Source organism: Paroedura picta, chromosome 9 (assembly GCF_049243985.1).
Source record: "Paroedura picta isolate Pp20150507F chromosome 9, Ppicta_v3.0, whole genome shotgun sequence".
Classification (NCBI taxonomy): domain Eukaryota; kingdom Metazoa; phylum Chordata; class Lepidosauria; order Squamata; family Gekkonidae; genus Paroedura; species Paroedura picta.
In genome coordinates, this window is record NC_135377.1 from 17,488,043 (window position 1) to 18,064,758 (window position 576,716).

General features: G+C 42.8%; 4 protein-coding genes and 2 long non-coding RNA genes across 17 annotated transcripts in view; 2 read left to right on the top strand and 4 right to left on the bottom strand.

Moving 5' to 3' along the window:
- The first annotated feature begins 74,021 nt into the window (after window positions 1-74,021).
- LOC143844494 (nardilysin-like) lies at window positions 74,022-119,349 on the top strand. Of its 2 annotated transcripts, none has more exons than XM_077351663.1 (31): window positions 74,022-74,357; window positions 75,589-75,898; window positions 77,962-78,043; window positions 79,022-79,175; window positions 79,800-79,873; window positions 80,802-80,897; window positions 81,974-82,096; window positions 83,465-83,522; window positions 85,448-85,521; window positions 86,480-86,549; window positions 88,076-88,153; window positions 88,634-88,754; window positions 91,537-91,595; window positions 92,800-92,854; window positions 93,684-93,788; window positions 95,273-95,396; window positions 95,769-95,855; window positions 97,263-97,382; window positions 99,868-99,919; window positions 102,968-103,118; window positions 103,679-103,806; window positions 104,443-104,605; window positions 104,766-104,797; window positions 107,556-107,694; window positions 109,261-109,308; window positions 109,703-109,755; window positions 110,849-110,932; window positions 113,381-113,471; window positions 115,238-115,354; window positions 117,130-117,219; window positions 119,138-119,349. In XM_077351663.1, exons 1-31 carry the CDS (start codon window positions 74,161-74,163, stop codon window positions 119,330-119,332), a joined length of 3,330 nt encoding a protein of 1,109 aa, XP_077207778.1. In that variant the 5' UTR covers window positions 74,022-74,160; the 3' UTR covers window positions 119,333-119,349. The 2 variants fall into 2 exon arrangements, with proteins under 2 accessions (XP_077207778.1, XP_077207779.1); XM_077351664.1 differs by lacking the exon at window positions 74,022-74,357 and adding an exon at window positions 74,635-74,657 and having other exon boundaries at window positions 75,547-75,898.
- A 63,008-nt stretch (window positions 119,350-182,357) lies between these two features.
- ABRA (actin binding Rho activating protein) lies at window positions 182,358-194,687 on the top strand. Its single transcript, XM_077351674.1, has 2 exons — window positions 182,358-183,139; window positions 193,629-194,687. The coding sequence occupies exons 1-2, from the start codon at window positions 182,409-182,411 to the stop codon at window positions 194,089-194,091; spliced, it is 1,194 nt and encodes a 397-aa protein (XP_077207789.1). The 5' UTR covers window positions 182,358-182,408; the 3' UTR covers window positions 194,092-194,687.
- A 1,698-nt stretch (window positions 194,688-196,385) lies between these two features.
- On the bottom strand, window positions 196,386-428,716 carry OXR1 (oxidation resistance 1). Of its 8 annotated transcripts, none has more exons than XM_077351666.1 (18): window positions 428,568-428,715; window positions 396,734-396,814; window positions 382,810-382,848; window positions 313,338-313,537; window positions 250,640-250,722; window positions 241,139-241,246; window positions 238,434-238,547; window positions 237,778-237,930; window positions 234,283-234,467; window positions 231,524-232,254; window positions 226,943-227,108; window positions 224,896-225,058; window positions 207,809-207,889; window positions 202,045-202,170; window positions 201,351-201,503; window positions 200,468-200,563; window positions 199,094-199,167; window positions 196,386-198,344 (listed from the first exon to the last, which is right to left on the bottom strand). In XM_077351666.1, the coding sequence occupies exons 2-18, from the start codon at window positions 396,748-396,750 to the stop codon at window positions 198,209-198,211; spliced, it is 2,625 nt and encodes an 874-aa protein (XP_077207781.1). In that variant the 5' UTR covers window positions 396,751-396,814; window positions 428,568-428,715; the 3' UTR covers window positions 196,386-198,208. The 8 variants fall into 8 exon arrangements, with proteins under 8 accessions (XP_077207781.1, XP_077207780.1, XP_077207783.1 ...); XM_077351665.1 differs by having other exon boundaries at window positions 238,428-238,547; window positions 428,568-428,714; XM_077351668.1 differs by lacking the exon at window positions 207,809-207,889 and having other exon boundaries at window positions 428,568-428,716.
- On the bottom strand, window positions 326,616-329,584 carry LOC143844196 (uncharacterized). Its single transcript, XR_013233849.1, has 3 exons — window positions 329,542-329,584; window positions 327,366-327,453; window positions 326,616-327,103 (listed from the first exon to the last, which is right to left on the bottom strand). It is a non-coding gene; the product is annotated as an uncharacterized LOC143844196 (long non-coding RNA).
- Window positions 428,717-436,859: 8,143 nt separating the features above from the next.
- Window positions 436,860-503,347, bottom strand: LOC143844197 (uncharacterized). 2 transcript variants are annotated; one of them, XR_013233850.1, is made up of 7 exons: window positions 503,256-503,347; window positions 487,127-487,184; window positions 482,759-482,822; window positions 466,138-466,194; window positions 448,585-448,657; window positions 440,382-440,488; window positions 436,860-437,836 (listed from the first exon to the last, which is right to left on the bottom strand). It is a non-coding gene; the product is annotated as an uncharacterized LOC143844197 (long non-coding RNA). The 2 variants fall into 2 exon arrangements; XR_013233851.1 differs by lacking the exons at window positions 436,860-437,836; window positions 440,382-440,488; window positions 448,585-448,657; window positions 466,138-466,194 and adding exons at window positions 497,192-497,263; window positions 497,406-497,506 and having other exon boundaries at window positions 482,668-483,207; window positions 503,256-503,289.
- A 43,316-nt stretch (window positions 503,348-546,663) lies between these two features.
- ZFPM2 (zinc finger protein, FOG family member 2) overlaps window positions 546,664-576,716 on the bottom strand; it is a 363,363-nt gene continuing 333,310 nt past the window's right edge. For all 3 annotated transcript variants that reach the window (XM_077351676.1, XM_077351675.1, XM_077351677.1), the window contains 3 exons: window positions 554,871-555,077; window positions 551,594-551,818; window positions 546,664-550,158 (listed from right to left, as the gene is read on the bottom strand). In XM_077351676.1, coding sequence (XP_077207791.1) covers window positions 547,661-550,158; window positions 551,594-551,818; window positions 554,871-555,077 — 2,930 coding nt within the window. In that variant the 3' untranslated portion in view covers window positions 546,664-547,660. The remainder of the gene's footprint in view (window positions 550,159-551,593; window positions 551,819-554,870; window positions 555,078-576,716) is intronic.

Here is a 576,716-nt window from a genome sequence, read left to right on the forward strand (position 1 = left end):
TCCAATCACAGCAGGGTTCAGTGGAAAGTATGGAAACGGCAAAGGTAGATAAATAACCTTGGTGTAATTCCGTTTTCAGGGTTCGGTATCTCTGCCGCAGGATTATCTTTAGCGACAGGGTGGCGTCACAAGAGCGGGTCAAGTTGCAGACCTTCTCATTGCTGAAATTCCTCCATTTAATCAAAGGTTATACGACTCCTTTCTGGCAGCAAACAGTTCCTTCTGCCTGACCATTCAGTGGGTGGCCTGTAAGAGCGATACAAAACGAGGGAATGATGCAACTGCCAAGTATCTTTTCCCCAAATGCCTTTGAGTGGATCCTGTAAACAGCCTTATCCCCATCTGCAGTAAACTAAAACACTTGAAGAGAAACCAAATAGAAGTCCATGAGATTGGCATCTCAATCACATCTTCTTGGAACTGGGTGAGGTTGGCTTCTGAGAAGGGTTTCCCCCCCCCCCTCCAAATAATATCGCTTAGGAACATCTTAAACCAGGTCGAACTGACTTGCAAACTGGGTCAGAGTTTGACACGAATGTTCGGCTCTCCTGTTGGCATCTTTCTGACTGTAACATCCAAAACACGTGTACCCAGAAGTAGATCCCATTGTGTTCAATGGGTCTTTCCCCTTGGACATGAGGTGCAATGCTGCATGCCATTAGACCAGGGGTAGTCAAACTGCGGCCCACCAGATGTCCATGGACTACAATTCCCAGAAGCCCCTGCCAGCAAATGCTGGCAGGGGCTTCTGGGAATTGTAGTCCATGGACATCTGGAGGGCCGCAGTTTGACTACCCCTAGATTAGACCATACGTCTGTGGTTCTAAGCAATTTATGTGTCTGTGAGATTGCATCTTTTCAGTAGATTCAGGTTTACTCAGAAGTAGTATCTACTCCCATTCAATGGGGTTCATTTTCAAGTCAGTGGGCAGAAGCATAATGGATGGCATTAGAATATAGCAGTGCATCACTCAATGTATCCGTCTGAAAATCTGTAAGACTGACAGATCGGACAATGATTGCATTTTCACACATGGCAGCCACCAGCTAGAAATGAGTTTTCATAAATCAACAAAATTAAAACAGTACAAGGAGGGATCAGATCAAATGAGGTGATGTTACCACTTTACTAAACTTCACTTGGGGTACTGTGTTCAGTTTTGGGCACCACAACTGAAGGAAGATGTAGAAAAAATGGAGTGTGTCCAGAGAAGGGCTACAAAGATGGGGAGGGGTTTGGAGACCAGCTCGTAGGAGGATGGGTTGAGGGAGCTTGGTCTGTTTAGCCTGGAGAGAAGTTGAGTAAGAGGTGATATGATAACCATCTTCAAATACTTGAGGGGCTGTCATAGAGAAGATGGAGAAGAATTGTTTTCTGTTGCCCTAGAGGGTCGGATCAGAACCAATGGGTTTAAATTAATTCAAAAGAATTTTCGGCTAAACATCCGGAAGAAGTTCCTGACAGTTACAGTGGTTCCTCAGTGGATTAGGCTTCCTCAGAAGGTGTTGATTTCTCCTTTTTTGGGAAGTTTTTAAGCAGAGGCTAAATAGTCATCTCACAGAAATGTTGATTTTATGAACTTGGGCAGATTGTGAGTGGGTGGGCAGGAAGGGATGTGCCAGTGGTTGTCTCTTGTGGACCTTCCATGCATACCCAGGGAATTGCTGATTACCACTGTGGTGGTAGGTGAATTTCCTCCAGGCCAGGCTGGATCCCAGAGATTTTTGGTGGAGGGATTACTTGGGCATGAAATTGGGGTCACCGGGGTTAGGCAGAGAGTTGTGAGTTCCTGCGTTGTGCGGGGGTTGGACTAGATCACCCTGGATGTCCTTTCCAACTCTATGCTTCTATGACCCACACAGACTTGTGGGCAGAAATCACTTTTTCACTTTTTCCAATATTTTTCTTTCTTTCCCCAAAAGCCTCCAAAGTCTCTCACCCTTTTTTTCCTGCTTCTTTCTCTCCTTCCCTGTCTTCAACTCTTGTTTCTTCCTTCCCTTCCCATAGCAGCCTCTCTCTTGGAAAATTCTGTGTTGTTCCAGCTGATGGGCCAGTCCTGACTGTGTGGAGCCAGGACAGACATAGGGCCCAGCTGCACCATGTTGGACCATATTGCATGGTGGGAAACTCACAAAGACTTGTGAAGACACTTTGCTGTCTCCTGTATTCCCCTCCCCATAGTAACCACCAGATCATCATTCTTCCATGCTTCCATTTTTCTTCCCAATGATCAGCCAGCATTTCATCTGCTGTCCCCCTACTCACTGGGAGAGGCACCGTGCTCCACTTTATTTCCTTTTTAAAACCATAAAAATCTGGCTGGCCAAACACTCCAATGCAACAGCCATTTTTCTGGAGCACCACCAATGCAAGCAGTCCAAGGTCATCCATATGCAGTCCAAGGTCATCCAATCAGCTTCATGGCAAAGTGGAGAGTTGAATCTGGGACCCCAGTTCTAACCATTATACTACATTGGCAGCTAGCCTAAGGCCATGCTTCTTGTAGTAGATTAGAGATGGCATCCTTTTCTTAGCATGTGCTGATGACTTGAGGGAATAACAGACAATTATGGTGCTTTGGGTTGAGTGTCATTACACAGGGTTTTTTTTTGACACATCATTCTTTTATCCCCTACCATTAATCCCACTTTACCTCTAAGAGGTAATCCTGTCCCATCCCCCCTCTCATCACAACAACCCTGTGAGGTGGGCTAGGCTGAGGTAGAACAATAAGACCAAAACCATATGGGCCGAAGCAGAAGTTCAAACCCAGGTTTCTCTGCTTCTGTGCTCTAATTACTATATCACAATACCAAATTATCATCTACATCTCTGTGGTTATTTTTGTCTACCTAACCTGCTAATTATTGAAGTAATGAAAAACAGCAATGGACAAAGGAACTTTGTTTTGGGTTCTGAATTTCCCCCCCTAAACTCCTCTGTGCTTTTTATTCCAGGAAACAGCACACAGATTCTCTGTGCCCTTATTAGGTTATATTCCCTAGCTAGAAACAACATTCTGATCATTTTTCCTTAGTATTTTCATCCTTCATCTTGAGATGGTAGGTCCAAAGTTGTATTCCTTTTTAATGAAAATACATACCTAGGGGAAGGTTATGGCTTTCCTTTGACTTCGATTAGGTCCAAACTCAGGGGGCACAACTGCTAGAAAAGGAACAGAATACTAGCATGCATAGATACCTTGAAATCTGTCCGCTCTCCTGCATTATATATATACGCATGGTCACAGGTGACTGTTCTTGGATGTACATTTGTCTTGATACTGTACAAACCCCAGCATCCTTATAGTCTTCCTACTGCAGCAAGGAGATAAGGGGAAATGCACATTTGAAGTTGATATTGATGTTCATATTATATGGATGGTTCTGCCATTTGAGGCTAGACAGGGCAATCTGAGAAAGGGCCTTATTGGGGTGGCACCAAAACTTGGGGTGGGGGCCAGGACAGAGAAAGCTCTGGCCTGGGCTGAAGTAAGACATGCCTCTTTGGGGCCAGGTATCATCAGTGAGATGCAATCTCACCCAGTGCAATGGTAGTCTTAGTCCCCACACATGCACATACACACAGTTGTTGTGGCTGCATGCAGCTAGGAAACCAAAAGAGTGAACCAATTTGTTTGTCAGTCAGTGACATAAATAAATATTGTTATTGTTTTTGTTTAAGTTTCTTGTTTGGCACTTGTTTAAGTCTGTCATATTGTCATTATTTCAACTATGTGTGTTTCCTCACCATCTAATGGAAGTCATAGTTTCTTCCTTCATTTACCTATCCACCCTGATCATCCAGAGCCGTGGAGGAGAATCAGGTTCACCCAAGGGGCCAAGCCCTGTGAAGATAGGTTGAGGGACCTGGGAATGTTCAGCCTGCAGAAAAGGAGGTTGAAAGGGGACCTGATAGCCCTCTTTAAGTATTTGAAAGGTTGTCACTTGGAGGAGGGCAGGATGCTGTTTCCGTAGGCTGCAGAGGAAAGGATGTGCAGTAATGGGTTTAAATTACAAGTACAATGATATAGGCTAGATATCAGGAAAACGTTTTTCACAGTCAGAGTAGTTCAGCAGTGGAAGAGGCTGCCTAAGGAGGTGGTGAGCTCCCCCTCACTGGCAGTCTTCAAGCAAAGGTTGGATACACACTTTTCTTGGATGCTTTAGGATGCTTTGGGCTGATCCTGCGTTGAGCAGGGGGTTGGACTAGATGGCCTATGTGGCCCCTTCCAACTCTATGATTCTATGATTCTACTTCACAGATACAAAAGCATCCACAAGGATGGACCAATACTGCACCACCATAGTTAGTGCACTGATGCAAAGCTGATCGACAGCTGCTTGAGCTGAACAGTGGCAAGGTCGGGAGGGGTGAGATTCAGCTTGTAAGCAATTGCAGCTGTTGAAAATGGTGTGCTGGTCTTCTTTTGCCATGAAGTTTGCAGAACCCTTGCAATGCTTGGATTCACCAGAGCATCTGACATCTACTGCCATGGGCTGTGTGAAAGATGTCCGTGAAAGAAGAGATATGGCTTGTGCTGCAAGCCAATTAATCTCAAAGGCAGGTTAGAGGCGCTCTGAATTTGGGGAAGGTGGGCCTGCATCTGTTCTGTGTTTAAGCAGGACATAAAATGATTACTGCAAGAATTTAATGATAATGTGATCCAGCATGGATATAAATTCCTTTGGGCATCCCAGTTTTGGACAGAATTACACAGCTGCTTCCCCACTCCCACTTCGTTCTATCAAACAATTAAACCATTGAAAGAAAGGGCTGAAGCCAAGAGTGTGCTCTGGAGTTTTTCCTTCAATGGAGAAATGTCATTCCACGGCACAGCTAATTCCTGCTACAAAGCAACGCGTCCAGTATTGCTCTTGCTTCAAACAGGCCTGATATAAACCCTAATCCAAAAATGACATCTGCAGTTCTTAGCCACGTTGTGTTAGCTGAGTGATTAGATCTAACTTCAGGACAATTCAGCCTTCCTTTGTTCCAAGAATCTCCTAAATTGTAAATTTATTCTGCTTCTAGCCCTGCATTTCAAAGCGGGCTGGAAGCAATGAAATGTGTCAATAACTTGCTAGTTTGGACCCCCTAGAACACACAGAGAGACACACATCCACAGGCCCTGCCAATAAGAATCTGGTTTCTATTCTGGACTGACATCTGCAACTGATGGGAAAAGCTGCAACTATGAGCTGATCTCATTTAAACAAATTAAAAGAATGAGATTGTGGCCATTAGTGGACACATTCTAAATTGTTGTTCAGCCAAGCACCGAACAAGCCAGTTGCCAAAGAGATTATGGGAATAATCATATTCTGCTTCTTTCAATGGTCCTGCCATTGGGAAATGGGTGTTTGACCCAGAGGGCCTTGTAACACCATAAGCGTGTGTAGGATTGTAACCTGAAACTGTTCCACCTAATTTGTTTAGATTGATCTAGTCCCCAATTCCCACTGAACCTGTCCCAAACCGGTGTTAGAACCTTCAAAGTCAATAGAATCGAGGAACTCTTTGCTTTGAAAAGGGAATTGTGTCATCTACAATTTAAAATTTGCAACTTACAACATGAATCAACTATGCAAAAGAATGGCTCTTGGGCCAATGTATGAAAAACAGAAAGAACAGTTGAACTATTGAGTTATTAGAAGGACACCACAGACCTGCAGCCTAAAGTCAGTCCTGTTCTTATACCAAAACTGGGAGCCATATCTGGGGGAAAGTTGGTGTTGAGGGTAGCGTATTGGTCTGTTTAATGAGGGATCCTCCAAACAGGAGTGTGCCAATTTCTAGCAGAATAAGAAACAAGCCCTGCTGAATTGCCCTTGTTTTAGTAAACTTCCTTTTGGTTTGGTGTAGTGGTTAGGAGTGCGGTTCAATTCTGCACTCCCCCACATGCAGCCAGCTGGGTGACCCTGGGCTCGCCACAGCACTGATAAAACTGTTCTGACCAATCAGGAATATCAGGGCTCTCTCAGCCTCACCCACCCCACAGCGGAGAGGAAAGGAAAGGCAACTGTAAGCTGCTTTGAGCCTCCTTCGAGTAGGGAAAAGCGGCAAATAAGATCTAACTCTTCTTCTTCTTCTTCTTCTTCTTTTTCTTCTTCTTCCTTTAACAATCTGCATCAAAACAAATTAGGGTAATGAATATTACACCACTTACAAGAGGTCTATAGTAATAATGGAAATGCAGCTATCATTAATGATACTAAATTCATCCCCAAAAGAGGTTACAATCCTGGACCCATGGACAACATGAGATTCTGAATCAGACCATTGGTCCATCAAGATCGGTATTGTCTACTCAAACCGGCAGAAGCTCTCCAGGGTCTCAAGAAAGGCATATAACATCATAACATCATCTACTGCTTGGGCCGTTTCAACTGGAGACACTGGGAGCTGAACCTAGGACCTTCTGCCTGGCAAACATATCCTCTATCACTGAATCACAGTCCCTTCCTAGGGGCTTACAATCCCATTCCCTTTCTCTCTTTCTACCAGTCACCTTGTGAGTCAGGTAAGGCTGAGAGAGTCCTGAGAGAACTGTGACTGTCAGCCAGTAAGCTTCATGTGGAGGAATGTTGAATTAAACCTGGGTGTCCAAATTAGAGTCCTTCACTCTTAATCATGGTGGCTCATTCAATTATGAAGAAGAAGAAGAAGAAGAAGAAGAAGAAGAAGAAGAAGAAGAGTTGGTTCTTATATGCCGCTTTTCCCTACCCGAAGGAGGCTCAAAGCGGCTTACAGTTGCCTTCCCATTCCTCTCCCCACAACAGACACCCTGTGGGGTGGGTGAGGCTGAGAGAGCCCTGATATCACCGCCCGGTCAGAACAGTTTTATCAGTGCCGTGGCGAGCCCAAGGTCACCCAGCTGGCTGCATGTGGGGGAGCGCAGAATCGAACCCAGCATGCCAGATTAGAAGTCTGCACTCCTAACCACTACACCAAACTGACTGAAGCACACAGTCTGGCTTTATGAAAGAAACATACCCTACAGTTTTAGGACAAGTCCACCCATGGCACCCATCAGTTAAAACAATAATAAAAACCTCTAAAATGATCCATTAACTCTATGAAGAACCATGAGAAAAATGAGAAGCAGAACACTCGGCAATAATGTTTGCTGTGGACCACCAAGGTGGTGCAGTGGTGAGAAAGCCTGGTTCACATCCCCATTCTGTTATGGAAGCTGGCTGGGTGACCTTGCACCCTCTCAGCCTGACCCAACTCACAGGGCTGTAGTGATACTTTGGGTCTTCACTGAAGAGAGAGACGGAGTAAAAATGAAGTCAGTAGACAATACAACGCTCAGTACTTCCAAGCACATGTCATTATCATCTGTTCTCATAGGTTTAGGTTCAGGTAGAGGTCTTTCACATCACCTGGCATCCAGTCCACCTGACAGAATGGCTTGCCTGAGGAGGCCAGGAAAGCTCCCTGTCTCTCGGCTTCCCACAAATTATACAAAACTGAATTATTCAAGATTTTCTACGCCAGCAATAGGCTTGTGCTCCCTGACTTGGATAGGCCAGGCATGCCCAGTCTTATCACATCTCAGAAGCTAAATAGGATCAGCTTTCATTAGTATTCCAATGGACAGGAGGCTTCCAAGGTTCATGGCACGGAAGCAGGCAATGGCCAACCATCTCTGAACATCACTTGCCTGGCTGCCAGACAATCCTGCCATTGGAGGATCCCCTGGCTACACCACACACACCCCTTACAAATAATAAATCAGTACTAAATGATTCACTGAAAATTATTAGGGACTGTGGTCTATCTATACAACTGGGTATAATGGCTGAAACTGGGGTCCTACTCTGGAATTTTATATCATGTAATTATGGCTCATGTTAATAATCCTTAGTCTGTTTCTACATTTCTGGTTCCGGTCTACAAGGCCCATTGCATGGTTTACTGAATGCCCCACCCACCGGCTGAATCGACTCACTCCATAATCAGCCATGTCCAAGTGACAAAGGCAGACTACATACAATGCAAACAAATCAATAGCTAATCCAGGTGATCTAACTCGAGATGCTAGGAGCTGAAACTTCAGCAGGTCAAGCAGATGCTTTACCCTTGGCCCCTCTGTAGATAACTTCTGCATGAACCTCAGCAATCCTAGCCATGATGCTATCATGGAGTACAATCCCAAGCAGGCATCATTAGAAGAGAGTAATTGCACTGTAACTCACCTCCTGGTACTTCCTAACTGTTCTCCGCACAGACATCTGCTTTTGCATGTGTATCTACATTTGAAATCACTCCAGCGCTGACAAAACCTTCCTTTCAAAAGAGGTTAACTGGATTAACATTTAATTTCTAAGGAAGTCTCCAGGCTAGTTTTTCATTAGAAGGTTATTCTAACTATGCTTGAGTCCACGGGGAGCTCATCCGAACCAAACAAACCTGTGAAAATATCTGTTAAAGCTTCTCTCGTTTCCACCCGAACTTCCTTTATCAGTCTTGGATGGACGCTGTTTGGCTTGGGCTCCTGACAACTATAATATTCCTAACTCTATTGCAATGGTGGCCAATGCTGCTGGCAAAGCCAGTTCAGTCTCTAATTCTTCGTTTGATACCTAGCAAAAGTCTCTCTCGACAGTTGCCAAGTTCTCCTGGCTCTTTGCTTTTGGAATGTCATTGCAAAATAAGACTCCTGCATGTCTCAGGGCTTTGTTTCTAATTCCTATCCATTGCACACTGTAAATTTTCTATCAGTGCATCATTTTAAACATCAGTTCTCTTGTTAGGAATTTCTCCAGAATGCACACTCAGCACCATTTGGATCCACTGTAAACAACCAAGTCTGCTATACATCCTTGATGAATTTAAATTGGGTACAGAGTATAGAAAAAGTAAAGAGTGAGCTCTGGTTATGATCCAGCCTTCCACAAGTACGTAGGGAGAAATTAATGCAGTTCTTAATTGAAGCTCCTTCCATGGCTGGCTCTTGTGCGCATGCACATAAAATGCCAGCCATTGCTTTCATCCATCCTGATATGATTTCGTGCATCTCTCTCTGGGCCTTGGCTTGCAAGTCAACCTTTTGCATGGTAGTAATTATGCTGAAAATTGCAGTCTTGGCCCACAATTTTATACAGGGTTAGCTTTGAGGTTGATTTCATTGGAATTTGAGTGTGTGGAAGTATGCAGTGGATGTGGTTTTACCTACCATCATGTCCTTGAGAAATAATTGCAGTGCACTGGACTATAAAATAATCTCTCTTGACTTTCTACAAGTGATTTCATCAAAGGCTGTAGGATTCGAAATGTAAACCACAGTGGCTCAAAATGCTCGACTTCAAAGCAAAGATGAGCAGAATGACCTTATCCAGCTCTCATTCAACTCAGAATGCAATCCAAGAGGATTTTTCTTGTCATTTAAATAAGAAGCAGATTCGTTCCCTTTCAACCCTTGATTTTGGCATAGAGATGCTAGCTGTTGCAATTAGAGGTCCCAACCTCCAGGTGAAACCTGCAGTTCTCCCCAAATTAGTACTGCAGAGAGCAGTTTCCCTGAAATGAATGGAAGCTTCAGAGGATGGCAACACCTCTTTGGCAACACATCCCTTTTTAGCTCCCACCTCTCCTAAAATTCCACCGCCTCCAGGCATTGTTCCCAAATCTTCAGGAATTTCCGAAGAAACACAAATTGCAATGAAACAACCTTGATTACAATTAGGTCTAGCAAGGGTCTGGCAATCAATGGGAGACTGGTAGGAGGAAGGACATAAGCACCAATCATCAGTGATGATGTGATGTCACAAGAAGAGGTAGTTTTTATACCCCACTTTTCACTACCCGAAGAAGTCTCAACACAGTCTACAATTGCCTTCCCTTCCTCTCCCCACAACAGATACCCTATGGGGGAGATGGGGCTGAGAGAGCTCTGACTGGACTGCTCTGTGAGAACAGCTCTATCAGGATGGTGACTAGCCCAGGGTCACCTAGCTGGCTGCATGTGGAGGTGTAGGAAGTCAAACCTGGCTCACCAGATTAGAAGCTGCCTCTGTTAACCACTGCACCATGCTAGAAGGGGCATCAACCCTCTCTAGGAATCACTGGAAACTCTATGGTAAAGCCAGCAGTTCCTAGAGAGGTGTGATATCACTTCTGTGTTTTCCCCAGAACTGGCATCATGCTATCAGTCTGGCTGCCTTTTAAATCTTTTCTCCCACCGGAACAATGGCAAGAAATAAAAGGTAAGGAATCTTAAGGCTGCCTAAGGAGGTGGTGAGTGCCCCCTCACTGGAAGTCTTCAAGCAAAGGTTGGATACACACTTTTCTTGGATGCTTTAGGATGCTTAGGGCTAATCCTGCGTTGAGCAGGGGGTTGGACTAGATGGCCTGTATGGCCCCTTCCAACTCTATGATTCTATGATTCTATGATTCTAATCTGCATAATGAATATAAAGCAGCATGATGGTTTTGGTGATGGTGTTGCTGCCTTTTTGGATGCCTGATTTATAATTTTGAATAATCTTGGATTTCTTGCAGGACTTTTCTTCGTATTGTATATTTAAGATGCTCCTATCCTGCTTTTCTCCCCAAGGATGACCCAAAGCTGTTTACTCCATCACTCCTCCCCTCCAACCACTCAGAGATATGTTAGGCTGAGAGGCCAAATGAGTGACTGAAGGACACCCAGCAAGCTTCTTGGAGATTTGGACCTGGATCTCCCAAATTTAATCTGACACTAAGCAGACCACCACACTGGCTCTCCATCAGAAGTATTGTGAATGCACCTAGGCCAAGAAAGTCAGATACTTTTATCTCTTTCAAATCAAATGTTGTTGTGCCCACAGATGCTTCAAGATCTGGTTAAAGGTAACATTGATATGTCAGGGAGATAAGACAAAAACTGAAGGAACAGTCTGCATTAAAGATATTGTCTTGGATCCAGCAGTCAGTCTCCTCCATTGGAAGACATTTCTGTCAGTGGGACGGGACTTAGGACCCTCTTGCTGTAGCAGAACTGAACACCATGCCCTAATTGATGGATTTAACTCATTTTTAAATAAGCCTGTCTTGACATACTGCTCATGAAGGCCAGAAGACTGTTGGGGAGAGAGTAGAATAGGGTCCCCAGCCTTTTTGAGCCTTCAAGCACCTTTAGAATTCTGACATAGCACCATCAGCCCTTCCATAAAACAGCTGCCACAAAATGGCTACCAGAGGAGGTGAATGCCTGCTGCGGCTTACCTTCAGTCATGCAGCAATGGTTCCTGTGCAGTGGTGGCTGTTGTTGCCAAAGAAATCTGCATGAGCAATCAACTGTCCAATGGGCAATCAGAAGCCTTACAGGGCCAAAGCCCCACAAGGCCCTCCCACTTTCCAAAAACACTTGACAGATACCAGCAAAGGTGTCAGCAGGAGCCATAGTGCCCATGGGCACAGTTCCAGGAACCCGGAAGTAAGATGTGGTGCAGGTGGCAGCCTCAAGAAGTGGGAATAAGAAGAAATGGCTCAGAAACTCTCAGGCAATTTCTCCTCCTGTTCACCAAACAATGCACAGAAGAGTCATTTGTGCTAATCTCCCTTCTCCCTCAGACGAATTCCCACCTGTTCCATTGGGGTCCTGATCAGGCAGCATGTGAGAATTTATCCTAACCTAGGTCTTTTTCAGATATTTTCTTTCTAAACACCATGATAAGCTCTTATTCATTTTGGCAATGGCTCCTGGTCAGTTTGCATATCGGACAACACGGGGAGCGAAGGGGGGAAAATTCTGTTTATGTCCTCTTTAAAGGATTTTGCTCATTCGCTAATCAAATTGCAAGGAAATGAGCTAGTACGCTCATGTGGGGCTGATTTCTCTCTTACTTTCTGAAGAGACAACCTTTGAATGCTCTTGGGGTATGAGACATGCATGAGCAAGGGAGAGAGGAGAAAAATCCATTCTATAGACTCACTCTGAACACAGTACATCACTCATCTGAGCCCAGAACTTCAAGAACAGGGAGAATTCATTCAAAGGCTAAGAATGAGATCTGGCTACTATGGAGCAATACTAACAGCACAGTTCACTGGTGGGAGGAAAAGGATGCTAATCTTTGTTCCCGTATAGAACTTGACATATCTCTCCTGTAACAGAATGGAGCCAAGCCAAAAACACAGTCCATTCACAGATGTGACACAATTATAAAGATCTGGGGATAAATATTTTAAGAAGACCTCGCACCACTCCAGTCACCCGAAGCCTCTGTTCTTTACCATCTGGCTTCGGCTGTTTCTAGAAACGTTTGTGTGGGAAAGAGCCAAGCGGAATAAGGACTTCATATGCGAAACAGATTTATGATTATGACATATAATGAATTAAAGATCCAAGAACACTCACCTCCATGGCTCGTCCTTGCAAGCAACAACCGTCAGAGCAAAGATGCAAACCAGCCAAACAGTGTCATTTTAAGCTAATTTTGACACAAACTGAAAGTTTGCCAGGTGTTTCTAATAAAGATTTATGAGGCGGGGATATCAGTGCAACCATGGAAGGAACCGTGCACAAGGAAACAGGGAAGAGACTTGGCTTGCAATTCTCTACACGCTAGCTAAGGAGTAAGTCCTATTGCATTCAATGGGATGTCCGCGAGTAAGCATGTGTAAGGATGCACAACAGAACTCTGTTTATGGGGCAAGCCCTAGAATTGACTTTGAAAGCTCTGTATGGCCTGGGACCAACATACCTTAAGGATTGCCTTCTCCCATGTGAACCGACGGCTCACTCTGGTCACCTTCGGAAGCTCTGTTTTGCAGAATTAGTAGATGCTAATTTCTTCCCTATATTTATTGATGATAAAAGTAGCCACTTTAACAAAAGGGGTTGCATCAACCAATACCAAAATTAATACATTCCTCACCTGAGCCTGAAAAATGTACAGGGTGGCAATTGGAGAAACCAGGCAGGTCTCCAAAACTCTGGATTTCCCTCCCTCTGTTGCTGCCTTCCACCAGTGGGTGAAGATTTGGCATATTCCTAATAACAGTTATTGATCTTCTTCCCTGGTGCTGGAATTGTAGGCTTATGTGTTTTTACTGCATTATTTTCTAATTGAAAATGTTTTTGTTGTTCAAATGTCTTCATGTTTTTATGTTCACCACTATGAGGACCCTGATGAGATGGAAAGGCGGCATAAAAATGTTTTATTAAGCAAAACCAATAGAATGCGAACCTATGTGGCGATCAAGATAAAATTGCATACAACTTCAGTGCTGGGCAGTACATCAGCCGGAGTTAATAAAATACGCTGTGTTACTTTAGGGAAAAGCTGCACATGGAATGCTAAAGCTGCCAGGGGAGGGGAATTAGCCGATTGAAACCACTGTAGTATTTTACAAGGATACGGGAAAGATGTCTTACAAGTTGTTAAAGATCGCAGATATCGTAATGTCCACTCCTTGGGTAGTCCTGTTAAAATTCTTGGCAAAATTGCATTAAACAGCACAGAACATTCATCAATAGGTAATTAGGAGGCACACAAATCCATCTTGCGTTGAAGTTAAAAGTGAGCTAAAATTGCCTGCAGAGGAATGGCAAAGATATGGAATGTTATGATAATAAGCTATTATTAAGACACCACTGGGAACAACAAAATGATTACTGTTTTTTGAGAATGGTTATACGGGGATGGGAATAACTCTCCAGAAAACACTCACGCTATCATTACTAAAGAGATTTATGAAGCACTGGGCATTGTTGGTCTGCTTATATCCCTGCTTTTTAACCAGGCAAGGTTGGAAAATGTTTGCTCCCCATCTTTTTTGTTTATCAGTCCTTTTGGTTTATCAGTCCAGGCCAAATTTTCCCCAAAAGTTGTTTTGTGGCATAAAATATTAATGACCATATGGGTCTCGCTTCTGTGACACTGATGACTACAACAGACGTGCAATCATGCACCACACATTGCAATGTGCCATTTTCGTAGACATGTAATATGTATGTGGAAATATCCGTTTCGTAGGGAAAGACAGAAGGAACTAGATAGATCTGTCCTGGAGAAGAGAAGTGAGAGGGAGGATATGATCAAATTCTTCAAACACCCACAGGGGCCTCATAAGAGGTATCATTCAAGGTGTTGATGCTCATCTCTGAGGTCCTTCAAGCCTTGGGGCTCACAAACATGAAGGACTGCCTTTCCCTGCATGTTCCCAAATATGCAACTCTGATCTTTTGTGAATCCTCCTTTGCTTAGACAGAATTTGCCTGGGATTTTCCAGTGTTTGTTCCTTGCCTCTGGAATAGCCTCACAGGAGAGATCAGATGAGGCTATAAAACTAAGGTAGGTTATTGGACAGTCTGAGCCTGGAATACCCTGCTAGTTAGGACACAAATTAAAATTTTAAAAGTTTAGGCTAAGAAAGAGCTACTCTCCCAAGGTCCCCCAGTGAGCTGCCATTGTACAGTGGGGATTTGAACCCAAGTCCTCCCAGATCCTATTGAGCTCTCTAGCATCTACACCATGCTAGCTCTTCATGGAGCTATAAGCACCTGATTTAGGATAGTGAATGTTACAGTCTAAATTTTTCAGCCTGTGTAGTTTGGCCCTTGGAAAGCAAAAGGACAGAAACGCAGGGTCCATATTTTTGTATAAATTGAATGGCTCATAAAATTCAACCAATGCAAATTGTCTCTTAGACCGTTTATGCACTAGGACCTTCACTGCCCCAGCTCCCATGCAGGAGCACAAATCCGGGGCAGATGAGGTGTTCCAGGCCAAATGCTCCCACGTGTGGGTCCAGGAAGAGATGGGGCAACCTGCCATGACTAAAACTCCAGCCTGCAGCCCACATGAAACCTCCAGTGCATAAACGGTCTTAGAGAGCACTGGCTCCCTCATCCCCTTAAAACACATTTATTATAGCAGGCAGTTGCAAACATTTAAAAATCTGTTTCTGATGAGAATTAACATAATAAGGTTCAGCCTGTTTTTTTTTTTCAATCTAAACAAAGATTTCCAGGTCTGTCTACTTGCAGGCCCAGACAGTCCCTGATATCTCCCTGTGATCTTTTTACCCTTTCCGCCTTTCATTCGAATCCAAACTGTCTCAGCTCTGCTTGCCAAAACCCCATGTCATTTCCTTTCTTAAATGCAAAACTTTCCCCCTTCTTGTTTTGCCTCCTGTTGTCATGTTGTTTCTCCAGGCCAATTTCTGGGGGGTGAAGTGGGGTGTGTGGGGGGGACAAGGATATTTAATGCTAGATTCCATAGTGTCACATCAAGAGATCTCAATAAATGGCTTGCTGCTTCAAAAGCTCCAGGTTTGTGGTTCTCATTTAGGTGGAACTAGCCATTAGGTGGATCTCGGTAATCAAGGTCACATTTTGGTCAACACTCAAAACACAGAATAGCTGCTTTGTCCTATTCACGATCATTTTGAATAGAATTTTCTCCCTTAAAGGGACACAAAACCCTAATGTGCAAAACAGTTTGCATGAGGTTAATATTCTGTTTTGTTTACAGGAAATAGTTACTAGAATATTGGGAAATCTATTGTGATTTAAGGCCACTTTTCACTTTATTTCTTTCTATTCAAGCATGCATATCTAAGAGCACAGCTGCACACATTTTACAACCAGCGTTCTCTACATTGCTTCAGCAGATGTGGGGGGGGGGGTACCTGGGGACCACAGAGACTAGGGGATATTCCTAGAGTATAATTATGTGGAGGCCATTTTTTCTTCCAAAATCCCCAGAGGCAGGAAATTGGGGCTGGAGGAAGGCAACCAGGAGGCCTATTTATGACATGTACATACAGAATTAAGAAATTTGGAGAATTTGGTGGCAGTGTCAAGCAAAGACAACTGTATTGTTCCCACTGACTGTAAGAATGTGAAACTGTTGTTCGGCTTATTACTCAAAGTGATGATTGTCGATCAGCCAGTTTGAAGGCAAGAATAGCAAAGGAATACCCATTTCACATTGCTAGACACCAGCTGCATTGTATCACAGAAGTCCCCATATATGTCCAAAGCACCAAGCAGATAGCAATATGTATTGATTCTGGAGATCTTCTCTGCTGGTTCCTTTTCATTTTTTCAAGAGGAAGAGAGTCGTTTGCAACGTCTTTTCTCACATCTGGCTATAAAAGACTTCCATCAGCATGCAATTGTCCAGAGAACAATTTCCTTCCAAGTATAGTCTTGGATGACCTTTCTGGTGATAAAATATTTCTCAGCTTCCAAAAGTGGAAGCCAGTGAAAAGCCGTGTGGAAATTAACGTGCACCCAGCCAAAGTGTTTAACAAGGTAACACCCCACATGCAAAACAAAGGCCTCTTTTCGTTTTCTTTCTCCCTTGTCTTCCATGTGGAAAAGCTACAGAGATTTGTAGGGCAAAGAAGAAATCCTGCAAGCCACAAAGGATGTTTGTATGAACTGGCTGAGTAATACACATTCCAGTTGCAAGAATATCACAATCCAAGGCTGAGTCAACTGCAGGATATCAGTAAAATAAACTTCATACTGAAATACCAATTCCTGATTATTTTCTTATTGGGAAATCCTTGTTTTGTTTCATGGCTTTTTCCTTTGGAACAGTTTCTCCTTTCAATTGCATTCTGAGCCCATGCTTTCTTTCTTTGAATCCAAGACTTTAAACAGACTTTCTGGCACACTTGTCTCCCCTGATGTCTGACAACAACTGGGACTGTTGAGGTCTCCGTAGAATAAATTGCCATGAATTACTTTAGGAACATGCTGGAAGCGAGGAGACAGACCGAATTTAGTAACTCTCATGGCATAGCCATATGCAACCATAACCAAGATGGAATGACTCTGATCCACTAGCGAGTCAGATTGCATGGCTGTAAAATGATGGGACAGAAAACATTAAAAAACAGGAGATTGTGAGATTGCTTTTAGAATTTTGAGAAATGGTAGTGGAGTGCCAAGGGAGGTGGGACTAAAAACAAACTGGCTGTTATAAAGAGCATTTCTAAATTTTGGGAGATACCCCAGCCAAGCGCCCCACACAGAGTGGTAAAATCAAAGAGCAATCAATATCTCCTCTGGTTCCCCAGCTCCAAAGAGATAAAACTGGCCTTGACCAAGACCAGAGCCTTGGCCTCAGGCTGGTGGAACTCTCTGCCTGAGGACATCAGGACCCTCAAGAATCTTAAACAAACCCGGAGGGCCTTCAGGCAGAGTTGTTCCATCAGGCTTGTGGCTGAGGCCAGGAAAGAACATCAAGCCTACCTGCCTAACAATCCACCCGCCAACAAAATTCCTTCCAAATTCACACCAACCCTAAAAAAACATTCACATTTTCAGGAGGAGGCAGTCTTTTAATGTCAAAATGTCATAAATATTTTATTACTTAAGTGTATGATTGTTTTTAAGTTGTTTTAGTGCTTACGTATACGATTGTTTTTAAGTTGCTGTTAGCTGCTCTGAGCCGACCAGGGAAGGGTGGGGTAAAAATAAATTTGATGATGATGATGATTCAGCTATTTATGAATGGATACTCCCTGTAAACCCAAAAATGATGCTTCCCGGGGAGCCTTTTCCGTTCAACTAAGATGGCAAAAGATGGATTCAGGAATCACACAATTACATCCATGAATTTGTGTGTAAATGAACTATGCATTAGTTTCAGTGAACTTGAAGGTACATGAAGAATCTTTGAAACAATTACAGGCCATAAAGTCATAGGCATCAAGTTGGAGGAGCCATTATAATCTCATCTAATTCTTCCCCATGTGCAGTGGGGAAAATCTGGAGCCAAAGTATTCCCAGCAAATGGCTGCTCAATCTCTGCTTGAAGAGCTCCAGCAAGCAAGTGAACATCCACATCTTGTTAAACCAAGTCAGCAGAATCCAGGAGCAAGTTTACCAGATCGTTGTCTCCAATAAGTGTGTTCCTGCAGCAGGATCAAGGAGCAATGGCAGCCCATTCTGCTTTGAATATTCTCTTCCGATTAATCTCAGGCAGACTCTTTTTCAGTATCTCTGTAAATCCTACCAAGGACTGGCTAGATCTATTTGCTGCTTTGGAATGTGGCCCGGTGCCACTGCCAGCCAACACTAGTAGAAGAAGCCAGATGAAGAGCTGCCATAATAGTTACCAGAATGATTCCAAAATACATCATCTTCCACTCTTGCACAGGACAAAAATATAGATGGTTCTAGCAACAAGCAAAACCTCTCCCTTAACTGAAGGTAACAAAACTGAAATCTGTTTTTAAGTCACAGAAGACCCATCCAGCTCTGGATTGCTTTTATGGAGCTGAGCATCCATCCATCCATCCATCCATCCATCCATTCATTCACTCACTCACTCAGTGTTGCACAGCAAGCTCCAGGCATATCTTTTCGGTCTGATGTGAAACATAAATGCAAAACAAGAACCGAATTGAGTTTGGGCCAATAAAGCATATTGGAGATGAACATCCTGGAAGGGAAATGACACTCGTTGCTTTTATATCCAAAACAGCAGACAACAAAGAGCAAAAGTCTGGTTAGCTTGGGGGGTGGGGAGAGATATGTCAGAGCAGCAGTGAAATTGCAAGCAAAATGTTTGATATACTTCTTTATTTCTGGATTCAGCAAACTTCTTTGCAGATGTTTAGCAGAGAGGATGCTTGCTGAAGGAGGGGCTACTGCACTGATGTTTTTACAGAGCAAGATCCACAAGAAATGTGCCAGAATATCTCCCACTGGCAAAAAGATTTTGTTTCACCTTCTAGATCAGTGATCCCCAACCACCGGGCTGCGGCCCGGTGCCGGGCTGCAAAGGCCCCGGCACCGGGCCACGGCTCCCTCTCCCTGCCACCCCTCCGTAGTGAGAAACTTCCCAGGCCACAAGCAAATTGGCTGCCAAAGCGGCTGATTAATTTGCAGCCCGGCAAGCTTCTTTTTGCAGTGGAGGGGGAGGGAAGCACAGCCGCGGCTGGTTTATTTTTAAATAGTTACACTGCTGAACTTATTTCCCTGTGTCCATTAAGAAGGCAGCAGGCTTATCTGAAGCAAATTAAATACTTTATTCAGTGAAGCAGAATGTGGGTAGGGTTGTCAGCTCTATGTTGGAAATTTATGCAGGGACAGGCAGATGTAAATCTGTTCAAAGTAGACATGTTGCCTATTGCAAAGGTGTGTGGGGGGGAATGGCACACAAGAATGTTAAGTTTGGGTTGGTGAACCAGCTGTGGCCTTTCGTGGACAAAAAATTCTGGCCACTGTGGTGCATGCCCTGGTAATATCTAGATTAGACTTCTGCTATGAACTCTACATAGGGCTGCTTTTGAAGAGCATCTGGAAGTTACAGTTAGTGCAAAATGATGTAGGCAGAAATCTGACTGGAGTAGGCCATAGGGACCACATTATTCCAGCCTTCTTCCATCTATACTGGTTTACAGCCTTATATGGCTTGGGGTGGGGGGACGGATAACAGTATATGAAGACCACAGAACTGTGACTGGCCTAAGGTCACCCAACTGGCTGCATGTGAAAGAATGGGGAATCAGAACCAGCTTGCCAGATTAGAGGCTACCATTTTTAATCACAGCAAGGTGGCTCTCAAACCAAAGTTTGGGGAGGGGAAAGACCCCAGCAGGGTGTAATGCTATAGAGTCCTCCTACCAAAACAGCTTTTTTCTTCTGGGGAACTGACCTATATAGTCTGGAGATTCATTGAAATTCTAGATCTACAGGCCACATCTGGAAGGTGGCAACAATGGAAGGAGATGGAGGCCAGCTAGAAGAAGAAGAGTTGGTTCTTATATGCCACTTTTCTCTACCCGAAAGAGGCTCAAAGCAGCTTACAGTCGCCTTCCCTTTCCTCTCCCCGCAACAGACACCCTGTGAAATGGGTGAAGCTGAGAGAGCCCTGATATCACTGATATCAGAACAGCTTTATCAGTGCCGTGGCAAGCCCAAGGTCACCCAGCTGGCTGAATGTGAGGAAGTGCATAATCATACCCGGCATGCCAGATTAGAAGTCCGCACTCCTAACCACTACACCGAACTGACTAGTCAAGGAATGATCATACCCAATCCATAGAAACCTAGCTTGCAATATATTTTTTTTCTGGTGAGGACATTTGACTGCGTGGCTTCAAATAGCCTTCATTCCTAAGGAAGAATGATAAGTTTCCATGGAGTTATCCTATCCCACTGGTTGGAAGTTGCCAAACTGACTTAGATGTGTCTCCTTTTTTAGCTTTTGATATGGAATGTAGGATACTTAGGCAAACAATAATTTTGTATTGCTTCTGCATTCCAAGCTGTGAATTTTGTGGGCTTCTTATCCCAGAGGAAGGATTAGGTGTAATTTTTATATTCTTTCTGAACTTGTTAAGGCACGTACTTCTGGTACATGGTCATAGCTCAGAATTTAAGTAGGACCAAACACTCTAAAGATAGAACAAAGTAGGAAATGGGTCAAAACATGCCCTAACAATGCAGAAGTAGCCCCCAATTCTCCTTAATAACTCTTCAGTTTACTTATGTATTTGCATGTGTTTTTTCAGAATGACCAGCTGATGTTAACCTGTGAAGGTTAGGGTTGCCAGATTCCAGGAAGAACCTGGAGATCACTCAGAATTTTTCCCACAGGTCAAAGTGTTTAGGCACATCTAGAGATGGCTGTAGCCAAAGGATAGTGTCTGGGTGGCAGGTTAACATGGATAGAGAGGTGGATAGAGAGGTGGTCGAGAGGCATTTAGCTGCACTGGATGAGTTCAAATCCCCTGGTCCCCTGGTCCAGATGAAATGCACCCGAGAGTACTCAAAGAACTTTCCAGAGAACTTGCACAGCCCTTGTCCATCATCTTCGGAACCTCTTTAAGGACTGGAGATGTCCCGGAGGACTGGAAAAGAGCAAACGTTATTCCGATCTTCAAAAAAGGGAGGAAGGATGACCCGGGAAACTACAGACCAGTGAGTCTGACCTCTGTTGTGGGGAAGATAATGGAGCAGATATTAAAGGGAGCGATCTGCAAACATCTGGAGGACAATTTGGTGATCCAAGGAAGTCAGCATGGATTTGTCTCCAACAGGTCCTGCCAGACCAACCTAGTTTCCTTTTTTGACCAAGTAACAGGTTTGCTGGATCGGGGAAATTTGGTTGATGTCATTTACTTGGATTTTAGTAAAGCTTTTGACAAGGTTCCCCATGATGTTCTGATGGATAAGTTGAAGGACTGCAATCTGGATTTTCAGATCGTTAGGTGGATAGGGAATTGGTTAGAGAACCGCACTCAAAGAGTTGTTGTCAATGGTGTTTCATCAGACTGGAGAGAGGTGAGTAGCGGGGTACCTCAGGGTTTGGTGCTCGGCCCGGTACTTTTTAACATATTTATTAATGATCTAGATGAGGGGGTGGAGGGACTACTCATCAAGTTTGCAGATGACACCAAATTGGGAGGACTGGCAAATACTCCGGAAGATAGAGACAGAGTTCAACGAGATCTGAACACAATGGAAAAATGGGCAAATGAGAACAAGATGCAATTTAATAAAGATAAGTGTAAAGTTCTGCATCTGGGTCAGAAAAATGAAAAGCATGCCTACTGGATGGGGGATACGCTTCTAGGTAGCACTGTGTGTGAACGAGACCTAGGGGTACTTGTGGATTGTAAACTAAACATGAGCAGGCAGTGTGATGCAGCGGTAAAAAAGGCAAATGCCATTTTGGGCTGTATCAACAGAGGCATCACATCAAAATCACAAGATGTCATAGTCCCATTGTATACGGCACTGGTCAGACCACACCTGGAGTACTGTGTGCAGTTCTGGAAGCCTCACTTCAAGAAGGACATCGATAAAATTGAAAGGGTACAGAGGAGAGAGACGAAGATGATCTGGGGCCAAGGGACCAAGCCCTATGAAGATAGGTTGAGGGACTTGGGAATGTTCAGCCTGGAGAAAAGGAGATTGAGAGGGGACATGATAGCCCTCTTTAAGTATTTGAAAGGTTGTCACTTGGAGGAGGGCAGGATGCTGTTTCTGCTGGCTGCAGAGGAGAGGACACGCAGTAATGGGTTTAAACTTCAAGTACAACGATATAGGCTAGATATCAGGAAAAAGTTTTTCTCAGTCAGAGTCGTTCAGCAGTGGAATAGGCTTCCTAAGGAGGTGGTGAGCACCCCCTCACTGGAAGTCTTCAAGCAAAGGTTGGATACACACTTTTCTTGGATGCTTTAGGATGCTTAGGGCTAATCCTGCGTTGAGCAGGGGGTTGGACTAGATGGCCTGTATGGCCCCTTCCAACTCTATGATTCTATGATTCTATGATTCTATGAGAATTCTAACTCTTCTCCAGACAACAGAGATTAGTCCCCCCTGGAGAAAATGGCTGCTTTTAAAAATCTATGGCATTATAATCTGCTGAGGTCCCTTCCCTCCTCAAAGCCAACCTTCCCTGGACCCAGCACAAAATTCTTCAGTGGTCCCTGCTAGGATCTTCCTGGTTCTCTACTTTTCCCAGCAGGCATTTCGGGCCCAGTAATCTTTATTCCTTGGGCTTCAGAACCAATGTAGGTCTGGAGGCTGGAGTAGGGTATGAAGCCATTTCCTTCTTCCTCTTACATCATTGGTGCTCTGTTCACTTATAGTGACAGACTCTAGATGGGACCTGGGGACCCAACAACCCCATAATTACATCTCACCTCCAGATGACAGAGATCAGTTCCTTGGAGAAAGTGGGTACTTTGGAGGGTAGTGACATTGTACTCGACTGAGGTCTCTGTCCTCCACAGATACCACCCCAAAATGGTGAACAACCCCCCAGTTCTGGGTTGGGAAATACCTGGAGATTTGGGGAGGGTAGAGCCTGGGGACGCCAGAGTTTGGAGAGGGCTAGGACCTCAGCAGGATATAATGCCAGAGAGCAGAGGTGTCAAACTCATCTGTGAAGAGGGCTGGATCTCACGTAAATGCCACATTGTCAGGCCAGGCCAGGTGTACCATTAAATGTAATGCCAGGTACCAGAGATATTTTACCACTGGCTATCACTAGCACTTTAAACCTCTTCACCAGTGCTCAGGGCCTAATCAGCCTACCTTGCCCATTACAGTTTCCAACTCTGGCTTGGCCAGTCCCTTGAGATCTGGGGGAAGACATGTGGATGGGCTTGCATTTGGGTAATGGAGAAACCTCAGCACAGGCTTTAATACCCTAATATAGGATCTTCTGGTCCTCATTTGAAGTAGTTTCTCCCCAGTTGCACATGGGCAGGATAAGAACCCTGGACAGTCTAATTCCATTCCAAAGGCAATATGTTTGACATGTCTGCCATCAACTCCACTCACTAACGCTGGACTTGGTCATATGGAAATCCACTGTAATACTTGGAGATCTCTAGACATCATCTGGCCAAGCTTTGGGAATCTAAACAAGATTGCAGCAGCCAGCTGCTTGGAAGTATTATCATGCCCTCACACTGTCTCTAATACTATTTACTGCTTTAAATGCAGTTTTGTATTTCAGTTTCTCATCTGACGTCTGGAATGAGGATTCCCTACAAAAAGTGCTCTTTTCTCTTACAAAGAGCTGCACCTCCTTGGAATCAGTCCTCATCTCCATACACATCACAACTTTTGCCGGAATGAACTGGAAAACAGCAGGTATTCAGGCTGCAGGCTGCTATCGATAAAGCCAGGGTTGTTTCCCGCCCCCCAACCTCCCAAAAAAATGGCTTAAGACATCCTTTGTCTCTCAGTCGGCCTGTTTCTTCCTGCTCAAGCTGATCGAAATGCCTGAGGTGAGGAGAAAATGAAAAGGAAACAAACTCCTCAGGGGGAAATGAATTTCCTACTGCACAATGGCTACCAATACAGCAATAATAAATAAGGAACACAATCCATGTAACATTCCAGTCGGGTAGAGCAGGAGGCCTGGGCTAATAAAAAGCACAAGACAAAGGAATGTATTAAGAGTTGTGTGCGAACAGGAATTAAACCACATTGTAGGAAAGGGGAGATTAATGTTGGGTTTCTTGACTCTGGAGAACAATGGAAACAAAAGGCCATGTGTTCCTCGCATAGCCCCTATCAATGTCAATCTTGATATCAAAGGAAATATGACAAATTTGAGTGCCGCTCACCCCATAACCACATGGAGGAAAGGGCCTGCTTGTACCAAAAGGGACTTATCTCAATAGAGTGCAGAGATCAAACTTTTAAGGGAGAATGTTTTCCGTTTGTTGTAAATAATATCCCCAAAGATAGGTGAGGTTTCCCATTTAATGAATTGCTGGGAAGTTCACAGAACATTATTCTTCCAACTAGTAGCTTCTCTGTTTCCTTTTTTTTTTTTTAATGTGATTATTTTATACCAGTGAGCCCAGTTGCTCAAAAGCTTGCCATTTGGGTTGGAGAGCAGTTCTCATTTCCTTAAGTATCTGAGAACAATTTTGTTCACGCTGTCTGAAATCAATAGATCAAAAACTGTCCAGTTATTGGTCCTCCAGGAGAACGAGTTGGCCATCATGTGAAAAGGGTTGCTAGTCTTAACTGGACTGCTGGCTTGATCCCACAAGGATCTTCTTATATTACTATGACAAATTCTGCTTATACAGGATATGATGGAGACGAAAAATGACAAGGAATCCTGATCACTAATGGTGTAATGGTCTGACCAGGTGTGGGTACCAGACTGCAGCAACCTTCACCGTTCTTCCAAATAACAAAGTCGGGGGGGGGGGGATTGAAGAAAGGCAGGATTGAAGAAAGGCAGTGTCAGCATGCAGCTCACATTGCATCCAACCCCCCCCCCCCACACACACACACACAACATCCCTCACGAGGCCTTATAGTTAAATGCCAACTGGTCAGACAAATGGTACATGCAACCTAATGAAGAACCATGGATTAAATCATTCCAACGCATCACTGAGGAAACACCATATACACTGGGACATGTACAGGTGTGATTGCAACCTTGTTGGAAACGCATGCCAAATGGAGGCATGCCATATTGTGCCGGTCAAAAAAGCCAAGCAATTTATCCTGTTTCCACACTGGTTGAATCATGTGTATCTGGAGAGCCATAGATCACGGGACTGGCAGGAGCATCGATGAGGCTTGGCATTAAGACGTGGCTGCACTACTGCCTTCAGGCCTTTAAGTGGATTTCGGATGACTTGTCTTTCAAGATTTTTTCCACCTTGTGCCAGAAATGAAAGTACATATGGAGTGACAAATCACAAAGCTGGCCTCCTTCTTCGCCGCATATTTTATCCTTTCCTTTTCCTGACGGGAGTGTTTCCAGCCCTCCAAAACCTCCTTATAGCCTCCTCGTCAATGAGACACAGCTCCCCAGTCGCTAATACACTGAAGGTTAAGCATATATTTGAAGATGGAGACCAGGTCAACATTTCACTGTAAACTTATGTGGTTCATTCACAGAAAAGAAATCAGCTCCCAATGAAGAACTGTGCAATCATGCAGATCCAGTATATACCTGACATTCAGAAAAACAGTTCCTTTCCCAAGTGTTTCCTTTAATTGTAAAATAAAAGGAAAAGAGGAAATACATAGTGTGCGTTGCTTGATTTTGCACCTTGTATTAGTGATCTATAGATGTTTGGATTCAGAGGACAAAGCATAACAGGAACTTCGGAAGATCTGTATCATGATCGAAATCTCTGCTCTTTCTTATATCTTGCTATTCCTCCAAGAAGATTAAAAGCAGGCTCCTTCCAGAAGGCTTCAGTGGTACGTCACCAGGTGCTTGCAGGCTAATCTCCATTAGGAAGTATATGTGCATCTGTATGGGTTACACGAGTGGTTAGCTTAGGTGGCTCTGAACATGTCAATCATCTCTTAAGATTTGTATAATAATGAACTCATAATTTAGAAATATCGCCTTACCTGGGAACATTAGTTGACATTAATTTAAGAATGCTGCCGTACTGATTGTAGCAAACTAGGCTGCTTGTACACCCACAGCCTACAACTAAAGCAATGGTGTTTGGACTGGAACCATAAATAGTAGAGAAACCTCACAATTCTAATGTAGAAAAAAGCCTCTCTGCAAGGGAGTCTTTCTTCTCTATTTTCCAACAGCCATTTAATATAGCCAGTTGCAAATCACTCCTTGGGGTACCTTTCTGACAGAAAATAATGTTATTTTGTTCTGAAGTTTTGCTTCCCAGAGTTGTGGAAGAAATACTGTACTCTAATTTATCTGTTCTTACACCGCAATGTTTATACATAGCACTTGACAGAATATCCTAGAAATCCCTCAAAGCCATCTATGCTGTGGGGAGGGAGAGTGAAGAAGAACAGCCTTTCCTCTGAATTCAAACAAAATTCAAACACCAAAAAATGTTCAGGTCTCCCACTGGGTTTGATGTTTCACTGCATTTTCTTCCTGTCAGACTTATGGCAGCTTTACGCCAGTTTTGCAACACTAAGATCCATTCGCTAGATGTTCTTCAATCATGAGTGACCCAGGCCCAAAGGCAAAACCGGAAATAGATGTTTCTTTGCAAGTTCTTATATATCCTAGAGTTTCCAGTATGTCTGTTAAAATACATTATTTCTAGCAAGAAGTTTCTGTTCATTCTTAGTATCCTTGCAATGTGACAAGAAGAACCGTTTGAAACAGAAGAGCTCTCTAAAGCAGGGGTAATCAAATTGCGGCTCTCCAGATGTCCACGGACTACAATTCCCATGAGCTCCTGCCAGCATTCGCAGTTTGACTACCCCTGCTCTAAAGTATGACAGGTGAACACATGAAGCTGCCTTATACAGAATCAGGTCCTCGGTCCATCAAAGTCAGTAGTGTCTACTCAGGATCTCAGGTCTTTCACATCACCTTCTTCTAGCTCTTTTCGCTGGAATTGCTGGGGATTGAACTTGGGATCTTTTGAATATCAAGTAAATGCTCTACCATTGAGCACAGCCATTCCTTGACTTACATGTATATAAATGACATCAAGAGCATAGCTCTCTTTAAGAACATATCTAGGCTAAAGCATTGCTAAAATTCTACAGGTAAGATAGTTCCCAAAGTTAGAGCAAAGCTACCAAAAGGGAGGTTTCAAAATTCCCAGCAGGTGCTCACTAGAATATACCAGTTCAAGTTGCCCATGTCATGACACAAAACTGCACGTGTTTTTTTCATGTTTTTTTGTGCGTGCGATTAAAATTTACGTGTGAAGTATGTGCGGAAACACAGATCACAGCACATATCTGAATAAGTTTAACTGTATTCAAGACAAAACCAAAAATGGAAACAAATCACAACCTAACTAGACAAGTTAGGAGCCTAAAGGTTGAGCTAGAAGGAAAATTTAAAATACAAACATTCATTACAATAAAGTGCACTTATTAAAAATTATCAACATCAATAAATCAGGATAATATACTGTAATATATATTATACCATCACGATTTATTGATGTTTTTAATTTTTTACTTGTACGCTTTACTTTTTCGGGACAGTATCTAAAAGCTGCGTTTGAAACAGCATCTATGACCAGAGACAAAGACAATTTTCCGTAAGCTGAATCAACTTGCATTACTGAAGCTAAGTCTGGACTAATTGAATGGGAAAGCAAGGTCAGCCGCGAAAGCCCAAAGTACTTTGGGAAATTATGTTGCTTGGCTGAGACCGCAGGAAGGAGTGTAGGATTTTCCAGAGCGTTTTCCGAAGCTTAAAAGCTGAGAAACAGCAGGAACCTTTCACAAGCTCTTGTACGTTAAAGTGGATAAAGTGGGCCACCCAGCTCTGATCAGATATAACTGGCTCGTGCCTGAAGAGGAATCAGATACTGTTCACTGCCAGATGATAAGGCTATTTATTTTGTCCTTTTCGGTCTGGCGAGGAGATGAAGGAACCTTTTTCTTTGTACTGAAAGGAATAGGTCTGAAGTGTGTGAACGGCTTTTGTCATGGCTGCTAGGGAGAAAAAGACATACCTCTGGTGCCTGGCGGAGAAAATCCAAATAGTGGCTCCTCGCATGCCATGGGAGCTTGTTGGGTTACCTGGGGCCAGACACACACTCTCAGGCTAACCCACCTCACAAGGTTGTTGTGAGGATAAAATGGAGGAGAACAAAACTAGGTAAACCACTTTGGGCCACTGTTGGCAAGAAAAGTGGGATATAAATGAATTAAGCAGACAGACACACTGTATAAGGACGTCGCCTCACTCAACTGCTGGTAAGCCACCTTCCTCTGTGTGTATTTATTTATCTGTTTGTTTGTTTAATTTCTATCCTGCCACTCTCCATAGACTCATGGCAGGTTACATAAAACAGATAAAAGCCCCATTAAAACCAGTCATAAATCCCTCAATAGCATAAAACACATGATGGAGATATTATCCGTTCAGTCGTGTCCAACCCTCGGTGATTCTATACAAAAGATTTCGCCATATGTTTCTGTCAATGACTGCTTCTTTTAGTTGGTTCATGGTCATCCCTGTATTGGCTTTGATCGTGTTGAGCCAGCGGATCCTTTGGCAACCATGTTTCCTTTTGCCGCTGACCATGCCGAGCATTAATGATTTCTCCAACGGGTTTGATTGCATGATGTGTCCAAGAAGCGGCATAATCCCCATTCTTCCCCTATCTGCAGTCAATCATCACAGGATGGGGGTTCACAAGATGGTATAGAGTTGGCCGGAGGAGGGGCCCCAGTTATTCCTGATCCTGACTTCAACCAAAGACTTGGCAGAAGAGCTCCATTTTGCAAGCCCTGAGGAAATAAGACAGCTCAGCTCTTCTGGGAGCTCATTCCACCAGGTCGGGGCCAGGACTGAAAAGGCCCTGGCCCAGGACAAGGCCAGGCATGCTTCTCTGGGACCAGGGACCATGAGCAGATTCACACGCACAGAGTGAAGAACCCTGCAGGGGGCATAAGGAGACAAACGGTCCCTCAGATAGGCAGTGCCCAAGCCACAGATGGCCTTAAGGGCTATTTCCAGAACCTTGAATCTGATCCAGGCCACAACTGGCAGCCAATGCAACTGACTCAGCATGGGCAGGATATGGGCCCTCCAAGATGTACCAGTGAGGACCCCAGAAGCTGCATTTTGCAACAGTCTTGTACTAACCTTGGATGTCCTTCTTTTACAGTGAAATCCCAAGCAGTGTTACACCCTTCTAAGGTCATTGGAATCCATGGCTTATTACAGACTTTCTCAAACAAGGTTTCATGAAACCCTGGAGTTTCTTGACAACCCTGGAAGGGTTTCCCTAATGGTGGGAGTTAATTAATTTGCATTGAATTTTTAAATATATTTTAATATACATTTTTAAATCTGTTAAACAGTTATTGGGTGACATGAGCATATATGGTCATGTTGACTTCCCTCCCTCCCAAACTGGCCAATCATGGGCCTGGAGAAGTAGAGAGGGGAGGGGCCCTGGTTGGGTGTGTACACAGCTATGCTTCCCAACCCTATTATGCTTGATCGTGCCATTTCTGGGGTTTCTCGACGCCTGAAGAATGTTTCAGGGATTTCTCAATGGTAAAAGAGTTGAGAAAGGCTAGCTTAGAAGGACCGCAGTCACTCCGTAACTACACACTGCAGGTAGTTGCAGTGCTTTAAGAAAAAGTGCTAATTTTCTAGCAGACTTTTCTCCTCCATTCCCCAAACTCTCTAATCTCACATTACAAGTTGCAGCTGCTGAGTCCATTCCTGTGTCTTGCCGGAGCAGAAAGTTACCATTACGCCTCTAAGAGGACCAGGTTTGCTCAGAGGCCTCTTTGTTCAGTTATCTTTATTATGAGCGATGAAGGAATTACGGTGGGAAATGATGGATGTCCTGCGATCAGGGAAATGATGGCGTGTTTATGATACTTGAAAGCTCAAGCGGCGAGGAGGGCGACTGACGCTTCTGATAAAAGGAGATAATGAGCCTGTTTTGCACACTGAATTAATTACGCTAAAATTACAATCCGCAAGGGAGGAATTGTGGCACCTACTCTTTGAGAAGTTATACGATGCCTCAGGGAACCCCTGCCGGAAACGCTGCCCCATCCATGGCTCAGCTCTGAACCATTTGGCCAAATTTACCTCCAAGAGGAGTGAACTCATGAAAGAACTAAACAAGATAAAGTCCCGTCAAAAGTATTTTCCCCCAGGGCTCCTTCAGACATTGTCTTTCCAGTGTGATTAATGAGCTAAATCCAAAATGACATCGTTATTTAGTTTGACTCTGTGACAAGAAGCTAAAACTAGTGGTTTCCCACATTTAAAAAAATGCTTTTAAGAATTCCTGACCCGACTGCATTTTTTGTGTGTAAAGCATGTTCTTTATAACTGAAGCCATATCATTGAGAACTGCAGATGATGTATACGAGCAGGTTTTTGAAATTCTTAAAATTTATTTCACTGGAGCTTTGTAGAATGCATCCATTCTTGTGGCATTAAAGTGTTTCTCCTAATTTATTCAAGTAATGCGAAAACAGCCCTTTTAAAAAGCCCTGAAACTATATAATTAATATTAGGGAAGCTGGGGTAGGATGAGAGCCAGTATGACAAGCTTTCTTGACAGCCCTGGAAGAGTTTCACCAATGAGTAGGAGTTCATTAATGTTTAAAATGTGTTTTTTTATTGTTGTTAAACATTGGTTTAGGATGGTTAAATGGTTAAGGAGCCTCTTGTGGCGCAGAGTGGTAAGGCAGCAGACATCCAGTCTGAAAGCTCTGCCCATGAGGCTGGGAGTTTGATCCCAGCAGCCGGCTCAAGGTCGACTCAGCCTTCCATCCTTCCGAGGTCAGTAAAATGAGTACCCAGCTTGCCGGGGGGTAAAGGGTAATGACTGGGGAAGGCACTGGCAAACCACCCCGTATTGAATCTGCCATGAAAATGCTAGAGAGCGTCACCCCAAGGGTCAGACATGACCCAGTGCTTGCACAGGGGATACCTTTACCTTTATGGTTATGTCAACCTGCCCGCCCCCTGATGGCCAATAATGGGCCTGGAGGGGGTGAGAAAGGGAGGGGCCGAGGGTGGCTGTGTACACAGCTATGCTTTCTACCCAAGATCACACCACTTCTGGGGTTTCTTAGCCTGAAGAATGTTTCAGGTTTTTCTCAGTGGTAAAAAGATGAAGAAAGGCTATAGTCTGGTGTAGAAGATAAGAGTGTGCGACTACGTCTGGAAGACTCAAGTTCAAATCCAAACCCATGCCACAAATACTCACTGGCTGACCTTGGACCAGTACATTTGCTCAGCCTAACTTACCTCAAAGGGTTGTTGTGAGGATAAAATGGAACGGAGGAGAGCAAGGTAAGCCACTCTGGGTTTCCCTTGGGGAGAAGAGCAGGATACAAATGAATTCAATCAATAAATACAAAAATGCTCTCTGTCCAATCTTGCCTATCGGAGATGTTTTCTGTTACTTGGGATTCTTTACCAGATTTGTGGGCTGAGGATTAACTTGCTGACCTGGGTAGTTGATACAGTCGCTTCTTCAGCACCCTCCTCCTTTTCACGGAGCTTCAAAAGGTACCTGGGAGTGAAACAGAGGGGTGGCTTGTAAGAGGACAAGTAGAGGAAAACACAAAACAAAATCAGTGAGAACACATCACCAACTCTGGGGTCATGACAGCAGAAAATGAGCTAATTTCTTTGCCACCATCACATCTATAAAATGCTGTTCTTTTGGAATTGTTAGGAGGTTTGTAACTCATTCCTCTGATGACACCAGTCTGACAATGTACATGCTTGCTGTGACTCATTCATTAAGCATTTTGCAGTTAAAATTACTCAAAACTGTTTTGACTTGGATTCTATAACCATTCAATCTCAGAATGATATCAGAGCACACTCTGGTCCCAGCGGCTTACGCAAATTTCTGTTGGTGAGATCTGAGAAATCGGACAAGTTGTTTAAAGTTGTGTGGCCCATCCCATCTAGGTTTCACCCTACCCCTCTATGGTTTGTAACATTTCATGGACAAGAGGCAGACTAAATGGGTTCCAAATGTTATGAATCCCTCACTAAAGCAACAGATAGTTCAAACCACTTACTGCTTTATTGGGCAAGATGCTAAAATATATGATCTCTTTGCATCTCTCAGTTTCCTGGACATGTCCCACTGAATAAAATGGGACCTTCTGCTGAATAGACTGACTTAAGATAATCTTACCTGCCTCCCTCAATGGAATGGATCTTACCTGCCTCTCCCCTCTCTCTTATGCCCACTCTTCTCCCGGAAATGTTGTTGCCCCAGGATCAGAAGCACTGAAGGATAGGATTGCCTGGTCTCTTCCGGCAAGAGGGGGGGGGCTTACTAGGAGCAGGAGAGAAGCTTAGGCTACATTGCCAATGCTATAACAGAATCAACTTGTGATGACACTCAAATATCTGGGCAGAAACTCTATGGTAAAAATGTCTTCTACCATGAAATTTTGTAACCAAATTCCAAAGCATTGCCATGCTATCTCAAACATGATGATGTCACTTCTGGTTCATTGCCACATCATTGGCAACAGAACCTGAGCCTCTTTCCTGTTCTTGATAAGTCCACCCACCAGCTAGCTAATAGGTAGTGGGGGTTGGGTCTGGTAGTAGGGTATCTCCTGCCTCTGCTGGGAGGGCTGACAACCCAAATGAAGGGTGACATGTGAGGATCTGAAGCAGGAAAAGAGAACCAGTGAAAATAATCAATACCTGTTTGGAGCCAGCCCTAATGCAAGAAAAATTGAAAAAATCCTGGAGGGTATCCTCCCTAGTAGATCTTCTCATGACCATGAAGGTTCATGACCTTTCATATCTTGATTAGGTCACATTCTGGCTCTTTGCACAGAAAAAACTTTGAACACTATGAATGTACAATTTTCCTGCACTTTTGCAAGGGTTCAGGGGAAAGACCTGGGGGATTCCTTTTCCACATTGTGAAAGTGAATTAGCAAGGAGTTTGTAGCAAATTGTTCCCACTGCAGATGTTGTATAAACTAATTACACTTCCTCACATTCGCCTATGGAAATAAATTTAATTGTGCATATTAATTAAATGAAAACAAGCCCTTTGGGGGCCTGTTTTCTGGTTAATAATAAATAGGGTTTAAACGATGCCAGATTTAATATGCTTTATTTAAAATGTGGCATTTAAATCTCCTTGATCCGAGGAAACTCCAATTGGTTCGCGAAGCTTTAATAAGTGACTTTATTAAAAACATAAACCAGGAAGGCAGACTTGAAGACATTTGACTGCTGAAAGCTAAATGGCTTCATGATTTATTGTTGACATGAAGTTCCAGTCAGGAGTCCAGACTCAGGTTTACTCTAGTCAGGTTGGAATGTGGGTGGGCCCCTTCCCAAACAATCCCTATGGTGTAGACCCTTGACCTGAGTAATTGCTTCACCATGACAGTAAGATGGTATGAAATAATTATTTAAGGCTGCAGTTCTATGTACACTTCTTTGAGAAAGGGTCCTTCTGAATTCCCTGGGACTGTAACTGGACTGTAAGCATGTGAATGAGACATTCGAGGGAAGGTTATATAATATTCTCATTTTTTAATTCAATTGAATTATATGTTCCAATATATAAAAGTCAAATAAGCATTTTAGAGCCTCTTGTGGCGCAGAGTGGTAAGGCAGCCGTCTGAAAGCTTTGCCCATGAGGCTGGGAGTTCAATCCCAGCAGCCGGCTCAAGGTTGACTCAGCCTTCCATCCTTCCGAGGTCGGTAAAATGAGTACCCAGCTTGCTGGGGGGTAAACGGTAATGACTGGGGAAGGCACTGGCAAACCACCCCGTATTGAGTCTGCCATGAAAACACTAGAGGGCGTCACCCCAAGGGTCAGACATGACTCGGTGCTTGCACAGGGGATACCTTTACCTTTACCTTAAGCATTTTAAGTAATATTGTAAAAAAAAAATCTCTGCTCTATAAAGTCTAGAGAAATGTCAATGGACAGAGTTAGATGGAACCAATGAGTTGGATCTAGCCCATGTTTCACCTGTTGAGGAAGACATGAGGGGTCCTTTTTGGTCATCCAGAAAAGCTTTCCTGGGGATCATGGGACATCCATGGACAGAAGTTATGTGGGATGGGGAACTATGGTAAGGAGGGGAACTGGCCAGAGTAAAAGGCCTGGCTGGTTCCAGCCCACTAACTTTTACTCCAGAAAAAGCTCAGTGAATCTGGATTTTATGGAGCGGATGTCTACCAGACTTTGGTCTCAGAATAGTTGCTGTGTACAGATGGAAGGAGAAATTCACAGTCAGGTCTTCCCATTTTTTAATTTATTTTTTTGTTAAAAAGTAAATTCCAAGTGGATTCCAAGCTCTGATTCAGAGGGAGAGGTGAACTCATCTTATACTGGTCCATCAAAGTCAGTATGGTACACTCTGAGTGGCAGCTACTTTCCAGGCATAGGTCTTCCCACCACCTACTGTCTGGTCCTTTTAACATGCAGATGCTAGAGTTGGAAGCTGGGACCTTCTGTATGTGAAGCACAAGCACAGCCACAAAGGCACATCCCCTCCCTGTGATATAAGGTTTAAGCCATCCATGTCTAAGAAATGGTAAAAAGTTGTTTATGCTTCAACTTCACATGGTGGTATGCTTGTCCTGGGAAAGAGATGGTTAGAATATGCAAGGAAAAGACAGTTGTATAATTAATTTCCTCCTGTTCTCTGACAACTTGTCCCTGGACTGAGGTAATATGATGTTTCTGGTATGCTTTTACTTAACTATTTGCTCTTGTCAGTGTAATGTGCTATTGTACATAGTCAACCAGCTAGATTTGTAAATCTACTCTGATGTTTGCATGGCTGGTCTTGCTCCCACAAGAGTTCTGATAAGAACCTGTAGCCCTGCAGCCTACTCAGCAGAGCTGAGGCATGTGCAAAGGAATTCACAGGTATATGCTAGAAAAGTCACTTGTGTATTTCTGTATACATTCAATTTCCATGGAAATCCAGACCTCTGAACATTTGAGATACTTAAGATTGCTTGGAAAAACCTAGCTAGTTTATGCTTTTATTTACGCCTATTATGCACGGCCGCTGAAACGGCGGCATGGAATACGTGGAGGAGGAAGAAGTGAAGCAAACCGCTTACACACGGAACGGAACACAATGGCAGCAAAACCCAGAGTATCCGATTATGCACGTGGCTACTCCGGAACCGCTTCTGGTTGCGCCCGGGTCCTGGGAAGCTTCACTTTCTTCCGCAGTAATCTCAGGGCTCTCTCAGCCTCACCTGCCTCACAGGTTGTCTGTTGTGGGGAGAGGAAAGGGAAGGCCAATGTAGGCTGCTTGGAGACTCCTTCGGGTAGAGAAAAGCGGCATAGAAGAACCATCTCTTCTTCTTCTTCTTCTTCTTCTTCTTCTTCTTCTTCTTCTTCTTCTTCTTCTTCTTCTTCTTCTTCTTCTTCTTCTAGATGCAACCACTAGGGGTGCAGGGATGTCTGCGTACAGCAAGAAACACTCTAGGATTGGCTGAATTGCCCTTGCTCCAGGACTGAAGAAAACTCTCATAACAACCAAGTCAACATGCTGATACCTGCTACAGTAATTTCCAGCCTGCAGGTCACTCTAGCCTTTCTCTCTTCCTTTCCTTGTACTCAGCTCAACCATATCTTTCCCATACTTTTCTCATTCATTTCTGTCTCCTTCAACTAATTTTTCCATGCCCCCTCTATTTTCAATTCTTGGACTCAAGACCTTTTCATCCCTACCCTGCTCTGTGACAGAATGTTTATAAGAGTAGTACAGTAAGAAACCTTGGTTAATATTATGATCAGATGACACTGTGTTTGCTGAGCACTGTACACTGCGCTGGTTCTGCTGGGCTTCCAAACCACCCCTTCATTGGTCGGATTGTGATTCTGTGCTTGACATCAGTTCTGTTGAGCTGGTACTGCCAGCTGGTACTGCCAGCAGTTCAAAACACTGCTGGCTGACTCCACCTAAGGTTTCTAAAGAATAGTTTCCTGTCTGCATCACCCAACGCCCTTAAAAAAGTACCACTGATGTAGATCTTACTAAATAAAATTTTAGATAATGAAAGGCAATTGTTAAAAGAGCATTTTGATTCTACAGCACTTGCCAGTTACAAGGAACATATTTTTGCATGAACTGGAGGGAATATCGTTATTCTTCAGAAGACTAAGTCCCCTTAGTACAGTTGTAAAAGCATTAGTTCAAAGAAAGCCTCGGTTAGGAATTCCCCAATTAACAAGTGCTTTGTATTTACAAAGATTTGCTTTTTTTTAAAGAAAATCCAAGAACCAATGCAATTATTAATTGAATCTGACAAGCCACTCTGAAACAGGAATTATCAAACTATTAATAGTGGTGCTTTGTTCTCTTTTGGACTAAGTGAACTACGAAGGAAACGAGGGTTGGGAACAGAACCCTGAGGGAACCAGCTCAATACATATCTGGAGTTCCTCCTCTATCTCTGCTGGACACAGTTTGGATGTGTAGCTTCACAGAAAGCAGTGGCAAGCCACTAATGGACGGTCTGATCTCTCAGCTGTTTCTGGCAAGTTTCAAGGCCTCAGCACTTTACAGTGCGTGCCATATCCCATTATAGGCCTGCTGACTTTTTTATTTTTCAAATCTACTCCTTTCACACAGAATATCCCTCATGGAGATAGTGGCTGTCCATCTTAATAAAAAAAAAAGAGACAGCTCATCTTGCACACACATTCTTATTACGAATGGTAAGTAGCATTTCCAGTACAGGGTGGGCTATGGCACTTCTCAAGCGGTTGGCCAAACATGACTTTGGCAATAGAAGAGGACTTCAATCTGACCTGAAACAGGCTTATTTACTGCCACTGATATTAATGATCGTAAAGGCACCTAACTGTGTGCTGGATGGAGGGTGATGGTGTCAAGTTATTTGATGTTTTTTCATATGTGAAAAATGGTTAATTAGCTTGCTTTTTATTTAAAAATGAAATGTTAGGGGAAAATAATATATGCAATATTGATTTTCTTTTCAACACACTACTTTCAACTCCATTCTAAATGAAGCTACGATCATTAGAGAGGCTAAGATCTCTAATAATTGGATTGGTTGCCAGGTTTATACAGTTGGTGAGGAGGTCTTGTAATTGTAGAACTATCACTGCTTTATGAAGTATTTTTCCTGTATTCTTTTTTTGTAGGCTATAAAGGTAACCTATGTTATTAGGGGCATACCAGAAGGTTTTGGTATGCCAAGCTTAGAAGACAGGCTATGGCAGTAGCCCCAAGATTACTTGATGATACAACGAGATTTTTCTGATATTGACCAAATATTGAGAGTGAATTCAAGATTTGCATTCAAGAGTAAGCTATCTCAAGACACACTAGTCCGCTTCACTCGTAAGAAAACATGAGATGCAATACTAAAGAAGCAAAATAATTCCCATTTAAAGTAGTAGGAAAAAAAGTGCCTTTCAGGAGTGACCAACAACTGTGTCAAAGAAAAGGAAAGATTTTTACTTTCCTAGTTGCTTTTGGTGAGTATGCCATGCTTGTGGCATTTTTACTCCATTTATGCTCAAATGATACCCAATTTTTCCCCACTGTTCCTATGCAGAATTCCCCTGTTTCCAATTTGCTGTTACAACAGACCTGAGAAATAGGTTTTACTCAAAGTCACCCTGCAAAAATCACGGCAGAAAGGGATTCAAACTCATGTTTCCCACATTCCAGTCTAGAAACTTGACACTGCGTTCACAATAGTGATGTCAGGTGCTGTGTACATTTTACAGTGTCCCCCTGACTTTCCTCCCCCTCTATTTCCATCCACAGTTGATAGTTATCAGGAATTCCTTACATAGACACAGGTAATTTCCCCAGTAATCTCACAAGATCATAAAATTGGGTGCCCATGGATCCTCAACCCCATTCTTCCCACAGGTACAGAGGAGACAAGAAGCATCCAGTAGAAATTAGCATAGGAGTGGGAAAACACAAAGATCGACAGAATATCATTGAATTGGGAGAATTGGCTCATTCTGGCTTAAAGCACTTAATTGTGGCAAGATCAGTGTCCAGCTGGCACCGAATACCAAGAACTCAAATTTCATAAGATAGTTTTAGAAAGTTGTAATGTTCAGTGTTTTTTAAAAGTGCCATGTTCAGAATTTTAAGGAATCTGGAGTTCATTTTGAAGCTCTCAGTTGCTGTATCAATTCATCAAATCAGCGCGACACAGGAACCATACACAACAGCGGCCTGTTAAGAAGAAGGAATGAATTCATACAACTAAGCTTTGTAGAATGTACTGATGCAGAGAGAACCGGATTCTAATGTATGTATTTGGCAGTGGAAAAAGATCACCTGGTGGATCTTTCTTCTTCTCTTTGCTCCAGCTGACCATCTGCATTGTGTTTCCATCCTAAAAACATTTATCTCCAGTAAATCACAAAGAAGATATGCCATTACCTGTTTCCATTACCTGGTTCTGCCATTTCCTCTCTGTATGTTTGTAAATCAGTTGCATGTGCAGGACCCATTGAAAATAGAGCTATGCCATGCATCATAGGATGAGAAAGTGGACATACGAAAGATGATTTATAGCCACACTAGGTATAGCTATTTTTTAAAAAAAGGACAACCAATTGACATCAAAAGGTTCACTGCTTTTCTCTTGAATTTTAGATGTTCGACCATCTCCACTGTTCATAACACTCTCTCCCTGTTTCCTTTCAGTCCACGTTATCCTTGCATCCCGTGACAATGCATGAATCTCAGTTTCTTTTTTTCTGTTTAAGAGCCGCAAAATGCTGTCCAATCCTGCACTGTAAAAATGAGTCATTTATGACTCTTCTCACAATAAGACTTGTAAAAGCATCTGGAAGAGCTTGGAAAGAACTTGATAGGAATCATATGAGTTTGTGTACATTACAGAGATTTTGTCTTAGTGGTGAATTTCTCCACATATTGTGAGCACAGCATTGGTTGGGTCCATGCTACCTCTCAAGGCAAACCCAAAAATGCTGTCCTTCATCAGAGGAAATCTTTTCACATGTTGGTACTGAACTTAACCCCTACAGAATGCTGCTCCAATCTCTTTGGATTGCTGACCACATATCTAGTGCTTCTAGTGGACCAAAAGCTTTGTCTTCCATGCTCATATAATGCCTCTTGGATAGACTAGGATTGACTCCATTTTGATAAGAGGTAATTGGGTCTATCTGAAGACTGTGATGAAGCTGAGATCCAAGACTTGGCTTCCAGATCCACTCAAATCTCTTGACAATGGATCACATAAATTTAGAGGGTCACAAACCTGGTAATAAGTCTCCGTGAACAGTATGCCTCTCTCCTGGAACGAGGACAGATATCATTTCCTACAAAAGGGAAGTAGTCTTTTCCCTCTGCCCATCACATGCAGAATGTCATTTCTTTGTGTAGTCTCTTCTTCTTTTCTTCCTTTCCCCAGTCCCTTGGTGCTTCTATTGCTGTTTCTTCAGATCCACACAGGAAAAGTCTTCCCAGAATGCTGAAAGATTGTAATTTACTCCACTAGATATTCAGTGGCAGTTGTGACATCAGAAATTAATCTGGCCATCCAGGTTGGTCAAGCACTAGTCTTTTGGGTGCATTCATCAAAGCCCTTTGTGTGATGAGGTCTTTTTCAGAGCAATGGTTGGCTAGCTTGCATTCGTAATTTATATGGGTCAAACTGGTTTGGAGTGAGAATTTTTTTGACAGGAATGATTGGCTAGTCTGCATCCATATCTGAATGGGCCAAACTGAGTTGGAGTGATGGGCGATATTGCAGTGCATTACTGAAGATGAAGGAGACGATATGATTCAAATTCTGGTTCGCAAAAATATTATTCTTGAGATTATGATTTTGTTAGGGCATTGCTAAAAGGGATGCCGATGGTCCAATCTGATGTTATGAGGAATAGATATTACCCAAGGGAAAGCATTCAAGTTCATATAAAAACATGGCTTATTCTTTGAGTAAGTGGTGATGATTGCTTGTGTATCCCAGATTTCATTTCCAGCTGTGTTTTAGTAATTTGGCAAATTCCATTCAAATGAGGAACTGGAAATGTACAATCAAAGTTGGAAAAACAATTGGAAATGGCATTTCTTTCTTTCTCTTATGGTAAGATTATGGAATGGGAAATTATTTTCATCTTAACTAACTAAAAAGGAAATTTAATAAAATAGGAGTAATTACAGAAGAAAGGTAATGTTCTAGGTAATCCTATAAAAGACCCACTCAAGAACATATAAAAATGGGTCTCTCTAAAGGACAGCTGCCTGTATTTCTGGATGGGTGCTGTATTGACCATATAGGAAATGCTCTAGAGAAAGATTCATCTGCCATTTGGCCTTTTATACTCACTACAAGAAGCCACTCAGATTGTCCAGGTCTAGCTGATTCTGAATCAGGACTCATTAGCTGTCTGTGAACCAATGACCCACCAATGATGTTGGCCAGACATGCTGAACTCCTGATAGTAATGCTTTATGGAAGCACTTAAAGGGTTAAAGATGGTCTAAAAAATCAGCGTATTCAAATTTCTCCCCACCAGCTATGAATTACTGAGTCTCCTGTCTGAACTGGAAGTAGTACATTAGTAGTAGTCCATCTACTTTCTTTCCTTCCTTCCTTCCTTCCTTCCTTCCTTCCTTCCTTCCTTCCTTCCTTCCTTCCTTCCTTCCTTCCTTCCTTCCTTCCTTCCTTCCTTCCTTCCTTCCTTCCTTCCTTCCTTCTGGGATCCTGGGAGATCCTCTTTGACCACCCATAAAGCTATGCTAAGGATCATAGGATCCACATGAACAAAAGTCATACAGGACAGAGAATGCCAACTTCAGTTTGAGAAATTCCTCAAGATTTGGGTGTAGGGCCTGAGGAGGGCAGAATTTGAGGAGGGGAGGGATCTCAATTCGAAGGCCAGCCTCCACGTGGGGCTTGAGGATCTCCTGGACTTACAGTTTATCTCCAGAGATCAGTTCCCTTGGAGAAAGTAGATGCTTTAGAGCAGGGGTAGGCAAACTGTGGCATTCACTGGCAGGGGCTCATGGAAACTGTAGTCCATGGACATTTGGAGGGCCACAGTTTGCTCACCCCTGACATTATGGCACTGTAACCCCCTGCCCTTCTCAGGCTCCACCCCCAGATCTTCAGGACTTCCCCACACCTTTGAACCATACCCTGGGTGACCCAACAACCCTAAATCTTAGTGGGGATGTGATGCAATACATTTGATGCTATAGAACAAAATTTTCTGCTAGGGCCCCGTATAGCCTTAAACTGGCTCTGGTACTATGGGCTCTGCAAATACTTTAACCACTCCTGGTATGTATGCAGGAAAATAGTTTAGAACAACTTGTTCTTTTTAAAGGGCATCATTTTGGACAGAGCGTCTGTGTCTACTTGCAGAATTGTGCCTGCTTTATTGGCAGCATTGATTCTCTCTCTCTCTCTCCCCCCCCCCCCATTAGTGAAATCAAGGAAGAGTGAAATTCGGTACAGGAAGATATCCTGGAAGGCAGGAAGAAAGGAGCAAGGGAAATCCCCCACCTCTAAGGAGCAATTGCATGAATGAGTGGGGCCATTCTTGTATCTTGCCTTTAACTGCAAAAGAAGTATAATGAACAAACCTCCTGCAAAACTAACAAGGCACTCCCAAGCAGAGTTACACTTTTCTAAGCCCACAAACTTCAATGGATTTAGAAAGGTGTAATTTTCCTAGGATCACAGTGCAAAACATCTAATTGCAGTTGGGAAGGCGCATGCCATGAATATGTATGAAAAGTCTCTAGAGCTGTGCTCTCTAAAAGTTCACAGTGCTGAGCCATTGTGCCTTCAGCTTTCACTTGATACCTGGACCTGCAAAACAGTCCTACGTGTTGTGACATGCCACTTGAGAAATGGTTCTGTGTGTCAAGCATTCACAATTGAAGTAAAATATATATTTTTGGGTCCTTAATGTTAATTTGCAGGGGGAGATCATGTGGATATGGTTAATGCAGCACGTAATGCAAGAACCAGCCACTTCCAATTTCGATCGACCCTTCGGAGTTGATGCTATTTAACTTGCTTAATAGGTGCATGTGTTCCTGTGAACGGAGCCAGCCTTAAAGATGCACATGATTAGTTGCAGATGCTAGTTTTTGCGGCAGAGGAACAGAGCATTCGCATTCCACTTCCAGAGGTCTGTCTCCTCCTTGAGCTGAAAACAATACTCGTTCCAAGGGAGGTTATGGTAGCATTTGATAATGTTCCTTTGACTGTGGGTCCATTGTGCCAATAGACACTGTGCAGTAATCAAGGTACAAGGATTTGGTAAAAAGCAGCCTCAAGTCAAGTATGCACATAGTCATTACATCAGAGTGCTGGATCTCCCAGACTGGTTTCACTAGTGCAATGGATATGTGGGATATCATCTGTAGCTATCCAAGTGAAGAAGGGCTTGCCTTGTAAGACATTTGGGACATATGGAACACTGAGAGACATGAAACTGCCTAATAATGAATCAGCCCATTGGTCCATCAAGGTCAGCATTGTCTACCCAGACAGGATTCAGTGACTCTTCAACATCTCCAACAGTGGTCTTTCATATCACCCATGACCTTTTCCTTTCAACTGGTGTTGCCAGGGATCAAACTTGCTGCATAGAAAGCAGATGGTCTACCATGGAGGCACAGTTTATCCCAGTAGTCAGGCACCTTTGTACCCAGATTATCAGTAAGCTCTTTGACATAGTGAATCATTGAGTCCAGATCTTCATTTTAGGCATCAGAACAGATACTTGTAATAGCTCTATCATTTAGATACATATAGATAGAAACGATCCATCAATTGTGGATGTTGTATAAGTAGAAGACTCTCGTATTTGAAAGAGCTATTGGCACTCGCAAAAGATAGGATGCATATGTATGTAAGCAAGGGTTTCAGCGCTTGAGAGCAAAATGTCATTGAAGGCATGGACCTTGCCTTATATGTAAATTCCCAGCAGGTTCTTTTCCAGCTTTCCTATTCCAGAAAGGTTGGGTACCATTAGGTGGTATCCAAATGATTACATGAGTCATAAACATAGGGTTGGATCCAGCCAAGTTTTCTGCTGATGCAAATGGGAAATGAGGGTCCCATGTGACCTCCAAAATGGTTATACTAGTAGGGACCAGGGAACCATGTACAGACAAAAACCATGTGGAATGGGGTCTCAAGTAAGGAAGGGAATCAGGTGAGTGAAAGAAGCTGCCTGGATCTAACCCACAATCCCTACATATGGCTAAACACTTTTTAATGTGACTCTTCTACTTGAAAAACAACAAGGAGATTACAAAGCAAAGTGCCTCTAAATCACCTCTTCTGTCCATTCAAGCTAAAGTTTCAAGAAAGGCAAAATCAGTCCATGGAAAAATGCAGCCAGACACTCACTTAATTTTTATTTATTAAGGATGTGTAGATCCCAAAAGTGGTCAAATGTACATAAAAAGGTAAAGGTATCCCCTGTGCAAGCAGCGGGTCATGTCTGAGCCTTGGGGTGACGCCCTCTAGCGTTTTCATGGCAGACTCAATACGGGGTGGTTTGCCAGTGACTTCCCCATCATTACCGTTTACCCCCCAGCAAGCTGGGTACTCATTTTACCAACCTCAGAAGGATGGATGGCTGAGTCAACCCTGAGCTGGCTGCTGGGATCGAACTCCCAGCCTCATGGTCAGAGCTTTCAGACTGCATGACTGCTGTCTTACTATTCTGCGCCACAAGAGGCTCTCAAATGTACATAGGGGCAGTTTTTTTCCATGTGCTGGGAGCTTCTGCTTTTTTGCTCTCAAGGAAGGGGCTCTCAGTGAACACATCCATATGTACAAGCCTTCCCAATGAACAAGCAAAAGTCGATTCTCGAGTTTTTCACCAGAATCCTGGTTCTCCTCTGTGCCCAGACAATACCCACACCTTGGACATGTGGAAAAGGACTCACAATGCAATCCAGACTTTAAGTACATTAAATCTTTACGATGTGTGGGATGTCAGTAAAACTAGAAGGAACCGAAGGCAGTCTGCAGACTCCAAGGTTGCATTCTTCATTGTTGCTCTTTAATCCTAATTTTACTAGTTCGATGATGAGGGCAGGCTTAGCGCACACAGTCTTCCCCCAAAGCTTCTGCTGCAGGAGATGAAAGTCACAATCATTCACAATCCCAGGTCTAAAACACAAAGCAGATGGCTCTAATATTTGTGAGTAAAAGTGATGAATCACCATCTGAAAATATGACGATTCTATTTCTGTCTGACTTTTTCTTATCAAGCACAGAGGCTGGTGTTCATTGCTGAAGCGCAAGATCATCCTCGGGGGAATAATTCGGGTCTTGGAAATGCCAGTGTTTACCTCCTCAAAGGCTATATATAGCAAAATAGAAATTTGCACAAAACCACTATTGTCCTATGCAATTGTGCTTTTGAGTTTTTATAGTACTTGGAAGAGCAAGCCTACACATACTTACTTGGAAATAAGTCTGTGTTGTAAGACTACAGTTCATGACTCTCTTACTTGAAAGAACATCCCACTGCAACCAAGAGATTTAATTCTGGGAAAACGTGGTTCAGGAATGGGTTGTCACCAGGCTGTGATTCCAAGAGATGAGCCTTCCCTTGATAGAGCTTAACTGATGAAAGCAGAATCATGTGCCATCTATTGTCCCAGGATGGAAAACAATCCAGACTTAGTACAGGTATCATTGAACTAGCAACCCCATCCTTCTGGGGAACTGACCTGGAATCAAATGCAACTGTGCAACTGACCCAACAGGAAATCCTGGAAATTCCATGCTTAAGTATCCAACAATCAATCCCTCCCTTTTCCCAAATTGGTCTACTGGTATGCATCCACCTGAAAGATAGCATTTTGCCAGGAGAATCAGAACACCATCTGCTTTACACATGACACTTTTAAGGGTATATTAAATCATAGAATCATAGAATAATCGAGTTGGATGGGATCTCCTGGGTCATCTAGTCCAACCCCCTGCACTATGCAGGACACTCACATCCCTATCGCTCATCTACTGTAACCTGCCACCCCTTTGCCTTCACAGAATCAGCCTCTCTGTCAGATGACTATCCAGCCTCTGTTTATAAATTTACAAAGATGGAGAACCCACTACCTCCCAAGGAAGCCTGTTCCACTAAGAAACCACTCTGTCAGGAACTTCTTCCGGATGTCTAGATGGAATACCTTTTGAATTAATTTCATCCCATTGGTTCTGATCCGTCCCTCCGGGGCAAGAGAGAACAACTCTGCTCCATTGTCTATATGGCAGCCTTTTAAATACTTGAAGGTGGTTATCAGATCCCCTCTCAGTCATCTCCTCTCCAGGCTAAACAGACCAAGCTCCCCCAACCTTTCCTTATATGTCTTGGTCTCCAAACCCTCACCATCTTTCTCGCCCTCCTCTGGACATGCTCCAGTTTGTCTACATCCCTCTTCAACTGTGGTGCCCAAAACTGAACACAGTACTCCAAGTGAGGCTGAACATGATACTCCGTTTGATACAGCCCAAGATCCCATTTGCCTTTTTAGCCACCGAGCCCCACTGGCTCATGTTCAATGAATGGTCTACTAAGACTTCTAGATCCTAAAAATTGTATATATCATGTAAAGTGTTGCAACACATACATGTCGACAAATATTCCCCAAGGAATGTGTAGAACAGCTCTGTACATTAGCATGAGGATGTAATCCAAGCTGTTGGAGGCAGAAGCTTACTGATTAAAGAGTGCAGGGTACTAACTCAGAACATTTTTAAATATTTGGATTGTGATCTACACTTTAAGGTGTGAACAGGCTTATGAGGGCTTGCTTTTTCCTTAAAAAATTAGGTGCCAAGTTTTGTGATACAAGTTATACTTTTTGAAAAAACACTTAATAATGCACGCCAGCAGTTATCCATCAGCAGTGATTCATCAGGAGGACTGCCTCTCCTAATATATCCCCCAGGGGGCACTATGCTCTGCAAACACCAGTTTGCTGGTGATCCCTAGTCCCAACGTGCGCCAGGTCTCAACCAGAGCCTGGCTCTAACCTGGTGGAATAAGTTCCCCATTGAGATCTGGGCCCTGGCAGAGCTCTCAAAGGTCCAAAGGACCTGCAAAAAGGCACTCTTCCATCAGGCCCATGGTTGGCTTGTGGGCTTCTCTCTACCTCCTCCTTCTTGTCTCCCACCTATTAGATGCCATCTCCAGTCTGAGATAGCCTGCAGAATTTATAGGGGGTGGAGGTGGTATTTTTTAAATTTTATTTTAGTGCATTGGTATATGAGATGTCACAGTATATAACTCAAATGAATAAATTAAAAAATATATTTAGTTCAATTTTATTAGTGTAACTGATTTTATTGAATGTTTTTACTGTTGTGAACAACAATATTGCAGTGAACCACCATAAAACATTCAAAAAAATCAGTTACCCTTAGCCTATATGGGAAGGGGTGATATAGAATTTTATTTAATTATTTATAATCATTATTTTGTTGTTGTTGTTAGCGGACCAAATAACCAGAAATCACAGCCCTCCCATGACATTCACAGAAATGCTTTTCACTTGTGCAAGGGCCACTTTGGATCCAAGCCGATGTTTAAAAATTTATACTCCCTCTCTGTGTGTGATTCCTCCATAATGTCCAACTTGTACCATTACAATCCAATGCCAAAAATAGATCTTGGAATAGCTGCCTGTAATGTTGGACATATTCTAAGCAATTATGCAATTAATGATTTGCTGGCCCAGCAAAGACCAGAGCCAGGCTACATATCAATACAATATGTAAATGTCTTCGTGATGGGAGGTCGGGAGAGGGTGTTGGGTTGGAGTAGGATTCCTGGCTATAGCACAAAGAAATCATTATGAATGTTATTGGCATGTGCTTCATCAAGATTCCTTTAGAAAATTAACTTTTATTGAACACCCCCCCTCCCGAGACATTACGATATTATTTCACCTGTAAGTATTCTTCAAGCTCTTTTGGGGTTAATTTCTGACTGTGTTAAAGCATTGCCATATATGTATGCCACAAGTCCAGAATGCTGCATGGGATCTATTACACACAGGATTCTATATCAAGAATCCCATATAAATGCCAACACCTAATCCATCACATAAGCCTTTGAAAGGAAAAGAGAAGGCTTTGCCAGTAGGGGGGCTCTGGGAACCCCTGAACCCCTTATGTGTCCACCAGGGGTGCTGGATCACCTCTGTGGAGAACAATATTGTCACAGTGCACATAAAAAATGTTAAATTACCATGAATCGTGGCCATCTCTGCCTGGGAAACCTTCCTCTGAAAATGTACTGCAATGTCTACATTTATGATCATTGACACTAAGTAACGATAAGCACCATATCCTGGGAATGTTCAAAGACGTACCTTCTTGGAGACGAGAAGCACCAGTTGCCAAAAATTGTCCTAAAGGGGAAAGAACATGTATTTGAGGTCAATACGCTACACTTTCTGAAACACGGCCAGTGAGTAATTCAACTGTAAAATGTATTCCCCAGGAAAAGGCCAAATATGTTATCATTAGCTTGATGGTGACAAATATGATTAATCTCAGACCCTGTAAGGGCATGGCAGCTCCATTAGAAAAGAAGCCAAAGGAAGGTCTGGCAGCTGAAGTGGAATTAAAAGGCAAATAACAGTAGGAGGAATTCAGAAAAGGGGCTGGGGAGATGTTTCCAGCTGAACTACTGTCGAGTGGAAAGTGATTTCTTAATCTATAGAGCAGAATTGCAAGAGCTACATAATTTGAAGAGAGTTTCAGAGGGCAGCCATGTTGGTCTGCAGTCGAATGGTATTTGACAGTATTCAAATCCAATAGCACCTTAGAGACCAACAAGATCTGGGGGGGTATAAGCTTTTGAGAGTCAAACCTCTCTTCTTCAGATAACTCTTTCATTTCAAGTGTAATGTCTGAGCCAGTGAAAATTGGGAGAGATTTTTGGGGGTTTTTGCTTAATAAGCAGTGGTCAGAGTAAAGAAAGGCAAGCATGGTATGCCCTATTGGTGCGGCCTACTATTACTAAGGGTTAAATCCTACCAGTTTTGCTGTTGGTGGAAAAGGAAGAATGGGCTTCCCTCTGGGGAACAAAAAAGGCTATGCTGGGAATCATGGGACTTGCATGTACAAAATTTATTTGGGATGAGTGATAAAGAGGAGGAAGAGTCTGAGAAAAAACGCTGGCTGGATCCAACCTATTGAATCTTGTTATTGTTGTTAGGTGCAAAGTCATGTCCGACCCATCGCGACCCCATGGACAATGATCCTCCAGGCCTTCCTGTCCTCTACCATTCCCCAGAGTCCATTTAAATTTGCATTAACTGCATTAACTTCTTCTTTTGCCCTCAATTGTTCCCAGCATTAGGCTCTTCTCCAGGGAGTCCTTCCTTCTCATGAGGTGGCCAAAGTATTTGAGTTTCATCTTCAGGATCTGGCCTGATCTCCTCTAGGACTGACCGGTTTGTTCGCCTTGCAGTCCAAGGGACTCACAAGAGTCTTCTCCAGTTCAAAAGCCTCAATTCGTTGATGCTCAGCCTTCCTTATGGTCCAACTTTCACAGCCATACATTGCAACTGGGAAGTCCATAGCTTTGACTAGACTAGATTGAATCTTACATGTGTAATATGAACATTAGAAGTTGCCTTGTTCTGAATCAGATCATTGATTTGCCGAATCTGGTACCATGTACTCTGACTAGCCTCAGCTGTCTAGGGCACACTTTCTGAACCACGATTTCATGAAACCTTGGGATTCCTTGACGACTCTGGAAGGGTTTCCTGAATGGATGGGAGTTAATTTTTCAACAAATTGCTAAACATTTATTGCAATGTTATGACCATATATGGTCATGTTGACACCCACCCCTCAAAATGGCCAGTGGGCCTGGAGGGGAGGGGCTCTGGGTGGCTCTGTATATAGCTCTGCTTCCCAATCATATTCTGCATGATCATAACACTTCTGGGGTTTCTCAAAGCCTGAAGAATGTTTCAGGAGTTTCTCAACAGGAGTGCCACAAGCTAAGTTTAGCTATTGTTAGCATGACCTTATACTCTGAAGTTGGTCCTTAAATATAAAAAACGTCCCTTGAAAAAGCTGTAAGGCGAAACGCGTCGGGACTTGTGTGAAATAATAAGAATAAAGAATTACTGAAGAGAGAAGACTCTATAGAAGTCCAGTTTGGATATTTTATTGCCACATTGGTTTCCCAGTGCATCTATATTTTTCTATATTTGTTTCTTCACTGGAACCCACCCCTCCCGGTTCATTATTTTTGCTTAGGCATCTGATGAAAGCAGTTCTGACTCTCAAAAGCTTACATCCTGGAAGTGGAGTCTTGTTGGTCTTTAAGGTCCTCCTACTGGACTCAACTCTTGCAATTAAAAACAATTGTCTTTCCTGCAAACAATGGGATAGAGCAGCCTTTTCAATGAACATTCACAATGAATTGCCATAGCCTGGTTTGGGGTTGAGCTTCTGTGGAGCAACAGTAGCCGTAAGAGGGAGAACAATTGATTGATGCTTTGCACCATATGAATGGAAGAGTTACTGGTCAGGTCAGGACTATATCACTCGGGATCACTAAGGGTCTGTCAAAACAAAAGTCCCATCTCAATTTTATCCTCAAAAGAAGTCTAGGAGAAACCAGAGTATAAAGAAGCCTAGGAGATAGTTTGCTAACATTCCCATTTGTCAGGTGAGGAATTATGTTTACGAAATTACAGCTTGCCCAAAGACCATCAATGAAAGTGTGACTAATTGTCATTTCATGCCATATCTCTTAGATCCTGCTCGTTCTCTTGGTAGCCATTCATTAAGCAAACTCCTAGGGGAATGGCGGTTATCCACTCTGCTAGCACAACACACACTGCAGTAAAGAGCAACTCCATGGGAATGGACACATGCAGAGTTGTTGGCAGATTCCAGCAAAATCTCTAATCCTTTCTTGATGGTTTATCTTTTGTTAACAATATATGATCAATTTGTTTCTTAAGGGCATATCTGTGTTTACTGGCAGCTATAAGTAGATTGGGAATGTTTACTTTCCATTTTCAACCTGATCTCTCAAAGGAGACCAAATCCATCATGTCCAAGCTGTGAGCCAGCTTGCTTCCTTTCACCTCGGCCTTGCATTAGCCCTTCTCCTGTCAAGACCTGCCTGTCAGAGAAACGGATTGCAGATGTGTGTGCATGGGGAGGGGGGAGGGTGCAAGCTGTTATTTGTTGGACGTTTGGGAGCATATCTCTACCATAATGGTTTTATTTCAGGCAATTCCATTCCATTTTGATTCATCGAAGTGCTTTTGGGTGGGAGGTGTGTGAACATCGATGGGTACAGCAGGCTCGGTGGCTGCCTTCTGGCCACTGACGCATACTCTGAAAAATGCTCAACATCCATTTGATTCAGCTCTAGTTCCCATACACTCATCTAGATTGTGGACCTACCAGGGAGCAGTCACTCTTCTTCTGATAGCTAGTGGCTCATTCCTTCATGTTTCCTGCCTGACTCTAGTCTAGCTCCAGGCTCCACTGAGTCACTGTTTATGAACCTGGCTTAATAGCTAAAACATCCCTTTTGGGTGAAGCCCCTCTTCTTCTGTCCACCCCAGATCCTGATATAATTACTGGGAGATTTCACCTCTCTTTATGGCAACCACAAAGGCCAGCTGGCCTCACCAAATATGGCTGATTCTGGCAAACCCACCCTATTGGTGCCCTTGGTGGATCAGCCCCAGTTCCCATTGGCGTCTGGGGTCACTCGCTGTTGTCCTTGTGTGTTATGGTTAGGGAGCTCAGTGCCTTAATTTTGGCTAATGGAATCTCTTGCTCTTACCTTGGTTGTGCTCAGCCACAAATGACAATAGCATTATGTAGCTAATCCATTTTGGCTACATGTTAATATCATGTCTCCTGGACAGGCTTCCCAGTTGCCTGGACCTGACAGGGAATTTCCCTCTCTCAGTCCTAGTCTCCTGCCATGGACAAATGAGGAGCAGGAAGAAAAAAATACCCTCCATGATGATTCTTAGGAACTTCCCCAGGTCTTTACCATAGAGATTAGAGGGGGGGAATCCTAGAGCATCATCTGGTAGTGACATCACATTATTCCCAAACTCCTCCCTCCCTAGGCACTGCCCTCTCCAAATCTCTTGGCATTTGCTTAGGCAATGTTGCTAATGCTATTCCGGAATCGGTCATATGTTTGATTTAAGAACAACATAACAGGGGTCTTGCTGGATAAGACTAGTGGTCCGGCAGCTTGTTTCACACAGTGGTCAACCAGTTACTCTAGCGACCCAGTAAACAGGGACAGCAGCCAAGGCCTTCCCCTGAGATTGTTCTATACATTTGTTTTGTCTTTTCATTTAACAAAGGATGCAAGTCATTGTCTGCTGAATGGAAAGCTACTTACATCCCATTCCTCAAAAATTCAACAGCAGTGCAAAAATTGGTCTCTGTAGTTTAGCAAGACTGTCACTCTTGAAGCTGTTTTACAATCTGCTTCTCATCTTCAAGATGCTTTTTGTTTGGCCTTGCATTGTGTGCATGTTTCAATGATCATTATGCATCGCTTATTCTGAATGCTAGATTTCACATATTTCATACATTCAAATGATTTCATTGCATATATAAATGCTATATAAGTTGCCTCTAAAAGTCATACCACTCGCATATGAAACATAAATGTCTACTGTGAACCCAAAAAAGAAGCAAAATAGCAAGCTTTTGTCCCATGTCTACTTAAAATATCTAATCAGACTCCATGAAATCCTGTTCATTCCTACAATGGGGGCTCAACAAGGGGTGCCATTGGAGGCCACTACCCCTCACATCTGCCCATCCTTGTCACAGCCTCAGCTCACTTGCTTCACCATGGGTTGCCAGCTCTGGGTCTGGAAATTCTTGGAGGTTAGGGGCTGGAGGCTGAGGAGAGTGGTGTTTGTAGATGGAAGGGAGATCAGCAGGGATGTGTACATGAAGTTGCCTCCTACCAAGTCAGATCCTTGGTCCATCATAGTCAGATTTGTTTGCTCAGAGAGACAGCAGATTGCCAGGATCTCAGGCAGACGTCTTTCATGTCACCTTGTGCCTTTGACTGGCGATGTTGGGGATTGAACTTGGGACCTTCTACATGCCAAGCAGATGGCATGCCATTGAGTCACAGCCACACTGAGACATTGTGGCTGCAATGCAAAGCATCCATCTCCTCCAGGGAAACTGATCTCTGTCATTTGGAGATACGTTGAGCACAAAACAGAAGGAAGAGTGTTCATTGTTCTGCTATGGATGGAGAGGGGATTGAGGCAGAAAAGGAGAAGGTGGTGGCAACCAGAAAGGTGAGGCAGGGGTGGTATTGGGGCCTCCTGCCCAAAGGATCTGGTACCAGAGGCCACAACCTTCAGTGGTCTCCTTATCGAGAAGCTTCTTTCCCTGCCCAGCCTCCAAAGCAGTTCCCAAATCCCTGACTCAGGCTCCCCAGCATGCCGCTCTGCCCCAGCCTCCCACTTTCTCATAGTTCAGGATTCTTGCCAGCAGATATCATCTCCATTGTTGCCAGATGGAAGCAGGCTGATTAGCCCTCCCAGGCATTGGCCAAGAGCCTTAGTGTTGGCAGGGAGGCACTGTGCTCTGCCAGGACATATGGGCAGCCCTAACATAGACAATTGCTGGCAGCTTCCCTGAGGCAGAAGTACGGGACTCACCTGTTATGAAGGTATTGCAAAGTTTAGCTCAGCAACATCAGTGACCAAAGGCAAGCTCTCCTAAGCCACTGGTCGCTGGTGTTTTGGAAATTCACTTTATACTTAGATCAAAAAGGTGTAGCTAGATCAGTGTTTGCAGCGCAAACATCCTGAGCAGTATGAAATTTAAAACTTCTCCTTTGATTTCATTTTACAAAACGAACAGGCAAGATATTGGAAAAGTTCATGTTGCTTACAAGGAACTTTCTGCTCTGAGCACTTTCAGAACTCCACATCAGAGCATTTCACTGAGGTGCCAAGATAAATAGTTTCATTTTATTTACAGGGACTATCAAAAAAATTACAAAAATATCTTTGGGCATGTGGCTTCTAGCAACTTTCTTTCTAAAAATCTTGGTTATTATCCTTCGAATAATATCAAACTGGGAGCAAGCATGCCCGAGGCACACATGATCGTACACTGTTGACCAACAGTTGTACAGTTTGCAGCTAGATGCCTCCTCCACCACTGCCACACTTGTAGAAAGAGCTATTCCAGCATGCAGCAGAGCCCCAGCCTAGCAGTTTTCTGTCAAAGCCCCAACTTATGGGAGAACAGCTGCAGTGTGAGTCCAGAGCCTGGTCCAACCGATGAATCAGAGGGATACCTTGCCCCAGGCTGGCATATGGGTAGGACCAGCATGTTGGTGGTGTCCTGGAAGGGCTTGAGGAGGTGCTATCCAACAAGGCAAGAGATTCCTTCCTGGGGTCTCCATGTAGCCCCTTTGACCTCTTGGAAGTTGGCCTACCTTGATGGACCACCCAAGGCAGCCTGAGTGTGGGGAATGTTTCTTGGAGGGGCCCTCCTGCTCCCCCTCCACTTCTCCCTGCTGAGAGGGAGTGAAATTCTTCCACCCACTGGCCACCACTGTTTCCTACAGTAGCAAGATCATTGGGCCATAGTGCAACCTTTGCAAGTGTCTGCAGAGGATGGAGAAGGTCAAGTGTCAGGGGATTGTACCCCTTTGGATATGGGTATAGCACAGCTAGCTTTCTGTCACTGGGAAGGGTCTGGAAATGTTTGCAAACTGTGGATTTTCCATCCACCCTCTGAATTACTGTTGTCACAGAGTCCTCTTCTCCAAAGGGTGTTAGCAACTGCTGATATCAATGGACAGTGCTAACTCTTGCCTCTGTGAAGAACCCCAGGAACAGATAAGAATGAGGAGACTCCAAGACCTTGGTGATGGCCTTCTAGGGTTGGGCTCCAATGGCCTGGCATAACTTAATATAATATTGTATGTAATTTTTTTTACTTATTATACATGTTTTTATAAAACAATTTTGGAAGCCACCCCAAGCCAGCACGCCAGGAGGGAAGTTATAAATCCATCAATAATAAATACAGGTACAGGAGTTGATAGATTAGATACTGTGTAAGCTAGAGACACCAAAGTTGCAGGGAACGTCCTTCAGATGGTCCTCCACATATCTTTCAGTTTCTCTCCTCCATTGCCTTGACATTTGGTAAAAAATCTAAATTGAGCAGAGATAGTCTGTCTGGAACTGTATCCATTCACAAACCAGCTTGAAAGCTCATGAAAAGTTCATTCCAGTTGATCTGCCATGAACTTTACTTTGCAAACTACAAAATCATGCAGAGAATATTAAGAGAATACTTTAGTTCATGAACTATTAAATTTTTCATAGTTCATATTTAGAGAATACTCTCTTCCATGAACTGGTTTGTGCCCATCTCTAGATAAAATCTTTTAGAGAATACCATTAAGCAGGTCTTCTAAGAATCTTACTCAGGTCTGCTTAAGGAAGAAGGCAGAGACAGAAGGAATGAAAGCTAAGAAGTGCACAAAATTCAGAAATAAAAAGGGGGAAATTAAAGGTTCTGCCTTGAAAGACTAGGCAATTTATTGTGCAACTTCCATCTAAATCAATTGTTTCCTAACTTTAAATATATGTCGACTCAGTCTGAACTGGCTGACAGTGTGCAGCAGCAGTGAAAAATGCTGAGGATTATTAAACTGAAAATAAATCAGACATTGTAATGCCCTTTATAGATCTATGGCAAAACTTCACTTGCGTGCAGGTCATCATATCACAAAAATGATGATGTTGCAGACCTTGAAAAAGCACATAAGAGGGCTACCAAGATAATTAAGGGGCTGCAGTACCTTTCCCATGAGAAAAGCTTGGAGAGCCTGGAACTTTTCAATTTTGCAAAAAGAGGTTTGTAAAATTTTGCATAGAGTGGAGAAAGTGGATAGGGAGAATATTTCCTCACTTTCCCATCATACTAGCATTTGAGGATATCCCATGAAGTTAATGGACAATACATGCAGGACAGACAAAAGGGAACCCTTCTTGAATTATCAAGTGTGTGGAATTCACTGCCAGAGGATGTAGGCATGGCCACAAACATGGATGGCTTTAAAAGGGGGTTGACAGATTAATGAAAGGGATGTCTAGAAATGGCTGCAAGACATAAAGGGAACCTCCAAATTCAAAGGTAACAAGGAGGGTGTATGCCAGGAGGCAATGTTATTGGACAAGGTTAAACCCTGGTCTGTTCCAGCAGTTCTTATGTTTTTATTTCCATTCACTTAGACTGAAGCAACTCTGCACAGGATTGCACTCTTAACATTCCAGCCTGTCATAAGAAAAATAAACAGTAGTCTTAGGGTTGGCAATCTGCAGATGGGACCTGGAGTTTCACCAATTACCAGACTAAAGAGATCAGCTCCCTTGGAGAAAATCAAGTATAGAACCATAGAGAAAATGGCTGCCTTTGGATGATGGACTCTATGGCATTCTACCGTCATGATGCCTTCCCAAAAATCCACCCTACCCAAACTCCGCACCCAACATTTCCAGGTATCTCCCAACCTGGTATTGGCAATCCTAGTTTTGTAATACGTAGCATAAGGTTCCATGGAATAGCGTCCACTCTGTCAGATCTCAGTAGTGGGGTACTCAAAGAGTATTCTAGTCTAGTACATGCACCAGTTCACAAAAAATTGTGCTCTAATTAAAAAAAAAATGCCTTTATAGTGCCATAATGTTCTTTGGTAATTTAGAGAAAGACATGTGAATTCCAGGACTATTTTGGCAGACAAGTATTTATAGAGTGATATTAGGGATGCCAATCTCCAGGTGGTACCTGGGGATCCTCCAGAACTTCAACTCATCTCCAGGATAGATAGAAAATGGATACTTTGAAGGCTGGACTCTATGGTACTGTATCCCATTGATGTTCCTGAACTTCCCAGGTTCCATCCCCAAATCTCCAGGAGTTTCCCAAACTGCAACCCTACACCCCCATCACCGGCCAGTTCCCGGGGAGTGGGCTGATAACCCTAAGTGATGCATACACATCCTGAACTCTGAGTCAAACAACATGCCATGAGGTTCTATAATACTTCTCACAAACCCACCCTTTTTTTCCAGACATGATTTGGAATAACCTAAAGAAATATTAATCTATAGCTTCATGCCTGCAATTTCACAAGTGCCTAAATACCCACTAAAGAAGGCTATTAGAGACCCCCTTTTTATCACTAGCTAAAGCTAATATTGTAAACTCAGACACTGAACATGAAGTCTCTGTTCACATCTGGCTATTTCCAACTTCAAGTCATGTAGCAAGGGCTCATTTTTTGGCCTTAATTAAGAGCCTAGATTGAAAACATTCTTATCTATGAGGAGTAAAACCATTTCATGTTTTTGCAATATATCTGTTTAAAAGTGGAATAACTCAAAACACCCTCCCATTTACATCACATGTGGTTATTCTCTAGTTTTTATGGAAGAAGTAAACCGTCACTATAATTTATGATGTGGGCAAAAATATGAATTAGATAGAAAAGTATTAGCTTGAACTGGGACTTAAAACAACTCCCATTATTCACATTTGCTATAGCATGAGCCTAGACTCATCCAAGGTGTGTCTGAAAAGAGAAGGGAAGGGCTGCTCCAAGCGTCTAGACTTCTGATCAAAGGGAGGCCCAGAAGAATGAACAGATCTTGCCACCTGTTTATTTGTTTCAATTAGAGTTTACCTTTCTTACAGAGACTCAAATAGGATTATAAATTTTTAAAAGTAAGAATGGTCAAATACGTATACATTAAAATACATACAATGCAATAACATTGCCTAAAATTACTCACAGACATTTTAACTATGATCCTATAGTTGAGAGCCAGTTTGGTGTAGTGGTTCGGAGTGCGGACTTCTAATCTGGCATGCTGGGTTCAATTCTGCACTCCCCCATATGCAGCCATCTGGGTAACTTTGGGCTCGCTACAGCGCTGATAAAGCTATTCTGGCCGAGCAGCGATATCAGGGCTCTCTCAGCCTCACCTCCCTCACAGGGTGTCTGTTGTGGGGAGAGGAAAGGGAAGGCGAATGTAAGCCGCTTTGAGACTCCTTCAGATAGAGAGAAGTGGCATATAAGAACCAACTCTTCTTCTCTTCTTCTTCTATTTATACAAATGTTCTCTTGAGCAATTCCATTTTACACATTCTGTTACAAGTATAGCCATTCCACAGAATAGGAACCACAACCTGATTTACCTGATGGAGCCAAATTTCTATCTGGAAGTTTGTCCTTCTCTATGTATGCAAGGAGATTTGGGGCAATGTTTCTAGGTCTCCTTCTATGGTGGGGACTTCTCATTAGTAAAATTTAATTTTTTAAAAAATCTGGAAGTGACATCACACCACTCTAAGAATTGCTGGAAACTCTATGGTTTGACAATAGAGTTTCCAGCAATTCCTAGAGTAACTTGATGACGCTTCCAATTTCTCATAAAAGTGTCATCACACTACCTATGATGCCAGCACCCCCATGTCCTCCCCCCAGTCTTCTGCAGTTGCTAGCCATTGAAAGGGAACCCTAGTTACAGGGTGAAATATAATTCTGGAGGCCCTGGTCAACCTTGAAGATCTGGACAGTTGAGAAAAACACCATTATTGCGCAATTATACACATTCAACAGCCACTTCCCTCCACTTATTCTCCCCGCTGCTCCATGTGTTTGTACTCTTAAAAACAAAATGGCAGGTGCTGGGCCCTTCTGTGGTTCTTTAAACACTCTGTACAGTGAAAACAATATCCCAGGTGACAATTCAACACCCATCAAAGCCAGGGTACACCATGATAACCAAATATTACTTCATTAGCAAGTAATTTGATATGTTTTTCATAGTATATATATACATTATATGTACATTGGGACTGAGTCATGTAACAGGGGCCCAGAAGGAATTGTTCAGGGGAGAACTGTAGTGACTCTTAGTGGATCTGTAGGCCACAGACTCACTAAAATTATTGCACTGGTTTTAACCTGGAGGCCGAATCAGAAGGCAAGTCTTTCAAAAATTTGTAATAGTTGTAGTCATTGTAGTTGTGATACCATATACTGCTAATGTTTTATGGATTGTTATATTTGGATGGACCAAGTATATTTTATACTAAGTATATTTGATTTTATATTTGCTCCAAGTCTACCGAAACAGCTGTTTCATACTGGATTATTATTTCGACTTGGTTAAATAAATTGTTATACATAGTATAATAAATGTGTAATGAAACTTTCCCTTTCTTGCCAGGCTTTTTCTTCTTCTTTTCCTGTGGATTGGCCATATTCATAATAACCTTTTTCCACACAATCTTTTTTTTTTAAGATACAGTCATTGATTCTATGGCTCCCATTAAAAGTTGTTTTTATCTTTACTTCAGAGATGCCAGCTTCAAGTGCGGGGCCTGGGGATGCCCCAGAATTACAGCTCATCTCCCAAGACCAGTTCTGTACTGAAGCCACAGAGTTTTAAACAGAAAACCAGTTGGTGCCATAAGCACCCTGGCCATGTTTGCAGGGTGGGAGAGGGCGGGCCAGAAAGAAGGGTTCCTTCTGAGAATCAGCCATCGCAAGGAGCATGCTCGTGTGCTTGTGGAGGGTGTGGTGCGGCCCAGGGCCAAGCTATTTAAGGCTCAAGCACCGCGGGCTGACCTCTTCGCCGGGCTGGGCCTGTTGTTGTCTTCCTTCCCTCCCTACAAAGTTGATGTTAGTGCTGTTTGGTTGTCACATGTTTGCCTTCAATGTCATAGCTGGTGGTCATGGTCTGGGCAGATCGGTTTGGGTTAGAGACCACACCTGTGTACTGGGGCTCTGCCAAAAGTGGGATCTCTTAAGAGACTTGGAATATGCCGGGTGGCAGCATCCTCCAAAGGGTGGAAGGTGGTCATCTGGCATGGCTGGCAGCCAGGAGAGGATCCAGTTGAGTCTGATGCCCATGGGTTTCTCTCCTGGGCTATGCCTTCCCGGGTTCACAGCAGGCCTAATGGGCAGGGGGGAGATTCACTGGTGTGTCACTCAGACTCTGCGGGTGGACCTGCTGTGGGTGTCCCCCCCCTCCAGTCTTCCTTGGTGGTCTCCCATCCAAATATTAATCCTGCTTAGCTTCCAAAGCTCTGCAAAGTTCAAGCTAGTCTGGGCTATTAGGGCTGCTCCTAAACAACATTACACCCTTCTAAATGTATTGCAGTCTGTGGATTTAACTCTCCTGAAGAAAGTGATATTTTATTTTATTTCTGTCTATGAATTATATATTTTAGCCTACTATATTTCATATGTCACTGAATTTTACTGCAATTTCATAATCTTTTGAAAATTCTGTTATTCATTTTCAGCTTGATTGCACTTCAGTTTTGTTTTGGATTTCTAAAGCTTTAATTCTCCCTGGTACCCAATGAAGTCCAGGCTATACTGTCTAAATTAATAAGTAAATGCCATATATCAGCAATATGTATGGGAAAGTTATGTTTCCTTCAGAAGTCAGCTGAGCTGACTCTACAGTGGGACACTTTCCATAAAATTCTTCATAGCTGAGCTGCCAATGCAAAAGTGCTCCTTGTTCACATCTGTCCAATACAAGTCCTCCAATTTCTCCTTCAAATCACTCATAAGTGAAACAGGCATAATCATTAAAGCAAAGAAGTGCCTGGAAGCTTTGAACTGAAACGTGCTATGTTATAATGATGGTAGTTCCATTTACAAACCATCACCAGTGATAAAATAACAAAGCTTAGTGAATTTCTGCTGGATTTACAATAGGACTGGGCCATATTTCACATCTGGAAGCTTTTCAGCTTAATTTACCGACTCGCCATTTTTCTCCCCTGGACGGTACAATGGACCATAAACATGGGAGAATTAGTGCTGTGTCATCCGATGAAAAGTCTGATTTTTGTCCATCTCTGTTTTCTAAGGGTTGTAAATACACTGCTTTAAGACAGGGGTAATCAACCTGTGGACCTCCAGATGTTCATGGACTACAATTCCCATGAGCCCCTGCCAGCGTTTGCTGACAGGGGCTCATGGGAATTGCAGTCCATGAACATCTGGAGGTCCACAGGTTGACTACCCCTGCTTTAAGACACACCACTCACTATCCAACATGGTTACCAGTTCTCTCCCAGCAACTAGCAGGGAAAAAACTTACAAGGAGAAGGCAGAATGGAAAAAGAAGACCTAGGCTTCATCACCAATATCACACTGGAAGTAATGCCATCATGTCAGAGACATCTGAGTGACAGTGTCATATCTGGGCAAAAACTCTATGGTAAAACTAGCTTCTAACATAAAGGTTTTGCCCAAATACCACAATGTCATCCAGTTATTGCGGGAGTAATAATCTCTTGTCCTATGTGACACTGGTCATAAGGCCTTCTCCTTTCTCCTGCCTAGTAAGTCCCGCTCACCAGCCATTTGATTTATGACTGGGGGTAGTTCCTGGAAGCAGGAAGTCCCTGCCTCCACCAGGGGACCTGGCAACATTACTATCCAAAAATTACAGCCCAATTTGTGAATCTCCTCGATAGTGGCTAACAAAACAGAAAAAGCTGTTATGACAAACACCGCAAGTCTTTACCAACAAGTTTTAAACACAGCATACTTTTGTAACACATGGTTAAAAACTCACCCAACCATAGTATACTGTCCAAAAATGCTCTCTGGACTAGAGCAATCTTGTACCCCTTCCTGAATGTGGCAAGGGAAGGTAGGTGCCCGCGCTAGTGAGACAGTCCAGAGGAACAGGCAGGCCTATGGCAGAGAATACTTAACTCTCGCCAACCAGACAAACCCAGATTAGATTACCACCAGGATAACGCATTCTGGAGAGCAAAACTGGAGCATGGGAGTATCCAAGGAGGTATGTTTCCCTTCTGGAACTCAAAATGAAAACACTGCTTGCTGGTACTGAATTTGAAGGCAGTACCAGAGCCAGTGCTTCAGTATGTGCCCCCCATCCACACACTAAGCTCTTATATGAACAGGTTTTCCTTCAGTGTATAGCAGGGGTAGTCAACCTGTGGTCCTCCAGATGTCCATGGACTACAATTCCCATGAGCTCCTGCCAGCAAATGCTGGCAGGGGCTCATGGGAATTGTAGTCCATGGACATCTGGAGGACCACAGGTTGACTTCTCCTGGTGTATATGACACATTCATCTATATTGAAGAGAATCGGTCAATCAGTTCATTAATATAGAGTGTCCATATGTGTGAATCATTCTTTCCAAGTCTGCATGCATGAAACTGCTAGATCAGAGTAATTGTGTTTAGGACCCGACTGTCAGTCAGTGTTAAGGGAAAATGATTAAATTTAACTGTATTATGGATTGGACAGCCAGTCTCCGATTAAAAGAATCTACAGGAAGTGCATTCTCTCACTATGAAATCCAAACTGCTTTGCTCTAGGACTAAGTAGCTTGATGATCATACACATGCCAAAGGCACTTATCTAACGGCCAGCAGAATGCATGTGACAACTGAGTCAACAGAACATCTGGGAACGCTGCCAGTTGTTCACAGTTTCACTAATAAGTCAGACCCAACTTGATTTCAGATTGGTCCGTGGCCATCGTAGAGACTGTCTCACAAAGGAGATTATAATCAAATAAAAGAGAGAGAGAGAGAGAGAGAAAGAAGCCAAGCTTTGGAATGAGATAAATTACAGGGCTCATTGTATTTAGGACTGAGGTATTTTTTTTTCATGGTTATCAAAAAGTCAAGGGAGGACCCATCTATGGTATAGTGTTGGACCTGCATTGAAGTACATGGCAAACCATGAAGCTTGCTCTACGAACTTGGCTAATCAGTCTCTCTCTGCCTAAGATAATTTGTGGGCTTGTTTAAGGCAGGCAGGGTCTTGATAAGATGCTGTCTTAGGACACTTTCACACACACCAATTGACAGCGCAGCTTTTTTGTTTATACGGTCATAGATGAGAATACAAGAATTTAAGAATAAAACTGATAAAACATGAGAGAATATATACATCATATGCTAAAATAATGCCCTTTCAACCCACTTTCAGTGCACTTTGCAAGTGGATTTGACTATGTGAAATGGCAAAATCCACTTGAAAGCATCGCAGAAGTGGACCAAAACTGCATTATTGACCATGTGCAAAAACAGTCTTTCTTTGTTTCACTATGACTCCTCTTTCTGGACTGAAGAGTTGGTTTGGAGATGAAGAGGCATGGTGACACAGATGCCATGAGCTTTCTATGAAACTGAGTCAAACTATTGGTCCGTCTTCTCTGTTTTGGGAGGTTTCAATATCCATTGATTTGACTCATGTTCTGCCTGCTAGTGATGATAAGGAAGAACATTTTTTTTGTTACTTAGGTTGGCCGTGAGTACTGGAGTGGAGGACTAGGAGCAACTATACAGCACAGAACACTAAATGGATAATATATTACTAGGAGTAGAAAAAATACCTGAACAAAATGAGCAATAATGTGACCAGACAGTATGCTATATCTACAGTGAAGGATGCAAGGCAACAAACCAATAAGACTATGAATACAAACTTAAGTGGCACTATGTTGACTCAGTGTGAGCAGTGCTAAATGTGGAACTGCAAAAGTAGAGGAGAGCTGTGGGATTTGTACCCCACTTTTTGCTACCTTTTTTCCTCTCCCAACAACAGACACCCTGTGAGGTAGGTAGGACTGAGAGAATTGTGACTGGCCCAAGGTTATTCAGCTGGCTGCATGGAGAGGAAGAAGAAGAAGAGTTGGTTCTTATATGCCGCTTTTCTCTAACCAAAGGAGGCTCAAAGCGGCTTACAGTCGCCTTTTCCCTATCCTCTCCCCACAACAGACACCCTGTGAGGTGGGTGAGGCTGAGAGAGCGCTGATATCACTGCTTTGTCAGAACAGTTTTATCAGCACCGTAGCAATCCCAAGGTCACCCAGCTGGCTGCATGTGGGGGAGTGCAGAATTGAACCCGGCATGCCAGATTAGAAGTCTGCATTCCTAACCACTACACCAAACTGGCTCTTAGTAGTGGAGAATCAAACCCAGTTCTCCAGATTAGAGGTTGCTGCTCTTAACTCCTACACCAAGCTGACTCACAACACCAATGCAGTGCTCAGTCATTCACCAAGGCACCCTTCTGGACCATTCTGTCCCACTACCAATCAATTCCATTACCAAATGCTCTCCTGAACATTTCGTTTTTGTGCATTTCGCAGAATAGAGTGGGAGTCTTCCTGAATTGGGGTGAGTGTGAAAGAATGGACCATTTGAGGATGTTGAAATTCAGTAACCCTGAATGGGTAAAATGCTACTTCTTGGTATTATCTACACACAGGCTGGTGGTGATTGGACGTTTTCCCTCATTGCAAATGTAGCACCACTAACTGGAATTTCTCAGCAGCAACAGCAGCGTCACTCGGTCAGGATAAACATTACAGTCCATTAGTCAAATGTCATTCTGTATTTGGACACTGCATAAAACCACTGGACAGTTATTACAACAAGATGTAATGAAAGCTGCCATTCCTTAAGAGGTTAAAGGCTATGGCCATCGTGATCTGACTTCATGCTAAGTATACCTGGAGGCATCTCTTGACATGAGAAGATTTAAACAAACAGCTTCTCCCATCTCTCTACATGGAGCCTCAGAGGGAGCTGGGTTTGTTGAAACAATCCATTGCTTTATAGATGCTGGAGCCACTACCTTCTGTGCAAGCCAGAAATCTCTAGCTTATTGAAAGCATGATGGCCACTGATGTGAGCTGGCTACAGCTGTGGGAAATGAGTAACTTTTAGCTATGTGGGGGTCTCACAGTATGTGTTCACAAGACAGGGATGAACCAAAAGGAGGGGAAAGTTAAGAACGGAACACAATGGCAACTGCAGTTTTTGCATCATGGTTCAAGAAATTATGACTTCCAGATTAACAAATAGATGTCTTCCAGATTTACAGATCGATACAAATTTCAGCTTTGGTCAGTGAAAATGAGTTTCCCTGCTCTTCATGCTAGAAGCCAATCAGAAAAGCAGCAAGTAGGACTGGCTAGTTATACAGAAAGGCCATTCTATTCCTAGACAATATCAGTGCTATCAGGGCCAGGGGGAACTTGTAACTTAGTACAGAATCTTACAAATGCAAATACACCTGATTTATAAGGACTCCAGCAAGGGGTTTCCAAGGAAAGGGAAAAGAAAAGGTGAGTTGCCCTTACCTTCTTCTGCAGTTAGTCTTAGGAAGAGTGCTTGCACTCGAAAGCTCATGCCTTAAATAAATCTTTGTTGGTCTTAAGGGTGCCAGTGGACTCTGATTTTGTTTTGTTGTGCTTCTTCTGCAGAGTCTTCCTTGGTGGTTTCCCATCCAAATACCAACCCTGTTTATCTTCCAAAACCTACCAAGATCCCTCCCCTATTCATATATCTACAGATGATAATTACAGAATATAAGTGTAGCTCCATGTGTTCCCCTTTTTGAATGAAAAATGAGTTTATGTGTGGCAAGTACCCTCTCCTGCCTAAGCCCTACAGACTTTCACAACAGTGGGGGCCTGGGGTTGGTGATGGGTTTCATGTATTGGGGGAACAATGCAAGTCCCCTCCCCTTCAGCACACAAATTAACATCACATTTTCCAGCTATCATCCAAATTAGGCCTGCACCCTGCTCCTCATTTGTTTTCATGCCACCTTTGCATGGACAGATCAGCTATAGATGTTGGTGTGACCCTGATTAGGTACCTGCTTCTATAGTTTACACAGATTTCTTGACTACTGACCAGCCCCTGGTTCTCCTTGACTTCCAGCTTTATTTCACACCTGTGGAAACTTTGCAACTAGTTGCTCAAGTAAATCCAGGCCAGAGCTCCAGGTCTATTTTCCAGTGCCAGCCCTGCTCCTGAAACCACACTCAGGCATAAGCACCTGACAGAGGCCACCTACAATTCGGCTCAGGAGAGGCTTTCAGGATGAGAAATTCTGAAAGTGAGTCCAGGAAATTTGAAAATGACATATTGCCACTCAGAATGAGGGCAGCTAATATAATGAATTAGACACTAAACAGAGAGAAACAGTATTCCCTTTTTTTTTTTCATACAGCAGCCGCAGGGAGACCAGCAAAAATATTAATGTGTCATACTTCACTGATAAATTAATGGAAGAGTCTTCTAGTTTGCCAGGTTAATAGAAGCTTAAAAAAAACTAGGAAGCATTAAACAGATAGCTAAATATTATAAACCATATTTTAAACACCCAAATAATGTCTAAATGTCCATTCTTTGGTTACATTAGCCAGAAGCAGTCAAACAGATAACCAACGCTTTCCTTTCTATCTTATACTAATTCAAAATCCTATAGCCTAGCCAAGTTTGTGGCACCTCTAATTGAATCCCAGTAGTACCAGAGAATGCTGTATCTATAAAAGCTGAAGGGATTTTGCTTTTAAAAGCTCAATGTGGAGCTTTTTGGCATGGGATCGGGGGGGGGGGGGGAGCAGAACTTTGTTTTGGTTGAGAGTTCAGGTAGAAGGATATTGAGCTCCCTGCTGTAGCACGTTCATAGAACTGTTTTATTTCATTACTAGCTTCAAAGTCCATTCCTAAGAACGGGCTTTGAAGGGGCCCCTGGCTCCTGGCAGCTTAAGGTGGCCTTGGGCGGCAGCTCACAGCCAGATCAAGTGGGGAGGGTGGGGGCTGGGCAGCTCATTACAGAGCAGTCCTTAACGAGCAGTCAGCAGGCCCAGCCTAGCAGGCCAAGAGGCCCTCATTAGCAAGCCCTCCACCATGACCTTTTGCCCAGGGCCTTTCCCCTTCCCTGCTGCTGGCTCCAGGCACTGAGGCGTCTGAGAGCAAAGAGGCTAGAGTCGAGGGACGGAGGGCGGGAGCTGCAGGGGCAGGGCCCACTCTGATTGGCCCTATTCCAATTTGGACAGCCGGACACGTCCCACCCCCTAGGCTGTTTTATAAATATATACAGGAACAACAATGGATAAGGATTTAAAATTAAAATGGGAGAGCTCTTACCATGTATAATGAGGCATTATCATCCAGGGTTTCATGAAACTGTGGAGTTTCTTGACAGCCCTGGAAGAGTTTTCCAAATTGGTAGGAGTCAATTAATCACTATCACTAAACATTATAAAGTTGAAGTTGGGTGCAGAGAACTTGGTCCCTACCTGATTGGCCCTCCCTGGGGTGTGCTTCCAATAGGGAGAGAGCACTTTGCCAATGAAGGCCAATCAGTACAAATTGCATGCAGACACCTCACTTCCTACCTGATTGTCCCACCCTGGGGGTGTGCCACTAATAGGGAAAGAGCACTCTGCCAATAAGAGTCAATCAGTTCAAATTGCATTCTGCAAATGAGGGCCAATCAGTTCAAATTGTGTGCACACAACTCACCCCTACCTGATTAGCCATCCCTGGGTGGATGCCACTAATAGGGAGAGAGCACTCTGCCAATGAGGGCAAATCCTCCCCCATGGCCTTCCCAACCCAGCCAGGCCTCTGGGAGATGTGGAGTAAAGGATGAGGAGATCACCCCCCTGCGGCCTTCCCTACCTGGCCCAGCCTTTGGAAATGTGGAGGGGCAGGTTAGTAGGAAGTCACCCCCACTGCGACCTTCCCATCTCAGCCTTTGGATAATGTGGGGTTGGATGGGAAGATGGGGACTTGTATAGATGGTGTTGTATGGAGGTGGGAGTAGGACAGCCAATGCTCCTCCAAAACAGCTGTTTTCTCCAGAACTGGTGCCTTCCTTCCCTCCCCCCCCCTCTTTCTTTCTCTATCTATTTCTATCATCTTGTCTTTCTCTCTTTCATCTTCCTGATGGTTTCCAGGACCCCACCTGGAAGCTGGCCACACAGCTGCATATGGAGGTGGATTTGGGAATCAAACCCAGCTCTTGAGATTAGGGTCTGCTTCTCTCTAACCACTTCCCCACACTGGATCTCAAGGTCAAGCAGGGAGTAGGGTGGGGAGTGCCAGTGCCCAGGAAGGTCACAGGTCAGGTATATGTGCTAGCACTCCTTGTATTCCTGGGTGCAATGGACTTTGCCTCTAGTAATTCATATTATTATGCTCAAAAACATAAGTGATTGAATGGTAAGGGACAATTATATCCAAGGCATGGTAGCAGTTAGAGCAGGGGTAGTCAAACTTCAGCCCTCCAGATGTCCATGGACTACAATTCCCAAGAGTCCCCTGCCAGCGAATGCTGGCAGGGGGCTCCTGGGAATTGTAGTCCATGGACATCTGGAGGGCCGCAGTTTGACTACCCCTGAGTTAGAGTGTCAGTTTAAGGGCCATATTTGAATATCCACCCTGCCATGGAAGCTGACTGGATGACTTGGGTTGCATCATACTCATTCTCAACCCAGCAGATCTAGCATATACCACAAGAAAAAGAGTTGGTTTTTATACCTCACTTTTCACTACCCAATGGAGTCTCAAAGCAGTTTACAATCACCTTCCCTTCCTCTCCCCATACCAGACACCCAGTGAGACAGGTAAGGTTGAGAGAGGTGACAAAACTGCTAACCACATGTGAAGAAAAGGGGAATCAAATCTGGCTCATCCAGATTAAAGACCACCACCCTTAACCATGACACCAAACTGGCTCTAACACGAAGATAGTTGATGTGAGGATAAAACTGAGGAGGGAGGGGATATTGCAAGACACTTTGAGTCTCCATTGGGAACAAAAGTGCTATATAAATGAAAATAAATAAATAAGGACCACTTGAGTCGGCATACAAATGTATGACATGCTGCACTTCAATATTCATCATTTCCAGTTATGATCATGAAACGGAGGATATTGATGTCCTGTATCACAAAACTTTTTCTTCTTTGTATGGATGAGCAGCTTGAGGGTTATGCAGTACTTTAAATACTATTCTAAATAATAATTCAATATTTCAGCTAGCCTGGAACGGCTACAAGACTAAGCCTGTGAAAGTTATAACTGATCCCAGCTGGAATCTGCACAAGCAGAGACACCCAGAAGAAATTTTTCAAATTAACATTGTAAAAATATTACAAACTCCAAGCTCCCATCTCTTGAGAAATGGCACAGATGAATTTGAGTGCTGGACAAACGCAGAGGTCAGTTGTGCTTATCCAAGCCGGCAGGTTGCCCATCCTTAATATAAAGATGACAGAGTTGCGTTGGAACTGTATGAAATAGCTGAGAAAAAATTAAGCCCTTGCTTCAGTCACAACACCAAGAAGGTTAGACAAATTATTAGATTAAATTTTTATTAGTTTTCTTGTGCATGAGACCAACTTTTAGGTATTTATTTTTAATTCCTCATTTAGCCTGTGAGAAACAGACTTTTGCTGTGACACATAATTAGCTCAGAGGGTCTGCAGCGGGCAGAATTTTAGGGCCAATCGTACACATAAGGGCTGCTACGTGTAAGTTACATTAAAACAGTTCATGCGGTGGCTACATATACTGTAGTCATATTCACCTGGTATTCAAGTGCAATGCTGAACTACTTTACTTGTGCTTCCATAGAACTGAATGTTCAGAAGTGAGATAACAGATTTAAAATTGTGGTTTTTTGAAGTAGTAATTCGGTCATATGCACATTTTCACGTGGCTCCCAAGATGCTTCTAGAAGAAAGAACTAACCAAAGAGTGGGAACTGGTTAGAAAAACAATGGAAACCTATTAATGCCATTTCCCCCCCTCTGGCACAGAAGGGAGCTGCCCATCCTTCACCTGAGAGAACTGCAGATCTAAGGAGCATAGCTGTCAAAGGAACTCACTCTGAAGGCTGGTGTTGACAGGATCTCAACAGTGTGGGTTCTCACAAACCAGCTAGACTTCCCTTCCATGGCCACCCTTGACATGCAATAGATGTAATTAATAAAAGTAGAATGAAACAGGGACGGTTGACAGAGACCCGATGAGAAGTGCAGCTTAGAAAACACTGAGAATTAAGTTCACATCGCGACTGACAAGACATGAAAAGCAACTGGTGATATGACCAATAAGCCCGTAAACAGCATAGCAGGCAAAAACAATAAACCTTGTTAATTAAGCATATATAAAAGTCAAACATATATTAAATATATGATATCACAGTCTACTGATGTAACAGAATTGATTTTTGCTTCCCTGTCATGTAAGAAGATCATAGTCTGACGAAGGGTGCTTGCACTCAAAAGATAACTCCTTGAATAAATCTCTGTTAGTCTTAAAGGTGCTACTGGACTCTGATTTTATTGTGCTACTTCAGACCAACACAGCTACTCATTTGAACATATATTAAATACTTTGGCCTCCTCATGAGAAGGAAGGACTCCCTGGAGAAGAGCCTAATGCTGGGAGCGATTGAGGGCAAAAGAAGAAGGGGACGACAGAGAATGAGGTGGCTGGCCCAGAGGAAAATTCCTTCCTAGCTCCAAACTGGTGATTGGCATTAGCCCGGGCTTATAAGAAAGAGCCATAAGAGGCAATACAATACAAAATTCAAGGTAAGTTTAGAATAGGGTCAAGCAAACAAACCAATACATTGTGCAGAACTAGAACCACACTCAAGAAAAAGCTTTGTGAAAAAAAATGTGCTGAAATTTGAAGAAGCTCATTGTTGTTAATAGTTGTGGGGTAAATGTTTCCACAGTTGAAACACCGCAACAGAGAAGGCCCTGTTCCTTATACCTACTCCCAGAACTTTAGATGGTGGGGGCACCCAGCCCTGAGCCTCTGAACATGACCTAACCTGAGGGACAGGTTTGCATGGCTACAGAGGCTCTCAGGTCATAATGCAGGTATAGGGTTGCCAGCCGAGTGCTGGCAAACAATGAAGAAATGCTGGAACAAAATTGGCATTGGGCTGAAACCACATCATCACGTTCAGAGCAATGCAGAAGTGACATCACAGCAGTTGTGCCACAGGGGTTTTGCTTCCACTACTCCACCAAGCGGCAACTAGAGTGGTGAAGCCCTGAGTGGAAATGCTCCTCTTATAGCAGGAAATCTGGCCACCCTACAGAGATACCATCTCTATTCCATGTGGGCTTATGGAGCTCGTACTGAGCTAGCTTGGTATAGTGGTTAGGAGTGTGGACTTCTAATGTGGTGAGCCGGGTTTGATTCCCCGCTCCTCCTCCACATGCAGCCAGCTGGGTGACCTTGGGCTGGCCACAGCACTGAGAAAGCCGATAAAGCCGATAAAGCACCGATAAAGCCGATAAAGCACCGATAAAGCTGTTCTCAGCCTCACCTCCCTCACAGGGTGTCTGTTGTGGGGAAAGGAAAGGGAAAGGCGATAGGGAAAAGCGGCATATTAAAACTAATTCTTCTTCATTCAGTCCAGTGTCTGCTAAAACTCCATTCATGTGGAATGAATTTGAAGACATTGAAGAAATTTTTATCTGATGAAGTAGATGGTAGAACTCCAGCAGGTGAACCACAGGCCTTTCTTTCAGCCAATTCAAGGGATCTGGTTGATATATTTAGGGTTGCCTGTGCAAGTTCTTTGTTGGTGGCCTGCGGATTTTTGTGATGATCTATACATGAAGTTGCTTTTGAGGCAGACCCTCGTTCTGTCATTGTCAGTCTTGACTACTTGAATTGGTAGCAGACGAGCGGTGTTTTTTTCTTGTTCACCCCTTACCTGATTCCTCTCACTGGAGAGGTTGGGGATTGAACCTAAAACCTTCTGCATGTAAACTAGGTGTACTCTCACTGATCCGTGTTACTTTGTTGCCCTCTGTCACTTATTTCATTAGCTGTCTTTTAGCCCACATGTGCAAGACTAATTAATTAATTGATGTCTTAGTGCAGGGGTAGTCAAACTGCGGCCCTCCAGATGTCCATGGACTACAATTCCCAGGAGCCCCCTGCCAGCATTCGCTGGCAGGGGGCTCCTGGGAATTGTAGTCCATGGACATCTGGAGGACCGCAGTTTGACTATCCCTGTCTTAGTGCAAGCCCATCCTGTTCTAGCATGCATAGCAAGATGTTTGATAGCACACCACATGACCCTGTCATCCTACGGCAGCTCTGATTTTCCGCTAGCCTGTTCTGCTTTTCAACGGTGTCAACTCCTGGTTATGTGAAACCTTGATAAGTCACCCAAAGGACATGGCTGCACAGGATCAAACTGATTCATAAATAGTGGTCATATTGTACCAATGCCTGCTTCTTCAGGGCTGGAACACTCAGTGCATGATTGAAAACTTTGGATCGTCTGAATTTTCATAACCTTTGGAGTGTCTGTTAAACGTTATTGACCGACATGGCCTTGCTTTCATGCCCATTGTATTGGAACTTAAAATAAGAGGATGCAAACAGTATAGCCAGCCAAAAGCTATAAAAAAGAATATAAGGGGGGTGGGGATATTGCATTAAAACGAACTTTGGCTCTGAGCCCTTAACGCTGAACTTTCAGAACATAAGCAAAATATAATGCAATCCGTAATAGATAAATCAGGTTTTAAATTGGATTATCTTTTTTTCTATGGGAAGATGCATTAGCAATATAAATTACCCCGTGAACCCCAATTCCCTTATTCCAGCTTTTGCAGTTGGCTCTCCCACTGCACTATGTATTCTTTGACATAAATAGGGGTGATAATGGGACCATAAACCTTCCCCAAGTCGTTTCCAATACTTCTTTCGGATTGTTCGTTTTGCTTGTTGTTTTCCTTCAGCTGGGAGCAGATGAGCTGCTATTAATTGCCTCGCCAGCTGTAATGATCTTCTGCTCATAAATCTGACCAACCCCTTTCTCCCTCCCCCCATTTGTGGGGGCAAGCAGTCAACATGCTCCGTGCAGTCACCTGTTGAAACAGCGTGTTGTAAACATGGGGCGCAGAGAGAAGAGGCAGAAATGTCTCCGCCTGATTTGTTTACAGCTTTTGCCAAACGCAAAAAAGACAAAAGTCGAAGAAACTCAGTGTTAGGTGCAAAGGACAGAAAACACTCACCTCTGTCTGTTTGTATTTCTGGTGCAATGAGTCACCACTCACCACATGTTTTTCAAGGCTTATCCGGTATTCCAGTGGTGCTTTTGTTCCACTTAAAAAAAAAAGATGTGAACATAGAAGCCAGAGTGTTAGAAGATTCCCAGTCGAGCATCAAATCCCACTTTCTGTACTAGTGTAGCTCAGCCTATTCCTACTCCAGTGTTTGCTAACATTCTGGGACCCAAAGTTTGCTTTAGGGGGGATTGAAGAGGGAGACATCCCACATTCCTGAAGTGTGGCAGCTTGTGCAGAGGTTTACCAGATCAACTTTCATTGTCGAATACCGATAAATGGGAGTGGGGTGTCCATTGCCTCTGGCAGAAGGCCTAAAATGGAGGCCTCAGGAGCTGCTATGTTAGCACTATGCACTAACTACAGGTCAGTGATAATGCCAGGGCTTGCACGGTGCTGAGAATGTAGTCCCAGTACAAATGAACATAAAGGTAAAGGTAAAGGTATCCCCTGTGCAAGCACCAGGTCATGTCTGACCCTTGCGGTGACGCCCTCCAGCGTTTTCATGGCAGACTCAATACAGGGTGGCCTTGCCAGTGCCTTCCCCAGTCATTACTGTTTACCCCCCAGCAAGCTGGTTTCTCATTTTACCGACCTCAGAAGAATGGAAGGCTGAGTCAACCTTGAGCCGGCTGCTCGGATCGAACTCCCAGCCTCATGGACACACAGCTTCAGACAGCATTTCTGCCGCTTACCAATCTGTGCCACAAGAACATACAAGAACAATGAATATACAAGCTCATTAAGTGGATTTATACTCTACCTATCAAGACCAGTATCATCCATTCTGAGTGGCAGTGTCTCTTGAGGGTCTCAGGCAAAAGTCTTTCATATCATCTACAATTTGATCATTTTAACTATAAATACCAGGGACTGAACCTGAGTCTTTCTACCTCCTTCTGACCCATGCCTCCAGCACTCTTTCCTGGGGCCTTCTGGATCCTCACCCTAATTCAGCCATGCTCAGCATGCTGGTAACCCCTCAGCTAACTGCTGCATGAGCTACAGCTGTTCTTACTGCCAAAAGGGTTCAGGATGTGAGACTATCTAGTCTAAGAAGAGCTCATGAGTTTTGAATGTGTTACAGTGACACATGCACAGATACACCATACAACTTCCTCAAATGTTAGCTAATATTGGTACAATTTTCAGGAGGCAGAGCTGGCCTGATAATTTTGCATGACCTAAGCTACAATGCCAAAGCCAGCCCCCTACACCCACACATACACTGGTATGCAGGAACATGATGCCTATCTATACCCTCCTCTACTGGGGCTGCCAAACCCTCACTGGAGGTGGGAGATTAACTGTAAAAATACAAGGAAAGGACCACTTTCCTGGCAGCATGATGTCACTTCTAGGGAAAATGCGTAAGTTACATCAGCTCATTCTAGAAATCGCTGGTGTAGGCTCACCCATCAGTATCTCTTATGTCATCACTGTCTAAACCCAAGTGACTTAAAACCATAAAGTGTGTGAAGAGGCATTGAGGGAATATATTAGAATTGCCAGGCTTGGCCTGGCAACTAGCTGGACATTGGGAGAGGGGTCAGCAATGGTTTCAGAATCAGAATCACAGAATCACACACAGAGCTGGAAGAAACTAAAAAGGGCCATCCAACTCAATCCTCTCCCTTCTTGAGGACTTAAAAATCACACACTCTTGATAGGTGCTCATCCAATCCCAAGATAGACTCAGGGCAACTAACATCAATAAAACAATGTGGTGGGTGGGTGTGTATACATACATACATACACGTATATATATATATAAGCACATATACATATATACACACAAAACAGAAAGCCCTGAATCTATTTTACTCTGCTTCAGGTCCAATTTGGCAGCAAGATGCATGGCCAGAGAATTGTCTGTGGGTATCCATGGCTAGACAGATGGCAATATGAAATGCAGAGTATGAAGAGAGTTAGTACTTTTACATCTGGGCAGTTGGAAAGAAACCATGGGGTGGGTAAATGCTGTGTGTTTTGCTAAAACGCATGATGAAAGCATCATCTACTGGCTTCTTTGTTTCTCCCTTTCTTCCCCTCCTGGAATCCTGGTTTTGGCCTTTGTTTATGTCATAAATGGAATACTGCCTCTGAAGAATCCACACAGCCAATCAAGTGGGGGTGGACTGCATAGCAGGGAAGCTGGTTTGGCCATGAACGGGTGTGCCATCTGCCACACAGCAAGACAGAGGCTAAGCAGGCAGCTGTAGAACTGCAGTTGGCCTTGCGGGTCACCTCAGAGTCTCTGCAATGTCTCGGAAAAAGTCTGTATTTATGCCTAACTGCCCAGTCATACTTTCACAGCAGCAGAGAAGGCAGGGGGGTGCAAACAGGTCCCAGCAATTCCAGGAAGATCAAGAGAGAGAAGGCCGAAAGTGCCAGGTCAAGAAAAAGAATGAGGGAGACCCGAGTATTATCAAATCTCCAAGTGACCACAAAGAATATAGGTAAATGCATGACCTGAGGGGAAAACACTCTGTTAAGACTCAAAAGGCCACTAGAGTAAGCCTAATCTAGATTTTAAAAATCCTTTGGCTCTACTCAGATATGGATTCAACAACAACAAAATTGGTTTCTAGTTCTGAAATGAGATGGCCCAAACACCTATCCTCACTGTACATTCCCCAAGCTTCTCACAAATGGGAAAATAGTAAAAAAAAACAAAACAAAACATGGATTAATGGTAATTACCCTCATAAAAAACAAAAAAAATCTGCCCTTTTGTTGATATTTGCAAATGAGAACAGGTGAGAAAAGAGTTAGTCACAGCTATTCCTCTTATTTTCTCCCTTGATCTTTTCATGCTGCTCTGCCTCTTGTCAAAGAGGATTAAAACCTAGTAAGTCTGTAAAGGCTATTCCATGCTAAGAGGCAGGGCCAAAACTAGTAAATTAGTGTCAATGTAAAGAAGTGTAAAGGGGATTGCAATCAGGGCAGCCACCTAGAAACTGATAGGAACTGAACTAGTTGTAATTATCCAGGTAAGGGATCTATGAGTGGAGATAGAAAAGTGAAATACAAACATCAATTTAATATGCGGCAGTGATAAAAATAGTAATATTCGTGTTCTGAAATATATGCCTAGAATGAATGATCCTTCAGGGGGATTTCTTCACTAGTTTAGGGGGAGCATGCATTATAATTAAGTATATAAATTCCACTCACCATTCCTTAATATTTCTATTATTTTTCATCTGTTAGTGCTCCCTTACAGCAGACAGAAGTAAATGAATATCTATGCATGTTGCCAGTTTCGCTAAAATCATAACATTGAAAAGGTCAAGGGAATTTCTTTCTTTCTTTCTTTCTTTCTTTCTTTCTTTCTTTCTTTCTTTCTTTCTTTCTTTCTTTCTTTCTTCCTTCCTTCCTTCCTTCCTTCCTTCCTTCCTTCCTTCCTTCCTTCCTTCCTTTGATATTCCTTGGTAGTTTCCTTTCCAAATACTGACCAGGGTCAACCTTGATTAGTTTTCAAGACCCATTTCCATATGCATTTCTAAAGCAGACTTAACTATGGATTAATTGACATCTTTTTTCATCCCAGGGCACCATGGAAATTGTAACTCAGTTGTGTAATTTCTAATTTCCTTCAACAAACCACAGTGCTTCTTAAAAGATATAATTTTATATTGTTGACAGGATGTCTCTAGTCACCAGAATGATAAAAAAAAATTCTTACAGATACATTACATTAAAAAATGCGTTGAATGCACTGTTGATATCGGACTTGACTGTCGATGACTGCAATTCTTCTGAGACATCGGAAGAGGAAGAGGTAATCTCCTCCGAAACTGATGATGAAGAACATTTTGGAGCAGAAAAGGACAGCAGCCCTGAAGATGATAGAGAAGACTTTGTAGGTGAAGTTGCTAGTGATGGTATTGGAGAAATTGATACCAGACAAAGAAGTCATCGTATCAATGACCTTGAAGAGTTTGAGGAACTTGTGAAAAAAGAAGATGCAAAGAAGATGAGTAGCACAGAAAAGCAGGTATGGTACATAACAATACTGTCACTGTCTCCATCCTCATAAGATACTTGGCCCTTGTGGGCCCAGCATCCATGGGGGAAAGCAAGGGAACCTTTATTTTGTTAATAACCACACATACAATCATCCTTTGGCTTAAAATTGGCTGCACCTTATTGGTTACAGGGGTCAGAGGGGTTGGCCCATAATAGGACACACAGATCCTAGCATGACTAACCTGCCTGCCTGTCAATGAATTCTAGCCCACCTGCTGCGGGGGGGGGGGGGGAAGGGGGAGACCAAAAGATGGCAGGATGCTGATTTCTACAAGAATGACCACCACAGAGTTACCACCCTGGGTAACCCTGACAGCCCCTGAACCAAAAGTCCTTAAGGGGATCCCCAGAAGCAGGGAAAACAGGCATGCGGGTCATTATTTTCCTAAAATGGATCTGCCCCCATGCTGATGCGGTCACGTGAGATTGTGGCTGATAAGTTAACCAGCATGAATGAAAGAACTGCCCAGCAACAAAGCCCATCACTAAAGGAAATATCACACCAATGAACTGTGTAACCTTCATTCACCATTGGGTTCCAACATTAATTTAAGGAGGAGAGATAAGTGGTAAAAAAAAAACACGAGGCCAGTTGAGGCAACTGTCCCTCTGCCCTCTCCACTGAAGATGTCCACTGAACAGGGAATGAAAGGCAAGCACAACTTACTGTTCAGTGTACCTAGATGATGCATGTTGTCAATCTCAGTTCATGCAGCACATCTTCAAAAATAGACTCAGCCTTGGGGAAAAGCCATTCACTGGGATCTATTTTGTTTCAAGGTAGCCTAGAAGCTTATCCTTTCCCCCTTTATTTATACATGGGAACCTGTCTTACAAAATATAAAAATGTAATAAAAGCAAAAAAAATGTTAAAGTCATTAATTAAAACCCAGCATTTTAAACCAAGCGACAGGATAACGGTGTAGACCACTGAGCAGTTTAAAATAGCCATTTTCAGACTGGAATTGCCAAACACCAGATGGTGGAGTGGGAACATGAGGAGGAGGTATCGAAGAAATCACATGAGATTACTTCTGGGATGAATTTTCAGCATACTATGGACCAGTTGCATGGTCTCTGGTGTCTGTGTAAGTGCATCTTATAAGTGCCATCTACCATTTCACGTTACATCTGCTGAGATATATTTTGAACTCCTGACAACCTCATTTGGGTTAGTTCATGTTTTTCTACTATTTTTGGATAGAATAACACCCTCTGGGTGTTTAAATTGGCAGAAGGTAGGCAATTGCAGTGTGAATGAGTGTCACATACATAAGACACCACATATCCTTTAGTAATACCTAACTATGTTGTGGGGAGGCTTTGGCCATTTAAGGTTGCAATGAGAAGAAGATCTTACAAGTCTGTCTTTAGTTTTATCTATCAAATGTTGGAGAGGTGAAGGTTAGTTATCATGGATGGCAATAGAATTCCACCCTCTAACCCAGGGGTAGTCAAACTGTGGCCCTCCAGATGTCCATGGACCGCAAATGCTGGCAGGGGCTCCTGAGAATTGTAGTCCATGGACATCTGGAGGGCCGCAGTTTGACTACCCCTGCTCTAAGAGAATTTGTCCAGGTCCCCTGGAAGAAATTGAGACCAGAAAGCATGTTTTTTTTCCCCCACCCCCACTGACCTCTCTACAACAAGTTGAGACATAAGACCATTTTGCCACTATTAAACAAGCTTTCAGGATCTTCTGATAGAATATATTTTGAACAGCCTCTTGGTAGATGAAAACTCTTCCATTTCGAGATGAGTTGCAGTTTTCCGTCTCTGTACACACAGCTCGCAAGGGCCCAAATATCAAATTATAATGATCTGTAAACTACATTACATTTCTGATTTGGTTCTGTTTCTCTATACCATAAATTTTATTTTGATTCTGATACTTTTTATTCATAAAAGCTGATAGTATCCTTATGAGCCATCTTGTTAAAATATTTTATTTTTTATGACCGGAAATATATTTGATTTGAGGGGAAGGTTATATACTAATGCATTATTTATGTGTTTACATTTTTATTGCAGTCTGCAGCTGCCTTAACCATTTGCATTGGCAGTTTCTGTGACCCTAATGATTTACCTGGACTTGCACACTTTTTGGAACACAGTATGTAACTCTGAACCTACCGGGCTTTATCTTAAACAAAAAAAGTAGACAAAGAGTTGTATATCTATGATCTTTATTATGCTGTCCAGGGACATAGTGGTGCTCACCAAGGTGTTACCTGAGCCCGTTTGCTTCTCTAAAGAGTCTCCTCCCCAATACAAAAATCAATCCTAGCTTTTGTCCACTTTGTTGAAATGTCACCCCCTTCCAAAGAGCCCAAGAGGCATCGCCATTGGGCCTTGGTCTCTGCAGGGAACACCAACTTTGAAACACTGCATCTAACATTGGAGATGCTCATCTTGAAATATGTGAGTATGTTTTGGAAGTTTCCAGTGTTTCATGACTGTACTGGACTCCCAGTTCCATGGCTCAGATTCCAAAAGTAACCACAGGCTCAACAAGTTAAAGAACTCTGATGTGTATTATATTGCAGATTATAGTAGTTGGGAAAGTAGATTTCTAGAAGTAGCAAAAGTGTTTTTATTATATGTCCTTTGCTCTTGTATTTCATTGCAGCCCTAGTCTACAGTGTTTGTCCCTGAAGACCCCATGATCCTCAGCATGATTTTATATTAGTCAATGGAAATTCCACTTCCCATTTTTGGAGCTGACCCACAAAGTTGGATCTCTTAGTGCTATGGTCATAGAAACATAGAGCTAGAAAGTATTCCAAGGAATCATCTAGTCTAACCCCTTGCCCATTACAGGACTTTCACAGTGACTTCCCCCAGTGACTCACCTGCTCTATGCCCAGGTGGCATGGTAAAACTCTTTGTTGAAACACAACATGTCCAATGCCTGCAAAGAGGGCCCCCCATTACAAAAGCTTCACCATTCATTTCCAAGGAACTCGGTTCATTCACATGAACAGAAATGCTCATATCACTAATGTTTGCTACGTGGATCTTAGCACAGAAGTAGCCCTTCACTGGGCTCATATGTTTTGGTTGACAAGCCTTGATTAATTATTTATTTCAGTGGTATTTATGGGTAGTCAGAAATACCCAGATGAAAATGGATTCGATACATTCTTAAAGAAGCACGGAGGCACAGACAATGCTTCGACGGACACGGAACGCACCGTCTTCCAATTTGATATCCAGAAGAAGTATTTTAAAGAAGCTCTTGACAGGTAACTTAGCAACTGTTTTTCACTTAAAGGCTCATCTGCTCTGATGGATGCCATAAGCCTTGGTTGGACGGATGTGTTCCAGCTCTTCTGAATGTCACTCCCTTTTATGCTCTTGAAAAGGGAAGACGTGAACATCTTATTTATTATTATTATATTTCTATACCATCCTCCCCTGTGGCTCTCCTGAGGCCCTTGTCATGAACATTATGAGTATTTCAGATCTCAGTTTATTATATGCTTTGATGCCACACTCAGCTATAGCCCACTCAGATCTGCTCCTTCTCCTGTGTGTTGCCTTCATGTACTTGGATGTGAGTATATGTTTTCTGGTCTAATTAAACTTCCCAGTACATCGACATGTGAATTGTACCGGAATTCCCTGGGACAACTAGTGGAATACTGAATATTAGAATGGACGTCAGGATTGGGTGATCCAAAACTGATGGAACCTCAGTGATCTCTCCTTGTTTGATGGGAAGTTTTAACTGAGGACACTGTTCTTCTATTGTGCCAGTGTTTGAAACAGAAAGTTGCTCAGCCAAAGGCTTTTAAAAATAGAGCATTGTGATCCTGCCTTTTCAACAGCGGATGACAAGTCTGTGTTGCTTTTGTTGTTTCTTATAGATGGGCACAATTCTTCATTCACCCACTGATGATTAAGGATGCAATTCACCGGGAAGTTGAAGCAGTGGATAGTGGTAAAAAACTGTGCTTAGTCTTTCTCTTTCTTCTTATTTTCTGGAAGTTTTTATATTACTCATGACAGCTGGATGACCCGTCTTTTATAAACTGTCAGATCATAAAGCAATATTATTTAGATAGAATGCACAGGATCCAACACAGTTTGACGCATGCTTAAGCGTACTGAAATCAAGGGATGTGGTTTTATTGATTCCCGGAGCCTACAAAATTAGTAATTGTAAAGTTTCAATTTCAAGCACATCTATATGATGTAAACTGAAATAAAGCCAGAGGGAGGTGAGCACGGAGTAAAGGTTGCTGAGGATCAAGCTATATAAGACATGAAATTTAGATGTTTTCCTCTCTTAAGTTAGTTCTGCATATTTTGGAAGGCTGACATTGGTGGCAAGAAAAATGGGGGCAGGGGGAATGAAATTATGTTTCCTTTTCTGACTCCAGTCTATTGGAGCTCAGGATCATGACAATGCATCAAAGTAATTGTGGTTAATTATTGTAGGCTATGTAGTGGCCCATAACTTCTAGTGTAGTGTCTCTTGTGGGGAAAGGAAGCCGCTTTGAGACTCTATTGGGCAGTGAAAAGCAGGGTATAAAAACCAACTGTCTTAGCAATGGAAGAAGAAGACAGTTATGCTGCTTCCCCTAAAGCAGCAGGCATTGCCTGATTCAACCTATCAATTTTACAAAACACAGCAATGTCTTTTTATCATTTCCATGTAAGTACTAATAACTTAAAACGCTGGAGGGCGTCACCCCAAGGGTCAGACATGCACAGGGGATATCTTTACTTTTTTACTAATAACTTAGGTACTGATTCAAATAATTTTGTATTGTGCGATTTCTTTAACAATGGTCCTATGGTAGAGAAATGGTAACAGAAATGGTACTATAAATTCCAGTGCTAAATGTGTTCTTTAAAACAAACAGAGTATCAAATCGCAAAGCCTTCGGATGACAATAGAAGGGAATTGTTGCTTGGAAGCCTTGTAAAACCAGGACATCCTATGGGGAAATTCTTTTGGGGTAAGTAAACTTCTTTTGGGGTAAGAGATTTACCTAAAATGAAGTTCAGGTCAGAAGCAACCATTCATTTGATGATTGTCTAAAATACGCTTCAATCCTAGGAACATCTGGGGTACACAAATAAGTAAACATTTATGGTGCCTACTCTTGAGTTCATAGTGGGCGCAAATTCATTAAACGTGGCAAGATAATGGGGGCGGATAACCCTTAAATGAAGGAAAAATCTAGAGTAAAAAATATCTAGAGTAAAATAAACAATTTGCCAGCTCCTTTAGTCACCCACTCTTTGGATGCCACTATCCTTGACTGGCTGATTTGGTGCTAGTTTATTGACTTTATTGAATGGAAGTTTTTTTGGGATACAGTACAGAAGTCTGGAACAGAATATATTTATTACTGGACTGTTTGAGTCCAGGACACCTTTAAGACCAACAAAGTTTTATTCTGAGCATAAGATTTAATGTGTATTTGTTTGTTTGTTTATTTGTTTTTATTTATTTGTTTATCTTTTTGTTTGTTATTTATTTATATACCACTCTCCCTGAAGGCTCAGGGCAGTTTACATTAAATAAGAAACGATATAGGTAACTCCATTTGTAGTAATAACAAGGTGATAACAACAATAACATTAACATAATAACAATAACATTAAAGATCAGTGGAAACTGCAAAGAACATCAGTTCAACTCATACTTAGGCCCAGTGGGTTGGGCACATTTGTACACACACTTCTTCAGTTCCATCAAAACAGAAGTTATCAGCCACTACATCTAGGTAGAGGGTGGGGAGGGTGTTTTCAGGAAGGGTGAGTCAAATGTAATGGATGAAATCTGCATGCACACCAAAGTTTGTACCAAGAATAAAGCTGTGTTGGTCTGAAGATTCCCACTGGATTCAAACTTTGTTCTCCTGCTTCAGAGCAGCAGAGTTATCCACTTGAATCTAATACTGGACAAGTTTATGCTAAAAACAAACCATAGTTTGTCTTCAAGCAACTTCCTAGAAATTGTCTAATTCTAGAATCTGTCTATATTTAAGACATTTGATTTTTTTTAAAAGCAGACCTTAATTTACAGGTAATGCAGAGACACTGAAATACCTGCCAATGAAGAAGAAGATAGACACTTATGCAAGGCTGAGAGATTTCAGGAAGCGCCATTACTCTGCACACTACATGAATCTTGTTGTTCAGTCTAGAGGTATAAATCCTTCCTTTTGCTTTAACGTAAGTCATGATAGTGCTGAATATGTCTATGTATTATGTAAAATTCTGTCATTGATGGCAAATGACTTAATTTAGAGGCACAACGTGATGGTGCCCCATGCAGGGCCAGTATTGCAATTGAAAAATGGGGGTCCTACTTTTAGGCAGATGCTAGATTGTCCTTGCACTTAACCATGGGAATGAATAATAGTCCAACTGGGCCAGTCAAGAAGTGCTCTTCTGCACTACGGACTCAGTGGAGGTATGAAGAAAGAGTTGAGTAGATACACAATAGGGATGTTTCACAATACAAGCCGGTCACCTATTTATATTGAGGTCATTGCATAATGAACATACATATGTGAACTCATGTGGAGTATTGTCAAAATGTACCAGATCGGTACACAAATCTGAAAGCCTGTTCCTATTTTTAGATGTGTCTTAAACCAGAGAATTCACTGGAATGCCATTGGTATAATATGAAATATACATAGGGTTGAATCCAGACTAGATGGGCAGTTTCTAACAATTCCTTCTTCTTGCTGCAGACCCCCTCATGTCATCACTCAGAGTTCACGATCCCCCCCAAAGATGTATTTTTGTGGAGATCAAAGAACTGCAGTTGGGGGTGGGGAAGAAAAGTTCCATCCTGCTATTGGAAGGTTTAGTCTGGATCTAACCCATATCTTTGTCAATATGCTTGTTTTGCATGCATGGAACCAGAGCAAATGTATCCATATATCACTGTAATATTAAATGAAAGAACTGAGGCCAATAAAAACGGAAAGACAAACAAGATCTGGATCTAGTGATGCATAAGCAGGAAGGAAGACATATTTACAGTTTGAGCAAGCAGTAATGCCACAGCTGTAACACTTTCATATTTTGAATGGAATAGAAATGTGCATGTGGATTGGGGAAAAAAAGATGTTTCACGAGCACATTATTCCCTTTAATCTTTGTTTCCGATTGAATGAGAAGAAATACCTAGTGCGATGTCTTGTGCTGGCAAAAAAGGTAGTGGGAGATACAACCACTCAGCTCAAGCAGACTGGAAAGAATAATTTTAGTGCTTCTGCTGATGTGGAGTCTGTTGTGAGCATAGACCTCTTCTCTGGAATACAGCCCATAGGATGCAAAAGCCTACAGTGAAATACGAACATGTCGTTCAATGTGGGTGTGGGTGCACATGTCAAAATAGGAAACATGCTTATAAAAATAGGACCGCTAGCAAAATAATTATTATTGGGGGGATATAATATCTCTAAATGTCATAGGGATGCCGCTTTAGTATTACCACCTTAACACTGTCTTTGCAAGACTTCTAACTTTCTATTTTTTTTCTCCCCACCATCCATTTTAGAAACCCTGGATACCTTGGAAAAATGGGTGACAGAAATCTTCTCACAGATCCCCAATAAGTGAGCTGATTTATTTTTGCTGGAAGATATAAAACTGATAAAACTGTGATGTGAGCTTGCGAAGTATCGTGCATATGCCATATGTTCCATTAGAAATATGAATGAGAAAGAATGTTTTCAATTACGATGCTTTCAGAAGGTATCCTTGTAAGACGGAGTCGCTATGCGCCTGTGGCTTTTAGCTAATCTTCTCCATTTAATAATGGGACGCATCTTTTCTGTGTCCTGCTTTCTGGAGGTCTGCAGAGCCAAGGAATAAAATCTAAGGAAGATAATATAGGGGTAAAAACATAGATGTTCAAGATATCAGGGGAAATACTGATGGAAACTGCAGATGTTGGGCTTTCTTTTAATTAAAAGTGTTATAGAGTTACAGTTAGACTAATGTCATTTGTTCCATTCTGTCTTTGTTCCATAGTTTCGCAGCCTCAAGTATTCACTTTACATCCTTCCAGTGACCCACTGGGAATTTCTATGAACTCTGCATGAATATGCACATTGCAATATGTATTTTATATATGTTTTATGTGTCTTGGCTACATGTTGCAGTCTGTATTTCCATGGCTTTTCCATAATGATAATGTGTCTCCAACACATACCTTATCCTGAATCAGACTGTTGGTCCATCAAGGTCAGTATCACCTACTCAGACGGCCAGCGTGTCCGCTGTGCGGACGGGATGCTAGGCTAGATGGACCACTGCACTCATCCAGCAGGACACCTTTTATGTCTTTTGACTAGATTCAAAGTCCGTTCAAGAGAATGGGCTTTGAAAGCCCCCCCCCCGTGAGCTTGTAGGCCTGAGGGGAAGGCCTGCTTCCCCCCCCCTCCCCCTGGTGTCGGCGCGGACTTTCGCTCGGGTCTAGAAGCACTCTTTGAGGCTCCAGGTGTGCTTCTATGCCTGAGGGGAAGGCCTCTGTCTTTGCTCACAGTGTCCTGCCGCTTCCCCATAGCTTTCTGGCCTGTCCTGGTGAGGGCCTTGAAGCCTTTCTGGCCTGTGTTGGTGAGGGCCTAGATTGTGCCCTAACCTGATGGGCCCTTCACCCGGACTGGCTCCACCCACTTAGCCCTTAGCCAAATATGAATACAGCGAAAGCTGTATAAAGATTTGGAATGTTGGTGGTAGAAAATGCCATTAAGATGCGGCCAACTTATGGCAACCCTGAAGGGTTTTCAAGGCAAGAGATGCTCAGAAGTGGTTGGCCATTGACTAAAAGGTAAAGGTAAAGGTATCCCCTGTGCAAGCACCGAGTCATGTGTGACCCTTGGGGTGACGCCCTCCAGCGTTTTCATGGCAGACTCAATACGGGGTGGTTTGCCAGTGCCTTCCCCAGTCATTACCATTTACCCCCCAGCAAGCAAGCTGGGTACTCATTTTACCGACCTCAGAAGGATGGAAGGCTGAGTCAACCTTGAGCCGGCTGCTGGGATTGAACTCCCAGCCTCATGGGCAAAGCTTTCAGATGGCTGCCTTACCACTCTGCGCCACAAGAGGCTCTAGGCCATTGATTACCCCTGGACTTTCTTGGTGGTCACCCATGCATGTGCTAAACAGGGCCAGTCCTGCTTTGTTTCCAAAACCTGACAAAACAGAGATAATCTGGGTTATCCCAGCTAGGGCTTCAGGTTGCTGCTGTCGGTATCCTTAGTCATGACAATAGGAGCCAATTACCCGGCATACCTGAAGGCCCTCTGAGGCAAAGGGCATTTTCCTTCTTTGATAGCTGATGTCCCATTAAAAAGGAAATTGATCAGTCTTTAAAAAGAGCATTGCATGTACTGCCAATGAAGGCTGGTTTCCTAACCAACCCACCTACCTTAGCACAATGGAACTGTGAGCAGCATCTCACTGTTGCTTTGATATTTGCTTTGCTATTTTCAAGCTAAAAGCACCAAAGATAAAACTACCTATGTCTATTTTTAAGTGGTTTGCCCAGACCAACCTTCGGTCATCTGGGGGATCCTTTTGACACACCTGAATTTCACAAGCTTTACAAAGGTGAGCATATTCAATCTTGTTTTCAATCTTGTCTGGGGTCATCCAAAGGAATAGTTCATACCAAAACTGTAATCTTAATGGTTTTTTTTCTTTTACTGTTGACAAATAGAATGATCAGGAAGCCCCTCATTCAAATCTCACTTCACACGTAAACTCACTGACTGTATTAAACATCAGGTGAAACCATTGTTCAAATAAACTAATGACGATTAGTATAATTGTCCGAATGCTGACTGTGGGCACTTCCACACAAGCTGAATAATGAACTTTCAGTCTACTTTCAACTGGATTTTGCTTTGTGAAATGGCAAGATCAACTTGCTAAAGAGCAGAGTGGGCTCCCCCTCACTGGCGGTCCTTAAACTGCAGCTGGAGAGATACTTATCATGGATTTTGTAGGCTGATCCTGCCTCAAGCAGGAGGTTGGACTAAATGGCCTGTATGGCCCCTTCCTACTCTATGATTCTATAACAATTTAGTCCAATAGCACCTTTAAAACAAGCTAAGATTTATTGAAGGCGTGAACCTTAATTTGGATATTATGACACGGTTTACTGATTTGCCACAATTTACTTTTGCCTTATATCTGTACGCTTATGATCCTTGAGTGCTTGCACTCAAAACCTCACACCTTGAATAAATCTTTGTGGGTCTTCAAGGTGCTGTTGGACTCATTTTTTGTTGTGCTACTTCAAACCAACAAGGCTACCCACTGGAATATATGATTCTATGATAGTCATTAAGGAAATAAATTATAGCATTTAGGAAAGCCATTCCTTGGCAAAAAAAATTGCTGATCTAGCCATTCTGGTGCAGCAGGCTTTAGGTCATTTAGCATTAATAGTACATATTTGCCTCACCACCACCACCACCGCTGCCACTTTTTCCTGCTCGTATCATTCTTACTATGCATATATATTTTTAAAATAATTGCAACTAACACGTTACTTCTGGTTTAGTTATTCCAGTCAGAGAAATCCATTCTTTGAGCATCACTTGGGGTATTCCCCCGCAAGAAAAACATTACAAGTAAGTAACCGTATTAAAGCAAAGACCTCTTGATATGGTGATGTAAGGAGATGTCAGATTCTGTCCAACAGGCTGCACTCTTAAGGATGCTTTCCTGGGAGTAAGCCCCATTGAATGACAGGGTCCTTAGAACTGAGTAGACCTACTAATGCTCCCTATTCAGGAAGTTTATCTAGCTTTCTCTCTAGCCACCCGAGTCCTGTGACTTGCTGTGGAAAGCCCAAACCATCTAAGATCAAAGGTCTGTGATTTGTAAGGTATGACATTGCACCAATACGATGTAACAGCCAGTGGCTTGAACAGATTAACAATTAAGCATCTGTTTTGGCCTTGATCCTGTGATGGCCTGTCCCCAACTGAACTGAAAACTCAGCTTATCTCCTGGGCTGGGCTGTAGACCATTACTCAGCTTGGTCCATCCTGACCTTGGAGCAGGCAGAGTTCCCAGCTGTGCCACTATCAGTCCTGGATGGAGTCCAACAGCACAGGTGAGGCATGTGTGTAAAGCCTCAGTCAGCATCTGGAAATACAATGCAGAATCAAAAGCTGGCTTTTACCAGTTTGTGAGTAGCTTGGCAGGAGTCAAACAGGCCAATAGGCATTCCCAAGGTCAGCAGGCAGGTAGACAAGCAGCATAGTCATAAACCTGTCCAAGTGTTGAGGGCAGGTGGCAGACAGTGAGGTCATGGGCAATCCAGGTCATGGACAGGCAGGAAATCAGATTGGGCAAGATTCCAGGTGTGTGGACCTGGCAGCAACCTCAGTTGTTGCACCCAGATGGAACGCTCAAATAAGTATAGCTGGAGAACATGTGAAGCAACTACAAAGACTTACACAGAAAGTTCAGGCCTTCTAGTCCTCATCATGTGAAGACTCAAGTGTATCTTCCAGCCTTTGGCTTTAATGAGCAACCAGCCAGATACTTCTTTTTCTAAGACTTAGGTCTTGCCTCTGCCTCAGTTTCTCAAGAGGTTCTCCACTCCCCCATGGTTTCCTCCTGCTCATGGCTTCTCTGTTGGTTCTCGGCTGCAGCTCCTCTTCCTTCTACTTTGATTCCATGGGCCGACTCCTGATAGTCCTCTGAAAACAGAGGACAATCCTAGAGTGTCTACTTGCTTAGAAGATGGCAAGTGAATAGGTACAATGAAATGAGTGCAGAGGCAGCATGGAAGACTTGCATAAGTGAGCTCATATATAATGTTGTGGTTGCGGGGAAGGTCTTCTTAATTGGAGCATCCAGGATTCTCATGCTACAGAGAGTGGGTGGCAGGACCTTGGAGGGGGGGGCAATAGAACAACAGAAGCTGTAGTTATGGAAGCCCTAGATATAATAGATATACAAGGATCCTCATTATCCTGTCTTATCTGGGTCTTGTCTTTGGGTCTATACCCCGTGTTCCCCACTGGGAACTTTTTTGTGAAGGACCCATTTCGAAGTGGAAGACAAAGCTGGCTTATTTGTTTATTAGAAAAGTTACTTCTGTATCTACATGGCATAATTTTTCCAATTCTTTTGGTACTTTTAGGGTGAAGCCTCTTCATTACGTCTCATGGCTGATAGGGCATGAAGGCAGAGGCAGTATCCTTTCACTTCTCCGGAAAAAGTACGTCCACTATCCCTTGGCATTAAAGGGTGAAAAGGGAATCCAAGGAGGAGCCTGAAAATTTGACTGATTGATTAATGTCCTATTTATTGCAGCTCGTAGTAATTCAGAAAGCAATGTAAAGCTGTCACCAAAAAATACTATAAAATAACCATAGAAACTCCCTAAAGGTAACCTGCATCCTACCATGCAGTGACCTGCATCCTACCATTCTGCTCACCATGTAGCTTGTCCTCCTATGGAATTGTCTATTCCATCACAGGAAGATTCCTCAGGATGGAGAAAGCCTCAGAAATTGAGCAGTGGGCTAAAATACATTCACCAACAATACAATTGCAAATGGCAGAGTTAGGACTGTCCCACTGTTTCAATTGTTCTTCATCCGGTTGGATTTTGTCTTTGAGAACCACTTTGTCATGTTATAAACAAAAGGCTGGATACATATTTTCTGAAATTAAAATGTATTTAATTTTCAAATAGGTTTTTGGCTGTTGCATTATTTGGAGGAAATGGCGAGACAGGATTTGAACAGAACTCAACGTACTCCATCTTCAGCATTTCTGTGACTTTGACAGACAAAGGTTTTGATAACTTTTATGAGGTAATAATCTGACACAGAAATACAAAGAAAAATCAAGTATGTTTGCATCATTTACATACAGAAAACATACAAAATACAGATTTGCAGCCATTTCCATAGCATGATTAGATCAACCATTGTTGTTGTTGTTCAGTGACTCCATCCAGCCACCTCATTCTCTGTCGTCCCCTTCTTCTTTTGCCCTCGATCGCTCCCAGCATTAGGCTCTTCTCCAGGGAGTCCTTCCTTCTCATGAGGTGGCCAAAGTATTTGAGTTTCATCTTCGGGATCTGGCCTTCTAAGGAGCAGTCAGGGCTGATCTCCTCTAGGACTGACCAGTTTGTTCGCCTTGCAGTCCAAGGGACTCACAAGAGTCTTCTCAGATCAACCATAGCAAGAATGATTCAGTAATAATTCCCTTTGTTATATTCTACAGGCATCCCCATTAGTCTCCTGAGATCTCTTAAGGATAAAGTCCTGAGAGGTGCTTTGGAATAAGTTTCCTTATATACATATGTTCCATTACATTAATGAACCATTCAGTTTTGGATGAAGCTCTGAGCTTTCACATCTGGCACATCTTTCTTGCAGCTACCAGTAAATTTAGTGTTATCTCTTGTATACTGCTATTATGGGTTGGATCCTACAAACTGTGAACAGAAAGAGTCCATGAAACAGATCTCTCTCTCTCTTCCCTCATCTATAGCATCGCAAAAGGCTGCTCCAAAAACAAATCATGGCCTTGGACTCACCCAGGGCCATATTGCGGCCACAGGCTGGGCTGGCAAAGGGCTGCCTCATCTTCAGCTCCGGCAAGCAGCAGGAGCCTCACCACGACAGACAGTGATATCTGGGTGGGTGCCCAGCAGCCTCCTAGGTGTGCCAAACAATTGCTGGCAACCTAGGACCATTTGGGAGGCAGCAGCTGGAGTAGACCTGGAAGTTACAGGCTTCCTTCTGGTCCACTCCTTGTTAAAGGCACGTTGCATTGATCAGGCTGCTCATAAATAAAGGTTGACACATAGTGATCACTTGCTCACTTTGTTAAAGAGATTGCACAATGTGTGATTTCTCCCAGGTTCTCCTCAGGCTACCCTTGTGCTCCAGTCTGTTTGCTTAGGGTCCCCCAGCTCCTATAAGCAGCTTCTGGGGAGATGCAGGTGGCTATAGGGGAATGGAAAGGAAGAGGAATAGCTTACCTCCATTGATTCCTTCTGTGCATGGCTTGTAGCCTTCAGTCCTATATGAAGAAGAGTCTGGAAGTGGCTTACAAACAAGTTTCCCTATCTCTCTCCACAACGGAAGCCCTGTGAGGCAGGTGGGCCTGAAAAAGCTCAGATATAACACTTCTGTGTTATCAGCTCTAAAAGAACAGTGATTGGTCCAAGGACACCCAGCTGGCTGCATGTAGAGGAGTGGGGAATCAAACCCAGTTCTCCAGACTAGAGTCAGATGTTAACCACTTCACCATATCGGCTCTCTGTATAATTTACCAAAGTTTAAAAGATGTGTGTCCGGATCCGAAAGCACCACTTCAGTCTGGAACTCTGGCAAATGTTGGCCACATTCTAAGGAAGCCTGCTTTGCCTCGTTGTGGGGTTAGATCCAAGCAGCCTTTCAACCGTTACAAAAGGAGGCAAGGCTCCAGCGATGCTGAGGACCGTGGGGAAAAAGCCAAGTGAACTGAGGTGAAAAGGCCAGCTGGATCCAACCCATCGTTCTGATGCTTTTCATATGTGGTCAAGGAATGAATCCGATGCATGTGCACCCTAGACCTGTGCTCATGTGTGGGTGGTCCACTTCAGTGCAAATTCACCCTGTAGGGGCCTGAGCATGAGGAAGAAGCTTTCTGTTATCCTTCATTCCTATTCCAAAGGAGGGACTGATGTGGGTTTTTGCTCCCAACTTGACAGAATGCACCCACTGTGATCGGCGACCCAGACAGACCACACCAAAGGGGCCATCAGCAAAGCAATGGAGCTTCTTGTGCAAATTTTTGAAAAATGTGCTGAGAAACTGGGATAGAGTGACATCGGAAATAAGTTGATTAAGACGAATAGGTAGCAAAATCTCAGGCAGTCGCAATAATATCAAACAAGCAGATGCTAATCCCATTTTACCACCGCAATACTTGCAGTGAGAAATAATGTTCCCAGATAGCCACGCATGTGTGTGAATGGCAAAGAGAGCTGGTCTTGGCATTAAGATGGCTGGATAAAGACACAAATGGAGGCCTAATTGTGAACTGGAGAAGCAGTCAGAGTCCAACTAGGATCTGAAAGCCTGCTCAGGTTCAGTTCCCCACCTTGCCATTGAAGCTTGCTGGGTTTGGTGTAGTGGTTATGGGTGCGGACTTCTAATCTGGCATGCCAGGTTCAATTCTGCACTCCCCCACATGCAGCCAGCTGGGTGGCCTTGGGCTCGCCACGGTGCTGATAAAACTGTTCTCACCGAGCAGTAATATCAGGGCTCTCTCAGCCTCACCCACCTCACAGGGTGTCTGTTGTGGGGAGAGGAAAGGAAAGGCGACTGTAAGCCACTTTGAGACTCCTTTGGGTAGAGAAAAGCAGCATATAAGAACCAACTCTTCTTCTTATTTTCTCTCATACTAACCTACCTGACATAGTGGTTGTTTTGAGACTAAGATGTAGGGCAGGGAGAGAAACTGCTGCAGGTCCTGACTGGAGTGGGCAAGTAAATAAATAATAGATACATTCTGCCACAAATTGAATTTTTAGAAGGTCTTTTTTCCCAGTTGTCAAGGCTCAAGAGTAATAACTGGGTTTGTTTCTTCGCTCAACAGGTGATTCATCTTATTTTCCAGTATTTGAAGATGCTTCAAAAACATGGGCCAGAGAGAAGGTGATTAACCCTCCCCCCCTCCTCCCCAAAATCCCTATTAAACTGGATGGTAAAACTTCATTGTTATATTCTGTTCTCAATACTCATTAAGTTTTGTTCCCTCATTCTGGGGGAGGGGAGAGATGAAAGTCTAATAAACTTTGTAATGGTAAGAAGTAAGATATGTACACATCTTTTCCACGTTCCTATTCAATCATTTTTGAAAGATACTGGCCCACGGAGATGTCAAGGGTGAATTGCTAATGGCCCTTAGGGCCAGTCTAAACATGCACGCTTACCTTTAGCTGGCAGCTTGAAATGATGTTCTGCACATGTGAACAAGCTGTTGCAGATCAAACACTGTAGAATTGTGGCATCAGCTGAGAGGCAGGACTTCTGACTGGGCTCTGTTTGCAACGCTGGCTGTAAGCTGGCTAACCAGTGCTTGCTATTCTTTGCATTTGTGCAGTCACAGTGAAAGCTTCCATGCTTTCACTTTAAATCCTAAATTCTAGCAATGTTTTCTGAGTACACTCTGGAGGCTTAAAAACAAAGTACATAGAAGCCTGGCATACTGGGAGAGGGTTGCTCCCTTTTATCTGTTCATTCCCCACCACCAAAAAACATAAGTGGGACTTTGCTTTGCTGCCTAATCCCCAAAAGGCCATGGACACTTTACAGAAGATTTTATTTTACCTTTGACAAAGTAGTTTTGTGATCCCACAGCAATGCAGATCACACCATTAAAAAAAAATCTCAGAGTAGGAAGGGCAGGTGCAAAGGTGGGACAAAGCTACAGTGACTTATCATGCATTTCTCCCTCCATATGGGCTTGCCCCTGGTTTCTCCCTGATGAGAAGTGTGATATGAGTTGGCAAATCCCGTTTGGGCAATTTCCCTCATCCCAAGGGAAATCTGGCCAAAACTTGAGCCAGCCCCTCGACAGCATCAGGAAGCAGATGATATCATGTGGAGGGGGCTCTAAAACCCACCAACAACCAGAGGCTGTTCAGATGCAAATTCCTCATGTGGAAACAGTCCCACTGAGCTCCCAAATAAGTCTGTATAAGATTGCAATCTGAACCAATTCCTTCTCTGTTCAAAAATGTGAAAAGTGACTGCAGGGAAATGAGCTGTTGTTAATTCATGCTGCTTTGTCAATTTGATAGTTTTCTTGTGAAGCAAGGCTTAGAAATAAGTGCTCTGGTTTTCTTTTCCCTCACAGAATATGGGATGAGATACAAAAGATTGAAGGCAATGAATTTTGCTTCCAGGAACAGGTATTGTCTTCACTCTTCCCACGTTTTCTCCTGTCTCCAATCATAAACACTAAAGTTTTCAGTGTCTGGCGTGGTTGAGATTTGGACTTATTTATTTGGAACAATAAAACATCAACTTCTGGCAATATCCCCCCACCCCAAAAAAGGGGGAAGGGGGAAGCTATACAAATCTTAAGCTGTTCCTTAATCTTTGCCACATAGGGGACAAAGTTGGCCAAAGTCCTTAGTCAATATCTCAGGTGGTTCAGTTTTCTTATACAGTCTTTCTAGAGGATACTAGAAATTGTATGGTCCATTTATTCATTTTGTTTTACCCTGCTTTTTCATTTAAAAATAAAAACCATATTAAAATCCATACAAAAGTAGTTAAGGATAAAATAGCATCTCTTAAAAATCTACAAACCCAGGGAACAGGATTAATTGAAAAGGACCTTTCAGCAGAAAATATTTTCTGCTGATGCTGAAAGAAAGAATAACCAGTAATCTATATTCTGAAATAAGAATGGTTTTTCACCAGGTCAGAAAGCCTCCATTTTACTTCCATGGCTCTTCACAAATGTCCATCAACCTCTGAGGCAAGGATTGGGGATGTGGAAAGTTGCAGTGGAAGGGGAGAGGTCAACAAGTTGCTATTTATTTTATTTACATCATTTATTCCACACTTTTCTCCCCAATAAGGACCAACTTTCTCCCCTTAACCATTTTTGGTAGCATGGATTCAGTGTTAACAAAATGGCCAGACTGGCATGTAGAATGTTTCAAGTCAAGTCACAAAAATGCCAATCCTTCCACTTTTTGATCTCTGTGCTGTGTTTTTGCTTGTCTTCAGACTGATCCCATTGATTATGTGGAAAATATTTGTGAAAATATGCATCTGTTTCAAAAGGAAGACTTTTTGATAGGAGATCAGCTGTTGTCTGAATACAATCCAGAAGTGAGTAGGCCTCATGTTAAGGAAGGAAATGGTACTCTGGTATTCTAACAATAAAGCAGAAAATTGTCATAGGTTAACTTGTACATGCCAGGATATTTTCAGAAATATAAATGGGTCTCAGTGTGTGTTTCTTGTTCTTCTAGAAAATGTCCACATGCTCTCAATTCCTTTGCCTTATTTCATACCCAGAAATTCAGTAAGGCCATAGCTCCTTGGAAAGGTGCATGGTTCACATGGGACTGATCCCAGATCTAGCATTTGGCATCTTCACACAAGCAAACACCACAAAAAGCATCATGTAGATTGTTTAATAGTAATAATACTAAAATAGTCCTGGAAGATACCTTTACATTCTGAAATCAAAGGTCCAGTCTCTGGACCTTCTGAAACTGCACTTTGTAAATATAGGCATTGTTATTCAGCTTCAAATTGCCCCAAAGTCTGGGAGATCTCGATCAGAGTGAGGGTTTTGTAGAACTAAAAACAGTTCGGAGGAGTTCTCTAGCAGAAACTGCATCAAACACATGTTTCTTATATTGGAAGAGCGCTCTGGAGACCAAGAAGATTTTCATAATCTAAACCAGAGGCATCAAACATTTGATACAAGGGCTGGATCAGACATAAATGCCATTTTGACGGGCCAGGCCATGTTTGCCATAAAAATAAATCCAGGTACCAGAGATACAAACTTTATAAATGGCAGCAATTGGTAAGCTCCATGTTGATGTGTCTTCACTACAAAGAGGAAAACTCCCTATGCCCCACAAAGAGCTCTTCGCTCTGTGAACCTGAAGAGGTTGGTGATCCTCAGCCCATGGGAAGTGTACCTAGCCTTGACCTGGTCCAGGGCCTCTTTGGTCCTGACCCATACCTGGTGGAATGAGCTCCTGGTAGAGCTAAAGATCTTGTTAGAGCTATCACAGTACTGGGGGCCTGCAAAACAGAACTCTTCCACCACCAGATGTTTTGGAGGTCTGGGATGATTTACATCTATTGGGTCCCTACTCTGAATACCCCTCCTTGTGGCATGGGGTCGGTGGGGGTTCATTGTGTTTGACGGGGGGAAGGGGGGGTTAGGGATGGTGGTTATTTTGGACTGTATTTTAAACTTGATGTGCTGGCTGGATCTGGAGTGGCTGTCAACAAATTTAATAATAAAGAAAGAAATTAGGGAGGCAACAATGGTGCATTTTTTGAGGGTATCTATTTTATGCAGATTCCTATACCCATATTCTGTTTTATGTCACGAGAAAGCCTTGGAAACATTATTAGCAATTGCTTTTAGAGGTATACATTCTGCAAGCAAAAAAAAAAGTCTTATACCAAGAAAACAATAAACACATTTCCAAGCTGACGTTCGATCTAAAAGGGAGCAGGGTCAATGCATGGCGCTGAAGAGGATAGAACTACTTTTTTCCTAAGCCTACTAAGTCTGAATTTTCCCAACACAAAAAGTGAGTTGTTACATGGTTTTACATTTCTAGGTAATTGCGGGTGCTGTTAACCATCTCATCCCCTCAAAAGCCAACCTTTTCCTGTTATCTCCAGCCCATGAAGGAAAGTGTCCCTTGAAAGAAAAATGGTTTGGAACCAAATACTCTGTATCAGGTAAAACAATGCCTTGATGTGTTTATAGATTTATGCTTCTGCAATTTAAAAAAGTCAATGAGGAACTAGTAATACTGTAATGTGGCCTGATCCTTAGTTCTATATGGTGCTAAAGGATTGGGTCCATGTGTTGCTCAATAGCTGCCTCCCATACATATTAGAAAAGGGTCACAGTAATTCTTCCACTTTGGAAGGTTTATGGAAGTGGAAAGTATAGCTGTGTATCTCACCCATCCCACTAAGATTTTAGCCTGGCCTCTTTCAATACCAAGGGGCAGGTCTTCAGCCATCTTTAATTCTTGCCGTAGATCATTTTGTGCTAAGTAACTTATTGAGTGACTGCCAGCTAAGTCCATATTCTTTTATTTGCAGATATTGATGGATTTTGGGGCAACCTATGGGACACTGACTTCCCATTAAATCCAGAATTACATCTGCCAGAAGAAAACAAATATATAGGTCAGCACAGAAAGACTGTTCGGTTCAAATGCATGTCCTACTAGCCATTGTGGGTACACTGATGGAATTGGGGCTGGGAGATTCAGACTCCATCTCTATCACCAACTACAGTATTTGCTGGCGTATGACTACTTTCCCCCCCCTGAAAGACGTGCCTCCAAGTGGGGGGGTCGTCCTATACGCCGGGTGCACTTCAGTTGGGATAGACATAGCTGCCCATAGTGGCCCATAGTACTGTAATGTAATGTAACAAACTCTATATTTTGAGTGGAAATGTTGGGGGGTCGTCTTATACACTCAGTCATCTTATACGCCGGCAAATACGGTAATGTGATGGTTTAGGATGAATTATTCCATATGTTGTTGTCCCCCCCCCTTTCTGCTTAATCATGACATAAAGGTTTTATTTATATAGTATCTAAAAATACCATAAGTTAAGGTCCAGGTAATGTATGTGTATCAAGTGATGACCAAAGCATCCCATCCCTACCACACATATACAGGCATCTTTGTGGACTCCTAACTGGCTTCAGTTGGCCAGCTGGATGCCTCCAGCTGCTGCAAGGCCTCTGAGAGCTGGTGCTGATAGCTAGTTCTTCTTGAATCTAGTAAAGATTCCAGGCTGCTGGCCCATTTGTCTGCCTGCAGTGTAGGACAGCTCTGCATGTCAAGGAGACATGGAAGGGCCCCATCAGGTACGATGGATGTCATCACAGCATTCCCAAGGGTATGATGTTTTGTCACTGTGGTTTCCTCTGGATAGGTGACAGGGTTAAGCAATAAGCTCAAGAATCCAACACACTTGATTAATGGGCACCATATTTTCCTGGTGTCGATATTTAGCATATGATTCTACCTTAGGTGCACCTAGGTCATATACAGAGTCTAAATTCCATGTTTCCCACCACTGCTGATATGGCAGATGGTTAAACTTGACAAGGCTTTTTCAGTGGTGACACCAAGCTTGTTGAATTATCCTTTTGGGGAATTCCATATCTTACTCTAAAATACATTATTTTTTTTTCACCTGCCCTTAACCATGGTGATGCTTTTTTCCATTTTTCTGATGAAAGATCTGGTGGAGGATTTCATCCTGTTTTATTTAAATATAGATTTTCATTTTAAGTAAGTCTTTTTATATACCAGAGTCAAAAAAGAGAGAGATTAATATATTAAATGGGGGAGGGGAACTTGATTTGGCCTGCTTTAAAATAACTTTCACAGACAGGAGCAGGACACCAGATTTTCAGATTTGGGGCAGTTATTTGCTACTTTACATTTCTTCCAGACACAGGAATTAATTGCATACCTTTACTGAGCAACATGAGATGCCTTTTTTGACATTCAAGGGGATGAGCAAACCCGAGTGTCAGATTTAACAATGCTTTTCCTTTGTCCTTATACCAGCCTCAGATTTCTCTGTGAAGAAATCCAGTGACCACAGCACCGAATATCCACACAAGATATTGGATACCCCCCAGGGTTGCCTGTGGTACAAAAAGGACAACAAATTTATGGTCCCCAAAGGTAAAAATCAGTCGCTTGTGTATTAATACATATCAGTGAAAGGCCTGTGAGACTCCCAGGAGAAGGGGAGGAATCACTGCTCTACCCACCCATCATGACTGCAGGCCCCACCACTCACCTGCAGCCACAGTGTTGTAATCTGGGAAATACTCTGAGCCCAGAACACCTCCTGGCATCTTCCACCTCAGTGGCCAGCCCCAGAGGCTCTCCTGGAGTCCTCCACCAAATAGCCAGGCTTGGAGTGGCTTCCAGAGTGTATCAGCAGCAGAGCCAGATCTGGGGCCTCTCCCAATGTCTGCTGCAGGCTGCCACCAAGTAACAAGCTGATCCTGGAGTCTGCTGCCACATCAGCCCAGCCCGAGGCCACTCCTGATATCCTACACTATGGCAGCTGTGCCCAAAGTTGATATTCTGCGGTGGCAACCAACGCCACCAGCTCACCTGGAAAATGTGTTGTCTAAGCATGCACAGACAATGTATTTTTTTTCAATTTGGGGGAATTTAAGCACCCCATGATTGTTGTTTTTTTTTTTTAACTTTTCACATTTTTCTGCAAACCTGAGGAGTGCCCCAAGTTTGCAGAAAAATACATTTAGCATCAGTATGGTCCCAATCTGCAAATTTAAGGATTCACAAGGGCGGGTGGGGGACATATAATTATTAGATTATATAGGCATGTATGACATTATTGCATGTGAAAAAGTTGTAGTAGAGCAGCTAAATAGAAGTCCCTGTTTTTAATATCCGCTGGAAAGGACAGCAAAGCCTTTGGTTTATTATTGACGCAATCAGCACTCTGGAGAGCTCTTGCTGCTCAAAATGGAGCTTAGGAGGAACTGACAAGAAGGGTGTTAGGCCATAAAAGAGTTCCAGATGACACAAAGGGAGTTCAAAAGGAGCGCTTGGCAGGTAGCTAAAGGAAAAGTGAACCCACCCCAGCCTTGGCACTGGGAGACGGAGACGAGCTGGCTTTTCATACCTCGCTTTTCACTACCCAAAAGAGTCTCAGAATGGCTTACGATCACCTTCCCTTCCCCTCCCCACAACAGAACCTTGTGAGGTAGGTGAGGCTTAAAGAGCTCTGACAGAAACTGCTCTGTGAGCTCAAACAGGAACATGACTATTCTAAGGTCACCCAGTTGGCTACATGTGGAGGAATGGGGGATGATACCCAGTTCTCGAGATTAGAGGTTGCTGCATATGCTCTCTGTCTTCTGGTCTATTACATTGTTAGTTGACCTACAGCCAGATTTCCTATTATCTTGAGTGGAATTGATGTCAACATAAGCAAGGCTGCCCTCTCTGCACCCTTGGCAATATGTAGACTTTGGGCCCACAGAACTAGCTAGTGAGAATTACATACCATGCTACCCATGCCTGTCCTTTGGGGATCTGCCAGTAGAATGATGTGTAACCATCTGATCCACCACAGGCTTGACAGTGTGTGGAAGCCACTTCTCTGTGGCACAATCCCAAACCAGTGTGGAGTGTGTGCAAATGGGATAGCCAAATGAGAAAGATGCATCTCACCTACTTAAATGACATCCTGCCACACAGAAGGTTTCTAGCTGCATGAAAGGGGTGCACACAACCCATCCTGTCTCCATGGTTTGCGTCATTCACACAAGGTCCACAGAGTATAACATCCAACTAGGGTATATAGGTGAATAATGAACTGCTTTAGGTAACTGATGAAGCAGTTCACCATATTATATAATTGGAACAGAGAACATGTACTCAAAGTAAATACTTGCACCCAGAATATCCCAGTTGCTTTTGGAGCAGTTGAAGCAAGATGAGACACTTTCGGTCTTTAAAGTGTTGATCTTTATATGTTGTTGTTGTTAGGTGCAAAGTTGTGTCCGACCCATTGCGACCCCATGGACAATGATCCTCCAGGCCTTCCTGTCCTCTACCATTCCCCGGAGTCCATTTAAGTTAACACCGACTGCTTCAGTGACTCCATCCATCCACCTCATTCTCTGTCGTCCCCTTCTTCTTTTGCCCTCGGTCGCTCCCAGCATTAGGCTCTTCTCCAGGGAGTCCTTCCTTCTCATGAGGTGGCCAAAGTATTTGAGTTTCATCTTCAGGACCTGGCCTTCAAAGGAGCAGGCAGGGCTGATCTCCTCTAGGACTGATCTTTATATATTTTAGTGTAAACCTCTGTGAGACAATTGAGAGTGGTGGTATATAAATACAAAAATAGATAAATAAAGTCTATGATATTTTTGCTGAGTCTTGAGAAATTTGAAATAAGCATGAAAGCTGTAGTAGCACTTTGGTGCTCCGGTGGGTGTCACAGGCCTAAGGGCTAGCAAGAGCAAGGGGCAGCAAGAGCTTTTACATGAAATCATGTAAAAGAACATAAATGTGTGTCATCATAGAAAAACAATTCTATTGGTGAAGGAAACCACAGGCTATCATAAACAAGCTGTTTGTGCAGGTCTGACTTTTGTTCTTTGCCATTCCATTTCTCCTCCTTCAGCGTTCATCTGTTTCCACCTTGTCTCTCCATTGATACAGCACTCTGCAACAAAGTAAGCATTGCTTTCCCCCTTTTCTTACACCATTGTAAATTTATGTCCAAATTGTAGACCCTACTGCCTGATTTAGCAAAAATCAGTTTCAAAATACAACACAGTTCTAGTGCTGAAGCAAAGTAGATTTAATCTTATAAAATGCCTGGACGAGAGATGCTTGGGAACTCTACATAAGCTGTTCTGGACTCCTTGGGCGGAAACAAGCACATCCATGAAATTTTAATTAATTAATTAATGGGTGCTAGCAAAACAGAAAATGTGGTTACTAAGCCAGGATCCAATATGACTGTGCAGTGATGAGTCTGCATAGGATCCCCATCTCCTTCAAAGGTACTGCCTTTGGTGATGCACCTGCCAGTTGTGACTATCTTAGAAGGCAAAAACTGTACACTAGAACCGAATACCAAAGAACTTGGTCACTAATAGTTTCCTCATCCAGAATTGAAAAGCTTTTCATATAAACGAACGTAGCCTTAATGTTTTCCCTGTAGTACAAATCTGATTCCCCTAAAACCCTATCTATTCAAGCAACTGCACCCCACTGACTTTGCTTCAAGTCCTGTTGAAGCAAACTGATATACTTAGTTGACTAGGTGGTGGGGGAACTGCAGTCTTCTTTGGTGACCTCGCAGTACTAACCTTGGCCAACCCTGCTTAGCTTCTGAGATGTGATGAGATTGGGCTAACCTGTGTTTGACGTAAAGGTAAAGGTATCCCCTGTGCAAGCACCGAGTCATGTCTGACCCTTGGGGTGACGCCCTCCAGCGTTTTCATGGCAGACTCAATATGGGGTGGTTTGCCAGTGCCTTCCCCAGTCATTACCATTTACCCCCCAGCAAGCTGGGTACTCATTTTACCGACCTCGGAAGGATGGAAGGGTGAGTCAACCTTGAGCCGGCTGCTGGGATCGAACTCCCAGCCTCATGGGCAGAGCTTTCAGAGAACCTTTCTGCTGCCTTACCACTCTGCGCCACAAGAGGCTCTGTGAGTTTACAACCTTGTAAATGTTCCTCCTGATCCTCTCAGGAGTCCAGTCTGTGGTCAGTCCAACTGTAGTCAGCTGTATGGTCCACAGTGGGTCCTGCTTCTAATATAAGAGTCAATCAGTGCAATTCTTGCACTAGTAACTTGTCCACATTAGTGCAATAGTTCAAGTATCTAGCTTTATATATTCATGGCTTGACGTTTGCATGCAATATTTTGTACTGTGCTGGAAAGAGGCTGTCTGATTACTTGGGAGACTGAATATAGTTGGGTTCTTCATTTCTGAAACTAAAAGTTTTTGCCCTGCTGATGTCGAATCAGTACATTTTGTCCATGGATGATGAGGTGGGAAAGCAGCAGCAAAGATGATAGGAATTAAAGCCCGGAGTTACTTACAATAGATCTAAGCCTCACTTTGTTCAATGCTGCTTAGGACAGTATCTGAACACCGCCCGTGGCGCCACGGGCGCCACGGACTAAATAAAAGAGTAAGGCGTTCTGGGGCGGGATGTGTCCGGGATGAGGAAGGGTCCGGATTGGACCCTTCCTCATGACAGACAATCGGAGGGAACAATCGGCAGGCGCGAAGCGCCTGCCGATTGCTCCCTCTGATTCCCAGCCCCAGCAACTGCGAGCCGCGCGCAGCGCGGCTTGCAGTTGCTCCTGGCCTGACGCCCGAGGGAACCCACGCAGGCCGCAGCCCCCGCGCACCACCCCCTCGCCCCCAACTTACAATGGTCTCCGCCGTCCTCGCAGCCGCTCCCGGCTCGCTTCCTGCCCCGGCTTCTGCAGCGCCGCCTCTCGCGTTATCGTGCAGCCAACAAGGTTCCAGGAAGAAACAGTCCACCAGCGGCCCTGCCAGCAAGCGGCCCGATGTGCGGGCGCGGCTCGCGGGCGCGGCCCGGGCGCGGCTCGCGGGCGCGGCCCGGGCGCGGCTCGCGGGCGCGGCCCGGGCGCGGCGCGCGGGCGCGGCTCGCGGGCGCGGCCCGCGGGCGCGGCCCGGGCGCGGCTCGCGGGCGCGGCCCGGGCGCGGCTCGCGGGCGCGGCCCGGGCGCGGCTCGCGGGCGCGGCCCGCGGCCGCGGCCCGGGCGCGGCCCGAGCCGGTCCCCAGCAGACTGACGGCGGTCCCCAGCAGACTGACGGCGGTCCCCAAGGTCAGTTTCTAGCGCCCGCTGTATTCGGCATACAGCGGGCTTAATTACTAGTTTGAAAATATATAACTTGGTTTGAAAAGACTGCTGACTACAACTCTAGTGAACCAAAACTACTTAAAAATAACTTTTGTGACAGCTCTGGAAGTTTTTCCCAAATCGATGGGAGTTAATTAATTGCTTATATATTTTTTAAAATTGGTTAAACATTTATTGGGTGATATGACCATATGAGCCTCTTGTGGCACAGGGTGGTAAGGCAGCCAACATGCTGCCTGAAGCTCTGCCCATAAGGCTGGGAGTTAGATACCAGCAGCCGGCTCAAGGTTGACTCAGCCTTCCACCCTTCTGAGGTCAGTAAAATGAGTACCCAGCTTGCTGGGGTAAAATGGTAATGACTGGGGAAGGCACTGGCAAACCACCCCGTATTGAGTCTGCCTGGAAAACGCTAGAGATCATCACCCCAAGGGTCAGACATGACCCGGTGCTTGCACAGGGGGATACCTTTACCTTATGACCATATATGAACTGCTCCCCACTCCCCAAATGGCCAATGAGGAGCTTGGAGGGGGTGGGAAGGGGAGGGGCCCCAGGTAGTGCACAGCTCTGCTTCCCAACCCTATTCTGCACCATCGTGCCACTCCCAGAGTTTCTCGAAGCCTGAAAAATGTTTCCAGGGTTTCTCAACAGGAAAAAAGTGGAGAAAGACTGCCTTAAACAATGACTCTTTCTTTTTGATATTATAGATAGCCGGGGTGGCTATAAACACACTTTTGCACCATTTGGGAACTGTCTGTGCAAAGAACTGTCATTGTACAGCTGAATGTGTCTATGTTTGTCTTCTAACTCATCAGCATATTGTTGGTCTCTATTGTTGGTTATGCCTTCAGTCATCTTTTTCCCTTTCCAGTATGGTGCTTTTTGATACTTTTGTAACTATCCTTACTCACAATCTTGCTGGATTTGCATATGAAGCCGATGTTGCTCAGCTGGAATACAAAGTTGTAGCAAAAGAACATGGCCTGATCCTTCGAGTGAAAGGTTTTAACCACAAACTACCAGTAAGTAAAAAAAGATATATTTTTTGCATCATTTACTGTCATGTTAATACTTATGCATTGCTTCAGTTTGGTTTTTAGATTTCTGGTTGGTTCTATAATGCGAATCCCTATCCCTATGAATGTTCTGTCTTATCAACTATGTCGCTATAATCTACCCTGAATCCAAGTGAGAAGAGGGGCCTATAAGTAACGCACATTTTATTTGTTTGTTTATTTATAAATAAGTACTTTGTTAATCCTTCTTCATTACAGATAATGGACTGGAATCTAGCCATTCTATTGTAGAACAACATAAGTACATTGTGAAACTATCTTTAAGGTTTATTTGTAAATGTCAGAATATTCTGTTATCACTTCCTGACTAAACATTATTACTAAATGTCAGTATACACTGCATTGTTGTAGTTTACTACATCATACAATTCTGCATTTGGGGGGTCCTCTATTTCTACTTGTTTCCATGAATTTGAGATGACCTGTGAGAGGCTGTGTAGCAGTCCCTTAATAGGCCAACACAAACTCATCAATGCTAACATTATTTCTCTTTCCCCTCCTCTCAGTTGCTCTTTCAGTTGATTATTGACCACATATCTGACTTCAGTTTCACGCCAGCAACTTTCGAGATGATAACCGACCAGCTGAAAAAGACATATTTTAACTTTCTCATCAAAGCAGATACACTGGCAAAGTGAGTGCCCTTAGGGAGAGAATAAGAAAAGCCATATAATGTTGAGAATTCAGTGATATGCATTCATTTCTCTGCAGAATATACGTAGCCATACTGGATCATATCAAGAGGCTATCTAGTCCAGCATCCATGATAATTGCTAACCTGATGCCTCTGGGAAGACCACAAGTAGTGCACGAATATAATAAATGTCCCTTTCTGCTTTGGGGTGGATCCCAAGGTGTTTTATTTTGTTGGTGTTGTTAAATAAAAATAAATAAATCTTTAATTTTCTATCCCTTCCTGTAAGGGCGGGTTCCATCAAAGTATAAAATACAATATTATGTTGGGATAATAACACTTATAGCAGTGGACCAACTCTTCTGATCATAGCAAGGGCAATTCTGCATGTTCTCTCTACTACAGACCCCCTTCTGCCCTCCTTTCTGTTTGAGGGATTCCTTGGCATCCATTAGCAGATTGGTATGGAGAGGAGAGTGGGAAAGCTCAATGCCATGAGCCTCATGGGTCCTGTTAACTCTGCTTTGGATCAGACTCACTCTCTTCCTCAACCTTCTGCTCTTCAATATGATGACGGTACTTAAAACTCTGAATTATGCCTTTACTGATGATGCATCTTTCCCCCTGGGTTTGTAGAGACCTACGACTTTCAATACTGGAGCATGGCAGGTGGTCTTTGATAGAAAAATTCAAGGCTTTAAATAAAGGCATTTCCACAGAAGCTCTGCTAGCATTCGTGAGTGCTTTCAAGTCTCGCTTGTGGGTTGAAGGACTTGTCCAAGGAAACTTCACAGGCAATGTAAGTATCAACTTTGGATTCTGGTTCCACTGGATGCAAACGCTTAGCAGTTCTGCACATTGTTTTATTTGCCCTTGTTGGGCCCTAGCCATCATTTTATGTTCACAAATGGAAGTCCTTTTGCCTAAATAAAACTCACTCTTTACCTTTTATATTCTAGGAATCAAAGGAGTTTCTGAAATATATTGTCGAGTGAGTACCTTGAGATGACTTTCACTTTTAGGTAATCATAGAATAACAGAATTGTAGAGATGAAAGGGACCATACAAGCAATCTAGTCCAACCCCCTGCTCAATGCAAAACTGTCCTGAAGAGAGAAAAATATAATGGTGTGTATGTTGAGTCTTTTTGAAGAGCCCATCCCTTTTTAAATTCTAATGAGGTAACTTGAAATATGAAAGTTAAAAAAAAAAAACACATGTTAAATCATCTAATGTTCCTTTCTAAATTTTATCAGGCTAGTAGCTAAATAGAGTCTTCATCTTCAAAGGCAGTATGCATCACAAATCTTGTAAAGCATTTTAAAAGTAAATCATCTTCAGTATTGCACAATAAAGTAGAGTTGTTCTACTTTGGGACATAATCTATGGAAATATAAGAAACTAGCAAGAAAGCCCATTGCAACCAGGAATGCAATGGGCGCTAGGACCCAGGGGACACCAGGAGGTGCTTTTTTTTTCTGCTGCATGGAGCTGGGAAAGGCTCCTTCAGGGTTTTGTTTTCTGCTGCTTGGATCTGCGAAAGGCTCCTACAGGGTTTTTTTTTCTGCTGCTTGGAGCTGTGAAAGGCTCCTGCAGGGTTTTTTTTTTCTGCTAGCTCTCGTGGGCGTGCCGGCTTGGAGCTCCTACAGGGGTTTTTTTTCCTGCTGCTTGGAGCTGGGAAAGGCTCCTTCAGGGTTTTGTTTTCTGCTGCTTGGATCTGCGAAAGGCTCCTACAGGGTTTTTTTTTCTGCTGCTTGGATCTGCGAAAGGCTCCTACAGGGTTTTTTTTTCTGCTGCTTGGAGCTGTGAAAGGCTCCTGCAGGGTTTTTTTTTCCTGCTAGCTCTCGTGGGCGTGCCGGCTTGGAGCTCCTACAGGGGTTTTTTTTCCTGCTGCTTGGAGCTGGGAAAGGCTCCTTCAGGGTTTTGTTTTCTGCTGCTTGGATCTGCGAAAGGCTCCTACAGGGTTTTTTTTTCTGCTGCTTGGAGCTGTGAAAGGCTCCTGCAGGGTTTTTTTTTTCTGCTAGCTCTCGTGGGCGTGCCGGCTTGGAGCTCCTACAGGGTTTTTTTTTCCTGCTGCTTGGAGCTGGGAAAGGCTCCTTCAGGGTTTTGTTTTCTGCTGCTTGGATCTGCGAAAGGCTCCTACAGGGTTTTTTTTTTTCTGCTGCCTCTCGTCGGCGCGGCGGCTTGGAGCTCCTACAGGGGTTTTTTTTTCTGCTGCCTCTCGTCGCGCTAGCGGCGAAAGGCTCCTCCGGGGGTGTTTCTTTTTGTTCTGCAGCTTCTCGGCGGCTGGAGTCTTGTGTTTGCGGCGGGGGCTTCCTTGGGGCCGGCCTGACGCGGTGAGAGACGCTTCGCGCCTCTCACCACGTCAGGCCGGGAGCAACTGCGAGCCGCGCTGAGCGCGGCTCGCAGTTGCTGGGGCTGGGAATCGGAGGGACCAATCGGCAGGCGCTTCGCGCCTGCCAATTGGTCCCTCCGATTGTCTGTCGTGAGGAAGGGTCCAATTCGGACCCTTCCTCATCACGGACAGAGCCCTCCTCAAGGCCCCTTAACCATTTATTTAGTCCGTGGCGCCCGCGGCGCCACGGGCGGTGTACAGATGAAGTCACATTGCCTTTAATGAGTGAGAATTAATCCCATGTTTACAAATTAAGCATGGGATTAATTTTTACCACTGAATCCAGTAGAACTCCAAAAAGCATAACTTTGGTTGTGTCATGTCATTATTTTCCCCAAAAATAAATGTAAGGACCATGATCCATCAAAAATTAGGCACTTTTATATTCTAGTAATTGCAATAAGAGGAAGATGAAGATAACCCTCCTATTTAAATCAACAGTACTTAAAGGTACTTAATTTGGCCTAGTTCATATTCACACAATTTTCCTTCTCCAGCAGTGGATATTCTTGCGTGTGAAACTGATCATTTCAAAACCCTGATCACAATCCTGTCCTCCAAAGACACAACAATAGCAGTGAGGGATGGTTATATATCTTAGTGTAGTCCTCTGGCCCTCATCTCCTCTCCCTTTGTCACCATTTGTACTTATAAATTTAACTGGCCCTAAGCCCTCATCTCCATTGCACAAGTTGTTTACACTCGGAGTTCAACTCAGTAATTTTTATCCAAATGAGTGGGAGGGCAGGTTGAAGGTATAGAAGGTGTGAGCATACCTTTTGATTCCAGTATAACCACTGGGTGTGCCCATGCTGAGTAGATAGAGCAAAGCAAGGCAATTTGGCAATCCTCCATGAATACTGCTAAATCCAGGCTTAGATCACATGTTTAGCTTTGGAAAGGAAAGAAATTTTCCCACTGGGTAGTTATTGAGTCTTGATGCTGAATCTCTTCTACCCAACCACTCTTCATGAGAATATATACCCTAAGAATAAATTGAACTGTGGCCAAATGATATGCTACAAAATCAGACTAATGTGTACATTTAACAGTTCATAAAAGTCACTGAATCATGATTCTGTTCTCTGATTATACACTTGTGGTCATAAACTGGCACAAGATCCAGGCTATGGGTCTTGTAGGCATGTATGCAGCAACCTTGCTGAAGTTTAGCAAATGTGAGTCTGGTCAGTGTGTGGGTGAGATATTTTCTGAGAATCTCAAGCTTCCATGAAGGAAATGTGGGAATATGAAATAAATACCAGCATGAACATTAAAACCAGAAGAAGTCCTTCTAGTTTTATTTAAAGAAACAATAGTTATTCACCACTATGATATTTATTGTTCTCTTCAGAAAACTGCAGTTCCTTCCACTTCTACATCCATGTCCTATTCAGTTCCGGGTGATAGACCTACCAGTTAATCACTTTGTATGTAAAGTGAAATCCCTTCACAAAGGAGATGCAAATTCCATTGTCACTGTCTACTACCAGGTAACATGTTGCTGATTTGGGCCTATTAATCTTGGCTTTGATCACTTTTTTGAGCCAGTGGTATTTAGCGATGCTAGCGTTCAGGTGATATCTGGGGATCCCCTGGAATTACAGCTCATCTCTATGCAACAGAGATCAGTTCCCCTGGAGAAAATTGATTTTTCAGATGGTAGACTCCATGACATTGTACCCTTCTGAGATCCCTGTCCCCCCCCCCCCAGGCTCCATCCCTAAGCTTCCAGAAGTTTCCCAGCCTGGATCTAGCAACCCTCCCTCCATCCTCTGCTGGTGGCCCAGGAATGAACTAGCAAGCCTAGTGGTAATTAAGGACTAAAATAATTGTTGAATTTGTAGAGTTTACAAATGAACTGTCCCAGTTTGTGCCTCAGTTACAAGTCTGTCCAAATTCTGCTCCAAAATTTGACTAATACTTGCCTGCTCCAACCTTCTCTGCCGCCAGTTTCCTTCCTCCCCCTTTTATCCACATCTTGAGGGAGTGAGGTAAACAATGGGTCAGGTGCTAAAATAGGTGGTCCCTAGAGAGGGCAGCATATCATTATTTGGAGACAAATAAAGTGGGCTAATTTTAGCAAAAGTACAGTCTCTACCTCTCCAGTATTTTTGGTTATCAAAACTAGGCCTTGGAGGATGTTTTTCAGTCTTCGTTGCTTCTGGCAATGCCAAGTTCTCCCTGCCCCAATCAAACCAGTAATGGAGGCTTAATGATATTTTCCAAGGCCTATTTTTGATCAACAATGTGATGTTAAAGATGGGCCCCATTGTTCTCTCCAGCTTTTCTGGTACTTAGTTCGTTTTGTTCTGCCTTGCAAAGTAAGTTTGGAAAATGAGGAGGGGACAAAACTGAAGGAGGAAACACTGGAGTGGGTAAATATTTAGCAGGGAAGCACTCTCAGAGTTTCAGAGAATTTTCTGGGGAAAAAGATCAAGAATTCTCTGGAAACACTTGGGAAATTGAGCACATTCAAAAAGGGGGGTTGGCCTCTTCTAGCAGTGGGATTCTTGTACAAATTTATATTCATTCTTGCCCCCATTCCAATTGTATGAAATATCCTAGTAATTCCTGGAATCATAAAGGGCCTCCTGCTGTAAATATGCACAGTATATTATAGACTACATATCCAACAGTTTCTGCAGGACAAAAGTGATTCTGCACACATTTTACTGCTCTCAATATGGCAATGACAGCATGACCTAAAAATTAAGTTCTTCAGAGTATGTGTCATATGGGAACAATTCCCTGAGGGCACGTAGTTTCAAAACCATAGCCTTCAGGGCCAATTCACATTTTACAAGATCCTTGTGTACCCCATGTGTCCTGTTGACAAGATGCGTCATGAGCATTCCCTGGGCAGAAATTAATTCCTAGATGTGTGGAGTCCAATTCAGATTAGGAACATGGCACTCATGGCGAAGGGCTGATGTTTCTCCCTGGTACCTTTTCCTAGGCTCATTATTGTGGCAACTAAAACATTGAAATGGAACTCCATGTTTCACAGAAAAAAATTATTCATCTACTCTCACCTCTTGTTTTTTTTGTATTTTTAGACTGGCGCTAGGACTTTAAAAGAATATGCACTCATGGAACTGCTCGTGGTATGTTTTGATGCTCTTTCCATAAAGCAAGCAATATTCTATGGTTGAAAGAACAATTATGAACATGAAAAAGTGACATGAGTCACAGATGTCTCCATAACATTTTCAGGCCTGGAGACAAACAGTGCTTTTCCATTGCCTGCCTCTGTGTAATAATCCTGGATTTTCTTGGTGGTCTCCCCTCCAAGTATTAACCAGGACCAACTCTGCATAGCTTCCAAGATCTGATCCTATTGTGCTAGTCCGGGACGTCCAGATTAGAATAAATTATTAATATAGATTGCTCTAATGAGTTTCATGCAAGTGAAGGTGGTGCTTTGAGATGTATTGCTACATGGATGTGTGTTGCACAGGTCATGCTAAATGTTCACATAGAAATAACACTGCATTTTAGATGCACATGGAGGAGCCGTGCTTTGATTACCTGAGGACCAAGCAAACCCTGGGGTGAGTTGCTGTTGGCAGAAAGCCTTGGTGTATATATGAGGATATTTGGAATACTTAATTGTTTTGAGAACTCCCTACTATTTAGTAGTGGATATTCATGGAGAAACATTGCAAAGTGAGGTGGTCAACATCTCAGAGATCACTTTATTCCACAGACACTAATTGGTGGATCTCAGAACAGTTCAAACTCATTGTTGGGGGTCTACAGTATTTATTATCAGATGATCCTGGCTTTTTATTAGTTTTTTCCTTCTTCTCAGGTCTACAGGACCTGAAAACAATCATGATTTTAAAAAACCAAAACTGTATTCAAAACTGGTAATTTTGGGGAATACTAAAAATTTCAGGGGTACAATAGACCCAAACCAAAAAAAGTGTGCACACTGCTAGAAGAAGAAGAAGAGTTGGTTCTTATATGCCACTTTTCCCTACCCGAAGGAGGCTCAAAGCGGCTTACAGTTGCCTTCCCATTCCTCTCCCCACAACAGACACCCTATGGGGTGGGTGAGGCTGAGAGAGTGCTGATATCACTGCTCAGTCAGAACAGTTTTATCAGTGCTGTGGCGAGCTCAAGGTCACCCAGCTGGTTGCATGTGGGGGAGCGCAGAATTGAACCTGGCATGCCAGATTAGAAGTCCGCACTCCTAACCACTACACCAAACTGGCTCTGCTGCTAATCACAGCAACTCAGATAGATTAGGCTGAGGGAGCATGACTTCCCCCAAAGTTCTCATCTGTCCAGCAGATTGGACATTCTAACCTTGATCTCCTAGATCTGATGCTCTAACCACTACACATTAGAACATGGTCTGTTTAGATGGAATAAGAATCTTAGTAGGGTTTGATTCTGACTAGACTGACAGAAGCATTAGACTTTCTTCCTGCCATTTAGACAGTTGTTCAGGTATAATGGCAGTAATGATGTTGTTTAAGCAATAATTCTAATGGTGTTGTCCATCATTCTACTGAATCTGGCTTTCATATGTGTGGGGAGACAGATTTTGATGGATAACTCCCATATAATAATTAATACTTACAGTCAAAATAAAATGACTTGTGCTAGTGGAATGTTATTCTTCTCCTTTGGTTTAAGCTACCATGTCTACTCTGCCACAAGAAACACATCTGGGATCCTGGGTTTTTCTGTTACCGTAGCAACACAGGCAACCAAATATAAGTAAGTCTCCTATTAATTATTTGTAAGAGCGCAAACTTTAATGTTATTATTTCCACACATGAGCTCTGTGAATACGGATGATCTGCACTGCTAAGACCCACATTTTCCTATACAACTACGACACCCTTAAAAAATATAGGACATCAGGTTCCCCATAATTCTCTATGACTAATATTTCTGCTGCTGTCTTCCAACTTGCTAGAGACTCACAGGGGAATATGTGCCTTTACTGCGATATATTTCTTTCTACATACCATGTCTGTGGCTATAATTCATATATAGTGAATCATTACGAAATCCCACTGAAACCAATTGAAGAAGTTAGTTGCAACTAGATTAAATCCAAGTGCTTTCAATTGACACTAATTTTATTGGGGACCCTGCTCTAAAAAAAATCTGCCTTGGAAGTGGGCCTTCTAATACATAGTTCATCCAGGACTTCACTGGCTACGTTGGTGGCAGAGGAAAATGCTGTCAAGCCACAGCCAACTCATGACCTAGACTTCCTTGATAGTCTTCCATCTAAATACTAACCAGGACTGACCCTTCCAGTCTCTAATGAGACTGGGCTAGCCTGAGCCATCTGTTTAAAATGCAAACTGGGGTCCCTAAAATATCACTGGGGAAAGGTAAGAAATTGTTTGGAAATCCTCTCCATCCAGATCTCCTACTCTCAAGCTCGTAAATCTTGTTTCACCCCTAGCCGTGTCCTCCTTTCTCCCTCTTTAGCGGCATCTCAACATTCCTCTCTGCATGCATGTTTAGTCCTTATCATGCCAACGTGATTTTTTTTCCTTTTGACTAATTTTCAGAGTCCTTTCCCCCTATTTACTTAGTGATTCCTCCCTGTTTGCAGAAGCTCATCGTTGTGTCAGCATAGCATTTGTTTGCTGTCTTCATAATAGGCCATCAGTTATGGTGTCATTAGAGGAACTAATGATTGGTCAAGCTGAGTAGTTTGGATATTTCCTCATCTACACATGTCCATATCTCTGCCTCCTGGATTTTACAAACTCACTAAGTCTTGAACAGGCCAATTTCCCCTTCTCTATCTGTGTTATCTCAGCTACATTTAACATGTTGTCTCCTAGAGAAATGCTAATCAGGTCATTTGTGGAAGTTTCTTGGGTAGCAGGGTTTCTTTATCTCATATTTTGCATTGCTCAGTAAGATTCAGAGATGAACAACGCACAAAATCTGTCTGAGAACTGTCTGAATAAAGAAAGTGCAAAACCTACCTGCAAATTTTCACTAGGCCCGTCAACTATCTTTAAAAAAAATCAAAACTCCTTGGAAGCTTCACCCAAGAAAGAACTTCAAAAATTGCCTTGAAATTTTGCTTTAGGGGCTTCAGTAGCAGCATACTGAGACTGAATGGCCAATGCCCCCTGGCATGTGTTTCCGGCTTATTTGGGTACTTACTTCTTCCTCTTTATAGAACACTTGTGATTAGCATCCTGTGGCAGTGATAAGGGGTTATCTTTTTCCATAGCATATTAAGTGATATTAAGACCCAAATATTCTGTAGTACAATAAGTGACATCAAGGCCTTAATTGCTAATCTTCTTAATGATGAACCTTCATTCAGCATCATCACTTTGAAACATCCTCAACTGGAAAGGGGCCTATTGTTACACACCTGCAGAAACAAGCTTCTGGATAATGCATTTTTCATGTTTTTGTCAATATTCTGGAAGACACCAAAACTTCCATTTCAAACATGTAAAACTGTCAGTGACTGAATTTTAAACTCCAGCTTCCTCTGGGTCTTTGTAAAGCTTTAATCAAAGCTGCAATTAATCAGTTAACTAAGCAAAGAGTAATAGTTTAAACTGGAGTTGTCAATGGAAATGTGTTCAGTACTAGAAATCTATAATATATATACAGCACTAGAAATCTACAAATATATATATATATATATATTTGTAGTCTGGCAATACAGTTAAGATGAATTTTCAAGTGACACATTTTTAAATTTGAGGACGGGCCGGATGTATTTCTGAGGGAGGCATTGCCCCCATGTGCTGCCTGTAGGTATGGTCCTGTTTCAACCCTTCCCTAATAAAGATGCAACCCCAAACCAGATTTAACTTTATGTGTACTTTGTAACATTAAAAAATCTGGGATCTCCAATTCACCATTTTCCAGCCATGAGCTTCCTTGACACTCATTTCATATGCGCAAAGTCGATGCAAGTACAAGCTGAACATCTGTTGCACCATAATCCACCCAAATAGTTTGCACATGACGCTCTTCTTATCTGAGTTGACCTACAGGTCTAGTCCAAGCAAAATAAAATACGAAAATCACTTTCCATGCTTTTCAAGACACTAATATGGCACTTTACAGATTTGTAAGTTAAAAGCAAGGCAGCTAATCAACGACAGGAATCTTTATATATCCTTAATAATTACTAATCTTCTTAATGATGAACCTTTGTTTGTTTAGCTCTGAATTAGTTGATAAAAAAATAGAGGACTTCCTTTTGTACTTTGAAGAAAAACTCCGGAATTTATCTGATGAAGAATTTAAAACTCAGGTAAGAGTCACGGCTTCTTTGATTTCTGCATTGCTTGCCTGAGACTTATTTAGTTAGTAGCTTATCTGCCTTTTTACATAGAGACGTCGGGATGCAAATAAGGTTGAGTCTGCTTGGCTGAAGCCACATCATTGTGGAAGAGGTCAAGTGCTCCCGCTAAAATATAAGAGGGTTGTATACAGATGGGGATTGTAAATAGTGAATTCAGTGTTCTGCTGTTGTGCTTGGTTTGTTCATTTGCCATCAGCTGGCATACATGCTAATGTTCTGTTCAGTGAAGCTGGAAGCCTTCTCATGAACTAAGAAACCTTTTCTGACAAAAGAAAAGGTTTTCCATTCTGACAATGGAAAAAGAGGTATATCTTCAGGAGAAGGCTTCTTTGGTGGGACGAAGGCTTCAGACTTTGTTGGGCAGAAGAATAGGATACAAACTTCTATATTGGCCTGACCTTGGCTTAAAAATGGATTGCATCTATTAGGTACCCCATACCACCTTGAGAAGTAAACAGTTTTAGAGCAATACAATCCTGGTCTCATTTCTTTCAAAGAGAAGAGTACTGGAGACATCAGGTTTCCTTGAAATACTTGCATTACCTCCACATGCAGAGCATATATGAAAACCGAGACACCGTCTTCCAGGATGACTAAAGATAAAGGTGAAGGTATCCCCTGTGCAAGCACCGGGTCATGTCTGACCCTTGGGGTGACACCCTTTAGCGTTTTCATGGCAGACTCAATATGGGGTGGTTTGCCAGTGCCTTCCCCAGTCATTACCGTTTACCCCCCAGCAAGCTGGGTACTCATTTTACCGACTTCAGAAGGATGGAAGGCTGAGTCTACCTTGAGCCAGCTGCTGGTATTGAACTCCCAGCCTCATGGGCAGAGCTTTCAGACTGCATGTCTGCTGCCTTACCACTCTGTGCCACAAGAGGCTCATTCCAGGATGATTACTCCACATCAAATGTCTTGGAAGGGAGGTTCTTTACCCCCAGGTCCTTCACTTCTCAAGCCTGCTCACAAGCCTGTTCTTCTGCTTGTCTATCTTCCAAGCAGTTGTTTAAGTACATAGATTGGATCCCATTATAACTTCTTTACTCAAAATCACCTAATCGCCCAACTTACTACAGTTTCAAACCCATGTGGTTTTATCCCTACATAGCCAAAGGACTTCATCCTCTTTCTTTCCTGCAGTGCTGTACCATTGTATGCTGTTGAGTTTAAATGAGGTGCTTTGCCTGCGTGCCATAATTTTGTTATGTTGGTGCTCTGTTCTTAAAATGTTTCTGCACATTAGTGCTTCAGTTTATGGTCTACCCCTTTTTCCTGCCTACAAGAGCAGTTGCACTATAAGAAAGTACAAGTGGTAGTACATCTATCCATATCTGACAGAAATATAGACTCAAGCTTTCATCAAGAAGGTGGTTATTATAGCCCACATTTCACTACCCAAAAGAGCCTCTAAGCAGTTTTACAACTGCCTTGCCTTCCTCTCTCCACAACAGACACCCTGTGAGGTAGGTGGGACTGAGAGAGCTCTGAGAACTGTGGCTGACCCAGGATCTCCCAGCCGGGAGTGTGTGGAGGAGGAGTAGGGAAACAAACCCAGCTCTCCAGATAAGAGGCCGTCACTCAACCACTATACCAGAGAGCCACAAGTGGCAGAATAGTTTGCTATGAGATCTACAGTGATACGTGAACCTTTTGAAATCAGAATGTTGTTACTTTCTTATACACGAAAGCTTTCCTAATATGATATATTTTAATAGGTCTCAGCTCTAATAAAACTTAAACAGACTGATGATGCTCAACTTGGGGAAGAGGTAGAAAGGAACTGGAGCGAAGTGGTCACTCAACAATATGTGTTCGACAGGCTTGCCCGAGAGGTAGTAAATTAAAAACACAACCGTTTTTATTTTCTGGATAACAGTCTGTAACATCTGATGCATGGTTTTTTCTTTTTTCTTTTTAAGATTAAACTTTAGCTATTGAAATGGCTTTGGGTCTGGCTCACAAAACCGGCTGAAAGAGAAAATGGGAATTTAATCCACGGTGTCAGCTCAGTAGTAGCTCCATGGAACTGAATCAACTGGAAACAAAGTGCTCCACCGTAACCAATTTGTTCCATGGTGACAAAATTGTAAAATGGAAAGAACGGAGCTTACTGAATCATGTTATTGCAGGGAGGGAGAATGCGCAAGCCTCTCTTCCCAAGTGGTAGCGTATCCTCCATTTCCCACACAAGGATTATCTCTGGATAGAAGCAACACGTGTGAGGAGTTGTGACTGAGGTCCTCAAATGACATTGCAGTTACTGCACACACAAAAAGAAAGAAATTTTTGCAATCAGGATCAGATTTTCTCTTCCGTAGGGACTGTGGGAATAAGAGTCCGTTTCTGTTTCCCCTTTGCAGCCCAAAACTGGGGAGTCGCTTTTGGCAAGCAATGATGCCTCTCCCCATTTGTGTTCTGTTCTTTTGTTAGTTATCAAAGCTGTAATCGGTGAGAGCTCCACGTCAGAACACTGCATGTGTTTAGTGGGGGTTGTTGATTCATAGGGATTATCCAGTAGTGAAAGAGAGCAAGGGTATAGGAGTTGTTGAAATAAAAACATAGCAGGCCCTCAAGTAGGGATGGATGAGCAACCCCACTCAAATCACATTTTTGCCAATAAATTATTCTGTGGATGGTTCAAAAGTCATCTTGGAACAAAGGTAATGGAGGAAAATGTTACTTCCTCAGCCCATGGTGGAGACTGCTAAGGTCTCATGATCTTCCTTGGCATCAGATGTGTGATCTCACTTCCAATTTACAGTGAGCCAGTCCAGTTTATGGATTAATGCCCAGACATATCATTAACGCCCTTGCTCAGAAATGGCAAACTGAATGTCATGGCTTCCTTTACTGGGCCGATCCACCTCATGCCTCTTTTTCTGCTGCCTTCAGCTTGCCCTAACTTGACTGATTCTTCCGGTGAGTTTTGTTTTCTCATGATGTGGCCAAAATACAATGGCCTCAGTTTAGCCATTTTAGCTTCTAAGGAGAGTTCAGGCATTGTTTGATCTTGAATGCACTCTTTTGTCTTTTGGGTGCTTTAAAGTACCCATAAGACTCTCCTTCAACACCACATTTCAAATGAATCAGTTTTCATCCAGGCCACGGTGAGGTCTACCATTCATAAGGATACACCGGCAAAGTCATGTGATTGATGCTGGTTGACTGCAGCGTGGTTGCATGTCAAAAGCCAACCTGCCCTGATCTCAGCAAGAGCCAGAGCAAGGCTCTCCCTACGGTCCAGCAATCAAACCATCAAGATAGTGTCATGCAGTTGCTACAAGCATCTTCTGCTGCCTGTCTACCACACACTGTAATCCCCAAGTGACTTTATAATTTGGTCTTTTTAGCATTCATAGAATCAGCTCATAATGTAATGGGGTGGGGTGGATGCACCTATCCCCTGATACAGGTATTCCACATTTACAATTAAAAAATATTTATATTTTCATTGCTTACAGTTTCTCACATACAGCGCTTAGTGATGAAAAGTTAAAAAAACAGCTAAATAAACAAGGAAATGAGTATGCGTGTTGGTGTGGGTCAAAGCTTAAGTCTTGGTCCTTAGAATGCCTTTGAAATGTGGTTTTATTTCTCCGGAGGATAGATCGTTGCACTGAAGAGCCTTTCCAGAAGAGATTTGCTTGACTGGTTCCTATCACATAGGACCAAGAACCGAAAGGTGTTGAGCACCCATGTGAGTATGTCTGATATTTGGGCTCTTTCTATATTTCACATATATGAACAACAGTCACACTGGCTGAAGGCATAGCCTGCAGCTTCAAGTCAGAAAACTGCTTTGAGTGTGGTTTCTCTGTGGCTGCATAAGGGAGGGGTGGTGGTGCAGTGGTAGAGCATTTGGGTTGGTATGCAGGTTCAATCCCTGGCATCTACTGTTAAAAGCATCAGGTAGTAGATGATTTTAAAAGCTTCTGCTAGAGACCCAGGGAGAGCCACTGCTAGTCTGAGCAAAGAATAGTCTCAGTATAAGTCAGATTCACATGTTCATGTGCCTTGCAGGTGATAAGACACAGTCATGCTCTCTGCTCTGCATGGGTGAGCTCTAGGACATCTTCAAATAACAAAAAAGTTCACAGGAAGTATTTTTGCAGACTTCCCTCCACCCATACCCTGGCTAAGTCACTCCTGGTGGTTAGGAGACCCCCCTAGGTGTAGTGTAGGGCATGGGATAAAGACTGCAGTAAGAAGGGGGGAATGGAGACATCAGCCTTATGAATGGAGAATATATCTACAAAGCTCATGCATGAGCAAGCAGGGATAGTTTCTGAAAATTTCCCCATCTTGCTTCATGATCTCTTCTCTGTTCTGTAATGTTTCCTGACCTTCTGGAGCAGTTTTTGGAGGGGATACAGATGGGGGTAGATTGCTATTGGAAGAGAGAAGTTGGGGGGGGGGAAACCCACCCATAAACTTGTTCCATTTGTGAAGAGTTCTGTTCAATCCCTGCTCCTTCATAATGTTTGAAATAGAACAGCTGATGTAGTTTGGTGTAGTGGTTAGGAACACCAACTTCTAATCTGGCGAGCCGGGTTTGATTCCCCGCTCCTCCACATGCAGCCAGCTGGGGGTGACCTTGGGCTCACCACAGCACAGATAAAGCTGTTATGACTGAGCAGTAATATCAGGGCTCTCTCAGCCTCACCTATCTCAGCAGGTGTATGGTAAAGGGAGAGGAAAGGGAAGGCGATTATAAGCCGCTTTGAGACTCCTGGTAGAGAAAAGCAGCATATAAGAACCAACTCTTCTTCTTCACATTCCTGACAGGAACTTTGCTCCCATCTGAAAATTGCACAAACCACATTACTGCAATGGAAGCGGAGAGACTGGCAGTTTTTAAACATGACACAAAAAAAGAGTGAAGAATGGGAAATGCAACCTGTTCACCAGAATTCATTATCAAATTTCACCAACCACCCAAACATCCTTCCCACACAAAAAAAGCAATAAGCAAGTTTGAAATCAGAACTGCCAATACAAATTGTTCATTTCCTTCTGAGGAGTCCTTTGAGAGATGTCCATATTTAATATTTCCCCCTTCCTATTATGGCCTTTTGACCAAGTGTCTTTAAAATATAGACCTGTGAGGACCTTTATAAAATGTTCTTTAATCTAAAACCCATGCAAAAAAAAATTAAAACTCTAAACGTTGCTGAATAAAGCATGTAGTATAATGGAAGAAAATGTGAAAATATGGAAGTCGAAGACAGCCTACATTTAAAGATCTTTTTACTCATAAAAGGTTAAGGTCACATAAGTACAACACAGGTGCTTTCAGTAGTGAAGGCTGAATGTATTAAATCACATCAACGAACAGCTTTGCCAGGCAAAAACCCACTTCCCTGTTTGCAAACCTGTACTGTTCTTGTTAAATTTTTACCTCATGGAATCAATGTAGGGCAACCCAACTGGCTTGTGATTTGTGAGTGAATACTGGAAGTGTTCTCTTGAGGTATCTTCTTTTTGTGGAAAGCTAGACAGGAATGTCATAACGAAAGTACTGTGAGGATTATGTTTGAAGGAAATCTAGCTTTGTTCAAATGTTTAGAATCTGGAGATTTGCTGACTTTGGTAACAGCTTGACCTTGAATTTTCAGGTGGTTGGATATGGTCAACAGGAAGGAGACTCACCGATTAAACTAGGCTCCCCGGTTCAGGAATCTTTGTTTGGTCAAACACCTGAACTAACATTTTTATCCTCTTCTCCTCTCTTGAATTTCCCTTCTGTTATGGACATCCAAGCATTCACCTCAACGCTGAACATTCTTCCCTTTCACAAAATAATAAAATAAACCTTCATCAGCTTTTACTTCAAGTGTGCTTGTATCACCTGTTTTCATGAGATCTTCATAGAGTTATAGAGTGAATTCCTCAGCCTGGCTTCACATAGGATCAAAAAAGGGCAAACTCAAGGAAACAGGAATCATGTTCAGGAAACAAGTGAAGAGCAAAGATTTTTCCAGGAAAATCTTTGAACAGACCACCATATTTGAAAAGGAGACCTATCCAGACATGCATCCTGGGAAAGTATTGCAAGACTGTGCGAACCACTGTTGGGTAGTTAGTTATTACAGTACTGGACTAGAAATCCAGGTTGAAATCCTCACTCAGCTATAGAAGTTTGCTGGAAGGCCTTGGGCCAGTCTCATATACTCAGCCTAACCTACCACACAGGTGACAATCAAATGAAAGAGAGGAGAATGATGTAAGCTGTTTGGGATCTTTATTTGGGGATAAAGGTGGGGTATAATGGAAGTAAATAAAATTTAGAAGGTAAGATGCTGTGGAAATAGCCATGCATTGTGAAATCTGTGTATGCATCTTAGACCTGAGAACCTGTGGACTTGCAGGCGGGCATTTTGGGCTGGAATAAGAAGTGACACACAAATGTTGGGTATAAAAAATTACCTCCCCATGGGAGGGTTGGCACAGCATGGGAGAGGGTCCAGACATAGCTGTCAGTGGACTGCATGAAAACCCCTGGAGTCCAGAAGCGCCCTGGGGTCCAACACTGTTCCCAGGCAGGAGAGCAGATCACCTTGCCTACTGGAGTCTGCCACCTACTAGGGAAGCGACCTATGTAAGGGAACAAAAGAACACCAAACTCAGTTGGCTGCCCCCAGGCTGCCTTGCAAAATGAGCCCCTGGCCTCCCACTTAGGTCAGCTGCACTCATTTACGTGCCACCTCTTATGGAGGCCCCAAACCCCCGGGAGTCCAATAGCAACCAGACTCCCAGCCAACAGGCTCCATCCCAAGCAAACCTGCAGCTGTGAGAACATTACCGAGGAACTTACAACCAAACACTGAAACAAGGCTGTTTCCACAACAGCATAGGGGGTGGGAAGAAAGCTGCTCCCACGGCGTGTATGCAGTGTACAGTGCAAACAAGCCACTGGGGCATTCACTTCCACCTCCAGCCAGCCCTCCACAGCATCAGCCAGTGTCCGCGGTGAGTCTTGGCTGTGCATTGACATCTTCCAACTTTGCCATTCTGTAACTCCCACATCCTCTACTTTCAAACTGTTCAGAGCTAGAAGGTGGGGCCATATTTATATAATCTGCATTGTAATTTTGGAAGGTATATGGTTGCCACTTCCTGGGTGCTTCCATTTCATACATCTCCATAACATTTGATCCTCATAGATCACATGAGAAATGGGAAGAAACCATAGCCTACATCTGGGAGGAATGGCTACAATGCTGTTTTGGTAATCTTATGACCCACAAATACAAATGCAGCCTGTATGTTGGCAGTCCCAGGTCACCTGTGGCTTGATATACCTCTGGGAGGTGGATTTCTTGCTGGAAAGAGAGAGGTTGCAGTTCAGAACTTGGCAGGCCCTATTCCATTGGCTGGCTGTATTCAGAATGGTCACATGATTTACAAGGTAAAGTTAGGAATATCTTTGAGAAGGAAGAGGGAGTTGTCCTGCATTCACTTGTACCTAGGGGCTTTCCCTTACTGATCTGGTTCTACAGCAATAAATCTAGGGCCGCAGCTGCTTTGAGATCACACTGTTCTAAACCGGTTTGCAATTAAGCTCTGGAAGATGTTACTTCCCTGCTTTTCTGCACTTAGCAGATACAGCGCGCAGATTTCAACGACAGCAATCAACTTTGGGGAATTGTGCAAAGAAATGTCAAAATGTGATTTGCTTTTGTTCTGGTGCTCTCGGCCATGTTTCGGAGGGAACAGTTATTGGTGCCAAATGCTCTCGGTGCTGTGCACCCATAGAAGACTGTAATTTAAAACACGGGGAGGGAGGTTTCAGTTCCATTTCCCCCCTAATGTAATACTAGTACTTCATATAAAACGGAGTGATAAGAATATTAGATATTTCCATTCCAGCTCAATTCTTTTCTCACATAGTATAATGACGATGATGTCACTTAGGCTTCTCGGGTAACCGTAAATCATATTGTTAGTGTAGCATGGTACAATGGGAAGCAAAACCCCTTTCCCTCGGAATGTAATTTTCTTCAGAATAACAAGCTCTGTGGAAGCAGATTCCTTTATGAGATGGAGAGAGAGGTCTTATTTTGTTTTTGCTTAACATTATGGGAAGGAGAAAACAAACTATTGAAAAAGGAGGATGACAAAAAGGGTAGGTGGATAAACAAGTAGGAAGGGTGGGAAAACATGCAATTCCTAATAACTGTGCACAGGTTTTTGTCCCTTGAGCTCTGTGAAGGAAGGATGGGATAAACTCCAAAGACATATTATCTGGCCAAGGGGAGAAGATTTTTGCACTTTAAATCTTGTACACTGTTTTATATCATGAGTGACTTGCCAGTTCTTTCCCTTACTCTAGATGAGCCCTTCTCAACTTTTTTACCATTGGGAAACCCCTACAAACATTGTTCAGGCTTCCAGAAAGCCCAGTGGTGAGATTGTGCAGAGTATGGCTGAGAAGCATAGCTGTGTACATGCCCTCTTGGGCCCCTCCCCTTCCCACCCCCTCCAGGCCCATCATTGACCACTTTGGGAGGGGTGGGTGGGTCAACATGACCATATATGATCATAAAACCCGATAAACATTGGACAAATTTTAAAAATGTATTAAAAATTAATTAACTGCCACCCATTTGGGAAACCCTTACAGGGCCCTCACAAAACTCCAGGGTTTCACAAAAGCCTGGTTGAGAATCAGTTGTCAGCTGAGCCCAGCAGTCACTCAGCAAGCAGAGGGGCGCAGCAGAATTCAATCCGACTGAGAATACACATGTGCAATCAATTCCTACCAGTCGCATGGGTAGGAAGGAAAGACCTGCCAAGTGCTCCTAAGCAGTTCAATGCACTGCCAAATCAATCACTGAAAAAACAGAGCCCTGTTCCCAGATGGCAAATGGCACATGAGCCAAACTTATTGGTGTTCAAGCAGCACTATTCTGCAATCCACTGTATGTTCCACGGAAGTAGAATTCATTGTTCTGGGAGGTGGTATGTCAAGAACAAGGATTCATGCAGAAATACAGGGAAATGAGTTCCCTCTGAGACTAGGCAGCATTTAACATTGCATGCACAGAATTCTTTTTCACAACTAAGTGCTAATATAGATGGAGTCTGAAGCAATGGGAAAGGGTGGTCTTTCTGCTAATGGATGACCATCCGCCAACACCTGCCCAGGTGTCTGGAGACTGTGGCAGACTGGCTCAAGCAGAGTCAGTTGAAGTTGAATCCATGGCCTGGCCTGGCATGTAGGGCGGGGGGTGGGTGGATGATATACCTTCCAGCTTTCAACGGGGTACATTTAAAACCAATACCTACCGTCAAAAGTCTGGGCATGATTCTGGACTCTTGATTAACAATGGAAACCCCAACCATGAAGACAGCTCACCTGACAATATTTCCATCTATGCCAGGTGAGGCAGCTTGCACCATAGCTCTCAGAGCTCGATCTAGCTAGTGTGATCTATGCAATGGTTATCTCTAGATTAGACTTCTGCATCTCACTCTATGCAGGGCTGCCCTTGAGATTGCTCTGGAAACTCCAACTGGTCCAAAATGCAGCCACACAACTCCTGACAGGGACTCAATATAGAACACACAACACTGGTGCTTACCCAGCTGCATTGCCGTAGATTGGAGACTGGATCAGGTTTAAGGTGCTGGTCTTTAAATCCCTAAACATTCTGGGGACAGCATACTTGCAGAACTATGTTTTCCCTTGTATTCTCCAAGAGCACTGAGATCCTTGGAACAACATCTGCTCGGGGTAGCCAGCCTAAAAGAGGGAATTTATGCCCACATGGTATCAATGGTATCTTACATTGTAGCAATCAAAAATACAAATTCTTTGCAGTCATGCTTGCAATGTCAAGCAAGAAAAGTGGAATTTATCCTTTGCAACTGTCCTCCAACTCTACATCTTTTGGCATATGGTTATGGAATCAATTCATAATGAGGCTCAGGGACCTATTTACATGAAAAGAGGCCCTAGGCTATTCCACTTATGTGGCCCTTTCACCTCCCATTTTTAAGTTTGTAGATTACATGAGAGATAATAAAATACATCGTTACTATGATATATATCAATATGTTAAATGAAACATGTTGTGATCGGTATTAACCTTTATAAAAAATGTAGAATATAGGTCCCTCTTAATCTTGAGGCCCTAGGCTGAAGCCTAGTTAGCCTATAGGAAAATCCAGCCCTGATGAGGCAGAGCTTCTTGTGGCGCAATGTGGTAAGACAGCAGACATGCAGTCTGAAAGCTTTGCCCATGAGGCTGGGAGTTCGATCCCAGCAACCAGCTCAAGGTTGACTCAGCCTTCCATCCTTATGAGGTCGGTAAAGTGAGTACCCAGCTTGCTGGGGGGTAAACAGTAATGACTGGGGAAGGCACTGGCAAATCACTCCGTATTGAGTCTGCTATGAAAACGCTAGAGGGCGTCACCCCAAGGGTCAGACATGACTCGGTGCTTGCACAGGGGATACCTTTACCTTTAATCTTACTTTGCTCAGTAAAAGAGCCAGTTGAGGAGTCCCATTGTGTGATTATTTTGAGTCCACTGTTAGCATCATAATTATGCAATGCAGCTAAATGGAAGATGTCAAATTCGCCCTCAAAAGTATCATAGAATTTTGCAAAAATGCATTAGTAGTGAAAAGACATTTGTTTTGTGCATTTGTATTTAGTGTTTCAATTAACTGGTTTATATCGAAGTCAGCGATGCCCCTCATGTCCTGGAACCCTCAATTCCAGGACAGATACATGCCTGTTTTGAAAGGATTTCAATATTTCTTTTTGGAATATTAATTTATTCTTCATAATAAAAACTCATTTTCCTGTTTTAAAAAAGTATCTCTGAATTTAATTCAGGAGGAAAATATCATAACTTTAAGAAAAGCCGTTCCAAAGGAAAGCCGTCCCAGCATTTCACAAAGCCAGTCAAATGAAGCTGCTGCAGGGGAGCGCTTAAACCAAGCTGAGAAATCTGCGATATACCAAAATAATGTTTCCATGCTTGAACCATGACCTAGGGCTATGTATATTTGGGTATGCTCATGCTTTGGGAGAGATCTGCCCAAAGCCATTTTTCTAGGCCTTATTTTCAAAGTCAACCAAGTTAAATAAAGAAAATTATATCGACCCTTTCCCCTTCTCCCCCAAAGAGTAAAATTTCAGTTTTGTGTAATAATCCCACTAATAAATCTTTCCCATCTTTGCAGCAAAGAAATTATTTGTACTAGGCCCTACCTCACCCAGTGGTCTCAGCCGCTAATGCTTGGCTTGTAACACAAGCTATCACATTAGCACCAAATTCCTCCACTTTTGTGAAACATTCCATGGCAGACTTAGCACTCCCTTGATCTGATTAGTTCCCCCATCTCTTGCAGCTAGAAGGTTTAGCTGTTTTCTGAAAGAAGGGTGGAATCTTCCACAAAAAGGTGAGCCCTTGTTTTGTTTTATTTTGTTTTAGCGCTCTCGTAAGCCTTGATTTCCAAGCCCAGCTACAGAAGCTCAACCCTGGGCCTGTCATTTGGTTCTTATCTCTCTTCCACACGTCAACATAACAACTACAGTCCAGCCCTCCAATATCTTCATCTTGCCTTTCTCAGGCTCCAAATTCCTTTCCTTCTTTTCTCACACTCAGTATTCCCTTCCTTCTTAGGTTCCAGTTTCCAGGCAAAGAGAACTCCGTTGTGGTTGGAGATTTATAGAGGGCTATGCATCTCGCTCAGAAACTTGGGGCAAGTCTGTTGACTGGCACGATTTATACGCACACATGAACAACACATGTTGGGATAGAACCAGTGGCACCATCCTGGATCGCACTCTGGCGCATATACACCACAGAGCACCACTTATTACATGCAGCAGGAGGCTGCCTCCCATATATCCATTCAGCCATCTGTTTTCTCCTCAGGGCCAAAAGAAATAATGTATGTATGCCAGGACTCTAAGCATAGACAGGGAAAGCTGCCTGAATAGCCTGGAGTATTCTGGCCTCAAGTTGCAAGCAATAGCCAGTGAGTATCTTGGAAGACAAGAAAGCTCCAATTCAATGACTGCATTTGCACCTATTGGGGGGAATCCCTTCCTACAGATACAAGGTTAGATCTTTGCCACCTTTTCCACCTGTTCCCATTGGATTGCTTTTTCACCAAGTGGTAAAATGGTAGGATCCACTCCAAGAGAAATATCGCTTACAATCATGTGGATCAGAGGCTGACACTTCAACCCGCTTTCCTCGAATCCTTTTCTCCTCATGTTCATGACTGCCACTTTCCATTTTCTTCCCAATGTGTTTTTCAGTGCATTTTAGCCTGTTTCACAAGCATGCAATCCTAGGCAGAGTGACATCCATCAAAGTCTATTGAAGTGAATGGGATAAGAAGGTTGTAACTGGTTAGGATCAAATTGTTAATAATTTTCCATTGCTTCCTTCTCTATTATTACATGTAGAGAGAGCATGATCATTCTGCACAGTGCTTTACAATAAGATAGGCCCCTGGCCCAAATACCTTATTTGTCTACGTCAGGCTTTCTCATCTTTTTTAATGTTTAGAAACCCCTGAAACATTCCGTTCCTTGCATTGTGTTCATTGTACAATATCTGTGCTGAAGTATTTACCTTGAAACACATAAGAATTTTTTGGCCCATTTTTAAAATATCAAATCAGGCTGTCCAGATCTGTTTTTAGCTGGCCAAAAGCCACTGATGAGTAAACAATGACTGTCTTTATTTAATTGGACCAAAGTCCCTCCAAGCCAGGCCTCCAAAATGGCTGCTTCAATATCCCTGGGAAGATGACAGGCAGCCTATTATGAAAGATAAGCATCTCCCCTGGTGTTTGTCCCCAGCATCTGGTAATCAGAGAGATACTGGCTCTGAAGATGGAAATTGTATTTTAGTTCTGGTGGCCATTAGCCTTTGGCAGACCTGACTTCCATGAGTTTGTCTAATCTTTTAAAAGCTATATAAGCTAGCGGCTGTCACCCCATCTTATGACAATGAATCCCATACATATGATAATGTTGCATGCATAAGTACTTTCTTCTTGCGTGTTCTGTTTTCAATCTGCTGCAAATACACTTGGGAGACCGGTGGCTCAGTGGCAGAGCGTCTGCTTGGCATGTGGGACAACCCAGGTTCAGTCCCCTGAATCTTCAGTTAAAAGAATCAGGTGATGTAAAAAAAGAACTCCTCTACCTGAGACCCTAAAGAGCCACTGTCAGACTGACAATACTGACCATGGTCTTACGCAGTAGGAGCCAGATTACATATGTTGGTGTGTATTCATTTCTTTGGAAGATCCCTTAATTTGACCATCGCTACTACTGGACTTCTGTTTCTGAGTTACAATTATGTTAAGACCAGAAAGTCTCTGGTCTATTCCCATATCTGTAATATGGGGATAGAATCATAGAATTGGAAGGTACCTCCAGGGACATCTAGTCCGACACCCTGCAGAATACAGGAAATTCACAGCTACAATAATAAATGTGGATCTTCTATAGATTATTATTGTATATATTACTGAGGTAATCCATGCAAAGTGACTGGAACATCAAAAAAAAAGCACTATGTAGATCCTGTAATCAACTATATTAGTTACAAGTATCATAGTGCTTCTGCTTTAACGTCTTCTTGCTTAATGCCAGCTTCTATGTCCTGAGAATTTTTGGCATCTCTTTTTCAAAATTCGCAATTGCTTATAATTTATCATTTTAAGGAAGTAGAATCAGTGCCTTGAATTCTAACAAAAAGCATAAACTGCACAAGAGTTTTTCATGTCTTTGTGCAACATATGGGGTTTGGCTAATTGTTTCATATTGTTGTTGTTTTTTTAATGATTGCATCAGAATTCATATATCAATCGGTGAAAGTAATTCTGAAGCAAACAAAAGTTTTGCAAAGCCATATGTTCACAAACTAACCTGTGGAGGTCATTTCCATTTGAAGTTGGGTATTTGAACAAAATATGTTCCAGCCTATGTCTTTCCCCAAAGTCCTTCTAAAGAATAGGTTCTAAGACTGGCCTTTGCCAAAAACGATTAACAATTCAAATGTAATTTTAGTTATCAAACATCTGGAATTGATCAAATTGACTGCAGTTAAAAGAATGCGTACAATCAATCCCAGATGTTTTAATGCAGAACTGCCCTCCTAGGCCCACTGGATCACAGGGGGTAACAATAAGAGAAAGAAAATGTTTTTAAATTAATGGGCTAAATGAGTTTAAAGGTAGTGGATTAAAGGTGCTGGGGATGGTGGGTAACTTTCTATTCAAGTGGCTGTGAGGTCTGAAGAAATTCTAAAACTGTAGAAGAAGAAGAGTTGGTTCTTATATGCCGCTTTTCCCTACCCGAAGGAGGCTCAAAGCGGCCTTCCCATTCTTCTCCCCACAACAAACACCCTGTGGGGTGGGTGAGGCTGAGAGGGCCCTGATATCACTGCTGGGTCAGAACAGTTTTATCAGTGCCGTGGTGAGCCCAAGGTCACCCAGCTGGCTGCATGTGGGGGAGTGCAGAATCGAACCCGACATGCCAGATTAGAAGTCCACACTCCTAACCACTACACCAAACTGGCTCTATTCCAAGTATGATTATTTAAAAATATTAGAATCCTGTCTACAAATCTTAGCACTTCTAGGGGTCTTCTCCAGGAGGATATAGGCCAGAAAATATCTCATAGAAGCTTTTTATTTTTATTTGTCCTATTTGAATCCTGATGTATCTCCAAGAAGCAAAAACAGTAGCATGAATGTGGTTCTCTCCCCAATTTTACATTTGCAGTTTGATATGAGGTTCCCCCCAGATTCATCCTCATGATATTCCTACCACATAGGTTAGATAGATTCAACCCAAAAAGATCCAGTCTGTTTAATTGTGGCCTGTGATTTGAAGTCAACCTGCTATCCACTGCAATAAAATCAGAGTCCAGTAGCACCTTTAAGACCAACAAAGATATATTCAGGGCGTGAATAAATCTTTATAATAATAATCACGCCCTGAATAAATCTTTATTGGTCTTAAAGGTGCTACTGGACTCTGATTTTATTGTGCTACTTCAGACCAACACGGCTACCCATTTGAATCTATCCACTACAATGTGAGAGATTTCGACAAATGAACAATTTCAGTGATAAACTGACAACTGTGTAAAGGTAAAGGTATCCCCTGTGCAAGCACCAAATCATGTCTGACCCTTGGGGTGACGCCCTCTAGCGTTTTCATGGCAGACTCAACATGGGGTGATTTGCCAGTGCCTTCCCCAGTCATTACCATTTACTCCCCCAGCAAGCTGGGTACTCATTTTACTGACCTCGGAAGGATGGAAGGCTGAGTCAACCTTGAGCTGGCTGCTGGGATCAAACGCCTAGCCTCATGGTCAGAGCTTCAGACAGCATGTTGGCTGCCTTACCACCCTGTGCCACAAGAGGCTCTGTGACGACTGTGACAGTATGTTAAAGAGCAAAGAGACTGTGCTGGTGTGATCACTCCCTCCCTGCAGACAGGTTTCTAGTCGGTCTATCCAATTCTTCTTACAATTTCTTTTAAACCAGGGGTAGTCAACCTGTAGCCCTCCAGATGTTCATGGTCTACAATTCCCATGAGCCCATGCCAGCAAATACTGGCAGGGACTCATGGGAATTGTAGTCCATGAACATCTGGAGGACCACAGGTTGACTACCCTTGTTTTAAACTACTTATTCAATATCCATACTGTATTTCCCATCATTTTCATGGGACTTTCCTGCAACACCCTTCTACTGCAGCCTATGGACCTCCACAAAATCCTCCTGGGGAACAGAGACCCTGAGAAACAAAGATAAGATGCCTGAAATGGCAAGAGGACACTGGAGTAAATTGCTCACCTTACCAGAAAATCTTGCTTAGATACAACCCATAGATAAAGGTAAAAGTAAAGGTATCCCCTGTGCAAGCACCGAGTCATGTCTGACTCTTGGGGTGACACCCTCCGGCGTTTTCATGGCAGACTCCATACGGGGTAGTTTGCCAGTGCCTTCCCCAGTCATTACCGTTTACCCCCCAGCAAGCTGGGTACTCATTTTACCGACCTCGGAAGGATGGAAGGCTGAGTCAACCTTGAGCCGGCTGCTGGGATTGAACTCCCAACCTCATGGACAGACAGCTTCAGGCAGCATTTCTGCCGCCTTATCACTCTGCACCACAAGAGGCTCTACAACCCATAGATAGCAAATTAATAAACATATGACTCTGCATGATACTAATGCATGATACTAAGTCAGACCATTGGTCTCTACAGCAGCATTCTCTATTGTAACTAGCAACAGCCAGCTTTGGCAGAGAAAGGCTTCTCCCATAACATGATACCTTAACTCCTTGAACTGGGGATTCTGGGGACTGGATGTGGGACCTTTTAGATGGGCTCTAACACCAAGTCTCAGCCCCAGACCGTGCAAACAGCCTGATTGACTCTAAAAAGATTCCAACCCAACCACTAATCCTTTATTTACAATCCTTTTCCCACCATCACCAATCTTGCAGTTCCCCCCTCCCCCCATTGGACAGGAGCCTGAAATGTCAGGAGAATTCATGTCTGAGAGATTTCAACTTTATTAGCTTCGAATTATGGTGGCTAAAACAATAGGGGACTTCTTTGCCAGCAGAACCTGATTCCTGTGGCTGAGACCCTCCTACCCCTTCTGTTGAAGTTCAACCAATTACCCTCCTCACTCCAGACCAGCCCTGCATAGCCTGCAGGGCCAACTGATATTCAGAATAGCTTTTTTGGAGTGTCCACCCATTTGAGCCACCAGAAAAAGCTGGTGGGATCCAACCACATCTTCTCTGCAGTCACACCAGCACTATTAGAGAGTCTCATGTTTCGGCAACAATGCAACAACTCCAGTGCTCTGTTTTTTGTTTTTCTGTCATCAAGTCACAGTCAAAACCATAGGGATTTCAAAGCAAAAGATGTTCAGAGATGGTATGTCCTTGCTTGCCTCTGCCTAGGGACCCTGATATTCCTTGGTGGTCTCCTACCCAAATACTAGCTAGGGCTGATCCTGCTTAGCTTTCAAGGTCTTATAGGATAATAAAATCCAAAGCTCACGCCTTGAATAAATCTTTGTTGGTCTTAAAGGTGCTACTGGAGTCTGATTTTATTGTGCTACCAACATGGCTACCCATTTGAATCTATCCTTATGCTAGGTCTTAGGGTCAGGCTAGCTTAGGTTATCCAGCTCAGGACCATTATGTGTACAATGATGGTGATTCACAGCATTGCACTAGAGCAATCTGTTGTGGAGCACCTCACAACTATTTACTGACCTTGCATTATAGACCAGTGGACTGTCATTTGTTGACGTTTTGTTCAAAAAGTTACCTGGCAGGAACCAATGCTGTCTTAGAGTAGATGTGAGACAGGCACTGCACTGATTCAAAATAATGTGGACAAATGATTATTGAGCACTCTGGTTTCTCTGCAAAATGCTAAGACACTAAGTCAAAATATAATATATAAATGCAACATCTAGCTGAAGGTGTAAAATGTGTCACTAGAGGGAGACAGGATGGCTTAGTCCTCTGATCTGGGGGTTCACATGGAACTGGCAACTCCCAGAGTACCATTACATTCATTTTAAAATATCAAGTACAGCAAGCAAAATGAGGGGGGATATGTGCGTTTTGTGGGGAGGGGGGGGGCTTAAGCCTCGTATATCGTCATGACAAGTGCAAGATCAAATGTTATCTCCTATCTGATTTGGACCAGAATCCACAAAGGATAAGTTTCAAATTAGATTATAAACTTGATCCGCATTCCAGGAAATTTAAAACCGGCATATTATAAAGCAAGCAAATCAATCACGGCAACACAAATAAAACAGAAATATCACGAACAAGGCTTATGTTCACGAACAGGGTTAATAGATAAATATAAACGCATTTTTAAAAATAATACTAATGAGCTAATCCAAACTGACAAAACCAAGATAACTGAGAGATATGTGGGGGGGGGGGTTCCAAATAAATAATAATAATAATGTAGAATAATTTCACTTTGTGTTCCAAGCCCCTTGGAACGGCAAACGATTTTCGGCAACTGCCAACGTGATGCTTTATGACCGAGAGAGCAAATATAGCATAGGAATCAGAGCCGGCGGCTTGAATTTCCTTGGGCAGGATACGTTTACACTTTCAGAGCCAAGCTCAAGTATGGAAATCTATGTGCAGTAGAATATTACGGCTTCTTCTCATTGCATAACTCTTTATCCAGTGACACAACCAGCAGAATCTAAACCCCAAAGCCCCTTAAACATGAATGGTCTAAGAGATGTGCCTATCGTCTGAGACCTTTTAAAAATCCCATTTGCAGGGCAGTGCTTTCCAAGGATAATAAATCAGTTGCTCCACAAGTTCGTGGGAAGGGTTATGAAAGGCCCATCATGACCTCTTTTTCCTGTCTTCTGTCCTCTGTGTGCATTCTGAATGCATCTTCCCTCATTCACAGTGGCTGTGGACTGGTCCAGCGTTGGACATAAACTAGGGACACAAGAGGTTCACATTCCCGTTCTGCTGTTAAGCTCGCAGAATGACTTTGGGCCATTCGCTCTTCTTCGGGCCACCCATAAAACGTTGTTACAAAGATGAAACCAGGAGACAGCACAGAATCTCCTGGTTAAAAGCATATGTTGGGGTACTTTGTCAGACAGTCACAGTCTGACATATTCTGAATCTGGGCGGCTTGGGAAATTGTTAATAATAGGCAAGATGGTTCTGGAATGAACCACTTGACAGAAGGAAATCTGTAAGCATTCATCTAATAGGGCATGCACCCAGGTAGGACTGCATCTGGCTAACCAGTGAAAGCTAGTAAAAGGAACTCCTGGACACATTAGCCAACTGGTTATCCTGCAGTAGGCCAGGATCCAAGAGAGAGAATTCCTAGGGACTTTACTACCGGAAATTCCTGTAGCACTGACACCACCTCTACCTTATTCCTCCTGTTCCTCAAATCATTACAGGTGGAGAATTGGGGCCCAGCTAAAACCAAAGATGAAGAAGAAGGAGAAGAAGAATTGGTTTTTATACCTTTTCACAGCCAGAAGGAGTCTCAAAGTGCCATACATTCACCTTCCCTTTCCTCTCCCCACAATGGACACCCTGTGAGGTAGGTGAGGCTGAGAGAGCCCTGATATCACTGCTCGGTCAGAACAGTTTTCTCAATGCTGTGGCAATCCCAAGGTCACCCATCTGGCTGCATGTGGAGGAGCAGAGATTCAAACCTGGCTCACCAGATTAGAAGCCATCACCCTTAACCACCGTACCACAAGCCCCAAATCCCTTGTTAATACTCCCTCACCTCCTCATGGAGCCCATTCCACATAGCCAGGGCCATGATCAATGCCACCCTAACTGGGGGGTGGCGGGTGGCCAACAAAAGGCTGCCTGATGAAAAGGCCTGCTTGTGCACTACAGCAATTGGATCTGGATCATCATATTTAGAAGCAAAATCTCCATTGACAGCAAAATCATAAACATACTTCAGTTGTGGTCAGGATTGTGAGTTTTGAGGTCCCTGATTCCAAACATCTGTACAAATGTAACTTGCAATTGGAAGTATGTGCAGGACAAATAAATTCCAGCAAGAATGAGAACCCTGGCAATCCCAAGTGTTCGAACAAGCACCTGACAACCCTGAAACCTGTGTTGGGTTTTACAGCCCTTCTTGTTATTGCAAATGGGAGAGAAAGACATAGAAATAAATTCAAGCAACATCTGCTGAAGAAAGTAGCCCGGCCTTCAAAGGGAACATGCAAAAATGGCCTTCTTCACTCCCAGGACTCCCATCCATATAAAAATGTTTTATTCTAAACACACCCCATTTTCCTTTTCTTGAAAAAATGCTATAAATTTCATCTCTTAAAAGATAAAGCTTTGCTTCAAACAATTTTAATGGCCCATGGGTAAAACTCAGTCAAAATACAGCTGGAGACAGACATAGCTCCTCATGGGAAACTTACTTAACCCATGGCTTAAGGTAAACATGTTTAGTATTTCCAGAGGCAAAACATAAAAGGGAAAAGGACAGAGATACAGAAAGGAAGAAACGACCCTGCGGTGCTCCACAAATGGAACGGAGAATTCCATGAAATCCATCTTTTTCTGACGGTTGACAATGACTAGCAGTGACTTTTTAGCAACCCGTTTGGTTTACCCACAAAGTCATCTTGAGAAAAAAAATACTCTAAGAGTGATGGACAATCATGCAAATTGCAGTGGGATTTTAAAACTATGAACAACACCATCAAAGAGTTGGGGGGGGAATGTTTGATTTTTATCAAGCCCTCGAAAAGTGTTCTATGTTATATTGCAGATGTTCAGGACACGCACAATCCTGCACTGTTTTCCCCCAGCTGGCCCACTGGGACCTCCTTCCTCCTAAACTAACACGGAGAGAAAAATATTAGCTTACAAAAACGGGGCTTGCCTTGGATGTCTGGAGGATCCCACTGGGGTGGTAGAGATGGGGAAGCTTCATGGATCAACTTTACACACCCCTCAGTAACGGCATAAAACTTTGGAGAGGGACTGTGGCTCAATGGCTGAGCATCTTTTTGGCACGCAGAAGGTCCCATGTTGAATCCCCAGGATCTCCAGCTGAAAGGACTGGGGAGCAGGTGATATGAAAGACCTCTGCTTAAGTACACCCTGGAAAACCACTGCCAGACTGAGTGGATGATAGTGACCTTGCTAGAGTATCTGATTTAGCATCATGGGTGTGTGGACAAAACTGAGAGGGTGCCGTGGGGCTGATGGGGTGTCCTGGGAGGGTCTGCCCTAGCTGTGGACTCCTCTTCCTCTCAAGGGTTCTCCTTGCCAGCCTCCTGCTCTCTTTCCAGTTCTTTCTCATCTTAGTCATCCATCCCCTGTCAGCTTTTTCTGCTGCTTCTTTCACTCAGTCTTCTACTATCCGTCTAATTCCACCAAAGTGTCCATCCCTTCTGCTTCTCCCCACCCTCCTTTTATGATAGCCCTTGTTCCTGTGCCTGCCCCCAGCAGATGTTTCAAAGTCAGGTCCTGATTGCCTCCTGGTCCCTCCTACCATCGAGCATCTCTGGGTTGAATCCTTGCCCTTCTTCCAGCTCATGGGAGACGGGATGCAGAGGCCTAGTTCAGCAGGGTGACCGTGGGCTAGTCACAGTTTTAATAGTGCTATTCTCACAGAGCAGTCTTCTCAGAGCTCTCTTAGCCCCACCTACCTCATAGGATGTCTGTTGTGGCAAGGCAATTGTAAGCCACTTTGAGACCCCTTAGGATAGTGAAAAGCAGGGTACAAAACCAAATCTTCCCCCTCCACTTTCTCCTACTTTCATTATTGTTATGCTCTGGAGCTGCTTCTGCCTCAGTGAGTTGGAGCTGGTCCTGTAGCGGGCCTGAGGTCTTGGAGGGCAGGTCGAGTGTGGGGAAGTCTGGACCAAATCTAGGTTCCTGGTCAGGTACAGAGGAGACGAAGATGGAGAAGCCTACAAGGAAACGCTGAGAGGCTTGGGAATGTTCAACCTGGAGAAGAGGAGGTTGAGAGGGGGTATGATTGTTCTCTTTAAGTATTTGAAAATTTGACACTTGGAGGAGGGCCAGGAACAGTTCCAGTTGACAGCAGAGGAGAAAACCCACAGTAATGGGCTTAAACTACATGTAGAATGGCGCCTGCTATATATGGGGGAGTGGGGCAATCACAACCAGAGAAATTCAACATTGGAATCGGCTGCCTAAGAAGGTGGTGAGTTCCCCCTCACTTGCAGTATTCAAGCAGCAGCTAATCAGATACTAATCCTAGATGCTTTAGGCTGGTCTTGCACTGAGCAGGGGGTTGGACTAGATGGCCTGTATGGCCCCTTCCAACTCTCAGATTCTATGTGTTCAATTTAAGCTCTACTAATTTATAACCATTCATTTTAGACCATACAGAGCGGAGATTAGTGTGTCAAATTAGAACATGGGAGAATTTAGTTCAAATCCCCACTTTCCCTATGAGCTATTCACACACTGCCAGCCTAACCTACCAGGCCCTGCTTAGCAGGCCAAGAGGCCCTCATTAGCAGGCCTTCCACCATGAACCTTTGCCCAGGGCCCTCTCCCCTAACCTGCTGCTGGCTCCAGGCACTGAGGTGCGTCTGAGAGCAAAGAGGCTAGAGTCCAGGGACGGAGAACAGGAGCTGCAGGGACAGGGCCAATCAAGGGCAGCCAGCTTTGGCTGCACCCTGATTGGCCCTATTCCAACTTGGCCTCCCAGAACACGTTCCACCCTGTTTCACAAATATTAAGAGAAACAATGGATAAGGATATTTCATATCTATTTTCGTAGCCTTCATAAGGGAAAGTTCAGGGACAACCTGGGCAGGAAACGTGATGGCAGGACCTGCTGCTGGAAGGAAGTTGCCTCCCTAGGTGGGGTTCACTCCCCTGGTGATTGGGGCCTGCTACCAGCTGGAGTGGCTGCCACCCAGCGGCTGCTGGATGATGACATCATCAGCCGTGTCAGGATGAGCTGAGTCCAAGTCTTGCCCTGGCCTCTCCCAGCTCAGCTCAGCTCTCCTTGCAGCTGCTGAACTAGCAGTGTTCTTCCAGGCCTCAGATGAGAGCCTGCCAGCCTGATCACTTAGGACGGCCCCATATGGTCAGTGGGAGGTCTGGCCAAGGCACAGAAGCCCAGAGAGTCATCCCTCTGGGAGGGGGCTTCTGTAGCGTTTTTATTCCATCACAACTTCTGTTCAGAAGCAAAATAAATAAATAAAACCCAGTTCTTGTCGAGCCAAAGTCAATCTGTTCAAGCCTTTTAAAATGATTTGCAATGTTAACTTTGCTTTGTCCTGGAAAGGCAACATCAGAGCCAACCTGTTCGAAGGACCTCTCACCCGAAGCATGGCAAACGGATGATGCCCTCTGGGGACCGCTTTGCCTTTGGGTGAGCATGATGTCCTCCGTCCTCAGGAGACATCTCTGCTTGCTGAAGGCAAATGCAGATGTATCGGATTAAGACTCCCAGAGCATATCAGCATTAGATCATGCAAGCAGGAGAGCTTGCCAGGGTTAGGCTAGGCTCAAAGCAAGACCATCAGGCTCCCATTACTCTGACCGTCCTCACTGCAGATACACATCTAGAAAGTGCCCTGTGCATGTAACGTATCGCTGCTTGCTAATTGCAAAGGGGAGGGGGCCCGCCACCAGTCCCGCCCCAAGCAGAGAGCAGGCGCAAGATCTTGTCCCATCTGGGAAAGCACCCTTATGAAAGCGAGGAGGGCTCTGTTTGGCAATCAGGCTTGGCACAGCCCTTTGTCTCCCGTGCTTCCTGAAGAGTTCCATTTCACACTCATGGATCCGGGCTGATGCGCATTTGGAGAGGCTGTGTTTATTGAGGCATTGCCAAGGTTTGGTGTCTAGGCAGCTGGTTGGGATTTAATGCGTTTTAGAGCTCACACCCATCTCTGTGAAATTGCTTAATTTAATTTTGCACACACACACAGAGTCAGAGAGAGAGAGAGAGGCAATCACAACTCTGAACTCTCCTGGTCTGAAAAAGGTCTTCTCCAGAGATATCTTCTTGTGGGATAATAAAAATTGGGGAGTTGGATGGGAGATGTATTCTGGCGATCATTGTGCCCATCAATATGCCCTAGTAAGAAATGTGAAGTGCTAGGTGGGAAATCTACACTAGCTCCCAAACTTTTTCTGGGCACAGAAGAAGACCCATCCTGGATGATACCAAGTCCATCCAGTCCAGCATCTCATCTCACACAGTGGCCAACCAGTTTCTCTGGAAGGCCAACAACAGGTCATAGGGACTGAGATCTTCCCCTGGGATACAGAGGTTTAGTGCCTCTGAATGTCGAGGTTCCCCTCAGTCACCGTGCTTTCAGGCACTGATGGAGCTATCCTACATGAATCTATACAATCCCCTTTTTAAATCGTTTATTGCGTGGCCATCTCTGCATCCTCTGGCAGCAAATCCCCTATTTCAGTCTTCCTTTTTTCCATCCTGAATCTACTGCCCATCAGCTGCTTTATGAGTCTACACAACCACTGCTGTCATCTTCTGAAATCCGGTGTCAGGTGCCCTGCCCTTTCTAAGATTAGGCAGGTGGCAACCTAGGAGAAGGTTTTCTTGGTGGCGCACAAAAACTCTGGCATTCTCTCCTCAAAGAGACTCATCTGTCTTCTTCTATTGCCATCTTCCACCAGCAATTTTGTTTGGTGTTTTCTCAATGATCCTTCCTGTCCAATATTTTGATTGCTTTTGTGGGTTTGTATGTGTATTTTAGCTCTGTTTTTAATGCTGTTAGTTTTAACGTTCTTAAAGATGTGATTTCTTTAGGCATGCTCAGTGATAAAAGCAGAAAAGTGGGGTATACAGTTTGTGAAAAGAAAATTAAATAAATAAACACAACATTGAGTTGTCTATTAGAAGGAAACAACCACACTGATACAATACACATCTTACAGGGCTGGTGTTTGAACCTCTCTGGTAATGTACGCCTAAAGCATTGAACTCTTGAGAGAGCCAGTTTGGTGTAGTGGTTAGGAGTGCGGACTTCTAATCTGGCATGCCGGGTTCGATTCTGTGCTCCCCCACATGCAGCCAGCTGGGTGACCTTGGGCTCGCCACGGCACTGATAAAACTGTTCTGACCGGGCAGTGATATCAGGGCTCTCTCAGCCTCACCCATCCCACAGGGTGACTGTTGTGGGGAGAGGAATGGGAAGGTGACTATAAGCCGCTTTGAGCCTCCTTCAGGTAGGGAAAAGCGGCATATAAGAACCAACTCTTCTTCTTCTTCTTCTTCTTCTTCTTCTTCTTCTTCTTCTTCTTCTTCTTCTTCTTCTTCTTCTTCTTCTTCTTCTTCTTCTTGTAATGCACTATATGGAAGTTAAAAATTCTGGATATCCTGCCCCAGTTAAAACCAAACTGAAAGCCCAGTCGTCAGAGTTTTGCACTATTCCATTGTTTCAACTGGAAACGATTAAAAGTGAAAAGAAAATAAGCTCAGTGGATGAATCCCATCTTTGAAATCTGCAGGCTTCAATTTACAAGGAGCCTGAGTAAATCAAAAATGAAAACAGAACATCTTCAAGAATATCTTGCTCTCTTTTCAGACCACATGTTTTCACTGGTGATGTTCATCGATTGACCCCAGTGTAACGTTTTGGAAGATAAAGATCTTCGCCAAATAAGGCCACTAGGACAGTAATAAAACACTAGGCACGTCAACAGAGATGAAAGACCAGAAGCTGTAATTACATTAGATTCTATTTGTAGGCTTTAGGCTTCCAACAACAAATATTTGAAGGCTAATTTCAAAAGGTAAGTGTTTGGAAGAGCTTTACCCACCAGCATGCAGACCACTAGACAAAAGACTCACAAGGATCCAGCAGTGGAAGATGTTCCGCATCACATGTTGGAGCAAAGTTTAATTTCCCTTCCTCCCCCTCTATAACATTTATCTGAACGTGCCTTGCCATGCCATAGTTCATGTTTGCATACAGGTAGCAGAGGTGTGCAGGAATGTGAAACATTATGGCATTGCTGCTGTTATTCTAAACACAGACATGCATTGCTGCTGTGATTTTTGGTAGATTACGCAAATCTGACATGTTTAGAACAACATAGTTGGAAGCACTGAAACATTAATCCCTGATGTATGCATGGCCAACATACAGAAGGGCTGTTCCTGTGCAATAAAAGGGAGAAGAAGCAAAGAAGGGTTGTTTTTTGTACCTTGCTTTTTACTACCCAAATGACTCCCAAGGCAGTGGGACTCCTTCCCTTCCCAAACACCTTCCCTTCCTCTCCCCACAACAGTCACCCTGAGAAGTAGATGGGGCTGAGAAGTGATAGGACCGGTGACTGGCCCAAGGTCTCCCAGCTGGCTGTATGTGGGGGAGCGGGGAATCAAACCCGGCTTGCCGGATTAGAAGTCTGCACTTCTAACTACTACACCAAGCTGGCTCTTATACACCAAGATGGTCTTATATAAGACCATCTTATAGTCTATTTGGGCAACAATTTGGGACTAGTTTATTGTTGTGGCATTAGTGAGATTGAAACAGTTATTGCTGGGATTTTTTTTTCCCAATGGACTGAGTGGCTGCTTGTGTTGTTTGATGTCAGAGAACATGGATGGTCTTCTGAGCAGACGTGCGTAAATCCAAGCTCAAAGTATTATTGATTTCAACAGCATAACTGACTTAATGAGGATCGAGACTATTGTCTTTAGAAAGACTAGGTGAAGACAGAAGCTATCTAGTTGAATACACTGTCTGCAGTGTGGGAATCTATCAGGACGGAGGCAGCAAAGGGATAAAAATTAGCTTTGATGCCGGGATGTTGATGTCATTTGTTTTCACAGGAGCATTTTAGCAAAAGGTAAATAACCCTGTCGGTGAGGAACAGCGAAGTGCCTCTGTATTTCTCCAAACCCAAATGGGATTTATAACCTCAGCTGCAGCAAGTACAATTAACGCCAGCGTTCCATCTTTGCAGACAATACCCTGAATGTTTTACTACACAAACAGAGTTCTGCTTTGGAGGTGGGACGGAGGACTTGCACGTGGAGAACATGCCCTGCATCTTGATTTGAATAATTAAAAAGATATGCAACTGATGACAAGATTTATAGTTTGAATAACCATTTAATAACCGTAGCAATTAAAGTGCAATTTTTGCAATATGTAACACAATAAGAAAAGGGCACAGAAATCTCTCACTTCCTTCTGGCATCCACCTGTTGAGGTAGCTGGGTGCCAGATACCCGTAGGGAGTTTCTTAAATTTATTGAGACACGATTTCCAGAACTTCTTGATTGATGTTTAATTAGTGCCAGCTTGCATTACTGAAGCCTTGCTTTGGGGGGGGGGACATCTGTTCACTTTGTTATTTTAAAGGCATAGCTCATGTTAATTATTAACTGCAGTCCTCAGGGCACTTTGGAGGGACTAGAACCAGCCAATCAGATGCAGGGCTTTGGAGAATCCTTGGTATTCCATTTACAGAGCCACTTTCAATAAGCTGTGATGTAATGTTATACCCATAAAATATAGCAATACATTGTGTGTGTGTGTGTGCATGCGTGTGCGCACATGTGCACATGGAAGCTAATTTAAGTATAATTTCAATGCAACCAGTTGGGTAATCTTGGGCTAGTCACAGTTATCTTATGGCTACTCTCATAGAGCAGTTTTCTTATGGCATTTCTGCACGCAAAAAAAGTGTAGCTGTACAGCCTCCGAATGTATCTGGTATATTCCGGCCCCTCCACATGATGATGCCTACACCCAGAGGTTGCCCAGCAGCTGGCTCGTGATTTCACCATTTTAAACACATGATTTTGGGAATTTAGAAAAGTGGATTCACCTACTTAAAACTTTCAGTTTCTCTTCCCAAAACATTCTTTTATTGGACAAAACATATTGCGATTGCGTGTATTCGTTGAATTAAAAAACAATTTTTTTCAAGCAATAACTGTGGGTGGCGGGAAACTTTGAATGGTGGACTTTATGTTGCTCGCTTGGAAAGTCTGAATACATTTGAAGAAGGGTGCTTTCTGTTTGGTACTGCTGCATTAGTTGTCCAGGAACTTCGGTTAAAGAAGCCGCATGCTTGCGTATTCATTGCTATCAGCTGCTTGAAGGGGAAAAAAAGACTTCCCCATCTCCCAGAAGCTTGGGGGTGGGAGCGAAGGAGGAACCTTCTTCCTACTGCTATATTGAGAATGCACATGTCTTTTTCGGATGTGTTGCAGGTTGTTCTCAGGAGTCAATCAGGTTTTTTTAGGGGAAATCCATTTTTTACAATTCCCAAAAAGCACTACATTGAAGCGCTTTTTGCGGGAGTGTTGCAGATTGTGTACAACGTTAGGCATAATGTGAAAAAAATAGCGCTTGACAACAGTTACACTTCAGCAACATTAGCACTGTGCGGAATGGACCTGGGTCTTTAAAAAAATTACTTGTCATCTACCAGCTTTCCCTCTTCTACCCAGCCAGTTGGCTCTCAGAAAGCATTCTCTCTCTATTGCAGATTGACGAGCTAGATTAGAATCCAGTAGCATTTTAGAGATGAGCAAGAGTTCAGGAGTATAAGTTTTCAAGAGTCAAAGCTTCCTTTGTCCAAGCCATGAAAATCTCATGGGTCTCTGTGGAGCTACCAGACACACACCTAGCTGTTCTCCTGCAGACCTTCAAGGCTACTCTCCTGAAACTACCTCAGAATGTTCCCACTATGACCCATATTAGCACTCTGCAACTCTGCTGTCACCCGAGGAGGCCTCTCGCCTTGGACAGCCTTTTCACTATCTCCATTCCAGGTTTGGCAGCCGCGCATTCTCACTGCATCTCACCAGAAACCAGGCCTGTGTCGGTTTCTTTTCTCTCCTTCAGGGCGAGACAACAGCTGCATTTGATTTCCCCCAATGAAGGCATCGATCACTTCCAGCCATCCCTGACACCTGCCTGAGTCTGCCATTCTTGATTATCGTTATTGTCTGTCAAAGCCGCAGAGGGAAAAGAAGGCTCCTTTTTTTAAAAAATGTAAAAGCCCTCCCTGCTTTTCCTCTTTATCGGAGCTGCCGCCCTCACCAGAGAAAGCGCCTCAGATTCTTTTAATTTATATGCACCATTAACGACACCACACTCGAAGCACAAAATATCCAATTGCTTTTTAATCCCCTTCTCTCTTAGCGGGGATTTCCAAACGCTTTTCTTTCAACAACGCTATCGTCTCTACACATCAGGAAAAGCATAGAAATTTGCAGTTAAATCTCAGGTTCAGCAATATCATAGCACTTAATCACAGTGCAAAACAGTGAACATCATTTCCGCCCAGACATCAGATGGCTAATCCTAAAAGGCAGAAATCAGATACCTTTTATCTTATCTCAAGCAAATGCTGGACTGAAAAGTAACAACTGTGGAAGGCAGAAGTTGTAGGTGCAACAGTGGGGGTTTAGGCGACTGAGCTGGAGAAATGTAAACCTGTTGATTCCATGGAAGATTTGGGGGATGATTGGGGGGGGGGAGCAGAGTCTGTTTTCATTTTGGGAGGCATGTGGCTGACATCTGTCTATCTGTCCATCTGTCTATCTAGGCTGGATGAAATTATTTTGCTTCCTCAGCAAAGAAGCTTACAGTACAGCCATGCAAAGGAGCAATTTGGGACGCAGGGATCAAACATCCCCTTTTTGCTATTTCCTAATAGAAATCCCCTCCAGACACCACCCTATCCAGCTGTTGTTAGCCCATATCAGAGTAAACCGTGACAGACCTATATTTTGACCCAATATGAGGCAGCTTTGTGTGTTCAAAGTTTTAGAAGAATGTTTTAGCATTTTGAGGAAACACCTTCAGAGGTGACTGAGGGAAGATACTTATATAGTAACTTTGGTATTTATGGTTGACCTCTTGTCCATTTCCCACCTTTTCTTTTCTCCTGAGTTGGGTCATTGGCTTTTGGCAACCCTTTTTGCTTGCCCAACACCACACCTGCTTAAGAGATATGAACATTAGTCCCGACCCTTCTCATTTTGATACCTTGGTAATCTTCCAGAAAAACTAAATTTTTGACTAGAGTTATGCACCTAGGTGCTGCCCCTTTCATAGACCTAGAACACAATCCTAAACAAACAGGGTTGTGAATTCTGGGTTGGGAAATACCTCAAGATTTGAGGGGTGGAGGCTGGCGAGGCCAGGTTTGGGGAGGAGAAGCACCTTGACAAGGTATAATGTTACCTGCCGAAGCTGCCATTTTCTGATTTCTATCACCTGGAGATAGGGTTACCAGCTCTGGGTTGAGAGATACCTGAAGACTTGGGGGGGGGGTGGAGCCGGGAATGGGTGGGATTTGGTATAGGAAAGGACCTCCGTGGAGTATAGTGCTATGGAGTCCAACACCCAAAGCAGCCATTTACTCCAGGAGAACTGATCTCTGTTGCTACAATTCCAAGGGATCCCTAGATCCACCTGGGGACTGGCATCCCTACCCGAAGATCAATTGCAATACAGGGAGATTTTGAGAACTGACCTGGAGGTTGGCCTCTCTATGAACAGACTTCCACCCTAGTAAGCCCATCAAGTTCAAACTGACTTAGAAAAGTATATAATTCTGCTTGGGATTCCACTGCTAGCCTGACATTTCTCTTTCTTCTAAAGAAAATACAAAGAGGTACAAGAATACATTTTTTTATTATTGCTTTCTTGCTTAGAAATGTAATGGATAGGTTAAGTTACAAATTCTAAACACAGATGTACTGTGCTTGTTGGGTGTGTTCCAGCGCTATGTGGAATATACAAACCCCTGCCACCAGATCAATCACACTTTTAACGCAGCGCATTTAAACATAGCTAATTCCCAAACCTCAAACAACAACAAAAAAATCATTACATTATACCTTCTATTGTATGCAAGCTGATGGATCTTTCTGCCATGTGTATGTTGTCAAAAGCTGATTTACACAACATTAAATAAGGGAAGTCAAATATAATTTGGGGAAGGCAAGCCAGAAAGAGGACGCGGGTCTGTGCATGAGGTGCTCAGAATTTTATTCGCATGGAATTGAAACCCGATTCCAAACAAGTAGAGCTAGCCAAGAAAGGAGGGATGAGAGAGGGGAAGAAAAGGGGAGAAAGGAGAAATTGTGGTTATATGTTACACATAGATGAGATAACCACACAATCAGCCACATGAGACAAGCATTGGCCATTGAGACGTTTAAGCAAAAGAAGCACTATTCTGAGCAAATATACAAAGGCAGTTGTAGCACACATGCGGTTGTAGCATGCTATGGGCCTCTTAGTTCCAGAGGCACCACAATGCTGTATGGTTAAGGGTCTTCCACAATGTGATTGTTAGGGGGTCTTCACAGTCATGGGCCTTGTGGACTGCAAGAATGAAAAAAGAGCATCAGCCAATCAACACTGAGACAGGAATTGAGACCACAAGCCTCAACCAATCAAAACTGAGACAGGAAGCAAGATCGCAAGCCTCAGCCAATCAACACTGAGACAGGTAGTGAGATCACAAGCCTCAGCCAATCAACACTGAGGTAGGAAGTGAGTCCACAATCCTCAGCCAATCAACTCTGAGACAGAAAGTGAGACCAAAAACCTCAGCCAATCAACTCTGAGACAGAAAGTTAGACCAAAAACCTCAGCCAATCAACACTAAGACAGAAAGTAAGATCACAAGCCTCAGCCAATCAACAGTGAGACAGGAAGTGATGCAACAAGCCTCAGCCAATCAACACCCTGGAGGGTGAGCACTACTCCCGCTCCTCTACTTTCCATCCACTTTGGGGCAAGCCGCTCCTCAACCTCCCGGTCAGCCGCAGCCTTGCGCTGTCTCGGCCTTCCCCCGCCTGTTCTCTCATGTGCAGCAGCCAAGCCAAACTCGCCTCCTTGGCTGCTATCGGAGAAGAGGCCACTGTAGAATATGTGGCACCTTAGAAAATTGCTGCATGCCCCTCCCTTCTCTCCCCATTGTGGCCCATCCGTGCCACGCCAGCCATGCCCATCCCCAACGCTCGCTAACGAGAGTCCTCTTGCACTTCCTGCCTCTCCATCATTGGCAACCACAGTAAATTGCAGTTGCTTTTTATTAGACTGTTGTTGTTGTTGTTTTTTTCATTTTTAAGAAGGCTCTGTTTATATCGAAGTCATAAACTGGTTGTTGTACCAATTCAGGAATTGGGGGGGGGGGGCTCACATGATTATCTCTCTGCAGAAAAACCATCCTGCAATCCCATGTGCCGTGTTTTATTTTCTTTACGCTCTAATCAAGTGTTTTGGTGAAAAATATTTCAGAGCAGGCCAGTTTTGCCTGAAGCCATCGAAACGTGAAATTTGTTTTTTTTTTAAATCCAAACTGATAGTTCAGCAAGACCAACCTCATGCAACAAAAGCCCAAACTACTGTGAAAGCCAAGACATAGAAAGACAGCGGGTTTGTTAAGCATTTCTCCGAAAACACAGTGCATCTAATTTCTTCTGTAATTAGAAAATAAGGAAACCGATGAAGTTGCCTTTGAAAGCCATTTCTTTGCCTGCCCAACATCTCGGGGGGTTGGGGTGTCATAAAATGTGATTTGTAATCATTTCCCTTGGTGGTCCCTAGCCAGTTTGGTGTAGTGGTTAGGAGTGTGGACTTCTAATCTGGCATGCCGGGTTCAATTCTGCGCTCCCCCTTGGGCTGGCCACGGCACTGAGAAAACTGTTCTGACCGGGCAGTGATATCAGGGCTCTCTCAGCCTCACCCACCTCACAGGGTGTCTGTTGTGGGGAGAGGAAAGGGAAGGCGACTGTAAGCCACTTTGAGCCTCCTTCGGGTAGGGAAAAGCGGCATATAAGAACCAACTCTTCTTCTTCTTCTTCAGTGTCTGGGTGGGGCAGACATTAGGATCTCATACCATCCCCTGTCAAACTCCCCATGGTTCTGCTAAGCCAGGTGTCTCTAATTTGAGGGAAATTATGAGCCGAACACAGGCTGCCAGGCGGGTTGCTTGGTTCTGCAACGGAAACCATTATAATTGTTTGGACATGGTGCTTTTTGCCATTCGCTATTGAAATGCTAACCAACTGTGGAGAATTTTGGTGCTCAGCACCTCGACTCCCATTCCTCAACAGGGCAGCTTCTTACAAACCCCCATCGGGCATGGAGAACTTTCTTTCTGGTCCTCCTGAATACAAATTGTTTAGTTCTGGTGGACTGCTGCTCTTGCACGACATTCATAGTTTTAAGACAACAAGCCACGTGAGCTACCCAGGAGGCCCTGTGGCCAGAAACACAATTCCATTTTATTTTTTTTTAAGCCTCAGAGGGTAGCTTTGTAGGTCTGCAGTAGAACAGCTGAATTTGAGTGCCATTACACCGTAGAGCAGGGGTAGTCAAACTGCGGCCCTCCAGATGTCCATGGACTACAATTCCCAGGAGCCCCCTGCCAGCTTTCGCTGGCAGGGGCTCCTGGGAATTATAGTCCATGGACATCTGGAGGGCCGCAGTTTGACTACCCCTGCTGTAGAGACTTATACCCTGAAAAACTTGTTGATCCCTAAGGTGCTCTTGGACTTGAATCTAGCAGTCGTTTTTTAAAAAAATAGGTCAAAGCTTGCAGGCAGAAGGAGAACCATTCTAGCTTGATCCCATAAGGTGATATTAAAAGGCTGGGCCCAAGATTAATGTGATTATTTTATTCCTAATTGTCATTACTGTTATTTTATTATTGTTTTCTTTTATTTGGTTGTTAACCGATGCTAATTAGTAAATGTTAAAAAAAATAAAAATTAATTTTAGGGGGGCAATAATGAGAACAAAGCTTTTAGCCCCCGCTCCTCGCCCTAGTCTCGCTCTTTCTCTCTCTGTTCAGCTTAGGCCTTTGCACAGAATCTTCACCCAACCTTCACTCTGGCACAGAGATTCCGCCTTGCCGTGTCCTATCTCTGAAAATGCCAGCCACGGTTAGTGGCAAAACATTGTGGACTAAAATGACCAGGACATGGCCCCGTGGCCTGGAAAACCCACAACAACCAGTTGACTCTGGCCATGAAAGACCCATTGCAGCCGTAGGAGGGGAGTTCTTGCTTGCTAGCCAATTTGACTCTTTGAAAACAAGTGAACGTTTAAATTATTTAATTTTATTTTTTGAGGTTCGTGGGTCCTGCTCACGGACTTGTAGACAAATTGCGATCCAAACAGAGAGGTGGAATAGGATCGCTGAAGATAATAAGATTGGTGTAACAAATCTTTGAGCCTAAGATGCTTCCTGGGGTAGAACACACAACACTCTATTTTGATAGAAAAATAGTCTGCCATCACAGGTTTTCGCTTTCCCTTCCAGAATCTGGGAATTGACCCCAGAAAGAGAAAGAGAGATGCAGAGAGGATGGACAAATGTTCCAGTTGACACAGCAAATAAAACAAAGCAGTCGACACAAAGGGAAGACCTTACATTCTTTAATTTTGTGGAAAAGCAACCTTTTGTTCCAGAAACTAAAGAAACCAACCAAGGAAAATGTAATTTTAGACTCGTACGTGACAAACAGGGAAATAAACACTAGAAAAATCTGGACATGAACTGCAATAATAGAGCATGAACATGATGTACGTACACAAAGTTATTAAAATGTATAATATGAGGATGTAGGCCTATGGTTAATTCAAGAAGTAAACTGAAAAGGGACCCACAAGATCTTGGAAGTTGGCTCGCCTGGACCTGTAGGAGACCTCATGGCCTTGTCCCCACTCAGTGGAGTTGCAGGGGTACCAGGATCTCTAGAAATGGTATTTTGGGGCTTGAAAGTTGTTGTATCTATAGAACTACTGAGAACCAAGGTAGGATTGTAATCCTGAATATGCAATTGGCCGGCGCAAGATCCTATCTGCCAAATCCAGTCAGTTCAAAGCAAAAGTGACCAACAGCGCGGGCCGGCAGCAAGATCCTTTTGCTGTCTCATGTACATAGGTTTGTATGGGTTTCTTAGCTCAGTTTTTGCCCCTAGTACACTTGAGCCGGATCACAATAAAGAGTTGAAATGAACTCCCAGCATCCTGGTCTCTGAACCCACGATCTAACCGAAACTCTGCCTATTAATTCCAAATGTTTGGGATGATTGCCATGTTCTTCATAGAACCCCCAAACTCTCCCTGCCCATACCATTTTTCAAACTTATTTGAGTATCCTTTGGGCAGTGTTTTTAATTTCCTTTTTTGGTGCCGGTTCAGGATTTTGGATACCAGTGGGGATGGCCAACTCAGAGTCGAGAATTTCCAGGACTCTAGCAGGGGACAATTCCATGCAGTCCACTTCATCCCCCCCCCCCCAGTGGAACGGACCTCTGCCTTCTGGAGATCAGTTCTAAAACCCGACCTGGAGACCGACAGCCATATTCCGCATTCCATCAGGCAGTTCCAGAAGTCCATCAACTCACTTGGTTGAACACCAGCCCTTTTATCCTCTGCGAATGTAACAGCAAAACGTTTGTGTATGCGTTTCAAACAAGAGAGTACCGTTTTGGTCTCCCTTGTTGATTACCGCTAACAAACAGCCACTACAGTTCTTGGCCTTTCTGCATCTCCTGCCAATAGCTCCGTTCCTTTGGATAGCCGTGGACGAATTAAGCTGGGGACGGACTTCCTACCTCCAGCCACAAGAACTAGGTGGCTGAATCCGTTCTCTGCTGTGATACTCATCTCAGAAGCTGGTTCGCCAGAGAAGGGTGGCACCCTTGCTGCCATTACTCAGGTTTGGATTTAGGAGACTCCTCCTGAATCGATGCCTTTTTAAAATAACGTGACCAACCGTCCCGCAAATGGCAGGACCGCCCCAGGTTCCTCCCCAAATGCCCCGCGTCCCAGGCAGATGCCAGATTGTCCCATGGCATCGAGGTGGAGTAGGCGCATCTCTCCCCCTTTCTCCCCTGGCAGGGCGGTGGTTGGCGGCGCACACAGAACAAGGTAGGAGGGAGGCTACTGCCGCACCCACACCGCCGCACCACTGCCGCCGCGCTGCCGCTGCTGCCTCACCGCCGCTGCACATGCTGCCATTTGCCGCACCACCACCGCCACCACAGCACATCCCGCCTTACGGCCCCAGAATTATGGTCACTTTATTTTAAAAGGAACTCCTGGAAGGCAAAATCTTAACACTATGCAGCTCTTGCAACACAGATTGGGCAGAAAACATTTGCTGAAAAACTACCTAGCCATAAACTGAGCTGCTACTAACCCAAGTCCTGGAAATAGGCTGTGCCTCAAGCATCTCTGGCTCATTAGCCTAGCTTCATTCCTCTTTCGGTTTATAGCTTTCCTTGCAGCTTTTGTTTAAGACCCATTTTGTGGCCGTCGGTATGCAAAATTCACAAGCTGCCCTTGTTTTAACAAGCCTGGCTTGGCCCACGGAATATGTACCAGGCAAAATATTCTATTAACATTTGGAGGGTCGTCTCTGACATGCTGCCACTCTCAATTGAGCTTGACGTTTTGTTGTAAAAAGGAAGAGGGATCCCTTTACAGTCCAACTGCCTAGTGATGTGGCAACTTTTATGGTGATCACGGCATTGTGATTTTTCACTCATTTGCCATAGATCCTCTACCATTGATCTCTGGCATGACTGAACACACACACAAATGTGTGTGTGTGTGGCCAACAACAGGTGGGCCAAATCCTGGAGATCTTAGAATGGATTCTGGGGAGGTGGGGCTTGTGGATAGGAGGGGCTGCAGGGAGTGCTAGAGCTTTGCTCGTCAAGCTGCATCACGGTGCTGGGAATGATAATCACAAAACCCCATTTTACCAGCCAATTTCCTTCTGCAGTCCAGCCGGATGGCAACAGGCAATGGCGATGGAGGCTGAGAGATCCTGCCATAAGCAGGAACCTGCCATCAGATCTTCTCTGTCAAATACCCAATATGCTCACATAGACCGTTTATGCACTGGGAACTTCACTGCCCTGGCTTCCGTGCAGGAGCACAAATAGGGGGTGGATAAGGTGCACCAGGCCCAATGCTCCCCAATGTGGGTGCAGGAAGAGGCAGGGCAACCTGCCACGACTAAAACTCCAGCCTGCAGCCCAACATGAAACCTCCATTGCATAAACGGTCATAGTGTGCTTGCATCTGTGCAAGTAGCAGCATTCACGATCACACAGGCTGCTGGCTGATATCCATTGCTGGTGCATGCTCATATCAGGTGTATACCAGCCTTTTGGGACTGTTGGCCATTTTCACTGCTTCTGCTGTTGTTCGGGAAGCTACAAACAACACTTCCCTTTTACCTCAACAGAATTTCATTACATGAAGACTGGGGACAGGCTGTCTAGGGGCCTGTCTACCTTTGTAAGAGTCCTTTCCCCTGGCAGGGGACTCCCCTTCCTGTTGTCACCACCCTGCTGTTCCTTGAACGTCGCCCTTCTCAGTGCTAGCCAGGCTCGACCCTGCTTGGAGTCCCAGATCTGACCAGATTGGGCTTGCCTGTAAGTGTAGGTTTTCTGCCCAAATGCAGAGCATTTTAAAGATCCAGAGGTGCAATTCCCAAAATAAACTACCGGGGGGTTGTCACCTTAGATTAAGGGTACGTTGTTCTCTCTATACTGAACATCCGCAGATATTTATTTGGGTCCGATGCCCACGCTGACAGTATTCGAACGGTAGGTGGTTCTGTGAAAGTGACCAGAGTGTGAAGCCAAGAGGGGAAATACAAATGAGCAAAATGCATGTAATATTATTTTTCTCAATGCCTGATATAAAACTGTCAGTACTATCATAAAAATGATAAATTCCAACTTTAATAGCATCCAGTCATTCCTACATAGCTCGGCCATGAAAGCTGTTTTCTTTGGGAAACTCAATGACACCCCCCCTCCCCAGTGCAGGCTTAGAAGAACCAGGAGAAAGAGTTTCATAGAGCCAGTGTCCGGAATTTTGCAAGCTGCTAGCCTTTCAAAACATCAGCAGTATCAGAGTCAGGTCAGAATGATAAAGGGAGCTTAGCCACACGACATCTTTGCTATTATTATTACCCTTATCTTAAAATGAAAACTCCTTTGGGAAGGTTTTCAGTCCTTAGGAGGTAAAAAAAAAAATGATGAGAATCCGTTACTTTTGGGAAAGTTCCTTTTTGGACTCAGGGAGTTGAATTGCAAAAACGTGTGCTGGGGAATTCAACAGATCTGCTGGGGAATTCAACAGAATAAGAACATAAGGAGAACCTTGGTGGACCACACCAGTGGTCACTCTATACCAGGGGTAGTCAACCTGTGGTCCTCCAGATGTCCATTGACTACAATTCCCATGAGCCCCTGCCAGCAAACACTGTCAAGGGCTCATGGGAATTATAGTCCATGGACATCTGGAGGACCACAGGTTGACTACCCCTGCTCCATACTATCATTCTGTCTCACACAGTTCCTCTGGAAGGCCAACAACAGAGCAGAGAGACTGAGGCCTTCCCATGACATTGCCTCCTGTATCTGGGTTTAGTGCCTCTGAATGTGGAGGTTCCCCTCAGTCACCATGGCTAGTAGTGGTTGATAGACTGATCCCATTGGAGCACCCTCTAACTACCTGTAAGCTTTTGACAGTGCTGCCTTTCAGGGGAGAAAATTAAGTAGCAGGAATTAACTCGGCTATAAAACTGAGATGCCAAGCATAATATCTGAGAAGTATCAGGAACTTTAAATGTGGAATATACTAATTTTTAATTAAAGCTAATTTGGGGGAAATAGGATGTATAGGCAATTGACTTCGTTGGCCCGCCCTGATTCTTGAATGGTTCTCACCGTACCTGCAAATGCCCTCAGGTGTCCAGCTTAAAGGTAACACGCCGTGTTCTTTCTTTCTCAAAGGTTAAGGTGAAATTAAAATCAAGGCATGCCAGTAACCTTATAATTAGTCCGATTATGGTGAGGGTTTGATTACTGGGCATGCCTGAACTAGAGAGGTCTATAAAAAGAAAAAGAGAAAGCACACTGAAAAATCAGTTTTCAGATTTGGGGTCTGAGGAAGAGTGGCTATCATGAAACCACACAGTGGTTAAACAAATGATGGGTTTTGCATTTAAGCCGATTGTGGTTCAAGATCCAATTATATAACCAATTATGTTTGTTAGAACGAACACCAAGAAGGCCTTGTGGATGCCAGTGTTGCCCTTCAGGCGCCTCAAGGTCGGTTTGGCAAAGCCTAAGAAAGATCAAGCCAGATCAGATACAATTTTCCCAGCTTAGTGGCAGCCCTTGCTCTGGTCTGTAGCCAAGCGTGTGCCGTCACTATCTCTTCTTTGGATTTATTTTATGTGACATGTGTGGTTTTGTTGGCCAGTGCCGGCCTTGCCCAGTTGTAAGCCATCCATGGCGGCTTTTCTCCATCTAAATGGGGTGGGAGGGGGAATCTGTGATGCTCCAGATCCTTTGATGGATTCTACCAGGAGCCACTAGAGGTTGGATCACTATATTTTATACTTGGAATCATAGAGTTGGAAGGGGCCAAACAGGCCATCTTGCATCTGGCGTCAATTTCAGGGTGTGGTGACAAGCTTTGTGCAGAGGTTCTGGGCAACCTTGCCAACAAGAAGTCACCAGCTTGTGTTTTCCAATTCTGATCGGCATGAGAAGCACAAAACATATTAACTTGATTATTGTTGTGCTGGTCACGAAACAGCAGCCTAAGCTAAAGAGGAAGAAAGAGGAAACGGGTTGCGCATGCAGCTATGGAATGTCTGGTTGTGGACAATTTTTGTCACTCTAGTTTTTATTCTGTTCTACATAGGCCTCCCCTAAAAGCCACCTCGGAGACTCTAGTTGCTGCAGAATACTGCCGCTCGGTTATTAGCAGGAGAAAGGTGGAACTTGGATATTACTCCCATTTTGCAGTTACTCCATGAGCTGACCATCAGTCACTTGACTGAAGCCAATCCTCCTGCAGGGTGTGCCTTGTAACTGCAGGACTGCGCTCCCCTGTGTTCCACCATGATAGCTTTGCTCCTCTAAGCAGGCCCCTTGGCAGGTGCCCCCCATCGAATGGCCAAAACCCATCCAATGTCTGAACACTGAGAAGAAGAGTTGGTTTTTATACCATGCTTAACGCTGCCCAAAGAAGTCTCAAAGTGGCTTGTAATCGTCTTCCCTTCCTCTCCCCACAACAGACACCCTGTGAGGTAGGTGGGGCTGGGAGAGCCTTGACAGGACTGCCCTGTGAGAACAACTGTAATGGAAATTTGACTAGTCCCAGCTGGCAACATATGGAGGAGCGGGGAATCAAACCCAGCCTCTGCTTTTAACCACTACACCACACATTCTCTGTAGAAGCCTCCACTTTGTGGGAAAGCCTGCCTGATGAGGTTGGGAATGCTCCCTCTCTCCTGGCTTCCCACAAACTATGCCAAACTGAATTATTCCAGAAGGCTTTTTTAACACCTGCATGAGAACTGCATGGTAATGAAACGGTTCAGAAGGAGGCTTTGGTAAAGGGATGGAGACGGTGGGTTGTACAACGGCATGCAGTGCATATTGTGTGTTGAAGTTAGCATGAGCCTGCTATTTAATCCCTGCATTGTTTAACATGTCATGGTAATGATTATATGTTGTTTCCGCTCTGATTCAGCTTTCTGTTTGGTTTCAGATTTCTGCAGCCCAAATTCTATCGCCCTGTTTGTTGGATAGCCCATCCTATCGACTGCATTGACTTCCCCTGAGTAATCCAATTTGAGTCTCAGCGAGAAAGGCAGACTATAAATAACATATGTAAAAACAAATTTTAAAAAATAACTCCGTAATCCAAGCTGGAATTCAGAGGAGGAAATTTTAGAAAGCACATTTCGAATTGGTGCCCAAATGTAGAGAAGAAGAGAGAGATGAAGTTCTGTAATACACTATTTAATACCCGAAGGAGTCTCAAAGCCTATCCTTCCTCTCCCCACAACACACACCCTGAGAGGTAGGTAAGGCTGAGAGAGCTCTGAGAGAACGGTGACTAGCCCATGGTCACCCAGCTGGGTGCATGTGGAAATGTGGGGAATCTAACCCAGTTATACAGATTAGAGGCCCCCACTCTTAACCAGGCCCCCAAGCTGTCAAAGCAGTTGTACAGTAATGAAATTATTCAGAAAGATTGTTTGCTAAAGGAACTGCGAATGACACATGTGTGTGTTAAGTACTGTCTGTTGCTGCAAGAATGATCCTGCTGCATCCTGTCTGCACTGTTAAACGTGTAATCATGTTATTGCTTATGCTTTATTTCAACACTGTTTCAGATGTCTGCAATGCAAACCCTATTGCACTGGTTACTGGATGTCCCATCCTCTAAATTGCATTGAGTCACTCTGTAATTCACCTGGGGTCTCAGTGAGAAAGGTTGACTATATATGACATTAATAGATAAGATTGTTTTCCAGTTCTGCAATGTAAATCTTTCCCTGACCTGCATGGCCCAGGCTACCTTGATCCTATCAGATCTCAAAAGCTAAGCAGGATCAACTCTGGTTAATATTTGGATGAGAGACCATGTAGAGGCAAGGAATGGCAAGCCTCCTCTGAATTTCTTTTGCCTCAAAAACCTTTTGCCTATGGCAGAGGTGGTCAACCTGTGGTCCTCCAGATGTCCATGGACTACAATTCCCATGAGTCCCTGCCAGCATTTGGGATTACTATAAATTGGCAGTGACTTGAAGGCACTTTACACCACCAGTCCTCGCCGTATTTATTGGAGATGTTGGCTGTCTAACTGATTTAAAAAAAATATTTTGAGTGAGAATCGTAGAATATAAGGGAGGAGAAGGAAGAAGATGAAGTTGATCATGACTCCAATCACCACTCACTTGCAAAATGACAGGTGTGAATATTCCCAAGACCCAATTTCTGCTATCCAGAGCTCAAAGGATCTTGCTGGCAAAAACAGATGTTTGAACTGGCCTGCCACTCCCAGCACCAAGTGGTTTCCCTCTGGTGGGCTGTCACTCATCATTAATGAACATTAATGAACAAAAACAATACATTATTGAAACCGCGCCCATGGTAGATAATCGTATAGCACAAGATGGAAGAATCCATGTGATCGAGATGACCCATCTGATGGGGTTTGAGAAGCAGTATGCAAGCATAAGACTTTAATATAAGGCACAGGCGAGTCAAGCACGTGAAAGCAACTTTGCAAGTGGAGTTCTTAATCCACAGCTCAGGCCTCATTTTAATAGCTGTGCAAGACTCTCCTACTTAACACAACACTTCGTGGCCTGGGGTAAGTATGGAACTATTGTATTTTCATGGTGAATGTAGCTTTCCTTATACTTCCAGTATTGTCATCCCAGTCATGTTCACCTGTAAATAAACACCATTAAATACATGAAGAATTTGCTTCCCGGGCTCTGCATTATTTTAGTTTTTTCCTGAGCACAGAATGGAAATATAGCACAGAAAACATTAACATTTGAAAACAGCAAAGAGCCTGGCGCCTTAAAGTCAGAAGCCACAATTGAAAACAGAAGTGAGAATGCTTCGGCCTATTGATTTCAGCAGGCTACAGCGTCCTTAGCTCTGGGTTGCGTTCTGGCCTAATAATTTAATTGTAAGAATTAAGATCTATCTAGTTTCCTTCCAACAGCAGCCAACCATATGTCTCTGGAACATTACAAGAAGGATATGATGGGCTTCCTTTCTGATATGACGTCTTCTGGTGATAAACAGGAATCTTTCATGGCAGTCTGATGCTGTCAAATCCAGACAGCATTTTCCCTTAATGTCATCTAACCCCCCGTGTTTAGCAACAGCCCCCATCCTGGATGACCTTTCTGTGTGCCAGTGTTATGATATCCAGCAATCCAGTACAGATTTTTGGCAGTCAAAGGAGACACCCTCCTTCACATTCAAATTCGATTCACGGTCATTGACCAATAGAAACAAAAGTAAAAGAAGGGATGCAAAAGCATTCAAGTCAGGGCAATCCACTACATTAAAAACTGAGTTTAAAATGTGAGGACTGTCAAAGAGAATATTACAGAGTCTCCCGATGTTAGAAACCACTAAACATATAAAGAAAAGACAGACAAAATATCTGGTGTGTTGTTGAACCAGGGTGTTTTTTTTCGTACTCTGCTAGTTAGCCAAGCAAATTTGGCAATCGATATGTATCTGGCCAAATCAGTTTGAGGCGTTTGTTTCCTCAAAACACAAGCGCAAACTCCCTCCTATCTTTTTACATCAGTGATGTTGGGGCATGAATTTTCATGCGCTACAGAACACATCACCAAATGCAGACAGTAGCCCAGAAGCCTGAGATATCTTTATGTTATTTATCTGGATATTTCTGAGGCACTTTTCTCCTCAAATGGAGCCAAAGCTGCTGGCAGAAAAATAATTTTTAAATTCATTACTTTGGGCATGAGTATTTATAGGACTCCGGGGAATGGTAGAGGACAGGAAGGCCTGGAAGATTATTGTCTATGGGGTCCCAATGGGTTGGACACAACTCTGCAACTAACAACAACAATTTATAGGACTGCTGGTCCCATGACACTCCCTGGAGAGCTCTGTGATCGGCAAATACCAGCTTCCCAGTGACCCCTGGCCTCAGAAACATTTGACTGGCCTCCACCAAGGCCAGGGCCTTCTTGGATCTTGGCTCCCACCTGGTAGAACGAATTGCCAGTAGAGACCCAGACCTTGACAGATTTTTCAAAGTTCCTCAGGGCCTGTAAAATGGCACTCTTTCACCATGTCTATGGTTGAGGCAGGACAAGGGAAGAGCAACTGTGGGCCTCCCTCTGCCTCCCTATGTTGTGTCCTTCCATACTTTGGACTCACTGCAATACTTGGAGGTCACCCCACACTTGTGCTGAGATTGAACGGACAATGAGACACAGGTGAGAGTGGAAATGATGAAAGCAGAATTGTATAATGTTTAATTATGTTTTGATATCATTTTACTGTGCGTGAACGTGGTATATCACCCTGGGCCCACTTGATAGGGTAGGGCGGTCTAAAAGTTAAAATATGAAAAAAATAAATTAGTTAATCACACAAAGGAAACTCAAACCTATTTACACTGTTATTTAAAAGTGTAAAAGAGTACTGGGGGAACATTCTTGATCAGGTTTAATATTTGATTCAGCGGGGAGGGTGGAGTCAAGTGTCACTTGACAATTGACATTCTATAAGACTACCTGGTTTCTATTAATCCTAACATGTTATATCACCCACCGGTTCTGAGATGATCCTTCACCAGAAAAACGCTAGGCAAGCAGTAAACTGAGATGATTAGACAGTTCCTTGTAAAATTATAATCGAAGGATGATTCACAGTTACCATTATTATTGCATCTTGCAGTAACAGTTAAGAATGGGTGCAGCTGTAAGAATAACATTCCGAATTTCTTTTGTGGGAAATGAGGAAACTCCCTTGGTCTCTCAATACTGGTGCCATTCGGCCATTTGGCAAGTTGGACCGCACTTGCTAATTCCTTGCCACAATTAAGCCAAAAAACAGAACAACGACACATGTCCAAGACTGGAATCTTTTGCACATATTAAGGAAGGTGGGCACTAGTTGAAGGAAGTTGCTTCTATTTAGATTAGGACTTCAAATCAATATACTCTCTGGGTCATTATTTTGTTTGTCCAGTGAATCAAGGGCTCAAAATTCTGCCAACTAAAAAAAAGTGGTCTATTCCCACTCAATTTTGCCTAGTGAGAAATACAAACATTGGAACATATGTGGTAATTAAGGACAGATGTGATTATTTGACAAATAATCATAACAAATAATTGTCACTTCCTTGTTTAGAAAGCACTAATTTAAAACATGTGCCAGCTGACCTAACCTCACTAAGGCCTTTCTTCTCGTGTGGGGCGTCCTGGTAGACATTCCAAATTGTTATCTTTTCAGCAACAACCAAGCCTTCGTTCTCTCCTTGTAACTTTCTATTTCAAACATTTACCCTTCTCAGAAGTGTATTCCAAACTGGCTCCTGTTTTTCCAACGCTTGAGGAGCCATTTTAAGAAAGACGGTTGAAGAAGGCAGAACCGGGTTGACAATGTAACTTTTCTGTTCCACTGACAGTAGTTTAAAGTATGAGGATTACGTTTCTCCAAATGCAGAGGTCAATGCTATTTTTTGTAAGAGCAACCTTAGGGGAAAGCCATGCAGAATGTAAGCAAAGTCATGGCTGAATGTTTGTGCTGAGAAGGCTGCGGACAGGAACGGTTTAAAGACAGGAGAGAAGGTATCCTGCCTGCATCTTGCTGCATGGAAGTGTTGATTGTGCTATGATAAGCATACTGAGTTGATAACAAATTGCAATATTTCTGGTTATATGTAATGGACACACAGTCATGGGTTTAAACTACAAGTACAACGATATAGGCTAGATATCAGGAAAAATTTCACAGTCAGAGTAGTTCAGCAGTGGAATAGGCTGCCTAAGGAGGTGGTGAGCTCCCCTTCACTGGCAGTCTTCAAGCAAAGGTTGAATACACACTTTTCTTGGATGCTTTAGGATGCTTAGGGCTGATCCTGTGTTGAGAAGGGGGTTGGCCTAGATGGCCTGTATGGCCCCTTCCAACTCTATGATTCTATGATTCTAATTAGGGGTGTTCCTCTCTCAGAATCCTTCAATGTAGAAAGACTCGACAAATCTACACGGTAAGGGTTTTCTGAAGGTAGACTTCCACAGACACACAACACTGCTTAAGAGGGAACCGTATGGGTATCCCAGTTCACAAACACCAGTGTCAAAATAAACCCATTAAAGGTACCGCCCAACTCCCTTACTGCAACATGCTAACATGGCTACTGCTCTGGAATTAATGCTAGATGCAAGATCATTAATATTATTATACAAGTGCTTTGCAGACAAAGCACAGTTTCAAAAAAAGTTTTGTAATTTTTTTAAACAGAATTATTCAACTAACTATTTAAACAGATTCATTTAGGGCCTTAATGCTTTTCTGCTAAGAAAACAGGCTTCTTGGCAAGTGTTTATATCTCTTTTTTTTAAGAAAAAGAGTTTACTTTTTCACTTCCTTTTAGAATCAGCAGCCTAATTGTTTAGAGTGGATGGTCAGCAGGTTGTACAACTTGGTGATTATGAAAAATAAGCATTGCAATTAGGGTCTACAACTCTGTGGGATGCTGACAATGCTGCGTGAAGACAGATGTCTGAGTTGCAATCAAGAAAATGCTTTGTTTTGCAATTGTACTTGCATTTTCATGGTCACAGAAGTCATAGAAGTAGCGTGAATCCAGTACCAAAGTATGCGTCATTCAGGAACATTCTGAAACATGGAGTAGGGGAACTGAATGTCCAATCCTCTCTCTAAAAACCTGACCTTCCTCCTTGGTTTTGGATCGGACAGGTAGGTTGTCTCTGGGCCCAGCAACTGGAGTTTTAAAATATTTGCATGGTCACAGAAGTCATAGAAGGAGGGGTGTAGTAGCCAGGTTAAAGTACACACACATAAACTTTGAAGGCTGATTTAGATGCTATGTGGAGGAAGATCAGATACAATCAATGCTTTAACTGCTTTTCAATAATGTTTTGTTATTGGTGCTCTTGATTTTGAAGAAGAAGAGTTGGTTTTTATATGCCGTTTTTCTCTAAGTCTCAAAGCGGCTTACAATCACCTTCCCTTTCCTCTCCCCACAAGAGACAACCTGTGAAGTAAGCGAGGCTGAGAGAGCTCTGGCAGGACTGCTGTGTGAGAACGGCACAATCAGGGCTGCAATGAGCTCAAGGTCACCCAGCTGGCTGCATGTAAAGGAGCAGGGAATCAAACCCAGCTCACCAGATTAGAAGCCGCCGCTCTTAACCACTATACCAAGCTGGTTCTCTTTTTGGCTGTCTTGTACAACCGAAATTTAGGTCAGACGGTTCTAGTTTTAACTGGATCTCAAGCAGGCCATTGGTGGAACTTGCAGTGGACGTTGCAGCACAACAATGCTTACAATATAACTCCCAGATAATAAATTTAGACTCCAGTGGCACCTTTAAGACCAACAAAGTTTTATTCGAGGTACGAGCTTTCATGTGCACGTACACTTCCTCAGATACAAAGGTGCCACGGGACTCTGCTGGCAGAGTTTAAATTTGCAAAGAGAGAGAAGCACCAAACTGCTTAAAAGAATGAAAGAGTTTTATGGCCGGCAAACTCTGGCAGGGGCTCATGGGAACTGTAGTCCATAGACATCTGGAGGGCCGCAGTTTGACTACCCCTGCGTGAAAACAAGAAGGGAATCTTAGTTCCGACACTGTTCCACAGTCCAAGTCTCCCGTGTTTACATTCTGTATAACTAAGACAGACTCTTCATTAAATATCCTTCCCAACAGGAGACAAGTTATACGGGCTGACCTGATTCTCTGCTGACGTAACGCATCCCGCATCTCTAACTCAAATGGAGTTATAACAAATTTACAGCAGCTGAGAAACAGGCCCAAGTGAGGCAGCTGGGGCTCACGTTCTGTTAGACTTTGTGAAAGAAAGAAAAAACCCTGATGCTTAATTGTTCTGTTATCGTTACGGAGACGTTGTCGTTTTGTTTCTCCCAACTTTCTTTTGCAATAGAGGGCTTAAGTTTCCATAACAATTTTATGTGTTTCCAAATGTGTCATTTAAATACGTCCTCTGGGAGATAGCCTTTCATCCCGTTATTTCTACCGAGACCGTTCTAATCTCTGAATAAAGTGGATGATATTTCACATTCGTCAGGCTTTACGTTCCATGAGAAATTATGTGCATACCTAAGAGTAAGATTGCGACAAGTTGGATGCACCCCGCTACTACGGGGAGCAAACGGCACTGAGAGTTGAAGCATCAAGTCTCGGCCTACGAAAACGCAGGGGAGCAGTGATTAAAATGCAATGTGGAAACTAGGAGACAAAGGTCTCGTTCCAGGGTGCCTGATCAGGTGGCACAGATCTTGCAGGGAGATGAAGGAAGCATAGCTCCATCTTAGGTCTCCCATAAGAAGAGTCTGCCCAAAAGCACTTCCATGCGTATACTGCAACTATCAGGAAAAGCCAACTATGTCAAGGGTGGCCAGACTGTGGTTCGTTCCCATGAGCCCCTGCCAACCACAATTTGGCCACCCCTGCACCATGTCAACGAGTACTGATGACTTCTCACTGTAGTGATATGATTTCCATCTAAGGACATGAGCATGCCTGTGACACCTGGGCTGAAAAAGAACCCTTTTGGCTCATGAACCAACCTCCCAGTTCGTATCAGCCATGAACCACAAACTGAAAAGAACGGCAAACATGCAATTTGTGCCCATCCCTAAGACTGGGTTCTCGATTAAAAAACAGTAAGGTTAGACCATGCCTCTGCTGATTCCAGGGGGCCCTTTATGCAGCTATTACAGCTGTTTGCCAGTGAATAATTCATTTTGTACAATGTCTTGACTATTACACTAATGCTTACTGAAGCTCCCTAGCAATGGTGGGCTCCAGTTATACAGGTAGGCCAATTTAGCTCTGCCTTGGCTGCCTCTGGTACAGTGTTGACCGCTACCCGTCATTTTTGCTGTTTATCTCATTTGGATGCATCTTCCCCAAGCTCCTCCCCCAGATCTCCAGAAATCTCTCCTTCTGACGCTGGCAACCCTGTTTGACCTGGGAGCACAGGCCGCTAAGCTGGTGTGACTGGAAAAGCAAGTCCTGCTTGTTTTGCCCTCCAGCCCACAGCCTCCTGGGGCCCACTACAAATGGTTCTAGCATGCACATGATGCTCCTTCATGTCCTGAGCTTGACAGACAGATGGAACCATGGATAGGTTGAGATACATGCATCTCACCGCAGCATTCATTAGCTAATAAAATAATATAATTGTAGTCTCCTGCTTCATCTCTTTTTTGTAGTGTACATTTAATCCTACATTTTCTCTCCATCTAGCGCATTAGCTGCTTCCAAGGATCCACTGAATACACACATTAATACTAAAGTGGTACAGTCTCCCTTGGCTTTGCCCTAATGAGAAAGCAAGCTTTGCAATGCCTCCAAACCTTCTCGGACCTCCACAATGCATTTTCAAGGGTTTATAGACTTGGGAGTAGAAGGAACAGCAACAAAGGTTAGTTCTTTGGTATCCCAGTAGTCCATATCTGATTCCATAGAGCAGTAGCTGTCTCTTTCCCAGGATGATGGCAAAGTGTTAAGAATGGACCACTTTGTCTCACTTTCCCGCCATTCTCTCCCTCAAGAGAAACCAAAAGACCTGCCCAGCTGGAATTAAAGTCGCTCTGCTTGAGAACAAAAGAGAACCTCAAGTTGATTCGGCAACCCTTGGATTTTTCAGTCCCTGGTGTTATTTTGCCAACGGTCTCCTGTTAGTGTTTCAGATTCTTGTGAAAACCTTTTTCAGAAGCAGACAAATAATGAATGACATGTGAAAACAACACAACAAATAGCCAGAGAAGGAAGCCATCAAATGCACTTGTTTTTCCCTGAAGCAAATACCTTTGTTTGTGCACGGATATGCATTCTTGAGTGAAGTGCAGGCCATTCATTTGACATCCCCACAACAAAGAAAGGGAGGGTATTGACTCAGGGCAATGAGCAATTGGAACTGTTCTTAACACTCATTCACAGTTTCTTTATTTTCCCACTGGTCAACTAACTCTTCACAGACCGGAATCGAACTGGACCAGCGCCTAGTGGAAAACAACCACTAAGAGTTCCATATGTGGAATAACTTGCATGATTAACTTAATCTGGAAAATCTGGAAAAGGATGCTGTTCATCCCTACCAACCTTTAGATATCATAGATAGTATCTACACTCACAAATCTCTTACTTTGTGTCAGTGTCTTTGTAGATTTCCCATTTTGTCAAATAATAAGGAGGCTTATTTTTAGAACATGGAAGAATATCTCCTGCTGCAGGAATATCTTTAAACATAATGCCCTTTGAGTTCCAGAATGTACATTAGGCTGATCCTGCGTTGACCAGGGGGTTAAACTAGATAGCCTGTATGGCCCCTTTTAACTCTAGGATTCTATGATTCTGCATGCTTATTCTTCTTGCTTATGGCTGGCAGTTTGACACACCACTTCAACAGCTCCTTTCTGTTGTTTCAAACAATTCATTGGCCCTGCATACATGAATAGTGCAGGCACAGAACCATGTGCCTCCCAGGAAGGATGGCTACTACAAATAATTTTGATTCCCTTGTTATAGTCATTGAGAAATGACAAGAAGAAGAAGAAGAAGAGGAAGAGGAAGAGGAAGAAGAGGAGGAAGAAGAGGAGGAAGAGGAAGAGGAAGATGAAGAGGAAGAGGAAGAGGAAGAGGAAGAGGAAGAGGAAGAGGAAGAGGAAGAGGAAGAGGAAGAGGAAGTCATAGTAGTCTCAAAGCAGCTTACAATCATCTTCCCTTTCCCCACAACAGACACCCTGTGGGGTGGGTGAGGCTGAGAGAGCGCTGAGATTACTGCTTGGTTAGAACAGCTTTATCAGTGCTGTGGCGAATCCACGGACACACAGGTGGTTCCATGTGGGGGAGGACTGGAGAATCAAACCCGTCTCACCAGATTAGAAGTGTGCGCTCCTAACCACTAAACCAAGCTGGCTCTCTTAAAATCTGCTTTTCAGATTTTCAATCTTGAATAGGATCCAGTTTTATGGCTGCCAACACTGAAAGTAAAGACGCAAAATTTGACGGTAAAAAAGCCCACTTATGGTCGCAAATACCACAGTTCAGTAATTCTTGACTATTACTAACCCTGCAGGATACCAGTTAAGAGGTCTTCCAATGTCTATTGTTCGCTTAGGTACTCTACGGATCTGGTTGAGTCCAGATTGGAAGATCTTCCTTCACCTCCTTTCTGCTGGCTGCTACTCCCCTATACTGGGAAGCATAATCCTACATTGGAGAGGTACTGTGATTCTGTGGCGCAGTTTCTGCTTGGCACGCACAGAATCCCAGCTTCAAACTGCAGCATTTCCAGGAACCCGGCTTGGCTTCCAGGATCTGATGACATCCGGCTAACCGGGGCCGGCGGGTCAAGAGATGACGCTCGCATGTCAGGGCCAAGATTTTCTGCAATGTGTTCTTAAATTGTTGCACATTTTTAATATTTGCTTTGTGTGGCTGCATCTTCTAAATAGATCTGGGCAGAAATTAGTACAATCCCTTAAAAATATATAAGATGGATTAGAAGGGCCTGGATGGAAAGAAATGAAGCATATAGATGTAATTTTTAGAAATCCCGCAAGTGAACTGAATTCCCTCATCCCCTACCTGATACAAACTAAGTGTGCCTAATTCTGCTTGGCAAATGTTAGAGAGTATGGATGACAATACGCAGGGGCTCTGGAGGGCGTGCAAAATTTCCCAGCAATGGAAGAGGAACGGGAAATGTCTCCTTAGGTAACTTCATTCCTTAAGAGACAGGGCATGGGAAAACGAGCCGGTGGATATCTTGTCTCCAGTGGTTTTGCTCTCCAGCCGTGGAGCACTCACTGAACTTTACAACTGCTGCAGGCATAGCTGCGTAATATCCAGTCTATGCAGTTGGTTATGCTGAAATGATTAGTGCAAGAGGTCCCCTAAGCATTGGAAAGTGGATCTTTTCAAGTTGTCCTGTTTGGCTCTTGCCCCTTAGGGAGGCCAGCCGTGTTTTGATTTTGGGAGACCTCGGAAAGGAGTCGAGGGCCAAAGTTACCATTTGATGTAGCGCCACACAGTGGCAGGCAGTTAGCACTGCAGGTTCTTTAAAGTACGGAAGTATGGATCGTTTTGCTGCTCTTCTCCTCTCCCCAACCCCTGCTTTGGGGTCAGGAAGAGTTCTATTTAGTCCTTCCCAGTAGCCAGCTAGGACCACTAGAGCCCAATGTTTGGTTCCTACATTAGGGATGAAAAATCGAATCCTAATTAAGAAATAAAGAACACATCAGAGAGCTTCCAAGTAGCACATAAGCTAATGAAGTGGAAAGAGAAACAGAAATACAGCCTACAGGTTGTTTAGATTTATGAATTGCCTTTGTGTTTCAGTCACACAGTGGAAACAATCAGTGATGTTTTTGGAAGCCTGAGGACCTGCCTGTCTTGATCGAAAAATGGGCAAATGGCTCAATTTCTAGGAAGGCCGTGTCACATTCCTTACTCCGATTAGCACATATGTCACAGGTCTCCTCAAACACTCAATCTGGATCAGACCATCCAAAGGAGCATAGCTTTTAAACATCTACACCTACACACGACAGGGGAGTCAGTGAAGGGGAATTTCACTCCTTCTCTGATCCCTGTTTCCCATCCTTTCTCCCTTCCCTTCTACTCTTTGTTGAGCTGATTTTCTCATCTGCTCCTCCTTAAGAGCCAGTTTGGTGTAGTGGTTAGGAGTGCAGACTTCTAATGTGGCGAGACGGTTTGATTCTGCATTCCCCCACATGCAGCCAGCTGGGTGACCTTGGGCTCATGACAGCACTGATAAAACTGTTCTGACCTAACAGGGATATCAGGGCTCTCTCAGCCTCACCCACCCCACAGGGTGTCTGTTGTGGGGAGAGGAAAGGGAAAGCGATTGTAAGCCGCTTTGAGCCTCCTTCAGCCAGAGAAAAGCAGCATATAAGACCAACTCTTCTTCTTCTTCTTCTTCTTCTTCTTCTTCTTCTTCTTCTTCTTCTTCTTCTTCTTCTTCTTCTTCTTCTTCTTCTTCTTCTTCTTCCCCTGCTGACCAGGGCCCATTCTGCACATAGAGGATAACGCACTTTGAATGTGCTTTGACAGCTGGATTTTCCTGTGCGGAACAGGAAAATCTACTTTGAAAGTACATAGAAAGTGCATTATCTATTGTGTGCAGAATAGGCCCAGCTTTCAGTTTTACAGCAGGCTAAATAACTGATGAAATCATGCAAAGCCACCTCATGAGATCACAGCAACCATTTTAGGTTGGCAAGGCTGTGATGGACTGCCTTTAGTCCACCCTCCTAGAAAATCCTTCCCTTACATGGGAGAAGGTAGATACCAAGCAGCATCAGCCAATGAGAGGTTGTAGAACCTCTGAGGAGGAGGAGAATTAAATGGAGGAAAAGTGGGTCATCATCTTTGGGTCAGGAGCTCTTGCATGAGTCAGTGTTTAATTCACTTAAACAAGGAAAATTTGATCAATGACAATAGTTGAGCTGTTTAACAGTGCAATCCTAGAAACACTTTCCTGGGTGTAAGTCCCACTGAATTGATCTGAATGGGGTTCTGAGTAGATATATTTAGGTTAGCACTGTTCATCTCATAGGAAAATGCCCCAGTGCTTATAATGACCACTGTTCAAGCTCCTCTTCACAAGCCCTGTTCTTGATGTCCTCATCTGCAGCAGTGAGGTCCACAGCAATCAGAAACATGGCTTTTTCAGTGCTGGCACCTCACCCATGGAATGTTCCTCACCTTGAAGCTCACCTGGCACCCACACTCCTAAATGCCAAGTCAAAATGGTTTCCTTCTAGTTTTTGACCAGTGGGTTGATCTGTTTGCATTGTTTTTATTGCGTGCTTCTAGCCAGAATACCATTTTATGAGGAAAATTATGGGCTGCTAAATGTTTTGTGCTGTTTTTATGGTCTGGCTGGGTTTTTAATGGGTCGTTAATATGAATTATTTAATGGTATTTTATGATTTTATGGTGTGTTACTTTATGAGTCTCTGGATAGGTTTTGTGCATATATTTTCCCCAACAAATAACATTTAACCATTTGTGAGGTACTTCAGCTGGCATCAGCAAGCGAGCCGATGGTCCCCAAAAACAGGGAGGCAATTTGAGACCTCAGCAGACTGCAAGATGGGACCACATCTGAGTCTCAGCTGACATCTAAGGGTGCCAACTTTGATGCCAGCTCTTCCAGCCTCCAGCACTGACAGCCCGTGACTGCTGGAAAGTGGGAAAGCCAGCTGCAGAGCCCTCCGAAAGCAGTGGAGAGCCAGATGTGCCTGGAATAATTGCCCACCCCTGTTCTAGGAGGTCCAAGCTTCAAAGCTCTTCACCGTTCCGGAATCTTTCCAACTTCAAATTCTTCTGTTTCCCAATGCGCTTCAAGGATTCAGGCAAATAGCCTGAAGAGAGTCACCAGAAGAGGTAATAAACCTCAAATATATGTTATTAATTTCAATTGATAATGCTAGAAAACAGTATGGAGCTAATCTTGTCTACCTTTGAATGCTTCTGTGTACTTACCTTGTACACTCCCAAGCATGGCATCAACATGTCACAGACTCTTGCTTTTTTACCTTATCGTTTGCTTCACTTCAAGCATCAAGTGACATGTGCTTTGACCCACACTGTTTTCATGCTACCGTCAGTCTGCTACAGTCAAGGTGATCATGCTGGGAAAAGTCAGAGGTGGCAGGAAAAGAGGAAGACTCAACACGAGAAGAACTGAGTCAATCTAGGTCCTCCATTTGCAAGACCTGAGCAAAGCTGTTAAAAATGGGATGTTTAGCATTCTGGGAAGTTTCAAGAGGGTGGCAGGTTACAGTGGGTGAGTGATAGGGTTGTGAGTATCCTGCATAGAGCAGGGGGTTGGACTAGATGACTCAGGAGGTCCCTTCCAAATCTATGATTCTATGATTCTGTGATTCTAATTTTGTGGGGTCACCTGGAGTCAAAAGCAGCTTGATGGTTATTAACACACACTCACAAATTTGTTCGCTTGGGGTTTTTTTACAAGACTCCTTGATGTTTTGACCAGGAAAATAAAGCAGTATCTGTTTTTAAACAGAAATCCACATGCATACATGTTAATACAAGCAATGGGGCAGCTCATATATCACATTATCAATATGTGGAGCAAAAGGAACATTAGACACAGTAAGAATTAGGGTCAGCAGGAATGGAAGGACTCAACTCCTTTTCTTACTGAAAATAATTCATCACACTAAGTAAAAGCCACTAGATGTCAGTCTAAGACAAAAAATGCACAGCAAGTGGCAACTGCTCCAGGGATCTTCGGGAAGGTTGGCTCAGGTGATTGATGGATTGGCCTTTCAATTCATATAATAATGATGTTTATTTTTGTATCCTGTCTTTCCTAATAGCTCAGGGCAGGTATGTGAAAACAATACGTTTCTTAAAAACTGGTGTCAGTATCAAAACATCTATATCTCTTGGGAAGGAGGAGGAAAGTGAGGCAATAGATAGGACAGCGTAGTTCGTTTTCCTCTCGTTAGGTCATCCCAGGTGTCCATTTGAGCAATTTATGCAGAGAACCGGCCCTGAAAGCACTTTAGTTTTAACTGCTTGTAGGAAGCCCTTCCTTTTCTGTTACTTTCACAGTAATTCATGTGGACAGGGCATCATCAGCTAACAATGTTGAGCTATGTCCTTGTCGTTTAGATGTTCAATGGCAAGGACATTGCTGGGGTAACACAGGAATGAAGTCAAAATAATGGGCGTCAGGAGGACAGTCAACTTTCTTACACAACAGGGACCAGTTATTTCATGTCTTAGCATTAACTATCATCTGCAGATTCCATGGGCAGCAAGAATCACAAACAAGGAAATAGTAGAGTGCATAAAGCCCGATATCTCACTGGAAGGCAAAATCATGAAACTCCAGCTCCTAAAAGAGCAATTATGCTAGGATTGGTTACTGGTAAAAGGAAACCAGACCGACAAGGAACACAGTGGTTAGATACAATCAAAATGGACACTGGCCAGAGCATTATACTACTAAAAGAAGCAGTGCAAGATCGAAAAACATGGTGACAGTTGACCCATAGGATTGCCAAGAGGGAGAGGGCTAGAAGCCAGTGCCCTGCATACGCACGCACATCCTATTTGTTTTCAACAAAGTTGTGGTACAAGATAAAGCCAACAACCAAGGCTACCATTTCAGATTTCAGAAGGAGAACAAGATTGTGAGAAAGATCTTTGGGCCACCCTCAGAAACTCTTTGCCACCCCATTGGTGAGACATTCTAGCACTCCAGAGATTAGTTTTGTTCTAAGGAAAGACCTTTAGGACAGGGGTAGTCAACCTGTGGTCCTCCAGATGTCCATGGGCTACAATTCCCATGAGCCCCTGCCAGCAGCTGGCAGGGGCTCATGGAAATTGTAGTCCATGGACATCTGGAGGACCACAGGTTGACTACCCCTGCTCTAGGAGACTTGCAGCCTCAACATCACATGCATTGTCAGCCATCACCTGTCTTGTCATTATTTACGTCAATTGCTAAATATAAGTTACCAGTTGGAGAAAGTTGAATCCAGGTTGTGTAACTCTTTCTTGGTAAATAAGGCTTTGTCTTATGTTTCGGAGAACAATAAAATGCCTCGAGCTGAATAAATTGATTCTTCCTGACAAACGCACAGCTTTGCTACGGTTTCCTCTTGCTGATATTCCTATGGTCCTGTTTTCAGCTGGCTTCAGTATATAAATATTTCAGCAATCTATTCCTCCATCACTTTCACTAATTAGCCTGAGTTCAGGATTCTGTGTTACCTTGGGAACTGCTGATGACATCAGAGAGGGCAACACGGACAAGAAAGAAGAAATCAGTAATGATGGAAAATTCCTCGCCAACAACTTTTAAAAGGCTTCCAGAGAGACAGGAAGACAAAAAAAAATTATAATAAACTACAGAGCTGGTCATAACATATGCAGAAATGAGGATCAGCCTGTGAAACTTTAGTTTCTCAACCAGTTCTTTTATTTTTCTCTGCTGCACACTAAATCTTGCATCAGCAACTATGGGGCCACAGAGTGAATGTGCATACTGAGAGAGCCAGTGTGGTGTAGTGGTTAAGAGCAGCAGCCCCTAATCTGGAGAACTGGGTTTGATTCCCCACCCCTTCACATGTAATCAGCTCGGTAAACTTGGTCCAGTCACAGTTCTCTCAGAGCTCTCTCAGTCCCACCTCCCTCCCAAGGTGTCTCTTGTGGGGAGCGGAAGGGAAGGGGATTGTAAGCCACTTTGAGACTCCTTTGGGTAGTGAAAAGCAGAGGACAAAAAAAAAAACCATCTCTTAAACTTTCTGTGTCCCAATGCTAAGCAATGACTCACATGTTTTTCTGACTTTGAGGAGCCCTGGAAGTGATGTCAGCTAGCCACGCCTCCCTGTCATGTCCCCCAGAAGTGTCATGTCACAGGAAGTGACATCACCACCTGCATGAAGAAGAAGAAGAAGAAGAAGAAGAAGAAGAAGAAGAGTTGGTTCTTATATGCCACTTTTTTCTACCCAAAGGAGGCTCAAAGTGGCTTACAGTCGCTTTCCCTTTACTCTCCCCACAACAGACACTCTGTGGGGTGGGTGAGGCTGAGAGAGCCCTGATATCACTGCTCGGTCAGAAGAGTTTTTTCAGTGCCATGGCGAGCCCAAGGTCACCCAGCTGGCTTCATGTGGGGGATTGCAGAATCAAACCCGGCATGCCAGATTAGAAGTCTTGTTAGATTAGAAGACTGTAAGCCGCTTTGAGCCTCCTTTGGGTAGGGAAAAGCGGCATATAAGAACCATCTCTTCTTCTTCTTCTTCTTCTTCTTCTTCTTCTTCTTCTTCTTGAAGGAGCTCTCTAGGACAGAAGAAATGCCTATGAGCTTGCCTTCACAATGCATGTTCTTTGTAATGCATGTGTGCGACTGTGTTTGTTGTATACAAACACTTTTATAGAGCTCAATAAAACTCATGCACACATTGCTGCAGACCTACAAAGCAGCCTTTTTATTGTGAGCATAAACATTGGGCAGAAATGTAAAGGAGCCAGAAAAGCAAGTCTAAAGGGTCGAGGTTTTCTGCAGCCCACATTATTAGGAGGCTGTACATTTAACCCTGTGATGGTCCAATGGCCACAATCCTTCCAAGATTTGCCCCATTACATTGCATTAGGGCTGCCAACTGGCTGGAGAAAGAAATGTCCTGTTCTTTTAAGAGAGGCTAAATGTGTAGTAATGGGCAGTTTTAGCCTTTCATGCCCATGCCCTTTCCCCCTCCCCCTTTAAGAATATGTTATTTCTGTTTTAAAAATTTATAGAAATGGCTGTAGCCAGTTTGGACCCAGAGTGCAAGAGCAGTTAATAAAACAGCTCCTGTATCCCCAGCTGCAAAAGCACCCCCTCCAACACTCTGGTCTACAACAAGAAACAGAAGGCCTGGAATCTGAGCGAGGGAACAGCAAACTAGATATTTCCTTTTAGGCAACTTTAGAAAGCTATTAGTTGTATAGTGGTTAAAATATTGTTTACATTCGATCCCTAGAGACAGTCTGGCCTGCAGCAGGAGAGGGACAGCCTAGAGCTGGATTGAGGAAACTGCTAATTTCTTTACAAGCCAGGGTTGCCTAATCTCCTGCTATAGCAAAATCCCTTCCACCAGCAACGCCCACTGTCCATTTCTTCCCTGCTGGCTGGTGAGAGAAAAATAAATGTACAAAGTGCCATTAGCACAATGTTGTTAAACCACTCTAGGAATAGCCAGGAACTCTATCATTTTATCACAGAGTTTCCGGTGATTCCTAGAGTGGCATTATGTCACTTCTGGATTGTCCCTAAATGTAGTTCTTCCATATTGCTGGCACACCACCCTCTGCTCCACGTTCCGCCCAGCGTCTGCCAGTTCCCAGCCACTAGTGGCAATCTCATTACAGGCCAAAAACAGAGAAATAAAGTATCAAGAGCACCAGCATAATCGGCAGGTAGAGCATTCAGGGAAGAAGCCCTGCACGTCTCTAAATTAACACGGGCTTTTCCTTTTCTTTATGTTACTGAGCACAATCTGCTTGAATATTTCTCTGTTAAGTGTACCGTTTTTGGATGGCAGTCCTTAGGTGGGGCCTGGGGATAACACAGTTTCACAACTCATCTCCAGGTAACAGAGATCAGTTCCCCTGGAGATAATGGTTGTTCTGGAGGGTGGGCTCCAAATCCCATCCACTCCCAGCTCCTCTCCTAAAGTGTCCAGGTACTTCCCAACCCAGAGCTAAAAAATCCTATCTCTACAAAGCTCCATAGAATTTATAGTTCAGTTATAACAGAGGTTATAAAGGGGTTTATGCTAAATTTTTAGAGCCTCTTGTGGCGCAGAGTGGTAAGGCAGCAGACATGCAGTCTGAAAGCTCTGCCCATGAGGCTGGGAGTTCAATCCCAGCAGCCAGCTCAAGGTTGACTCAGCCTTCCATCCTTCCGAGGTCGGTAAAATGAGTACCCAGCTTGCTGGGGGGTAAATGGCAATGACTGGGGAAGGCACTGGCAAACCACCCCGTATTGAGTCTGCCATGAAAATGCTAGAGGGCGTCACCCCAAGGGTCAGACATGACTCGGTGCTTGCACAGGGGATACCTTTACCTTTACCTTTATGCTACATTTATGCTACATCTGAGGTTTTTGAAGCAATTTCATCATTGCTAGACAAGCCACGGGGTGCTAAAATGCTAGGTGACAGTAGCATGGAGGTAAATAGCAACAACTTACAAATAGCATTCAATCAACCTCTATTAAAGGTACAGGACTCCCCACCCCACGCCAGAAGCTGGCAACCCTAACTAAATAAATATGCTACACCAGCTTCTGCACACTGGAAGTAAAAACAGCTCAGGTGCCATTTGTGCTGCCAGAAGCGTACCTTGTACATTTGGAAGGCTGCCCTGGAGATTAGGAGCAGCTATCTGCAGAGGTCTGGTATAAATAACCCAAATAATTTTTTTTTTAATTTATTGCATTTATTACCTGCCGCTCTCGATAAAAGTCCCGCGGCAGGTTACAATAACAATAAAACCCCCAATACATAAGCATTAAAAAATCCAATAATCCATAATAAAAATAATATCCCCGTGGTGAGCAAATGCAAAGAGACCCACCCCCCAGCAATCCCAGCTATGGTTTAGATCCGTGAAATTCTCGCGGAGTGGCAGTTCTGAGGATCAATGGTGATCAACACTGTTGCTGGGAAAGCCATGAAAACCTTCCTGTAGCACCAGTGATTAAATTGTCGGGATTTTCAACCACCCACAGGTGTGGCTCTTGTTCTGATAGCTGTCAGCAGGGAGTTGGGTTTTGTTGGAAGTTGGGCTATTTGTGAGCAGCCTGAACGGCTTGAGCATTTTATGTTCTACGCATTCAAACAAGGTAGTCCAGTTCAATCAGCAACAGTCACACATCCCTGTTTTCGCACAGCTCCATGTCAATCCGGTCCCCCGCCAAGGACCTGTGACTGCTTCGCAACAACACAAAGAGGGATCAACTAGTTATTAATTTAGAAATGAGCATTTGCCACTGGATCTGTTTAGACTGGCAGCATTTTGCGCATGCGCATTTTCAGGTGTTGCGCATTTTCAGCCCCTGTGAATGCTACTAAGGGACTGGAAGGCTTCTGACGTTACGTTTATTGACTTTCCTTTCTAAAGAAATGATGGATGAAGATTTTAAATCAGAAGCGGGCGCATAGACGATTTAAATGAAAAAGAGACACACTGTTTCCAAACTGCTTCATTTCACACTGCAGAGGCATAAATCACATATTTGAACACTCCTCCATATAAAAAAGTTTCCTGTGTGTGTGTGTGTGTGTGTGTGTTTCAAACCACACACACAAAAACAGTATGTTAGAGGAAGGTTGTACTGGAAATCTTCTTTTTGACAGTTTTCTCTTTTTTTGATATAGCCCCGGGATTTTTTGTTTATAAATGGAAAGGCCCTTCCATCTTTTCAACTTTCTTTTGTTTAGACTATTTTTATCCAACTTTTCTCCCACTTTATGAACTTAAAGCAGCTTATATGTCTATAATGTGCCATCATGTTTCAAGTGATTTACAATGACCCCAGCAATGTACATTCAAGGCAAGTGAGAAGCAAGGGTGGTTTGCCATGTATCCCATCCAAGCACTGACACCCCCCCCCCCGAGATTCTGAGATCTGACAAGATTGGGCTACACCATACCATTCCATATCCCAAACATGACAATACAGGATACACTAACATCTAAAATTCAATGGGTCCCCTTGAGATTCCTTTGGGCAGCAAAAAGCAGGGTATAAAGAACAATTTGTCTTCTTCCCCATGATAAACCTCAAGGAATAAGTTCCTTGGGGCTGCGGTTTGTACTACTGGGTATAGTTTGCCGTGGGTTAGATCCTGTTGTGTGCATCATTTAATGTGCCATGTTAATGCTCCTGCCTTGCTTTCGTTCTGCTCTTGGACTTCCAGCTGGTTTCACAACCCAAATCCTATTGAATGTCCCGGGATGGACTCACTTTAGGTATTGACTCACTCTGGGTGGCTCACCTTGAATCCAAGTGAGAAAAGCGGACTATAAATAAAATTTGAAAAATTATAAGAATACGGAGGAAATGAGTCCCAAGAATATCCTAAGCACGATTTCACGAGCCCAGCACATGCAAGCTCTCAGACTGAGGTTGCACCAGAGGCCTCAATATCTGGTCACGTCCAGCCTTTATGTTCCCTGCCAAAAAGGAGGAATAAACTCTCATCTCAGGTCAATGCTCCCCATTGCCTTCCCTCCTTGTGTTTCATTACCTGCAGCAAAGGTGGGACTCTAGTTCAGCCGTATCCTGTTATCATCCAACTTATCTTTTCACCCCAGCCAGCCTCCTTATGCCCGTTTCCCTCCCTCCAACATCCAGGGGTAGTTTTACTCCTTTGATTGCTGCTTGTAAGGACACCACAGTTCCAACTGCGCATGGAGTAGACCAACATAGAATGGACCAAATGCATTTCAACTCCGAGGGGTCTTTCTCAGTGGTCACATCATCGTGAGGAATGCACTCATGTATAAAATCAAAAGGCTTACTGGGTGGCAAAGAAAAATCTGTTAGGTGCTGCCCCAACTAGTCCTTCTAATGCAGTGGTTCTCAACCCGGGGGTTGGGACCCCTTTGGGGGTTGAACAACCCTTTTGCAGGGGTCACGGCAGGGTGAGCAGCTTGGCCAGGGGCGGGGCGCTGCCACTGTTGCTGCTCTTCCTGCATGTGCCCACGCTTGACTTCCAGCCACTCCTGTAGTGTCTCCAGCGCAGCGCAGTCTCCCACCAGGTGCTCCAGGTAGCAGGACAAGAGGCAGGACTGAACTGAGAAACCCCAGAAAAAAAACAATTTAATATAATCATGAACAATTGATCTTCACGCCATTGGTCAGTTTTGGTTTAATTTCTGTGAAAGAACGCTTGCATAATTTTATGATTGGGGGTCACCGCAACATGAGGAATTGTATTAAAGGGTCACGGCATTAGGAAGGTTGAGAACCACTGTTCTAATGTAAAAGTATCTGATTTGGAGCCCACCTTCTAAAATATGCACTTCCAGAGGCCACCACTCTCTGCTCTCGGTCACCAGTGCATTCCTACGTGTGTCATAAAAAGCTTTGTAAGGACAAGCCATCAAATTCTCTTTCTGGATATCTTGAAAGCCCTGGTAAGCATGGCTGAGAAGGTTTAGCCCAGGGGTAGTCAAACTGCGGCCCTCCAGATGTCCATAGACTGCAATTCCCATGAGCCCCTGCCAGCAAACGCTGGCAGGGGCTCATGGGAATTGTAGTCCATGGACATCTGGAGGGCCGCAGTTTGATTATCCCCGCTTTAGCCGCTCCAGAGCACCGGCTTCTGCTCCTTAATGGCTACAATGGCTGCTCCTTAATGGCTAACCTTGCATGGAACACATCCTGTTCGTTCCAAATGGACACGGTCTGCTAGCCAAAAAGCTTAAGGGACAGTGGCCAAATTAAAAGGGAAAGGAATACAATCTTGTAAGATATCCTCCCTGCAGCCCAAGACCAGCCCGGGGGAGGGGGCGGGGGTGGGGGCGTACAGAGCTTAATTCTCCATTTATGCAAAAGGCAGCAGCTGACAATTTGGGCTGCAGAGCCTCATGGCTGGGGAATGCATTTCATTAAGAACAGAGCATGAAAGGTGGCAGCTGGTATTCGTGATGCTGAGCGATTGCCAAGCAAGCCGCCACAATGCGTGTGCCAAGTGCCCGTGAACTTTGGCTAAGCTTCTGACACAGCAGCAGTAAATATTCAGGAGGTGACATGGCTGTGCTGAAGTCAGACCGCGGCTCTCACTTCACAGCCATTACTTGCAGGGATGACGTCGTTCTCTGTGCTTCCTTTGTTTCCCAGGAAGGGCAGGCTAAAACATTCTCCCCTTGCTTTGGGCTAGCACAGATGTAGTTCTGCTCAAGTCTCCGAACCCTGGTAGGAAAAACCAAAGAACAAGGCAGGCTGGGAGCCCATCCGTTCCCTCTCATAGGAATAAGATTGCTCTCCTTTTCAAAATTGGGGCTAATCAAGCACTGGCCTTTCTGCTGCCCATGGTTGCCTGCCAACCACAGCCAGAAACTCTGGTTAGAGGAAGATTTAAACATTATGGTTTGAGCTTGGCGTCCTTATAGGAAATGCCAGCAGGGGCGCAATGATGCTCAAAAATGCGGTTCCTGCACATGAAAAGCCCAGTTGGAGCAAAGCAGTCTTCAAATGTGAAAAAAAAGAGAAGAATGTGATTTCTCCATGCACACCAAAATTGCAGATAGTGCCTTACAGAGAAAGGCAACCTTGGCTGGTTCTGCACTTTGTTTATTCCAATGTGCGCTGAATACAGATCAATTTGAACGGATCGTCCTATATCCCCCCCCCCTTGATGCAGTAAGTGTTCTGCACGTGATTGGGGATGCTCAGAAAAGGGAGAGTAGGCAAGCGCATCAGGAGGCTATTTCTTTCTTTTCTTGAAGGGAGGAGGGGAATTGGAGATAGCAGCAGAGGGGAAATAAATCCAAGAGGCAAATCTCTGCTCAGAGAAGTTAGGGCTTGTGGAGCACAGTCACTTTAAGGGAAGCCTTGCAACCCAGAACCAGAAAGTCCTTGAACTGACACCCTGGCCAATCAAGGAACACTCTTCTGCTCCTATGCCTGAGAGTAAATTAATTCGCAAAAAGGAGCCATCTATACATTGACTCATGGCGATTTTTCAAATAACGAGGATATATCCACTCCAGGATATCACGGGGGAAAGGTAGGGCGACCACAAATCAATCATGCATGTTGCAGAGAGAAAATTTAAAGCGCCCCAAATCAAAGTGGAAATTGAATTCAGTGTAGACTGCTGAGATTCATTCAAACTGGGAGTGGGTAAAAAGCCCCATGCACCCTGATTTCATTAGCATTGTAACTATATTGCTTTTAAAGGTTGAGGAAATAGAATCCATGGTTTATTTCTCCAGAAGAACTCCCATCGTCACTTTGCAAACTGCCTGTTGCTTTACAGAGGAGGAAAGCAGAAGTTCGGTGGGAACACTTTCCCAAACTTAACTTACACTTCATAACTTCGGGCACCAATTAAATGTTGCCATGAAAATCATTTTAAACCAGTCCTGACCAGTTTAAAAACCCACGTATCATGGCAGCCTTCTTCCTTTTCCCTTGCAGTATCCATTGTCAGAATCTATTCATCCTCTCTTGGGAGGCATATCTCAGACTGTCAAAATAGGAGAGGAAAGCCTCTAGTGCTATTGTGCTTCGCTGCAAGTGAATTCAAACCTGGCGGTGGGTTACAAGGAAGCACGCACGCTGGACAAAAGCAAAAGGAGATTAATCGAAAGGCAAGAGCTGCACACCTGTAACACAGTGGAGAACAGAGAGCCAATGCAGAAAGGGATGAGAATATCCTACAGAGCAGAGAGAGGGCAGGACGAACAGACAAAGGAATGCAGACACAGGGAGGTTGCATACAACAAACGGAGTTCACTAGAGGTGAAAAGAGAAAAGTTGGGGGATAACAGAGTAGGGGTGGGGGCAGGAAATCTCTTTCACTGGAGGTTTCATGCCAGGCTGCAGGCTGGAGTTTTAGTCATGGCAGGTTGCCCCACCTCTTCCTGCACCCACATGAGGGAGCATTTGGCCTGGTGCACCTCATCCACCCCCTATCTGTGCTCCTGATAGGGGAGTGGGGCAGTGAAGTTCCCAGTGCATAAACAGTCTTTATGCACTGCATAAAGTTTAAGTTGCAACCTGTTTTTCTCCCCATGGATAACATAGTGACGCGGCCTTTTGAAAATCGCCCTCCGAAAAGCCTTTCACACAATGTTGTGGGCAGAGAAGACCATCACAGGAAGTGTTTGTGTTCAGGACCGACATGCATTTGTTGGAAGACTTGCAGACTGCACACACACAGAGACATTATGATCAAGAGCTCTAAATAAGCAAAAATTCCCAACTGTGGACAGAAAGGCTGATGTATTTGCAGAACTGTTTGCATTGGTGGTGCTGTTTGGATCAGATTCTGGGTCGCTGGCTCATCAGCTTAGTGTATGGGAGCGTCAAAAGGAGATGGTATTCTTCAACAGCAAGACTGTTATACTGTCTAAGGGCAGAGGCCAGTCCGACCAGCCAGGGGCAGTCCAGTCTCCCAATGAACACCCAAAAACTGGGGGCAGAGGCAGTTTCTATGATACAACCCCCCACCACATACCTTTTCGCCAGAATGCCACATGGAAAGCTTAGATTTATTTCAATTGTGCTGCCCTGACACAATGTCATTTTTTTGGGGTGTACATATCTTTAGGAAGCAAATAACTAAACTATACAATACATACCATTTAAAGTCCTTGCTTTCCCCTAGAACCTCAGACCAATTCCTTATTACATTCACTGACACCAATCTGGCTGATAAAGAACAGCAAGTAGTCTAGGGCAGAATTTGTGCGCTTAGAATATTATCTAAAGCTTTGGAGATGAATCAGGCTTCTTATCTCAGATGTTTCTGCAGCAGGACACCAAAGAAACATCATCATCATCATTTGAGCTTTTTCTTTTTCTTTTTTTTTTGTACACTGCTTTTTACTGCCTGAAGGAGTATTAAAGAGGCTGACAACCATCTAACCTTCCACTCTCCACTTCAGCCAACTGGTGAGGTAGGTGGGGCTGAGAGAGCTCTGAGAGGACTGTGACTGGCCCAAGGTCTCCCAGCTTGCTGCATGTATAGGAGTGGGGAATCAAACCCAGTTCTTCAGATTACAGGCTGGCGCTCTTAACCATTACACCAAGCTGGTTCTCAATGACTCAAAACATCTTTCCACGCTGCTTCCCCTCTCACAATAACAACCTCGTAAGGGTGGTTAATCTGAGAGATTGTGATGGTCACCTGGCAGACTCTGCTGCTGCGGCCGCCACCATTGGCCTCCTCCCTGCCTCTCATGCCACACTTGGGGAGGGTGCGGGATGACTGACATAATGTCCATTACAACTTCCATTACACTCCAGACCTGAATGCAGCATAAGATGTGTTCCACATCAAAAAGATTACCGTGTCTTAATCCAAGAGCCAGTTTGGTGTAGTGGTTAGGAGTGCGGACTTCTAATCTGGCATGCCGGGTTCAATTCTGCACTCCCCCACATGCAGCCAGTAGGGTGACCTTGGGCTCGCCACAGCACTGAGAAAATTGCTCTGACCGAGCAGTGATATCAGGGCTCTCTCAGCCTCACTGTTGTGGTGTCTGTTGTGGTGTCTGTTGTGGGGAGAGGAAAGGGAAGGCAACTGTAAGCCACTTTGAGACTCCTTTGGGTAGAGAAAAGCAGCATATAAGAACCAACTCTTCTTCTTCTTCTTCTTCTTCTTCTTCAGGCACTTGAAAATTCAAATGGAAAAAAGACAGTTATATCAAAAGAAGTGGGGGATGAAAACAGGAATAAACAGGAGGGTGGAAATGTTCATGATTTCAGTTTATGCATTGTTAGGCTGTCTTGGCAGGGAATGGGGATAAGAGACTGTGCCAATAGAAAAGGTAACCTTTGAAGAAGGGTTTGAAGGAAGTGAAATGATGAAGGAAATATACCGATGAGTTCACCTATGCAAGCTGTAAATACAGAACTTGGACTGGAACCACTAGCTAGCCTTTCTCTTTGAAAATAATTCTGTATGGACAGTATGTCTCCTGCTTTGGAAAGAAACGATTCCATTCGTAAATCTCTCTCCTTGACAGATGGCATTTGGAAGGAATTTAAAAGCAAGGCCGCCTAAGTGGTTTCACATGGAAGGGCACGGTATGTCTTGAAGGGGTATAAATGCCAAGATAGGCAGTAAAAGATGGTTTCGGGTTACCGAGCAGTTGAGAGGTTGCTGCTGGATTTGCAAGATTTGTCTTTCCAGGAGTCGACTTAAGGTCTCTCTTGGGCTATCAAACCCATCAAGAATTCTGATGTGGTGTGACCTCATTAACCCTCTGACTCCTGAACTCTTCATTATGGCCAAGTCACTGAAGCATTTGGAAAACGCCTGACATCACCCAGGCTGCCTGAGTTATTTATTTATTTAGTCATGTCCGGAAAAAATCCATCTATGTCAGCTGTCAAGTCAGTGCCTCCATTTAGTCATGGCCACTTATAGAAAAAGATGAGTTGCGGTTTTGTTCATATGTGTTCATTTAGAATGAGCCTCGTCCCCAACTTTGAACTTTGAACATCGTCTTTGAACAAGTTTGTACTGAAGACGCTGGAAACTCTACTTGGGGAAGGAATAAAGGTCAACTTAAAAGTTTCCAAATCACAAAGCACTTCCTTTTTTTACACTGCTGCCTGTACTCACAAGTGCCCAAACAAGGGTCATGGTATTTTCTTTTTGTGTAGACAAAATCTTTATTGCATTTGTTAAAAATGCATAGATTCATTTTAGGACCCAGCATACTAGTCACCAGCTCTGGGTAGGGGGGTAAAACCTGGGGAGGGTGGAGTTTGAAGAGAGGAGTGACCTCAGTAGGGTTTAATGGCATAGACCCCGCCCTCCAAAGCAGCCATTTTCTCCAGGATTTTTATTGTTGTAATTCAAGGCTTTCATGGGGCCTTGAAATTGTCCATGGGGTCGCGATGGGTCAGCCACCTCATGAGAAGGAAGGACTCCCTGGAGAAGAGCCTAATGCTGGGAGCGATCCAGGGCAAAAGAAGAAGGGGATGACAGAGAATGAGGTGGCTGGATGGAATCACTGAAGCAGTCGGTGCAAACTTAAATGGATTCCGGGGAATGGTAGAGGACAGGAAGGCCTGGAGGATCATTGTCCATGGGGTCACGATGGGTCAGACACGACTTCGCACCTAACAACAACAATTCAAGGAGTTTGTATGTTATTGGGTGAGCCTGGCCTTGGTCAGCTTGGAAAGAATACTATAATGTATACCTGGGTGCAAGGCTATTTCAAGAACTTTCCATTAGAATAGAAGAGCCCACCTTTCCCAGGAAAAATCGGGGAATCCCGCCTTCTTCAGTTGGAGCACAATGAGGTCTGTTGAGGATTATATTAATCAATGTATTTGCTATCAAATCAGTTTTAGCAAGAATAATCAAAAGCTTCGTATTGCTGCCTCAATATACTACTTTTGCTGCTAAAGACCTGGCAGAATTCCATCTTGCAGGTCCTGTAGAAGAGAGAAAGTTCTGTCTGGTCCCTCGGGTCTCCTGGTAGCTCATTCCACCAGGTTAGGACCAGGACCAAAAAGGCCCTGGCCGAGGCCAAGTGAACCTCCCTTGGGCTGGGGTCCTCCAACAGATTCATATCCACAAAGCGTAATGCCCTGCAGGGGTCATAAGGAAATAGGCAGTCCAGAAGATATAAGGGGCCCAGACCGCAGATGGCCTTAAAGGTTAAAACCAAAACCTTGAACCTGATCTGGGCTGCAACTGGCAACCAATTTTAACCATTTTGTTATTTTCAGCAGCTTGTTGTTTCAATCTCTTTGCATTTTTCAATTCTACCAACAAATTCAGCATCCTGCTCTCCATAATGGTCAGCTTGAGATTTCTGGAAACCCCATCATCAGGATTCACTCACAGAGAAACACAAAACCTCACTTCTCTCCCCTCCCACAACGGGTATTAGAGATATTCAGTCTCCAAGTGTTGGAGTTAGCCATTAAGGCTGATAGCTGTTGATGGGAGGGAAGGGGAGTATTCACCAAGATATTTCCGATCTATTCAATAAAAAGAGAGTTCTAGTGTAATAGCATAGCATTAAACTTGAAGTAGGTTAAATGACAATCTGCCATACACAAGAAATTTCATTGACTCTTCTACAGTTAGAAAATGAAAACTAGCCCATTCAGCAAAGGTATCATTGGAAACTTGCAAAGTATGAATTACTGTCAAACTGAATCTATGACTAAGGTACCCTTTGAGATGAGACTTACAGGAGTTGTTAATTTCCATCGCAGCTGTGCCCAAGGAGCCGGCTGTCCGCGTCACCCTTGTTTACCATATCGAGTGTCCAACTGCTGTGATGAAATGCAAGCCTAGACATTTCTTAAAAAGAACGCTCTCAGAATAGGGATACTCTTTCTATGTGATAAATGTTTCACATATTTTCCAGCGTTATCAGCACTCCCCTCCATCTATTTAAATCTTCACCGTTCCCTTCAGGCTACTCATTTGCTGTGGGATAGTCATCACAAAGTGGATGCAACACAAAAGAGAGTGAGGAAGTCACAGCAAACATCATGCCACCTGAAGAGCACCAGGATGCTGGCCCTGCCAAAAGGGCCATCAAAAAGATCAGGACGGCTAGCCTCGTCATCAGCTTAGCCCGGGGCTGGCAGCAATGGGCAACTGATCACTATACGAAACAAGCCGAGGAACCCACTGGATGGGTACCCAGCGAGGAGAAGCCACTAAGCATTCCATCCAAAGAGAGAATATACCCCAAACAGTCTACTTTAATCAAGAAAGACCAAGCAAAGGAAGATGCAAAAGTTCCATCAGAAGACGAGTCACCAAAAGGAAATGAAGGACAGAATCCAAGTGAATCCGAAGAAGCCCTCCAGAAACTTCGCATTCGGAGCAAAGAAGTGACCAAAACAGTTGTAAGCAAAATCTATGAAAAAGGCAGTGGTATTAATTTTCTCAGCGACAAATATGAAAAAGATAGCAAGCAACTGGAGACAGACAAGAGTTCCGAGGACCTCAGAAACATTGACAAACTCCTTAGTGGCAAAATGTCTCCTACAAGAAGGAGAAAATGTTCTAACTTGGTATCAGAGCTGACTAAGGGATGGAAGCAGATCGAACAGGAGGACAAAGCCCCAGAAATGGACCTATGTCATTGTCGCAGTGACAGTCTGGATACTGAAGATAGTGGCTTTGGGGGAGACTCTGAGGATAGGCTTGATCCTGAAGACGGTAGCCAAGAAAGTGTGAGTGCCATAAGGATAAAACGTCCCACATCAACACTGTAAGTAAATAGTTGTTTCCCAAACATACGTCTGGTGGGCTCCAAAAGGTGCTTCAATTTAATATGGCTGCCCTGTAATGGCCAATTGAAACTGTCTCACTGTGGTTTATGAAATGTGGATCAATGACCACTAGGTGATTTGTCTCCTCTGATACCACATGAGGAACCTTTGATGTTCTTTTGATGTGGTGCTGAAAGTGTGATGAGCAGGTGGACTCAAACTGTTTCCCCATTAGAAGCATTCACACATAGGTAGTTTCAAGGGATGCTTAGGAAGTACCCCTGCCATGCAAATTGACTGAGTGAAGAAAATAGACAAGGAAAAAGAGTTTTGTATAGCTAGTTTAATATGACAGTAAGATTTAAGAGCCTCTTGTGGCGCAGAGTGGTAAGGCAGCAGACATGCAGTCTGAAAGCTTTGCCATGAGGCTAGGAGTTCGATCCCAGCAGCCGGCTCAAGGTTGACTCAGCCTTCCATCCTTCCAAGGTCAGTAAAATGAGTACTGGGGGGTAAATGGTAATGACTGGGGAAGGCACTGGCAAACTACCCCGTATTGAGTCTGCCATGAAAACGCTGGAGGGCGTCACCTCAAGGGTCAGACATGACCTGGTGCTTGCACAGGGGATACCTTTACCTTAAGATTTAAGAACAAGAACAATCTGAAGAACTGTCCAATGTCTTTCTCTCCAGTGGGTCTGTAAGGGGCATATTTCATCAGTTTACAAGGCAAGAGTTGAAAAAAAAAAATCCAGGTCTTGTATCCTCCGACACAAGAAAAAATAGTTTTAAGAGAGGAGCAATTTTATGAAACATCAACAATCAACAAATGCAAGACCTAAGAAGTGAAAGCTATTGTACTGTGCCTTTATCATATAGTCAAGACAAAATTTAGCCATCATACACAAAAGTTTTATAGAGTTCTTTCCAAGTATAGTTTTCTACCGGTGGGCTATTGGGGGAAGCCAGTGGTTTTTGCTGAGTCCCCATTCCCACAGCAGGTCCCCATGATGCTCAAGAGGTTCTCTTTACCACTAGCAGACTAAATTGGAGTGAGGGGCATAGTCGATTGTAGTAGGAAACTCAAGTGTGTTTGTAGAAGTCAAAATCTCCAAATATTTTAGACAAAGTTTCCAGCTGCTTCCAGAAGCCTATAAGATAAACAGGAAATAAATAACCCTCCCTCATTGTTTATCTCCAATGTCTGGCATGCATGCCAAACCACCATTAGTAGATCTTTCTCTGGGAATTCATCTAATCCCTTTAAAAGCTATCAGTTTAAGTAGCTATCACCACATCTTTCGATTGTGCATCCTGTGTTGACATCCTGTGGATCTCCAGTTAAATCACATAATCTTAGACCTGATTTGCTATAACAAAACATAGCTAGGGCTGATCAATAAAGTGCAAGGATAGATACTTATAGTGTAGTCTATAATTTGTACTAGCTACTTGATAAGGAGGTGGCAGTAATATTTCTTGAACAACAAAAGAGGGAACAAAGTAACCGATCCTGTATACACAAGCTAAGAACTTAAAAGGTTGGGCAGCAACAGGAAAAAAATATCAAAAATGCAAATATCTATTTCCATTCATGTGCACATATAAAAGTTTAAAATATCAACATTAGTTGATTGCACAATTCCAAAGCATGTTGACACATGGATGGATGACAAAAAACCAAACATGTTGGAACCCTTCTTGGGGTCTTCTTCAGTGGTCTAATATTTAAATACACTCACGTGATGTAATAAAGGGGACTATAAGGTGGTAAACAATATGAAGGGGCTCTGACACTTATAAAATGTGTCCAAATAGATCTCTTGGAGCCCCTCAATTAAAATATTTATTCTTCAAAGTACCACCCTTATTGAAGCCCTCTCTCAACCTGTGTATTGTCATGTGTCTCATAGAATGTAGCATATTTAAATAGTGCGTGACTAATGTGGATGTTTTAAAATTTTCTGTGTGCACATTGATTGAAATAAATATTTATATTTAAACATTTAATATATTTTGGTGCTGCTCAACCTTTTCGGTTCCTTAACAAACCCTGCAGAAAAAAGTCGCACATAGCTGGATTCTATCCTGCAGTTCCCTCAGAGGTGCCCTTTCAGAAATACCAATTATCCATACAATGAAATATGGAAAGGAGGACAATTCGAAATACTTTTTGTGTGTCTGTGTGCAGAAAATCAAACTCCTGTAAAGTATGTCTAATGGTGTGCAGTCCCTTTACCTGGCACGTACACAATGACTGCAACATTTTTTTTTAAAGCAATTGACAGAGCCACATGAGCTGCCATCAGCCCAGTCAGAGAACAATTGAGCAGGCTTAAGGAGTAGCAATGAGAACAGTCTGAAGAGATTTATAAGTACAAAGAGGCCTGAAGTTTTGACATTTCTCCATTTATTTTTCAACTATGCACTTTCTTTAGAAGCACCTTAAGCTACTGAAATGCCCTTTCATTTCAGCTACCATTAGCAACAGGTAGAGGAAGGGTTGCTTGAAACATTCGTTGACTTGGTTATAACAAAAGGAAATTCGTTTTCTTCGGTGCAGATATTTTCCACAAAGCCAATATGAAATTCTGAATTGGTTCCATTGAAGTCACATGTCTCCTTCATCCTTGCTGTGTTGTGATATATTCAGATAGTACAAATTCACCCAAGTAGAACTAGAAACCATACAGACAGACGTCTATATAGAATTCTTTACCCACATCCCAAAGCTGTGTGGATATTCCATTGTTCTTGCAGTGTTCTTCTCAAAGGAAGTTTCTCCATTCAGATCCATAACAGACCTGCCTCCTCCATTAAGGTCAGACAGACAGGAAATCCTTTTGGATCAGGGCATCAGAGTCCTGGGATATACCCTAGATCAACCAATTAAAATGCATTTCAAAGTTATTAGAGTGCAATTCGGAGCAGACCTTAATGGACTTAGAAGCGTTTAGCTCTGTATAGGACTGACTTCCATGGACGTCAAATGGTGTCATCCTGCTTAAAATGGAACTTAGCAACATGAGTATGAATTCCCTGTTGGAAGATCAGTTTTTCCCATATTCAGTATGTAGTACATGTGTAATAATTCATTACAAATAATATTTAGTATTAACATTTTAAGGAATGAAATGTCCCTGTTGCCAGCTTGAAACTGAAAATGTTTTGCTGAATGAATGTAACTTTTTAAATTATTTGTTTATTAGCTTTTATTAACTGCCACTCCCGGACCTGCCGGTTTATGGTCATATAATCATAAAAACCCAACAGAATACAACATACAAATACTGTCAGCAAAATCCCATTCACATCCTCCCCCCCTCTCCCCATCTGTCCATGTCCAATAACAAGCCTCTTCTACCAACCTGTGTGTGTGTGGGGGGGTTTACTCCTGCCCAGATGTCTGGCACATTGGGCCTACACAGGAAGGGACCCAATCTTAATGGTCCAGCCTCAACCAAATGCCTCTGGAACATTCCAGAGCTCACTTAGGAATTCTGGAGTTATTTAAATAGGATTGTCAACATGCATTTGTGTATCAAACAAAGGTGGTAAGGAAATGTATTTGTCCTTTGTCAGACTTGCATTCAATTAATCTGAGACTGTCAATGTGAACCATTTCCAGGACGTTCACCATAACATCTCCAAGGAGAATAAAAGACCCCAAATCTCATCATGTTATTCATTGGAAAGTAGGGACACAATGCAAGACTTAGGAAAAACAAATAACAAACCAACATAGTTTCCTTGTGACTAATAAAGCAACCTGGGCCCTCATCTTCAAGCTTGGCTTTGTTCTCTGTTTTTGCATCCTGTGTTGGTCATTCACCTGTTCAAACAGAGTGCAAAAGTACCAAACAAGATGGTGGCCTTCACACCCACTGTGGAAACTACCAGGCTGGAAAAATCAGGGCCGACACAGCTCAGACCTTGATCCGAAACCTAAAATGAAAACATGCGGGAACAATAACTAAGAGGCAAACTGAAGCTTCATGGATCTTGCAGAAATCCAGCTGAGTCATTGCAGAATAAATACAGGCATGTAGTTGAGCAAGACCCACCTTCCTCCAAATTGATTTCAGAACTGATGCCATTTTTCTTCCCTATATCCAGACTGCTCTCAGTAAATAAAACCAGGAATTAATGCACAGCACATGGGCAAAGTTGGCATGTTACTGCATTAGGTAGTAACTGGAAGCATTATGCTACAATTATTCTTTTTCCTGCCACCTTTTTTGACATGGCACATTTATTCTTGAACATTCTCACGTTCCCTTGATAAGTGACCATAACCTGGATCAATCTTTATCAAAGTGAGCATGGAGACCCACAGGGAACAGTGAGGAAAGGAAAAGAACAAATTGTTTAGGAACAAACATTATGTACTCTATGTACAAATGTGCTTTTTAACAGGACAGAACCTGCTATCCCTCTTATCTAGGTCAGAAATGTTTAAGGGTCCTCCATCTCTGGGGAGAAAAGGCTATGATGGACTTTTTAGGAGTTTTATTTTAATGTATCAATTGGAGCTTGTTACCGCGAAGGAATAATTCTTCTATAGATCTTGGAGAAGGGGATATTACTCTTCATTCTCATATGGTAGAGACTGGCACAGATAAGAGAGGGGTATTGGATGAGGATGGAATTAGAAGATCACAAAAGATTCATACAACTCTAATAGCCTTATAATGAGGTTATTTTAGTAGCGTTTCCATGGGGATCCTCCAACAAGCTGTTCATGCACACCAGCTCACCTCGTGGCCCAGGCAATTTCTATACACCACGAAAGAAAGGCATCTATTTTTATTCAAAAAGGAAGGGTCAGTAAAGAAAAGAGTTTGAGATTTTATAAGCAGCATAATTTGGGCTAGTTTCTAGGTTTTCAGATTTGAAATGGGGAAATTGGACTAAATCACCTACTAGGACCTTGCAATTTAGAAAATAAAATATCCACAAATACTTGAAGTTTTCAAAATCACGAGCACAGAAAGTAGATAGAAATTGTTTGCTCTGTCTCACAACATGCAAAGTAACTGATTGATGGGAAATTTAGTGCAAAGCCAAAGTTCTACTTTGCGCAGAATATAATGAACTTGGAGAATTTATCACTGCAGGCTGCTGTCACAGTCACCAACATGGCTGGATATCTGTAAACCACTCTGTAAAGTGGTAAAAATAAAACAGTAAGGGGTAAGTGGGCGGAGAAAGGGGTGGGGCAAGTTTGGGATAAAAACTTGAAGGGGCCAATCAGAGCAGGCCCGCCACATCCCAGATGCTCTGAAGCCGGGGGCTCAGGGAGAGAGGGGTGAGCAGGGGAGGCCGGGGGGGGGGCCTCCCACACCCACACACTGCCCGCGAGAGCCCATTGTATTTTGGCTACAGCCAGCTTAAATTCTAGTAAGAAAATAAAACAAAAATTGTCCCAGGGCAGGTGTTTAGCATTTGCCATCGTCCCAACAAGGCCTGCTTGTGAGTTTCCTGGGAAAAGATGGTTGATCATAGATGGGGATACAGTGGTGTTATACTTTCTTTTGCTGATATAGAAATGGAAGAAGGTGGAGGAAAAGGTCACCATCTTCCAAAAAGCCCCGATATTCCTCTCTTAACCAAGTATTACCTGGGTTTGGTTTCAGCAACCCTTTGCACCATACAAATTTTTATGGAAGACATTCAAGAAAAAAGTATAAAAAACAAGGCATGGAATTCAGTGGCAGTGAGGTACACAGAAAATAATAATACTGATTAGCTACAGTTACTTGAATCCAACAGAGCTGTTGGTTCGTAAAGCAAAAAAGTGCCAGAGCATAATACAGATGTCTTCTTGGCAGCAAGAAGGAGGGGTAGGAAGAAAAGGGCAAAAAGTTAATAACGATTCTTCTCTCTAACCATACTTCTACACAAAATGCCAGCCATCACCTCCCGACCTCACCAATCACCAGGCAGTAATCACAGGAATTCCCCCTCCCATGCTGGATTTCTCAGCCAAACTGTGTGAGCTAATTAACAGCCTAAGTGGCTGACCTTGGCAAGTAACTGCCAGTGTATGGGCAGAGGGGGGCTAAGGCCCAGAGAGAATCAAAGAACAGTGAGCTTCTCTGGAACTGACAGGAAAGATGGCTTCCCTCTTGACAGTGAACTTCTCCCAATTTTCAGAGAGAAGTTTTGAGATCAATGCCAAGATACTTGACGTGGAGAAAGACCTCCTGGGTCAGCCCCTTTGGTGATCTCTGCCTCTAGAGCAGGGGTAGTCAAACTGCGGCCCTCCAGATGTCCATGGACTACAATTCCCAGAAGTCCCTGCCAGCATTTGCTGGCAGGGGCTTCTGGGAATTGTAGTCCATGGACATCTGGAGGGCCGCAGTTTGACTACCCCTGCTCTAGAGTCATAAAAACTTTCACATTCTGGGGGGCGGCAGGGGGATGTGCACCAAACTGTACTCTTCTTAGCTAATTCCTTTTAGAAAGAAAGAGGTTTGTCAGCTTCCCAGTGAGACGGTAACATTTTTGACAGGTGAACAGCTACCTGACCATGGGTAGTGGATGAATGATAGCAGGGAGAATGAGTCTGCAGAATTTTGGCTCAGGAATGCTCTTCTGCAGTATTCACACTTCCACTGACCTGAATAGTCCAGGTTAAGAAGAAGTAGTAGTGTTGGTTCTTATATGCCGCTTTTTCTCTACCCGAAGAGTCTCAAAGCGGCTTACATTCATCTTCCCTTTCCTCTCCCCACAACAGACACCCTGTGAGGGAGGTGAGGATGAGAGAGCCCTGATGTTACTGAAGAAGAATTGGTTCTTATATGCCACTTTTCTCTACCAAAAGGAGTCTCAAAGTGGCTTACATTCACCTTCCCTTTCCTCTCCATACAACAGACACCCTGAGAGGGAGATGAGGCTGAGAGCCTTGTTATCCCTGCTTGGTCAGAGCAGTTTTATCAGTGCTGTGGTGAGCCCAAGATCACCCAGCTGGCTGAATGTGGGGGAGTGCAGAATCGAACCTGGCCAGATTAGAAGTCCGCATTCCTAACCACTAGCTGGCTGTTCTCACTAGATCCTGGAAACTAAACAGGGTTGACTCTAGCTAATATTGGGATGGGAGACCTCCAAGGAATAAAATGGGCAATGGAAAACCACCTCTGAGTGTGTCTTGCCTTGGAAACCCTACGAGGACTTCACAACTCACTTGACTTTCTGAGAAAGTGGGCAAACAAGATGCAATTCAGAAAGGATAAGGGCCGAGTTCTACCCCTGGGTCACAAAAAAGAGAAGCCAACAGTGGCACCACACCCAAATCGCAAGATGTTATAGTCCTCCTGTATACCGCACTGATCAGATGGCACCTGGAGTTGTGTCCGCATTCCTGGAGGCCTCACTTCAAAAGGAACCCGGGCACAATTAAGAGGGTGTAGAGGAGAGCGCTAAGGATGATTTGGGGCCTAGAGACCAAGCCCTATGAGGAAAGGCTGGGGGATTTGGAAATGTTCAGCCTGGGGAAGAGGCGCTTGAGAGGAAACATGATTGCTCTCTTTAAGTATTTGAAAGGTCGTCACTTAAGAGGAGGGGAAGAAGCAATTCCTGTTGGCAGCAGAGGATAGGATCCACAGTAATGGCTTTAAACTATGAGCAGAATGGTATCAGCTAGACACCGGGAAAAAAATTTTCAGAGTAGTTCAGCAGTGGAATTGACTGCCTAAGGAGGTAGTGAGCTCCCCGTCACCAGTGGTCTTTAAGCAGCAGCTGGACAGATACTTGTCATGGTTGCTTTAGGCTGATCCTGCACTGAGCAGGGGATGGCTCCCTCCCAACTCTAAGGTTAAAAAAAAGAATTTTCTACCACCAGAATTTGGGCTGGACAACAGCAGGAGAATTGCCTTTGTGAACTCACAACTGTTCCTAAAAAGCACCAAGTAAAATTTGCCACAGATACGATTCCAGCAAAGACTATTCAGTTCAACACGGAGCAGGCCTCGATTAACACGAACTTTGTGCTAAAAATAAAATGCAACTGTAGTGATGACAGTAGCAACCTTTAGTCAGGCTGACATGAACTCTTCAAATATTAAGGGTTAATCCGGCTGTCCAGAAGAAGAGATTAGCATGGTCGCTAGAATCTAAAGAGCGGCTAAACCTGGGGGCTTCTAACATATGATTTCACCTCTCATTTCCTCAGGGAAAATGAACCTCGATTGTGTGCCCTCCTCCCGGCATTTATCTATTATTTATTTTATTATTAGATTTTTATACCGCCCTCCCGTACGGCTTTTGCCATTTATGCCTTTAAAAATACGATATAGTGTTAGCATCGATTTCCAAGTCTCCAAATGTACTAGTTTCAGCAAGGGAGCCTCTTGTCAATTATTCAGTTTGTATGAAACAGCATGGCCATTAAAGAGTATTTTCCACCAGAGCTTCTAATTGGAAATTTAACCGCAATGAAGGGAAGGAAATAGTCTTCTGAGGGAAGCAGCTGCATTTGTGGGATTTCTAAATTTTGTTGAGTACACTTGGTGCTTGCCATTTTTCCTCATATGAGCATGATTTAAGGGCAAATGTAACCTTGAAGGGGCGTGGCTCAGCAGTACAGCATCTGCTTGATATGCAGGTGGCCACAGGTTCAGTCCTTGGCATCCTCAGACATTAGGTGATGTGGAAAACCTCTACCTGAGACCTGGGAGAGCTGCTGCCAGCCTGAGTAAACACTACTGACTCTGCGGGAACAATGGTCTGACTCAGCATGAGGCAGATTCATGCGTGTTCATTATTCTCCCAGTTCCCACTCCCACTTTCCAGACCTTTTATATGTAAAATCACATGTCGAGGGGCTTTTGGCTGCAAGAAAGACTGGGAAGGGGCAGGGAATCTGTTCTACCCATCTTTCTCTGTTTACTGCCAGCTCCCAAGATTTGAAAGCAGTGGCACCTTCTGTGCCCCACCCATTCTCGGCACACGTACAAAAACAAATCCATTTCAAAAGAGAGCCCCCATTTAACAAAATACCCATCCGCCCTGTTTCTTCCCCCTGAAAAAATCAGTAACATTAAATATGGACAGCATTTTGAAAGGTATGTTCTATGTAAATGTTCTAAAATGTTTTATGTAAACCGGCCAGAGCCGTAGGGAAGGGTGGTATAAAAATATAAACAAACAAACAAACAAACAAATAAAAAAAATAAATGTGCATATTATTAAATTTATTTCCTGCCGCTCTCGGCAAGCCGTCTTGTGGCAGGTTGCACAATAAAACCCCACATAAAACACAGCATATCCCCATTAAAATATATACCCCTGCAGTAAAACTATCTCCCACCCCCTCAGCCACTACAGGCTGCCTCTCAGTGTGCCGTAGGGCAGGGGTAGTCAACCTGTGGTCCTCCGTATGTCCATGGACTACAATTCCCATGAGCCCCTGCCAGCAGTTGCTGGCAGGGGCTCATGGGAATTGTAGTCTATGGCCATCTGGAGGACCACAGGTTGACTACCCCTGCCGTAAGAGACTAGGCATGCTGGCAGTCCACCAACGGCAATGATCTGGCCCGTGGCGATCTCTTCTAGGAGGCCCTTCTGATCTTCCATGCCCTGGCCTCAACCATAGACCTGGTGGAAGAGCTCCATCTTGCAAGCCCTGCAGAATGTTGAAAGCTCCCGCAGGGCCCTCAGCTCTTTTGGGAGCTCATTGATCCAGTTCTTCTGATTTACCCTCTCTCTAGGATTTAAGAAAGACTACCTGAAGGAATCTCAAAATGGAAATTGCCTTCCCTTCCTATCCCCAGAACAAACATTCAGTGAGGTCATGCAGAATCCATGGGCCTCAAGGAAGGTGGGGAATACCTTGTTTCACTCACAGGGCTGTGTTCAACAATTAAGGTAGCCAGTCTCCAGGTGAGACCTGGAGATCTCCCAGAATTCGTTCCTCTGGAGATAATGATTGCTTTAAAGGGTGGACGCTGACATTGTACACTATTGAGGTCCTTCCCATCCCCAATCCCTGCTCTCCTCAAATTCTGCCCCCAAATTTTCCAACCTGGCATTGTTAACCTTGCAAACAAGTGGTAGTGCTAACACAGAGGCCTAGCAGTTTGATGCCTATCGCTACAGGAACAGAACCCTGCTTAGATTTTTTATTAATCGTATGCAAGTTCATACATTTTCCACCATATTAGTAGCTTCCTGGGACAGGATGGGCCAAATAGCTCTACAAATTAACAAATAATAATCAACAGAAATACAGTTTTGATTAATCACGGGTGGGGAAGGATTTTTTAAAAAATTCTGGATTGGATTTGTTCAATGGCAATTTTGTTATTCCCTGGTCAGAGAAGAAGCAAACTTGTTCAGCTGTTGCTGTTATAAAGGCTGAAATTTTAGAATTAGCACCACCTAGTGGCATCTATTGGAACCAAAAGAGCTCCAGGTTTCAAATGTGTGCAGTACTCGGGTGTCCCACTGAGACACTACAACATTCAAAGCTGCATTTCTTCTTTCTTTCAGCGCAAACAGAAACCTCAAAGCCTCTAAAAAATACAGCCCCGTTCACAATTTGAGGGGCAGATGGGAAGACTGGGCAGACGACCATGTTTTGACTCAAAAGCTGAACCCTTTCAGTGAAGAATTTGACTATGAGCTTGCCATGACTACTCGCCTGCACAAAGGAGACGAGGGCTACGGTCGCCCCAAAGAGGGCACGAAAACTGCGGAAAGGGCCAAGAGAGCCGAGGCCCACATCTACCGAGAAATGAAAGACCTGTGCTTCATCATCCGAACAATGGCCTCTTTCCGTCGCGATGGCAAAGCTCAGGTCACTTTTGGCGACTTGTTTGAAAGATACGTCCGTATTTCGGATAAGGTGGTTGGAATACTCATGAGGGCCCGGAAACACGGGATGGTGAGCTTCGAAGGAGAAATGCTGTGGCAAGGCCGGGATGATAATGTGATAATAACTTTGTTAGAATAACGTTCAGTCCTGGGATTGTCCCAAACGTATTAATTCATGACAGTCCATCACCACAGAATCTGAAACCCGACTCTCAGTTTACTGGACGGATCAACAGAGACTGCAAAGTTTATATTCATTCCAGCTTGCCTAGGATAATATCTTTAATTATACTATTACCTTCCTGGGACTGGAAAGCAGACAAAATATCCTCCCTAGTATTTGACATCTACATGCTATTAGGAGAGTTCACACACTTGTCCAGGTCAACTGAGAATTTTTGTAAAGACTTGTAAATAAAGGATAAAGACAGAATATAAATAAAATAAAGCCTCTTGAGCAATAAAGATAGCTTTGTTCCCATTCAGTTCTTATTGTATGCTATTGCTAGTCATTTGAAGATGTATAAATTGTTATTCAATTTTATTTTGTCTATGTGGAAAATGGAGCTTGAACTGGGAATTCAGGGCATGTTTCCCAGTTGACAATGAAATGTATCCTGTGACAAGCATAATAAAATATACTGTAATATTAGATCCAGACATATGAAGCTTTACTTACATACCTTGTATATTTATATAAACACTGTTTGATAATCATTGCAAAAAACCTGCAAATTCTATTATGTACATTATGTCAAATCAACTGTTCTGAAATTAGGTTGCTGTGTGTTTGCATTTCTAATTATGTGTTCATGAATGTGATTGCGTGTTTTAAAATATACATGGAGTAGCCTTTATACACATATCCCTAATACTGAACTGATTTTCCCCTATGATATGCAGTCTTTCACTTTGAAAGGAAAAATCTGTCTTCTTACAGAAGAAAGATGTATAGACACTGTTGTTTGTTGCTGCTTTGGTTCAGTATAAAAACACAATGTTAATGTTATATGCTGGAACAAAACTGAATTTTCCTCTTTGCAACATGGAATTTCCTGCTTTATAACCTTGTAAGAACATTAACCTAAAATGCAAACATACATACACTTTTAATCTTTTAAGAAATCCTATTATATCTAGACAGTAAACAGTAATGACTGGGGAAGGCACTGGCAAACCACCCCGTATTGAGTCTGCCATGAAAACGCTAGAGGGCATCACCCCAAGGGTCAGACATGAATCAGTGCTTGCACAGGGGATACCTTTACCTTTACCATATCTAGACAGTAACATTTTATTTTTTGCACTGAGTTTCTTGCATTGTTTACTGCAGAATTAACTTCTAAGATACAACCAAAAACAATCACATAAAGCAACTATCTGAAGTATTAAGACCCAATGATTCAATGTCTTACTTTCAAAACAACGGGGTAACTTATAAAATTTCACTTTTATAAAGAAAGAGATTAACTTCAGTCAGATATCTGACGAGGTAGTTCATCAGCCCGCTTGCTTCCCTGCTCCCATGGGTGCACACAATTTAGACACACCAAGGACACAGCCTTGTGGACATCTTGCAACAGTAAGTTCTACACGATAACATTTTGTGAGAATGCTGTAACTACTTAGCCATAGACATTTGCTCTGAAGGTGCTCCCTCCCCCAATGGGGGTACAACATTCCAGTACCCTTTCTGAGATGGAATAACTGGAACTATACACAATTTTCCATAGGTGGCCTCCCCAGACATTTGTATGAAAAGCCAGTGCTATCATAGCCTTCCTGATAATTCTAGGATCAAGGTATTTCAGCATGTCTGACATCTTAATGTTTAAAAGAGTCCACCTCCAGCTGTTAAGCAGACTTCAGCAAGCAGAACCAAAAGCATCAAACTCCTCATCTGAAGTTCTACATCCCAGTTATTGAGCTATATTGGCTCTGAATTCCCAATATTAATGCATTCCAATATTAAACTGTAGTCTGCCCTAGCAGGCTGCACAACAGGAAGGGCCAAGGGCAAACCAACTCTTGTTACCTTAGATCCAAACAACTCAGTGATTTGCTAAGCAGTCTCAAAATACAGACATAGGGTATCAGGTGCAGGAAACACGCCAACAGTGGGAAGTTTCAGGGAATCAAATGTCAACACTCCCATCTACTGTTTTGATTTTACAGATGCAGCTGAAAATGTAAGTCTTCCTCAAAACCAGCCAGTGAGTCTATGACTATGCCGAGAGTTGAAGCAAAGTCTAGTATTTTACTTATTAACTATGCTAGCTAATAATAGGGCAATTAAGCCCTATCCCATACGGCCAAGACAGCATTTCCATCATCTATTAAAATTTCATTCAACATCATAGATTAAATGGCACAATTAGCATGAAAACAGCAAGAACATATAGTTGCTCATGTCTAAATAAAGCCCAACTCAAGTTTCATGTTACACTTATTTAGATTTATTTGCTATATATCACTATGACCTTATAGTACTTAAAATCCATTACAGGATTGTTTATAGTTAGTCTTAAACCCACAAAGACAATAATACTGCTGTGGAAGACCAAAGGGGAGAAAAAGCCATTTTAATTTATTTACAGCTCCTTTTGTTTGTAAACATTGAATCTACATATACTGTACTAAGTTCTAACAGGAGTAAATAACTATACACCAAGACTGAAAATGATGCCCTGTATTTTTAGCCATATTGAGCATTAGCATATTATAGATATCTGCCCCTTTCCCATAGCAGTAAGCGTCCTTCCAATAAGTGGTCAAACTTCTGAAAGAGTTGGATATAGCGACATACTGTACAACTATAGCTATTTATTTAAGCCAAACTATTTGGCTTTTTATTCCATTTCTAGAATAATTTAAAGTGCTAGAAGCAACCCGTCAATCAACACTTTGTTTCCCTTTCTAAAATAAGAAAACTACTTTTAAACATTAATTTACAAGATAATATATACAACTTTCATCTGGAACAGCTGAGATTTCAGCACAATGTCATTCACTGTCACACTTAACAGCATTTTAATTTTGTTTGTTTGTTTTGTTTTTGCATAAACATAGAATTAAGCTTTGAAACAAATGGTTGTCGAGTGATTATTGCCACAATGGCTTCTCAGTTTTCCTACAAAAGTGGACAAGAGCTACTGATTTACTGTATTATAGCCTGTCTTTTTTTTTCTTGAGGTCACAGAACAGTAAGTTTGCATATTACAAGTCTACTAAATTACGATGTCTACCTAGAGTACATTACCTCATTGTATCAGAGCTGGTGCTAACTGCAGCTTACAACATTGATCCACTCAAAAGGGGAAAAAAAGAGATTTAAAAGAACACCACACTTAATTTTTTTTCTTTTTTTTTTGGACAGGAGTAATTTTCAGAGATGATGTACGAAGCTACAACAGAAGAACTATAAAACAGCTTATATAGAGATATATAGATATATCTGACACTTTACGCTGATTGGAAAAAAATGCATGTTTCATAGTCTTAGTATATGTAATGCCCTGCTATAGCTCCAGTTCATCCACTGAGTTTTGCTTTCTTTGTCTGATTAATGCAGTGGAGCCCTAACATTCCTTTGCTATTGTATTCTTTTAGACCATGTAGCTCAAGCTTAGCCCAACATTTGTCCCAAGCCTGCAGATCATTAACAGCATGTGCAAAATACTTCAATACAATCATTGGGGCAGCTGGGTTTTGAGCATAACACGCAGCTCTGTAGGCATGAACAGAAGAAGTGGCACCACTGAGCATGGATGAACCCTTTCATTCTAATGAGTGGCATCAATTTAATTATTTCTACCTCTGGCCCGGACTGATTACTGCCGATGAATTCAAACTCTTCAGTTTTCTCTTATTTAGGCTCACAGGTACATACTCCATTAGGATTTGACAGCACCCTCAGCAAACCTGCCCCTACTGAAAAGAGGGGTTTGGATGAGTGTGTGGGGGGGGGGGCAGGAGAAAGAACCCACATGACAATTGTGAGCTGCATTCTCAAATAAAGTATAAAGATGGCTTATGAACTTCCAAAATATGAAAAGCTGATGAAAAGGAGTCCAGAACGCAGTAGACATTCCCACCCCGGCACACTGCTTATCTAAAAAAGGTTTTTGGATGGTTATGCAGAGGATTTTGAAAGGCATTGCAAACAAAAAATGCTGCATTATATTGCTTTAAGGGCTTTTTGGGCTGCACTGATCCATGTCAGGTTTGGGACAACCTTTCGTAGAAGCAGTCTGTATTTATTCAAAGCCCCATATTTCAATGTCTTGTATAATGAAGTCTTCTTTCTTAGAAAGAGTGCGATTCCCAAACGTTTTGCAAGAATGACTTCTTCCATGGTAGAGATCGCCGTCGAGCCAGAGTGCAAATTCACCCCTGTAATACAGATTTTAAAAATTTAGTTCCCCACATTTCATTAAGAAAAAGCACAGAAAATTGTAACTGGACAAAAACTTAATTTGACTAATGCAGTGGTTCTCCAGTGGCACCCATGGATACCTTTCCAAGCACTGCCAAGTATTTACAGATAGCTGTCTTTGTGGCTGAAAGTAAGCCATATATATGCAAGAATATACTTTAAACAGTATGTTCACTTTTTTTAAAAAAGCATCCTGTTAAACACAGCTTCTGTCTGCAGTTCACGGTAAAGATGAGATTCAAGCCAGGAACTTGCCAATCTAGTCCTCTAGCCCAGGGGTAGTCAACCTGTGGCAGGGGCTCATGGGAATTGTAGTCCATGGACATCTGGAGGACGAAAGGTTGACTACCCCTGCTCTAGCCAAGATGGTAGAGATGTCATATGCTACAGGTGTGTGTTTCACAATGCACCGGTAAAGAGTTCAGTGACAAAATTTTAGTTGTAGAATGGACAGGTAAGTAAGGACTGCAAATATTTAAAATCTCTCCTCAATGGAAAAAAATTACTTCAAAATCTGGGACAGTGTACACTATATCAGTTCTACATATCAAGGCAAAGTGTTAATTACAGAGAGAGAAAAATGGAATCTGGTGAGTTTGGGAAAGCCTAGTAACAGAGGAGTAGAGAACTTTTAAAATACAATACTAGCACAACAATTCTGTGAAAAACAAATCAATTCTAAGTGACGGAGAAATCCATTACTCACCCTCCACCACCAAAAGCTAGGGCATCCATGTCTCCTTTAATGAAGAACATATTGTCTCCAGTCCAGTTGAATTTCTAATCAGAACATACAGATTCAAGGAAGTTATTGCCAAAACAAAGCAAAATAACATCACTGTGTTCTGCTTTATACACATTGCACATTAATCAATCGCTTTGGACATTAAGGTAAGCTACAATCTCTTCCTAGTGTAAAATATTTCTCCAAAAGAAAACCTGAAACAAACACAAGGAAACTAAAGCAACTCTAGATAAATTGAAAACTGTGGCATTCACACAACTGGAAAGTCCTCTTACATCAAGCCTCCTATTATTTATTTGTTTGTTTATTTATTTTATTTCTATACCACCCTTCCATATGGCTCAGGGCGGTTTACATACAACATCGGTGGGAAACATGGAACAAATTAATATATAACATAAACCAATACAAGAACAACAATTAAATAACACAATTTCAGTGATCTTAAACAACAATATAACAGGAACAGGAACTTAGCTAAGGCCCTTAGAGAGGACAGACTGGTTCAGGCCACGGAGGGGATTGTCTGAGGGGGGACCAGTTGTCGGTCTCAGGCAAATACCTGGTGGAGGGGCTCCCTTTTGCAGGCCCTGCGGAATTTTGGGTGCCAAGGAGGGGGAGACATGGGAGCCACGGAGTTTGTGAGCGGGAGGAAGATCCCCACAAAGGGCAAGGCTTACAGTGGGGGGAAGGCGCTCATGGCTTCCGACTTTCGCTAGGATCTTACCGGCAATGCGTTCCTCAGTCCCTCTCTGAGAGGTTGCTGCTGGCTCGGCTTCCCCGTCGCCTTCCCCATAGCAGGTCTGACAACAAGGCGCTCAAAATCGCCTCCACACACCCTCCAGCTAGAGCGCATGCTCCCCTGGAAAAGGACCCTGCCGTGGCGCGTAGTGGGGAGGGGGGGGTTATATCACTACACAAAGTGGGTGAAGGCCTTTCCCGGGTGGCTTCGTTGGTGGTGGTGGTGGAAACTCTCCCTTGCCTACTCAGGAGTAAGGTGAACGGCTGGGACAGGGAATTGGGATAGGATAGTTTGAACCTTGCAGGTGGTTCCCTGACCCTGTCGTCCAGCCAGTACATTCAACCAAACAGGGAGCTTTGTGCTCAGAGGAAGGGCTGGTGGCTGCTTGGAAATCGGTCAAATCCCTCCCAAAAAAGTGTTCTTTTTTACATAGTGTGGGACCTTCTTTGTAGAAGCGTCTCAGCAGCCGTGAGGAGAGGAGGTGGGGGGGGGGGAGGGAGGGAGGAAGGAAGGAACAAAGATTCTCGCTCCTTATGTAGATGTTTCACAATAGGGGCGATTTTTTACAGAGTACTTATGTGCTAAGTTCTTACCTCAAAATCTGGAGCGAAAGTAAAAAGGAAGGTTTCTCCAGTGCCATAAAAACCATCACTGACTTTAAAGGGCTCAGAAGCAAGGGCACCAAAAATCTACATAAAACAAAATTAACCTGGTAATTATGACATTCCCCACGTTGCAGTTAGATTCAGTTTAACTAGAAGAACGCCCCACTGGTTCCATTTCAGTCCAATTTACTTCTATCTACTGTATCAAAACACAACGTTTAATGAACGAGTCTATAATAGCAATGAAGTCTTGTAACACCTCTTCTCAGTAAAATCTGTAATGAAATTACCTGAGATGAGGGCATAAAGACAGTTCCAAATACTTGTTAGGTAATGCAACAGGGAATATCAGAAAAAAGAGGTATTCCCTAGTGCAAGAATTTCTAGCGCCACTGGCTAATAAGATGCCGCCTTCACGAATCCTGATGATGATCCTGATAGAATCTTTGAATTAGTGATCATCAGACAGAGAATGAATAGAGACAGAATACAGACAGCCCCTTTGTTTCCTTCCATTCTTCTCACCTAACCTTTTGCAGCAAGCTGTCACTACACCTCCCACTCTCTGTTTCTGTGGGACTATTAGGAGAGATAAGGTAAGCAGTGATAAATAACAACGTGTAGGTATAGAAGAAAGGTGACTAGAAGTCTTGCTTCCTATGCAATGATACACAATCCCTTCAAGCATTCTCTGCCTAACTTCGGGGAGCTTCAGAATTCTGAACAATCTGAGACAGATTGACATGTCGCAACCTTTGATGTGATCAACATAACCTGGAACCACAGCCTGTCTTGAAACCAATGGGGAGGGGCGTTTTAGTGGACTGCGGGGAAGAATCAGGAAGAGAATGTAATATTGCAGTGTTCATACCTGTCCATCACTGTCTTTGATAACCATTAGTACTGGGGTATCCAAGCCCAGCATGGTTCTGTAGAGTGTTTTCAAGCTCATGCCATGCTTTGCAGTACTGTAGACAAGGGTCCATGGATATCCAATAGTTCGGGGTGGAAGACACTTTGTCAGCTAATAAAGCACAGATACAAGTTTTAAAACCACACAAACACATACTGAAAACTGAGACTGGTGGTCTTGAAAAGGAGATAAGACTAATCTGTGAAGAATTCTTACTGAATGCCCATGCTCAGAGGCATCATAAGTCTGAAGATTAGTTACTGGAGGGCAAGTACAGGGAAGGCACTGAAATCTGCGCCCCAGTGTAGGGGCCTTCTGTGAAATTTAGTTGATCACTTTGATACAAGTCTCTCAAGATCTAGCCCAACACTTTAATGAGGTCATCTCACTATATTAGAAGAAACTGTAAGAGTAACTCAGGATAACCCCTACTCTTTACTGATCTGTATACCAACTACAATTTAGAAACACCATTTCATATTTGATACATTTTTATACACGATTGCTTTTTAGTCTCCAGTTTTTACCACCATTTTCAGGAAAAGGAGAAGACTGCTGTTGTAAGTTTTGCTTTTGGCAGTAATATCGATTTCAGCGGCAAAGTGTTTCACCACAGCACTGCGATGAATGCCGTAGCTTTCTTAGTTCATACCTTTTCAATTTGTTCCACTTCTAGCAATTCACTGGGGTCACTAAGATTTGGCCGAAACACTTCTGGCTCCAGTTCGGTCTTGATGGTTGTTTCCTGCTTTGAATTTATGTCTTCCCTTGTTGTTATCTGCAGAGAGGGAGAAAATTAAATTAGCGTTCAAAATGCCATGCAACCAACATCAGAAACTTCAAACGCCTATTAAAGCTGTACATGCTTAGCCCCATTTTGGCATCACTATGTATTGTGCAATGCCAAACCTTTTAAGGATAAGCAGATCCTTTTGTGAAGAGTCCTTCCTCTCCTGCCCTCCCATTTTGCAACACCACTGAAGTACCAAGGGTATGGCTCTCCATGCTGGCAGGGGCTCATGGTAATTGTAGTCCATGTACTATATTTTGGCCACCCCTATACTATATAGACAAATACAAGTGAATTCCTTGCTCTTATTCATCACATCAAAGCACTTTTGTAATACTTACATGAAAGATTTGGCCTATAAGCAATCATACAATCTTTCTATGACACTGTGCACATACAGAGATGACCATAGCAGAGGCTCCTGTTTAAACTCTCCTCTCCCCCAAGGACAAAAAACAGGTGGTCCATGCAAGCCCGGCGGAGGGAGGGGGGATCACAGCAGAGAAGTAAGCCATCAGGAAGACGAAGGGTCATCAAACCCTGTCCATATTCCACTTTAAAAATCATACCCCCTCTCCAACATGCCATTGTTAATTTGGACAGATCTAAAACTGTGAATGCGTGTATCTGCCACAGCCATACTCCCTAGTCAAAAGCCAAATAACAGGATATAGAAATATATTCTCAAAGTACATATTGGTATAACTGATGCTTACTATTCCTTTTTGTATAAATGGTACAATCGCTGAGCTCTGGGCAGCATGCATAGTTCTCAACCCACTCCACATGTTTTCAGTTGCGTGAAATAGGTTCGGTTGAGGGAATCTGGGAAGGTGGTCGAAATTCACTCACTGAGCTTCATGGCTGAGTGGGAATTTGTCAGACTGGGGCCTTGGAAACTAACTACTACATCACACTGGCTTACTTGAAAACAGGAGCCACAATGTATTTTTCTCCTGTGCAGCAAGTTTTGTCTTTTCCTGCCCCTCTTTTACACGGCAAATTACAGTTCTACAAATCAGCAAATGTAATGCTGCTAAGTGCATATTTCTTCTCCTACAGCTGAACGTCAGCTTCCTGCATTTTTTAAAAATAGCATTTACATTTATTCAACAGGACATTTTTTTAAATCTTAAAAAATTAAAGGTATCCCCTGTGCAAGCACTGAGTCACATCTGACCCTTGACACTCTCTGTCATTTTCTTGGCAGACTCAATACAGGGTGGTTTGCCAGTGCCTTTCCCAGTCATGACCGCTTACCCCCCAGCAAGCTGGGTACTCATTTTACCGACCTCGGAAGGATGGAAGGCTGAGTCAACCTTGAGCCGGCTGCTGGGATTGAACTCCCAGTCTCATGGTCAGAGCTTCAGACAGCATGTTGGCTGCCTGACCAACCTGCACCACAAGAGGCTAGTTTTAAATCTTAATTTAAAGTAATTAAATTAATTACTTTAGGTAATTAAATTAAAGATGAAAAACTGTTCAGGAGAGATGTTCCTGTGATATTAAAAATGTGTTGGCAAGTTAAAGCTGACCTGCTGAAAACAGGCAGAATTGGTTTCTCTTGAGCTTGATTCCTGAAGAGAAGACTGTCTATATGTGTAAGTGTGTGTAAGCAGACTTTACTGCTTACTCGCCTTTACTCATCTGCACACTTGCATTCTCTTTCTGTGTGCTTAAATTTAAAAGCTTTTAAAACCCTCTTTATCAAGACAGAAATGCAAAACACCTCAGATGTTCATTTTTCTCTGCAAGAACAAATTACTGATTGGACTGTTTGCAGATCGATTACTGGTGTCCTTCCTCGGGGCAGAACTAGACACTGCAGTGGCAGACTTTAAAATGGGCTGTACCTGCAAAGAGGCTCAGAGGGTATGGAGAAGAGGGACAGATTTCGAGTACAGAAAGACAGTCCTAAATCTCCAGTTGCCACTTCCTTCTATCCTTAAAAATCCCTCTCCATCTGGTCACATCCACTTCTGTCTACTCTCAGTCTGCTTGGCGTTCTGCACCTGTCTTGCTTCTTCATATGTCTTCTGTGGTTCTCCATCTTGTCAGGCATGGTCCTTCCACTGAATGTATAGTTCGGTTTTCCATTGTAACCATCAACTTCGTTTAGCAGCACAATGCGAGATTTCTTTTCAATATGAAACCTAACACAAAGCATTTCCTCCTTCCTACACTGCTTTGTATGATACCCAGCAAAAATTATTGAATTGTCCATATCAGAAGTTTGGAAGGAGAATTGGTGTTTTGCTCTGTTTTTCACTATCCAAAGGAGTCTCAAAGCGGCTTACAATCACCTTCCCTTCTTTTCTCCATAACAGAGCCTATGTGAGATAGGTGAGGCTGAGAGAGCTCTGACAGAACTACTCTGTAAGAACAGCTCTAATAGAACTGTGACTAGTCCAAAGTCAACTGGCTGGCTGCATGTGGAAGAGTGGAGAATTAAATCCAGTTCTCCAGATTACAAGCCACCACTCTTAACTACCACACCAAGCTAGGCTCTTTAAAATAAAAGATCCATTAATGCTTTAAAATGATGATTTGAAGTACAATTTTTCAAATAATTTTTTTAAAAAATCCTCTCTATGATCCCATAATAATTACCAGTGTACTTGGAACTGATCAGTTTACAGAAGGCTGAAATAGGCCATATTTAATAGCCATTCCATTTCTTGCTCTCCTTTTTTTATACAGTTCTTTCCAACCTTCCCCTTCTTTTCTATGTCTTAATTCTTCTCCCATTTCTGCAAGCAACCAGTCTGCACATTTGTCCCTGTTCAACCCTCGAAGGAATAAAAGCTGCATGCTGACACAGCAGGAATTGTATCCGATGCCAGCCTGTCGCTGGCCTACATTCTTGCAGTGGTCCCCAAACAATTCAACAATCAGAGGCAGTGATGAACATTTTTATTTTGTTTGTATTAAAAAGGGACAGCACTCTTGTGAACCTATTTATTAAAGTCACAATTCTTTTTATGACTCTGTTCAATGTCTATTTCTTTTACAAATAATTAAGATTGAGATAAAGACAGTTGTCACGCAATGGAAGCATTGCCCTGCTAAGGATGGAATCATATACAACATCCACAATTTTTTTGTGAATGACCCCTCAAACAGTTTTTAACTTTTAAAAAGCAGGTAGGTACATGGAACCCCAATTCAGGTCAGGTTCACAGCACTGGGGGAGGGGGGGGCGGCAAGCCCCTGCTCCTCATTGTTTTTCTTACCTGAAATAGCCATATGGAGCTACCTCTTGCCTGTTGGGCTAAACACAAATGTGCAAGATTGCTCAAAAATAGCATAAAGCAACGTTATGGGACAACTTTAGATGTGTGTGTAGGAAATCAGACTTAAAGCCTTATGCTGTGTTTCTGATCCAAACAGGGCCCCTCGTGCTGCATTTTTAAAAGGAATAAAAAAAGGTGGATGGCAGGGAGATATAGATGAACAAATAATGCCTATGTACTTTGGTAGGCAAAGATTAGCCTTGTGAACAGATGCTTGCCAGATTTCCAATCCCCTGCCCTCTGGACTATGTACAATATTTAAAAAATAATCTGTGTTATCATTTTGGAAAGTTGAACCTCTCCAAAACACCTTTCATGTTATCAGTGCCCTTGCCTCATAATGCCTTGGGAGGAGGAGGAGGAGGAGGAGGAGGAGAAGGAGAAGAATTGGTTCTTATATGCTGCTTTTCTCTACCTGAAGGGTAGCCTTCCCTTTCCTCTCCCCACAACAGACACCCTGTGAGGTGGGTGAGGCTGAGAGAGCCTTGATATTACTGAAGAAGAAGAGTTGGTTACTACATGCCACTTTTCTCTACCCAAAGGAGGCTCAAAGCGGCTTCCAATCGCCTTCCCTTTCCTCTCCCCACAACAGACACCCTGTGAGGTGGGTGAGGCTGAGAGAGCCCTGATATTACTGCTTAGTCAGAACTGCTTAGCTTTGTGCCTCCCCATTGGCCACTTGGCCCTGAGTGCCACTCAGAGGGGCTCCTGATTCGCCCCTCTGAGTTTTTATCACGGATGGCGCCCGCCCCTTTCTCCTCCCAACTTGCCCTTAGTGCTTTATTACTACTGCTCCGCAGGAGCGGTTACAGATTGGGTAATATTGGGGTTTTATTGTTTTTAGAATTTTATGATGTAAACCACCGCGAGACCTATTGGTGAGCGGCGGTATAGAAATTTAAAAAATAAATAATAAATAAATAATAAATAAATAAAAAATAAATAAAAACAACCAAAACCCTTTTAATCCCAATCCTTACCTCAGTTAAGTCAAAATATTTGAGATTTATACCGACTTAGTCATACTGGTATGAACAGCATTAGAATACATCCAAATAATTAACTGAGCTCAGATCATAATATTCGTCATCTAGTAATCACTCATTCATTTGTTCAAGTTTTGGAAAAGGGATATGCAGCTTTAAAGATATGCTTTCAGCAACAAGCTTAAAACAAAATGGTATAAAGTGTGCCACTGGTGCTGCTCATTCTCACTTAGACCCCAAGTAATCCCCTGCACCAGCCTGCCTATGCACATACCAAGGAAAAAATAAAAACAAAGCATGCTTCCTACACATGGGCATTAAGGTACAAGAGTAGGATGACCTTCTATGAAGTAACTTTAAGTAATAAAGATTTTTTTAAAAGAATCTCTGCATCTTGGGGGTGTTTTTAGCCAACTCAAACTGCAACCCCAAAAAATACGAAGTCCTCATCCCTCTGAAAAACCCATAATAATGAGAACAGAAATTCAGAAGATGACAGAAAAATCCTCAGTTTGAAATTACTAGAGCTCAGCCAGAAAGTCTTTTGACTGTTACTGGAGAATTTTGACTGTTACTGGAGAAAAGTACTTGTTTTTTTCTGTAGACTTTTTTGTGCCATCTCCCAAAAAAGAAAAGAAAGATCCCTGTGTTCAAGGCTACTGCAAGCAGACTGCTGAAGTCTGCAAAGGTAGGTTTAAATAAATAAATAAAAAGCTTTGGGGTATGTGCAATCCTTGAGCAAGCCCAAAAGGTACATTCAGAAAAGGTATTTGGGACTGGGAACAAAGAAGAATAATCTCTCCACCCAAACTGAGATAACAATTCAGCTTGGCCCAAGGTCTGTCTACAGTCCTGTGAGCTACAGAATAATTTAGAGACAATGTATAAACAGGCTTTACATGAGGTAGGATGGCAAGGGAAAGCTAGACCAAAGCTAGGTCAGAAAATTAATTTTTCCCTCTGTCCCAAGAGGAGAATCCCTGGACAGCATCTTCTTGCACCCACTTAAACGTCTAGGTTGAGGAGCATTTTGCACAGCTGAGCAGAGACACTAGATTTGATTACATTTTGCTTGCAATATCTAATGGACTAATTTGGGCTCAAAAATTGATACACATGGAAATTTGGCTCAGCTCTAGAAATGACCCAATTGATACAGACGTCATAGCACTCAGCCATACCACTGCAGAGATAGAGACATCCATAAAGAAGGAATTCTCTGCTGGGTCCTTGCAGTGTTGAAGCCAAGACAAACCCACCACGTATGGAACTTGTCCCCATCAAGGACACTAAAGAGAAAGACATTCTAGCCTCCGGAGGAAGGAGGTTAACTACTGAAGAGGGCACCTTGAGACGTCTGCAGAGTGTGCGTAGTTCTTCACTATTTAGAGCATCGATCCTGCGGTGATACTCAGCCACTGACACTACCTGAATATGGAGACAGGAAGACAATAATTCCACCGACAGTTAAAGGGAAAAAAAAGCAAGAAAATAAAATGACAAAAACATGGAGAGGCTGGGCAGGAGGGAAAATACCAGCAACATAAGAAAATTAACATGTAAAAAGGCATTTACATTTATAGGGTATGATGTGCACACAGAGACATTTCACACAGACAACACACACACACACACTGCATTTGGGATTTCCAACAAAAAAAAGCAGCAGTGACCCGATATACCTCAGTAGTAGTAAACAGCGAATCTGCTAGAATAATATTTAATCAATGGGTTTCTTTCAGCTGCATGATCAATTAAGCAAGCACAATTAATTTCTAACTGTAACTATTCTGCAGTGGTTTGAAAGCTCACTGTGAGATTTCAGCTTTTGCTTTTTAAAGACTATTCTACCAAAGTCAGCTATTTAAGTTGTTTGTTAGTCTGCTCCAAAGTGTGCTACATTATACATCTAGATAACAGAACCTAAAACCACCCCCAAAAGACAATTAATTGGCTTTGTCCTTTCAAAGTACTTGCAGTTTCAGCAGGACATAAAAAGTTTATCAAGGAAATGCTACAGCAGCTTGAATGCCAGATAACTCCAAGTTCATTTCTTTAGTGTTAATAAATCTGCATTTTTCTTAAAACAAGTGCACTGTTTTATGCCCAGTGCAACAGCTGCTATGAAGGCCTAATGTGCTGGAAAGGCAGATTTTAAAACAAAAATAACCATGGCACAATCTATGCAACAAGCTTTCTTGTAAGTATGTGAATTAATTATTCATTCATTTTACAAATAGTAAGAGACATTTAAAAACATTTAAAAAACAACAATGATGAATAACCAGCTTGGAAGCTAAAAGTGCCCCAGTCAATAGCATTTTCTAGCTTTAGCAGTAGTAAAATTTATATAGCTGAAATTGGTGTTCTAAGTCTACATTCCACATCTTCTAAGAATTCAGCAACTCAGGGAATTGGAGATCTCAAAAAACAACAGCATGAACTCTGCCTCCCAGTTTACCAAATTAATTTTGTGCCAATGAAATTCACTCCTCTGACATGCTTTAAAACCAACTTGCTGAAACAGAACAGCTGCAGCCTGGATACAGTCAAGCAATTTCCAAGAGAATCCCTTTGCACTCGAGAGTAGAGGTAAAGATCACTATCTGAATACATCATCCTGGAAAGTTTCAAGTGGGTAGCTGGGTGAGATCATAATTTTCCAGGGCATAAGCTTTCATGAGGGAAAAGCTCACTTTGTCAGTTATCTCTGTCAAATGTTGTTCTTTAAGGGAAATTTCTGAAATGTTACAGGCCAGAAACTTGGGAGGTATAATTTTTACAGCACACAGATCTCTCCAAATCAATCATATAGATTGTACGCAGTCACAATTCCTGCAAGCACATTCCTAGAAGCTTAGAAAACACAGCCTTTAAAAATCTTACTTGTTTCAAGAAAGATGTGAATTTTATTTCCACTGAGGATATCTTGTATAACTTTCCTTTTTACAACTTAAGAGACTAAACTACTAGAAACTATATTCTAACTATCCGAGAAGCTGTTAACACCTCAATAGTAGATTAAAGCACTTCGAGAAACTTGTCCACCCATGAAACAATGTGGCTTAAGGCAAACAGCCAACATCAGAAGGTAAAAGGTGAGTCTCAAATCCCATAAAAATAACAGAGCCTTCCTTCTTCGGTGACCACATCTCTATCTGAGAGATATTGATTGATTATATCACTGTGTGGATGACTGGCCATTTTCTATCCCTGCTCCTTTCTGCCTGAAGCCTTCTTGAGTGCAACACATACACCTAACAATAGTTCTATACCTTGTTTCCCCCCCCCCCTCCATTCTTGTCTGTACCAAACATTGAAACCCTGCTTGATTTTTCCCTGTCTTGCCTGTTGCAATATCTACTATTTCTGTTGCATTCTAAGATACCTGAACCTTATTATCTTGCCTGTTTTGTAAGGATTGTTGCCGTTTCTGCTGCCCGCCCTATAAGCTAACTCTGCAGGGACATAAAACTCCTCCCAATTCCTGTCAATGGGACAGGGAAGGGCTGGAATGAACCAAATTATAAAAGTTCACTTCTTACAAACAGGAAATCATAGTGGGGTGCTGCAAATGTCATAATGCTTTTTTAAAAGTCAGATTTTACAAATTAAGAACACAAAGGAGTGAAGTGGTTTGAACCACTTTGGGAAAACACTGAAGCTGCATTTGAAATTTAATAATATTACTGGTGCATTTTTCTGTCATATGCATATCTTTCTCTTCACCATCAATATACCCTGATACCTACTACATCCTGGAGAGAAAAAGGGAAATTTTCCAAGCAATGTACAATGAACATATAGACATAAAGCACGCAAAACACAGATGCCTGCTTTTAAATATTGCTTCTTCAAAACATCAATGGAAAAAATCCTGTATGGAAAGATAAATACTTAAGAACAAAGAACAGCTCTACCTCCATCTACCTCAAGAGTTGAAGCGATCTATCCATCTTTTGATCTATAATACACAGTTTTCAAATGTATGCATTCATGCAAGAAAATGATATATACAAATTTGTATTTGCTCATTTCTTGGATGTCTATGACAGAGCACCAGAATACGCACAGCTAAATAATCCAGGCTCAGTAATATAAACCAGCCTCTTCAAGGACAATGCAATGTTGTTATTCTTAGTAAAATAATCATAACTATAGGTATAGATGAACAGCCTCTCAACCTCTCAATGAAAAAGATATCATTTGATCCTAAAATATTATGCTGCAGCAACTCAATAAGTACGCCACACTATTATTCCATTTGTTAGAGACCATACATTGCAAAGGGATAAGCACACTAATAACCTCCATAAATGCTTCATTGCCAATGGTTGTTTCCCTATAAGTACTATATTCTACCATTAGAAACTAGGGGTGGGCACGAACCGTGTGACGAGCCAGAACTTGGGCTAAATTCTGGCCAGATCAAGGTTGAGGAGGCGATGTTTGGCACACGTGTGGTCACTGAATTAATCTCCAAGCTTTTGGGTGCAGCTTTAGCTAGCTCAGAAAACGATGCCCAACAAGAAACTCTGTCACAAAATTACTAGGCAACACCAAGGAGAGTATTTTCTAGGCTTGGAAACACAAACAGGGATCCTGCAAAGCTTGACAGGCACTGCACCCTACCAATAACTGAAGTCTCATTCATCATAATGGGACTCAGATTTTTTTAAGTATTGGATGAGCACAAGCTCCCTTTGCACTGTGGTTTTGGATGGAGAGGGTGTTTTGATTTGGGTTTTAGTTTGTCTGCTGAAAAGGGTGGAAAAATCAGAACTGAGTTCCTCTCTCACATAGCCTAAACACATAGGACACGCAGTAATGGGTTTAAACTTCAAGTACAACGATATAGGCTAAAAGGTAAAGGTATCCCCTGTGCAAGCACCGAGTCATGTCTGACTCTTGGGGTGACGCCCTCCAGCGTTTTCATGGCAGACTCAATACGGGGTGGTTTGCCAGTGCCTTTCCCAGTCATTACCGTTTACCCCCCAGCAGCAAGCTGGGTACTCATTTTACCGACCTCGGAAGGATGGAAGGCTGAGTCAACCCTGAGCCGGCTGCTGGGATCGAACTCCCAGCCTCATGGGCAGACAGCTTCAGACAGCATATCGCAGCCTTACCACTCTGTGCCACAAGAGGCTCTCGATATAGGCTAGATATCAGGAAAAAAATTTTCACAGTCAGTTCAGCAGTGGAATAGGCTGCCTAAGGAGGTGGTGAGCCCCCCCTCACTGTCAGTCTTCAAGCAAAGGTTGGATACACACTTTTCTTGGATGCTTTAGGATGCTTAGGGCTGATCCTGCGTTGAACAGGGGGTTGGACTAGATGGCCTGTATGGCCCCTTCCAACTCTATGATGCTATGACTCTATAATTCTATGATTCTATTTGTTTAGCAGGATTTTTCTGCTGTCTGCTTCATTGGTGGTTTCCCTTCCCTTTTCTATTTTGTCTCAATAACACACACATACTTTGGGTTGTCGTAAGATGAGGGATTGCTCTTTGGGCTTTTGGAGGGGCTTTTGGGGGGGCTTCATTTTCTGCCATTTTATCCCACAAAACACACTGGGGTACTTTTTGTTTTGGGGATGATCTGTTCTTACTACCCACTGATTTACTGCTTACTGCTCTCCATCTGAAACTTCCTTAGACCGTTTATGCACTGGCGGTTTCATGCCAGGCTGCAGGCTGGAGGTTGCCGCACGTCTTCCTGCATCCACATGGGGGAGCATTTGATCCAGTGTGCCTCATCCATCCCCAATTTGTGCACCTTCACGGGAGCTGGGACAGTGAAGTTCCCTGTGCGTAAATGGTCTTACTGACCCTTCTTGGGAGAGTTATCTGTTTGTCAAGTTATCTCCATGCATTACCCTGCCATGGAGAACTTGTTCCAGTCTCAAGGAAGGAGTGACCTCTGGTAATTTTAGTGCCAGGATCTTCTATCCTGGTTGTTGGTTGTCTAGTGGGAAGTCAGGAACCATGCTCGGGAGGGATGTAGATATGCAACAGGATGAGCCCCTTTTCTATAAGCAAAAACATACTTTTCTAAAATCAGTTTTTAAAGCAAGAAAAAATCTCAATGCAAAACTCTCTGTTAGTCTGGGAGTATTAAGGGGCTCAGAGAATCATAGAGTTGGAAGGGATTTCGTGGGCCATCTAGTCCAACCCCCTGCAGAGTGCAGGAAAATTCACAACTACCTACCCACCAAAGTGACCCCAATTCCATGCCCAGATGATGCCCCCCCCCAAAAAAAAACAGAATCTATGGCCAATCTGGCCTGGATGAAATTCACCTCCTGATCCCAAAGTGACAATCAGCATTTCCTTGGCCAACCCTAAAGTGGTGATCGGCATAATAAGCATAATAAGGTGAATAATAATAAGTGACTGATTCTAGTACCTGGATTGATGGAACCTAGGATCAGTCCATATTATCACTTCTACATATTTTCTTATAGCAGCACATTCCAAAACAAATAATAATTTAGCTCTTTAGGTAGTTGAGAAGATTCTCAGGAAAGGAAAGAAGTACTTTGCTCCAATCATGCATTCACTCATCTACTTTGTTATTGTGCTGACTTACATTTTGCAGTCAACACCTGTTTAGTTGCTGCTAAGTCACTGAGTAACTGAGATTTGTATATATAATAATAACATATATGCATGCATGCTCATAAATGTTTGTCTTACAAGAATCCCTCAGATTCTTTCTTTCTTATTTCCATTTTACCATGATTCTCTATAAATAAAAAACTTGACTGCCATGACCATATGTGTGCATATATTTTTCCCAATATGCTGAACTGCCCAAGACTATTAGTGAGGGTAACTCAAAGTGATGCAGATAAATACAGATAAACAGGAAAAAATACTGTTATTTGCTGTGTCACAGAACAGTCAGTTCAGTCTAAGAGGTTCCAAAATGTGATGGGGTTTGTATAAATTTTCTCCTACAACACCAGCAGGACAACAGGACAATCTTCAATTGTATCTATAGCTAAAAATAGCTTGTGTATCAAGACAAGTCATAGAAATGCCTATGAAAGATTCTTACTTATTTTTTTCCTAGTTCTGGAAGTTGCATGTAGGAATCAGTTAAATTTGATGATTACTCAACAATATAGCAAAACCTTTCATGGTTTTATGAAAACTTTATCACAAAAAATATTGCACATAATTGCTCCCATATTTCCCCTCTCAAAATACTGAAGCACAAAATTAAATGCAGATAAAAATCTTTATTTAAAGAGCATTCACTACATGCTACATGCTAATACTAAAATAAAATAAAGAAGCAATTTATTGTAATAAAATCCCTATACATCACTCAATGCCTTCCAAACAATTATAATCCTTATGCACTTATGAATTGTTATGAAAAGCCTATTCATAAGTCACTAAGTTTAACTATTAAGCAGGTCAAATCATAATTAGAACATCACTGCAGACCAATGATCTCAAATGCAGAACCCTGCAATTAATTTTTACAAAAGCCAGAGACTACTACTGTTTTCCTCATAGCACCATATTCAAAATGAAACCAAAACAGCAATACAAAAGCATTTAATAGAATTACCAGGTTATATTTATTTTTCATTGAGTGGTGTTTCCTTCCCTTCTTGCCATACCAGGAACGAATCATTTCTTTTGGAAAAATGTGAAGAGTATTTTAGCTATATGTTAAGATCGTCCCCCAGCATTTTCACTACCTGCTCTCAATTCCAGGCACAGCCAAAGCCTTGCTGAATGACAGAATAACTTGCTAGTCTCAGAAACTTGATTGACAGGACAATGAGCTAATCAGGGAAAGCTGAGTGCTTGCTGGGCGTATCTTGTTAAGTGAATGAACAACAGAAGAGGCATCACTATATTCAAGGGAGGCTGAAATGCAGGAGAATCACAGTTTCATCATTTAAAGAGACACTACACTTTAAAATTTGAGTATTTCAGTATAAAGTTACCTTATGTTACATGTAGAGGGAAGACTGCCTAAACAAAAGGCATTCAACACAGCTGTTTAATGAAGTGATGTACTTAATTAACTGCAATTACAGCTTGGGGAAATTTATTGCAGGGTTTCAGAACTTTTCTAAATGAGATGTCAGATATTTTTGAAAAGCCTAGTGACTCTCCACTTCTGCAGCAGCATAATATTGAAAATATGGAACCTGGGGCACCTGGGGGGGAAGCTTTCCCTGTTCTTTTTCCTGATTTCCTCATCGGAAACTTTGGGGAATGATGAAAAAAAAATTCTTATGAAATATATGCTCTTATATAAAATGAGTGAAATGTTTTTAAAGACAAGGTACGTATGCTTTAGACATATACAGCTCTTAAATTCAAGAGACAATTCTACATCTAGAAGGATAACTGATCTTCATGAGGGCAGCATGCAGGATTTTCTTTGCTTCTGTGACACTTCTCAGGCCCTTTTGACATGACTCTTCTCTTGTGGTTGACCTTTTTACCTCTTCCTCAAACCACTGTGACACATAATCGCCACAGATTGGATATCAAGTAGCTTAATGCCCTATCTCAGAGGAGGGGGGGAAGGCCAGAAAGAGGTGGGGCAGGAATAGTAAAATGCCTCAGACAAGAGTTTCATCAAGCACTGAGCTCTCTCTAACCAGCAGGCATAAAAAGAAGACAACAGTGTCTAACTGGAACTACATCTAGCTATGCAGATATTAAACTGACCCTCTGTATCACCCTTTTTTCTTACCAAATGATATATTTTATTTTATTCAATACAAAGCTTGCTTTCTGTTTAATTCCTCTTAAGCAAAATTAAGGTATATGGATTAAGGTAGAATAAGAGGCATCAGTTGTGGTTTTCTCCTAATTACTGGGCATATTTGCAATTTTACTTGTAGAAAACAAAGGCATTTGTAAGTTATACATGCCGTGTTTAATATTTCAAACATTGCAATTTTATGTTAAGTTATAAGAAAACTTGATTATTTTGTTGCTTGGCCCTAATAAAAATGATATTACCAGACATTTTCCTGCACAAAATTATTTAGTGGCTGTGAGCACACAATAACAAAACTACACAAATTATAGTTCTCCTGTATAAATATTATTATTCATTTATCACATTTGCATGCCACAGCCGTCTCGTGGTGGCTAAGAGTAAAAACATACAATACAAGAAAACCATACAAAATGCAATCACATAACCCCCCCCCCAACCCCTACCCCCAGTCTGCCAGATTCTCCCAGTCCCTGGGGGTGATGTTGCAGGTGGGACACTCCAGACTCTAGAGGAGGGGCAAGATCTTCTGTCAGCCTGACCTCAACCAAAAGCCTGGCAGAAGAGCTTACAAAGTCAGCTCCAGTAGGCCCCTAAGCTCTTCTGGGAACCCATTCCACCAGGCAGGGGGACCAAGTGAAAAGGCCCAGGGGTCAAGGCTTGGTGAATAATCTATTTGCACCATACAGTGAAGTGACCTGTGAGGGAGATAAGGAGAAAGATGGTCCCTCAAGTACACTTATGGCCTTAAAGGTCAGTACCAGCACCTTGAACCTGATCCAGTACTCAACTGGCAACCAATGCAGCTGCCTCAGCACTGGCTAGATATAGGCCCTCCAGGGTGTTCTCGTGAGGACCCTTATCAACTGTATTTTATAACAGCTGTGGTTTCCGGATTAAGGCCAAGAGAACCCCCGCAAAGAGCAAGTTATAGAAGTCCAGTCTGAATTTTCTGGATTTGTGGTTTAAGAACATTATGTAGCTTTTCTGCTTTTCCACCTCTGGTCTGGAGGTGATTGTTGCATGGATCACTGTGGCCAAGTGTTCCAGGAACAGATAGGGCGCTACTAGCCTTGCCTGGCGTAGGTGGAAAAATGCGACCTGGGTTACTCTAGTGACTTGAGCCTCCATTGTAAGAGAGGCATCAAGAATCACACCCAAATTCTTGGCTGAGTACAAGGTCTTCAATTGTACTCTGTCCAGGCTGGGCAAGCATGCTTCCTGATCTGGACCTTTCATACTGAACCACAGAACTTTTGTCTTGGAGAGGTTGAATTTCAACCAGGTTTGCCTGAGCTATACGGCCACACCTTTCAAACAACTGGAAGACCATAAGAAAAGTACAATGAATAAAAACAGATCTTCTCCAATCTGTATAATATTAATGGATGGGGGGAAAAACAGAATTTGCAATAATGTATAATTTTACACACACTTCCCTCTTTTATTTGCACTACTGGATCTTATCCTTAACCCAAGGACCTAATGGCAATTTAGGTTCACAACATCTCTGCAAGATAAAGTAACAGGAGCAATTCCAAGCTGGTTTACTTTTCAGGCCAATCCCATGTAATTTCTTCACAAGGAAATATTCATAGGGTGGCATCGTAGGTCAGGCAACTGTAAACTACATTACACAACCCAGTGATCTTAATCTGAACTTGGCCTTACCACAAATCCCCACACCCCTCAAGCACATCTCTCACAGGATCTTTTAATGTTTACTGGAGAGAAAAACCTGGATGATGACTCCTACAACTTGCACTGCTCCTACTATTTGTATTCACATCATTTGAATCCTTTAATTGTTTACTTTCAAAGAAAGCAGTGACAGCATACTATGTAACGAAAGCAAGATGAGGCAAGTTCTCGTCCTCCGTTCAGTTGGAGAGAGAAAATGCACCAACTTCAATTGACTCCAAGCTTGTTTATACCAAACAAATCCTCCTCAGAGGTTAGAATGAAATATGACTTATCCAAGAAAACCAGGAAGTCTGACCCCTCCTCCAGCACAAGGGACATAACAAAGACCAAACATAAGAAAAGCCTGATCATCTTGCAGTCATCCAATTCTAACTGAAAAGTCTCATCCAGAAACTCGAGGAGCACCTTATACTACTGATTCTACCCAGTAGCTACCCTTCAAGGATTTTATGATCTTGGGGAAGAGAAAAGCTGTACTTCGACCCATTTTGCACGGGCCAGAACACCCGTGCTAGCGGCAGCATGGCATTGGGGAAAATCCCCAATTATACATGCCCTTGCTGCCAGCACGGGCATGGCCTGGCCCAGGGCTACGGAAGGCCTGTATTATCAGAACATGGGAACTTCTGCAGTCCTCAGGATACTGTGGTTGCTGGCTGGGGCGGGCCGGCATTGTGCATAATGGCCAGTGCCAGACCTTTTGGCCCATTCAGCTCACGGCCCTGTGAGCTCTGCGGAACCGGTAGGGACGTCCACCTGCCCCTGCTGTAGCTTGTGGTGGGAGCCCGCCCCCCTCCCCACTCCCCCCCTGGCCGCTGCCACTTACACTGCCCTACAGCGTCCCGGGTCTTCCATAGTGTGCGTGCTACGCCGGGGTATCCCTATACGTCGGGGGATCCCCGCCTCTGTGCATACATGGGGAACAGCGGGAAATCCTGCCTCACTGCAACGGCATGGCAGCAGTATGGACTAGCTGCCCCCATGCATAAGGGGTCATTGTCACACATACAGTCTGAACTTCAGAGGAGCAAATTTTAACAAACTTAAGGTTATGTTGGGGAGAATCCCATGGTCAGAAGAACTTAAGAAAATGGAAATCAAAGAGGGTTGGGAGTTTCTCAAAAGTGAAATACTGAAGGCACAATCGCAGACCATTCCCTTGAGAAGGATAACTGGGAGGAGCATAAAGAAACCAGGATAGCTCCATAAACCGCTTTCAAAAGAATTGAATAATAAAAAAGACTAATTCAGGAAAAGGAAGGAGGACCTTATAACCAAGAAAGAATATAAACAAAGAACCAATGCTTGTAGGGAGAGTGTTAGAAAAGCTAAAACTCAGTATGAGCTTATACTAGTAAGGAGGCTAAAAACAAGGGTTCTTTAATTATATTCAAAGAAATAAAAATAATAGGGACATGGTAGGAGTACTGCAGGGACCATAAAGTGACATTGTAAGAGGTGACAAAGAAAGGGCTGAATTGCTCAATTCCTACTTCTCTTCAGTCTTTTCTTGCAAGGGGAGTCATGCTCAACATGGCAAAATCATTTCATGTGATGAGGGATGGGAGTTGCAGCCTAATATCGCTGTAGGGTTAGTTCATAAACAGTTTCTTTAAATGAAACCAAATATTCTGGGCCAGATGAATTGCATCTAAGGATACTAAAAGAACTTGCGGATGTAATTTCTGAGCCTCTGTCCATTACAAGGTGCCAGAAGATTGGAGGCGAGCAAATATTGGCCTAATCTTCATGAAGGGGGAAAAGGAGGATCCAGGTAACTACCAACCTGTCAGCTTGACATCTATAGCTGGCAAAATTTTAGAACAAATAATCAAACAGTCGGTCCTTGAACAGCTAGAGCAGATTGCTGTAATTCCTAGAAGTCAGCATAGCTTTCTCAAGAACAAGTCACATCAGACTAAAATTGTATCTTTTTTTGAGAAAGTTACTACCTTGCTAGATCATGGGAATGCTGTGGACATTGTTTATCTTGATTTCAGTAAGGCTTCTGATAAGGTTCTGCATGATATTCTTATTGGCAAGATGATAAAATGCAGTATGGATCTTATTACTGTTAGGTGGATCAAGAACTGGTTGAAAGATTGCACCCAAAGGGTGCTTGTAAATGGTTCATCATCTTCTTGAAGAGGAGTGACAAGTGGAGTGCCTCAGGGATCTGTGATAAGCCCTGTGTATTTCAACATATTCATAAATGATTTGGATGAAGGAATAGAGGGAGTGTTTATTAAATCTGTAGATGATACTAAACTGGGAGGGGAAACAAACACATCAGAAAACAGAATCAGGATACAAGATGATCTAGAAATCTGGGCTAAAATGAATTTTAATAGTCAAAATATAAAGTTCTGAATTTAGGTAGAGAAAATCAAATGCATCAGTATAGGATGGGTGAGACTTGTCATGGCAGAAGTACATGTGAAAAGGATCAGGGGATCAGAAGTGTGACTCGGTAGCTAAAAAGGAAATTGGGATTTTGGTCTGTATTAAAAGAAGTATAGTGTCCACACGCAATGTGATGTTACCACTTTACTCTGCTTTGGTTAGACTTCACTTTGAGTACTGTGTTCAGCTTTGGGCACTATAACTGAAGAAAGATGTAGAGAAACTGGAGCATGTCCAGAGGAGGGGTACAAAGTGAGGGGTTTGGAGACCAAGTCAGATGACGAAAGGTTGAGGGAGCTTGGTCTGTTTAGCTTGGAGAGAAGATGACTAAGAGGTGATATGATAACCATCATCAAATACTTGAAGGGATGTCACACAGAAGTTGTTTTCTGTTACCCCAGAGGGTTGGACCAGAACCAATGGTTAAAACTAATTCAAAAGAATTTTCATCTAGACATCCAGAAGAAATTTCTGACAGAGCAGTTCCTCAGTGGAACAGGCTTCCTCAAGAGGTGGCAAGTTCTCCTTATTTGGAAGTTTTAAAGCAGAAGCTAGATAGTCATTTGACACAAATGTTGATTTTACGAACTTAGCCAGATTGTGAGTGGGTGGGCAGGTAGTTGCAAGTTCCTGCATTGTGCAGGAGGGTTGGACTAGATTACTCTGGAGATCCCTTCCAACTCTACGATTCTATGATTCCTCCAACGTCATCACCACAGGAACTGTCCAGTCTGCTGATGAGGACATTTTATTTCCCCATCTCTTCAATCTATATGCACAACATATCACAAGGAAAGATGGATTAGATTTACATGAAGATGGAATAAAAACTAGTGGAGGAACACCAACAATTTGAGATATGGAGATGACGCCATGTTACTGGAAAATTTGAAGACATTTTGAAGACATGAAACTACTGATGTGGTTAAAGCAGAAAGTGCCAAAGGAGGATTACAGCTGAACATCAAGAAGATAATAGTAATGACTACTGGAGAATTACACAACTTAAGTTTAATGATGAAGTAATTGTTCAAGATGTTCTGCTCCTTTGCTCAATCTTCAACCCAAAGCAAAACTGCAACCAAGAAATTAGGAGACTGATACTGCAGAAGGCAAGAATGAGGGAGCTAGCAAAGATTCTTAAGTGTAAGAATGTGTTGCTGGAAACCAAGATCAAGTTAATTCATGCTAGAGTATTCCCCATTAAGTATGTATAGATGTTGAAGTTGAAGAAAACCAGGAAGAAAGTTGATTCCTTTGGCTGTATTAAAAGAAGTATAGTGTTATTGGGAGTGAAGTATAAAAGAAGTATAGTGTTATTGGGAGAGAGCTTTACAAATACCACAGACTGCCAAAAAGACAAATAAGTAGGTTCTAAACAAATCAAACCTGAACTATCCCTGGAATTTAAATTGACCAAATTGAGGCTATCCTACTTTGGTCACATTATGAGAAGATGACAGTCACTGGAAAAGACAATCATGCTAGGAAAAGCTGAAGGCAGCAGGAAAAAAGGAAGACCCGGCATGAGATGGATCAATACTGTAAAGAAAGCCACAGCCCTCAGTCTGCATGACTTGAGTAAGGCTTTAACAATAGAACATTTTGGAGGGCATTAGCTCATAGGGTCGCCATAAATTGGAAGCAACTTACCAGCACTTAATGTGGAGAATCTAACTACAGGGTTCTTCTATCCATATTTTTCAAAGCACTTCTCCGGTTAAACCACAAGCAAGAGACAAAATCCAGCAGCCCACTGTTAAAGTCTGTTTACAAAATCTTCCATGTTTTTACAAAAACAATATGTTGCAAATTGCAACAGTGTTAATCTGAAACCGGGTCGACAAAAGCAATGATGTTTGGGGGTTCTGGGGAAAGTGACTTTGCTGAAGTTTATTACAAAGGCTGGTCTAGGAGCTGAATGCAGCACCTTCAGAAACAAGAAGTTCATATGCTTGTGTGCATTGATACAAAGCTGGCAGTATAACAGAAATGGATCACTGCAGATGCAACTACTGGGAGAATTCAGAGGAATTGTGATACTCCAAAAACAGAGTAGGGTCTTTTAAAGACCTAGCTAAACATTATCAATAATTTCTGAATGAATGGAATGCAAAAAAAAAAAAATCAGTTGTGTCATAGACTTTGCATGCAGAATTGTGAATCTTCATTAGGCTTAGTACTAAAGTGTATTCCTGAACCTTGATTTATTTTTAAATGTCAACGTTTTCCTTGGAATGTATGTATGTTAATAAATGATTTGCACATTTCCCAGGCATATTAAAAAACAGCCTGTTTCTTTTACATTTTATTTTTTCTATATCAATTGTTCTAAACGTGTCACAACATATTTTGACCTTGGTGTCACTGAATATAGACATGACAGGCAAAGTAAAAAAAGAGTTAGTTTTTTATACCCTACTTTTCACTACCCGAAGGAGTCTCAAAGTGGCTTACAATCACCTTTCCTTCTTCTCCCCTCAACAGACACCCTGGGAGGTAGGTGAGTTGAAGAGAGCTCTGAAAGGAACTGCTTTGTGAGCAGGACTGTGACTAGCCCAAGGTCATCCAGCTGGCTGCATGTGGAGGAGTGGGGAATCAAAAACTAGCTCTCCAGATTAGAAGCCACTCTTAACCACTACATCAACCTGGCTCTGATGACCGTTTGCACACTGGGAACTTCACTGCCCCAGCTCCCGTGCAGGAACACAAATTGGGGGTGGATGAGGCACACCGGACCAAATGCTCCCCAGTGTGGGTGTAGGAAGAGATGGGGCAATCTGCCATGACTAAAACTGCAGCCTGCAGCCCAGCATGAAACCTGCAGTGTGTAAACTGCAGTGTGTGGAGGTTGCCATATATGAATGATTTCAGTTACTATAAGAAAATTATTCCCAAAAACAAACTGTAATTAAACAGTTATTGCAAACAATCCAAACAATATTCAGTTTTATTTTATGGATTTTAGTGTAATTGTATTTTCTGCTGCTTTTCCAATGTCCGACTAAAAGATTTAAAGATGTTTTCTTATTTATTATTTAGAGCTAACATTTTAGACTTGAACTATTACTAAACCTACTGAAAGTGCTGTCTCATTTTTAAAAAGGTAAATATCATTAGAGCTGGATTATCCCTAACAAGAATTGCCTTATGGGAATGTCTACATATACATTACAAAATGTATTAAAGGAATACATTTGCATAAAACCATAGCTGCTACTTGTTTAAAAAAAACTGAGAGAGAAACCCGTTGGGGAAGGCCAGTGCTAACCTGAGCATCCATGTGGACTGTTGTTAATACAGGAAAGAAAATGCCAAAGAAGCCAGATTCAGCAAACCCTTGTATTACTTACCTTTCTCCCACCCCCTGAAACTTACCCTTAGTAATTTGGGATGGAACCGTCCATTTCTGACAGTACACATAAATTATTTAATAGTTACTGGGAGCATAGCACACACTGTGCTTTTGTAAAAAGTAAATGTAAATGCTGCCATTGGAGTTCCATTTAAAACTGACAGAGAGCAAATTTAGAAAGGAGGTAATTGACCTCCGTATCTCGATTTATTTCTCTGGGTTAGAATGACACCGCAAACAGTTGTACTTTCTTGCAAAGAAAAAGTTTACCAAAACTGCAGACTACAGTAAATTACTGGAATAGTTTTTAGGATTATATTATGCTTCCCTCTATTGTATCATAATCACTGTTACACCTTACAGGGACCTCCCTTCAAAGTTATAGGTAGAAATCTATCCCAGCCCTGCTATCCATGATATTATAACTGGATATGTTAGGGATTCAATTTGAGGCTTTATATATGCCAAATAGGCTCCCAAGAAATGAACTATGGACCCTCCCCATAATTGCTGCAGAAAATTATGCTGCTATTTTAAAAGGAAGTGCATTAATTAATTTTTAAAAACACTGAAATTATAGTATGAACAGGACACTGCTGTATCCTGCACACTTTGCAATCCAAAATTTGTTAAGGAATATTAATGAGGGGCTCACACTAATATTGACAGGAATATAAATGAGGGGCTCACCAATTCTACACAGCTGCAGCCTCCAAGGCCACAGCTTTCTGACTGCCATACCAAACACAAAGCTCTTTTAAATTGTGTAATTATCTAATAATTATTATATTAGCAAAAAAGCCCTTTCCACCACTCCCTCTCTGGGCAGGCTCACCAAAGCCTGGAGAGGCCACAGTGGGCTTTTTCAGGTCACAAGGTTGTTGGGGGCAGATGAGAGCGGGGCTGGTCCAATCAGGACACTCACACCTTTCCTGTGCACGTCCTGACTGGCTCGTAAAGTTCCAGGGACCGGAAGCAGAGGCCGGACTGGCTCCGCCTAGGAGGCCTCTGTGCAAATATTTATATACCTAAGTGTTAAAGATGTTAATTTTATCATATTTTTGAATTGTTATTAACCATCTATACCACATTCATATAATCTATATGTATTGTGGTATTTTATGCATTTGTTGGAATTCACTGGTCAATGGACCATGAATAAATTGAGCACATGTCTTCCACTGTGGCAAAAAATCCCCCCCCCCCAAAGCCATAATCAATTCACTCCACACAAAACATCTCCAAAATACACAAACCTCACTGTTTATAGAAATGGTTCCCTTTAGCATCCTCTCTCTCCACTGCTATGCTGAGAACAGAGTGGTACTTAAAAATTCCTCTATGATGACTGGATCTCATTATTTTCAGATACAAAAGAATAAGTCTACAGCCTTTTCAAAAATGAAGAATACCACTACAATGAATACCAAACTTTTGAGTTCTATTGCAGAATTTTAAAGCCCCACAGTTTACAGCCTCATTTTTGAAAATTTATGTTAAGTTAAAGTGGCTGTCCAATGTCTGCGCACATACAAAACCAAACAAAAAAAATCTACCTATATTAGACTTCCACACATAAGCACCAGTATTTAAATTTGTCCTACTGAAAAGATTACACAGAAAGAGATGAGATTGCAGCCTAATAATTTTAAAAATAAGGATGCATTTATGTATGCCAAGTTGTGTGGTTTTCAATCCTTGGAAATGATCACTTCATAATACATTTCCACAGAAATGTCAAATTAATCCATGTTCTCTTTATCACTGACTTCATAACTTAGTGGCCAGTTTTCAAAAACAGCAGATTCTGATGCAAGTCCAGCAACAACAGACTATCCACACTACTTTTATACATCAACATACTTTCACCTTTGTATGGGCATTAAAATATGAACACATACATCCTCGGAAGCACGACTCAAACTAGGAGCTGCACATAATGTTACACAGTACGCAAGTATACATACTTCACACATAATTAACATAATGTATTCAACACACATAATTTTCATAATCACCACACAGCACCACATAAACTTAGCTCAAGTGATAATCATGTTTGGGTTATGACATTTACATGGGAGATTTCAGCCCTCTGATATTTTGCTGGTATTCTGTTCTATATAAACAGAGCTCATATTTCTAAATGAGATTTTTATAAGGCAAAGTCAGTAACTTTAAGGCACTGTAACTGGGAAGTATTTAAGAGTACTTACCTCCCACTCCTTAGCACCTGCTTCATTAACTGAATCCTCACCAGCTTCAGTCTCCTCAAATTTTTTCACCACTATAAACCCAGGCTCTTTAGTGGTTTCTCCAGTATCTTCTGCATATATTTCAGGACTCCACTGAACAAAAAAGGCATACAGATGCTCAGTCCTTTAAGAGGGGAAAAAAGAACGCGTTTACACTTGCTACTTGGTAAGACCAATGAAAGTTCAGAGTTTCTTCATAAATAACCACATATACCTTTTAAAACTTTATATATATTTTTATTTATATAATTGCATTTTTATTCCCAGCAAAGCTGGCTCATGTCAGATCACAAGAAGGTTCACATTATGACTTTTATGTCCATTAAACCCCACCACCCATTAAAGACCATTAAACCCCACCATCCCCTCCATGCCTATCCCAACTCATCCCCCCTCCCCACAGTGCACCCAACCATATGCCTGGGGAGATGACAATATGGCATCTATTCATTCTCCTTTGAACACAAGGAAATGGAAGGAATACCATAAATATAAATATAAATATAAATATAAATATAAATATAAATATAAATATAAATATAAATATAAATATAAATATAAATATAAATATAAATATAAATATAAATATAAATATAAATATAAATATAAATATAAATATAAATATAAATATAAATATAAATATAAATATAAATATAAATATAAATATAAATATAAATATTCAATTATTGTTTCTAAAAATAATTTAGAATATTTTTAAAAGGCACTCTGCAGGTATGAATCTCCTGATAGTCCCAGGGCCCCAGGAGGTGTGCCTGGCCTCAATCAGGGCCAGGGCTTTTTCGTAATGAGCTTCCAGAAGAGCTGTGTGCCCTGATGGAGCTTTTGAAGTTTCTCAGGGCCTGCAAAACGGAGCTCTTCTGCCAAGCATTTGGTTGAGGCTGGGTGGAGGCCCTGGGGTATATGATCAGGTCATCTCCCTCCTCTTGTGCCTGGGCCTGGTATTAGACCAGGCATGGATGAAGGACATTATCCCCTATCTTCTTTCTATCTGTGGTGTTATGACCTTACCAAAGACTGAGAGGAATTGGCTTTAACTACCGCCATCTTAATTGTTGATTGCTACTTGTTAATTGTTTAAATGCCAACTCTATTGTTGTTTTAGTTGTTGTTATAGGGGTTTGTAAGGGGTATGATTTTATGGGGATTTTATTGTATGTTGGGAATATTTGGAAATTTTATTGAATGTTTTATATGATGTGAACCGCCACAAGCCAGCTTGTGGGAGCAGTAGTATACAAATATAACTAGTAATCAAGCCCGCTGCAGGGGAATGCAGCGGGCGCTAGGTCCTACCTCAGGCGGCGGCGGCAGCGGGCTGGTCGGCGGCGGGCTGGTCGGCGGCAGCGAGCTCGTTTCGTTGGCGGCGCGCTGACGCGGCGAGAGGCGCTTCGCGCCTCTCGCCGCGTCAGCGCGCCAGGCAGGGAACCCCCGGCAGCCGCTCTTCACGCGACTGCCGGGGGCTCCCTGGGTCGGTGCCCTGACGCGGTGAGAGGCGCGAAGCGCCTCTCGCCGCGTCAGGCCGGGAGGAACTGCAAGCCGCACTGCGCGCGGCTCGCAGTTCCTTCAGGTGGGAATCGGAGGCTCCCTGGGTCGGTGGCCTGACGCGTCAGGCCGGGAGGAACTGGGAATCGGAGGGGCCAATCGGCAGGCGTGGACTAATCCCACCTCTACCCCCCTTACTGAATTATATAGTCCGTGGTGCCTGTGGCGCCACGGGCGGTTTAAAGATAATGTATAATGAATAAATATTCCTCTCCTAATATTTTCTTTGCTCATCTTTGCTAATAAAAATATTGTGGAGTGATACCGCAGAAAGAGAGAAAAAACACAGATTTCAGACATGGAAATGTACAAGCAATCTATATTGTTCTTACTGCAATCTTTCAAAGGCTGGTGGAAAACTGAAATTGCCTTGGTAGGATGAAAAAGTGCAACAATACAGGAAGGGTAGGAAAGCATATATTAGGAAGAAAAGACTCCATCTTACCTCTCCTGGGGTACAGCAAACCAGTACTCATGTTTCTTATCCCTTTGTGCATACTGCTGCATTGATGCACTGGCCTGTGACACAAATGTTTTTCGCATTGGCTTGCCAACTCTGAGACACAGGAACTTATGCAACCGATGTCTTCTCTTCTCTTTCATAATAGAACCTTTCATTGATTAAGGAACATATTAAATGTCAAAGCTTGCTTGTCAAGTTTGACAGGCTAGTTAGTAAGCATTAAATTACCAATTCTGCTTTATTTATGTGAGATTTAAATGAACCATTAACAATATACACTGCTATATCACAGTTAAAACAGTGTTAATTTCTCATACACACACACACACAAGCACCAGAAACCATGAATATGTGACTGATTAGGTTCCATAGCTAAGTAACTAACTTATTTCTTATATAGGCTGTATTCAATCCTACACTCTCACATGGAAGCGAAGGCCATATATTTATGACCTAATTTTAACCAAGTTGCAATCCTGTTATAAGGGGACTGAGAAAGGCTTCCCTAATACCAATGTCAAGGTTTAAACAGCTTGAAGAGCTATTTTAACCTGGGCTTCACAGGCACCTGAACAAGGAACTCTCAGCTGATTAGTAATTCAGTTCCCTCATAAATAACATTTATTAAGTTTGCATAAATTAGTTTATGAACAGAAAAAGTCCTGCAGGAAGAATTATCGTTTTTAGATAATCCCAAATGTTAAGCTCTAAGAGAAATATTCCATCCTAAGTAGGACAAAATGGGAAACTAGTCTTTATAAACTTATATTGCACCTTTCTCCCAAGGGGGGAGAGGAGGGGGGGCTATCACAGCTGACTGTCATATTCTCATGTGACCTTCCAAAATAACACACTTGATATCTTAGACTAAAGCATTCATAAAAGAATGTGTAACAAAATCCATGCATATAACATTGAAGTCAATTACTAGTATAGAACCAATATACCATTCTATTGTTCCACTTCTTCTACGTCATATCAGACCACTACAGAAGAGATGGCTCTTTCCCCCTTTTCCCTCATGAAAACAGAATTGTTGTTCCACGTGTGAATTCTAGTCTGCACTTCAAGGGCACAGGGACAGAGAGCTACCACCTTATCTCAGGCAGAGACTTTAAAGAGATGGAAGTGTTTATGCTAGCTTTCTCAAGGGATACAGATCTATTCTCAACCATGCCAAAGGCCACCCATTTAATTTCATTTCATTTACTGATTTATTTTTATACTGCTGCTCTGAAAAAGTTTTGTGGTCGTTTACAAGTATAAATCATAGTTTTCATAAAACCCCCATAAAAACAACCCTTATCATATCCAAACAGACGGTGATCACAACCCTAAAAGATTTTAACCCCCCTCCCCAATTCCTCTGGTTCAGCCCTAGGGCCAAATTTTCTTCCAATGGGAGCAGTAAACTCATCAGCCATATTCAGAATACAGCACTACAAATAAACAAAAGCATGACAAACTTATGACGGCAAACACAAGTCATGGCACTGATATAATTCTCCTCACCTCCATTTTATCCTCACAACAACTCTATGAGGTAGTTATGCTGAGAATGTATGACTGGCCCAGAGTCACCTTCCATGGTAGAGTGGGGATCCAAACTCAAGTCTCATAAATTCTGATCTGACACTCTAACCACTTACACCATGCTGGTACTCTTTAAAGTGAGTTGTTTTCTGTTGCCCCAGAGGGTTGGACTAGAATCAATGGGTTGACATTAATTCAAAAGAATTTTTCAGCTAAACATCTGGTAGAAGTTCCTGACACAGCCGTTCATCGGGAGGTGGTGGGTACTGATTTTATGAACTTGGAAAGATTGTGAGTGGGTGGGCAGGAAGGGATGTGCCAGTGTTTCTCTTTTGTGGCCCTTCCTTGCATATCTAGAGAACTGCTAAATTGCTAGTGTGGGATGGTAGGTGAATTTCCTCCAGGCTAGGCTGGATTCTGGATATATTTGCTGGGGGGGGGGATCACTTGGGCATGAAACTAGGGTCACTGTGAGTAGGCAGCTGTGCAGGGGGTTGGACTAGATGACCCCGGAGGTCCCTTCCAACACTATGATTCTACATTGACTCTACAAAGGAAGCCCTGGCTCTCAGCTTCTGAGCAAGGCTGTTCATGAGACGACATTCTGGAGGACATAATAATTATAGGGTTGCCATGATTCAGAACTAACTTGACAGCACTGAACAGATAAACACACATCAGATATACTGCTATATTCCACAAAGCTTCACTTCAATTCATCTTTAATATAACAACAGCAGATAGTTGCAACAACTCTCGCTGACAAAAAAAGCACACACGAAGCTGCCTTACACTGAGTCACCTGCTTGTCTAGTAAGGCTCCCACAATGAAATTATTAATATTTATCATTATATCTGTAGTTAAAATGTGTCCTTTTCTTTTTCTCTCCCAACTAAAATCCTCCCATTATTCTCTGTATTCAGTATGCCCTTTGTCATTTCATTGGTTCTGCTGCTTGTCTCATTGATTTTATTAACTCTCACAACGCTGTTATTCTAGCACTTTCTTCCCAAATTTGTTCTCTTTGCAGCTTAGAATGTCCTCAACTTCTTGGTCACACCTGAACTGTCACTGTCCTATTCTTGCTACAATAACTCAAAGGAACCAGGCATCCTAGCACCTGAGCCTACTCTTTGTCAAGCAAGCCGGGGCAGAAGTGCCTTCTTGATTATGGGTGCAGATGATTGTCAGCCCAGGTTAATCTACATTCTGATGAATACATCAGCTCTCCCACACCTTCACACAATTGTCCATTTAGCCATTACTCCCTCCCACTATTCAATTCAGTAAGGTATTTCTGAAAAAGAACTCCCAATCTAAGAAGGCTGTGCCCATACAAAGGATTGTTTTGTTCATTAGGAAAAAAAACATGTACTTAGCTCGTGCAGGTAAAACACAATGCTAAGTGTAAGGAATACACTGAAACTATCATGGTTATCCAAGATTGCTAGAATTCTTCCTCCCTCTCCCAGCCATATGCAATATTGTAAAAAAAAAAAAAAAAAAAGCACTGATATAGTGTTTGTGAGCCCAGAGAAGCTGTCTCAGTCTTGAGCTGTTTGGGATAGAAATGGATAAAGTTGAAAAAGAAAATATAAGACTGCAAATCAAGAGATGTATTCAGCTAAGAAACACAAAAGAGATAAGACATCCTGAAATTTAAATTTGAGCAGGAGACAAACATAATCTAGTTAGAACTCAGTAATGTATGTGAAAGTCACAAACCCCCATTTAGAACTACTAGTTCTCTACTCTTTAAGGGCCAAACTATTTGTCCTCAGATCTGCCATTATACAGCTTTATTTTTTTAAAATCACCATAGGATCTAATCCCAGTGAGGACTACAGCATAGGGGGAAGGGGTGCATTTCCTCCCCCCCCCGGCCCATATTTTCAGTAACCAAAACCGTCACTGTTCAGCTTCTGAAAATGCCATTGGGGAAAAAGGGAAAGAAACCCTGCATACCTATGGGCTGTAATTCCCAGCAAGATCTGGCCTCTGCTGCAATTTTTTAAACAACCCCTCCCCCGCCCAAAAAACCCCTAAACCCAGACTCCAAATTAGTGCCACATTCCTGTGGTGGACTCAGTGATATGGCATTGTCTAGGATCTGGCTGAGAGACTTGGAATATGATCTTAAGGGGTTCTATCCTCTTCAATTTAGTAGTCAATTTCAAACTTTTAGGTTTTAAAATGTGCCATTTCCAATTTACTTCCAAATATTCCAAACGTATAGGAAACATGCAATGATTTTATCATTAAATGCCCCCTCAAGGACTGTATCTGTTGCCTGGCTTTATGCAAGCCTTAGACATTCCTTCAGATATTATTTATTATATATATATTTATTGTAATTATACACCACTACTCTTGGCCCAGCCAGCTTATAGCTCATAACAGATTTTAAAATGATACAGAATTAAAACATACACATAATAGTAACTAAACAACCCGACCACCATGACCAGGAAGATGTAAATTTATATAATCGGAGAGTATCAGAGGATAGAAGACGCCATGCAATTCTACGCTGAAACAAGAGACAACTATAAAGAGTATAATGCTAAAGGAACTGTTCCAAGTTGTTCTTCAAATAAAGAGAGGAATAGCCAAGATGTCTGGTATTAGTAGGCTGTAGGAGTCACCACCTTCCTCTTTCAAAATATGTATATAATGGACATTCTAGTTAAAGTAGCTCTGACAAGTTTGCATTCAATCACTGAAATTGCAGTGCTTTCTGCTTAGCATTCAGTTTCTATGTTCCTCCCCATTGGTAGAGGCTATCTGAAGTTTCCTTTAATTATAAAAATTTCAACTGTTTATTAAAGTATCATGTGATATCTACTTCTTTCCATTCTAGAGACATTTGATATTTGTTACATTATATTAATATGTAGATGTAGATGGTCAGAATTCAGCTTGCCACATTATGGGTTACTGTAAAATGAAGAATGCCACAAGGCCAACAACATATCCTATCAGAGATTACTTTTTAAAGAGGAAAATATCTCCTATTATCTAATGTTTACCTTCTATTGTTCCATCTACTGTTGCTACTTTATGTTTCATTTCTTTGTGTGCATCTTGGTGCATGTTGTCCCTTTGTTGTTTGGTTTGTTGCATAGTATGGCTCTTCCAAAGTTTTCGTAGCTCCTCAATATCTGTCTCAGAATCTTGAGTAGAACCTTTCACGAGTTTCCCCTTATTTAAAAACTCTCTTTTAGAGTCCTTTTCTTCAGAAAGCAAACATTCCTCTCCTCTTGGCACATTTTCTATTACAGATACCTGATCTGTGCAGTGTTGTGTTTCTTGAGAGTCAGCAGCCTTCCATCCTACAGAACCCGGTACCTCTTCTAATGCTCTTCTGACCGCTTCTGAACCCACAGTATCACTAACAGACTTGTTGTCAATGTTCACAGGCAATTCTGCACTGCAGTTTGTATTGCCAAGAATGTTAGCCGAGTCTGAAATCACTGCTACATGTTCGGCCACAGACTGGTTTACTGTCTGGACAGATTCCGATGAGGCTGCAGAAGATTTGTCTTGTCGAAGCTCATCAGAAGAAACAAGTTCTTCCCTTATTGGAGAGAGTTCTGATTCGGTAAACACATCCTCCGAAAGAGACTCCTCGGTGCTCCTTGGAGCTGTGCTGGCACTATCATTCCCTGTATCTCGCATTCTTGAGTCCATTTCATCAGTATTGCTTCTTGTAATGTTTTTGAAGTGACAGAAATCTTTTACAGATAATTGATCCGTGTCACTGTTAAAGCAAAGAAAAGTTTTGTTACAAATATGAATTATAACCCGAAGACACACAGACACACTTTTCACTGAACATATTTTAATTAAACACACTGAGATTTCCATGCTTAGAACAGCCTCTCAGCTCCCCCCCGCAGAATAAGTTTGCTCTTGCTTTAGGTCAAATGAATGGGTAAGATACACTAACCATTGGCTCAAATTCTTATTGTTGTATATTAACATAGATCTACAAATTCATACTTATGGGCAAAATGTCATGAAGCCAGCACTTTTTCGCAATGAGAAAAGTAACTGCTGATAGGAACATACATGCAGGCCAGCAACAACTGAGCCATATTACATTTTAAGGCTAACACTGGCTCCAGGGTGGATATTTTATCAAAACAACTTATTAAAAAGCTGGATGCAAATCTATAATATATTCTAGTAAAATACTGCAAGTTGATGCAATTTAAATTATGGAGAGGAGTAAAGATATGAAATCCAGCGGTGTCTTGATTTTATATACACAGAAGAAAACTTTAAAGTCTTTAGAAGTCATTTATTGTTTTGAGATCTGGTATACAGATCACAGATTAAAGCTCAAAAACTAGTTTTGAAACTTTCAGAAACATCTTCTAATACATTTTATTCTTTCAAAGTTGTGGACAGCTCTAGAGAAAATCCCCCCAGCTTTGTCCCACTAGGGAATCATTCTTCTTATTCTGACAATCACACCCTGATTTTTCTTGTTCTGCCTATAGGCTTTGTCTTTCCAAAGCTTTCAGTGCACTTCAAACTGCTGGCACAATTTCAAGAAATTTCTTGAAGTTTTCAATCATCAAGTCTGAAAATATGACCAATTTATTCCATTGTTCATACTAAAACAGAATAGTTTTCCAGCACAAAATCCATCAAATATTTGTTTTTGTCATTATCATTTCTGTGGCACCATCCCAGTACTGGCCATGCACTAACAAGTTCCACATACTTCAGTGGCTTATCAATACTGCGTAGAACACAGCAGCCTTATGTTGCAAGGTAAGTATGAAATGGCTCCATACTGCCATTAAATCAGTCTGCTGTACTTGAAATGTCTTGTTCAACATGCGCAGAAATCAGTATTTGGTTAGTAAGCTCCAACATCCTTTCAAATATTTATTGATACTATTCTTATACATTAACACTTTATCATAAATTAAAAATCTGAATGTTCTTAGAATGTCAAAGTGAAAGGTATTTTAACCAAAGAATGCCATTGTTTGTAATATTACAGTGGCACTGCTATCAAGAAGCCTTTACTAATGACTAAGACTGAAGTCTGAAGGTCAGCCCACTAAACAAAAAACAAAACAAAAACAAAGAACTCATCACCCGCATTATCTATAAGTAAAGTAACAATTATGTTGATAGGATCTTCAGAATAAGGAAGAAACATACTTCAAGATCTGAAACTGGCATGTGTGGGGGGTTTGTCACAGTCATGACAAATACTTAAGGCACACCCAGGACACAGTGGTGTCAGAAACAAATACAAAAACAAGTGAATCTGACTACAAAAATTCTTTGAAACTTATCTTTGAAAGAACTTATCTTTGATACCTAGGAAAGAGAGATGTGTAGCAAAAGTTGCACTTGTATGCTTTAGAACCGAAAGCAGATTTAGCTGACTGGATCAAATGTTAACTTCTTTAAAAACTCACGAATGATGCAAAAAGAGAGAAATCAGTGCTGCTAGAAGTTCAAGGATGGAAATTCACATAATGCAAAGAAGAGGCAGCAGCCCCAGATGTACCATATTTACTTGAAAGGAAGAAAATTCTGAATGCAAGATGATTCCTTTAAAAATACACAGAAGCCATTACTGAACATAACTATAACATGTATGCAAATGAACAGCAGATTCGTGAAAAAAAACAGTCTTGGCATTTGAGTAAATACTGTACTAATCTGTCTCTTATGAATGAAGCAAAAGTAGAACTGTATGTAGCACCGTAATAACTAAAAGCGATGCCACCCAATTTGTATAAATATTAAATTAGCTTACATGGGTAAGGAGTCCTTTATTTTCCCATCTATGATTTCTTTATACATAGCAGCAGACATCACTTCCTCTGTTGGACACATGATTCCATAGTCTTCACAGCCATTTTCCTGAACCAATGGATCCGCTTTATGTGGATCAAACATTATATTGCTTGGTGTCACCAGCAGCACTCCACTGACTGTTCCCTAAGGTATAAAAAAGATCAAAAGTTGGATTTCCAGATACACCTTCTGTTTTCAAGCAATTTCTATGAGAACCAGATATATCATAATGTTTATATATGCTCACGGTCATCTAACAGGTTCACCATCCTTGTTTTCCATGACTATAACTGAGGAATGTGAAATTTACATACCAGCTTTGTTTTTACCTTTCACTGTTTGCAAGTAAGTACGTAGGAAGCTTAGTATCATGCTTAGCAAATGGAATGACATTCTTTCCATCTAGGCAACAATTCTTAAATCAAGAAGGGTGGGGCACCTTTGCAGAAAAAGGCTCATCACAAAAGCTATCAGAGTTTGCTTTCTTTCATACAAATACAGCCCAGAAAAACAGACTTCTTATAAACCTACAAATGGATGTAGCCTGTATATTAAATTTTTTCTATAGGAAGGAAAAAAGAAAAGGTCATGACAGTGTTGAAAACAAGCTAAGCTGAAATCATTCACTGATTTGGTGGTCAAGGAATGTACTTTGCAGGCAAAGAATTGATTCACACACACACACCTCTAAGACTATTTTTAAACATACCTCTATATTTATAGGTTTCCCATTTAAAAAACAATAGCAACTTTTTAGAATTTCCTAGAAAATCAGTGGCAGTTGTGCTCCAAGCTTTACTACTCATCCTGTCAATTCCCAGAGATTTTCAACTTCACAATTATTTTTATTCTTTGAATGATCCTGGAAAGTTCCTCTCTAGCTGGAAGCGTGACAGCTTAAGGAGGTAATGACTAACAAAAGTTATTTAATGTAGATATAAATGAGTAACAACTTCCACAAATTGTCAACTGAGTGTTGTGTGTTTTTCAAGCTGTGTGGACATGATCTGGTAACTTTAGTCCCTAACGTTTTGCCAGTAACTGTGGCTGGCATGGAGAGATTCCCATCTTGCCATGTCCTACCTCTGAAGATGCCATCCAGTTACTGGTGAAATGTCACTGATTAAAACTATCAGTCCATGGCCACACAGCCTGGAAAATCCACAACAATCAAAAGCTCCCCCCCACACACAATCAGAGCAGTAGGGCTTCTTTAGACCTTCTTTGACATGTTTATAAACTCCCTCTGCTTTAGACCACCTTCTCTTCACATCCTTTTGTATCATACTCGAAATAACCTCCAAAGACACTTTGATTAAAAGGCAAGCATGAAACACCGAATTAAGATGAAAAAGCAGAACATAATAACTGCAACTGTTGGAAGTCTTCTCAGAAAATTAGATGCAAAATTCTTAAATAAATGAAGAACCAAGAAAAAGATGATAATAGTAAGGGATAAATCTATCTATGCCAGGCAAAATTTATCAGAAAATGAAGCTAGGAAACTTAAACTTGGCCACTGGATTCAAGAAGCTCATATGAGTTACAAGCCCAAAAATGAAGGTAATCAGAATTTACTGGCTTAAGTTAGCTCCATAATACCTCTTTGCTATTTGCAATGAAAGCAAAGGTTTACTTGTGAGAAGCCAGAATGGTGGAGGTAGCACAAAGAAAAGTATTACCTATGTTACAAAACAAAGTAGGTTTAGCACCTACTCTGACTTACATCAGAGCATGTGTGGTATAGTGATTAGAATGTCTGGCTAAGATCTAGGAGAACCAGGTTCAAATTCTCACTCTGACTACCACAGAAGCTTGCACAGTGATCTTCAGATAATCAAATCTAACCTACCTCACAGGACTCTTGCCCTGAAAATAAAATGGAGGTGAGGACAATGATATAAGGTGCTTTAGATTCCTATGGGGAGGAAGCTGGCATATGTACGAAGTCAATCCCTGTGCAACTTGCAAGAGCAAGTACGATTTGCTGACTAGAATCTAGGAAAAGGGTGTCAGCTGAGACAGGGTGGGTGTAAAAGTCCCATATTTTAAAAGGGAGGGGGCTTCAGAAAGCTGTCACAATCAGTGTGTCATAGTGCTTTGAATGTCAGGACCCATGTTTGAATCCTTACTATGCCATGGAAATTTGCTGGGTGGCCTTGGACTAGGCAAATTCCCATCCAGTCCTGTCTCGTTGTGAGGATAAAATGGAGGTCAGGAGACTGATGGTCACTACTGAGAAACAGGATGGGGTATGACACTGATTATACATCTAATTTTTACTAGTTTGCAAAAAGATTCTCTCTTGCTCCATCAGGTATTGCAACTCTTCTGGCAGGAGACAGCTCATTCAGTATTCAAATTGCCATTAAATATTGTGATTGCTGTAAGCAGGGGCGACCCCCTCAATATTAAATAAAATGGAAATGGAGACCATTTAACTGCTTTTTAAAAAGTTAGGTGCTTTCCTACCTTTAAAAGAAGAGGAAGGTGAGTTGGTTCTTCTATGCTGCTTTTCTCTACCTGAAGGAGTCTCAAAGTGGTTTACATTAGTTTTCCCCTTCCTCTCCCCACAAGACATCCTGTGAGGTGGGTGAGGCTGAGATATCCCTGATAAGTGCTGTGGCGAGCCCAAGTTCACTCAGCTGGCTGCATGTGGAGGAGTGCGGAATCGAACTCAGCTCACCAGATTAGAAGTCTGTGTTCCTAACCACTACACCATGACTCAAAACGCTGCACATTGATTCTATCACTACTGTTTGTTGCCAAGCAGAAGGAAAGAATGATTTTATTTCAATCCCGGAAGGAGGGGGGAGATAATTACTTCCTGCAGCTTTTTCTACTTGAACAGCAATTGTAGCATGTTTTGTTTTAAAGTTCATGGTATTCTTGGACTAAGTTCACTTGCATCAGGCAAGACAGAAAACATGCCAGGAAAATTGAAAATACTGATGCATGCCTCTTCTTTTTATATGAAAGACTAAAGAGAATTTAAAGAAGAAATGTAAAATTCAATCTCAAGGCAAGCAATAAGTCTGGAGATTTGATCTTGCTATGTATTTTGGCTCTTCTTGGGCTCCCCTATTCTAATATTTATGGAGTGGACTTAAATCTTCAAAGAAAGTCACTCTGGAAGATGATCCATTCGCTAATGGACAAGTTGGTTGCCTACAACATTGTGTTTCAGTGCATGGAGTGGGTTAATCCTAACCACCATGTTATAAGAGACAGAACACAGCTGAATCTACAAATATTAACCATGGAAAATGAGCAAACAATAACAGAGTTCATTGGAAGGAAAGGCAGGACACAAATGAAATAATAAAGGAGGTTCACTGAGAGCTCTTGTACCAGGCATATTCTTCAATCATTTCAAAGATGCAACTAGACACAAACACTTCCATTTTACCCCCCAAAAAATCCACAATTGCACTATGGTGGCAAAGGTGTGTACCTTGCCGTTGGTTATGTATTTGCTATTAATTTTGAGAAATTTTTCTGTGAAGGCTTCCTCTTCTTCGGATGTGGATGATACCACTCTTGCAGGCCGAACACACGTATAACCTGGTGTGACTGTCGTTTCCTTCCCATGTAGCCCATCGTGATCCTAGAAATCAAGCAAGTGACATTTGACTGTACACTTAATGTTCAATATTGTGCAACTAGCAGGTTTCCTGGTGACATAGTACAATTCTAACATTACTAATACCTGATGAAGGAGAATAGCTGGTATTGCAAGTTAAGGATATAAATAGATCTCCAGTTAGTCCAGGTAACTTAAATTTGGGTTTTGCTGCAAAACTGGAAGCAAATATACCTCAACAAACTGGCTATTACAAAAAACAAACCCAAACTGATTCTTAGCATGTTAACACTGCAGTCCACGGACATCTGGACAGTCACAGTTTGGCCACCCTTGCTCTAGTCAAAGGCATCTTCATCCTATTGTTCTGTCTGATGTCTTGAAGGAGAGCACCTCTAGCAACTGGTCACATTAGCACTAATTAGATCAGTGAAGTACACATAGTGCCTTTTAGCCATTCCACAGGAGCACTACTGGAATTCAGTCATTCCAGCAAACAATCCATCCATAAATCTACTTACACTTACAGCTGTTTTCTCAACTTCTGCTTCTGAAGATGTAGGTGATAAAGGACTTATAGGACTAAGAGAAGGAGAACTCTCCACACTGGAAACATAATCTGGATCAGGAACATATAAGATCTATTTAAAAGAAAAAAGAAAAAACCCACAAATACTACAGCTGAAATGTTCAACAGTAATCGCAAGAGTTCAGAGGCTAATTAAGATAGAACCACACTGCTTGCTAACCAAGATGCTTTCACAGACTGAGTTACAAATAATTTTCCACAATCATGGTCCAAACCATGTATTTTCTTTAAATCATTTATACTAAAAGCCCCTGACTTGGCTATTTTGAATCTGGCCTAAGGTTTGATGTTTCTAGATTTGCTTGCTGAAACGATTTCTGGATACTGTAAAGTTTTGTAAACAAGAACATGATTCATATATTGTTAGAACACAGATTTGCTCTAAACTGAGGATACATATCAATGGTGAGGATACTACTCTGGGACTTATAATACTTTGCTGACAATAGTTTGAACAGCTGTTCAGTAACTGTCATCTTACAAATTATTAGCAAAACAAAATAACAAAATAAACTGTTTTTAGAAAACAGGGTAAGCTGACATGATACATAGAAGGGTGCAATAGTTTAGGATTACATCATAAATACGTTTTCTAAGTCCACTAAAGTCATTGTTAGCCTTCTAAATGTAGGAGGCAGAGAAAGCATGGTTTCTCTTAGGATACACACAGTCCTGTACCATTCACTGTGGGAAAGGAACTGATAAAAATGAGGATGCACAGGAAAACATGCTCCTCTCTAAAAGGATTAGCACCCAAAATCTTGAACCATTTGTTTGCAAGTTTATTTCAGGAACAAGCCTCACTTTTTTCTATTCTAGAGAACCTCTGCCTTACATAGAGGACACAACTACCTGAGCTCTGTAGGAAGTAGAAGGAAGAAAAATTCTGGAATAGTGCTACAGAACTTTAGGGAGTGTCATTAGAATAGAAATAGCACTATGTACTCCAGCTAGAAATAACACTATGTACTACAGCTCCCAGTACATCAGGTAGCAGTGCAGATCAAGCATATTCCCCCCAACTGCTCTTTACACTGACAAATGCCATCTTTACTATTGGTTATAGAGCCATAATTGGAAACCAAGCCTACAAGAAATAATCAGAGGATTATGGGAAAGTTGCATTTCAGATTATAAGCCAGCAAGCAAGCTTTATTTTGCTTAGCACAGCTAGTTGCTAGTTAGAACACACAATTTTATTTATCAAATTATTAATACCCTGTATTTCCTCTTCATGTTCTTCCCAGTTGCAATGTATGGCTGTGCAAGTTGGACCATAAGGAAGGCCGAGCATCAAAGAATTGAGGCTTTTGACCTCTGGTGCTGGAGAAGACTCTTGCGAGTCCCTTGGACTGCAAGGCGAACAAACCAGTCAGTCCTAGAGGAGATCTGCCTTGCCTGCTCCTTAGAAGGCCAGATCCTGAAGATGAAACTCAAATACTTTGGCCACCTCATGAGAAGGACTAACTCCCTGGAGAAGAGCCTAATGCTGGGAGCGATTGAGGGCAAAAGAAGAAGGGGACAACAGAGGATGTGGCTGGATGGAGTCACTGAAGCAGTCGGTGCGAGCTTAAATGGACTCCGGGGAATGGTAGAGGACAGGAAGGCCTGGAGGATCATTGTCCATGGGGTCGCGATGGGTCGGACACGACTTTGCACCTAACAGCAGCAATAACATATTTCCTCTTGGCACAAGGAAGTTTGAGGAACATTATAAATAAGTATTTATTGCATCTAGTGCCACTTCATTTCACGGGCAAGTGAAATAATATTTTTGAATATTCTTCAATCTTAAACTAGACATTTATCTCTGGAGAAATCTAGAATAAGAAGGGAGACTAGAATGTCCCCCATCTATATTGGTTTTCTAAATGCAGAGATTCTTCATGATAGAATTACTCAAAAGTGTGCTCTCCCATCTGCAAAAAGAACTATACAAATTGTGGGTTGAATTCAAAGGTGCCCTTTAACATATGGAAAGTGTCTTCAGTTCAATGTGCTATTATTTTACATGTTACTCTAGAGGAGGCTTTCTCAACTAGGGTTTTGTGAACCATTGATGGCCCTGGAAGGGTTTCCCAAATGGGTGGAAGTTAATTAATTTTTTGTATATATTTTTATCGGGTGATATGGTATGGTTATGTCAACCACCACCACCCCAATGGCCAATGATGCTTGGAGGGGGTGGGAAGGGGAGGAGCCTTGGGTGCGCATATACACAGCTATGCTTCCAAACCATATTCTGCACAATCGTGCCACTTCTCGAAGCCTGAAGAATGTTTCAGAGGTTTTCCAATAGTAGAAAAGTTGAGAAAGGCTGCCCTAGAGCATTATATCATAAAAGCTATTAAGTTTTTCTGCTTTTCTGCTTCCCAAATTCCTTTCAAGCAAAAGGATCAGAGTTAGTACAGAATCTACCTGCTAAAGCACGGAGTAAGCTGTTATTCAAACTCTTGTGCAGCATTTGTTTATAACATTTGACCAATGCCTAACATTTGAGCAAACATTTTGTCCCCTCAATACAGTAAGGCTTCTACTAGACAGTATGAACATGTGAGATAAAGGAAAATTAAGTTATTTCTCAAAAACATTTAAATAAATCTACTTAATCTATTCCTCTATAAATTACTGGATAGAAAATACCTGTCCTGGGACAACTGCTCTGGAGAATAGCTTGTTTAACTGGACCAATTCATTAGGTGTTGTATCAAATTTCAGAGCAATGCTGTTCAGTGAATCTCTTGATTCAACCTGTAAAGAGAGGATATATTTTGTTTACATATATCATAGATGTGAAGTCACTATAGTTCCTATAAAACTCAAAGTAATGGCAACCTAGAAAGCATTTTTTTGTTTTAAAAGTTTTTTAAAGGCAAAAGTTCCTAAAATAAGTTTTTCAATTAATTTTATTTTAGTGCAAAAAATAGGATATAAAATAGCATATATTTAGAGCACAGTACTGAAGAAATCTGACTGTGGAAGAAAGGTTATCACGAAGAATAATTCTCCTTCACATCTAGCAGACGTCATATAGGTCTCTTGAACCTGAGAGCCAGTTTGGTGTAGTGGCTAGGAGGGCCCATTATGCATGGCCGCCGAAACGACAATTTCGGGTCACATGGAAAACGCGGGACCGGCAAACCGGTTATGCACGGGACGGGGTGTAACGGTGGCAAAATCCGGAGAGGTGGGCGTCGAGGCGTGGATGTGGAGCCAGGGGGAAGTGAGGCGAGCGCGCCATGTCGGCAAGCGGGCGCAACGTTGGAGGCGGACGCCAGGAAGGGCAGCTGCAGCCTGTGCAGGCGCAGCCCTGCCGGGTCCAACGGGCACAGAGGGGGAGGGAGCAAGCGCTGAACAAGTGGAGGGGGAGGGAGCAAGTGACTCCACTGCTGCCGGACCCTCCTCAGCGCCAACGTGAGCTGCCACCATGGATGCCGCCGTCCTGAAGCTGGACTTTGGGGGGGTTTCTGGTGTCTGTGCATTCCTGTCCCCTTAGTTTGCTCCCAGTTCGCCCCTCCCCTTGTTTGCTGCCCTGTTTCCTCTGCCCCCTAGTTCGTCCCCTTTAATACTGTTTACCCCTCGCGTTTTGAGTTTGTCTTGCTGTTCACACTTGTTTGTATTACTGTTTTGCACTGTTTTATACTGTTTTATAAAGTTTGTCTGTTTGCATACACCCCCTCGCCTGTGGTTGGGGGAGGGTTCGGGGATTGGTGGATGATTGGTGCAGTGGCCTCTGTGCCTTCCCTAGATGGGGGCATGCTGCCCTCTGTTCCCCACCGGGGCTTTGCGCCCCGGCCCACTACTTGCGGTGCTCCCCTGATCCCCCTCCCCTTTGGGCTCCCCGGCCGCCTTTCTGTCCCTGTTCCCTTTGGTGCCCTCCTGCCTGCTGCGGCATTCCAACAGCCGCTTCAATTGTGGCCCTGGCGCTCAACCCGGAACTCCCCGGTTATGCAAACGGTGCCTCTTCTGATAGGGCCCTGGTCGCCAGGGAAGCTGTGGTTTCTTCCACGTTTCGCTAACGCAGCTTTTTCGGCAGCGTGCATTGAATCTGCAGCCAGTTGCAGCCGGCACTGTGCATTATTGGTGATTTTAGTCGCTGCCATTCCAGCCCGAATGCATGCTATTCCCCCCGTGCATAATGGGTCTAGTGCAGACTTCTAAACTGGCATGCCGGGTTCGATTCTGCACTCCCCCACATGCAGCTAGCTGGGTGATATTGGGCTCACCACGGCACTGATAAAACTGTTCTGACCAAGCAGTAATATCAGGGCTCTCTCAGCCTCACCCACCTCACAGGGTATCTCTTGTGGGGAGAGGAAAGGGAAGGTGACAGTAGGCCGCTTTGAGCCTCCTTCGGGTAGAGAAAAGCGACATATAAGAACCAACTCTTCTTCTTCTTCTTCTTCCTTCTTCCTCTTCTTCTGATGTCTCCTTAAGCAATTGATAGATTTTTGAAAAGTAACAACTTTTTCCAGTTATCTTACAACTGCATATGTACAGCTCTAATTCAGATTTGTGGAACAGGAAAGATTCCATGAATTTAGCACAATAGCACGCCTCTTTAATTGCCATTCTTCAAATACAGAAAGAACAAACACTGGGGGAGGTATCGTGCCACAATGGTATAACAAACGTTAGTATTTTATTCTGTTAAAAGTGAAATGTTGAGTACAGTAGATCAACATTGTACACGGAAGTTAGGCAAATTTATATTCTCTTTTATTTTGATGCACTTCTACACATTGTTAGAAGGACTTGATAAATTATAAGCAAAACTTTAGGTCAAAGCCTGTCTGCCAAACAGCTGCCAAAACTTTCAGATTACCTGCTGACTCACTGATGCCCTTAACATTTTGCTTACATTAAGCATCTCTCCAGCCAGCATTTTAATAATGAATAATATGAAGTGACACATGGAAGATAAAATTGTGGTACGAATAAATGACCCAACATCGCCAGCAGAATGCTACAGAATAAGGTCAGGTGGCCTTTGGCAATCACTCCCTCTTATTCCAACTTACTTTTTAGGATCTGTTGCAAGGACTCATTGCAAAATGCCCAAAAGTTCTTTAGAGGAAGGATGAGTGCAAATAATAAATGCCAAGGGACTAACAGCAATTGCTTTCTTAGATCAATTTATCAAAGCTAATTTCCCCCCATGCCTTAAGCAGAAAGTTGTAAATCTCTACGGTGTTTATCCAGCCTTAACTCAATTGAGTTCTGCTTGAATGAGCAAGTTAATTTTAGCTGTATCACTCTTAAGAATGTGTTTGTGTTGCAGTTTTGCGGCATATATTTTCATTTGCATTGCTTGTAACATATTCACTCACAGAGAACAAAAATTATTTTTTGCTGAAGGAAACTGGACTGTTTCACTTAACTCAATCACAATTGAGTTAGCATAGCTCAGACAGAGAGAAAAGACTTCATTCTATTTTTGTTGTGCTACTTCAGACCAACATGGCTACCCACTTGAATCTAAGCAGCGCAGATTGTTCCTTTACAATAGTGTGTAACCTAACATTTTATGTAAGGGCTTAACAAATCCCAGACACTGGGTCACCATGATGCCTAGAAATGTCATTCTCCTTCTGCAGAATTAGAATCAGAGTTGGAAGGGATCTCAAGGGTCATCTAGTCCAACCCACTGCACAATGCAGGAACTCACAACTACCTGCCCACCCACAGTGACCCAAATTTCATGCCCAAGTGATCCCCCTCACCAAAAATCTCCAGAATCCAGCCTGGCCTGGAGGAAATTCACCCACCATTCCACATTGTCGACCATTAATTCTCTGGGTATGCAAGGAATGGCACAAGAGACAAACACTGGCACATCCCTTCCTGCCCACCCACTCCCAATCTGCCTAACTTCATAAAATCAGCATTTCTGTGACATGACTATCTAGCTTCTGCTTAAAAACTTCCAAAGAGGAGAACCCACCACCTCCCAAAAAAGCCTGTTCCACTAAGGAACCGCTCTAATTGACAGGAGCTTCTTCTGGATGTTTAGCCAAAAACTCTTTTGAATTAATTTCAACCCATTGGTTCTGGTTCAACAGAAAACAACTTTGCTCCATCTTCTATATCAGTGGTCCCCAACCTTTTTATCACCGGGGATCACTCAACGCCGGGGACCATTCAACGCCTTTTACTGAGGCCCGGTGGGGGGGGGGTAGTTTACTCCTCTACTCTCAACCACTGCCCTAACGCTCTCTGATCGCTATGGTAATGTTTAAACATCCCTTCAAAATAAGATACAGACATGCCACAACAATGAACATAAGGAACATTTTATTTTCATGGAAATTTTAACTCATGACAATGACAAATCAGTGGGAACCCTGAGCTTATTTCTCTGCAACGAGATAGTCCCATCTGGGAGTGATGGGAGACAATGACACCCGAAGTGTGTTGTAAAGGGCTGGGGGGGGGAGAAGGCGTCCTTCGGGGACCATCTCCAATTAGTCGAAGGACCACATGTGGTCTGCGGCCCACAGGTTGGGGATCGCTATTCTATATGACAGCCGTTCAAGTACTTGAAGATAGTTATCTTATCCCCTCTTAGTCGTCTTCTCTCCAAGTTAACTGACCAAGTTCCCTCAACTTTTCCTCATACAATTTGGTCTCCAAACCCCTCCCCATCTTCGTAGCTTTTCTCTGGACACCTCCAGTTTCTCTAAATCTTTCTTCAATTGTGGTGTCCAAAACTGAACCCAGTACTCCAAGTGAGGTCTTACCAGACCAGAGTATAGCGGTAACATAACCTCATGTAATCTGGACACTGTACTACTTTTAATCCCACAATCTAATTTGCCTTTTTAGCTACCAAATCACACTGCTGACCCATGTTTAGTGTCTGATCTACTAAGACCCCCCGGATCCTTTTCACACAGACTACTGCCAAGATGAACCTAACCCATCCTATAGTGATGCATTGAAGAACTTTACATTTATCACTATTGAAATTAAATTTATTTAGTTTTCTAGCCTGTCAAAATCATCTTATATTTTGATTCTGTATCTAGTGTGTTTGCTACCCCTCCCATTCTAGTGTTATCTGCAAATTTAATAAGTACCCCCTCTACTCCTTCATCCAAATCATTTATAAATATATTAAACAACACAGGGCCCAGAACAAATCCCTGAGATACTCCACTTGTCAATCCTCTTCAAGAGCATTTACAAGCACCCTTTGGGTGGATGTATCTATTTATGCTACACAGAGCATGTATCAGAAATAAACAGCGCTGATATAATGATAATGCAATGCTTTGGTGAAGTATCTGCTACTGCATGGTAAGTGTCAGAAGGTAGATTCAAGTGGGTAGCCATGTTGGTCTGAAGTAGCACAACAAAATTTGAGTTTAATGGCACCTTTAAGACCAACAACGATTTATTCAAGGCATGAGCTTTCGAATGCATGCACTCTTTCTCAGTGTCAGAAGGAATTCTCTTATTTTCTCTTATTCCTTCTTAACCCAATTTCCCCCAGAAATCTAACAATCCATCTCTTTTCCTGTTTTGGGGAACTTCAAGTATTTTGATCAAAAGAGAAATTCAAAGAGAGAAAGGGCAGGAAGTGAAGTTCTGCAAAATTTTAGAATTTCATTCTGCAGCTGCTCAGAGGTAGGCAATGTATTCCCAAATCTTTCTACCCTTCTGATTCTTATACCCTCCTCTTCGACAATCCAGTAGTGGTCTAGGAGTATACCATGCATGGGCTGAAGTTATGAAACTACATAGAAAATCAGAAAGTGAAATCAAAAAGAAATTCTCAGAGGAGAAAAAGAAGAAATTGAGGAATTCTGAAAAAAACAATCCTTCCCCATAACAAGGGCAAAGGTAGGCTCGTACAGAACGAGTTACAGTCATCAAGTCTGGAGGTGACCGTTGCATGGATCACAGTGGCTAGGTGTCCTGGGTCCAGGTACGGTTCTAGTAGCTTAGATTGGCGCAGATGGGAAAACATCAGCTGAGCTATCCTTGTGACTTGAGCTTCCCAGGCGTCAAAGATCATCCCCAGGTTTTTGGCTGATTGTACAGTTATAAGCTGCACCCTGTCCAGTCTGAGAAGGCATGCCTCCTGATCTGGTCCCTTCCTTCCCAGACAGAAGACCTCTGTCATTAAAGGGTTCAGTTTGAGATGGCTTGCTTTATTGTAGGCATCATCATCCCTAATAAAAAGCATTAGGTACTACCCCACAACATGCTGGGCCTGTGATTAGCCCTCCCTCACTGAGGATAAATCAGAGACTCTTCCCCGCCTGGCCCATCCCCCTCCACCTCCTCCTCCCAATTTGCCTGAAGAGGAAGAACTGGCAGAATGTAAGCTCAGGGAGCTCAGGGCAACCAGCTAGCCATGTTTCGCCACTGCCACCCCATCCGTCTGCGTTGTTCTACAGAGGCAAAGGCGGGAGGCTGTGGAGTGAGCATCAAAAAGCTCCTGCATACTAAGGCAGCCCAGCTGGTGAGCTGGGCTGCCCATTCCAAGGCACAGCTTGCAGGGCAGGGAGCATGGGGGCTCCTGCAGAGCAAAGCTGAGCCCTTTGCCATCCATACCCCACCTGCAGAGCACAGCAAAGCCCTTCGCCCTCACACGTGGCCTTGGTGTAGGCAGCACAGCTCTCCAGCTAGCCTGCCCTCCTCTGCATAAGTAACAATGGCAGACTGAGGGGCAAGTGGCCAGCAGTCCCCTCCACAGTGCAGGAGCCCAGCTGGCATGCCACACCACCCGTATCACCTGCCTTTCAACACTTAAGACCTTACATTATTATAAACTATTATTAGAACAATAAGCACATTTAAAGTATACATTAGAACAACTTTTAAAAGAGTTAAAACAACTTTAATAAGAATTGACTTAAAATACATACAATATATTTAAAAAACACCTATTAGGAAGAAGGGAGGGATCACTGAGGAAATACCTGCTGGTAAAATTCAACACAGTGTAAAATACAACACAGTGTAAATCCCAGGTTAGACCTCCCACCCTCCCACTATCTTCTGCACTTCTATATTGCCAGATATTGACAATATCAATTAAAAGCATGCATGGAAGCAGTTTCACAAAGATATTTGAAACACTGCATTACTTTTCTTGGCCTAAAAACATACAATTTGCCAACTTATTGAATACTGACCAAATCACTATAGAATGACAGCACAGGCCAATAATTTTTAAACAGCAGCGATGAAACACTGGAGTTCAAGCCCGAATGAAAGAAGGGCTGCCACCTTTTCTCTTGAATCAATCCCTATGTCTTTATCAGCTATTAACATTCACAAGTTGCTGACGCTTTCCATTTACAATTTTTTCCTGAAATGCAACATTCACTAGCAACCTTAACTGAAAGTCTCATGTCCACGTATAGATGTAGCCACACATTACACACAAAATAGTTTTTGGAGGTGCTACCAAGTCCCAGGTCTACTGGATTATAAATTAATTAATGCAAACAGATCTTCAAAGGAAGAAAAAAGCAAGAAATATGATACATTACAAGCATAAACACTGACAGTATCTCCAAATCAGAACATGAATGCTTCTTTGTAGATAATTAAATGTGACTAACTTGATTATCTTCTTTAAGTGATTGCTAACCATAAAGATTATTGTAAGAAATTACATCAAGTACTTTTTCAGAATATATTCTGCTTAGTAGAAAATCCTGCTCGAAAAGCAAATATAATGGCTGGAAGGAGAGGGATATTTTAATAATTCTTATACTTTGACATTTATATTAAGACTAAAGGAAGGTTATTTGAATAGGCAACACGATGACTTGAGAGATAAGTTCAAATTCCTCTTCTGTCATCAAGTTTACACAGTAACCTTGAACAAGCTATTCCTCTTTCATTCTAACCTAAGGATTCCCAACTTTATGAGCCTACAGGCATCTTTGGAATTCTAACACAGAGTGAGGACTGCAATGACAAATGGCTACCACAAGAGATGGAGCCAATGGAAAATGCCACAGTTTTATGTTATTCATAACTTTACAATCAATCTTAAACATTTCAGGCAGAATCTCTGTTTAACAAGATTTACAATGAACATATTCTTTTTAAAATAATTCTTGCACAGATTACTTTTAGTCACATAAACCCATTATACACGGGGGGAATAACGCACATTCGGGGTGGAATTGCGGCAACTAAAATCACCGATAATGTACGGAGCCGGCTGCAACCGGCCGCAGCTTCGGTGCATGCCGCCGAAAAAGCCGCGTTCACGAAAAGCAGAAGAAAGCGCAGCTTCCGGGTGACCGGGGCGCAACCAGAAGCAGCGCCCGGATCACCGCGTGCATAATCGGTTACTCTGGGTTTTGCCGCCGTTACGCCCCGCCCCGTGCATAACCGGTGTGTGTCGCGTCTTCCCCCTCCGCGTTTTCCATGTGACCCGAAATTGCCGTTTCGGCGGCCGTGCATAATGGGCCACGGTGAAGGTCTTTGGGCTGTATGGACAGCCACTTTCAAAACTCTATTTTTAAAAATCTGCACAGCCAATCAGAGGCCCTTCTGGGCAAACGCCCTATCTGGCCCCATCCGCTTCCTAAAACATCTTGGTGCCAGGAAAGGTTTCAATGAGCACCGCATTGGAGAATCCTGGTCTATCCTATTTACAAAGTTGCTGTGAGAAAATACAAGATGCTTTTGAGGCACAGAAGCTTTTGACAGAAAAATAACATATTTTATTGTAATGCTATAGGCTGGAACATTGACGTTGCACTCATGAAGCGGACCATCATAAAATCAGTAGGATCTGAAGATCTAAATTACTATTTGACCTGCATTTAGCACTTTGGCAGACTTACACAGAGCTTGTACATGCTCATGATAAAATGTAAATAAAATTGTACATGCACATAATACAATGCTGCAAACTCTGCACAACTATTCAAATTGGTGTAATAAAAGATCTCATCAGTTGACACAATACTGTATAATTGGGTAAGGTATTAAAAAGGAATGTTTCACTGAAAGATATACCGCCAGTCACTGAGTTACCAAATGCAGTTCAAGGAAGTTAGCTACAGCAAAATATAGTAATTCTTAACCAGGTTACTTCTGTTATTTTACTCATATCTGTTCATAAAGACAGAACACAGATTACGTTAAATAAAGACTCCCTGAAGAGAAGCTGCATGGATCATTACTACAAGTTATTCAAAACCATTTGGGTCAATGCAAAAATGTGACAGTCTAAATTTGCAGCATTTTGTTTTCTCTAGTCATTTACATAAAGTGAAAGAACTAATTCATTCCCTAATTGCATTTCACAGTTGCTCTGGTCAGTTTTCTGGAACTCTAGCCAATGAAAGCACGCTGGCAGCACAACGTCAAAGTAGAAAGCAGTAAGTGTTAGACATTTACAAAAACATCTACTGTGCACACAGGATAAATGCCAGATATACTGCTATTTATTCAATCCATTGAGTACAGGTTGTATTTCAACACGTTTCAAAAATCACAGTAGCTGATTTACGATCCTACCAAATTTAAATATATATATTTAGAGTCCTAGTTATATAGATGATATGTAACAAAACATTTATCACTTCAGTTTCCCCTAGTAACCAGAAACACAAAACGCTGACTGCAGTACTGTTTGAGGGTCATTTGAAGAACGTAACAGTTACAGAAAGGCTCCATTTTCAGATAGTGCTGAGGGAAAAGAGCTATGCTCTGAAGTAGCAATAAATCAACAGAAATTATCAGAAGACGACAAGAATTCTTTTTAAAGGCATTACTAACATCATGTCCACCTGCATTCAGTGGACCATCAACAATTCTGAAAGCTTTACAGGTAGCAGAGGTATTCTGAAAATCTGTTTTTGCTTCTGGAAGTAAAATGATCTATGCCTCAAAAGGAATGTTCTACTGACGTACAGTTTTATTTACAGCTGATATAAAATCCACGGGAATACTTAACTACCTTTTCAGCTTTATTTTACATCCTTCTTGAAAACTCAGACCAGTATTCCTCCCAATCCATTTAAGGAGATGAACTGCTGCCCAGAGCTACAGACTGAGCAAACAAAAGGTAATATGGCTGATTCTTTTTCTTAGTTTTCAGAATACTATTAAAGCTTTTGAGTGTTAAACACTAGTATAGTACGTAGCTAAGCAATAACTTACTGTGTATTCAATAGTCCCTTTAGGCTTTTGAAAAGACATTCGCCTCCCATCTTTCTTGTCTAGGGTCTTCTTCTGGCCAGTATCTGAAAAAAATTGAGGCAAGGCATACGTTATATTCATTTTTCTCTCTCCTCTTAGTATTGCCACAGGCTGCTGACTACAGCCCTGCAGGCAGGCATCTAATTCACAATTACACAGCTTATACACTGTGACTCTCTACTCAGCCTAACAGGGAACCCACTGCTCAGATTTGAGGATTCGACCAGTTCCAACATCTGGGAATGTATATAAGAACCTACAGGCATCCTGGGTGTTATCAACTGACAAATCACTGAACAGGGAAGATTTGCACAGAGCAAGGTTGTAATGATTCTAAGATGTTTAATTGGGTCTATGCTGCATGGGATCTGCCTGTCATCTGCAGTAGAATAGGCACCACTATCCAAGTAAGTTTCAAGCTATGGTTTTGCTTGTTTTTTAAATACAATATACTGACACTTTGTACACAAAATCTAAAGTCCCAATTACAGTGCAACTGGCTCAGTAAGTACGATTTTTCAATTGCAGCATAAATATAAGATGGAACAACTTCTTTTTGGTACACATATTTCACTATTCCACTTAATATTTTTCATGAGTCAGAACTGACTGTACATTTTTATGGACCTGCCATCTACTTAGAAGTACAAGCTTTAAAATATTTATTTTAGGAAAGCACTTTCTCTTTCCGTACTCCCCCATACTGAATTATCTTTCTTCTGACTGTCTTCTCCTTCAGCCAACAAAACATACAGGCAAATTCATGATTCAAGTAGATTCAATGGTAACTGGATGCAAAAACAGGTTTTTAAAAACCCTCTAGCTTAATACTCTTCTCTTCCCCACTTCCAATTTATAGTTCATCTTGTTCTAGATCTGGCAAGAAGCATGCTGGGGGAAACATAGTCTGTGTCAAAAATACACATTAAGATTTCTCAGGAAGAAATAGGTTCACACTGGCCATTCAACCACTTCCTACTGGGTGGAGGCCCAATTCAAGCTCAGGATAAATTAACATACAAAGACCAAAAGCTGAGATGGGAAATGGCTGTAGGAAAAGGCATTTTCCACAGAATTTTCCTGTCTCATCATCACATCCGGTCACATCATTAAAGACTAAAATTTATTTGAATGAGTTACAATTTCAGTCCTTTGGATAGATACATGACATTAGAGAGGTCTACATTAAATTCTGAATAGTCTTGAAAGAATATAAAAAACACAACAACACACGGAGATTGCCTTTATCCAGTGATAATTTAAGTTTGTGGAAATGCAAGGCTTAGGGATATCCCAGCTTTGTCCAGCGATTATCTTTACATTCAGTAATGTAGCATTCTGACCATTTTTCTGTATAATGTGGCCATCCCAATGTTTAAACATATTTTACTATAAGTATTATGGCACCAAATATTGAACATCTAGGCATCTGCTACTTTTCTATTCCTACCCCATGTCTAGAGAAATAGTTGCCCACAAAATATGCATCCATATAATATTTCTGGTAAGGCCTTGGAAGAGGAGCTTAAGTGCCACTCAGCACTTAACACCCACTCAGGGTAGCTGTCCCGCTCCTGAGAGCCTCCTCATCCAACCAGCTTACCTGTCTGTCCAGTGGCCAGTCACCTGCCTTCCTTCCCTCACCCCTAACCACCCTCTCCTCCTTCCACTTCCCCTCTGAGGCGCTGGAGGCTACAGATCCCTGCTGCATGAGAGCTGCCCCTACTGGTGAGTCCCCTAACAGCTGCCTGCAGCCTTTCCAGGTCCTGGGGGGAGGGGGAGGCCATCCACATAATTCTACCCCCCCCAAATCTAGCGCCTATTGTATTCCTGCATGTAATGGGCTTGGCCCCTAGTTTTATAAAGCAAGGTAGAAATCACCCACCAGACAGAAGTGCTAAACACAAAACCACATTACAAACAAGATGTGCAAAAGAAAACATCAAGATCTTCCCAATGACAAAGATCTCTAAAATCCTATGACTTTATGTGCATTTCTTAATCTAACAAGATAGTTGTAATGTTCAACTCCCTTTATCATTGTCTTCTTGACAGCACCAGAAGCCTTTTCCTGTCTGGCTAGTATACCCTTACTGACCCCCCCCCCCCACAATTTGTTTTTCTATTACCAATTTATTACACTTTTTCAAAGTTCATTTATAAATTGCTTGCTTAATTGGGCAGAAAAGTGGCATACAATTTTTATGTAAGTGTAGATTTCATCCATCTGATTAAAATTAAAATATGTCCATATATGTAAACATGATGCATTGCTCCTTGCTATCCAGCTCAGTCAATTAGTACAGATTTCATACTGTGTACCAATACTTGTTCTTCACGCCTCGAAATCATCCACAGATTAGTTATTATCTGAAGGATGCTATTTCATTCAATTATGGAAAACTGGTGAGAAAAAAGCGTGTTAGTCACTATGTTTAAAAAGGAAAAACAAAATACCCACCCCTATTATGATAATTACAGTGATTTTCTCCAAAGTTGAAATATTATCAGCTACAGTTGTGGACAACTAATCTGATTAAACAAGGAAAATGCCTTTGAGTGGGAGGAGGACTCCTAAGAGAGAATCAAATACAGTCTGGAAGATCTTTCACTCTTTACCTGTTGCATGGCCAAAGAGAAAAAACAAATGGTTTAATTTGCTTCAGTGCCTTTTGGATGATGGGTATTATTCTGCAAGGTGTTTGAAGATCCAGCTAATACAAGAAGTCCACTGCTGAAAAACACATCCCCGAGGCAGGGTGGCACAATACTGATCCTCAATTAAGCTATGTATCTGTCCCTATTAGTATCATGTGACATTTTCAGAGAAGCATCAAGTGTATTTTTAAAAAGGAGAATACTGATACTGAGTTGTAAATGTGAAATCAAGACTAATCAAAACAGGGAAGCACCCAAACCAGTGAAACATGAATTACCAGTTACACAATACTGTATTTAATGTGCGAGTTTATTCCAGGAGTACTTGTTAACACTTTTAACTCACACAGTTTTAACTTTGAACAGATATATTACACGTGATTGTGTCTCAAGTGCCGTGTGATGTGCATCAAAGACTTAACAAAAGAATGCTACTATTTCCATAATGGCTGGGAGGTCCTTACATGTTTCCTTCATTTCTACCCTGCCTTTCTTCCCAAGGCTGCTTACATTGTTCTCCTCTCTCCCACTTTATCCTCACAGCAACCTCATGAGGCAGGTTCAACAGAGTGTGTGTGATTGGCCCAGCATCACTCAACAGGATTCCATGACAGTGTAGAGATTTGAACCCAGGTTCAGGTCAGACATGCTAACCACTATACTGGTCTAGTATATTCTAGTGCTGGTCAAGAAAATGATAACTTCAAGCACAGGAAGCAGCAGGAACATGTCTTGGAGCTAGTTTTACAAGAACAGATTGTGTGGAGGAATACCACTGAGACCAAGCACATCAGAAAAAGACTGAAACCTGGCATGAAAGGATGCAAGTAAACTAAGGGCAGGTTGAAGGCACTGTTCTCTATCACATAGAAAAGTTCTAAGCAATGCAATAACTAGTGTTTTACCAGCATGCTATGGTTTTTCAGAGAAAGGAAACTTGTTCACTGTCGTGCTGTTGGAACTTTCAAAATGCTCATATACCACTATCAGTATAGCAAGAAGAAAAGTTTGTTTTTATACCCTGCTTTTCACTAACCGAAGGAGCTTCAAAGCAGCTTAAAATCACCTCCTCTTCTCCCCCCACCAGATACCCTGTGAGGTAGATGGGGCTGAGAGAGCTTTGGCAGAACTGCTCTGAGAACAACTCTAACAGGACTTTAGAGAGGCATGCTTTTTGTGACAACTTTGGGAAAAAATTATTTTTGGCTTTGCCTGCACGCTTGTATGCCTATTCATTGTTCCAGAAAGTTCGCTTAAAAAAAAAAACATCCCTGGGAGAAGGGATGCGGGTGCAAGGGCGGGACACTAGAGGCGGAGATAGCATTTCTTTGCCTCCATATGTTTCTTTGGCTGGTGGCCTGCTGGTTGTTCTTCTGTATCTCGCACAACATGGGTTGGGGAATCTACTTTATGCGGTTCCCCAACTACTGCTTTAAAATGGCGGATGTAGCTGCTTGGACACTGGTTGTCGGCAATGTCATGCAGAGCGTCCAGAATATAATGACTACCTAAGGTAAGCATTACACTATATTTATTGGGTGCAGAAGTTTAACCAGAGTTTAACTCAGTATTTGAATCTGCTGATAGCCTTTAACAAATACTCTTAACACATTCAAAAGTATTAAATTCAAACAATACACCTTTTTACATGTTATTTTAAGCTTCTATTTTTACCTACTTTTCTTATGGCAAAAACAATACACTGTAAACTTGCATGCTCTTGCTTAGTGAAACATCTCTATGAAACTAGTAAAAGGTCCTTACGCACCTGGCAAGACTTGAGAAACTATCAATATACCTGCTCATCATAAGTTCTTACCCAACTTCTCTCTATTTTTAAATTAAATTCCTGTTAAATATTTTCTCTCGTGAGTGTCAAGCAGAGAATGACTCCTACAGAGAATGAATGACTCCTACACACAGATATGTATATACACATACAGATTTCTTCTGTGTGCCACATGATATCTTTACTATGCATGTATCCAGATTTTCATTTATGCAGGAGCAGAAACCCATCCGGGGGGGAATAAAGATTAATGGTACAGCCTCTTTTTCATCTGATTCAGCTGGAATTAAAGAGTTTCCCTTATGTGAGAAGATTCTATATCACCAACATACCCTGCAAATTACTTCAGCACAATTTAGGCAAATGAAACACTGCAGACTCAGCACGTCGTTCCCTATGTTTTTTATCAGCATCTTGTCCCAGTTTCCACTTCAGAATGACTTCTGCCATTCTTCAATCATGCATTTGAGGCTAATGATAAGCTATTCCTGAACTGTTCTAAACTTTTGTGTTTCCTTTCCAAACCTCTGCAGCCTGCCTGATCCATGGCCCAAGCAACCCATGACCCAAGCAGCCAAGCACACACACACACACACACACACACACACACCTGTGCCATAGCTCATTCATTTCATGACCCAGGATCAAGTACCCATTCCAGTGGACAACCAAAAATCAGATGCAATGAACCTGTTGCCTCGGCCAGCCTGCATAGATCACAGGAAATATACTTCCCCTCAACATTTCCAGTAGTGAGACTATGACATGCGTTAGCACTGTTGTTCCAATCTATGATTAACAGCGTAGGCTTCTCCCATCTCATCCTATCTGGGGACAAGGTAGAGATTCAGTCCCATGTCCTCCCAACACAAACACATGACCGGGGAAGTGGAGAAGTAATTGCCCTCTCGGTTGAAGGAATCCAGAAAGAACAGCCAGGGCGCCCTTAACGACTCCCTCTCACCCTACAATTAACTCCTCCCTGCTTCCTAAATTTACCTCCTCCTCCCCCCCCCTTGCCCGGAAGAGGGGACATGTACTGCGCAATCCTACACACACACACGCAAAACTTCTTGACTTTGAGATCGCTGTGCGTTCAGACAAGGCAGCGTGCGCTGCCGGGAAAGTCACAAAACGCACAAGAGGTTGAGAAGCGATGGGGGGAGTTCCCGGGAGGGGAAAGAGGTCCCGATTCAAGGGGCCATAAAACTGCCACCCACACTCAACCCGAGAGGCCGGCTCCAACCTCCCCTCCCCCCACCCACCAAAGCAATACCCCCAAAATGGCGCAGGCGTGCAAACGGCAGCCCAAGTTTCCTGTTTTGAGGCAGCCACACTACTCATTTAGGAGAGACACTGCGAAGTTATTTTCTCCGTGAGAGGAAACCGAGGACGCCACCTGCACAAGCCTCGGAGGCGGGCAAGGCAACATGCCCTCCCTGCAGAGTCTCCGCACTTGTCCTTCACACACACACACACACACACTCACACACAGGCACGCACCCCGTCTCCCTCTGCGGCCCGTACCTAAGGGGGGCGTCGCCTTGGGCTCCCCCTCATGGAGCGAGTCCTGGAAGTGGACCTGGCGGGGGCCCGCAGCGCCGGGCACGCTCCCCCACAGGCGGCTGGCGGTGCCCCTCAGCAGGCGGCCGCTCTTGCCCGTGAAGGTGGTGAGGTACTCCATGCGGGGCGACGGCGACGGCGCTGCTGAGGGCAGGGGCGCCGAGAGCGGGCCGCGCTCTAGGGGGCTGCGGGGCCCTGAGGCGGGCTCGCCATGAGCGGGGAGCGAGGCGCCTTTGCCGCCCTCCCCGAAGGCTCCCGCCGACTCCAGGCCCGCCCGCCCGCCCGCCCCGTCGCTGCCTCGCAAAACTTGTGCGAAAGTTTGTGGCGGCTCCGCCTCAAGAAGGCGCCCTCTGTTAAAGGGGCCGCGCCTGTCTCCGGCCGAGGGCGAGGCGAGGTGAGCGCGCCGCGACGTTTGCTTCTCCTCTTCCCCGCCCGGGATGCCCCGACGGGGGGGTGGAAAGCGGCTCCGGGCTGGGGCTGCGAAAGGGGGTCGAGGCGGCGGCGTCGTCGTCGTGGCCGGCAGGGACGCGACGAGGCCTGTGGGATTCGCCGCGAGAGGGCCGCGAGTGTGGCTCGCCCTGAAAGCCAGCAAACTTTCCACAGGGAGGCGCACCGAGGTGTGGTCGAGGCGTGAGCCTTCCTTTCGAGTGCTTGCACTCTAAAGCATGGGGTAGTCAACCTGTGGTCCTCCAGAGGTTCATGGACTACAATTCCCACGAGCCCCTGCCAGCAAACGCTGGCAGGGGCTCGTGGGAATTGTAGTCCATGAACCTCTGGAGGACCACAGGTTGACTACCCGTGTTCTAAAGTTCACGCCTTGAGTAAATCTTTGTTGGTCTTAAAGGCGCTGCTGGACTGGACTCTGATGTTATTCTGCTACTTCAGACCAACACTAATTGGAATCTACCCCTTCCTTGGGCACATGTCGCTCACGCCTTGAATAAATCTTGGGGGTCTTAAAAGGTGCTATTGGACTCAAATGTTGCTGTGTTACTTCATGGCCAAACACTTGATTTTTTTTATTTTTTTTTTACAGAGAGGATGGATTTCGGAACACGTGTCAGCCAGGAGATGGGGACCTGCGTGTTTAGAAGCAGTCGGCCGCTGAGTGGATCGGGAGACTGTTTTGGGTAATTGCTGAGGTTGCAGATCACGTCGCTCTATATGGATTGCACCGAAAAGATTGCATTTAGCATCGTTTCATGGCATTCAGACACGAACAGGGAATGTAATAGCTGAATCTCGCAAACTGGCTATTAAATTACAGATGGTAGCCTGAATCACAACCGTTTGTAGCACCTATCTCACGAAAAATTATTTCTGTACAATGCCAGATCGAAGTTATCAAAATCCTTGGATTGCAAGGTAAAAGCCAGTACTTTGTGGCATTGCTATGGTGAAAAACAGTTACAAAAAACATGGGTCATCATGTTTTTGCCTTGGAGTCTCCCTAAATGGGCTACCAAATACATCATGTTCATGGATTGGATCGTAACAAACATGGATCCAGTGCTCTGAGACAGCAACATGGCAATAACAAAAAATAATGAAAAATCTTAATGTAGCTGTGAAATGGTGGCTTTATGCTCTTTCAATGGGAAAATTATATAATTTTTATGAACATATTGATTGATTCAACTTTTACCCCAACTCAAGAGCAAGATTTTGCCTTTATTCTCCAACTGAGAACATTACACAAGGGCCTTATCTGCCCTAGAAAGGGAAGAAAGGCAGACTATACTGTAAATAAATTTAAGAGCCTCTGCTATCTGAGAATATTTTGATTCTGCACAGTTGTTCATATTTTAAAATTAAACAACAAACAGACCTAACCTGCCAGTAGTCCTTTGAGATTCTTAAAAAGGAAATAAATTCTTACACAGTACAACATTCTTATATTTTCATGCTTTCTCTAATTCAATAAGTAACATTTAATTCATCCCTGCAAATGTCCTGCACCCTTTTCATTAGTGTTAAAAGGAAAGCACAGGTTTAAGAACTCTATTATGTCTTTTTTTTACACTTTGTGTGTCTGTTGTGATTAATCTTGGCAACATGTATTTCCTTTCTTACTGAATTGAGACCATTTTCCCTAGATAAAAATGCTCAAATGCAAGAGGACTAAACGAAGGCAAAAACTTTCTAAAGACTGGAGTTGTATCTTAAACTAATAGAGATTCAAGGTAGGAAAAGGTAAAACCATATAATAGCATGAGGTAGTGACTCATAATTGTTCTAGCTGCAAATAAAATGCTAGTAAAAGAAGTGCTAACTACAGCAGTGACTACTGGTCAAAAATGTTAGGATATATTGGTTGAGCTTTCTGAGAATTTTACTTGCAAACATGGCTTCCATTCTAGTTATTGTCCTCTTCTATTATTCTCAAGCTCCAGATCAATAAGGTTGCCAGCTTCAGGTTGGGAAATTCATGGAGATTCGGGGGCAAACCCTGGGGAGGGGAGGGAGCACAGGGGAACTGATATCTGTGATTTAAAAAACAGTTGTCATTCCAGGAGATCTCCCCTGCTGGGGGCTGGCAGACCAATATTAAATATATACCCTGCAAAAAGGGTGCAAGCACATATGTTTTACCTTTTTAAAATTGGAGTATAAGAAATCAATAGTAGGATTCCTTCCACGCATTTACAGAATTGTATACGTGGGTAGAATCACCATGGGACTACTTGACACAGTCTTTTCAACTCCATTCCTCTGACGCTTTGCCCACATTTGCATGCAGAGTTGGTACAATGGGTTGTGTCATGATTTATGGTTATTAATTTATTAAATAATATATATGTATGTATTTATGACCCACCTATTACTTTCCATGCTTGGGTGGCAGCATAATTGAAAGTTCAGCAACATGCAAAGATACTGAATAGAAAACAATCATGAAACTCCAGGAAGAGCTGTATCATGCTTTGGGGAAAATATATTGCAGCCATCTAGTGGTGGAAAGCAGCAGTGCAGGCAAGGCTGGAAACTCACTTCATTTGTATATGTGGAAGGCTTAAGTTATTTATTTATTTATTTGATTTTTTACACTGCCCTTTCTTCATGGGCTCAGGGTGGTTGATTATTATTATTATTATTATTATTATTATTATTATTATTATTATATAAATCACAACATTTTATAACTCTTTTTTTATAACTCTTTATTCTAATCTACCGGTTTAATTTTACACCCTACTTTGTTAGCCACCCTGAGACACTGTGAAGGGGCAGGATGCAGACCAACAAACAAACACATATGATAAAACATAGTCACAATCCAAAAGTTGCAATTGTTAAAATTATTACAGTTACAAAATCCTTGTTATATAATAGATATTACTGTCTCTAGTTCTCATTTGCTTAGGAGTATATCCCTTCCTCAGGAATAGGGGATGGGAAAATGGTATCGTGCCTGTAAATTACTTTGGTAACATACAGTGTTATAATCTTATCTACCAATGCAGCCGTGTGTGTGTAGGGAGGCCAGTACCTATGGTGTTGTATGGGCCTCAACCACAGGCCTGATGGAAAAACACCATCTTGCAGGCCCTGCAGAACTGTTTTAGGTCCTGCAGGGCCCTGGTCTCACTCAGGAGGTTTTTCTACCAGGCCGGTGCCAGAGCTGAAAATGCCCTGGCTCTGGCTGAAGTCATATTTTCCTCTCTGGGGCCAGGAATCTTCAACAGATTTTGTGAGCTGGAGCAAAGGCTCTTTTGAGGACCACAGGGGAGAAGATTATCCCATAGATACTTTATTATTTATAGGGGAGAAGGCAGCCCCATGTTACTTTACTGTTGCATATAAGTGGCTGATAAAGTCAAATTATTAGCATTTGTGGTTGCGACTGAGCTACTATACTGCCGTACTGGCACAACTGACTGCTCCACCTTGAGCTGAAGTGGCCAAAACTGGTGTCTATCCTGGAGCAAGACCCATCAAACTGGCAAGAAGGTTTGATTTATTTCTTAGATATTTAGTTAGATCAGCTGTTGATTTTTTTCTTCTAGCCGGAAGCTGTCCCTTCTTCCTGTAAAGAACATAGTATAACACGAAAAGCTTTGCTGAACTGGTATCTTTATCCTTCCAGAACTAAACAATCACTGTTGTTGACTGATGTAACTACTTAGTTCTCTCTCGCTCTCTGATATCTTTTTTGAAATCACTTTATGGAAAGACAAAAGCCCCCCTCCCCAAACCTCTGGATACTCCATCTTCTACTAGGAGCAACATTTAACCTTCTGTTGTCTACTACAAACAACATATTTCATTGAAACACTTCTTTTTGATATTACTAGTAGTATCCCTACAGAAACCATACGTTAAAAAAGTCACTTGTGACGCTGCTGTCCATCTTAAGTCTTTGGAGTGAGGGCCTTAATATTGTGAGGTTGCAGAACATCTTAGCATCTGTTCCTGTTCCTCTTGTATCATTTTATGGTTTAGCAATATTAGTTTTATGATACTCGGATGTGTGAGTCTCAGGCAATTCTAAAACATTCAAATGAAGCCCTGGGTTTTCTAAGTGGGGGCATAGAGTGAAAAGGAGAAAGCTGTCCTGGACCTAAGGGATCCAGCTATTTTGCAATGACTAAGGATGCTTTGCTTGACTCTGGACACTCAGGATTCTTATTGTTAATATATATCCAATAGCTCACACATAACATGCAATATTAGCTTGTCATGCCGAAAAAATGATGCTAGTACAAACTAGCACCAACACATAAGAATGCCAAATATTAGTGAGTAACTTTGTTGTACATCCTCAATAAGCATTCAGTAGGACTCTGTAAAATTCACTAATTCTAATCACGGATTCTGTGGCACTTTGCTCGAATAAGCAAGAAGGAAAACTTAAGTCAATGTAACCTGAGTTAGGTTAATCTTCTAAGCAGCTCTCAGTAGTACAAAGCCCACTCAAGGCCTGGACTCATCAGCCCTGCATATAAGGTATCTACAAGTACATGATATTCTCCAAAACTGGATCACTGCTTTTTCTTTAAACAGGTATAGTGAAATTTCATTTTGATAGTTTATGTGACTGTAAAATTGGGTGTGGGAGGGAAAGGACATGAGAACTGCAAGTAATCCTGTTCTGCTTAAATGTCAGCTGAACTACATGGCAAGAATGAAGTACTACAGGATATAATGTATTTTATACCTTGATTTCAATTGATTTTATTTTGATGACCTTTATTGCAGCTAATTTTTGAGAGAGCCAGCTGCCTCTAGTGGTTAAGAGTGGTAGGCTCTCTTCTGGACAGAACGGTTTGATTCCCCATTCTTCCATGTGCAGCCAGCTGCGTGACCTTGGGCTCATCACAGTCCTGTTAGAACTGTTCTCACAGAGTAGGAGAGGAAAGGGAAGGGAAGGCGATTGTAAACCACTTTGAGACTCCGGTAGAGAAAAGTGGGGTATAAAAACCACTGTTCTTCATATTCCATCTGCATCTTTTATTTTCACTTTTTACATAGCTTGTATTTGTATTTATTTATATTTGTTTATATTTACATTTCTATTCCGCCCCTCATGATAAACCGTCTTGAGGAGGTTCACAACATAAAACCAATAAAATGCACCATAAAATCCATTAAAAACCCTTAAAAATGCAATAGCTAGAAAAGAAACCAAAAGATAAGTGGTGGCATACTTTCTCCAGCCCAATAACTGTTCCAGGCAGGTCAGCATCGGCGATCCTATAATCCTGTCTGTCCGGGGGCAGATCATACACATGGGGGGACCCACAGATGCTCACACATAACAAGCAATATTATTTGTAATCTGGTTCTGATAATAAAAAAAACTATGATTTAAATAAGTAAAAATGGATCAGAGTCAAGCATGCATGGAAGATGATGACTCCTGGAACAATATCCTGGAGTTTCACATGCACGAGCCCAAGTAAACAAGATTCTGTTAATTTCAATGAATTCATTTTCCATCACAATATGAGGGGCTGGGCCCATAGCAATAAAATGACCCCCCTGCTGTAATATATTTCTGCCCATAGCAGTCAAATGACCCCCTGCTGGAAGGATGCCTTGCATAGCAGTAATTAAAATTAGATTCCAGTTTGGCATAATATTTAATCTCAATTAGCCATCTCATAGGATTGCTGCTTGACATGCATTTCAGATTCTGCTGTTATCTTATGAAGCTTAATGAATCTGAAACCAGAAAAGTCATGACTGCAGATGTTATTGCTAAGATAACCAGGTTTACTGTTTCCTCCTTGAGACATGTACAGTACGTGCTGTTCTGAGTGTTTTCTGTAACCTCTAAAACAGTTAATCTGCTCAAGTGCATTTACTTGAAACAAGGAAACATGTAAGGAGACGGCTTTACTTCATTTATAACCAACTTTTCTCCCCCAATGGGGACCCAAAGTGAATGACAACATTCTCCCCTTCTCCAGTTTATACACACAACACCCCTGTGAGGTAGGTTAGGCTGAGAGATCTGTGCTTTCAAAATACCGACACTGCCATTTTCAGCGTGCCTCCCCGCCTTTTGGGGAAAAATCACTGAAAATAAAATGGCCGTGTATGGGGGAGGTGTCTAACCTTGCCCACTCCTACTTGGCCTTACATTGCAAATAATTTTTCTCATTCAAAAATGTTATTCTTTCAGCTGCGATTTGAAGCAACATGTGCCATTCTGCCATATTTATAATCTCATTTAAGGATATTTAAGGTACTTACCATCTCTAGTTTATAATAATTTCACCCTTATTCCAGTCTTTGGCACTTATGCAGGGATTAATAAATGTTACTTTATCTTTCCACCAAAATAACTCACGGTTTTCTGTTTCATGTCTGGTTCATGGTCAGCACTTCATAATACTCATAATGAAAACAACATTGTTTAAAAAAACTCCTGAGAACACAGACTCTGGGATTTTCTCATGTGCCTCTGTAATTGTCTAAGATAGACAAAATCTTCTGCTTCCAAAGCTTTTCGAAAAATGACCCAGCCTTTTTGTCAGCTGGGCTGTATTAGTTCATGTGGATGCTACAAAGTTTAGGGTTTGAAATAGCACAATAAAATCAGAGTCCAGTAGTACCTTTAAGACAGAGAAATATTTATTCAGGGCTTTCGAGTGCAAGCACTCTTAGTCAGACTCTTAAACTGAGCCTGATGGAGATCCGTTGTAATTCTGGGCCCACCTGGAGATTGGCAACTTTATAACCTGCTTGCACTCGAAAGCTCACACCCTGAATAAATTTTTGTTGGTCTTAAAGGTCCTACTGGACTCTGATTTTATTGGGGTTTGAGAGACACAGAATACGTCAAACAGCATTCGCAAGTTTGCTTCTTGTCACTGTACAACTAGCATTGTTCTGTATATTAAGAATGGGGCATTTAAGGAATTTGTATCTTGCCTCTGAAAATTCATATGTTTATGTAGCATCAAATAAACTTGATTAAATAACAGTCACTTTCTGGAAACTCAGCCAACTGTCTCAGTTGCTTTTGCCACCTTGTTCCTTGTCTCCTCTGCAAAAAGAACCTGCCTTATTGACATTAAAACTGGTTGTGATCTAGGTGAGACACTAATTTGTACTCCAGAGTGAGAAGCTAGAGTTTTAAAAAGAAGTCTGTAAAAACATTGCATGTTTTATGGACAGTCTCAAAAATATTTGATAATTCTTTAGTTTTAAGCAGAGTAGGCCAGGGCTCACAATCTGGTCCTTCAGACAGGAAAGTTCTCATCTTCCTTGCCTCAAATTAGCACACTAATTCTAATGGCCTACAAAATAGCAACAGCACACCAAAGCACCAGTCTTTTCATTATTATCCTTATTTTACTTGGTGTAAGAGGTTAAGAGCAATGGCCTCTAATCTGGAGAACCAGGTTTGATTCCCCACACCTCCACATGCAGCCAACTGGGTGACCTTGGCCCAATCACAGTTCTCTTGGAGCTCTCTCAGCCTCATCTACAACACAGGGTATCTAGTCTGAGGGGAAGAAGGTTAGGCAGCTGTAAGCCACTTAGAGATTCCTTAAGCTAGAGAAAAGCAGGGTCCAAAAAAACCAGCTCTTCCAATAATTGATTCAACCGCGGCAAGCCCAAGGTCACCCAGCTGTCTGCATGTGGAAGAGTGGGAAATCATAGAATCATAGAGTTAGAAGGGGCCATACAGGCCATCTAGTCCATCCCCCTGCTCAACGCAGGATCAGACCAAAGCATCCTAAAGCATCCAAGAAAAGTGTATATCCAACCTTTGCTTGAAGTGAGGGGGAGCTCACCACCTCCTTAGGCAGTCTATTCCACTGCTGAACTACTCTGACTGTGAAAATTTTTTTCCTGATATCTAGCCTATATCGTTGTACTTGTAGTTTAAACCCATTACTGCGTGTCCTCTCCTCTGCAGCCAACGGAAACAACATCCTGCCCTCGTCCAAGAGACAACCTTTCAAATACTTAAAGAGGGCTATCATGTCCCCTCTCAACCTCCTTTTCTCCAAGCTGAATCAAACCTAGCTCAAACCTAGCTCAAACCTAGCTCGCTAGATTAGAAGTCAACGCTCTTAACCACTATACACCATTCACTGGTTTGTTGGCAAGTGAGTGTAGAAAGGATTTTCTGAAACTAGACAGTTTACAAAGTATTCAGAAAATATGTGAGATTTCACCCCGCCCCAAGTTCAAGGCTTCACTCCACCATGGAGTTGGCAGATCTCACATATGGTTTGTGTCAACACCGTCTCCAAAGTAGAAGAAATAATGGCTTATCCCACAAAGTTGAGCCACATGCAACCCGCACAAGTCTTGTTGGGATTGCAATGGGGTTTACATCCAAGTAAACATGCCCAGCATTAAACATTTATTAAAACAAAAGGTTATCCTGTATGCGGCATGAGACATACCTTTCTGTGCACAGTAGATTTCTGAGTAGAACATCTCTGATTATCTCTTCTGAATGAAAAAAAAAACAGCGAATGCTATACTGGAGGAGGAAAACTTTCTGCTTTTTAATTGTTCAGGCTGCAAAGAACTACATTGCTTCCCATGTGCTTTTACTAGTGAAGAGTTTTGAGCAGTGGGGAAGCTATTTTCTTCTAAGGAAACATATCCTTGCACACACAAACATACAAACACGCAAACTCCTTCAGTGATTCAGTCACTCCACTGGACTGATGCCAACAGAAACCACAGGAAATGTGTGTCGTTTGGGAACTAACTGAATTAGTAACAGTTAATTCTATAACGTGCTGGTGCATCAAGCCCTTTGAGGTCTATTACTGATGCTAACAATTTACTCAGAAGAAGCAAAACAGACAGTCTCTAGCTTTCTTTAATAATTCAGGGACGCACATCTCAATGGTAGTGCTAAATTGAGAAACAGTCTGAGCTTGTGTTTTCCTGGGAGAATGTGGAGGCGCGCCAGAAATCCAAAAATTGCAAAAAGTGTAATTGGCAGTAGGGTGTATAGGACTTAGCTCAGTTTTGGAAGTCTGTCAACATGGAGGATGGAATAGCTTTCTAATTTTTTGTATGTCAGCGTAACAAATATTTTCTTGCAAACAAGATCCACAAAAGGGAAGATGAGATATTCAAAGGTTGTACCACTTCCTTTCTTTGGAATATTTCCAAATTAATGTAGACCAGGAAGAGATAACCTGAAGCCCTGGGCCAAATCTACCCCCCATGAGGTATGCTAGTTGGCTTTCCAATTGCCAAATTAGAGATAAAAGAGATGTGCAGAAAATAGTCTTTGTCAAATGTATTTGCTTGACAGAAGACAGTGTATTTTAATCTGTGGCTGGAGAACTGACCTATCAGTTGTAACTATACCTGAAAGGCCCATTATGCACGGAGTGGAAGGTCTGCATTCAGGGTGGAATGGGGGTGGCTAAAATCACCAATTATGCATGCTGCAGGCGGCAACTGGGCGCAGAGTCAACATATGCCGCTTAAAAAGCGGCGTTAGCAGGATGCGGAAGAAAGTGGAGCTTCCTGGGAACAGGGCGCAACCAGAAGCAGCTCCGGAGTAGCCGCGTGCATAATCTGATACTCTGGGTTTTGCTGCCGTTGCGTTCCGTCCCGTGCGTAAGCGGTTTGCTTCGCTTCTTCCTCCTCTACGTTCTCCATGCTGCCGTTTCAGCGGCCGTGCGTAATAGGCCAAAGTGAGTAATCTACGAAGATTCTAGAACAAATGTATTCCACTGGATAATTTTTTGAGCTTAAATCTGAAAAATTTAGAATTTAAGTCCTGGAAGTCCTTATATAAGTAATTGCAACTTCAGTTAGTCATCTGTAAAATGGGGACATGTATCTCACAAGACTGTTCTGTGGATGGCCTGGGAACAGTATTTCTTGCCTCGTTGAAGCTGAACAAATGCAGACCATCTGACTAGTGATCCAGGCAAGAGACCTCTGAGTGCTCTCTAAATGGCTAACAATCAGGAAGATATAAAATACATGTTTACAGATTATCAGATCTGTGCTTACAGGGGGAGGCCCAGGTCTCATCTGGGGGCATGCACTGTGTATGCCCAGCTGGTATGGTAGCTGTGGCCTTTTACTTGAGAAGTGAGATCTGATCCTGCCTATACAGGCTTTGATCATATTGATGATGTACTACTGCAATGCACTTTTACCGAAGCTGCCCTTGAAGATTGTTCAGAAGCTTCAAGTCTTGCAAAATGCAACAACAAGATCGATGGCTGGCACAGTTCACAAGGGCCACAGCTTGCCAGTTTTAAAACAGCTTCACTTGCTACCTGTCCAGGATTGTGCTTTGGAAATGCTCCCTTTGATACAAAGATCAATGCAACGGTCACCTCTAGACTGGATTTCTACAGCTCGATCTACACAGGCCTATTTTTATTCTTGATCTGGAAACTATAATTGGTTCAGGATTCTCACCAATACACCATGGAGATCCCACATTTGGCCTATACTTCAGCTGGCTCCCAACTGAATTCCAGATCAGGCTTAAGGTTTCGGTTTTTCAAGGCCATAGGTCTGGGCCTCTCAGCGTACCTGAGAGACCGTTTCTCTGCCTATACTCCCCAAAGAGCATTACGCTCTGCCACCGCCAACTGGCTGGTGATCTCTGGCCCCTAAGAAGCATGTCAGTCCTCAACGAGGGCCAGCGCTTTTTCTATCCTGACCCTCACCTAGTGGAACGAGCTCCCTGAAGAGATCAGCGCCCTGCCTGAACTCCCACAATTCCACAGGGCCTGCAAAAAGAAGTTCCTCCACCAGGCATTTGCTTAAATCCAATTGGCCCAACAATGTCCACAGGTCCCCCTTAGGCACCTCCTCCATGGGCTGAACCAGTCTGACCTCTCTGGAGGGTTTATCTACATTGTCATTTTTGATCAAGGCATTGAAAATATGTTAATTTAAAACCAGTCTTGGATTATTGTGAATGCTATTTCTGATTACGTTATATGCTTAGGTCATTCCATGTACTATCCCACGACATTACATGTAAACTGCCCTGAGCTGTATGGGAGGACGGTAAGAAATAAATAATAAAATTACTAGTTTGACTTAATCCTATCTATGGAATTTAGTTCCAATATATTAAGTCAGAATCCAGTGGCTACATGCTCCCTTTAATTTTTGAAACATGGAAGCAAGATTTTTTATTTTTATAAACTTTTTTATGAACTTTGTTTATTTTTATAAACTTTGTCATATCAGAATAATGTCCATAAAAATAATGAGGGCGCTGCAGATCAGGGGGGATTAACTAATTTAACAGGAAACAGTTATCAAGGGAGGTAGCTTCTAGCAAGAAAAAGAGGTTGGATTATTATCCTCTCTTAAAAATAAATGTCAAGAGCCCAATGTCAACGGAAATGTTCCCATTTTATTTACAGTCTTTCAGGGACTGCAATGAACACACAGTTATTACCATTGTGAATGTGCTTTTGCCCAGTTATACAAGAATAGGCATCATTCGTGGTCTAACATTCCAGAGTCTTGCTAACAGCGACAAACTCAGCTTTTCATATGAATATATTTTGAGCAATGTGAGGAAACAGGATCTTGTGGTTAAGGCAGAAGTGGAGGAAGAAGTCAGGAGATGCTTGATTCTATTCCTGGCAACGGCATAATCTTCTTGTGACTTGGGGCAAAGGATTGAACACCCACTATCACTGCTGATCAGAGTCCCTCAGGCAACATTTTGGGTGGTGTGCACACATCCCTCCATGCTGTTCCTAATCACAGGGCTGGGGAAGGAATTAATTCCTGTGATTTCCCCTTCCCCTACCGGTTGGAAAACCCTTTTGCTCCTCCACCTGTTTTTCTTTCTTTAACCCCAACGATCAGTTGGGCTGTATCTGAGGTTTGATCCAACCAACTTTCTGGCTGGTGAAAAGAGGAAGGAGTTTCCTTTGTGCACCCATTCTAGGGATCATGGGACAAAAGGCATGTGTGATCGGAGCTGTACTAGGAAAAGAACTGGGCAGGACTGAGCAAAATTTGGCTGGATCCTACCCAGTGTATACTTCCTGTCCATGTCTTGTTCATATCCTCTCAGCAGGTAGGAAAAGATTAACGGGAACCCATGGATCATAGAGAGCTTTAAACAGCCTTAAACTCCTGTGGAAACAGGAAACTGCATCCTGGAGACAGAAGGTTTGGGACCCCCAGAACAAAGATTTTTTTTCCTCCCCTACCTGGATAGAAACATTGAATGAAAACATATCACATGACTGGTCCTGGCATATGGGATGGCAGAGTTCCTGGAATTTTGTCCCACAGGTCACAAACATAAATGAATACTTTCCCATTGGAAAACACTTCTGTGCATGGTAAACTGGCATATCTACTAGCATATGCTAAAATTCGGAACGTTTCCGCACGGATGTGCAAACCTAGCAATGCCTCCTGCTTGCAAATGCAAGTGGAACAGGCTTCCTCAGAAGGTGGAGGGTTCTCGTTCTTTGGAAGAATATGAGAGGAACTCTTGATCTCAGACAGAAACGTGGAGCTGGACTGAACACAATGATTCTACAGTTTTCTATGGGATTAAGATATTTGAATACCCCAGAGCAGGGGTAGTTAAACTGCAGCTCTCCAGATGTCCATAGACTACAGTTTCTATGAGCCCCTGCCAGCATTTGCTGGCAAGGGCTTATGGGCATTGCAGTCCATGGACATCTGGAGGGCCGCAGTTTGACTACCCCTGCCCCAGATGGTATGGCACCCTGTCATTTGGCTTAGCTCTCCTGCTGGACAGATAGCTGGAACTTTGTTAGCATGCAATACTCGCTTGTCTGCATGCCTAATTGCTTGTGTATTTAAAATCTAATTTCATGCCTGAAGATACAAATACTGCATACAGATCAATTATCTATCTGCTCCCCTCCAAACTCTTCAATATTAATGAAGGCATCTATGAAATGTTAGACAAGCTCTCATCTAACTCCTACTCAGGTCAGCAGAGTAATGTCAGGCAAATGCCTTCTATCCATAGACTGAGCAGAAAAACTAAAGTGGTCATGCTGTAGAATCCTCCCACAAAAAATAATAACTTTTTATATTCCACAGTCCAGAACAGTTAAAGGTTTCTCTGTTAATAAAGATCAATAAAATATGAATCTTTTGAACCCACGAGAGTCATAGAATCATAGAGTTGGAAGGGGCCATAAAGGCCATCTATTCCAACCCCCTGCTCAATGCAAGATCAGCCCTAAGCATCCTAAAGCATCCAAGAAAAGTGTGTATCCAACCAGGGCCAGAGCATTCTCTGCCCTGATCCCCACCTGGTGGAATGAGCTCCCGGAGGAGATCAGGGCCCCAATGGAGCTAAAACAGTTCCGCAGGGCCTGCAAAAAGGAGCTATTCGACCAGGTATTTGGTTGAGACCAGGCATAACCAACAACATCTGCAAGGCCCCTGCTCCGTTCCAGAAATTCATCAATGCGTTCTGCTCCTGGACCTGTTTGTACTGTTACCACTGTTACAATTATCAGTTAGTTGTATTAATGTTATTGTTATTTATGTTATGGATTGTTTCTTGTAGGGCGGCATATTAATATAATAAATATAATAAATATAATAAATATAATAAATATAATAAATATAATAAATATAATAAATATAATAAATATAATGAATGAACGAACAAACAAACAAATAAATAATATTCTGGAGATCTGCCAGAGTAAGAGACGTGTAATTATATGTGTTCCTTTTGATAAATGTTTTAACATTGTTCCTGAAGAATATAATCAGTCTCTGCCATGTGTGCAGAAAATGATACTTACAAAGAGCTTTTACACATAGGACTGTGTAGTTTGTTGTTATTTCCTATGCCTTTGACTAAATCCAGTTCTGCATGCTCATTGCTCCACTTGACCAGTAACTATGGGTCTGCATCAGAAGCAGCTATTTTATTAGTGCAGGTGAATCATAATGTACAAACTGCTGAAACAGGGAACATTGTTTAAGATTCTCACAAATCTTTTTCTTAAAGCAAAGGGTTTTTTTTCTTCCCTTATACTTGCTCTACTTGTGGAAAGTAGAGCCTTTTGTGGTGCAGGGTGGTAAGGCAGCCGACATGCTGTCTGAAGCTCTGACCATGAGGCTGGGAGTTCAATCCCAGCAGTCGGCTCAAGGTTGACTCAACCTTCCATCCTTCTGACTCAGACTTCCATAAAATGAGTACCCAGCTTGTTGCGGGGTTAAACGGTAATGACTGGGGAAGGAAATGGCAAACCACCCCATATTGAGTCTGCCAAGAAAACGCTAGAGGGCATCACCCCAAGGGTCAGACATGACTCGGTGCTTGCACAGAGGATACCTTTACCTTTACCTTACTTGTGGAAAGTACTCCCCTAGCTAAACACTTCAAGGTTTGGGTTCTTATCTTTTAAGGTCATATGCGGTCTGGGCCCTGTATATCTAAGAGACCACCTATCTGAACCTGTCCCCCCAGGGCACTTCACTCCACAAGATCAAATTGCCCAGTAATACCTGGCCCAAAAAAGGTCCGATTGGCTTCGACCAGGGCCAGGGCCTTTTCGGCCCTGAGTCCGGCCTGGTGGAATGAGCTCCCCAATGGCATCGGGGCCCTAACAGAACTGACATAGTTCCATAGTGCCTACAAGATAGAACTCTTCCACTGGGACTATGTGTGAGTCCAGTTTGGACTAATATGAACATCATGGGCCTCTCCCCATTTCAACTTGTGAACCACCCTGAGACGGCTGTCCTGATAGGGGCGGTCTAGAAATTTAATGATAAATTAATAAAATAAATAAAGGTGGTCCCATCATTTCTGCAGATTCTAATCCCCAATATGCAGTCTCTCATATTGGATCCCATGCCAGTGAAGAGTGTCCTCAAGTTGTAAGAGATGCTTTTCAGGGAAGATCATGGGGCTGCATTAGAAAGAATGGATAGGAAATTTTTATTCCGCTAGCAAAATCCCACTGATAGATAGTTCTGTCTGCCTGTCTATATAACTCTTCTTAGCCCTTGGTGGGCAAACCAGAAATCATTTACATTTTAGTTGCAATCATGGTGCTCTAGGCTAAAATTATACTTAACAAAATTATTTTCTTTCTGTTAGGAGAAGAGAGGTGGCATAGAGCAGATGGCATCTAGCAGATGCTTAATATCCGATCAATTTCCATGTACTTTGAATTCATGTTCCATTCTATATCTATGCAGTTTTAATAACCTGTTTTCCGGGGAGATGCACGGGGCTATCTATTTCAAGGATTTCCCCAGGAAGGTTTAGCTCTTACATACACTACCTGGACATTCCATTTCATAAATACATCTTTCTATTAATGGATTGGATTCAATGTCAAAGTTGTTTAAATGAAGACTGCATCTGGCATTTCTTGGCACAATCAGTCAACCAACTGTCAATTCTAAAGCACAGCATTATCCAGGGCCATATTATCGAGGGATGGCCACTAAGTCAACAACCACTTCTAGTGCAATTCAAAGCTAAGTTCTCTCTCTCGAAGACCATAATCTTTAAGGGGTAGAATCTTACTTAGAATTGCACAGAATGACACAAAGTTAATATCACATGGTGATATGGAGGTAAACAGACACAGAAATAATGTGGAAAGTCTACTTACTATATTTTCATTCCATTTATCAGACAAAGCCAGCATAGCATCTTCACCCCCAAAAGACCAATACAACATACATTACAATTCAATTCTATTGATTAGTAGAAGGATGATTCTCAGCTTATGCAGTCACTGGGGAATACATAAGATTTCAGCAACATCAGGATGCAATATCAGTCATACCAGGATAAATAAAACTGCAAGTGGGAAACTCTTTTTTCAGTTTAATTTATTGACGATATTGCTGTACTGGTTCTTTGCAAAAGGCCCCCTGGATATTCATAGAAAAAGAATCAGAAAATAGAAATCCTAATGCATTCAAAAATTACTATAGCCCATCAAACCTTAAAACAGTGCACATCTCAAAACTAACATTAAACAACAGGGAGAAGTAACTAAACTGGCAATAATGAACATGACTGTGACTAAGACACTTTACAACCCAAATTCCACAACGGCTGTTTAAAACCAATTAAAAACCACAGGAAAAAATTGGGGAAGATGGAGAAACAGAACAAATATATTGATCAATCAATTAAAAGAAACAGAAATAAGGACATATTGACCTGGCACTAAAAATGGACTATCTTAGCCAGAAAACATCCACTGAAGGACACAAAGAGCCTTAGAAGGGTTATGACATTTGGACAGAGCAATATGAGGACAGGTAATCCATTTGGTACTCTTGGCTTAGGCCAAGGATAGCCAAACTGTGGCTCTTCAGATGCCCATGGACTTCAATTACCAAGCTGGCAGGGGCTCATGGTCATTGTAGGTCATGAACATCTGGAGAGCCACAGTGAAGGAACTTCTTAATGACAAAATTCGACAAACAACTCTGCGCTGCTCAACAGTGTGTTGCTGCCATTAAATCATGACACGTTTTATATTTGTGATCTTAAACACCCTTTTTGTATTTAAATATTTCTCTTTTTGTATTTGTCAATATTTTAATTGTGTGTTTAAACTTTGGTCTGAATGAACATAAATAAAATTGGACTTTGAGCCCCAGTTTGGGCACCACCGGGCCAAGGCCGTATAAAACCCAGCGAGAAAGCTTGCTCCTGTATGTCAGTGACACTTACGGGAAGTCTTCAAAAGCAGCCCTACATAGGCTGATTACGCAAGTCAGCAGCCTCACTGGGCTGCTACCAATTTCTTGTGTCTCCATGAGTGACGCAGAGCTGGTCTGCTGCTTTCTGCATTCCTGCGGGGACATGTTTTGGTGACGGAGCAGCTATCCCGCTGAAATGCGTCCCCCCCCCCAGGAAATACAGCCATAGCAGAAAGGTTCTGCCGTACAGGGGTGGCGTGTGTGTGTGTGTGTGGGGGGGGGGGTTACAGGAAGGTGGGATAGTATGAGAACACAAGTCCACCTTCCCGCAAAATAATGAAAAGCCTCATTTGACTCCACGCCACAGAGCCGAGTGGAACATTTTAAGTCCCTTCCTGGCCACTGTAACACAGGGAGGAGTTGTGCAAGGCCTGCACAGGCCTGGCCCAGCCTGGCTGCCAATGGCGGAAGCAGCAAAAAAGTAACTGTTTACTCTCCCACCTACTCTCTGGAAAAGCCCAGCCAGATAGGAGTGAAATCATCAGAACCAGATGCCTGCAGTCCCCATCACAGCCCAGAAGATTACAGTGGTCAGTGGTCCCAAAAAGTACTGGGAAATTGAACTGAACTGGGAAAGTCAACTATCAGGGTAATCAATTTTGGTTCCAAAACCCAGCTGAAATGCACCCAGACAAACAGTTTCTCATTTATGACTTGCTTGACAGGCTCTAGGAGCTGCTTGTGTTTCGCCACACTGGTCTCCTTGATACCCTGTTCTCCCTCCGCCCCTTGGCTGGCTAGGCTCATACGAGGAGCCCCAGATGGAAAGGTGGCCTACTATGACCTTTCCCAGTGGCCAGTCTGCCACAGTCTACAAGTGTCTATGAAGCGAAGATTTTCCACGGAACTTATTTCAAGGTGAGGAAAAGCTCCACCTGTTCAATGAATGTGCATCAGCTGTTCAATGCCCAGAAGCAGAACCCGTATAAAATGTGCCAATTCCTCATTACAGAAAATAATGGGAAGAGATCAGGGCAGGGTCTACTCAAAGGATGCTGCAACCTTGTTGAAAGTAAGCAAGTCTGGCTCTTTACATTGTTTCAATGGGAAACTTCCTGGTGTGGAACTTTCATGGCACATTTCTCCCGCTGAATGTAAGGCAAGCTAAAAATACAGTAAGTAAACATCAGGAAGCGCTTTCTGATAAGTAATCTTGACTTTGCAACGCCTGAACACTCCATACCCTCTCCCCATGTTGGGGCACAGAAGCCTGCAAAACAAGTTTCTGCCTCTTGCAGAGCTCTAGAGATGTATAGGGACAGAGGTCGTCAAAAGGTAGGCGGGCAACACTGCAGTTCTGCCCAGCAGCCTTTCCACAGAGCGGCTATATAAGCATGTTTTGTGGGGACAGTAGGCCAAAGCATCACACAGCAGGCTGACTGTGTGCCCTCGAATCACTGGCTCGGCGCCAGAGGGCAAAGAAATAAGCAAAATATCCTTTGCAGGTGAAACACATCAGACATCCTGCATTGGTGTGGTTCTTATTTCCTCAGAATACATCCATGTGCAAAGCAGTTTGCCCTGCCTGATGCCCAATAAGAACCATGCTATTCCTGACTGTGTGGGTAAGCCTTGCCATTCCATATATGGGGCATTTTCTTTCTCCAGTTTAAAAGGTTACAGCTCTGCTAGAATCATGGATATTGTTAAGTTTGCAGTTGAGGAGACCTTTTGCACCAAGGTAAAGTAAGAGAGAGCCTCTTGTGGCGCAGAGTGGTAAGGCAGCCGTCTGAAAGCTTTGCCCATGAGGCTGGGAGTTCAATCCCAGCAGCCGGCTCAAGGTTGACTCAGCCTTCCATCCTTCCGAGGTCGGTAAAATGAGTACCCAGCTTGCTGCTGGGGGGTAAAACGGTAATGACTGGGGAAGGCACTGGCAAACCACCCCGTATTGAGTCTGCCATGAAAACGCTAGAGGGCGTCACCCCCAAGGGTCAGACATGACCCGGTGCTTGCACAGGGGATACCTTTACCTTTACCTTTACTAAAGTAAGAGATCCAACGAGCTGTGTAAAGAATGAGTTCACAGAAGGGAGAAACACCACACCTCCTAGTTTTACAGCATCTTACACTCTCACTTCTTTGTTGGCTTTAAAGGTGCCATTGGACTCAAATTTTGACCAACACGGCTACCCACTTGACTCTTTCACTTCCCAAGATGCTGATCTGGTACCGCAACTACGAGAAGATTGAATCAGCAGCAAAGTGTCTCCCTGCTCTTCCATGCGCTCTTGTTCTGTTCATGCAAGAAGGGAGATGATGATTTCCACTGTTCTCCTTCAAGCTATTCTTTTCCATACTGCATCCACCAGGGTTCCCAGACTTTTAGCAGAAGTGCTGAAGCTTCAGTGGAAAGGTAGAAGGAGGAAACATGCATTCGGAAGGAACTTCTTTGTGCAGCTTGGATTGTCATGGAGCTCTTCCCTAAATCGAGACAAGACTCCGCAGGGCCTGCAAGATGGAGCTCTTCCTCCAGTCATTTGGTTGAGGCCGGGGTAGTTAAGATCAAGGGCCCCTTCTCAACTCAGTCAGGACAGCGGGCTAACCCGTCCTTGATTCCCCTGAGGCACCAGAGCCAGTGAGTTGTTGAGTGGGAGGGAGGTAGGAGGAGGTCTAGCATTCACCTGCAGGGAGGGTCAAGGTTTAAGGTGGTTTGTTAAGGGGTTTGTTTTTATTGTTGTTTGTGGGAGGTTATCCTTGTAACCTGCTGTGAACTGGCATTGCTGGGGAATCATCAAATTAATTAACGCATAAATACATTAATAATAAGACTTACTCTTCTTTAATTTGAACCTGTTATTCTTCTTTTTACCCCCAGGAGCAACAGAAGACATATCTACTCTCTTCTGGGCGACATCCCTTCCTATTTGTGAAGACTGCTCTCACAAGAGCTTCCCATCAAGGGAACATTTCAGCAGTTTCTTTTAATATTTAAAACGGTGCTGATTGGGATAGCTTGCAAGGAGATTGCACCATTCTTGCAGCAGATGGAACGTTTGATGTATGCAATAGATTATCAAACTGTTACAGGCACAGCTGGAGGCCCAGGGAAACACTCAATGATTGTGCAATTGGCAGTTATTCTATGGAAATACAGATTTACACCAGCCTCTGGAAATACAGATTTACACCAGCCTATGAAGGTGATAACCAAAATTGGGGGGGGGGGGGAGGGATAACCCAAACATTGCAGAAAGGCAACTTTTCTTGTAACATTTCCACTCTGAAGAACAGCCCTTCTGAATCAGACAGGCAGCCAATCTAGTCAAGCAGCCTAGTCACAGTGGCCAACCCGTTATTCTTGGCATTCCCTTGATGTTGCTTTAGAGTAGGGGTAGTCAAACTGTAGTCCTCCATATGTCCATGGACTACAATTCCCATGAGTCCATGGACATATGGAGGGCCGCAGTTTGACTACCTTTAGTCAAACTAAAGCCAAAACTTTTGGCTTTAGAGGTTTAGTAGTATTTAGAAGTTTACTGTCTTTGGTTGCAGGGGTTCTCTTTAGTCATGACCCCTAGTAGTAGATTGAGAACCACTGGTTCAAGCCATATGGGTCATTTGACCCATCAGAGCTTTCTTTGGTTCTTATTCCGGAATGGTTCCCTGTCCCCCTTTTAACCTGCAGGCTCCCATGAGTGTTGTTTAAAGAGCGTTCTATGCTCCCTAGTTGGCAAGTCCAAATCACAGAAGTCTCATCCATCTGAAGTGCACTCATTCCTTTTGATGTTACTGCAAAAGTGCATCCATTTAAACAGCCCTTGCCTAACCTCTCGATGAAAATGATTAATAGCATAGCGCCGACTGCATAGATGTGCGCTGAATGTCCTCAAATGCTCTCTTCCTCCGAAGTACCCATAAACGGGGTTTGCCAATTAGCCAGAAGAACAAACAAGCCAGCCTGCCTTTTAACAGAAATCAGCTAGTGAGCTTCTTTCATGGCATGGCACTAAACGCTCTTGCCGAGGAAATTCTCCAGGGCAGATTTTTAAAAGGTTACCCCAGGGCCGGTTCAAACGTTGGCGGCCCTGCATATAAACCTTGCAACCAAATACATATTACTATAAATTACCTTACTGTTTTTACTCTCAGCAGGAGCACAGCCTGTTAAAGCCAATGAACTGTGAAAGGAGTGGATGCAAGGGTTTTTTTAAAAAAAAAATTGTCAGGCTGTTAAGGTATGACATCATATAGGTAGGATTTGCTACTGATAATACAGATTGAAAAGGCTCTACATTTGGTTGTCATAGAATCATAGAATCATAGAGTTGGAAGGGCCATAGAGGCCATCTAGTCCAACCCCCTGCTCAATGCAGGATCAGCCCTAAGCATCCTAAAGCATCCAAGAAAAGTGTGTATCCAACCTTTGCTTGAAAAAGGAGAAGAAAGCAGGGGAAGGTCACCTGATGATGACCTTCTTCTCATAGGAGAAGAAAGCAGGGGAAGGTCACCTGATGATTACCTTCTTCTCATAGGAGAGGAAAGCAGGGGAAGGTCACCTGATGATGACCTTCTTCTCATAGGAGAAGAAAGCAGGGGAAGGTCACCTGATGATGTGCCTGACGACAATCACCAGGGGCCAGTGGTGTTAGCAGTCAGACTTCTCTTATTGAGGGACAGATTGAGAGCCATCTTGGTGTAGCAGTTAAGAGTGGCAGCTTCCAATCTGGAGACCCTGGTTTGATTCCCCACTCCTCGACATGCAGCCAGCTGGGTGACTTTGGGCTAGCCAGTCCTATTAGAAGCTGTTCTCACACAGAGCAGTTCTGTCAGGGCTCTCTCAGCCCCACCGACCTCACTGGGTGCCTGTTGTGGGAAGAGGAAGTGGAGGTGTAAAGTGAGGCATGAAAATCAACTCTTCTTCTTCAGTGGATGAGCCAAGAGATTAGCTTTGATAAGGAAATGGCAAAGGGCAGTCACCCATCACTTCCTCAGTGTTACATTTCTGTATCATATTGCTCCCTTCCAGCTGCGTTAGATCCCCAGCCCCATGTGTATCTGGCCCAAAGATGGAGTCCACAGAGCTCAACAGCACTCTAGGACAGGGGTAGTCAAACTGCGGCCCTCCAGATGTCCATGGACTACAATTCCCATGAGCCCCAGCCAGCGAACACTGGCAGGGGCTCATGGGAATTGTAGTCCATGGACATCTGGAGGGCCGCAGTTTGACTACCCCTGCTCTAGGACAAAACGGGAGGGGGGGAAAGGGACTCTTTATTAGCAACTTCCACTCCCGTCGCAAAACCTTAAAATGACAGTTATGTTCAATGCCAGGTACACCTTTCCCATGCTGCCTTACTAAGTGCAGAAATCCCATGTCTCCCTCAGGGCATTCAGCTCAGTTTTGTGATGAGCTTCTTTGACAGTGGAAAAGCACAAAATGAAACACGGTGCCCTGGCAAAATCTGCTCAGGTCTAATGCATAGCAAAACCCACGTCCTAACATGAAATACAGAGCAACATGCCTCATGCAGCTCCCCAGGGTGCACAAGCCCCCGTTTTGCAGTCAGAAATAAACCTGTCTAATCCAACAGATCTCTGTGTGTGCGCACACACACATACACATCGTGTGTGGAAAAGTACATACTGTGTGCACACAAACAAACATGTTGGCTTCATGCAGAGACACCTCCAGATATCCAAGAGCTGGGGAACTAAAAGTCTGACTAATTGTATGACAGCTAGATTCAAGTCCAGTAATACCTTAAAGACCCACAAGATTTTGGGCGTATAAGCTTCTGAGAGTTAAACGTTTGAATCTCAAAAGCTTATACCCTGATAGTCTTGTTGGTCTCGAAGGCAGGGGTAGTCAACCTGTGGTCCTCCAGATGTTCATGGACTACAATTCCCATGAGCCCCCTGCCAGTCTGGAGGACCACAGGTTGACTACCCCTACTCTAAGTTATTTGTTGGACATGTAGCCGGGCTGCTCAAGAACTGCCGCATGTAAATGAAGAATCCAAATCCAGCCAATGAGTAACTTATATTAAGACATTCATATGGACCAATCAGACGGCTCCATTAAGGGCCATTGAGGTTCCTTGGCAAGCTAGCTCAAAATGTATATAAGTTCATGAGTTCCTGTGTTTTGCTGTTCGGTATTTCTTGTTGGGGTTCTGTTTTTGAAGAAATTTTCCTCTGTGTCTGCCGAACTCACAGACTTAACAGCATTATTGGGCTCAAATATATCTCTTCTACAGTGAGCCAAAACAGCTAACCTCTGAAACTAATTGTAAGTAAGACATGTTCTTATAAATGGACGTATTGATGTTCAAAGACAAAGAAGTCAGCGGTCTTAACCTGTTCAGTTGTTAAAACAGTTCATCTCCAGATATCCAAGAGCTGTTTTACAGTAAGGCACACTCCACAACCACCTGTCCATCTATCAACAGTAAAATGTTTTGTTAACCAGAATCCAAGGGGAATGAATGGCTGATAGTTCACCAAGAGTGCTGGCTAACAAAGTTTTTATTTTATCCAGTGGCCGTCTCCTGGTCGGCGATGCTACTCACTCCATCCTGCTTGACTGGGAGGAATGAGCTGCAGATCCTATTTTTATTCTGCTGCACCTTCGTTTCCCTCTTCCCCTTCCAGTCTCACTTTGTTTAAGGTTTTATTTCCTGCTTTAATCCTGGACATCTAGGTTCCAGTGCCTTTGACTTTGTTTATATCCCGCTTAGAATATTGTGGCTGGGCGTGTACTTATTTAAGACTTCAACCTTCGCTGGCAGCCTTTTATGTGGTGACCTTCATAATTCCAAGGACTACTTATTTACAAAAGGCATTTCTATGCATCCTCGAATCCTCAGTAACTCATCTCCGCTCTTCCTTGTTCTTCAAAGAACATATTTATTTTTCTTTTCCCTTTTGGCTCAGGTTGATTTACAGCGGAGACAGCGTCTCAGTTATAAAGTGTGAAATACATGCCTGACCTTCCTCTGAGAAAACACGTTGGAGCCATTCCAATATGCACCGTATTTGTTGCCGTTGCCGTTATTTACATTGCAGCTACAAAAGAGCAAGATATTTGCCACGCTGAAGAATTCCGATGCTTTTATGTGGTTTGAAACAGAATGACCTCGACGTACTCTGCAATCACTTAGAAGCCTGCTCTTCAACAGATGGGCCAAAATTCCTTATGGCCAGACCAATGAGCTTTTGGGCATTCTCTTGGAATACAGCAGGCTTCAGATGAGATCTATTTTGCCATTGTTATTATGGATCCTTAAAAGATAAGGAAGCTTACTTGGACAACTCCATCAAGGGAGTTGATGAGAACACTGGGTCACTTCGGAAAGGCCGACCCCTTTTCAAGTTCTGAATAATGAAGGGTCCTTCAAGTGGGGGACGCCAGGCTTACCTACTGAAGTAAGCCACTTGTTCCACATTTAATTAGTCTGAGGCAAGAACCTTCGTGAATATAAAGAGACATTTGGAACATTCTGGGTGGAAAAGCATGGGAGGGATGGGTTTAGAATTAAAGGTGAACAGAAGAATTCTCCATCAAATCTCCATTCCAGCTAAAGCAGAATGCTGGCAGGGAATCATATCAAGCATGTGGCAGTATAGCTGGAGATGTGGCTTTAATAAATACCAAAATTGCCTACTTGAAGAGCTTTACAAGCACTATCAACTGGGCCCAGAAGCAAAGAGGTAAGCAGGGTACTGATGGTTCACAAACAGCTGAGCCCAGCTCAACTGGAACTTCTGAGATGTCTTCAAAGGCAGTCCAATGGACCATGTGTTACAGAAGTAGCCTGAAGGTTATAATAGCATGGATCAGTGCGGCTAGGTCTGTAGAGTCTTAACTAAACAAGCTTTACAAGCAAGATGCAATTAAAAGATGGTGTTCCTAACAACAGCACAGACCTGTTTGTCCATCAACAAGACCAGATCGAAGGGCGCCCACAAGCTCTTAGCTCCATATAGGTCTGTTAAACCAGCCCTAGCCAACCACTCTAGATTAAGGTTCACATTTTTTTTTCTGCCTCAACCATTTGACCACATCCACAAAACACTGGCCCAGAACCTTCAGGCTTTGGAGGTGTAGAGAATGGCAAATTAGCGTTGAATGTCCCTTATCTGCCTGTCAGACAATCCTCAGATCCTAGGAGGAATAAAATAAATATCAGGCCATAGCATGAATCAGCTACAATTAATATTTTTAATAAAAAGGATAGATTTCCATTATTTTTTTAATGCAAGAAACAAACAGAAGAGCCCTGGTAGATCAGACTAATAGTTCATCAAGTTAGCATCCTGTCTCACTTAGTGGTCAACCAGTTGCTCTGGAGGACACAGAGACTGACACCTTCCCTAAATGTTGCCTCCTGGATCTGGAATTGATAGGTTTAGTGCCTGTGAATGTGGAGGTTCCCCACAATCACCATGGCTAGCTTGATAGAGCTACCCTCCATGAAGCCCCCTTAATCGCCTTTTTAAGTTGTTTATTCCCATGGTCATCACTACATCCTCTGGCAGTGAATTCCACATTTTAATAACTTCCTGTGTAAAGAAGTATTTCCTTTTGTCCTTCTTCAATCTACTGCCCATCAGTTTCATGAAATAGAGCATTTCCATAGGAGAGGTAGTATCAGCTAGTTGGGACTGGCTCTGTGGGGTGCCCCAAGGTTTCATTCCATCCCCAGTGCTGTTTAACCTTTACATTAAACCTGTGGCTAGTGCCAGGACATTGAATGGATTGTTACCGTTATGGCAAAGAAAGCCAGCTTTATATCCAATTTCCTGCCTCTGCATCATGACCCCTAGTGTTCCTTGGAGGAATTGCATCCAAGTCCTTGGAGGTCTCCCATCTAAATACTAGCCTTGATATTTATTTATCATGGCCTACAATAGCAAATGATGCTGATGGATCTAACAGAATCAGCAGCCATGGACTGCTCTTGTTCGATATAGCTGGTCATCACCAAGCAAGGCCAGTTTTGCAGCTTCAGACCAGAATATGAGTCTGAAGCTGGACCGAAACAGATCAAGGGCAGATGAAACATCCAGAGATGCCTGCAACTCCTTTGCCACAACCTGTTCGACCGCCTTGCCTGAGAAGTCATTGTGCTGTGCTGTGAATTAAACTGAGAAAGGACAGATCTGTTTTTGCCACATCTGGTACCTGGATAGGCTCCTGCATGGGACTCTTCAGGTTACGATTCTTGGATGCTTGCCACAGAAATAAAAGCAGCTGTGAGACGCAGCTGCTGGGAACTCTGCAGGGCACTAATCTTGCAAGAACGGCAGGGACCCCCTGCTGACTGAGTGATGGCCCTGTGCAGCAGGAACAAGGACTGCCAGAACTTACGGGAACAAGCATCACTGGCAGGAAGGCAGGGACTCTGATACGGCTGGATCCTCAGTAAGAGAGGGAAGGGCATGGAGGTTCTGAGGAAAAAAAGAGCAGAGAGGAAAGATGCTCCCTCTCTCACACACACAGTGGTTTTAAATTGACATCTAAGGATGCCAGCTGTTGGCACTCGAGAGGCTTCCATAGACAACTACTTCATTACTAACGCCCGCATGTGGTGAGAATAGAGGAGTCAAATTGAACATATCTTGGCAATGAAGCAGCGGTAGAGAATTCTTCCACAAGCGCCCAAGATATAAAATGCTTCAGATGCTGGGATGAAAGACCCACCCCACTGCTACACCCACAGTGGTGGCCAAACTGTGGCTCTCCAGGTGTCCATGGACTACAATTCCCATGTGCCTCTGCCAGCCTGGTCAATTGGCAGGGGCTCATGGGAATTGTAGGCCATGGGCATCTGGAGAGCCACAGTTTGGCTACCCTGGCCCTACAGGATTTCTTTGCCTTTTAATCCTGCCCCTCCTTGACACAGCTCAGGGTGAGATATTTCACAATAGCTCTGTGAAATGGAGAAATTGTATTTGCTCGTAGTCTACCTTTCTCCCTGGGATTCAAGCTGGATTGCACAGAGAGAATCCATACAGTCAACAGAACGGGACATTCAGTAAACCATGTAATAGGAATTAGAGTTTGTAGAACAAAGAAGGAATCTGAAAAAAAAACCATAAGGACGAACAAAGGGATTCTACCTACAGCCAACTATGCACAGCACACAGACCCTAATAATGCATCCAAGTCACTCTGTGAATAATTTTGCACAGTGTAATTCTACTGCCAGTGTAGCCCTCTTCAAGTGTTCAGTTTTATAGCGTTTGTAGGAAGTCAGGAGAGGGGGAACCTTCCTTATGACCTCATAGAATCACAGAGATGGAAGGGGCCAAGCAGGCCATCTAGTCCAACCCCCTGCACAATGAAGGATCAGCCTAAAGCATCCAGGATACGTATCTGCCCAGCTGCTGCTTAAAGACCACCAGGGAGGGGGAGCTCGCCACCTCCTGTTCCACTGACAAACTACAGTAAATTAATAATTAGCCAACATATTCTGAGCTAGGCTGAGTTGAAAGAAAGCCTTTTTTGCAACTGCATCAACTACAAATAATTTGGGCTAAATCTTTACATAGAGATTTGAGAGCATGAGGGATAGGAGTACACCTTGTGGAACCCTACAAGACAGGCCCCCGACTGATGACAGCTGGTCTCCAATCACAATTACGTGGGCCTGGTCCATGAGGCATAATTTGAACCAGTCCAGCACACAACTCCTGACGCCCACTTCTGCCTTCAGGCTCCTAAACAAGAGAGCACGGTCTACTGCAGGCTTTCTCAACCAGGGTTCAGAGCCTTTCCTTTCAGTAGCCGCCACCACCTCCAGTTCCCTGCTCCTCCCTCTTCTGGCAGCCAGGAGGAGCGGCCAAAACAAGGTGTAAGCCAAAAACAAGGCATGAGGCTAGGAAACTTGGAAACACATTACCTATAAATTTTACTACTACAAGCGCAAGCCTACAGTAAATACGGGTTACAGGATAAAGGTGCAAAGTAAGGAAAGATTCCTAACCTCCTTGAGACTTACAGATACGGAGCACCCGATTTCCCCTCACTTCTGGGAGATTGAGAGGGGCGTCTGACTAAAAAGGATGTTCTTTGGTATGGTCACACTCCCCCCCTGGTCTCTCTCTCTCTCACACACAGACACACAGAGGGAGAGGGAGAGGGAGAGGGAGAGGGAGAGGGAGAGGGAGAGGGAGAGGGAGAGGGAGAGGGAGAGGGAGAGGGAGAGGGAGAGGGAGAGGGAGAGGGAGAGGGAGAGGGAGAGGGAGAGGGGATGACTCCCTTTCAGGCTTCCTTTTCCCATGTGTAAAATGCCCTTACCATATCCAGGCCTCAGGTTCTGAGCTCCAACGCCTGCCAGAACCAGCTCAGTCAGCAGAGAAACCGTAACATATCAAGGAAATGCCACAGGTTCATTCTTGGCTGTAAAACAAAGCCTATCTGGCCAGACAAGGTTTACCCCAGCCCTGGGGTTGTCTCAAAGTGGGTAAATTGCATATATGTCCTGCTGCGTCTGCCTTCATCCACTCCTTCATATCTTTGTCTGTTTATGTGTTCTGTTTCGATTGTTTTAAATTTTTAAATATATATTTATATTTGTTTTACATTTTGTTCTAATGTTATCATTGTTTGCCACCGTGGATGACCTAAGCTGAGTGAAAAAGCAGCTTTAAAATGTTTTAAGTAAAATGAATAAATCTTAGTGTGACACCCTTTTCAGCACGCCACACTGGGTGTATATGTATGCAGATAGAAGAAGAAGAAGAAGAAGAAGAAGAAGAAGAAGAAGAAGAGTTGGTTCTTATATGCCACTTTTCTCTACCCAAAGGAGGCTCAAAGCAGCTTACAGTCGCCTTCCCTTTCCTCTCCCCACAACAGACACCCTGTGAGGTGGGTGAGGCTGAGAGAGCCCTGATATTACTGCTCGGTCAGAACAGCTTTCTCAGTGCTGTGGCGAGCCCAAGGTCACCCAGCTGGCTGCATGTGGGGGAGCGCAGAATCGAACCCGGCACGCTAAATTAGAAGTCCACACTCCTAACCACTACACCAAACTGGCTTTCTGCCAATGTAAGTATAAATGAAAAACACTTGTCCAGCTGTGGAAGAAACCCTTCTATAATCACTCATCAATAAACAAACAGGCGTAAGGAAAGAAGTGAAGCATAACTATTAGAAGAGAGCATCCTAAGAAATATTTGTGCATTTCGTAAAGCAATAAATAAAATTATAGTAATACCAGTAGGAGGCAGCAGAGGGCAGCATCATGATACTTTATTCACTCAGATGCTAGACCACTTTCCCCCCAGATATGCCATCAAAAAAGAGCAAGGGAGGATGTATCTTAAATTTACATTATGAACAATAATAAAATAGCAAAATTCTTTTGAGGGAATAACACTGGGATGGGTCATCTTCCTTTCAAGTTATTAATAAACTAATCTTCCTTTTAAAAGAGATGCTTAAGAAACTAATCTACATCACAATCTACGTAGTATCTTTCATTTGGACCAACCACATGACACAGAAAAAAGTGTAAGCTTTTGAATTCTGAGAACTCTTCATCAGGCCAAATATTACCTCCCTGGATTGAAAAAAAAATGTTACCGAAAGGATTTTGAAGTAGGAGAATTCCTCAGGCCATCCTGTTCAACCCTGTATTGTGTGTTAGATGCAAAGCAGACTCCAATGGTACAGATTTTTAGTTACAACTATCCTCTTTACAAGCAACACACAATAAATTGATTACGCAACATAAGAAACTCGCATGTCCCACAACCATCTCAGATAAAATACACTCACCGTAGGTAAAACAACCAGGGAGATGAGGAGCATCTTCTGATCTTTATTTATTTAAAACATTTATGTTCCGCAGGTCAGAAACAAACTCACAATTCCTTTTTGGAAGATTGTCCCCCTCCCCTGACACTGAAGGTTAGTTTACAGACGGCATATACAGAAACACCTCTCTCTCACCCCGTATTAGCTATTAATTTGCAGCACACAGCCTGGCTGGAATGGACATGAATCATGTCAGCAGCATTTCAAAAGCTACAATGCACAACCTCCCAAGCAGGCACAATGGATACCAGCCAGGTGCCAATCTCCAGGGCATACCTGGACACCTAGATTATCTTCTGTGAGATTGCAACAGTTGACTCACTAATGATTTTCTCTCCCCACTCAAAAGAGACGCATACCTTTGGGACACTAGAGCTGATCCTAATTTCATCAGTTTCCCAGTCTCTCCTTTCCCTCACACCCTCGGCACTCTATTAGTAATTTTGTTACAACTCACTCCACTTTGGCAATTACTCATTCAGTAATTCATAGAAGGATGTAGATAAAATTGAAAGGGTACAGAGGAGAGTGACGAGGATGATCTGGGGCCAAGGGACCAAGCCCTATGAAGATAGGTTGAGGGACTTGGGAAAGTTCAGCCTGGAGAAAAGGAGGTTGAGAGGGGACATGATAGCCCTCTTTAAGTATTTGAAAGATTGTCACTTGGAGGAGGGCAGGATGCTGTTCCCATTGGCTGCAGAGGAAAGGGCGTGCAGTAATGGGTTTAAACTACAAGTACAACAATATAGGCTAGATATCAGGGGAAAATTCTTCACAGTCAGAGTAGTTCAGCAGTGGAATAGGCTGCCTAAGGAGGTGGTGAGCTCCCCCTCACTGGAAGTCTTCAAGCAAAGGTTGGATACACACTTTTCTTGGATGCTTTAGGATGCTTAGGGCTGATCCTGCGTTGAGCAGGGGGTTGGACTAGATGGCCTGTATGGCCCCTTCCAACTCTATGATTCTATAGCTACATGCACATAGCAAAAGAAGACTTCGGTGTTTCAGTTTCAAACATCTTTGTAAAAGTCAAATCTGTCTTCTCCAGTAGGGTGGCAGATCTAACATAAGTAGCAGAGGAGACACCAAGATCACATTGTAAAGTTTTAAGTGAATTAGTAGACTGAAATCAGCTTGTGCGTATACCAGCTTGTCTGTCTCTCGCCCCTTGGAGACCTTTTTCTTTCATACTTTTATAATGTATGGCCTGCTACACCTTTAAATAGAAAAGGGATACTAGAAACTGCCAATAAGAAACTGCAGCCAAGTTCAGCTTCACGGCTGCCAAAAATGTCACTTCTTGCTCCTGGCTTCCATGCCCTCTTTTCAGTTTGGCCCTGTCGCAGAGCTGTTTCCTAAGACATCAGCGTGTCTCTGTGTTTAGAAGGGTTACTTCTTCCCTCCAGTAGTTCAAGGCATCCTGCAGCTGCTCCTGTCCCAAAGCGATACGGGTCTTATCCCCATTTAGGGATGGCATCTGTGAAGAAGAGGGCCCAAGGCTCACGGAGTAGAGCATCGGATTGGTATGGAGGAGGTCCCAGGTTCAATCCCCAGCAACTCCAGTAGGTGATGTGACCACCTGAAACCCCAGAGAGACACTGCCCTTCTGAGTAAATGATACAGACCTTGATGGACCATTGACTAATCCAGCATATGTTGGCTTCATGCATGCATTAGTGTAAGTCAAAGCAGCTGAGACGTCAATTGCCTTTTATTTACTATTTTATTTACTATTTATTTACCCTGTTCCGAGGGTGTTTGCTGGGTTGCAAAGGTTTCAAAGAGCCTCTTGTGGCGCAGAGTGATAAGGCAGCAGACATGCAGTCTGAAACTCTGCCCATGAGGCTGGAGGTTCGATCCCAGCAGCCGGCTCAAGGTTGACTCAGCCTTCCATCTTTCCGAGGTCGGTAAAATGAGTACCCAGCTTGCTGGGGGGTAAACGGTAATGACTGGGGAAGGCACTGGCAAACCACCCCTTATTGAGTCTGCCATGAAAACGCTGGAGGGCGTCACCCCAAGGGTCAGACATGACTCGGTGCTTGCACAGGGGATACCTTTACCTTTACCTTTAAAGGTTTCAAAGCAAAACACAGCTGCTGCTGTCCTGAAGACAGCTGATGAACTTCCATGGGATTTTTATCAGCCTAAGGGGTAAAGGCAAACTAAAAACAAAAAGTAGAAATGTTCAGTATCATGATTCAAATACTTAAGTGCTTTCAAGAATGGAAAGTGGCAGGGCAACCCTCCCCCCCCCCTCTCCCCAAGAAAATCTCACCAGGAAGTTATTCTGTTCCTAAATGAGTTGTGTAAACAAGCTCAGTACAAAGAACCTTCTAATTTAATTTGCAGTTCATAAAAGAGCTCTTCATTAAAAAATGATAAGGTCAGTCTCTGGCACACGAACTGAGAATGGAAAGCAAATCTATACAAAGCCAACAAACCTCCATTAATTAGACAGTTGATGCCTCATAAGAAATGTTCTGATTAATAAAGACAAAACGGACTTCTGGATTCCAAGTCCAACAGTTGCTAGAGGTGCCTCCCCCTTGAAGGATGGTGAAAAGGAGGACCTAATCTTCTAAACTAAATAATAGGTTGAGTTTATTTAGCTAAGTGTGGCTTCAGGTATCTCTGGAGAAAGGGGAAATAGGTGCAACACAAGAATCACACTGCCTTTATCCTCAAGATGTTGCAATAGGAAAGGTAGTACTTGCATGATGGGAATTTGGGGTCCGAAAAAGTGCCTAAAAAGTGGTGCCTTGAATCTTTTATGCACATTTTTGAGAATATGTAAGGAAATTCCACAAGCCAGTTATTCTATAGCTAAGCCTTTAACATTTCATTCCTTACCTCAAGTTAGAGCCTTATAATCACCTTTGCAATGTCTACAATGTAGCAGAGGATTATCCATTAGCTCCTAATCTGATTGAAACCAAACACAATTTAGACTGATTCAGATGGAAACTGCCAAGAACTCTCCAACCAATGAATTGAATTCTTCTCTCTGCTTCATGCTGGCAGAGAAATAGTGTTAGAATTTATTATTTATCTTGTGGTGCAGAGTGGTAAGGCAGCAGACATGTAGTCTGAAAGCTCTGCCCATGAGGCTGGGAGTTCAATTCCAGCAGCTGGCTCAAGGCTGACTCAGCCTTCCATTCTTCCGAGGTCAGTAAAATGAGTACCCAGCTTGCTGGGGGGTAAACGGTAATGACTGGGGAAGGCACTGGCAAACCACCCTGTATTGAGTCTGCCATGAAAACACTAGAGGGCGTCACCCCAAGGGTCAGACATGACCAAGTGCTTGCACAGGGGATACCTTTACCTTTACCTTTACCTTTACCTTTACCTTTACCTTTACCTTTACCTTTACCTTTACCTTTACCTTTACCTTTACCTTTACCTTTATTCATGATAAGCAAAATTTCTCTGCACAGAGCAAACAACATCCATATATGATATGTTCCATATATGAATACAAGGATCTTTCCCACAATACAATGGACCCTCCCCATGGAAGGGTCCCATGTCACCCTGAGAAAGTTGATTCCTGGGGTCATGAGAGCCATGTGAATGAATCACCACACAGTTGGAAGGTCACAGTGGGGATGGGGCAATATTGCCCTTATCTCCCATCCACTAATTGCAGCATCAACCCACTCTGAAGATGGCTTGCTGGATCCAATCCTATGGCTTTTACCCTGGAGTAGACCCAGTCCTATGGCTTTTTGCCTGGGTTGGTCCACTCCAAACTCTGGGGGAATGTGTCCATGATCATACCCATACCTTTTGTTTACAACAGTGGGACTGGTGGCTCATAGACTCTGAGGGAGTCGGGGAGGGAGGCTGAATCTTGAGAAAGCAGCACTGACAGCTGAATGCTGCTGGAGTAACAAAATCCACACCAGAACACAATCCCACCTTTCTGCACACACAAAAATGCCCCATTTGGTCCCACAGCACTATTCTGGCGGGATGGGCCCCTTTGTTCTCGAAGTGTTTAAAGGAACGTGGAAAATATCCATGTTCCCTTAAAACGAGGCAACGGCGGCCTAATGCATGTCAGGCCCAGGCAGGGGCCAGCCTGGTGCTGACGTCATGTGGAAGTGGGGACTAGTCCTGCTTCCATAAGAGCGCCCTCCCGGCCTTTTTCACCCGTGCAGAATCTGCCTTGGCCTTTGCTTTCCTCTGTTGGCTAAGAAAAACAGTGCTTTTGAACCAATCAAGATTTCTGCATTCAGGTATTACAGTAAGCTCAGTTAGAACAAACCAGTTAACACGCCAGGTGCAAACTCTATTTTGGGATCCCACCTATCCATCATTTTGTTGGGCAACCTGCGTTCAGGCATCACAAAGGTTAGAGAAACCTTAGTTTATAAACCATGTTTTGTTATGCTTGAGTGCCTTTCTGCTGAAATCTCCTAAGTAAACTCACTGGGATTTCACTCAAAGTTCCATAGTTGTTCTCGGTTATGCAGATGTTCTACAGCACTTTAAAAAATATGCACTAAAATTGGTTTCAGCCAAATACATTATAGCAGGGAGGGCTTGAAACGTGGAACTTGTCTTGTTCTATCCGTATTAGAAGGAACGTATCACCGACCAGATTGCATAAAGAACATTTTTAAAAAGTTAAATTTATTCTGTCTTGGTTTTGCAGAGCTTTTTATGTAAGCGGCATTTCTGATACTGAGAAATCTAAATAAGCTGGGCTTGCCAGTTCATATCTGAAATGTACGATTGTGTCCTGAATGTGCATCCTGTTATTACATCTCATTATTTCCTGGCCTCCTTGATTACAAATGAAGATTGCATGTGGGTGGGTGTACTCCTGGAAATGCAGAGTGTTGTGCAAAGCTATACATTTGGTGGCAGAGCACATTGCTTGCATTCAAAAAGTCTCATTTTCTATCATTGGCATCTTCAGGTAATCACAGGGAGGCACCTGGAACACAGACCCCACTTCCTCTACCCACAATCCTGGGGGGCACCATCACCAATCAGCGCCGACCTACATGGACCCACAGCTGGATAGTATAAGTCCGTTTCTTGTGAGCCTAACAGGGCAGCCTTAAACAGAGTTACGCTATTTTAAAACCCACTGCAGTCCACGGACGTAGAACAGTACGTTCTCCTTAGGACTATCCTGTGCATAAATTAGTTCGGATTCAAACGGGGATCTATAATGTGGCTCGAACTTATATTTATTTTATAAATATCTTATACGCGAGACCTTCCCTCCATCAGAAAGAAGTAATACCCAGTTTGGCCTTTATGGTAATCTCCAACCCTATTAATGTGTTTCGTGTTTCTTTTTCATGTGTGCTATTATTTCTTCTTTTAATATCGTCTGGTAGGAGAGGTTTATTTTTTAAATGCTGCTTTAGCTCTTCTTTTTGCTCTTCAGCACCGCTGTTTGAGTTTTAATTTTTAGCTCAGTGAAGCTGTTACGTAAGATTTTTTGTGTGTTTGAATGCTTATTTATTGGATTGAAATATTTTCTTTGTTTGCCATATTGGGAATTTTATGGAGATCATAGTGTATATATTCAAAGCAAATACCACAGTAGAAGGAAAATCACAGTTTAGAGGGGAAAAGAAATTTTGCCCCTAAAAATAGTTAGAATTGTCCCTGAAGGTCTCCTGGAATTGCAACTAATTTTCAGAATAGGGACATCAATAATCCTCAATGGCTTCTGTGCATTCCTAGAACTGGAGTATGGTCTGGGGCAGGGGTAGTCAAACTGCAGCCCTCCAGATGTTCATGGACTACAATTCCCAGGCATTCACTGGCAGGGGCTCATGGGAATTGTAGTCCATGGACATCTGGAGGGCCGCAGTTTGACTACCCCTGATCTGGGGGCATCTTTTTTGATAGGGAGGGCCCAGAAGCCCAGGACTACTAAGGCAAACCCTATAGGAGAGGGGTAGTTTAAAAACTGAAAAAATATTAATAATAATTCTGCTATATTACAATTCAGGCTGTTCTATAACCTCCATATTATTTCATTTATTCGTACACACAAGGGGATATCTAAGCAAGAGACTTTGGCAGAATCATATGAAAACAAATCTACAAAGTTAACCTGAGAGTCTAAAGGGCGTGTTGGATTTTAATATACTTTCCATCTGTTACACTTCTTAATTCAAAATTATTGCCATGATGTGACTTCATGAGACTGTATTCAGTCTCGTTCAGGTTCTTCAAAGGAATTTCTGAAACCAATTTCACTCTTCTCCCTGTGTTTGGCCTTCAATAGAAATGAAATCATTAGCTGGGACAATATCAGCCTATCCCCACTATCAAATTTTACTGCATTGGTGTCCAAGTTAATGTATGAAAACACATTTCACACATGAGAGAACAATTAAGGCATTACTGATGCATAAGGAAGCAAATCCTGTAAAGCCCCCCCCCCCAGTGATTTAAAAAAAATCATTATGACTAAAGGAGCGTTTAATCTATACTAGGTAGATGGGAAAATATGCCAGAACTACTGGAGAAAATCAATGTACTGCAATCAAAGACCATTAATCCAACTTTATACTTAGCACTTATATAAATGTTCAACAAGTGTCATATATAGCCCTGTTATAATCTTTACAGCAGTTAAGTAAGGGAGGAGGGTTGCCAATTTCCAGGTGAAGCTTAGAAATCAACTGGATTTTCAGGCTATAGGACAGGCTTCCTCAAACAGGGTTTTATGAAACCCTGGGGTTTCTTGAGGGACTTGGGGGGTTTTCCCAAATGGGTAGAAGTTAATTAATTTTTAAAATACTTTGTAAATGTGTTAAATATTTACCAGGTAATATGACCATATATAGTCATGTTGACCCAACCCTCCCTCATACCAAAATAGCCAACGATGGGCCTGGAGCAGGTGGGAAGGGGAGGAGTCCAAGGTAGGCGTGTACACAGCTATGTTTACCAACCATATTCCGCACGATCACACCACTTCTGGGTTACTCGAAGCCAGGAAGAATGTTTCAGGATTTCTCAATAGTAAAATTGATCAGGGGCCTGACAGAACCTGAACAGTTCCAGGACCTGAAAAAAGGGAGCTCCAAATGCCAGGCATTTGGTTGATGTCGACCTAAACCATCACTTCCCATTGGCCCCCCAGCCCCCCTCCCACTACAACTGCTACAGATCTGCCCAACCCACTGGGTCTCAGTAAGAGTTGAGCAGAGGCTCTTTGCAGTTTCCACCGTTCTTTAATGTTATTGTTTTTATCACCTTGTTTTTACTATAAATGATGTTATCTGTATCATTTTTCTTGTTTCATGTAAACCGCCCTGAGCCTTCAGGGAGGGCAGTATATTAAATAAATAAATAAATAAATAAATAAATAAATAAATAAATAAATAAATAAATAAATAAATAAATAAATAAATAAATAAGTTATGGAAACTTGACCAATCTAGGGTCATGCAGGCTGCCATCCTGTCCTTGTAATATAAGCGTAATGTGTCAAAATAGCCAGCTGAAGTTTTGCATGACATGGAGGGAAGTAACATTTCATTAGGTCTAAGTTAAAATCCAAGACTGTTTTCCCTCTTCAGACAATCTAGTGTGGAGCAGGGGTAGTCAACCTGTGGTCCTCCAGATGTCCATGGACTATAATTCCCATGAGCCCCTGCCAGCATTTGATGGCAGGGGCTCATGGGAATTGTAGTTCATGAACATTTGGAGAAGCACAGGTTGACTGCCCCTGGTGCAGATTACCCGTTTGGTGCACTGGTTAGAGCTGGACCTTTCAAATGCACATGCACAGACTAAACTTGGACCTTCTGACTGCAAGGGATGCGTTCGGACACTCAGAATGGCAGTGAGACAAACGTTTCTGCTTAAACTACGTCTCTTTTACCTTAAAAAAGCTTCATGGAAAATGTAACACCCACAGGATTGAGTCAGAACTCTTTATGAAGTTTGCATCGATCTCGCCAATGAAATCTAGAAAGTTGTAGCTATGTTTCTCTTTATTTCTAAATACATCTATATTCAGAAAATCCACTCACCATGTGTTTCCTGGAGTGGCACAATCCAGTAATTTAATATTGAAATAATACAATAAAACCAAAACACCACCATGCAAGGATTTGTTGTTGGTGGTGGTGGTGGCATGTGTGTGTGTCCGTGTGTCCTTGGACTATTCTGAAAGTCAGTGAACCTTCCTTCCTGTAAATCAATATGATGTTCAGCTGAAGCATCAACCTTTAATTTCTATTAACTTTCTGAATCAAGATCTGATGACTGAAGTCTACTGTTTTAAGGTACAAGTAAAATTACATTCTGCGTGCTGCACAAAAGAATCACTGTCAGTCAAGGCAATGTGCTTCTTGGATGCAGAATTTCTGGAGGAGGGAGTCCATAGGTACATGAGTTTGCTCTTCTCACTAGCATGGATTCTATAACTCCTTTCTGCCAAGTGAGATAACTTTCCTTTACTGGGGTAAGCTTCCTCACGTAGCAAAAAGAAGGCATGGGATTCAACCCAGATGGATTTATTTCCTTGCTCCAGGGTACTTTCCCCCTTCTGATGATGCCATTAGACTTATGTTTTGAGGTCACCGTCCATCTGAAAGAGACATGGCAATAAGTATGATGAAATGGAGTGGTCTGCACTAAGGTGGACAATTCTGGCTTTGCAAATGCCTGGAGATATGAGGACAGGACATGGAGAGTTTAGGGTGGGAACTGTTTTTTTTTTCAGGACTTTGATTGCTGTACTTTGGAGATCCACTGTAACTCCAGGAAAATCCCAGACTGACCTGAAGGTTGGCAGCTCTAGTATGCATCAATCTGAATTCTACCAATCAAAAACTCTCAAGAATTTATAACAGAGGCTTTAATTATATTGCAGAATGACGAGAAAATTAACCATTTCTACTGTGTTTAAGAGCACTCTGCTTTTCTGATAAGATGGATATGCCACATTTCTTGCATGAGAGGGAGAGTTTTGCATATCGCAATGAAACTGAAGCAGAAGCCAGTATAGCAGGGAATCACTACAATGCACCATGCCAGATACACAGCAGAGAAGTTCTGTAAAACAAAGCAAAATTATCTGATGGCTTCCTTGTTGTGATGATAAAAGTAAAGGAGATAGTCATGATTAGATAAGAGAGTGTTAAATCATGTGTTGGACCTAGTTTATAATTTGGTCAGTTCAGCAGATCCTCTATCAGATTATTTTGTTTTGTTATTAAAAACATGTTTTCGTTGGGGGAAGCACAATGAGGTAAATAAATTTTGGGGGTTTATTTAATACACACACCCCCAGGCATTTTTTATACATTTCAGATTTTTCTGCATACCTAGGAAGTTCCATCCAAGTGTGCATAAAAATCTCTTTTGCATCTATATGGCCCCACACCACAGATTTAATTATCTACAGTTCATGGTCACATGTGGCTAATAGTATACAGACAAGTGGGGACCTGCAAGAAACTTTCGGGAGCTGCAACCCCCCCCCCACCTTTGCTCCCTCCCTTCTCCCCATACTAATCTCAATTGTTATCCCTCCTGCCAGTCCTTTTCTTACTCTGTCTCCTCCGTGCCCGTCACTTTCTTTCTGCTCCATCTCTCTTTCTTTTTCTCCCTCGCCACCCCATCATTCTCTCTTTCTGTCCCCCACCATGCTCACAGCCTCCATCCTGCTTCCTTCCCTGCCCCAGCTTTGTTTTGAATTGTTTAGCTGGCCTCAGGGACTGTGATTGGGAGGTCATATTCTTCAGGATTAGATTCACTGCCAAACCCTTACCCTGATGAGTATGAAGCACAGCAAAGTAGCAGAACATGAGGCAAGCCAGAGGAATCAAAGGTAACACTGATTTGTTTTGAATTCAAGTGGGTGTACAAAGGGCAGCAGTTGTAAGCAGAGTTAGGTCCTTCGACATCCACTGAAAACAATGGGATTAGAAGGGTGTCATTCTGTTTAGGTTTGCTATTATCCAATACTCTCTATGTAAGGGGTCACCTCTGTGCTAGGGCCCTCTCAATCTGAGTAAGGTGGGCAGAAGAACATCATGAGCAGAAAGCTGCCACATCGTAAAATGCAACATCATCCCTGTGCCTCCCCGTTTCGTTAATTAAAATTCACGTCTCCTCAGATCCCTGGTATAATATGAGTTTATGAAATGGTAATCAAAGCATTAATGTTAAGAAAATGATTAATTCCTTTCCCTCCTTCCATTATTCACAAGCATGTAGCATCTACTGGAAGATAATATGCATCGGGGGCAGATTGCTTCAAGAAATTAATTGCAGTCCCCCCAAAAGCACCCATATTAATCAACAGACAAAAAGAACATATTTAAAACACTATATTCATTTTGTCTCACCTTTATCGGTGATTCATGGAATAGAGTGTTCCATGAGTATCTCTTGTTTATTGTTTGGCTGCAGTGCTAGAAAATTACATAAAGAAGGGATCTTTCAACCTTGCAAATCTCTTGCCTGTCTTAGTACAACTATTTGGAACGACCAATTTTATATGTGACACAGTGAAAAATAAGCAATTCTAAGCATATTGCGGCTTTTGGTCACTGGAAGCAATGGGGTTCTGAAAACCTTAATTTGGGCTGATTCCTGCCATCCCTCCTTTACGTCTTCGGCCTGCTTGCCTGTCTCAGAGCCTTCTTTGCACAAACCATTCCAGTGGAATATCCCTATATCACAGCACCCTGTTGCCACCTTCACAGATTCATGCTGATTAGTCGGTATATAAAAATCATACTTATTATCTTATTAAACAGGGGTTTTACTGTCATTCAGCATGATCAATATCTGAACCATAAGGCTATTTTTTTCCCTACAAACAAGGAAGACAGCTAAATATTTCAATAGCTGGAGGGAGCATGGCAGACATACATGTACCTCATCCAATTTTTTTTCATAATTTTTGCCTGAAATACATTTTCCCATTCCATGGATTATGGGCATACTGTATATTATCTGAAGGTCCAGTTTCTGCAAATTGCTATGTAGTACTTTCTAATCAGGTTTGAAGAGGATAAACAACCAGTTGCTTTCTTGCTGGACAATTTTCAGACATCAGAACATGAGCCCTTGGGGCGTCCCCGCCCTCATTTTGAGTTTTCACACATGCTGAATAATGCGTTTTCAGTCCACTTTGCAATGGGATTTTACTTCATGAAAGAGTAAAAATCATTTGCTAACAACAGCTAAAGTGCATTGACAGTGCTCTGCATGCAGGAAAGCGGGTTTTGTGATTGCTTTCTTCTCCTCACATAGACCGTTTCCGCACTAGGAACTTCGCTGCCCCAGCTCCCGTGCAGGAGCACAAATCGGGGGCAGATGAGGCGCACCAGGCCAAAGGCTCCCCCGTGTGGGTGCAGGAAGAAGTGGGGCAACCTGCCACGACTAAAACTCCAGCCTGCAGCACGGCATGAAACCTTCAGTGCATAAATGGTCTTAATGGCAACCTTACAGCGGGAATGAAGCAAAATTCTCACAGGCTCCTTCCAGATCTAGAGGGACTAAAAGGAGTATAGAGGAGCCACTGCTTCCTCTACTCCTGTGCTCAGTTCATCAGGGAACAAGTGACCAGTCCAGGGCCCCCTGCTCTGCCTCTAGGACTCTGGGAAGAAAAAAGCAACAGCACAGCATGACTTATTATGCTTCTTTTCTTTTCTCTTACCAGACACATTTCACACTGGAGAAGACAGACCTCACATCTCTGATGGCTTCAGGAGATGCCCAACCATGATGATTCCTGAAGCTGAGCCTACTTAGAAATGAGGGTTGCCACCTCTGGTTTGGGAAAACCTGGAGACTTTGGGGGTGGGATATGGGATGGGGAGGGACTTCAGCAGGGTGTAATGCTATGGAGTCCACCCTCCAAAGCAGCCATTTTCTCCAGGGAACTGATCTCTTTAGTCCGGAGATGCTCAGTAAAACAGTGGGATCCCAAGGTCCCACCCGCGGACTGGTACCCGTATTAGAAATACACCACCAAAAAACAGAATCATTTTCCTAAGTTCAAGACCCTTCGGGCCCAGAAACTCAGTGCTTTGAAAAACAACAATTCTATATTCGTACGGATACTTCGCCTAGTCAACCACAGCACAGTCAGTTCATATCCAAGGCACCCTCTTCCTTGAGCAAAAGCGCTGGGGCTTGCATCTGTTTGAAAATTCACACCTTATAAAGGAAACCGGCAATGGTGTCAGTAAACACACAGACCATCAATTTCCCTGCTTGGGTTTTTTTTAAATAAAGGAATAAACTGTCAGAAGACTGCAGAAGATTTTAATTACCTACCTAAGCAGACACAAACGTTCATCTTCTACAAGCAAAACATCTTGTCATGGCAGCCTCAGCATCTTATAGCAACAACCACGACCGTGAGCTATTCTAGCCTGTGTTTTTTTCTCAGCACTCCGGAACGGATGCGGTTTCTCGTTTATGCAAATGAAACAGATTTCTTAAAAAAAAAAAAATTAAATCGCTCTGGCATGCCAATGAGATTGATTGGGCTCCTGGTGTACTGCTGCTGTTATATCATTTTTTTTCATGAACATCTTTGGCCAATTAGCAACTATATTTACGAAATGGTTGTTGTCATAAGCGCTGACTGTTTGATGTTTCTGAAGTCTTTGCCAGCTCCTGTGCAATGCCCTGAATGGACGGAGGATGCTGGATGTTGCAGTACTGGTAGCCAAGAATAGAAAACAAGGTTTGGCAATGACTGATGCGCACCATCTGAACGCAATGTACCAAGAGGGGCTGTTCCCAGAAAAATGATAAGATTTGGGAGAAGCACACAACTAAGAGAAGAATGATGGATTTTTTAAAAAAATGATGCTTCCCCATTCAAGAGACAGATCCAGCAATACAAAGAAACTGGTCTAGTGGAAGAAGTATATCTGTCATCTGACTACATTTCCCTACTTAATAATAGCCATCCCCACAGAAGAAGAAGAAGAAGAGTTGGTTCTTATATGCCGCTTTTCCCTACCCGAAGGAGGCTCAAAGCGGCTTACAGTCCCCTTCCCATTCCTCTCCCCACAACAGACACCCTGTGAGGTGGGTGAGGCTGAGAGAGCCCTGATATCACTGCTCGGTCAGAACAGTTTTATCAGTGCTGTGGCGAGCCCAAGGTCACCCAGCTGGCTGTGGGGGAGTGCAGAATCGAACCCGGCATGCCAGATTAGAAGTCCGCACTCCTAACCACTACACCAAACAGGCAAAAATAGCTGGGGGTACAGTATTTAAGTAGAACAATGGTCCAAGAGGAAAGTGTTAAAAGCTTCTTTACCTCTCCATCCCACTCACCATGATGTCCCACAGCCCAAGCAGACACATTTCATGGAAAATGTGGGATCCTTGGAACATTTTCTTGGGAGTGCTGCATCACAGAGCCCTGGCTAGCATGGCCCAGGCTACTCTGTTCTTGTCACAACTCAGAAGCTAATCCCGGTTAGTGCTTGATTGGGAGACCACCAGTGAAGGCTAAGGCTGCTACACAGAGGTCTGCAATGGTAAACCACCTCTGAACATCTCTTGCCTTGAAAGCCCTACAGGATCACCACAGGTCATCTGCGACTTGATGGCAGTTTCCACCACCAGGCACCATGAAGTAAACTGTGTTTGGGTGACCTGCTTGGACTGTCCATGCTTCTTTCCCAGTGTATCTTTAAGCAAAGGGACCTGAGGATTGGGATTAGAGATGGGTACCACCAGTATCCCCTCTCCACTCGCTAGGGGGGGAATGGGTAACTGATTAGCCGCTCTTGCCAGGTAGTTATTAACTATTGATATGTTAATTGGTTTTTTAAATGTATTTTATGGGGTTTTATACTGTTGTAACCCACCACGAGCCGCAAGGGAGTGGTGGGTAATAAATTCAATAATAATAATAATAATAATAATAATAATAACAACAACAACAAAGGGAACATATGTTTGCAGGAAGGGATGAGAAGCCACATCAGAACAGTTCCCAGGAATAGTTCCAGGGCTCCTACCAGCCATACCACAGTCCTGTCCCAGGAGAGGACACTGCATTTCCTGGGTTCCCTCGCTCATCTCGTTCTGCGTGTGAGTAAGGCTATAGTATTGCCAATAGAGGCCTAATGATGTTAGCAAGCCTTGGTCAGCTGTGGTTGCCTGAAGGCAGTCAGGAAGCCCTCGTGAGATTGCTAGGTGTGGCCAGTGATGCTTTGGACTCTAGTGCAGCCTTTAGGATTTCAGCTCCTTGAGGTCCAGTATTTTGGGTCATTTGTTTTCTTTACAGAGAAATCATAGGATAATAATTAGCCATGTCAGCAATGAGTTCACAATATCAGTATTGTGCCAGCATCAGAGAACTTGGGATTCCAGCAGAGTAAGAGCAAAACCAGAAACAGCAAATGGTATTTCATTTGCAGCAATATGTTGTAAAGAATAGCTATATTTTCCCCCTGAAATTATATGTTGTATTGTAAGGACAATGCAACAAAACATGATGATGATTCTAGCCGTTCAGTAGTGTCTAACTTTTGGCGATCCTATGGATCCACTGTCATCATGTTTGTCAGTCTTGCACCACTTCTTTTAGCTGTATAATGCCCTGGCCATTTTGATCATATCTAACTGCCATGTTCTTTGACTGTCTGGCTTCCTTTTACGACTGACCAGTCCTAGCAAAACTGCTCACTCCATTGAGTTTGATCTCATGATATGGCCAAAGTAAATGAGCCGGATTTTGCCTTCCAGCGTTATATCAGACTTTATGTGCTCTAGTATTTCCTTGTTTGTGACTTTTGCTGTCTGTGGAATCTGCAGACGCCTTCCCCAGCACCAGAAGAAGAAGAAGAAGAGTTGGTTCTTATATGCCACTTTTCCCTACCTGAAGGAGGCTCAAAGCGGCTTACAGTCGCCTTCCCATTCCTCTCCCCACAACAGACACCCTGTGGGGTGGGTGAGGCTGAGAGAGCCCTGATATCACTGCTTGGTCAGAACAGTTTTATCAGTGCCATGGCGAGCCCAAGGTCACCCAGCTGGCTGCATGTGGGGGAGCGCAGAATCGAACCCGGCATGCCAGATTAGAAGTCCGCACTCCTAACCACTACACCAAACTGGCTCTCACCAGAGTTCAAACAGACCAACTCTCCTCCTGTCCAATTTCTTCATCGTCCAACTTTCACAGCCATGAGTGGCTACTGGAAATGCGACAGACAGAGCAAACTAGTCTACATTTGGCAATCAGGCTGAGGCCCTTGCTTTTCCATGCTCAGTCCAAGCTCATCAATGCAGAGCGACCCAGAGCAATTTGATGTTGAATTTCTATACTGCAATCACCACTCTGATCCATTTGTGATCCAAGAAAAATGAATTCTTGAACGCATTCGATCTCTTCACCATCAACTGCTACTGTGGCATGCCTGCTTTTTGCAGTTGTCGTTATTTTTGCCTTTTTAATGTTTAAGAAAAGGCCAAATTTCTTTCTTTACTGATTTCTGTGACCAGCTACTCTAGGCCTCCCTTAGTTTCAGAAAGGAGAGTAATGTCATCAGCATACCAAAGATTATTTATATTCCTTCCTCCTGTCTCAATTCCAGTGTTTGATTCTTAGAGTTCAATCGCTCTTATAGTAAACAGCAAGGGGGAAAGAAGACAACCTGAGCGCATTCCTATAGACTTATACCTTTCTAAGCCTGTAGACTTGGAAAAGTATAACCCTGCTCAGGATTCTCGGCCTTTGAGGATCAAGTGTAGTATCAACATCTTTACTATATCTCTACCACTCACGAATATTTAGGCAGGACTATGCCTCCAGCAGAGAAAGAGGCAGGAACAGAAAAAGAATAGCATGATATGCATGTGAGCCAATATACTTATAGGTAGCTGAACATGGTAACAGCTGTTTATGGTGGGTAAAGGGGTATCAGAGCCTACTTCAAAGATTTCACAACCACAGAGCAAAAGCGGCTAAATTCAGATTCGTGCTTGCAATATGTGAATTACGTATCTATACCACAAAATGCACACACACACACACACACACATACTCGCACAGGCAAAGCCAGGTGCCTGGAATTCTGCACTCCCCGTGGTTGCCAAGCAACTACTTCCCTTATCCACAGGTTGCACAAGTCTGTTTCACTCGGCTTATCACTCCCAAACAGGTAAAGAAGCACTTGGGGACTGGAGACAGATTTCCTCTCCTCTCCAAATTCTGGGAGCCCCCATTCAGAAGAATATAATTGGAACAAGCTATCTGTGAGACCAGTGTATATTTGTAATGAATTTCTTAGCATGTCACCTTATTAGGTTCTGTTAATTGGTGCTGAAGGTATGTGGGTGTTTGTGTTGGAGCCTGGGATAACAAATCGAAAACAAAACCCCTGTTAAGTTCACAAACCATTGCAACCAAAACACTCTGTAAAGAAAAATCAAGCTGCAACACAAACGTAGGAAAGCAAAGAGGCAACATGGCCTTTGAAGGATTTATTTGTCTTCCTGGAAGGAATTTAGTGTGTGTGTGTGTGTGGGGGGGTTTTGCTGCTTTCTTTCAAGGATTTTGGAGAGCCTTAATTTACAGCAAGAGGTAAATTGCCACTTAAACGATTTATACAGTCTGAGCTATTACATTTTCTTTTTTAAAAGGTAATAATAGCCAAAGCTATTGTTGCAATTCACCGTCCCTAAACTTTGCTCCCAAATCTACAGGAATTTCCCAAGCAATTCTAATGTATTTGAAATTTACATGACATTTCATATATAGCAACCTGGTTCTTTCTTGCTGAATACAAAAGCTCGCTTTGGTGAGGCAACAAATGTTATTTGACAGTGGAATACTATTCCGTTAATTAGCTCACTGTTGACTGTAGATATTAATTCCAGTGCTAAGCAGAACAGAAATGATGGTCCAGCAGCCAGACAGCAAAGAGGAGTGCACAGATGACTAAATATGCATGGAACACATATGCAAGATTGCTGCCCAGATCGTCCAGGGCCCATTCTGCACACATTAGTTAACGCATTTTCAATGCACTTTCAAAATAGATTTTCCTGTTCTGCACAGAAAAACCCAGCGGCAAAAGCACACTGAAAGTGCATTATCCAGTGTGTGCGGAATGGGCCCACGTCTTCCCTAGCTACTGAATTTTCCCTTTCTAAGCATTTTCAAGAAAAGTTTTTTCTTCATAGAATGCAAGGTATATTAGAGAGGTAGAGTTTTCAACTCTAAGCTGGTGGCAGGGGCTGGACTCACTGCAGGACAGGTGACCTGAATGTAGACAGAGACCCTACTCACGGTGCTCAAGGCATCCTGGAGCTGGGGAGAGTTGGGTCACAGGCAGGGGAAGGCCGAAGGCTATAAGGGCATAGCACAGAAATTCCCTTTTCCTTAAAGCAGCCTTTTCCAAACTTTTTCACCATGGAGGAGCCTTTGAAATGACTTTTCAGGCTTCAGGAGCCCTGGAAATGATGTCAGCTGGCCACGCCTTCCTGCCATGCCCCCCAGAAGTGACATCGCCACTTGTGTTAACAGGCAGGCTCGAGAAGGACTGAGGAGAGAGTGACAGGAGGTGGTTTAAGCTAGGAGTAGGGGTGCAAGTTCCCCTCTTCCTAGGTGCAGAAACCACAAGAGAACTCATGTTTGGGAGGGGGGAGGAGCAATAGAAGCAGCCAGTTCTCTAGCCCATGGCAGAATCCAAGAAGAAGAAGAAGAAGAAGAAGAAGAAGAAGAAGAAGAAGAAGAAGAAGAAGAAGGGAGGTGAGGCTGAGAAAGTCCTGATATTACTGCTCGGTCAGAACAGTTTAATCAGTGCTGTGGCGAGCCCAAGGTCACCCAGCTGGCTGCATGTGAAGGAGGAGTGGGGAATCAAACCCGGATCACCAGGTTAGAAGTCCACACTCCTAACCACTACACCAAGCTGGCTTAAGGCAAGAAGGGAAAGGTTCCGGAGCTTCAGCCAACCCTCAGAATCCCATAGACCCCTGCTTGGGAATCTCTTAAAGGTTAAATGCTTTCACGTCAGTTTCTGGACTGAAACGGAAGCAAAAAGCGCTGAAGGGTACAATGCCCGAGAATATTAAATTTACATGCCTATGACCATATGTTGTCAGTGTTGATTGTGCCTCTCATTTGCTCAGCATGACTCTGTTTCAATATAGTGATAATCATCAGATAAATACTGAATCTTAAGCATTTGGCTTAAGATTAGCATGTCACAAATGAATGCTACCCAGGAAGTAGAAAATCCAATTGAGGCAACTAGGAAAAAAAACAAAAAAAAAACAGTGCTCTCATTCTACCTTAATGCAATTTATTAGTTCATTTATCATGGTAACAATTAGCCTGGATTAGTCCCTGTTGCTCGGTTTTGAGCACTGATTGCTTCTAGCAGTAAACAGCGTGCAAACAAGGTTAGACGCTAAACCCTTCTGATAAGTATCTTGCTACTCTGGTTAACATAGTGTTAATTAGAAGAACTGTCAACTACTTAACTGCCCCTTGTAAAAAGGACTAGATGCTGGGGTGGGATCTGATCTGCTTATTCTTCTTTATTACCATGCGTGCCATCTCAGTGATCTTTGTAAGACTTAGGACCTATCTATGCTATTATTTTAAGAGCCTCTTGTGGTGCAGAGTGGTAAGGCAATGACATGCAGTCTGAAGCTCTGTCCATGAGGCTGGGAGTTCGATCCCAGCAGCTGGCTCAAGGTTGACTCAGCCTTCCATCCTTCTGAGGTCGGTAAAATGAGTACCCAGCTTGCTGGGGGGTAAACGGTAATGACTGGGGAAGGGAATGGCAAACCACCCCGTATTGAGTCTGCCATGAAAACGCTAGAGGGCGATTGCTGGCAGGGGCTCATGGGAATTGTAGTCCATGGACGTCTGGAGGGCCGCAGATTGACTACCCCTGTTCTAGAAGATGGTTAAATGATTGGATCAGATGGCCATTTGTTCTTCTGTCTTCATCAAGTGTTGCTCTTTCTATTCTATTTCATTCCTATGGAATTTGGTTATCAGGGTGTGTTTAATACAGAATAAGATTCTTTACAAATTTTTAAGCAGAGGCTAGATAGTGATCTGACAGAAATGCTGATTTTATGAACTTAGATTGTGAGTGAGTGAGTGGGCAGGAAGGGATGTGCCAGTCTTTGTCTCTTGTGGCCCTTCCCTACAGTCTCAGGGAATCGCTGATTGCCACTGTGGTTGTTGGCGAATTTCCTCCAAGCCAGGTTGTATTCTGAAGATTTTTAGTGTTGGGGGCAATCACTTGGGCATGAAATTGGGGTCACCATGGGTGGGCGGGTAGTTGTGAGTTCCTGAATTGTGCAATGGGTAGGACTAAATGACCCTGGAGGTCCCTTCCAACTCTATGATTCTATGACTCTATGCCTAGTACTTAGCCAGTTCGACTTTAAAATCAGTGCTTCCTGATGATATTTATTTGGAAGTAAGTCTCATGGATCTCAAAGCAATTTACTTTCAAAGAAACATATTTAGGCCTCCAGCCTCGGTCATAAATGATTAATTAATTGGCTGAATTAATGCATAGTTAAGAAATACATCCAGACTGGAATTATTAAAGACAGCTACTATGGGGTGACTGAATATTTATGCAAGCTTTGTTTAGCTAAATGTCCTGGTAATAAGGGAGTGCCGTGCAAACAATTTTTCCGTCTAGCAAACAGGACAGCTTTGCAAGAGGCACTTTCTAGTCTTCTCATTTCAAAGTTGGGATGAGAGTTTTCATAGGCTGTTCAAAGCCTCATGCTGTGAATAGTTCATATCAAATGATGTAGAGTAGCCTTTGGCAATAGTGAGCATTGGGTGAAAGGGCAGTTGAAAACAACAAGAGCTAGCATCAGCAGAGCTGACAGCTTAGAAACTGAGAAGGGGCAAAAATTGATTTTTGTCAGAGCAGAACTGGGCAGAACAATGGCTTAGCGGGCTGAAAATAGCTAAATTATAACCCAAGAATATCAGTTGCAGGAACAGGACTTCAGTTTGAAAGTTACATGGAATGGAAAAAATGTTACTTATACTTTCTCCTTCTTTTGCTTTGTTTTTATCATAAATAGATATGTCTGGTTTTGATTAACCCCTGTTGGTTGCATTTCTTAGGGAAAGAGGCATGCACACCATTTAATATATTGGTCTCTACACATATATCACAAGATACAAGTGAATGGTGGCCCCATCTCCAGTAGTTCTTGTTGTTGTTGTTGTTAGGTGTGAAGTCGTGTCCGACCCATCGCGACCCCATGGACAATGATCCTCCAGGCCTTCCTGTCCTCTACCATTCCCGGGAGTCCATTTAAGTTTGCACCAATTGCTTCAGTGGGTCCATCCAGCCACGTCATTCTCTGTCGTCCCCTTCTTCTTTTGCCCTCAATCGCTCCCAGCATTAGGCTCTTCTCCAGGGAGTCCTTCCTTCTCATGAGGTGGCCAAAGTATTTGGGTTTCGTCCTCAGGATCTGGTCTTCTAAGGACCAGTAAGGGCTGAACTCCTCTAGTATTTCTGTCAGTGAGGGCTTATTAATAAGGAGATGGGAGAGCTGTCTGTGAACTTCTCTTGGAGTATCAAATGGTCATGATTCTCTGTGTATTTTAAAAGTGACAGGAAGATTAGCCTGTGACTTCTTGATCAACTGATTTTGAGAGGCTGCTGAGGGTGGTAGACAACTCTGAGTGAATAGAAAAGGCCATCACAGTGACGTTAGGCATGTAGCATCCTGCCAGGGAAACATCTGGGTTTTTTTCTGATCGTTTTTTTTTTAATTCACCAGGCAGGAGAGAAGAAGCTATTCATTGTTTGAGTATGAATAAAAAACAATGTCAAGGAGGAACTGGGGGGGAGGAGGCAAGGGGGAGGGAACGACAACACAAACCCATAAATCAGATGGCTGAAGCAAAGGAAATCCTTGGTGCGAAAGCAGTCCTAGGAAGTGAAATAGTATAATGTTTGTAGGATCATTCAGAAAGGCAGACTACAGATTTCACTTTCAGTTGTAGTTAATGCTTTCAAAGCTGTCGTCTTTACACAGAGTAACTTACACATTGAGTAACTTTCTTATCACTAGCAGTGGGCAGAAGCTGGTTGGAACAATTTTTAAACGTAGTGTTGCATATTGGGTTACTAAAGTTACTGTAGATCAGGGGTCATCAACCCCCGGTCCGCAACCCGGTGGCGGGCCGCAAAGGCCATGGTACCGGGCTGCCGCCAGCCACGCCTGCCTTTCTCCGCCGGCAGCAAGAAGGAAGGGAAGAGGCAGGCGCAGCCGCCGGCATGGCGGTGACGCAAACGCGCCCTAGTGGCGAAAGCGCGCATGCGCAGTTGCCGCGCATGTGCGTTAGCGCCACCTGGTGGCAAAAACACGCATGTGCGGCAATTGCGCGTGCGCGTTTTCGCAGCACCCGGGCCGTCGGCTCTTCCCTCACTCCGGAGGTGGTCCCTGACCTGAGAAAGGTTGGGGACCGCTGCTGTAGATGACTGAATTAGATCATTAGGGAGTGTATGTCAGCTTTGTTTGTTTGTTTGTTTGTTTGTTTACTTATACCCCATCTCTCTTGACAAAGTCACCTTGAGGCAGCTTACAAAATAAAACCATAAAACAACATAATCCATAAAATTTCATTAAAACGTAATACGTTCATCATAAAATCAGCAGTCATAAAGATGGTGGTACAAAACAGTTTTTAGTGTGCACATATGTACAGAGGCAGCGTGTTTTGTCTTGGCTTATCAATGTGATGGAATGAAAGTATTGTATAAAACCTTGCTGAATGCACTTCATTGCAGTTAAACCGAGAGTTATGTTTCTTTCCAATAAATAGAGCGTCATATTTCACTGCTTGTTTGACCTTCAACAGCAGGGATGGCCACAAACCACATTTTTGTGGTTTGGTTCATGGTTGAACCACAAACCAAACCACAATCTGATATGATGGTGTGTGAACTGAATCAGTTCATAGAAGTTCATGACCCATTTAAACCCTTGCTTTCTGCTCACCAATGCTCTTGGCAAACAGCAGAAAGCAGTGGTTTAAATGGCTGAGTATAAAGAGCTCCCTGCTCCTCAGAGCCATTTAACCATTCCTTTCTGCTGTTCATGACTTGTCACAAGCTGCATCAGAATTCATGGAGGTTCATAGCAGCTCCTCACAAACCAGAAACTAGCCGAAATTCATAGCAAACTTTCGTGAGCCAGGTTGAGACTATCCCTATTCAATAGTGATACAGCATGGTTTGCAAAGCCACCCTGACAAGTAATAAAATGTAAAAAATGCACCACAAACCAAGACGGATATGTCCTCCATGAGGACTCATATGTCATGCCTGCGTCCTCATATTCGGCTCCAGGAGGTGCTCCGGAGGCAGAGGATCTCCCAGAGGCACTGGAAGACTCACCTACCACAGACCAGGAGCTGCCTGACCTACCTGGTGATGAGCAGCCTGGGCCCAGCCAGGCTGTTACCCAGCCATATTACGTCAAGCCCCTGGATAAAGCAGTCACCAGTCCAGAAGACTCACCAGAGGACATTGTAGGAATGTTGTAGAGAGCCTAACACCAAGCACTTTACTTCAAAAGAGTTCCCAAGAAACCTGTGTCACAAAAATCCACTGATATGTTTAAAAAGAGCCCAAATCCGTGGTTTCAAGGCAAACCTTTTCCACATTGATTTGTCTGTCAAAAATGCTAGTGCATCTGCCATTGAATTCCTTTACATCGCAGAGGATTCTGGGATGCGTTATAGATCCAAGATCTCAGTTGTTATGAAATGCTAGCCAAGAGATCCAATAATGCGTGTCTCACCATTTTCTGGTATGACAGAACAGGGGCCCAAGTGACCTAGAATACTTCTGGATCCTGGCACATCAATAGCTGATATAGAGAAAAAAAGCAGAGGGGAGAGGATGCGCAAGTGTCTCTCCTGCTCTCTATGGTGCTTGTATCCCTGCAAGAAGGCAGCATTCAAATGGAAACTGGAAGTGTGAATTCTTTCCCTAGCTGACCCTGGCAAGTCCCAGTCCTCCCATCTCTGCCTGTCACTGAGAGACCCAAGGGAGAACCACCAGCCAGCCAGCCTGTAGCCTCCCAACAGTGCTCAGGGTGCCTGTCCCAATTGCCGCACCCTGGATACACCATCACTACCAAAAACTTTGCCAGGGTATGAGCTCCCATGAGTCACTGCTCACTTCTTCAGATACAGCTAGAATGTGAATTCATTGGTCCTTATATCTCAGAGATTGATGTTGAATGACAACAGCAGCTGCATGACAATAACAGGATATGATTTGGTGTAATATGCAGAGGGGTAGGAGGTATGGAGAAAAGAGCTTTAGTAATGAGATGGGAAACCTAGGTCTCAATTCAGTCCAGGAGGATGCATTGCCTTGAGCTTCATTACCAGTTGTAATTCATCAGTATCTCTTTCCAATCTCCCCTTGAAATCCCTGTGTAAGAGCACTGCTACTCTTAAGTCAGCTACTGACTCTCCTGGAAGAAGTAGGTGAAGAAAAGAGGGACACCAAAGGAAGAGCAGGAAGAGAAATCAAAGAGAATGAGAAATGGCGGGAGAATCTTACAGGGGAAATAAGAGTGCTGGCGGAAGCAACCAGGCCAAAGAGATGATAGATTTCACACAATGAATTTTCAGCTAGCCAACCAAATCTTTGCATGCCAGTCATGTTATTGTGAGAGGCCTGAAGCAGCACTCAAACAGAAGCTGCCAAATTTAATGGCAGAATCAGGGAACCAGAAAGGAATCTGTCCTCAAGGGAGAGCAGCAATAAAATTACTTCCAGATCAGAAGGCCAAGGTTTTCTAGTGGCTCTTTGAGCCTTTCCAAGCATGAAAGGATCATCACACTGTTTTGGGGTTGTTGGTTTTTTTTTTTTTTTACTTCCCTAAATCTCAATAGCCTCAGTTGTCCATCAGAACAAGTGTGCAGATACAGAGTGAATGATACTGGGCACAAAATCGATACTATGGCTCCTAAGCACACCATCTCTTGGGGTAATTAGATATTTTCCTCTGTTTAATCTTGGATTACTATTACTAGTAATAATATAATATATGACAGACTTCTCCACTCCCAGACCTCAAGGACTATATTTATGCGGTTATTTCCAGAATTTAATAAGTTGTCAGGAAGCAAAGAAGTTCCTGGGCAACTAATCTAACTAAGGCTGCCAATTTCCTCACCATACCAAGCAATCTCCCACCACTACTCAGTCGTCAGCAGGAGGACAAAGTAATGGCTGGAGAAAGCAGTGTTGTGTAACATTCTAAGAATTTCAAATCTCTATGTCTTTTTACCAAAGAGGTTTGTGAGAGTCCTGAAGCAATGCAGATGCCATGGCATCACTTGGAAGAGATGTCACAGTGTCAAGAGGCAACACTTTCCGCTGTTTCTGCCCTCTCCCCGTGTGTGTGGCTGGCAGAAAGCTAGAAATCTTAATTGTCATGTGTGGTCCCATGAACACAAGAATTCTTGCATGTGGCCCCCAGCCTTTTACTCACATATATGCATGGGTCCTTACAGCAGGGTACCCAAGATTGCACCTGCTCCATAAATCTGTGAATGGCCAGGGGTGACTCCATACCCTGGCTTCCTTAGGCTTGTAAAAGCCACAGGAGATTAGCCCTGCTAGTCAACTCTTTGCCTAGATCACATCTGCAGAGCAGTCAGATGTGTGGCCCTTAGATACATAGGGATTGCCTGCCTACCTTTCTGCCATCCTCATATCCCAATGCTGGAAATGCATGTCTCACATTTAATATGCTGCCAGTTCTCCAGGCTGTTCAGACTCTACCACTGTAGTCTCATGTATACATCTTAATAATAAGCTACATCAGTGGGCAATGAATCTCCCTTAATTGTTTGTCTCTCTCGGGCATCACTGCAGCACAACGCAAACCTGAAAGGGAATTCACATATCCTGTTCTTCAAATGGCACTTTGCTTGTACTTATCACTGGACAACTCAAATGTGTGAAGCTCTTGCCATGAAGTTACTGCTTGATGAGTCACCAGACAGCATTGCCACTTGGTGCATCAGGCAATGCTGACTGGTGATAAACTGTCAGTGTTTTGCTATTACTTCCCTCCACAATGTCTGTAAAATAAATCAAATGCATGAGCTCATGCCCAGAGGCCATTCACAAGCAGCTGATGGATTGGTTATCTACATCTAGGAAGTAGCCTCTCTCTCCTTTCTGTGAGTTTTTTTAGTCATATCCCACTCTAGTGCATTAAGAACCCCTCTGCAGGAGCAAAGGAATAGGCAGTGTCCAATTGGGTTCTATGGAACAAATTAAATGATTCGCAATTTGGGACACAGTTTGGAAAACGGAGGAACTAGTTATACCTACTGTCTGAATTTAGCAGGGGAAGGTTTAGGCTTCTTGCATGTCTCCTACAAAGGCAGCAACAAAAATGAATGGGTTACATTCACTTCTGTGGGGAAAGCAGTGCATACACTGGGGCAATACACTGGGGGAAACATTGACTTGGAATTCGGAGCTTGAATTTGGAGCTCCATTTTCCATCAAAAAAGGATCCCATGGGAGAAAAGAGGATCTGTTTATTGGGAGAGATCTAGTCCAACCTTTCTCAAATTTGTTAACATTGAGAACTCCCTGAAACATTCTTCATTCTTTGAGAAACCCAAGAAGTGGCACAATCATGCAGGATATGGTTGGGAAGCATAGGTGTGCATGCCCACCCAGGGCCCGTCCCTTTCCCACCCCCTCCAGGCCTGTCATTGGCCATTTTGGAATCAGCTATCCTGTGATAACTGACCTTGTAAGCCATGTACAGACAGCACAACATTCCCCCACCATAAACTTGCTTTCAAAGTGTAACTGGAATGAGCTTCACTGTATTTCTCTGAGGATGTGAGAATCAAAAGCCCATGGGCCATTAGCAATTAACTGCACATGCTTTGAAAAGAACCGGCCAGGGAGTGGCATATATGGGAAAGGGCAGAAGAAGAAGAAGAGGAAGAAGAAGAACAACAACAACAACAAGTTTGGGCATCGCCGCCCTGAAAATAATTAATTAAATGAAGGAGTTGCCAAAATTTGAGAAATGCTGTTTATTTTATTTATTCATTTGATTCATATACTGCTCCTTACTGTGTTCTAGGTCATACCTGTCCTCAGGCCCAAAGTGATAGTCTCTCATATGATGATCATGTTGTCCTCATAATCTCCTGAAAATCACGGGGCTACTACAACATATTGACGATACCGAAAGACTTTTAAACGAAAAACCACCTATCTACACTGAACGACAGTTCTCCCCATTCACTATATATTTTTATGTATGGAAGGAGAGAGTCAAAGGCTCCCCCTTCCATATATGCACACTGTAGGTTGGCAGCATATAGCCTCTATTAACAGTTTATTCATAACTTGGAAGTGAGAGAGGGATTTACTATGGAGCAATCACAATTTACAGGCCCAAGAACTTATCTACTTGGCCTCCAAGGCCAAAAAACCATAATACACGGAAAACAAATTGGTAAAAAAATAATCCAGATGTTACAGAAACTTAAAGATCTACACATTTTATGCAAGTGACCTGCAAACGGGCATCCTCTAACACCCACAATAACAGTCATAGTGAACAACAAAAGCTTTGCAACTCCAGGCCATCCCACTGAGGAGCTGATAGATTATTCCACAGCAAGCGCTCGCCTTCAATACAACCAATGAGATGCTTTAAGAGGAAAATCTGGCCTTTTAGCTCACCGATGGTGTAGTATCTCTTCAGCTCCCCCCTGCGTGGATTGCGCCGTTGAGTATTTGTGGTATTATTCTGCTCCTCTTCGGAAGTGGTTGTACTAATTACCGATGTTGCCTTGGTAGTCTGCAGCACCTGTGGAGCTCCTGGGGCCATGGGGTCAAATCCTGCTGCAGTAATATCAATAGATTGGGATTTTTTCTTCAGCCTGGAAAGAAAAGAAATTGTGCTGTTGAAATCTGATTTACAGCTACATGGTATTTCTTGCTGGACAGAAAAGATGGGAAGGAGGATTGCTCACATGTTAGTATTATTGTTAGAATACACACACATTGGCACTTAAAAGCTATGTGAGATCCAAGAACCACCGTGGAATGCACCCAACACATTTACCATAATAATGAAATCATTATGCCAAAGAGTGACTTTGGATATTCACTGCTATAGGTCAGCGGTCTCCAACCCCTGGTCCGGGGACCAATACTGGTCCATGGATCAGTCAGTACCGGGCCACGACTCTTCCTCATCCTCCTCCCGGGCTGCTGCCTCGGGGGCTGCTCTGCCACTCTGCCACTGGCTCATCATTGATGCTCTCCGGCGGCCGCCATGGCTGGGGCTCCCTCTCAGTGTGGCACTGAGCAGCAGCTGCTGGCAGCGCCCCCTAGAGGAAAGGTAGTCAGGGGCATCGGCGGGAAAGCAAGTGGAACAGCGGCTCAGGCAGTGGCAGCGACGTCCCTTGGCAAAAGACTACCCCCCTGGGCCTCAGTAAAATTGTCAGTAAAATTTATCTCTGGTGATAAAAAGGTAGGGGACCACTGCTCTAGGTAGTGTTTTCTAAACCTTTGAGCAGATGTACCATCTTTATTATTTTATATTTTAGAGCCAATATGGTGTAGTGATTAAGAGTGGCAGCTTCTAATCTGGTGAGCAGGGATTGATTCTCTCCCTCCTCCACATGCAGCCAGCTGAGCTGGATGACCTGGGGCTAGTCACAGTCCTGTTAGAGCTGTCCTCACAGAGCAGTCCTGCCAGAATCCTCTCCGCTTCACCTCCCTCACAGGGTGTCTATTGTGGGGACAGGAAGGGAAGGCGATTGTAAGCCGTTTTGAGACTCCTTTGGGCGGTGAAAAGTGAGATATAACGCTCAACACTTCTTCCTAGTGTAGGAATAGCATAATATGTGTCTCATAACCTAAATAAAATATGCCCCAAAAGTCACCACCTGAAATTCTAAGAGCACATTATAGCAGGGGTAGTCAACCTGTGATCCTCCAGATGTCCATGGACTAAAATTCCCATGAGCCTCTGCCAGACAATTTTACTAGCTAAACAGGCTAGGGGAAACTGGAAGATAAAACAAGAAAATGCATAGCTTCCTATAGATCATTCAGGAGCTCTACAACTTAGCTGTTACATGGTGAAGATTCATCACGTCATTGTCTCTACCCTGTTGCCTCATTGCTCACTTCTTAGCCAGGAACCAGAAGAGGTATGTCTTCCAAATTCCCAGCCTACCCTTAAGATACCCAGGGGTCAAGATCTCAGGGGCAGCAATGCCATTTTACCTCTGTCGTTCCCTCACTTTACAACACGGTGGCATTTCTAACATGAGAGAATTCCAGAGGTAAAATAGCAGAAGGGTCTGTGGGGATGCTGTGTTCTCTAGTTTGTCCCAAAGTATTACTCAGATGAGTGGTGAAAAAGAGTTTAATGCTAATGCATTAGATTAAATGCTAATGGCTCTTTCCCAGCTTTTATTGAGGGAACTGTTTCTGTCTTTGCAACAACAAATTTGGACATGTAATTTCCAAGGATTGAGTTAGAGTGCATAAGAGTTGTGCCAGCCTTTTGGGTTAGGGACAGTAAAATCTCATCACGAAATCACATTTCTGCCTCGGGTGTGGAATGGCAATATCATTGAATCACTACCAAGAGAGGAGAAGCAGAGTCCGGCTGCTGAATTATTGATACCAGAAGTATGCATCACACAGACCTGACTAGGGGCGGGTGGTTAGTCTATTCCTTTTTACTGTGCAATGGACTACTCTGTTAATTAGTCTTGCAACTGTTTTGATAGCAAGAACAAAGCCAGTAATAAATCATGAGAAGGCATGAAGATTCCATTTACAGTCATACTAAACTCATGTCTTCCTTTCTTCCATCAAACAATGTAGCTATGAGTATACAGGCAGAGGTTTGAGGAGGGACATAAAAGAAGGTTCCTTGTTCAATCCCCAACATCTCCAGGTAAAGGTATCCTATAACAGGTGATGTGAAGGACCTCTTTCGGAGACCCTGGAAACGTGCTGCCAGTCAGAATAAACAGTCTTGAGCTTGAATCTCATTCACTATATAAAGCCTTTTCATGTGTATGTGTTTCTATATGATATATACATACACAACTGTGTATATATTTCATATGTATATGATATATACACATAACTGATGTTTCCAGAAACATATGTTTCTTAGTCCTTCTAGCCAAGGAATTTGGGAAGGGGGGATGGGAGAGTCCTCATGTTGAAAGCATTATGAGAAATTGGAGGCAAAGACATGTAGAGTATGTACTTCTATTAAAAAGGTATACATTTTTACCATTGATCCAGTGTATGTGTATGTGTATATATATATATGTGTGTGTGTGTATGTATATGTATATGTATATGTATATGTATATGTATAAGTATATAGATTGAATAGTAACAGTTAGCTAGGAGTTTCATAAACTCTGGCTTAAAATATTCCAGAGTGTTTTAGGGGAAGTGTGAGTCTGGGCAAAAGGAATTGTTTTTTGGATTGTAGGTTTTTCTTTTACTAGTTATTGATGGAGTTCACGAATTTATTATTGCAGAGCTTAATTTTTTAAATGCTTGTGTGTGTGTGTGTGTGTGTGTGTGTGTATATATATATATATATATATATATATATATATATATATATATATATATATATATATATATATATATATATATATCTTTAATAATGTACATTATTGCCATGATTCCTGAGCTGTTGGAAGGAAGGAAGGAAGGAAGGAAGGAAGGAAGGAAGGAAGGAAGGAAGGAAGGAAGGAAGGAAGGTAGAAAGAAGGAAGAAGGAAGAAGGAAGAAAGAGGGAAGGAGTCAAATGCAGAAGAACTCAAATGCAGATTTGCTAAAAAACAGAAAAGGGAAACTCTGTTACATCTGCACCATGACCACTTTAGTCTGAACCCTCTCTTGAAATGTATGAGGAACAATGCTGGCCAATTTATGACACTTGCCATGGGGACTGTGAGTCAATTTGCCCCTGGTTCTGGGGTACAGTGCAACCCACCATGTTAGTTGGATCTATCCTGAAAATGATTGTTGCATGCATCAGGAGCATACCAATTGCACATAAGAACTGCACACACTAGCCATGATTAAGGCATGTTGCACAAAATCCTGATTTTTCAAGGTACAGGGGTTCACATAAGTCATCATATAAATAAATAAATGTGTACCAAGGCAACAGATGATACAGCAACCGTTTGTATCAGGAGGATCTATGCACAGTTGGTCTTCTTCTGGTACTGATGGGCTAGCATTTTAAAAGAGCTTGTTTTTGATGCATATTGAGCATGAGGACAGTCATGATGCTATGCCTCCAATTCATGCGGTGAGTTGTACTAAATGACACGGCCCAGAGGCTGGAAAACCTGTGACAAGAATGCTGAATCCCACTGAGAGCACAAAATATAGATCTGGTGTTATTCAACACTTTTAATTGTTCAGTCCTAGGAAGGGGAGGATACAAACCCCAGAAAATTTGCTCCAACTACAACAATGTTAAATCCATGCCAACTGAAGTACTAATTAGGCCAGAGGGATGCCATTAATGGTCTGCCAACTCTAGGACGTAGAAGTATTGCACTGTGTGGGTTCTTGGAGCTCTGAGGGGTGACTACCATCCATCCTCTCTCTAGTGCCCTTTAGAAACTACCATAATCAGCTGGTTATGAACAGGGCATTGAGCCTAGCGATTGTATCAGCTGTGTGAAGTAGGAAGCAGCTATCAATATACTAATTAAAGTCACTCGGGACAAGAAATGGTGAAGCAAGATCATTAAGAGGATGATCGGTTTCAATATTTGCAGGGTGAACATTCTCTTTTTGTTTTGCTTTTGGACAGCTAAATGAGCCCCATCTTCAGCAAGACGAAAGTGGGAGTAAACAAGAGTGAGTCCTGTTGCTTCAACAGCTATTCTCAGCCATGCCAGCCTGGGGACCCAGGTTGCCAACTCTGGATTGACAAATTCCTGGAGATTTTGGAGGTGGAGCCTGGGCATGGTGGGGTTTGGAGAAGGAAGGATGTTCTTTGGCACTTAATGCCACCTTCCACCTTACAAAACTGCCATTTTCTCCAGTGGAACTGATTCCTGTTGCCTGGATATCAGTTGTAATTACAGGAAATCTTCAGGCACCACCTAAAGGTTGGCAACCCCCCTGGGGAGGGACTGCAGAACAGTGACAAAGCATATACTTGGCATGCAGAAGATCACAAACTAGTATCTCCAGTTAAAAGGATTAGGTAGGTGATGTGAACAACCTGAGATCCTGGAGACCACTGCCAATCAGAGTTCACCATATTGACCTTGATAAACATGTGGCCTGATTCAGAAGAAGCAGTGTTGGTTTTTATACCTCATTGTTCACTACTCAAAGGAATCTCAAAGTGGCTTGAAATCGCCTTCTCTTCCTCTCCCCGCAAAAGACACCCTGTGAGGTAGGTGGAGCTGAGAGAGTTCTAACAGGATTCCTCAGTCAGAACAGCACTATAAGTCTATGACTAACCCAAGATCACCCAGCTGGCTACATGTGGAGGAAGAGCAGCTCATCAAATTAGAAGCCACCACCAGCTTGGTGTAGTTGTTAGGAGCACAGACTTCTAATCTGGCGAGTCGGGTTCAATTCTGCGCTCCCCCACATGCAGCCAGCTGGGTGACCTTGGGCTCACCATGGTGCTGATAAAACTGTTCTGACCAAGCAGTAATATCAGGGCTCTCTCAGCCTCACCCACCTCACAGGGTGCCTGTTGTGGGAAGGGGGTTGTAAGCCGTTTTGAGATTCCTTCTGGTAGAGAAAAGTGGCATATAAAAACCAACTCTTCTTCTTAATCATTACACCATGCTGGCAGGTTCTTATGTGTATTTATGCGAGCTAGATCATTCTCAGATCAAGAGAGCTAGTTAATATGTCTTGACTAGCCAGCATTTACTGTTTGGGGGCAAACTGGGATGGGAGAAAGATGCACACAGGTAATGTAAGTTTTTATAAAATAGGATGAATACAGAACAAAACCCCACCATCTAAATATAACTTGAAAGCTGCATTAATAACACCCAGCATATTGGTTGCTGAAAAGAAAACCAGATTTAAACTATTTGTTGTAAAAATAAAAACTCTTGGGAAATGGAAATGTGTGCCCGTTGTTAAAATTTGATTAAATTGCCAATGCCTCCAGTACCTGGAAAGCTGTGAAATACAGATGAAAGTTTAATGTATTATTTTATTGTCAGCATTAAAAAGGCTTTTCTATTCCCATGAAAGTGACCACATAAAAGTTCTTACCATACACAGAGGATGTATGAGAAAAATCCGTTAACCTGAAGATAGTGGGATTCTCATTTAAATCGTACAATCACATCAGTTTGTAAATTCCCCCAACATCAGGTTTTTTTCCACATTACTTTAAATATAGGATTAATTGTTTCTCCCAGGAAGAATCTCCATGCAAAAAAGTGATTTACACAAAGAGTTAGCGTCAAGGAAACAAGAGTTACCCTTATTTAAGATAATGTGTTCTGTGCAACTTTTATAATTGTCTTCTGTTTTGTACATTAATAGATGGAATTAACCATTCACTTTCAGTCTTCAAGTAAGTTGTATTAGATTTCTTATGTGTCAATCACATAAAAACTGCTCTTTTCCATCTTTGTGAAAGCTGTTAAAAGTTCTCTGAAAAGACAAGAAATCTTTGGGAAATAAACTCCTGACTAACAACAGGACAGCCACTTTTTTTTCAGTTGCCTTGTCCATTTTGTGTTGTTGGATTTTATACAAAAATCTGATCTTGTCAATCACAGAAACAAGCAATACTAGTGTTGGATTCTCCATCTGCACAAGCATGAGTTGGTCTGTCCCATCTTACACAGACTTACTCCATTCTAAGCCCAGTGACTTCAATGGGCTTCAATAGGCTTCATATTCTGCTTCTCCAGGTATCTGCTCCATCTCTAAAAGAAGAGCAGGTTTCTATATCCTGTTTTTCACTGCCTGAAGAAGTTTCAAAGCTACTTACAGTTGCCTTCCCTTTCCTCTCCCCACAACAGACACCCTGTGAGGTGGGTGAGGCTGAGAGAGCCCTGATATCAAGTTCACCCAGCTGGCTGCATGCGGAGGAGGAGCATTGAATCAAATCCGGCTTGCCAGAATAGAAACTGCCACAGTTAACCACCACACCAAGCTGGCTCTAGGTATGACCACTGCCATCTTCCCCATTTGAACTGAGACATTTGCAGGAACGGGGGATATATTACAGAACTAATAATGCAGTCCTCAGCAGAGTTACATCCACTAAATCCACTGAAGTCACTGGGTTTAGGATTACATTGTAAATCCAGAAGTGTCAGGGTAAATGATGGCTTTGTTAGAGCAAAGCTTTTTTCTGATACTGGTATTGAACTACTAACAGACTTCTGAGAGAACTACCAAGCAAACATCTTTAACTCTTGAGCTCAAACATTCTAGTGTTAGAATGACCTCGTTTTCCCCTCCACTTTAGGCTGGATGATAGATTGCAGGTTTAAATGCTTCCTCCTTGGGGAAAATTATGTGTTTATTTATTTATCCATTGACTATGTTATAACAATAAAAAAGAGACCAACTTCTTAACGATCTACAGGTGACTGAACACATAAACCAGAAATAATTACAGGTGTTTATAAACTGTTTTGGGACACCTTTGGGTAGTGAAAAGCAAGCTATACAAAACCAACTCTTTGATTATTCTGACTTAATATGGATGTATTTGTTTGACAGCTGACATAGCAAAGAGATTGCCAGACACATAGGAGAGGCTGCAAGGCTAAAAGCCTATTTGCTGCCCCTTTTGTATATGGCTGAACAATGGACATGGAATCCCACAATGAGACTCATTCTGCACATGTTGGATAATGCACTTTCAGCGCACTTCAGAAGCAGATTTTCCTGTTTCAGACAGGGAAATCCAGCTGCAAAAGTGCAGTAAAAGTCCATTAACCAACACACGTGGAATGAGACTAAATTCCATTTATAACATCTTTTCCCTGGACATATCAGCTAGATTTAAGCCCAGTAGCACCTTAGAAACCAAGGAGACTTTGGGGTTCTGAGCTTTTGAGAGTCAAAGCTCCCCTTATCCCCTTGTACACCAACACAGCTACCCCCTGAAACAATCTTTCTAGACAGAGCATCTGGTGTTATTTCTTATGCTTCAGATTCAGGCAGTCATCCAATCTTACAGCAAAGCCCAATGCTGCTTATTGGACAATGTTTCTATCGGGACACAAGCCCTCTCAACCAGGTATCATTTCTCTTCCATTCATAAAATGTGCAATTTGAGATAGCAATCGGTATTCTGAAAATAGCTGCACAGCCATCTCTTCAGTATTTCTGATATTATGATCGGCTGACAGGAATATTGCATAGCGGGAACGTTTTCAGGTAAATAAGCATTGTGCTGCTTCGATAATAACTCATTTCAGTTTCACCCACTACTTTGTGCTCACAAAAGCTTTTCTCTGTTAAGATTCTCTGGTATGCAGGGATCTTTTGGCTTTTGTAAAATTCAAGATTAAACTCTGCATAAGGAGAGAAAGAAACACGGTTTTCATTTATCCACTGATACATTTCCTGTGAGGGGGAGGGAGAGTTCTGAATCAGAAACCTTCAGAGTTTTTACAATTTCCATACATCATACCAGGAGCATGTGATAAAGGTAAGTAAAGTGGTTCTCGTGTAGCTTTTCTTGGTATTCCAGAGCTGAATCTGCACGGAGCTTCCCCCCCCCCCCCGCTTTCAATCCTGCTGAATTCAGATCGATTTGAACCCAAGTCTTTGTGCTCCTCCCACACACACCAACTTGAAACAAAAACCCATCTGCATGAGGCTGTACGTGAGAGGGGAGAGGGCGGGGGGAGGGCGAGACAAGCGGAGATGAGGACCCAGAATTAAGAGAACTTCCTCCATAATCTCTCAGCCTCTCCTACCTCACAGGGACTGAATCTGTGGACAGGCGGGGGAACCAAGATGAGCAGAGATGAGACAGCAGCAGCCTCCCACAGAATGAGGCAAATCTCTGCTGCGAGAAGTGTTGATTGTCACATTAAAGTTTAAAAAAATAAATATTGCAACCAGGAACTAGGAATTCTTTGAACTGGCACCCAGCCAATCAGGGTCAGACTTTCTTGTTACACCATTGGAGCCACAAGGCAGCCACAAGTTATTTCATGGAAAGCAGACAGCTGCACCTTTACTAAACCCAATTTTTCAAATATTGAGGGTTAAAACCACTCCTGGATATTGCGGGAGAAAGGTAGGGCCACTCCAGATCAATCCTGCTTGTTGCAGATGAAAAATTTAAATAGCCCAAAATCAAAACAGAAATCGCATTATGTGTACTGAATTGACCTGGGATTGCAATAAAAGCTCTGTGCAGATTCAGCCCAGGGGCTGGAAGGAATGGATTCTGCAATCTCTCAGCAAACTTCTAATCTGGCATGCCGGGTTCGATTCTGCACTCCCCCATATGCAGCCAGCTGGGTGACCTTAAGCACGCCACGGCACTGATAAAATTGTTCTGACCGAGCAGTGATATCAGGGCCCTCTCAGCCTCACCCACCTCACAGGGTGTCTGCCTCTTCCCTTTCTGCCTCTTCCCCTAAGTGCAGCTCCACTTCCAATAGACAGAGGAGAGATTTCACCCTCTTTTCCCTTCAGCCTCCTGACGGATGTAGCTTGTGAACCACATAGCTCCGGCAACTATTGAAACTGTGGGTCCTCACATGGGAAAGGTTATTCCCATGGTCAGAAAGGAGTTATGGAGGGAGGAGAACATGGGATAGCTTTATTCATACACTTATATCCTGCTTTTCCTTGTAGTTCATGGTGGCTTATAAAACATTTTCAGTTTAAAAGCAAAAATAGTATAACAGACATCAAATCTCTCCCCTCCCTCCTATAAGGTGCCATTTAGGTACCTTGAGAATTCCTGACAAACAGATAGGCCTTGTGGTGCCTCCTGAGGGAGCCCCTGTCCCCCCTTCAGAAAGCTCATCCCACAGGCTTGGAAGAGGTCTAGGGACTGATCAATGCCAAACAGGCCACCCTAAGTGGTGGGATAATTAACAGATGGCCGATATTCTTTATTATTCTGACATCTGCAGATTTTGAGACCTAAAGTTTCTTCTCTCCCTTCACATTAGAAAGTTAGAGATTCACTCCTTTTCCAGGATCAACAAATTCTTCTTTTGGCTGCTTTAGGGCAGCTTCAATGTACAGGACAGGAACGCTTGTCCCATAAAAGCAGGGTCCTAAAATTGTTGGCTTCTCCCAGCCTATGCTACAGAGCTTCACTCAGGACTGTTGTTGTTGTTGTTGTTGTTGTTATTGTTGCTGTTATTGTTATTATTATTAAATGTATATACCGCCCTCCCAGCAAGCCAGCTCAGAGTGGTATGCATCTTCTCCCAACTTTTGTCCTGGCTCTTTGACTACGGCTGCTGCTCCCCCACCAACAGCTTCCTTCCCAGCCAACTTTACAAGTATGCGACTAAGTCCTCTTTCTTTCCCCAGTAGCCATGTAGAAACATCCTTGCCTCTCTCACCCAGTCTAGGTGGACATATGACCAGATCACATTGCTTCAGGATGTCCCAAGGAGGAAAAATGTTGGATGGCCTTCCTCTGATATGGTTTGGCTTATGGAATGATGTTGAAAGCTTATACCCTGAAAATCTTATTGGCCTCTAAGGTGCTACTGGACTTGAATCTATCTCTTTAGGAAGGAATTTCTCTTTTGTTTGTTTATATTTTGTTTCTGGGGTCTGCTTTCTTTTTTAATTCAGCATTCTGAAATTCTGCTTTTCAATCTGTTCTCTTCTCTCCCCACCCACAGCTTTTCTCACAGTCCCATTTGTTTTATGGGGTTTTATTTATTTTTAATTGTTAAAAGAAAATATTTATAAATATTTACAGCCACTCCAGGGAGTCCTGTCACAAAGTATGAAACAATCCCAATGCATGTGTCTATTTGTATTTGAGGCATTCTCAGGATTTATTAATGGGCACTGATCAACTTAGATCTTGATTAGAAAATTTTCAGCTGCACATACTCATCGAGAATGACAAGAAGCCCATTCAAAGAATCATAGAATTACAGAGTTGGAAGGGACTTCATGGGTCATCTAGACCAACCCCCTGTACAATACAGGACATTCACAACCCTATCACTCATCCACTGTAACCTGCCACCCCCTTGAACCTTCATAGAATCAGTCTCAATTTCCAAAGTTGGAGAACCCACCACTTCCCAAGGAAGTGTGTTCCACTGAGAAACCGCTCTATCTGTCAAGAACTTCTTCTGGATGTTTAGACGGAATTTCGTTTGAAATAATTTCATCCCATTGGATCTGGTCCTTCCTTCTGGGGCAAGAGAGAACAACTCTGCTCCATCCTCTATATGGCACCCTTTTAAATACTTGAAGGTGGTTATCAGATCCCCTCTCAGTCATCTCCTCTCCAAGCTAAACAGACCAAGCTCCCTCAACCTTTCTTCATACGTCTTGGTCTCCAAACCCCTTACCATTTTTGTTGCCCTCTTCTGGACATGCTATAGTTTGTCTACATCCCTCTTCAACTGTGCTGCCCAAAACTGAACACAGTACTCCAAGTGAGGTCAAACCAGAGCAAAGTGCTACCATCACCTCCTGTGATCTGGACACGATACTCCGTTTGTTACAGCCCAAAATCCCATTTGCCTTTTTAGCCACTGAGTCACACTGCTGACTTATGTTCAACATATGTTCTACTAAGACTCCTAGATACTTTTCGCACATACTACTGCCAAGACAAGTCTCCCCCATCCTATATTGGTGTAAATGGTTTTTCCTACCTAAATGCAAAACTTTACATTTGTTCATATTGAATTTCAGTTTATTCAGTTTATCCCACTTCTCAAGCATATCAAGATCATCCTGTGTCCTGATTCTGTCTTCTGTTGTGTTTGCTGCCTCTCCCAGTTTAGTATCATCTGAAAATTTAAGAAGTACCCCCTCTAATCCCTCATCCAAATCATTTATAAATATATTGAACAACACAGGCCCAAAGACAGATACATGGGGCACTCCACTTGTCACACTTTTCCAAGAGGATGCTGAACCATTAATAAGAACCCTTTGGGTATGATCTGTCAACCAGTTATCGATCCACCTGACAGAATTAGGATCTATACTGCATTTACCCACTTGTCAACAAGAATATCATGTAGAACCTTATCATTTGCTGGCTGAGGGGGGGCATGGAAGGGAGGCATGGCCAGCTGACATAACTTCCTGGCACCTTGAAGCCTGAAATATATTTCAGTCATACCACCATATTTAAAAGACTGAAAAAGTCTGGCCTTCTCTATGACAATGGCACCACTGCCCAAACAGAGAGCTTCGTCATGTACATTAACTAAGCACACTGCAGCTGTTAAGAAGAATCTTACCAACAACATGAACTCCATGATGCAATTATAACATACAAAAGAGTCAATCACCAAGGGACAGTCAGAGATGACATGGAGATACAGATCTGCCATGTGCAGGGGCAACACATATGTTGTACAGGTTTTGTATGTGTTGTTGTTGTGCTTGGGAACTCAGTCATTTAGAAAAACTGGGCGGCGGGGTGCAATTACTATTCTGACCAGGAAAGGTATGCCTTTGGCACTGATTCTGTTTTGTGAGCTCTATATAGCCTTTTGAGTTCAGCTGATTATGTATGTTGGAAGGAAGGGTGGGTAAAGTAGAAGGAATACACAGCAATACAGGATATCTACTCAGGCAGACCTCACTCTGAGAAGTGTGCTTTTGGATTTGCACTGTTAATAAGGTGTTTTTATTCATATTGTTTGAATTCACCTTTTTAATATGAATGATCCAGTAGGATACATGCCTTGAGAATGCAAATCAAAACTTTGTTATATGTATCAGGGCTAGAAGCTGCAGAATACAGCAGCCTGACCTTGACACTTCTCGCCCGGCAATATGGTACCAGGGACCCATTTACTAATGTAAGTATATAAAAAAGCAAATGCATTATGGAAGCCTGTTCTTACAAACGCCACGTAGAATGTCTTTGCAAGTGTTGCATGTCAATATTATGGAACTCTGAATGCCCCTTCATTTCCTGGCTTACTCTTCATCTTCTCCTATGCTCTATAAAAGCCACTTTGGCCTCTCAGCTTCCTTGAGACATTTCCATTTTTGTTTTTAAAGAGTCTTTTAGAGGAGCCTTTCAAATCCTTTCCAATAATCCTCTTTTTATGCTCTGCATGGAATCTCATTATCTACAAAACTGATTTGATGATGCAACGATGAAGGAGCATTGCAGGGAGATCTGAGACACACGGATGCCTTATAGCAGGGGTAGTCGAACTGCGGCCCTCCAGATGTCCATGGACTACAATTCCCATGAGCCCCTGCCAGCATTCGCTGGCAGGGGCTCATGGGAATTGTAGTCCATGGACATCTGGAGGGCCGCAGTTCGACTACCCCTGCCTTATAGAATGAACTAAAAGCAATGAAGGGCTTACAAGCAATGGAACACCCCTACCTATCTATATGTACACCTATATGGATGTCTATAATTGTTAGTGTCATTCTTGCATGGCTGCCAACTGAGGAAGTGAGAAAGAGCAAAGAATGAATTAAGAAAACCCTGCTACCAGCTAGTCCTTCAAACCAGCTTGATAATGCAGCAGGTAAGGTGAATCGTGCCAGCAAAAGGATGGACAGCCCCCTGCTTGGAGTGCTCCATTGAAGATTGTTCTGCAGTAAATCAAGTCACTGTTATTATTGTATCGCTAGAGAGCACACTGATATGTCTATTTGTCATATTACTATGACACCTGCCCTGAGAAAATACATTTCTTGCTTTATAATTCAGCCATCAGAAACACCCTAATACCCAGTTATTTTTGTACATGACACCTGAGCTTTTTTATTATTATTATTACATTGTAGAACAGGCTAGGGATGGACATCTTGGATCTTCAGCAAAATTCACATTCAGATTAGGGTTAAATATTTTGAGGCTATTTATTAAAGAACGTGTACTTTCAGCATACTTTTATAGGAAACGCTTCCTTTCTAAAGTCAGATTCTGAGCTTCCAGTTCGAATCTAAATTACCTAAGTAGATATACCTATCTTAATTTCTGGTTGTTCAGCGTTTTACTATTGATCAGTTCCTTTGACTTTTGCTATATTTCCACTATTTGAAGACATCTGAGGTTTTCTTCAATAATGCCGTTGAAGCTGGCCAGGAACAATCATCGTCCTGGGATCTGGCTCAGCTACTGGGATGATGCCAACAAGAAGGTGGCGTGTCATGAGCTGGTCTGGAATGGCAAGTCTGTTGACCCGAAGTAACTTCTGTTCAAATCATTTCTAATCTCCGGATCATACATCTGTTCCTGCTGCTTCAAAGTTATTTGTCATTGTGATTCTTATCTGTGTACTCAAAACAAAGCCAGTCGTTAGAGAGCCTACTAGGGGTTTCTTGAAGCCTGAAGAAAGTATCAGGGGTTTCTCAACAGTAAAAACAAGTTGAGAAAGGCTGTCACAGGCCCTCTACCCCTCCCCCCAAAATGACTCACACCAACCAAGGAGTCCTGGTTTGTTGCTCAGTCTTTTTAGTTCCAGAAAATGAACACAATTCCTGTTTGAACACATGTTTCCCTTGACTGTGTCTTGATTACCAAAACTGTCTCACCACGATTGCCTTCCTGCTCCAAATTCTTCTTATAAGCTATTATGGTTTTGAAGTTGGCTGTGGTAAATATTCACCTGCAAATATTCACCTGCAAATGGGCCAAAGGGATGTTTCTCAGATGAAAAATACCCTTCCACTAAAATAACAAAAACAAAAAAAAACCCCATTTCATAGAAGAGGAGGAGGAGGAGGAGGAGTTGGTTCTCTACCCGAAGGAGGCTCAAAGCAGCTTACAGTCACCTTACCTTTCCTCTCCCCACAACAGACACCCTGTGAGGGAGGGGAGGCTGAGAGAGCCCTGATATCACTGCTTGGTCAGAACAGCTTTATCAGGGCTGTGGTGAGCCCAAGGTCACCCAGCTGGCTGCATGTGTGGAATCAAACCCGGCATGCCAGATTAGAAGTCTGCACTCTTAACCACTAGACTAAACTGTTCCCAGCTATTGAGATGGAGCCTATGACTTCATTCTGCTAACATCAGAATGTTACTCTGGAACAAGGAGATTATTTCTAGCGCAAGGAGTCTTGATACTTCTACTGGCAGAACACACTGGTGAAAGGAGCCTTCTACAGGCTTAATACATTTCTTGGAAGGTTCTCTCTATGAGCAAAAGACTCCTCCAACAGAGAAACACATTTATAAGACCTGATCCAGCTCTTCTCCTTGCTTTGCCTGCTATCTTTAGCATCATTTCTAGGGGGCATCTTCTCTTACTGGAGTGATTCTGAACCATTCAGGGATCTTCAGGGAATTGACAGGTTCATAGCAGGGAGTTGGTGTTGGAATTGCAATCAGTAAGTAATTTGATGACAACAGCCTTGAAGAGCTGTTGTTAAGCTGCTAAACTGTGCCTATGTGCTCACAAGTGGCAGCGAGTGGTCACTGGTGAGATTGGACTGGAAAACATGCTTCAGAATTTTGGAAATTCTGAAAGGGCCCAGATGGAAGCTCATTCTACCAGACTGGAGCCAGGGCCAAAAAGATGGGACAATGGTTCCCCAAGAGATTGCCAACCATCCCAAACCTACGCTAAACCTCATTGTCTTCCAAATAACTAGAACAGGAGAGGCCAAACAGGAGAGGCCAGCATCCAGCATGGCAGGGGCTCATGATAATCGTAGTCCATGGATATTTGGAGAGCCACAGTTTGGCCACTGCTGAACTAGAACTATTGTAAAAATGTGGACATTGTGGCTTCTAGATCTCCATGTGCAGAGGGTCACATTCTTACACTGCATCTGCTCTCACAGGATCACTCCCCTCCCCCAGCACCATGTCCCAAAAGAATTTTCAATCCAGCAAAAACAATTTTAAATACTTTTACTTTTACAGTTTACTTCCATTTTATGGGAGGCTAAAAAAAGGGTCCATGTATTTTAATACTTCCTGCAGCGTGACGCTTTATCAGCATGCAGATATATTTTGAGCCATATTCTATGTAGCAAAAATGCCTTACTGCAATAAACATTCTCTGCCCTCCAGCAATTGTCATTATGCCGCAAAGTATAAATTAGTAGGATTTTGCAAAAATAGGTGGGTAGCAGAAACTGACTTATTTTCAGCTAAATAAATGCAGGACATCCTGTTCCTTAGATAATAATTCCTATAATTACTCCTAAAGCTCAAAGCCTGTAATATAATATAATGCTTAACACTTCCGGATAACATCAACACAAACGTAGTTGCTCAACAATCTTTACAAAGACTACAACAGGGGTAGTCAAACTGCGGCCCTCCAGATGTCCATGGACTACAATTCGCTAGCAGGGGCTCATGGGAATTGTAGTCCATGGACATTTGAAGGGCCGCAGTTTGACTACCACTGGTACAATATATCTTAGTAGAGACACTTCATTCCCTTTACTATAAAACGTTTTTCACCAAGTGGTACCAAGCATGGCCCACTACACCCTATTCCTGTGACATTTTCCCATTGCCTTTCGGCAGCATTGAATTGGCTGGGCTACAGAGAGCGCAGCATGTCTCCAAACTAGACAGATCCTCCAGCATTCAAAGCAGGAAAGAGAATACATGCAGAATAATATAAGCACCAAAGTTAATTTCAATTGGACCTTTTACCAAGCATAATTTTAAAAACTGTACATCCCCAGGTTCTTTAATCAACATAGGCATCCATGTTAGTCTATTTGCAGCAGAAAGATTAAGAGTCCATACCCTGAAGAGCTGAGCACTGACTCACAAAAGCTCATATCCTACCCCAAATTCTGTAAGTCTTCAAGGTGCTACTGGACAACTGCTTTTTTCCACTCCCCAAGTCTTTATAACATGTTGTTAAGGCTCTTATTAAAGAAACAACAACTGCAATTGAACTGCAATTACATATTTTTGAAAGCTACTTTCCCTTTAAACAAACATTTCAAAGTCAACGTACCATCTCTTGTTTTAGCAGAGATTTTGGCTTTATTCATGATATAAGCTACAAGATCAAAGGTGATGCATTTAAGTAATTATTTCTGCCTTGTGAGGGAAAAAAAAACACCTTCCTCTCCTTGCCAAAGGTTTTTTTTAAGCTGCTGTCATCACCTGATTCAAGAAAAACCTTGTCAGGACTTAAGTTAATTTACATTGAATGAAGGCCATGCTGAGACATTTTAAGATGGGGTGACTTTCTTACGGGCAGGAAAGCAGCATGGTACAGCCTGATCTTCTCAGACCTTGATTCCTATTACTATTAAAGGTAAAGGTATCCCCTGTGTAAGCACCGGGTCATGTCTGACCCTTGGGGTGACGCCCTCTAGGGTTTTCATGGCAGACTCAATACGGGGTGGTTTGCCAGTGCCTTCCCCAGTCATTACTGTTTTACCCCCCAGCAGCAAGCTGGGTACTCATTTTACCGACCTCGGAAGGATGAAAGACTGAGTCAACCTTGAGCCGGCTGCTGGGATCGAACTCCCAGCCTGATGGGTAAAGCTTTCAGATGGCTGCCTTACCACTCTGCGCCACAATAACTGGCTAACAGATTTCTGCCCAAAGGTGCTTGTTAATGGTTCATCAGCCTCTTGGAGAGGAGTGCCTCAGGGACCTGTCCTGGGCCCTGTGTTGTTCAATATGTTTATAAACCGTTTCGATGATGGAACTGAAGGAGTGATAATTAAATTTGCAGATAATACTAAACTGGGAGGGGTAGCAAACACAACAGAAGATAGATATGGGATGATCTGGGACACGTGTACCTGAGGGACCATCTCTCTGTAGGCACCCCCCAAAGGGCTCTTCGCTCTGCAAATACCAACATGTTGGAGGTCCCCGGCCCCAGATAAGTGTGCCTGGTCTCAGCCAAGGCTAGGGCTTTTTCAGCAAAACATGCAGAAGAAGTTCCTGACAGAGCAGTTCCTCACTGGAACAGGATTCCTTGTGAGGCGGAGGGTTCTCCTTCTTTGAATGTTTTTAAGCAGAGGCTCTTGTGGCCCTTTCTTGTGGCATGTCCATGGAAATGCCAATCACCATGTTGGGGTTGAAAGTCTAATTCTGGTTTTCTTGGGAGCATGAAACTGGGGTCATTGTGGGTGGGCAGTTAATTGTGAGTTTCCTGCAGGGGGTTGGACTAGATCAGGGGTAGTCAACCTGCGGGCCTCCAGATGTTCATGGACTACAATTCCCATGAGCCCCTGCCAGCATTTCAATTCATGGGAATTGTAGTCCATGAACATCTGGAGGCCCACAGGTTGACTACCCCTGGACTAGATGATCCTGAGGACCCCTTCCAGTTCTGTGATTCTGTGTTTCAGGGCCAGTACTTGGATGGGAAAAGTCTGGAGAAGTGAGATTGATTTCCCACTTCTCCACATGAAGCCTGCTGGGTGACCTTGAGTCAGTCACAGTTCTCTTAGAGTTCTTTCAGCGCCACGTACCTCACAGAGTGCTGGGAGAGGAAGGGAAGGTGACTGTAAACCACTTTGAGACTCCTTTGGCTAGAGAAAAACAGCACATAAAAGCCAACTCTTCTTCTTCAGAGAAAGGCTGGCAAGCCACCTCTACTTGCATTTGATTTGAAGGCCCCTTGCTGAAGTTGCCATAAATCAGTTGTGACTTGATGACATACATTTATGTAATTATAGATATATTTATGGGACTACTTTCCCATGAATTTTTTTTTGCTTGATGTATTAGCTATTTCACAGGATGAACAAAAAAAATATAGACGTCTCTGAATACACACACACACACACACACACAATAGCTAGAGATATAATTAGCTTTACTGATTTCACAATGAGGTGTGTTTCATAAGGAGACAGCCAACAGAAGAAGTGTAAGTTTTTATATGCTGCTTTTCTCTAACAGGAGTCTCAATGTGGCTTTCAGTTGCTTTCCCTTTCCTCTCCCCACAACAGACACCCTGTGAAGGAGGTGAGGCTGAGAGAGCCCTGATATTACTGCTAGGTCAGAACAGCTTTATCAGTGCTACGATGAGCCTTAGGTCACCTAGCTGGCTGCATGCAGAGGAGGAGAGGAGAATCAAATCCAGTTCATCAAATTAGAAGTCGCTGCTCTTAACCACTACACCAGGCTGGTTTTTAATCCAGCAAGCATTCATTTTATAATCCTTTCAAGATTCTTCATTTTGATGGCATGGATTCCCACTTTGAAAATGAAGTACTGGAATCTTCCAAATCACTTAGAGAGAAAAGTCCCAGAATTTTAGCATTACAGATAATTAGCTAATGCGCAGATTACAGAAGTAGTTCTTGGGTGGTTTTAGCAGTGGATCTTTACTGTGGCTGTATTTGGCCTGCTCAGAACTGCATTTCCCATCTGTAAAGTTTGCTTTCTTTAATTATCCCCACTGTTCCTTAGAAATAGCTGACTAAAAGTCCTTGAAGAATAAAGTCCCCCAGATCTCTGTGGAATGCATCCTTATTAGAAGATGCTGAAAGGTAGTATTTTAGCCATATTTCACTCTGATTTTCCAGTTTGTCAATCACCACGGGTAAGTCTGCCACACCATCTGTTTGAAAAAGGAGCGGATCATTGACTCCTGTCACTGTTCTACCAACCGCTGACACATTTTCCCCTTCATCTGCACAAATCTGTGTTCAATTCAACTCTCGAGGCTCAAGACCATTTACAAGGCTGACAAACATGAAGACTCTCCAGGGCAAGAGAGAGAGAAGAACCTCTCCCCCATACAAAACCCCACAAGTTTCCAGTGTCAAGAAAAGGGAAAGAAAAACAGGCTTTTTCTTCAGAGCCTGCAAGCTGAAGGTTAAATTTGTCATGACATTTAAAACTTTGTGACAAAGTTACATAACATCCGCCGATCTGTCAGATCACTGCCCAAATCTGGCTAATGCTTTCCTCTCTTTGCATTCATGAGCAGAGAACCTAAAAACCTAAGAACACCCCTTTGGCATCAGGCCAATTTGACTTCACCTGCTGCTATCCTTTAGCAACATCTTCAAGCGACAAGAGCACACCAAGAAAATAACAGCAATAACAGCCCGTTGCATTCAGGAATACAATGGGTGCTAGATTGGGGGTGAGGTGGGGTGGAGTGTGGATGGCCTCTCCCTCCCCCTGGAAAGGATGGGGCAGCTCTCAGGCAGCAGGGATCTGCGGCCTCCAAGAGGAAGGAGGAGATTCAGATGTTCACTGAAATGCTGGCAATGTTTGCTCCTCTTACTGCTGTCTGCATGGGGAAAAAAATATTAAAGTACGTACAAAGCTCCCACTGACCAGGATTATGGATTATCTGATTAGAATTGTGTTTCAAGAGTTATTGCTGTTATACTTTATGTTTCTTCTGGATGCACAGAGTTGCAAGTGACTTCCACAGCTGTGAAAAACAAAGTGACTTGCAAAATTGTTCCGTATTCGGGCTGCAACATTTAGCAGCGAATTGGTTAATCAATCAAAATGTATTTCATTAATAGTGTATGCCCTTCATTAATCATTTTTTAAAAAGAAATCCTTTTAAGAAGGATTTTTTGCTTAAGAATAGTAATTATTTTTAAGTGATGTTCACAAAAGCTTCTTCTATAATCCTCTCCCCACCCCAGTCCTGGTTTGGGGGTTCTTTATTAGCAGATTTGCTACTTGCTTGAATGGAACTCAAGTTTTGAACTTGGATTTTTCAAGTATGCAGGCAACAAAAATAGTAACAATTAACCAAAAAAAAAAAAAAAAACCCTGTCAAAGCAAGGTTTTTAATACTTAAAATTAAATTTTAATTTGTGCTTATGTGTAACATATAGACAAAACAAACTCTAGGCAAATCCTTCAAAACTCTAGACAGCCCTTATGAGCTACATGTTTTGATTGTCTTTAGGTTGCAAGAGAACAGAACTGATTGTGTGAGCCTGTCAAAATGGTTGTCTTCATATGTAAATGTATGCAAATTTAATTGATTTCACCATTAATTACAACCCGGGTGATTAATCAACAAAGATTACTTTAAAATATGCAACAGTGCTACTCCAGAAGATATAATATCTCCTAGGGTCCAGGTAGGCACAGGCGTAGAAGAAGAAGAAGAGTTGGTTCTTATATGCCGCTTTTCCCTACCCGAAGGAGGCTCAAAGCGGCTTACAGTCGCCTTCCCATTCCTCTCCCCACAACAGACACCCTGTGAGGGAGGTGAGGCTGAGAGAACCCTGATATCACTGCTTGGTCAGAACAGTTTTATCAGTGCTGTGGGGAGCCCAAGGTCACCCAGCTGGCTGCATGTGGGGGAACGCAGAATCGAACCCGGCATGCCAGATTAGAAGTCCGCACTCCTAACCACTACACCAAACTGGACATACTGCCAAACTCCACAGCACTAACTGGGAAACGGGCCACCTTTTGTGAGCAATCATCTTTTCTTTTTTCTTTCGTACTTAGGGACCATTTGTGTCTCATTTTTATTACGCTTCACAGTCAGTAAACAGCTGCTTTCACATCTCTATGAAATCTAGGACAGCCTGAATTGTTCCTTTTTGTCATCCTGGGCTTTTAGACCTTGAAGGTCAAGTCTGAAAGGATGCGCAAACCTGTAATTTCCCCGAGGTGGGCTGTCTTGGAAAAAAATGAAGAGCTGCTCGCATTGACATTAACTAAAAATAGCCAAGGCAAGTGCAGCAATCAAGAGCCAACTGGTAAGCGGCTCTGGGAAGATCACATCGCAGGTGGCTAAGAGAGTCATTTGGAAACGCAGAAGCCGTTCATTCTGCATCTGACAATCGTTTCCGGGATGCGGAGAAGCAGCCGAAATGGGTGAGCCAGCACATTTAGCTTTAGTTGTAGCAGGATGTTTATACAGAGTAAAGAAAGAGAATATTGATAGAAGCATCTGTAGTCTTTAATTTAGGATGAACTTTAGCCAGTCCCCACCCCCACTTGTATAATTATGAGATAAGTGGGTAATAGAGCATGTTTTAAGTGCACCTGAGGATCAGGCACAGTTTTTTAGGCAGTCCACAGAGATGCTCAAGGATGAGGACATGGCTCAGAGGTAGCACATCTGTTTGGCATATAGACTAGTAAAGACCAGGTTCAATCCATGCACCGCTAGTTAAAAAGTAATAGAATATAAGTAATGAAGAAGACTTCTACCTGAAACCACGGAGAACCACCGCCAATCTAAGGAGACCGTACAGAATTCGATGGACCAATGGGTCTGATTCAATACAAGGCAGATTCATGTCTGATTGTTTTAAAATATTTTTGATAATGTTAGCAATTGTTTATAATCTATATATTGTACTGTTTTATTTTATGTTGGAAGCCGCCCCAAGCTGGCAATGTTGGGAGGAGCGGGATATAAATCCAAAAATAAATAAAATAAATAAATATATGTTCATGAGATGGATTTTTATGTTTATTTCATTTTGTTAATTACTGCCTCCATTTGTTCACCATAATTTCATTATTACTCTTAATGTGATGCCTTATAAATGGAAGGAAGGAAGGAACAAACAAACAAACAAGCAAACATTGGGTTGCATATCCCATGGGTAGACCAAGTGGATGTCAAAGTTCAGTTAAGTAAACAACCTGCAATTATTTTGTAATATTCTTTTTTTTTTTCATCAAACAGGGTAAAGCCTTTGAAAAATCCTGATGCATAACTGCAATCTTCCTTGAGTGCAAGTGGGAAAGGCCAGCTACACACAGTGTAAATCCATAAATAAGAAAATTGACACTGGATAAAGAAGAGACTAGACTACTGAAAGTCTCAACCCTTTCTTTTTCTGTCCTTCATCCCATCTCCTTTTTCTTCTTTCTTGTCCCCTAACTTCCTGCACTGTTTGCACTTGGGTTTGCTAGGCATCCCTCAAAAGAGCAGCTGAGATATCACAATGCCGCATCATGAGATCTCATTTTCTGAAAGCTGAACTCTGCAGAAGAAAAGAGATGACTTCAGCAATTTGCCACCTCACATTTTCTCCCAGGTTCCTAGAAAAATATCTCAGCCCCCATTGTGGATTTTTTAAATCTATACATGGAAGCCATGTTCAGAATTAGACAAATAGATATTTAGACTTTTATCTCACTGCTATGGCTACTGAATTCCATGGTAGTGGAAGCCCCATTTATAGGATCTTTATTAGGAGAGAGATTAACAGAGGATTTTTTAAAAATGGTGGGGTACCAACATTTCTCAGAGAGGTACTTCATATTCAAGCCTTTGACCATGAAACAAGCTTGGTGCAGTGGTTTGAACTGGCAGTTTCTAATCTGGCAAGCTGAGTTTGATTCCCCACTTCTCCACATGCAGCCAACTGAGTGACCTTGGGCTAGTCACAGGCCTGACATAACTGATCTCACAGAACAATCCTGTCAGATCTCTTCCACCTACCTCATAGGGTGTCTGCTGTGGGGAGAGGAAGGGAAAGGTTTATCTTTATTACATGGACATGCCTGTTGTTATCTGCCCTGAACCAATGGGAAGGGCAGGCTATAAGAATAAACTTCTTGTTGTGCTTGTGATTGCTGTTATTGCTGCTGCCATTGTTGTAAAAACAATGAACACACTAATGGGATGGCTGTTGGGACTTAGATGAAAACGTGGTAATAAGATAAATAGCCGAGATAAATAGCTCCACAGCATGACTTGCATTTTATCGGAGGGGCATGCTCTGGCTAGCTATTATTTTATGGCAAATGCCTGAGTAAACTGAAGGAAGAGACAGCCTGAGACTCTCTAGGGCAGGGGTAGTCAAACTGCGGCCCTCCAGACGTCCATGGACTACAATGCTGGCAGGGGCTTCTGGGAATTGTAGTCCATGGACATCTTGAGGGCCGCAGTTTGACTACCCCTGCCCTAGGGTGATGGAATGGAAACAAAGAGAGCAGGAAGGAGACTCTGAGAAGTTTGCCTGATTTCAGACAGTGGTATGCTCAGCAAGCATATAAAAAACATTAACCTGCTTCTTAAATTGCAACAGCCTGGCTCATGTCACGGAACCGTTTGCAACGCTGCAGTGCCAACAGCGCACAGAGAAGACTTCAAGCCACCGATTTTACAGGGCTGTTAATTAGCCCAAATTGATTTGTGATCTCAGGACATGAAGGCTGATTTAAGATACGGCTGATTGGTGACACAGGGGAAAGCCAGAGAGCTGCAGGCTCTGGTGGAATCTCTCTCCGCCCTCGCCTCAAGCAAGCTCCCTAGTATTCTCAGGAGTTCCGTGAGAGGAAGAGGGAAGTGAGACGACTACAGCAAGCGTGGCAGAAAACTCACGACGAAGGGGCCCCAGGCGGGTGTGTACACATCTATGCTTCCCAACCATATTCTGCACTATCACATCACTTCTGGGGTTTCTGGAAGCCCAGGGGCTTCTTGATGGTAAAACAAAGTTGAGAAAAGCTGGTTTAACCTGGGAGCCACACACTTGAGAATAAAATTCTGAATACCAAACTCCCAGAAAATGTTGGGTCAACAGGACTTGCAGTGAGCATGCGGGGGGCTCTAGGACATAGCAACATGCACTGGCCTTCAGTGTGTTATTTCATGCTGCAAATATTATTTATTTCTTCACTGTTGCATTTTTATACCGCCCTTCCAAGGAATTCAGGGCAGTTTTAAAGAAGAGCTGGTTTTGCACCAGATACTGTCTCAAAGCAGCTTACAATCACCAGTCCTTCCTCTCTCTGTGAAATAGGTGGGGCTGAGAGAGCTCAGAGAGCTGTGCCTGGCCCAAGCTCACCCAGCCAGGCTTCATAGGTGGGAGTGGGGAATCAAACCTGGGTTTCCAGATTCGAATCCATCACTCTTAACCCCAAGCTGAGACATTGCAGGAAGCCAGAAAGAACTCCCTTAAAAAAATTCCGGGGAACCACAGAGACTGGGGTTGCCAGGTCCCCCCTGGTCACCGGTGTGTGTGGTGGGTTAGGGTTACCAAATCCACAGTGGGAAACTCCTGGGCCCATTTTGCAAACACTGGATAATACATTTTTGATGTGCTTTTACAACTGCATTTTCCTGTGCAAAACGGGAAAATCCACTTCTAAAGTGCATTGAAAGTATATTATCCAGTGTTTGCAAAATGGGCCCAGGAGTTTCCCACTGTGGATTTGGTAACCCTAACCCATGTGCAGAATGGGTCCTGGAAATTTGGGGATGGAGCCTAGGGAGGCCAGGGACCTCAGTGGGGTACAATGCCATAGAGTCCACCCTCAAAAACATCTATTTTCTCCAGGGAAACTGATCTCTGAATTCTGGAGATGGGCTGCAATTCCAAGGAATCCCCAGGTCCCACCAGGAGGTGCCTAATAAGTGAGGTGTCAAAGTACTACCTCCCATCCTTGCTTGCCAAGCACTCATTTGCTGATCTGAGGTCAAGTCTCACTAATGATAACTTCAAAGACAGATGACAACTGAACACACTTGGCAGCAGAATGTGAAGGGGAGGCTCCAGGAGAACATGCAGAATTGGAATTTGCATGCACTTTTGATGTTACCCAAAGCAGACCCAGTATATACTGGGACTGCTAGCTCAGGTGTAGTCAACCTGTGGTCCTCCAGATGTCCATGGACTACAATCCCCATGAGCCCCTGCCAGCAAACGCTGGCAGGGGCTCATGGGAATTGTAGTCCATGGACACCTGGAGGACCACAGGTTGACTACCCCTGTGCTAGCTAACTGAAGGGAGTCCCTCGGTACAAGTTTCAGTACCCTCTGCCAATTGCACTTGCAATCAGTACATACATACATGTCATCACTTTGCAACCAGCATGGCATCCCCCCCCCCTAAGCACAGGGCTTTCAAAGCAAGTGGGAAGCAGAGGTGGTCTGCCATTTTCTTCCTCTGCAGTGTCTTTCTTGGCAGCTGAGTACTGCATCCAAGGACTGACCCTGTTTAGCTTCTGAGTTCTGACAAGATCAGGCTACATCACACTGCCCTCCCTCCCAGTTTGCCAATTCGTCGAAGATTGAAAATAGTTTACATCTACTCAGCATTTTCGTCTGTGCTCAAGAGTGGCAATGTAACACGCTCATCGCTCAGAATTCTGAGCCTTCTAGCCTTTGTAATAATGAACACCCCTTTCAGATTGCTTTGGAAAACATAGGCCACAGTAAATTTGATAGCCTCTAAGATGCGCTCATATTTCGGTGATCTCTGTGCCAAAGCCAATGATCAGAGACAAAGTTTAGTTTAGGCACAGAAGAACGTGACCATTCTTCTTGTGACATAATTGAGAATGAAGGCTGGCTGAATGTTTAGCTTATTTACACTATAATTTAGATCAGGGGTAGTCAAACTGCGGCCCTCCAGATGTCCATGGACTACAATTCCCAGGAGCCCCTGCCAGCAAATGCTGGCAGGGGCTCCTGGGAATTGTAGTCCATGGACATCTGGAGGACCGCAGTTTGACTACCCCTGATTTAGATTATGGTTTACTTGTTTGATGAGAACACTATTCCTGGTTTAATTGCAGTTTTTAATCTACAATTTAGGGTAGGTGCACACATGCATAATTTGAGTGGTGAGCCTGCTGTGGAAATGCACTTCCTATATGTGGTTTAGATTTATACTGGGAAAATGGACCTGTATACTGAGGGCAGGGGACAAGTGAATATAGTACTGATTGCTCAGAACCAGTAACATCGTTAACCCACCTCTGCCCCCTTGCCCCCCACAGCAATTTTTAACATACTTAAACATTTAGACATCCTTCTGGAAACACAAAGTGAGGGAGAAGGAAGCTTACTGACTGGTGTTTAATTTCCTGGTGGGCGCAAAACAAGAAGCCAGACTCAAACTGCAAGGAAAACACACCAGAAGGCTTGATTTGCATGTATGTTTGTGTGCATCCTTATAGAATTATTTTCTTAATTGAAATCAGTGTTTACCACTCTACTGCCGTTCCTCTGAGCTGTTTGACTCTTGCATACTAATTGCGCTTTTACACAGTATATAAAACCCCTCCATCTTAGCTTTTTTTGGTTAAGCAAGCATTTTCTACTTTGTATGATGATAGCTTTGAGTTCTGATTTTCAGAACACAGATTCAGATACAAAAGTGCTGTAGCAGTGGGCAACCCAAATGAGTGGACTGGACTGTAAGAGAGGATTTACCCTTCCATTCATCTTTCTTCTACGCTAATTTCTCAGAATTACTTCCTACTGTTGGAATACAGCAGTATTGCCTAGCTATGGGTAGCACCTCGAGGCGTCTCACTATGATGACCAATCTCCGGATAATCATGAACAGGACCCCTGGAGAAAAGGGTTACTTGAAAGTCACCAGCTCTACGGTGTGACATATTGCTGATGCCCCCCCCCTCAAAAAAAATCCTGCCCTCCCCAGGCTCCACCCCCAAAATCTCCAGGTATCATCCAACCCAGAGCTGGCAACCCTAAAAGAGAGTAAAGTCTTGGTAAGAAGAAGAAGAATCTGCAGGGGACAGGAGGCTCTGATTAGATAGAAAAGTGGGAGGAACAGCCTTCCTTCTCAAAGATATACTGATTTCTCTGCCATGCTCCTTGATGTACCTTCAATACAGCCTAACTTCAGTTTTGTCCTGATGCCTGGTGCTCCTGTTTGTTGCTGATGAAGGGAACATTGGGCTGCACTCCCTTGAGTCATGACAGCTATCAAACTGGAGTGGGTCAGCCTCCTTCAGTCCCAAAGAGGCAAACACATTTGTCTGGAGTGAGAGAAGGCCTAATTAGCCTTAGAGGACTTCTTCCACGGAAAGAAAACTATTTTATTATTTAAACTGTGAGTGCTGTGCACATCTTTGCATATTTAAACTCTGCCAACACGTGCCTCATGGTTAACAGCATCCGCTCCTTGTGTTTATCCAATCCCCTCTTGAAGCTGTCTATGCTTGCAGCCACCACCACTTCCTGCAGCAGGGAATTCCACCTTTAATTACGAGATCAGTGGCTTGAAAGGAGAGCAAATAATAAGAGGGAAAACTGGGCATGCATGTTTGTGTTTTTGGTGTTATGCAAGCATACCATAGAGTGCTTGCCCGAAGAAGAGCCCTCAAGCCTTCTCAAATATTTTACCATTCACTTTGTCAGTTGAGCCTGAGAGAAAGGAGGGATCACCCATCCCTGTTGAAACAAAACATTTCCTTGATCATGTTTCATCCCTTCCTCCCCATGTTCTTTCTTCATCTGCATATACATATGAATCTTGGTGAGCATCTCCCCCCTCCACTTGAAGCTCACCTGGCCCCTACTCTATTTCCTCACAGCCACCACGCTAAAACTGCTTCATTTTACCCAGGCATTTAATGACGGAATTGCTCTTTTTAATCAGTTTTTATTATCAGCTCTGCCCAGAGGGCTATATTCTCTGCTTAATGGCTTGTTTTTATGCTCTGTCCTCTTTTCAGTGTCCATGTGGTTTTATTGTACTGTCTTAATAATGAGCCACTTTGATCTAGAGGGGGACCAATTTTTCTAAATAGATAAAACAATAGTAGGAATGCAATGTCAAATCTTCAACAAAGTACCCTTTCCTAGAATAAGAGAACCACAGAGTTGAAAGGGGCCATAAAGGCCATCTAGTCCAACCCCCTGCTCAATGCAGAATCAATGCAGGATCAGCCTGAAGCATCCAAGACAAGTATCTGTGCAACTGCTGCTTAAGGCAAGGGGGAACTCACCACCTCACTTTAAGTAGCAGATGGACAGATACTTATAATGGATGCTTTAGGCCAGGGGTAGTCAATCTGTGGTCCTCCAGATGTTCATGGCCTCAATTCCCATGAGCCCCTGCCAGAAAACACTGGCAGGGGCTCATGAGAATTGTAGTCCATGAACATCTGGAGGCCCACAGGTTGACTACCTCTGCTTTAGGCTGATCCTGCACTGAGCAGGGGGTTGGACTAGATGGATTTCACATCACCTGCTATCTGATTCTTTTAATTGGAGATGCTGGGGATTGAAACTGAGGCCTTATGTACACAAAGCAGATACTCTGTGTGCAGGCAAAAAGGAATATAAGTGCAAGATTTCTTGTGACACGAGAATCTGGCCTTTCTTCTTGCTCTTCTTCCATTTTCTTTTCTCCTTTCCAATTTTACACCTGCGTTTCTACTTAAAATGTCTTCGTCCTGATTCTCTCTCTGAATTTTTTTACAGGCTTTGGCCACTGAACAGACAAAAAAGGGGATTTAAGTTCAAATTGCAGAATTATAACTTTTCAGTCCACTGGAGCTATTTTTAACAATGCTTGAGACAGCAATCTGAACGGATGAAAAGTTGGGTTGGTTTTTTTTTTTCCTGATCTGAGATTGACAGCTCAGTTATTTACCAGGACATTGTGCCCTGTAAACAACTGACAATGGATAGTTGGCAGGCAGAAAAGCCAGATCACAGGAACAGGCATGAGTTCTTAAATGTCATGAAAGAACACTTGTCTGTTCTGACAAATTCTATCAAATAGCATTCAGCTTGACCATGTGATATGATTACATCATAGGAGTGACCGCAAACTGAACCAGAAATCAGGCGGTAAAAGGAATCAGGGATACATTGCTGAAGACGAAAGCAGACAGGACACTGGCTAAGGGGTCCCCAACCTTTTAGATCTTGTAGGTATTTTTGGAATTCTGATGTGGGATGGTGTGTGCAGCAGTGATGTGGCTGTGGTAGGAGGCAGAGCCAGCCACAAAATTATTGCTACGGTTTAATTTCAGTAACTCAGTGCAGATCCTTGTGTCGCGTTGACAGCAGCTGCCAAAATGACATTTAAAATGACACGGGGGCTTCAATGCCATTTTCTAGAAGAAGAAGAAGAAGAAGAAGAAGAAGAAGAAGAAGAAGAAGAAGAAGAAGAAGAAGAAGAAGAAGAAGAAGAAGAAGAGTTGGTTCTTATATGCCACTTTTCTCTACCCAAAGGAGTCTCAAAGCGGCTTACAGTCCCCTTCCCTTTCCTCTCCCCACAACAGACACCCTGTGAGGTGGTGAGGCTGAGAGAACCCTGATATTACTGAAGAAGAGTTGGTTCTTATATGCTGCTTTTCCCTACCCAAAGGAGTCTCAAAGTGGCTTACAGTTGCCTTCCCTTTCCTCTCCCCACAACAAGGTAGGTGAAGCTGAGAGAGCCCTGATTTTCCTGCTTGGTCAGAACAGCTTTATTAGTGCTGCGGCAAGCCCACGGTCACCCAGCTGGTTGCATGTGGAGCAGGAGCAGGGAATCAAACCCGGCTCGCCAGATTAGAAGTCCGCACTCCTTACCACTATACCAAACTGGCTCTACACCAAACCGGCTCTCTATTTTCCATGCTAGGAAAATAGAGTGGGTGAATTCCAACTGTAATTTTTGTGAGGATTCCAAATCTCCAGCTAGCCCCCAGAGATGTTATTCTCTCCCTCATACAAAACATACAGGTTGCCAATATGTTTTTTCCTCATAAACTTGCTCTGGAGTGAGTGAGGCAATGGATGACTTCAGGACAAGAGTATTCTAAAAAAACAAAATATAAACATCTCCTTCTATGATAAGTGTCCCAGTCTAAACCAAGGTCTCCCACTGGTGGCATTTCCCACAGAACAAAATGCTGGATACCCAGACCCAGATCTTCCAGCATCTCATGTGGTTTGAGTCTAAAAGCCACCATAACTTATGGCTTCCAAAAACTGTCTCAGAGTGGAAGATCCCTGCTGTGTGCCCCACACTGTAAAAAGAGTAAGGCTTAATTATCCTTAAGTGTCTGCATACTATCCAATTAATCATCCTGTTAAAAGGTCACCTGGCTTCATTTTGTTCTACAGACATGCATGGTGCAAAAAGGATGTCAGGGAATTGAGCGCCCCCCTTGCAGCAGATGTGTGGGTGTAATTGTTAGCCATATGCCACTGCAAGTAAAAGGTCTAAATGGGGTGTGATGAGCCAGAATAGCGTTCCTACTCATCGACAGAGCTATTGCTTTAAGGACACATATGCTGGATATCTGGTGAATCATAGAATTACTCTGCAACCCTGAAAAAAGGTTTTTCCAATCTCTACGAACCATGAATACTGAAGCGCATTTTCCCAAGCAAATCTCTAAAGATTGCAAAGGTGTTAAGAAGCGGAAATAAATGGGATATAGAGCTGTGCTCAGAATACTGGCAGAAAGTTAAAAGTTGGTTTCTTTGAGTGAAAAACCAGAGAGAAAAGAATTCATAAACATTCCAGATGTCTTCTAGCTTAGCACTATAAGGATCAAACACAGTAGTATATGTGTGTACACTCATTGCATGCATAAGGAAATAATATAATTTTCACTGGATCATTCCCACCCATTCCTAGGTGCATTTGTCATAATTTTGTGAGAATCTTCATGCATATAGTTTATGCATGCGCTTGGTTCTTGCTGAATTTATATTGAATATACATATAGGGCAGGAGTTCCCAATTCTTTTCAGCCTGTGGGCACTTTTGGGATTCTGACAAAGGTTAGTGGGTGCAAATACAAAATGGCTGCCATGGGAGGTGGAGCCAACCACGAAATGTCAAGAAGTTAAGTTATATATAACTCAGATAGTAGGTCTTTTAATATTTCAGGCAGAAGTTCTAACAAGTTTCCTTTTACAATTGAAACCTTGTTTAAAACTACTTTCTTGCAGACACACAAAATAAGTATACATATAGAGTTAGCACAGAAACATTTATCTGGCAGTATCTGAGTTCATTTTGTGGATATCTAACACTAATGCAAAAGTAGAAAAATGTGTCTTCTGGCTATACCTCCACATCAGACTTTTGACCATGCTTGAAATATGCTTCAGGCTTCAAGTAACCCCAGAAATGCCAGCTGGACACACCTTCCTGCAACAACACCCCCCCTCCCCTGAAGTCACAAGTTTACAGTGTGCATGGCATTTTAAACCACCACAAGCCGACATAAGCTGGGAGTGGTGGTCAACAAATACAATTAATGAATTAATGAATTGCTTGTTAAATAAGAAGTTTGTTTCATTTTTTGTGTGTGCAGTACTTTTACTAAGCAAAACAAAGAAGCATTAATCTCAGCTGCCATAAAATGTATGAGACCAAGCAGCAATTATCCTCTGGGAAAATGATCTCTGTGATTTGGAGATCACTTGTAACTCTGGGAGATCTTCAAGTAACACCAGGAGGTTGGCAAACCAGCAAGACCTGAGAAATATTTTCCCAGGGTCAGAAATGGCTGCCAGGGCAAGGCAAAACCTTGTAAGAACGGAATCCTTGTGCAGGCTGTGCATAGTCCTTGCACTGGAGCCATGTGGAGTAGCTCTCATCAGCCTCCAAATGGGACCTGGGGATCCCCTGGAATTACAGCTCATCTCCAGACCACAGAGATCCATTTCCCTGGAGAAAATGAGTACTTTGGAGGGTAGAATCTGTGGCATTGGGCACAGTCCTCTCCTGCCACAGCCTTCCTCCAGCCATTTTCTGTCAGCAGGTGTCTGAGAAGAAATACAGGTAGGGAAATAAGATGAGCCAGCAAAAGTGCAGCAGATTAATCAGCTCTTCCCTCCCATTCTTTTTCCATTGTGTGTGAATTCAACAAGGCCACCACATACCAGGCAGATGAGCAGAAAGCCATTCTGTCCTCCTGACTGGGTTAATAAAAAAAATTATCTAAGCACAGAGAACCAGTTTCTTTCTAGAATACAGGCACCCACACAGCCAACCTCATTAGATTGCAACACATATGGACACTGTGAAGCCAGCCCACATGCATCTGCCTTTCTTGACTCACCCAGACCTACCTTCTGTTCCTCCAGTAGAACACATGAGGAAGAGATAGAGCTAGGAAGAAAAGAATGAATTCCCCCAGAGAGACCAACTACAACTGCTTCCTAGGGAGTTAATCCATGCCATCATCCTGACCCACCTTCTTCTTTTGCAACAAGGATAGGCAGGAAAAAAATCAGAAGGAAGGATTGAGGTTTCAAGCAGACTCACTTTCCCCAATGAACTAGAGCAGCCTTTCTTAACCTTTATAACATTGAGAAACACCTGAAACATTATTCAAGTTTCAAGAAGCCCCAGAAGTAGCACGATCATGCAGAATATTGTTAAGAAGCATAGCTGAGTACACATCTACCTGGGGCCCCTCTTCTTCCCACTCCATCCAGGCCCATCATTGGCTATTTTGGGAAGGGAGAGCAGGTTGACGAACATATATAGTCACATCACTGATTAATTTTTAGCAAATCTAATAAATATATAAAAAAATTAAGTCCCACCCATTTGGAAAACCCTTCTAGGACCCTCAAGAAACCCCAGGCTTTCATGAAACCCTGGTTGAGAAAGCCTACTCTAGTTCTGCCAGTCTCAGTCTCCTCTCCTACAATGAGGTTCTGTGTTGTACACAAACATGCAAAACAGAAGACAATAAAATAATCTGTGACAGCACAAAAACAATCTGGCCTGTCCCAGACAAAAGGTACAACTATCACAGAAGAAGAATGATCATTATAATATTGATGATAATGACAGTAACAATGCCACATCTAGAGCAAGACAGGATACAATGCAATTATCTGCCACGGCTATGGGGGAAAATAGATTGGCTTGTATGTCTGAAAGCTCACTGGAAGGGACATGTACGACCGATCAATCATTAATTTGTTGTCTTAACAACATAAACAACAGAAGTTAAAATACACGCACAGGCAGACTGTTTATATCACTCCAGAATATTTATGTAGCAGCCCACCATATTTATCTTTTTATAAATTAGCATTAATTTAGCAACTATTAGAGGAGGAAGAAACTCGAGACTTTTAAGGCCTCCTCCTAGCAGATGGCCCTTCTGAACTGCCATAGCAAGAGGCAAGAAGCATCACAAAGAGACAGAACAAGCTCACTGCTGTACAAACGTTCTACAGGATACAAACTTGTAATTTGCCTCTTCCAGCAATCCTGAAATGGGATGATGTGTAATGATGTCTAGCAAAAGTATAGAAAGGGCTAGAAAGACAACCAGTTGCAACAGACGTACTTTGGGACAGGGAATTTCCTGTTCGTGAACACTTATTCCAAATTGCCTGAGATGTTATGCAGATAATGCACACACACTGTGTGAAGTTCTGGAGGCCTCACTTCAAGAAGGACGTAGATAAAATTGAAAGGGTACAGAGGAGAGCGACGAAGATGATCTGGGGCCAAGGGACCAAGCCGTATGAAGATAGGTTGAGGGACTTGGGAATGTTCAGCCTGGAGAAAAGGAGGTTGAGAGGGGACATGATAGCCCTCTTTAAGTATTTGAAAGGTTGTCACTTGGAGGAGGGCAGGATGCTGTTTCTGTTGGCTGCAGAGGAAAGGACGTGCAGTAATGGGTTTAAACTACAAGTACAACGATATAGGCTAGATTTCAGGGGGGGAAATTTCACCATCAGAGTAGTTCAGCAGTTCTTATTGTAATGCTAACTATTAAATAAAAAGAAACCAATGCTAAATTCTTCTTCAGGCATTGCTAATTTACATATCACAACTAGATAACGCCAGTTTCCCCTAAAGATGTGAATTTTAGCAAGCTGACTTTATAGAGTTGAGCTAACTCCTAAAGATAATTTTCAAATAACTGAAGATATTATTTTTAAACTTTGCTGATTTCAAGTACCTCAACACTAACAAGCAATGATTATTAGTACTAGACATAATCTCTCATTATTCTGTTTAACCAAGTTCTTCATACGCTTGCTCAAAAAATAAAAAGATTCAGGGATGATGCAGCAGTTTGAGAAAATGGAGATCAAGGCGAACAACCAGCTTTGTTTTTCTGTTTCGGTCAACAAGATACAGGAAACTAGAGACAACTGGGATTGCAACTGAATAAAATATTATTACAGAATCGTGCATGTTTGCTTTAGGAGTACTACAGGAGTATCAAAATCATGCTGCCAAATATAAGTACATAAAGTCAAAACTAGCCAGACAGTTTGAATAAATGGATTTACAATCACCGCCATTAGACTCCAAAACAACTAATCCAAAATGCAAGTCATTCATTATCTTGGACATGGAGGGGTTGTCGCCAAAATTAATTGTAGTCTTAAAATGCAGTTAGCCTTTACAGTGCCATAAAACACCTATTTATTGGGCACAAACACAAATCGTGTGACTTGCACTCTGTCTTCATTGTTCACAGCTGTGCCTGTCCTATTGACCAACCATTAATAATAAAAGCAGGAAAACCAAAGGAGAAACAAGTCAATTTTTATAAATAATACTAATGTGGACATCTAACCCTACTAATAGCAGTGAGATGGCTCATTTCAGGTGGCCTATGCAATGAAAAAGAGTTAATACTCAATTATTTTAAATTCCTGTTCTTGAACTCAGCAACAAAAAATGTCTTGGAATGTCATCTAAACAAATAATCTCCATCTATCCTAATTTGTCCATGGAACAAGACTTCCCCACCCCCAGCTGTGGTAATAAATGCCACCCTAAATACCTTTACAGAGAGACATGGGACTCTTCCTCTCATAACAGCAGAACTGGCAAAAATCCCCTCTCCTCTCAACAGAAATGGTCAATGGGACTCTCCCTTAATATTTAAAGCCAGCAAGATTAGACCAGTAAAGTGTTTTGGGATATAATATGGGATATTATGAAGGTAGAGACATCCAGATGTCATTGCCCCTTGACATCCTTATCCATTGTTGTTCCTCTGTATATTTCTGATACAGCCTAGGGGGTGGGACGTGTCTAGCTGAATAGGGCCAATCAGGGTGCAGCCAGCTTTGTCCTGATTGTCCCTGCCCCTGCAGCTCCCGCCCTCCGGCCCTGGACTCTAGCCTCTTTGCTCTCAGATGCCTCAGTGCCTGAAGCCAGCAGCAGGTGAGAGGGCCCTGGGCAAAGGGTCGTGGTGGAGGCCTAGCTAACGAGGGCCTCCTGGCCTGCTGACTGCCTTCTAAGGAGCTCTGTCCCGGACCTGCTTACGAGCTGCCCAGCCACCACACGCCCCACTTGATTTGGCTGCGAGCTGCGGCCCAAAGCCACCTTAAGCTGCCTGGCCAGGGGCCAGGGGTCAGTGGAGGGGACCCTTTCAGGGCCCGTTCTTAGGAACAGGCTTTGAAGCTAGTCTTATATGAACCTGTAAAGACCACTGGTTTGATACATAGATTAGACTTCTACTTTTTAGAAACTGAAAGAAGCGGTCATTGACAGAGACGAATGGAGAAAACTTTCCTATAGAATCGGAGGTTTGGACACAACTGAACGGATAACATCGTCATCATTTTGGAAACTCAGCACTCCCCAAACCACCCAAACAGTTGATTGCCACAAGACAAATTGTATAAATTGCACAAATACATCAAAAAGCTTTTGCAATAACAAATTTGTCCTTTAATATTCTCACAATTGTCAACAGCTATCCAAGTATGAAATGCAAATAAGAAGCAATGAAAATAATGAACCACCTTTTTTATTTTCATCAGGAAGACTTAATTAGAAAGAGGGATGTAGACAGCCATTACATTTATATGTCTTTATGTGAAAGGAATTTATATTTGATAATCTCTAATCCAACAAGAGGGAGGAGACACTGCCTTTCAATGCCTGCCCAGAAACTAGTTCAAGCAGCTGAACTGGGCAAACAGAAGACGAAAAGCTTTGAAGTACAGCCTTTTAAGAGGAATAATCGATTCTGCTGACTCACTGTCTGTCTGGCCCATTGCAAATTCACATCTTTTAGTGATCTTAGACACACATCACATTCAAGCCATTCTAACTGTCGTGGCTTCCCTGGAAGAAAAGAGATATCATGGGAAGTTGATGTAGTTGTTGTTGTTAGGTGCAAAGTCATGTCCAACCCATCGCAACCCCATGGATGATGATCCTCCAGGCCTTCCTGTCCTCTACCATTCTCCGGAGTCCATTTAAGTTCGCACCAACTGCTTCAGTGACACCATCCAGCCACCTCATTCTCTGACGTCCCCTTCTTCTTTTGCCCTCAATCGCTCCCAGCATTAGGCTCTTCTCCAGGGAGTCCTTCCTTCTCATGAGGTGGCCAAAGTATTTGAGTTTCATTGATTAAACTAAAGCAAATCAAAAGAAGGAAATAATGTGAGTTCCTGCATTGTGCAGGGGGTTGGACTAGATGACCCTGGAGGTGCCTTCCAACTCTATGATTCTATGAACAGGCTCATTAATAGACAAGTAAACAGGGACATAACCAGGGAGAAACTCCAAGACAGATCCTGGTAAACAGAACTCATCACCCTGGCCAGAAATAAGGCATATTTTGGAAGAATATTCTACAGGTTAAAGGGTAAAATTCTCAAATATGCATCTCACTTACTGTAGATGCTTAGGCAAATTACCCAAACACGTTTCAAAGGCAATCTAGACGAAAGCATATAAATTGGAAGAGAGCATATAAAAGAGCATATAAATTTCAAAGGCAGTCTGGAAGACTGCATATAAATTACAATAACATTACGGTTTAAGTTTAACAACAAAGGGCCAGCAAGTCCCACTAAGAAGAATCATGCTCATTATTTCTCTCCCGTGTTCCATCCAGAGTTATGCAACCTCATTCTCAGTTGTCTTGCTGTTGAAAGGTTAGTCAGGAAAGAAGGCAATTTGAGCATTGATTAGCTGTAGTTGGAACAGAATGATTCGCATAGTCGGGCAAATGTATTTTGGGTCATTCGTCTGCATTGAAGTCATGGCATGAAATAGCAAAATAGCTAGACCCAAGGCAAACCATTACAGCAGTGAAAACTCATATAGGCTCCAAAGGTATGCTGAAAATATAAGGAAATAATGGATCGGATTAAAAAAAAATCTTTCTCACAGGTGAAAAGGGTAAGAGGGGTCCTTATTTGACTATCTCAAAAAGACTATGTTCAGGATCAAGTAGGGTTACCAACCTCCAGGTAACACCTGGCTATCTCCCACTATTACCATGAATCTCCAGACAACTATCATCAGTTCTCTGGGAGAAAATGATTGTGTTGGAGGGTGCAGTCTATGGCATTAACCTTTCCCTTCCCAGCTCCACCCTCCAAATCTCCAGGTGTTTACTAACCCAGAACTGGCAACCCTAGGATCAAGAGAACTACATGGAGAAAGGGTATGTTCTAGGAAGGAGTTTGATGCCACATTGGCCAGCAAATGGAATAAAGGCGACCACGGGCTGCTTTTAACAGCAACATGGCAGTGGCAGGCTCTCCAGAAATGAGCTGGCTGCCCATCAGCAAGACTCACCTGAACGGAGCAGGTTGGGGCCGTGAGCGAAAAGGAGCAGTCGGGACAGCTTCAGGAATAGAGCTACTTTGGTAGGCTGGCCCAGGGAAGCTCAAAGGGTGTGGAGTTTCCTGGATGGGAGAAAATGCCTCCCTCCCCCTGCAGCAAAATTATCTCCAAAAAATGGAGAATCTGAAAAATAGCATTGGTGGAAGGGGCTGTAGCAGGAACTGGAAATCAGTGGGAATTTTCATTAGTAGAAATTCGGTTTGGACCCAACCTATAGATTGCTAATGTATTTGTCCTGCCCTTGAGAAAAAAGAATTTAATCTGGCATCCAAAACGCCACAGAGATTCATACAGGGAGGGTTTTCAGTAAGCATCTCAAGAAATAAGAAAAATCCTGTTCTATTGCTCACTTGCAGCCTCCGAATCAGACTGCAAATGATACAATTCAAAACTTATCTGTATCATTCCCTGTCCTCACATAGCCAGTCATTGCTCAAGGCAGCATTTTCTGCTCACATGGATGCTTCAGAGGCACTTGAAATTAACCTAGACACCATGACCCCTAGCTAGGACAACTCTTATAGTTCAGGATCTTGACAGCTCAAGGGCTGCGAGCAGATTTAAGACTTCGACTCTCACATGTCCTGGACTGATAAGATCATGACAATCACGGAACTCTGCGAAACCCTTTAGGGCTAAATCAAGAGGTGCTGCATCCTTCTGCAGACACACTAGTTACTAGGGGCCTGCAGCCAAAACTTTGGGCGACTATTTCAAAGCAATATGAAATTGCTCACTTCTACAGCTTCTAGTCATTTGCAAGCTGTCTTCTGTGCCCATTCCCTCACTCAGTTCTCTGTATTAGATTTCCATGTCCCGTACATACTCCTTTGACTGTTCCTTGTCTCCCATCCCACTGCTAAACTTTGCTTCCTGAATCCCAGTCCCCATTTGTTGCTTTCCTTGGTTGGCTTACTTCTCAGTCTACTGCTTTCTACCTCTCCTTTCCCTGGAACTTTCCCCTTCAAGTGTTTTAGTCCTTCAGCTGACAGCAGTCGGAGAACCTTAGAGTTCTTAGAGAATATAGAAAACAGATCTTTGCTACCTGGCCTTTCTGTGACTTTATAACAGCTTCTCCAATCACTGTGGTTCACCATCACAACCTCCCCCCCCTTCCTTATAGTCTGCAATAGCATAAATTACTGTAAACAGCTGTCAAATGTAAACTTTTCACAAGGAGAACTCTGCTGGATCAAACTAATGGTCCATCTAGTCCAGCATCCTGTCTCACACAGTTGCCAACCAGTTCCCCTGAATTTGAACGTTCCCCTCATTCACCGTGACTAGTAACCAGTGATAAACTTATCCTTCATGAATCTAATTCTACTTTATCTCTGTGACAATCACTATCCTCAAAATGGATCATTTTTTTAATTTTTAGTATTGCCTGTTGTTCTGCACAACTGGAATTTTCAGTGTAATGTAGAGCTAGAACGTAAACAAAGAAGAAATTCACCTTTCTCCAGCAAACCACTTGGGTCTGTTTCGACCTCCCTGCTTAGATTGCTGACTTTGCCACAAGTTTTTTAAACCGATGTGAGCAACTGTTTAATGAATGGCTAGGGCATGAAAAATGGTTTCTGCCTCTTGTTATTAAGTAATGACAGTAGCTTCCCCCTTTCTTGGCATATCCATACATCCTTGCACTACAGAAAATAAAACTATTTACAACTGGATTATTTTGTTCACATCTATTTATGAATTACTGCTATAGTCCAGTGATGTATGGATGCAGCCCTACCATGATTCCTTGAAAGTCTCTACTCTATCACAGTCTGCTGAAGTCAACCATGAGCTATCTAGATTAGTGACATGGATCAAACCACTCCACTCAGCACATGTAAAGCCTTCCTCCAGTCTGAAGAGACCTTCACCAACTTAGATTACTCTGTCCCCGAAGGAAGAGCAGTGTTTCAAATGTTGCTAATATGGCAGGGTCTATGCAAGTGTCAGGACAAGCTTTCATATTTTTGCACAAGCCAGATACTATACAGTGCTTCCCATTTCAGAAAATGTGGGTGCTACTGCAGAATACAGTTGGGCATTAACCATATTTTCGTAGTTTGCTTTGGTTTGTGGTTCATGGCTGTATCACAAACTGAACCATGAACCTATATGAACTGGAAAGTTGGTTCACAAACTTAATCAGTCAATTTAGGTTTGTGACCCCTGCTTTCTGCTCCCCAGAATGGCTTTCCAAGCCATTTAAACCACAGTGTTTTCAATGGCTTGGAGCTGAACACAAGAAAGCCCCTAAACAGCTGAGCCACGTAGACCTGAGCACTGGGGTTTAACGGGGATTCCTTGAGCAGTGAGCACTAGTTGCTGGCTGCCAGAGAAAGTTCCTTTAGCAGTTTGTTCCATGCAGCTCAGCTGTTTAAAGAAATGTCTTGGGCCAGGAGCTCCAGGGGCTGCCAGAGAAAGCCCCTCTAAACAGCTTAGCCACACAGAGCAGTTTAAAATTTAAAGGGAACTGGGGGGGGGGAGCTGCTCAGCTGTTTTTGTGACTTTCTGTTGGAGCAAAAACCAAGGTTTTAAAGGGGCTCAGAGTACTTTTAAATCTCTGCTTTTTGCTCTTTCCAGGAACCAGCATGAAACTAAGAACTGCCTAAAAAAATTGTGGAAGTCCTTGCCGGTAAGCCTGTCACAGACTTCCATTCCTGGACCATTAATAGGGAAGAATGTTGCTTTGTGGTTGGTTCCTGCCCCTCCCTACTGCAGAGCTGTCTCCATTCAACTGTAATATAATATAGTCTACAGCTCTGTGTTGTGTGGATGTTAAAAGTTTCAGGGAGCAAAAGCCAAGAATTCCAATGACTATAAAGATTTTTGCATTGCAAAGGGTCTCTGACATGCTAAAGATGTAGATGTAAACCTGGTATGTGCCAAATTTGAATATTTCTGGAGTTATCTGGGCATCCAGAGATTTAAAATGCATGAAGAGCGTAAATGGAATATTCATTTGGGACATTAATATTTCCATGAAATTAAATCATTTGGCATGTATATCTCTTTCTCTAAATTGGCAGAAGAAAAACTTGTCCCAGCCATGTAACTATAGTAGAGCATGCATGTTGGTATATGGCAAAATGCCTTAAAATTAAAATAAGCCAACAATATTAGTGGGATTTTGGTTTAAAACTTTGGCAAAGTCTTTGCGTATATTGTAGATTCTCTTTATGTTTTACATACATAGATACTGGGTGGTCACCTAGCTGATTCATGTCCTCTCTCTGAAGACCTCAGCAACCGCACTCAGAAGCAAAGGTTAAAGTTAATGGGACACTACCAGCTAAGTGTGTAAAAGGTCACAGCCTTCAGAGGACTGATTACATAAAAAATGAGCCACTATTTTAATGCACATTCTGAAAACAAAAGCACTTATGCAAACTACACTTATGCTGACCTCCATGTATTATATCAGTATTTAACCATTCTACAGTCATGGTGTTGAGAGAGCCAGCTTGGTATAATGATTACAAGTGGCAGCTTCTAATCTGATGAGGCCTGTTTGATTCCCCACTCCTCCACATGCAGCCAGCTGGGTGACCTTGGGTTAGTCACATTCTGATAGAGCTCTCAGAGCTCTCTCAGTCCCACATGCCTCACAGGGTGTCTACTGGGGGTAAAGGAAGGGAAAGCAATTGTAATCCACTTTGAGCCTCCTTCAGGTAGTGATAGGCAGGGTAGGAAAGCCAACTCTTCTTCAGCATTACCGCTCTCATGACAATGATTCATAAGATCCAAAATAGAAGGATGTGAAGGAAAGGGTGCAATTTGAAATGGGATGTGCCCCTCAGTAGGGAGCTTGAGACGTGAATGAATAGTGCACTGGGACACAATAGATAAACTGGAGAAGTCTGCTAGTTTGTAAAGGTATGAGAACACAGTCAGATATGATGGAGGGAGCGTTATTGCTTAATTGGTTCTTCATTATTCTGAAGATTTGTCACCTATTCCTAAGCAATTAAAGCTCCTGAAGTGAAAAATTACAATGAAATAATATAATCCATATACATGATAGAATAGCTAAAGTCATAGCCAACGCAACCCCACAGCCTGATTTTTCGGCTTAGCCCTAGGATGATGGATAAGTGTTTTAGGCCCTCTTCGATGAGCCAAGGCTAACAATCTGTGGAGTTGTAGCACATAACCAGGTTCATAGCTTCAGCATCACAACTGAAAATGCTCATTCTGCAATGACCACCATCCTAATATACAACAGAACCTGCCAGAAATTTCCAAATACCAAATCTAAACGAGCAAGGAGGGAAAACATATGAGAAGGCACTCTGGGTCAACATCATACAGGATTTTAAAGGAAAGCACCAGAAGGGCATTCTTAGCCAGTGGAAGGCCACCGGCTCTGCGGCCGCTGGCTCATGCCTTCCTGACCCGTCCGCGGGGCTCTTCCCGGGCCGCCACCACTGCCACCACCCTGAGCCCAGTCAGGAGGGAGGGGGCCCGGTGGCGGTGCATCCCACCTTAGGTTCCCTTAATTCTCGGCACTTTTCCCTAGTTCCTTAATTTTTCACTGTATGTTGTGGTGGCACCCAAGCAGCCTCCGGGGAGGGCGGTATATAAATAAATAAATAAATAAATTGATTGATTGATTGATTAATGAATCCCCCATGGTATTCATTCACAATGGATCAGTAATTTCAATAGTATTACACAGGCCTGCCCCTAATTGCCGTGTAGAATTATAAAATGGCCTTGATAAATAGACAGGCTGTGCAGACCTGTTAAGAATCGCAAATGAAGGAGCACGCATTTTCAACAGGCAAGATTTTTTTCTTACTATTGCTCCTAAGGGCTATTGATTGCTCTCCGCACTGGATAAGCAAGCAGAAGTCTAAATCTCTGTTGGATGTCAAAAATTTGGCCAGCCTAAAGCAACAACTCATGACAAAAGGCAACCTCGTTGTAGCCAGCATGAAAAACAAAATAAATGCAGCTTTTTTGTATTTGCAGTGGGCTGAAACCAGCATAGTAATCACACCTCTGTTCATCTCTAGTATGTGTAGAAAGCACCTAAAAAGAAACAGGATAGTTTTAACATACTTACTAAAACATTGTGTTACCCAAATTGCGTGGACACGTGTCCTAAAAACACGTATCTTTGAGCTTGTGGGGAATATTAGCCCAAAATGCTGCGAGAGGGGGGTAACTTAGCGTTATCGGATCGTTACCTTTGTATACGAGGTAGATTGAACCCGTGAAAGGCCTCAAGATGGACTAGATATATATATTGCAAAAATAACAGTCTTTATTAAAGTAAGAAAAATAATAAAAGGCATAAAATACACTAACACACTAACATACAGTCGGATAGAGAAAGTAATAGAGTAGGAAAAGAGGTCTGGTATAGTTACCTTCCGTCGAGTAGAGAGGCAAGAGAGCAGCGACACGTCCTGCGTGAAGGGAGATTCCCAAGGGTCCCAAGGTGGAAAAACTCAAAGTGATGGTCTCGGGCCACTATTTTTATGGGGTCCCAAAGGGGAGGGGACCCAAGACTAGGGCGTGGGCGGTGTGTGTGTGTGGACATGCGGGGTGCACGTGGGTGTACGTGCAGTATGCAGGTGATGGGGTCTTCCAAGGGTCACTGCATATCCTTGCCAGACCGGAGATGTATGTGTTAATGGCTCTAGACAAAGAGTTAATGGGCTTAAGCCGGATGGCTACTGTGTATCTGTAAGGGTTTGGGGAAGAGATTCCCCTGGCAGATGGGCTTAGACAAAGAGATATGTCCAGGGTCCCTGGGGCATCCTGGCTAGAACCAAATCACTTTATCAGTAGTACAATGGGGTGGGGGGGGTCAAGAGTAGGGCATGGAGGCACCTGGATTTCCAAACCAGCAGCCGAGATCAAGCCTGGGCTTGTTCTGTTTCCTAAGATGGAGTCTGCTCTGACATTGCCCTGCCAGAGTGACTTGGTCTGTCCTGTGTCTAGCTTGCTCCCAAGTCTAGACTGTCGCACTGCTCTATAGGTTTAGGAGTACAGTGTGCCAAGGCATACGGCAGGGATTCTGCCATGCGTAACAATTGCTAACAGCTGTTTACCTTTCAATAGAAATGCCAACAATGCATATGGTTATCCATTGCATATTGCAAATTCAATAAAATAAGGAATGGTGTCTGCTAAAATCATTAATTTGTGTTTACGAAGGAGCTTTCATTGTATGATTTTGAAGTGTTCCTAGAGCACTTCCAGGATATTTCCAGCTTACAGCTGATGAGAAATTCTAAAGCAAACTTATGCACAATTAAGTTCAGATTCAATTAATCACTGACTCTCATCTAGGGAATCTGTTAGGGTTGCCAGCTCTGGGTTGGGAAATATCGGGAGACTTTGAGGGTGGAGCCAGAAGGGGGCAGGATTTTGGTTGGGGAAGAACTCAACGGAACATGCTATGGAGTCCACCCTCCAAAGCAGCCATTTTCTCCAGGGGAACTGATCTCTGTTGCCTGAAGATGAGCTGTAATTCCAGCCCCACCTGCGGACTGGTATCCCTATGCAACTTTCATGACAAATGTGTCTGAAAATTAAATTTAATTCATTTTGACTGTGATGATGAGACATGAGTCTATTACAGGCTATGTTACAGGCTATCTTGCACCAAGTGATTCAAACACCTCCTGGACAGGCTTCCAATGAGGGTGTACATAAGCGTGACAACCCTGCTGATCCAAACACATCAACAGTTGTTAACATAGGTAAGAAGTACCACTTAGACAAACTCTTGAATGGCGATTTTTAATTGAAAACCAGAGTTTGCTTAGGAATTATTTATTTATATATAATTTCTGATTCAGCTGCTTATTTAAGCCAAGCAAGGCAGTCCTGCAAGGATGATGGGAGGAGCAACTCGACAGAATTGTGTGGGAATGAGCATGGACAAAAAGCCAATAACACTGCACTGTGATACTAAGGAAGAATATGTCGAAGCAATTCGCTGAACAGCCACAAATGAGTCGAGGAACTAACAGTTCATTAAAAAAAAAATGATTCCCTGTTTGGAGTTCAAGAAACCCTACTTGCAGCTACCTGCCAACTCCTTGCAGCTACCTGCCAACTGCTTCCAGTCCATTGACAAGAGGCATAAAATAGGCCAAATAGTGATGCTCAAATTAGCAATGCAGCAGTGAAGAACATGCAAGTAGCATTTCTAGCACCTTATAAATGTTTTCCCTGGGGCTTTTCTGGAAGAAGCATCTTATTGTTCAGCTGTACAAGTTCCTCTGTGGAACTTCTCCATGTGCTAGCTCCTTCTTTTCCGGGTTAGTACACTGCTGAATTTTTGTGAGGTCTGATTTTCAAAGGCATGAAATGCTCCATGCTCAGAATGACATGATCTGCAAAATAAGAGCCACTATTTCTTTTCTATTGCTTCTTCAGTCCCATAAAAAAAAAAAAAACTTGAACGCATTGCTTTATGGCATGATTCCACCCAACTTCAGGGTACCATAGTGGGGGCAAATGACAGTGTTAGTGAGTGGAAATGCCCTTATTAAAATTAATGTTATCTCGCTAGAGACAATATTTTTAATCCCTTAATCTTTCACAAAGATTCAATATGTTAACAGTCACTATCTTCTATAGACCAACTCAGGAGCCATTTGTCAAATATAAAACTCCAAATTCTTTCAAAGAAAAATAATCTCTGCACACAGCGTTTCAAAACTAGAGGGCTTCCTTGTTAACCTCCAATAAAGAAAGATAAGAAGGAAGGTCTATGTTTGTTCTGATACAAATAATGGATACTGAGATTTTCCACTGGCCTCTAGGTCAGAGAGACATGGATTTTATACTACCTTCTGGGATTGACATTTTTGGCCCAGGTGGTCTATTGATAGTTTCTGAACAAAAGTAATTATCTCTATGCCCCATGCCTGAAAGGTCATTCAGAGACATAAAACAAACATAATGGCCAAACTTTGATAGAATCTTTATGTGAACAAGCTTGAGCAGTTCTCAGATTGGTGGGCTTCCTTCCACTTCATGCATGGCTATCTATTGCAAGATATTCATGGCAACCTAGAGTTGCCCTTGTGCCTGAACAATGAACTGTGATTTGCACTCTTCCATACAAGCCAAGATTCCAACAAAGTGTAATCCTGTTCTAGAATTTTGGCTTGTAGGGGTAAACACACATGGCTCATTCCACACACCTTGGAAAATGCACTTTCAACGTGTTTTTGCAGCTGGATTTTCCTGTGCGAAACAAAAAATCTTCTCCTAAAGTGCATTGAAAGTGCATTATCCAACAGGTGCAGAATTGCCGATTGTCTTTCATTAACTATCAACAGTGCAAAGGGAGGAGTAGAGAGGGAGAGACGGAGAGTTCTAACAGGAAGCATGCAAGCCTCAGGATTCCCCAGGCTCATTCCTGTAGCATTCTATCATAGTTTATGACAGAACCCCAGCTTCTCCTGTTTCAGTTCAGTTGTCTTTAGTTTATTTCAATAAAACCAACTTAAAATCATGCCACAATACAATACTAAGATTACCAAACAAATGTGAAGATGTCATTATAATCCAGCCTTGATAGCTATCAGCCCACACCTAAAGGTTAATTTTGGTTCCTATTTAGTGGTTGCCACTTTTAAAGGCCCTCAAGCAAGTAATCTGGGATCTGTTTGCCTTTTATTCTCGGGGAAGACTGATAAGTATAAAATAACTTTCTCCTCCTGGCCATCAGAAGCCATTGCAAATAGGAAAACAGGGTACATAATATCTCTGGGAGGCAGGGGGGAGTAGGGATATGGCTCCCATTATTACTAGTCTAAGGGATGAAAGGTAACATGTTGAGAAGAGTTGGTTTTTCACTACCAGAAGTCTCAAAAGTGCTTATAATTCCCTTCCTCTCCTTACAACAGACACCCAGTGAGGTAGATGGGGCTGAGAGAGCTCTGACAAGATGGCTCTGTGAGAACAGGACTATTAGGACTGTAACTAGCCCAAGGTCGCCAGCTGAGGAGTGGAGCATCAAGCTTGGCTCACCAGATTAGAAGCCACCTCTCTTAATCACTACACCAAGCTAGCTCTCAAACTCAAGATGGTCCAGTCTCATCAGATCTTGAAAGCTAAGGAGGGTTGGTACTTGGAAGGGAGGTCAGAAAGGAAGACTTAGCAGAGGAAAGGAATGGCAAACCACCTCTGCCTCCCAGTTACCTTGAAAGCTCTATGCTGAGGATGTCATAAGTCAGCTGTGACTTGACAGCACTTTACTGGTATAACCCCACCATCCAATAAACTAAGGTCTGTGCAGTATGTCACTTCTTACTCCAAGAGTCATAAACAAGCTGGCCCAACATTCTTAATACAATCTCGGTTCAGTCACTTTACTTATTTTACTGTCCTGAGGTTTTCAATAAATTGCCATTGATGTCAGCATGAAGGCATATAAGCCTCAGCAAGCTATGAGAGATGACAAGTGTAGATGACTTTGGTGAATTATAGGTGAGCTAAGGGAGAATGCAGCTTAAACACCAAATTGAATAATCTTGGCTGCCAGTTTTAGCACCTCCAATAAATAGTCAAACACAAGGAGAGAAGTTTCCTAGGATCAAGCACTGCAAATGATGGAATCTGGCTTCAGTTACCAAATGTTCATCTATCAGGCTCTCCAACATTTAATTTTCCTAAGAAGACACAACTGCATTGTCATGAAATGAAGCTTTATAAATAATACATGCTTGAAGTTTGAAAGTTAGCTGGTTTGGATAACCCATTTTCAAATATGTTACTTTTTGTGAGAAATTATACTGCAAATTTTCAGTTGGGATGCTACAAATAATTTCTGTGCATTGCTACTAGGGATGGGCATGAGTCACCTGATAAACCAAATGACCTCCTGATTTATGGGGTTTGCAAACCACAGTTTGTGATCTGAAGAACCAGGATGAACTACTACAAATTTTGACACAATCCATGATGGCTTCATGGTTGAAAATGAAACAACTGAGCAGCTGGGAGCACCCCACCACTCAACTATTTGGTTTAAATACTCAGAGCCAGGAGATTGGAAGCCTCTTCCCAGGTGATCCCTTCTCCCTTTCTCCATTTAAATGTCCCTGCTTTCTGCTTCCTGAGAATTCTACCACCAACCGGCTAATGGTCCCTGGCCCTAAAGAAGCCTGCCTGGCCTCGACCAGGGCCAGAGCATCCTCTGTCCTGGCCCATACCTGGTGAAATGAGCTCCCAGAGGAGATCAGGGCCCTGACGGAGCTAAAACAGTTCTTCAGGGCCTGCAAAAAAGAGCTCTTCTGCCAGGCATTCGGTTGAGACCAGGCATAACCAACAACATCTGCAGGGGCCCTCCCTCCCAGAACTCCATCTGGACCTGTTTGTACTATTGCATGGTTTGCATTGTTTTCACTGTTATAATTATCAGTTATTAGCATCAACGTTATGGTTATTTATATGTTATGGATTGTCTAATGTATTGTTTATATGTTTTGTGAAAACCACCCTGAGCCTCTGGGGAGGAAGGTACATAATATATAATCTATAAAATGGAGAACAGAAAGAAAGGCTTAAATAGAAGGAGTGAAGTGCTTTCATAGGGACCCCCCACCCTTCTTCTGGCTGTAGCTTGCTGCAGCCAGGAAAAAGAGAGAAGGGAAAACTCTTCCCTGGTGATCTCCCCCTCCCGTTTCTCCTGGCCCCATTAATTTTCCCCATTAAGACAAACACACTTTTCAACACTGTTTTTGCATTGGTTGTACATGGCATATAAATGAAGTAAAACATATAGGGGGAAAAAGATCAGCAACAATGGCAAAAATGATACAAATTGCCTCAATGGGATCAGATAGAGAATGTAAAAGATACAGAAATAGTCATATTACTCATCCCTGATAAAATAAAAAATAAAAAACCCTGTGCTACTTTGGAGATATGGCTGTGGCCTAGGCTTAAATCACTGCATCTCCAGAAACAGGGAGCTTTACCTAAAACCCTGGTGACAATGTACATGATCTCACCCTCAAGAGCCAGCTTGATGTAGTGGGGTTAGGAGCACTGACTTCTAACCTGGCGATCAATAAATAACATATTGAAATTCTATTGAACAAAGGGCAGATTCTTTATGCTAGCAGCCCTGAGATTATATTCTGCTAAATTTCTTGCCAAACTAACTTATGGTGCATTTTTGGGTGCTCTAATATCAGATATTATCGGGTTTAGCCTAAGAGAGCCAGCTTGGTGTAGTGGTTAGGAGTGCGGACTTTGAATCTGGCAAACTAGGTTTGATTCTGCGCTCCCACACATGCAGCCAGCTGGGTGACCTTGGGCTCCCCACGGCACTGATAAAGCTGTTCTGACCGAGCAGTAATATCAGGGCTCTCTCTCAGCCTCACCTACCTCACAGGGTGTCTGTTGTGGGGAGAGGAAAGGGAAGGTGATTGTAAGCCACTTTGAGACTCCTTCGGGTAGAGAAAAGCAGCATATAAGAACCAAGTCTTCTTCTTCTTCAGTAATATCAGGGCTCTCTCAGCCTCACCCACCTCACAGGGTGTCTGTTGTGGGGAGAGGAAAGGGAAGGTGATTGTAAGCCACTTTGAGACTCCTTCGGGTAGAGAAAAGCAGCATATAAGAACCAAGTCTTCTTCTTCTTCAGTAATATCAGGGCTCTCTCAGCCTCACCCACCTCACAGGGTGTCTGTTGTGGGGAGAGGAAAGGGAAGGTGATTGTAAGCCACTTTGAGACTCCTTCGGGTAGAGAGAAGCAGCATATAAGAACCAACTCTTCTTCTTTATCAAAACTGCATTAACCAGCCATCAGGACAGGTGCTGGTTCCTCCCCTACCATCAAGTTGCAGCCAATTTATGGCAATTCCATAGGGTTTTCAAGGCTAGAGTCAATCAGAGTTGCTTTGCCATCACCTGCATTCCCCTATGTAGTAACTTTGGCATTCCTTGGTGGTCCCCTATACAAGTTCTAGCCGAGGCTGATCCTGCTTATCTTCTAAGATCTAACTCAGGGGTAGTCAAACTGCGGCCCTCCAGATGTCCATGGACTGCAATTCCCAGAAGCCCCTGCCAGCGAATGCTGGCAGGGGCTTCTGGGAATTGTAGTCCATGGACATCTGGAAGGCTGCAGTTTGAGTACCCCTGATCTAACTAGCTAGAGGTATTCAAGCCACTGAATAAATTGTCACCATCTCTTTTGCTCTTTTGCCTGTTTGTTTTTTGAATAAGTGTTCTGAGTGAATCCTTTCTTCTCCTCTACCTTATCTCACAAAGGAGCTGTCATATTTATTTAATTTCCCCCCACATTTCTCCCCAAATGGGTATCCCAAATCTCTTACTTCATTCTCCAGTCTTCCATTTTATCCCCCCAAAATGACTCTGTGAAATAGGTTAGGCATGTGACTGGCTACAGATATAGTGATTGTGAGCTATACATTTAGAAGTTCATGTATTGCATGTAGTTTAATATATGGCAAGGGAATGTACATAAACAACTAAATGTGTATATTAAACAACAGAACCAGTAGGGGAAGTGAATTTCTTTCAAAGGGGGGGAGCACAGAATATCTTTGTACCATTCTTTAAATACATTATTTATTTTAAAGAGGCAAAGAAAAAAAGAGAATAATTTTCTTTAATCAGTCTTACAGGTCAACTCACAGGTGAGTTCATGCATAAGAAAATTCTATTCCTTTCTGTAATAAGTTTAGGACATACTTATGTTTTACTGCCACCTATTGGTCCAAAAAAAAGAGAGAACCTTGAGTTTTTTTAACCTGCAAGAAAAAAGTCTGTCTTTCCATTTTTGATTTTTGCTTTTCCCCCTCCAAGGAAAAAGGCCCTGAAGACATCCACTGGAAGGTAGTAATCATTGTGTTATTTCTGCTTTTTGCTTGCAGTGGTATTGCCTGAACATCAAATTCACCGCTTGTACGCATTCATTACCCTTGCTGTTTTACCCTTCAAGGCATCCCAGCCGTATAATGAAAAGACGGAAGCTCATCAGAGCTGAACCAACCTAGGGACACAAGTTTCCTGAAAAACTGTACAGTGCCTGGCATTGTCCCTTCTTTTCCACTGCCCGGGGGGGGAGGGGGGGCAAATGAGGCCAAAAATCTTTCCACATCCTCCCATTCCAATTCACATGGGCAGGCATTCTTCCCAACCCACTGCCATTCCACCAGGCCCTCTCTTCCCCCACAGGCTCATAGAATGGTTGCACTAAATGCAGGGTGCATTTAGTGTTGTTTGCTCTTAGTGACATCACAGCGGAGTCAAGTCTCATGGGCTATGTGATTGTGCTTTCAAAGGAGTGAGCGCCGATGAGCAGAATTCAGTTATTTAGGTTTCCTCTCTAAATCACTGTTTCCAGGATTGGCAAGATATATATTTATTTCAAAAAAGAACAGCACCAAAGGGGGAACCAATGCAAAGCACCATGCAAGAATTAGTGAAGACATACTGGGCCCTCCAAAAAATCCCTTTTCATATGACAAGTGATATTTCAATGCAGCCCTCCCAATCAATGGTAAAGGTAAAGGTAAAGGTATCCCCTGTGCAAGCACCGGGTCATGTCTGACCCTTGGGGTGACGCCCTCTAGCGTTTTCATGGCAGACTCAATACGGGGTGGTTTGCCAGTGCCTTCCCCAGTCATTACTGTTTACCCCCCAGCAAGCTGGGTACTCATTTTACCGACCTTGGAAGGATGGAAGGCTGAGTCGGCTACTGGAATTGTTGGCTGCCTTACCACTCTGCGCCACAAGACGCTCTTCCCAATCACTGGTATGTCTAGTTAAATGGATCCAATAGTAGACCTCAAGTGAAAGATCTGGGATCCTGGAGAGCCACTATTGCTGGAACACATAGATTGACCTTGATACCACAGTGGTTCTGTTTCAGTTTAAAGCAACTTCATGTGCCCATGCAGATTTGGTGACACGCCAACTAAAAGGCAAAGGGCTTGTAGTGGCATTGTGACAACTGGCAGACAGCATGGAAAGACACGTCACACTAACAGCTGCCCACATAGTGCTTATTTTATTTCCTTTACAGTGACCCAAAGCAGCTTACCTTCTCCTCTCCTCTCCTCCGTTCCATCCTCACAACCCCTGTGAGATTGCTTAGACTGAGTGTGTGTGACTGGTCCAAGGTCACTGAGCAAGCTTCCATGGCAGAGTAGGGATTTCCACCTAGGTTTCCCAGATCCTAGCCCAGCACTTAACCACCACACTACACTGGCTATCAACAATGTAATGACCATACTGACCACCTCCTAGTCTGCTCCAAAGTTCTTATTATGTCTCTAGTAATGGTTTTAAGAATCAGACCTCAGTATGTTGTCAATGGGGTTGCCAGAGGTTTGAGGTTGGGGGATTCCAACGGGTTATAATGCCATAGAGTTCACTTTCCAAAGTGGCCATTTTTCTCCTGGAAAACGTATCTCTGTCCAGCCTGAAGGTTAGTGTAATCCCAGGAGTTCTCCAGACACCACCTGTTTCCCCACCTGTAGAGGAAGACATACAGATCTCCCCAAATCTTCCATCCATGGGAATTAATACTTCATAGGAGGGCATCTTGGAGGGGGAGGATGGCTTGAGGGGTGGGTTTTAAAAACAGCTTTCCTGCTTGACCCCTCTTCAGCATCACAGCTAGCTGTGTTTCCCTTTTCAAAACTACAAAATTAGAACAGATACCTTTTAAAATCCACGTAAGCAGAATATCGCCAATGTTTCTTATGCCTTATTAGAAAAAGAGACATTTGGAATAATTTGTCAAGGGCATGAGGATTATTCACAGCTCCCAAGGAGAAGGAAGTGCAAGGTTTCAAGTCAACTGTTTAAAGCAGGGGTGGGCAAACTGTGGCCCTCCAGATGTCCATGGACTACAATTGCCATGAGCCCCTTTAAAGCAGGGGTGGGCAAACTGCGGCCCTCCAGATGTCCATGGACTACAATTCCCATGAGCCCCTTTAAAGCAGGGGTGGGCAAACTGTGGCCCTCCAGATGTCCATGGACTACAGTTCCCATGAGCCCCTGCCAGCAGGGGCTCCAGGGGCTCTGGAGGGCCAACGTTTGCCCACCTCTGCTTTAAAATTTTGTTGCTCTCATTGTAGGGGAGGAAATCCCAGCACCCATTGCAAACTCTGGGCAACACAGGCAGTTTCCCAACAGATTACTTCTTGGTAATCACAAGTATCTGCAAGCCTCTAATTCCAGCTGGGTTGATGGTATTATTAGTCTCTCAGAAGTTAAAAGTAGTCAGCCTTCCTTCTGTTTGCTTGACATTAAAGGAGAGCAGTTTGCGGCTCAGGCTCGGCATCGTGCTTTGCCAATAAAACATCAGCTTCTGCTTCCTGAAATAGACAGGCGGTGAAAGAAAAACGCAGGGATGCCTTACAAATGATGAAAAATACTTCATACTGGGAAACACCATCTGGTTCAGTCACCGGCATTTCTATACAATGTCCTTCTTTTTTGAGTCTTTTTAAGGCTGCATAAGTTAGTTACCAGCTCCTGCCATGATTTGCTTGACCAGAGTCCCAGAACTCTCCGCAGAGAATTGCTCCACTCTCCCCCATCCTTTCTGTGCCCATAATCCAGGCCAGATGGCCCTCTATCGTGCCTTCAGTTGTTTGGGCTATTGTATTTCCCACCTAGAGGCACTAGCTGTAAACAGCACCACTCTTTGAAGACGAGAACTGTCCTGTGTGAAACTGAATTGGAGGGGGGGACTTTGCCTCTATAATTGCCTCTTATTGCTTTTGTCTTAAGCATTGCAGGAGTCCTGTGATGCTGCTGGTTTCCCTCTGAAATAAACTACTGAGTTTTTGCCAAAGCTCTGAGTTTGCCATTTTGGGGGAAGGTTTACCATAGTAAATGACTGGGTCCATGTTATGAGTTATTTGTGTGTGGGGGGGGGGGGGTGGCATCACTGCTGTCAGCTGGTGCCACCATTATACCTGCAGGCTACTTTCATGGCCATGATTCCATTCTGATTCACAGTCCCCAATATATTTCAAAAGTGGGGTGGCAATTTGATAGGTTAGAGCAGGCTTTCCCAACCAGGGTTTCGTGAAACCCTGGGGTTTCTTGACAGCCCCTGGAAGGTCTTCCGAGTTGATTGGTTAATTAATTATTATATAATTTTAAAAACTGCTACACATTAATCAGGTGATATGACCATATATAGCCCCCAAAATGGCCAATGATGGGCTGGGAGGGCATGAGAAGGAGAGGAGTTATTCTGCACAATCGTGTCACTCCTGGGTTTCTCAAAGCCTAAAGAATATTTCAGGGGAATGGGAAAAAAAGTTGAGAAAGGCTGGGTGAGAGGTACAGAATTAAAATCGAACAAAAGTGAACAACTGCACCCATAGTGGAACAAAACCCTTGGACCCAATCCATTTACAATAGATTCAGTGCCGACTAACGGAATTCTCACAATGCATAACCTATTTAGGGAATTTATTAGGAGTGACAAGGACCAGGAACTTAGATCACATGCAAAAGAATTTGGGAGGCTCGTAGATCACTAGGTCTAATGATTATTAGGCATGATAATTAAATGGGATCTTGATGTTCGGATGCAGAAGACCTCTCAATAGCAAAGGCTTAGGGTTTTTTAAAAAAACATTTTTTGTCCATCGTTTTTATGGTCTTTGTAAATATTTAGCAGCCATTAGGAACCAAATACTGTTGATATTGGTCTGATCTTGTAAAATATTAAATTCTCTAGGAAAGCTGAACATCCAGTTGCTCTGGAACACATGCCAGTGTCTTATCATTCAGGACCTGGTGACCAAGCCATATGTGGAAAGGCTGAAGGACGTGGGAATGTTCAGCCTGGAGAAGAGGAGGTTGTCACTTGCAGGAGGACAGGGAATAGGACCTGCAATAGTAGCTTTAAACTATGTGTAGAGCGGTATTGGCTAGATATTAGCAGGGGGAGGGGGGGATTTACAGCCAGAGTAGTTCAGCAATGGAATCAGCTGCCGAAGGAGTGGTGAGCTCCCCCTCACTAACAGTTTTTAGGTAGTGGCTAGACAGATACTTATCATGGATGATTTAGGCTGATCCTGCACTGAGCAGGGAGTTGGACTCGATGGCCTGTATGGCCCCTTCCAACTCTATGATTCTGTGATTCTATCATGAGATGTATATGTGTTTGAGGATCATCCAATTACAAAGACGCAAAACCCACTATGGATATTTTCCATGCAGCAGATAAAGAATCTGTAAGAACAGGATGAATCTAATTTGTGGAGGGGGGGGGTCTCTTCCAGCTTAGAAAGATAATTTTGATTGCCTGCAGTGCAATGGAAATATTAGAATGCAGCAATTTCTGCCTCATTCAACCTACAAAAAGTGTAACACCGCAAGGGAAACATGTATTGGAAGTACAGTGGCAATTTCCCATTCATTCTTCCAGCTGAATAGGAGCCTTCTATAAAAATCTTATCAGCTAAGTGCACAATTCTGCCTCAGAGTGCAGGCAAAAGAAAGGACACGATAGAAAGGAGCCAGATGAAAAGGGCCTGAGCTTGAATTGCCAAAAAATAGGAAAGATGGTGGGAATTTGGGCAAGGTGGAGCAAGGTATTTTGGAGAGTCAAGAGGTCGATTAAAATAAGACCAGGACTCAATGTGATCTTGTTTATCCACTTTCCAGATGCTTTTCATGTACTTAGAAACCAGTAAGTACAACATTAAAGACTACAAGTGGTTAATCAACATTCTGTGAGATCATTCAATGCTAGATAAAAAGGTCCATTTCATCAAGGTAGCAGAGTTATCCCACTGAAAAACACATAATGTTAAGGTGACCAGATTTTAACACTGGTAAAGCGGGACACCGTTGACCGGAGGGGTTCTTGATTAAAAATTTGGTCTATATGGAGCAACAAACAGTTGCATAGAACACATAGAATGCAAAAATAGTATTGTAATATATATATTTTAAATTTCAGCATAAGTACAATTTGCCAGGTACCCCCCGATGTCCCTCCAAAAGTGGGACAATCTGGTCACCTTACATAAAGTACAAGTCACCACTTCCACTGCTTCCACTTCTCACCTCAAGGTCTGTAGGGGGTAAATCTCACAGTGGAAAATGGATGCATTTTGGTCCCAGCATACATCTATGAAAACTAGGGACTTTGAAGAAATTCTTCATAATTTCCATTTGTTTTTGTATATCGCTGTTGAGAGACTTACACCTATTTTCCTTGATGGTGTTCTCAGTTTATTTGTTTCATTCATGGCGTTTTTTAAATGCCAAGAATTCATGAAGCACCTATTTTAAACCCTTTATATGCAACTGATGAAAAATAAGCGCCTATCCAAGATTGTTTGGAAGAACTGCCCAAGAAAGCCGGCACCCATTTTATTCCAAACTAGAATCCATGTTGGAATGTGAAGTTGTGCTCATGAGATTGTGTAACTAACCTAATGTAAATGTCTGCTCATGAAGGCACCCCGTGGTGCTCAGACAGCCATTCCGTACACTGCTGCTTCTCAAGTCTATTTTGAACTGTTGATTACTGCAGGGCGTTTTGAAGAAAAGCCTCTTGGCTTTCAAATTGGTGGAGGGCATGCTCTAGCAGAGTATGGAAAAAACACAGCACACAGAAGGCAGAGAAGAGTCTTAAGCCATGTGTAACAAGCAAGGAGGAGCAGCTCAGGGACTGATCCTTGGCAGGAGCACTGAGGTGTTTGTTTAATTATTTTTTCATCCACCTTCTCCTGTCAAGGACCCAACACAGCCATTAAAAAAATATAGAAGCACTATTAAAACAAATCAAATAGCTAGCTGGCAAAGTTAATTCAAACTCCTCCTAAATAATTCAGGTTTACAGATAGGGTTGCCAGTTTCTAATGGGAAAATACCTAGAGATTTTGGAAGCAAAGCCTGAGGAGGGTGGGGTTTGGGAGAGGGATGTGTATGAACTGAACCCCTCACTCCACTTCAGGGGTTCAAAAAAGCAGGGAAAATCCTCCAATTGCCCCACCTGAAACTTGCAAAGCCTTCATTTGCAGCTCTGCCGCCCACAAATGCCACCCACCACCACTGCACCCGCTCCCCCCCACAAACGTCACCAGCCAATGGTGTGTCAGTGAGGAATAGACACAACAACGGTGGCGATGGCATCTGTGAGTGATGGAGCTGCAAATAGACACTCTGCAAGTTGGGGGAGGTGTGGCTGTGAGATGTGCTGACATAATTTTCACATGATGTCAGCAAATCAGGAATTTCCCGGACCATGCCCCCAAATAGCCCCACACTGCCAGCCCAATTCCACCTGGCATCCCTACCAGGTCCATATGCACTGGCATTAGCTGAGCAAGCTATAACAACTAGTCACATTTGTCTCCTGCAATTTAGCTTTTGTGCTGGTGCTATTTTCTGCTACAGCTGCTTGGGATCCTTCAGCTCATTAAATTCAACCCAGTAAAGGGGAGTCAAAATATGTTGATAGTGTAACACTATGTACATTTAATATTTCATACTGCATTCAATACAATACATACAATAAAAAAGTAGAGCCCTCTTTGAAGGATTAAAATGGCCTGCACAAAATTTTTAATTGTGTGCTCCAGGGTTCATTTCCCATTCATCATACTTTTTCTAACAAATCTGAAACTGAGTAATTTCAGTGAGTTACCAGATTCTTCAGCCTCCCTCTCCACATCTGTCCCCTTCCTGCCTTGATTTTGTTTGCATGACGCACAGTCTTCAGCAGTGCCTTTCTGGGGTCAAAAAATTTTTCATTCTACCTCTTTATGCAGTTGAAACGTTGGCAAGAGCCATCCCATTGGGCATCACCCTGATCTTAACTGATTTGAACAGATACATTTCTCATTGCCTCAGCATATCTGTTCCTTTCCCCTTCCCTTTCAAGTTGATATAAGAGTGAAAACGCAAATTAACAATGCAATCCTATGAAAAGTTAGCACTGATTCAGCCCATTCATTGCAATGGAATAAGACAGGTTTAACTCTGCATAGGATTTCATGCCTGGTGTTTCTAGCTGGCTCCATTAATGTATATTCTCCCCTATATTTGTTAGTCCCTGATCTGGATGGCCAGAGTAGCCCAATCTCACCAAATCTCAGAAACTAAGCAGCATCAGCCCTACTAAATATTTGGATGGGAGACCACCAAGGGATTCTAAGTTTGCTGTGCAGAAGAAGGTAATGGCAAACCATAGTCTCCTGACTGGAAAACCCTATGGGGTCACCTCAAGTCAGCTATAACTTGATGGCACTTTACACACACACATATCTGTTGGTAATGCTATCAAATTATAGATGGAATTTCTCCACCACCCATCATTCTAGGTCCCTTTTTGCTGGCCTGCATGAGACCTTAAGGTCATGAACTCCACAGTTCAACAATACAAGGTATGAAAATAGGTGACAGCTATACTCCCTTTTGTTTGTAGTCTATTAACACCCACATAGACAGTTTTCACTGAAGGTAATGTTTTCTTCTCTGACAAAGCAGGATTTGGCACACAAAAGTCAGTCATTAAATATTCCAATAACTTTTTAATAATGAAAACATAGTTTGTTTTTAATCCCTTGCCATATATTACAGCTCGTCCTAAAAGCAGCATCTTTTTCTTCACTGTTATGGTGGGAAAAGTAGCTAAGACTCTTCTACCTTTTTCACACTGCCCTCCCACACATGCAAAGGAGCAAATGCCTGATGTGGGACCTGGACATCCTCCGGAATTATACCTCCTCTCCAGAATGCAGAGATTATTAGTATCCCTTCCAAAAACAATAGCTGCTTTAGAGGGTGAACTCTGTGACACAACACTCCATTGAAGTCCTTGACCTCCTCAGGTTCTACTCCCCAAATCTCCAAAAGTTTCCCACCCTGAATCCATCCCCATCAGTGACTGGGGAGGACCTGACCACCCTACCTGTTGCATATATTTAAATACTGAAGTACAATTGAATACTGAAGATCCTTTAGAAGAAGTGACTTCAAATGAATTATTTCATTTCAAATGAATTAGTGGAAATCCTGTTTTCAGAGAACCGCAAGACCTTTTTAGTACTCCATGTGACAGGAATGATTACTAAAAGCCAAGTAGGAAGGAGTGAAAGGTTTACTCCCACATTCACCAGGAGTAATGTCTGAACAGCCCCACTCCATATGCATAATCGAGAGAGAGAGAGAGAGAGAGAGAGAGAGAGAGAGAGAGAGAGAGACTAAAGCATCACCAGACAACAATGGGGCACAATTGTGATCACTTGCAATGAAAAACTTCATCACCCTGAAGTCCTGCAATATCTACTTTTGAAACTTTGATATGCCTTTGGTATCCAACCAGGCATTTCAATTTATAGCATTTCTGAACACTTTTCATAAACTGACCTTCAAAAGAGTCACAGATATTTCCTTCTGTTCACACCTATGGTGGAACAACATCCATGGGGAGGAGGAAAAGGTATGACTCAACAGAATAACATAACATTGAAAAAGGTAACACATTTCAAAAATAATTACAAGCTAACTTGTTGAGAACATCCGTCTGGTTCACCTGCCTGGCACATAAAAGTCATTCCAGATTTCCTCTATATTTAATAGATACGATAGTATTCTGGAAAAAACAACCCCTATGTACATTTATTTAGTCTAGCAACATTCACTGACCTGTATTGTTTCATCAAGCATTTTGACCTGGATTCAAAACAGCTGAGGGTTTCTCTAATTAGCATACTTAACACATTCCTGGCTGGTGACTCAACTCCTGGTAACAGCACTTGTCACAAGTGCTGGTCACTGGAAACATTTAATTTGCATTGCATGGTGTAAAGAATTCTTTAAAAAAAACCCTTTCCCCCAGAACTCCAGAAGTATCTTGTCCCAGAAGACTCTGCAAGCTTCCTAAAGCAAATTACACGGTCAGTCCATAGGACATATGGCTGGATAGTCAGTCCCCATTATTTTTTATTCAAGAGCAGTAACACCTTAGAGCAGTGGTCCCCAACCTTTTTATCACCAGGGACCAGTCAACACTTGACAGTTTTACTGAGGCCCAGGGGGGGCTGTAATCTTTTGTCAAGGGACGTCGCTGCCGCCTGAGACTGTGCTCCACGTGCTTTCTCGCTGGTACCCCAGACTTCCCACTGCCCGCTGGGGAGTGCTGCCAGCAGTAGCTGCGCAGTGCCATGCCAAGGGGGAGCCCCAGCTGTGGCTGCCGCTGGAGAGCACCAAAGGTGATCTGGTGGTAGAGTGGCAGGGCAGTCCCTGAGGCAGCAGCCAGGGAGGAGGACAAGGAGGAGCTGTGGCCCAGTTCCAAATGATCTACGGACCGGTACCGGTCCCCGGACCGGGGGTTGGGGACCACTGTCTTAGAGGGCAGCATGATATTCAGGGTATAAGCTTTCAAGAGTCAAAATGCCTTTAGACTCTCAAAAGTTTATAATCTGAAAGGTGCTACTGGACTCAAATCTTACTGTGCTCCTATAGACCAAGTCAGGACGAAAACAGATGCTTTTGAATGATGATGTTGGAGACGAATGCTGAGAATACCATGTACAGCCAAAGTTACCAACAAGGCAGTTTTAGAGCGGAGCAAACCAACCATGTCATTAGAAGGCAAGATATTAAGGCTAAAGCTCAGTTACTTTGGACACATCATGCGATCAAATTCATTAGAAAAATCATTAATGTTCGGCATGGTCAGCGGCAAAAGGAAACATGGTCACCGAAGGATCCGCTGGCTCGGCACCATCAAAGCCAACACAGGGATGACCATGAACCAATTAAAAGAAGCGGTCATTGACAGAGAGATGTGGTGGAAACTTTCCTAGAGAAACGCCGAGGGTTGGACACGACTGAACGGATGACATCATCATCATCAAAACTATCCTCATTCTTTGGTTTAAAATTAGCACCGTTCACCGATTCAGAAATTTATATACTCAAAGCAGTATATAACTTAGTTCTCCTCTCTTTTCTTTTATCCCTTGACAATACCCTCTCTGAGGAAGGGTAGGCAGAGAGTGACTGGCAAAAGATTACCCACCAAGCTTGCATTGCGGAGTGGGCTTACATTCATGGTTCTACAATGAAGAGTCGATACTGCCTTCCTGGCAAATATAATGCACATGCTTAGCATATCACAGATTGAAGTAATCGCAGAATTGTTGCTGTGTATTCCTGAAGTGGCAAGCTGCCAAATCAACACACTAAAATGTTTGTGGCGAGTCTTTTAACTCAACAAATCTGTCATGTGAAAAAAGAAGCATCTCTGTTTGATTGCATCATCTAGCACTAACGTAATGCTAGAGTGATATAGCAGGTAAAGGTAAAGTTATCCCCTGTGCAAGCACTGAGTCCTATCTAACCCTTGGGGTGACGCCCTCTAGCGTTTTCTTGGCAGACTCAATACGGGGTGGTTTGCCAGTGCCTTCCCCAGTCATTAGCGTTTACCCCCCAGCACACAAGCTGGGTACTCATTTTACCAACCTCGGAAGGATGGAAGGCTGAGTCAACCTTGAGCCGGCTGCTGGGATCGAACTCCCAGCTTCATGGTCAGAGCTTCAGACAGCATGTTGGCTGCTTTACCACCCTGTGCCACAAGAGGCTCTGGATATAGCGGATAGCATGGTAGAAAATAGATGCAGAGAAGAAAATCAAGTTCAGATGCCTGCCTAATCATGCATTTTGGAGGGTGGTTTTGTGTAAGTCAGTGTCTTTCGCAAGGAAAGGAAACTTGGAGTCGGGGTGGACAACACAATGGATTTGTTAATTCTACAGGAAAAGTCAAAAAGCTATATTGGAAATTAGGGATTATTACAAAGAAAAAAACTCCTAAAGATAAAACAACCAGGATTATAACGTCCTTAGAACATAGATGTAAGATGTGGCCACATTTGGAGTACTATATCAGCTTTTCTCTAACAGGGTATTCTCAGAAGGTGCAGAAAAGAGCAACCAAAATTATCAAAGGACTTAGAATGCCTTTCCACAAGAAAAGGTAAAAAGTTGCTAGCATTTTAGCTTAGAAAAAAGATTTGGGGGAGATGAAAAAATAAGCTTTTAAAACTATGCCATCTATGGGCAAAGTGGCTAACAGTGGACTTTAATACTAACTTAATACGAAAACTCTGAGCCAGTTTACAAATGAGGAAATACAGCCATTTCAATGGGAAATGTGGGCACATCTCACTAACTGCTCCCAACAGATGCTATGGCTGAAAGCCTACGAACACTTTCCTGAAAAGGAGCCACATTGAATGAAATTATATTTACTTCCAAGTAAACCTGCTTAGGATTACAGTGTGTGCATTTTCTTTTTGCCAAGAGCTGCATGGAGTGGTCCACCTAATTTGACTTCCTAAAATGCAATGGTGCAGATGTAATCATCTTGTCTACTTGAATGCAGGCACTCTATCCTATGCCTACATTTATTCAAATCTTTTAGAGAAGCAACCATTATGCTGCCGTGAGGCCAGGGGCTGCCTGAAGATGCTCTCGAAGCACTGTCACATCAGAGGAAGTCAGCCATGCTCATTCTTGTCACCGGTCACCTTCGATATCCATTTGTATTTACTGGAGCTTCTTTCCTGCAATGGTGGGGATAATTCAGGCTGCTCTGAGAGCCATCCTCTTCCACAGCAGTGGATTCTCTCTAGTTCCGTAGCAGGATTCTGTGCTTGTGATTTTCTGCTCAGTGCCTGGCCTGAGGTTATAGCCTGTACTATTTACTGATCCTCATTAATACTGCTGTCATGTGTAATCAGTTTAACTTGGCTTTAATAGGATATTATGGAATTGCCTGAATGTACAACTCCCTTTGAAGTCAGGACTCAGAGTTCACAACACATTCAAGCACCTGTCACATGAAATGTAGTGGCTCTGAAAACGAATGCACAAATATTACGAATGCTTTAAAGTAGCTTCAGAAGTAGCAATGCATTGCAGATGCTCTTATCTCCTTGCTTGCCATAGCTGGGACCTTCCATGTAGTCTGATACCCTTGGAATTAATTCCTGTGTGTTGCCTGTACATGTACATCCCCCACAAGGTTCATATCCCCAAGACGCATCCATCTATGAATACAGTAAAAACGGTTAACAAATTTTTAGCTAACTGCAACAAAATTCCCTTCATAGTCTTCTGATATGTTCCATTTCTGTATTTTGTGAAATGATATTGTGTGAGAGCCTTCTTGACTTCATGAGTTAGGTTGTTTCTCCAAATGGGTGCTACCAAAGAGAAGGCCTGTCAATAGGTAGTCAATGATCTTACCCATTTGTCTATACAGATTAAAAACATATGATATTAACATATTTGTCTCTACAGGTGAAACTCTTTATGACATTAACGTAGTCTCCACAAATTATTCTTGTCACTATAGTTCTTCGATGGAGATTTCGGATGTCTAACTGAGCATTCCTCAATGACAGTTCCCAAGATTCTTTGAGAAAGCTATGATAAACTTTTATGAAACTGTTATAAATTTATATAGTGCATATATATATAGAAGATTTTATAGATCAATCTTTTCAAGAAATTATCCCATCACTGTAGAATCATGGCAATAATGTTGAGCTACAGGAACCAAAAATGAATAAATGGATAACTTTCATAACAGAAAGAAATAAACGGTGTGACATTTTGTGAATCTGTACAATAATTTAATGCATTCAGAAATAAACTATAGCCAGAGATGAACAGTCAAGTTTGCTAAGGACACCAAATCATTCATATAACATAATCCCAATGGTTAAACTGGCCAACATCTATTATAGGTTCAATAAAAATGCAAATCATGTTGCTTCGTGTGTTGATGGAATGATGCAAGAAAGAGATTTAGGACCATAAAAGAAAGCTCACTAGAACTGTTGGGTTGTGTATAACAACCAAGGGGGCAAAAGAAAAGAAAAATTGTGTTAGTACCCAGGTGCAGGATCAAAAAAAATATCAAAATGACACAGTAATTTTTGGTGTCTGCACAGTAGGTACTCAGTGTGCCTCTCAATAATTAAACACAGAGACCAGTATAATGATCAAAGGTTTAAATACTTGTCAAAAATTCAGGGATTTCGTAGGAGATGATAACTAGGGTGGGCCATGCTAATGGTTTCTGTCATAAACATGACAGGTTCGATAGGGGCAGTCTATAAATGTAATAAATAAATAAATACTGTGAACAGGGAGAAACTATTCTCCTTCGTCTTCTCAAGTTCCTAGAATTACAAATAATGCAATGAAAGTGAATGATTTCCAGATGATCAAACAAATGACACAACATGTAAATGACTTATGAAATTAAATGCTGTAGTTTGTTGTGACACGACTGGAACTGATGGCATAAAAATGATTATACAGATTCTAGGTCTATGATTAGCCACAAGGGTTAAGAATATAATAAAGAAAGAAAGAATGTCCAGAAGCGGTCTCTTTTTGATAACCTTCTGCTGGATATTAAGGATGCTCTGTTTGTGAAACCTCTGGGATATGTGGCTAACCCTTATTGGTATAAAAAAGAATCTCTGGATCCACCTGATACTATGAAATTTAATGCCTGGCTTGAACAGCTAGCAATCCACATAAATGCATAAGGCAAGACAGCATTGCCCTTGTATGACTGTTCTTACATGGCACAGAGAAATGATTTGATATTTCTGAATATTTAAGAATAGAAAGAGGCTTTTCTTTTATTCATATGCTAATTATATTTATTCTCCTATCAACAGATTTGAATAATGATGACTTGTGCTTGGATACAGCACTACACGATTGGCTATTTCTACCTCAGCCTTAAATCTGGTAAATATAGCAAGCAATTTATTATTGTATATATTCTGCTTACTTGATATAGACAGCTTCTTAAGACTCATTCCATTTGTTTGAATTCTGGTGCTGGAGAAGGCTTCTGTAGATTCCATGAATAGCAAAAGTCACAAACAAGGAAATATTGGAGTCCATAAAGTCTGATATATCACTGGAAGGCCAAATCACAAAACTCCAGCTCACTTACTCTGGCCACAATCCAACTTAATGGAGAGTGCAAATATGCTAGGAATGGTCAGTGGTAAAAGGAAACCAGGCCAACAAAGAACATGGTAGCTAAATTTGATCAGAATGGACACTGGCCAGGGCATTATACAGCTATAAGAAGCAGTGCAAAATTGTAAAACTTGGCAACTGTTGACCCACAGGATTGCCAAGAGTTGGACACAACAAGCAGAACTGAATAACAGAACAGTTAGGAATCTCTTCTCTCCTACTGATGATGCAGCAACTCCCACCCTCAGCTTACATGCGAGTTGTTAAGTTTGCCCAGATTTTGTGGTAAAATTTGTTGCCTCGACTTATATGTGAGTATATATATTTATTTAGAATATTTCTATGCTACTTCTCCAGAGTCCTAGATGAGTCCGCTATTAGGAAACAAGATTCTACATGCCACTACAGAGAAGCAATCTCCTGTTACTCTCATTCAGAACAGGTGTTTATAGCAGCTTTCTGCATATTTTGATTTGCTGTTCCTGGTACACAAGTACCGCTCCATTTATCAAAATACTACCCTTAGCATTTCACTGCACTACCTTTTTGCATTGTTGATCAGGCTGTCCCGGGAGGAACGTTCTAGAATACATTTTCATTTGAATGTAATATAGTATACTTTAGTGACCTGTTGGTGCTGTAAATACTGACTGTTTTGGTTAAAGCTGCTCCAGAAACTATTTTTAAAGGGCTTCCGCTACATACTGAACAGCGATAAGGAACTGTGATACAGAGAATTTGCTCAAAGAACTGCAGGTAGAAACATTTTGCCCCCAATTTAATATAAATGCTATAAACGCAAAAGGTCACTACAGAGGACTGAAACTATCTGAACAGGATTAATAGGATTCCATTTGCACAACTGAACACCCTAGCCATGGTTAGAATTCAAATATCCCCAGCACAATTTGTTCTCAAATTACCAGCTGTTATTAGCATAATGATTGTGGATGTATGAATCAGCTGACTTGGTTAATTTTGTCATCAGGAAATGCAGCAAAGCACTGCTTGCTTTCAAGCCGTGTCACCGCACTAACTACACTAACTCATTTAGGTGAAAGCGCCAAGATTAATTTACCATCTGGATTACCAGGAATCATCTAATGCTTATAATTAAAACAAACATTCTTCCATTTAAGAGGTGATACAGGAAAGATTATACATATCATCCTGTACAAATTCCTATGCATACCAAAACATTACTGCAGATTGCTGCAGCCAGAATGTTGACTGGAGTGAGTTATAGGGAGTTATCACTCCAGTTTTGCCCTTCTGCACTGGTGCCCAATCTGTTTCTGGGCACAATTAAAGATGCTGTTGTGGGACAAGCACATCTGATGCCTACTCCCTTAACAAAGCTACATGACTGCTACTGTCATCTTCAAATGTCCTGCTTCAATTGCCCCTGCAGTCTAGGATTAGGCAGGTGGCAACTTGAGAAAGGACCTTCTTGATCATGGCACCAAAACTTTGGAATTCCATCCCCAGGAGACATTCAGCTGGCCCCTTCTGTTGCCTTCTTTCACCAATGGGTGAAGACTTTTTTGTTTCATCTGGCTCTGAAGTTTGTCTATGCTTGATGGCATTACTGGCATATGATATTATAAGCTCTTCTATACTAGGTCGTATCATCAATCCATCTAAGCTCAACCCTATTTTCTCTCATTGGCAGTGGTTCTCCAAAGTCTCAGACAGAGGAAGGTCTTTCTTACCAACCTTGTGGTAGAATAATTTTACTGGAGATGCCGGGGATTGAACCTGGGTCCTTCTACAAGCATCCTTTTAGCAAGGTACTTAGTTGACTGAGATCATGCAATATTGGGTCATGAATCTGGATTCAGCTGGGGGGGTGCACACAGTTCCCTTTCTCCCAATCTCCGGAGAGAATGCCTTCTTCCTTTGCTGCCATTAGCCACTGTTTGTTTATATTTAATTTATTGAAATGCTTTTACCATCATCTTTTCACAAAGTACAAAGGCAGCGTAAAACATTCTCTAAGTGACTTCAAAATGTCATACTTTGTCAGAAAAAAGGAATGTAGAAGGTATTCGTCATACAAAAAGAAGGCTGTCATTGGGTCACTTTAATGGCATATAATTCAGCCATGATCATGCTTAATTCTGATTTCTAAGTACAGTAATACATGTGCTAGACATCAATTACCGTGATGGTTTTCTGTAGGAGAACAGAGCACAGCAAATTATACTGGGGAGCATCTTTAGAACACAAATTATGCCAGATGATGACAAATCTGTGCAGTTCTCATTACTTATAGCTTTGTTTTCCTGTTCTGGTATTCCAAAAGGGAACAATGGAATCTATAATAATTGAATCTTATATTGGTCTAACTTAGAAAGTAATTATGCATTGCATGGTTGATGATGTAATGCAAAAGGCATATAATCTTATTGGAGCCCTAATATAGTTATGCTTTTCATGCTTAGCATTCAGAATCAATACATTAAAATCATGAAACGTAAATTGGAATTAGATACACATGCTAATTACGTTACGACTAAGAGAGTGTAGCAAGAAGTCAAGTATGTTATGGGGTTAGTGGGAGATGCATGGCGCATCAAGTGCTCCATCCCAAAGTATCTGTCAGCAGAGTCCATGCTCCCCAGTAGAAAGTCCCGGACAACCATGGGAAATTCTCAAGCTTACTGCTTAACTTTTCTCCAAAGAATCAAAGACAGCCATCCAGTTGTATGGTGAAAGTCAATGAGTACAACTGCAGATCAACTGGAGGAAGGAGATAGTAAAGAACAACAATACTTCCACTTGATTCACAATCACCTGACTATTTTTATGATTTTTCAGAAGAAGAAGAGTTGGTTCTTATATGCTGCTTTTCTCTGCCCGAAGGAGGCTCAAAGCAGCTTACAGTCACCTTCCCTTTCCTCTCCCCACAACAGACACCCTGTGAGGGAGGGGAGGCTGAGAGAGCCCTGATATTACTGAAGAAGAAGAAGAGTTGGTTCTTATATGCCGCTTTTCTCTACCCAAAGGAGTCTCAAAGCGGCTTACAGTCGCCTTCCCATTCCTCTCCCCACAACAGACACCCTGTGGGGTGGGTGAGGCTGAGAGAGCCCTAATATCACTGCTCGGTCAGAACAGTTTTATCAGTGCCATGGCGAGCCCAAGGTCACCCAGCTGGCTGCATGTGGGGGAGTGCAGAATCGAACCTGGCTCGCTGGATTAGAAGTCCACACTCCTAACCACTACACCAAACTGGCTTTCACATTTAGCTTCAGGAAAAAAATCTCATATAATGTGTGCCCTGAATGCTAGGAGTATGTTTTCATCTGGTCAAATCATTCATAGTAATCAACAAGAACTGGGTAACCCAAAAATATTCACCAAACAGAAGATGGGCCAGTTATATAAAATAAGGGTAGTCTGAAGCAAGTAATGAGTTTCATCACAAGTAATCAAGTAAACATAAGACAACTTCTGTGCATGAACCTACAAAGAAGGTAAACTTTCAGCACCTGATTGGCTGAACACAGATCGTGGATCTTCATAATCTCACTTAATATTCCAAGCAAGAGGAGAATTTATTGAGAGGAAAAGTTGCTCCTTTCATCATATATCGGATCACCAGACAAATGTATGTACTGAACTGAATAACTTCAACTTTCAGTGCTATCCTAAGGTAAAGTCCAAATCTTTCCCTGACTACAGTGAACACAGCATCATGACTACAAGGAGATAAAGGTTCCAATTGCAGCACATACATTTTAAAAGGTAGCAAAGCTGAACAGATGAAATCCTGTCCAAGCTTAGTTTGCATTCGGTCCCTTTAAACTACAGCAGTTCAAAAGTGGTCCTATAGTCACAATCTGAGATTGCAGTATTGAATAAGAGCATGAGGTGGGTCTGGCACGTGCACAGAATTGCACTGCCCCTTCCAACCCCTGCAATGTCTTCTCCTTGCACATAGCTGCCTTATACCAATGTTACTGCACCATCTTGACAATTAATGTATTATGCAGGCTGGTTCTTCCTACATCAGGAAAATGCACTGTCATGGGTTTCAGGAATCTGTCCCTGAAAATATATCCTTGGTATCACAACTGAAAAGAATCTCAGAAATTACTCAGCTCTGGTTTAATGTTCTGATCACAGCAAATCCAGACATAATTGCTATTTGATTTCATTATGAATTAGCCCTTGGTCCAAAGCAAAATGAATGGGTATTTATTAAGTTTTCATCACTGTTCCACAAAAGTTCAGCTGCTCTTCTTCCTGACAGTTCAGTACAGTGAGGCATTATTTGAATCTACTTGCCTATATCTAGACTGAATGACTTGTGATTGTGTGTCAATCCTATAGCTGCAAAGTGGAAGTAAGACAGTATTGGAAACACAGAGAAGTTAATTTTTCAAATTAAATATTTGTAGGAAGTGTTTTTCCCATTGATATACACAGGCAATCACACAGAAACACAGATTCAAATGGGTCGCCGTGTTGGTCTGAAGCAGCACAACAAAACAAAATCGGAGTCCACTGGCACCTTTAAGACCACCTTTAAGAAACACAGTAACAGTAAAAGCTAGGTGGGGTGAACAGAAAGACAAATCTTTACTAAGTAGCACACATGCCGTTTTCACTGGAGTAATCAGTTTAAGGTGAGGTTAGTCTTTGCCTTTTGTTGCTAAGTTGTTTTTAACCAACTGGTTAAAAATCTTCGGTCAACAAAAGCAACAGCTCCAACCTGCACAGCCACAGAACAACATTTCCCACAATGCACAGCATGCATGCCAAGAATCTAATACTCACTGGGTGGCCTTGGGCGAGTCACTCAACCACAGTTCCCACCTGAAAAAGCAAAAATAATGTTCTGCCTGGTGGGAATGCAAGGACAAATGGGAATAGGAAATAAAAGCAATACGCACATGGGTGCTATGAATTACAGAAAAAAATAAAATAAAAACAATGTTCTGATTTTCATTGAGCAATATCACATCTACAGCATACCCCAAATATCCATTACCATGAGATTAGGCTTCAAAAATAATTCCTCATTTATACTTAAAAAAAAACAACAACCCTTCTCCTGAAATTACAGTCCCATTTCAGTGTCCCATTTCCCACAATCCAATTTCCAATGTCAGAGCTCTTCCATGGTCTTCAGGTGTTTATATTTGTTTTCATTTTAAAAAATAAATTTAACCAACACATTTAGCAGTGGAAAGAGCAGCTCTAGAGAAAGGAGTACAGCTTCTGCCAAATACTAGCCTTTGAAATACAGCCAGAGCCTAATTCTGCTGTAATCCACTTTCCATGTTTTTCCTAGGCATACCCCTCAAGTCACAAGCTGCATCATATTCTTGAATGCTACCCAGCAGTTCTGGCTGAGAGCTTGCAGAGGAAGCCAAGCCCCCTCAAGAAAGGCAAAAATCCCTACAGATTTATTCTGAATGTGAATAATAGAATTATTTCAATGGAAGCAAAGGCTTATTGCTTTAATTTTATGATTCCTTTTAAAATGGTTATATCTAGGTAGAACAACACCACAACAAAGGTCAAGTGCCAAGTCATATTAGTTAGCATATTTTTAAATAGAAATGTTTATCTCTTTCACAACCTGCCCTTGAAAGGCAGTAACACTGATGGCCATTGAATCTCTTGTTTTCCCATGCTCTGCAGGATAAGAAGTGCTATGGGGGCTACAGATTTATAAAAATGCATACAATTGTAGGGGAAGACATTCAGACAAAGCTCAATGTAAAGGCGAAGCTGATTACAAGAGTCCAGGGGGTCTCAGCCATATCAGCTGAAACAGTGCCTCACTGGCAGGCCAACCCAACCAATGGCTCCCCTGTTTAAATACTGATTAATTTATTTTGAAATTAAAAGTTCCAGTCAGGTCTTTGCATGAGATAAGTCAGCTTGGCATGTAGGACTTAAAATTCATGCCTATGCTGCCTGGCCTATTTTTGCTCCTAGCCAGCCTTCAGTCTTATCTATTCAGTCCAGCAAACACTGGCAGGGGCTCATGGGAATTGTAGTCCATGAACATCTGGAGGACCACAGGTTGACTACCCCTGGAATAGAGCATAGCGAATGCATACATTATCTTTCTGTCAGTCTTTTAATGGAAGAATAATTCAAACTGCATCCTTAACTCATACAAACATAAATACCCCTTTGCTGGGTCTGCCTGAAATACTTCCACACCAGCTAGCTTCTGTTCACGAACTTTCTTCAAACAAAGTAAGCTTACGTTCATTCTGCTATAATCGCAAGAGGCTTCATTCCATTAGTCCTGCTGCTTTATTTTCTCATTCAAATTCTCCTCTCAGCTGCCACTTCTGATAGTCAATAGACATTATCCATAACAGCAATCTTATGACAAAGCCAAAAGATCAACATCAAACAGCCTAAGCTTCAAAGCATTTCTGGATTCATTTGAGACATTAAGAATTATGATGTATTCTTATTATAGCAGGCTGTTTCTTTGTTTAAAAAAAACACCCAACTGTCCCTCATTTCAGTGGGGATGCAATTCTTCTTGCCAGGTGTTCAGATACTGTACTCATCCGCAGAAACTGGGACAAAACACCTGCTAGTTTGGGTGCCATATGCACTGCATCCTCTTTTGTTAAAGGGGAAAGATCATGAGACTCAGTAATGTCAAGTAAACATGTTTCATGTGGGATAGCCAATGATACACAATATGTTCCTCCACTCCATGGAGGGAATGCCAAGCAGTAAGTATGTCTGAGCTCGGCATACAATAAGAATAGGAATAAGACTAGTGACCTCCCTGACCATTATATACCCGTCTGCTGATTATGAGAAGAGCTGAAAAGTTCACAAAGATTTGGATTAATATCATAGTCAAACTTTCCATCTGGAACACCATATACTAAATCCCTTTAAGTCCTAAAGGATTCAAAACAAACTTTCCTTTGCTTAGAATTTATTGGACTGCCCAAGACAGAACTGATGAATACCCCAAGAGAGTGTTTCAGGGTTCTGAAGCCAGCTTACCTTCACCTGAAGGGAGCAATCTATCTTTTCTTTCTGATTGCACTTCTGTCAATATCTATCCCTGAAATTACCTCTCTGTTTGCTTTAAGTGAGAAACTCTTACTCATAAAGCCCTTATATAAAAAAAAGTAATACATCATAAAACAACATTCTTAGTCATTCATTTCACTGAAATCCTATCTAGCTCACACAGCCGAATTGCTGCCATCTTCTTTCAGGTGTCTCAGAGTTGTCCATGAATAACTTTCGTTCTGTACCAAGGTGATTTTTGCATGATATACAAGAATTTTTACAATAGAGGAAATTATCCTCCTTCATTTGTTTTCTCAACCCAACCAAATGTTCATCTTCAGTAAGCACAAGATCTCTGACATCACCAAGAATGCAATAATATGCACAGAAGCATTTACTGAACATGTTCATGGGAATTAATTAATCACTTTAGCAGAACATTTTGGATGCAAGTTCTATTATATACCCATTTTATAAAACAAGAACTCACAAAGTTCGTCAGCTGATAGAGGAAGCTAGAGCTCCCAGGTCTAGTCTGAGATCACATTTCCCAAGAACTAAAATCAGGTATTGATACTGTCTAATGTAGATACCTCATGAGTACTCAGTTCATTGACATTAAAGTATATTTTTTACTTTGGTTATCTGAGAATTGCTTTAAACCACACTGCATATCCCACTTTTATTCAAAGGAGCTCGGGCAACGTGTACCTTAAATGGTACCCAATTTTATCTTCACTTCCTAGATCTGAGTTAAGTAAAGAAATTATGACTGGTCTAAAGTTACCCAACAAACTTCATGATGAATGGGAACCCAAATGCAATTTATCCCCAACGAAATCCAAATTTTAACCAACCTACCACATCTGTGGACTGATAATATGAATGTATGTTTTCACATCATTTTGACTTTGTAAATTTTCTCATAATAAGAACTGTTAAGGATGAGGGAATTATTTATATCTGTTTTTTAAAGGCTTCAAGGTACAGCAACCTAAAAGTCAATAACAATGCTTGAAACTCAGCACTGCTTAGTCATTATTGCAAGATTTCAGTTCATAAACTGCCAAGCCAGTGTGATATAGTGATTGGAGTGTTGGATTACAACTGAGATGACCCATCTTTGACCTTAGGCAATGACATCCCTCCTAGCCTAACCTACCTCACATTGTTGTTCTGAGGAATAGTGAACAGGGGTAACTATGTATGCCTGAGCACCCTGGAAGAAGAGTGGAATAAACATACAACAGACTCTTAATCAGGATGGAAAGATAGATGGACATCCATGCTGTCTTGGCTAAATGTAATTGTTATACCCCATGAGCAAGAACAAGGCAGATCTTTCTAAATGTGTATGTCAAGTGCCAATAAGTCACAGCCAACGTATTGGTGACCTCATAGAGTTGTCAAGGCAAGGGACTAACAGAGGTAGATTGCCATTGCCTTCCTCTGCATAGTGACCCTGAACATCCTTGGTGGTCTTCAAATACTAATCAGGATTGAACTTGCTTAGGCTTCAAGATCTGATAAGATCAGGCTAGCCTGGGCCCTCCAGTTTATGACAGAGTTTATGAAATTATGGACATGTAAAGCAAGCAGAAGAGAAAGAAACATTTCTCTTTTTCTCATGCTGGAACATAGGGTTACCCATGGAGGTAATGCTTGGTAGGTTTGGAATGGAGAATGTTAATCCTTTCACTCCATAACTAACTTACAGAATTCAGTACAAGGTGTGATGATGGCCACCAAGTTTGACCTATCAAGAGCTGTTATCCATGAAAGCTGGGCAGTTGTCACTGCCTTATGATGACTTAGCATCATCTTGCCGGACAACAGAATGCACAACTTCAGGGAACTTGAACTGACCCCTCAAGGCAAACTGTATGTCAGGTGTGGCATGATCTCTGGTTTTCCAGAAGTTCATGGACTATAATTACCATGAGCTCCTGCTAGCATATGTCAGCCTGAAGTTCTACAACTTAAAAGACACATGCCAAACTCTTCCTTAGTTCTGGTCGCCAGAGTTGGGAGGGGAATGTGAAAATATTACCCCCCTTCCAATTAGCTTTTGCCGCTTTATAATTCACAGAGTTTGCATAGCTTTCAGAATTTCCTGATGATGAATAGTCCAGATCTGTGTTTCAGGTTTCTAAAGGGGTTGTTTGTTTGTTTTTGCTCCCCAACTTGCGAAATAATGGTGTTGAGAATCACTTTCTAAATAACCTCAATTGTTAGCCGTTGGCAGACATGTGGGAGGATTAATGGGCTCTCTGGCTAAACAACATTTCTAGCAGGAACAGTAGCCACCATCTGCCTACAAAGAAACAATGAGGAGGAAATGCAATTTTTCATGGTAGGTCAAATTGGTTTAACAATGTGCAGCATCTGTGAAGAGGGTGCTGAAACTTTGATGATGAGGCAGACTTTCTTGGCATCATGCAGAAAAGGCTTAACTTGACCTTAAATGTACCATCCTTTTTTCCATTCCTGGCTTAGCCTTCCCAGAATAGGCAAAGCCCCATTTGACAAGAGAAGTTCTGCAAAGGTTTTTGCCATCATAACACAGAAGAAGCCTTTTCCCCCACCCTAATTTCCTAGCTCTTTATCTTGTAGCATGTATTTATTTAACCCACCAGTTGTTGATCACATGAGAAGGCTGTCAGAGATAAGAAAATATATATTCTTGTCTTATATTTGTATAACCAAGTCAACATTTTTAGTTTATTGAAATTGTTTGTATCTCATCTTTCCTCAAGGTTTAAGGTGCCTCACAATAAGTTTTTTTTAATTAAATTAAAACCGAACTAAAATAATAATAAGAAGAAGACTTGGTTCTTATATGCCGCTTTTCTCTACCCAAAGGAGGCTCAAAGTGCCTTACAGTCACCTTCCCTTTCCTCTCCCCACAACAGACACCCTGTGGGTGGGTGAGGCTGAGAGAGCCCTGATATCACTGCTTGCTAAGAACAGTTTTATCAGTGCTGTGGCGAGCCCAAGGTCACCCAGCTGGCTGCACGTGGGGGAGTGCAGAATCGAACCTGGCATTCCAGGAGTCCACACTCGTAACCACTACACCAAACTGGCTATAAGTCCCCCCCTTTGAAACATGCCTACCATTCAGACCTCCTTCAAAGCCCTGGCAGACAAGCAGGCCTTCGAAGGATCTCCAAGGAGGGGCCTTTCATATGTCTCCAGGGAACCCATTTCATAGAGTAGAAATCAGGTGGGAAAAGCCCAGGATCAGTGCCAGATGGGCTACCCTAAGTAGCCACAAACTGTTGCCTGATTACAGTAGTTGGCACAAAGGGACATATGGAAAGAGGCAGTCCTTCTTGCCCTTCATGCAAGGGAGCTTATAACAGCATATGCTATCCAACTGTTATCATCATAACAACCTTAGGATGTAGGGTATGCTGACAGAGTAACTGGTCCAGTTAACTTCATTGCAGAATGTGAACATGAATTCAGTTCTCCACAGCTTAGTATGAGACTGTACAAATTCCAAAACATACTCTAGTTTCAGTACCATGGACAGTTCTAAAAGGCCTAAATCTGCCTGAGGCGATAGATGAAGATGGATAGTCACAAATTTTGTTAGTCTTTAAGGTCCTATTGGACTCTTGCTCTTTTTTCTGCTGAAATAGGAAGCAGGATTATTTCAGAAGCTTACTGAAGGAGCTTGCCTCATTCCAAACTTACAGGTTTTTTGTTATCACTAGTTTTGTTACTGAACGTAAGAATGTGAGAACATATATCACATCGAACCAACCTAATCCAAAAACTGTTTCACACAGTAGCCAAGTAGATGATCCCAGAAGACCAGCAAGTAGCCAGAGGCAATGGTCTTCTGTTACTGTCCATCAGTGCTTCCATTCATGGAATATCCTCCTAGCCCTTCTCCTTACCAACTCGGTTCCTTCATGATTCAGTTCTTTTCTACTACTGGATTGTCTATACTGGTGGTCCCCAACCACCGGGCCGCAGACCGATGCCGGGCCACGAAGGCCCTGGCACCGGGCCGCGGCTCCATCTCCCGGCCCTCCCCTAGTAAGAAACTTCCCAGGCCACAAGCAAATCGGCCGCAAAAGCGGCGAATTAACTTGTGGCCTGGCAAGCTTCTTTTTGTGGGAGGGGGGGAGAGGTAAGCAGGGCCGTGTAAGTGTGTTTGTGCCATGCACGGCCGCAATCACGCATGCGTGGCACTCCCATGCATGTGCTGGAGTGCCGTGCATGCGCGTTTGTGGCCACTCATGGTGTAAAGGCGCATGCAAGACCATGCATGCACGGCATGCGTGGCCGGATGATCGCCCTCCCCGCCACCACCAGTCCGCAGCCTCAAGAAGGTTGCGGACCACTGGTCTATTCAATATCCCTGGAAGATCTTGCCAAGTCATACAACTTTCAGTATAACAAAGATGCTTACGACAATATACATGACTTTCCTGCTACATCCTCTCCCTGCTATGTCCTCTTCCTAATACGGTGACCAATAACATCCATCTGCTTATATAAAAATAATGCTGTGAATCTTTTGATCAGACCTGGGTTGCACAGTTCTCTTCATGTATAACATAAAAGATTTTCTTTACCTATTTATTTATTTACTTAATTTACACCTAAGCCTCTTGTGGCACAGAGTGGGCAGCAGGGATACAGTCTGAAAGCTCTGCCCATGAGGCTGGGATCCCAGCAGCCAGCCCAAGGTTGACTCAGCCTTCCATCCTTCCGAGGTTGGTAAAATGAGTACCCGTAGCTTGATGGGGGGTAAACGGTAATGACTGGGGAAGGCACTGGCAAACCACCCCGTATTGAGTCTGCCATGAAAATGCTAGAGGGCGTCACCCCAAGGGTCAGACATGACCTGGTGCTTGCACAGGGGATACCTTTACCTTTACCTCTATACCCACATTCCTGCTTCATAAATGACTCTTAGGGGCTTACACCATTCTCCTCTACTGAATTTTATCCTCTGTGACTTATGTTAGGCTGAGAAGGTATGATTGGCCCAAGGTCACACAGCAAGCTTTCATGGCAGAATGGGAATTTGAACCAGGGTCTCACAGATCCCCATTTTATGTTCTAGTCAGTACACCATATCTACTCTCAGGACAGCCATGGGATAGAAACAGACCAAGAAAGAAAGCGATGCTGCCTTTGAAGAGTCTTTGATGGCTGCAGCTGGTTTGGAACAAGTTAATCCATTTCTTTACAGGGGGTAGACAGCAGGGGATACATGACAATGTTCCTTCTTTCCTACATCCCCCCCACCCAAGCCTATCCTAGGATATATAATACGAATAAGTGAAGGCAAAAAGCTCACAGATTAATTTCGACAAAGAAGGTTATTTATGAAGTCACTGTTTTTTCAATGCTATAGAGATATTTTATAAAGAATTTTTTAAATCCAAAATTCATCAGGGCACTATCCAGAAATCATCCTTCTGTACTTATGGAAAAGAGCTAAGTTTTCTTCCCTGGGAGCCTTTGATTGCCTCTCTGCATGCAAAGACATGTGCTTAATTAAAAGTTTTAATGGGAAATGCCATTAGAGCTAGACGCACAGTGCATACCAAATTGTATTTAAGTTTCTTCCACTCCCAAAAATAGTAGGGCCATCTCTACACTGAACTACAATTGCAGGCAGTTTCATTAAAATATAAGCATATTGTGAGATTTATAACCAAATACATAAATATTATACTTCTATGAATGCCATAATATGGCAATCTATTTGTTTTGTACAATGCCAGATATTAGAACTTGCTCCATCCCTATTTTGAATTGCAGAATTATTAAGAGGTTACTTTCCAGTTATTTTCACAAACTTTATGATAAAGTAAATCACCAGCAGATGCTGTTTTAAGCATATTAGACAACTGAATTCAATAATATGGCTGTAAATAACAGGCCTCATACATAACTCAAACAGTTTAACAAATTAGTTGGAAGATGAATAAACCGTAATCCCATTGATACTGTTATTTCTGTAGGCTGCTATTCTATTATCTAGAACATAATTGAACATAGATCTTTAAAGGGTAAAAGGCTGCTAAGAAATCCATAGAACTATGCCAATAAAGGTATTCTGTCTGTCTGAAATCCAAAGCTGCAATGTTGCACTTTTTGAAGCATGCAACCAGACTCAGAAGTTGCAAAGCACCAGCTTCACTGGCAGAATCTCTCCAGGGTCTAAGGTAGAGATTTTTTGCATCACCTGTTGTCTGGACCTTTTAACTAGAAATGCTGTGGCTTTAACCTGGAACGTTCCACACGCAAAACAGCTGTTATCAGATCTGATTTCAGCACCAAGCTGAAAGAAACCAAAATGTGTAGGAGTTGCATTGGAATGGGTTTCCTGTCCTGATTTGAACTTCTAATGGATGTATGCCACAGGATTTTCCAGCAGCTGTTTCAGGCAAGTTCCACCCACTAAATGGTTCTTTTCTGTGCAACTATTAAAGGCATGGGAATCCATCCCTGCAGAGTACAGTTGGAGGAATATGATCCAGCTATGCACAGCAGCCTAGCTACTGCCATGCCTAAAAATTGTGGCTCAGTAATAAAACACGTGCTTGGCATGCAGAAATTCCCAGGTTCAATCCCCGGCATCTCCAGTTGAAAGGAACAGGTAGGAGGTGATGGGGAAGAAATCAGCTTGAAATCCTGGAGAACCACAGCCAGTCTGAGTAGCCAATGGTGACTTAGACAGACTGAGGATCTGACTCAGTATAAGGCAGTATTGTGTGTTCGTGTGATACAGACCTAGTATACTCAATGCACCTGGATGGGAGATCTCCTAAGAACTCTAATATTTTTTATTTTATAATTATAATGACATTTATGTCCCACCTTTCTAATTTCATGAAACGTAGGTCAGCATACATACATTTACCCCAATAATTTCTTTAATAAAATGTTATTTTAATCACTATACCATTACTTTTTAGAGATTTTTTTAATGGCTTTGCTTTTGTTCTGGCATCAATCCTCTGCCATTCTGGCTGTAGCAACATCTGTTTAAATGCTACCCCATTGTTTTTGGCTTTTAAAATTCATTAATGACCCAGGGAAGAGATACTTGGATACAAAGCTCAGCCTTTGCATCATCTCATCTGTCTGAGGGAAGTCTAGCTTAAAAATAGATGGTATGGCTCAAAAGTCTGGCTTGCAGCTAAAATCATGAGCTCTGGCATTGCCTTCCAAAGCTCCCCTGCAATGTGATGCTTAAAATCAGCAAAGGCTGAGTTCACGGATGTGTGGTCTATTGGCTTTGTAAAGTGCATCATGTGTAAAATGCACCTACACTTTGCAATTTTGCGCAGCTTAAAGCATGCTTTATTGGATAAGTAAACAATCCTCAATCTGATTTCTCAGTCCTGGGGCCAAATTGGTAGCAGAATGTTGAGCAATAACATTTCACCATAAGAGAGGTGATTGTGTGTGTCCACGCTTGCTTCTCACTTCTCTCTCCTGTGTTCATGCATGTGAGAGAATCCTTCTCATATACTCTAAGATGCAAAGGCCCAAAGGGTAGCTTCAGCATTAGAAGTTAGCCCCTGGAATGCTGCATTAAACAATAGGCTCTCCTCCCCTTTTGTCCTAGTCAGGGAATTTAAAAATAAAAGCAGTATTAAAAGCAATATCAAATCCATGGACATTTGTGCATAAGCACATGACATGATCAGCAAGCAAGTATCATAAAGGCCTTTGATAAATGTAAATTAATGTCTGCAAACCAAAGCACTGTTAGTTATCATGCACCCATACAGATATTACCGATTTTTATATTTGCTGAATTTGTATGCGTACACATAAATTCAAACCCACCCTATGTTTAATTTCCATGTATAGGTCATAGTAATAAAATGGAAAACAGGTAGCTTTAACTGGATAGGATATTGTACATTTGTTACAACAGCATATTGCTGTTGTGTGAATGTGTAATTCTTCCCCATTTCTTTTTTTCTTTGAAAAAGTAGCAATAAAAACCTGCTGTTTCAGCTTCGAAACAAACTGAGAATATGTGAATCATTTGGTTTGCAGTACGTTTTGCGGAAATAAAGTCACAGTTTGAATTATTTGTTTATGTCATATTAAAGCAAGGATTCCTTAGTAGGGCTTCCCAGCAACCTGTGGCTCAGATCCTGGCACTCAGTGGGCAAACCTAGAAGAAGGGTGGTACCCAACGAAGAAAGAAGAGGTGCCTGGTAAATATTTTTAACCATGAAAATAATATTAGTACAAACAAGATGCCCCATTTGTACTTTGTAGATTGCATTTAGAGGAAAATGGTTTTAGGTTGAAGGAGAAAGCACACCTTTCTCCTAGGACACCCTCACCGGTAAAGCAGTAAATAATGTACACAAAGTACAGCTAGTTATCACTTTCAGTTTCTATAAACATAAATGTTTATATTTATAGGCCGCCCCTCCTGAGCCAGTCATCATGGGATGGCACACTAAAACAATAAACACTAAAATAATAAACACAGTTATAATAATAAAATGCTAACAATTTGATATCATGAGCTGAGTCATTGTCAGATAATCCTCCTTAGGAGGGGAGGATGTAGAAGGAGAACTCTGAGCCAGTAGGGGAGGCCCATGTGGTATACTAGCTGTGCCAGCTAGTACACTGGCCTCAACCATATGCCTGGTGGGAGAGCTCCATCTTGAAGGCCCTGCAGAACTCTGCTAACTCTGTCACAGCCCTGATGTTCTCTGAGAACTCGCTGCACTAGACGAGGGCCCAGGCTGAGAATCAAAAAATAAATCTAGCTAGAAATAAATTCCAGGTAGTCTCTGCATGTTTTTACCCATTAGGTACTGCAAGCAAGTATCATGAGTATTTCCCCCCTACCCCACTGTTTTTAATTGTTTTTAATTGTTTTTAGGTGCTCTGGAGAGCTACAGACCTTCATGACAACCACAAACAAAAAGAAATTGGGGGACATTTTTAACTGTCGATACTTAGGGAATTTGGTTTAGGATGGGAATATACCCCAAATACAAACCGATGCTTAAAAATGAGAACTCAGGAGTCTCCTCCCTACTGATCTCTATTGCAAAATTTGTTCCTTTCTCACCATTGTGAGAACGTTTCAAGAACATTTATGACAAATGCATTAGCACCTGCCTTAGTCACTCTCTTCTAAAGAATAAAAACAACGAAGCTGAAAGAATATACCGAGAAAAGACAATGATAGGATTGCCATCCAGTTGAGAAAATCTGGGAGAAAGGAACAAGTTCTCAGCCTCACGCCGATATGCGGTCACTACCAGGATAGAATTCAAGCGATGTCATCACACTGAGGCAATGCTATCAGATTCACACAAAATTCTGTGGTTAAACCAGCGTGTGAAGCAGCAGTGAAGAGATCTGCCCTTTGAGAATGGATGCGCTCCACCAACAACAACCAGGTAATGGTCCCTCGCCCTAAAGATGCCTGCCTGGCCTCAACCAGGGCCAGAGCATTCTCTGCCCTGGTCCCGACCTGGTGGAATGAGCTCCCAGAGGAGATCACGGCCCTGACAGAGCTAAAACAGTTCCACGGGGCCTGCAAAAGGGAGCTCTTCCACCAGCCATTTGGTTGAGACCAGGCATAACCAACAACATCTGCAGGGCCCCTTCTCCCTCCCTCCCAGAACTCCATCAGTGCACTCTGGACCTGTTTGCACTGTTGCACAGTTACAATTATAAGTTATAAGTATTATTGTTATTGTATTTATACGTTATGGATTGTTTCATGTATTGTTTTTGCGTTTTATGTAAACCGCCCTGAGCCTCCGAGGAGGGCGGTATATAAATAGAATAAATAAATAAATACCAGGGATGGTGACAGGGGACAGACACTGTTGGGGAAAACTTGCCCACTTTATTTATCTTCTTCCAGCTAAGGGAAATAGAACAAAACCCTCACATTTTGGTCCAAATTTAAGCAACTGTATTCATTAGGACATAAGCAGATATCCTTGGAAACACGGCTCTCAGAGATGTGGAAAAACAAATCAGTGGAACAAAATGCTTTGTACAAGGCCAGTTTCCACCACAGAACTGAGAACTGTGAACAACAACAAATTGTCTACAGCTTGCTCTAGGCCAAAAAAACACAACCAAAACAGCATAACTGCTACACCCAACCATCATTGCGACACAAAGGTCAGAGAAGACAGAGTGAAATATTTGACATGAGAGTACTGCGAACCTATTGCTATTCTTAAATTGTTAGTCCCTTTGGGGAGGGGAGAATCTCAGCTGAGAGACTGGGTGCAACAGACAGGCACAAACAGTTCATATACTGCAAAACCTGGTCTACATAGTAAAAGTGCTTTTTTTAAATAAAGTAACAGGAAATATTTTTTTTTATAAAGTAACAGGAAATATTTTCCTTGTTCATGACCTTGACATTCAGTAACATTATTCTAATTTGATAATTGGGTTTCTCTGTTTTCTTCAGCCGACAGTGATGATTCATAAGTTGCAAGACTACATTTATCATACACAACAAGAAGGAAGGGATAACTGGGTTCAAATAATCTCAGTGGTTTTGGACTACCTGTAGATGGCTGTGATTGTCTTATGCAGACCTTTCGCACTGTAAATGCCACCATAACATTGGAGTCCAAAAGCTTGATTTTGTTCAAATGCATTAGGTAAATGACACCTCTTTCCTACTTCTAGCTCACCAGTAAATACATTAATTTTGAAGCCCTCTTATCTGTGTCCATGGAGGTGAGATGAATGGTAACTAGACAAGGCTACTTTGGTGGTGGTGCCCCATCTATGGAATACTGCCCTTCCCCCTGCAATGCTCACTTGCCACTTACCTTGTTGCCTTTTATGAACCAAGCGGAAACTACAAATTTTAGTACTTTATGGCATCATCAATGGCTTTATGACCCATGTCTATGATAGGTTTGTGTGCTGTGGTATTTTAATGCTAAGATGGGGTGGTTTTAGCACTGGTACAAAAGATATATTGTTTGTTTTTACTGCTTTGTTTTTAACTGATGGACACTAAATCAGAGATTTCATTGTAAGCTGCATACAAATGTGCTAAATTATATGGAGAAAGAAAGAAAGAAAGAAAGAAAGAAAGAAAGAAAGAAAGAAAGAAAGAAAGAAAGAAAGAAAGAAAGAAAGAAAGAAAGAAAGAAAGAAAGAAAGAAAGAAAGAAAGAAAGAAAGAAAGAAAGAAAGAGAGCTGAGTCATTGGAAAAGACAATCATACTAGGAAGAGTTGAAGGCAACAGGAAAAGAGGATGACCAACAAGATGGATTAATTCAGTCAAGGAAGCCATGGCCCTCAGTTTGCAAGACTTGAGCAAGGCTGTTAATGATAGGATGTTTGCGGAAATGCTAATTCATAGTCTCACCGTAAGTTGAAAGTGACTTGATGGCACTTACACCCACAAATATTAACCCTTTTATGGTATTGAGTAGATGCTACACAATTCTGTTGAGGTTAGAGATGGAATGGGGGGGGGGGTTTAAGGGAAAACAAGAATGGTTAGAAATGGACTTTCATAAACAATTCCAGTTAGGGAAACAAGGTTAAAAAATAGCACATAGCCATAGAACAAATGACGTTTTAATGTATGCATGCATGCAAATTCTCTTTCTGAAGCTTCATTGCAAACACATTGGTTTTGGTTAGATTTATTTTTTTCTAAGAAAGTTTAAAAATGAACACTGACCTTTTAGTGCCAAACATAATGATAGGCAGTTTACTTCACATTTATGAGAAATCAGCACTTCAAAATCTTGTTCCAGTTGACCTGGTGAGGGGGGAAAGCAAGATCTTAAGGCTAAAGAGATAAGCCATATTATTACAATCTTGAACAATTATTTCCCAGTAAACAAACATTCATTAACCTTGAAGGGGCACCAGGCATTTCTACCGAAAACTGTAAATAACTTGCTTTCAGCAGACATTGCCATTATAATTGTGCCCTCTCCACAAGCAAACTTCTTTGCAGAGAATTTAATGGCTTTGCTATGTATTTCCTTTAAAAAAAAAAAAAGCTGGTATCCAATTTTCTTCTGTCCCCCTTGCAAAAGGCATAAACCCTACGTAGATGGAGAGCCCATGATCTCATTCTGAAACGTACTATGTTCATCCAGTCAAGAAGTATTCATATCCAGCACTTATCTACTGCTACTTTTGATTCTTGCCATATGCAGATGTATAAAGCTGATTCAATGTACTGAAATCTGTAATCTTCTCATTAAGTTTTTTGTTTAACCGTAAAGACAATCCATAAATTGGGTTCAGTTTAGAAAAGAGACAACTAGGAGGGACATAATGCACATTTATAAAACTATGCACAAGGTAAGGAGAGTGAACAGAGAGAACCCCCTCCCCTGAAATACTAGAACTCTAAGGCAGCCAATGAAGTTGATGGACAGTAGATACAGGATGAATAGAAGGAATTACTTTATAAAAGTCATCAAAATGAGGAATTCATTGCCATAGAACTGCTAGAGAACATAGAGATCACCACAAGTATAGAAATCCTTAAAGAGGATTAGGCAGATTCATGAAAGACAGGTCTATCAGTGGCCACTAGCCATGGTGACTAATGGGAACCTTCACATTCAGACTCATTTCAGAAGTATACAATGGCATTGTAGAATGGCATTGTATACTCCTGAAATGAGTTGAAAAATGCACAGTTACTGATATCAAGGACTGATACTCTGTCTCCTAATAAAATGAGGTTATGGAAGACATTTAGCAATGTGGAATCTCAAAACAAATGGTCAATTAGTTACAAGTGCCCTCAGATTAACTTAGTTTTGACTAATAGCAAGATTTTGGATGTAATCTCTGTCCTTAATTTGGAATGTGCTGCAGGGGACTCCACATTAGCACAAACATTTCTGTGTCATTCCAGGTAAAATGTCTTGTTAGCTCCAGCTGATAAAGCAGCCATATATATATATATATGAATCTTGGTTTGAGCATTGACATTTTCATCTCAGTCGGTCCAATTTTCTGTGATTTATCATCACAGTGCTCCCTCACTCTCGGTGGAAAAAATGGATAAGAAATCTTCAGCATCTCTCTCCCCTTCCTACTGTCTGTCTGATTCCAAGGACAGCAATAACCACCCACAAAGAACAGTCAATGGCCACCTACCTACACCCACAAGTTGTCTTTCAAAGACTGTTTATGCACTGGGAACTTCACTGCCTCACCTCTCATGCAGGAGCACAGATCGGGGGCGGAATAGGTGCACCAGGCCAAATGCTCCCCTCTGTGGGTGCAGGAAAAGGTGGGTTAACCTGCCACGACTAAAACTCCAGTCTGCAGCCCTGCATAATTACCTCCAGTGCATAAACGGTCTAAGTCACCCCACACAGACACAGCTATCTAGCATCTAGCTATCCCAAATTTACTGTAGGTTAAGGTCAGAGGATGAGTTACTATATTACATTTGGGGCGACAAACCATATGCTAATATCATTTATCCTTCTTAAATGTTTTTTACCAAAATCTTAGGTCCTCTAGCAACAGTTATTCTAGTTTTTCCCATAGGAAAACATAAGCAGCTATTTCTTCACTGGGGAGAATTCTCTGTTTACTATAAGATGGCTAGGGAAGCTACTTAAGAAAGCAGACTTCACTCTTCCCACTTACACTTAAACACAGTCTGAAAACAGTTTTCTGACACTCAAAGCTTGTTTGCAAACACTGCAGTGCTTGGCCCTTTGGAAAGTCTAAAACCTTACTTGTGTGTGTGTGTAAAGTGCTATCAAGTTGCAGCTAACTTATGGCAACCTCTCATGGGATTTTCAAAGCAAGAAATGTTCAGCAGTGGTTTACCATTGCCTTGCTCTGCATGGCAACCCTGATCTTCCTTGGTGGTCTCCCGTCTAAATACAACCAGCGATAACCCTGCTTAGCTTCTGTTATCTACCAAGATCAAGCTTCCCTAGGCCATCTAGGTCAGGGGAAATTTTACGTAGGAAGCAGAGGGATGATTCCCACAGAGGTACAGTACTGTTTAGGAAGTAGCAATGTCATCTTGCTTCCCATATGGTTCTCCTAAATCAAATATTCCTATTCCATCGGAGTGCTTGAATATGCAGTAAATTCTTAGGTTTTGCTCTGTCGTTCAAGTGTTAGTAAACCTATTACTCCCCTGATATGAAATTTCCCAAACCAGATATTTACATTCAGAATCCGGCTTCCATTGCAGTTCTAAGCGAGTGGTGTGCATCCTATGCATATTGAAGTCCCACTAACTAAGCTTATTCACATGTAGATTCATACAGGAGTGAATGGCACAATAGCCACCCGCTTACACACAGCTCAGGAATGTCCCGCTCTCAGTCCCCAACACATGCCACTGGCCAAGAAAAGACTACTGAAATTGATAACAAGGGTTTAAGCAAGTCATTCTCAACCCAACAGATTAATGCCTATGATGAAGATGATAATGAGGGCCAACAGGAGGTAGCCCGTAGATGCAAATCTTACTTGCGTTGCAGCTCTTTGAGTTCCGTAAAGCCCAGGATGGTAGCTCATGAGTGCTGCCCTGCAGGGATGATGAGCAGCCTTGTCAATAATTCTGTTCATGGAAAAGCAGCGAAACAGAACTCGCCTGGACCCTGATCTTGCTTGGACCCTGATCTTGCCTTTGTCATATCATTTAATAGAGAAATACACGTGCAGATGAGGCTGAAGGATATTACAGTGGCTAGAGCCAGTCTGGTGTAGTGGTTAGGAGTGCGGACTTCTAATCTGGCATGCCAGGTTCAATTCTACGCTCCCCCACATGCAACCAGCTGGGTGACCTTGGGCTCGCCACGGCACTGATAAAACTGTTCTGACCGGGCAGTGATATCAGGGCTCTCTCAGCCTCACCCACCTCACAGGGTGTCTGTTGTGGGGAGAGGAATGGGAAGGCGACTGTAAGCCGCTTTGAGCCTCCTTCAGGTAGGGAAAGGGGGCATATAAGAACCAACTCTTCTTCTTCTTCTTCTTCTTCTTCTTCTTCTAGTTTCATATGTAAATGGCATTTTATTAAAATATTGAGCCTGATCCAAAACAAGGTTAACTATGCATGTCTGTAGAACATTCTACAGTATCCTTTGGATACCTGTGTTTTATTTATTATATTTAGATAACGCCCTCCCTTGTGGCTCAGGGTGGTTTACACTAAAACTTTCATAATATACTATAACTATCCAGAAAGCCCGTTGCAGAGAGGAATGCAACAAGCGCTAGAGGGGGGCAGGAACTGACGCAGTACTTGCAGTTGCTGGCCGTTTCTGGAGGGTGGGCACCTCGAGGTGTGGGCTCTGTTCCCATGACCAAGCCCTATGAAGATAGGTTGAGGGACTTGGGAATGTTCAGCCTGGAGAAAAGGAGGTTGAGAGGGGACATGATAGCCCTCTTTAAGTATTTGAAAGGTTGTCATTTGGAGGAGGGCAGGATGCTGTTTCTGTTGGCTGCAGAGGAGAGGACGCGCAGTAATGGGTTTAAACTACAAGTACCACGATATAGGCTAGATATCAGGAAAACTTTTTTCACAGTCAGAGTAATTCAGCAGTGGAATGGGCTGCCTAAGGAGGTGGTGAACTCCCCCTCACTGGCAGTCTTCAAGCAAAGGCTGGATACACACTTTTCTTGGATGCTTTAGGATGCTTAGAGCTGAAAGTTAAGTACTTTTCTACCTCATTCAATGAAAAATATTGAACTTGTTGAATCTCTCTCGTTGAAATCACTGGAACATAAAAACTTTTGCATATTAGAATTCCATCAGCTTCTGAAAGACGTCATTGGTAAATTGATATGAGACAAAATGCAAAGGATTGTTGAAATAGGTACCATCTAGCCAAAAGGCCACAAAACTAAAGTCAAATACATTTTCTGAAATTTTGTAGCCAGCATGTGAAGCAGATTAGTAGCTTTTGTAGAATAAAGAATGTATCAACCCACCTAACTTTTTTCCAGTTGAAAAGCAATTAGAGCTCTCGATAACTGCTGCAGTTCATAATTACAGAAAAGCATCATGCTCCGTACACTTGGCTATATGCCTTTAATTAACTGACACCATTACAAATTTCCTGTTTACAGAGAATCTTTATAGATTCCACACAGCCTGTTTTGCAAAATCCAAAGATAGATAAATTATAAATGTGAGCATGATTTATTAATTACGTAAATTGGGAGGAATATCAACACACTGAACCTGTCCATAGCCTGCAGGAGAGTCTGCTTTAATAAACACCAGTGTAAATTGTCTGCCTATATTACAAAATTCCCATCTGCAAAAACTTTATTGCTAAAGCAGGCTCCATTAAAGAGTAAACTGTCTAGCCCTAGTGTTTTTCTATAATTCATGTCCCACACATGATCCAATTTGCAGTCTCCCACTCTATCCATTGGAAACAGCCGTCTGCGAAGTATTGCTTGGAACTACCACATAGGCTTTCACAGTGGTGAAAGGTCACAAACATTGTCTCAAAGCACCATTGGCCTGGTGCAGATTTAAATGCATAACCATGCTAAGCATTAAACAGGATTGTTTTCTTAGTCCTGATTAACAAATCAGCCGTATACAGTATTTGCTTATTTCTTGGGATGGCCCTTCTCATGGGAAAGCATGCATAAGATGGTAGTATGAAATGGGTAGCCGTGTTGGTCTGAGGTAGCACAATAAAATCAGAGTCCAGTAGCACTTTTAAGACCAACAAAGATTTGTCCAGGGCATGAGCTTTCGAGTGCTTGCACTCGAGGGCTTGCACTCGAAAGCTCAAACCCTGAATAAATCTTTGTTGGTCTTAAAGGTGCTACTAGACTCTGATTTTATTATAAGATGGTAGTAATAAGACTAATTTGCCACCTAACAAGCAAGAACATGGATTTATGAAGTACTATTTATAAAATAATCAGCAGTAGATTGTCCCCAACATCTCAATGAACATCAGACTTCAACAAGGGTATATGATTATGACCCTGGTAAAGGCTTGGAAAAGCCAGGGGAATGGTGTGTGTGTGTGTGGAAAACCTTCTCAAGATCTCTATCACTTCTCCACATTAATGGACATTTATCATGGGCATCCAGAAAAAGTAGGCAGCACCCTACTGTGATATGGTTTGATATATTCTGATCTAAATTGCTCACAGTGGCATGATCTCAGGAGATGTAGTGATGGCCACAGGAATAAACAGCTTTAAAAATGGAATAGATTGATTAATGGAGGGTAAATCGATCAATGGCTACTAGCCATGGTGACTGAGAGGAACCTCCAGATTCAGAGACATTAAACTTCTAAATCTCAAAACCAGGAGTCAACATTAGGGGAAGGCCTCAGCCTCAATGCCTATTGTTGGCCCTCAAGAGGAAATGGTAGGCCACTGTGTGAGAAAGCATGCTATATTCTTATTATATTCTTAGGATCTTGGAACCTAAGCAGGGTCAGCCCTGGTTGGTGTTTGGTATGGGAAACCATCATAGAAGTCCGGGGTCACTATGCAAAGGGAGGCAAAAGCAAACCAGTTCTGAACATCTCTTGCTTTGAAAACCCTAATGTGTTACCCTAAATCAGCTGCACTTAATAGCACTTTCCACCACCACCTGAATTTGGCCAAAGTCTAGATTTCCAAGTGAATTCAAACAAAAGCAGAGAAAAAGCGAGGGTATTCTGATTTTGAGAGGGCAAGCTAATGAGAGGCAGAAAAACAACCTAAAATCCTACAGAGTTGTTTTTACGTTTGAATTATACAAGAAATGGATGACTCATATATATGTGGGAGCGCTATGCTGGAAACACAGAATTTATCAATGAAATTGCTTTTGAACACCACAAGCTGTAATGAACAATGCACTTTTTACCTCTGATGAAGAGGTTGTGAATAGAGGCAAAATTGCACATGGCGTGAATGAACTCTACTCATTATCTTCTGCCGATGAAGCTTTTGGGACTGAAGCTTGCTAATAGGCTCACCCTGTTGAAGTGCATTTCAACATATGTACTTTCCAGCGAAGGAAACAGAATGCTGAAGATACTCATAGCTTTTTCCACCCACATTGACAAGAGGTGCTTTACGTAATAGAGCTCATTAAAATTAAAATCACGGTGAAATCAGGATAACTCAACTTTTAACTTTTATGAGAAGTACAGGCTGGGCATCAAGTGAACTCCAGTTTAAGGTTCTAAATCCTTACGTTTAGATATTCAACAACTCGTGGGCTAGCAGTGAAATCCTAAGCAGAATTACACCCTTCTAAGTTTATTGACATCAGTGGGCTCTCTGCTTAGGACTACATTGTAAGCCTGACCCTGGAACATGCTACGTGATATTCTCCAGATGCCAATTCTCTTTAGTCTTTCGACTAAAACTTCCCCATACCTGTGAGCCAAAGGCCAATATATATATTGTTTAAATTCTGCCAAGAAGAATAGATCCAAGTGAAGGACTTCACCAGCAAACACTAAGTTGGAAAAACAACCACTGATAACAACCACTGATGAAAATACCTTTGAAAACGGTTTAAATCTGGAGGCCGTTTTGGTTGTTCTATTAAAAGAAGAGATAAGACATTTCTATTTACATTTATTGTTAACTTGTTTAAATGTTTATTACAGCCTAGGATAGGTTCTTTCTTCTGTTATTACGCCAATTCTCTCTATGGCAACTCTCCTCCTCTTCCTCAGAACCATACAACCCCTTGTATTCTCTCACCTGGGCCTAGTCTGCACACATAGGATAATGCACTTTCCATGTGCATTGGCAGCTGGGTTTTCCTGTGCGGAACAGGAAAATCTACTACGAAAGTGCATTGAAAGTGCATTATCTATTGTGTGCAGACTAGGCCTAGGACTGAGGTCAAGAGGAAGAACTACCCCCACCATTTTTTTCTCCTCAGTCACATTTCCTCTTCCTCACAACCACTTAACTGATATCTGTTCCATCAGCAGCAGCCACAAAAAGAGAGTAGCAAACCCTATGGGAATTTTGATGACATTGTTAAGGGTTTTCACCATTCAGAATTGTATGGATTTTTTTTTCAGCGGAATAATATTCCTGTAATAAAAGCCAGTGTTTCAAGAGAATGGAAACTATATTTTAAGGCTGCTTCCACACAGGGATTTTTCTCAGACAGCTGGCAATTTCCACATTGGTGGGGAATGTGGAGAGGGGGTCCACACAACCCTGAACTCTCTGAGTACTACTCTTAGTATTTTCTCCTTTTCACCCAGAAGATCCTTTTCTTTGGCTCAAAAAACAAACTGCGAGATGGCTCCAGGAGGAAAGTCTATTGGGGATGGGCATGAACCAGTGCACAAGCCAAAATTTGTCACAAATCTGGCCCAGTTCATGCCCCCCAAGCCAAAGTTCTTCCCTATTTCCCAAACTTTTGTCCAGTTTGGAGGTTTGGGCCATTTAAACCTAGGAGCTGAATAGGGCAGTCCTTCCATCAGCTGGCAGCCATTTCACAGTTTTGTCAAATATGGGTGATCCAGGTCTGCCAAAATGGAGTAGGATTCAAAACTTGCTTTTAGTTTTAAAAGGGTGCCATATAGAGGATGGAGCAGAGTTGTTCTCTCTTGCCCCAGAAGGAAGGACCAGATCCAATGGGATGAAATTAAGTCAAAAGAAATTCCATCTAGACATCCGGAAGAAGTTCCTGATAGTTAGAGCAGTTTCTCAGTGGAACAGGCTTCCTCGGGAGGTGGTGGGTTCTCCATCTTTGGAAATTTTTAAACAGAAGCTGGATAGCCATCTGACGGAAAGGCTGATTCTGTGAAGATTCAAGGGGGTGGCAGGTTACAGTGGATGAACGATAGGGTTGTGAGTGTCCTGTACTGTGTGGGGGGTTGGAATAGATGACACAGAAGATCCCTTCCAACTCTTTGATCCTATTATTCTAGTTTGAAGAATGAAATTTAGTTTATGAGAAAAAGATGAACTGCTTTGACTGGTAAATTTTAGTGGTTTTATAAATGCAGTATGATGTCTTTTGTTTACATATTTTAACTACCATATGACAGTCCTTTGACTGTTGCTATCTACTACCAGTTAGTTGCTGCAAAGGCACGGCAGTTTTTTTTTTTTGTTAAATAAAAATTTGCAAAAAGCTGCCTGTTTCCATTCAATTGGCTGGAAAGAAGTGAGTCAGAAGCCAGCCATTTACGTACTTGACAATAATGGAGACAAAATTGCTGCATTCTGTTTCATATTACTCACTTCTAAATTGTCTACTAAGTTTTTATTATGACAGTAATTATGCGTAGGCATTCCACACTGCCAACAAAAAGGCACATATAGGAATCTGTTTTTATTCTACTTTGTGTGTGCATATTAATGAAGTGATCAGTTTTCAATAAGCACAATTTATGAACAGACTGGGGAATCAGCACACAAATCCAGCTCCAATATTTTAGCCCCCAGAAAAAGAAATCAGTGAGACATTACGCTAAAGTGTAAGCAGTTTCCTTCTGCTCTCTTAACTTCAAAACAGTTCCCACTTGCCTTTTAGAAAAATGAATTGTTCCAGTTCGCCATTTTTTTCTGCTCAGCAAAAGGATACAATCTGATTGCTTTATATAAAGGTTTTCTATTAATTTACTCGAGTGCTTACTGGAATGCTTCATAAAAGAGAGCATGATTTGGACACAGTAGTTCTCATAAAAAAGCCTCCTTGGTATCACTGGCCAAACCATATGTGCCCTATTAAAGCCATTCGGAAGCAATATTGCTTCCCACTGGACACAAATAGCCCTAACAGAAACAATTTATTGTACACTGCTCGTATGAACTGGTAGGCCAAAGGCAAAGGAATCAACCAAAACCCAAACCAAATCTTAATAGAGCCTAACAAAGTTCAAACCAAAATATCATTTTGACAGGGTTCTTAATAATCAGACTGCAACACATGCAAGCACAAACACATACACACATTCCCAATGCATTGTCCTGACTCTTTTTGGAGTATGCCTATCAGAGCATTTCTATGGACCAAACTATTCCTACATGAAAGCACGACTTTCTTGCCTCCCACTTTCTGGAGAAGCCCCTCCATAGCCTGAACCAGTCTGTCCTCTCTAAGGGCCTTAGCTAAGTTACTGTTCCTGTTATATGGTTATTTAAGATCACTTAAATTGTGATAGATTCAAATAGGTTGGTCTGAAGCAGCACAATAAAATCAAGTGCTTGCACTCGAAAGCTCACGCCCTGAATAAATCTTTGTTGGTCTTAAAGGTGCTGCTGGACTCTGATTTTATTGAAATTGTGTTATTTAGTTTATTGTTGATGTTGTATTGGTTTATGTTATACATTAATTTGTATCACGTATCCCCCCCCCATGTTGTATGTAAACTGCCTAGAGCCATGTGGAAGGGCGGTATAGAAATCAAATCAAATCAATAAATAAATGCCCCCATATGCGGTTACTGGGCTTCAGGGGACATCTGTGTTGAAAAGGGAAGGAAGGAAGTCATACTCAGCAGGAAGAAATAATGTGGTCTGCGGAAACACTCTGGTAGGTCTAAACTAGGGGTTCCCAAAGTATCCAGGGGGCAGTGATGAATTTGGGAGCAGTAGGTGAGCAACAGTAACTCTTCTTGCTGTGTCAGCATTTTACCAGTGAGAGACATTCCACGATGGCTTGCCATTGCTTGTGTCTAGGTAGCAGCAGCCCTGGACATCCTTGGTGATCTTCCATCCCAGTGCTTAGCTTCCAACCCTGCTTAAATTCCTGAAGAAAGCAGTGGTGGGCTCCTTGCCCTCCTCGGGCTCTGTCCTTCCTAGGCTCAACCCAGGAATTCATTTTCCCAGGAAACCCTTCCACAAAAGTCTACATCTTTGGGGGGCTGGAAAAGCCTTCTCCCACTTGCTCCTGGCTGTGGGATTTTCCATGGCTTGCCCCCGCCCCGCGCTCTCTCTTCCCCCCAATTTGTCTTTCTCTACAATGAGGCTCCAAAGTAGATTTTATAAATGACTTTTACAAAGAACTTATTTTTTTTCCAGCTAAAATATGGCTGCTGCACAACAACAAAATAAGTGTACACAATATAGTGGGTTTTGAATTTTCAGTAGACTTAACATCAGGAAAGAGGCATTCATTTATATATGTTGGGGGTGGGGGGGATAAGGGATGTGGCCTGGAAGCCAAAGGGGTGGCAGACTGAAAAAGTTTGGGGACCACTGATCTAAACCAATACAAGCAGTGTAACTGGCCATCAAATTACAGATCCAACCCTACACAGACCATGTTCTCAGATCTATCAACTATCTACAAAATAGTCTTCCATTTAAGATAATATTGTGAGGCTCAGCTCCAACTGGCACACTCTAAGCACTTTTAATGCGCCTGGAAGGTACTGTAAAACTAAACAATGTCAATTCACTTTGGATGAAGACAGCAACAATACTATCTTAATGTGATTAGGACACTATTGAACTCTGGCTGACAACAGATTTTTCCGGCATCCCTCTAGGAATGGGCAAAGATAGGCAGATGTTGAGAAAAGCAACACATAACTCTTTTGCAGTCCTAAACATGAATCTGAGCTGACAATATTCACACATCCCTTAAAAACATATTGTGTGTGAGAGTCAAGTGCCATCAACTCACAGTCAACCTATGATGACCCTATAAGGGTTTCAAGGCCAGACACTAACACAGGTGGTTTGTTATTGCCTGCATCTATGTTCCAACTCCTCAGTGGTCTTCTATGCAAATGCTGATCAGGGACAACCCTACCTAGCTTCCAAACTCTGACAAGATCAGGCTAGCCTGGGCTATCCAGATCAAGGCAAAAATGTATTAGGCAAGCAAAACTATGGAGTCAGCTCAAGGAAAGGATGCAAGGGATATAGCTAAGAGTCGGACCAGATGAGAGGCTGGAGATCTGTGATCAAATATTCCACTTTTTAAAAAATGTTAATACCCTCTGCTATGGAGGAGAGGAACAGGATGAATTGGGTTAAGATCAAAATGCTATTTGCACAGAGAAGTGTAAACAGGTTCCCCATATGGCATATTACAACCTCTTACATGTGTGATGTACTCTCAAGTCATTTGTAACTTATGGTGACCCTAGGATAAGGTGACCAGATTGTCCCACTTTTGGAGGGACATCTGGGGGCACCTGGCAAATTGTACTTATGTTGAAATTTAAAAATATATTTTACAATACTATTTTTGCATTCTATGCGTTCTATGAACATTTTTGTTGCTCCATATAAACCAAATTTTAATCAAGAAACCCTCCCCCCCCCAGTCAATGGTGTCCCACTTTACCAATGTTAAAATCTGGTCACCTTACCCTAGGAATTAATGACTGCCAGAACATCCTATAATTACTATCATTACTACCTATGATTTAATGACCTCCAGAACATCCTATCATCCTAACAGACTTGCTCATATCTTGCAGACTGAAGATCATAACGACCTTTATTGAGCTAGTCCATCTCATATTGGGTCTTCCTTTTTCCCTACTGCCTTTAACTTTTCCCTGCATTATCATCTTTTCCAGTGTCTGTCATGCTGTGACCAAACTATGGTTGTCTGTTCCCCATTTTTCTTCTCTAATTGGAACCCAAAGCAGCTTATCACGCAGTTCTATCCTCTTCTGCCATATTCAAACAACAAACACTTTGTGGGATTGGTAAAACGAAGAGATTGTGATAGGCCCAGAATCACCTAGCTAGCTTCCTCCGAAAAACAGGTGTTCAAGCCCAACTGTCCCAAGTCCTAGTCTAACAATCTAACCACTATGCCACATCAGCTTGCTGACTGTGGGCTATGAACTCCTGGAAGCCCAGAGTCCTGTTTGCTGGAGAAAGGATGGGATTTTATGGCACACAAAGGCAGATATTTGATGGAGGGGACTGAAGGAAGGAATGTTAAGCCATTTTGTTTCACACTATTCCATATTCCCATAGTCCTGGTGTTGCACTTCAGACACAAAATTGACTATACATTTCTTGACAACCAATATAGTAACTATTATGAGCTGACAACCTTGTTCAAACTAGACCTCTGACATAAACTTGCCAAGCAACCTTAAGCAAGCCTCTCTGTGTCACATCTCAGTCCGAAATGCTTCATGTGAGATAACATATAGTTGAGAGTCAGACAGACAACAACAGTGAAGGTCTCTATTAAGAAAACTGCTTGTGCCTTTTCAGCTTTTCTTGCTAGCTTCACTCTCTCTCCTGGTGTTCGTTCTGCTGAATCACTTCCTGTAGCTGTTCTCTCTCTCTCTCTCTCCATATGTTCCTGAGTTATCCCCCAATCTACTTTCTTGATTCACTCAATTCCACATATATTGTCACATGAAACACAAAGATGATAATCTGCATTTCAGATTATCAAAATTGCTAAATTCATGCATGTGGAACAGTTTAAGCATGCTAAAGGACAACCAATAGTATTTCCTTTTAGGAAATGTTTCCCTTTATTTAGTACATGCACCATGAATGAGTCCTTTATACAGATTATTGGAGAACCCAATTTTCAGTATCTCACATCTAATGCAATTGAATATCTCCATAAATTGTTTAGTTTTATCACTTTCGAGTAACACCTCAAAGGCCAGCTTTACGTAGATGGTTTTTGTACAACAAGGAATCTTCACAGTGCAGAATACAGAGGCACACAGGAAAACCAAATGAATATTACAGACTGTTTTCTTCCCTTCTTTCTCTGCCAAAACAGCTGCATAGACTAAAAGGATGAATAACTCAGATATTAAAATCAGTCCCATTCGGTATAAAGCATATTACCAAACAGAAGGTAAGCCCAAGACTTCCAAGGATTGTACTCTTCTGCTAATGGGTGCTTAATCCCAAAATTCATGCAAATGGAAGAAATTATCTATAGACAAAAACACAAGACATCACTAGGTTTTTATTTAAGAATTTCGATGTGGGTCTTTAAAACATTTATGGCTTTGTGTTGCTGTTCATGTTTTGTTTGTTTATTTTACTGTTACGTTTAAATTTTTTAATGACTTGCTCTGCAGTAGGGTTGCTAGGCCTGCGTTGACAGTAGCAAAAAGCAGATTTATGTAAACGCCTATGTTTATTTTCAGCCTTAAGTTTAATATTATATCTGGACTATGGCTTTTTCTTCTGATATTCACTGTGGAAAATAGCTTTCACTTCAAGGTACAAAATCATGGCAGAGGAGGGACGTCTTATCCCAAAAGCTTAGTAGCAAGCTTCTTTTTTTAGCCAATAGAGGCTTATCTTATAGCCCTTCTTAGCAATGATCCTTGTACATGAAGTAGGGAAAAACAGCATCTGAACAAAGATAGTGGATACAGTATTTAGAGAAGGATGCATCTGGGTCACTGGCCTTTGGTGACAGATCTCTAGCAATCATTAGACTGACTTTAAAGAGGTAAAGAGGTAAAGATGATGATGTCTTCATCTGGTGTGTTGGGATAGATACTGAAATGGCAGAGGTACACATTATGCACCCCAAAATAAGTTAGCTCAACCACTATGTCTCCTGAGGATCTCTTTGAAGGGCAAGATAAAACTATTGATAAGGTTCTGAGGGGATCCATGTTGCATAGTTGGGCAGAACATGGTTCTAAAGGAATTAACATCTTAGGAAGAAAACGTCTTGCACATGATATTAAAAATAATTACAGTCTCTGACGAAGGCCTGTTTTTTATACCTAAACTCCATAGGCTGGAGTACTACTGTTAAGAGACTCAATATCTCTCCAGGTTTTTTTTTAAGTTTTTTTGTCGGACATAGAATGTCTAATACTGGTTGCCAAAAGGTCATTCTCAGTGAAATGCTTCATTACATTTCTTCAAGACCAAGAAATTGCATTCGCAGCTGCCCCTGAAACTTTCTGTGCATTCACCAAATATAGCCTGAAATTTCCTAAGCCTGTTGAAAGATAAAGAAATGCTTGGAAGTGCATGAGTAGTGCAGGAATAACATCTAGGCTGAAGATCACCCTCCACCCACATACCCACAAACAAACACACACAGCTTTCCTGGTTCCCAGACTATGATGTGCCGTTCTGATACACTGGATATATGCTTGAACATCACCATGCCTCACCCTTCCCTTCTGCATTCTGAGATAATGGCTGCAGAGGAAAGGACGCACAGTAATGGGTTTAAACTACAAGTACAACGATAAAGGCTAGATATCAGGAAAAAAAATTTCACAGTCAGAGTAGTTCAGCAGTGGAATAGGCTGCCTAAGGAGGTGGTGAGCTCCCCCTCACTGGCAGTCTTCAAGCAAAGGCTGGATACACACTTTTCTTGGATGCTTTAGGATGCTTTGGGCTGATCCTGCGTTGAGCAGGGGGTTGGACTAGATGGCTTGTATGGTCCCTTCCAACTCTATGATTCTGTGATTCTGTGATAAGGGAAGGTAGCAACCCTGACAATAGAGACAGACAGAACCAATGTTAAGCCGGGAGAAAGGGGAACAAAGATGTCATCAAGTAGCCTAGCAAGAACTGGGTCTACCTGCACTTTGAAGGTTACGGGAAGACTAAACAAGCAGAGAAACAACAGATAAGGGCTGGGGGACCATGACATCACCAGTCCTACAAAGGAGGGTTCCAAAGATGAAACAGGCAGAGTTCTATTTTCCATCCTCAGTGGAGCTCTCCAATTTGTGCAGCCTGCACTCACTCCATCTTCATCAGGGGTTTCTTGCTCAAGCAACCAAACTGGGCAGCAACCAGGTGGGGTGCGCATATGTATGAATAAGGCTAGCCTACGTTTCATAATCAGTTTGACTAAAGCTTTATTTAATTTTTAAAATAGCCTCGCCTGGAGCTCTCTGCTGAATTCAAATCCACAGCCTACAACTCTGCTCTAGGGTCTGATCAGCCCCTGGGTAGAAGGCAGAGATGCTTATTTTGCATCTAACAACCTTTTACTAGTTCCCTGTCCTCATGGCCTTATTTTGTTGTCTCGGACTCTGTGGAAATCTATATAACCATTTTTTCAACCCACTATCTAATCTGCATTCTTATTTCATCCCTTGGTTTCCCCCAGCTCCAGGGCTTGTTTTTTTACACTGTCATATCAACCTGGCTTCTACATTGTTCAAATACGGTGTGGGTTTTTTTTATTATTATTATTCTGACCAAACTGACCTTTTCCACTTCTCTTGCAGAAACCTGCGCTGCTTGTAAACATTCCATTGTAGGAATCTCCTAGGAAGTACAAAACAGTCTGCTTTTTAAAAATGCATATTGCTTTTACTCCTAAAAACAATGTAATCAATAGAAAACATTAAAAGTTAAAATATATTTTGTATAGATTCAAGTGGGTAGCCGTGTAGGTCTGAAGTAGTATAACAAATTGAGAGTCCAGTAGCACCTTTAAGACCAACAAAGATTTTTTCAAGGTGTGAGCTTTCGAATCTTTGTGGGTCTTAAAGGTGTTACTGGACTCTCAATTTCTTATATTTTGTAGGGTTGACTGTTCCCCCATAATCTGTTTAAATTTTCCACAGCATCATAGATGCTCTGCCAACAGGTACAGTTTGAAAGGAAAAGGGAGAACTCAGAGGGAAGCAGGGGAGAGGCAAGTAACAAATCTAATAATAATAATAACAACAACAACAACACTCAACTAGCAGTTTTGAATCTATGAGATATGCCATATTTTACAGTTCAAACAGTTATGGCTATAATATGATCCCCAATTAGAACTCAAAAGCTGGTAAAATGAACGGGAATACATAGAAAGCTTTCTTTGTTTTTTAAAAAATCACACAGCTATGATATTGACTTGTATTCTTCAATATCCTTCCAAAGAATTCTCAGTGCTTTACTTTTAAAGCTGTCCAGCATCTGGGCTTTTGCTTTCAGGAGAGAATCTGGAGTTTCATTTAATACCATATCCACTTTCAAACTGATCATTTTTTTTCACTTGACATTTTTCATTTCTTCAGAAATGTACCAGTTTTAACCATTATGCTCCCATTCTGTATCATGACACTGTTGGTTTCAGGTACTGAACATGTCAAGGAAAACGGTTGCTCTAGTCAAGCTTGTTTGAGTAACAAAATAAAACAGCATCCAGTCTTCCAGATAAACATGTAAATATAAACCCACTCCTGTGGTTTATCCTGCCAAGATGAAGAATCAATTAAAGGCAAGGACCACAGAGAAGTTGCTGAAATGTTTTCAGTTTTAAAGTGCTCTTAGGAGAATAGTGACAACAAAAACTCCTCCAACTCTCAGATCTATAGCAGGAAGTAATTTAATCTCTGCATGGAAACCAAATGCTCCATACACTGTGAATGCACTCTCTCTCTACAGCCAAGAATTACAGTGTACAATGTCAGGTATGAGCTTCGGGAAAAGTAAATGCCGCTTTCACCATCTTTCAATGCTGGGCAGGATCTGCCAAAAAAAAAAAGGGTCTGAAGATGTATGGAAGCTAATTGGGGAAATCATTTCAATTTTGTGTGCATAGAACTTAGGAACTACCGGTACACAGTTGTCATATACAGATGCAAGCAAACAGAAAAGGTGGAGAGAGGCAGGGAATATTAATTGATGCGCTTGAAGCTAAATTATTAACTTAGAATAACTTCATTTCAACATTTACAAATATTATAAAAAGCAACCATGGCCTATAATCAAGCTGTACAGGTATTAAACAACTTTAAGTTGTGTCGGGATCACAACAGGCAACCCTTAGTACAAAATCCCTTGTGCTAAACACTGCATACAATTAAGATGATACTCTCCAGTATTTTCCTCCTTTCTATGTGCTGCATCAGGCAAAATAATCCAAGCTGATCAATTAATTATAAAAAGGGCATCTGAGCTGTAACAGCAAATGCTTTCCTATCAAGGAAACCAACTTGCATTTAGAAACTTTGCATAAAGCAATGTCATTCTTCTCAGTATACGGAGAGAAACCTCTAAACAAATTTGCAGAGGCAAAAATAAAAGGATGAAATTTTACCAAGTAGTTACACCTTTCTAAAGACCTACGAAGCAAAGTGGAGAGGACAATAAAAAGAGTTTAAAAAAAACAATTTGTGGCCTATGTCCAGATTTTGTTTGTATGGAATAGATATTAACTTTCCCCCAAAACAAATTAAGTAGAGAATCCTTCACAGGGTGGCCTAGGCTACCCCGATCTCAACAAATCTCAGAAGTGGAACAGAGCTGGGCCTGGTTGGTACTAAGATGGGGGATCACCTAAGAATCCAGAGTTGCTATACAGAGGCAAGCAACGGCAAACCCTATTATCTCTTGCCTTAAAAACCTATGGGGTCACCATGAGTTGGCTACAATTTGACAGCATCTCTGCCACTAAGTGGAGAAAGAGAAATTCTTAATGGAATCTCTCAATGTCACCCATGTGACATTTGTAGCAAACCTATAGCTGAATACCAAGAGTTTTACTTATGAGAGTTTTACTTAGTTTTATTTAGAGAGCCAATAGTGGTTAGGAGTGTGGACTTCTAATCTGGCATGCCAGGTTCGATTGTGCACTTACCCACATGCAGCTGGCTGGGTGGCCTTGGGCTTCCCACAGTGCTAATAAAGCTGTTCTGACTGAGCAGTGATATCAGGGCTCCCTCAGCCTCACCCACCTCACAGGGTGTCTGTTGTGGGGAGAGGAAAGGGGAGGCGACTGTAAGCCACTTTGAGCCTCCTTCGGGTAGAGAAAAGCGGCATATGAGAACCAACTTCTCTTCTACATTCCTGTTGTTCATCAACATCTTCTCTGCAGACACACATTGGGAGTATGCTTCCATAGGGACATTTTCTTTCTAGCTTGAAATACCGAGTGAGCACCCCATCCTTTCAGAGTCAGTCCATATGTGGGATTCCTGCCCAATACACCATGTGCTCCAATAGAAGACAATCCCCTACCCTCAGTTCCCACTGAACTGCCACAAGCCACCTCTATGGGACAATAAGTCCTTTTAGAGCTCATACTGGAGCTGAGGGGAGGAAATGTGTGTCTGCACAGAAGACATCGATGAACAGCAGTTATAGGTAAGTGAAAACTCATCTACTGTCTTTGTGCAACCCCACATTGGACTATTTGCAAGCGACTCGCCAGACGAGTGGGGTGAGTCCCACTGGAACAATGACTGTAGAATAGTCTTGCCTATATCTGTCTCCTTTCTCAGCTGCAGATCCAGAGCATAATTTTTCACAAATGTTTCCTCAGTTGACCAGGTTGCTGCTCTGCAGATGTCCAGAATGTGAACTCTCCGGTAAAACAGGGTGGACAATGCACCTTCACATCAAAATGCTCTATAGTAGCAGAGCATGGCAGCCACTATCCATCTAGATATGGACTATATTGAGGTAGCTCTCCCCTTTTAGGGGACATCAATAACAAATAAACAAGACCCTTTCCAGTGAAAACAAAACAATTTTTCTATGGGGCTATTCTCTTTTGAGTGTGGCTATCTACATTCAGTCCAAGAAGAAAATGACACGCATTTTCAGTGCAATCCTAAAAGCACTTTCCTGGATAGACACAAGTAGCATTCTGAGCAGACCTATTTAGAATTACACTGTTTCCTTCCCCAATAAATAAAAGCAGCTTTAACATGTCTTTTCAATAGTCACAACAGCCGCAATACATCAATCATCTATTAATCACTGATGTTCACATCAGTGACAGATCTTCATGTTTTTTCATCTGAAATTAATGCAAAGGACACCTGGGAATTCAGTTATACAAACATACTACTGAATGGATTGTGTTTACATGGGTAACATCTGTTTCATAGGTTCTACAGTTAAACAAAAAATAGTGTACAAAATTAAATAAGAGCTGGGAATTAATGAATGTCCTGCTGTTCACTTTTATAAACAACACAAAAATAGTTTGTTCAAGAATCCCCCCCTTTTTTAAGGCAATATAAAGGTAAATGTATCCCCTATGCAAGCACCAGGTCATGTCTGACCCTTAGGGTGATGCCCTCTAGCGTTTTCATGGCAGACTCAATACGGGGTGGTTTGCCAGTGCCTTCCCCAGTCATTACCGCTTACCCCCCAGTAAGCTGGGTACTCATTTTACCAACCTCAGAAGGATGGAAGGCTGAGTCAACCTTAAGCTGGCTGCTGGGATCAAACTCCCATCCTCATGGGTAGAGCTTTCAGACTGCATGTCTGCTGCCTTACCACTCTGCGCCACAAGAGGCTCTAATAAGGCAATATAAGCAATAAATTAACAAAATCTCCATGTATTTCCCAAACCTGAGTTGGCAACCCTATCTGTATATGGTTTTAGAAGCCAGAATGCAAAACAACCCAGGGTACCTTCACAGATAATTGAGTCAAAACGGCCATAAAGAAAACAGGCAGTGTATTACACAGTTCTTTGGGTGGACCTATGCTACAGCCAGCATTTAAATTCAAGTGTAGTTTCAATACTTTATCAGCAAAAAACTTTGCTAAATTACCACAATGAATTGTCTGGTCTTGATATGATGAATCATTAACCAATAGTGATTAATGCTGCCAAACAGGATGCTGAACTTCAATCTCCTTTGCATGAGTCAGCCTTGGGGATTAGTTCCCTCTAGCTGCCATTACTGTATTGAGTATTTCAACAGACTTTGTAGTTAAGTTATTCAGTACAGGTGTTTATAGCCTTCTTCAAAGTCTTTCTTCTTTTGTAAGGGAAGGAGGCTTGCATGACTCAGATTTCTTGTCCCAAATAGCTACCAGTCCTATGTTATCAAGGTGATTTCATTCAGATTTCATCTCTCCACAACCCAAATTTTGGTGCTGGACCAGCTCCTCTTTGCATATCACCATCAGGCCAATATATAGGGTACATATGCCATTTCTACGGCAAAAGCCAGAAGGTACACAGAAGGAAAAGGACCATGCCTATTCACATCATATTACTTGGGAGAAGCTTTGCTTCACCCGGAGTCTGGGCATCAAGCTTTATTCATTGACTCTCAGTGATCTCAGTATCTCTTTAGCCATATAGAGAACCCATTCCAAAGTCCCTGTTAGCAGAGGTCACGGTGCCTAGTGGGAATTCCAGGAAAGCCACCAGAGATCAATGGATGCTATCCTGAGCTCCTTGGAGAAGGATGGGATAAAAAAGATACTATATAAAAATAAATGATATTTTATATTAATCAGGTCATTGTCTAGCGCTGAAAGCATTTTTAAGCTGAGTGAAAAATCTAAACCTGTAGTTCCATTAGCTGAAGAGCAAAGAAAGTAACTTCCTCCTACTCAGCCTAGTTCAACGTAGAGTCACACATGAATTATAAAGCAGGCTGCAAAGAAATATATTTTTCCTGATCACAGCAACTCAGGCAAGCAGAGTAGGAAATATATGCTCACATACTGGGGTAGGCCCCTATGATGGGCTCACACTGACTTCCCTGCTCTGCAGTAAAACGTTTCCCTCCAAAATGAAAGATTGTTTCTGTACAGACTTACTTGCTGCTTTTACTTCAGCACTTAGAACCTGGATTTTATATAGTACTGTCTGTCACAGCCACTTAGCTTATCCAGATTTTGGACATTGGCATTTTTGTACTTAGCGATGAGTAGTTTTCTTCACCTAACTAGTGGTTCTGGGGGGGGGGGGGGGTTGATGAAATTCTAGGATTTATTGATGGCTCTGGAAGGATTTCCTGAATTGGTGGCAGTTAGTTAGTTAATTAATTAATTATAAAATTTGTTAAACATTTATTGGGTGATATGATCATGTATGGTATGGAGAGCCAGGTTTGATTCTCTGCTCCTCCACATTAAGATTGTTGGGTGACCTTAAGCCAGTCACAGTTCTCTCAGAACTCTCTCAGCCCCACCTACCTCACAAGGTGACTGTTGTGGGAAAAGGAAGATAATTGTAAGCCCCTCTGAAACTTCTCAGGGTACAGAAAAGGTATAAACAAAACAGCTCTTCTTCATCTTCTAAGGCAGTGGTAGTCAACCTGTGGTCCTCCAGATGTCCATTGACTACAATTCCCATGAGCCCCTGCCAGCTTTTGCTGGCAGGGGCTCCTGTAGTCCATGGACATCTGGAGGGCCACAGGTTGACTACCCCTGTTCTAAGGCAAGAAGAGGTGATCTGCTATTGCCTTCCTCTGAAGAGAAACAGTTTGGTGTAGTTAAGAACAGCAGCCTCTAATCTGAACAAATGGGTTTGATTCCCCACTTCTCCACATGTAGCCAGCTGGGTGACTTTGGAACAGTCATGGTTCTTCCAGAGCTCTCTCAGCCTCATCTACCTCACACACAGCGTGTCTGTTGTATGGACAGTAAAGGTAGGCAATTGTAAGCCACTTTGAGACTCTTTAGGGTAGTAAAAAAAGTTACAAAAAAACAGCTCTTTTTCTTGTTCGTCCTTTGTGGTCTGTCTTCCTTACCATCACCCTGCTTAGCTTATGAAATCTGCTGAGACCAGGCTATACCATGCCACCTTCCTTCTGTAGTCATGAGCATAGGTCTACTGATAAAAATGGAGCAATTTTTGACCCCTCTGACCTCCCCAGCAAGGTTATATTGCAGAGGAGGAGACCTAAACAGATAAAAACAGAGGCAAACATTGTAGTAAAGAGCAAAATGGGAAAGACTGAGTGATCCATCCCCCTGTCTTTTTTATTTTCCACCACCTAATTCAGCGATGCTTCTACAGATACCTATTAACTCTATCTGATAGAGTTTCACCTCAGTTGTTTATTTCAGTGGTCCCCAACCCCTGGTCCGGTGACTGGGACCGGTCCATGGATCAGTCGGTACCGGGCCATGGCTCTCCTCGTCCTTCTCCTCAGCTGCTGCCTTGGGGGCTGCTCTGCCACCGGCTCGATTTTGGTGCTTTCCAGTGGCCGCCATGGCTGGGGCTCCCCCTCAGCATGGCACTGCACAGCTGCTGCTGACAGCACCCCCCAGTGGGTGGTGGGAAGTCAGGGGCGCCAGTGGGAAAGCAAGTGGAGCAGGGGCTTAGGCAGCATTGACATCCCCTCAGCAAAAGACTACCTCCCGGGCCTCAGTAAAATGTCAAGCGTTGACCGGTCCCCAGTGATAAAAATGTTGGGGACCACTGGTTTATTTCAGCAAAATTACAACTTTTACAGATAGTGCAAAAGGCATAGCAAAGGACCAACAGACATAAAATTAAATCAGATCATTTTACAATAAGAACTTAGTAAGTGGCTTTTCTTGGAAAGTGAGTACCAGAGATGTTGGCACCACAAAGTCTTTGTGTATGTGTAGAAGCTTGAAGGAGTTTTTCCATTCACCACGACGTAATACGGTGAGAAACACAAGCTAGCAAGACTTCTGTTTAAAAGCTATATAATTAAGTAATGTATAATTATACTTAACAATTGTTGGCTAAATCTCTTTTTCAATTAGAAGAAATTTCATTGTGCGCCCCTGAAGTTATGCGGGCCTGAGACAATTTCGCCATCGTAGCAAGAATGAACCACAAAAAGGCTACTTTGGGTAGCTAAAAACATGATCTAAATACAAGGCAGATGACAAAAAACAAAACAAAAACAGAAATACCATTTCAGAAATGCAAAGAAAAAGGCAGTAATAATATAAAAGCAATTCAAACCAGGCCTCAAACCCCACTAAAACTAATAGTGCAGTTCTAAACAAAGTCGCACCCTTCTAAGTCCACTGAAATCAAAGAGCTAGAAGGATGTAAACTCTGCTTAGGATTGCATGCTAAATACCCACAGATAAAGTGTTACTCTTAGAAATAGAACCCCCATCAATGTGATGAGAAAATGCTAATTACCTACAATATTAATCCTAACATGCTTTGAAAAAGTAATATACTACAAGTTTCACTAAAAGACAATAAAGGGCTATCATATAGCCCTTGGCAAGCTATTCTGCGTTGCCCAGTAAAAGTGATTTTGATACGTACCTGAAAAACAAAATGGGAGATAAGAACTGATGGCAAAGTACTTATGAATTTCTTGCTTAACTGCTGTTTGGCTATATGTAGCTGCCTTCCAAGAATCAAGAGACAACCTGAACCAAAATATAAATTTACCATATTATCAATTTAATCCTATCCCATTACTGACTGGATTAATTAATTTGAACTCTGGTGACACTTTAAAGACCAACAAGTCAAGCATAAGAATTCTAGCATTTCAGACTTCTGAGATATAGATATTGTTAGTCTCCAAGGTACCAGAAGATTCTGATTCATTTTTGCTGTTATTACTGTCTGGATCAGGGATTCCCAACCAGGGGCCTGTGGATCTCCAGGGATCCATGGGGGCTCTAGAGGGAGTCCACGATATTTCCCCTCCTGCCTTAATGGACAGCCACAAGCTAGAGAACTGGCCACTTCTGTTGTTTCCCTACCAAGCATGAGAGTTTCTCACCTTAAACTGCATCTTCCCATAGTCCTTCTCAAGTCTGCCTGTTAATGAGGATAGTGATGTCACTTCTGGTGTCATATAACTTCTAGGGGCATGGCATGGAGGTGTGGCCAGTTGACGTCACATTCAGAGCTCCTTGAAACCTGAAAAATTATTTCAGGGGTTCTTTCATGATCAAAAAGTTAGAATCATAGAATCATAGAGTTGGAAGGGGCCATACAGGCCATCTAGTCCAACCCCCTGCTCAATGCAGGATCAGCCCAAAGCATCCTAAAGTAGAAAAAAGCTGGTCTGGATAAAGAATCTGTCTGGGTCAATTACACTTACCTCTAGATCAGGCACAAATAGACATTATCTAGGACATCTCAGTGGCTTTTGATGCCATCTATCATGGTATTTTTATGGACCACATCATATTGCAACTGGGGGCGCTATTCAGCAGCGGGTTCTATCCTACCTCAAAAGCAGATTTCAGATTTCGGTGCAAGGGGATTTTTGCTCTGCCACTGGAGGACCTTGTTCCCCATACTTCTCAACATGTACATCCTGTCCCCCGTACTTCTCTACACGTACATAAAACTGTTATGAGATGGTCATCCAGAGACTTGGGATCAGTTACACTCCGCTCTATCTTGTGCTTCCAGGAGATCCCAGGGAAGCTGTGAAAACCATGGACAGGTGACTAGAAATAGTTTGTGTTAGGGCTGAATCTTAATCCTGAAAAAAGGAGGTGAAACTGGAGGGGAGAAGGTTTGACCCAGGAATTTGAATATCTTCAGTTCGGAATAGACAGCGCTCCCCCTAAAGGAGCAACTTCATAGCTTAGGGGTGCTGTTGGTTACAGGAATACTAGTGGCATGGCCAGGGGTATCTCTTTGTTTTGTTTGTTTGGCTCCAACCCACACACACTGATTGTTAGTGGTCATCCTCCCTGCCAGTATTGTACTATGGTACAGGTCTTTATATGTTTGATTCATTCAGTTTAAATACTTTATGTATACTTTGATTTAAATGGTGCTTTAGGGTCTTAAATGTTGAAATGTTTTGCTGTTTACCACCTTGGGCATAAAAAACGTTTAAAATAAAATAAATTATAGATATGCATTAAACTAAGCAATAAAGGTGAACATTTGCCAAAAGTCTAAAAAAGGTTGCCATTAAAACACAACTAATTCTGAGTCTGCTTCACAGAAGCACAATAGGATTGTCAGTTTTTCCACCAGCTTCTGTAGCTGTCTTTGAAATATCCGCTTCAAACACTGGTTGGTCCCAGTCAGCTTTTCATATACTATCACTTATTTAATCCCCACCCCCTCCTCCATTTCCCAGATGGCTTTTGTCTATGCAGGTCTAAGGTTTCAAGTGGAAAAGCTCTCTGAAGGCAACTCATTAACAGATAACAATATTCATGTCTGTGCTGTGAAGATCTTCACATGATGATCTTTTTCTTTGTTTCAGGAGCTGGCCAGATCATTGTTTTTAGTGTGGTCAGACTGGCAGTGCTAAATAATCCTGCCCTTTCCAAGGGAAAGCAATGGATGGATTAAAAGATGCTGGCATTTAGAAGCATGAGTTGATTCCTTTAAGGGATCTAGCAACAAGAAATGTAGAGAGAAATCCAAGATGGAGCCTTCATGTTAAATGTTGGAGAGAAATCCATTAGCAAGCACGAAGCCTCAAAACACAGAAAGGATTAGGAAGCAGGAATACAAAACGTGGGGGCAGCACAGAAGAAAACACACTTGCTGGGGTGATCAGCAGATTTATTTGAGAGCTTGCTCTCACTCAAAATACTAAAAGCATCTGCAGGTTCCAGCAGTTCAAAGACTAGCCAGGGTGACCAAAAGGAACCTCCGTACACAAAGGCAAAAAACCTCTGAATTCTAATGCTATGAGGCTTCATCAGAGGAAGGCCTCAGGCCTCTGCATCCTGTTAATTGGACCTCCAGGACAACTAGCTGGCCACACAGGTTGCTGGACTAGATGGATCACTTGACTGATCCACCAGGGGTCTTCTTACTGACCACAGCGATCAGCACTCCATTTCTTTTTGCAGGTAACAAACCTATAATAAGATAACTGTAGCTATTTTTCATTCCCTCCCTTATAACAACAAAAAAATAAAACCCAGTTCAAGAAATCAGGAACCTCTGTATAACTAGGTAATTGTAGGCCAGTAATACTATCCTGAAGCAATACTGCTTTTTTTTTTTAAAAAAAAGAAGAACTTATGTGAGAAGATGACTTAAAAGAATGCTTTAAAGCAAATGAAGGTGTAAAACTTCCCTTAAAACATGGAATTCATAGAAGCAGAAAATTCAGAGTCAGGTTTGACAGACTGAGTGGGAGGAAATTTATGCATGAGTCAAGACAGCTCTTGTACTGGGTCTTCCACAGGTAATTGACACTTTGGCTGTTCCGAAATATACAGTGAATCCATAACACAGCTCTGAGACTTGCCAAAACTTTATTAGGGTTATACCAGTGCAGGAGCTGTGGATTCTCACATAAAACCTATTGTGCCAAGAAAAGCATTCTGTGTTTAATGCAGGCAGATCTAAAAACAAATGACATACCATATCATAACCTTTAGAATCCATTTTATTCATTAAGGATTGTGAAAGTGCTCAAATTTCACAAGGCAAAATAACCAGCTACCTAATTTAAAGAGGGATCGGGAGAGCCGTTATCAGCTTATTAACTCTTGAAAGCATACCTTTTCTATAATTTATTTTATTCATGTTATTTATAGTCTGCCTTTTCACTGAGACTCAAGGTGGATTACACAGAGTAAATCAATATAATTAACATAATGGGACACCCAATAAGCAATTAAGTATGATAGGGACTGTGGAAATCTAGAAACAACCAGGAATCTGAAATAAACTGAGTATTAACATGTTAAATGATGCAAAAATTACATACTTCAGCAACAGGCAATATGTACTGTACAAAGGAGTATGTGTCACAGTCACAGAATCATAGAGTTGGAGGTTCATCTAGTCCGACCCCACTGCAGAATGCAGGAAATTCACAACTATAAACCATTACTCAAGTCCCAAACCATTACTTGTGCAATGCAGTGCAATGCAACTATCTCTGTAAAACAGCTCTCTTTAATAATTCCATTTTGCATCATTTGTGGAAATGCTGGTGATTTTGAGCCTTCTCGGCCTCATCAGGCAGGCCATTCCATAAGGTGGGGACCGCAACAGAGAATGCACATTGTTGATTTTGACACCTGCAGAAGGCCCTGATCAGATGACCAAAGCTTTTGTGGCAGAGCACAAGGGTAGGACCAAGGCCATGAAGGACTTTGTATGTGATAGCCAAATTGAGCTCAGTAACTGATAGGAAGCCAATGGATCAGCTGCAGAATGGGAATAATATGCATTGTCCATCTTGTACTGGATAATACCTGAGTTGTGGCATCATGTACCAATCTCCAAGGCAATTATGAAGGGAGACCAATATAAAGTGTACTACTGTAGCCTAGTTTGATTGTTACTGTGATTTTGATCCAGGCAGCCAGATCAAGGGAAGGGGTCACTTTCCAGCTAGACTGAGTGGGTAAAAAGCTCCCCCCACACACACACACACTCTGCATAAAGTTACCATGTTCTCACTCTGGTCCCCTTCCATGGAGTTCAGAGTGGTTTATACAGTTCTCTCCCTTCCTTGCCAGGCAGAGAACTGCAGGGAAATTTGTCCCAGAATTAGGATTGTACAAGAAACTTAAGTAAAGCAGATTCTGCAGGATCAGAAAGGGAAACAGAGGTTGAAGACTGGGTAGGGGACCCAATGAAGCACCTTCCAGGGTCATCTATCCAGGTAGAAAAGGTAGTAGCAAAGTGAGATCTAGTGAGCTGTAATGGCTAAGAGCATCAGACTATGTTCTGAGAGACCCAAGTTTAAATCCCCACTTGTGCCATTGAAGCTGACTAAGTGACCTTGGGCCAGTCATGCACTCTCAGCATAACCTACCTTACAAGGTTGCTGTGAGGGGGAAAATAGAGGAGAGGATATTGATGTGAGTCACTAGGGATCCCCTTTGGGTGAGGTATAAATGAAGTTAAATTATATAAATGAATGTGACTTCTGACTCACTAAACGAACATCACTGATCTATGCAAACTGCAAAGGTCATCTATGTAAGAAAGTTTTTTGGGGGAATGGTGCATCTGTACTTCTCTTGCATTAAAGAAAAAACAAGTTTCCTTTGTATTGTGCAGTCTGTACCTTGCTACTGCCCTTTTATAAAATCTAGTTAAATGAGTTGTTATTGATATCATTCCATTGTGGATGCAAAGTACGCAAGAGGAAATTGAAGATAGTTCTATTTATGACTGCATTTGCTTAAATTCAGTTCAGCAGACGTGGAATCATGGAGCTCAAAGGGGCCATAGAGGCAATCTAGTCCAACCTCCTGCTCCATGCAAGATTAGCCTAAAGCATCCCTGACAAGTGTTTATCCAGCTTCTGCTTGCAGACTGCCAGTGAAGTAGAATTAGATATACTTGCAGTTACCACTGAAGTCAGCAAAACCTCACTGTTAATGAAATACTATAAGATCTCACTACAGCAAACACTGATTTACTTGCCTTATAAATGTCTGGGGAGTTCAGATAGGACTGCATGCAATTCCCAGTTGGTCTCCTACTGAGACAGATCAGGGGGACCAAGACCAGCTTCAGTAATATGATTCCATGCTCTTTTCTGCCCTTTGTTGATCAATATTAATACTATAATATGAGAATCCTATACATTCTAGAGCAGGGATTCCCATCCAGGGTTCCATAGAACCCTGGGTTTACTCAAGAACTCCCCAGGGGTTACACAGTGGTTTCCAGAAGTTCAGATGGCTGCTGACATCACTAGATGTCACTGGAGCCTACTTTCCCCAGTGTTCTACAGGCCTCATCTTCTTCTCCACAATGGAAACAGTAAATGATCAGTCAATTGATTGGCTGGCTTCCACATCTTACTTACATGCCCACTTCTCTGAAGGGGCATGTCACCACTTCCGGGGTTCCTCAAAGCCTTAAAAGGGTTTCAGGGGTTCTTCCACAGTCTAAAGCAGGGGTAGTCAAACTGTGGCCCTCCAGATGTCCATGGACTACAATTCCCGTGAGCCCCTGCCAGCATTCACTGGCAGGGGCTCATGGGAATTGTAGTCCATGGACATCTGGAGGGCCGCAGTTTGACTATCCCTGGTCTAAAGTTTGGAAAAGGCTGTTTGGGAGATATCAGGTGTTCAGAAGACACACACAGCAACACCACTGTCCAGCTTCATAAGGTCCCTAGTCAACCCAAGTCAAGCTACCACCAGTGGTGGGAAGATTTTGTCCAGCCAGTCTGTAGTCCATACTCCATCATTTTTGTCAGAGAGAGTCGAAGGATACCACTGAGAAATGTTCCTTCAGTTTCCTCGCTCCCCCTTTAGTGGAGCGATTCTCATCCTGAGCAAAACTTAATTGCCATAATCTTAAAACAAACAACGTCCAGTGCAAGACCCTACACGGCTCCAGATTGCTTCTGCTGCTGTTGCAGGGCTTCCTGTGTTAATGAACTGCCACTCACATGTGCAGCTTATGCTCAACAGTACCACTGGGATAGGGACTAAAACCTGCCCTCTACTCATTGTGGCAAGTTGAATTTTGTCTCATCTCACCTGAAGGAATTCCTTCAAATGGAGCCAGCTTCCCCACAAGTAGAGCCTTCATCCCTACTTCAGGGTCAAGTTCTTGGTGCAGCACCATGCATTCCCCTTCTCAAAACCCCAATGAGATACCGTAAGAAGAGCCTTTAAAAAGCATCATGTATTAGGTATAACTATCAAGCCAAACCCAACAAAACATTTTCCTTTACAGGCAATGGCCAAGAGGGCATTTGTTCGCAGGTGAAGCTCTTAGCACAACTGTATAACAACCATGCTATACATATCCATCCTGCTGCACAGTGTACATTTTCACTGGTAAATTGCATTTTAATGAGACTGGCCCTTTAGACACTACATGTAATAAACATGCTAAAAAGGGAAAAACAGGTCTTAATGTATCTCATTTCAAACCAGGCGTGCCATTATTAATCACAGTAGACAAACACATTTATAAAAGACTGTCTTCTTTAACCGTGTCAAGTAACTGTAGCACAGCAAAAACAGCTCCATTCAGATAGATTTAAAGTGAAACTATAAATTTACAAGAGCCTGATGGACTCTCCCCTTACTTAAATGTTCCCATGGCTAAAATTAACCACACGTCTTCAACGGCTAACCATTCACCACTTGTATATTGACTGTGTTCACTTATTACCCGGAGTAAACCGAAGCAGCGTGGATTAGTTACACTGGTAAACAAAGTGAACAGCTTTATTTATTTATTCATGCTTTTATGTAATGCCCCTTCCTAAAATCCAGACAACAGAAACACACATCAGCAACGCCAGCTTAAGAAGGAACGGTTCTCAGAAGGACGTATCCAAGTAAATCAGTAAAAAGATCATCCTCTTTAAACAAAAGTATCCACACCCTGCGGAAATTTAGTCAAGGAAGAAAAGAGAGTCTCCTCAGTTCTCAGGTGAGGTTTTTAAAAATAAATTAGAGCATGCTCCTTGGGTCACTTTGCAGTAATCAGCCTTCAATCATTTTTACCTGTCTCTCTGTAACTCAATTTGAATTCAAGGAGGTGCTTCTACCCTGGCACCACTGACATCATACTTGGCTCTTCCCTGAGTTGACTTCTGCAAAAAGCATGCAGTGACGTCCGAGGCCACCTTCCGTTAATGACGGCCGCGGCACCACAGTACCCCTGGCGCAGTCCTCTCCCCAGATAAGCCTGCTTCAAGAGCTGCTCGACCCAGGAAGGACGAGTCCGGCACAAGCGTCCCTTTCCAGCGGCAGCGCAAGAACCGGCGCCGGATCGGCTCATCGGCAAAGCGGCTCACTCTGGGGAAGAGGCAACGAACCCGGGGACTGCTTAAGACAGCAAATAGACGAGGCTGCCAAAAGAGAGAGCGAGGAAAGACCAAGAACAAGAAAAGAAAACAGCTCGCAGGCAGTTGAGAAGCGCTGATCTCTTCCAAAAGGAACCGGGCAGGTTTCTCAACGACCGTTTTATGCACTGGAGGTTTCATGCCTGGCTGCAGGCTGGAGTTTTCATGCCTGGCTGCAGGCTGGAGTTTTAGACATGGCAAGTTGCCCCACCTCTTCCTGCACTCAAATGGGGAAGCATTTGGCCCGGTGCACATCATCTGCCCCTGAATTGTGCTCCTGCATGGGAGCTGGGGCAGTGAAGTTCCCAGTGCAGTTCCCAGGTCAATGGCATCCTCAGAGAAATCCCGGCGGGAGGGCACCTGCTTCCCGTCCCGTCCATTCAGAAAAGCTGACCTTCCCCAAGGAGGCAAGGAAAAGGGTGTGTGTGTTGAAGGGGGGGGGGACAGCTTGGGATGCTCCGCAGCTGGAGGAGCCGGCGCCAAGACTCGCAGGCAGGCGGGACAGGGTAGGGAGGAAAGCTTCCCCGCGGCACCCCAACCCCCCGCAGCGGCAGCCCGCCTCACCCGCCCCAAGGCAGGATGGGACCCCGCGCCGACCCCGTCCCTCCGTGGCCGACCCGCAGGCAGCGAGGCTTCGGCGCCCGGCCACTGCAGCGGAGGAGGAGGAGGAGGCAGCGGCGGCTCAGGCTCTGGCGAGTCCCCGCTCCCTCGGCCGGCAGAGTTGCCCTCTGGACGCCAATCCCCAGCGGCCAAGGCCCGGCGAGGCCCCCGAGGAGTTGAGTCCCCCGGACAAATTGGTGGCAGCCTCCCTTCCACGCCCAGGTCGTGGCCGCTGCCCCTCCGGCGCCCGAGTTCTGCCCAGCCCCCGTGCCGCTTGGCCGCCCGCAGCCGTCCCTCAGCCCTTCCCGGCGCCTCGGACGCCCCGCGCTGCCTTCCCTGAGAGAAACGCCTCCCCCCCCCCCCCCCTGCAGGCGCAGCCACACGCCAGCGACCCCCGGCGCCACCCCTCAGGCGCCAGCGCAACTCTCGCCCGGCGGCCGGTCCCTCGCGCGCCTTTCCTGCCCTGCGGCTTGGACAGCTCCCCTCCGCCGCCCTCTCGGCCGAGCTTCCGCAGCGGCTCCAGGACTTCAGGGGCGCCGGGGCTGCAGGGACCCCCACACACAAACGCACACACACACACACACTCCCCCGAAGCCGCCCAGGATACAAACTTACTTGTGCGGAGGGGAAAGAGCGAGCGGCGCTTCCAGCCTCGCTTCGCTGGAGCCTGCAGAGCGCGGGTGCGATCGCTCCCTCGCTCCCCGCCCCGTCAGCCGGTCAGAGCGCGCGCCGCGGCTCGCGCCGAGCAGCCCTTCGCGCGCGCCTCCTTCTCTCTCTCTCTCTCTCTCTCTCTCTCTCTCTCTCTTGCTCCCTCTCTCTCTCTCCAGCCCTGTGAATGGGATTAGCCGGCGCGCATCCCGGGCTCGGGAGCTGCTGCTGAGCCGCGTTCGGGCATGCTCAGTCGGCTGACCTTCTCGCGGCGGAAAGAACCATCGAGAGAGGAGGACGGGGAGGGAGAAGGAGACAAATGGAGGCTACCATCGCAAAGCCGGCTAAAAATAGACGGGTGGGCGGGGGAAGGAACAGCTGGAGCTGAAAGGCACACGCGCCGGCCTGGGGAGCGCCCACCCCAGTCCCCAAGTGGGGGCCGGTCGCTGTACGCGGGGAGAGCGCGCGCACATCTCGGTGCACACGCACATCTCGAGGAAGGTGGACGTTCTCCGAGCGGCTGCATGCCTGTTGTGGCCATCATACCGCCAACTCATTCACTGGCCCGAGCCTGCGGGCATTATAAATGCTATACAAATACTCACAGCTGAAGTTCAGCCTGTGGCCTCACTCACCAGAAATGTATGGATAGCCCAATTGTTAGATGGGGTGCAAATGTCACTTTTCTTTTTTGGATGCCACAGCATTTTCTCAGCACTCCAGCAGCAATGTTTTGACTCTGGGGAAATGTGACTTGCACACCAAGTTCCCAGTGCCTTGTGTGGGCCATAAGCCTGTGAGGATGTCACTCACCCAGAAGAAGAAGCCTGGGTTTTTATACCTGCTTTACCTTGCTCAAAGGTGTCTCAAAGCAGCTTACAATCACCTTCCTTTCTTCCCGCCACAACAGACACCCTGTGGGGAGGTGAGGCTGAGAGAGCTTCTGACAGGACTGCTATGTGAGAACAGCTCTAATAGGACTGTGACTAGCGCAAGGTCACCCAGCTGACTGCATGTGGAGGAGTGGGGAATACCAGACGCAGCTCTCTAGATTAGAGGCTGATGCTCTTAGGATTCCTGTCACTCCCCTCTAACAATCGCTGTTGCATTTCTGGTTAAATCAGTTATTTTTCAAAGGCATATGTTTCTCTTCACATAGCGCAAAAATTCAGTCCCATACTGTAGTGAGGCTGGCCATAATATCAAATGGTTTTAAAGGGGGAAATTGGACACATTCCTGAAGAGGAGGTACTATGGCTCCAGGGTAGACCACTTGACTGGCATGCAGGAGGTCCCAGGTTCAATCCTTGACATCTCCACTGAAAGTGACCAGGCAGTAGGTGTTGGGAAAGACCTCAGACTCAGACCTGGAGAGCTGCTGCCAGCCTGAAGAGACAGTCCTGAACTTGATGGACCAAGAGCCTGCTTCATTATAAGGCAGCTTTATGTGTTTTCATGTGCTTGTGGAGGACAGGTCTGTCAGAGGTGATCAGCCATGGCTCCTTGGAGCTTCCATGATTACTTGCTGTACATAGTAAGCTGAATAATAAGTATTTGGTAGTAGCACTACTTGTTTCTCATTCTTTTGAAATGGATCACAGTTCTAACAGTTTCCACTTTGTTGTTAGTGAAAGACTATATAATTATAAATATACAAATTGTTTTACTAGTCATATTATTAACTCAGTGAGAGGTTTTGGGATCTGCACTTTGGGATCTGCGGACTTCTAATCTGGCATTCCAGGTTCGATTCTGCACTCCCCCACATGCAGCCAGCTGGGTGACCTTGGGCTCGCCACGGCACTGATAAAACTGTTCAAACCAGGCAGTGATATCAGGGCTCTCTCAGCCTCACCCACCCCACAGGGTGTCTGTTGTGGGGAGAGGAATGGGAAGGTGACTGTAAGCCGCTTTGAGCCTCCTTCGGGTAGGCAAAAGCGGCATATAAGAACCAACTCTTCTTCTTCTTCTTCACTGTGGACACAATGTAGCCTGGTGGTCTGAACAGCATGCTGGATTTGTTGTCCTTTATGTGGAGCATTTGTGGCTCCACAGGTGAATATTTTAAATGTAATAGGCACAAGTAAGTAGCTGTTTCACAGCTGTGACCTTGCATTGTGCAAACCTGTTAAACTGGTATCTTCTGCTCTTCATTTTATTGGCAATCATGTGGCTTTTCTAGCTTGTTGTTTACTTTTGTGAAGTTGGAATGGACCAAACACGCCAATGAAGTCTTACGGATTGTATAAAGGGATTAAACTTTATGATACTATCAATAAGGCAATTATTGTATATCTTCAGTGGTATTAAGGGTAATTCATTAGCAAGTTTTTAATTGTTTCAGGTGGCTTCATGTAAGAAAGAAAGAAGCACATTCCATATATGAAGAAAAGAACCATGTTTATTTTTCTGAAGAAGACAACCTGAAATATTCCACTAGCGGCCATAAAATACGCCATTTATTGGGATTCCACTTCTTTGATTTGTGGTTGGCTTTCAATAATGTAATTCAACTCTTGCATTTTTCTCCTTCACATTTTCTTGTATCTATTGAATTCACTTGTTTAATTAAACACGCTTTCTAAGAAAATTTTAAAATTTATTTTTCACCATTATTGTTGTTGTTGTTAGATTTATTTCCTGCCACTCCCCATAGGCTTGTGGCGGGTAACAGTAGGCTTCATCCCCATTAAAATACCCATTAAAAGACATTAAAAACAATCTCAACATGGCGGAAAAAACTCCCATTATTCCCACCCCCTGCTAGCAGAGCGGCAGGAAGGATGGGGGTAGATGTTTTTTTCCCCCCGCTTTTGTGCTGTTGCACTTTTCTTAACAGGCTGGCTTGAAAGCTTGCCTTTACCCTTAATGGGCCAAACCAAAACAACAAAGGCATAAAAAGAATAAGCAACATTAGAGCAGCATGGTGGCAGGGCAGCTGCAGTCACTGAGGGTCACAATCACATGACCATTGTCATAGTTACTGGGAGCTATAATCCCAGTCAGCTTCACCACACTTGTGGCCACTGAGAACCATGACCTAGCTACCTAATAGATCCCATGTAAAATCTTTTTGATTTCACATTCTCTGACACACACTGTGCTCCTACATAGTACTTCCTAAGTATGTAGCACCACAGCTCTTGAGAGTCACTGGCAATACAGTCTTGAAGACAGCATCTGTGCACCAGGATAGAACACAAACAGCAAGTGGTGACGTTCTCAGTTGCAGTTTCCACATCATAGATCTCTTTCCCTTGGAAGCCTTGCTGTATTCTGGATACAAACGTTTGTTTAGAGCTTTCAGTTGCTAGGGAAATGACAGATAATTGCATACTACTTCTAGAAGAGCGTTGTGTTAGGGTTTAGTTTTATTTGCTGGTGTGTTGCTCTGCTCTTTGGGCATTGGACTGGAGTCCTCTTTAAAGTCCTCAGAATAGCAGAATAGTTGCTCATAATGAATACATGGGCAGAATAGTAAAATATGACATCTAACAGAAGGGAATGGTTTCACTGAATGCACAAGATATTCTATACAAATATGGTGATATGGGACACTGATCATGGCACATGCAAATATTTCATTTGTGCAAGCTGATAGCATTCAAACCAAGGTTGCATTTGAATTTATCACACCTCCATTTCCAGAAAAGGGATAAACAAAATTTCACTGAGTTAAGCAACAAGGGTTGATGTTCACAATACACAGAATAGTCCCAGCAGGACCTCAGATACCCTCCATTCATATTCACAGATACAGGGAGGAGCTCCATGTGACATCTCTCATGAAGTTACATGACCTCAATGCACTGAGCAGGGCCTTTTGAGTTATGGCACCTTTATTATGGAACTTGCCAGTCTATAAGCATTTGCCTGACTGTGAATTCCTGCTTATTCATCAAAAAGTTTCCTAGATTGATGTTCTGTTTGATATTTTTTAACCAGCCCAGATTTCAACAACTATTTTCTTTGCCTTAATGTAATTATATTCTAGGTCCAGCTCATTCAGTAGTCCCAACATGTTTGTGGAAAAGCCTTATAGAAGGTTGGTGGGCCCCCATCCTGCTTTCCAGGTGAAGCTGCAAAACAGAGTTATTCTAGATGGGGCTTTGGTGGCAGCCTGGGGCTGGGCACAAGGGCAGAAATAATATTTAGACAGCCTGTATATCTAATTTTATATCTGCTTTAATATTTGTTTTATTAAACTTTTTTCTTCATTACTATTACTCACCTTGGGTCTACTCTTGAGAGGTTCAGGTACAATAAATAACAATAAATAAAGATTGCCACCAATCTTGAGGCCGGGTGCTAGGACCACATTTAATGTTTTACCGCAGAGTTACTGAAAGTGGCTTGACTTGACTGGTGGTACAGTTGGAAAATAGCCAAGGGGTTGCTTTTCTTGGCCACTAACCATGTCTAGTGACCAAGGGCATCTAAGAATGCAGCTCTTGCACGCAGAGGAGGAAAGCTAACGTCATGCCTGAGACATAATTTGGGAAATAAGCCATTTTGCATTTGGCAGAAATTTCTATATCTTATTTTATTGTTTATTTTATTTTTGTGGCTGGCTGGCAAGTATCAGTCTTGGGGAATGACTTTTACTTTCCAGGATTGATGCTGTCTTCAGAATAACCTGGACTGTTCTCTTCCACCGGCATATTTGCAAATAAATAGCAAGCCTCCAGTACTCCTCTTCTTCTCAAGGGAATATAAGAACAGTTTGAAGATATGCCCCCTTTCAATATTTGGACAGAAACTAAATCTAAACAAGTACAGAATGGTTCCAAGCAAGTCTCTACTTCATACTTAGAGGCCAAGTATTTAAAAGGGGGGGAATGAAGCCTTGGACAATTAATTACATAAACTGGCTTATTTCTGAAGAAGTCCGACTGAAATGGAGCTGATTGTCTTTCATTTGCATAAATACATGTTGAAACCTTCTTTGTTTATATATTTTCTCTACCAGTCTTCCTTAAGCACATAAGACTTCCTGTATTTCCCAGCTCTCTAGACTACAGTGTCTAGCCCTTCATGGGAGATAAATTAAATGATACCACTGTGTGTTCAGTGGTTAAAAAAAGAAAGAAAACCAGAACAAGAAGTTCTGAGAACAGTACAGCTTTGATTTCAACACTATATATGGATGGTTTTACGCAGACCTGGATGGGCCAGGGCAACCAGATCTCATGAGATCTCAGAAGCTAAGTAAGATTGGTCATGGTTGGCTGGAAGGCCACCAAGAATATCCCGTGCAGAGGCAGGAAATGGCAAACCACCTCTGCAAGGCCCCAGAATAATGCTGTGGCTGTGATTTGACAGTCCTTTCCACCACCACGGGTTGTTTGGAAATGCTGTCGTGCGTAAGATTTCATAGTAAAGGAATAAGCCAACTTCAATGTGACAAACTACCAAGGTTACATAAGTTTCTTAGTTTCACTATCAATAATCATCAAGTCTGGCTAAAGGAAGCCTTTAGAGGCATGACAAAAATAGAAAGTCTCCTTCCGCTTTACCTCATGACTGCCCCGATCCTCATCACTTTTTCATTCTTGGCACTGGAGTGGTTCACAGACTTATGCTTCCTTGTTGTTATTAAAGTTCACTAACAGGAAAAGGTTGCTTTTTGTTGTTGTTGGCTGAATTTATCAATTCCCCTCATTCAGAAAGGCTTGCTAATTCCAGGGTATCATCATCATCATCATCATCATCATCATCATCATCATCATCATCATCATCATCATCATTTTTGTTATTATATTTATTTCCCACCTCTCCCAACAGGCTTGAGGCGGGTCACAGCAACTAACCCCATTAAAATTACCATTAAAATATCAAACTACCAACATGACGGCTAAAAAATCCTGTCCCTCCCTCACTATCAAAAACGGTGAAGAGGAGAGGATGGAGGGGAGTAGCGTACACTCTGACTCCGGAGGTAGAAACCTCCTGGAGATTTGGGTGTAGGGCCTGAAGATGGGAGAGTTTGAAGACATGATGGATGTAATAGCAGAGTCCAGGCCCTGAAGCTGTCCTTTTTCTCAAGGAGAACTGAGTTCCCAAGTTCAGTTGTAATTCTAGGACAACTCTTAATTCTAGGAGAATTCCCAACCCCACCAGTTCCAGGTTGGAAAATACCTGGAGATTTTTCAGTGTGGGGGTGGGGGGAGCTTGAGGAAAGTATGATTTAGGGAGGGGAGGGACTTCAAATGGGTATAATGCCGTAGAGTCCACCTTTCAAAGGCTGCTTTCCCCTGAATCAGGCCATGAGGAAAATGGCATAGAAAGGAAGAACTCCTTGCTACAGTGCTCCAGACCTAAAGGAGAAACAAAGCATTTTTAAGATGAGTCCCCAGGTTCATTTGAGTTGGGTAGCCTCAACCTGAATGATGTGATATGTATAGTTTCAAGCGGGTAGCCATGTTGGTCTGAAGTAGCGCAACAAAATCAAATAGCACCTTTAAAACCAACAAAGATTTATTCAAGGTGTGAGCTTTCGAGTGCATAAGGAAGAGTGCATGCACTAGAAAGCTCATGCCTTGAATAAATCTTTGTTGGTCTTGAAGGTGCTATTAGACTCTGATTGTGATCTGATATGTAATGTCTGCCTTGGCCTTCAGAGAAGCATGAAAGCTATGCAGTGAATACGACAATGCATCTGTTGTTTTTCCCCAAAATATATTCAGAATAGATTGTTGCTGACTTAAACTAGTGATTGGCCCACTGGTACCCATTAGATAGACACAGCAGTTCCCCTTCAGAAGATCTCACCTATCCCCACTTCCCTTCTTCCTCCACACATAACACACAACTTTGGACATCTAACACTATTTTCTCTGTGTTGAGAATATGCAGGAGTTTGAGATGTAGGTCAGGGCTGGGTCACAGCTGTAAGCTGAATTTAACAGCATTGTTAAATGCTAGACATTTCTTTTACACTATCAGCCTGCCCTGAATACTTGGATTTTGTTGTTGTTTTTTTTACACTAATGTTCAAGGGGGGGGGGAAGTTATGGGTTCTCAGTAAATGGCAGAAGTGAATTTTCCTACTCTGTTTCAAGGATGCTCAGATTACAACACCCATAGAATATATTCATTATGAGAGGCAAAAACTGCATTATGCTGTGGATTGGACTAGATGACCCTGGAGGTCCCTTCTAACGCCATGATTCTAGGAGCTAACTACACATTGGGTTGTCTGCCACAAAGACTTTCATATCAAACTCTCAATACCAGAATCCCACTGGGAACTCTGTTCCCAAGAGTGCAGAATTCCACTTTGGATCAGGTCCATTGCATGTGGGAGATAGTGCTTATCATTTTCCCCTGTAACATTTTCCCAGCCTCAATCAGCCCTAAGAGTGCTATTTGCCCCATTCATCTGCTGGGGTTCAGTTTTCCGGGTGGGAGAGTGTCTCCCAAGGCCATTTCAGGTTGAGACAATAGAGTGGGGAGAAAGCACAAGCACCACTTCCCGGTAACCCATTGACCCAATCTCAGAAGTCCCTGCATGTCTGAGAATTGAGTTCCAGGTGAGGAAGTCATAACACATGTCCGATTGAAAGCCTTCATGAGAGGCCTGAACACAACCCATGGACTGATGTGAAATAATAAAAATTTAGGGGATTGTATCTAATGAGTTTGTTCCTCTGGTGGCAGAGCTTTCTACAGGTGTAAAGAATTTTTGCCAGCAGGTGTCTCTGTCATCATTAGGGTAATTAATGATGAATATAACCCTGTTTCATCCAGTAAATAGACATTATCACAGTGTCTAAATACAATTCCTCATTACAATCCACTTTACAGAAGTGAAAAAATTAAAACATTTTGGAGTAATTTTTTGCCAAGTTTTCCCTGGAAGTGATATATTTTAAACTTCAACATTAATGACCCCCCCCCCAATTTTGAATGACTAGTTTGAAATATGCCTGTGGTTTCCTGTGCAAGAATAGCTGCTGTTTGGCTGTTTCATCTTTCTGGTTTATGCAGCATAATAATTGGAAGAGCAGCATAATCTTAGGAGAACATTTTTCAAATGTTAATTACAACATACGACTTTGTCAGATGTGCTCTGGAGCTGAGCATTCAGGAAATACTTCCATTGAAACTTTGGATTAGTACATTAAAGAGACTTGAAACACAGGCCAAGCTCATGAAGTAAACTAAGCTGTTACCAAGACTGACATCTTATTATTGGGGGGGGGGGGAGAAGCAACAGTAAAGGGGGACTTTCCTGTCCATCAGGTGGATTCGGTCAGTTTGCAATCTAAATATATCTAGTGGGTAGGCAATCCTTGACAGCATTGCTGAAAGATAATCTGATTGTTGGCTGTGTGTCTACTACCTGCAGAAGACTTTGCTTCTATAATCTACCTCTCACCTCAACCCAGTGACCAGGGAAACTGTTAGCACAGGTCAAAAGCTGTATGAATCACCTGCAGGTAAGGCCTGGGGGAAAAAGAAGAATTTTATTGTTGTTGTGCTACTAGGTAGATGCTCTTGGTGTAATTAGAATAACCTCCTTTTGTTCTGAATCGTAGTCCTGACTCAACTAGTGGCTGGGGAAATTGCTGACAAGTGGGAGCCCACTTATGGAGACCGGTTTTCAAGGCAAGGGACAATTCCTGCCTCCATGTTGCAACCTTAGTATTCCTTGAAGGTCTCCTATACAAATACAAGCCAGGGATGACCCTGCTTAGCTTCCAAGATTTGATGGCAGCCAGCTAGCCTGGACTATCCAGGACTATCCAGCTCAGGGCCCCCACTACTGACTACCTAGTAAATGTATTAACATTCCCAGTAGGCTGAAATAAACATTAATGGTAGCCCTGCTGTGGAGAGGAAAGAGGGCCCAAACAGTCCCTCATCTGCCTAATCCATCAAGACATCTGGTGGGCTACTGGGAGGAAACAAAGCTCCGATGTCATTGAAAATTACCATTACAAAATTCACCTATTGGAAGATGAAACCTAGAATGGAAGCCAATTCAGGATTCAATAAGCAATAGAGGTAGGAAGTTGTGCAGTCACCATAGAAGGTACATATCCTTAGCTTTTACATCTTGAGAGAAAACATGAAGAGTTTAATTTCATTTCTTCCCCTTCCTCCTTAGAGCCAGCCACACTTCAGAGGGGAGCTCTCAGTAGTGACAGTTTGTTACCCTTCTTGCTCTCAACCTTTTGCACAGTCATCGTAGGAATTCCTCATGCCATCTTCTCTTATTCTCTTCAGAGATGCTGTGGTGTAAATTTTAAAGAACACCTTGTCGGTGGTCAGATCTGAGGCAAATGTTATGATTGCTTACCCAAAATGAGGGGCAAGGATCTCCCATAGTTACAGCTGTTCTTCAGAGTAGAGTTTAGAGCAGGGGTAGTCAAACTGCGGCCCTCCAGATGTCCATGGACTACAATTCCCAGAAGCCCCTGCCAGCGAATGCTGGCAGGGGCTTCTGGGAATTGTAGTCCATGGATATCTGGAGGGCCGCAGTTTGACTACCCCTGGTTTAGAGCCTCTGGCGGAAATGGTTACTTTAGAAGGGGAACCCTCTGAAGTTCCTCCCCTCCCCAAATTCAGTTTTTCCAGGTCTCATCCTCCAAAATCTCCAGGAATTTTCCCACCTGGAGATGGCAACCTTGATAGCTTTGGGCACTTGATAGCTTGTGCAATTCTCTATGATTAGTTGTCATTTATATGTTATGAATCTCTTCCCAATTATTTCCTCTCCTGCAAGCAGGATCTGCAGAGTCCTCTTATAGTTTACCTGATCTGGTTCTTCCAGGAGTGCTTTAAAGCTTGTTATATTTAGACCCTGGACTATTTTTGTTCCTGCACTTTATAATTCCCTGTCATGCAGTACGCACAGAAACACAAACACACATCAACAGGTTGTCTCGCAACTACTTTTGCAGCCACAGCTTTAAAAATTGGGAAAAACAATATCACTGTCCAATTCTGAATTAAAGTCTCTGCGTGTCTGTGTCTTAAACCCTGTGATATATACAAGACATCCTGACTGAGGCCCTAAAGAAGAAACCATCTCTGGATCTGCAGAGCCCAGCCAACTACCTCCTTTTCTCACAACTTGCACCTCTGGGGGTTGAAAAGGCAGCTGCAGACCAGTTATTAGAGTGCCTAGAGGAAGCTTCAGTTTTGGACCCATTCCAGTCTGGTTTCTGTCCTGGCCATGGGGTTGAAACAGCTCTGGTCAATCCTCATCATCAGATGGATTGAGGCAGATTGGCACTGTTAGTGTTGCTGGACCTCATGGCAGCGTTCAATGTGGAAGACCATGAGCTTATTTCTCATCACCTCATCATGCTGGAATATGAGAGACAGCCCTTCAGTCGCTGAACTCCTTCCTCCATAGTCATAGACGAAGGGTTGCTCTGGGTGATAAGCAATTATGCCACTGTCAACTCCCTTGTGGAGTTCCACAGGGTGTGATGCTATCCCCCATGTTATTTAACATTTCCATGTACCGCCTTGCCCTGCTGGTCTGGGGATTTGGACTTGAGCACCATCAATATGCACCCAACTCTACAACATGATGGATTACCACTTGGACTCACCGCTGAAAACATTGGCCAGCTGTTTGGAAGCAGTGACAGCTTGGATCAAGCAGAGCCAGCTGAAACTCAATCCCTCCAATACAGAGGTCCTGTCACTGGGTAGGAAAGGGCCAGGAGAGGAAGTGTGACTGCCTTGCCTAGATGCCTAGATGCAGCTGATGGTTGCACAATTCACTAGGAACCTGGGCATGATCTTTGATGCTTCATTATTCATGGAGGCTCAAGTCACATGGGTAGCACAGTTTTGCCAAGCTAGGCTACTAGTGACCTATCTGGCCCTGGAACACCTGGATACAGTGATCCATGTGACAGTCACCTCCAGATTGGACTACTGAAACTTACTCTATGCAGGCCCGCCCTTTTCCCTGATCTGGAAACTGCAGCTAGTCCAAACTGGGTCCTCACCAGAACACCCTTCAGGGCTCACTTACAACCTGTACACAAGTAGCTGCATTGGATTTTTGTTGAATTCCAGATCAGGTTCCAGCTATTTGTACTTTAAGGCCATTCACAGGCTGGCACCAGAGTATCTGAGGGACCACCTTACTGACTATATACCCCGAAGAGTGCTCTGCTCCACCAATGCAAACAGGCTTGTGATTCCTGGTCCAAGAGATGTACGGTTGGCCTTTTTGGTCCCAGCCCTGACTTGGTGGAACGAGCTCCCAAAAGAACTGCAAACTCTGCAGAAACTGCCCTTGTTCCTGTTCTAGTTACAAAGGGCCTGCAATATGAAGTTCTTCCACCAGGCATTTGGTTGAGGCCAAGGAGTTAGGATGCTATCAATAGGGATCTCCTCCGTAACCCTTTCCCATCCTGGGCTGAGACAGGAGCAGAGCTGTTCAAGTCAGCAAATCTGGCAGCCACAGTGTACTGGTTCATTTTAATGGGTTTTTAAAAAACTGTTATTAATTGTTTTATGACTGTCGATTGTTCATGTTATAAACCGCCCTAAGACAGCTGCACCGAGAGGATGGGGTATAGCAACTGAATAAATAAATGTAATTGGCCCCTTATCGCATTAATAATAATGGTATTTTAGTACTTTTCTAGTATTTAGAGGGCCCTCATAATCAGAGACCTTAAACTGCAGGTTGTTTAGCTTGCGTGCAATTCTAGTACTAGCTGTGTACATCTGTAGGCTTCAACCATTTTGCCCATGTTTTGATTCACCAAGCCAAATGTTGCCCATCAGCTATGTATAGTCACTTACCGTGGGCAGGAGTGCCCCCTGCTTGCATTCACAAAAATGCAGGGTGAGGATTGAGGGTGGTAAAAGGTGAGTGAATGAGCTGAATTCATTGTGTACAGCCGTAGGCCCTACAATATAAAACATTAAATAAATGAAAATCTATACAATATAAAATACATATATGTACACAATATAAAATACAAAGTTCAGATTAAAGCATAGATATTGGAGAAATAAATTCGTTCAATGAAACTGTGTGAGACTAACAAGAAACCCATAGTTTAATAAAGATGACATATTTGTTTCTATAATTTTTGTTTCTAGAACTTCCTAGCAGCCAGAGGAAAGAGTGCTACTTATTAGATATAGAGGGATCATCATCAAATAACTGAAATGAGGATTTTCAGGATCTGAAGAAGTGGGAAAAGTTGCTAAGATCTTGCCTAGGAATTTGGTTCTGGGTTCTTTGAAAAGAGGGCAGAATAATACATAATGTTGTATGTCCTCTGGAAATGGGTCATCACATAAACGGGCATAATTCTTTGGGAATCTGGGCAAACCTTCCTGTAAGAAAGGCCGACATCATGGTCCAGAATCACAAAGCAGTGTAGGCCAGTCTGAGATTTTTTTGAAGCAATACTATCTAAATATGTAGTTCTTTCATGATTGGTCTTGGTTAATTTTAACAAAGGGGAGAACTCAGACTGTAATATTAATTGCCTATCATAACACGCGTCGATCTTAAAAATCCAGTCTCGTAAATTAAACCTGGGGATCGGTGGGCCTGTCAATCCATCTGTAATTCAATAAAGGGAAAGAATATTACTATAATGTGCAATCCGGGACTCATCATTGTGTCTTTAATGCATCAGAGCTCAGTTTGCTAAGCTCATTGTTAGAAGCATTTATGCCAATATTTCAGTAAGGCAACATGTATGCAAGCCCTTATTAAGTCCTTATTAGCTCTGCCTGTACGAAGGTTGCAGATGTACCTTTAGATACTCTACTATTCTGCACAAAAAAACAAAAACAACCCAATCCTGATTTTGTATTATGCAATCTTTCCATCCCCAACCCCTGACTATATAAAAGTTGGGGGAATGACCTTACTTCCAAAAATAAGATATCTTCCCTTTAAGAAAAAAAGTTCAGGTGGCATCAAGGCATCTACCAAGGGGGGTGGGAGTGTCCTGAGCTGGATCAAGTGGCAAGGTGAGCAGCATAGTAATTTCGCAGTGCCACCACAGCCAGAAAAGACAAGCCTGTGCCTGTACTTGCCCATGCCAACAACTCCTGGGAGAGGAAAGGGGTGTGGAAGGCAAGCAGAACTGCAGACTGTCTCAACATCCAGACTTCCTAGGAGCCCACCTCCATTGGGTCAGCAGAAGTAACAGTGGAGGCGTGCCAGGGGTGCCAGTAGGGCCATTGGTCATCAGGCAGCAGCAACACATCAGGCCAACGCAGAGCCCAGCTCTAGGAAACAGACAGTGACAGCAGAGGAGGTGGCCCCCCAGCACCAGGGAGCACATGGGAACTGGGAGTAGACAGTCTGATGCTCACTGAAGCCCAGCCAGAACAGCTATAGGTAGGCAAGAAACATGCTCAGGGATAGGTAGGGATGCTCAAGGACTGAACCAGCAGGCTACAAGTCAATCCCTATAGCACAAGGATAGGGGAAGCAGCCATTAGGCAGGGGAGGGGGCAGGTTGAAAGGGGATGGAAGAAAAAAATGGAGCTCCCGCTCAGAGGTCAAGGAAGAAGAGACCCTCTGAGTCCAGGTCATAGCTGGCTGAGAGGAGTTGGAGCAGGGTGAAATAGAACCCCCTCCTTTCTCTTTCTGAGGTTTTAAGGGAGTCCTTTCAAGTCAAGCCTACCTCCTGAGGTGGCAGAGGCAGGGCAGACATGATGAAAAAGGCAAGCCAAATAGACTTGGAGGAGAAAGCTTGGAAGATAATAGTTATTTGGTAGTATACTTTTTCTTCATTAAGACACACACTACCTAGTTGCCAATCATGTAAAATATTCATGGCAATTTTGACTCTCTTTAATTATGCTCTTGATAATTATATGTTTAATAAAATGTGTAATTATGTGCTAAATTACGCGTAAGGTATTTGGCTAAGTGTCTTCTGTGCTTCACGATCTTGGCAGTATTTTGACTCCTCCTTTTTTCTTATCACACCAAGTTTCAAATTAGGTCTTCCAAATTTCCCCCTTCGTTAGCATACCCAATTTATCTTTTTAGTCTTGAGATCTTCACTAGTTCCTGAGATCTTCACTAGTTCCTTTGTTGTTCCAAACATGACTCCCTTGCAATCCCTTGAAGACTGCTTTCTCAGCCTCTGCTCCAAGACACCTTTTACCCATTTCTTCATCATTCCGCTCATCTATGCCCTTCTGTTTCCTGTTCTCCTCCATCTTGTTCCATTAGAATGTGAGTCCATCTAGCCCAGAATCCAGTTTTACAGTGGTTAACCATTTACCTTGGAGAGCGAAGAAGCAGGGCCTAGAAATCAAGGCTTCCCACTGATTTCAGCACCCAACCGTGGTATATCAGGTATTACATGCTTTGCATTGCTTACTCTTCTCCTATCACCTATGGCATAAACATCTCATCCCTCTTCTAAAATACATTCCTGCTCATGTATTTAATGCCATTCTGCTTACATAAGCAGTAGAGCAATAGCTGCAGCAACCCATAGAACATTACTATAATTTTTAACAAAGCAGCACCGCGAAAATATAGCTATGGAATGTACCATTAATGGGTTGCATGATTTAAATTCATTTTGCAATTGTATCTGAAAAAAACACCCCTGTGCTACTGTGAATGTGAAAAAGATAATGAGATACAATTGCTTTTCTATGACCCACTGAATAGCATAGGATGTGTTACAATAAAATCAGACTACAGTAGCACCTTTAAAATCAACAAAGATTTATTGGGCGTGAGCTTTCGAGTACAAGTAGACCTCTATAGGTTTGCTCCCTAACCCATGTGGTAGAGTGATTTTGGGCCCTTATCTTTCTCTCTCCCTGTATCAGACCTACCTCACTCCCTCTCCCTGTATCAGGTCTACCTCACTGATTTGTTGTGAGAATAATGGTGCAATCCTATGCAAAGTTATTCTCCACATTGAAATAATGGAACTACTAAAGTCATCTTGCATATGAATAGTGTTAAGTCATAAACACTAGTTGATAGAACTCAGGGTTTCTTGGCATCCACAGCTTGTCTTCTTAGCACGCATGATAACGTTTTTTCTGTATGCAAACCAAACGTGCTTGTGCAGATCCCGCCATCCAACTTTTCTTGGTGCATAACTTGGATCATCTTGGCACAACCATTTCACAGCCCATCCAGTAGCAGCTGACCCTGAACCCACTCTTTTCTCTCCTTCTGCGCAAGCAATATGGAAGCCGTACTTCTCTCAAGTGGATTTAAGTTTATTTCACTTCACTTCATATGGCACAATCACTTCCCTTGCCAACCCTCTTATTAGAGCCCGTTCAGAAGGTCAAAAATATGGCACCAATTAACAGGGGGGAGGGGGATATCCAAGGAGACAAAATGGTCTGTGACGGCTTCCCAATTGAAAATTCGGTCTATCCAGAAAATTAAGGAAAGGAAAACATACTGTAAAGACTAATGACTTTTTAAAACCAGGTTGTTAGAGGGATGATCCAGAAGGGATTAATCTCTCTTTATTTTTTGCTTTTCAGTTTCAAACACCATCGTAACTTCATGATTAGGGGGGGCAATCTTATCAGAATCCTGAAGTCTAGACGATGAAGCGGAACAGGATGGCCCCAGATGAATGCAGACGGCGGTAGTCATAGGTCAGTTGGATTAAGGTGATTGATGCTCCTGCAGGAATACTGAATAATGCTTCCTACCAGCAAGATGGCACATTTGTATGCAGTACCTTGGAGCTGCGGATGCACGGAGAGCAGGGTCAGAGGATTTCAAATGAATTAGGGAAGTGCTCAGATGGCTGTGTGAGAGTTTGGTCCCCAAAGTGTGTTGTGAAGAAACACATGCAGATAAACTGATCCAAGCGTATCTTGGGACACTCATGGGGATGTTTCTATTCCGACAAACAGCTAGAATTTCTTTTGGGGTAATGTACTAAAATGTCAGGGGTCTAAACATGCGTCTTCCCACATGGCAAAAAGAAAAATTATCAAGGGAAGGTCCGAACTAATCTCATTAGCGAATCCAAAGTCTTTGGGGAGCATATATTTCCAAACATTCAGAATCTTTGGGAAGTGAAACAGCTGCCAAACTTGTCATCGATATATGTGTCATGAGTCAACCTGACTTGCTTGAGGGAACTAATTTCTGTTTATTTTATTTATTATTTAAATTTGTATCGTGCCCTGTCTCAAGTGACTCAGCCATGCAGGGCTCAATTCAGAGCACAAGCAAAGGGGAGGAGGGATTCTCAGTATGTGGCACTCGACAATGTGGCAAACAGACTCTTCATGGCCATTTCGGCTTGTGTGTTACATGTATAGTTTAGTTAAACCCTTACTCCCAGGCAACTCATGGAGGAAGGTGCCATCAAGCCACAGTCAACAGGGTTTTCAAGACAAGAGACTCAGAGGTCTCCCTCTGCATAGCAACCCTGGACTTTCTCAGTGGTCTTCCATCCAAGTACTAACCAGGGTCAATTCTTCTCATCTTTTGAGATCTGGTGAGATCAGGCTAGCCTAGGCCATCCAGGTGAGGGAAATAACCTTTATCCTATCTTAGAAGCTTATCTACAAGGTATGGCAGCTCATGGACCACAATGAATAGGGTAAAGTGTCCTCAGCTTGTCCTTCCTCTTTCCTGTTCTATTCATCAACTCACCTAATTCCTGCTATGGAATTCTCTACAACAGGGGTAGTCAACCTGCGTTCCTCCAGATGTTCATGGACTACAATTCCCACGAGCCCCTGCCAGCATTTGCAAGAACAAATGTGGGCTGAGAGAGCCACACCCTGCAAATCTCCTCCAGATAACAACTAGAGTTGTGCGCTTCAGCCACCGATAGCTGTTGATAGGTCTGTACTTGTGAGCCCTCAACAGCAGCCTGATCTGCAGATATTGGCAGTCATGTTTGGTCTCATGCCTCAGAAAATGACCACAGACTTTCGCAGTCAACGCTGATGTTAAAGGCACAAGAGCAGGCCATGGACCTGTTCATGGTCAGTTGGCTAACAGAGCAACAACTTATGTAGCAAAAACAAATAATTCAGAGAAACATGGAGTTTTGTCTCCTAGGAGCAGGAGACGACCTGCTCTAGCCCCTTTTTAAAGGGGCAACAGTGATAACAAACCTATCCCAGGGTTTGCGAATCCACATTTCATCGCTATTGGTGTCTAAACGCTCTCTTTCTTTGTAAGAATGATTAGTAGTATTCTTCCAGGCTTTCCTGACAAAGGAAATCTTTAATAATCTTAATGGATGGTTCTGTCTGTTCATCTACCATAATGATCTGATCTATGACCCAGCAGGGAGTGGCTGGCAGGATCCACACTCTTTGGAGGTGTTTGATGCCTTTCCTTTGTTAATCTGTTACCTGTGCCAATAAGTGAGCTTCTGCATGAAATTGATTTTGTGCCACAGGAAAGAAGACAAACTGTGCTTGGTTACGAGACAGCGTATCATTCATGCATGGGTTTCTGTCATTTTTAAGGAGATGTTTAACACAACTTTTGTTTAATGTTAACTATACTACAACTTTCAGCCTCAGGTTATAATGCAGGCTATGATTCAGACTATGATTTTTGGCTCAAGTAGGAGGGTAAGTCAAAAAGTATTGCTGGTGGGGTTCCAGTCCTATGGGTTATATGACCCAATATGGTTGGGAAGCATAGCTGTGTATATGCTCACCTGGGCCTTCCCCTTCCCACCCCCTCCAGGCCCATCATTGGCCATTTTGGGAAGGGGGGGGCAGATCAACATGACCATAAATGGTCATATCACCCATAGGGAGAGCAGGAGTGACATTTACAGTTAGATTTAATGTATTTTAAAACATTAAAATTATTGTATTGGTTTTTAACTTATCGTGTAAGCTGCTCCAAGACCATGATAAGAAATATAAATAAATAAATAAATGTTTCATATATTAAAAATTAACTAAATCCCATCCATTTGGGAAACCCTTCCATGGCCATCAAGAAACCTGGTTGAGAAAGCCTGAATTAGAGAGATGGAAATACCATCTTCAGAAGTGTATAGACCTAGATGGAGGATATGTCGAGAAACATAATGTGAAGCCAGGTGTTGGGAAAACCTTGGAGGTCAGCTACAGACCTCATTCCCAGACTGGGCTTGGTGGGGTTGCCTGGGAAAGCTGCATTCGAGAGGTTTCTCCTACCCCCCAGCTGCTGTGATAGTACCATATATTGTTAAAATTTCCACCCCTTGCAAGCAGACACTCACCACTGATTTTACATTCGTTTTAGACAGGCTCTGGTCTTCTTTTGCCTGTGTGCCACACATATTCTGCCATGTAATTTTTGCAGGATGGAAAGGGATGCATTATGTGAGAGCTCGCATTGTGACTTGCACAAACAGAACAACAACAAGCAACTCTCATGCTCTGTTGCTGCAACAGAGGATCCAACCCAGTTAAGTACTCTTTTGATCCCACTGTAAACCTTTATACCTGGTGCGAAAACTGAAAAGAGATGTCAGATGAATTGAAAGGAAGTGGCTTTGGTTTCATTTTAGCTTAAAAGGACAGCCAACCTCTTAAAACTGGATTCGGGCTGCCCTTTTATTGCTCTATCTCTGTTCTCATAGCACCTTTTTATGAATGTGGTATGGCACTTTTGAAATGAATTTAAGCAAGGGGCTTTCTTCTGCGTCCTCCCTGAACTGTCTTCAACACCCTAGGCATGTCACTGGATAGTGAGGGGTTTACTGGCAGCAAGAGAAGTGACTGGAGTGGCCTAAGAAAGGCTCTGCAGATATAGACCAATTTGAGGGAGATATAAAGGGAGAAGCCTTCACAGATTGAGAGGGGGAGGCTGTTTCCATGCACAGGAAACCGGATGGTAAAAGACACAGCCATGTGCCTGGGAGAAGGGAACAAGGAGGAAGATACCAGATGAATGTTCTCAAGGAGAAGGGATGTTGTAATTGGAGGACTGAGAAGTGAGTGAAGCTGCAATTCCCTAAAATGGTTGTGAGTAGGTTCTCAATGAGGGGCATTGACACTGTATTAAATCACAGAATCACAGAGTTGAAAGGTGCCTTCAGGGTCATCTAGTCCAACCCCCTGCAGAACGCAGAACATTCACAACTGTAGTCAGACATCACCAACAAACTCCCAATTTGTTTGAGAAGGAGCTTGCTTATTCTCGGTCTTGCATACCCCCTCCCACCACACACAAAGTCAAGTGCGAAGACTGCCTGCTGGTTTAGAAAGTCTCCAAATTGACCACAATCTGCTGTGGAAGTCCAAATGCAGGCATTTCACCAAGCAAATCAGGATTCTGTGGGCAGGAAATGTTTAGTGAAATATCAGGATTTTGGTCCTCACGCCCCACGTTAGATCAGAAGAGCTAAGGTTTTACATAGTGCTTTCTGAAGTACATAAAAATATGACTTCATAATTTAATCAAGAGAGAGAGAGATGCTAAAAATGGAGCCTATTTAGGACTGTGAGCAAAGGAATATTGACAGCGGCTGAGGGAGAACAGGAAGCTTGAAAACTTGAAGAAGAAAAAGAAGAAGAAGAAGAAGAAGAAGAAGAAGAAGAAGAAGAAGAAGAAGAAGAAGAAGAAGAAGAAGAGTTGGTTCTTATATGCTGCTTTTCCCTACCCGAAGGAGGCTCAGAGCAGTTTACAGTCACCTTCCCATTCCTCTCCCCACAACAGACACCCTGCAAGGTGGGTGAGGCTGAGAGAGCCCTGATATCACTGCTCAGTCAGAACAGTTTTATCAGTGCCGTGGCGTGCCCAAGGTCACCCAGCTGGCTGCATGTGGGGGAGTGTAGAATCGAACCTGGCATGCCAGATTAGAAATCTGCACTCCTATCCACTATACCAAACTGGATCTCTTGGTCTGCTCAACCCCCTGATGGACCAAGAGTCTGGCACCTTCATATTTTCATGTATGTGATGGCCGCAAATATATTTCTTCACTGTGTGTGCAAGCAATACATGCACACATGGGGAAACCTTCACCAATTATATATGAAAAAATGTTGACATTTTACTTACACTAGGGTTGCCAGCTCTGACTTGGGAAATTCCTGGAGGTTTTTTCAGGCTGGAGCCTGGGGAAAGTGGGGTTCTGAGAGGGGAGAGACATCATCAGTCCACCCTCCGTCAGCAATTGTCTCCAGGGGAACTGATCTCTGCAGTCTAAAGAATAGTTGGAATTCCAAGTGATCCCCAAGCTTCACCTGGAGGCTAGTCACCTAACTCACTGGCCCCTAACCTTTTTATCACCAGGGACCACTCAACGCCTTTTACTGAGGCCCGGTGGGGGGGGGTAGTTTACTACTCTGCTCTCAACCACTGCCCTAGCACTCTCTGATCGCTATGGTAATGTTTAAACATCCCTTCAAAATAAGATACAGACACGCCACAACAATGAACATAAGGAACATTTTATTTTCATGGAAATTTTAACTCATGACAATGACAAATCAATGGGAACCCTGAGCTTATTTCTCTGCAACGAGATAGTCCCATCTGGGAGTGATGGGAGACAATGACACCCGAAGTGTGTTGTAAAGGGCAGGGGGGGGGGGGAAGAAGGCGTCCTTCGGGGCCCACCTCCAATTAGCCGACGGACCACATGTGGTCCGCAGCCCACAGGCTGGGGATCGCTAACCTAACTGACATACACAATGACATCTCCCCCCCCATATCAAGTTGCACAGTCCTTTTGAAGTAGAAATGTTTTTCTTTATTTACAAAGCAAAATAAAGTTGGGATACCAGAGAAATCTGGCTCCCCTCTACCTTTCTGCAGTTGCAGAAATGCTGTCTTGTCTTTCTCCCCTGGGGTTGTCCCTGAGGCGGAATGGTTTGTAGAAACTCTTGGATGAAACACACAGTGGACTTAAGAGCATGCTGAAGTCTATTTATTATTGATAGAGAGCCATTGATATTACTTCCATGGTGTTCCTGGATTGATTTTTTAGCAAAGTACACTGTGTGCGTTCATTCTAGCTGTAGATGCTCATAATGTTGAGCAAAAATGGGCCACATGTAGAAGCCCAGCCAAACTACTAGAAATTCTGTCCTGTAATATGGCAGGTTGGACCCGGGTCCAATCAGGCAACTCCAAGATTCTTTTTAGCCACCCATCTTATGATATCATAGCTTTGCAAGAGAGTTGGACTAGGGCTGATCTGGAACTTGATGGTTATAATTCATTTAAACTAGAGGCTACTCTAGGTCTAGGTTTTGGGAGGCTAAAGGGAAGTCTAGGCATTTTGGTTTCCACCCAATTGAGAGCTGTATGTATTGCACTAGATCCTCTTTTACATTTAGCTATGGCTATCCTGATTTATTGGGATTCAGGGTAAATATTGTTTTTCAATGTATACTTTCCACCGCAGTGTAAGACAGCTGATTCCACAGCCTTTTACCAGGCACTGGAGCAGTATATTCAGATGACTAGGCAGGAACATCCTGATGCCCAAATTTTAGTAGTGGGGGACTTTAATGCCCTGATGCGCTCTGTGCCAAGTATAATTTATCAGCCTACAATCATGCTGAGGTGGGTGCTTATAATTTACTTTCCCACCTATCCAAAGATCCATGCTCTAACTTGCTTGTTGGCATCCATGACCTATAAATTAAGTCTATCTATACTAAATGGATCAGCCCTGACTGCTCCTTAGAAGGCCCAATACTGAAGATGAAACTCCAATACTTTGGCCACCTCCTGAGAAGGAAGAACTCCCTGGAGAAGAGCCTAATGCTGGGAGCGATCAAGGGCAAAAAAAAAAAGGGGATGACAGACAATGTGGTGGCTGGATGGAGTTACTGAAGCAGTTGGTGCAAACTTAAATGGACTTTGAAGAATGGTAAAGGACAGGAAGGCCTGGAGGATCATTGTCCATGGGGTCGCGATGGGTCAGACATGACTTCACACCAAACAACTACAATACTAAATGGATCACTAAATGATTTTTATCCAGGTGAATTTACATTCATGGCCAGTACTAGAGCTAGCGCAATTGACTACATGTTGCTTGAGGGAGCTTCTCTTAATAAAGTCAGGGGGTTTCAGGTTCTCCCTTTCTTGGAAGGTGACCATTTTCCACTTCTTTTGCAACTATGTCCCCCTGTAATCACTGTTTCCTTGAAGTAGAACTCCCCATCCAGATTCTTTCAACAAATCATATTGGGTGTCAGATTAAGTGCTCAGTTTAACTTGATCTAAAACTGAAGAAAGTCATAGCTGCAGAATATCTGTCTAGCATCTGTAAGGACTTTTCAAATGTGGATGCCACACAGAATCCTGTTTCTGTTTATGGCTTATTTGTGGACAGGTTAAAAACTGTCCTATTTAAAGAATCTTATCCAGATCACCAGAAATTGAACAAAACTAGAAAGCCATGGTTTGACAAGGAACGTGTCAAAGCAAAGGATTATTTGTCTAGTGAATTTGTACTCTTAAACAGCATTAGACTGTAGGAAGGAAATATTTGACACAGTTCGAGAACATAAGAACAATTACAAAAAACTTTTATAAAGAAAAAAGATCCAATACAGTAAAGAACTGTAGAAAACCCTTATACAATCTGTACAGGATAAAAATAACTTCCTCTTCTGGCTCTGATCTCAGAGATAGATCTCTGATTGATGTACATATTTCTCCACATACATAGGCAGTATATTTATATAAAGCCATGGACTATGTTTCAAGCAGCCATTTTCTCCAAGTGAACTGATCTCTGTAGAGATTTTGGGTCAATCACCTTCTGCCAGCCTAAAATACTTCACAAGACAGTAGTGAGAATAAATAGAGGAGGAAAAAACCTTCCTATACGGCCCTAATCACCTTGAAAGGAAAGTGAGATATATTTTTCCTTTTTCCTTTCCTCCTTTCTTCCCCTGCCTCCCCACTTTCATTACGAGCAAAGATATCAGCCTCAAAAGAAAAGAGAAAGTTCCTTAGGGATCCCACACTTAATTGAACCAAATGAAAAGTGGAGGAAGAAACCACATAAATGGGTTCCAGATCAAATGAAACCTGAACTCGCCCTAGAAGCTAAAATGACTGAGGTTATCCTACTTTGGGCACGTTATAAGAAGACAAGAGGTGGTGGAAAAGACAACAGTGCTAGGAAAAGTTGGAGGCAGCAGGAAAAGTAGAAGACCGAACATGAGATAGATTGACTCAATCAAGGAAGTGACAGCCCTCAATTTGCAGGATTAGAGGAAGGCTGCCAACAGTTGGATGTTTGGTAAGCTATTAATTCATAAAGGTAAAGGTAAAGGTATCCCCTGTGCAAGCACTGGGTCATGTCTGACCCTTGGGGTGACGCCCTCTAGCGTTATCATGGCAGACTCAATACGGGGTGGTTTGCCACTGCCTTCCCCAGTCATTACCATTTACCCCCCAGCAAGCTGGGTACTCATTTTACCGACCTCGGAAGGATGGAAGGCTGAGTCGACCTTGAGCCGGCTGCTGGGATCGAACTCCCAGCCTCATGGGCAAAGCTTTCAGACGGCTGCCTTACCACTCTGCGCCACAAGAGGCTCTTTTTATTAATTCATAGTGTCTTCATAAGTCAGAAGGGACTTGCCAGTAATTAACACACGCAGCATTAGTGTGTTATTTATGTGTGTGATGATATTTATGTGCTGTGTAATAAATAATGGCCATTGATTGTTCCCTGGAAACATTATGAATAAGATCATTATGAATAAGATCATAATGTATAAAAAGGAGTTCTTTAAATAAGAACCAGCTAGGCATTGTCACCTCTGAAGTCTCTTGCCCATGGGTAGGGTCACCATAGATCAGTTGCAACTTCACAGCACTTTACACAGAGAGACAATATATTCATTTATTCAAGCACTACCTATTCATTTAGATTTACAGGGAGATATTATCTTGAACCCATCACAAAAGCGGGGTGTAAAAAAAAAGGAGCTCTCTGATGACCCCAACAAAATGAAGTGAACTAAAATAAGTGACACTTGAAATCAAAAAGAAATGGAATTAGCCATCCTGGACTCTTTTCATATCCCAAAATGCCAGGGCTTGTTTGTGTGTGACGGTACATGCCAGTACTAAGTATCAATACCTTTCTTTAGAGGTGTCCCAAGCCCTGAGGATGGAATTGATAGAAACTGGCACAACCTATTATAAATACCAGTATCACTGGCCTATCAGTGAGGGTAAGCCACTGCTTTCTAGCATCGCTTGTGAACTTCACAAGGACTAGTCTAGATGACCTCATGGACTGATCTTGCAAGGTTGATCTTGCAATTCTAAAGGTCTGCTGCTTATTAGCATTTCATTTGCCAATGGCGACCAGTGTCCTCTATTCCATGACACATTCAGCTGATAGTCATCTGTCAATTTTTATGCATGTATGACCTGGCATTTAATGACTTCTCAGTGAAATGTATGAACTAGTTGAAGAAATGTTGTGTTTGAAATGAACTGAGGTGATATAAAAGCTCTGTCTATAGCCATTAAGCTGTGATGACTCATGCTTAGTTGAACTTTGATTTTCATTCATATTCATCACTGGGCAATTAAGATACCATTTCATGGGTGTTTGAATCCAGCAATTTCCAGCCCCCATTTTGTGGGCCACTTTTGGTTTGCAGCTATGATTACCTTTAGCATGCATAGAAAAGCCCTTACCCCAAATGATCCAGGGCTACAACGTTTCCATATAACATTGGAGAACTAGGCCCATAAGACTGTCAGCTCCTACAATACTCTTTAGCCAATGTACTTGTAAACTGCTGCAGTAAATACTGTGTGTGTCGTACCCTTGGCAATCTAAATATATCTTAAATGCATCCTGACATCATACATCAGTGAGTCATCAATACATTATTTATAACACGACACAGGAGGAGGAATCATCTGGAGACTCAAATCAATACTCTTGCATAGAACTAGGCAAACAGCTGCGATGATAAGATATCATAAAGGCTTGTTAGAAATAAATGGTTCTAACTATTGCTCGTTATTTTTAATTCTGGCTAATATACAGACTTGAATGGTCTTTCTTTTCAGTGCAGGTCTGTAGAATCGATAGTAACACGATGTGGGCCCCAAAGAATTATATCTTCTACTATCCTTTACTATCCAGAAGCAAAAAAAAGATCAACCAAATAGAGATGTTCCTGTTACAAATAGCCTCTAGCCCGACAAAGCTTCAGACATATTTATTTTCTGCGGCACAAGACGGTAAAATACTAGTGCATATAATAAATTACCGCCAACTGCTTAAAGCAGTGGAGGTCCTATAAATCATCAAAGTAGAAACTGTTGCTGCGAGATCTGAGAAGTGGACGTAGAACCATCAGGAATATCAGTGGAGTCAGATTTATTGACATTGCCAAGTTTCACTTGCAAACTTTCTATCAACTGTCTTGTGCACTCAATGGTTTCAAAGAACTGAGAAATAGAGTTTCCCTTTTTAAAAAAACACATTCAATTAAGTCCTTTTCCAAAAATCCATCTGCCAAAGAACACTGTACATTACAAGTGATTTTGGAACTTTTTTTTGGGGGGGGGGAGATAATGTATCCCCATGGGCCTTTCCATCATCTTCTGGGGAGAAAGTGTGTCCTGGAAAAATGTGACCCCAGGATTTCAGAAAGTAATAGCTTTCTACCAACTCTGCTATCTAGGATCCTTTAACTTGAGATACTAGGGGTTAAACTTGGGATAATATCACCCACCCCCATTCCTTTCTCTTTGAGATGGAAAAGAAGATTGGGAGAGATTAGCAAAGTGTTTTCTAGAAAAAACATGTCCACTTTTCCCCAGTGAGTAAACCATGATAAGCTTCCAATAGACCCTAAGGTTTCAGAGGAACAGTTTTAAAAAGAACTGGGTCAGATATGTGCCATGTACCTATGTTGGAAGCAAAAATCCTTAATTCGTTAATGAGATTAAGACTACAATTTTGACTGAAGTCAACAGGACTTTCGTTGGAATCTGCATAGATTGGATTATACACAATATACAAAATAACCTCAACTAGCCTGATCTCATCAGAGCTCGGAAACTAAACAGGATTGGCCACAGTCAGTTCTTCTTTGGAAGCCCACCAAAGAAGACTGTCACTTTTCATGAAGAGAAAAATAATGGAAAAGCTACCTCTGCTCATCTTTTGCCATGAAAACCTCATGGTTATAGAGGCCATGACAGGTCTATTGTGCTTTGATGGCTTACAATAACTATTATAGGACAGGAAAGATGTCCCAGGCCAGGAAATGCCAGGCAGAGCTTCCTCCTGCGCACAGTTGCTGGCGGGCCATGAGTGGCAGGCCCCTTTGGCAATCCCCAGTGCCCATCTTAGGCTTGCATGGCTGCCCAGGTGCTGAGCATGAGTGCCCACCTGGTGCCCTATGACCACGTCTTCACCCAGCTCAAGCTCATGCTGGGAACCCATGAGGCCGTACGTTTCCCTGGCACTTCACCCAAGGAGTGCCCTGCACCACCACCCACCAGAGGAGGAGAAGACTGGCTGCCCACCAAGGAGATGGTGCAGACCCTCTGTGAAATGACAGCAGCAGGTTATCATACAGCCTCAACATGAACTTCTTCCTACCCAAAATCATGTACCTGAGGATGGGCCTGTACAAGCCACAAAGGCTGCCACCCATCACCCACATCAAGGTGGAGCACAGCAATGCCTTCAGCCACTAGAGTGAAATTGTTCCTCCCGGCCCCAGCCTGACTCAAGTGCTCCCAGAATTCACAAGTATCATCAGCTCTAACCCAACCCCCACTACAGGAAGCACATTGGAGCCAAACCCTTTCAGTTTGCTATGTGTAATTGCAGCTTCTCTCGATCTGACCATGGACATGAAGAGACACTAGAACTAGGGCTGAGGACTTCCTCCTCCATGAAGGCTGTCATGTGGTATCTGCAACATCCTAGCTACTCAGCTTCGAGTGTTTGTTTTCAATTAGAAAGTTTTGATTTTTTTTAGATGACTATTATGATTATGCTAGCCTTTCTCAACTTTTTTTTCTATCAAGAAATCCCTAAAACATTCTTCAGGCTTTGAGAAACCCCAGAAGTGGCATGATTACACTTAATATGGTTGGGAAGCATAGCTGTGTATATGCCCACCTAAGGCCCCTCCCCCTCCCATCCCCTCCAAGGCCATCATTGGCCATTTCGAGGGGGGGCAGATTGACATGGCCATATATGTTCATATCACCCAATAAATGTTTAACACATAAATCAATCTATCAATCTATCAATCTATCAATCTATCAATCTATCTCTTATATTTATATGCTGCCTTCCCCAGAGTGGCAGGGGAGCCCCTGAGGCAGCAGCCAGGCAGGAGAATGAGGAGGAGCCACGGCCCGATACCAACTGATCTACGGACCAGTACCAGTCCCCGGACCGGGGGTTGGGGAACACTGCCTTAGAAGACGTAAAGATAAAACGCTGACAACATAAAATATGCTAAATACATCTCTGCTGAGGTAAACTGGATAGGATGGTGAGGATGCTTCCAAAAAAGCCACCCAGTTTTGAGAACAGGAAAATAATTAACCATTAAAGAAGCTTCCATTGATCACTGTGATGCTTTCATATAAGTTGCCTGATCATTTTCTGTGTTACTTGGACAGGTTATCAGTAACCGATTGTTCCATAATTAGGACTGCCTTTCATATGTTTATTTTCTAGCAGTGACATTTTCAAATGAGCCTTAAGGACGGGTTTAGGGTGAATGAACATGCTGGCAGGCTTTCAAAACTTCCATACTTGCTGCCAGCAAACCAGAATTTTCTTACTCAAATGCCAGTAAGCTAGATGTCAGACAGATGTCATCTTATATCACTGCAAAAAGCCTCAATCAGTTGTTACATCCCCAGGAAAACATGTATTTGGCCATTGCACAGAATGGAACAAACCTCATCACCCTTTGCCAGGCTGGAAAGCAGGAAGATCTTATGGATTCTCAGGCTGTAGTCCTCTCCAGCAAGCTTCAAGCTGAAAACTGGACAGACCAGGAAAATAAACAGGGAAGGAAAGCTATCTGGCAACAGGAAAAGGAGTATGGACCAAATATTCCAACTGGTTTACTGATGTCCCTTGGAGCTTTAAAAACTAATTACATTGTAATTTGAGCTGAGGCTTCTTTTCTGTCTCAGTCTGTCTGGGCTTTAATTCCATGGCAGCTGTTACCCCATTTATCTCCTCTTCTGTGTTCTCAGCACTTAAACGGTAGTAGCCATTTGTGGCTTTTAAAAGGACACCCAAGAAGACTTAATATGCCACAGGGGGCCATGGCAAGAACTGCCATACGGGATCAGGCCACATTTCCTTCGAGCCTAGCACTTTATTTCTAACATCGGACCAGAAGGAAGTAAGGGAGGCCAAAACTGATGGAAATGAATGCTGTGGAACACTAATAAGTCTTAGCTCAGCCTTGTCTATTGTAACTGACAATAACTCTCCAGGATCCCGGATGCGAAAGCGTCTGAGCCATATCATTCTCTGAGATGCTGAACTGGAGAAGGTACCAGGCCCTTCTGCCATGCCAAGCCTGGTTTGACTAGTTAAGCCAGAGGTAGTCCAACTGCGGCCCTCCAGATGTCCATGGACTATAATTCCCATGAGCCCCTGCCAGCTGGGAATTGTAGTCCATGGAGATCTGGAGGGCCGCAGTTTGAGTACCCCTGAATCTATGACAACACTATGAAGCTATGAAGAAGAAGAAGAAGAGTTGGTTCTTATATGCCGCTTTTCCCTACCCGAAGGAGGCTCAAAGCGGCTTACAGTCGCCTTCCCATTCCTCTCCCCACAACAGACACCCTGTGGGGTGGGTGAGGCTGAGAGAGCCCTGATATCACTGCCCGGTCAGAACAGTTTTATCAACGCCGTGGCGAGCCCAAGGTCACCCAGCTGGTTGCATGTGGGGGAACGCAGAATCGAACCTGGCATGCCAGATTAGAAATCCACACTCCTAACCACTACACCAAACTGGCTCTCTACAGGTTCTCTAGAAACAGTTCAGGGTGCACTGGGAGTTTCATAAACTCTCCTTTTGAATATATGTTATGTATAACTGCTGATAATTATTGAAAAATTATCGATGTATGAATGTTGACAATTATTTATATAAGGAGATTTATTCCAATTAAAAAAGAAATGGATTATTATTATTAAGAAAAGCTGCAGTGGTTCAACATGTTTGGGAGTAAAACTCATCAGGGATGATTTAATTCACCCAGGTTTTGGCTGATCATTTTGTTTTTGCATGTGTACAGCTGTTCATATGTCCTGGGAAACCTCCTACCCCACCTTACTCCCAAATTTGCCAATGGATCATTGTGTAGCTTAAATATTACTGTGTTTAAGCAATGAGTCACTCTGATTTTTACCCTTTGTTTTTTTCCCCATTATCTGTTTTATAGCGTATTCTAATTATGCATCTGAGCCAAGAGGTGTTGAGCAGATTTTTAGACACATAAACAGCAATAAATCCTTTCATTGTAGCCTTGTTAATGACTGCTAAACAAAGCCACAGGGATCGCTATGATGTCAGCTGTACTGGGTGATAAAATAACTGTTAGGGGAGTGAAAGGATACAGGGTACATTCTAGGCTTTGGTTTCTCTTCAGTCAGACCATCGCTGTAACAGCACTAGGTCTGTCTTCTTGCCATATTCTTCTCCATTATTATATAAAAACATCCAGAAATGCTTTTAAAAATGTGCAACTGGACTCAGTAGTTATCATTCAGTATAACTTCTGTTACCTTATATGCAACCACTACTAAAAGCAAGAAGAAGAAGAAGAAGAAGAAGAAGAAGAAGAAGAAGAAGAAGAAGAAGAAGAAGAAGAAGAAGAAGAAGAAGAAGAAGAATCAGTTTCATCTCTGAGTGAGATTCCCTTTTTATTTTCTGATACAGCAGAATCGCCACCAGGATCTCGCTAAAATACCACAATGAAAGAGGGGAGGGGGAGGGAGATGTTTTGTGCCCTGCCCCCACCCAGCAGCCTCAAAGCTATGACTACACTTGGCATGGTGACTAAGTGTATGTCATATTGTAATCAGGAGGAGTCTTTCACTTTAGGCTGGCAAAATAATGGGTTTAAAATGGCACTTCTGCCCCCCCCCATACACACACACACTGTTTTCATTGGTTGCTGGACAGATGTTTCTGTCTGCCTGTCAAATAATCAGTAAACGTAAAAATCCCCTGTGCAAGCATCGTGTCATGTCTGACCCTTGGGGTGACGCCTTCTAGCGTTTTCATGGCAGACTCAATACGAGGTGGTTTGCCAGTGCCTTCCCCAGTCATTACCGTTTACCCCCCAGCAAGCTGGGTACTCATTTTGCTGACCTCAGAAGGATGGAAGGCTGAGTCAACCTTGAGCCGGCTGCTGGGATCGAACTCCCAACCTCATGGACAGACAGCTTCAGACAGCATTTCGGCTGCTTTGCGCCACAAGAGGCTCTAATCAGTAGATTATAAATAAACAGATAAACAATAAAACAAATGAAGATTCCATGAATCTCTGGTGCATGTTCTTTCAAAGTAACAAAGCCTGTACAAGAAGCTCTCAACTTTGCTACCACTTGGAGAATAAGATAGTGTCATTTGGGCTACACCAGCATTTCAGTAGGGGTTAGGTCATCTTTCTCTCTCTTCCTCTGGGGATCTGTTGCAATTAATGGTGTCTCTTTAGAAAGAACAGATCATCTGGCTTGATGATTAATGCCTCACAGCTTTGCAAGAACACTGGGGATGCTAAAACAGTTCAGACTAATTAGACTTGAGCCAAATACCAAGTTTAAGGCCCCTAACTTCAAGAGTTCAACAGACGTACTTGGGCTAAATCCCTGGTTTCATATGAACCTGCCACGGATCAGGCCCTCAGTTGCCCCAGGCAAAGGGAACGTGGATTTTTCTGTGTTACCTTAGCCTACTGCAAAGGCCAACAGAGTCTGTCCCACGGCAGACCTGTGTGGACACGAAAGAGCCGGGACTTCCAGAGGGGGCCGGACAGGGCAAGAAATGCCCCGGACAGCTTTGCAGCACTTGACAACACCCGTGGGGTGGACGAGGACATTTGTTTTGATTTTGCAGGAAGGTTGGATTGCACAGAATTTTGCACCTTCCTGCGAAAAGAAAAAACATAAACTCCCCCCCCCCCCAATGCTGTGGAACTATTATGCTGCTGCTTTTTTTCCTGGGGGGGGGCACAAAAAGCTGCAGAGCATGCAACTTTGCAGCAACACACCTCCAGCAGCCCAGCATGGTCACCGCCATGTGGAATCGCCCTTGCAGTGTTTTATCCCTGCTTCTCTGACCTGAATAATATTCAAGCACCTAAGGATCTTGTTTTAGTAAGCATCAAATAGATTATACTCTGAAGTGGACAAATAAAGTCTGGTTCGGTTTCATCCGGACATTTGCCTCCTAAACTAATTGCATAAAATCTGGAAGAGCTTCAAACGATGGCAAGGTCTTCATTATGAATCGTTTTAAAAAGAGTTTAACTGCATTTGAGGACACGTTGCTAATATGGACATAAATGAAATGATGTTTTAGTAATAACCTGTACAGGGGGGAATTATCACAGATCTCTCTGTTCTTTTCAGGACCAATATAGAAAGTTATTCTATAACCTTTTGTTTCGGCTCCACTTTTCAAAGGCCATGGAAACAAAACACTTATTTGAATCTGGGCCAGCAGCAAGCTAAGGAATGCAGCCCACACAATCGTATTGATTTATTTTCATATATTTCCTAGCAGGGTCTGCTTCTCCATTCCCTGCCCCATGGGAAAAAAATGACTGCAAATATCAAACTAGTAATCAGGAGAACACAAGGCCAGAATTCTTTCTATAGCAGCCTTAGAGATGTAGAGAATTGTTTTTTGAAGGAGAATGTGGGAATAGTCAGTGCTGTGAATCTCGATTTGGAGGGTCAGGTGGTAGTCAGTATTGACTCACCACCTCCATGTGGGCTCCATTGCTAGGTCTCTGGCCGGTTTTCAGCCTTATGTAAACAGTATAAGTTATATCAGGCCTAAATATGGTGTTGGTGATCCATTGCCAACAAAATGACTTTTCCTACCAACCCAGGCTTCTCTAGGTCTGGATTGGCTCCCATCCTTATGCATTCACTATGTTCATTTCTCACTTGCCTTTTAATGAAAATAGATCCTCAAGTATCCTTACAGCACAATATACATATAGTACTCTTTTTTTATCCTGATGTTTTAATCCTGTTTTTTTACAGGATTTTTTTTTCTTCCACCAGACGTTTGATTGAGGCCAGGGCATGAAGATCCATGAGTCCCTCGCTCTCAGCTGTCCTAGAGATCTTAGACATCTTTTATTTTTCTCTGGACATCTACCTTGAGGCAAAGGGTCAGGTGGGGTTTCGTCGAGCTGGGGCTGAAATTTTGTTGAGGTGCAGTTAGAGTCACTTTAACTGTATATTAATGGAATTTTATTGTGGTTTTATGGTTTTATTTTGTAAATGGCCATGAGCCACCCCTGAACAAGAGTAGTGAGTAATAATAATAATAATAATAATAATAATAATAATAATAATAATAATAATAAATCCTATTAATTGAATTGGTATGTTTTGTGTCATCACAAGCTGGTATTGCATGGTTAGTTACTTTAAATCTGAGTCGCTTAGGCAGGTCATAATGTTTTCAATAAATAATTAGACAAACATGAAATATAGCTATATCACGGGATCATGCTATATCAATAGTAAGTTCATTAATCCTATACCAGTGCAAGGAACCTTGGCCCAGTCGGGGGAAGATTCACCAGGAAAGGAATAATTGGATCCAACTTATTTTCTAAAACATAAGCAGACGGCTAATGCAATGGATTCCTCAGACATTAATCCCTGCTTTTACTCATCTGAATACAGATCATATTTTACTCTGAAGTAAGCTTAGATGCATTGGGCCTCAATAGCCAGCCAGATTCTCAAGCCACCAGGACACTGCCACGTGGATTCCTGCCCCTCAGCCTGTCTCCTGCCCAAAAGACTCTACTGCCAGGTGGTCATGGTGTTTGTCTGGCAGCGTAACTGTGGCATTTCATTAGCAGCAATTCTGCCGTCTGTGCTGGGTTGCTGCTGTGGCTGACTCAGCCATCCTTGCAATTCAAATCAAATTAGGTGTGCACATTACATTTATGGCGCTCAGTTATAGCTCAGCCTTGCTGAGGGTTGATCAACAGTAGTCAAAGAATTGCTGGAGAAACAAAAAAAAGTTATACTACATGAAACTAGACTTAATCACCCTTGCTCATTAGGGGAACAGTTTCTCATAGGGCCAAGATAAATAGAAGAGAGTTGTACCTCGAAAGCAGCTGTGATTTTTCACTCTAGTGACCTTCAGTGTGGATTTTGTATTTTGAGCAGTATTATACAGCTCAAGAATTAAGGCATAGTTAGCTGTACGGGTACACAGAAAAATCCAGAAATTTGTGTTGAAACCAGCCATAATAATACAAATAAGTAAACAAGAGCTGGGGCATTGTACAACTTTTGCTTTCAGGTCATATGTATCCCTATTACATGTTGCTTAGTTATTTGGTTCTGCAACTTTTAGTTATTTGATATCAGCATTATCATATAGAAAGTGGCCCTTCTCTTTCATTGTTCCTCACATGTATATCACATCCTTTCTCCAAGGAGTTCAGGGTGGTATACTTACATGAATAATATTACTGTATCTCTCTTTTCTCACTGGCTTTTTCTTTTTGTATTTGCTGTTCCCTTGTCTGCTGTAATTTTTTACAGCTTTATAGATCTGTATTACAGGACTAATTTGTAAACTATTTTATATTTTGGATGCCATTAAAGGTTTTTGTATTGTATTGTAGCGATCCCCAGCCTGTGGGCCACGGACCACATGTGGTCCTTCGACTAATTGGAAGTGGGCCCCGAAGGATGCCTTCTCTCCCCCCCCCCCCGCCCTTTACAACACACTTTGGGTGTCATTGTCTCCCATCGCTCCCAGATGGGACCATCTCGTTGCAGAGAAACAAGCTCAGGGTTCCCACTGATTTGTCATTGTCATGAGTTAAAATTTCCATGAAAATAAAATGTTCCTTATGTTCAATGTTGTGGCGTGTCTGTATCTTATTTTGAAGGGATGTTTAAACATTACCATAGCGGTCAGAGAGCATTAGGGCAGTGGTTGAGAGTAGAGGAGTAAACTACCCCCCCACCGGGCCCCAGTAAAAGGCGTTGAGTGGTCCCCGGTGAGTGGTCCCCAGCGTTGAGTGGTCCCCGGTGAAAAAAAGGTTGGGGACCACTATATTGTATCTCTTTTCTCTACCAACATTGGGATGATAGAAGAAAATTGGCCCAAGATCATAAAACGAGTTTCATGACCCAAGTGGGAATTTGAACCCAAGTCCCTTAAATTCAAGGTTCAAGCCTCCAATCACATTGGCTCTTTTTTTTTTAAAAAATCATCTCCTTCCAAGGACCCAACACAGACAACAATAGTTGGAGAAGAAAACAGATGTTTCAATAAAATACAGAAATTGTATGCCTTATCATGCTGGAAACCCATGCCTCAATAATCATGGCAAGCAAGCCAAAAACTGGAAGGAATTCAGGCTCCAACTTCATTCAAAAACATTATTCTAATTATATAAACAAAATTTAATATAATCAATTTAATATAACAACCAAATTAACTGGAAAGCCTTGCTGGGAAAATGCTCTGGCTGGCAATAGTGAATGTATGGATTTCACTCGCTGTATGGGAATATTTAGCTTTGAACAAGCTTTTTATATCAATACAATACACTAATTGTTTTCACAGTATTGCAAATGATCCTTAGTGTTCCAACCTGGTGCTTCCAGCATTTAGAAGTCTCATAAGAGGAGTGATATTTTCTTCCATGAGAAAAATACCTGAAATTATTCCCTGTGAATATCAATTGTAGAGGCTGAGTTGACAGTTGTCTGTTGTTTAGCAATGCTGATGAAGACAGGAGTCAAAACATATTTGGCAGTTTATATTGGATTAACCTGATTCAGATAACCTTGGGCTTGTTCCACTGATTACATTTGGATAAGGTTGCTTTTTCTTCCATTTAAAATGGTTGTATATCGATTACTATTGTAAAGACAATTCAAATATTTGACTAGTGAAAAAAATTATATGCATTAAGCTGGATGAGGACTAAAGATTTCTGCTAATGGAAGGAGGATTTTATTCCCTCCCACTGCAGGATACTGATTTGTCCCTCAGGCTGTTCCTGAGTAGCCACTTTCCTCTGGAGCAGAACTAATGGCAGATGAGTGGGTGAAGGGGGTGATTCTGTTCTACTGATGTGGTTTCCATTAGCAGTAAATTTAGTCATGTCCGATGGAGTATATTCGAAGGGCCTTTTCGCACGGGGATCTTTGTTGCAAATTGTTTGCGGAATGAAAAATCGCCATTTAAAATAGTGGAATTCGTCGTTATGCATACCTGCCTTTGTAGTGGAATCAGTTGCGTTTTTTAGCGTTTCCCACAGGCTTCCGGTCTCGGCAGAAATCGCTAGAAAGGAAGTGCTATTGCCAAGCTCGTCCCGCCCCTGGCCGTCAAGCAGCCAATGGGCAGCCGTTAGCATGCTCCCAAACAGCCCCTTTCCCTTTAAGAAAGGTTTTTTTTAAAAAAAAAACCGACCCATAGCAACGAATCTAGGTAGAATCGTTGCTACGGAGAGACTCATCCAGCTGCCTAATGTGAGCTGTCGTTTGATTGTATGATCGTTTGCACGCTGCCTCGAGTGATTAAAAAAAATTCCCCCCCCCCTTCTCACGGGCCCGATTTTCGGCTGAATTTATGTGTAAAAAATAAAGGGACTTTATTTCAGCAAACGGGCTTTTAAGTGGTTTGTGCTTAGTGACTAAAGGTGAAGGACTGAAGCCAGGGAAGCCTCTAAACAGAAAGAGGCTCGCCGGTGCGTTTATCCCCGCTCGCTCGGAGAAAAAAAAATGGCGATCGCTTCGCCGGAAGTTTGGAGGAGAGAGCCAGGGGGAGGGACTTTGAAGAACCAGCAACAATGGTAACGCACAGGTCTTTAGCGCTACTGTTGCAGATTGGTTGCAGGAGTGTATCGCTATCCGGAGGGTGAATCCACTTTTCTGGATTCCCCTGAAAGCGCCACAACGAAGCGCTTTTTGCGGGTCGGTTTCAGGATTGTTGCAGATTGTCTACGACGTCGTGGGTTATGGCAAATTAGTAGCGTTTCCAATTAGCAACCATTGTGCTATTTTGAAGCCGTGCGAAATGGCCCTTAAATTTCATCCAGAGTTCAGAAATCACAATTGGTGGCAATGGATGATTAAATTTTAAATATCCATTGAAGGTTTTAAGCATAAATACTTTGATTTTCTTTTATACTTTTATTCAGATCTCCAAGCATATCTTATTGTATATTTATATCTATATTGCTAGTCGACAACAGTAATAAACTAATTGATTGAGTCTGCAGAATATAGCATGACTTCTGCTCTTGCTGAGACCTTGCATTTGCAGTTCCAGTAGTACCTGTGGGTATTGGCAGTCCTGAAGTTCAAAGATGTAACCAGGAATTCACATATTCATTTATTTGCTTATATTTATGTAAACCCCCCCCCCTATGCGCTATGAATCAAAACCAAATGTGGAACCTGCAATGCATTAAGTTCTCAAGCTCCCCTATCACAGGAGCATCCTGTCCCTGTTCTGTAAAATATAGAAAAGACAATTAAATGTTAACCATAACTGATCAAGGTATCTCCCCTGCTAGGTAGATCGAACACATATTGTGTGTCCTTTCTCCTTCCAGATCATTCTACTGAAACCACTTTTAGCATGGCTAAATTCTAGGCTTCATATTGTTTAATAAGGAAGCACTTGGTCAAATCTTTTTTATTAATTAGGCTCACATCATGGAAATTTGTTTATAATGAGGCTATGAAATATGTATTGCATGTACATATTTCCTTTTATACGGTGCTCACTCCGTTGATTATCTTACTGCTGGCCTATCTATGATCATAAAATTAAGTAAATTGAATAAGACCATAAATGAAAATGCATGCCTTTAATACAAGTCAAAGCAGATCACTAATGCATGGAGTTATGCTCTTCACATTCTGCAGTAGAGTGATGATAACACCAGCCATTCAGTGCGTATCAAATATTATAATAAACACTGCTTCATTTTAATATGTAAGTAGGTTCAAAAGTGCCCCAACTTGGATAGCCTAGGCCAGGGGTAGTCAAACTGCGGCCCTCCAGATGTCCATGGACTACAATTCCCAGGAGCCCCCTGCCAGCATTCGCTGGCAGGGGGCTCCTGGGAATTGTAGTCCATGGACATCTGGAGGGCCGCAGTTTGACTACCCCTGGCCTAGGCTAACCCAATCTCTTCAAATCTTGGAAGCTAATTAGGGTTGGCCCTGGCTAATATCTGGATGGGGAGACTCAAAGGAATACCATGGGTATGATGCGGTGACAAGCAATGGCAAACCACCCCTGAATGTCTCTTGCTTTGTATGGGTCGCCATAAGTCAGCTGTGACTCAACAAATCAAGTACAAAAGCAAACTCACCTGTCAGCATATCAGTTGGACAGTCAAGATCCCAAATGGCATCTCACTGAAGGAAATCTGCAACACAAAAATCATGTCTTAACACACCCACCTGATCTCATCAGATATGGTAAACCAGAGCCAGGCTGATTGCAGGTTGCCATTAGTCTCCTGACATCAAGAAGAAGAAAGAAGAAAGAAGAAAGAAGAAAGAAGAAAGAAGAAAGAAGAAAGAAGAAAGAAGAAAGAAGAAAGAAGAAAGAAGAAAGAAGAAAGAAGAAGAGTTGGTTCTTATATACCACTCTAAAGAGTCTCAAAGCGGGTTACAATCCCCTTCCCTTTCCTCTCTCCACAACAGACACCCTGTGAGAGAGATGAGGCTGAGAGAGCCCTGATATTACAGAAGAAGAAGAAGAGTTGGTTCTTATATGCCATTTTTTCTACCCAAAGGAGTCTCAAAGCGGCTTACAATCCCCTTCCCTTTCCTCTCTCCACAACAGACATCCTGTGAGGGAGGTGAGGCTGAGAGAGCCCTGATATTACTGAAGAAGAAGAAGAGTTGGTTCTTATATGCCATTTTTTCTACCCAAAGGAGTCTCAAAGCGGCTTACAATCCCCTTCCCTTTCCTCTCCCCACAACAGACACCCTGTGAGGTGGGAGAGGCTGAGAGAGCCCTGATATAACTGCTCGGTCAGAACAGCTTAATCAGTGCTGTGGCGAGCCCAAGTTCACCCAGCTGGCTGCATGTGGAGGAGTGCAGAATCAAACCTGGCTCACCAGATTAGAAGTCGGCGCTCCTAACCACTACACCAAACTAGCTTTTCAAACAAAATCTGCACTGCTGCTTATTTGATGTGCATCTTCGAACCAAAATCTTTTCTGTGTCTCTACAGAACCTTGAATACTGGCAGAATCCCAGAGCCATGTTTATCAGTGATGGGATTTCAACAGGAGTTTACTTTGCTGGTGTGGTTCACCATCTAATATGCATTCTGCCTTCCGAGCACCATGGGATATTCTCCTTGCCAGAGTTGCCTGTAGCTGAAGCAATATCATCAAATGTGCTTCTCCCCTGCCCTAAGGGTCCATTCCTCATCTGAGATGCTAACCATCACAGAAAGGCCAGTCATTACTCCTAGGTTCTGTGTTCCTGATGAATCAATTAGATTTGACTTTTAATAGCATGAATGCATTCACCACTGAACAGCCATTACATAGTGCTCTGGAGCAATATAGCCTACATTACATCAGTGACTAGCCTTAAGGAAACGGCTTCAACTGACTCATAATTAGAGGCTGCTTTTTGTAAGACTGTGTTTGTCCTAGACTCCTTGGTCCCATTCAGTACAGCAATGACATGAACTAGAAGGCTACATACAGAAAAAAGGAGACTCCTTCGGGTAGAGAAAAGTGGCACATAAGAACCAACTCTTCTTTTTGTGTGGGTGCCTATGTTTATTTATATTGAAATTATGTTCTGCCATATCTTTGAAAACACAGGGCAGATTACAATAATATAACATTATTAAATATAATATTGTTGTTGTTATGTGCGAAGTCGTGTCCGACCCATCGCGACCCCATGGACAATGATCCTCCAGGCCTTCCTGTCCTCCACCATTCCCCGGAGTCCATTTAAGCTTGCACCTACTGCTTCAGTGACTCCATCCAGCCACCTCATTCTCTGTCGTCCCCTTCTTCTTTTGCCCTCAATCGCTCCCAGCATTAGGCTCTTCTCCAGGGAGTCCTTCCTTCTCATGAGGTGGCCAAAGTATTTGAGTTTCATCTTCAGGATCTGGCCTCCTAAAGAGCAGTCAGGGCTGATCTCCTCTAGGACTGACCGGTTTGTTCGCCTTGCAGTCCAAGGGACTCGCAAGAGTCTTCTCCAGCACCAGAGTTCAAAAGCCTCAATTCTTTGACACTCGGCCTTCCTTATGGTCCAACTTTCGCAGCCATACATTGCAACTGGGAAGACCATAGCCTTGACTAAACGCACTTTTGTTGGCAAGGTGATGTCTCTGCTTTTTAGGATGCTGTCTAGATTTGCCATAGCTTTCATCCCCAGGAGCAAGCGTCTTTTAATTTCTTTGCTGCAGTCCCCATCTGCAGTGATCTTGGAGCCCAGGAAAATAAAATCTGTCACTATCTCCATTTCTTCCCCATCTATTTGCCAGGAATTGAGAGGGCCGGATGCCATGATCTTTGTTTTCTTGATGTTGAGTTTCAAGCCAACTTTTGCACTCTCCTCCTTCACCCGCATCAACAGGCTCTTTAGTTCCTCTTCACTTTCTGCCATTAGAGTGGTATCATCTGCATATCTGAGGTTGTTGATATTTCTCCCTGCAATCTTGATCCCAATTTGTGACTCCTCTAATCCCGCATTTCTCATGATGTGCTCCGCATACAAGTTAAATAGGCAAGGCGACAGTATACAGCCTTGCCGAACTCCTTTCTCAATTTTGAACCAGTCAGTGATTCCATGTTCAGTTCTCACTGTTGCTTCTTGACCTGCATATAAATTTCTCAAGAGACAAATAAGATGCTCTGGTATTCCCATCTCTTTAAGAACTTGCCACAATTTGTTGTGCTCCACACAATCAAAGGCTTTAGCATAGTCAATGAAGCAGAAGTATACGTTCTTCTGGTACTCCCTAGCTTTCTCCATGATCCAGCGTATGTTGGCAATTTGATCTCTAGTTCCTCTGCCTCTTCGAAATCCTGCCTGTACGTCTGGAAATATAATAATAATATAATATAATAATATAATAATAATATAATATATGAAATATAATATAAATTATTAAAAATTGCCCATAACACTTTGTGTCTCATGTGAGGTGGGGATGGGGGTGGTCATACAAAACAACCCTCATTAAAAGTTTAAGCTTGGTGGCGTCAGACAAGGGGGCCCGAGGTTTCTGATGTCACTTCAGGCCTCATGCATAGGCCTGGTAGAAAAGTTCTACTTTGCCTGCCTGTGGAACTTTCAAAGATCCTGTAGGGCTCTGATCTCATTTGGCCGAGCACTCCATCACAGCGGCTTCTGGTCACCTTACCTTTCCTCTCCCCACAACAGAACCGTGTGAGGTAGGTGAGGCTGAGAGAGCCCTGATATTACTGCTTGATCAGAACAGCTCTGTTAGTGCTCTGACAAGCCCAAGGTCACCCAGCTGGCTGCATGTGGAGGAGGAGTGGGGAATCAAACCCAGCTCACCAGATTAGAAGTTGCCAATCTTAAACACTGCACCAAGCTGGCTCAAGAAGTATTATTGCAGAGGTAATAATGTGGCTTCTTTCATGAATTCTGTTCTCTTTTAGCTGAAAGGTGGTAAGTAGTAATTGGTGCTTTTTCTTCCACTTAAATGTCTTGCTTAATGAAATGTCAAATCAGAGCAGATGTATTAACACATTTAAGATCAAGTTGGAGGATGCAGAGGAGCATCTCTTATACTAGGCACATATCCAGAAATTCTGGCCACCAAAGCAATTTTGGAAGGAACATGATTTATAGCTCAGTGTTCTCCAAGATCACCATTCAAGTCATCCTGTCATGAATGCTGTAGCGCACCATGTATGCAGGATTACAAATATGCTATTTATATGGCATATTTAAAAGATGTCACATGATTCCAATGGTGTCTTTTGTATGCGTATGGTTAAGGATGCTGTCATCATGTAGCTTGATGTACATATGCAGGGCTAATGACCATGTAATTTGAAATATCTCAGAACCTGGGATCTATTTATTTATTTATTTGTTTGTTTGTTTATTAGATTTATCCCTCGCCTCTCCTCAGGCCCGAGGTGAGTTACAACATATAAAACCCCCACTAAACCATCAAATAAAACATATAAAAACACATTATACAAAATCCCCCAGACCAGTGGTCCCCAACCCTGGTCCGGGGACCAGTACCGGGCCGCGGCTACTCCTCATCCTCCTCCCCAGCTGCTGCCTCAGGGACTGCCCTGCCACTCTGCCACTGGCTCACCTTTGGTGCTCTCTGGTGGCTGCCATTGCTGGGGCTCCCCCTCGGCGTGGCAGTGCGCAGCTGCTGCTGGCAGCACCCCCCAGCAGGTGGCGGAAAGTCAGGAGCTCCAGCGGGAAAGCAAGTGGAGCAAGGGCTCAGGCGGTGGCAACGTCCCTCAGCAAAAGACTGCCCCCCCTCGGGCCTCAGTAAAATTGTCAAGCGTTGACCGGTCTCCAGTGATAAAAAAGTTGGGGACCACTGCCCCAGACAATAAAACAAGATGTGGTAAAAAGCTCAGCTCGTATCTGTACTACTCTTGGTAACCCCCTATGGGGGGGGGAGAACAGAGAGTGCCAGATGCAAGAGACTTGGGCTCACCTGAACCACACATCTGGGAAGGGAATGTTCTTCTCACTCTAAAAGATCTATCCCCTCTCCTTGACACAAATGGGAGTCTTTGCCAACTTCCCAAACTTCCTTGCCAACTTTCTTCCGAATCTCTGTGTGAAACTGCTCTCAGCTAAGGCTGAAATCAGATCCAATCCTCTTCACCATCTGTTCAGAAGTCTTTCTCTGTTCAGCTTATGCTAACTAAACAGAACTGTTAGAATGACCTGTCAGTGAAGAATTAACCTTTCACAGTCCTTCAGCTGTTTGTACAGTACTTCTAAGCTTCTGAAAAGTGCAATCTATCATTAAAAGTCCAAGCAATACAATGTGAACAAAGGGAGATCTCCAAAACACCAGTTCTATGATGATGGGAGTCTGGACAATAGTAATTTATTGAAAAGTTACACAGGATTTTTTAAAAGTCTAGTAAATGAATATCTTATATGAATTTTAGATAAACAGACTTTCAACCAGAAATGTGCATATCTTGTAAAATCCAATAACCATGGCAATTATAAAATTATTCAACAACTCCAACTATTGACTAAACATGAGAGATACATAATATCACTTGTCAGAAGTAATATGCTTTGCTGGCCACCATGGAGTATACATAGAAATTGAGGAAATTATGATTAGTAAATCTTAATCTAACTTCTGGAAGGACAATAGACAGTTCAGCAATTTTCTCTTCATGGGTGTTATTAACCTACATAGACCTTTCCCCATTACATGCAGGCAAAGGGACCACTGGGAAAATATTTGTATCATTATACTATTACGTTTCTGTGAATGTCCATGCTTATCCATATATTAGAACAGCTAAAACAAGTCATTCATAAAACAAGTCATTAATAATTGTTTTGTCTTGTCACATGTCTCTTTATAATTCCTGGAAAGTTTGTATCAATATCTTAATATTGTGATTCTGTGATCTTGGTGGAGCAAACCTGGCGATCTTGAATGCACAGAAGGGTTTGGCACTTGTGCTGCTGTGGATAATGGTTCCTCATAAGCTTGCTGATCATGAGTTTCCTGCTCATTGGCAGTGAATTTATCTAGCCGATCCATCTGCTGATCATCTGCACTGGGGGCTGGTTGATCCACTCACTCATTTTCTCCCTCTACATTTCCTTGAGCTGATGCCTGTATATTCTGTATGCTGCTGAAGGTAAGGAAATGAATCAGTTGCACTGATTATTATTACTACTTCTAATTAGCACACTCTTGGTGGTCTCCCAGCCAAGTACTAATCATAGAATCATAGAACCATAGAGTTGGAAGGGGCCATGCAGGCCATCTAGTCCAACCCCCTGCTCTATGCAGGATCAGCCCTAAGCATCCTAAAGCATACAAGAAAAGTGTGTATCCAACCTTTGCTTGAAGACTGCCAGTGAAGGGGAGCTCACCACCTCCTTAGGCAGCCTATTCCACTGCTGAATTACTCTGACTGTGAATTTTTTTTCCCTCATATCTAGCCTATATCGTTGTACTAGGCTGTCCCTGTGTAGCTTCCAAGATCTAACAAGACCGGGCCAACATGGATCATCCAGGTCAGGGTATGTTCTCTTTAACCACAGCTAATAATGTATTTAATGTGAAATACCATGAAACTAGAGGAAGTGGTTTGCCTGTGTTTTTTTTTTCAGGCCTGTTCCAATGAGCACTGTGAGAACTTCAGTGAAGATAAGTAAAAATACATACAACCATCCACATACAGGGGTAGTCAACCTGTGGTCCTCCAGATGTCCATGGACTACAATTCCCATGAGCCCTTGCCAGAAAACGCTGGCAGGGGCTCATGGGAATTGTAGTCCATGGACATCTGGAGGACCACAGATTGACTACCCCCGATGCCAATTGTATGAACTGTGCCCAGTGTGGATAAGGTGAGGTCATGTGACAGCCCTTCTACAGAAGGTCATTTTGTGACGGCTGACACTATAAAGTGCATAAAAGTGCATGCATGGAAAGCCACTTCGCAGGAAAGAAGATAGAAATCCTATTTTCCACTGTCTTTTCCCAAAGAACCATACCATGAAGGTAGAGCTGCCCAGTGACTCTACAGTTATGTTCTGCAACAGTAAAGCATCACACCATAATTGGTGCCCATATCCATAACATAAGGCATTATGCAGGTAAAACTTGGATCTTGAGCACCGCATCCTGAGCTGAACAATCATTGCTTAATGGCTCACTGCTCTGCTTCCAGTGGCAGTTTCAATATTCTTCAGAATGTTTTATAAGCATGAAAAGGCTCCCTCAAGTGGCCATCTGAACACCTGAAGGTGCATTGTAAGAATAAGAAAAAAATAATCCTTGGAATTTCAATAGGATCATCTAATGTAGCCAGGTATATAAAATATGGGAAACTGTAGGTTTATTTTGAATTTTGTCTTCTACTCCTTGCAAATGACACTGATTTCTTAACAGCTAGTGTTCAATTCACTGTGCAAAAGAGGAATATGCGCACAGCATTCAGTCACAAACTCAACGTAAGAATATTATATGTAGATCTGTAGTCATCAATTTTATAGTGGGAGTATCTGCATCAGTAAGGTCAGAAAGGTCCCCATCATTTTAAGCACTACTTAATGGATGGTGTGACGTGAAATCACAGGTGGCATCTGATCATGTCATAGAGTGGGGCCTGGTGATGAAACACCGAATCCTGTCTGATTTAAAGGTGTTGGTTATCATCTATAAGGCCATACGCGGTCTGGGCCCATTATACCTGAGGGACTGCCTCTCCACCTACACTCCTCAAAGAGCCTTGTGCTCTGCTGCTTCCAAACTCCTGGTGGTCCCTGACCCCAAAGAAGCCCTCTTGACCTCAACCAGGGCCAGAGCTTTCTCCCTTCTGGCCCCCACTTGGTGGAACGAGCTCCCAGAGGAGATCAGGGCCCTGACAGAACCTAAACGGTTCCACAGGACCTGCAAAAGGGAGCTCCTCTGCTAGGCATTTGGTTGAGGTTGACCCAAACCACCGCTTCCAATTGGCCCTCAAGCCCCCCACCCCCCCCACGACTGACACTAATCGGCTTTACCCACTGGGTCCCAGTAAGAGTTGAGCTGAGGCTCTTGCAATTTCTATTTTATAATGTTATTGTTGTGATCATGTCAAGTTATTATTGTTATAATATTATTACTGTTATCACCTGTTACCTTATGTTATCTGTATCGTTTCCTGTTTTCTGTAAACCGCCCTGAACCCTTGTGGAGGGTGGTATATAAATATAATAAATAAATAAATTTAGGTCTGCATTTTGCCTCCTCTGATAACTGGAAAGTTCATTATTACTATCTTCTCAAGGCCACCAAAGTAGCAATCCAGCAGCAATCAGGTTTTTTCCCCTCATACCAGAGGGCAAATGTGTTCTTTTTTGCCCTGGAAATCTACAAAGCAAAAATTAGGTATTTCTGCCTTCGGAAATAATATTCTGGTTTTCAGCTATTACTTCCAAAATTAAATCTTTATAGTCAAAATTTCTCTGTGCTATCTCTCAAGTGCCTAACTGCATTTCAATCTCCTACTTGTATTTAGAAGCTGGCCTTACTTGCATCTCTTTGATGGTATGGAAGGATGTGGTGAAATTTAGATTTTGATAGACCTAAATTTGCTTCCTGGCCTTCTAAAATGGGCTGAACTTGATCCGTTTGTGACTTCCCGCTTAGTAGGACTTAGTAGTATGAGAATATATGCATATTTCTTGCCCTAGTTTTTCTTCAGATCTTCCTTTAGATATGAACAAGGTACACCCTCTTTTGGAGAATCGAGTACCCCTTCTTTTCCAAATTATCTGAAATTTTAAAGTTCTGCCCCTTATTGAACCATCTAGTAGAATCTCAGTAGCCTGATTGAACAGAAACATGCAGAAACATAACAGAATTGCTCATTCATTTTTTATTGATTGATTTATATTTCTCAATAAGATTGATTCTTATTTCTCCATTAATATCCCACTTCCCTGAAGGCCTCATGATTACCATCTATTATATCTGTTTGCTGGTAAAGATAAGGCAATCACCTAATGACTACTTTGAAGATCCTTCCAAAGAAATAACTAACTTTCACCTAGATGTTCATGTGCATACAGGTGTGTGTTTGGCGCTGGAACTGGTAATCAAAAAGAGTATGCTGGGCATCATGGGAACTGCATTGAGAACAACCTGGTAGGATGGGGCTGTAACAGCGAGGGGACATGGATGAGATTGAATGGAATAGTTGGCTGGATCCAACCCATCGCACAGTGAAGGAAAAGCACTCTGTGCACGTGCATGCTGCCTGGATAGTATGACCCCATGAACTCATTGACTTTTGTAGTAATGTAGTACTCTTTTCTTTTGTAAAAAGTTCTGGAATTTAAACCTAGCTAAATATTATGTCTCTTCAGTCCTTGAACTCTGATCTTAGATTAGGTGGGAACAGTTCAGAAACAATCTCAGGGAGCTTATCTGTTTAATATTTTCAGGAAATTGTATTTTAATAATTTAAACTGAGATTTTGTTTGGACTGTAAAATTTTAATGTTGTAACTTGCTTATGTGGTTACTCACCATGAGCCTTAAGGGAAAGGCAGGTTAAAAATGCAAAAATGAATAAATGAATAAATGAATACATAATATATCATTCATTGGTGAGCAAAATGCAATCTGTTTGTGCCATGAGTCATACATTTATTTCCACAAGCAAACTACAGGTAGGTGGCTAGGTGGCTATCACAAAACCAGTTATCAGGCTGAGTGAAACTAGAACCATTTCTGCACGAAGAATCTGCCCCTGGACAGCCTCCGGTTGCTGGCGGGTTTTAGACCTCTCCACATGACATCACTAGCATCCCAAGGTTGTCCAGGGGCTGGCTCACATTTTGCCCAAATTTGCCTCAGAAATTGCAAAAAATGGATTTGCCTCTTTTTATCTTGTGCTCCATCAGTGAGCAACCAGAGGCAAGCCTGTATAGAGGGGGAAAGGCATTATACTCTGCAGCATTGTCCTGCCCCCGCCCTTGCCCTCGCCCACCCCTCTCCATTTCCTGCTCCGAGAATAACAGCGTTTCCCACCAGCACCCATGCCTCCCCCCCCCCCCCGCCCCAGCGCAGTGCTGGCTGCATCAGCCTGAAACAGCCGATTTGGATGCCACTGCACACAACTCTAGTCAAGACTCACTGCCCCCTGGTCATAGTGAAACCAGAAATGGGTCTTGGACTTGTATCCCTTCTTATATGTCATCTTCCATGGTTACCCAAAGAGGCAGTCTTCTAATTGGTTGTGGGTATTGGCTTTAAGGACACAAAGCAAGGGGGGTAACTGGCATTCTACACCAATCTATTTGGGAAGTCTTCTCTCTAAGAGAACTCTAGAAATAAACTTGCAGATGTTAAACCAGTAAGGTTTTTATTAAAAAGAAGAAACAAATACACAAAAGCTCGCTATGAGAAGCACAGGGAGGAGTGGGAAGAGATGATAATTAGGGAGGGGTGATAATTACCAGTTTTGAGGGGAAAGGCCCATGGAAGCAACAAAATAACCAGCATTTTGTGAAGAGGTAAGGGGGTAAGGTATGTGGAGGATCCAAGGCGCACACACATACACACACTGCTAGGAAGCATGGTGCTTCTGATATAGGGCAAAATGTGCCCTCTGGGTATGATGCTTTTAGCAGGAAAAATAATAATGGGCTTTCCTAAAGTGGACAGTGATGTGTGATAGGTCTGATGACTCTACAAGTACCTGGCAGGAAGTGCTAATTGTTTAGGTGAATAGAATTAAGCATTGCTTAACTGTCACATAATTAGGGTGAGTGCAGAGGAAGTAAGGTTGGACTTGATGAGATTAGTCCAATGCTGAGTCAATAGGAAACCCATTGTCCTAAATGATGCATCTCTCCAGGGCAGTCTTTCTCAACCTTTTTACCATTGAGAAACACATGAAATATTCTTCTGATTTTGAGAAACCCCAGAAGTGGCATGACAGTGGAGAATATGGTTGGGAAGCATAGTTGTACACATGTCCACCAGAGGCCCTTCTCCTTCCCACCCCTTCCCAAGACATACATATATAATATATTTAAAAAATAACTAACTCCCACTCATCCATGAAATCCTTCCAGGGCTGTCAAGAAACTCCAGGTTTTCACGAAACCCTGGTTAAGAAGGCCTGCCCAAGGGCATGGAGAGGACAGTAGGCAGTAAGCTGATCTTACTCACCTACCAAAATGCTTGCACATACTTATTTCTGGCATCCATTGAGTTCCATTTTGGGGCAGACAGTGTCCTGTACTTATGATTTTTGAGATGATATTTTAAGAAGGATGTTTCTACCTCTCTAAGCTATGAACTGACCCTCTGTGAGAGGAGAGGTATGACTGCTAATATCACCTCTTTCCCTGTTCTCCCTGCAGCATCTGAACCAGGAGAATCACCTATTAATGTGGCACATAATCCAGAACTCTCTCAAAATGAGTTCTGACATAATTTTTTAATAACTCCATGTTGCCAGTTAGTAATAACTCACTTTTCTTCTAGGCATTTATAAATTAAGTTTTATTGTTACTAATATCTGCGGGTATTGATGTTCAGTGGTTCTGTAAGCCTTAAAAGCAATAGGAAGATGAGAAGACATGAATTTATAATCTCTACTAGCTTCAAAGAATGGGCTTTGAAAGGACCCTCCCCCCCCCAACGTGGCAGCTTCCCCCTGGTGCGCCAAGTGTGGCTGAAGCGATCCCTGGCCCCTTCCCGACCGCTGGGTGTGCTCTGCGGGCCGCAGGGAAGCCCCAGCCCCCTCCCCCCCAGTGAGACTGCAGGTTACCTGGGCGCATGGCCTCCTCACTGGAGGGCCCACATGGTGTCTGGGTGGCATGGCCAGGCTCCTGGAGGAGGGCGCTCCAGGGGCCAGCCCAATCCGGATGCACCCATATGGCTGGGGTATTCAGGTACACACCATAGTTGCAAGGGATTGTGCACATGTGTGGGATGGGGTCTGTTCTCAAATATAATGGCAAACCATAAAAATGATGGCTCTTTTTACTACATGTAGCAAAACCTGCCAATTTATTTTGGCATACTGATTGCTATTGCTTTTAGCCCCTTTCTCCAAATGTTAGATTAATTGAACCCACAGCTTCTGGAAGCTCCGTGTAGTAGGGATTTTAACTGCTAATAATAGTAATTTATCTTTTTGGGAAACTCTTCTCCCAATAAACCACAAACACTAAGGTGAGATTTCATCAAAGGTGTTCTAAAAGACAAGTTCACATATATCTCCACTTGTCCCCAAATCTTGCTAATAGCAATCCTCATTGTATCAGCAAGCACAGAGGCCTCTTGGCATACCATTCATTCAGAAATACCATCTGTGCATTGCTGATAATGGAATGCTTTCATGAAACAGGCAGCAGGGACAACAGTCATTTGAATTCCCAATATATTCATAATAAACAGTTTGAAAATTTTCTTTCTAGAACCAGTTTTGCACAGTAGGAAAGGACTAAAAGTGTAAAAGCTGGAGCCCTGAGTCATCCGCGGGACCTGTTCGTGGTCCCACATGGGTGGGGAGAGCCAGCGGGGGCAATGGTAGCGAGGGTTGGCCAGACTGACATGGAGGCATAGGAGGGCAGCAGCTTATTTACCCCAAGTCCCAGGGCTTTTATCATGCATACTCCATGGTCTCCTGCCTCCTGGCCCTGGATGGTTGGGCCACACAGTGCACCAGGTCTTCGTTCACTCATACCGTCCCTTTCATTTACCCCCTTCCCCATTGGGACAGGGTTGCTTAGCATTACTGTAAAGATTTCTGTTTTCTTCTTTCTCCATTAAATAACAGCATTAAAGATAGGGAACCAGGGGGATGACTAAGTATCAGGAGATTTGGCTGCTCTGGCTAAATGCTTGATTCTCTTTTGTGAACCACACTTAGGTTAAAAGGACAACCCACATGCCTTCCTGCACAGGTGGTTATCTTGCATGTATCTGGCACAGCTGGAATACAGAGAGCAAGATTTGTGTAGTGGTTAAGAGCAGTGGCCTCTAATCTGGAGAACTAGGCTTGATTCCCCTCTTCTCCACTTAAAGCCAGCTAGGTGACCTTGGGCCAGTCATAGTCACAGAGCTCTCTCAGCCCCACCCTCACAAGGGGTCTATTGTGGGGAGAGGAAGGGTAGGCTGATTTGAAACTCATCTGGGTAGTAAAAAGCCAGGTACAAATACCATAGCTCTTCTTTTTACATCAGCCAGGGAGAAACCCGAGGTCATAGCCGCATAAATCAGGAAAAAGTGTGCAGCAGGCCAAACTGTGTGATTCTTTGACTCTCTTCCATTGCTTATTCTCCAGGTCTTCCGTCTGAGGGTTATTCGCAAGAAGGCTCTGGGCAAGCTTAGACTCATCCATCTCTTGCTATACTGCTATACTGTAAGGGATCCTCAGTTAAAAATTCCTACTAAATTTTGTTTGGTTAAATAAATATCCTTCACAGTATGATTCCTTAGGGCTTGCAGCCCTGGGGCCATCAGGAGTCAGCCCATGAGCACTGTTGATGAGTCAGTGAAGAAGGAAGATGAGTTTCAGCTGAGCACCAGCTGAGAAGCCAGGAGCAGGAGGGAGCCATTGTTGTTGTTGTTATTCAATTTATTTCACAATGTCTTAAAACCCCATTAAAAGACATAAAACATGGTGGAAAGATCAATAAAAACCCGACTCCCCCCCCCCCACGCTACTAGCGGGGTAGAGAAGGAAATCCCTATGATGAAGGAGGTCCCCATGAGGGGTGGCAAGCAATGGCAGCAGAAAGGACTTAAGTCTCAGATGAAGACTTACAGTCTGCCTTTCACCCGCTCTAAGTCCACACCAGGGATTTTTGCTTGTTGGGCATTAAGTTGTGGTACAGCTTGGTGTAGTGGTTAGGAGTGCGGACCTCTGATCTGGCAAGCCGGGTTTAAATCTGTGCTCCCCCACATGCAACCAGCTGGGTGACCATGGGCTCGCCACAGCACTGAGAAAAGTGCTCTGATAGCAGGGCTCTCTCAGCCTTCCCCACCTCACAGGGTGTCTGTTGTGGGGAGAGGAAAGGAAAGGCGATTGGAAGCCGCTTTGAGACTCCTTTGGGTAGAGAAAAGTGACATAGAAGAACCAACTCTTCTTCTTTTCCCTCAGTAATATCAGGGCTCTCTCAGCCTCACTCACTTTACAGGGTGTCTGTTGTGCGGAGTGGAAAGGGAAGGTGATTGGAAGCCGCTTTGAGACTCCTTTGGATACAGAGAAGTGGCATATAAGAACTAACTCTTCTTCTTCATGGACAAAGCCATGCCCATGGGTGGTATGGCAGCATACGCAGTCTTTGAGGCATTGAGTACCTTTTTAGAATGGGCAGCAAAGATCTGGGCCTCTTGAACACCCTGGCAAAAGCTTCCATGACAGCAGAAGGCAGCATCAACCAGGCAGGGCGAAGAAACATGACACTTGAAAAAAATCACAGCCTCCCAGAAACATTAACTTCAAAGCTGCATTCTATTCTCATTGTCAAACTATGAACTCGTCATTCCGTGAGGAAGCATCCATCCTCTTCTTTTCCACCAAGCAAGGAAAGCAAGATACTATCCTCCATTACTGCTTCAAGGCTCCTGCAGCCTTTGGAAATCTAATTCATGCTGACTGGCATATGATACACAGTAAATGTTTGTGAAGCTTGACATTCCTGGCATTTTTGTTGTGGAGTATTCCACCCCCTTCACTTTCCAGCCTGCTGTACATCTCACTGTCAAACCAATGTTGGCAGAACAGCCCAACCTAGGGTATATTTCCAAGAAACTCGTGGCAAAGTGCCTTCCAAAAGCCTGCAGAACTATCCAAAACGTTTAATTAGCTGAAATTACTGTTTCACCACCGCTCCAGCTGTTAATTGGGTATGTCTTTGTAGAATGTCTTTATAAATGAGGCACCAGAGGAGCCAACAGCAAGATGAAATAAAAATAATGGCAGCCAACCAGATGTACCAGAAGGTCCACAATGAGGCCAGAAAGACCAACATTTTCTCTTTGCTGCTGCCGTGCCCCAGCAATTGGTACTTGAACTTGGAGGTCTTATTCAGCCACCAAGCCCCTGCTGTCTGTGCCCCTACCTTTAAAGAAGAGGTGACTAACAACAAAGGACAAGGTAGTTTCTGTGGCAGTACCTTGCCACTGAAACATCTTCTCCCTTGATGTTCACCTGGGACCGACTTTATTTTCTTTTAGGTATTTATCAGATGTTAATGACCTGCTTCTGTTTTATTGATCGTTTTTATTCATCCCTCTTATGTCTAATAGCTTGTTTTTAATTATTGATTTTTTAAAAAATATAAGCCGAGCAGGTCTCTGAAGAGGTGGCATAGAAATGTTCTAAAAAACAAAATAAGGCAAATAGCTATTAAGTGGACCCCTTTTAGTCCATGCCTAATCCATGTTCAAAGCCCCCCCCCAAAGGGTGACCAGTCGTGAGGGGGTGATATAAAGGTCTCAAAAATAAATAATCTATTTATCAAATTACCACATTTTTTAGAAGAGATATTCAAATACATACTGCAAAATGTAAATTTTGAGAGCCAGTTTGGTGTAGTGGTTAGGAGTGCGGACTTGTAATCTGGCATGCCAGGTTCGATTCTGCGTTCCCCCACATGCAACCAGCTGGGTGACCTTGGGCTCGCCACGGCACTGATAAAACTGTTCTGACCGGGCAGTGATATCAGTGCTCTCTCAGCCTCACCCACCCCACAGGGTGTCTGTTGTGGGGAGAGGAATGGGAAGGCGACTGTAAGCCGCTTTGAGCCTCCTTCGGGTAGGGAAAAGCGGCATATAAGAACCAACTCTTCTTCTTCTTATTCTTCTAAATGAGATGTCTGTCCATATTTAGAAGAACGGGAAAATAAACTTGCTGAATAAGCAGCACCCAAGTATTTGTAATAGGGACTCTGAGGAATCAATTGTCTAATTGGAAACAGGTCTAATTATGAAAACTGCAGCAATACAAAGCACATATCATATGTACTATGCTAGCCTGAGACAAAAGTCGAATGAGAAGCAGTCTAAAATATTATAGACAAAAGTATGTTAATGAAATGTAACTTCTCAGAGTACACCTTGGTATATTTTATCTGTTAAAGGTTTTAATGAATATGTAGAAGTGGCAAAAATATGTAATATTAAAGATGTAAATGTTGAAAATAATGGTATTGTCAGTTACACTAGTTATGATGTTTGAAACTTAAACTTAAAATTTTAAATACCATTGTAATCCAACAGAAGTAAGTGCTATCTTAAAACTATAAAAAGGAGGTGTAAAGGAAAATATTTTCTGTTGTATAACATGATTGTTCTCCACAAACACAATTATCTTGTATAACTCTCCTATTCCCTTTTCTGTATCCACACTGTCTTCCTAAATGAATAGATTTTTAAAAAAGTAAAAGTGCATTTGTTCTATACATATAATCTGCTTTGAAACAAATATTTAATAGCCCCTATAAAGAGAAACATAGAAATTATACTTTCACAAAGGCCTCAAGAATTCCTCATCAGAGACTAGTGATTCCTGCACAAAACTACATTACACATTTATAGCTAAAATACGATTAAATTTGGTTTACACCACTTCAAGATTTTCTTTAACCTGTCATGTCTTTAAACTGAGCACACAGAATCTGCTTTACCTGTTTATTGTGAAATCTCAGTTTATGGACAACTCTCTCTTTTTTTTTTTTACAGTTCTCTGCCTGAGTACATGTAAAACAAGCCCAAGAAATCAAGTACTCTTAATTATGAAGGGAAAAAAATATTCAGATCTCTTTTACTATTAAAAACTTTTTGTTCAGTCTAGCTTTCATAATCAAATTCTCTTTGGTCATGACAATCTCAGTGTAATCCTAAACAGAGTTGCACCTTTCTAAACCCATCCTATTCAATGGACTTCAAAAGGTGAAACTCCGCTTAGGACAGTGCTGCAATGATCCTTTCTCAACAGTCCTTCAAACTGTCATTTTGAAACTTTCTCTCATCAACACAAGGAGACGAACCTGCAGTATCCTCAGAAGGGGAATGCCTGCCTAAACCAGGAGTAGTCAAACTGCAGCCCTCCAGGTGTCCATGGACTACAATTCCCACGAGCCCCTGCCAGCAAATGCTCATGGGAATTGTAGTCCATGGACATCTGGAGGGGCGCAGTTTGACTATCCCTGGCCTACAAGCAATGGCCATGATAGACACGGTTCCACAGAATCAAGAAGGCAGACTCCACTGAGACTAGATCATACCTAGTATGTTTTGCCAAGTCCTTCATTTATGGAGCCGATTTTCCCCTTCCTTATGAGAGACAGCCTGAAATGAAACAATGCTTTTAAAACACCAAGTTTAAGACTCCAGACTAGCATTTCCTATAATTACTTTATAATTTTCTACAGTAGTAGTAGTAGAAGTCTTTGAATGTATATTAGCTCCAACGTGTCTGGTAGCTTACTGCCAATGTGGGATAAGAAGCTGCAATCTATATTACACCTGAAGCATGAAATTGCTTTTCTCCCTCCCCCAAATTATCACAGTCTAAAAACAAATGGGAAAAGAAGTTATCATCTAGAAAGTTAATGTTGCAGTTGAAAAATCAGCCTCTACATGCTGTTTAGCATCCCAGTCTTTGGCAATTAAACAGATCACCCGGCTTCACTGAATGAATAGCAACATCCCCAGGATTAGTAGCAGCACCTGCCTAGAAAGGAGGAAAGAAAACCATCAGAATGCAGGCTAATTTAAGCACCGTCCTTTCCAATTTAATGAAATGCACCAGACGCCTATATCTGGGGAAAAGGTGCATGACATGCTGTTTTACTAACATGCTCTTTAAATGCTATAATATTCTAGCATACCAACATTCCCAAGTTACTTACACAGCATTTTACCTGTATGGGAAATATGTAGTGCTGCCAACCTCCACGTGGTGCCTGGAATTACAACTGATCTCCAGGTAGCAGAGATCAGCTCTGTGGAGCAAATGACTGCTTTGGAGGATCACCTCTGTGGCATTTCACCCCACCAGCTCCCAAATCTCCAGGAAATTCCAAAACCAGATACTAAATAACAAGAGGAATTCCCACATTCACATTTCCTAGATAATGGCAAAACGATGGGATGTCGTTTCCACGGCAGAAGAAGCAACTTTGTGAGAAACTGCATAGCTTGATTGATCCAACATGGCAGTACCAGATGCATTATAGGCTACTGGCAGTATGTTGGCCCTCTCTGATCCTCTCCCAAGGATTGCTAGATGCAGCACTTGAGGTCAGTGATGCTCTGAACAAAAGTTTCCATTGAACTCTGAGCAGACACCTTGTCCAGCATGGATGGGAAACAAAAGAGGCATACCAAGAACTATTAGTGCTCAGCTCTCCTCAGGTTATGGAGATGCACACTCCTCTTAAATATCAGGGTGTGATATTTACTAACCCTGAAATGAATGAGAATCCTAAACTGGAAAGGAAAGCAGCAATGCTAAAAGGTGACAACCTCAATCATCTGATCATCACATATCCACCTCCCACACATTAAAAGGTCTCCGATTTCCTCTTCAAAATTAATAAACAGTCCCTCCTTCCACAGTCTAAACTGGATGGTCTCAGAGCTTTTAGGCAACCCAGCCCCAAAATATAGGTTTGACCATTCTGGGCTCTGAGATCCAGCTTGGTGTAGTGGTTAGGAGTGTAGACTTCTAATCGGGTGAGCCGGGTTTGATTCCGTGCTCCCCTGCATGCAACCAGCTGGGTGACCTTGGGCTTGCCACAGCACTGATAAAGCAGTTCTGACTGAGCAGTAATCTCAGGGCTCTCTCAGCCTCACCTCCCTCACAGGATATCTGTTGTGGGGAGAGGAAAGGGAAGGCGAATGTAAGCCACTTTGAGACTCCTTGGGGGAGAGAAAAGCGGCATATAAGAACCAACTCTTCTTCTTCTTCTAAGTAGCTATTGGCAACAGATATTAAACATCACTAGAAAATGGTGGCCATGGGCTGGAAGGTTCGACAACTGAGTCAGGCATTTCCAAATCAGTGCTGACACAGAGAGAACGCCTCACATGCTCTTATGAAGCACCGCCTATTCCAGCTAACTGGAGAAGAGTCCAAATTGGCTTTCAAGCTTCATTGAAAATATGCTTTGTGATAGATGCAAGTGGACACACATCAGCAGGTTGCCATGGCACCCACAGGTACCAGATGCTTAGCTACCAGGCCCTGAATGCATCTTTCCAAGGAATCTTTTCCTTCCATAATCATCCAAATTCCATTTGTATTTTGAAAACAATCAGTTTTTTTTTATTGGGTTACAAAATGTTTAATCACTTTCCTGAGCACTCCGGTTTCACTAGGTTCAGTTGCCACAATATTTGGATGAGACAAACGGCCGTTAAGCCTCTGTTTGTGTATGAATCACTACTGTTTATTCTCCTTCTAATGAAAGTCGTCCATTACCATCTGAAACACAATTTCATTTGGTGCTAAAGAATTTGAAAACCATTTGCGACCTAGTAAGCGATTTCTCCTATTAAATGATTTTTTAAAAATTGTTCAGGCAGCAGTATGTATGGAGATTTAACACCAGGGCTGCTTTATTGGCAAAACTGGCATATCTCAATAAAATTGAAAGAATACACTTTTAAAGTTTCCTAGGCACTAAAATCCAGTCCCCAAAAGGCCTATAAATCCAGGGACACAAAACACAAGGAATGTAAACATGTTTAAGCATACAGGAATGTATGGATTCATTCTGTGTGAATAAGATTAAAATAGTGTGACAGAGTTCAAAAGGAATAGAAAGGTATCTAATCCCCACCTTCCCTTAGAGCTGGGAAGTACATGCAGTCCAAATTCCTATTCTCTCTAGAAATAGAAAAAAAAAAAAAAAGAAGAGTTGGTTCTTACATGCCAGTTTTCTCTACCAGGAATCTCAAAAGTGGCTTACAGTCGCCTTCCCATTCCTCTTCCCATAACAGACACCCTGTTATGTAGGTGAGGCTGAGAGAGCCCTGATATTACTGCTAGGTCAGAACAGCTTTATCAGGGCTATGGTGAGCCCAAGGTCACCCAGCTGGCTGCATGTGGGGAAGGAGCGGGGAATCAAACCTGTCTCTCCAGATTAGAAGTCCGCACTCCTAACCACTACACCAAGCTGGCTCTCTACTTTACCCATGGTTTACAAAGTCAGGGTCCATTCAGGCACTGTCATCACAACTGGTATTGAGGCTCACAATGAGGCTTTGAACAAAGAAACAACCAAGCAGATATAGTTGCCTCTTCCTTTGATAAAATCAGACTCCAGTGGCACCTTTAAGACCAACGAAGATTTATTCAAGGCGTGAGCTTTCGAGTGCAAGCACTCTTCCTCAGACTATGAACTGACTATCATGACATGGTCAGTTCATAGTCTGAGGAAGAGTGCTTGTACTCGAAAGCTCACGCTTTGAATAAATCTTTGTTGGTCTTAAAGGTGTCACTGGACTCTGATTTTGTTTTGTTGTGCTGCTTCAGACCAACACAGCTACCCACTTGAATCTAAGTTCCTTTGATGTAACAGACCACAGGCAATTAAGATGATCTAATGAGCTAACAAGAGCCACATGCCTCCAATCAACCAGGTGCAAAAGGTTAAAGAAAATCAGAGTCCAGTAGCACCTTTAAGACCAACAAAGATTTATTCAAGGCATGAGCTTTGAGTGCAAGCACTCTTCCTCAGACTATGACCTGACCACCCTGACAGTAGGAATATATAAGCAAAAGTTAATCTTGTTACATTAGTAAACTGTGTCACAGAATCCAAACACAGCCACATGATAACTCTCTGCCAAACCAGCCAATCAAATCCCTCGAACCTATTTGTAGTTCACAAAGACATATCAGAAATAAAACTGTCAAAGCCAGTGATCCACAGCTCACACCCCACTATTTACTGCTGACCACATCTGTCTCTATACCAGTGTGAAACTTTCTTACAAATAGAAGCTAAGCTGGCAGCTATTTTGTCCTGGGACCAGAAAGTAGCATTCAAAATTACATTATATATTACTAACAGTCCCATAATCCCAATTATGTCAAAGTTTCTTCAAGAACAGGCTAGAAAGGGAGATTGCAGAAATCCAAGTTATTACAACACTCAATACTTTGACATACCCTGGACTCAACAAGGACAAAGGTTTTTTATCTCACTATGCATGCTAAACTTATGTAACTTGTGTATCCACATTCCTCACAATTTATTTTAGCCTCATCTACCTCACAAGGTGTCTGTTTTCGGGAGAGGAAGCAAAAGCCATTGTAAGCCACTCTGAGACTCCTTTGGGTAGGAAAAAGCAGGGTATTAAAACAAATATTTTTTCTTATTATACTAACCTGGATGAGGATATTTGGGTCCAGGAAAGGGGGAAATTACAAATTATTATTTTTCCTGTGGTTTTGTTGTTGTTCTTACATTTCCCCTAGTTTGGTACAAATTAGTTCATATCTGCACAAAGATTAAATGATTACTTCTCCTACAGGTGAATGCGTAAATCTGACTCCATGGAAGACAAGACATAGTGTTCGGGACAATATTGTTATAAGCTAGATCTTCCATATATGAAAGCCAATGAACTAGTTTGCTTACCATTGGTATCTATGAAAGATGGTAATGTTGACATTGATGCAGACTGCCCATCCAAACTCTAAAAGAGAAAGTGAGTTAACAGTAATGTTGTTCTTACCTCCACTGTGTTCTGCATGTAATATCAGAGATATAGAGCTTTTTAATTTTATTGTTTTACAGAACGACGAGGTATAAACGCAAATCAAGTTGTTATTATCAAAAAGCCAGCTATTTCCCTATGAATTAAACATGTGCTTTAGGAACAAAGCCTGCACTATCATCTTAATGATATGTCTTGGTGTTTTTCACTTGCTGTTCTAAAAGCTTTGACACGTTCCCTTTGTCCTTAAAAACTTAAGCAAATTGTCAATTCCACTATTCTGTGCAGCAGTAACAGACGTGCTAATTGAAATGTTTATGGTCCATTATATTCCTTGCATGCCACAGCATCCTCCTAACTTCTAAAAGAAAGGGGATGTGTTTCTCAGTGGAAGACAAGGATTATTGCTTGTCCTTTTCCCGTAATTGTGGAGTAATCAACATTCTACATTGTATTTACATTTCAAAGCAACAAGGAGCCCTGTTCAGCAGCTGTGAGTTGCCATTTCATCTGTAGATTATATGCACTCGCAAACAAATTCTCCTGGTGATCTATGGTGTGCAGGCCACTTTTGCACTAATGCACAATTGTTGCTACTATTGATGCCAGGAATTATGCAGCACAGCAACCTTTTTACAGTGACAACAGGCCTTCTTTAGAGCAGTGGTTCTCAACCTGGGGGTCAAATGACCCTTTCACCGGGGTTGCAGCAGGGCAAGCAGTTTGGCCAGGGGGCGTCACCTATACAACAGCCCTGTGGGGTAGATCGAGATAGAGCGTTTGTCTGTCTGGAGCAGCAGAAAAGAGTGAGATCGCCATGGTCGGACAGAACTGAACTGAGAAACCCCAGGAAAAAAAAACAATTTATATACAATCATGAACAATGGATCTTCACGGCACTGGCCAGTTTCAGTTTTATTTCTCTGAAAGAACACTTGCATAATGTTATGTTTGGGGGTCACCACAACATGAGGAACTGTATTAAAGGGTCACAGCATTAGGAATGTTGAGAATCACTACTTTAGTGGGTTAACTTAATTATCAATTATTATATGAAGCAGCTCGATGGTACACGCGCCTTCTCCATTGTGACCTCCACTTTACATAAGGAGGAATTTCCCATTGTCCTGACTTTCCACAAATTATACAGAACTGGATGAATCAAGAGAGTCAGCTTGTATAGTGGTCAGGAGTGCAGACTTCTCATCTGGCAAGCTGGGTTTGATTTACCTCTCCTGCACATGCAACCAGCTGGGTGACTTTGGGCTCGCCACAGCACTGATAAAACTGTTCTGAACAAGCAGTGATATCAGAGCTCTCTCAGCCTCACCCACCTCACCAGGTGTCTGTTGTGGGGAGATGAAGGCAATTTGTAAGCCACTTTGAGACTCCTTCTGGTAGAGAAAAGCAACATATAAAAACTCCTTCTCTTTCTCCTTCTATGTCTTCTTCTTCATGCATGCATTAGAGCTGAACTGTGCTAAATTATTCACAAAGTTACTTCGATGAATGATTAGGGTTTTTGATCTATACTACTGTATATAGTTGACTGAAAATGCAAAAAAATGCAAATTTTGCACCATTTATTTATTTATATTTCGATTTATAGGCCACCCCTCTCCGCATGGTCTCAAGGCAGCTTAAACAATAAGTTAAAAATCAGTACAAGATTTATGCTTTAGAATGTATTAAATCTATCTGTAAACATTGTTCCTGCTTTCCCTTCGTATTATATAAATTAAGATGTCTCATGAAATAGAGGTATCCTGAGAGGAGTGGATAGGTGTTGGAATTGCAATCAGCAATTTGGTGAAGTCAGTCTTGAAGGGCTGTTGTTGAGCTGTTTAAGCAGCTGAGCTGTACCTATGTGCTCACTAATGCATTAAGTGGTCACAGGTAAGTTTGCAATGGAAAAATCCCAAGCACATGTCCTGGGGATGCCTTTGTCTAAGATGGGCTCTTGCCCACTTCCTGTTCCTTCAGGAAGAAGGAGATCAGTGTCTATGCCAGACTTTCTCAACAAGGATTTTGTGAAACCCTGGAGTTTCTTGACCACCCTGGAAGGGTTTCCTGAATGGGTAGGGGTTAATTAATTTCTTATATATATTTTTTAATTTGGTTGAACATTTATTTTCTTATATGACCATATATGGCAATGTCTACCCTCCCTCCCAGAATGGCCAATGATGGGCCTTGTAGAGGGTGGGAAGGGGAGGGACCCTGGGTGGGCATGCAAACAACTATGCTTCTCAACCATATTATAAACTATCACAAAACCTCTGGGGATTTTTGAAGCCTGAAGGATGTATAAGGGGCTATTAAGTATTACAAAACTGAGAAAGGCTAGTCTATGTTTTTGCAAAAACAGACTAGCAGCCATTAGGTTTAGCTCTCTCCTTTTGCTGATCTGTGGCATGTAGTCTCAGCCCAGCCACAAGAGGCTTGCTATGTGCTACTTTTTAAACTACTCTTTAAGCTTCTGTTCTCTGCTTCAGTAAGGAGACTAAAGCAGATGAATATGATATATTTTTGTAAATAATCATTGCATTAAAGAGTTTCTCTTTTAAACCTCAGATCGCTGTGAGGTTGGATCTATGCCTGATCCACAAAGGTAACTATTAACTGTGTATTTTCAAAACACTCTGTTACTCTGCAGTTCTAATTTTCTGGAGGGACCTAGAACCAAGTCTATTTCAAAAGTCCCAATAGTGGGCTCACTTCAAACTGGAACATTCTTAAAAATATATTGCATCACCTGCCTGGGAAACATTTTGCCAGCTCATATATCAAGGATTCTATGCCTAGTTGTAGGAGCATTGCATTCCCCATCCACCATGAGTGTCTTTAACAACACTTTTCAGCAAGGATGGGGTGAACTTTCTTCAGATGTTTAACCTCCTTGGATCGCATCTGGTAGTTATGATTTAATTGGCTCCTGACAAATCTCCCTTGTCAACTTGGCTCATTTGCCTGATTTACAACATGTGATGCCACCATTCAACTTTTAAATCCTTAAACTTCTATTTAAACAGCCTGATGGGGAACAAACAGGTTGCTGAAGTCTGGTTTCTTACCTCTCTTCTCATGGCCTGCCTGCTGCTGTGAACTGTGAAGCCAGGGATAAGAATTTAATTACATTTCATAGCCTCTGGCAACTATCCTGACCACAGCGAGATACAAAATTGATATTCTGGCAGGGGGCGGGGGGAGACAAATGCACTAATAAGATGCCACCAACTGTGACCCTTCCTTGCACCTCACATATGGCAAGAAATTATAATTTTAGACTGAAAATAAGAATTAATACAAACAGTAGAATTGTACATGTTATCGAGCAATGCACACCTTTTGCTGAATAGTAATAGGTTATGCCTTCAACGCCGTTTTGCAATTCTGCGCTGGTTTCCAGTAGAATGAAGACTATACACATTAAAAGAGTACTGCCGGAACTTATTCCTTTAAAGCTCAGCAGCTATTTGTTAGAGGTATACCACTGTTACTCCTTCCCACATTTGAACAACAAAAGGGCACCTTTGACTACTACCCATGTACACGTGCTTTACAACCCGGAAAGAATGAAAAAGGTCCCAGACACATGTGTCTGCAGAAGTCCGGAAGGGATGTCTGAACGAGAGATGGATGATGCCAATGATTTAGGGTTGCCAACCCCTAGGTGGGGCCTGGAGATTTGTTTTTACAGCTGATCTCCAGATGACAGAGATCAGTTCCCCTGGAGAAAATGGTTGCTTCCTGCTCTTTTTGTGCTCTGGACTTGCAGAAGTGAGGTGGGTAGCCAACAGACAGCAGAGAAGAATTTGTAAAAAAAATCCCCCTTTTCCCACCATTGCAATGCTGGCAGAATAAACACATTTAGATACAAGCCAGTGCTCCTGTGTTCCCATCCTATGTTTGCTACCTATTCCAAAGTCCCCATTCAACTATGTAGCCAAAACATTTAAATTCACACTAGGAAGACACGAGTTGGGAACCGTTACATTTGAAAGATCTGACCAAGTTCTGGACAATACTATAGAAAGGACATGAAGACAGGAAGATCCAGCTGCAAAAAGCACATTGAAAGTGCAAGACCTAATGTGAGCAGAATGAGCCCAGCCCTCTGAGACAGGCTAGCAGTAGCCCGGAAAGCTCGGTAAATCTAGTGGTAACAAAGATTAAGAATGGCAACTGCATTTGTCTAATCCAGGGGTAGTCAAACTGCGGCCCTCCAGATGTCCGTGGACTACAATTCCCAGGAGCCCCTGCCAGCATTCACTGGCAGGGGCTTCTGGGAATTGTAGTCCATGGACATCTGGAGGGCCGCAGTTTGACTACCCCTGGTCTAATCAGTAAAGGGCCTTCAAAAGAGAGCTTTTCTTCCAGGGATTTGGTTGAGGTTGACCAGAACCAACATCTTCCACTGGGCTCCCAAGCCTCTTTCACATGAAATTCAATGCCTGAACCAACCAACCATGGGTCTCTCAGAATGCTAGTTATGAATTTACTGTTCTCACTATGGTTCTGTTTTTATTTTACTGCTATTTATGGTTATTGATTCTCGGTATTGTTCTTGTTCCGCTATGTTTCACGTGAACCGCCCTGAGCCTCAGGGGAAGGTGGTATATAAATTAAAATAAATATTTTCTTACCATTCTCCCATACAGGCTGATAATTATCAGTCACAACCATTATCCAGGCCTTCTCTATGAATATTAGAACATAATTAGAACACTGTTGTATTGTCTATATTGTTTATACTGTTACATTGTTATATGGCTACAACCATTAGTTATTATTGTAAAGTTTTTCACATGTTGTTTGTTCTTACGTAAACCGCCGTGAGCCCCCGGGGAGGGCGGTATATAAATATAATAAATAAATAAATAAGAGCCCTTGATCAGTAGTCCATCTAATCCAATGGCCAACAACAAGGCACAGAGTCCAAAGCCTTACCCTGATGATACCTCCTGGCCCTGGTATTCAGAGGCTCAATGCACCAGCATCTTAAAATTGCCTTCGAGGTGTCAGAAAATCACCCACACTTCATAGTACTTCTGCAAATTATGCAAGGAGCCAGCTTTTCATTGTCCAAGGGCCAGCTTGGTGTAGTGGTTAGGAGTGCAGACTTCTAATCTGGTGAGCCGGGTTTGATGCCACGCTCCCCCACATGCAGCCAGCGGGGTGACCTTGGGCTCGCCACGGCACTGATAAATCTGTTCTGACCAAGAAGTAATATCAGGGCTCTCTCAGCCTCACCTCCCTCACAAGGTGTCTGTTGTGGGGAGAGGAAAGGGAAGGCGACTGTAAGCTGCTTTGAGACTCCTTCGGGTAGAGAAAAGTAGCATACAAGAACCAACTCTTCTTATTCTTCTTGTCAACTGAGAGTTAATCATAGTGAATATCACAATGGTTGATTTGTTGAGCTATTTATTTTTCTGGTGTATGTTGCTTTAAATCAGGGGTAGTCAAACTGCGGCCCTCCAGATGTCCATGGACTACAATTCCCAGAAGCCCCTGCCAGCATTCGCTGGCAGGGGCTTCTGGGAATTGTAGTCCATGGACATCTGGAAGGCTGCAGTTTGACTACCAATGCTTTAAATTGTAGATATATTAAATTGTAGATATATTAAACTTTTCATTGCCATTCACTTTGATTCTTGCAATGGGAGAAGATGAGGCTGAATACCACCAGCATGACCATTTTAAACCTACAGGGTATACACAATCAGTGCCAGGTTTTCTGCTGAAAACGAAGTAAAACGAAGAGGGTAGGAAAGAGGGGAAACTACTGCAAAATAAGCTCAAAGGGGGGGGGGGAAGGAGATGTTAAGAGAATTTAACTTTGGCAGCAAAACAGCAAATAAAATTATTTTGGATGTCACAACATCTGTCTGCCTGCCAAACTTTAATAGATAAACAGACTCCTTGCCCATTATGCTTAAATAGTACATTAATGAGCAGGCAGTAGTATGAAAAACTGGATGTTTTATGGTGATTTGTAATGAGTGTTGTTGCCAAGATTTCAAGGATCTTTAACTCTATCCTGGGCAGGTGCACTGTTAAGAAGAAGAAAAGTTGGAGACTCAAAATGGCTTACAGTCGCCTTCCCTTCCTTTCCCCACAACAGACACCCTGTGAGGTGGGTGAGGCTGAGAGCGCCCTGATATCACTGCTCGGTCAGAACAGTATTTTTTGTACCATGCTTTTTATTACCTGAAGGAGTCTCAAAGCGGGTTACAAGTATCTTTTCCTTTCCCCACAACAGATACCCTGTAAGGTAGGTGGGGTGAGAGCTCTGAGAGAACTGTGAAATGAGAGCTCTGAGTGGACTGCAACTGGCCCAACATTATCCAGATGACTGCATGTGGAAGAGTGAGGAATTAGAGGCTGCTACTCTTAACCACACAAGCCTCTTGTGGTGCAGGGTGATAAGGCAGCCAACATGCAGTCTGAAGCTCTGACCACGAGGCTGGGAGTTTGATCCCAACAACCGGCTCAAGGTTGACTCAGCCTTCCGAGGTTGGTAAAATGAGTACCCAGCTTGCTGGGGGGGTAAGCGGTAATGACTGGGGAAGGCACTGGCAAACCACCCCGTATTGAGTCTGCCATGAAAACGCTAGAGGGCGTCACCCCAAGGGTCAGAAATGACTCGGTGCTTGCACAAGGGATACCTTTACCTTACTTTATTTCACGCCTGGGACCAGTCCTGTGCATTTCGTTCTTCCTGCTATTTCGGACTGGGGTGCCCCATTTCTGCACCAGCAGATTTGAAAAAGGACAGGCATCACCCTCAAAGCTCTTGAGCTGGCAAAAGTGACACTTTGTATTGCCCCATGAATTTCTTAGCTACGGTCTTCTTACAAACATTAGACTCTCAGATAACTTTCACATGTTAAGGACTAGAACACCACAAATTTTACATTCAGTTAAGTATTTTCTCAAGACCTTGACTGATCTCAGATCAAACTGTGCTATTTCATCTTCAGTCGTGTGTAGCAACCACTACATTTAGGAAGAAATTTAAAAAGGTAAGTTTCCTCTAACACAGAGAATGCTTCTTCCCAATAATACCATATTTACTGACTGTAAAATGTAAGAGAACTCAGTTGAACTCTCCTAGCAATCTACTCCCGTATCTATTTCTCTGAGCGGCTTCCAGAAAAGGGGAAAGCGATTTCTCAAAGAGACACTGGAGAATGCTGCTTAATTATTCATCCTGAAATTTTAATTTCTAAGCTTGTAATCATTTAACAGCTTAAAATGGAGCTCAGTTCTGTAAGAAACTGACAGGAAGGAGTCTTACTTAACCATCCATTCTGCATTCAGCTTGCCTCGAAAGCTGGTTCCTTCTCATTTTTGGCTGGACTCTACAATATTGGTATTAATTTCATGATTGCTGGAGTTTGTGTGAAACACAAACTAATGGCCAAGACATTAAATAATTGAGGGTTTAACTTTTCAATTACTTTTATTGCATGTCCTCAGCAAAAATCCAAGGTACAAAATTTCTTAATTAATGTATTACTATGTTAAGATATTAAGGCAACATAAAAACCTAAACTTCTACGTGAGTCACTGTGGCTATTTTATATAATTACATTTCATAGGCACAGATACAATTTCCTCTGGGGAACTACCAGCTGGCCACTCCTAGGTGCAAGTTTGATATTTGGGTTGCACTGGGATCCCCATGTAAACGTGTCCCAAAATTTCTGTAGGCAGAGCAGAACGTAAAGTAATGCTCCTCATTCTATGAGTCAAAATGTGAAACTGAGTAAAAAGATCAGGCGACGGGCATTCTGATATAGAAATTCTAGACACTCTTATCCTTCTGCCGCCTTAGTGTTGTTTGTGCCTTGTCTGTTTGCTGGTTAACAATCCTCTTTCATTAGCAGAATTGACTGAACAATGCCAAGCTTGAGTGCATTCATGATAGAATACTACTAAATGGGAAACCATCAGTGGAAGTAAAAATGATCCTCCCTTTATTTGACTCATTTGTATTGCTGAAAATCAATCTATTGGCTACTGAATTTAAAAGGCAGCCTTTGTACGATACCTGGCATTAGTTACATGATTCATTCCGCCTGTACATAAGGCTGTGTTGATAATTAAGCATTTTCTATTAAGTATCAAAAAGAGCCTCTTGTGGCGCAGAGTGGTAAGGCAGCCGTCTGAAAGCTCTGCCCATGAGGCTGGGAGTTCAATCCCAGCAGCCGGCTCAAGGTTGACTCAGCCTTCCATCCTTCCGAGGTCGGTAAAATGAGTACCCAGCTTGCTGGGGGGTAAACGGTAATGACTGGGGAAGGCACTGGCAAACCACCCCGTATTGAGTCTGCCATGAAAACGCTAGAGGGCGTCACCCCAAGGGTCAGACATGATCTGGTGCTTGCACAGGGGATACTTTTACCTTTACCTATTAAGTATCAAACTCCCTACTTGTAGGTTCAGTGTAACTAGCTACTAAGTGAAACATAACTTGCAGGTTAAGGTTGTCTGCCTCCACGCTGGAGTGAAGAACCTCTTGAAGAAAGTAAAGGACCTTCAGTATGGAGATACTGAAGAATAGAGATCAGGTCAATGGAGCTATATTGATAGGACACCTCCCATTCCCAAATGAACATGCTGCCATGGCAATCTAAGGAGTCATCAGAGATGGTTCTTATTATGCTTCTTCCCTGCATATTGGTGGTGTTCAAATGGGAACCTGTGTGAGAATTTTGCAGAACTCTTTCCCCTCTACCTCTATGTATTCCCGCCCTCTTTATTAAGATTCAGAGCTCTGCTGATTCAACCCTTGAGAGTATCTTGAAAGTTGTAAGATTCCTGCCAGTTTTCCAGGTAGGAAGACTAGTGCCCAGGCAGAAATTCTGTAGGTATGACTTTGCCCCTCTCCTTATTACTAGCTAATGGATCGCTATCTGATTCCTTCTCATCTAGAAGAAAAATTGATGATTGGTGACTTTTTTTTTGCAAAGGGACAGGCAACACTCCCAAAGCTTGATTTTGCTGGTTAAAATATCATGCATTTTTTTCTTTTTAATGCAGTCTTTGATGCAACTATAATGTTTTGTTATCCAGCATAAGCAACTGTAGTCTTTTAACCAAACATGTTAAATTTCCACAAGGCAACATAAGATGTAATCTCAGTTAAAAGATTCACCAGAGGCAGACCAAAGCTGGCCTCTGCTCAGGCTTTTTTTTTTTACAAGCAGTTAAGGATGATTGGAATAAACATTCACTATAAAATAAATACCCCGAGGTTCAGGGAGCCTTGCTTTGCTGAGCTATACACTTTTCGACTCACTGCTGTTTTTTATATGCTATTTGGTGTTTGCGTTTATTCAGTCAACTAATTCTTGATACTGTTCATGTATCAAACCTGCGTGTATTTCCCCACATATATGTGGGGATTCCCGCATTAGATTGCATGTGAATGTGTTAATTTAATGAATATGGTGCACGTATCATCTTAGTTCTTGCTAAGTTTTTGTCTCATGTCAATAAGTCCCTTTTTGTAGTACCCTCTAGGATCCAGTATTTAAATGGAAACTCACAGTAGGACATGGATAACCTAAAAGGAAAACTGAAAAAGAAGTGTGAAGAATAGTTTCAAGATTGTATTTATTGTTAGATCACAACATTGTTAATTTTTATCCTCCTCAGTTGTCTGCTCTATAAAGGCAATCTCCTTGGGACAATTATGACCCAACGTTCTTGCACTTACCGTGCACACTCAAAGCTATTTTCCCATCTTCTTCCTTTATCCCATTAGCTAAAATCTGGGTATGCTTTAGGACTCCTATTATTTCATTCTGGGGTAGAGATGACTCTACCATAACTGGCACAGAGCGATTTGAAAAGAAGGAAGCACAGAAAAAAGCTTCTGCTTTCCCGTTACTTCCTATACACATGGCTGGGATTAGAGAGACCACCCTTCTAAGACCCAAATCTACTGGTCCTCAAGCATCAGCAGACTTTATACACACATGTATGGAAGGATCTTTTCATCTTCATATTTGGAAGAAACAATTGGCAATGGATTGGGGTTTGCAGTGGATCTAGAATTAAATAAAAATTGAAAAACACGAGTAAGTGTCAAAAAAATACCCCAACACCGAGTTGTTCAAGTTTTAAAATGTCTAAAATACCATGACATATAAGCTGTTTTCCATTTCACAACAAGCAATGAAAAGCACTGACCAATGTGCTTTTTGTATTTCATGTGTTTCTCTATAATAGGCCCATGGCTCATCATTCTTCTGGGAAAGGTGACTTCTTGCAGCATCCAGAGTGCAAATTCCCTTTGAAGAAGCCAAAGAATTGAGACTCAGTTGCCACATTTAATCTCAGTAATATGAAAAGCCAACAGAGGATGTTCAGAAGAGAGGAGAATTATGGGAAAGTGGCTTCAAGCCTGGAAGAGCTAGTCTGAGTATTCGGTTTCTCCTGCTGCAGGCCCTTTAAGCGTGGTTGGGGGCAAGGTATCAGCTGAAGCCAGCTAGGTGCAGCTTAATGGAGCTTCCCAGCAGATACCAGTGGATAAAAATATTTTATGTGTAACCTTATGGGTGTCAGGTTGACCGACTGGAAACAATCACTCCTTTGGAAGAAAGTGTTTATTTTCCAAGCAGATCAATACCTTAGACTATCAAAGCTGAAACTGGTGAGCACATTCAAAAGACAGTACTTTTATCCCAAAGTTTTCCTGCTCAAAGATGTTCTCACTCCCATCGAGGGTGACCCTTCCCCTGGCCAGGTACTGTCAGGGAAAACAGCCAAGACCCAAACCTCCCCGACCTTGTTTCCGCTAGCTACAGCTACTATACAGGCAAGACTGCCTGGTAATGTTGCAAAAGGGAACAAAGCAATACACAGAATACAGAAGGCCAAAGCAGACAAGCTGGTCATACAGAATCAAAATGGATACACACTGGTTCACAAATGTCATGGCAGTAGTCATGTGATTCTGACAATGGGGATAAGCCTCTGTTGGCGTTTTAAGGAATGTAGTTTATGAAACGCAGAATTACATATCAAAATCTAACATTCAATTGCTGTATTGTTTTAAAAAAAAACACCACATATTGAGAAGACACCGGCTAAAAGAAAACTATAGCCAGTTTTGGGTTAGTCTGTAGATTGTGCAGAAGAAAGGCTGCTATAAAATAATTGTAGAATGCCTTTTTTAAAGTATTAAAAACCAAGCTGATGAAAAACAGCTAACTAAAAAAATAATAATCTGCAAACTGCAATAAGCATTTCCTAAGGAAGACCAACTGAGACAGTCAAGTAAAAATGTTAAACCCAAATATTTACTAATGCTAAAAGTAGAGTGGATGCCTCAGCAATGGGAGTTCCAAAGACAGGGCACCAAAGTCATTGCTATTCCACAAGAGAAGGTGCAGAGAAGGGCTCCCATCACAACTTCAAAGATCTGTCAAGGGTTTGCAGGAAGAAAATCTTATTGAATTCACAGGCTATGTCTAGTCCCACATGCACAAGTACAGAAGTGCCCAAAGTCAAAACCCATCCAAACTTGCAATAAATGCTACATAACCATGCTGTGAATTTTTGGTACTGTGAAGTTCTGGCCTTGTGCAATTGATGGGGGAATTTAATTAAAACTGCCACCCCAGGAAAACCTCTTACAAAGTCTCATGTAGCAATTACAAATTAGTATAACTGGTGTGCTTCACTGATTGCCTTAGGACGTGGAACATATGGGAAGCTTGAAATTAATTTACAATTAAGTATATGTGTGTGAGGAAGAGAATCACGAAACCCCTCTGGGTTTGAACAATGAAGATTATACTGCATTTCATCCCAAAATCCACTATGCAGATTCAGTACGATCTAAGAAAAGTTTTTTTTTTAAAGATATGCAGGGACCACATAATATTTTCCATGTAAAGGGCCTGTGACTTCTCAGTTTAGATGGCCTAAATGTGACCAAAACAAGCATTTTATTAGAAATATATTTGCAGCAGAGGTAGGCAGCCTTTTTGGCCTAAGTGCTAAAAATGTACCATTGATCTTGTGAAGATCCACCAAACAAGATGGGATAAGCTGTCTTTAGCTGGACACACTTGGAGTAAGTGAACCACAGCAATGCTTCCAGACATCTCAGGAATTACATGTTTTTCTCCATCACTCTCAGCATATGTGTCAGTCAGGGGGGTTTTCCCCCCTTTTTGTATATGTTTTTCTCCTTTTGGAGTTCACTTTCTGTTCACTGTTTCCCAGAAGGTTTGAAGGAGATGGAGGTTCACCATCTACTGCACTTTGTCACATCTTGCATTCCTGGGTAAGGTGGTTGAGCAAGTGGTCATGGACCAGTTGATAGCATATGTGGAAGAAACTTTGGTCCTTAACCCATTCCAGTCAGGCTTCTGCCCGAGCCACAGTTTGGAGATAGCGCTGGTTGCCCTGACAGATGATCTCTGGAGACAGCTGGGCCAAGGTGGGGTCAGTGCTGCTTGTATTACTAGATCTTACAGCAGCATTTGACATGGTAGACCATGAACTTGTTGTTCACTTCCTTGTAAACTCTGGGATATGGAGGATAGCCCATGAGTGGGTCACCTCCTTTCTCCGGGGTCAAGGGTTGTAATTGGGGAGAATCAATTCCACCCATGCCAATTCCAATGTGGAGTTCCATAGGGGGTGGTTCTCTCCCCAACATTATTTAACATCTTTATGCACCCGCTCTCCAGACTGATCCAGAGCTATGGGCTTGGGTGTCACCAATATGAGGATGACACCCAGTTCTATGTCCTCATGGATAGTTGACAAGATGCCCCTCTGGACTCATTGGCTGAGTGCTTTGAGGTGGTGGTGAAGAGGCTCAAGGGTAGTCACTTGAAGCCGAACCCCTCAAAGACAGAGGCCTTGTGACTGGGGGAGAAAGGGTCAGGCCAGGAAGCATACTTGCCCTATTGTCAACTGCACATATGGCTGCACATATGGCCTTCCTTATCAATGGAGACTCAAATCACAAGAGTTGCAAGGCAGGCTTTTCTCCATGTTCACCAGGCCAAACTACTAGCACCCTATCTGGCCCCTCAACACCTGGCCACAGTGATCCTCAAGACTAGATTACTGTACTCACTCGATGTGGGTCTACCCTTTACCTTAATCAGGAAATCACAACTGGTCCAAAATGTTACCACATGGGTCTTCACCAGAACAATGTGAAGGGCCCATATAAGACCGGTATTTCATCATCAACACTGGCTTCCAGTACAGTTCTGGGTACTCCTCCAGGTTTTGGTTCTAACCGCTAAGGCTATACTTGTTCTCACCCGGCATATCTAAGGGGCCACCTGTCTGAATATGTCCCCTGGAGGGTGCTTCGTTCAACATCTGCAAACTGTCCGGTGCTTCTCAGACCCAAAGAGGTCCAACTGGCATGAACCAGTCCAGAGTTTTCTTGAGGAAGAATGGGATAAAAATGTGAGTAGAAAGGACTCAGTTGAAATTATTATATTGCAGGGATGTTCAGCCCCTGTACAGGTTTAATAATAAAAAGACAGGGGGGCAGGGGGGAGGTGGGCAGGGGGGAGGCAAAAAAAGCAATCTGCTTTCTGTGGTCCATGTGGGGTAAGATTCTTAAATTGCATTCCATTTACGCTCATGTCACTTTAACAAAATACAGGAAATGGGGAAAGGCAGCTTTGACATTTCTGTATGGCATCAGATTTCTCTTATACAAACGGAACAAAGTTAAACAGGATAGGGGCACTTCTTGTAAAACATGATAAATGGGAAAAGTGCTACTTCAAATAGCATGTCCTTGGAACACTGTACTTTCAAGCCATGACTCAACGTAAGACCAGCATCTGCTGAGAACCTTATGCTCTAAAGCAGATGATTCACTTCCAGTTTTACACAGAGAAATCTGAGTCACATCTGAGATTACTGATATTTTAAACAAACCAGGTAGGAACGAAGTTAAATGGCAGAAATACTCTAGCAGGTCATATTCATTTATCACACTGCGGTGCCTCATCGAGGGATCTTTTATGTAGCATAATCAATAAAAGTGGTGAAAATGTAGCTAAATAAGATTTATTTTTTTACCTAGTCATTAGCATACAAAGTTGCAGGAAATAAATACAGAGTTTCATTTTTATGTTTTTAAATAAATCAAATCTTAGATACATGCCACAAGACTCCAGGGTTCCTTTGGAGCCCAAAATCATGTTCTTGGACTCACGGGTTACAGCTTTAAAAGAACAACAGCAGGCAAATCACACATCATTTGTCACTGAAAAGGTACACTTGTCACTTAAGTAGTAAAAAGTCACAACACAGCTATGAAAGAAACAGCCCAATTTGGAATTTTATGAAGAAATAAGGAGAACAGAATATGGACTCCACAAATTTAAAAGAAAAAAAACATCCCACCTAAATGGGATCTGTTATTGTGAGCAATGTGGTATTCAAACCGGAGACAACACCTGACCAGTCATCCCTATAGAATGGAGAGTAGCCGTCCTGACAAGGGTGGATAACAGAGACTTTGAATAGTCGAGAAAGCCTGTCCGATCAGATAAGAACACAAGAAAAGCTCTGCTGGATCAGACCAATAGTTCATCTAGTCCAGCATCCCGTCTCACCCAGTGGCCAAGCAGTTACTCTGGACATCCCACAATAGGGCATAAAGGCCAAGCCCTTCCGCTGATGTTGGCTCTGGGAAAAGGGACAGTCGTTTCATGGGGGGGGGGGTAATTTGGCCAAAAACTAATAATGCCAGCTGAGACCTTGCAAATGCTTGCACCATTATAATAGGCACTGCTGGGTTGCCTAGCACATGTGGGAGCAGAGGCTGGGCAAAGCCAGTGCCCACCTGATTGCAGCTTGGAAGAAAGCAGTTACAGTGAACAGAGAGAAAGAGAGTGGAAAGGGCTGCTGGGAGAGAGACAGAGATGTTCTGGAAGGAGTGAAGAAACAGAGGGAGACGAGATAAATGGAGAAGTGTGATGGGTGGAATTCACATACAAGGTCCCTAGTTTGTATATAGGTGTTTAAATAATACATTCCAAAGCAGCTCAGCAATCAAGCATGACAGCACTTGTGACCAAGGTAGCCACATGTTTAAATAAATAATTTTGAAAGTGTAAATGGCTGCAATATGGAATTTGCAGATTTAGCCACCCACCCCTCTCCCAAAGGCCAGGCTGTTCCAGGAAGACCATAGGGGATAGCTTACCTCCTTCCCACCCACCCCACATCTCTCAAAGGCTGGGCTAGGAATGCCTCCTTCTCACCCCTCCAGCACCAAAGGGCAGACTGGGCAAGGAAGGCCATAGGGAGATGGGCTGCCTCCTTCCTGCCCCCACATCTCATCTTCTCTACCAGGCTGGGTAGGGAGGGCCATGGGAGGAAAAACCTTGCCAGGAGCCCTCAGCTTCACTCAAGCCTCAGCTGGATGAGAGCTTAGCCCAGCCAGATGTTCAACAGGCAGTGAGCTCTGACCAGCAGGAGAGAATAAAGGTGCAAACAAACCAGGGCTCAGATTCCAAAGTTGTTACGGAAGCTCCTCATTACTCTACCCAGCCTCCAGCTGCAGCTCCCTGCCTTGTCAGCCCACCTGAGCCAATTAAGCAATGCCAGCTATGTGCTGGAAGAGAGCTCCGGTCTAAAAGGCACCAGACCACGTTAGCAAGACAGTTGCTGACTGCAGAAGACTGTAAGCCATTACAGAGTGATGATTGAGAGGTTGTTGACAGCCTAAATTAACTTGAGGCTGGGAGGGTTGGGTTGCAGACAAAACCTGTGACCTGTTCCTTCTGCTGATGTCCTTGGACTGCCTAAAAGAGCCCTTGACTCACTGGACTGAGTCAAGACATTCATTGTATTCTATCTGTCCTTTGGCATTCTGTTTTTGAAACACTGGTTACCTCTGCCTCCCTTGCAGATTGTCTGTGTTTCCTTCCAGCAGAGAGTGGAAACATGATACTAACACAGGAGGCGAAGGAAGCAGCTGGCTTTTCTCCCTTGCCTAGGGGAGATAGGGAGTGGTAAGAGGCTGAACATGGAGCAACTTACCAGCGGCAGGGCTTTTCTAAGAGGTCAACAACTCTTCTACCCAGCAAGCATCAGAAAAAGGAAGAAGAGGACAGATAAGCCCCATGATTGGACTTCATTGGTAGAGTGCTCTTTCCCTATTGGCAGTACACCTCCAGGAAGGGCCAATGAGGTAGGGAGTGCATTGTCTGTTTGCAATTTGAACTGATTGGCCCTCATTAGCAGATTGCAATTTGAACTAATTGGTCTTCATTGGTAGATTGCAATTTGAACTGATTGACCCTCATCGACAGTGTACTATTAGAACTGATTTGTCCTCATTGGCAGAGGGGTATCTCCCTATCAGAAGAAAACCATAACCAAGCAGTGATGTCAGAGCTCTCTCAGCTTCACCTTCCTCACAGGGTATCTGTTGTGGAGAGAGGAAAGGGAAGGAAAATGTAAGAGATTTGGAGACTCCTTCAGGTAGAGAAAAAGCGGCATGTAAGAACCAACTATTCTTCTTCACACTCCCAGGCAGGGCCAATCAGGTAGACAGAAAGTTGGCTACACGCAACTTTATAATGTTTAGTGATAGTAGAATCTTCTCATATGACAAGATCTGTTTCCGTTTATGTAATTTCCAAAGTTAGGATCTTCACTTTGTTCACTTTGTTTGCACAGCAGGTGTGATTAAGCAGCAGACTGTGTTGTTTTTCTGGTCCCTGGCATGACATCTTTGAAGGAGCAACAGGGAGGAAAAATGTCGGCAATAAATTTAGTTTAATGCCAATGTTCTCACCTAACACTACTAATTCTAACAGCAATTTATTTTATCACTGTTATGTCTGTAGCAGGTCCCAATATCTGAAACATATAAATGAGAAAATTGCAGGCTTTCAAGAAAAAGAATTAAGAAGCAATAAGCAGGGGGAAATTAATGTCCTGAAGATTTTGCCCATTCAGCACTGGTCATGTAATTAGAAACAGTTAAAACATGCAAGAGAAAAGTCACATTATGGGTATGTTTCCTATAGATAATATTTTGAACACACAGTCTCTCTTTATGAAATGGATGATGATAGGAGACACATTAAATCAGAACTAAAAATGCTGCAGTGTTTATTTCACAGGCCACCACATTTTATATACAACTAAGAAAAGCCTTGTCCATCACACAAGCCCCTGCACCATTGTATTGATAGAAGGTCCAGAAGTTTTAGTGTCTAGTTTAATTTGCAGATTGCATCTTCCTCTTGCCGCAAGTCACAATAGAACTATTTCCCTGCCCCTTGGCTAGCTTTCCTAACAGACCCAGGCAGCTATTTAGGTAGCAAAAGGGTTCAACTCCAAGAACTCCTCCCCTCTGCTGCTGAGGAAGATCTGCTGCCTCTGGACTTTGATTTATACCCACTCTTTCATAATAGCCACCTGCGGCTGGAGTTGCATCACCCCAAGAGTCAGACATGACTTGGTGCTTGCACAGGGGATACCTTTACTTTTACCTTTATCCCTTTAAGGCAGGGGTAGTCAAACTGCGGCCCTCCAGATGTCCATGGACTACAATTCCCAAGAGCCCCTGCCAGCAAATGCTGGCAGGGGCTCCTGGGAATTGTAGTCCATGGACATCTGGAGGGCCGCAGTTTGACTACCCCTGCTTTAAGGGATATGGAGTTTGTATCAGAACTGGTGTAGCTAATTAAATAATGTACCTAATTAGTTAATATGATGTTTAATAAATATAGTAACTGCCAAGAAGTTTTGGGTCATTTATAATATAACCTAGAGGACAGATATCTTGATGGACTATTGATATTAGTGGGTAAGATTGGTCTTGAAGATGCTTTTATTATATAATTTGTAAATACAATGGAGATAAATTTGATATTGTTGAGTGTTTATATCTTTTTTTTCCATTTAGACCCATTTCTGAGAGATATTAATTAAAAGAGGAATTGGATGCACAAAACATATATCTTATTATATAAGGTCAACATATTAAACATATTTTGATGCTGTAAAAATTCATTTTGGATACAATTAATAGTTTATACTTGTCCATAGGGTTTTGCCTTGGAGTACAAAATGAAGCAGGGCACAGGCTGGTAGAATTTTGTCAAGAGAATACAATAGTCATAGCAAACACTCTTTTCCAACAACCCAAGAGACGACTCTACACATGGACATCACCAGACGGTCAACACAGAAATCAGATTGACTATGTGCTCTGCAGCCAAAGATGGAGAAGTTCTATACAATCAATAAAAACAAGTCCAGGAGCTGATTGTGGTTCAGATCATCAGCTTCTTGTTGCAAAATGTACGCTTAAATTGAAGAAAGTAGGGAAAAGCACTAGGCCACTCAGGTATGAACTAAATCATATCTCCGACGAATATACAGTAGAGGTGACAAATAGATTTAAGGAATTAGATCTGATAGACAGAGTGCCTGAAGAACTATGGACGGAGGTTCGCAACATTGTACAAGAGGTAGAAACTAAAACCATCCCAAAGAAAAAGAAATGCAAGATATGAAAATGGCTGTCTGAGGAAACTTTACAAATAGCTAAGGAGAGAAGGGAAGTGAAAGGCAAGGGAGAAAGAGAAAGATACACCCAATTGAATGCAGAAAAGCTAGAAGAGATAAGAATGCCTTCTTAAATGAACAGTGCAAACAAATAGAAGAAAACAATAGAATGGGGAGGACCAGAGATCTTTTCAAGAAAATTGGAGATATGAACGTTTCATGCAAAGATGGGTATGATAAAGGACCAAAATGGTAGGGACCTCACAGAAGCAGAAGAGATTTTAAAAAGGTGGCAAAATTACACAGAAGAACTATACAAGAGCGAGTTTAACAACCCTGATGACCACAATGGGGTAGTTACTGACCTGGAGCCAGACATCCTGGAATGTGAAGTCAAATGGGCCTTAGGAAGTCTGAGCAACAATAAAGCTAGTGGTGGTGACAGCATTCCAGTTGAACTATTCAAAATCTTAAAAGACGATGCAGTAAAAGTGCTACACTCAATATGCCGGCAAATTTGGAAAACTCAACAATGGCCAAAGGATTGGAAAAGGTCAGTTTACATTCCAATCCCAAAGAAGGGCAATGCCAAAGAATGTTCAAACTACTGCACCATTGCACTCATTTCTCATGCTAGCAAAGTTATGCTCAAAATCCTACAAGCTAGGCTCCAGCAATATGTGGACCGAGAACTTCCAGAAGTACAGGCAGGATTTCGAAGAGGCAGAGGAACTAGAGATCAAATTGCCAACATACGCTGGATCATGGAGAAAGCTAGGGAGTTCCAGAAGAACATCTACTTCTGCTTCATTGACTATGCTAAAGCCTTTGATTGTGTGGAACACAACAAATTGTGGCAAGTTCTTAAACAGATGGGAATACCAGAGCATCTTATTTGTCTCTTGAGAAATTTATATGCAGGTCAAGAAGCAACAGTGAGAACTGAACATGGAATCACTGATTGGTTCAAAATTGAGAAAGGAGTTCGGCAAGGCTGGATACTGTCACCGTGCCTATTTAACTTGTATGCGGAGCACATCATGAGAAAGGCGGGATTAGAGGAGTCACAAATTGGGATCAAGATTGCAGGGAGAAATATCAACAACCTCATATATGCAGATGATACCACTCTAATGGCAGAAAGTGAAGAGGAATTAAAAAGCCTGTTGATGCGGGTGAAGGAGGAGAGTGCAAAAGTTGGCTTGAAACTGAACGTCAAGGAAATAAAGATCATGGCATCCGGCTCTCTCAATTCCTGGCAAATAGATGGGGAAGAAATGGAGACAGTGACAGATTTTATTTTCCTGGGCTCCAAGATCACTGCAGATGGGGACTGCAGCAAAGAAATTAAAAGACGCTTGCTCCTGGGGAGCAAAGCTATGGGAAATCTAGACAGCATCCTAAAAAGCAGAGACATCACTCTGCCAACAAAAGTGTGTTTATTCAAGGCTATGGTATTCCCAGTTGCAATGTATGGCTGCGAAAGTTGGACCATAAGGAAGGCCGAGCGTCAAAGAATTGAGGCTTTTGAATTCTGGTGCTGGAGAAGACTCTTGCGAGTCCCTTGGACTGCAAGGTGAACAAACCAGTCAGTCCTAGAGGAGATCAGCCCTGACTGCTCCTTAGAAGGCCAGATTCTGAAGATGAAACTCAAATACTTTGGCCACCTCATGAGAAGGAAGGACTCCCTGGAGAAGAGCCTAATGCTGGGAGCGATCGAGGGCAAAAGAAGAAGGGGGTGACAGAGAATGAGGTGGCTGGATGAAGTCACTGAAGCAGTAGGTGCAAACTTAAATGGACTCCGGGGAATGGTAGAGGACAGGAAGGCCTGGAGGATCATTGTCCATGGGGTCGCAATGGGTCACACACGACTTCGCACCTAACAAAAACAATAGTTTATATGCCTGGTTTCATTTTATATGGTTGCTGAAAATTACCTTTGATACCTTTGATACCTTTGAAGGTACTTTAAAGAAATACAACACAATAATGATAAAGGTATATAAAATTATTACAAAAAGTATTCTATACAAAAGGCTTGTATGAAGATATGATATATTTTATTTTGTTTTATTTAATACAGTATCACTGATGAAGTAATATGAAACGAGACTGTATCTAGGAACTCATTTTGCTTATATTGTCTGAATAAACTTTTGGCTGACATCACCAGCTTGCTACTTTCTTTCTATGTAAATAATATAAACTGTAAATAAAGGAACCATTCTGAAATATTTTTTTCTTGCCCAGACATGCCCGGGTGTATCGCTATTTTTACTAATGTGCGGAAATGCCCTCTTAATTCCTTTCAAAGTCCTGTAAACTTAATGTGTCCTTCTGCCAAGAATTAAACAACTGGGCCTCTAAGAGAGCCCTATCTTTTTTCAGGAGGAGATACCAGCTTTTGGAAAAAGTCCCCTGAGGTGGTCGGGGACAGCTTTCTTAATAGTTTTTAGAAGGCACCAGGAGGCTTCTTCATATGCTTGAGCTTTTAAAGGTGTTAGAGTTGCAGGATTGGTGGGAGGGGGGGGGGAGAGAAATTGAGTTTTATTGTATAATGTTGGTTTTTAATGTAGAATTGTAAACCGAGCCATAAGGTGTGGGCTCAATATTTTAATACAAATAAAATGAAGGTAATTAGGTTTCAGAGTGCCTTACTCTCTTCCTCTTTGAAATGCCTGGCTTCTAATCAGTTGCTTTCTCCACCATTAGTTTTGCATTAAATTATTTCTACCAAAGAACAGAACAAGGAGAACTAAGCCATAGCAACATTAGAGCTTTGGAGGACAGAAATGTCTCTTTTCACAGCAGAACTCCATGATAATAACTTACCTTGCTTGTGGAAGATCATAAAGTAAACCCAAAACACACATCCCTTGCCATATATGTGGTCAGTGAATGATAAATTCTATTTTTGTTTTGTCCCTCACAGATGGTTTGAATTAAGTACAACCGTTATCCAGAGTAGCCACCAGGTGGCATATATAAAAAGAAAGCAATGAAATTGGCTTGCTTCAAATCAAAATGTATATTAAAATAATGAAGATACAGTCCCTCACCATGCAGCATACAAGATTTTAAAACATGTCAATCTTTGCTAGAATCCCTCAGGTTTTAACTTCTTGCTTGGTAGGTAAGCCTTGGTTATAGAATCATAGAGTTGGAAGGGGTCATACAGGCCATCTAGCCCAACCCCCCTGCTCAATGCAGGATCAGCCCTAAGCATCCTAAAGCATCCAAGAAAAGTGTGTATCCAACCTTTGCTTGAAGACTGCCAGTGAGGGGAGCTTGCCACCTCCTTAGGCAGCCTATTCCACTGCTGAACTACTCTTGACTGTGAAATTTTTTCCTGATATCTAGCCTATATCATTGTACTAATTTAAACCCATTACTGCGTGTCCTTTCCTCTGCAGCCAATGGGAAAGCATCCTGCCCTCCTCCAAATGACAACCTTTCAAATACTTAAAGAGGGCTATCATGTCCCCTCTCAACCTCCTTTTCTCCAGGCTGAACATTCCTACGTCCCTCAACCTATCTTCATAGGGCTTGGCCCCTTGGCCCCAGATCATCTTCGTCGCTCTCCTCTGTACCCTTTCAATTTTATCCATGTCCTTTATCCAAGTGAGGCCTCCAGAACTGCACACAGTACTCCAGGTGTGGTCTGACCAGTGCCGTATACAATGGGACTATGACATCTTGTGATTTTGATGTGATGCCCCTGTTGATACAGCCCAAAATGGCATTCGCCTTTTTTACCGCTGCATCACACTGCCTAAATTAAGAAGCTAAGACAGGTTCACTTAGAAGCTAAGCAGGTTCACTAAATTAAAAGCAATTACTTCTGTTTAGAAATCTGCCCCTTGAAAGTTTCAGTAGCTTGACTATTGACTTCTTTTCAAAGATATGAGGAGAGATTTAGAGGGTACAGAGAGATCATGCCATAATTCTGGCTGGTATATAGTGTGGGGAGGAAGGGCAGGACAGGTTTTAGATGGGGTTCTGCTGCCAGTTATAGGGTCGTTGTTTTTCCTCTCCTGGTAACTGTATTTTATATGGTTTTATACATTTTGTAACCCACCACTTGCCAGCAGGGCCCAGGAGTGGCACTCAGTAAATGTAATTATAAATAAATATTCCTAACAGAGATGAGCTTTAAAAAAAAAAAAGATGAAGAAGAAACAAAACCTGATAAACAATGCACTATGCTACAGACGTGCTGGTCTGGGCTTTAACCCAGGTCTCCATTATATCTCATTGTCCTTGGATAGAATAAAGAGATTCTACCTACACTGGAATAGTTGTTATCCACAAGAAAGGACCTGAAGAAAAATATGAAAAGTGCTATCTAGTTTGCAGCCTTCTAAAACTGTTTCTTCCAACAATAACCAATTTAAGTGCCTGCTCATATATTCTGGGTTTTTAAGCACATCAGAAGCTGAATAATTTCTCTAATTCTATTTTTCGTCTCAAACTAGCAATTTATCTCCTCCCCACCTGCCCTTCCGTTTCTGGTACTTATAGCCTTTTAGGAACATTATCACCATCCCTTTATGCAAAATGGCAATTCCATCTCCAACCCATAAGAAATATAACCACCCCATAAAAATGCTCTCTCATTCCCGAACTGAAAAGCCAGCCTTTCCCCCTGCCTTCTCTTTATATAGCTTAAAAGACTGCCTGATTGGCTGATAATTAGCCTTCAGTCATTGCTAGTTTCGCCTGTTCCAATTGCAGCCTTTGGCCTGAAACTCTTCCATTCCTTTTTGTTTTGTAGTGGGAAGACAAAAAAAAAAAAGAAAATTAACTCAGTGTTTGCAGTTGTTCAGATTGTGATGTTTGACACTTGTTTGTATAAAAAAAATTTGATTGACTTTTCCTAGAAAAAGGAAAGATTTAAGAAAAAGTGCTGCCTGCTGCTGTCCTCCTTCATGTGAATGTTAAAGTCACAAAAACTGTAGTAAGCACTAAAGGCAAGGTATGTAACAGCAGAAAGTTAAAGGGGGGGGGAGACAGAGGGCCCAGGGTAGCCTGACCTCCACAGATCATAGAAGCTAAGCAGGTTCTCCAAATTAGAGGCCAGTGCTCTTAACCACTACACCAAACTGCCATCTCTTAAGACAGGAGTAGTCAACCTGTGGTTCTCCAGATGTTCATGGACTACAATTCCCATGAGCCCCTGCCAGCATTTGCCGGCAGGGGCTCATGGGAATTGTAGTCCATGAACATCTGGAGAACCACAGGTTGACTACTCCTGTCTTAAGATGAAGACCAACAAGTTCTAGGAATAAAAACATAACAAAAACAATTTATCACAAGACCAGGGGATGGCAAACACACTTGCACTCATCCCATCTAGTTTTACCTCCGAAGTAAAGCACAAGCTAGTGGACATGCAGCATTGTTTTGTCCTGCTCGGACTGCATCTAGTTTCCCTCAGAATTCCTCAGATATTTTGCATCAATTCACACCTTCAAATCTTATGTTAACTATTGCCTTAGGCAAAATCCAGTCATGTCTGTAGCTGTACCTGAAGTTAGCTGTGACTTCAGAATTCTTTGTTCTGGAAGTTGGAGACCAGGGCTGAATCTGCACATTGTTTATTCCATTGTGGATCCTGCTAAATCCAGATTAATTTGAACTCAGATCTTCCTCTATTTCCCCCCTCCTGCCCTTTGAAACAGAAAAGTGTTCTGCGCGTGGTTTGGGAAGCTCAGAAGGGGAGAGGAGCCAAGCACAGTAGGAGCCTCTTTCTTTTTTTGAATGAGGAGGGGGCAGGGAGAGGATTGGAGACAGCAGAGGAGGGAGAAAAAAACCAAGAGGCAAATCTCTCCTGAGAAAAGTTAGGGCTCCTGGAGCTTCTGCCAAGAGAAGTTAGGGCTTCCCCTTTAAGGGATACCTTGCAGCCTGGGAACGAGGAAGCCTTTGAATGGAAGCCTTGGCCAATCAGGGCTTCTCTACTATGGAGGCTCAGCAGCAAGTTCGGAACAAGCATGCATTCTCATGCCAATTTTTCAAATATTGAGGGTTATATCCACTCTTAGGATGTTGCGGGTAAAAGGTAGGGTCACTCCGAATCAATCATGCCTGTTGCAGAGAGAAAATTTAAATCGGACAAAATCAAAATGGAAATCGCATTCAGTGGAGATGGCAGGGACTGAATCAACCTGGGATTGGAATAAAAGCTCTGTGCACATTCAGTCCAGAACTGATGGTCTGAATTGCATTTTCTCTGGTAGTTCATTTATTTATTTATTTTGTTGCAGCTCTTCGCAGGGGGAACTGGGCCTTTGATTGGAAATCCAACCAGTGAAGCTCACACTCTGAGAGGGAAATCAGTTTCTGCATCTGGTGCAGGGTCTGCATCTGTTGAGTTTCTGCATCTCGTGCAGGATCAGTCGGCGAGTAACTGGGCATTTCATATACTGGGCAGCACAGTCTGTTATCTCTGTTCCATCATAACCCCTCACTAAGAGATTGTTCTGCAGTCTCCTCAGATAAATAAAGCAGGATCAGCCCAGGTTAGTACTTGGATGAGAGACTACCAAAGGAGGCCAGAGGTGGGATGCCGAGGCAGACAATGGCAACTCACCTCTGTCTCTTCCCTTATCTCTTGACAATACTTTCCAACACCACCCCTGTATCTGGGACATCTGGAAACAAGTCACACAGGCATCTTATGCAAGTGTCCTTAAAACAGACATTTAACCTCACTGTTCAGTGCAACATTTCTGAATCAATGCAGGCTCTGCTGTTAGAACAGATGGTGAATATTCCCCAGGACCCCCTTTCAGCTCTGTTTTCAAGATCAACAGCTTATTCAGACCTGATACTCAGCCAGCGTAATCAATGCTTTGGGGAGATGATCTGCATGCCACATTTGGATGGAGCAGGTTTCATATGTTTGTTTCACCACCTTCTGGAGTTCCCAGTCATTAATCTCGCCCACATAGCATTCAGCTCAGATTTTGCAGCGCTGACATTTGTAGACAAACAAAACATGATGTCAGAGACAAAAAAAAAAATAATAAATCTATTTTTTAGGTTTCTTTCCCCTGGCAACAGAGAACTCTATAAGGGGTTCAGCTAACACCGCAGGTTGGGGGGGATGGAAAGTTATGCTATGACATGAATATTAAATAAAAGATCACCCATTAAAAACAGCATGAAATTCCATTTGTTTTAATGAAATATATTTTATCAGTTTCAATATTGAATACCTGCTTTTCTCCACAATCAGGACCCAAAGAGGCTTACAGCAGGGATAGTCAACCTGTGGTCCTCCAGATGTCCTCCAGATGGGAATTGTAGTCCATGGGAATTGTAGTTCATGGGAATTGTAGTCCACTGACATCTGGAGGACCACAGGTTGACTACCCCTGGCTTACAGTATTGTCATTGCTCCCCCTTTTATCATTGTAACAACAACTCTGTGAGGTAGCTTATGTGGAGAGCATGAATGGTTAGCTTCCATAGTAGAGTGGGGAGTCAAACACAGTCTTTCACTGCTCCCAAGTCTTTCACTGCTACACTGATGGCTTCTTCAAGGTCATTTCTCACAAGATAACAAGAACAAGACCTGAGCGACTCTCTTAAGGGGATGATCTTAACACATAAATATCATTCACAAGTATGCAGCAATATTTTTCCCTGGTTCCAGGAATTGAGATGTGACTATAAAACAATTGGAAGTCCAACCTATCTGTTCTCAGTGCCAATTCAATACATTTGCTATGTGACCATAGCCATTCACTCATCTCTGCTTTCTCCTAACCCTTATTGTCCAGCCATCTTTGAAAAAGAGCAAGGCCAACTACTTACATTCCATAGGAATTCATGAACTCATCTGTTCCACTTAATATTTTTGGTAAGGCCTAGGAGGAGAAGCTGGTCTCATGGCTTAAGTGCCACTCAGTACTTAACACCCACTCAGGGTGGCTGTCCCACCCCTCAGTGCCTCCTCCCCCTCCTCCAACCGACTTGCCTGTCTGTCCAGGAGTCAGCCAATCACCTTCCGTCTCCCACCCCTGATCACTCCCTCCTCCTTCCATTTCCCTCCGAGGCTCAGAGGCTGCAGATCTCTGCTGCGTGAGAGTTGCCCCTACTGGTGAGTTCCCTGCCTGGGGGCCTCTAGCCTGCAGCCTTTCCAGGTCCTGGGGGGAGGGAGAGGCCACCCACAAAGTTCTTCCACCCCACCCCACCCCAGTCTAGTGCCCATTGTATTCCTGAATGCAACGGGCTTTATCCCTAGCAGAATCATAGAGTTGGAAAGGGCCATACAGGCCATCTAGCCCAACCCCCTACTCAATGTAGGATCAGCATAAAACACTCATGATAAGTAAAAAAAACCCTTTCCCCTAATTAGCGTTTGGCTGGCATTTTGGTTGCCCAAGTCATCGTGTTAATCAATCAGGTTCCAAAAGCAACCAAAATGATAGCTAAACTCTTGCAAGAAGTAGCAGCGATTTTTAAAGAGTTCTGGGACAGTGGTCCCCAACCTTTATTAGGCTGGGGACCGGCAGGGCATCGGGCCGCGCCCGCAGGGACCGCGCAGGCCACGCCCACGAGCCGCGCCCGGCCGCGCCCGCGAGCCGCACCCGCGAATCGGGCCGCGCCCGCGAGCCACGCCCGGCCGCGCCCGCGGGCCGCACCCGCGAATCGAGCCGCGCCCGGCCGCGCCCGCGGGCCGCACCCACGAATTGGGCCGCGCGGGCGCGGCCCGGCCCTGATTCCCTCTCCCCGCCCTCCCCGCAGTAAGAAGCTTCCCGGGCCGCAAGCTTGCGGCCTGGGAAGTTTTTTACTGCGGGGGGGGGGCGGGGCGAGGGAGCCGCGGCCCGGCGCCATGGCCTTTGCGGCCCGGCGCCGGTCCGCGGCCCGCAGGTTGGGGACCACTGTTCTGGGAGACTTATAGAACATGCACAGTTGGTCATACTGTCTTAAAAGATGTTTATGAAAACATACACAAGGAGGATTAGTGGGGCAGAGGTGGCTGGGGCAAACATCACCACTGCAATTCTCAGTAAATCACATGTTGGTGGTGCTCCACAATCACCCCCTCTCTTCAGTTCAGTTCAGTTCAGTCAAAATAGGGCAAAATTGGAATATTTGTTATTGCCTTTACCAAAACGTACAAGCTGAGTCATCACTGTGCTTGCCAAGTAACAATTTACAAAAAAAAGCATCCAGGGCGAACTTATAATGACACATTAAAGAACAAAACTCTGATTTCCAGCTTGTCTTTGTGGCCTAAATTGTAATTGTGGTGTCTTTTGAGATGAGAACAGCTACAACCTGGAAGTGCACGCATTGCCACATCACAAGAGTTGGCTAAAACGCTACAAAGCTGCTTGGAATAATTTGTGCTCCATTTTTGCCACTCAGCACACTACTAAACTGCAGCGAGATGCAACAAACCTTCAGGCTCAACTACAAGCAAGGACACACACGCCTTGCACAAAACCAGGCTGCGTCTCTCCACAATGCGGCTTCAAAAAGTCATATTGCAGCAGGAATAAAGCCCCACTTCTGTTAATTCATTATTGAAAACACTTGAGGAATTAAGAATGGGCTTCAGTGAAGCAAAACAGCTCTCGATATTTAATAAAAGAGACCACTTTAAACAACTTCCAAATAACCTTTCGCACCATGTTGGTATGTTTGCATTCCAAATGCTAGATCCCCCTTCCAAGCATAGTATTCTAACAGTGCCATCCTAAGCAGAATTACTAGGGATGCCAACCTCCAGGTTGGACCTGGGGATGCCCCAGAATTACAGCCCATCTCCAGACTACAAAGCTCAGCTCCTCTGAAGGAAAAAGGATGTTTTGGGGAGAGGGTGTGATGTCATTGTTCCTCACTGAGGTCCCTTGTTGTCCGCCACCAAATCTCCAGGAGTTTTTCAACCAGGATCTGGCAACCCTACCTTCCCACCACCCCAATAGTAATCAGGGAGTACCTGGCAGATCTAAGAATCACCCCTGGGGTTGCCACTCTCCAGTTATGGCCTGGAGATCTCTCAGAATTATGATGGATCTCCAGGAGACAGCATTCATTTTTCCTGGAGAAAATGGCTACAACAGGGGGTGGGCTCTAGAGTGCGCTCTATGACATCATACATCATGGAGCTCCCTCCCAGCCACAAGCCCTCTCCTCCCCAAGCTACTCCTCAAAATCTCCAGGAGTGGGCAACCTGAAGCGGGCCACTCTCGTTATATTCTTCTAAGGCAGTGTACTTAAAAGGGTGTGATTTAGGATGGCCCTGCAAAACACCTTGTCAAAGGAGATTCTTTTCTGACAAGTAAGCTTCATATGAGCATGTCTTTCTATTCAATTTGGGTTCTATTAAAACAGCCCAAATTGAAACGTATCAGCAGTTTGAAACAGCACATCCAAACCTGGAAAGGTTTGGATGGGACCTGAATATTTCCTGGAATTACAACCGATCTCCAGACTAAAAAGTTCAGTTCCCCTGGAGAATATGGCTGCTCTGAAGATTGGATTCTATGACATTATCTCCTCCTGAGGTTCCTCCATTCCTCAAACCCCACCATCCATAGGCCCCACCCCTAAATCTCCAGGACTTTCTCAATTCAAAGGTGGCAACCTCTTGAGAGGCTTTAGGAGGCTTTAGGAGATAAATTGGGGGTTGCTTTTGCAAAATGTACAAATGGACCATGATATCCAGCCAGTCACTCAGTGACACTATATCTTTAGTAGTAATAAGCAAACCAACAGAAAAAGAATATAAACTTTCAGTTTATGGCTACCCTGTGAAAATGTCCCCAGAATGTCCTGTCATTTTGTCCTGCGATTTTGAGGTCTTGCCAATGGAGATCTTGTCACGGCCTCCTTTATCGAGTGACTCAATCTTATGTTGGGTCTTCCTCTTTTTCCTGCTGCCTTCAACTTTTCCTAGCACGATTGTCTTTTCCAGTGACTCCTGTCTTCTCATGACCTAAGTACGATAGCCTCAGTTTAGCCATTTTAGGTTTTAGGGAGAGTTCAGGTTTGATTTGATCTACCTTCTTCCTGTCGGCTTTCTTCATTGTTCAACTTTCACACCAATACCTAGTCATGGGGAAAACCACAGTGTGAATTAATTTTTAGTACTTGCCAGCAACACATCCTTACTATTCAGGACCTTTTCTTTCATGACTAAAAAATCCTGGTCTCAATCTCGTTCCAGTTTCTTAGTTGCATGCTCCCTTTTGGTTGATGATGGAGTAAAGGAACAGTAAATCTTTTGGTTTCATTTCAGTTTCTTCATTGTCAACGTTACTGTAATTCCCCAGTAGTTATAACTTTTGTCTTCTTGATGTTCAACTGTAATTCTGGTTTGGCACTTTCTGCTTTAAGCTACATCAAGTCTTCACTGTTTTCTGCCATAATGTGTCACTGTGGGGGTCAAAAGTAGAGTGGCATTATTTTGCTACTTCAAGCCTAACAGTTCAGTTAATTTGGAGCAGAGTCAAAAATTTCAGAAACCCCTGCTCTTTGAATTGTTATTATTATTATGAGTATTATTCTGGACCATCCTCCATTTCGGAAAGGAACAGACATTCCTGAATGACAGGCTTTCACTTTTACTTTTTAAATACTAAGTGGTACACTTTTGAAAATTTGCCAGACACTAGGGCAGAATTTCAAGGTGTTCTTTTGCAAAACGTGTGTGTTAGCTTGTAATGTCTTTCTGTTCAGCATAGACTTTTGTGTGTGTGTGTGTGTGTGTGTGTGTGTGTGTGTGTATGTGCTGGTGGATTATATTAATACTTGGATAATTTCCTGCATTATCAGAAAAGGACATTGACCTAAAAAAAAAACCCTTAAGTACAAAGGAAGCAAAAAGCCATTGTTCTGATTTGTGCACTTTCTTGTACACCAGAGAGTCCTTTTCCTTCTCCCCATTCAATCTTACAGTGAATGACACTCTAAGAAGTGCTTCCCCTCTGCCTTTTGATCTCCAGACAGTAAAACAATGGGTCGACCCTCTGTTTTTATTTAATACAACTCCTACTTACATTGTTTTGTCCAGAATGGATAGCTTTAATCTAGATGAGATTTAGATGAATTGTCGGAAACTGAAAATGTTGAATTCCCTTCTTAAAATATGCTATTAAGCTGTTCTCATGTAGATTTGTTAGATATCTATCCTGGTGCATTGTGCTCCCCCTCTCACCCTGCAATACCTTTTTATGAAGGTTTTGTTCTCTGCAATTAAGCTCCATTTATACTTGTCAAGAGATCTGGTGGCCATACATTGTAAGTGAATATAGCTTGGCATATTTTATATGTATGGTCAAATTGTCTTCTCAATGCCATTGGTGTTTCGGGTTTTTTTTTTAACATGTCTTTCTCCTGCATGCTTCCAAACAAAGTTCAGTAGCACCATCCAGTGGATGTATGAAATTATTGCACAGGAATCTATTAAACATCCCTCCTTGTACATGTGTAGATTTATTCAGGCTAGTAAAGGGAAACTGTTCCAAAGAAGCACAGGATGAGGAAGATAAGGCCTTTTGTTTGAACAAATTGATTGTTTAGAACACAGGGTGCAAGTTTTAATATTATCTAGAGAAACTTTCCTGAAGCTGGTTGACCCCTCCCCAAAAGGAAGGAAGATTAGGAAAAATTGATGTTTCACTGCCACATAGTGATGCCTGACCACCTTATTTCAAGTGTTCCAGATTCAGCCTGGAGTTGAAAGATCTCTGGCATCCGCTTGTGATAGTTGAGTCTAAGGACCAAGCATCCAAATCCTCAAACCTCTGGGTTATTTTCTTCTTAACTGTATGTTCCTCCTGTGTAACTAGAAAGGAAATGTCTAGCCCCATAGGTCGTAGTTTCCGAAGGACTATTTTATTAAATCCTTTAGGGAAGTGTGGGTCACTTCGCAAATCTGGTAACAACAAGTAGGATTGTAGGTGGAAATTTTTCCAAAAGTGAGCAAGCTTGTTAGTAACATTACAAACAGATTATACAATGAAAATATTAGTGGTCTCATATCTGGCCATCCATCATATTTATATTGAATTCTGTGGTGTAAAGAGCCAGCGTGGTGCAGTGGTTAAAGGGGGAGGTTAAAGGGGGAGGCGGACTCTAATCTGGAGAACTGGTTTGATTCTCCACTCCTACTCCTCCTCCTCATGCAGCCAGCCTTAGGCTAGTCACAGTTAGAGCTCTCTCAGCCTCACCTTCTTCACAGGTTGTCTGCTGTGGGGAGAGAAAAGGAAAGGTGTTTATAAGCTGCTTTGGGATTCTTTCAGGTAGTGAAATTTAGGTATATCTATCCAATTTAGGTATATCTATCCTAAGCTCTCTTAAGAGCCTCTTGTGGCGCAGAGTGGTAAGGCAGCAGACATGCTGTCTGAAGCTGTCTGCTGATGAGGCTGGGAGTTCAATCCCAGCAGCCGGCTCAAGGTTGACTCAGCCTTCCATCCTTCCGAGGTCAGTAAAATGAGTACCCAGCTTGCTGAGGGGTAAACGGTAATGACTGGGGAAGGCACTGGCAAACCACCCCGTATTGAATCTGCCATGAAAACCCTTATGCTCTCTTAAGATCTCGTTTCATTTTTCTGAGAGAGATTCCACATCACTGAATCAGCTTGCAGTGCAGACAAAATATCCTATATAGAATCCTACCTTCCGTCGTAATCAATTAGCAGTTCTTTACCAAAACCTCAAAAGTATCTGCTTAGCTGATTGGTTGGTCAGAGAGCGAACAATTCCCTGTGGCCTCACTCCTATCCTGCTTCCTAAGTCAATCAATAATATTTACATTGGTGGAATACGTTCATCGGATGCCCTCTTGTGGCAGAAGGTTTATTACAGGAGAGTGAATTTTGCATTGCTCTGCTTGAAGATGCAGGTGCATAAAGTGAGACACCGAAGAGTGTTTTTATTCTTACCCTATTTACCAACCATTTCACAGTCTTAGTATAAGCATTTTCAAAGCTTTGCAGGTATCTCACATTCACAGCTCCGAAAAGCCAGTGACTGTAGACTTTACGGATAGATCAGCCACGTCTGCCTGCCGCATTGCCGAAAAGCCTCAGTTGTCCCCTTCAGCTAAGCCTGCAGGAAGGGGAGAAAGGCTGGCAGCAGAGAAAGAGGCAGTGGCAGACTTTTCATTTCAAAGGTTCGTGGGGATGCTTAGGTGATGGGCTGCAGGAATGACCCATGTACTATCCAACCCGGCCTAGCTTCTGAGATGGGAAGAGATCAGGCTACCTCGCACAGTCCAGCAGGGCCCGACACAGTCCGCATAGCTCTGTAATGGGATTGCTGCCCTTTGCGGTGATTTTGCACTGCATCGAAAATAAATGTCTTGTTTCAACGGGGAACTTGTCTTTTCGGTCAATAGGTGACGTATCTATTGCTGCTCATAGATCACCTGACTCTATGTCAGTTTCCTTGGAAATCACCATGGAAAGGGTTACAGGGGCAAAACTGAGAGGGGGCAGAAGAGACCAATGAGGATTATCTGGAGGGGGTGGGGAGCTGGGGACTAAGCCCAATGAGGAAAGGCTGAGGGACCTGGGAATGTTAAGGCTGGAGAAGAGGAGGTTGAGAGGGGACAGGATTGTTCTCTTTAAGTAGGGAGGAGGGAAGGGAGCAGTTCCTGTTAACTGCAGAGAACAGGATGAATCATAGAATCATAGAAGAGTTGGAAGGGGCCATACAGGCCATCTAGTCCAACCCCCTGCTCAACGCAGGATTAGCCCTAAGCATCCTAAAGCATCCAAGAAAAGTGTGTATCCAACCTTTGCTTGAAGACTTCCAGTGAGGGGGAGCTCACTGGGTTTAGACTATGTGCAGAATGGCACTAGCTAGATGTAGGGGGTGGGGGAATCATAGTCAGGGTAGTTCAGCAGTGGAATCAACTGCCTCAGGAGATAGTGAGCTCCCCCTCCCTAGAAGTCTACAAGCACTAGCTGGATGGATACTTATCATGGATGCTTTAGGCTGATTGTGCATTGAGTAGGGGGGTGGACTAGATGGCCTGCATGACCCCTTCCAACCCTATGATTCTACCTGCCACTCTGTCTATACTGGTTTGAAAAGTTAGAATGTTAAACCACTAACTTAGCTTATTTATTCCCAGCTGTCAGTCTTTGCCTTGCATTTCTTCTGCAGTCATTTGTTTCAGACTTTGGTTCTTCCTAGCCAAGTGCTGAGAAATGGGGAGGAACTGAAGCAAGAGAATGCATTTTGTTACCCAAATTGGCTCCCATGCCAGCCCTGTCATGTATAGAGCATCTTCTGCATGTCTAGAACTATATACATGTTCCAGGGCAATTACTTGGTACTGTTGCAGTCCATTGTACACCGGCATCCCTTTCTAGCACATCTCTTAGAAAGATGAGAGTAGAATCTCAAATAAGAAAACCTTTAAAGGTAAAGGTAAAGGTATCCCCTGTGCAAGCACCGAGTCATGTCTGACCCTTGGGGTGACGCCCTCTAGCGTTTTCATGGCAGACTCAATACGGGGTGGTTTGCCAGTGCCTTCCCCAGTCATTACCGTTTACCCCCCAGCAAGCTGGGTACTCATTTTACCGACCTCGGAAGGATGGAAGGCTGTGTCAACCTTGAGCTGGCTGCTGGGATCGAACTCCCAACCTCATGGGCAAAGCTTTCAGGCAGCTGCCTTACCACTCTGCGCCACAAGAGGCTCTTAAGAAAACCTTTAGTCCCCTTAAAAAGGCACAAAGCTAGAAAGAGGAAGGGTAAAGGAAAGCAAAAATCACAGAACAATGGAGGGATTTTGTCAGGGGAGAAGGTTCTTGCTTCCTACTGAAGTGTGAATTTTGGCTGAGGTATAGGTATAATCCAACTATGGGGTTGCTAGGCCAGAGGATTAGGCACAGCAGAACAATTCAGGTGGGTGATTCAGTAACCTGTGCATTGGACCGGATTGGACTGGTTCAACAAAGGTTGAGCTTGATGACCATCCCTGGATTTGGGATAGAGTTACTGGGGCAGGCTGTGTGATGAAGAGGACTCTTGGACCTTCATCTATGGTCAAGCAAACCTGACACAGTTCATTGTGACCTTGAGTAGAAGGTAGCTATGGAGACTTTACGAACGGCCTTTACACTCAAGAAGATGAATAATGGAGTCAAGGAAATGACTGCTAGTTGAAGGCACCCTGTCTTGATATCCAACTGGATATTTTATCCAGGTCCCTGGCAATCAAATGAGCAATACAGGAGACCCTGAGTATTTGTGTGCAAGTGGTGACCTTGTACATGTAAGAATTTACTTGCCTAGTCCAGGATCACCATTTAGGAAGTCAAAGTGTTGTACTCAGTGTGTTCAAAACACCTGTATTAATGTCTCTGACTCAGTCATTGAATCTACATACAGAGTTAAGGTAAAGGTAAAGGTATCCCCTGTGCAAGCACCAGGTCATGTCTGAACCTTGGGGTGACGCCCTCTAGCGTTTTCATGGCAGACTCAATACGGGGTGGTTTGCCAGTGCCTTCCCCAGTCATTACCGCTTACCCCCCAGCAAGCTGGGTACTCATTTTTCCGACCTCAGAAGGATGGAAGGCTGAGTCAACCTTGAGCCGGCTGCTGGGATTGAACTCCCAGCCTCATCAGCAGACAGCTTCAGACAGCATTTCTGCTGCTTTACCACTCTGCGCCACAAGAGGCTCTTATACATACAGAGTTACAACTATTATTATAACCAGTAAGTAGCTGTTTGTGCTAACTTCTGCCTTTTTAAAGTGAAGGTTTGAGCTGTGCTGTAAATTTGTGACATAAGAGTTTTAAAAACAATCGTAAAAGTAGTTTTTCTTCAAGTTTAAAAAAATCATAAAATATCTAGCAGTTATGGACATAAAATAGCTCCCTGGAATGGACCTAACATTTCTTTTTGTAAAATTATAATCTGCCATGGTACTTCAGTGGCTTCTGAAAAGAACAGATAGATTAGCTCTTTGCTGGCATCAGCCACCCAAGATGGACATGGGCCCAACTTTTAGGATGTTGCTGGAAGATATCCAATTGATAGATTGCACAGCTGTGTGATAAATAATGTTTATCGCGCACCTTTTTCTGGCCCACCTGCACTTTGCCCATCCATTCATCCATCTCAGCCAAGGTTACTCCTAACAAGTTAGTTTGGGCCCCCTTGGAAGCTTTGTACTGTTTTACAAAAAGAAACTGGTAAAGCTTTTCTTCCATTTTTCTCTCAAGCAGTATGCAAATTCAATCATGCAACTACAGAATAGGACTGATGCCGGATTCCGCACTACAGTTGTCATTTGCTCCTGAAACAGCTTCTCATTGGTGACTCTGACACATATTAGTGGCTTTCTATGGAGAGTTCACACACGAGCTTGGTGTAGCAATAAAGAGTGGCAGCCACTAATCTGGAGAACTGGGTTTGATTCCCTGCTCCTCTGAATGCAGCCAACCTTGGGCCAGTCACAGTTCTGTCAGCCCCACCTACCTCACAGGGTGTCTGTTGTGGGGAGAGGAAGGGTAGGTGATTATAAGCTGCTTTGAGATTCCTTCAGGTTGTAAAACGTGAGGTACGAAAACCGAGCTCTTCTTCTCTATGCACACAGAGATCTTCCATACCACTGATGGATGGAAGCTTTTTATAGCAGCTGGTAATTGGGTGGAAATTTTCCATGCAAGGCAGGTAGTCCTTGTAGAGGGACTCTTGACATGCAACTATTGTTTGTGTAGGATCCTGGCTTGCATCCTGTGTGATCCACAAACAGAGCAAAGCTGATGAAGCAGGACCTCCCTAAACCCCCCTCCCACTATATCTCACTGATCTTTTCCCCTCCAAACGTGTTGTTCCTGGGGGTCAGTGAAGGCTGCCGAATCTGGGCTAGGAAATACTTAGAGATCTGGGGTGAGGCCCTGAGAGGAAGGGGGAGGGTCATCCACAGAGTATAATGCTACAGCAGAGGTAGTCAAACTGCGGCCCTCCAGATGTCCATGGACCACAATTCCCAGAAGCCCCTGCCAGCGAATGCTGGCAGGGGCTTCTGGGAATTGTGGTCCATGGACATCTGGAGGGCCGCAGTTTGACTACCCCTGTGCTACAGAGACACCACCCTCCAGAGCAGCCCTTTTATCCAGGGGAATGGATCTCTGTAGTCTAGAGACCAGCTGTCATCTCAGGAGATCATCAGGACCTACCTGGAGAATGACAATCCAACAAGGGGGTTCTAAAATGGGGAAAGAGAGAATGGCACAGATTAAGCTCCTTGGAGGAAGGGCAGGATAAAAATGAAATAATAAAATAGCTGAACTGAATGAATAAATAAATAAAACAAACCTTGAAATTTTGTCTGAAAAAAAGCACCTGGATTCACTTTGGGGTTTTTTTGGGAGGGGGGGGAGAGGGATGGACTGATATCAGTTTAACAGTTCTGAGATGTATAGAATCCTAAGGATTATGGTAGTATCAAAAGTATGTTATTACCTTCCCTTACCTAGGCTGCTGGTTGACGGCGCGGACGACTGGCTAAGAAGAAACGTGACATCCCTGCAGCCCGTGTGTGGTGTGCACACTGCATCCGGTAGCGTGCGCATTGTCAGGGGTGGGAAGCAGGCTCACAGCACCTTTATAAGGTATCATGTGTGTGGTGCTCGGCCTCGCCATCCCAGAACACCACGGTTTCCCTCCCACCAACCCTGGAATTTGTTGTTAGAGGTTTGGTTCTTGTTAACGGAGCTCTATGTTAATATGTTGTTAATCTTTCATCACAGCTGTGGTTTAGGAGCCTAAGAAGGATCCTGTTGGCAAGGAGTCTGGTTTGCGTACCAGACTCCCTGGGGTTTGGGAGCACGTGAGTGAGCACATCTGACCCAGCTGGGAGGCCAGAGGCTCATTTTGCCAGTTGGCCTGGGATTAACTAAATGAGGTTGGTTGGTGCCCTTTGCCCCCCCCCCCCCACACACACACACAGGTCGCTTCCCTTAGCATTGGAATCCATCAGGCAAGGGGCCTGCTCTCCTTGCTGGGAATGGTGCAGGAGTCAGGTGCCTCTGGACTCCTGAGGAGTGTGCAGCCAGCCGGCTGCTAGGTCAGGCTCTCATGCTGCTCCAACCTTCCAATGGAGGAAATAAAGTTGTGGCCATGTTTAATGCCAATCGGGTGTTGCGTCTTTTTCTAGCCAAAGTGCCCTTCTGCCGGTCAATTCTTAGATGTTTCCCCTGAAAAGGAACTTCTATGTTTGCTATAAAGGCTCTCTTAGGTAAACCTTTCCAGCTGACCACATAGAATCCCTTCTTCCTTTCCGGTTTACTGTCTGACTTTGCCTTGACGCTCCTTATCAGTTTCAATTGTTGGATCTCCAGCTGGCTCTCATCCATGGCTAATTAGTCATCCCTCTCTGTCTCACTCTTTCTCTCTCTTTTGCCCTGACTTGAGTTGCTGGTTGGGCTGTACCATGTAAGGAATCGCAGTGGTCCCCAATTCCAGATGGCGAAGTGCTGGAAAGGACACCGTTTATTTTGAAAGAAGCCTGTCTCCTTTTCCGGTGTCACTTGAAAGATCAAAATGAGTTTTATTTACCCTTGACACGAGGCAACCAAATCTAGACTTAGAAACAGATGATCCAGTCATAAAAGCTGGATAGGTAGTAACCATACCAGAAGTGGCAATTTTCAGTTTCTAACAATCCATGTCCAATCCTTCAAACTGAAGCTTTATCGTGCCTCTCTGGATTTTTTTTTTTTCTAGACAGCAGAAAATCCTCAGTAGGAAAAGCTATTTAAAGTCCTGGCCCAACACTGAATCCTCTGATTTGGCAGTGGGGGGATTCAGTTGCTTTTTCTGGGCAGTAACTAACTCAGCAGCACATTTGCTCTTTTTTAATACAATGGCAACAGCACTTGGAAGTAAGAGGAAGGACTGTGAGCTGTGCCAACATTTAAATGGAAAAAAAAATCTATAGTTGGGGTTTTTTTTTTAAACTTGTTGGCAGCCCATAATACTTGTACATAAGAGACAGGAGGTCGCAGGCATGAACGCGAGGCTCCTCTGAAACAAATGATCCGAGTGTCCCCGAAATGGCTTGGTAATAAATGAAAGAAAAAGGCTTGGCTTTGTGCTTTTACAGGTTCATCAGTTCTGTGATCATTCCCCTCAAATGATTTCACCACACTTGTGGACAGGTGTGTTCCAACAGAAAGACACAAAGCGTTTCGGAGGTGCATCTTTTCTGCCAAGTATTAATGGGGGGAAATTATACAGCCAGTTTAATATTTGGTTCCTACATTTGTCCTAATGAAGCCCCTCTCGTAACCTGAAAATAATGCCAGGGCTAATTTTTCTAAAATGACAGGAAATAAATCCAGACCTTTAGAGTGAAATCCTAACTGTGAATGCCTGGGGGTAACTGGACTTCCTTCTGAGGAACAAGTTCTTAAACACTTGGGTCCATTCTGCACTTTTAATGCACCTTAGAAGTAGATTTTCCTGTTTCACACAGGACAATCAAGCTGCAAAAGCACACCGAAAGTGCATTCCACATCTCCCCAAAGAAGTAGTATCACTGATTTGTGGGACACAGCAGAACTGGATCAGATTTCCCCCATTATTTCCAGTTTCCTACTTTAAAAATAAATCTGGTATTGTATTGATATGCACTGTTTTATGGAAGAAGTGAAAATATGAAGCTCCCTTATACCGAATCAGACCCAGCGTTATCTCCTCAGACTGTCAGTAGCTCTCCAAGGTCTCAGGCACAGATCTTTCACACCATGACCTACCTGATTCTTTTGGCTGGAGATGCTGGGGATTGAACCTGGGACTTTCTGCATGCAAAGCAGATGCTCTACCACTGGGCCATAGCCCCTCCCTGCTCACTTTATTTATTTAGTTATTAACATTATAGGCCCCCTTTTTCAACGGGACTCAAGAGAGCGAAATAATAGATCATTGGATGGCATCTGAAAGATTAAAGCAAGTATGGTTTCACATGATCATCTCAGAAAAATCTAACTGAGAAGAAAGGCACAAGCGGACAAATAACAGGTGAAGAATTTGTGTGGAGGAACAGCAGAAAACCTTTAATCTCCCAGGTTCGTCTCTACTGCCGTGATGTTTCAGGGCTTAGTTGAGCCTTCGCGTTTCAGGATTTTCAGTCCTGCACAGAAGTCAGCCCTGACAGAACAATTTATCAGGAGAGTAAGTATCCACTAATATGTGTCATATTAACGGCCATCTCCTTTTTATGCATTTTGGTTTCTTCATATCGAATTTAACATTCATATACCATACAGTGACCTTCTTTAAGTAGAAGCTCAGACAGAGGGGAAGAAGTGCGGTGGGAGAAGGAAATTGACTGTAGCTTTTTTTCCCTGACAATAAATTATATCCAATCCTTAGATTAGTCACACAGGGCTGGAAGAGTTCCCAGTCCCAACATGTCACAATCGGTTGCGGCATTACACTACCATTTCAAACCCTTGCATCCTTAGGCTAGTAGCTGGCCAGATTCTTGAACTTAACTTTCAGTTTGATTTCATTGTAGATATGATGCCCCCTCACCCTCCCTTGCTCATTTAGGACTCTCACCTTCCCTTTCCTCTTCCAACAATAGACACCTTGTGAAGGGAAGTGAGGCTGAGAGAGCCTTGATATTATTGAAGAAGAAGAGTTGGTTCTTATATGCCGCTTTTCTCTACCCAAAGGAGTCTCAAAGCGGCTTCCAATCACCTTCCCATTCCTCTCCCCACAACAGACACCCTGTGAGGTAGGTGGGGCTGAGAGAAACCTGAGGTTACTGCTTGTTTAGACAGCTTTATCAGTGCTGTGGTGAGCCCAAGGTCATCCAGCTGGCTGCAAGTAGGGGAACAGAGAATCAAACCCAGCTTGCCAGATTAGAAGTCAGTGCTCCTAACCATTCCACCAAGCTGGCCCCAACCAAAAGCCTGGTAGATGAGCTCCATTGTGCAGACATTGTGGAACTGTACTAGTTCTGGTAGGGCCTGGATATGTTCTGGGAGCTCATTATACCATGTAGGGGCCAGGACAGAAAAGATCCTGGCCCTGTTTGGGGCCAGATGTACCTCATTGAGGCCAGGGACCACCAACTGGTTGGTATTAGTAGAGTGAAATGCCCTTCAGGGGATGTAGATAGAGAGGTGGCCTCCTAGATACGCAGGCCCTGGCCCATGGATGGCCTTGTAGGTAAGTACCAGGACCTTAAACTTGATCCACAGTTCAACTGGAGCCAGTGCAGTTGTAGGAACATAGGTCAAAAGTGTGTCCTCCAGGGTATACCCATAAGGACCCTGACCACTGCATTTTGGATCAGTTGCATTTTCCAGATCAAAGATAAGGGAAAGCCCACCTAGAGCTAGTTATAGAAATCCATTCTAGAGGTGACCATCACATAGATCCCTGTAGCTAGATGTTCTGGGTCCAGGTAGGGCGCTAGTAGCTTGGCTTGGCATGGGTGGAACATGAAGTTTTGTCTTATTCACACATGCAGTGGAATTGTCAGACCCCTGCTTGGACTGGGGGAACTCCCGCTTTAGCGTTGCTGTCTCCATCATGGACTCTCCCAAAGCAGTCCTCACCCTCCCTACCTTCGCTTGCACTGTCCTCCCACACATGCACTCACTAGGACCAGGGAGAACATCCAAAGGTGCTGATGTCACCTGGAAGTAACATTAGTATGCCAGCGTCATTGGGAGAGTGCTCAGGGTTTGGGGCAAAATTCTGTTGTTTGAGGACATTCTTACTATAGAGTTTTCCCAAAAGCCAGAGCATTCCCCCCCCCCCCCAAAAAAAAAATTCCAAGTGACACCAGCATGCTAGATGCTCTTCTGGGTTCAGGTAAGTGCAGGAAGGAGCTCCTGGAGAGTGCTCTCCTCTTCCGCTGACAGTGCGGCAACACCTGGACTGAAGTGGCAATGAGGTAGCAGATGCAAAACAGCAAGGCTGAGCCGCACCACTGCATGTACAGACCACATGTAGAGGATCATATTTTGGAACGTTAACCTAAGTTAAAAACTCCTTACAAACAGAAAACCAGCACAGCAAGCAAAGAGATGGTGTTGAACACCCAACAGGTCTATTAAACAAGGTTATTACAGAAAGGACATGGTATTGAAAGGGAATGAGGTCTTGTCACCTGTATGATTAGCAGGGGGGTGGGAATGTGGACTCTGGAGATTGTAAAAGGCAGCAAGTGTTGCTATACGAGGCAGAACTAAAATCTGCATTTGTCACAGACAGAATGCAAACTATGTCATTATCCCGTGGCTACGTTTGTCCCCCTTCTGCTCCTTTCTTTGGATTACCTAAGAATGAAAGCTGCTCATTTTCTGTCTGTCAGGCCCTGCATAAAGCAAGATCTTGTTTCCCATCCAAGGGGGTTGAATCCTCCAGACAAAGCGAAATTGCAGACCATGGTGGTTTGGGAGCCGTACAATGATAAATTGCCACCTTGTTTTTGTTGGCAAATTTGGATCAAGCTTTATTGAAAATGTCCAAATGGTTTGACAATCCGAGAACACCTGGTTTACCCATAAAGAGCCCTGCTGCTGCTTTTCACAAAGATCTGACAACACTTGATATTGCTTTACTATATTAGAGGGCAAATGCCCCCTGCAAAGCTAAAGAAATCAAACTACACTTAATAGAAATAAAATGAGAGTCCAGTAGCACCTTTAAGACCAACAAAGATTTATTCAGGGTGTGAGCTTTCGAGTGCAAGCACCCTTCGTCAGACTATGATCTTCTTACATGACAGGGAATATATAGCAAAAAAACCATATATTTTTACTCTATGTGTAAGAAGATCATAGTCTGATGAAGGGTGTTTGCACTCGAAAGCTCACGCCTTGAATAAATCTTTGTTGGTCTTAAAGGTGCTTCTGGACTCTGATTTTATTGTGCTACTTCAGACCAACACGGCTACTCATTTGAATCTATACCTAATAGAAAGGCATTCAAATCCCCTTTTGACTCCAACCTGTCAGATCCAAGAGCCCTCTGGAGGGTGGTTGCGACATAAAAGAAGATTGCTGAATGTATTGCTGCCTATTTCTCGGTCCAAGCATAAATGTATCACGATCCGATGAACAAAGTGTGGGTACGGCTTAATGCAACACCGAAAGGGATTCTGCAACTAAATAAGTGTTTTAATAAAGGCAACTCTTTTCCCAACCATTATTGATGCACTGGTACAGTCATTCCCTGACTGCATTTGCAAAATGTGTCTAAAACAACACTACCATTTTGCAGCCGAAACGCAGTGCCCATTGCAGAAGAAACAGAAGCAGCTTCTGGCCGTAGTAACACCCATGTTACAATTCATGTGAAGGGAGATGTTCCTACAGAGATTCTATTAGTAAATGATAGAGCAGACATTGTTATCCATTGTATCTTGAGGGCTTGGCTCTGGATCCAGATGTTACAGGCAGAAGTCTACCAAGCCTTAGTATTGGATGAACACACCTCATTCCAACAGAATGTCCCTAGGGACTGTTCAACACACAGCATATAACGCATTGCACTGTACCTCCTGGAAATTAATGATCTGATTGACAGAGGGAAGCATGCACACATAGACTTGATTTTAAAGAGATTGCTTTAAAACCAAATGCCTCTGTTTGTAGCTCTATTATTTGGCTGTGCTTTTTTAGTGTCAAAGGCTACACATCACACTCAGGACACAGCCCAGCTTCCAAAGGGCTAAGTTTGCAGAGAACTCCTTTCACATGGGTTAAATGAATTAGGTGGATCACTGACCCAATACTATGCCATTTTGGACATTCCACTAACCCAGATGTCATAAGCAAGCTGTGCTTCAATTCCCATGTTTACATCTGCATATACCTCAAGCAAAGAGATTTAGAACTCCCCAGTTGACACAAAAGGCAATGGAATTATAGGCAAGGAAAGCAATTCGCTCATGTTTCCTTCCACTTCTGTGGAAAGTGCTAAACCAAGAAAACAAGACTATTTAGAATTTTGTATCCTCAGGTTTTGGATGCTCACTCTTACATAACCTTGAGAACTGTGTGAAACGGGCCATGCAGTTAACCGTCCGAAAACCAAACAGCTGTATGGGTCTGCAACGCTTTTGGGGGCTGTGTAAACTGTAGTCGAGTTAAGACCATAATAATTGCCTTCATTAGCAGATACAAGGTAGCCTGTCCATTATTCTGAGAGCAACCTAGTTGATCATTTTGGGAAGCTCAGAAGGAATCCATGGCTGTGGTAGCTAAGTTGCTGACATTTTCCCCAAGCATTATTTATGTAGGGCCATCACAGTACATGGTGCTGAACTGGGTATAATAAAAAAACAAACAGATATGGTCTCGCCTTAAACAGCTTACAAATCTACAAGGGATAGGAAGGGATGAAAGGGCAGGGCAACTACAAATATTCAGGCTCCCTACCTGGCCCTGGAACACCTAGCTACAGTGATCCACACAACGGTCACCTCTAGGCTAGACTTCTGCAACTCGGTCTATGCAGGCCTACCCTTAACTGTGATCCGGAAACTACAGCTGGTCCAGAATGCACTGTCCTTTGTTTCAGTTCTATGTGAACCGCCCTGAGTCTTAGAGGAGACCGGTATACAAATGTAATAAATAAATGTGAGACTGCGAGGGTAAGTCATGGAGTGGGGGAAAGGCATACGTTGCCTCTGACCACAGGGATTTCCTTACCAATAGGCATCGATCCACCTTTCATAAATACGTCTAATGGCCAGAAGAGTTTCTGTTCAAATTAAGGTCTTATTGGGAAGGAGTGAGTGAAAGAAGCATTTTCTTTCAACTTAAAAAAAAAAAAAATTAAATATATATGCTTGCTTTTGCTAACGGTCAAAGTCTTGTTACCATTTTTCTCCCTCCCCAAAATGAAGCAATTCAATCCATGCTTAATGTGACTATAAATATTCACTCTAGTAAACCCGAAGCTGCCTGATTTGTCGCTCATGCATATATCTATATTCGGGAAAGTGGGTAAACACTGCATAGAGTATATTTTGTGCTTCCCTGGTCTTGGACAGATTAGCAGAAATTAAATTTCACACTAATCTGCCCAAGACCATGAGTGCCACATTAAGATCTAGGGTAGTCAGTTAATTGTAAAAAAAAATTAAAAAAAAGTTCTTCTATTTGTGTTATTCATAGAACGGGTGACTTGAGTTTTGTCCTTTCTGTGTACTAGAAGATTGTCCATCCCACTGTGTGAGTTGGCTTAAATGGGCTGTTCCCTGCACATACACACCATTTTTCGTTCCTTCTAGTGGCTGATGCTCTTCTGCCTCCTTTCTCTTTCATGCAGCTCCCTCTGTTAAATTTTGGATTGCAGTCTCCTGTCGGCTGGGATTCCCCTTCCCCTTTTTCTCATGTCGTTCTTTAAAGCTACATCTCAGAAGGTAGTCAAGTTGCAGGGATGCCAGCCTCCAGGCTACCCCTGGAATTACAGCTTATCTCCAGTCTACAGAGATCAGTTTAATCTGGAGAAAATGGATGCGTTGGAGGGAGGCATTGTGCCCCACTGAGGTCTCTGTCCTCCTGAGGCTCCATTTCCAAATCTCCAGGAGGTTCCCCAACATGGATCTGGCAATCCGACTCCCCCATCCCCTACTGGGAGCCAGGGGGGACCTCATAAACCTACCAAGTTGCACTGCAGTAGAAGAGCAATATTCAAGTCCAGTCCCCCTTGGAGACCAGCGAGTGTTTCATGGTAGATGTTCTCCAGAGTCACAGCTGCCTTCATCGGATAGCGGTGGATACAGTTTCTGGCTGTATTTGACAAAAGGAGCTTTGGATCTGGAAAGCTAATACCCAAAAAAGGTTTGCTGGTGTCTTAGGTGCTAATGGATTCAAATTCAGCTGTTTTAAAGCTACAAGCAACAATAGCATTTTAAAATCCCAAGTTGAACTATTTATACAGTCCCTGGGTTACTTCAGTCTCTATTTCAATAACCAGGAATGTATTTTGCCACAGAAAATGAGTCCTCCCCCATGAGTGGTCAGGAGACACAAGGAATTTTCTTCTAGTTAAAACATTGTAATTCGTACGTAGATGTGTTCTGGTGCAGCCGGACAATTCCATACAAACTCCAAAAGATACAAGAAACATGCAGGTAGAACAGGAGAGGGATAGGGATTTAAGTTTGTTGTAGCCATTTGATTTTCTTTTTAAAGAGCCCTGGGAGCCACCAGTTACAAAATGGTAGCTCAGTAGATGGAGCCAATCACCAAACGGTGGCTTAATAGGTGGCGTCAGCGTCAAAATGGCAGCTTGGTAGGTGGAGCCAATCACAAAATGGCGACTTGATAGGTGTAGTCAATGTCAAAATGGTGGTTTGATAGGTGGATCCAGTGTAAGGTGACCAGATTTTAACCTTGGTAAAGCGGGACACCATTGCCCAGGGGGGGGGGTCTTGATTAAAAATTTGGTCTATATGGAGCAACAAAAAGTTTCATAGAGCGCATAGAATGCAAAAATAATATTGTAATATATATTTTTTAATTTCAACCTAAGTACAATTTGCCAGGTGCCCTCAGATATCCCTCCAAAAGTGGGACAATCTGGTCACCTCAATCCAGTGTCAAAATGGTGGCTTGTATAAAACTGCAGTGTTTCCGAATGGGTCTGTAGTAGATAGCAAGAACTTCCTTCTGCTTTTTTCCTGAAGGAAACCACCCGCTACTGCAAATTGTAACTTGCTCTACAGGGGAAATATATACAGTGTTTTTCCTGGTAGAGGCTAATGGCAACTCTGAGGAAGAAGGAAAGACTTAACAGCACGCTCCTTTTCCGCCCATAGGAAAGGTGAATATTTGCATGTGATAAGGAGGAAAACATGGCTGCCCTCTTTGGGGTACCCTGGGCAGAGACTGTGCAGGGGTAGCACACATATGATCGGTACCAGTCCTCGTTTTTGCTTTCCAACCCATGTGCCTCCACATGCCTGATAGTCTTTCCCTCCTCCACTCATAAGCTCTCCTACTCCCTGCACTCAGAGCAGTCTATAACACCAGCATGCCCCTTCCCTGAGGATGCTGGCCAGTGGGTGTAGCTGGGAATGCTACTGCCACTCGCAAGAGAAGCACCACTCACATACCCTTCTGGATTGTGGGTAGCAAAGCGCTCATAAGCAGACAGAAGAAGGATATGTATATGGAGGTCAAGAGGTGTGTCAGCAGCAGTGAGCCCACCAGAAGCCCTGGTCCTCAGCAGCTGTTCTACCTCAGGATAGGTTGGCCCTGCAGGAAGTACAAAGGCATACAGGAAAGGATGTTGCTGCTGTTATTTTCCCATCCAGACAGACCACTCCAGTGACTTTAGAGAATAAGAAAATGATTTCAACAGCACTGGAGGAAGGCCAGAAAACTTCACCTTGGTGTAGTGGTTAAGAGCAGCAGCTTCTAATCTGGAGAGCCAGGTTTGATTCCCCACTCGTCCACATGCAGCCGGCTGGGTGACCTTGGGTTACTTCCAGTCCTGTTAGAGCTGTTTGACCGAGCAGTAATATCCGGGCTCACTCAACCTCACCTACCTCAGGGTATCTGTTGTGGGAAGAGGAATGGAAGGCCATTTTGAGACTCCTTTGGGTAGAGAAAGTTGGGATATAAAGACCAACTCTTCATCTTCTTGGAGAGTGATTGGTTCATTCTTGAGTGACCTTCTGCCCATCTCCGGTGTAGAACAGGGTACTCCTCATTCATTTATTCATTTATTCAAAGTGTTGGTTTCCACATGCAGAAAGCCAGCCACATTTTTAATTACATCCCTTAATGTATGGAAGTACGCCAGGGATAGAAAGTATTTCTTTAGAAAACCTTTTCTGGAGAGCAACTGCATGCACACATGTGTGGTTGATACAGGTGTGTGTGTAGTTCCTAGCAAGAGCAGCAGTTAGTAATTCCATGCAACCACACTACATCAAATCCTTTAGACTGTAGCAACTAGATGATTCTTTTAGTATTAAATGCAATGTCTTTTCCAGTGAATAGCCTATTGAATGCCTATGGGACGCACCCTACTAGTATTGAGTTTTGTTTGTCCTTGCTTCCATGTACAGGCTTCATATAATGCACATTACTAAGGTAAAACGGAATAAGTCAAGCACATATTTTTCAGCAACAAGTTCTACTACATCCATTTGATTGCTATGAAATGTAACCAGGAATTCACATTAAGGTGTTAATGGGGGTATATATAGTTGGCATTGGGTTTTCATGATGATATGCATTGGTGTTTATCTGATTTTATTATAATGCCCAACGTAAATCCTTGCAGAGATATTCTATTTTCGGTTGAGAAACAAGTGCTGACAGTTTACTGCAAAATGACAAATGAATGCTGACATTTTATTCTTACGTCTTTATAGATCAGTCTAAAGGTTAAGAGTCGTTAATGTGGGCTATCTGCAGCCTCCGTATACAAAATATTCATTCCAGGATAACTATATACGTCTAATGCCATTCACAAGAGATAAGTCAGATTAAAGGGGGGTGGGGGGGAAACTGTTGCAAATTTAACAATCTAAGTCTGTCTTTTGAATTGCTTGATTGATAGGCAGTGTGATCAAATCCCTTTGTCATTTAGTTTAAAAAAAACCCTGGACAGCAACAGCTTTATACAGCCTTCCCTGTATAAGGAGGCCTTCCCCTCAGGCCTAGAAGCACACCCGGGGCCTCTTTGCCTAGAAGCACACCCGGGGGGGGGGGGGAAGGAGGCCTTCCTACCAGGCCCAGAAATGCCGCACCCAGGAGCAATGCCGCCTCTATGTGTCTGATGGGCGGCCACAGCGGGGGAGGGGGGCCTTTCAAAGTCCGTTCTCATGAACGGGCTTTGAATCTAGTCCTTCCATAAATAAAGAGCCCCTCATAACAACCCTTCCCATGATTACAATCACTGACCAGCCAGTGTTTCAGGCTTTCCAGTTACATTATCACTGCTGCAGCCAGTAGCCAATCGGTAATCAGAAGAAGAAATCCTTCTTAACAAGCGTAGATCTCTTCCTCCCACCCACATCCAAACACAAATACCCTGACACTAAAAATAAGCATAACACATTCAATATTTATGTAACGTGGATACAAATTTTAAAATCAACTATGTTCAAAGGATCCTTTGTCTCCCTCATTGACAATAGTATTGTTTGTTTGTTTGTTTGCTTGCTTGCTAGTTTATTTTACAATATATATATATATCACCTTTCACGAGTTGTTGTCTCGCGGTGGTTCACAAAATACCGATAAAATACAATAAAATCTCCATAAAACCCCAGCAACTTCAAGAAACATTGAGTCCAGGGGTCCCTGTAAGAACCAAAACAGTTTCATTTGAGGTATGAGCTTTCATGTGCATGCACACTTCCTCAGATACAATGCCAAGGGTATTGTTATGGATTACAGCTAGCTACAAATTTTGCTAAGAGTGGATTTTCACCACCACACAAACCAGAGTTTTCCCCTTTTGCTGTTCCTTAAGGTCTCTTAATGCAAAAATATGAAACCACTGTGTATAGGCTAAAAACAGATCACTATTTAGACGATTTATAAAAAATTAAACACTGTAATAATCTTTCATATAGCAATATAATGAAACCATTCCATAGTGTTACAGTGCAACATCACACACAGTACATTACCTTTATTGGCATGCTAAAAATAAAACTGAATAGTAAATAATAAATATACAATGAAATATCATCAATTACAGCTCATCAGATTTTGGAAGCGGAGCAGGGGTCAGCCCTGGCTGGTATTTGGGTAGGAGACTACACAGAAATACCAGGGTCACGAGCTTCTCCTAAATTGAGAACAGAATTCCTGCATCCAACACATGGGCACAGTGTTAGTTATAGACTGTGGCCTGACTCACATGAGATGCCCTCTCTATGCAGAGTAAAACAATAGCTGAGAGTGGTATTCCTAGATATTACACATAGTGGGGCTCCAAAAAGAAATGCTATACTGGTATTTGTTAGGGCAACACCTAACATATTTCCCTTGACCACCCAGCTATACTGCATAATCGGTTTTAGATATGAGTGCATCATTTAATATTATTGACCGCTGAAGAAGACCCAGTAGGGTCGAAACACATTCGGTTTGTTCATATGCAGTTAGATCTGTATAGTTTTTAAATATAGTTTTTACTTTGTTTTTAACCTAATATTGGTGCCCTTTAATAAATAATGGTTAAAATTTTTATATTGTTTTATAGCTCAACTTTTGAGTTCCTGACTTTGTTAAGGTTGGGTTTTCGTTCCCTCTTTGGTGTTGCAATAGCACTATTAACACCAGCCCCCGTGGATTAGGCAGCAAATTAAAGCATGCAGAGGATATCAACCTAATGCTTCTTATTTCTATCTGATTTACGTAAAAAGTGAACAGTTACAAAACTAAAAGCAATGTCACCTTAAGAAAGACGGGGTCTGGTGGGCATATAAATGTAATCGAACCTTTCAAAAGGTCAAGGCGACTCTTTGGGTGTTCTTTTAAAACTTGCAGTTGAAATTAGGGTTTCCATGATTCATTTCGGTGGGAGGTGTGCTGGTATTAGCCAAGGTTCTCGACGCCTGACTTGAATTTTGATGTGGAAATTGTGAGATGAAGTAGGTAATTCTCTGAAGGAAAGCAATAAGGACGGGGCTTGGTACACACGGGCTGTATTAACTTTAACTCCAGCTTCAGATAGCCCAGTTGTTCACGCTTTCAAAATGCTAACAATTTGCATCAAACTGTTTTACTGTAATGAAACAAATCATTTTGGTGTTATCGGGGACTGGATCACATCTCTCATTCAGCGGCTGTTGATTGTTCCAAAATGCTGGTAGAATGTGCTTGAACTGAACTCTGCCTTTTCCGTATCAGCTTTTGAAGCCCGAAGTCTGTCTTTATGAGGGTAATGTGAGAATCACTGGCAAATACTACAGGACAAAGTAACACCACATTTCATTTTTCTAAAAAAAAATTAACCTTACAGGGTGAAGCAGAACAAAAAAAGCAAAGGACCTGCAAGTGTCTCTCATTGGTTACTGGCAAACAAAACAGGCTTTTCAGCCATTTGAAAAAGGACTCGACTTTAATAGCGCTTGCTTAGGAGAGTTATTTCCATTTCTCATGGCTATCATAGCCTAAATTACTAATAAATAACTGATTTTCAGCCGATGCGGCTTGCTAGAGCAGTGCACAATGGAAAGAGAAAAAGCAGAGGGGGGGAGACTGGATTTTTGATGGAACAGAGAGAAAAATGGGTAATGCTATTGTTGCAGTGATATTTGGAGGCATTGAAGCAATTAGGGCAAGTTCTGATTGCTGTCAGGTTCATGCAGATGTTGACCTTTCTGACATTGTGGAAATAATGTGTCACTTCAGGGCTGGGCACCGAGAGTTGAGGGGAGCAGGGATAGATGATCATTCACACATGCACCCCGACTCTGCCCCTCTTGGGACCAGAATGTTTGTATACACAGGGTCCTGGTTGGTGCAATATTTTCCCAAGAGATCATTGTTTTAAAAGGCTGAATGAACTACAAAGGGGCAGACTGAAGGCAAGACAGACAGGGAATCTGAAAGGCAACTGGAAATCAAAATATTTAGCAAGTCCAAATACGACCACTGGTTTGCCAGGAAGAGCCTTAGGAGATGCATCTGCCCATCATGACTGGCCCTTCTGTTCCCTCCCACTCTTGTAAAGAAGAACACAACTGCAATGCAACATGCATGAGGTTCGTTTTAGACACTTCCTTGGGTTCTGCTTGTTTTAATTTCACATCTACTGTTCTAACATCTTGTCTTGTTCCAGTGATTCTTTTTTTTGGGGGGGGGGTCATGAGAGAATGTTGCAAGAACAACATTCCTTGGCCCTGTATTTTTGGCACAGGATTGTGCCAAGAGGTGCCAAACCCACCAACATCCCTTGGAGATGCACGGCAACTAAGGTTCCACCGAGGGTGGGTTTTTTTTTAAAGGCAATTTTTAAATAACACAACAGGAAAGAAGAATTTTATATATACTGCCAATCAAGTTGTATAAGTACCCTGCAGAATTGTTTTCTATTTCTGAGTTTTAAATTTTGAGAACAGCATTTTCCCTGACTCCCCAATACACAGAGTGGATACAGGCAGGAGCATGTGCTCACTTCATTCACTCTCAAAGCCCCGGTCTGGATTGTCGAAGAGTAGAATGTTGACCTTCCGGAGGACCAGTCGCTCAACCTTCCAGGACAGCAGAGGTGAGTGATGTGGGTTGACAATCTCTCCATCACTATAGGCTTCTTTCTCCCACCTCCCCCTCTCCTGAAGGCAACATGGCACTCTGGGCATGCAAATCCATGCCCACTGAGGAAACATGTTCCAGTAAATGAGCAGGCGGGCATACTTGGTGAGGTGGCTGTATGGGTCACACATAGTTGCCAAAACAGAGACCTTCTGTTTGGTGAGAGGTGCCAGGCAGGACTTAATTCCTTCCTTTAAAAACATAAGGGAAGCCATGTTGGCCCATCCAGTGCAACACTCAGTGTCACCCAGGGCCCAAAACCCCAGTGCTATCAGGGGGTCTACCAGTGAGTCCAGAAGCCCCCCTACCGTTGCCCCCAAGCACCAAGAATACAGAGCATCAGTGCTTCACACATAGTGTTCCATCTCTACTGATGGACTTCTGCTCTTTATGTTCATTCAATCCCCTTGCAGCTGTCTGTGCTTGGTAGCTGCCACCACTTCCTGCAGCAGTGAATTCTACATGTTTTTATTTATTTAATTTTTATACTACCTCCATCTGAGCAAGCGGGTGGCTTACACTAAAACCCCATTAGCACTAACCTGCAATAATAATTATTTTATTTTTATAGCCCACTCTGAGACAACCAGAATGGTGGGCTAAAAAAATAATGTTGTTGTTATTCTTATCCACATAACCTTTTTTTGGGGGGTAGGGAGGGTAAACCTACACTCTGTTTTTTTTTTCCATTTGATTCTTTTTATTTTTCTTTTAAAAAATCTGGCCCTGACTTTCTAGCCTAAAAGCTGGATAATTTTTTTGTACCTACAACCTGTGATAGAAATATGAAATTCTTTTTAAAGTCTTATTTTATTTTTTTTTACCATACAAGCAAAGCCTTTAAAAAATTCCTAGTATTATTGAAAATCTGACTTCAGTATTTTAGAACACTAAAATATCAGCCTAAAACCCTTTTTTTCTATCCACCTGGCTTCTGTTCAATTCAATTGCCTAATACTTTTTTTGAAGTAAATCCGCATTTCATTTAAAATAACTAAACAAACAATTACCTGGATTCCTTTTTATTTGGAAGCCAGACAAAGCCCTAGTTTTTAGTTTGTTTGAAGCTGAAATTTATTTTTGTGTTTAAAAAACCTACAGCACAATTGTTGTTAGGAATGAACTGTACAATGTTGCTTAATGCTAGAACAAACTTCAGAGTACGTATGGGTGGGAACCAGCTGTCGAGCCAAAGTGTGTCACAAATTTTTGCCTGTTCATGGTTTGCGAATCTGTTCATGAGCTGAGGAACCGGGATGGATAAACACAAATTTCGGCACAATTCGCTCCCCACTACTCAGCAGTTGAGTTTAAATGGCTGGGAACAGAAATGGCTGGAAGCACAGGGTTAAATGGCCTTGCTTTCTACTCCCCAAGAAAAGCTACAGTGAGCAGAAAGGAGGATTTAAATGGAAAGGGCCAAGTGCCTTCATGGGGGTATTTCACCCCCACCTTACTGCTGACTGCAGCTTGCCACAGCTATTATTACTATTATTACTATTACTATTACTATTACTATTATTATTATTATTATTATTATTATTATTATTATTATTAATTAGATTTATTTCCCACCACTCCCTGTAGGCTCGTGGCGGGTCACAACAGTCTTATCCCCATTTAAATACCCACTAAAAGACTTTAAAAACAATCCCAACATGGCGGAAGCTCTCATTATTCCTACCCCCTGCTATCAGAGCGGCAGGGAGGGTGGGGAGGAGATCTAACTTACTAGGTCCGGGGGGGGGGAATGCTGGCACTCATTTGCTGACCCCAGCCTCAACCAAAAACCTGGCGGAAGAGCTCCGTCTTGCAGGCCCTGCGGAAAGCTGGTAAATCCCGCAGGGCCCGCGGGGCCTTTAATTAGCTGGGAATAGCCAGCATGAAACCTAAAGTAGTACGATGCAGGGCAGAAGCTTTAATAAATCTTTCTGTCACAAAAGGTGAAAGGGGAGCTAAACCATGCTTGGGAGTTTGTATCTCATGGTGCACCCAATCCTATGCCCCTGATTCCAGGATAAAGTTGGGGCTCTGCTCACCTTTGTAGGCTGAAAGAGTCCTTGGACGTGTGGTTTATTAGGATCACAGGAAACACTGTCCATCTCCGGAGTTCTACTATAATGAAACCAACTAAGTCCTTACAAGATGTTAAAATCCTGGACTGAATGAGAAAATTATCATCTCCAAATCAAATTCCACTCCCCCGTCTAGGATAACATAAAAGGGTGCAGAGGCCCTGCGGCCCCTTTTTGTTCTTTTTTCCTCCATTTATGTTCAATAATAATTAATATCCTGTGTTTCTTGGAGGGCAGTGATAAGTCATTCCCATAGAAAGTAGGAGGTTTGGAAGGCAGGAGGTGGATTAATTCATTTAACCCAGTAGCCCTATGGAGTCTTCTAAGTGTGTGCAAATTCTTACCCAGTCTGTAGCAGACCTGGTTTTGGTGGAATTCTGACAAGCAAGGGGTACTCACACGGGCTATTATACGCTGACAGCTACCATCCGAAAATCTGGATGGAGTAGGATGAGGGAGCAGAGCGTCATGAAGGTGATAGCTGTTTTTGACTGATATTTAAAAAAGAAATAGGACTTTTGTAACACTGTGACAGACACTGTCTTTATATAAGGTTTTGACTTCCCACAAAATCTTTAGCTGGAGGTTAAACTGTTTCCCCACTCAAACTGTCATTGCTGGTCGATGGAGCGATTCTGCTTTTAACGGAACGGCTGCAGAGAGAGGGGCTTCCAACAACAGTCATCTCTCAAAAGTAGTAGGCCGAATGCAATTCGGTGACTGAATTTTACCTCAGAAAACTGGTGTGCGTTCTGGCCAGACTTGTTTTTGCTCATGTTTTCTCTGCTGGTAGGCTTCCTTCTCCTCCTTTAACCAGGAGACAGAACCAAGGTCCACAGTTTTTAAGTGATACACCCAGGGAACACAGAGCAAGAGGCATGAAGGTACAACTGGGGTGGTCCAGCTGAGCTAATAGGGTAGGCTTCTGGGTTTGTGCTTCTGAACATTTTCTCATATTCTCTAAAGATGTCTCCAACTCACTGCTTGTTAGTCACTGAAGAACCATGTTTTGTATGTAGAAGGAGCCATTTCCCTCCACTAAAAATCTCCAGAATCCAGCGTGGCCTGGAAGAAATTCACCTACCACCACAGTGGCAAATTAGCAATTCCCTGAGTATGCAAGGAAGGGACACCTACCACCACAGTGGCAAATTAGCAATTCCCTGAGTATGCAAGGAAGGGACACAAAAGACAAACACTGGCACATCCCTTCCTACCCACCTACTCACAATCTGCCCAACTTCATAAAATCAGCATTTCTATCTAGCCTTTGCTTATAAACTTCCAAGGAAGGAGAATCGCCACCTATTGAGGAAGCCTGTTCTACTGAGGAGCTGCTCTGTCAGGAACGTCTTCCGGATGTTTAGCTGAAAATTCTTTTGAATTCATTTCAACCCATTGGTTCTGGACTTACCTTCTAGGGCAGCAGAAAACAAGTCTGCTCCTTCTATATGAAAGCCCTTAAAGTATTTGAAGATGGTTATCATATCACCTCCTAGTCGTCTTCTCTCTAGGCTAAACAGACCAAGCTCCCTCAACCTATCCTCATATTCAGTTCTCAATTTTCTTTTTCATACTTGCAGCTTCCTAGCACTTTTTATCATTTTAAAAAGGAGATTGTTATAGATATATTTGTTGTGTAATATTGCTTTACTTCAGGTTTGGCATCTGTATAATCTTTACCCTCAAATCACTATGGTGCAATTTGAATTAATATGGATTAACTACCATAGCCAGGTTGCCGCTTAACAATAATTAGTGCCACTGCGGTTTCGTAGTTGGTATCTGTCTATAAACTTGGAGGAGGGTTGGATCCAGACTAAATTTCCCGGTAGTATAATGGAGCATTCCTGGCTGTCCCCTCCACTGCAGCTCATTGATTGCGGCTCTTGGAGGACATGGAACTAGGAAGAATGACATGGGGAGGGTCTGCAATAGAAAGGGGGAATTGGTAGGAATTGTCAGTTCAGTCTTGATCTGACCCTTTTAGAAATTCAACCTCTTTCAAAGCCCTGAAGCCATGATTAATTAAGGTCAGTCCTCAGCACGCACGTTTTCAAAGGAAATTGTGTATGTCTTTCTGTTTACGTGAATTCTTGCATCATTAGCTGGAACCAAGTTTTATTCTCATGTTTGACTGGCAGCTACTAGTATACCTCTCACAGTGGTTCCTTCCCATTTTGGTTCCAAATGTCAACAAATGCAAAATAAGCAATGGCACCTCTTTTATTGGAAGTATGCAGGTATTTCTAGCGTTACCAGATACCCCCAGGAGTGGATGAGGAGACAGATTTCCCAGATCTAGATTGGGAAATTCCTTCAGCTTTGGGGGTAGAGCCTGGGGAGGGCAGGGATCTCAATGGGATACATCATAGAGCCCATCCTCCAAAGCAGTGGTCCCCAACCTTTTTATCACCGGGGACTGGTCAACGCTTGATAATTTTACTGAGGCCCCGGGAGGGGGGGGGGTTGGCTTTTGCCGAAAGATGACACCGCCGCCTGAGCCCCTGCTCCACTTGCTTTCCTGCCAGTGCCCCTGACTTCCCACCGCCCACTGGAGGGCGCTTCCAGCAGCAGCTGCGCAGTGCCACACCAAGGGGGAGCCCCAGCCATGGCGGCCGCTGGAGAGCACCAAAGGTGAGCCGGTGGCAGAGTGGCAGGGCAGTCCCCAAGGCAGCAGCCGGGGAGGAGGATGAGGAGGAGCCGCAGCCCGGTACCGACTGATCCACGGACTGGTACCGGTCCCCAGACCGGAGGTTGGGGACCACTGCTCCAAAGCACTCCTTTTCTCCAGGGAGACTGGAGACTGTAATCTGGAGATAAACTGGAATTCCATGGAATTCACAGGTCCACCCAGAGGCTGATGTCCTTAGACATTTCCTGTGTGTGTGGACTCAAAGCCTTTCTTAAAACCTATATTAAGTAGGGTGATGCAAATTGGAATTAATAGGGAGCGAGTATAATGATGCTGTTATGGAAAACAACTGGCTTTGAGGGGGCCGGGAGGATGGTATACTTACTTGGGGAAATGATGGCCGGATGAGAGCAACACACAAACTTGTCTTCTCAGTGCCATTTCAACAATTGATATGGCCATATATAAAGTTCATTTTCTGAATGCAGTCATTTGAAAGCAAATCCTGTTAGCAAGTAAATCCTACTTGTATCTTTCTCTTTCTCTCAAGAGGAAGGAACTAGTTCTTTTTAAATATGAGGCCTGCATACAATAGCCAACACCTGTCTTTTACAGAGAAAGATTATAAATGTACTACATTTTCTCTTTGTTCTTCTCCCTTAAGAGCTCTTAACTCTGTGCCAATATCTCAGTAATCTCATCTTGCTATTAAATATTTGCATACCCAACCTGAAAATGAGAGAGTTAATGGGTGCAAAGAAAAATTGGATATATTCTATCCATTTATAAAATTTCGTATCTGTCCTTGGAGATGTGGAATTCTGGATTAATCACCCTAGAATAGCCATGGGAGCAAAGAATATCATTAGTTTAAAAACTCAGCTGGCTACGTTTATAGAGGATATTGCATGATAAATTTTAAGCTGGTGCTTACACAGTGGCCCAGTGGGAATGGAAGATGTTATTTTTCCCCTAAGCTATTCTCCCTCCCTTCACAGCAACAGTGATGCTTCGAAATGAGGATAGCAGCTGAAGAATTAAGAAAATTTTCTCATGGGAAATCTCAATGGATAGCCTTATACTACCTAGTTGTTTGCTGCATGGGGGTCCAGTTGACCAGACTCTTGAGAAGATGGAAGCAATCGTAACATGGTCTGTTTAGCAGCAATATTCTTTTATTTTTCCTTCCAGTTGGTGACTTTCTTTTCTGAATCTTGATACCTGTACATATTTCTGGAAAGTTCTTCATTTAATGATCATTGATGTAACAATCCTGGCCTATTCCTGCAGCCAAACTATAAAACGGCAGACTGTAAAATGGATAATGTAGTCCATGTGGCCAGCTTCAGAATACTGAGAAGCCTGTGTCAATCCAGAGTCAGAATAATGGAGGTGGGGTTCTATCCTGGGACATTTTGACAGGTAATCTTAAACATACTTTCCTGCCTTACCTGGATCATTGCATGTTCCTAAACCACAGTGGGGCATATCCACTACAATCTTGGATCACTTGCCTGAAGATGGAATTACAGAACTATGCCCCTATTAGTGTACTGCAGCCAAAATAATAAAAGTTGACCTTAAAGACCAACATATTTATGAGATGATATGTTAACCAGAACCACTTCATCATATGCATGAAACTCACAGAGAGTGTAGTACATACCTAGGGCTGCAAAGAGCAGAAATTTGGGAGATGGGGCAGATATTTTGTGCAGATTTGTTACTATGGGACTTTAAAATTGGCTGATCACCAAAGCGAATGGTTTCTCCTTTAGAATAGTCTTATTTTGCTAATGTTGGGGATGATTGGTTGTACTTGATAGTGATTATCACTATTGCTTGTTACTTGATAGTGATTTTCACTACCATACATTTTATGACCCATGAAGCAAATCTCTGCATAACCTGAAAACACTCGTGTACCTTTGTGATATTGTGGAGATAGAAGTCTGTAAGAAATGGCTGGTGTCTACACTATTTCCCATTCTCTGGGAGGAAATCTCTTTATTCTGCTAAACATGTTTTATTTATGACATCTTGGTATGAGTCTGCATTTGTGACATAAATGAGTGAGCCACTGCCGAAACACCTCCCATGTACTCCTACAGTTGTGGGACTGCTGGAATGTGCTGTGGTTTACAAGGTTATCATCCATATGTGCCAATTCACACTGATGTGCTAAAAGCCATTCTACACAGAGCTGGTTGTACATCAATATCAGACACGTAAACATAGTATATATTACAGGAACTATATATGCAGAATAGAAACCACATTTAAGGAGGTCCTGTGACTTTGCAGAGCCCGATCAACTTCAGGTTATTTGGTGGAAGAGCGGAAACAAGTGTTAGGAATGATTGGATTTTCCTAGTTCCATTCCTTTAATGTTGCAAAAGTTCACTGACATTATGTCCCATTGCACCTTAATTCCAGTTTAACGAGATTAAATAAAACCAAAAACCTACAGAATTCAAGCACATGTAGAATTGAAACTATCAGTAACTTCAGTTCATTTGCAAGTATTTACACCTCTCAGTTAGTAAGGTGCATAGGAGCATTCCTGACTTTCAGGAATGCCCCACAGAAGAAAAATCTTGGTTAAAATATATACAGAAATCACACCAAGATACTTTTTGTATTTTGTTGTTGTTGTTGATACACCCATGCATATGAGGAAGGAAAAAAGGAGTAAAGAGACTCATGGAAGCTGCAGACAAGCATGCGTTCAGTGTGCAAAATCTGAAATGAAACTAAAAACCAAGCAAACTATGGAAACTCCCTAATGCATCAATTTCACTTTGGAAATAAGGCTGGATAACGTGTAACTTCAAACTCCGGGAAGAAAGTCGTGATGGAATTTTGGAAGCCTTCGTATTAAGGATACATACACTGTCAGTAGGTTCAGCCGACAACTTATATTTCTTGACGTTTAAAAGCTGTTGTGAATGAATCAATTACTGCCAGACCAGTCTGATGATCTGGAATTTTATTCCATCCATATACATGCATAGTAACAACATTTGTTGAGAAATTATTTCTATCAGAAGTAGAACATTATCTCTGTGATCACCAGTTGCAGTATTGCTACTCTTATATTTAAATATCTCTTATAAATGAATTAGATTCATACTTGCAGCATTGAGTTAAGGATTTCATTTTGTCTGTGCCTTTCAAAAGATAAAACTGATAGATAGGATCTCATTACTTGCAATACCGCTTCCAGTAATTTTTTGTTCATTCTTTATAAAGTATTGCATTTAACAGCAAAGGTTTAAAAATCGAGACAGAGATGCATCAGCGAAAGAAAATACAAGTACTATACAAGGAAAAAAATTGCCATCTTCGTTGTAACCGACGTTTCAGGTTAAGAAAGTGGACAGGGACATACTGCTACATACAAATGCAAAGCCTAATGACTAAGATCCTGTATCTGCTAAAATATAAAGTGCAAACTGAGCCAAATTCTTCAAAAAATATTGAATTTTTAAGGCGAACTTTACAGCATAGTTGAAACTTTTTGCAAGTTATATTTTAGCATCTACATCTGCAATAGCATATAAAGGGAAAAATAAACAGGATACACAGGTGCTTTTGAAGCTATTTCTAAAATGCTTTTCCGTATAGTTTGTGACTATTTTCTTTAAAATCTACTATACAGTGCAAACCATATGTGCTACACAATAACTATACAATAACATTACAAATGACTTTAATATAAAGTTTTTTTTTAAACAATAAAAATAACTACAGCTATGAATACTGCTGGTAAAATAAATTAATTGTATTGAAAAGGGCACCAAGAATACACTTTACTAATGGACTGTAATGGAAGTACACCTTTAAAGTCTTCAACTCAGCAATAATGAAGGAACACCTGATTGTCCAGAAGGAATACAAACAGCTCTCTCTTTTGACTGTATGGAATAATATACTAAACACAGGTAGGTACCAAAGGTGGACCAAGAATCTCATTTGACATGTTCCGCTGCATGTGACGAGCAATAAAACTTCTTATGAGTTATAAAGTTTGACAGGTTGTTAAACTGGATGTCACAGAGACGGCAATACTTCCCACTGGTAGGGGCCTGAGTGGAACCATTCACGCCTTTTGTTATACTAGATAATTGTTCTTCTGCCGCAGGGATTGTTGGAGAGACATTTTCATTAGCCGCTAAAGCATTATCAGAGGCCCAAGACGGAGACTTGTGTCCATCTTCATGCTGCTGAGGATTCTGGGAAACGTTCTCTTGCTGCGGATTGGCTGTGGGCCTTTCTTCCTGTTTCAGTCCACCATTAACGATGACCATGCCTCTGTTTTTTGGCAATAGTGGCAGCGACTCCTTCTTCTGTACAGGGCACCCATTGGAGGGGGTCTGGCTCTTCAAAGATTCACTTTCGGCATTTGTACTTTGATCGGCATCATTATTATGGGCAACAAGGGAACTAGAAATATAATCACTTGGCTTTATTCCATAATATGGAGAAAGCTGATCAGCTCCTTTAGCTTTCTTTATTGCTCCTGGATAAAGGCATTGTGGGAGAAACAAGTGCTTGTTTTCTTCCTTTGTGGCAATGAGCTGGGCAGCCTCACTAAAGACTTTAAGTCCTTGAAGAGTTGCTAAGTGCGTAGAAAACAAGTTCCCATTGGGAGACGACTGTTTGGAGTTCCCGTTTTTCTCGCATTTGATTATGCTGCGTTCGTAGCTGACCTCAGGGCTGTTGCGTTCACTTTCTGGGTTTTGAAATACCTTTCCGTCCAGCGGTCCCATTTCATTACGCTGGTGCACAGTGACAGGGCAAAAATTCTGCTTGTGAGCCAGGTAGTTCTCTACCTTGTTGAAACTGATCTTGCACACTGTGCATTCATGGTAATCCAGCAACCTTTTTGGGGAAGTGGATGTCCTATCAGACTGGGGCAGGCATTTTTTGCTGAGGTCTATAGGGGCATCCATCTCCAAGCAAGAAACGGTCGAATGGGGCGCGTCGCATTTCGAGGCCGGGACACATTTGCTAATGGATAGGGACGTTTCTAAATGCTTTGACACCATGCCTGGAAAGATATCACAGCGTGGATGGTAGCACTCGCCAAGGGTGTCGGTGGGCTCTTGCGAAGAGGTGCATGGGTTGGCGAGGTTGGCCACTTCAAGGAATCGCTGCTGCACGAGCTGCGGCCTTTGATCTTGCTCTGGGAGGCACATCTCATACATCTTCCGTCGCTTGCGTGTGCGCATTGTCCTCTGCATGGCAGGCACTTTGCTGGAGGCAGAGCGCTTAAGGGGCGGATCGTGGCGTGTTGCACAGTAATACTGCTTGTGCACCATGTATGTTTCATGCCTACTGAACGTAATGTTGCAAGCCTCGCATGTGGTTTTGTTGGGATCACTTTCTCCCTCTATCAGCGGAGTACTGGTTGAGTTCTTGCCATCCAAAGGCTTCCCGTTCGTTTTATCATCGTTGTTGGCAGCATTCGGCAGCTTCTTCACCTGTGCAGGAAAGTCTTTGTCATGCCCCTTGCTGTTTGGCCCAATCATGTCTAATACAGAAGAGGCGTTGAGACAAGACGCCGGAAGGAGCTGATTTTCTGGGTCTGACGTATGAGGCGCAGGGGTCAAAATACTGATCGGATTCTGACTGTTGTTGGGACTTACAGCCTCAGGCAGCTTTTCGGAAACGCTGGCGAAATCCGGGGACTTGGCCATCTGTTGCCATCGGCTGCTGCAGTAATGCTTTTTGTGTACCAGGTAGTTGTCTAAATTGTTGAATGTGATGTTGCATTCAAAGCAGGTAGCTCCCTTTGGCATGAGAGGGCTGTAAATGACAGGGGGGTAGCTGTTACTTCCGTGCCTCAGCCGTCGATGAACCAGCTCAGACATTTTGGCTAAGATCTCAGAAGCCTGAGGGACCACCGTGATGTCCTGTGGGAACGCAAACTGCGAAAGGAAAGGCCCCATGGGGAAAGATGGGCCCAGATTTGGCTGGACTGGGGAAGAAGCAAGCCGTGGGCTAGAGGGTTCAGATTTAATCTTAGTGTAGGAAAAGCTTTGCTTGGTTGCAGCCGCTTGTGCTTCTGGCCTCTGACTGGGAAGGAAAAGAGGCGTTTTCTTTTCACACTTGTCCAGCTCCGTGTCAGAACTCGCGTCCTTGGTGTGCATTGGCTTTTGGCCCTGGGAGCCATCGTTTCTGTTAAGGAGATCCGCAGCTGTCTGCAAAGCCTCCTCGTTACCACTCGGGGAATGTTCGGTGTCGCTTTCTCTCTGCAGCTTGTTGCCGGGGACGTGGAGGTCTTGGTGCTGCAGCAACTCCCTCTGCGTCTGGAAGCCAAAATGGCAGTGGGTGCATCGAAAGGCAGCCTGAGTGAGATGCGAGAACAGATGCTGATGGAAGTTGATCACTGAGTCCGCGGTGTAGGTGCAAACGGTGCACTTCAGGCTGGCACCAGAGGGAAGAAACTCTTCCATTTTGACTCCTGTGGAGTAAAAAACAAAGCACTGCCAGTGAATACGTGTCTTTCCTCCAAGATTATCAGTAATGAAAACAGGGCTTTGAACCACAGGCCAGATAGAGTCTTTTTGCCGACACTTTCTGCAAGTGATTCAAAAGTAATTACTCTATTGTGCGATTAGCGCTTGAGTTAGAAGGTTTTGGGGGAAGGGGTTTGTATTTGTGCTGACTGACACCACTCAAATGCATGGGCAGAATGGATCCTGCGGAATTTTGGTAGCAAGCACTTAACAAGCAATTGAAGAAGAATATGTGGACCAGACAGCTGCTTCTCAGATTCTGACGGCATTCCTGGGCTTGCTGAGTGACAAGAGCCGAGATGCTTGTGGGCATGACAGGCACGCCACAATTGGGATCGCCAGAAGGCTGTTATTCGTATTTCGCAGAATGCTTCTAACTTGGCCAGCGCAAGGACGAGAATAATCCCTCTGCTGACCCTCAGTCCAACTTTCGTTCTTTCCTTAAGAATCTTATTTTTTTTAAACTGGTAAGCGCTAGGACTCTGGATTCTGAAAGAAACACTGAATAAGAAATAAGTAATTGATTCCAGCATTAGGATTTCAAGGTGTCTTATAAGTTATTTTAGGGGCCAGCAGTGAATGGAGCTACTAATCGGTTAGAAGAAGAAGAGTTGGTTCTTATATGCCGCTTTTCTCTACCTGAAGGAGTCTCAAAGCGGCCTTCCCATTCCTCTCCCCACAACAGACACCCTGTGGGGTGGGTGAGGCTGAGGGAGCCCTGATATTCCTGCTCGGTCAGAACAGTTTTATCAGTGCCATGGCAAGCCCAAGGTCACCCAGCTGGCTGCATGTGGGGGAGCGCAGAATCAAACCTGGCATGCCAGATTAGAAGTCTGCACTCCTAACCACTACACCAAACTGGCTCTAGCAACTCTGGGAACGAACAATTGCAATAAAGTGTGCGAAGTACTTCTCTTTCTGCTGTTACCTCACCCCAAGCTAACACTTACTTCTGGCTTATCCGCTGAGACTGCTATTGCCTAACAAGCACCTGGCAATCTGTGTCCAGCCCACAGGCTGCAAGACTGGCTGGCCAGATCTGCATCGCTGTGGAGAGGGGAAGGGAAGGTGATTGTAAGCCACTTTGACACACCCTAGGGCAGAGAAAAGTAACTCTTTTTCTTCTTCTACCATTTGGGCCATTTCCACCTATATCTGTGAAAGTAGGGAATGAAAAAACCAAAGAAAGCTAGAACTGTTATACAAATGATATCCAGAATAGTATGGGTGCATGTAGAATCACTGCAGTATAAAAGAGAAGGAACTAAGCTTGGTGTCTGGTCGCACCTTGGGAATGTCCCTTGAGTATACAGATGAAAAAGGGCAGGTCTGAAGCATTCAAAGAAAAAGCAGATCCAGGGGAGCAAGAGTTTCACTTACCACTGTGAGAATTTAGATGCATTTCTAGGGCCCTGGCATTCGAAAAGCTTTTGGTGCACTGTGGAAAGGGACAGACACTGGATATCTGCTGAATGTTCTCATCGTTTTCTTCTGATAGCTGAGCTCCTTCTCGTTGCCTCCCGCTGCAGTAGTACATGAGGTGAGCCTGCAGATTTCGCTCACTTCGATACCAAATACCACAAGATTTGCAGGGGAATATATCCTCTGAGAGAGAGAGAGACGGAAAGAACAGGTGTGAGTAAGCCAGAGTTAGTGCTGCTGACAGATCTTGAGTGCAACGTCTAAGCTGGTTGAGTTTATTTTTTAAATACCCATTTAACAGCAGGCTTGGCAGTACAGCACACGAATAGTTAACAAGACATATGACGAGAAACTCATTGGCAGAACTTGTTCTGTTTTTTTCCCCAAAACAGATTTCTGAGTCTGGGCACACTGAGTGAATCTGAAATATACATAAAGGTAATAATAACCCTGAAAATTAGGGCTGTTCGTACAATGAATTCTTCAAAGTTGTCTTTAAAGGTTCTGCTGATTCGCTGATTATATATCACACCAGCTTGGTATAGCGGTTACGAGTGCGGACTTCTAATCTGGAGAGCCGGGTTTGATTCCTTGCTCCTCCACATGCAGCTAGCTGGGTGGCCTTGGGCTAGTCACAGTTCTGTCAGAGCTGTTCTCACAGAGCAGTTTTGTTAGAGCTCTCTCAGCCCCACCTACCTTGTGGGGAGAGGAAGGGAAGGTGATTGTAAGCCACTTGAGACTTCTTCGAGTAGTAAAAAGTAGGGTATAAACCTAACTCTTCTTCTTCAAATGTTCAAAACCTAAAACTATCAGGCACAAATTTAGAAGGGCATTTCTTTGAGACATAAAAGTATCTGAAGTAGTGACTGTAATATGCATATGTATAGTTTGTAGCCAAAAATGACTTTTCTTCAAAAGTATTGTTTTCTTAAGTTGCAAATACTTCCAGAGCTAAATAATTCATTGACAGATTTAAACATATACAACTAATATTTTAATCTATCTTTAATGAGAGGTAATTCTACTAGAAACATAAGTTCTGTAGAGATGAACTCAAGGAAATGAAGGTGTTTAGTCAGGAGAAAAACAAACTGTAGCTACAAACTTAAGGATAGTTTCCACGGAGTAAGACCCACTGAGTAACATTTGAGTAGACCTTTTAAGGGGAGTTCTCTGTGTGCATTACACAATCCTGAAATACCCAGGTAGCCAGATCCATACCTGTCATTTGCTCACTGAAGAGTATCAGTCCAGAGATGTGATGGGAAGTGATGTCAAGTCACAGCTGACTTTTGGGAAACCCAGGGAGTTTTCAGGGCAAGAGATGTTCAGAGGCAGTTTGCCATTGCCTACCTCCACAATATGACCCTGGTATTCCTTGATGATCTCCCAACCAGAGCCAACCCTGTTTAGCTTCTGAGATCAGATTAACCTGGGCTATCGAACTCAGGACAGTCAAGGGATGACCGAGGCCATTCTACCCAAAGCCAATCTTGATTGAAATAGGTCTAGGTAACATCTCCTTCAAGACTTCCTGAAACTGCATAGCCATCCTCTCGGCCAAGAATGGAACGTTAGCCACTGACCATAATTATTAGGCCATCTATGTTCGAGGATGCCTTCTTGAGTTGGTGTCTCGTGATCTTAAACAATATAATAGGAATGGAAATAAGGCCCTTAAAGAGGACAGACTGGTTCAGGCCGTGGAGAGGATGTCTGAATGGGGACCTATTGTTGGTCTCAGGCAAATGCCTGGTGGAGGAGCTCCCTTTTGCAGGCCCTGCAAAATGTTGGGAGTTCGGACAGGGCCCATGAAACATGAAGCGGTTTCATTCTGAATCAGATCACTGGTTCATTTAACACACTACTGTGTACTCAGACTGCCAGTAGCATTCCAGGATCTCAGGCAGAGATATTTCACATTACTTACTGCCACCACCTTTAACTGGAGATGCTGGGGATTGAATCAAGGAACTTCTGCATGCCGAGAAATGCTCGACTACTGAAACACAGCCCCTCCTCAAATTATTATCAGCCATGAAAAGAAACATTAAGCCTAGACATTGTGGGTTGTACATTTGTATGCAGAATATCTACTCTATCAGGACACACCAGACTGTCCTGCGGTAGCATCCTTTGTTATTGTTGTTATGTGCGAAGTCGTGTCCGACCCATCGCGACCCCATGGACAATGATCCTCCAGGCCTTCCTGTCCTCTACCATTCCCCGGAGTCCATTTAAGTTTGCACCTACTGCTTCAGTGACTCCATCCAGCCACCTCATTCTCTGTCGTCCCCTTCTTCTTTTGCCCTCAATCGCTCCCAACATTAGGCTCTTCTCCAGGGAGTCCTTCCTTCTCATGAGGTGGCCAAAGTATTTGAGTTTCATCTTCAGGATCTGGCCTTCTAAAGAGCAGTCAGGGTTGATCTCCTCTAGGACTGGCCGGTTTGTTCGCCTTGCAGTCCAAGGGACTCGCAAGAGTCTTCTCCAGCACCAGAGTTCAAAAGCCTCAATTCTTTGACGCTCGGCCTTCCTTATGGTCCAACTTTCGCATCCTTAGACTGAGCTAAACTCGAATTAACTAACTGCTGTATAAGAAAACTGACCGCCATGTCTAATTTTTCCCTTCTGATATATGGTAATAATTGGTTTGATGGTTAAGATTGAACATATTTTTAGAGGAAAAACAGATGTACCAAAACAGATGTACACCTGCTAGATATTTTGTTCCTTTCGCATGAATAAAGATATCTATCGATATCTATCGATTCAAGGCAATGGAATTGACGGATCAAATGGCTAATACCAAAGCTGCATTCCCGAATGGGATTGATGATGTCTCTGCTTTGATGTGGGTCTGGTCTGGATAAGCAGCTCCTCAGCTGTTATACCTATTCATGCACCATGTCACTTGAGGCTACTGGTAAGGCATTGTACCTTGAACACCAATCAACACTTTTAAAATACTGTGCATACTGAGCATCTCAAGGAAAAGCCCAAAACCTGTCTATATTTTGTACACATCTATATTTCCCAAATTTAGTGGTGCAGTCTTCCACCAGCAGTTGTATAGAATCCCTTTGTTTCTTATTGACTTGAAGCGTTTCCTGGCAGAATTTGGAGGAAAAAAAACAGTCCGAGCAGATAGCCAGCCTTCTGAGATGGGGTAAGCATGCACAGCTGCAAAATTAATTGCATTATTTTGTCCTTTGAAACAAATGGCTAGAGCACTCACTGTTGACAATAGCTGTTGGCAAAATGGATGCCATGGCCGCTTGTTGAGGGAGCAACTGTATGGAGTCCAGCAACCGAGCAGGATACATCCCTTCTGTTAGAGTCATCTGAGTGGCTGCTTGCAGCCTTGAGTCGAAATCCACAACAAAGGCAATTAGTTCTTCCCCCTCAGCAATGGCCTTTGTGGTCGTACACCAAAGCTGACCACCTGCAAAATACAAACATGCACACAAAGGAGGGGAAGAGAATAATTGATAATGATTACGTTTCACAGCACATCAGGTCCTGAGCTGTGTTCTGATGGGGATAACTACATTTGGTCAAGGAGAATGACAATCCTCTTCCTTTACAACTGTCCTTTCAAGTCTATGCAGGAGCATTTAAAACAATGCTTTGAGGCATCCATGCTGAAAATACAGTGAGAGGCTACATAACCAAAACTGCAAAGGAATTACAACAGTTCTGTGACTCTCCTATGATCCATTAAATCATTTAATTACAGCCCTTTGTCTCATGAAAATCTGGCATTCCCATTCAAATTCATTTTTCACCAGTTTCTGTCCAGTCATTTCATTCCGTTTCTTGGAATTTCTTCTGTGCCATATCAGGATAAGTGCAACATGTATTCAGTACAATACCGATGCATATGAAAACAGTACCTGACAGCAATACAATCCTTATAAGATCATCTGCCATTCCCTGTATCATCTGCCTTTCCCTGTATCACCCAACTGAGCAGCCACGTAAAAGCACAGATGCAATAATACAAGTACTTGTAATAATATAAGTAGTTTTGTTGACTGCTTTGGGTCTCCTTATGCCGACTAAACCTCCTGTTCAGATATGCTGAAGATCTCTTTCATAAAAGGCTCGTTCAAATACAGCTTTGTTTTAAAGGGGAAACTTCCTTCAAACAGCAAGATACTGTAACTTTGCACTGTAAGTGTCACATGCTATGCATTGAAAAGAAAATTAACAATGCAAGTAATGCACTAATGTATTTGAATGTGATAGTGAACACTCATTTATTTAACATGTTTAGACAGGCACAGCACTTACATGGTGTCATCTCTGCTCTCAGTCCTAGATTCATATCCAGTATAGTTAGGACTGAAATTATGTTGCATATACTTTACACCAGGGGTAGTCAAACTGCGGCCCTCCAGAGGTCCATGGACTACAATTCCCAGGAGCCCCTGCCAGCGAATGCTGGCAGGGGCTTCTGGGAATTGTAGTCCATGGACCTCTGGAGGGCCGCAGTTTGACTACCCCTGCTTTACACGTTAGGAACTCTGCTCTTCTACGGCTTTTGTATATATAGCAAAAACTATAGGCGAGAGGGGGAGGGGACCGGGTACCAGTTTGATAAGTAATATTGCTGTGTTTATCTTTCAGCATAACTGCCTTTTCAACTACACTTCATTTCCCCCCCTTTCTCAAAGAGATTACAGTTTTAAGACAACTTGTTGCAAAAATCTGGTGGAAGAGATAACAACAGTGTATGATATGCAACAGCTAAATAGAAGAATTAGGACATTGTTTTAGAGGAATCTTGGACAATTAATTAATCCAGTCCTATTAGCTTTCAAAGAGGAACAAACAAAACAGCATCACTGACAATGTGTGTGTGTGTGTTTTTTTGGAGGGGGGGACCAAAGCTTACTCCCAGAACTCAAAATGATGCAGAAGTTTCAAAGAAAAAAATTAAGTTTCCTGTGTTCACCCTTTGCTAGTAATACGGCTGGATTTGTCTATAAAGATTGCAAGTGAATTTATTAGGAGATAGTGAGTATAATTTCAAGGTTTCCTGCTTTCTGTAATTCAGGACATAAAGAGTTCCTCATACTCTGGCAATGTATCATTTGTGTAAAAACTTGCAATTTTTTTTTGAAAATGGATTCGTGGAAGTAGAGGAAATCATGCAGAATAAGAAAGGTATCTGCAGATTTGTTTACTTTTTGCAATGCATTTGAATAATTGAATAGTATTTTCTTGTAGAGTTCCTGGGCACAGAATACACACAGTAATGGAAAACAGGTACACCTGCTCTCTCTGGCTTCCATTCTTCCTCTTATTCCTAGTTGGGACTGATACTTGCTCAGGAAGCAAACAAGGTCCAAGCTTTGATCATGAAGCCTTCACGCATGCAATGAGAACACGTCTTCTGCTTGCTACTTCCTTGTTGAAAGCTCCCGAGATGTCTAGGACATGCACACAATTTCATTCACCATGTACTCCTAAGGCATGTTACATCCTTTTTCACCCACTGACTTAGATGGGTAACATTTCCACATGCCTTCCCTTGGTCTACTAAAACAAAACAGTAATCCTAAACATGTTTACTGACACATTTAGATAAGCAGTTGCTTAAGCAGTAGTCGCCAAAAAGCAGGTAGTCCTTGTAAGAAAATTTCTTCTGACATTATTCCATACCTGTTTACCAACTAAGAGTGAAAAAATTCAGCTACAGAAGATGCCACATCTAAAACTGACAAAATCCCATAATTTCTCTTTTTCTCTGTGTTCTCTTCCACACATTTTTCTACGCCTGTAGCAATTTTACCCTTCTGTCAATTTAATACCCATATAGTCCTCAAAACCTTTAAGGTGGTTTGAGAAAATGCACAGAAAATGGGGGAGCAACTGTGTGTACGGAAGGGCTGTCTAGGATTTTCTCCGTTCTATGCCTCTTTGATGGTCTTCAAGTACAACTAATACGTTTCCTGTTAAGAAAAAGATTGCAAAAGAAATTAGAACAACTCCTAACACTCTGCGGAAAGGGAGGCTGAAACTTTCTGTTTCTTTATCATGTTTAGAAGAAGAAGAAGAAGAAGAAGAAGAAGAAGAAGAAGAAGAAGAGTTGGTTCTTATATGCCGCTTTTCCCTACCCGAAGGAGGCTCAAAGCGGCTTACAGTCGCCTTCCCATTCCTCTCCCCACAACAGACACCCTGTGGGATGGGTGAGGCTGAGAGAGCCCTGATATCACTGCTCGGTCAGAACAGTTTTATCAGTGTCGTGGCGAGCCCAAGGTCACCCAGCTGGTTGCATGTGGGGGAGTGCAGAATCGAACCCGGCATGCCAGATTAGAAGTCCGCACTCCTAACCACTACACCAAACTGGCTCTTGTTTAGGGCTCTTGTGACCACGGCTGCAAACAAGAAGCTTATGAATGACCTTCATAATTACTGTTAAAACTGTAGTGAAGTGCATTGCGAATTGCAAAAGTAGAGAGCAGCAGTTCAAAGTTGATTGCGTTTTGGAAATGCATGCTTCTGTTAACAAGAATCCATTGCCTCAAATATCTCCAACGCCTGCCAATTTTTTTTTATGTGCTCTTTTTATTATTTATGAAATCAGGGCCTGCAGAATGTCATACAGACCTCTGCTGATAAACTCTAATTAAGATTAAGACAAGTCCTTTGGAAAGGATCCCATCATTAGCAGACATGATAAACACACACACACAAACACTCCCTACTTGTCAAACCGGAACTATTCAGTAGCCTAACACTATTATCTGTTGCTAGGCTACAACACTGACAAAGGTTCAATTATATTGTATGGTCATACCTATAGTGTACCGTAAGCAAACTGTATCTCACGTGAAGGCACAGAACTTCAGCCATGCTATCTGAAATTCGTAGCTTTTCACAATGGCACAAATCAGGTTAATAATGACACAATGCACAGCCCCAAAAAAGAGAAAGAAACCTTCGAGAAGCATTGTGTTGGCACAATCGTTTCTAATTTAGCTCTATGATTGATAGACATTTGTTTTGTACAAGAACAAAATGCACTCAGTAGGGAGCTGTAAACCACGGAACTACATCTGGGCTCATCAAAACGAGGAACACGACGCAGCATAAAACATGTGAAAAACAGAGCCACTGAAACCCTGCACAGTAGTAGAGGATACAGTAATACCCATACCCTGACCCAAACACGTCATGACAATGGAGCCCAGTTCATATTATCCTTTGCATGGTTGCTGCTGAAAACCAAGTGTGTAGGCAAGGCTCCATATGGCCAAGGTTTTGTGTAAGCCAGCTCCACGCAGCGCTGTAGCACTTCCAACTTTTGTGAAAGCATATTTGAAATGTTGCAAGTGCATGAGCAGCTGCTTTGAAGTGGCAATTGCACATCAGATCGAATGTTCACATAACCTCTTTGTACACAGAGCTGCACGAACTGCACCCATGCTGGGAGAATTCTAATGGAGCCTCTAAACACAACTGCCCTCAACACGGAATTCAGTGGGGAAGACTGCAAGGTCAGGAGACCTCCATGCACTGGATCCACCTGCAGACGAAGATGAAAATGTTTAGAAGCTGGGGACCCAAAAGTGGGTAGATGGGGAGCATAAAGGAGGAACCCCCACACACAAATCATCAAAAGCGTATACTGTATACTGGGGTAAAACCTAACATGATAGCAAGATAGAGGATGGGAACCTGATCTGCTAATACCTTTCTTCTCTATGAAAATGAACATATTTTGGAAATTTTGTATATATTTTATCTTTATGGGCTTAAAAAAATAAACCTGGCTTGATCTGAAGAGGTTATATTCAGGACCCCTGTGCCAATTCAGCTGGGGAGTTTCCCACAAAATCAGAGGTGCCATACTGCTCCCTATTAGTGCCTCTCTTGCTATTATCAGCACAGGCTTCCCAAAAGGAATTGCTAAAAATAGTTTTAACTTTCCTCCTAAGACAAAGGCAGAGGCAAAATGCAATTCAGCCACGCTTCAGCTGGTTTCAGGTATCTTGAAGACAGAGGCCACTCCGAGTGTGCAACAAGCTCTGGGTATTTGTTAAAGCACTTGAAATGGGTCCAGGGCCATAGAATACGTCTCGCTATTTGGGGGGGGGGGAGAGAGATGTACTATTGGAATGCGTTGGGTTGCTAATCAGCTTCAGCCTCCAGCGCAACTGAGCTGTGCAATTTTTTTTTTGTTCTTCCCTTCTGTTCCTCATTTGCACGTAATGCACAGCAGCAGAAGTGTCCATTTCCTGTAGACACATGTTTTTGTGAAGGAGGGTCAGAAGACTATCCGGGCTCATTGAATCGACAACTTGTATTCGTCTGCAGACTTAAAATGGCACCCAGGTACAATCAGCTTTCCTCCTGTCCAAATGAACAGCTCCCACTTTGTGAAAAGGCATTTTAATAATAGCTCCGAGAAGAATATGTTTGTTTGCATCTGTGTTTGCCTAGGGTCTGCCTTTTGCGTTAAGCGTTTAAAGGGAATTCACAAACCCACCGTCAGACATTTCCCCTAGAGCGGAGGTGTGTCTATTTACTCAACTATTCAGAATAACTTCCCCTTACCAAACAATGCCCCATTAATGCCTGCTGCAAGCCTGTATCTCCAGCTTTTGACATTAACAGAACGCGTATATCTTTATGTAGCCACGCTGTTTAGTATTTAAAAAAAAATCCTAATAAATTCAAACCCAATACTGTTGAAATTCTTGACAGTGGAGTAGTGCAAGGAAAGGAACTTATGAATTATGTGTGCCCCTTTTTTGAAAAATGCTTTGGAGGTTTCTTTGTGCATTGGCAAATACAGTAGGAATATGAGGTATTGTGTGGTTCCTTCTGCACAGTACCTGATAAAAGAATAAAGAGCTTTGACATATTCTTAAAACAATAGAGGAATTAAAGAGAAACAATGGGCCAGCTGCTTCATTAATACAATCAAAAGAGAGCCCAGCACAGAGGAGTCCAGATAATTAAGCACTACTCTTTTAGACCTTCTTTCTGTAATAAAATTGCTTAAAAATTATTAACTACTTCACAGTTGTTAGATAGATCTGTGCACTTGTTTATTTGGGTTGATTAATGCCTTTTCAGTATTTTTCAACATGCCAACTCATGGCTTATACAAGTTTCTGAATAAAATAATGTAAGAATAACCGATAGGGATCTGTATCATACACAGCAATAAATCAAAACCATTTTGTGAACAGTCTTTCCTGTTGCTAAACAATTCTCAACGTTTTTCACTTGTATGTACCTCCTAAATATTCGGCAGGACATCGCCTCCCCCTCCCTTTTGCCCATGTATTTGAATAGCCCATTCTCAGATAGGATTTCAGCTACAGCTCATGTAAATTCTACACTTCACTAAAATTAACTGGAAGTGCTCGCAGTATTACATTAGGATTAATGAGATGATATCCCAGAAATTTTCTGCAATTTTTCCTTGTTGACTGATCAAAGGACATTGTCAAATGGTACTCAACCTCTAATCTTAATTTTAGCTCCTATATATACAGCCCTCTCATGGCAGAATTTGTATGATCATAGCAATGGGGGGAAAGTACCATTTGGCCCTCTCATTATTGGTAACAAATCCTAAGTGGTTTTTTTGTTTTGATTGAACTGTAATGCATTTGCCCTTATTTTATAATTTTTATATGGCACATAATGTAAAGGAAAAAAGGATAACGCACAAAATGCCACGTATTTCTTTCTAGGGACCCATTCGTTTCTTTTTTATTTAAGATCCGCAGTATGTATATATGTACTAAAATTAAGATGGTTGCTTTTTGTTATGTTTTTTTTTAATTTGCTTTTCTTGTAAATTTGGACTTTTTAATTTTAATCAGCACAGGCCTTTAAGTATTACAGTCGTACCAAATGGTACTACTAACCCAATAAGACTTTTTATGTACTGTATATAAGCTACGAGAATTTATTCTGTTTAAGCAAACAGTATTTAAATATTCTGTTTAAATAGAATCTCCACTGCAAAGCCTTTCAACTGTTTTGTTTCTTGCATTGGTCAGGATTTTCAGCAGCTTGCAACATGACATGAAACACCAATCTTCCACTTCGTATGCAGCTCTCCTGTTTGGACTTCTTTGGATCATGGCCTTCGTCTTTTTAAGGAACAGCCAATGAGGTTAATGCACCGATAATTTTTCAGATCTGATTCTACAATTCTAAACTTAATGTACTGATAATTTTTCCAGATTACTTTTCTTGCATTGCCAAGAAAATTAAAAATGAACTCTCATATTTATTTTATGAGTACTTTATTCACATGCAAAGGATGGTGGTTGAGAGATGCATGGCTGCTCAGGACCTCTTCCTTCTTAACAATGAAACATAGCTTAACAGAATGAATGCCAGCTGGAACGGCCTGTTGCTCGGGAGCATCCAGCATGTCTTTATGTTCTTTTTTTTAACCGTGTTAACAGTCTGTCTTGTACAACTGGAAGAATTTGTATCTGCGTCTTTCAAGGAAGTGCTAGAGTATAGTAATTACTGTAAAGTTTCTCTAGCTAGAGACAAACTACATCAGTGGTCAGAAAAAAAACATTCATACAGAAGCAACATGATAAATTTTATTTGACTTTTCCCCCTGATTGAGCTGTCACAGCTTATTTACCACAGGGGGAGATAGTTAAACTCATATTCTTAGAAGTTTTGTGCATTTTAAGAGGCTTATAAGTTTCCTTCTGGGACTTTAGTTCAGATCCTGAGCTAATTGGAGCCAAATACACATCTTTTTATTAGAAGGTTGTTTTTAAAAATCTTGTGTGAAATCAGTTCCTAAAGGACCAGACTGCAAAACTATTAAACATTTGGCACAAATAGCAACCCTTGCTTTTAAATGGTTGCATTTACATCATTATGTCCTCCCAAGCTTGCAAAATTTATGCCTGCTCCTTGGGAATGGAGAGTAACATTTTTTTTGCAGACACTGGTGATGGATATAGCTTGTTTATTTATCCATGAGATGAGTCTGAAGGAATGTCTTCATGAATTCCTTGAGAACAATGCTTGTCTTACTCTTCATCCATGTTCACTTATATTTTCCTCAACCAAGGTGCTTGTTTTCCAGAGTCAAGTCTCAGAGCCATTCTGTACCAGTCTTAAATCCATAAGGACTAGTTAGCTCCAAGTCCTGGTATTTCTGACGAGACAGATCTAACAGTGCATGCAATGAATTAGGAAGGGGGAGCAAAGGTTTCCAGCCAGTAGCTACGATTCTAGAGGAACAGCATGAGTAACTAGAGGGAGACATTGCAGCCACAATGTCCTGGTAGCCACTGAAGAGTGGGCTGCTCAGTACCACAGGAAGGGGGGAGTGCAGCCAAGCTTCCTTGCTTTCGTCCAGCTCTGGTCTTCTAACTGGGCCTGCTGTCTGCTCTTGAGGTGCTTGCAGAGAATACTGAATGAGGCTCAAGCAAGCTGCTGGGACATGGATTTCTCCTGACTTACACAGGTAGAGAAGCTTGCAGGGGTGTCCTTGCTTGGATTCAGGTGAACCACTGCCAAGAGCCAGCTTGGTGTAGTGGTTAGGAGTGCGGACTTCTAATCTGGCATGCTGGGTTCGATTCTGCGCTCCTCCACATGCAACCAGCTGGGTGGCCTTGGGCTCGCCACGGCTCTGATAAAAAAACTGTTCTGACCAAGCAGTGATATCAGCGCTCTCTCAGCCTCACCCACCCCACAGGGTGTCTGTTGTGGGGAGAGGAATGGGAAGGCAACTGTAAGCCGCTTTGAGCCTCCTTCGGGTAGGGGAAAGCGGCATATAAGAACCAACTCTTCTTCTTCTTCTTTTTCTTCTTCTTCTTCTTCTATACTTCCACATCAAAGCTCTCCAATTGAGGGTCTGACCACTCATGGGACATGAGACTATTTTAACCTATAAGATACTGGAGATGAACCATAAAACCTGTTGTCAAATCCTGCACCCCATGAAAAAAGACAATATTTCAAAATATTGGGAGGAAAATGCCACTGAAGAAGTTATGGACATACTGAGCTTTTCCTGATCTGGCGACCTTGTACATTTTGATGAACATGGCAAAGAGAAATGCATACGGTTATCCTGCCTCTATAGAAATGCACGAGGCAGCATCTGCAAATCAGGGAGCCTGACAAAAGCTGTTCGTTTCTATTGGGTGCTTCCCCTTTAAAATTAAAAAGGAATTACAGACCTCCACCAAATGAACATTTGTGCCAACACCTTCATGCAGCCCCCAGTGGAAATGCCTCTGTTCTTTTCATCCATGCTCTCCTGAAATAGCCTTTGTAACAACATAAGCAACCCACAGGTGCTTGGGGGCTGTCTTTCTGCATCCTTGCCTGGTCAGCAGGATTTCTAAATGACCAAGGAAGATGTGTTTGCATACTCCCTCCAGGCAAGCTGTCAGAAATCAGGCTACAGCTGATAAACTGATTATAAAGCTGCTTAAGACTTTGCTTGTAAACAGACACATTTATCAACTAATAATTTCCAATAAACTGACGTAACTCCCAGCTGAGCCCCAAACTGTAATTGTCTCTACCATCTGCCTATTAAAATACCATACTTCATCACCAAGCAGGAACAGACGGAAGAAAATCTCCGGCATGTATGTAAGACACAGGCTTGCTATGAATAATCTGTGTGAGCATTCTGTCCTTTGACTTTGGCTCCCAGGTTCTAGACATTTAGGTTGTTTCCTCCTCAGATGCTAAGTACATACAGGACACGATTCTAGAAAAAAAAATGGGGAGGTAGATAAAACCCCCAATGTATCGAATCACCTATTATTGCTACCCTGACCCTATATTTCTTCCACTCAATAATTCATTTATTCTAGTTGCATGTCAAGTAATGTTTTTAAAACTGTTGATCCAGCCTATCACTTTGAAGATTTCAAGATACAAATTTTCTGCATGTGGACTGAGCTTTGATATCCTTAAGATAGAAAATGACTGTATTTTTGTCTCAGGAAAGCAGATGCATCTGTATCTTTAAGGTAAAAAAGGTTTCAAATGTTGTAACAGTTATTTTTAAAATAGTACGAGTCTGTGGGTTTTCCAGTTGTTGTACAGTTGGGTTACCAGTCTTCTGATTTCTCATGAATCTTGTTTTGCTGAAATATATGTCTTCTGTGGCAGTGGTCCCCAACCTGCGGGCCGCGGCCCGGTGCCGGGCCGCAAAGGCCATGGCGCCGGGCCGCAAAGGCCATGGCGCCGGGCCGCGGCTCCCTCTCCCCGCCCCCCCCCCGCAGTAAAAAACTTCCCAGGCCGCAAGCTTGCGGCCCGGAAAGCTTCTTACTGTGAGAGGACGGGGAGAGGGAATCAGGGCCGGGCCGCGCCCGTGCAGGTCGTGCCGGCGGGTGCGGCCCGATCCACGGGCGCGGCCCGCGGGTGCGGCCCGATCCGCGGGCGTGGCTCGCAGGTGCGGCCCGATCAGCGGGCGTGGCCCGCGGGCGTGGCCCGCCACATGGGCGTGGCCCGTGCGGCCGCAGTCCCCGCGGGCGCGGCCCAATGCCCTGCTGGTCCCCAGCCTCATAAAGGTTGAGGACCACTGTTCTGTGGTACAATTGAGTTCTGTCTCAAGCCCTTTCCTTATGTATATTAATGCCTGCAGCTTCAGAATACCAACATTTCTAGGTATCAAAATTATTTAGAAGCACCAAATTATAGATCCAGAACCAATTTTTCAAGGATATTGGCTTGATATTGACCTGAGTAGTTTTACCCTGGATTTTACCATACTGGAGAAAACTAATTGCCCCTAGTTTAAGGAATTACCATTTCCTTTAATTATCTTCTATTATCACATTACATGGAAGATTGCAGTAGATTTCCTATAATTAAGTTTTAGGTTCATATTTTCAAAGTTGTCAACAAATTAAAGAATTTTTAATTGATAAATCGCCTCAATTTTGAAACTGGTTAACAGATAAAATAAGTGAGCATATTGCCTTAAGAAAGATAGCTTTTTGAGATATTAAGATAGAATGTAATAAACAAGAGCTAAAATTCATTGTTGTAATGAAATACTAGTTTTATTTCTTCCTATTTTTATTCTATACCATATTAATACACTCAGACTATAATAGATTCAAAAATAGATGTGTATCCTTAAGTCTTAGTCCCATCAACTAAAGTTTGACCCTAACAATTGTAACTGACCCTCACCCATTGAACACTGATTAAAATGATTAATGCGCCAATTCTATGCTCAGTTACCTGGACTAGGTAACACTGAAAACAGTGGAACTTAACATGCATAGGATCAGCATATAAACATTGCTTTCTTGCAAGAATAAGAAGTGTGTGCATGTTGCCATATCTGGAAATCTCTAATGATAATGAGCCTCTTGTGGCACAGAGTGGTAAGGCAGCAGACATGCTGTTTGAAGCTCTGCCCATGAGGTTGAGAGTTTGATCCCAGCAGCTGGCTCAAGGTTGACTCAGCCTTCCATCCTTCCAAAGTCGGTAAAATGAGTACCCAGCTTGCTGGGGGTAAATGGTAATGACTGGGGAAGGCACTGGCAAACCACCCCCTATTGAGTTTGCCATGAAAACGCTAGAGGGCATCACCCCAAGGGTCAGACATGACCCGGTGCTTGCACAGGGGGTACCTTTACCTTTACTGATAATATTAATAAGTGGGTTTACCAGCTATAGATCATGCTCTGTAATTCTTAAACTAGAATTGACAAAGTTGGTGTGAAATACGCTAAATGATGATGTAAAGCAGTGGTCCCCAACCCCCGATCTGGGGACTGGGACCAGTTCGTTGATCAGTCAGTACCAGGCTGCGGCTCCTCCTCGTCCTCCTCCCCAGCTGCTGCCTTGGGGGCTGCCCTGGCACTTTGCTGTCAGCTGACCTTTGGTGCTCTCCAGCGACTGCCATGGCTGGGGCTCCCCCTCGGTGTGGCACTGTGCAGCTGCTGCTGGCAGCGCCCCCCAGTGGGTGACAGGAAGTCAGGGGCACCGACAGGAAAGCAAATGGAGCAGGGGCTCAGGCAGCAGCATCCCTCGGCAAAAGACTACGCCCCCCCCCCCGGGCCTCAGTAAAACTGTCAAGCGTTGAGTGGTCTCCACTGATAAAAAGGTTGGGGACCACTGATGTAAAGTACCTTACAGAGTAAAAGATCTCTATATTATTGTTGTTGTTATCAGGTTATATCTCATCCACCCCTTTATTCATGCAAAGCCTCAGAAGAGTCAATTGTCAGCAAAGAGCATTTCACCTCTCCCTCAGCATTTTTCTTCCCACCTCTTCTCCTCCAAGACATCTTGTGTGAAAGCAGCATAAGGATGTAAGCCAAGGGTGAAGGAGAGGAAAAAATGACTGGCAAGAATAGTATTATGTATTCCTTTCCCTCTCTGAATGTAAATTTCCCTTCCTGGAGGGGTTTTCTGAGAAAAGGTTGTCTGCAGTGTAATGTGAAGTTTTCTCCCACTTGGTTTAGAATGTCACAATAATGATAATTTACTATTTTCCCCAAGAAGATAGATTCCCAACAAGATAGATTTGTTGGTCTTAAAGGTACCACTGGACTCTGATTTTATTTTTCCCCCAAACAAGATATAGTATAGTAAGTTGGGTCCTATGAGAGATATAGTAAGTTGGGTCGTATGAGAGATCTGGTTCATGCTTTTCCCTTCTCAAAGGCTTCCCCTTCTATGACCCTGTCCCCAATGGATGCTGGATGTCAGAAAAGCCTAGTAAACAAAATGCCCCGAGGGAACTGCAATGAGGAAGGGAAATCAGGCAAGATCTCCCCAAAATTCTTTTCTTCCAGTGGAGAAATTTGTGCACCAATAGAAATTCCACTGGTGGAAGAGGAAAGTGTTGGAGATGTTGTCAAATTGCCCTTTCTGTGTTGCCCATGTGCCCCGTGGCATTTTGAGCATGAAGCTTCACCAAGTCTGTACATTAGTATAGTCTAATGTACTTGGACTTTAGAATAAAAACACATTGGGATAGGATCCTACAAACTCCATATGCAAGGGAGGCTGCACTGAGTGCAAGGTGGAAAGGAAGAAGAGGAGCATGTGGTTCCATAAGTGCATGCCCCTGCGGGCTCCGTGGAGCCACGGAGCTGGCAGGGGCGACCCCCTGGCCCCACCAATGTGTGTAGAGGGGGCCTGGCCCCTCCCCACCTCCCCCATGCTCTCTGCTTCATTTACCTCGGCCGGCAGTGATCCAGCCCTTCTGGCCCCGGCGTAAAGCGCATGTGCAAGCATTACGCCAGGGTAACACAGCATGCCCCGCTCCCATGTATACACGGAAAATGTTGGGGCATCGTGCCCCGCCGCAATGGCACGGCGCCAGCATGAGGAAGCTGCTGCCATGCATAAAGGGTCTTAGTAGGACATGAGAAGCTTCAACATGTATGTAAGAATTTTGTGATGACTGTCTCCAATTCCATTTGAGGAAAAATGTACACACATCGCGTAAGGACTCCATCACTATGGGAATTGCTTGTCATTTTATTTTTAATTTTGGCCCGTGAAAATCTGGACGTATATCCACATGTGCACTATGGGCTCTGGGATATCTGGAAGAAAGGCAGGTATATAAACATTTTAGATCAAGAAATATTTTTGCCTGGTAATGAGTTTTAAATGAAAGACTCAAACATAAATGGAAATATGGGTGTTGCTGTATTTTGACCCGACTGCCATCCATAGGGAAACAGGCTTCAGAAACAAAGCAATCTTTATTAATTTCTTTTCTTGCCTTATCAATAGCATAAATTAATCAATGGTTGTTCTGACACCCTGACTGGGTTAGTTTGCTGGTGTCACAATTCTCCAGCATTGAGAGTATCCTGCCAAAAACTACAATTTGTCCCATGTGCAATGTGACCAGCCAGATGGTGCTGGGGAGGGGTTATTTCTTCTTACATTAACTTTTTGATGATAAACCTTTGATAGTCACAAAAATAACAGCTAAATCGTCAAAAACAACTCATTGTCTTGTTCATCTTACAAACACTAAAGCATGCTCAAAACTATGTCTTAAAATCTATGCATTCATATTCAATACAAAATTATTTGGTGTTTGTTTTGTTTTTAAATCGTTTCAAAAAGCATGCTCAAATGAGAGCACAAGCCTCCAAAGACTCCAGGAATTAAGCTGGAAATGAGGAAAACATACTGCTTCAAAATGCAGAACAGAACAATTTTATCTCTATTTTCCTGATCATTCTTTACGTATATTCAGAGCTCAATAATAACTTCCAATGATCAGTTTCTGAAAGACCCTGACTGGCTATTGCTAAAAAGCATCCGACATTTAGAAAGGGAAAAAAAATAACTAGATTGCCTGCAGATGGCATCCTCTGCATATTGTGAAGGTTTCTGGCATAAAAAAGGAAGCGAAACCATTATTTATTTAATTTAACAGTACACTGAACATATTTACATTGTTTTTCCTGAAACTGATATAAAATTAGAGATTTCATGATTCTGATTAAGCATTCTTGTAGATCCTTAGGTATGTAGATCCTTAGGTATCCTCAAAGCTGATATTTTTAACCAGGACATGTCAGCAGAAGGAATCACAGTAATAGAACCAACATTCCAGAAGCATACACGTTCTTAAATAGATTTACTGGGAAGCAGAAAACAGCACAAAGTAATACAGCAACACCATGTGGATCTCGCAATAAACCTCTACTGACCATCAATGGCCTCATCTGTGCCTCTACAGCCCTAAAACGATTCCTGAAATGTTGCTTCTGGGGGACAGGGGATCCCCACAAACAAGATGAAGGGACAGTCAGAAGTCTGCCTCAATTTCTACATGGATACTGAGGTTGGATAATGCTATGGTCACTGGCCACATGAAGAGTAATATGTAACATATCTTGAGCGAGGGCCTAAATTGGCCAAAGCATGACTCTTGAACAGTAATTTAATTTTTTTTTAACATGTAGGCTATTAGAGATTATTCCCAAAATATACTGACCCCAAATATACTGGCAAATATATTACTCAAGAATACATTTAAGTGGATTGGAAGTTACACATGATTAACCAGTCTGACTCCTTTAGCTCTTGCTCAAGATAAATGATCTAGCAACGAATAATTTTGTAAGGGCTAAATTTTGTAAACAAGCCGTGAAGTGAGACACAATGAACTGATGTTTGGAGATCCTTGTGAATGTGAAATTTGGATACGGATTTTGTAAACAAAAGCTTGATTTTGACCACTGGACCATTGAACCTGGTAGGCTGTCCCTGAATGCAGCTCAAGCTAGAAATTTAAGAATTAAAGAGCAAGGTATCCAAAGAAATGAGCAGTGACTCATAAAAGCTCATACCCGGCCACAAATTTGGTTAATCTTTAAGGTGCCAATCATGGAGAAACCTCCTCTCCCTTTTTACTAACCCAGAAGTAGTAATGAATACTCAAGGACCTGTCAAACCAGAGAAGGACCATATCCATCAAAAGCCCTACATCTTGCCTCAGGGATTTATGTGGGATGCCCTGGACTTGGGGGATCAAGGCGTGGTGATTAGGAATATTGTAGAAGTAATTGCTCTGGCAGGTTTTCCCCCCATTTGAATGAATCTCCTCCTTCTGTTCTCCCAGCGCTCCCCCATTGTTAAGCGGAGTTCTGTTGTCATTTCCTGTGTCTGTCTCAGACCCGTGGTCCTTTGTGTTTTAACCCTCTTCACAAAATCAATAGGTGCCCCACCTTATCTGGTCATATTCTTTTTATCTCTCTCTCCCACACCACAGCTAAGCTGTTGAGCATTGCATCCTTCACCATCCGTCATTGTGACCAGTCTGTTTCTCCCCTCCCTTTTGCACCTTCTAAATTCCACTTAAAAATAAGCAAGAGTCCAGGAGCAGCTTAAAGAATACAAAATTTGTGCCAGGTTACAAGTTTATACCCTGCAATAAATGTTGTTAGTCTTTAAGGTGCTCCTGAACTCTTGTTCTTTTCTACTGCTACAGACAGATTAACATGCCTACCCATCTTGATCTGTCTCCCTGGAAGTTTTAAAGACCTTTGACCTACATATCAGTAAAATAACACATTAATCCACACCTTTTTCCTTCAGCCTTCAGGAACAGAACTCCCTTACCATTCAGTGAGCCCAATATCTGGACCATTGTCATTCTTGCTATACTGAAACATATGCCACAGATCTTGAACAGAAATGAACACAGGAATTTCCCTTATATAGAATCAGACTCTTGGTTCATCAAGGTTAGTGTTGTCTGCTCAGACTGGTTCTCTAGAGCAGGGGAAGTCAACCTGTGGTCCTCCACAAATGCTGGCAGGGGTTCATGGGAATTGTAGTCCATAAACATCTGGAGGACCACAGGTTGACTACCCCTGCTCTAGAGGATCAGTCAGAGGACTTTCACATGACTGACTACTAGACCTTTTAACTGGAGGTACCAGGAATTGAACATGATACCTTCTACATAACAAGCAAATGTTCCACCATTGAGTCATAGCCCCTCCCTATAAAAAGACATTTGAGAGCTATGATGGTAAAGTGGATCTGGATGACCCAGGTTTGTCTCCCAGCGCTGCTATGGACACTTGCTGGGTGGTCTTGTGCCAGTCACAGTTTTGGCCTAAGCTATTGAAACTACTGTGAGGTAAAAGGGAGGTGAGAAGAATAATATAAACTGCTTTGGGCAACCAATGGGGAGAAAGGCAGGGTGTTGATGATGTTATACATTCAGTCATGTCCGACCCTCGGCGATTCCATAGGAAAGTCTTTGCCATGCACCCCTATCTCTGACTGCTTCTTTTAGTTGGTTCATGGTCATCCCTGCATCAGCTTTGATCGTGTCAAACCAGCAGATCGTTTGGCGACCACATTTCCTTTTGCCGCTGACTATGCCAAGCATAGAACCCAGCTTGCTGGGGGGTAAACAGTAATGACCGGGGAAGGCACTGGCAAACCACCCCTTATTGACTCTGCCATGAAAGCGCTGGAGGGCGTCACCCCAAGGGTCAGACATGACTCGGTGCTTGCACAGGGGATACCTTTACCTTTACCTTATGCTGAGCATTAATGATTTTTCTAGCGAGGGTAAATTGAGGCAGGGTAAATTGAGTAAATAAACGAGCCTGGCAATTTCTGTTACACTGATTTGCAGTTCAGTCCTATTCATATTGAATTAATTGGGACTTACTTGCATGTAAGTGTACATGAGACTGAAATGTTAGTTTCACCGGAATGAAAGTGCCTTGAATTTAAATTTGGGGTGACAACTATAGCATCCTGCTCTTTCTCACTCTTGTTCCTAAACGTTTTGATTGATTTACTTACTTTATTGGGTTTGAATTTGTACATATTATCTTATTACTGTTTCTCTGAGCTAACACAAAGGGCTCTTCTCACATTCAGAGAAAAATTGAAAAGGGAGGTTTTAAACTGTTTAACAAGAGACTTGTTCTAGATGATACAGTAACATAAGCAGACCTGCTGTGTGTGTGTCTGCAGTTTGAGTATGTTTGCGAAAGGCTGGCCCTTCCTGACAGGAAATCTTATGAATGAAGTCTAGCTAACGGGAGAACTCTTTATTTCTATGGGGACAAGACAGCAGCACAAGTTAATTAAACGGGTAACACTGTGATTAGTTTCAATCAGGGATCAGCTGAGGCTGGTAGCTGAAAGAAATGTGCATTTTCCACAGACATGAATAAGGATGCACATATCAATTTAAAGCATTTATTCAGTGTATCCAATAGCAAGGTTGAACAGGTGCTCAAACAGTTTACAAGAGCAGAAGAGGAATTTAAGAATAGCATACAGTCGCCGTAATTCTTCGAACAGTAGTTATTTCATTGCTGGCATCCCACTTTCAAATATCCATATTTTAATTGCTAAATATAGGGATTCTAATACACATTAAGAACTTAATTACCTATGGACACAGATAACCACATAGGACCAAAGTCCTTCATAGGTGCTCTGTTTATAACACTAATTTGTTGTGGAGTGTCCATACATCTTTTCTTCAAGCAAAATTTCATGCATTCTTACTCTCCAACCTACCTCACAAGATTGTTGTGGGTAAAATGGAGGAGAGGAATGTAGTATAAGCAGCTTTGGGCCCTCAATGGGGAGAAAGGCAGTAAATACATAAAGAAAATGAAGTAAAATGGGTCCAATTCCATACTACAATGAATGGAGTTTGTTCGTGGCAGTGTCTTGTAGGGTGCAATGGGTTTGAAGAGCATTAGGGAGTTCCTGGGATGCTGACAGTCATTTATATTTTCTAAGAAAGAAAAACAGAAAATGTACAAAGAACAGGATATGTGTTTCTGAAGAGAGATAACCATTTGCCTACCAGCCATGGAGGCAAGATGGTAGCTGTTGTAAAACATGGTCTGAACATGAAGATGTGTGGAACATGCATGCTAGATAGATTGGGGTGTCCCTTCCCACATGGGCGAGAACTCTAAAGGCAGAGGTTACTGCCACATAAGGCAGGAATTATTAGAAGGTTGAAATACACATCAGTTTTTGTTCAAATGCTGGAAGCCAGACCCCTCTGCAGGGAGCAAGAGGACATCTGGAAGAACATTTCTTCCAAACACTAGAAGGGGATGCATTGTTAAGGTTACTTATTTATATTTCAGTTTATAACATGCCACTCCCACATAATGGCTCATAGCAGGTAACAACACTCTCCCATAATAACCCCACAACAATAATAACCCCCCATTAAACCCCATCCCAGATGGTGATGAAAACCCCCCCCCCATCCCCACTCACAGTCTTCGCACCACTGCCCAGGGGAAGCATGCCCCAGCAATTGTAAGCCACTCAGAGACTCCTTCAGGTAGTGAAAAGCAGGGTACAAAAAACACAGGTCTTTTTCTTCTTATTATCCCAATTGTTTCAGAGAGTGTCCTGAATGTGGTTTTTGAAGGGTTATAAAACCTGCAAAAATCACTTCTGCAAATCCTCCCCTCCCATTGTAATACAGTACACAATATAGTTCCAAGTCTGTATTTTGCCACCATCTCGATTGTTGGTAGTGTGTGCAAGAATCTAGAATCCCTGTGATGCAAGACATGGAGCATCCTTCATGATAAGCAGCACAAACACAACCCCTGATGTAAACAATGCACAGATGGTAATGAAGTCGAGAAGAAATCTAGAAACAAACCAGTGGGGGTTTACAGCAGCGGTCCCCAACCTTCTAGTAGTCGGGGACCGCCTCCGAGGGTTGGAGAGAGCTGGCGGCCCGGCCGCCGCAGCTCGCAAACGCGCATGCACAGTTGTAGCACATGCACGTTTTCGCCGCTAGGTGGCGCTAATGCGCATGTGCAGAGCTGCTGCGCGTGCGTGTTTTTGCCAGCAGGGGGCGCAAACACATGCACGGCAGCTCTGCGCATGCGCGTTTGCGGCGCTGGCGTGCCGGTGGCTGTGCCTGCTTCTTCCCCCCCTCTCACTGTGCAGGGGGGGGGAGGAAGGCACAGCCGCTGGCGGCCCGGTACCATGGCCTTCACGGCCCGGTACCGGGCCACGGACTGGGGGTTGAGGACCCCTGGTTTACAGGAATGGACCAAGACAGCTTTGCATCAGCTGGAAAAGGAATGAGGGGTTCTACTTGATAATAAATGCTATTTGATTTTATGCCTGAGGATCATGGGACCTGCATGGACAAAAGTCCTATAGAACAGTGGTCCCCAACCTTTTTATCACCAGGGACCACTCAATGCTTGACAATTTTACTGAGACCCGGTGGGGGGGGTAGTTTACTCCTCTACTCTCAACCACTGCCCTAACGCTCTCTGATTGCTATGGTAATATTTAAACATGCCTTCAAAATAAGATACAGACACACCACAACAATGAACATAAGGAACATTTTATTTTCATGGAAATTTTAACTCATGACAATGACAAATCAATGGGAACCCTGAGCTTGTTTCTCTGCAATGAGATAGTCCCATCTGGGAGTGATGGGAGACAATGACACCCGAAGTGTGTTGTAAAAGGCCGGGGGGGTATGAAGTAAAGGGCCGGGGGGGGGGAGGCGTCCTTCGCGGCCCACCACCAATTAGTCGACGGACCACATGTGGTCCGCAGCCCACAGGTTGGGGATCGCTACTATAGAACAACAGCTGTGGTAACGAGGAACTGGACGGCACTGAGTTAAAAGACTGGATAGATACAACCCACAGTATGCCCTGACGGTAGCTCAAAAGTTACAATATGTTAAACAGAGGATCTTGGAGGACCAGAGCCCTGCAGAAGATCAAACCAGTGGCATAATCTGCATGGATAAGGCCATAGAAAGGAAAGCAATCTTGGAGCTGGATTAGAATGTAGAGAGAGAATATGAGCAAGCCAAGTGTGCTCTGATCTGCAGTGATTGCCGCCTTCCCTCCACATGTCATTATATTCCTTCTCCCAATTTTTTATCATACTCATTTCCAACTTATTTCTGTCTGTCACAATAATATTTTCATGAAGAGTGTTGTAACCTAATTCCTTCATTTGAATAATACATTCATTTTTAATTATTGCAACTTGATCTCAGATTATTCAAATAACTGTGTCATTTTTTTATGCTTACTCTGACCCCAGTGTATTTATAGGCTTTTATCCTTACCTGATACCGGTGTAATGTAATTATAGATTGTATTTTAATCATCTACCATATCCTAGCAAGTTTGTTTAAATAACTCCAATCCTGACTCCTTTTATTTCTGTGCCTTTTAAAATTCTACAATGGCATTCTCGTTGCATAAAGGCAATATTTTTGTAGTTTACGACAGTGAATGAACATTTTCCATGCTTTGCTGCCCATGTTTCTCATTTGAATTTTAAAAAGTTGCCACACGTAGCACTACGCAAAATGGAAAAATTGACTTGTAAACTGCCATGGTGCACTTTTCAGTATGTGCCACTTCTTCCTCTCAGTTAATGCCAAGAGTTCAAGAGGTCAACACAAATATTTTCAAAACTCACCCCCTTTTTCATGCCGCCACAAACACAAACAGTTCATTATTGTTGAGCCAGAAAATGTTCTTTTTTGTTCCGAGTGTGAGAGGTCAAGAGCTGGAATTTCAGACGTTTGCTCCCTTGTGCCCAATCTAGGCAAAGAGTGAGGCATCATGAATGAATGTCAAGTCCTTTGTTTAATTCTTGATTTTATGCCTTAATCGTTCTAGTTCTGAACGGACATATAAAAGAGATATACCTTCTCAAATCAAATTTCAGTCCACACTTCCTTTGGTAGTCTTGGATAGTGTAACAGATAAATAGGCTGTGGATAATTCTTGTCTATACTCACACCTAAACAAAGCAGAAAGCCTATTCATTCTGTTACTCTTGAAGTTGGATTCTCACATTCCTTTTGCTGTATTCTTGTTCTCCATTTCACCATTCTTCAGTTTCTCCATACTTTTCAATGATTGCTTTCACTTTTCTAGTACAATATTTGCTTCCACTTCTCTTGCATTCTCTTATTTTCCAATCCCCTCCCCCCCATATTGGGGCTCATCAGTCCATATTAGTAGTAATAATTTGAAATGTGAATATGGAATAAGGTCATCTATGGTATCGCTTTTTTCACAATTCCAAGTAGCAGCCATTTAATGGGCCCATCACAAAAAAAGCTGGGGACCTAGTTGTTATTCTGTATATCCTTCCAGCTGTATTATGATGAAAAGGCAGTCTGAAGAACACAGTTGGGGTATATCCAGATTTATTTCTAGAAAGAACAAAACAGTACTGTAGCTGAAATGCTTTTTCAAATGTCATTTAATATGAAAGCTTTTTCTCGTTGGACTCAGTCATGTGGATCCATGCCAATGTAAATTGTTGAGTGGACTTATGTAATGTGTTCCACATGGGGCTACCCTTGGAAACTTCAGTTGGTTCAAAATACATCATATTTTTATCAGAGCCCAAAAGTTTATTGATGTTATTACTTCTATTTTTAAAAATATATATATATTTGCTCCCTATATGTTTCTCGGTTCAATTCAAAGGGCTATTATTTACCTTTACAATCTAAATGGCTCTCTTCTGATATGAACCCAAGCAACTATGATCTTCATACAGTCCCTCCTTTCAGTACTTGCAGAACTGTCAA

What these genes read in the sequence shown, in the direction of transcription:
- LOC143844494 (XM_077351663.1), top strand. Translation starts at nt 74,161, where the DNA reads ATGTCTCGGAAAAAGTCTGTATTTATGCCTAACTGCCCAGTCATACTT. An exon ending in AATTTTGCTTCCAGGAACAG is followed by an intron (nt 92,855 to 93,683) that starts GTATTGTCTTCA and finishes GCTTGTCTTCAG; the next exon opens with ACTGATCCCATTGATTATGT. An exon ending in GTTTTAACCACAAACTACCA is followed by an intron (nt 103,119 to 103,678) that starts GTAAGTAAAAAA and finishes CCCTCCTCTCAG; the next exon opens with TTGCTCTTTCAGTTGATTAT.
- ABRA (XM_077351674.1), top strand. Translation starts at nt 182,409, where the DNA reads ATGCCACCTGAAGAGCACCAGGATGCTGGCCCTGCCAAAAGGGCCATC. An exon ending in AAACGTCCCACATCAACACT is followed by an intron (nt 183,140 to 193,628) that starts GTAAGTAAATAG and finishes TCTTTCTTTCAG; the next exon opens with CGCAAACAGAAACCTCAAAG.
- OXR1 (XM_077351665.1), bottom strand. An exon ending in AATACATAACCAACGGCAAG is followed by an intron (nt 234,468 to 237,777) that starts GTACACACCTTT and finishes TTTATACCTTAG; the next exon opens with GGAACAGTCAGTGGAGTGCT. An exon ending in ATAAAGGACTCCTTACCCAT is followed by an intron (nt 232,255 to 234,282) that starts GTAAGCTAATTT and finishes TTGCTTTAACAG; the next exon opens with TGACACGGATCAATTATCTG.